This window comes from Clupea harengus, chromosome 7 (assembly GCF_900700415.2).
Source record: "Clupea harengus chromosome 7, Ch_v2.0.2, whole genome shotgun sequence".
Taxonomy (NCBI): Eukaryota; Metazoa; Chordata; class Actinopteri; order Clupeiformes; family Clupeidae; genus Clupea; species Clupea harengus.
Genome location: NC_045158.1, coordinates 11,402,712 through 11,891,893, shown reverse-complemented (window position 1 = coordinate 11,891,893; position 489,182 = coordinate 11,402,712). Strand labels below are relative to the sequence as shown.

At 44.4% G+C, this 489,182-nt stretch overlaps 11 protein-coding genes and 3 long non-coding RNA genes across 19 annotated transcripts in view; all 14 read right to left on the bottom strand.

Moving 5' to 3' along the window:
* Positions 1-7,227, bottom strand: part of smarcad1a (SWI/SNF-related, matrix-associated actin-dependent regulator of chromatin, subfamily a, containing DEAD/H box 1 a) — a 16,217-nt gene extending 8,990 nt beyond the window's left edge. The window contains exons 1-9 of the mRNA XM_031570522.2: positions 6,774-7,227; positions 6,052-6,148; positions 5,764-5,896; positions 5,593-5,659; positions 3,629-3,726; positions 3,039-3,194; positions 2,679-2,757; positions 1,769-2,280; positions 1-142 (exon numbers count right to left, since the gene is read on the bottom strand). The exon at positions 1-142 is cut by the window's left edge and continues 55 nt beyond it. Coding sequence (XP_031426382.1) covers positions 1-142; positions 1,769-2,280; positions 2,679-2,757; positions 3,039-3,194; positions 3,629-3,726; positions 5,593-5,659; positions 5,764-5,896; positions 6,052-6,148; positions 6,774-6,912 — 1,423 coding nt within the window. The 5' untranslated portion in view covers positions 6,913-7,227. The remainder of the gene's footprint in view (positions 143-1,768; positions 2,281-2,678; positions 2,758-3,038; positions 3,195-3,628; positions 3,727-5,592; positions 5,660-5,763; positions 5,897-6,051; positions 6,149-6,773) is intronic.
* Positions 7,228-30,003: 22,776 nt separating this feature from the next.
* atoh1a (atonal bHLH transcription factor 1a) lies at positions 30,004-31,205 on the bottom strand. The gene has a single exon (XM_012830572.2). It carries the CDS (start codon positions 31,203-31,205, stop codon positions 30,297-30,299), a length of 909 nt encoding a protein of 302 aa, XP_012686026.1. The 3' UTR covers positions 30,004-30,296.
* Positions 31,206-35,703: 4,498 nt separating this feature from the next.
* Positions 35,704-323,114, bottom strand: grid2 (glutamate receptor, ionotropic, delta 2). Its single transcript, XM_012830589.3, has 16 exons — positions 322,250-323,114; positions 287,887-288,042; positions 162,439-162,726; positions 154,893-155,098; positions 140,200-140,253; positions 137,718-137,891; positions 132,847-133,008; positions 130,265-130,384; positions 112,324-112,425; positions 102,511-102,708; positions 95,462-95,774; positions 80,380-80,518; positions 74,780-74,975; positions 56,822-56,988; positions 45,926-46,166; positions 35,704-38,345 (listed from the first exon to the last, which is right to left on the bottom strand). Exons 1-16 carry the CDS (start codon positions 322,335-322,337, stop codon positions 37,911-37,913), a joined length of 3,039 nt encoding a protein of 1,012 aa, XP_012686043.2. The 5' UTR covers positions 322,338-323,114; the 3' UTR covers positions 35,704-37,910.
* Positions 195,459-196,462, bottom strand: LOC116221087. Its single transcript, XR_004164013.1, has 2 exons — positions 196,278-196,462; positions 195,459-196,196 (listed from the first exon to the last, which is right to left on the bottom strand). It is a non-coding gene; the product is annotated as an uncharacterized LOC116221087 (long non-coding RNA).
* Positions 199,009-200,012, bottom strand: LOC116221086. The gene is made up of 2 exons (XR_004164012.1): positions 199,828-200,012; positions 199,009-199,746 (listed from the first exon to the last, which is right to left on the bottom strand). It is a non-coding gene; the product is annotated as an uncharacterized LOC116221086 (long non-coding RNA).
* Positions 202,559-203,562, bottom strand: LOC116221085. The gene is made up of 2 exons (XR_004164011.1): positions 203,378-203,562; positions 202,559-203,296 (listed from the first exon to the last, which is right to left on the bottom strand). It is a non-coding gene; the product is annotated as an uncharacterized LOC116221085 (long non-coding RNA).
* A 10,748-nt stretch (positions 323,115-333,862) lies between the features above and the next one.
* Positions 333,863-404,553, bottom strand: ccser1 (coiled-coil serine-rich protein 1). Of its 5 annotated transcripts, none has more exons than XM_031570521.2 (11): positions 404,293-404,503; positions 400,953-402,329; positions 397,198-397,406; positions 391,151-391,241; positions 390,004-390,118; positions 378,311-378,446; positions 374,192-374,269; positions 370,906-370,998; positions 368,896-368,973; positions 353,761-353,796; positions 337,243-337,369 (listed from the first exon to the last, which is right to left on the bottom strand). In XM_031570521.2, the coding sequence occupies exons 2-10, from the start codon at positions 402,304-402,306 to the stop codon at positions 353,794-353,796; spliced, it is 2,157 nt and encodes a 718-aa protein (XP_031426381.1). In that variant the 5' UTR covers positions 402,307-402,329; positions 404,293-404,503; the 3' UTR covers positions 337,243-337,369; positions 353,761-353,793. The 5 variants fall into 5 exon arrangements, 4 of the variants coding, with proteins under 4 accessions (XP_031426380.1, XP_031426379.1, XP_031426381.1 ...); XR_006152490.1 differs by having other exon boundaries at positions 337,331-337,369; positions 352,734-353,796; XM_042708252.1 differs by lacking the exon at positions 337,243-337,369 and adding an exon at positions 349,881-352,946.
* Positions 404,554-407,275: 2,722 nt separating this feature from the next.
* trim36 (tripartite motif containing 36) lies at positions 407,276-423,693 on the bottom strand. The gene is given in 12 exon segments (XM_012830570.3): positions 407,276-409,578; positions 409,581-409,604; positions 409,607-409,893; positions 410,043-410,340; positions 412,085-412,378; positions 414,585-414,706; positions 415,200-415,453; positions 415,880-415,975; positions 416,566-416,712; positions 416,957-417,303; positions 420,865-421,102; positions 423,086-423,693. Coding segments are annotated over 12 exon segments (2,301 nt in total). The 5' UTR covers positions 423,149-423,693; the 3' UTR covers positions 407,276-409,447.
* A 495-nt stretch (positions 423,694-424,188) lies between these two features.
* Positions 424,189-439,547, bottom strand: pggt1b (protein geranylgeranyltransferase type I, beta subunit). Its single transcript, XM_012830611.3, has 9 exons — positions 439,316-439,547; positions 436,393-436,511; positions 433,069-433,133; positions 432,253-432,404; positions 431,223-431,355; positions 429,649-429,694; positions 428,544-428,728; positions 426,818-426,926; positions 424,189-425,633 (listed from the first exon to the last, which is right to left on the bottom strand). The coding sequence occupies exons 1-9, from the start codon at positions 439,441-439,443 to the stop codon at positions 425,485-425,487; spliced, it is 1,086 nt and encodes a 361-aa protein (XP_012686065.2). The 5' UTR covers positions 439,444-439,547; the 3' UTR covers positions 424,189-425,484.
* An 82-nt stretch (positions 439,548-439,629) lies between these two features.
* Positions 439,630-448,353, bottom strand: LOC122133025 (FYN-binding protein 1). Its single transcript, XM_042708251.1, has 16 exons — positions 448,252-448,353; positions 446,872-447,757; positions 446,567-446,618; positions 446,179-446,228; positions 445,988-446,010; positions 445,486-445,532; positions 445,100-445,229; positions 444,849-445,008; positions 444,624-444,756; positions 444,312-444,355; positions 444,101-444,161; positions 440,900-440,990; positions 440,461-440,620; positions 440,334-440,364; positions 439,975-440,006; positions 439,630-439,836 (listed from the first exon to the last, which is right to left on the bottom strand). Exons 2-16 carry the CDS (start codon positions 447,653-447,655, stop codon positions 439,817-439,819), a joined length of 1,818 nt encoding a protein of 605 aa, XP_042564185.1. The 5' UTR covers positions 447,656-447,757; positions 448,252-448,353; the 3' UTR covers positions 439,630-439,816.
* Positions 448,354-448,733: 380 nt separating this feature from the next.
* On the bottom strand, positions 448,734-453,595 carry c7h5orf34 (chromosome 7 C5orf34 homolog). Its single transcript, XM_012830608.3, has 12 exons — positions 453,097-453,595; positions 452,919-453,008; positions 452,206-452,816; positions 451,905-452,000; positions 451,655-451,775; positions 451,220-451,311; positions 451,040-451,109; positions 450,755-450,913; positions 450,515-450,636; positions 450,250-450,366; positions 450,009-450,049; positions 448,734-449,930 (listed from the first exon to the last, which is right to left on the bottom strand). The coding sequence occupies exons 1-12, from the start codon at positions 453,295-453,297 to the stop codon at positions 449,731-449,733; spliced, it is 1,920 nt and encodes a 639-aa protein (XP_012686062.1). The 5' UTR covers positions 453,298-453,595; the 3' UTR covers positions 448,734-449,730.
* Positions 453,596-453,703: 108 nt separating this feature from the next.
* On the bottom strand, positions 453,704-460,488 carry paip1 (poly(A) binding protein interacting protein 1). Of its 2 annotated transcripts, none has more exons than XM_012830600.3 (11): positions 460,078-460,488; positions 459,107-459,267; positions 458,633-458,830; positions 458,141-458,253; positions 457,928-458,039; positions 457,291-457,416; positions 456,737-456,843; positions 456,268-456,385; positions 455,838-455,892; positions 455,656-455,728; positions 453,704-454,766 (listed from the first exon to the last, which is right to left on the bottom strand). In XM_012830600.3, the coding sequence occupies exons 1-11, from the start codon at positions 460,283-460,285 to the stop codon at positions 454,676-454,678; spliced, it is 1,362 nt and encodes a 453-aa protein (XP_012686054.1). In that variant the 5' UTR covers positions 460,286-460,488; the 3' UTR covers positions 453,704-454,675. The 2 variants fall into 2 exon arrangements, with proteins under 2 accessions (XP_012686054.1, XP_012686053.1); XM_012830599.3 differs by having other exon boundaries at positions 456,268-456,388; positions 460,078-460,483.
* Positions 460,489-461,050: 562 nt separating this feature from the next.
* On the bottom strand, positions 461,051-471,427 carry mybbp1a (MYB binding protein (P160) 1a). The gene is made up of 27 exons (XM_012830598.3): positions 471,163-471,427; positions 470,707-470,802; positions 470,404-470,487; positions 470,234-470,308; positions 469,878-469,985; positions 469,416-469,606; positions 468,807-468,974; positions 468,556-468,673; positions 468,004-468,293; positions 467,690-467,800; positions 467,403-467,528; positions 466,803-467,006; positions 466,478-466,586; positions 466,237-466,333; positions 465,606-465,763; positions 465,340-465,504; positions 465,091-465,216; positions 464,798-464,971; positions 464,311-464,468; positions 463,948-464,082; positions 463,661-463,739; positions 463,346-463,477; positions 462,919-462,987; positions 462,676-462,789; positions 462,444-462,545; positions 462,222-462,346; positions 461,051-461,747 (listed from the first exon to the last, which is right to left on the bottom strand). Exons 1-27 carry the CDS (start codon positions 471,370-471,372, stop codon positions 461,303-461,305), a joined length of 3,969 nt encoding a protein of 1,322 aa, XP_012686052.2. The 5' UTR covers positions 471,373-471,427; the 3' UTR covers positions 461,051-461,302.
* An 8,129-nt stretch (positions 471,428-479,556) lies between these two features.
* Positions 479,557-486,925, bottom strand: fgf10b (fibroblast growth factor 10b). Its single transcript, XM_012830569.3, has 3 exons — positions 485,861-486,925; positions 480,538-480,641; positions 479,557-480,363 (listed from the first exon to the last, which is right to left on the bottom strand). Exons 1-3 carry the CDS (start codon positions 486,228-486,230, stop codon positions 480,172-480,174), a joined length of 666 nt encoding a protein of 221 aa, XP_012686023.1. The 5' UTR covers positions 486,231-486,925; the 3' UTR covers positions 479,557-480,171.
* Positions 486,926-489,182: the final 2,257 nt, after the last annotated feature.

Sequence of the window (489,182 nt, the reverse complement as noted above, 5' to 3'; positions counted from 1 at the left end):
CTGTGGCGTCCTTCAGCATCTTGCGGGAGATGCCCTCGCACTTGCCCATGAGCTGCTGCACCACCTGTCTCTCCTTCAGCACCACGCGGCAGCCCTCCAGCAGCCCCGGGGGCAGCCCATTGTCCCGGTCAGACAGGGCATCCTGGGGGACACACAGGCAGACATATTAAAACAAACAGTACACACATCAAGGCAAAGCACAGGCCCCAGAATAACACGGAACATAAGAGTAAATACACACATGGGGACAAGCAATACACACACAAAATATAGTAGGCTGTCTGGATTTTTGTATATATATGACCTCTCACACACCTTATCAAAGCCTCTCTCATCTTAAGTCAAGTTTTCTATCTGTCAAAACCCTTCAAAGCCTTGTAATCAAGTGACAGCTAAGGGAGAGCCAATTTTAACCGCAAGTCAGTCAGTTCATGCCTGTAGACCTTTGTGTTTCATTAAAAATAGAAGTCAGTCAGTCAACATCAGTCACACAGACAGACACACACATACACACAGCTTTATCAATGTCATACTTTTCTCACACCATCACACCCTCTTTCACAAGGCATCACTTCCCATCTACGTCTCTCTTGCCCCATCACTGGAAACACACATTTCAGAGATACCAACCTGACATTTTCCATTTTCTAATCTTCCATCAACACAAAAGTGAATAAATATTGGCACAAAATGAGGGCATTTTACCAACATCTCAAACTGGTGCCGAAGAGGTAGCGGGGACAAAAGCAGGATAAAAAGTAATATAAACACCACCTTATTGTCCAGGTAATCTCACCCCTGTGGCAAATATTCAGACACAAAACACTTGAGATCTGTCCAATTTCCACAAGATCCTTTAGAAACGCAAGACTGACAAAAGCTCCGCTTGTCGCAGGGAACTGCATTCCTCTTGCTCAAAAGCAAGTGTTTACTCAGTGACAGACCACCCCCTCTCTCCTGAACACACACACACACACACACACACACACACACACACACGACTGATGCAAAGGCAGCAGTAGTCAGATCTTGCTGACGGGCCACAACGGCACACCTGGCCTGCTGTTGAGAGGAAACACTGTTTGACTTGGAGGATGAGGTAAACTCAAACAGATCCCCTCTAACAGCTGGCTGATGGAACTCTGACCAACTTGTTTTTTTTCCCCTCTCTAGGTAAATCCTTTTGGGACCGTCAGGGGCATACGCAGACAAAGACGACGCAGTGCACAGATGAAGGAGCATTCTGATGGGGAAGACACCACCACAGCACAATCTGTTTGCCAACGAAGACTGATATGTTGCCCAAAGAAAATGTTTAAGATCTACAGAGCTGTACATATTTTTCAGAAAGCTTTCATCACACAACCAAAAAATACTAACACCTCATCATGTGCACAGGTACAGACCTGCTTCATCATTCTCCCCTTTTCACTGAGCGTAGGATGAGTGTCAGGGAGATATATGACAGAGGGCAAAACTGACAAAGTCGGCCCTTTTAGTTACAGTAGCGAGCATACTGAACTGTGCCATCAATCAAAAGCAGCAGGGACTCCATTTGGCCAAGGCACCCCAACATACACAAACAAAGGATTATAAATGGGCTTCATGCTCATCTCAGTGGATGTTGAACAATAAGAATAAACAAATTAAAAAAATGGCAACGCCCTTGAAAATGGACAATTAAAATATTCAGTCTTAATGTAGATTTATCAGGTAGGCTGAAGTTTGTGTTTCTGATTCTCAACACCCACACACTCACTCAACCCACCAGGTCTTTCCAGGCTTTGAAGGGCCTGAGCGAGACAATCTTATCGGCCCTCTTGACCGAGCAGCCAGAGATGAGTGTCAGCTCGTGCACAGCGGCCTCCTGGAAGAACTTCAGGATCTCCCGCTGCTGCTCAGAGCTGATGGGCTCGTCCTCGTCCGAGTTGTACCCGTCCGTGAGCTCCTCTTCCCCCTGGCTGCTGAGCGCCTGCTCCTCCTCCTCCTCATCCTCAGACTCCACTTCAGCCTTCCTTGCTGGGGTGGGCTTGGCCGGCCTCTTCTCAGCTGGCTTCCTGTCTTTGGCTTTGCTGCTCTCGCCCTGCTTGGCCTTGACCTTCTGGGCCCCAGAGGGCCCGGGGACCTTCCACAGCCACTGGGAGAGGGGGGATGTGCCGGCCTGCTTGCTGCTGCTGTTCTTGGGATTAGATTTGTTCGGTTCACTGCTGCCTTTCTTTGCCTTTGAAAAGATGGAGTCCTTTGGTTGGCTTGACTTCTTTTTTGAGGAGCTAGGAACTTCTATTGTACGACATGAGACATAAGAAAACACACAAATATCTGTTACATCAATTATTTTGTGTGGTATCAGTGACCATGCAGACATCTTGTCTAAAAGTGAATCCAGGCCTCATTAGTAACAGAGACCAAAACAAAATATTAAGAAAACCATTCACTTTGGTCTTGCGTTTCCATGGTGACAGTCACGTTGCTTATTTATACCGCAGACAAAGCAACAGCACAGCAAAACATGTTCTCCTCAAAAGACTCAAAGCTATTTGGCAACTGAAGTTTATATTAATAATTTGGTTTAATTAATAATTAAAAAGGGTGTTTTGTCATGGCAGAGCACTGCAGCCTACAGACCAGCAACAGGTTAAACTAGTCTTCTTCCTGGCAGTATAACCAAGTTCCCTCACCTGAATCAGCGAACATACGCAGTGCTCCCAGAGCATCCTCATAGTGCCATTCATGTTCCTGCAAAACATCCCTTAGCACCTGCAAAGCAATAAATGTAATTTACCTTCAACCATTCAGACCTTCATTCAAAATTGCTTTCAGCACAGTGATGTTGCACATTTCCTCTGCACTTTTGCCCAATTGGAACTGAATGCGTGAGCTTGTTTTTCGTCACCATACCGCACCAGTCCTGATAAGGGAGTGAAGTAAAACCACACCAAACTATCCACCCCATTTAAGGAATAATATACCAAAATATGGTTGGTCCCATGACCTTCACGACTTTGAAGTAGAGAATATAATGGGTCACTAGGCCTTACCTCCTTGTCCAGGTCTGGGAGCTTCTTCTTCAGCCTCTGCACCAGATGCTCCTGTTTCTCCCGGTTTGGCTCAAATGACTCATCTTCCGAATCAACCGTATCATCTGATTCGGACTCAGCTTCCTGGGAATCGTCAGATTCCTGGGAATCCTCAGACTGCATGAGGGGAGAATGCACTGTTCAAACTGACTCAAACCACTACACAAATGGAATTATACAGCGACCTAATGGAAACTGAATGAAAATGTATTTCTTTATCACTGTCACAATTGGCACAACTGGGATTTTGCCTGGGTAAAGCAGTTCCAGGATTCAGGAGCCAAATGTTGCACAATCCTTCCTGCATTTCCTACAGTATGAGATGACATTTTTTTTCAAATGCATGCAGAAGTGATACTGATTAACCTTTGTTCAGCTGTCCAGTCAAGCAATTTAGGCACGATAACAAATAACACATGGTATATGCTGCCTGTAAAAGTCGTTGTTCCTTTTCATAACAAGAGTCACCTGTGAGTTACCAGAGGCTATGTGGGACTCATATACAGTGAATACAGGGTTTCTGATGATCCAATTGCGGAGATGTTTCTTACCAAATCAGCCCGTCTCTTCTTTGTCGGGTGAGACAAATCTCCGTCATCCTCTTCATCATCCTCACTGAGGACATCCCTCTTTCTTTGCCTGGGCGTACCTGGTCAGAATGAGTGAGCGTTATACAACAGGGTATTCTGTTTTTGAGCATGTGTATATATATATATATATATATATATATTAGGGCTGTCAGCGTTAACGCGTTAATCTATGCGATTAATGCCGCCGCGATTAACGCGATAAAATATTTTAACGCAGTTAACGCAACTTTTTTTTTTTTAAACTTTAGTTTAGTTTAGTTAGGGCTGTGTAGGCTACGGTTAACTCGCCTTGCTCCTTTATTGATGTCAGGTGAAAACTTATGAGAAACAATAATACACAAAAAACAGAAAATACTTAGAAGGTATCTTAACGAAACACAGCAAGTTACTACTAGATTCATTACACCAAGAATCAGAGCAACAACAGATTACAACACAGCTGGCTAATAAGTGCTAACGTCTGCCACCAACTGAGTTACATTTACATTACATTTACATATTTAGCAGACGCTTTTATCCAAAGCGACTTACATATGTGCGACTTACAATGTATACACATTTTACATTTACACTGATGGCACACTGCACATCAGGAGCAATTAGGGGTTCAGTGTCTCGCTCAAGGACGCTTCGACAGGGAATCGAACTAGCAACCTTCTGCTTACTAAATGACTTATTTACCTCCTGTACCACTGTCGCCCCTATGAATGAATGGTATGCTAACGGTCACATATTAGAACGTAACGTATCTAAATGAATAATAATTACATTTTACGTTACAACGAACTAACACAGTTCATATAATTTAAACATAGGTCACTTAAACATATTTATCACAGTGTGAGACAGCTAAATAACTTAGTCATTGTTTTTGAGCGTGCGACGGAAAGCATAATTTAATAGAGGCTTACTAGACATGTGCGTTACTAACTGTCACAGTTGTCAAAGTAAAAGTCCGTCAACAGAAAGAAATACAATACTGTGTGTGTGCAGGGATGGATTACCGAACGGGCTGAACGGGCCCAGGCCCAAGGGCCCCTGAGCTCAGGGGGGCCCTAAACCAGAGCCTCTGCGTGAAGTCGCTGTTATTAACTTTGCTTGCTGTCAATTGTTTTTAGACTTTGTATTTGTTAATATCAGAAGTGGCTTAAATGTATCTCTTATTTGTGTTTGGAAGCGGTGTATTTTGTTACACGTCCTGACCAATGGTTTCATAATCCGTCCATGTGTGCGTGTCCATAGCAACAATACACTACAACATGAAACATTAAATCACTCCAAGCAATATACATTTGCTGACCTAAATAAGATGCTATTTGTTATTACTTGAGGTTATTTCAATAATTGACTATTTTAAGCTTGGCCTACCATTTTATGGGAGCGATGAGGGACAGGTGGGGCTTGAAAAGCCCCCCTTGTTCAAAGTGGGGAATGACAGAAAAAGTTTGAGAACCACTGCGGTAGTTGAAGATGGAGAGAGCTGAGGGATTGTTGGGCGGAAAGTCTCTGTTTAAGAGCCAAAATGACTGAACAAGCGACAAAAGTTGTATGTAGCATTTGTCAAGCTGAATTTAGCTATCACAGAAGCAGCTCGTCTTTACACCTTAATGCAAAGCACCCGACAGAAAGCAATCCCAGGTTAGATGATCGATTTACCGTTGAGGGGCACCATTGTGTTTAAAAAAAAATACAATTAAACAACAGTGTCTTAAATACGCGCTGTATGAAGTGATTACTCGTGTGATTACTCGTTTCAGTCTTAAGAAGAAAAACAAACTTTTAATCGCGATTAATTAAAAAAAAAATTTTAATCGATTGATATATATATATATATACAAAACCACATAAACCATGTTAATGTATAATTCAAGTTAAACAAAATCAGTGATCATGAAGTAAAAACAAGGTTTTAACCCAGGCCATACCTTTGTCTCCATATTGCATCAGACAAAGTGCTACAGCTCCGTCTAAAGTGCCTGTGCATCTGATTAACTGTGAGAAGGCAAAAGCAGGTGATGGTTACATGGCTGCAGGGAAACGTGGAGTTCCTGAGGAATGTATATACGATGTACATGGAAGGTGCACACGTTGACTACCTCTAGCAGCTGGTTGCGGTCTCTCTGAGGAAACATCTCCTGCATTGTCTCAAGTTTCTGGTTTTCTTCACCTTCTTCATCTGAATGTTCATCGTTTTCTTTCTTGTAAGGCTTTGTTTTTCCCTGGGACAATCTGTCAGTACGTACATTGATCACAATCAAACAGTGCATTCAAATTTCCACTTTGCATCTTCACATGACGGTCATACATTTACAGTCCTAATAGGCCTGTTGTTTACAACCAGAATATCATGCCAGCACCAATACAGAATAAATGTTAAGTCTTACTTTCCATTCTGAGGAGTGTCATCGTCAGAATCATCACCTCCGACTTTCTTCTTGAATGGTCTTTTGAAGGCAAGTTTGTGGTCTTGTTTGGTTGACTCTAAATGACAAAGTAACGACAGAGAGGTTAAGCGACATTAGTCCAAGGTACACAACACAATACCTTGGACTATGCTTTGAGATTTCATGTTACCGACACGACACGACAGTACTTCTGTAGTTTACAAAGGTCTTGATGCAACAACCAATCTTGACCATGGTTAGCCTGCTACAAGAAGCTACACGTTGGCAATCCCAAAAATGATGAAATTGCAGACTGTAGTGACAGTGTTTCGGCTTTTTGACTCCATACAGCTGACTATCACTTCATCGAACAGCTACTGGAAAAGTTAGCTTGCTAGTAAGTAACTGAGGTAGATTTCATGGAAGACATTTAAAGCACAGAACATTTTTAAAGCTACGAACAAATCTCAGGAGTAACGTGAGTTTGTAAACGGATCATTAGAATGTCACCGTAGAGATAAACGTAAGTTATTTTAGACCAATTAACTAAGAATCAACTCTACTTCTCGTAGCAAGCTACACCAGCTACTGTTAGCAAGCTAATAGAAACAGGAGCCAATTTCAGCAGGTCAACGAATGAGAAGAAAGCAATCAAGCTTGCTCAGTAATGCGACGTGCTAGTAGCTGTTAATGTAAGGTAATGGTAGCGCAGGCAGTCCTACCTGGTTTGTTCTCTTTATCTGAAGTGGGGCTCGCTGAGTCACTGGATACGTCCTCTTGTGTGGATTTCTTTGACTTTGGGAAAGATATGGTCCCTTCATCCCGTTGGAAACGGAACCTGTCCAAGTTAAATAGACTCATTCTTGTGCAGCTGAATAAACTAGCCGGCAGTCGCTAACAAGCCGGTTAAAGAACGTTAGCTAGCTATCTAGCTCCCTTTGTTCCCTTGAGAATGCCACTCTGAAGCGCAACAGGAATCACAAATGCTGCACTCAGTCTGACGTTAACGAAATCATTAGCTTGATTTCAGCACATCCAATCAAGCCATGTAGCGATGCTTATTGATCTGAAACAGACAAACATTACATTTAGTACTACACAGCTTAGTACACAGAGAGCAACCGGGTTGACGGCCTTTCCCGCCACATGAAGAGAGTGCACCCTTGGTGTTTCCTATTCGACATAGCGCAGCATCCTGAGAAGCACAAACCAATAGGAATGGAGGAGACGCACAAAGATGAAAAGGGGGCGTCTACATACTGATGGCCTGTGAGACTATCTATCTAGCTTGACGACTATCTGTAAAGAATGAAAATAATAACATGAAAATTCAAGCCACCTTTGCCATTTTGCTTCCAAAATGGGAGAAAAAAATAAATGAAATAACTCAATAGCCTTGCAAAAAGTGTTGACAGTGGATTTCAACATCTCAAACAGGACTAAAAAAAAATACTTTCTATTATACCACCTCAAACTGTGAAAATTATATATATATGGTCTGACCATTGGAAAACCAAATATTCTGTGTGCCGCCATTCCGGTACAATGAAAAGTATACGTGAATTCAGGCACGTATTACCGCATGGGGTCCAAGAGCCCAGGGGGCCCGAAGGGGTTAACAGGTGAATGCATTTCTTGTTGGGCCTATGTGCTGCTGGCTTTAATTCACTATGCATGCACTGTAAATCCTGGGTTGATACAGGTACATTTATTTCTCGTTATTGCGTTGTTCGTTTTTGAGTGTTCAGATGGCTGTGCTGTAAATCCTGTTGAGATGCAGGTGAACATCCAAGTTAGGCTATTATGCTGGCCTTATTTATGCATATTTATGCCGTCACGTCATAATCGCCAATGCGTGAATTAAAGAAACAATCTGCGATTCTGGCTCTGTATGAGAAACAAACACAGTGGCTCAGACTGAGCCACATATTCCAGCCAATCAACACGTTGCATCAGGAGCACAAAAGGGAGGGATGTCATTTGATTGGCTGCAGAGCTCAATTATCAACCCCCTTTTGCCAGAATCACATAGTGTATCTTCAAGGAAATTTGTCTTAGCCCTCCAGCCCATGCACAAATGTGCTTCGCCTGCGTTCATCAATCACAAATCAAACTGACTTCAGCCTACTGGCCAAGTAAATGTAAACCAATACCCTTTTAACAAGTGTGATCAATTGCAGCCCTTAGTGCAGAATTGATAGATGTTGATCAGTTTTTTCTTAATTGAGGGGTACTGCCCCTGACACACACATTTACACACACACACACACACTATTGATTATCAAATAGGTCTTCTTTTAACTCTTCTCAAGTTTCTTCATGAAGCAGATGTTATTCCTCATCTTTAAAATCGATTTCCTTGGATCCTAAATGAAAAGAAAAACAAGAAAAACAAATCCACTCTGTCTTGCACTTCTAAGGTTATGTATAGGATGATAAAATGCACATAGGGACAACTGATAAGAACAAGCTGGATACACACAGCATGATGTCAACATGCTTTAGCTTGGTGGATCAGCTCAGTGGGTCCTAAAGCCATAACACTTATAAATCTGAGTCTGTTATTAGTGTTGAATTATTTGCAAGTAAAGCATTGTATTAATAATTTTTTTTGGGCAGACTCTCTCAGCATTTTAGAGTGACATCGCTGTACATTAAGTAAGTGTTGAAATCAGAGATTAAGCTTAGTTTGTCTGTTGTCCTTAGTTTACCAAAAAATGCTTTCTTGTAAGTTAATCAAGTATTAGTATATTATTTTCCTCTAAGCATACTATCTTGCTTTAAAAAAATATCATCATGTTTGCATTAGTTATACAGTTACATTTCATCAACACGTCAGACCTAATTCAAGTAGCCTGTCTCATACTGAGCAGTGACATTAACTGTTACAACAGACTGTCCACAAGGTGACAGGCTTGGGCAACAATGCCAGCAGTAAGTGGTCTTATCCCAGGTTTATGTGAGCTGCAGGAGGCACCATATCTGTCTTACCCCAACAGAAAGAGACAATTTTCCAAATTATTTCAGAACCGTTGTCACTTGTTTATGTGTTTATGATGACCAGTATTCTCCAGTACCCATGCTACTACAATACACCATCATCAGCTGCAGTTCATATCACCACAGCAATTTTCATCTTATAATATTTGGTAGTTGAACAAGAAAAACGTTTTTAAATGTGTATTTTATTGACAAATTACTCAGTAAAGCATGTGTGTGTTTCAAATGAGTGACTGTGTATTGAATTATCATAACAAGTATCCAATTCCTCAATTACTAGCTAGAGTAAATGCAGGTTAAGGGGAAGTCACAATGAATATGACCACAACAGCTCAACGGTCTTACAAATATTTCACATAACCATTTGTATCTTTACATGTTTTATATGCCAAGATATACTAGTGCCAAAGATGAATATGGCTGTTAATGAACCCAGAGCACACACTACTCTGACTAAGACAATATTTATATTAAAGTTTACTCTGGAGTTTTCACATTTGTATTGCACAAGTCCAATCACACCTCCTCTTAAGAGATTAATCCTCTTAATAGGGGATTAAAACTCACTCCTTATGATGTGCTGTAGTCAAGCACCACAATTGTGTCCTCCCCCTCGCCATATAAATGTCTCTGTTCCTCAGCGCTGTGGGAGATGGTGCAGAGGTGGGCTCCGATACAGTAATGTACAGTCCTGACTTGTGTCAGCAGCCTCGCTCACTCTGTGTCGCCACTCTGTCTCCCGGCGGCCATCACTATGGAGACCTCTATAAGTTACACTAGTGCCGCAGGGGGACAATGGGCTGCACTGACACTGAGTTTGATCAGAGGCCTGACCCCCAGGCAGTGGGATGCCACGCCGTGGCTCCTGCTCAAGTTTGCCTGCAGTTTTATTCTACACATAAATTGATTGCGGAACGCCCTGTGTGGTGGTAGATGCTCCTGTAAATTAGGCAGACCTGACATTTATATCCTTCCCAAAGTGAGGCCGCTTGGTTTTTTTTTCCCGTTAATGTGAAATACTACGCAGCCAGCCAAGAAGCCTCATAAACTGGAGAATGGAGTTCAGTCTAGTGCGTTTGCACACCTCGAATGTTTTCAGGACATAGACAGGAGATGTGAGAATGTTAGGAATTGTGATGCCTTCGCTTTGAGGTTTGAGCAAAAGACTGGAATTTACAGAATAAGAATATGAGGCTTCAGGGCATGATGTCTTTTTTCTGAAGAGACCATATTTAAGTCGACAGTGTTGAGCACAGGAAAGTTTGTGAATCACGGCTCAAGGTTGACCCGATATCTCAGCGGACTTGTGGACACTGTGTCTGTCACCATCCAGTCGCCATGACTCCCCACATGTGCGAGACCCGACGGCGGCAGGGAGTACCTTATCACCGTGGCAACATGTCTGGGATTTGACCCACCCCCATTCCATAAATGCACAGTAGCCCCTCCCTATTCAACCCTTTCAGCAGACAATAGCATGACAAAATTAATTGCCATTGTCTAATTTAGATGCCATCATATATTTATGATAGATTAGATGTTAATGGTGATAAGGTAGATTTCACAAATTATGTTATATATTTACAATTTGAAATGTATGGTCAAGATACTGTTTTTTGGCTAAAGATCATCTTATTTACAGTTTTACATGACTGATGAAACTTACTTTTATGACTATTTAATGTCCATTATATATTTTAAAGGTTACAGAAGTTTGTTCTTTAGGGTAGTAATACATGGAATAATAAATCAGCATATCTGTCAAATAAATCTCCATATCTGATGTGTCAGGGCTGAAGATTCCGTAATGAGTGTCTGATCTCAGGGCGTGTGTTATTGTGTGTGTTGAAGCGACATCAAGAGCTCGGCACAATGGTGGCTATCATGAGTACATCACTTTCTCCTTGTTCCCAGCGTGGTGTGTATGCGTGGGTAGGGGGGAGGGTCTGCTGTGGATGACACACAGTCTCCCTGCGCCCCGGCAAGGAGCCGTACCCTGGCGAGCTGAGTCCCGGGGTGGTGGAGGTGGCGGAGACTTTAATTAAATCAAGTCACAATGAGGAAGGTATGGAGGAGAAGGTGGGGGTGGTGAGTGTAGTGATGGTGGCGGCGGGGTGTGGGGGTCGGCAAGGGGGGATCCGACCATCTCCAGGGTAAAGCCAGTGTGGGAAGAGAATGTGAAGCTCCTGCCTCTGTCTCGTCTTTGTTGTCACGCCGCTCGCTCCCTGTGTACTGTGGGAATTCCCAGTGGGACGGAGGTGAGAGGCTGACGCACAGGGATGACTCTGATAGTAGTTGTCATATTGCTGTTGGTCTAATGGAGCAGCGGTTTAATAGCATCATGTGCAGAAACTACGTTCATTGGTAATTACGCCGCTGTTGTCATCCGTGTAATGTCTTCATGGTGGTTACCAGGCCTCGCCTCTAATCATTACTGCCGATATAAAGTATCAATTTGAGGATGCAAATGGGTGTCATATAATCACTAATTACTCACTGTTTGTGTGAGACCAGAGCAATTTAGTGAGCTCAATTAGTTTTGGGTGGGGCTGTTTGTTACATGAGCCGTGTCAACCTATCCTCGCACAACAGAACATAATATATGGCACTGCCTGAAAGCAGAGCTTGTTAAAAACAGCTGCTGACAAGTGTCCCACTATGGAGTAAACTGGACCACTGGTTGGGGTTCAATTACCATCACCTCACGTGGATGTTATGTGCTTTTGGCGCTTTTGGCGCACTGTCGTACGTGCATTCATGATGCTGGCAAATGTCATGACTGGACTGTGAGATTACCTGGAGATGACTCAGTGCTTAGTCATTGAACACTGAGCTGAACTGTATTGATTTCCTGACAATCGTTTGACTTCTTTACTAAAAACGCTGATTCAAAGTATTTATCCCTAGTATAGAATTTATTGTCGACTTGCAGTTCCTGTCCTTTAAGGTTTTTGGCACAACAGAATTTCTTGAATGTCACAATAAAGAAGCATTTACCCTTAAATACTGGACAGTACTCCATTACTGAGCGAATCCAAAAGGAGTCCATTGCCTTGAGTTGGTGCGACCAAAACAGATGACATTTTAGAGCAGCTCAGTGGTTTAATGTTTGTTGAAGGAAATGCCCAATCCAGAGGTTATAAAAACCCAAATGAGTGCTTTTGTGAGTGACTTAGCTTTTGAAAATATCAACTGAAAATAAAACAACTGAGCCTTCTTTGTCAGAAACAAATTACCGACGTGTCCCCTTTCTATCATGGCCACAAAGAGAGTGTGAGGAGAGGAAGTCATTCTGCTCACAGGGTGCCCTCTTTTAATCGTCCCACACAGTGAGCGAGAGAAAGCGGCAGCCAAGATGGACCGAGAGACAGACGCATGCGGGGGCTGCAGGGTTAGGGCCTCTCAGACAGGGACGAGGCGGTTGAGAGATGGGCTCTCACCGGCTCCCTCTCTCTCTCTCTCCCTCCCTCTGTCTTTCTCCTGGGTGTTTATGGATGGCAGAGTCGCAGAGATGGCCTGGGCTGGGAAATATAATGGCGGGAGCAGCCCCCCTGCAGCTGAGGACTGGTGGGGTTGAGTCTGTGTTGGGACGAGCCAGCAGGGGGGTGGTGACAGCTCTGGAAGAGGAGAGCCAGGAGATGGAGCTACGCAATGGGGGCCGATGTCTGACATGACCCCTCCCAGCATGGGCCCGGCAGGGAAGTAGGGAGCCCATCGCCAGAGCGAGGCTGGGGCGGTTGCCATGGTTTCCCTGTTGCCAACATTCCACCTCTGTTAGTTGGAGACTTATACACTAAACCTGTTGAAATAATAACCAAAGGAAAGCTACCTAATCGCATGGTAGACCCAACAGAAGGAATTATGCTTAGGTTATAATTGTGGATGTGCAAGTTTGTGAAACAGAGAATTATGTCTTTTATCCATCTCCATCCCTTTGGATTTCTGAACTGATGTCCGCGTGAAGTGATCATTATGAGTAATGAGCAGTTCCTCTTGTGTTGCCTCATAAATCTTGTCCTGTATTTGCACTAATAGATTCTCATAATGATTAACTGGCAGACTATTAAGAGCTTTTTAGAGTGTGTCATTGTTCGACAAGGAAAGTGATTTATTTCGCCATAATTGTGGAGTGAAAATCCTTGGCCTGTGTAGCTTCAGCTTTAAATGAAAATTATATTTGAGATGAAAAACTAAGGTCAGTTTGCAATATAAAACATAATGCACAAATTGGTAACCAAATAAGAAATGTAGCTTCTCAGATTTAGCTGGCTATTCATCATCATCATCACCATCATCAATTCTTTATGTAAGCCTTTGGAAAACACAAACACACTATTATTGGCTGGTTTAAATATCTATCAACATTCTGTAAAGAATCAAGTAAAAGTGTCCTTCAGATCAGGTCTTTTTGACAAAACTGCTGCAACACTGCAAGACAACTCTTGTCATGATGTCTCTTTATGTCCTTGTCATTGAGAAATTGAAGTATCTGTCATAAGAGACATAAGTGTGTCACCTGAGAACGTTTATACCATCTAATGTAACCAGCCTTTTACTGTTTGTTCCATGTCTTGCCTTTGACGCATATGACTCATGCCTCACAATGGCACCATGAAACTAAAAGAGTCATAAACTCTATTTACTTTCATAAATGACTCCAATCACCAATTACTGTCACTGACACAACTCATTTGTGACACATTTCTTACAGCCTTTAAGAAGATAGCATACAATCTCTTCCAGAGCTCCCCCATGTTCTCGTATCATAACATTATGACAAAAGGTTTTGTCGGTGGGAGTGTTTCCCAGTGTTCAGTGTGAGCTTGTGTTGTGCGAGGGTTCGTGTAGCGATTGTGTGTGATTCCTGTGGACCACAGACAGGAAGTTCCTCAGACACTTTCTCTCTATTCTCAGCGACTCTCTCAGACTCGGGGAGGCTTGATGGACATGACAGGAGTGCTCTTGTGTAACTGAAGCCTCCGAGTCAACACCCCCCGTAGACATGAAGTCTCTGGGGCTGACCTTCTCACTCTCTTTCTTTATGCCCTCTCTCTTCTATCCCCCTCTCTCTCCCTCCTCTCTCCCTCTCTCTCTCTCTCTCCTCCCTCTCTTTTTCTCCCATGACTGTGCACTCAATTTAGGAATGTGACCCAGGACTATTTTGCCCGTTGCATTGCATGCATTGGATGTCCACCTCGTCTCAACGGTCCCCCCCCCCCCCCCCCTCTCTCTCTCTCCTCTGCCCCCCGCCTCGACTTCATCCGTCCATGCGCTCCGCTGTGCTTTCTCTCCCCACACCCCGCGTACTTTTTCTTTTTTCGCACTCCTCCCTCTGCCCGGCCGTCCCTGCAGCTAACCTGTCACAAAGCCCCCACTGTGTCCCCTGCCTGTCCTTGGCTCCTTCAGGAGTAGCAGAGCGTGAATCGGGGAGGGAGGAGCCACTTATCTCCCCGGTCACCAACCTCCTCCTCCACCCCTCCCCCTCCTCCACCCCCACTCCTGCACACAGCACAATGGCCATGGCTCTTAATGTCGGACAATGATGCTGATCTGAGAGACTACTAGGCCCTGTGCAAACCCACCGACCCCCAACCCCCATCTGCCCCCCCCATCTCACTTCCCCACAGCAAACCCCCACCCCCACACTCCATCCACCCCCCCTTACCCCCCCGGCATCAAGCACCATGCATGAAAGAAACTCTAATGGTCCTTGTTAGCCACTCCAGCGGCCGCAGTGATCCCCCTTATCTTCTCATCAGTGTACCCAAGATGTCTGTGTGAATGTCGGAGAATCTAGGCAAGGGTCATGTTTTTATTCGCCCAATCGGCCGCAGTCTGATAAGACAATTTGTCAGGAGAAATCAGAGATGGCTATGGCCATTAGGGTTCCCTGTGTGATCCTGGAAACCTGAGGGAGGTTTTTAGAGAGAACCTGAGGGTTTTGTAGAGAAGAGCTCTTTTGGGGGTTCGGCCCTCTCCTCTCCGTTTATTCTCCCCAGAAGCATTCCCATTCCTCCCTGCAGGCTCAGGGAGCCACTTAAAGTCAAATGAGGGGAATTAGTGGTTGGGTTGATTTTTTTCCTCATGCCCCCCACGATTTGCCATTTACTAAAGTGCTTATTCTCCAGTCCTGTCCCTTTTCTTGTTCCAGTGACTCTGTAAACTGTCAAAGTAGTTTTTTGAGGGGGATTATCTAATAAACCAAAAAAACTAAATGAAAATAGTCTTTTCAAAAACATTTTGGTTTAGACTTCAAACTAAGTTCTACTACAGTTAACTCCAAATGTTGTGAACAGCAAAATCAGTGCATACAGAAAAAAAATGTTTTTACCAATGCTCCAGTCTTTCATATATTGTATGTGAGGAAAATGTCTACAAACCGCATTTGCACTCCGTCAACTTCCCTGTGGTCCAGACCCACCTTCACAGCCTGTGGCTTAATTCACTTTAATCTGGGGAGGCTGTTATGGTGAATTGCTCCTCGCCCAGCGCTGGCCCCCGATCAGTATGCGGCCCTAGCGGTGTTCCCCCTACTAGCACAAGTTCTAATCCAATCCCAGTACGTCCACATAGTCACCGAGGACTTTTGAATTTTACTCTCGCCCACCGAGCTGAGTTCTTAATCGACGGTTATTGCCTGGGATCAAATTTGCAGAGAGGAGCCAGGTCTTTAGTGATGTGATTAGGGTTGCCATAACCCAATAGGTTGCCAAAGCCTCTCTTTTATTTTGTGTCTTTCATTTTACAACGGAGCGATGGCATTTTAATTCTCATTCCTGCATTATGCTTTATTTATTTATCTGACCGATTCCTGCTAGCTTGGACTGAGATAATAGTTGATATTGGTCATTGACAATTCTATTATTGATCTCAGAGGAATTGTATGGGCTGTGTTTGAGCCTTAGATTCAGTTATAGGCGAACATCCTGTGGTTCATGGGGTCATGCACAGAGAATAACTGCATGTGATGGGAAAACATTTTTATAATTCAGTAACTGAGTCTGTTATCAGACTAGAAGAGCTCGACACCTTCGACAATGAAGCTGAGAAGAGTTTGGCTAAAAGAACGCCCATAATTCTGAGGAAAAGGTTTTTGCATAAAACATGACATAATCTTAATCTTAAAAGCCATTCCGTATTCACCCACATTAAGCATAATATTAAGCCATGAGCATATATGCACAAAATATACTGCTTGTATTACATAATTCTAAATATGATATGAACATTGTAGGGGAGAGCGGTAAATTGGGGACGGGTAAGTTATGAACATTGTAGGGGAGAGCATTAAGTTATGTACGGGTAAGTTATGAACATTGTAGCGGAGAGTGGTAAATTGGGGACGGGTAAGTTATGAACATTGTAGCGGAGAGTGGTAAATTGGGGACGGGTAAGTTATGAACATTGTAGCGGAGAGTGGTAAATTGGGGACGGGTAAGTTATGAACATTGTAGGGGAGAGCGGTGAATTGGGGACGGGTAAGTTATGAACATTGTAGGGGAGAGCATTAAGTTGGGTACGGGTAAGTTATGAACATTGTAGTAAGTTGTCACAATGCTGATTTCTCCAAAACTAAGGGCCCAATCTCAAAACTGAAATAGTTCTATTGTGTGACACCTCTGAGTCAACATGTTGTTTACCTTTAATCAAGATCACCTGATGCTGATCTTAACACAATTTCAACACTTTCCCCCCTCCAAAGTAAAACAATGACATACCACAGTTCATGCAATAAACTTGTTTGACTTTTGGTATTTAAGTTTTATCTTTTCTATGATTGGAGGTGTTAGTACTGTGTGTTAGTACTGGTGCTTTTACAGCAGTCTTAGGTTGACTTAGTAATTAGTTCATTAGTAGCTTGGGGCAAATTGTTACAGTGACCAGGGGGCACATTCTCGCATGTGTTGTGTTCGACTATTCCAAGCCCTTGCAGGATTCCTCCCCTGAGTCGGAGATGCAACTGGTCACTGAGTCAGCAGACATTTACTTTGGTTTATTGCAAAGAGGTTCAGTGTCTATGGGCAGAGAAAAGTAATGACCAGTGCAGAAAGGGAAGAAAGTGTCAAGTTTGGGAAAGAAAAAGAGGGCAACAAAGCATTAGATTAAACATACAGACAACTCATCATCATCAGACGAGAACAGGTGTTTCTGCCTTGTGTGAGTGGAACTCTTTTCAAACAGCCTGCCAAAGGAAAATGGCCCATGCTGCATGTAGGCTACCTAAGAGAAGGCCATTTATGTTTTGCTATAATTATGACTGAATAACACTGGCAGACCACAGGTCTTTGTCTGAGATTTAGTCTGTGATCCTTATTTTTACTGACAGGCATGATATGGCATAATATTTCAGAAAGGATTTATTTTTTTATGTTCACTTAAGGTGTTGAGTTCAGTTTCAGATACAGAATCAAAATAAATCTACATTTACAATGCATTCTTATTTGCTTAATGATTCAATGTGTCAACTTACTCAAGTTAAAGCAGAATAATTTTGCACTGAAATATTATATGACAATACAATAAATACAAAATATGTGACTTAAATCTTTCATTTGGTATAACATTTTCCCCATTATGATGTATCATTTATGATGTATCAGTCTTGACTGCATACTATGGTTTATATTATTCATATATTATGTGTTCAAAGATAACCATTCAGACAGAATGAAATTAGTCTGTCAGATCTGTCGCAACCTTTCTGTAGAACTGGTCAGAGATTACCTATCACTGATCTTCAGGGCACAGTGTCACTTCAATACGATAGGCATGGTTGTTTTTTAAATGTGTTTATTTGCAGATTTATGAATGTGAAAACAAAAATAAGAAAATGTTTCCTCCCCTCTGCTGTCTAAGTCTATGTAACCCCCTTAACCCCCAACTGCAACTTTGTTCTGAGAAACTTTCCTCATCATAAGAGCTCAGTGCCATGACGTATTGTCATTGTCACAGGGTCATAAGTGATGGCAGGGCATCAGTGTGAGAGAAAAATGGCATGTACAGCCATTCCCAGTCATGACAGGACAAAGTGCAGGGGCAAACTGGGTGGGAGTGAAAGAGACAGAGAGACTGAGAGAGAGAAAAAGAGAGGGAACAGACTGAGAGAGGGAGAGAGAGAGAGGGAGGGAGAAAGTGAGAGAGCAGGCCAAGAGACAGGGCAGAGACAGTCTTAACAAGCTAATGAAATATGTCAGTGTGTCATTTTCCGCCCCCTGCCTCAGCCGGGCCCAGTGAAAGGCCTCCTGCTGGGGGCGGCCATTGTTGAACCCCTGGATTAGTAGAAGTCCCGGGGGTCCTGCTCCACTCTGTCTCCATCCGTCACTGTCTCCAGCGAGCACTCTTTCACACTCCCCCACTCCTACCCCCTCTCTCACCCTGAACACACACACACACACATACACACACACACACACACACACACACATACACACAGACACATAAACACAAACACATACACAGATACGCAAACACATGCATACACATACACACACGCACACACACACACACTCCAAATACTCATAACCTTATACACTGTATGACCCTGCCAGCTCCAGGATGCCTTCCAAAATTGCATCCCACAAGCCAATCCATGGGGGACTGTAAATGTGAGCGGTCAGACACAGAAGGTGGGCACGGACGGAGCGCAGCCTGTCAGGTGGCCAATGGGGCATGCTCCGTGGCACAGCTTCTCCCTCGGAGAGGAATGAGGGACAGCCCTGGTGGGTCAAAGTTCCCGACACGGTCATTCAGGGAGTGGACTGGGGTGGTAATTAACTAGCTGATTGACAGGGATTTCATGGAGTCAGGCAAAGGGGAATGAGCTGTCTGTCCCGTGTCATATTCACAGGACCAGATGGAGGAAAGGGCAGGTCTTTCCCATCAGTGCTGTTTCAATGACAGGACAGGACCGCCGGTCTCCCATCTCGATGGATCACGATGATGTGATGTGATGCAGGCAGCCTGATGCGATTTGTTTCCATCAGAGAGGTGGATTGAAATGCTCGAATTCACTCGATCTGAAGCTGGGTAGCTCCATGCATGGCAAAATGAGAAAACAATAGGCATGTGTATCTGTCAATACATATTAGATTACTTTTTCAGACATATTTTTATTTGATTATTCATCTCCTGGTATTTACTATTCTGTTTTGCTTGTTCCCTTCTGTCTCTTTCTCTTTTTCTGATTGATGTATAGATAGGTTAGTATAGATTGATCTAAAGGGAAACATGTTATACAGATCTATATGTTTCAGGGGTGGTTATGTTTTTTTTCTTCTCTCGCTGCCCAGAATCTCCTCAGCGTTTTGATAAGAAGCTTACCCTGCGGAAAGATCTAGATCCTACATGCCGTTAATCTCGATCTGAATGCATGTTTGAAGAGAGGGATCTCGCCTGTTTTGAGAGGTACCATGGCTCTTTTTTGGATAACATGTTCACCTTTGAAGAACGCACTTAAAAGGGGAAAATCTGAGGAATTAAATGGTGTCTCTCCTCTTGATTCGGAAAAGCGTTTTTTTTTTCTCCGGCACCACAAAGAACCAGGGATCGTGTTGCGCTGGTGCATTCACTGGGCCACTTTGTTTTCAAATGGTTTTGTTAGTTGTGACACTGCAGACATCCAACACCTTCCAAGAATCTGAACAGTAAAAAGCTCTTGTTCTCGCACAGGTAACCCAGAAACAAGAGGGCCATGAGGGGGCCTGCGAGGGAGGCTGGAGGGCTCCCCCCTCTGGTCCCTGGTCCCTTGCTCTCCAGCCTCTTCCTGCAGGGCTCTCCTCCTGAAGCCCTAAGCTGCTTAGCCTTGGCAGGATCAACAGCCTTAGTGTCGATTAATACTCAACTTACTTGGTGCTTTTCCCTGTTCCACTCAACTAGCCCATTGACCTTTGACATAAGAGGATGTTATGCTCTTAAGGAGAGCGCACATGCAGTGCACCCGCTGAAGACGACACACAGATGGGGATGTGAGTGTGCGAGTGTATGTGTGTGCTCGCTTTCATGCGCACACATTTCGGCGACGCTTGCAAAGAAACACACAGACTCATAGGTTAACATACTCATTCACACCCCCCCCCCACACACACACACCCTCTTACTCAATGAGTTGAAAAGACAGAGGCTCTGCTGCCTACTCTCTCTCTCTCTGCACGTTCAGCAGATCTCAACGTGTCAAAAGATCATCCACTGAGAGTAACCTCTTTGACACCCCACACCCCCACCACCCCCTCTTCTCTTGCGTCTCTGTGTCCTGGGCCAGGGATGTCAAACGCGCAGATGTGGGCGTCAGAGGAGGGGACGGGCAAAAAAAGGGTTGCGCGCCACAGCCACCAGGAGCCAGGAGCCGGTGCACGGCGCGCAGGGACACAGAGGCACAGGGGGCCACGGCACAGGCAGGCAGGCACAGAAAGACTATCCGCTACATTAACCTTCCCCAGCACTGCCAGAGCCTTTCTGCACTCCTCTTTCAGCGGGACCCAGGGGAGGGTAACTCTGCGCTCGGGCCATTCTCCCGCACAACTTTGATTTCCTATTAGGTTCCTGCGGCGGAGGGGGACCTGGTCGTCTCACATTCGGCGGCAGGCCCTCGGCGGGACAATGGCCGGCCCCGGCCTGGATACAGCCCCTTTGTTATCCGTGCCATTTGTTGCCCTGTCTCTCTGGCAGCTAAAACCCCTCGCATCACATGCTCTTCCCCAAAGTGAACACTTACTCACCGGCAGCACCGGGGGTAAAGTCAGGAGAGAGAGAGAGGACCTGAGTGAGTGTCTGTGTGCCAGAGACAAAGCTCTCTGCTCTCCTTACCCCCTCCGCCCGTTCCCCCCCACCACCAGCCTGTCCACCCTGCCCACCCAAAGAAGAAAACCCGGTGGCAGTTTGAACTTTAGACACAAAGCAAATTCGCTGCTTGTTTTGTAATCTACTTTTCTTTCTTTCTTTCTTTTTTTTTTTTGCTTTTTCGTTTCAGTTGCTCGATTCCGTTCAAGAGCAGGGGAGTCTAGCTGGCGAGTCCACTGTGCCAGGCTCTCTTTTCAGGCTGAAAGCAAATGGCTGATTCTGCAGATAAAAATGACCAAGTCCAAGGGAATCGTTGAAATTCAAGTATATTTTGCCTGACCGTTCAAAACATAGTCAAACAAGAGTGGTGCCAAGACCGCACACAGTAGGGTTTGTTAGGTTTGACTGGGCCAACACCATTATGAGGAAAAGCCATGCAGTTGCCATAATATACGAGCAGCCCTTTTAAGAAGCCACTTTTTCCTATTCAGATGCACATCAAGTGAATGTGCAACAATGGGCAATGACTGTGGTGTTGACACACTGTCACATGGTATAGTTTTCACCTGTACTGCCTATGAAGGTTGTCAGTGCAGTTTTGACAGCAAGAGCCCCTTTCTGAGCTAGGAATAGGACGCCCAGCTCAAAAGGACGGCAGGAGGAGGAGGAAGGCCTTTTGTTTTGGCTCTTAGTGGAGCTCAGGCTGACAAGATCAAAGCCTCTTTTTGTGTGTGTGTGTGTGAGTGTGTGTGTGTGTGTGTATGTGTGTGTGTGTGTGTGTGTGTGTGTGTGTGTGTGTGTCTGCGTGTGTGTGGACCTCACCTTTGCCTCCCTGAGCTTCTGTCCCTGAAGACCCCACCAGGATCAATGGCGGTGGCCAGTAGTCCTTCATCTATTCCTCTCAAACCCCAGCATTCACAAACAGGTGTGTTTAGGTGGGCCTTAGGTAAGGTGAGGTTTTGATACATTTGATATAGTTGATGGATTTTCTCTTGCTGTCATGAGATAAGAGTGGCGGGATTCATTTGTTTTGAGGAAATCTCTTAACTGAGACCAAGACATGAGTAATGGCTTTGGTTTTCTGTACCTTAAAAAGATTTGGGATTTGCAACATTCAGAGCTGTATCTGCTTCCTTTAATTAAAACACACACACCAACACACACACACACACACACAAACACAGACACAGACACACACACACAATTACATCCTTTCACACACTGATAATACTGACACTGACAATATAGATACTGAGACAATCACCCAAGTGCTCAATCCATATCTTTAATGTCAGTAGTCCGTAATAAAGACTTCTGTGCAGTCTTTACAGGACACACACTTTGTAAACACCGAAAGTGCAAATCCAAATGCCAGAGCTAATGATTTTTTGATGCTAGTCTAAGAGCAATACGTTTACTCAACCAATTTATTGAAAACATTTCTCTGTATATTTGAGGACCTTTTGGTTTTATGTTGTGTTAGATGGAGATAAAATGCTACCGGCACATTTTGAGGATGATGAACATATATTCATGTTGAAAACTATCATCCCTCTAGATTATTGCAAGTTTGTCATTTAATTCACTTCATTAAAAAAAAACATGACAAAGGATCTGAAATACAGAATCTGAACCCCACACATGAAGTCTAATAATAGACTCATGTCTACAAGGGCGAGACCACCAAGGTCAGAGGAGGAGATACAGTAGAGTGAGAGAAGAAAGCAGGCAGGCAGAAAGAAAGAGGGAAAAAGAGGGAGAGAGAGAGAGTGAGTTACCCGTCTGATTGACGTGTGCACCGAGGCAGCACTGATCTCTGCGGTGGCCCCCTCAGGAGATGAGGGATATACATTGGGGCCGATGGTGTGAAAAACGTGAGATGTAAGGACTAATCTGGAAGGAGTGGCAGATAAGAGAAGCTAAGGGCTGGAAGAAGGAGGAGAGGGGGGGGGGCTAGGCTTTCCCACGATTGTCCCAAGACAAAAAAAGAAAAAGAAAAAGATCGAGACATTTCAAGTGCTCCACTCAACATGCAGACAGATCTGCCGGTGCTCGTACTAATATCATCAAGATTTCATCTCGGCATCCTGAGTGTAATGGAATAATTAAAAAGATACGCGGAAAGTTGTACATTTTATCAGATAAAATTCACGAGCAACTATTGGGTTACATTTTCATTGCCTAATTTAGCAGGCTAAAAACATGGACTAAAAGTGACTTAGAGAGTCCAGAGGAAAATGGGAAGTATTGGTTACAGAGGAGGGCTACTGCCTGGTTAACTAATTACTCGCTTTTCTTTGTATCCCCAATGGGCTCAGGCTAAGATAATGCAATGAGGAAGTGGTCTTGTTGGAATGTTTTGATATACACTGGTTTAGTGGGGGGGGCATGTACTCTAAGAATGCCCTGCAGGCACTGGGGACACATTCCTATGTCCCAAGGCTGCTTTCTAGGCTCATGTTTCTGTGTCAGGGACAAACACACAACAAGTGTTGATGAAATATCACTAATTCTCTCCCTAAAAGAAACAAATGGCTTCTTGAAAACCAAAAACAATTAAATCCTAATTTCATGACTCATGATGGTTTATTACAAAGGTCTCCCTGACTCACCCTGATATGGAAATGTCTCCTTTATTATCCCTCTGTCCACTTAAGCTAATCGAGCTTGCATAATGCAATTTAACACAAGGGGGCCCAGCGATTAAGAAGACCCAGTTTGGGCTAACGGCGCACCACTGCGGTCATTCAATACTTCTGGGGGTTTATGCGACTGGCCCCAGGCCTGCATTTCATCACCCATGTGACTCGGGACGCTGTCCCACTACTCTGCCCTGTCGCTCTTCGGTTTACAGAATCGCTTTCCACAACTCTGCATTGTTGGGAGAAAGGTTTTTCAGAGTGTGCGCAGTGAATAGGCATCTCGGAGGGAACAGAGAGAGCCAGGACATGCACCTCTAATTGGGAATTGGAGTGAAGATGAGGACGGGGTGGAGGCTAGGTGAGGTGAGGTGGGGTTGGGGTGGCGGTGGACTGGGAAGGGAGTAGGGGTGGTGGGGGGGGCACGGTTTGTCTGTGCGCAGCTGAAAGCGATATCCTTGTCTGTTCCTACCTGCCCCACTCCCCACTGCTCCACCCACACGATACCTGAGAGTGGGGGTCTCCAGGGAAAAGGACCAGGGGAGGCTTTCAACAGGCATGAAAGGGAGCGGAATAAAATACAAGAAAACTCCTACAATATACAGTATCCCTCTCCAGAGCCCGGCGACCAGCTGAAATATTATCTGTGTGGCCACTGTAGAATGGGGCAGAGTCCTTAATAGATGCAGAGCTTCACAGGTGAGTGGGTGGGACAAGTAATACTCTCAACACCACTGCTTTTTATGGACTTATGAAAATGAATGGAGGAATCAGACAGGTCTTTGCACAGCCAATTTAATTTGCTACGATTTTCACTGCCCTGCAAGTCTGACTATATGATTTGTGTAAGAAACTGTACTTAAGAAATTTAAATCCAGATGAAAACCTATTCTATAGATTGATACGGTTTACCTCTTATCATTTCCGTTGAAGTGAAATCGAAGTGTGTCAGTTTCAGCAACTGTCCTGTCTAGTACTGCTTTGTACTGTGTTCCATAAAATAAATGTTGGTGAATAATTATTAGTTCTTGAATTCTTAAGGCTTTCTAGTAGAATTCTTAAAGCTTTCTAGTAGAAAGCTATGCATGCCATATCATTTGCTGAACAGAAATTATCCTCAGTACAATGACTTACAGCTGTATGTTTGTGAACAGTGACGATCACAAGTAACAGTGGAGTCCTAATATTTATACACAAACACACGTGTGTATGTGTGTGTGTGTGTGTGTGTGTTCGTATGTGTGTGTGTGTGTGTGTGTGTGTGTGTGTGTGTGTGTGTGTGTGTGTGTGTGTGTGTGACAGCTCTCTGACAGAATTACTTTTCAGTCCCATCAATCTCCATCTCTCTTCCCTGTAATCCATTCTGCAAGGTGGGCAGGTGACTTCCCGCATAAAAAAAACGGAGGGAACCCTGATTTTTGGAGGTGAAAGCCGTCAAAACTGCCTGGAGCAGAAACACCCGCAAATTTATGGCCCTCATTCAGGGCGAGCCCAGCTTTAGCCCTTCACGCCTCAGATCGGGGGCTGCGTGCTGGACGTAACCCAATCTGGAGGGAAGTCAAAAAGAGTAAATACCCATACAGTTGAGGTGTTTCCTATATGTATACATATACACACATGCTTACAAAGAACGAAACTGATGCTCAGAGAGCATAGAGCATCAACGTAATTGGCCCCGCCATTGTGCGGTTTTCAATGGGACGGTTACCCAAGAAGCCTCATGTTAGTCTATGTACGTTCGCTTTGAACATTCACGGACACAAAAGGGCAGCCAACAGATGAACAAAGCCTAGAGGGCTCCCTTGCCCTCACCCCTAATCTTTTATGGTGTGCAGAAAGACAAATGGACAACACTGTCAAACAAGTGAAAATCTGTCTATGGTGGCAGCGAAAGGCGTAACTAGATTTATGTTTCTTCTTTTTTACGTATTCTCCGCATTGCTCTTCCTTGTCATTTTTCACGTCACTAAAATAACCTTTCATACGACTTCATTCAAATGCAACAGAGGCGTGCTCTCTTCGCTGGTTACACATTTTAAAAGCAGGAATCTGAGAAGCTGCCTATAAAAGGCTTCCAGATACACCCATGATCTCTTAACAACAACTTAGTGTGATAAACAAGATAAGATATAAGGGATACATTGATATGTATCATCAGAGGCAACAAACCCCAGTGTTCATAGGAAGCTAATACATTATTCATAGCTCTTATTCACTGGCTCATGTGACATTTTCTATTATTTTCCATCCCTGCTTAGATAACAATCTTTTCAAAAAGAAACAAGGCTCACAAACCCATACCTCCATGCAGCCACAGGTGTGTGCAGTGTTTCAGCACGAGCACTTCACACGTACTGTTGCAGCCATTAATATTTCAGAGCGACTCTTTTTAATTCAAGCTCCAAGAGCTATATGACAGGTGCTATATGAGGCGCAGCTGTGGGATGCACCCTCACTCGGATCTACACTCTCTGACCATGCTTGAGGGGGCAGCAGTTAAGAGGCATCTATGGGCATTAACAAACAACACATGCAATACAGAAACTGGGAGATAACCATGGGGTTTATTGTCCCACTGTCGGAGTTCTCGTGAGTCACAAACTGAGAAAATGATTTGATAAAACATCATTCTAAACAATATTACGCAACCCCATAGCTGTGCGCAAACTGGACCTTCTGAAAAGACTACATGTTGGTGTTGGATAAACAAACCAAATAATCTGTTAAACCCTGATGAACCTTTTTTTTCTCTCTCCTGGAGTGTGTCCCCTCTTTACCTCTGTGCTCTGTGTCGAACTCACTCCCCTTAGTACCTCCTACCCCTCCCCAACACCCCCTCTCTCTCTGTCTCTGTCTCTCTGTCTCTCTGTCTCTCTCTCTCTCTCTCTCTCTCTCTCTCTCTCTCTCTCTCTCTCTCTGCTTGCTGCCCTGTCCTGGAGCAGATGGGAAGTACGACTGAGTTTTATCTTTTGTTCAGAAGTCCCCAGAGAGCCCAAGCCTTTTTTTTAGGCTCCTATGACTTGCGTTATCTTTTTACAGAAACTCAGGGAGCGCCCTACGTGAGGTTGAGAAGTGTCAAAATTAGCATGAGTTTCAATAGAACTGTGACTTTTCTGCATAATTCACAATGATTTTATAACTTATAGACTTTTATGACTTGTTTTGACAGTTTCCTCACTCTGCTTTGAGAGGATGGAGTATGGGTAGTGTTGTTAGTTAAACCTAGTGACTCATTAAATAGCACAGGGGTTTGTTTCTTCTTAGTGACATCATAAGTACAACTGCATGTAACAAGTGTCTGTGCATGTCGTGGTACATAAGATTCAAACAAATAAACTCTAACACTTCATCAAATTTTAATTAAATGTGCAGACACAAACCAATGATTTAACCAGAAACCTCAGAATAGACTAAATTCTACATCTGGTCTGAGAAAATATATATAAAATATATATAATGCAGTAATGTTCAGTGCAAACAATTATCAATCTAAACCAAATAATAAGGTGGATTTGAACCAAATAAAACTATTTAAAGATAAATGGAGAAAGATTAAAAAAAAAAACATCTGCAGTTGTGGACATTCTTAACATTTAACTTAGGAAGGACCATTCTTGTTTTGTTTGCACTTGGCCGACAACATTAACGTTATGATATCCCTCCTGAATATTATAAAAAACTAGAAAAGCCATCACTGAATATTTGGAACAGGTTTGAGTAATCAGTTTCCCATTCATTCTGATTCTATTTAAATAGGTTTTGTATAATGATTCTCAAATACATTTTGATAGCATCGTGACAGAGAAGTTACATGCACCTGCACACTAGCCTGACCCATGCCAATGCACTGTATAGAGGAGGAAAGAACTGAAAGGTTGTTTTTATTTCCCTCAACGCACAAGATCAATATTTAATGAGCTAAATATTTAATCAGTTGCTTCGTTTTTAAAATAGGGAAGTTGCGAGGTTTGTGGAGAGCAAATACACGCAACACGAAACCTGAAAGTGACTTATTGTTCCAGCTGCCTCTTAGTCCTTGGGGATAACAGAATGAACAGAAGATAGAGCTATTTTCTATGGAACTGACCTGAAAAGTTTTAGATACTGATCATTTTGGACTCTTACAATCCGGCTGCTGAGTAGTTCATGTGCAACTTAAATTTGATTGTAAGGTATACAAAGCGATGGTATTATGAGTTATATTGCCCGCAAGATAAAACTTTTCATTCGACAAAAACTTTTTGTTACATGAGAAATTTCGATATTTGTATCACGATCTAGTGAAGCATGTATGTTTATAAATGATACAGATAATTTCTAAATACAGTCACATGGGTGGGTGTCAGAATGCATGCGAACTTTTGAGGGCGCGAGCTACTGAAATCTGAGATCGTGGTCGTTTGGGAGGGTCGCATGTGTCACCAGGTGGCTGGTTGTTCATAGAAAGATAAAGGTATGGAAGGATAAACGCTGTAAATAATTGAACACAGAGCGCGTGTACATGATATTGCCTATTATTCTCTATGTTAATCTGCGGAGGCGATCGCGAGGACATGGCAGATGATTGGTTAAGGGCGTGGGCGGGACGCAAGAGGCAGGTGCAGCAGCACTTTCATCAATAATTCCTGAATCTCCCAGTAACGCTTGAAATTGTGGGCAAAACCAAACTAACCGTCAACGCAACACTATCTTCACTAGACTGCAGTTTGTTCAATTTGATTAAATGGGTGCACGACTGTAAGTCTTAGTTAATTTACACGTGCGGTAGACTCCCCAGGCTTTCTTGCTCGCGGCATGCGTGAATGTGTGTCTGTGTGTTTGCGCGCGCTCGCCGGCGTCAATGCCCGCTGGTTGTGTATCGCTGTACGCGTGAGCGTGTGCGTGGCAGGCTTCCTTAGCAAGTGTTCTTTCTGGAGTCTCGTCCTGAGGGACCTTGCGCTGTGTGTGTAGGAGAAACCTGCGCGCTCACCAGCTGACAGCACGTGTTTCAATGAGGATACCCAACACCCCTTGCCACGGGTCTGCCAACAATAGCACGCAAATTAATAAACACTCCGATTACCATCACACACGCACACACACACACCAACAACTCAGTCTTTTGATAAACTATCGGCAGACAGTGTATGTAAGTAAACGAAAATGTACCGCAACCAGGTATCTTAAAGTGGCAAACTGTACTTTTATCAATGTTTGATGAAAAATGCTGGCCTCGCCCGGCACCAAATGGAGGGCGTACCACTGAAAGAACATTTGAGCGTTTTCAAGACACTATATCAAACTTTCTCTAATTAAAAAGTTATTGTGGACGATTGTTGCCAGCTTGACCAACACCAACTCTTACTTCGGCCGATCCTCCACTCGTAGCAGTCCCTTATATTATTAATAATTATTTTAATATTGTAATACAGTGTTCACCTCAAATCTCAATTGAAATATATCGAGAAACCTCCAATTTCTCACAAAACAATTATCAATCATATTACATAATTATATAATGTCTACTTTTAATGATTAACATGGGTCTAGGTTTGTTTGAAATTTGGAAGGTTATTGTGGCTGAAAAATACAGATGAATATGAAATAAGATGAAGACATAGCGCCCAAAAGTCACATTTCAAACAGACAGCACATTCTTAAAGTGGGCATTTAGGAGATTATTATCATCATTGTTATTATTGTTGTCATTGTTGTTACATTGGCAGCACAAAAAAGTGTTAGTTCTAGCTATATTTATATTTCGCATGAACAGAATTGTGAAGGCTATTTTAAGGCCTGTTGATGAATGTTATTATTATTATTATTATTAGTAGTAGTAGTAGTATTTATAACAAGAACAATATTACTATTATCATTGTTATTATTATTATAATTATTATTATTAATAATAATAATAATAATAACAATAATGATACTATGCTAATAAATAGGCTCATGTCAAGTCATGCTATGACAAAAAGAGTAGGGTACGCCTGTCTTTACATTACTGGTAATATTGACTGAGCAGCATTCCAGCGTACCGCCAGTTTACTGTCTTAGATGCTGTGAAATTAAATTGGTCAGCATAAAAAAGTAAACTGGAACAAATAGTTCTATATAAATAAAAAAGTCATTAGGCAAGACATAGTTATGTTCAATCATTTTATTTTCAAAATCAATGAAAACGTTACCAAATGGCAGATTTCTAGATTTCAGCAGTGTAACATCTCAATAGAAAAGCAAGACAAACAAGACCATTGAAAATAAATACTTAAATCAGCTCCTCCAAATCAAAGCAAAATACAAACAATTTCGCCTTGAAATTAAATGTTCAAAAACAAACAAATGTACAAAAAGACTAATGGCTATTTTAAATATGTTTATCAAATTGGCAGTAGTCTACTACTTACATTAAGACGCTATTTGTTCCATGACAAACGCATGTCTCTCAAGCCTCTGGCTCGTTTTTAAAGTGCACATAACCTTTAGAAGTTGCAAGCAAATTCTTACAGGGAAAAAATCAAGACAAAATCATCTTCATGAATTCAGTATTCTAAAACATAATTACAAGTATACATAGACAAAATCAGGCTTTTTTTCTTTTTTTCTTGGAAGACATGTTTTTGTATGACATTTGAGAGCCCATGGCAGTCGACATGGCAGAGGGGTCCTATCAATGTCACCAAGAGGCGCATAAATTCTATTGGCGGAACAATACCTTAAAAATAACATTTATCTCAAGGCTATTTAATATAAATCTGATACACCATCATATCAGCTGTCATAAAGCAAACTATTGAAATGTATATGCCAACTCCACATATGATTGACACAACTTAAGTAAAGTCTGTTTTAACGTGTTAGTATGCATGGTGGAAGTTTCAGTTCTGACAGTTCGTCTTCGCTCTGAAGCTCAAGGTGAGTCTCATCCGAGTCGCTAAAGTGAGAATGGGGGGAAAACTCTCCATCGCTTCGGTTCGACCGTGGTGTGTCTTTACTGTTCTCGGATTCGGACTTCAAGGTCCCCGTAGGTGACTGCATGTTTTGTTCCATGAAAGAGGCGAATGATGCATCCTCATAGGGGAATGGCATTCCGGTTAGCTGGGTAGGGAAAACCCTGGTTGTCGGCGATCCCCTGGGAGTGTTGTCCCCCTCGTAGACGGTGGCAGACAAACTGCGGTTTGGCGAATCTACTTTAGCACCTGGACTCTCCAGAAGGTCGGAGAGAGCGTTGATGTAGATCTGAGCCATCTGCAGAGTGTCGTATTTGGAGAGCTTCTTTTCGTTGTCGAATGCCGGGATGACGCTCCGTAGCTCGTCAAAGGCGTGGTTCAGTCCGTGCATACGCCGCCGTTCCCGTGCGTTGGCGGCCGAGCGTCTCTTTTTTTGCACCACGTTGGTCGTTTCGCTGGACGGAGCTCTTTGCCTTCCGTCGTCCGTTGTCAGCGAGCCCTTGAGTCGACACAACTCACGCACTTTGACAGGACTCTTGGAGTTCTTCCTAAAGTTGGAGAGGTGACCCGCTGGTGGAGACACGCCTTCCACACTTGAGCCGGGCGAGTGCAGCAGGTAGTCGGCGTGTGGCGCACAGGTGCCAGGCTGTACGGGAGCGAGCCAGGCGCGTGGGTCACTGCTGTCCATGAGTGCCAGACTCGGTGGGTACTCGCGCCGCTCCCTCCTCCCCAAACCAGACTGTTGGACTTCGAATCCACTCATCTCCTTTGCGTCTTTGTTAAAGCCTTCCAGACACAGTCCATCCATTTCAGGTAGGATAAATCACGAAACCGTAGCAAAGAGCAAATGGAAAGAAAAATATAGAAAGTATAGCCGTGTGTCTCCTTTTGCACCTGTTGCGCGCACTTAGTCGCGTGGTGGTTGCTTTACTGATGTCTCAGGGCACTGCGTGGCTTTAAAAAGCGGCACGCGCCTGGGAGCCCCCCTTCTCATATGGTCGCGTGGCGCTTTGACCAATAAGAGCACTTGGGGCAGGCGCGTGTAGACAACCAATGAAAACGCGCGGTAAACCCGAGAGAGGTTATTACGCCCAAACTGTTTTTGATAATGCCGCGGTTTAGGGTTGTTTAACTGGGGTGTTATTACCACAATGAGTCGTCCCACCGGACGCACGTGGAGATGCTGGTCAGTAAGCGTGGATAGCGCGGGCTTCAGATAAAAGACACCATGATGCCCACGCGCCAGGTGTGGCACCTAGAAGGACATAACCTGCGTGAAACAAAGTCAGTGACATGAGTTCTGACTCATCTACTCCAGTGGCCTAAAGCCCAAATGGTTGAATAACTCTTGATAAGATGCAAAATCCCAAAAGCCTATACAAGCAACACTATCAAGGCCCACAATGAACACTACTACCGTTGTCATATTTATCATTGTCATATTTATCATAGGTTATCATCACTTTATGGAACATTTAAAAGAGCTATTACAATTTCTGTAATGTATGCATTGAGAAGAGAGCAGGATCACTTGAGTTTATGACAACTTGCTGTAATTGTCTGTAATTATGTCCAGGAATTCGTTTCTGTGGCCTTCGCTTGAATTAAATCATCCCAGGCTCACTTTTAATCAGCCAAATTTAATTTTAATCACTGAAGATTTGGGACAGAAAAAGGATGGAAAATTAATCGGATTCCTATTTTGCTCAATGACCATTCATCAGTCGTCTATGCCGTGAATGTTAATGCCATCTTAAATTTCATTTCCTTTTGAACAAGTTCAAAACCTTTTGATCCGACTTAAGGAACGCCCTGCTGGTAAAAAGGGCTGCACCAGGATGAGAAACATGATCAGGGAACGCTTTTACTGTCCAAAGCAATGACAAGAGGAAGATATAGACCAGGAGCGTGTTACGACCATTAAGGTCTTTGACAACAATCCCCTCTATACAAAATCATATTGTTTAAAACCGTTGGCCACCTTTATTCACAAAAGTAAATAGCAGACGACTAAAATAGACAATGCCATTATGTTTAGGGTCTTCAGATGGATAGACAGAGAGAGAGATCAACATATTTTATAGTAGGATATCGGAAATAAATAGACGTATGTAGGCTTATCCTCGCTTGTGAGTTTAGAAAACATTTTCAACTTACTGCATCGTTTATGTATATATAGTAACAAAATGAATGCAATAAAAAGTGAATTGCCATAGGCTACTTGCACTTTATACCATAAATCAGCAGCCGAATGAATAATGCGTTGTATAAATTCTTCATTTCTGAGGAAAATAGCATTAATCTTTTTGCATTTATTCATGAATTCATAGTGCGCTGAGGCTCAGGGGCTGGCGCCTGACTCTGTCCTAGTGTGCGCCCCGTCCCGCTGTCCTGCGAGTCTTGGAAAGACTCCTAAAGCAAACAACAGGTTGGATATTGTAGCGGTCGATTATTAAAGTGTCTCAGGCACAATGGCGACTCTATGTTCCATTCGACACGCTCGGGGAACCCTTTGGAAAATGTGCACAAAATGTGTCTCGATAGGGGCTCCCAACGTGAGCGAGTCTGCATGCTGCTTTCTTCATTCCAGTCTCCGGGGAAACAGGGAGAGCGTACTTTTTACCATGTAGACATGAAAACATTGTTACTACTACTAGTACTACTGATAGTAGAAATAATAGTAGCAGTAATGTGTAAAACTTTTGTAGCCTACTATAAAATCGACCGTATAGTTTTGAATGTAATAACTGAGTTATAGCTAAACTATAAACCTTAAGATATGGCTATTGAAACGCTTTTTATCTGATTAAATTAAATTATTGTAAAATATATCTGTCCTGGGAATGTGAGTAATTCCTGAAAACTCATTGAACTGTATTGATTTGTTCTGCAAGAGTGGTGATCTTTGTGGGGTTGGAAAAAACGATGAATAGAACTGCCATATAAGCACTGCAAAAATATAGAGCGTTTCACTGAACTGAGTCCACCAGGTCAGCCATGCAGATGCAATTGTTTTTTTTTTTACCTCTTCAAATAAATAAAATAAAACCCTATCAGATTATGAGAATGTGCATGCATCTCATGAGAATATGATAACGTTTTGTTAGATTGTGTCAGGAAAAAAGTAGTCCTGAAATGTTTTTTTTTCCTGCAGAGCAAAAGTGACTTGTTCAGTTTGATGAAATATATTGATTGATGCAATCTGCTGTTATTCAAATAAGATTGAATGCATTCCTAATCTATGTGCTCCTGTATCTGAAGTTGAAGAGCAAGGCTGTGGGAATGCCAAGGTCAAGCAGTAGACTCTCAGGGAGCACACATACTTGTAAATGGTGTTCCTGTCCCTTTATGTTCTTTTAGATACAAAAGAACACATTGAAGATGGCAAAATGCCAAATGCCTCATTAAATGGACTATGATTTCTATATTTGAGAGGATTAATTGTGTCATACTGGTTTGAAGTTTTCTGCCTCAATATTTTTTCAGCTGCATGGAAATCAGTGATACGCCGTATTAATTAAGGCTGAAAGATTATACATCGTTGCAATATGTTTTAGTCACCAGAGTGTCATACACTCATTATCTACTTTACACCAGTTTCACACCATCGCTCAACATTAAGCCCTAAGCAGGAAATAACTAAACCCACTAAACTAAATTATTTGTTTTGTTCAGATTAATGCTTTCAATACATCCATGACTACAAATTACTATTACCTAAACATGTATTTGGCAAGCAAGACTTTAGCCATAATATAAAATAAATTCTGATAAACTTAAGTCCACTCTAAAGTTAAAGTAACTCAGACGAGTATTTCCATTGATAGTAAAAGAGAAGGGCGAATCTCTTAACAGAATCCAATTGAAAGAATGAGGGTGTGTGTGCCAAACCAGATGGAGCAGTAAGTGTAGATGTAATCACTTGAATAAGCCAGTGTCCAATTCAGTGCCGATGTAGCATAATTGCTCGATGGCTCAAGGTTTCAAATATGACTGATTGCAGTTAATACATTTAGATGTACTGTCAGACTATTTACTAAGTGGGATTTTTAACTAAATGGAACACAAATTAAATAGTTGAACTTAAGTGTTATCTTATGTTATAAGTAGGCTATACATTTCAAGCACATGACTGAATTGAATCATGACTTTACACGTGGTCTTATACCACATCAACAAGTTGTGGTTAAACATTTAAACATGTTATCAGGACTGGTAAATTTGCAGGGTTTACAATAACGTGAATGCACTTTGTGTGAAGAGAACAGCCAGAGCCGAGTAGTCGCTCTGTTGATCTTTGCTGACTGGCAACAGAGTGCTGTTTAATTTAGTATGCTTATCTTAACTCTTACCTCTACTCTGCCACTGTTTAAGGATGACACTGCAAGATATTTGAGAAGCTGATTCACTCAGTGGGGTTTTCTGAGGTGAATGTCGCTTTGATGCCGTGTTTGTGGTTGCCACCTACTGATCATTTACCGTCATTACACTTACTGAACCGAGCAAGAAAAATAAATAATACCCCAGGGACGGAGAAACTGAATGCAATTTTTTTCTGTAGCTCTTCATTCAGATAAAGGCAAATGTTCACATGCGACTGTATTTGGATTTCAGGTCTCCAGAGACAAATGGATCTGGATGATTAGCTCCATGGCAAATTAAATTGACAGGACAATTCTGATAAAAAAAAATTATAAATCAATTGCAGGTGGAAAGAGACAAGTGGACAACAAGGGAGTAAACTGGACCACTCTTTTTCTCTCTCTCAAGTAACGTACGGCACGGTAATGTGCCGTAGGTGCATAAAAAGAAGCAGTAAAAATAAAAAATGTTTAGCTCTGTGACGGAATGCTTAAGCCATTCTTTGGCTCTTTGGCGTTGCAGTCAGGGGCACTGGACACTGTTTATGTCCACACAGACACACCAATACTATTCAGAGTTACTGTAGTCATATGCAGGCCCCTCCTGTTAGTCCAGTCAGTTAGGGTGTGCCTGGGCAACAGCAACTGCATGAAAGTCAATGTATTCCTTCATATCTGACATGTGGATCTTCCTTCCAATGGCAATGGTGTAGAACAGTACTAAGGTGCTGAGGGCGTATTGACTATTTTTTCAAATGACTGTGGGGGGAACCATGGAGCCTGAGGAGGCTCATTACTGCCTCTAGTGGTCACCAGTCTGCTACTGCTCACAGAAATGCTGAGGCTACAAATCATCAAGTTAATAAGAAGTTTATCAACAACTAGTTGATCTACATAAAATAAGCATAAAAGAAAAAAAGGAAATCAAAGACCAAGAATACATACCACTGTAGAAAACATGTTTATTAGACAAATTATACACAGAAAGCTTTGCCACTTGTAACAGAGGCCTCAGTTTGTTCCGTTTGAATAATATGCAACACATACAACAAAATAGGCCTATATTAAATACTGTACATTATAATCAGTTGAAAATGATCAAGTAATCCTGTACATACTATGTATGAAATTAAAAATGTTACAGGCATAGCAAGTACTGCATGCTTCTTTTACCAGAAAGAACTTGCCTCCTTATTTTTAAACGAAGCAAATAAAATGGTATGCGGTCAGAATGGAGAGGGTCAGAAGGATTCGTGGAGAACTGATAATGTATGATGACAGCTAACTGAATGCTAGGCTCTTATGATATACGTCTTTTTTTATCCATAAAAAAATCATCCGCATGTAAAATATACATTTTTTAAATGGTTCTTTGTTTATACTAAATAAAAATTTAAATTTTATACTAAATAAACTTTGATTCCTATTGTCATTCGGTAGCCATAGCTCAAGAAAATTACATCTAGAAGGCTTGCGTCAAACACTGCGGCTGTTCTCTACGCACAACATCTGCAATTTAGTCTGAAGATAATGAACTCAAAGCTCTGTCTAAACAACTAACATTAGTAAATATTAATACATTGTTAGTGAAAAGGTGGGATTTTTCCATTACCGCAAAAAAAATGTCGATTTTTTTTTCCTCACCACCCCTGGATGAACTTGTCGAGATAATTAGCACTTTTAAACGGTTTGACAAATAGTATAATCCCTTAACAATGTACAAAATGAATCAGAAAGAGATTTCAAATGACCTCAAAAAAAAGGATAGCCATTTTCTCTCGTCTTCTCAGGTGGCGATGAGACTGGGGTGAGGACTGATGCTGGGTAGGTTGAGCCCTCCCTCTGTAAGGCCTAGTCTGACCAATGTGTTGGAAAAATCTCACCCTGATGCAAACTCAACACATCAATCTGAAGAACACAGCAGCTAGCTGGTGGCACTTAAAATAATTAGAAAAAAAAAACAAAAAAACAAACAACAACAACAAAAGAAGAAGAAGAAAAAAACTACTGTACAAAATGCTTGTTTGTTGAGCCCTGGTGTGACTAGAAAAAAAAAGTAAAGACACGGGGAAACAACCTTAGGGGTGAACTTATGATGCAAACCGAAGAAAGACAATGGCACTCTATCAGTTAAAATAAAATAAAAAATAGACAGCTCAGAACAATTATTATAATTTCATCTTTTTTTTTTCATTATTGTTTTAGCTCTCTGACCAAAAAACCCCCACATTCCACGCATTAAGATTTGTTATACTTAAAACAAAGTCAATAAAAGAAAACAGCCTTAAACTGTATTCTCTGTTAGATGTCACTGTTTGTCTGTCAGTTTGTCTTTTTTTCCTATGGATGAGTCTCTGTCTCGAAGCATTTTTTATCACAGCGTCTTGCATTTGGCTAGACGTCACAGCGTTGGTGAGAGCACACCAGGGCCACAGTCCTACTCTGGTCTGTGAACATTGGTGCAGTGCATTATAATCAATGGAGTCTCACGGGCTTCAAGATGGAACCCTGCCTAGAAGTCAAGAGGTCAGCCGGGTCAAAGGGATGCCACACAGAGTTGAATTGACACCTCGGTCCGGAGGTATTTGTTGAATGTAACAGAGCGTTGCGCTCATCGTAGCACACTGAAAGAGAGACGAGAGATCTTTGAAAGGGAGCCTCACGTTTTTTTTAAATGTTTTTTTTTTCAATCTGTGGGGCTTTAAATGTTGTTCGGAAAACAACAAAAACAAGTTCCCACTCTTTTTTTCACCATGATGGTCCTGATCCTGGGTGATTCTGTTAGTCTTTCATAATCTTTAGTCTCATTTTAAACGGCACAAAAAATGCGTTCTTGAAATGCTTGGTAACATAAAAAAAAAGAAAAGTTCAGTCATTCCCTGTCACAGCAGAGATCTTCCTGACTACCACAAACAAACGACAATAACACAGAACACCTTCCTCTTAGGTTTGGCGAGTTCAGGCAGCACACACTCTCCCCCACTGCATCCCCTGTCCCAGGCGAAAAACAAAAAAAACATAATAAGCCAAAATATTTGAACCCGAAAACAACATAAAAAGATTCTGTATGTACACATAATCTTTTTTTCCTTTTTTTCCCTTTTGTATTTGTTTTTAAGGTTTGCTCCTCTCTCCACCCTACGCTGCTGAGCTCATATGGATGTGCCCCTGTCCGGGTCATTGCCATAGCCGAAGTTAGGCCCCGGGGTGGGCTGGTACTGCATGCTCTGCATGCCCTGCATGGTCTTTATGGGGCTGCGGAAGAAGCCTCCGTTGGGGGCGCGCTGCCGGAAGGTCCCCTGCCGGTGGTCCTGCACGGTGCCGTAGGCGAAGCCCCCGCCGGTCTTGGCCGAGAGGCTCCGGCTGAGGGTCTGAATCTGCTCGGGGATGAAGGTGGTGGTGGTGATGTGCGTGTTGCGGAAGTCGCTGATCTGCTCGAGGGCCTGGCGTGCGGCGGGCATCGAGTCCATGTCCAGCGGCGTCAGGTCGATAGAGGAGGTGGAGAACTGCTTGTGGGGGCTGTCGTCCTCCGTGCACAGGCTGTTAACCCTGTGGTGAAGGTGCTCCAAGTCAATCTCTTTGTCGTCCTGCGAAAGGAAGAAAAAAGAGAGGGAGAGAAGAGGTGGTGTGGGAGGGGGGAGATAGAAGAAGAGCGAGACCGAGAAGAAGAAGAAGAAGAAGAAGAGGGAAAAAAGGAGACGGAGAAAAGGAAAAGAGGAGAGGAGAGAAGAAGAAGAGGGAGGGAGTGCGGGTTGTTAGAGGAGTAAAAGGGTAAAATAGGTCGGGACATAAAGTGAGGCGAGAGGGTGTGTGTGTGTGTGTGTGTGTTTAACACGTGTGTGAGGTGAGAGTGGGGTGTTTTCACGATGAGTCAGACATTCGGGAGGGATGCGAAGAAAAGGAAAAAGGAGTGCAGGTATATCACAACAACGAAGAGAGGAGATGCACAGCGCCAGTGAATGACAGCGAAGAGCAAGAAGGAGGAAAAGGGTGATGAGAGCGAGAGTTTCGGAACACGTTAGTGATGGACGATGGCGCGGTGAGGGAGGGAGGGAGCGAGATGAGAGAATCGGAGAGAGTGTGGGTGACGTGTGGAGTTCGGTTGTAACAGGGGAGAGGAAGAGAGGGAGAGAGGGAAGGAGGGCACAAAAAGCAACAGACTAAGCTGTAGTGAGGTGAACACACAAACGGACACATTTCTGTCAGGGAGACGGCTATAGGAATGTTTTTCATGGACCAACCTGTCTGAGACTATGAGGGTACAATCGGGATGATTACACTAAATGCCATTCCTGTTTAATGAGAAACTAAGACAGTGTACACATTGGTGGAGGCTGACTACATCTTAAGTGTAGCGTTGGATATTAATTATTCCAAAGCCAGGTGATTAGGGAAAGTAATAAGGTTTTGTGCTAATGGTTACACTGCACACAAATAAAATGCAGGTGTTTTGGAACAGGTCCATCTCCAATGCTTACCTAGACTGTGACTAAATCTACAACTAAACTGCTATCTCTAATTGAATCAGATTGTCTTCTGTTTCCATAAATTCAGCCAACATAAGATTTGAAAAATGTATATCAATATAGGTATATGAAATAATAAAGATACTCATTTGTTTGGAGTGACCTTCCTCTCGCCTTTAATTATTCAGACCAGCTTTTTACTGTGGTCAATATTGAGTGGGTATGCAGAACAGGAGAGTTGCTGAGTACTCTATATAGATACAATGATATATATATATATATATACATACATATTTACACTCACAGAAGGATGCGGAATGCTTGTGCCAAGGGGGAGCACAGTTCAGTAAGTGCATTGGTGTTCCATTGGTGGAGAAGAACAAAGGGGGGCAAAGAGTGGTTGCGGGGGATTGTGGGGGGGACGGGACGGGACGGTCGGGGTTAAAGTGAGTTTTCCATCCCCTGGGTGCAGTTGGCACTGACTGGGTGCAGCGCCACCACAACTAGTGGGGAGGGCCCTTGAGCGTGCCAGCAGTGCGGGACAGAGGTGGCATCCACGGTCACCCGCTCCCTCTCTGAGAGCATGGTGTTGACCGAGGAGGGGAGCTGGAGGGGGGTGCTGTTGGTGTTGGTGGCATTGGCAGAGATCTGGTTAGGCGTGAACAACACACAAGCACAGGTAGGTGTGTGGATGTGTGTGTGGAGCGGAAGGATAAGGAGGTTGGGAGGTGGGCAGGTTTGGGCATTGAGGAGGCGGGGTGTGGGGGGTGTTGGGGGGGGGGTTGGCAGGGCGTCAGGGCAGCGGGTAGGAGAAAGACAAGAGAGAGGCGCACGGGCGGAGGGAGATGAGGAAAAGCATAAGAGACAGTCAACGAGCAGCAGTGAGTTAATTGCACATAAGGAGAGCTGCTCTGCTGTGGACAATGCAGTTAAAATGACATCAGACATTAGGAGCGGCTGTTTGCTTGTTTGTTTTTTCCCCCATGTCAGATAGCGATATGCAGAGTGCTAGCCGTGAGCAGCTGTCCAACCAACCCACCAACACATGACGAAAACAACCCGTAATGAATGCTTATGGAAATGTACAGTGGTGATCATTGTCTTGGAGCTTGACTGGGTTGAAAGGAACCAGGAGCAAAATGGGGGAAAGGGCCTTTCCCGGGTGCACATTCTGATTCACTAAAAGCCATTTTGCTACTCCGTCCTGATGAGAGCTGGAAACAGCATATTAGGCACTTCACAGTTCTCTGCAAAGATCTTTCCTCTGAGCCTTGCTGTGAAACCACAAGTGAGCAGAACTGACATCAATAACTCCTACATGAATGAAATTAAATTCACCCACGGACTATTAAGTCTCTGTACTCTTTTATGTGTGTGTGGGTGTGTGTGTGTGTGAGCACTCCTTTATGGCACTAAGCTGGCCACTACTGGAATTTCATCACATCACAAGTTTGCTTTAAGGTTGTAGATGTCACAGTGAGCAGCAGGATTACGCTTGTTTTGTTTTAGAGTTGCATCTTCAGATGTGTGGATTGGCTTAAAGGAACTCCCTGGCCATCGCTACCCTGATTCCTCAGAACAGAGTTTTGGCTGGCTGTGCTGCTCTAATTGGCTAAGCGTCGACACTTAAATATACTCTAGCTGTCCTCTGACAGTGTCTCCATTAGCGGACGCAGACGCTGCTGTCCCTGCCTCAGGCTTTCAGGTCTCACTTGGACTCTTGTCGGAGCCGCTTCCCAGCTCAGGCTGGCCCCGACTACAAGTTGGAACAGAGAGTTGGAATGCGACAGCCAGAAGGCTCCTGGCTCTCATGCCAACTCTAAGTTAAAGTCTGGGCAATGAGTGGGGTTGAGTGGCTGGCTTGCGGTGGATTTGAGGTTGAGGGTGGTGGTGGTGGTGGAGGTGCTGGTACTGGTGGCAGGTGACAGGTGTTTTTTTTTGTGGTGGTGGTGGTCATGGTGGAGAGGGGCGGGTGTCAGGAAGGGGAGGGAGGGGAGAGGAGAGGAGGAGGAAAAAATTCATTGTTGGCAGAAGATAGACCGAGGGGGGAGAGCGAACGTGTGTCTGAGGGTGGAGTCCAGCGGGCCGGAGCAGCATGCGGGGGTGAGATGGTTGGGAGCGCCGCGGAGCGCCAGCGCGATGTCTGTCCGCTTCTCGTGGAGACACGTCTCCTCCTGCCTAACAGACGGCCCCTCCGACTGCGTCTGTGTGCGCGAGTGTTACGTGACGTGGCGTATGGATGCGTTAGTGTTTAGTGTGTCCGTTAGAGAGAGAGGAGAAAAAGGGGGAGAGAATAAGGGACAGAGTAAGGGAGTCAGAGAGTGAGAGAGAGGGAGGGGAAGGCAGACAGTCAGACAGACAGACAGACAGACAGACAGACAGACAGACAGACAGACAGACAGACAGAGAGATGGAGCAGGCAGACGAGAGAAGGATGGAAGAGAAGGAGAGGGAAGTGTGGAGAGGCAGGAATGAATAGAAAAGACAAGTCAGCACACAGAGGGATTTTTTTTTCGTTTTAAGGTCTGAGGAGCCAGATACCTGGAAGGGTGAGATGTAAAAATGGCATTTGTTCTCCCACGCCTGCTTTAACCCTCAACACAGAGTACTTATCTACAAAACAAAACAAAACAAAACAAGGAAACGAAAGTTCGTTCAGCCAGTGACAGGAAATCAGACATGACTTTGACAGGAATCAAACAATTTTGAGATCAGAGCAATGATCAAACATGGACATTGTGTAGAGCCCAGTGGTCTCTCCTCTTAAACAGATGTGTGTACGAGCCCTCGCACACACGCATGCGTGGGAGCACACATGTGCGCGCATGCACGCATACACACACACACACACGTGTGCGCACACACACAAAGCTCCACATAAGTGTTAGGTGTGTTAGTCACTGGAGGACCAATTGCTCTCCAAACAATATCTGTAGCAAATGACACAGCAAAAGATGTACAAAGTAATACAAAAATAAAATAAAATAGAAAATGGTAATTTTTTGTTTATTTGGTCTGTTCCGTTCTTGAGGAACGGGAGCGTGAGCGAAAACCCAGGCCCTGTGGCACAGAGTCGGAACAGCGTGTGCTCTCTCTCTCTCTCTGCACACCGTGACGAGCCACGGGGACGTGACCAGGCCCTGGCAGGTGGCGAGGTCACACCACAGTTCAAGCACAGCCAAGGAGGTTGGGAAGCCCAAACTGGTTGACGCGTGGAGGAACTCACTGTGACGACCTGTCATATCGCATCATTCCACACCTTTTTTTTTTTTAACAGTGCGACACACAGCGACAACAACAACAAAAAAGTAACGCCAGTGAGATCACACAAAGGCTGGAGTCGACAAAACTGACAACATATGCACAGGGTGTCACCAAGACAACACACACAAGCCAACATGGTGATAAACACTAATGTTTGTGTGTGTGTGTGTGTGTGTGTGTGTGTGTTTGTGTGTGTGTGTGTTTGTGTGTGTGTGTGTGTGTGTGTGTGTGTGTGTGTGTGTGTGTGTGTGTGCATTATAGGAGGGAGTTAGGGAGACAGAGACACAAACACAGGTCATTCATTGCTTTTGTTAGTGTGCAATATCTTTAAGCGTTAGAAGTCTATTTGATATGAGTAGAAGGGAGAAGGTGATGCATGAATAAAATGCGAGGTGGAGGATGTTTCCAGGGAATACAGAAGACAAGCTGTGCCATGCTAGTGAGCGCGAGCAGAAAGCAAATATTTGAGAGGCTCTGATTGGAAAAAAAACAATGAGAGATGTGAAAAAGAGGACTGGAGGTACACAGTCTCAGCCATGTGCTCAGCCTGCCAGCAGGCATGTTTGAGAGGCTTCGGCAGAACTGAGACGATAACACCTCCGGCACCTTTCAAACACACTGGGAGACATCAGACGAGTCCTTTATAAGTCTTGCAATGATTTTTTTCCCATCTTTCCCTCGTTTACTCGATTTATGCGGCACCAAGTGTCGGTGAGTGTGTGTGTGTGTGTGTGTGTGTGTGTGTGTGTGTGTGTGTGTGTTGTGTGCGTGTGTGCTTTTCCACCAAACTGCAGCCAGGCCTGAAGTGTTCCGGAGGGTTTTGTCAGGCCGGCCAGAGCCCAGCGTGGGTTAGCCACGAGAGGTGGGAGGTTTGAGAGTGGATAAGTCATGCGTGCACTGACCCATGCAAACACCTTTTCACATAACATCAATCATAGTAATGAAAAAACATGTCTGTTTAACAGCAATGTCATGGAGGGATGAAGGGGTGAGAAAACAATATGACAAGGACCCTTCAGTGCAATTCCCTAATTAAATGCATTAAGGTAAATTTCCACTGTTCCATTGTGCCATGATGTATAAAGGTGGCATAACGACTGATGAAGCAGAACTGAGGTCTACTTTATGTAAGCCCAGCACACTTGGATGCCAGGATGCATAATTATGTGTGGGCATACCATTCTATCTTTTTGTGACTTCATCTCTATTCTGCTCAAAGGCCGTTACATTGCTCAAAGGCAGTTGCATTGCTCAAAGGCACGGCATCCATTGATGAATCCGGGGAATGAGCAAGGTCAGTCTTTCATGCCAATGTACAAGTAACGGGAAAGTCAGATGATGACATTAGCTCAGATGTTGTGAAGAGTACAGAGATCTATAAATTCACTACTTAAATCCTGAAGGCTTATCTGCTGGTACTGATGGAATGACAACCATCAAAGGTGTTTGTTTTAAAGCCCAGCACCTGTGGCGTGCTCAGTGATGACGAACAATGTCCACCATAATGTCTACCGTTCCCTGTTCCTTTTGCCTTCATGTTTTTCGAGGGCCCTGTGTGTGGTGATGACCATGGGGGTGGGGGGGTGGCGGGGGTGCTGTGGTGCTGTGGTGGCTCTTTGTTGACTGGTGGCGGTGACGGCAGGCGAGCCAGTCACACTGACAGATGAAAGCTGGTCTGATTGCAGGGGGCTCGTGCAAAGCAGGGAGCGAGCGAGCGAGCGAGCAAGGTAGGGAGTAAAAGAGAGTGAGAGAGGGAGAGGAAGAGGAGCAGAGACAATGCTTCGCTCCATGATCAAACGCTACTTCGAGGTTGGGCCCTTGTAGTGTTTTTTTTTTCTATTGAAGATGAAAAGTCATTTTCTCTCCTCTACACGCTACCTGCGGTGCGAGGCTCTGGTACAAGGAGCCCAGTGGGATTCAATCGCAGCTGAGAGAGCAAGGAGAAGTATAGAGTCTGAGCGAGCGCTCTGGATGAATGGAGGAGACATATATCATATTATTATGTTTGCTCTCCTGGAGCTCCAGGGTGATCTAAAGCCATAAGCTGATCAAAGCTCATACAGAAAGAAATGACACCCTGGGAGTTTAGGCGCTATGGCCAACTAATGATTTAACGTTGGCCATGTTATCACAAATTACCTCGGGTATAAATTATATGGGCTGACTGACCTTCTGGTCTGCCACCTTCTCCTTTCATAAATCTAATAGTAAAAGACATTTCACAATGAAAGTATGAGTGCCTAAATCTGTGGGTAAAGTCATGTTTAATGTGGAATTACATTTTTGATAGACTGCTATATAATTTCACAGTTAATGTGTGTTTTGAATAGTATCGAGGATTCTTTATGAACTATTGAGTTGATGAACTGCACTGCCAGTAAACTACACTGGAATATAACCACTCTGTTTTATGTAAAAGCAGCACCAGGATATTTGGATACCAATGCTGTTTACGGTTCCAGTTGGGTTCTGATTTGAACAATAATAATGTATTCACAATAATACAACATTTATCATGCAGTAGTACCCTGCCATAGATTTTATGGCAATTGTTTCCTCATAATATGAGGCTCTAACACTTTTATTTATGTCTCTGTCGACAGAATGTTAAAATACCCCCACAAAACTCTTGGCAAGAATTTTAATCATGTGGGTGTGCCCAGACTTTGGATGTGATTTTTCTTTCCAAATCACTCTTACTCTCCATTTGTATTTATTTGACCCCCCCCCCCCCCCACCCCTCCCCTCCATAAACACCAGACAGCCCACCGACTGACATCTCCCATTTCTCCCTCGTTTCTCTCAGGAGCTGCCACACCAGTGCCAGGCTCTACACCACCTCCCTGCTGTTCGACTGTACTATGACCCAGCCTGCCAGACAACCACACCCCACCCCAAAATACTGCCTGCCTTCCCTCCGCCATCCCAACCACCCACCCACCCACATACCCAAACCCACACCTATCCACTGTGTTGGGAAGGTTACTTTTGAAATGTAATAGGTGACGGATTAGTTGTTACCCTGTTCAAAAATGTAACACAGAATGCAAAGTTGATTACTTCATCAAAGTTAATCACTTTTTTAAATTCAAGAGAACCAATCAATACCAATGTTCAAACTTTGAGCGCATACTGCCAAATGAATAGAGCGAAAATAGAAGGCGAAAAGATGCAAACAAACAGAATTAATATTATATTCTACATTTTCTTTACCGGAAATAATATATTCGAATGAAACCCCTTTGTAATCACCAACATTTTGATTGGTAACTGTAATTTAATTACCTATTTTTTCTCAATATCTGCAACAAATTACAATTTAATTTGTTTTGTAATTTAATTACAAAACTCACTCACCACCTCCCACCACCACCCCCCACACACACACCCCCCACCCCCCCACACATCCGCCCATCCCCCCCCACCCACTCACTCACCTCCTTGGAGGGAACTCTGGAGCCCTTGCGCCGGGTCCACCAGGTCTCCACCATGGCGATGAGGCAGGAGAGCACTACGCCAGCGGCCAGCACGCAGAAGACACCGGCGAAGCTGTGGATGTCCAGGGTGGTCCCCCGCTGCTGTGCTCCCACCGCTGCGTGCATGTCGCATGGCCCGTCCCGTGGCCACCACTTCAGCTTCAGGATGTCCATGTCCCCATTCTGCTGCAGCTCCAGTATCCTGAGTCCAGAGAGCAGAGGACAGGACAGACACAGAGAAAACGTCTCGATTGAAATAATTTGGATCATTAAGAAGACAGGGTTTTGTTCATTTATTTATTGACTTAATTATGTGGACTTCAGCTAATACCTGTTTAATTGGAGCTGCCACAACATTAAGGTAATCCTATTAGCGTCAGAGTAACTTAGCTAATGAAGCTATCAAAGCCTACGTGGGCCATTCAAGCCTCAATGATCTCAAAAAACCTAATCATGCATTTCCTTAGCGTGAATCATTTGATAGCTGTGTATGTACAACCATTGTTACCTTTCTGTCCAACCGAAAACACTAAGCAAAGAGACTGCATACCTTGCAGTTGCTGCACGGGGACAAATGTTCCCTGTGAAATCACCCTTTGTATTTTGCTGGTGTAGTGGCTGCTGAAAAATAGCGATCGTCAGGTACAACCAGCAACCACAAGATGTCAATGTCAGGGTAACTGCATGCTGGCTCACCACTGTCACAATTCCACTTCCAAACACTAGAGGGCACTGTTTACCCAGCTACAGACATGCAAGCCTTTGGTTAAAAAATGGCTGTACTTTGTTGTGCAGAGCATCGTTTATAACAGCTGTAATGACCCCATCTAAGGCAAATGAATTATGATAGGATTAAGAATCAAAGGTTTATGAGGCCTACTTTCAGTGACTGACTGTGCATGGATTGATTTGGAGTCCTTGCTGGTCATGCAGTAAAAGAGTGAAATATAACAAGGACTGGAAAGACCATCAGGAGGCCAAATGTGAATATTTACTGACTAACCATCTGGCTGGCTGGAAATCCGATTGGAGAAACAAAAAAAAGCAGGAGGACACAACAGGAATACATCAAAGATGGATGCAAAAGCATTGTATAGCCAAAGCAATAGCCATGTGAACAGAGAAAGGGGGAGAGAGAGAGAGAGCAAGAGAGAGAGAGAAAGAGAGAGAGAGAGAGAGAGAGAGAGACTATAATTTATTAATGGTTGTCACACAACATTGCTTTCGGGGGAATGAATCCTAGGTCAGCTGAATATGTCAGAAAATAATTTGTCTATATAAACTATATCTCGCAGATCGTGTATTCATTTGTTTCTCTCTGAGAAGCAGTCAGTGGTTGACCATGGGCAGGCCAAGTGTAGTGGTGCTAACATGTCCAATCCTGTAACGTTTTTAATATATGAGGTTCACCAAATTGGCTCCTTACAAGTTGACATTCAAAGGCCCCACTGGAGATCAATGAAATAAACCTGTCAGTCATTCAATAGACTTCCCATTATCCCGATCGGTATGAGGTGCTCTTTGCTGCAGGGGTCATTTCCCAAAAAGACATGGGGCGTTTGTGCCTCGTTAGGTGTTTGTTATTAATGCATTGTTATTGACAGTGCTCTTATGTGGCTTATTATTTATTTAATCAATTAACAACAGCGCAGTAATACCGGAAACATGGGACAAAGCAACAAACCAAACCACTATTGATTAATATCCTTCAATATCCTCCTCCAATTCAAAATAGGCTACTTAATAAGTAGAAATGGCAGCATTGTCAAAGTGCACAGCCATCTGCAGAGTTCATAATAGACCTGGGTGAGCTGTGAATTTCTATCTCAAAGAATGAATTACCTAATAAATAATGTGGTTCCTACACAAAAGGTTCTTTAGAAACATGTTTGCAAATACCTGACCATGAGCAAAGCAAGATAATTTCAGTTGGAGAATGGGGGAAACAAAAGGTCAATGGTAATTACCTTTGTAGAGAGGTTTCAGCCTTGCAATAAGTGGTTCAATGCTACGCTTTCAAACTTACTATTCCAGTGGATTCCAACTCTCTAATCGTCAAAACAGACTTTTAATTTAATCCATATTTGCCACTGCACCACCACTGCAGAGCTGGAATGAAGCTGTCAAACATGCCAGATGTCATTGTTGCATGTGATTCCCTCTCAGAAACAAATGAAGTTAGCACAGATAACGGGTGACTAAAAGGGCTAATGAATTATAAGTGTGAAACGAGCGAGGAGAAAAGAAATCCGTAGGAGAAAATCTGAGAAAATTCATCCATTATTTTCAGCAAATGGGGATTTCAAAATAACAACGCTTTCTTCTGATGTGGGGGTTGGGTGGGGGTAGGAGAAAAAGGAAACAATCAGACTGTGACTTAACATTCATAATCGTACATCATTTCTGAAACGTAATTAAGTGATGTGACACGCACACCAAACTCAATTACTGAAACTTTGGAACTATTGACATTCTGAGTAATCTGTAACACACACGCCGTTTGAGTAAGTAGAAATAATAAGATTGTCAGGGAGTATTTTGTTGCTGTGATTGTAATTTTCCCCCCCCTGATGTACCTTTCTCATTATGACTGTTGCTTGTCGTACCTAAATGAGTCGGAGAACGTGCAAAAAAAGAAGTCTAGAAACTTCTCAGGATGTACACTCGTAGGTGGGTGTGTGAAGTTGTGATAAGTGTTTATTCCTTGCTTGGCTAAGCATTAAGGAGATGAATGCATGTGCCAGCACTGAAGGCCGTTGAAGTCTTAGCGGGCTGAACGGGTAGTATTACCACCGTGACAGTTTTTGATTTTATTTTCAGCAGCGTTTCTGAATGTCACTTCTCACGTCAGTTCCCCCTGCTGTTTCAATCAACTCCAAAATGTGCATAGGGTGTTACATTGCACTGGCATCTTGAGTTAGCCTGTTTCAGCTATGACACCTACTTAAAGTTTACACTCTACTCAATTTCTGACGCATCACACATACAAAGTCTTCCAAAAATTAATAATTGTGCGTTGACTGTTACACATAAAAGTAACTTGCTTAGTATTCTTCCTTCTCATCTGCACTTACCTAAATTCCCTCAGAGCTATCCAGCAACCGAGTTCAAGGACACCTAGCGTGGTTCTGTGCTTTTTATATTTTCTCCTTGATTGGCTGTTCATTTACCTTACTTGTTTTGGATACCAAATGACTACATGTAATCAGATCCATGCAGGAGGGCACAAACACATTATCCCGTATGTTCTATCATTCTAAATGATGGCCACACCTGACCCTGGTCACTGAATAGTGTATTGCTGTCAGAGCGATTGGGCTGACACGACCTGCAAAATTGGCCTGGCACCGAGCCAAACCCTGGGAGTGATGGTTTCACAGACTCCACCACAGGCCGCATGTTAAGCCGTGCCCTAATGAGCTCATTTTGAAAGGAAGATGGAGGAAGCCATCATCGCTATCTTTTTTTTTCTTTTTTCCCCCCCTTTTCTACACCTCCCATTAAAGGGGGGCTGCCTGCTGCCGCTGCCTTCATGGACTTGGAGGAGGAGAGGAGAGGAGAGAAAGATATGGCAGGAGCTTTTTGCTCTCAGCCGCGGCTGGGCTCGCAGTTGTAAATCACAGGCAGAGCACAAAAGAGACACTTCCCTGTCAAATTATATACATCTCCCACTCCTCGTGCTCTGTCAGGGCTCTCTCTAAAGTGGAAATCCATTCCATACAACTGCGGCGGGGGCGATAACTAATCATTTAAAAGGGGACAGACACCAGGGGAAAGTCTTTTCAGCAGCCAGCTCACAAAATATACCTCCTTGTTAACTTATTGCGGCCATTTTGTAGTTTTTCTTCTGCGATGGCCCGGGCTCTTATTGATCACTCGTGTTTCGATGGAGCTGATAACACGGCGAGCCCTAACATCAATGGAAGGCTGTGTCTTGTTGTCGTCTTTACTTTACGACTCCGCAAATCACCGGCAGAGCAGTTCAGGCGGCCCGGCAGGCTGCTGAGACTATCGCCAAATTGAGGGGAAGTTTGCGTTGAGAGGCATTGGACTGACCTTGCCAGTTGTCTCTCCAAAACAGCTGGTCTTCAACAAATTAACACCCTTTGTGCTTAATGAATTTACACCCCGCTGCTTGAGACAAATTGAGCCCGCTGTGCACCACATGAGTTAACACCCCGGCGTCCTCGGAAAGAATCAACACCCCGATTCGCCCTTGAGGAATACAGTCCCTGCGATTCAGCAGCCTGAGGTGGAGGGATGACAAGAGTTGTCGTAAATAAAGAGACGAACGAGAGGGAGGGAAGGTGACAGAGCGAGTTCCTGCACGTTTTTCTCTGGGTGCGACCTCCACACTTGAACCGGTAGCGAGTGTTGGACCGCGAGGGCTTTGGAGAAGCTGGGATTCAAGGCTGACACTGACCCTGTGCCTTCTATAGAGTCCTTCACCCACAAACTACTCAATATTTCCGTCATTTCACCCAGGCTTTAGTGCCTACCTCACCCCCTATTTGATTTCCTGATCTCTCTCACCTTCCCCCTCTCTATCTTTCTTTCTCTCTTCTTACTTTTGAAAAGAGCTTCTCAAGCAACACTGCGCAGCACAAGTGCCACAAATATTTTTTTTTCTTCCGTAAGATCTCCCGAAAAAAGATGTGTGTGTGTGTGAAAGACACAAACACTATTTTTTTAAGTTTGTGCACACATAATGTCTCAACACTTACTGGTCTTTTTCAGATGGAGCAAGAAAATCCTTATTGTTGACTTAAGCGGCCATGTATGCGTGCGTGCAGGCCCTGCATACTAAAATGAGTTTTTCTACTCCTATCTCTCAGACAAGCTTGAAGTCACAAATCAAAAAGAGCGACGTGAGCCAAACTGGCTGTGGTCCACAGCCAATTCTACGGGGCTAATCATGGCTAAAGGCCTAATACCTACTGCTAGCACATGACATATCTACTCCCTCTTTGTTTAAGATTGAAGTAAATCTGTTAGTCCTGGAAGGCTGTCTGTCCTACGGTTGGCTAACCTGCCAGCCTGTCTGTCTGTCCGTCTGCCTTCAGGGATCTGTGTGTGTGGCAGCCACAGCAGGCTGCAATGGGAGCTGTTGCCATAGCAACCAAACTGCAGCCAAAAAAAAAAAAAATCCCATGTTATTAGATGTCTGACAGTGGTAGAGAAACTACTTGATAAGAGTGTGAAAAAAGGAAATAAAGACCAGGAGGGGAAAAACAAACGCCGGAGTTTTCTTGGCTGACAAAACGAATTATAACATCAGAGAGTCGCCAGAAACATCACCCTGGTTCAGAGAGACAGCTGTATCTCAGTCGAACACTTTCCTTCCACACACACACACACACACACACACACACACACACACACACACACACACACACACACACACACACACACACACACACACACACACACACACACACACACACACACACACACACACACACACACACACCTACCTTATTTTGGTAGGATTTTAAACGCCATGCCTTCAGCTGACTGCCAAGTTTCACACGGAACACTTAAACACATTCATTAGCTGGAACATCCACTGTACACAATATGGTGCTCAGCAGACGTTCATGTTAAGGTGGAACCCCGGTCCAAAAATGCATTTAGACTCCCCAGTCTGGGACTTGTCACTTTGCCCTGTCCTTTTCAGTATAGCTTGACAGAAATGTCAGAAGGAATTTTGCGCGCTCAGTCACTTTAATCACAACACAACAAAGTGCATCACTTGACACCCTGCTATATTTAACTCTGATATTCTGTGATCCCTAATATTACATAATCCCATGATATTCAGCTTTCGTCTCCTGTGACTATAAATGCCAGACCAATTGAGATAGCCTACCCGAGGGGAAATATGCAATATGGATTAGCCTCTGGTCAGAGTGACATTTTCTTAGCAAAACAAAAAAAAAGGATTAGATGTTTTTTTTCCTTCTCACAGTGACAAGGAAGAGAAAGGCATCCCCTGGATTAGACGCAGCGTGTGCCTATGCTAACTGTTGCTGAGACTGAGGCAGACGCTTGGACAGTGGGGCACTCAGTGCTTGATGGATCTGCAGAAAGTGACTCCCGCAGAGCATGTATGCTAATGTCTGTTGCTCTTCATCATTCCAGACGTTGTTTACAGTATCAATCCTCCGCGGCGGTGGCTGCGAAGCTTCATTTAAACTCACTAAATCCCACAACAGACTCTGACCCTACTACCAGTGCCAATTAATTGCACTGAGTGCTCAGGCAAAGAATATTAACACATAAATCCTCCAAGGCCTGATTTGCAGGACAGCGCTGCCCACGTAAATCTGATGGAGAAACATTTGTCATTGGCGTGATGAAGCTCTGACTGTCTATGAATAGCATTGACTGCCTGCAGACATACCATGGCTGTTTGGATGCTAAGTTGCTAAGTACACACCAACAAACCAGGCGTGTAATTCTTCTACTCTGAAGCGCACATAGCACACTTGTCGAGGAGCATATATCTCAACCATGTATGGATTCATTCAAGGGTGTGGAGAACAACACCCAAGTCAAAAACTGTCCTCGCTAATATGACGGCGGGATTCCCATGGCCAGCTGAGTAGGCAAACGCACCTCACTTTTGTCTGTTTGAGGACTTAATATCAATGTGAGAAATTAGGCAAATGAATTAACCGAAAACACAAGGGCTTTCTAAGAGCTTTCGACCCTGAGTGAATAGGAACAAAATGTCTCTCACAGAGGGAGAGAAAACAGTGATTCACTGAGTGAGGAAATACCAGCAGCGAGTTACAGCTCAGCTCTGCATTCCTCTTGACAGCATAGAGCTGGAGCTAAAGACATTAAACGAACCACATAACCTGACAGTAGCCTACTTGATGTGTCTCATACAATCTGACGTGACAGCCTCCCCGCACACTACCTGATTGCTGCCATGCCTGTATGAAGACCCTATGAGAATGGGTCCTTTACATCAAGGTTCCATAGCCTAACATTCATGAAAAGCAGAAGTGAACCTTTGATATTTGTATATACTGACATTTGTTGTTTACTAATACTTTAGTTACCGAAAGCTTAATTTCAAGCATTACTGAGGGAAAACATCTCTCTATTTATCCTTCTGTCTCCAAGACTCTCTCAATTTCCATCATTGCCTTCCTCCAGCTACTGGTTCAACATATTAATAGACTAAAATTAATATGGGGTCAACACTTCTAAACTTGCATCACACAGCTTCATTAATATGATAAGCAACAGGATGAGCAACCAATTCAAGATTTCAAAGATCCAAAGTGCTGCGGCCGACTAATTTATCTTCCAGAGCCCTTCAGAGATAAGGAGTATGGGTTTCCACGATTCTCATGTTAATTCAGATTTGTCTTGTACAATTCCCTCACTTTCATTCCCCCATCCCTACTTTTTGCAAACACATTTGGGAAGGGCTGAGCGTGTGTTTGTGTGTGTCTATGTGTATGAGTAGGGATGGACTCAATAAAGTGTTAAACAGAATCAATTCTTTTTCATCTCTTCTGATCCTGAGGGTGGTAAACAACCTCAGCAGATACCACTCAGAGGTGTGAGCACAACATCAAATCCACTTCTCCAGTGACTCTGCATATCTCTGTATACAGTATCTGACCAGCATCATAATTCTCTCAAATCTCAGATAATCTGACCAGCATCATAATTCTCTCAAATCTCAGATAATCTGACCAGTATCATAATTCTCTCAAATCTTAGACAATCTGAGCAGTATCATAATTCACTGGAATATATGTATACACTATGTGACCAGTATCACCATTATCTCAAATCTCTTCATACGATATCTGACCAGTATCATAGTTCTCTTATGTTTTTATGTGATATACTGTATAATGTGATTTATATTGTTTCAGTGTTGATTATGTGATTTTTGTGTTGCACTGTTGTTATATCTTCTTAATATAAACAGCAGTTTTCTTAAGTGGATCTTGACAACCCCCCCCCAAAAAAAAAAAAATGCCAGTGGGATATTTAAGCAACAACTATTCAGACCACTCTGACAACACAAAACAAATTATACCAGCGCCGTAACAGCAACACGAGAGGTTATGTTTTAGCCGTGCTGTGACTGGAAACGGCACTGCTGCTTTCTAACCACTGTGACAGAAAGGCAATTTTTCTCCCTTTTGTACTCCAGTGTCTCCTCTCATCCAAAAAGTATCAAAAAGAGAGGAGAGAACAATATGTGTTTTCATTACAATTTCTTAGCAGGCTAATTTCCTCTGCATTGTTTTCTGAAGCCATGGGAATGCTCTCAGTAAACTGCTTTTATGAAAATGAGCAGTGATGGCTCCCTGAGAGGCCAACAATGTCCTGAAAATAATGACGAGGAAGTAAATCTGACTGTCAATTAATAGATTGTTTACTTTAATGAGCGCCATCATTGGCAGTGTTTCAGCAGTGGTGCACATCAAAACAGACATAAACAGATACTGATGGAGCTAACACACACACACACACACACACTTTTCATAAACTCGGCATGACTCGTAAAAACATTAAGGAACCTCTGTGTTTGCACAGGGAAATTAAACGGTTATGTAAATGAGAGCGGAGAGAGGACCCTTATGGAGGCAAGTAGGCCATGCTCAAGTACTAATATCATTCTCAGTACTTCCATAAACATTGCAAACATAGGCAATGCTTATCAGACCTGCCAACCTTGAAGAAAGTTTTTGAGTACCAGGGGAGTTTCAGTTTGGCAGGGCCTTTGCACACGGTCAATTCCCCACTCACCGCCATATCATCCAGTTATTCAACATAATAAATCAGCGGTGAAGAAAACAATACAATCATAATTTCTTGACAAGAATTCCATAAATGAAAAGAGATCTTTACATTTTGCATCATTTAGCACTTCTAAAGAATATATATACAGTATACAGTGTGTGTGTATATACACACACACTGAATACTGTATATATTTTTTTAAAGCTCCTATTAAAGAATCCATCTATCTACTTCCAGTGGCACTTGCTCTTGACTGCTTTGCCTCATAGCTTGGTGACTTGGCCTTTTTGAGCACTGAAGCCTTCCATGTGACAGACAGTCCCCTTAGCAGCCATGCTCACCTTTCTTGTCACCAAGGTGCTTATCATATCGTGTTGTTTTTGGTAACGAGACTGAAAATCGTCATCTGACGTCATGATTATTTTATACCTGCAAGGCTGGTCGGTTGAATGGCTGCAATAGTAGGAATTATTTGCTACGTTAGCAGTCTGTAGTCAAACACCTTTGCAATGGTCACGTTGCCCCAACAGAGCGATTCAAAGTTTGAACAGGGAGTCTCCGTGGCGTTTGAGTTAACGTTACTGCAGCTAAATTAGCCTACTCCATCAGTTATTTACACCATAGGCGTCTCGTAACCAGGCTAATCACATCGTATGCTAGCTACTACGGCTAACTTTTTATACAAATTTATCTGAAGAATATACCCCTTGAAATGCATCATCTCGTTAAGTTACAGAACATATGTTTTAAAGTTTTATATGCTAACATTACGGTAACATTTATGTGCTTGATTATTACTCTCCCACTTCCCATTGTACCTCAGCAATGCATTACGCCTCGGTGGATAATAAAGTAGCAGTATCAGTGGATGTTGAGTGAGTGAGAGAACTATTTCGGGTCGGGGAGGGTTACAGAACCACAGGCACAAGGTCGTAGCATCTTGTCCAATCTGTGGGATGTAGTTTAAATAAATGTACGGTATAGGTTTGCATTGATTGATTTTTTTTTGCGTAGTTTCAGCTGGCATTTCGTACCTGCGTATTTTGACTAAGAATTGCGTGGTTGGTACACAAAATGCGTGCAGGTTGGCAGGTCTGGCTTATGCATAAACATAGCCAATGATAACAGGCTTTACATAATGTTGTTATAAATAGCTTGCTTAAACAAGCTCAAGTGCAATGTAAACATTCATGTTGGGTTACTTCAATATCCTTATGTATCAATCGTGTGTATCTCTTTCCATTATTTATTTATTATGCTGTATACAGGGGTGTGTCATGCAGAGGAAATATAAGATTATCAGAGCGCCCTCCAGATGAAGTGATGCAGTATACAGAATGACTTTCTTCACATTGTTTGCTCAAATGAAAAGAGATGTGACAAGCCAGAAGAAAACCGACCACCTGGTGAGATGAGGGTGGAGACCATTGAGAAAAGTCAGATAACATTTAGATCAGCCGACCTTCCTCTTTCATGCCTGAGTTAGGGCCCGTCGACAAGGAACCTGGATTGCCTGAATCCGGATAGAAATGTTGTCGTACCGGATCCAAAAATGTTTCCGGATTCAGGCAATCCAGGCTCCGTGTAGACGTGGCCTTAGTTTCAACCCTGATCTGACCATATCTCATGCCCCTGGACCCCCACTGTAAACACAAAGAGACGTGTGCACACACAAACAGACTTTCCACTTCCCAGAGACAGACCATCAACTATGGTAGCTTGGCTCATTGCCTCCCAATGTACTGTTTCCAAAATCCCATTCCAACATTTCCCACTCTAAGTGGTTACTGGTTTCTTTTCACTGACTGACCACTAATGCTAAAGTAAAAGAGTGGTGAGAAAACCACCATCCGTGGTCCTGCCATAATGTCTCACAGTACCAAAGGGACCGTGGAAGGTCTACCAGCAGGTAAGTCAACTTAGCAATGAACCTGTCAATAAGCAGGCGTAACCAGACTTATATCACCTAGGCCAACAGAGAAAACAGATTACTGTGTTGAAAGGGTTGAAAGGGTTGAAAGGAGTTTCCCCTGTGGTGTAAAATGTAGCTGTGCGAGGGTAGCCATCCGTGCCCCGTACCTTTGAGAGAAGATGTCCCTGTAAGGACTGCCGTGTTGCATGGCGATGCCGTATCCACGATCCGCCGCGTTGCTTCCCACCGTGTAGAAAGAGCAGTCCTCGTCGTTGATGGCCACGTACTCCAGCACAGCTGCGTCCCACACAAATGCAAAGCGCCCGTACTTCACCTGCGGACGACGAGAGAAAGAAAGAGAAAAAAGAGAGAGAGAGAGAGAGAAAAAAAACTGAATTGGAGAGGAAGCTCTCAGCGGAAGGGACATGTGATTACACTGGAAGACGTGTCCTCTCCGTGCAGCCAAATAAATGGGTAAGCTGTTCAAAAACAAATCAAGTGCCACTGCATTACCATAGGTAGTAAAGAAAACAGAGGAAAGATGGATGGTACACAGGTGCGGAGTGTACCATCTCCAGAGAAGGTACAAAGGAGAGGGAAAAACAAGTAGAGATGCCAGGTGGTAACAATTCAGTGTGCATTTTCATGTGTTACTGTATCGCAACACCTCTCTCCAATGCAGCTCACAACCCACTGTCCCCAAGCAGTGTCTACACACATCAAACTGTACAAAAGGATGTTATTCATAGATGAGTTTCACAGATACTCACTGCAGCACCAGCCGCTGGCTTCTCTATCTGAAATCAGACAAGGCTAAAACCACCTGTGTATAAAGCACTTTCCCCAATGACACTCCGACCAGGTTCAATCAGGGATAATGTTAAAGGCTTTTCTTGGCTGAAAAAAAACCCACAACTTGAGCCTGACACATGGCCAAGAAACTGTCTCTGTAACCCAAAGGCTTTCCTTTTATATTTCCAACTCAAAATCTCTTACACTCACTCTGGTTGACCAGATTGTCCAGTTCCGTTAACTTCTTGTGATGGATCTCTTCACACAGAAAGAGGGTGAGAGAGATGTGGCAGAGATAGACAGGCCAAAGCATTCCTGTCATGTCTATGTGCCTGGAGTGACAAGACGGGGGATTGGTGTATCCTAGCTCTATGGCACAGAGATAGATGCTGCGGTTTCTTCTTCTAATGACAGAAAGCAAGCACCATAACAACTACCAAGTACATCATCCAAGTAATCAAACTCAGAAAATGGCTAAATCGTTGACTGCCATGCAGTTTCACGTCATCACACAGAATTTTCACCAAACCAACATTTACTTTATACTGTTTGCTGTGGAACAAGCAAGGGCTCAGATACTGTAGCTTGCCTGCCCAGTCTGCTGTGTATTTGCTCAAGGCTATGTGCATGCTCGGGCTCTCCACATGGACTAACATCAAAAACATTTTCCCCCCATCAAGCAGAAAGCTGAGAGCACTCATGAAATCACTTTCATTTTGCATTAAGAAATTAAATATGCAACCACCGCCAGGTGTCAGGTTGTTTTTTTTCTTTCAGATGACTTGTGTCGGTTACATTTCACAACAAAATGAAAAAGGAAGCATTTCTGAGTCATATTTTTTTTTTTTTCAGCTGCAAAAAATATCCATTGTCCATGGCCTAAGAGCACAGAAGCACATGGTTATAAACGGACCCAGTGTGACTTTCGGCATGTCCTGTGTTGACCCTCTGAACGTGTTGTACGTGTGTGCATTTCTGAAGGGATACTGAAGCCAAACTAAATCTGTTGAAAAATACTGCAGGAGACTTTATAGACTCTATTTCAATCAGAGCCCGGAGTCAAAAGAAAACCACAAAACTGCAACAACAACAAAAAGAAACAAAACATGGACAAAGTGTAGAGATTACAGCTGTCCTAGTGAGGAGGGGTGTGAGTGGGGCGAGAACAGGCTTCTATAAACACAGCTTTCAATCCGACTAATCGAGAAGGAGAGGAGAAGGAGTTTGCGGACGTCCTTGAGTCGGAAGGGCATGTTTAAGAGTGTCCAGCGAGGCATATCTTTTTTTTTGGGGGGGGGGGGGGGGGGGTTGTGTGTGTTGGGGGAGGATGCTACTGCCTGCAGCCATGGCATAACAGGGGCTGTGATTCAAATCACAGAGAGGTAATTATTTCAAACCATTTTCCTTCAAACACTGCACATGCGCTCCAACGAATGCTAATCAGTGCATTGTTTCTTTTCCGAAGAGGTGATCGTGGCAGACCTCATGAGACTCTCAATCATAAAATTAAAGCAGTTTCCCTATATGCCCAGCCACGTACCAAGCATGTTAAAGAAAGGCCAATTACAGAAGGGGAACCTATTAACACCAAAAGAGAGACGCACATTTCATCATGAACCTGACATAATAGCTGTGGGGGATGGTAACTAATTAAAGCACACAGATGAGTTACATTTGTGTGGGAATAAATGAAGCTGGGGCTGATATTGCTCCAAAAAAGATCCATTATTTCAAGTCCATGGCAGTAACATGGCCACAAAGCGACAATACTCATAAAATGATTACGTGCGGATCACACATTGAGTTGGGGGGTCAGATTCAGTATTAACATCCACTACGGGATTGTGAGGAGGGGGCTGGAGCTGTCAAACAAGGAGGTAAAAGCTGGGTCGACGCCTTGAACTAAACGTCTGTCAGAGTTGCTGCATTTCATCTCAAGAATAGATCACTCAGGCAACTCTGGCAAATAAGCAGCCCCTAATGATGGCCGTTAAACCAGACAGCCAGATTCAAATTTAAAAAGGTCATCAATAAGGGATTATGCCGCATGTCTTTTTTTTTTTTCAAGCGGGAGCCACAGCATTAGCGGTGGAGGGAGAGAGAGAGTCAGAGCGAGCCTTTTACATTTGATGAAAGAGGACTGCCCCCGCTGGGAGAACACCGCACAGGCTGCAGCCATCACTGCGGCCCAATCAGCTCCCATCGAGCTCCTCCAGATGGGATTTCTACCAAGTCGACACCACTCAAGGGTCAGTGCCACAGTGGCGGTGCAAGGACTCGCCATCCAGAAGAAAGAGAGAGAGAGAGGGTGTGCATGGCAAAGCAGAAGATAGCTGTTAAAAGATAGTTTGGTGTAGAGGTCGAGATGTATTTAACCCAAAAGGTCTTGGTGGTTCCTATTTTGCCTTTAATCTCCAACTGTTGTACCTTTTTTCAACAAATGCTCAAACCTTTCACAGAGGTTGTATCCATGCCAAGTGCACACGTTTAGTGTCACTGTTTATCTCACTGATCAGTGTTACCAATTAAATCAAACATCAATCAAATAAATCAAAAATAAAATAAAAATAATCCAAAGCATCATAATCTAACAACAGAAGTAAAGAGCCACCTGTTGTAGATTTCTACTCAGTTCCCAATGTCACACTGCCAGTAGGCTTCTAAACCCTCCCTAACGATACAGCACTCCCCTGGCGCACGCCAGAAGTCTCTCTGAAGCTAAACGAGCTTACAAGTGGCGTGCACCTACTCTTGCACGTTCTCTCACTCTCCCCCCCCCCCCCTCTCTCTTTCACACACACACAAACAAACACACACACAGACACACACACACACACACCGCAGCTGCGCCCAGGGACAAGCGTGTGACAACTTCCTCTCCTGCGTTTGTTTTCCCACCCTTAATTGGCCTTGAGCTGTCATTAATTCATCGCATCTTCAGGAGGAAACAAAACCCAATTAATAGCCTATCACTGGCCATATGTAAATTGGAGGGCCCCTTTTTCAAAGGCGTGTATCTGATAACTGAAAGCAGAATAATGTGAAACAGATGTTCAGGAAACAGTTCAGGACAGCTCATTGAGCTAGAACTACAATGCCTGTGCTAATAGGATAAGTCTGTTTTTTTCCCCCATCTCTCTCTCCTTCCTCTGCATTTCAGAGGTGGTTGTTCTGCTTAGTTGTTTTTAAATGTTTCCAGTAACAAGCCCAACTGTGTTCTAAAATAAAAATAAAAATTAAATAATACAAGGTTTTCATCCCCAACTCCTCGCCTCCTCCTTATCCTTCACTGTCAACCAAAACAACCGGCAGCAGAATTCACCCAAAGCCGACTTCTGAGCTCTTTGTACCAGTGCATAATGGGACACGCACACACACAGTGAGTCAGTGTGAGTTCAATCAGGCCCTTTTTAGGTGGCAAGGGCCTTGATTGGATGCTGCCCATGGAAGATCCTCTGCAAATGATGAGCAGTTGCACAAGTTAAACTACTGACGGAGTCAGTGAGTACCTCATTTTTGTTTTAGATTTCTTTTTATAATGCAACAAAATGACAAGGGTGGAAAGCCAAAAAGGTCACTGAGGATTCAGAACAACAGTGATGTTCTTGAGATGCATTTAAAGTCAAAGGCTTCAGCAAACAGCTTTGCAAGTATAGGAGCATCTGGCAGCGTCTGGCAAGTTCTGAGAACAACATCAACAGGTCAATACGCCATTCTGAGCAGTTCTAATTCATTTTAATAATTTGGTAGGCAGACCATATAGAAAACAAGCCCCTGGAATTTACAAGTCTTTTCAATGTAACCACATTTTAATCAACACCACTTTCTTTCGAAGCAATGGAATGGGAGAGTTACCGACTGCAATCTGCAATCCATTTGGGTCCAACAAACATCGGAGGAGAGGCATACTGGATTTGCGCTGCACTATTGATCCGAGAAACAGATGGCTTAGTTTCTGACATTTAAACAGAGTGGCGTATTTATTTATTTTTCTCGATGGAAAAAAACACCTTTGAGAGGAGAACAAGAGCTCTTCCATTTTTTTGTCTTTCCTTCTTGTTGTTGGGTTGTGCTTCAAACTAGCTGGTGGACCACACAGTGCCTGCACTGTTGCCTTATTCGTGTGTACTGTACATGTACAATAGGTCATGGCATGCTCTGGCAGAATTTACACAAATTGCTCTCTTTGACGGTAGACTCTCTGATCCCAAAGCTAGATGTCAACAACACACTGAAGTTAGAGCCCCATTAATCTCACAATTCAATTAAAGCCAGCTGCCTTGTTCACAGCCACGTGCCTATGAAATGATCCCAGTTACTTCAACTGTCTCTTGATGTACGAAAATTAAATAAAAGTAATAAATAAAACCCATTCATTTCCTTAAATCCCTCTCATTATTGAACTCCAGCTGTCACCAGCTTTCTTTGATCTTTTCCTTAACACACACGGGTGCAGGGTAATCTCAGTTAAGAGCAAGTAAAAGACCAGCTCAACTGGGGATCAGGCTCCTTAACGTCTAGTGCACAAACTGAATGAGATAATCATTTCACTGGAAAACAGCAGAGTTAGCTAGAATGATTGATTATGCTAGTAAACACAGATATTATATATAATATATAGAAATGTATACTGTATGTTAATATAGAAATGTAAATAATATAAATAATAATTAAAACATTTATGATTACATTTAAAAATTAAAGAAATATAAACAAAAAATATATAATATATAAAACTAAACCATATGTATTATATATGGTTTATATAAATACATTATGTAAATAACCTATACCATGAATGATTCAGAGTAATCTTTTTAAGAATATGTTGAAATATCCCTTCAAAAAGATTGGGCCACCAGTGACCAAACCCATGTCTTTCTTCATCCAGGCCACTAGATCTGGAGTGTAGAGTAGAGTCGCCTCAAAAGAAGAAGACGAGAGAGAGAGAGAGAGAGAGAGAGAGAGAGAGAGAGAGTCTCCTCTGATCTGCTGCCATTGTGATCTATCTGAGGCTGATTTGGGCTTTGTAGAATCAGATGGACCGCGCGTGTTCCCCTCCCCTCCACCTCAGCCCTTCCCACCCCACCTCTCCCCTCGTCTTCTCCTGTCTCAGACCCTGTGAATATGTGTTCTTTATGGCTAACACAGGCAGGATCAGAGGGAAGCTCTCTAGCCAGGGGAGCAGCTGGGGATGTGCAGAGCCAAGCTAAAGAGAGAGATGGAAAGAGAGAGAGGGAGAGAGAGATGGAAAGAGAGAGAGAGGGAGCCACCGTGGCACACAGAGAGAGTGTGGTGTTCTTGCCTGGGTCACACACGCCTACCCACACACTCACACACACACTGCAGACACGCTGGCCTAAAATCTCCTTGTCACTCTTCAGAACCACGGCTATTCACAGTCCCTTATTCTGTGTCTGTGTCTGTGTCGTGTGCAGTAGAGTGTGATTCACGCTGACTTGCCCCTACTACCCACACGCACAGTGCCTTTACACCCACCTCTCAGAGACACACACCCAAAATATACATCATCTCTTAAATGTCTTGTCCCGTTGTTCCGACTTCATAAGCTGAGTTTCAACTGTACTTTCTTAAGTGTAAATGAGTGGTAATAGCTATTTGTCAAAAAATAAAGGGAATGCTCTCTCTCCATTTTATCCACTATTGATGCTGCTGCTGCAAACCTTTGATGAACAGTAAGGTGTGTGACTCTGGCCCCTGCATGTAGAGGCTGGGTGGCTGTGTGTTGGCTGAAAGCCAGGGCAGGACAGGGCAGGGTAGGGTAGGGTAGGGCAGGGCAGGGCAGGGCAGGGCAGGGCAGGGCAGGGCAGGGCAAGAGCCGAGGCTGGGGGCAGTAACAGTTCCTGACCTGATCAGATCAGTGGTATCAGCGGCATCAGCAGAAGTGGCAGTGGTGGCGGTGATGGCGGTGGCAGCGGTGTGGGTTCCCAGAGATAAGTGCATGGCCCCCTGGAGAAGCCACTTTAAAAGGCTCCCCTCGCCTCACCTTATTCCCCATGCCACTACGGGCTCGTGTGATGTATTATTTTCTCTGTTTCTCCAAAAGTCCATTAGGGCTTGGCAGACGGCCATCTTGTCTCCCACCGACAGAGATAAAGATGCGCAGAGGTTGTGAGGGCAACGCGGAATGAGAATGAGCCTATCGCTATGACTTTATGGAAAGCCAAGGCTGCTTCTCCCCCTCACAAACGCAAAATTTACATCTACATTTTATTTCTGTCTTTTTTGGTCTTTGGTCACAGAGCCAGTCAGTAATTGAGCTCATGGCAGCAAACTAAGAGGAAAGAAGGTGCATTTCATTTTCTTGTCTTGGTCGCTCTCACTCTCTCCCTCTCTCTCCTCTCCGGGAATACAGATGTGATCCTTAATGATTCAATTTGGGGCCCAAGTTGTTGACGGAGTAGGGAGGAAGAGGAGTGCCAGATTAAACTCATGCTCATTGGGTTGTTCGTCCGCTGTCTGCCACAAGAGTCTGCTCTCAGTGATGAGGATCCCTTTCCGCCTTTCTGAACAACCCCCCCACAAATTTCAGGGTACACTACCAAAAAAAAAACATTGTCACACTGACAGCGCTATCTCTCAGAAGTATAATGTGATAGATAAGATATTATGTTTTATTTTCTGTTTTTGGTGCAGATAGGTCGATGTGTGTTTCAGTGGGAAATGGTAACTAGGATACAACCATCACTGCATATGGATGAAAACAGCTCCAATTATTGTGGACATTCAAAGCGGAGAACATACAGTCCAGATAGTGGAAGGACCTCCGTTGATTCCTTCGGTAAAGGATTGTTAAATTGTTAAGATGCACTCTAATTGTATGTGTTGCTTGCTTTCCGCTACCTCTGTTTAAAAAAACAAAAGCAAAAAAAAACATTTGGCTTAAATGTCAAGTGGAAGGTGCATGCCCATATTAAATATTCAAGAGCACTAACTGGTTTTGATCATATCTAAAATTCAATAAACTAATTTCCCTTCACCCAATTCAAGTGCATAGCCAGGCCACCACCTTCACACAGCAAGCCATCTGAAATTGATCCAGTTTCAGTCAACCACACTGTTTGATAAGTCAACCTGCCTGTTAAAAAACAGGGGCTTCAGGGGACAACTTCAGGGGCCCAAGGTAGGAGCAACCCCGGGGTACAAGCAGGGTACCAGCTGTCATACACCACGGTCCCCCACTACACCATGCCCAGCCTCTTTGAGGAGTGTTCTCTAAGCTCAAGAGCAAGCTGTTGTATTTCCTATCGCTCACGTGCCCAAGCCAGGCTCCACTTGTGTGTTTAATCCTGTGTGTTGAGTAAACAAGCAAAGCAACATTTAATGACAACTAAGTTACTCATCTGCCTGTCAAAGGTGGTTTTAAGAGAGACCCCCCCCCCCCCACACACACACACAGAAACCTCCTTTTATCAAATTTACAGAGCAACAAGAATTTTACAAAACAGATTGGCCTAGCAGCCTAAGCAAGCCTCCTCTTAGGTTTTTGCCCATAGCCTGGACAAATGGGTGGGGTCCCAAAAGGGCTCAGCAGTCTTGGAGAAAGAACCAAAAAAAAAAATATGTACAAACAGCCCCCCACCGCCCGCCTACCCCCAACCAAACACACCATCAATTAGCAGTGGCTCTCTCCTCCTCTCCACTCTTCTCCTCCCCCTCTCTCTCTTTCCCCCCATCACCCTCACTACCAATGCAGTGGCCCGCTGAGAAAGATTACACGGCTGTTGGCAAGACTTAATTGCCATTTCCATTTCTGCGCTCTTCCATTGATTTTCCTATTACACGTTTTCATAATTACAAACCCCCGCGTGGAGAGGCACCCGGGGCAGAAGCCTGTGACAGTTCAGCCCTTTTAGCAGGGGAGAGGAATATCAGAGCAGGTCTGCAGGCTCTTCCACCACAGACACTCCTTCATTAGCCAGGCCGCTATATCTTACCTCCGAAACCGTATTATTCTTTATTCGCTCTTTCACCTGCTTGCTCTCTCATGCTCTAGCTCTTGCTTTGTCACTCTTCCCTCATCACCCTCTTCCCTCCTTTTCCCAACCTCCCTCTCTCCGCTTGGCCGCCTGCTGTCCGTCAGTGGTGCTCTCTCTCTCTATCTCTCTCTCCCGTGCAACAGCCGTGTCCATCAGCTGCCTAGCAACAATCCGCCTCTATATCAATCGGAAAAGCGGGAAAGATAAGGTCTCAGTAGATTTCCTCTCATCAGCGCTCCCTTTCTACCGCTCTCATTGTCCGTGTCTTGCTCTTCGTCTTGCGTCCACTCTCAATTATCCTCATCCTCCCCTTCTCCACTCTCCTTCTCAGAGGGGTCGGGCTGTAATGCGATGATGGTGGAAAAGGGTGAAGTGGGAGTGGGGAGTCATCAAGAAATCTTGACCTCTAAATAAATCAGCAAAGTAAACAGAAAACTTTTTCGCTCCCAACAACATTGAGTTTGAAGGCGGATGGTGAATGTTGCCAGGCGAGAGAGCGTGGTGGTTATTGCCGGAGATTTCCGACATGATTGACGTGCCTTTTCTGGCGACCGTGAATCACTCTCATGCAAATACACATCAATGCCAACGCATCCTTCGCCTACACACAAGCACAGCATGAACATATACACACATGTTTGCATGCACACACACACACACACACACACACACACACACACACACAACCGCACAACCACACATACACACATACAAACACACACACAGACAAATCATGACTCACACACACATCCATCGCAGTTGAAACATCACGTGTGCTACATATCTGTAACGATGGAAACTGACCCCTCTCTAGTTGATCGCGGCAATCATTCATCCTTCAAACCCAATACATGGAATTATAAAAAGAAAATCTTTACCATGACCTTGAACGTTGGTATTTAACTGGCATTTAAGTCTTTCCACGTTCCTCTTGCCATTTCTCAGGTACTCTCCTCTGCTCTTTCTTTCAGTCTTTCTCTTTCTCCTTCTCTCCCACTCACTACCAGCATGGTTCTTCTTGTAGTCTGTACATTTCTGCCAATTTATTCAAAAAGGAAATGTGCAGCTTGAATTAACTCTTAACCTTGCAGATAAGTGTTGTGAGTTGTCTCAGAGCATTTCCTTCTTAAGCCACATATTGAACAAATATAAAGTGATATGACATATACTGAGTACGAACTGTCCACCGGAAAGCATTTTAGTCTCTGTGTTTCTCATTCTGACTGCACTAGACAGACAGCGCTTCAGTCAATGGATCAGAACCATTAGTCTGCAGCATGAGTCATAGCAGCTTTACCCCTGTCCCTCTCCTTCTTTTTCAAGGGATATCTTTGTTATAAAACCTGCGGTTCTCGCAATTCCTGGTAGTGCGCTGCATTTAAAGTAGTATACCGCTTTCATCATTTCATTTAGAGTTAGCTTGTGGCCATCCTAAAAATAATCGTTCTCTTCATCTCTCTCATGTATTCATTGTTCATTCACTTGTTCATTCATTCACTCACTCTGCCACTTGGACACTCTTCTCAGTCTAGCACTTACATTCTCCCTCTCTTCCTCTGTCTCTCTCTCTCTCTTTTCCTCAGATATTCACTCAGTCAGTCAGTCAGCCTATCATGAGCTCTTACTCAAACTCTCCTGTAGTGCTGACTGGACGCAGAGCTGCCATGGTATGGAGCTAAAAGAGAGACTTTGTTTGCCACTGAAAAAAACAAATCGCCATTGTATTATACAATACATTGCGATTTGGCATTGAAACACACATTGAAATTAACTTTGGGTACTGAAAAGATGTTTCGATGTTTTTTTTAACGCTTTTTTCAATGTCAGTACTTTCCAATGTCAATTTACTGACTCTGTTTTGCAGTGGAAAGGGGAGGAGATTGATTGGAGGGACAAGAAATACATTATTAGCATAGATCCAGTGGGCAACAAATCTCTGAACGTGGGCGTGGCCGAACATATGGAGATTGTAAAAAAAAAGAAGAGAAAATCTCATGTAAGCCCGTTCAATGGCACTTCTCATCCACAAACGAGAATATTCATCGATAACACTTGAAGAAAAACTATGATAACGATGCCAGGGTACTCCAGTTCACGTTCAGAGATGCGTTGCCCACTGGGTCTATGCAAATAATGTATTTCTTGTCCCTCCCATCAAATCCCTCACCTTTCACACCAAAACATAGACAGTAAATTGACATTGAAAAGTACTGACATCGAAAATCAATCCCTGACTGAAAAAGGCTGACATGAAGAAACAAAGAAGAGCATATTTTCAGTGGCCAATGTGGTTTCAATGCCAATGTTCTATTTTTTTTTTTTTTTTTTTTAAACAATGGCATTGATTTAGTTTTTTGTCAATGCCAAAATTAAAGTCTCTGTTCTCTCTCCATACCATGGCTGCATGGCTGTGTGTCCAGTGAACAGGGGAGATTGGCCAGATTCATTCTGCAACATGTGATTCAATTGATTCATTGTTTTTCTCATTAGAGAGGCCATGATTACATCCATTACAGCCATAATGCGAGTGACCGACTTGGCATTGGACCATTACCTCCAATGGGATGAGTGAGAGAACAGTGACAGGAAGAAGCGATCTTGGGGTCAAAGTGACGAACAAACCATCACAGCAGTCAGTGCTTATGCACTACTATGAAAACTCATGGATTATTCCAAGTCATGGATGAAACACTGCTATAGGGCCAGGCGGTCTGGACCAGTGTTTAGTTGTGAATGCAGAGTCCAGAGCACTGCGTTGATGAAATAGCTGTGAAACTACAGCCTTCTTTAGAACTACATCTCCCTGTGGGACCACCATTAAAAAGTAATCATTTTTTGCACTTACACAAAAAAAGTATCTCATTTCGAGGAAAGTTCAAACGATGAGGAGAACTTTTGGAAGCAATCATGCAAAATTTAACACACATAAAACGAAGGTTACGTATGTAACCACGGTTCTATGAGTTTCGGATGACCGCCAGAGGCGGTGCTTACAGCACTGGATTTCCATCGCACGTACGTGCAGGTCGAGTGTTAATACCAACAAAGTCACCTGTGACCTGGGGTTACATACGTAACCTTCGTTCTATTTCGTTTCTCCTGACCGCCAGAGGCGGTGCTTACAGCACTGGATGACTAATACCAACAAAGTCACGAGGAAATCTTACCTTACTACCGCTGTAAGGAAGTAGGAAGAACAGCTGCTGCCACTGGGTTATGAGGGACCACTTTAACCCTATAAAACCTCGCAAATGTGCAGGTTGAAGCCCATGATGCAGCTGTACAGATATCTGAAAGGGGGGACACCTCTAAGGGCCGCCCACGATGTACATACACTCCTGGTTGAGTGACCTCGGACCTGAGGGACCGGGAGGCTACTGCTCCTATAGGCACCTATATAGCCTATAGCCGATGTTTGGATAAGCTGTGCCCTCTCTCTTGTCCTGAATGACAGAAACAGTGAATCAGACTGATGGAATTCCACAGTCATATCAATGTAAGCCCTTGGTGCTCTCACTGGGCACCACAGGTAGGTGCTCTGTCCCTGCTCATCCTCCTGTGCTGGGGCTCAAAAGCAGCCAGACTGAGGGGCTGGTTTGTGTAGGATGATGAAACATCTCTGGAAGAAAGGCCGGATTCGGCCACAAGTTACCCCTGTGCCTCCAGGGTTTCAATATAGGCATTCTTGGCTTGGCCTTCGTTTAGCCGATGCCATGGCCAAGAGAAAAGCGGTCTTCATAGACAGCCATTTCAATCCCACCCTCTCAAGAGGTTCAAATGGGGACTGACAGAGTGCATCTAGGACTATAGGCAAGTCCCAAGAGGGCACTGGGCTTCGCTGAAGCGGCCTTAGTCATTGAGCACCCCTAAGGAAGTGGGTCACTAGCGTATGGGACCCCACTGTGCATGGCCGAGATGGTGGCTGCGTATACTTTGGTGGAGGGTGCCCGGGAGCTGTGGATGGTCTGTACAACCACTGGGTCACATGACCCTAACAATGGCTCTGGCCCTTCAGAGGCCAGACCCAAGCTGCAGACGAGCTGGTTTCGGGTGCCAGATTCGACCCCCCCAGCTGTGAGAGGTGGTCCAGCCTCACAGGGAGGCACCACTGCTCCCCGTCTAGTAATCTGTGCAAGATTGGGAACCACACACTTCCCGGGCTTTTGGGGGCTATTAGTAACTCCTTATGGTTCCCTCTGAGGATCCTTCCTGGAGTGGGCAGGATCAGTGGTAGTGGGGGGAAGGCGTACAGCAGCTGATTTTGCCACACATGGGCCAGTGCATCCTGGCCCAAGGGGCTTATAAATTCCCCCCGAGAAAACCAGAGGGGACAGTGCGTCGTCGACTGTGAGGCGAAAAGATCCACCCCTGCCTTGCCCTATCTCTGCCAGGTTGCTTCCACCACTTGTGAATGCAGCCTCCATTTCCCAGGAGGTGGGTGCTGCCGGGATAACAAAAATCCTCGGCCGTGTTTTGAATGCCTGGCAAATGCATTGCCCTGGCAAATGCATTGAGGATACGCCAACAACCACAGCTGTTGGGTCAGCCTCGAGGATTGTCTGGACCTTGTGCTCCCCTGGTGGTCTACCTGGTAGACCACTGATGTGTTGGCTGTTCCTACCAGGACATGCTTTCCTACCAGCACTGGAAGAAACTGTTTGAGCGCCAGCAGAACAGCCTGCAGCTCCAATACATTTGTGTTGTTCCTGCTGCCAAGGACTCCAGAGACCTCTGACAGTCCTGCATTGCCATACAGCTCCCCACCCTGCCAGAGAAGCATCGGTGGCCACCACTTCTCTGCGAGAAGGTATGGACCCCAAGGGGACCCCCTGGGTGAGAGATGTCTCTCCTCTCCACGGGCGTAGCTTTGCAAGGCAACTGGAAGTGACTCTGACCAGCTTGTGCCTGTGATAAGTGGGGTGCAAGCCAAGATCGTTCAGCCGAATTTGAAGAGGCCGCAAATGACAGAAGGCCCAAAGGGCCCACCGATGAGGCCGCTGTGAGCATCCCCAGCAGTCTCAGATATGATCTGAGGGCCAGAGCCCTGCCTCTCCTGAAACGACTGATGAGCTTGAGGGTGTTGTTGACCCGTTGTTGAGAGGGGGTAGCAACCATCAGCCGTGAGTCTAGCTGGATGCCACTAAAGACGATCTGCTGACTGGGCAACCGGGAGCTCTCTTCCTGGTTTATTTTTAGCCCTAGCCTGGTAGCATAGGAGATCAGAAATGCTGATTCTCTGAGGGCCTCTCTCCTCGACTGGGAACGGATCAGCCAGTCGTCCAGATAGGGGAAAATGCGCATCCCCCCTGGCCTGCAGTGGGGGACAGTGCCGCTGCCACACATCTGGTGAAGACCCCTGGTCCCCGCGAGATCCCGAATGGGAGCACACAGAACTGGTAAGCCCTGCCCTCGAAAGCAAAACGAAGGAACTGTTTGCCGAGGTGTGATAGGGACGTGAAGTATGCATCCTTTAGGTCGATGGTTGTAAGCCAATCTCCTTGCTTGATGCCTTGCAGCACATCCGCTGTACGCAGCATGTGGAATATTAAAATCTTGAGATGCGTGTTTAACTGTCTCAAGTCTAGTATTGGCCGAAGGCTGCCGTCCTTCTTTGGGATGATAAAATAATTCAATTCAATTCTATTTATATAGCGCCATAACAATACGATTGTCTCAAGGCGCTTTACAGAGCCCAGAGCCTGAAAATAAGTGGAGTAGAATCCACTGTTTTGTGCCCGCCTGTCTAATGGCTCGATGACGCCTTTCCCATGGAACCTCGATGGTCCACGTCGGAACCATAGAGGGCCTCTGTCTGCCGGGAGCCCCATGAACCAGTTCAGTTCAGTTCATAGTTCACAAATTTTAAAATGAACTAGTTCAGTTCATAGTATATCATTTAGTGCTGTCAGTTTAACGCGTTATTAACGGCGTTAACGCAAACCCATTTTAACGCCGTTAATTTTTTTATCGCGAGATTAACGCGAATTTTTTTTTAATTTTTTTTTTTTAGATAAACATTCTTTTTGGCCTCGCAAACTGTGTAGTAGGCGAACGTTACGGTTTGAGTGAATGGTGAGCGCGATACCGCGAAATGGATGATAAAAAGCTTCTGAATGGAAAGTTTACTTTTAAAAGTTGTGTTGTGCAAAAGAAGCGAGCTTCACTGTTGTCTGAAAATGTCAACAGGCAGCTGGCTGAAAGCAAAGAAGTAGTAGGCTTACCTTTTATTGGTAACCTAACTGTTACGGTTCAATGTTTCTGAAATAAGAGGCCTGACTGCTATGTTCCCAGCAAACTTGAAAAAAAGAAAATATTAAGCCATGGTTTAACTGCACTATAGGCTGAGTCCTTGTTTACCTGAAATGTGCACTTTATAATTTTATTTTGTACCGCCCTGTTTGGCAATATTGGTTTTCAATAAAATAAAACATTTGCATAAAGCAAGCCAATCAACTTTTCCATGTTGATAAGGGCATTCAAATAAAAATAAAAAGATGGAAAAAGTAAATAAACGAAGGGACATTTAGAATAGATACAAATTTGCGATTAATCGCGATTAATTTTGAGTTAACTATGACATAAATGCGATTAATCGCGATTAAATATTTTAATCGTTTGACAGCACTAATATAATTCAAAATCTCGAACTAAGTTCACAGCTCCAAAAAAAAAAATGAACTACCTGTAGTTCAGTTCTTTTTTTTTTCAATATGTTCCGAGCTATAATTTGTCTAAATCTCTATCTGTCTGCAATACCGCTCTCGGCCTCTACGCACTTCGGCGCCCTCACTTGACAGCCATAGACAGTAGAAGAAAGCACATGCAGCGATTGACTGGTTTGGCAATCCTGGATACAGGACTGTAACTGGTGTGTCCTTCGCCTGGAAGTCTCTAGAATCTGCCTTATTGAACGAAAATTTAAAAAGAGTGAACATACCGTTCACAGTATCGTTCATCAGCAGTAATACAGTAGGCTACGTTCACGTTCACCAAAATTATGAACGAGTTCATGAACTTTTGCTCAATGAACGCGTTCAGGTACAACACTGGTCACCAATCAGTAGGTAACCGTAGCCTGCTTCTAGCGTTAACACAAGTCGACAGGAGTAAAATCCTGTTCGTTTACTTAATTGAATGCTTATGGCGAGAACACCGCTTGCAACTTTATAACAACAACGGTACAAAACCAAACTATGCGATAACTTCCAACTTGCTTAACAAGTGGGTTTAATTATCAGTTGTAAGGCGAGAAACACCTATAGGCTACTGACAGCCCAATGCCTCTTAACCCATTACTGCCGTATCCGAGCGTGAACACTACAAACGGCACAAAATAGGAAGGAGGAAAACTCTGTCGGATTATCCGCCATTGATTACGGTTCTAATTACCACAACGGTACAGAACAATTACTATGCAAGGAACTTCTAACTCGCGCAACAAGTGGGTTTAATTATCAGTTGTAAGGCCAATGTATCTTAAACAATTACCCGAGGGTGAATACTACACACGGCCCAATATTAATACTTACCTTTTCCGCCTGTGAACATACTCACCCAATATGGCTGTAGCCTGCCGGGTAGTGTTTTAACTGACCAATACTGAGGGCACTGCACCCAGAGAATACCGGTGAGAGCACCGTTCGACTGGGTTCATTTCAACCTGATGTAGTGAGCGAGGCCGCTCCGGCCCAGGCTACACCTCAATTAAGAAAACAAACTTCGAGTAACGCAGTTTCTCGGAGGGTGAAATATCCACTGCCCCGACCATGATAGGTAACGAAACTGCCAGCGTCTACCTCGAATGAAAATTTGATCTGCTTCCGCGAGAAGATGCAAGAGGGCGCTTCCTGGGTGGGCCGGCCTTTTGTGCTGGTGCACATTGAGGACGTCACCTAGGTCACAGGTGACTTTGTTGGTATTAACACTCGACCTGCATGTACGTGCAATGGAAATCCAGTGCTGTAAGCACCGCCTCTGGCGGTCAGGAGAAACGAAATAGAACATTGATGACGTCATTACCGGTGTAATTTGTACGACTGAAAAGCTCACTTCTCTTCATCTAACAAAAAGAAACTGCACTTTGGGAAATGACAAAAGTTTCTGCTACTAATAACCCTCTTCCACTTCCAAAGCCTGGAGAAACACAATTCATTGCAAGAATGGAAAAGGTTATCGATAGGACATGGTGCATCTCTCAGACAGTAAACAAAGAGTCAGCTGAAAAGAAAAACAGGAAAGGAAAGTTGAATCAGAAACAGACAGCGCAGTAAAATGGTACACCACTGAGAAGAAAATAAATAAATAAATAAATATGTATCTATGGTGAAATCTGTCGCCTCGTTTATCATGGCCACTGTTAGAGCAAACACTGCATGCCTGAGCATGGATACTGTGACTGCTAGTCACCATGGAAACAACAGAGTGTTTAGCATGAGAAGAGCAACAGAGGAAGAAAAGACAGAGGGAGGGGGTGAGAGAGAATGAGAAAGAGAGACTGAAATCTCTGTGGGTAACAGAGGCCATTTGAAAATGAATGACTGCTCACTAGAGGGAGCTCTGAAACCTTCAGCGTACTTAGAGCGAGAAAAAAGCAAACACAGAGAGAAAAAAAAAGACTGTACGAGACAAGACAAGTAGAGGAAAGAAGTGGGTGGAGAGAGAGAGAGAGAGAGAGAGAGAGAGAGAGGGATGGAAAGGTTGCGCAGCAGAGAGGTAGCTGTCTATTTAGTCATATTCATGTCTTGCACTCAAGAGGTGTCACCCTTTCATGCAATATTTATCTAAGCACCTGGGAGAGACGATCACCTCTACAAAATGCTGACTAAGGCTAGGCACGCTAATTAGATATTCACTGCTAATAATCCTCTGGAGACGAGATGAAGGCGTAAACTTGGCTTTCATACTTCCTTGCATTTAGGAGCGCTTTAATTGCTGCTTGAGTTTACTTCAGTGAAGACGTTTTCACAGAGAGGGGAATGGAAGGGGCAAAACAGAGAAGGAGATGTGTTTGAGGTTAACAAATAATGCATTAACCTGGAACGTAATGACAAAAAAAACAAGATTAGCAAGGGAAATTGAGAGCCAAACAACCACACACCTTACAAGCACAATTAAGCCATATTAGCTGATTTCCCAAGATAGTGCCTCTCATAAGCGTCAACAGTTTTCCCACTCGCAGACATCATTAACATACTGACTGAAGTGGCAAATGACTTGGAAAGCAAAAAAAAATAACCAACGACAACCAAACGAGAAGAAAAAACCACACGCACTCATAAATATTTGTGAACGCGAGGGGGATGTGAGCGTTGCTGAAAGTGGTACTCTTCTCACCTTGCGGATGCCTTCCTTTGATTCCTCCACGTTGTTCTCAGCGCCTCCTGTTCGGTTGATCATGCGCCACATCTGAGAGTACATGGGGTCCCGCTCGAAAGGGTTCATAGCCTTGTTGCGCACCTGGTCGTACACAGCCGAGTCCAACACGGTGCCGTACGGCAAGTCCGTCTGTTTGGAAAGGTCCTGGAGAGACCTACGGGTAGACAAGGAGCAAACTCAAACTCAAATTCTGGATCTGTAAATGGGAAACAAAGTGGCTCGGACCGAGCCATACACTATTTCAGCCAATCAACACATTGCTTGAGGAGAAGAAGGCTCCATTTTATATTAAATACCCTTATTACAGGGTATTTATGTTAGTATGTGGTCTACTGTAAAATACTGTGATCTTCTCAAGTATGTTAGCCCATGTTACTAACACAACCACAAATTCTAAAGTCATGTGCAAAACTCAGACAGGCCTCACACAAATAAATGCAGACTCAAATACGAAACCATAACATAAACACATGAACGAACATAAATTTACACACACCCACACACACAGACATGCATTCATGAAACAAGAATAGACATAATTAAGCTTGTCCATAATCACGCAGCAGCCATTTCCAAACATCCATTGCCCAAACATACACACACAAACAAACATGCTGATGCCCACACACACATGCAGACAGGCGCGTGCACACACACACACACACACACACACACAGAATCGTTCACTCAGCACTTTGAATTCATATCTCATAAGCAATTAAAAGTTAGCCAAGCAAGTGACAAGAAGTCCCTGTAGTTGTAATAAAGAAAGGCGAATAATAGGGAAAGGCAATAAATATGGGACTTGTATTAGTCTGAATTCTCAGTCTATCAGTGCCTCAGGGGGGTCGGGGATATTTTAATTACAATGTAATGCTTTGGTAGGTCTTCAAACACACTTTATTTAGAGCGGCAATACAAAACCATTACTGAAACTAATTACTGTTTGTTTGTCTAACTTGCTTCCTTCGGAGTGAGACAGAAAAAACAGAAGATATAATTTGGCCAAGTGTACAGCAAACAATCCCTATCCTTTTTTTAAACAAGACCTCAGTACACCCATTTACAATGAAGGAAGCAAATGCTTATCCACTTGCAAGCAGAGTCGTGACACGTGCCGCTAACCCTAATGTTATTTTATTTAATACCATTGATATCCCCAGACAACTGTCATCTTCCACAAACGCCTCCTTATATCGTCTCCCACTATGACTTAAAGTTCTGCTCTGACCCCTTGGAGGTTTAATGAAAGCAAACCGAAAATGTTTAATCTTTAATAATCTCCCAATTTATCCCGGCTCGTAATCTCTCCCCTGCCCCTGCCCGTCAGTTTAGCCAGGATGTGAGGCTTTTTGCGCTGTCTTTGAGGAGGGATTCACCAAAGCAAACAGAAAAGCGATGTCCAGTGGACTAAAACCGCACTGACAGCACACACACACACACACACACACACACACACACACACACACACACACACACATACACACAGGATGAATTTGACTGGATTTGCCTGAGAGAAACTGTGCAAGAGAGAAATAATGATAGTAAAAACAACAACACACAAGCTTTCTGGACAGGGTGCCTGGTTTTAATTGGTGCGTTCCCCCGCCTTTGCTTGCGTGCGGTGTGTGTATACATGGCGCCGTGCAGTCTGCCATCTGAAGTACGCCTCGTTGAGCCCCCCCACCACCACCACCCCTCTCCAAAGTCCCCTCAGCAGGGCCTCGACAGGTGCAGCGCTCCACCTGAGTGCCAGACATCTGTCGCTACGCGTCCGCTTGGGCCTCCGCTGCGCTCCCTAAGCCTCATACCCGAGAAATGATGACAGGAAAATGAAAAATAAAAAGAGGTTTTGATTTTTTGGGTGGGGCTTTGGTTATGCTAAGCTTACAGTCCGGAGTGGACTTGCCTATGAACTGCCCTTTTATCACCAGAGTGTCACCCCCTGAGGTAGGCAACAGAACGTCAGCCCACTAAAAGTACCTAAGGAGAGCTGGACTGTCCAGCAGTGCTCAGCAGTCATTTCATATTGTACTGCTTCTTTTTTTTCTTGAGCGCTTGAAAGCCGTGATTACTCCCTTCTTGTCGGTGACAAAAGGGAAGGGGGCATGTGCACATGTGGGGTTTAGTGAAGGCTTGACACTGGTCTGCTGTCTGAGCCCCTCTGCCTATAGCAGTGACGTACAGGGCCAATGGTGTTAATTGTGCATATGAGTGTGTCAACTACAGCAGGTGATTGTGACCCAAGGACCACCATGGGGCCGCTGGCCGCTGGTTGAGGACTAATGACCCGTATTCCAAGATGTATATGGTCAAAATATTAGATTCCGTATTTCCGTGTCTTTCATATGGAATCAAAACGCTATGACTATGGGAACTGTGTGTGTGTATATGTTGCAGTGCATGCATGTTTGTGTCTCTATGTGCATTTGTTTAGAGGCATACGTAAATGTGCATGTGTGAGAGTGTGAGGGTGTGTGTACGTGTTTGTGCATGCATGAGTGAGCACAAGCGTGTGTGTGTGTGTGTGTGTGTGTGCGCATGTCTGTCAGTGTCTGTTTGTGTATACACGTGTCTCTGTGTGTGCATGTGTGTGTGTGTGTTTGTGTTTGATAAGAGCCCCTGCTCTCTCTGCTTGTCTCTCAGCAGGCTGTGTATGTCTGACTCGCTGACAGAGAGTGTACTTGGGGCCAGGGCGACCAGCCGGAGCCTGCCTGCCTGCCTCTCTCTGCTCCGGGCGGTGCTGCGCCCGGCAGATGGACGTGTCTCTGGGCGGTATCATGTGCCGACACGGAGGCACCCGCCAGATCTGTTCTGGCATTAAACAGCAAATTTATCTCCCTCACAAAAGAGGGGAGGCAGAGGGGCGGGTGACTCCCAACACATTTGCATCAGTAGAGATTTGGGATGGATCGTGATTTTCAAATATTCAAACAGTCATTCAATTATAAACAATCGAATAGTTTATGGGACTATCGTAATAAAATATATTTTACCTTGTTCTCAACAGTGCGTGGTAGTAAGTAACGTGCTACTACCGCCAACCACCATTAGACAACAAAAGAAGAAGAGCACGTTACTATCACAAACATGTCTGGTGCTGTGGGATCAGATGCTGAACGAAATATTACTATAGCCGTCAAAAAGTTCTGTGTGGAACTACTTCCTAGAAATGTATGAAAATGAGATGTAGTGCAAACTCTGTCAGGTAAAGCGTGAATGGGTCTGGATCTTTCTGTCTTTGTGTGTGTGTGCCTGCAGGGTTGTTGAATAGTAGTCAAATAGTTCCCAGTGATTATCGAATAGTATTTCTGTTTGAAATGCCCATCCATATGGGCATATGAGATAAGAGCGCGACATCAGTATTTTGAGAACCAAGATAGCGGAGGTCGTTCTATGGGTGTTTGTGGAGCTAATGTTACATGTGACCCCCTCCCTATCCCCATCCCTCTGGTCTGTGCAGGTACAGTTGGAGCGATCTCCCGCCGAGTTGGAGAAGACGGCGTGTCGAAACACTAAGATGAAACTCATTCAGAGAGAGGCTGCCACAGATCGTGCCACCTGATTTCATTTCTTTGGTCAGCATTACACCTCACCACGCAGTGCATTGGCATTCTTGGTTCTCCTCGCTTTTATGTTTGACGTGCCTCCGCGCTAAGGATTTACATTTTGTAAAGCTACAGCGACACTAACGAGCTAGGTTCGACAGAATGATCGTGGCTAAATACCTACACCTCCATACATTCTCTGCTATTTTCAATATGGGTGATTAATACAAGACATATAAAATACATTTTTCCTCACTTGTCAGATTATTGTGATGATGTGAATGGTGATGTTCAGTTATGAGGATCGTGATATCTCAGCCTTGCTTTTCGACGGCAAAGCTGTTTATAGAAAGATGAGGACATACTTTCATATATTTACATTCTGTTAGATATTTAAATTGAGCTAATCAGTTCTGCGTGACTCATTGAATCAGTTGGATCCCAGTTGATTTAGGCTGAAATCCTCTGTGCCATTACAGTGTAAACAAGCCTTAAAAAACATCGACAGAAGTGCTAATCAAAAGTTAAATGAGATAACAGACCATCCAAGTATGAGATCTGGGTTTCAATTTCATTCTTTTTGTGTTTGCATTGCTCATTTAATACATCTTCCAGGGTTTCGAGAGAGAATCACAGAGAGAGAGAGGAAGAGGAAGACACATGCTCCTCTTTAATACAACAGACCCCTGGGTGTGGAGGTTAGGTTCTAATTATCGCTGTAAGGACCCCAGTACATTCTACACATGGAAGATAATGCATTGAAATTTATGGAAATCCTAATTAGCTTGCATAGAAACGAACAATCTGAGGAGCAAAGGGAATCTAATGCAAAGGGAAAACACACACACAGACACAGATACACACAAACACACACACACACATACACACACACAATATGTTTCCTATGCTCTCTCTTCATTGGAGTGATCACTGAGTCGAGATGCTCTACAAGCACAATTAACTATATATCTGCTGGGCATTCCATAATCTGATAAACCCAATAATGCGGAGGATTTATGTTTGCGTGTGCAAAGAGGAAAACAAGTATTAGTTCTGAGTGGTATCTCAAGCATATATACAACCTCCATTTCTCTCTCTGTCCTCTCTCTCTCTCTATTCCTATCTCTCTATCTCTTTCTATGATAATGCTGTGTTTCCCAGGAATCTCATCTTTCTCTGTGAGTCTCTCAATCTCTTCACTCTCTCACTGTCGTCTGTTTTAACGTTCTCTCTCTGTTCCGTGTTGTTTTCTTAGTCTCTCTCTCTCAGGCCTTTTACTGTCTCTCCCTGTGAGCGCAGTGGAGCCATCATCATAAAGCGGTTACTTGTTGTGTGGCTGACTGACGTCACCCTCAGTGAGATGGATCTAATTTGTGCCACACAGGAAATTAAAATGGAGGCCCGCTAGGCCTCTGGGGGGAAGCGCCACCCGGCACCACCGCCGTCGCCACACCATTTCACACTCGTACAGGCCCGCCTCCACGGAAATGGAGGGGCCGTGATTGATTTCCGAGGCTGAGAGGACAACAGTTTCGGCGGCGCCAACTCTCGTGGGGGCGTTCGCCTTCACAAACAGTCTGACAGCATGCTGCGTGTGCGTACATCGACTGCGAGTTTCCATGGGAGTGAATGAACGAAACTGTGGGTTTGCATAGGTAGGTGTATGTGTGCATCTGTGTGTGTGTGTGTGTGTGTGGGGGTGTGTGTCTATGTGTATAGTCCCAATCCCCATGTTGTGGCGAGGACCCAGGTGATGGACCCTCAGGTTGGAGTGTACTTGATGACTTCCCATACACCCCGAAGTCAGCCATTTTCACCAGATTAAGTTTGCATTGTGGGCGACAGCTGTGAAGACAGGCGCACTGGAAAGATGTCTCAGGTGCACTTCTCAAGCCCACACCAGCTACCCTGTAAGGCTGTAATATCATTGGTGGCTTATGGTGGCTACAGCTGTGGGTAACAAAGGTAAAGCACTCTCTGTGTGGGTTTAGAAATGGAGGCCATACTCACTGGATGGAGCTCTCGATGCGGGTGATGGTGAGGAAGGCGGCCAGGTTGGCGGTGTAGGAGGAGATGACGATCAGCGCAAAGAGCCACCAGATCCCCATCATCATGCGAGTAGCCAGGGTGGTGTAAGGCACTTCTCCACCTACAAGACAGGAGGAATAATTATAGACAACGAATGTCATAACCTCTATTGTATGTTTTTCTTTCATTTTTTATGACTTTTTAATATTTAAAAACCTGTGTCAGCTAAACAGGGTTATATACTTCAATGCATATGTGTCAAGCGAGAGCACAGGGAGAGCGTATGTGTGTGTGTGTGTGTGTGTGTGTGTGTGTGTGTGTATGTGTGCGTGTGAGAGAGATCTGTTTGTTCCTCGTATAAATGCTAAGCCGTGTGCAAAGCGAGGCGTCTCCCGGGGATAACGCAGTCCCACATCGTTGATGGATCTGTAGCGCTGGCAGCATCCCCTTATTGAAGGCTGTTAAAAATTAGCCTCATTTATCCTTGTAACTCAGCAGATCATTGTGGTCTTATGCGTAATAAGTGCCAAGCATTTCAATCTCTTCAGCGCAAAGACTCAATAAAAACATTTGACACCCCGCTCCATCTGCACTGGGCCTGGGAGGTGATCTATTTTACTAGGAGAGGGGGAATGTTCCCCCTGTGACACCATCTCATATGTCCTGCAGGATGTGTGGGTTTTTCTAGTGTCGGGCTGTTGCCTACAGAGCTCGGCACCGTATGCTATATGCTGTACGCACTCTGCAAATGCTGCTTCGACTCGGTGTTGTTTCAAATGCTTCTGTCTTATGAGCGGTGTCTGTGGGTGAGGGGTAGTGGAGTTATGAAGAAGGGGTCATCTTTTAAAGGTCGGTCCCGGTTCATTTGATGCTCAAGAAAGCGCTGAGTTATGTAGAGCGGCCCTGTGTAAATGTCAAAAGGTTTGCTTGCTCGGCCGGGCTGGAGCCCATTTCGATGCTGAGCTACTCAAACACCTTGAACACATCTGAGCGGATGAATATCGTCTGAATGAGTGTTCTTGCCGACTGTAGGACGTTAATCTTTAGAAAACGAGGCAGACAGTAAGGTAACTTTTATCCAGGAGTCCTACGATGGGGGTGGGGTGGGGGGGTGTTGGTGGTTCAAAGCTACCCCCCTGCCACGCGCTTCTCGAATCGAGACACTCGATTTTCCGCCCTCTCCACAAGCAGGCCTTTGATTTCCAGCCTGGTCACAAGCAACATGCTCGCCTCAGCGCTTACACACATACAGTGTGCACACACAGATGGTTTTTGTGCAGAGGTGCAAAACCACAATGACCCTCTGACATAATCAAAGGAAGAAATCATAATTGACAGAGAGAGCACATTCCTGGCAGTGTTCAAGCTCATTTGGATGCGTTTATTGACTAAACAACATGCTTACTGTTACCGTTTCAGAACGATTATGATAGTTGTGCAATCACTCGCCTTCACAGCAATGCTCAGGCAACACAGGTTAATTAGGAGACAGTTAATGTTGCTCGTTTATTTTCCTGACAGTCATAATCAAGAAATGATTTCTAATTGAACATAGAGGTGATTATACATGAAGGCTTCGGTCATGTTCGATGCATGGACCCAAAGACAATTAAGGGAGAGAAAAAAAACACTCCAATGATTAGAGGGCTGTTTCAGCCTTTTAATGACCATTACACCCTGTGATGTAAAACAACATGTATTTTACAATAAGAACATTAAGAAACTGTGGATGTGGACATATTTGTGCTCAGAAAAAAAAACTGCGAAAGGGCTACGGATTTTTGCTGGCACTTGGATTCACAGCATCAGGGACGATCCCTGGTGTACAGAGCCAGGCTGGGAAGGGGCCAAGGCGTGTGCGGAGGAGCCATCATGCTTGTTAGGATGCATGTACAGTTACCTCAGGGTGAGTGCTTTGGGTCAGATGCTCCCAAGGAAGCTGAGATAAGGGCAAGGTCGGTGAATGCAAATACATATACACTCACACACACACACACACACACACACACACACACACACGCACACAAACCACCCCCTGTGTGAGAATGACTGATGCTCATTTGATGCTCACCTGACGCAACCTGCTGCAACACTGCCTGTGTTTAGCTTGCCAGGTACATGAATGAGGACTAGCTAGTCAGGGTTTTTTCTGTGCACACAATCATTTTGTAGGAACACAATGATCTACACAGTTGGGAAATCCTACCTTCCCAACCTTCAAAGAAAGCTCTAAGATATTTGCTTCCATAGAGCATGACGGGAAAAGATGTCAAGGCGTTACGTCTGATTAATCTCATTTGATACCATTTGTATTAAGGTCTGATGACAGGTACAAGAAATGAAAAGCGAAAATGCATACTTCTGCTGATGTTACTGACGTTCTGCTGTGAAGTGAAGTGGCATGATTTGGCTTTGGTTTCAACTATCTTGGGCCTGAGATAGACAGTGTTGGAGCAGGGCACTGTCGATGAGCTCCAGTCCACTCCACTGGTAGCCCCCAACACACCAGAAAAAGCCTGCTCACTCCCCATTCCTTGGCACTCAGCAGTTAAGGCAACTTCAAATAACTCCTTTGAAGCCACTGGTGCAGAACAGTCAAAGGTTTATATGAAGCTACTTTTGTAAAGGCCTCTAAATCTCTGAGGCACCTTGAGTGCTCGAGATTGTAGCTTCTGATGAATGCGGATTGCTTTTATTTATTTATTTTCCCTACCCCCTCCCCTTTTTTTTTCTTTCGGGGGGAACGTTCTGGTGATAAATAACTTAAGGAAAACACGTCGGGCGTGTCGGTGGAGTTGAAGAGCCGAGAGCGGAGAGGAGAGGTGCGGGGAAGCGTGGCTTGCGCACTGTGTCACCTTTATTTTTCTGGCACTGAGCCAAGCTTCCGGGTTTTTCCTTGGCGCCTTCAATTTATTCAACCCATCAAGTATCCCATTATGAGGCTAGCTGGCAAATAATGCCATCAATTTGCATACAGTTTATGCTTTGAAGCCCAAGCCTCGCTCCCCCACCTGCTATCTCGCCACGCAGCCAGCCCAGGAACTTCCAGCGTTGTAAATCACTACCAAAAAAAAAATAAAGAATTAAATATGGTAGGATTGTAGGAGATCTCTTTAGCTGCAGTCACTGAGCAGAAAGGAGCAGCCCCTCTCCTCTTAAAAACAGGGGGCGTCAGAGAGGGAAGGAAAGAGAGGGGATGGAGGATGAGAGAGAGAGGGGGAGGGAGAGAGAGATGAAAGAGGATACAGAGAAAGACAGAGTGAGCAAGTGTCTACAACACAGGGCAAGATGTGAGGTGTGAGATGCAAGTGAGGCAGTAGGAGAGTGTATCAGTGTCTATTTTTTCCTTCCCAAGGAGTGGAAAGCAAAAAGTCACACAGAACACCTGACATAAATAGCTCTGTATGAGAGAGAGAGAGAGAGAGAGAGAGAGAGAAAGAGAGAGAGAGAGAAAGAGAGAGAGAGACAAAGGCATAGCGATGGAGAAAGAGAGAGAGGGAGGGAGCAGCAATGAGATGTAGCACAGTGGGCAGTACTGGTGCTTTCATACTAGAGGTTTTCATAATTGTGGTTCAATGGTATTCCTTCGACTGGTGCAAGAGCTGCTTTATGAGCAGAAGAAGCACACCAAAGACCAAACCACCAACCTCTAGACCAGATTTGAGTACATATGCCAAGTGTGGGTACAGGAAGAACTAGAATAGCCTAGCCAGATGCTGGGTGCAGGCAAAGGTAAACCAAGGAAAGGCAATATCAGCACACTGTATTTTTGAGTATCTTCTGATCAGTCGGACGTGTGAGCATCATTGAATCAGTTGGACGCCCAAGCATCGTCTGATCAGAGGGATACCTGAGTAAGGGCAGGAACCTGCCCATTGCCCTGCCCATGCAGCCACACTGGCATCATTGGCTTCCAGGGTGCTTCCTTGAGTTTAGCTGACTGTCACTCCGGTCCAGACCGGCCCAGATCAGGTGGATCCACAGCAGATCCGTTCCTCCAAGGAGACCGCTTCCTTGGTGTTTGTGCATGTCGTGAGCAGCACATATTTGAAGGCAGAAAGGTGAAACTGCCTTGTCGTTGAAGTAAAGCAAGACAAAGCAACGTTCTAGCACCCTCTAACTTCAAACAGTGGCAGGTCGATTTGGAGGTGGTGGTGGTGGTGGGGGGGGGTGTATATTTATGAATTCATGAATTTAAAGTTTATGGCGCGATAAGATCTAATGGATTAGTTCAACTCGGACATGAATGAAAGAATAGCCCGGGCTGTTTGGCATCGGCCTGAAGTGGAAGAATGCGTGTTGAGGAATGGGGGCTGTCTGAGACGGGAGGAGGCGGCGGCGGCCCGTGAGAAAGGCAATTTATCTCTCGATAAACGTGTCAGGGAATGCCCTGTCCACAGGACTTATTGCTTTTATTTGGATCAGCCCCTTCTCAGGAAGAAATGTGCAAAAGAGAGGAAATGAATGTTGTGCTCCGACACCGACTTGTCCTTATTCAGGCAGCACACAGTCTCTGTGTGTGTGTGTGTGTGTGTGAGTGTGTGTGTGTGTGTGTATATAGAATATTCTGACGCCTTGTCTCATTTGCCACAAACCCATTCAGGCTGCCTGAGAAGCAGAAATGATCACATTTTTAAAGCAGATAGCTAACTTTTTCAAAGATACTATCAGGGGTAAATCAATTTGAAATATGTCCGTTGGCTCGCAGGGGTCGCTTGGAGAGGCCGTTTGTGTGGTGTGTGTGTGTGTGTGTGTGTGTGTGTGTGTGTGTGTGTGTGTGTGTGTGGTGTGTGTGTGTCTGTTGGCGATTGTTAGAATGGCAGATGTGGGGCCCATCACTTTCTTACCAAGTTAAGAGTTGCCTGGAGGCATTAACCGCTTGCATTAGGCGCCCACACAAAAGCTCTGAGACACAAACAAACACACACACACACACACACAGGCACACATACCTCCCCAAACACACACACACACAAACATTCATGCATGCCAAGAGAGTGGAGTCTGAAAAACCATTAAAAGGCAATCATCACTCTCATTTATCCCTCAGAGAGGTGGTGTGTGTGTGGGTATGTATGTGTGTGTGTGTGTGCGCAAGCAGCACTTTGTGATTTGTGCCGTAAAAGGCACCACAGGCTCCATGTTCGAGCATATTTTTCCATCAGACCCTATGACTCATGTTCATTATATGTTTTGCAAGCATCTCCAAGATCCCCTGAGAGAGCACGGGAGAAATGAGCCTCAGATCAGGAATCTCAGGGACTGTTTAACCACCAGTTTCACATGTGAACGTAACCGTCGATAGGCTAACCCTTCTGAGCAGGCAAAGAAAACCAATTAGATTGAAATTCAAATGATTCAATAATTGCTTTTAGTCTGGGCATTAGAGGATATTAATGCAGAGCAGCCTTTGGAGAGATTATGTTCATTTTCTACAAATACAGATTTTTTTTTCAGCAAAGTCTTTGACTGGAAAAAAAGAGTTCAGTTTCTGGGTATGGATAGATATGGCTATAATTGGAATGGAAACTTCTAGAACAGATTTTTTTTTCCAAGCCATGGCACCACCATAACAACGATGGCCACAATCTCTGGGATTGTGTAATGAAATGCATCAAGAGTAGAACAGAGAGATGAAGTCAGAGGAGGACGTGTTCAATGCTGTCACTGAGCCATACACACACAGGGGGGACAAGAATGCACTGGGGCCTACCCTGCTCTCTCCGTTCCCCATAACGACGTACAGAGATCCAGGCTAAACTAACCGATCTGGCACGATCCAGGCTAAACTAACCGATCTGGCACGTCAACAACTCTTCCTCGCGCGCAGATGCTTCAGCTTTGGCAGGCGTCTTCCATTCCAGTTTGCTTTAAATGCTCCTCTGTGTAATAAAATATAGATAAGTCAATTGATAAATAAGTGTAATGTTTATCTTAGCTTTGCGGCAAGGGCTCCTCCATCAAAGTGAATATGCATTGCTAATTCTAATTTCATTGACTCCGGTATCCACAACATGACTGATGGTGGAAGACGCCGGAACAGCGACACACAGTAAGTGTTGCACTATTGTATTATATGGCTTGGCTTTCACATGACACAACTGCAAAATGTTTTGGTTATTACTTAACCACCCCAACTGCACATCCTCCCAACTCCATATGAGTTCTTCAGTGTTCTGAATGATGTATTGTCTACTGTTGGCTTAATAGCCCACACAAGACGAGACATATTTTGTTCATGTTTTCTCCAGGGAATAACTATAACATGACATGGAATTCATCAGACCGCTGGCTACCTGAGAGCCATCATGAGCCAAACAGGGGCGTGTGTTAAACTCTCAAATAGGCTGAAGAATTCCGAGCATGATTACCACCACATCTATGAAGAAAACATACTCAAAATGCTTCAAATAGAGAGGAAAATGCATTAAATCTATTCTATTGTGTACTGTTTCCCTCCCCAATCTTTAATAACTGCACACAGCCATGAAGGATGTATGTGACGCTGGATTTCATAAAAAGCGACTTAAGGGTATTATTATATCTCATATCAGCGAACCCGCAACTCATAAGGTCCAGGTCGAGAGACAGAGAAATGGTGAGATACAAATAGAGAGGAGGAGATAGAGGGAGCCAGAGAGAGAGAGAAAGAAAGAAAGAAAGAGAGAAAGAGAGAGAGAGACACAATTGAAAGCCTTCACCAATTGTTTATCCCAATACAGGAAAGGTGAGTGTTTGCAATGTGAGCTTGCTGAACAGTGCCTTAGACAGTTCAGTGGCCCAGTTCTGACAGTGCCTCTCTCTCGACTGTGAGCAGCCCACCCAAACCTCTCTCAGCCTTCCACAGATTTGTCCCTAAGAAAGGAGAGGAGGCAGAAAGATGGAGGGGATTTCACATCCGACAAACTACCAAATCCTGCCTGAATCACACAGAAAAGCGCTAATTTCGTTTTTTGAGCACTTCAGCAGAAACGCTGACGCCTTTTGAGAGAGAAAGATACAAGAAAAGGGGAACCACTGACTCAGCGAATCTTTTTGACTTCTCATTGTTGGTTTGTTTCTCATTTTCAAGATCAATAAAAGTTTATGAAATATTATGCCTATTGTTATCACGACAAGGGCTGGGGGGATAAAAAAGAAAAGAAAGGCGTTTTAGATTCACAGTGCTTGGTGTGCCTCCACCATTATGCCTGAAGAGAGATGGCGGCGAACATTATTTACTGCATTTGGAAAGAAAACACACTGGATTTAGCTTCGCTTTTTTAAAACTCAGGCTGTTGATTTCCGCCTCAAACTCTCTCTTTATAAACACCCATGATGATGGCTGATCCTTTTTGACCCTTTGTATATAAATAAAATACACAAAAACAAACTTAAGTGGCAGCAATTTCTCAAGTTATCCGGCATACATGCTAATCGTGTGTGACTTGTTGACAATGTGTTATCTTAGATAATTAGACTTAACATAAACAGCGCTACTTGTCAAACTTTTTTGTATAATACTTGTTTTTATCTTCTGTCCGTGTGTTTGTCACTCCACACATTGCCGTGTTTGTTTTGGTGTGTGTGTGTCGCTCCATACACACTACTCACTCTGCAAGGAGTGAGCAGCTGTCCATGCTTCACAAACCACCTGGTGCAGGAGTGGACAGACGGAGAGAAGACAGCCTTGATGGATGTTTGCAAAGCCATGCGGAGGTTTGCACTAACAGTACCACGCTCCTCTCTCGTACATTTGATCAGAGACCGTGGTTGGTGAGCAGTGGGGGTGGGGGTGGAGGTGGGGGGTTACTATGCTACGCTCCACTATGTTTTGCTGTGAATGCGTTCATGGATTTTTTTTTCCCCCTTTGACAGATGAGAGCTGGGACCGTCCAAACATTAATTCCAAAATATGAAACTGATTGGATTTCTAAGACGGCCTGTCAGTCTTGCTGTGGAGCTAAATGAGTTGCTGTGCAGTCTGTGGTAAAACAATTGATTTCCTCTCTCTGCATATAGGCCTTTCTTTTAAAAAATCATGTTAAGAGTCATGCCTGTAGGGAACAATAATTATATTTTAATAAGATGACCCTGTGAGAATGCTTTTAATTAAAGTACAGTGATATATACGGTGTTAAGGGGATTGGCCGCCTTAGGTCTACAACTACCTTTGAATCTGCTGGCTACTCTGAGGGGACATCTTGAGCAGGAGCTTTTAGTCTCCTTCTCAGAATAAATTCTGCTGCGTGTCTGACTGGGCAATCCCCACCGCTGTTATAGCTCCTTCCCCCCACCTCTCCTTGGCAGCCCAGCAGTAATTTTGTGAAACATATTAATATTTAATTTCCACGTTGTCACAGCCAATTTTCCGTGTGTTCATTTAATCAGACAGTCCATCACTAAGAGGGCAGGAGGGCTCCAGCTTTAATTCCAGAAAGGTTTCATCTCTAGTTTCAGATTATTTCATCATGATGACTCTCTTATAACAGGCGCCAGTATGCATGTCACTCTTACTTCAGTGTAGGGCCCAACGCAATTGAAAAGTCAAAGATATTTGGTGGGGAGGCAGAATAAAGGGGAAACTGACCTAGATGCACACTGACGACTCAGCTTTTGTTTCAAGGGATACTTATCTCGCGGACCCAAGCCGAGCCCCACACTGTGGCTCTGTAGTCATGTTGGCTAACGTGGGTTCAAAGCATATCAGGTTGTAGTCTAACTTCTGATTCGTTCATAGCAGTTCGGCTCTAACGTGTGCCAAATTATAAATTCAACCAAAGACAAAGCCTTTGCATTCCCATAGGCGACTGACTTCTTAAGGAAAAGCCGATCATGTTAACAACCAACAAACAAACAAAAACAACAAACATGGTCTGAAATCAACCACAGCACATTGTTCACCCATCTCTTCTCCACTGCTCTACCCATGGGTGGCTGACATTTCAGAATTGCAAATGCAATGCTCTCGCCCAACTTACATTACTCATCAACATAATGCCTTGGAGTTTTAAGCAAACAGGTGAAACAGAAGCTCGGGGTAAGACCCGGGAGGATTGCTCACCGGAGGCTGGAGACTGTAAGTATGCAATGCTTGCAAGAGGACTTTTCCTACACTCACACAGTGGCAGACACACACACGCAGGTGTGCGCACACACACACACTGCTGCGTGCTAATCAGCTAAACTGTCAGTTGCTTTGTAGTCTGCAAATATATTCAAATCCTGCCTGAATGAAAAGGCTATAGGTCCTCCTGGATCTGTAGAAAAGGCAAGTGTGCACTCTCTACGTAGGAGACACTGAGCCGCACAATGAGGGGAAAGCACACACGCGCACACACACACACACACACACACGCACACACACACACACACACACACACACAAACACAAACACACACAGACTCAGCACAAAAATATTCAGAAACGCCAGTGCTTGTATCAGAAACACCAGGCAGCCAGACATGTTCACATGGCAAATCTCAGGACATGTTTGTCTGCTTTTATTTCTTAAAGTCTTTTTTCAAACATCCAACCGTCCAAAATAACAATTTGACACCTGATCATACAAATTTAATTGGTGGAAGAATTTTAATTAATTCTGAATCATTAAAATTAACCTTAAACGTAATCTGATTCTTCAATACCAGATTGAATTAAAGGCCATAATTGCATCAGTGGCTAATTCAATTTAGCCTCAACGGACCGCCCAGGCTTGCAAAAAAGCTTGCAGGCAGGTTCCTTGCTAAGTGCCTGCACTGCAGCAGGAATTGAAAGGTTGTTTTGTAAGCAGGAGAACTCGTTGGTCACTCAAAGGACAGCAGATTCAGAGAACCAGATTGAACCCCCAATGCCACAAGACCTGTCTCCCGTCTACCGTCAACGTCTAGCCCAATTCACCCTTATTCTCTCTGAGGACATCGAACAAGACATTAAAGCCCAGGATGTGACAAATTAGCATCCATCACCTATTTGATCTAGACTTTTCTTTTCGTTTCTTTTCTCCGAACAAAGCGGAATGATAGCAGTTGTGCTCGTCTCTCTCCTCTCCCAGCCTCCTGATGGGCAGGATGTAGATCCGTGCTCTCATTAGAGGAAACAAATAAGATGTCAGCGCTGCGAGTGGTTCCCTTCCACCAGATGTGACAGGTGGAACCGATCTCCGCTCCTCTCTCGTCTGCCAACTGGCGCCTCGGCTCCCCTCCCCGCCACCCCTCATGCCACTCTCTCTTTGTGGTGTGGCGTTATTTATTTATTTATTACTTTTTTTGTGGCGGGTCAGTTTACGATGTAAAGAGAGCACCGGCGAAAGCATGCTGGGACGCAGAGTCATGGGCCGATGTGATGTGTATAATTACAGCAGGGGTCTGTGGGAAGAAAGAGGGTTGCGGAGGCCACAAAGGTCAGGCGGGCGAGGCAGGCTCTACTGTGGCGATGGTGCCGGCGGTGACTATTCAGCGGAGAAAGGTGAGGTAGGAAATGAGCAATCTGGAGCTCCGGTCTGACCTGGCCCACCGTCTGCCCGTCGGCTTTTTGAGAGATATGAAGTAATCGCCTCCACCCAAATGCGGCTACTTCCTGACCTCCTCCAAAATAAGAGTAGAGTACAGACAGCCAGTGCTCACCGCTCTCTTTGCCATTCCCATGCATCTCAAGCCAGTAATCCACCATTTTGGCTCAAACCACAGATTAATGACTTATTATTTAAAGATCACTACAAAATGTAATTTGCCTGAGTACAATGTTCACATAAATGTTTACACAACCAACAGCGGTAGTGGTCATCAGAGGCATATTTCTGTCTGTAACTCTCATGTTTTTCAATTTGGCAGCTGGCCCTCTCGAGCGACTCTGCTGGGCCTGACTTCTGTTTGCTTAGCTCATGTTTACTGGTTGCCAGAGAGGCCTCCAGTTTGCATGTGTGTGTGTGTTTGTTTGTGTGTGAGAAGTGAGTGTGTGCATGTGTGTATGAGTGTGTGTGTGTGTGTGTGTGTGTGTGTGTGTGTGTGTGTTAGTGTGAATGAGTGTGAGTGTGTATGTTTGTGTGTATTCGTCGGTTTGTCCACTCACAGCTGAACAGATTAAAGGCTAATAGCGGTCTGGGTAAATCCTAGCCTTGCTGAGAGACCCTGACGCAGAGACTCTGTGTGTCAGCGATAAGGGGGAAAGGCCATGAGAGAAAAAAAAATCTGCATGTTTCTTCTTTTCACACTCTAAGTGTCCCACAAAAGGGTCTTCAAAGCTGCAACAAAAAGGTCTCTCTCCGACAGCCAATCCTGAGGACTGGGAGGAACACGGGTTGTGGTTGGGGGTTGGGTTGGGGAGTGCAGTGTTGGAGAGGTTCGGCTTTATTTGCTGTGGTAGCAGAGGTTGAGCGACGATTCCAAAAGTGGCAAAGCTGAATCATGATAGGTGAGGGCAGGTGGGAGGGACGTGGGTTGAGTTTGGAACTGGGATGGTGCTTTGGCGGGGGGGGGGGGGTTGAGATTGCAGATGAAAGAGTGGAGAGCAGAAGTGGGACAACAAATCGATACAGTGTAGTATAGCTATGTTTTTCAATACAGCAGCACCAAGTATTGCGATATTCATTTATTTAATATCATGATTTTCATTTTATTTTGATACGTATGTCTACTCTGATAACAATGCTTCTGAAGTTCACAGGATGGCACAACACCTTGTTCTTCTCTTTGGAAATTGAAAAGGAAGTCAGAGTCAAGAACAAATGTTCCGCTCCAAGATGGCTTCAGAGATATTCCGTTATGAAAGGTAATATACTATAGGAGAAATAAATTGCAATTCGAGGTGCAGAATCGAATCCCAATACTCGCAGTATCGTAAAATGTAAAGAATCACAATAATATTGCATTGTAGCCCAAAAATCGGGATAGAACCGTATCGCCCCCCTCTGAGGCAATTCCCACCCCTAGTGGAGAGAGAAAGAGAGGGGGAGGGAGAGAGGGGGGGGGTTGTTGGAAAGTGAAGATGAAAGTGCCGATAGACAGCCTCTGGCCCAGGCAGTCATTGTTATTCAGTTGGGGAGTTGGTGCATGTCTGAGAGAGAGAGAGAGAGAGAAAGAAAGAGAGACAGTAAGAGTAAGAGATGCTGTCTCAGGCCCGGAGGTGTGTGAGGCTGGTATAGGGAGGCTGTCAGCTGCAATGATGCGAAAGTATGTATATGTGTGTGTGTGAAAGTGTTTGTGTGTGTGTGTGTGTTTCTCCCTCCCTCTTGCTCTCTCTCCCTTGTGTGTTTGTGTGTGTGTGTATCTGTATGTGAAGTGCAAGTGAGTGTGTGGGAGTGTGAAACTGACAGAAGCAGGCAGTGAGAGGGAGAGAAAGAGAACAGAGACAAAGAGAATGTGAAACGCTCTATGCGAATGTGCATTCATGTAGGTGTGCACCTGTATGAGTGAGTGTCTACTTCTGAGTGGGTGAATGCATGCGGGTGTGTGCGCGAGTGTGACTATCTGTGTGTTTGTAGGAGCTCGCTGAGAGTATCTGCCTTTGTGTGTGTATATGAATCCATCTGTGTCTGAATCTATATTCCCCTCTGAGTGTGTATGTGTGTATGAGTGTGTGTGTGTGTGTATGAGTGAGTGTGTGTGAGTGTATGAGTGTGTGTTTGTGTGTGTGTGTATGAGTGCGTGTGAGTGTATGTGTGTGTGTTTGCGTGTATGACTGCATGTGTGCGTTTGTGTGTACGAGTGTATGTGTGTGTGTTTGTGTGTATGAGTGCATGTGTGTGTTTGTGCTTGTATTGACTTTGTGCTCTGCCTGGTCGGGATGGAACGGGGGCCTTTCATTACCCTTCACTTGCGGAGCCCCACTGAGAGCACTCGTAATTGAGAGATGGCGAGCGGGAGCGCCATGCTGACAAGCTAAACCCCAGAGGCACGCTCGCCGTCCGTCCATCCGTCTCACCCCGTTCTCTGCCTCACGCCGCGCACACTCTCTCTGGGCTCCCCACCTCAAATGAACCACCAAATCGCTCTCCGCTCCCCCCCCCCATACAGTGTCATTAATTAAACAGGCCTAAAACTATTTCAGAAACTCTGCTGTCTGGATACACGTTTCATACATACTTGGGGCGGGTAATGGAACAAAGTCATCGCGAACATGGCAGAGGATCCTTTCGGCCTTTGCTGGACACCACCAAGTGTGATAGTTAAACGGAAGAGCCGAAATACAAATGATTTAGCAGTTTTACAGCCCCTGCTGGTTAATTAAAGTCAATCCTCAGGGAGAAAAAAAAGATTAAGATATCAAGATCAGCAGCATTAATTGCTAATGTTTGAATTTGGGTTTTTTGGGTTCACTTAACAACTGCCAGCAGACCAGGGAGCTTCCAGAAATGTCATTCAAAATCACAAAACTGTGTTTAGCCGTTGCCCTCAAAGCTCCTGCGACTGCTTGTGATCAACGTGAGACTACAGCCATGGCTGATCTCAGAAGTGGCAATTTACACAGCTATTCCCTGCCTGACACAGACCAGATGGATTTATCGAAACAACTTCTAGTTCCATCTCCACCTACATCTCTTTAGATTGCAGTGCAGATAACACTGAATGCTATATTTGACGGTTATTCTTTCAAAATGGCAATATATGCTCAGACAGAAACACTGGCGGACCGGTGGAATTGGATTGTGCCGGTCTGGAACAAAGTTAGCAAAAGCGCTATACAAAACAACACCCAGCGTTTGACAAATGACCCACTGAATGCTTTTCAGTCTGCATGAGCCTGAAAATGTGTCAGCCTGAAATGCAAACCCAACAATCATTCGGATCACGTAGCCTCTTAATGCGCTTGTTCAGAGTAGGTGCTTATTTGTACCTCTGGTGTTCGACAACACATCAAATGTGAGGACGATCCGTGAATACATTTTCTCTCCTTCTCTGCCTTTTTGGTTCTTTTGTCGGGCCTAATGACGAGCTTGGGCCTGACGACGAAAAACTGACGGCTTCAAATTGCCATGCCTGCCAGTCAGTTTCAATTTATTTGCCCAACATAACCACAAAATCAGTGTTTTCATTCAAGGCCCAACTCTTTAGGAACTCGGGAGCCATCCACGCTCATCCGTGTCGTGAACGTGTGTGCGTTTGCGTGTTTTCATGTGGCCGTCTCATATCCGCCGCTTTCTCATTAGGGCAATTTGTCATGCACCGTAATTAGACCCCCATTGAAAAGTTGACAGAAGTATCCTCTGCCAAAGATCATGCAATTTGCTTCATTGTTTCTCCTGATGCGTGTGGGTGCATTAATAGATTTATTTTTCACAACGATGATTCTGTTTCAAATGCGAATGATTGTAATTAGAAGAAAAATGGCTCTGTATGACAAGGAGCAATTAGTGCGAACTATTATCTTCATCACCATCATTAGTGTATGTAGATGGAGGAGGTTCTGATTTTGCTGCTAGCTTCTAAATAGCAATGTTTCACATTCAATTCACCAGTGTGTGTGTGTTTTTTATTTTATGAAAGCATACTCAATCACGGCAAATGATTTGCCTCGGGAAAGGGATCCAAGAATCAAGAGGCTTTGCCCGTTTATTTGGGAAGTCAAGTTGTCCTTGTAGCACTCAATAACTCTTTTCCCGTGTGGAATTTCACACTCTTTTCCTCTTCTCATTTCCACCCTCTTCCTACTGCTCCCTTCTCCTACCCCCGTATCCCTTTCTTATCCCCTCTCCTCCCCTGGACTCTCACAAGGAACTCACTCTCAGTTATGACCTTATATGAACTTGAAAGTATTCTGAAGGGATTGTGATATGTCTCAGTTCCTATCCTGTTTCTTCCCTTACTTTTTCTTTCCCTCACTCTTTTTTTCTCTCCAATCTACTATTCCCCCTCTCTCTCTCTTACTCTCTTGACAACTCTCCCTCCCTCTTTCTCAATCCCTTTCTTTCTTAAAACTCTCCCTTGTCTGTGTTTTCTATTATTTTTCTCTTCTCTCTCTCTCCCCTTTTCCACTTCCTTTCTCCCTGTCATTCTTACATTTACTCTCTTTTCTCCCTCACTCTGTCTCCGGTGTCTTCCTTCCACACACCGCTGTCCTCGCTGCGACCCGTGACATGCTCACTCACCCTGCTGGACGAAGGAGCCGTAGACGAACCACATGGAGTTGTAGAGGGTGGTGGAGGAGACGGAGCCCATGGGCAGCCGCGGCGGGTTCAGCCAGTTCAGGAGGTACACCAGGATGCCCACCAGGAGCACGGTGCCGGCAATGCAGGCCCACAGCGAGAGGTCAAAGGGCGCCAGGCACGCGAACATGTCCACTGTGCGCTCGGCCTTGCGAAGCAGCACGCCCACAGAGTAGTCCATGTAGCGCGTGGTGAAGTCCACCACACTCTCGCGCTCCGGGGTGATGGTCAGCGCAGAGAGGCCCACGTCTGCCCTCTGGGAACAAGCACACGCACAAACACAGGGAGACAAGGAAAACATTAGAGCATGGAGGGAAATAAGCAAGATGCAAGGAAATAAAACGCAAACACACTTTTGAATATGAAAATCAAGCTCACCAGCCTGTGAACACATATATATGCACACACACACACACACACACACACACACACACACACACACACACACACACACACACACACACACACACACACACACACATGTGCACACCTTTTAGTTCTTTTGCCAAATGAACTAATGAACTCAAGAAAGAAAAGAACAGAAAAGACAATGAAAAATGAGAGAAGCTGGGGAGTGAGTCATCCTCAGCACACGGTGTCCTGTTCTCAGAGTGCATCATTAACACAATAACGCACCAATAACCACACCTGCTTCTCCCGCCAGTCAGACTCTCTGATGATTGCCAGTGTTTATGCTGCCGTAACACCGGACCAGTGCACGCATTAATTCACATAATTGTCATATTCACAAAAGGCAAGTAGGAGAGTGAGCGCAGCACGTCAGGCTGACAGAAAATGGAGGGAGGATGCAAGAACTCAGAATAACATTTTCGATCAGGGGGGAAAATATATTCTTTTGGTTGGAGGCAATTTTCCTCACCTTATCATAAATGTTAATTTTTTTTAAGAAGCTCTATACAGTTTTTCTTTGTGTCTTCCACATCTGATGGAATATGAGCAGAAACCAAAACAACAACAATAAGAGAGACTTTGGCTTGATGAGCAGGTACGTCAACAGCCGGTTGCATTAGCATACTAAAGAGTGTCCCTGTGGAGTGGCGGGGTGCGGGCAGGTCTCCACCAGCAGCCTAGCCCATTAGCGTGGATGAGCTCTCGGGGAGTGGAGAGGGGACCTTGGCTGGCCCCAGTGTTTGCGCCCGGGTCAGAGCTCCAGTCTGCCCGGCCAGACGGAGATAATGGCTGCTCCCACATCACAAGTGCTCCAATCGGGCAGCCTCCAACCAAACCACCCGCCCCCCTCAGTTCACGACCCCAGGGAGGTAGAGGGGGGGACATGGGTACTAGGGCTGGGAGTGCTGCAGACTGTTTCACCTGAAAGAGATGGATTCACCTCAAGCACCCGCCCTTACTGACACACACGACGCACAGCACAGGCTCGCACACACAGATACACTCACCATATGCACGCACACATAAACACACACACACACACACACACACAAGCGTGTGCAAAGGAGGCTGTGCTGCAAATCCCTCACAGCCCACTTCAATGGAAAGGCACCCTCACCTTCACGCTCCCTATCAGTTGTTCAGGGCCAACAAAGTTCCCTCCTGCCAGAGCACGCACACACACACACACACACACACACACACACACACAGACACACACACACACACACACACACACACACACACGCACACGCACACGCACACGCACACAACACGCGCATACACATATACATGTAAAAGAGATGCTGTATGAATATACCTGAAGCTCCTATGTATATATGATAGAAGAGTACAAGATTGAAGAGTTATCGATTAATTGTTTTCAATGCGTTGATTCCTGTGAATTGTACGGGAAACTGCTGGTTAGAATGAAGCTAACCTCTTGAGTCCTTGTCTGCCTAGACACTAGTGATAGCAGTGGGTTCGGATTGGTTGTAAAATATCTGTCTAATTCTGGTTGGGTTAGAACAGTGGGATGCCGGGGGATTAGAGAGAGGGGTGACCAGGGGATGAGCGACGGAGAACGAGAGCGGTGACAAGTTTCTCGCAAGGACTTTGTGCTCGTTATTACAGGACTTCAGGATGCAGAGGTGTTCAGGTCAAACAGGGTCTTTATTGTGGATGCAGCCAAGGAGAGGGGAATGGGAAACACACAGGGAAGACTAACAAACCAACAGGGTAAGTCAGTAGGGACCTGGAGTCGGAATCCTGGGGACGAGGAGATCGTAGGAGTTGATGACCTGGAGGCAAATCTAGGGAATGTGGAAGATGTCGGAAGTAGGTTGCCTTTGGAAGTTTAGTCCATTCTGCAACGAGGCCAGACAGGGAAGTGAGGGAAGTGAGGAGTATAAGTAGGGAGGTGTCAGGTGTACGCGATTGGGAAGGTGACTGAGGCAGGTGCAGGTGATCAGGGGATTGGGATGGTGATTGAGGCTGTAGCGGAGGTGTGTGAGTTGAAGTCGAAAAAGGGGGGCGTGGCCGGAGCTGGGTTCAGCAGAGACATGACACTCGTTGTGTGTGTTCAAAAGGCTTGTTGGCTAAACAATCCAGAATTTGACACTGACAGCTAAGTGGAGATTGGCCACTCAGGACGGACTCATAGACACACTCGGAGCCAGGTAGACTCACATATTTTCTTTTAGTTGCTCTATGGAGTGAATTGGCCAGTTTAAGCTTTAATGAGCCACAACGTACACAAGCAATTAACCAGGCCTGCTTCATGTAGGGTTGGGAGAGGGTTTACTGGCTAGTGTAAGGGTGTGGACATTGTTATCTGCAGTGAAGCTAGCTAGTAGGCTAACCGCCTACATTGGGCCTCATTCTCGAACGCAGTTAAGAAGAATTTAAGAAGGAATTTCTTCTGAATTGGATTCAGGAAAACATTTGGCATTCATGAAAGTTTTCTCATATGGGATTTGTTCTGAACTTCAGAAGACTTTCCGAACTCGAAATAGCAGTCGTAACTCGGCCAGAGTTTTCTCAAATGCGATTCCTTAAAAAACCACAAGATGGCCACGTGGGCCATCTTGTGGTTTTTTGAGGAATCGCATTTAAGAAAACTCTCCGTGTTAGAAGTGTTAATGAATTTGTGAGAAATCGTTGGTGATTTCATTCACATCAACTCTACAGATCCTCGGATTAAAGTAATTATAACAATAATAATTACGAGAATATTTGTATCATTAACAATTACGTTTCACATGTATAGCCTAGTCGTGATTCTACGAGGCACCGTGATGTCATAAAATAAATAAAAGGACTACACCAGAATGCTGCGCTCGTCTAGTGAGCGTCGTTTGGCACTGCCGTCTGTGCAAGTACGGCAATCCAGAATTTTCATTTGTAGTTCCACATTGGTGGAACGAACTGCCTAGCACTACCAGAGCAGGGGCGTCCCTCTCTACCTTTAAGAAGCTTTTGAAGACCCAACTCTTCAGAGAGCACCTCCCTTCCTAACTGGCACTTCGACTAGTGCTTAACTTGCACTTACAGCAGTTACATTCCTGCACTTCGTTTTTATTTTCTATTTCGTTTCTGCGTTTACTTGTGCTCGCTTTCCGCTTTGACATGACTCGCTTACGAGTTGCTTTCGCGTGGACTCGGTAGATTCCACACATGTCACTACGGTTGCGTGCCCTTATAAGGTGCTGGCGGGCGTGTATGTATGCAAATCCAGGTGCACGAGAACGCGCTTTCAATTTAAGAAAACTCTTCCGGGGGAGCACAGCTCAGAACACTTCTTCTGTGTAGGAACACATGTTCAAGCGTTCATGAATTTGGTGGAGGTCTTTTTCTTACGTTGCTTTTCCGAAGCCCGTAAGAAACATTTCAGAAGAAACTTCGAGAATGAGTCGAGAATGAGGCCCATTGTTATCTGCAGTGAAGCTAGCTAGTAGGATAACCGCCTACAGAGTTAATGTTAGCTTTGGTTATTTGGAGATGGTACAAATGCTAACTTGTCAAAAGTTTTGTTTGTCAAAGTGTAAACTTGAGATTAAAGGGAAAAGACACTTTGTATGTCAACTGTAATGTGAGTGTCTTTTAATTTAATTTTCAGTTTGCTGAATGTGGTTTTATTTATTTATTTATTTGTTTTTGAAAATAATAACTACCCGTGACAAAGAAATCGTTTGGTTGATGTTCCTACTGTAATTGCTACTTGTGAATTTTGGAATACCTTTTTATATAAATATTAGTTATCCCTACTTTGGTTAAATTCATAGTTCAGGGACCCAAGATTTATTTAATTTAAAGGACCCAATAGATATTCTCCCTTAATGCTTAACTTAGTAGGGTTTTGGGAGCGCTACATACACAGCACAACACAACACACATTATAACACACAGACACACACACACACTCACGCCCCCCTCAGAATCACCTTGCAAAGTGACTGTATCTCATCTCTGCCTCTCCTCATTCCCCAGCGCAGGCGACGTGAGAGGCATGCAGCGCTGCGCTATCTGCGCCTCTGCTTGTATCGCAGCCTGTTATGGCAAGTGATGATCACACGCCGCGTTCCGTGTGCAGCCCGCCACGGCAGAGGAAAAAAAAACATCTGGCAAGTGCTCCGGAAACGTAATGAGTCTGCAAATTGGCTTAGGCCTATCACTAGCAAATTAACTTTTTATTTTTTATTCTTCCACTTCTTATTCTCCATGAAAGGGAAAAAAAATATTGTTCATCAAAACTAAACAGGTTTCCTTCTCTGTGTCAGCAGTATGGACTGATGTTATTTTACCCCCCCCACCCCACACACACCCTCATAATGAATTCACAGATGACTAAATCTGCTAATTTCACGCTCTGCTAAGGAAACAAAATATTAAACAGGCAGAAATTGTCATTTATGCGGCATACGAGACATACGCGTGGACAATGATTCCCCGGCATCTTCCTCGCAAGAGGGAGAGGCTTAAGGGTAGCATGTAGGGAGAACACCCAAGTGTGCACTGTAAAGGAACAGAAACCACTTGATGGAACCACTGAACGCTGCAGGGGCCCTTCTAACAGACGGGCGGGTGAAGAAAAAAACTATTGTGCTGCGTTGCTGGTAAACCAAAGAAAAAAAGGAGAGAAAGAAAAATAGAAAGAAAGAATAAAAAAGCACAAGCTGCAACTAGTCACAAAGCGAGTACAACACGCTGGGCACAATGGCTCCGCTTCTGTAATTGAAGGGTAACAAGGGTAACACATGGGTTTGGTTCCACTCAGCACACTCCGCACGCACACACCCGCACACTGTTCAAACTGAGCTTTTGTGAGATGTTCAACACAATCAGCTTTTCCCTATGCCATCAGATGGCAGTATAGTATTAGTGCCAATTTCAATGAGTATGTCTGGCTGTACGAGCAAAAGAAATGTCAGAAGCAGAATTATGATTACATGAATAAATTAGACTGTACACTAATCAACAAACAAAAGTGGCTGAATCATTACTTAATAGAATGTGTATTTAAACTCATATTTTAATGCTGGCAAATCTGCTCCAACTCTCAAAACGGTCAGTTAACTTTAATCTAATGCTTGATTGGGTAAATTCTCATTGTTTTGCATAAGCAAAATGTCAAAAAAGAAAAAAATATATTTTACTGTGACTGAATGCACCTATTGCACCTGGTTCCACCTATGGATGTGGACAGCCAAAGTGACCCCTTCATAATCGGACTTAAAAAAAAAGCTTCTTCGTCCAATAGACTTTATTGACACATCAGTGCGTGGTGGTCAGCATGCTGGAAACCAGCCATGCTCCAAACTCCACAAGTCACAAACGAGAGGAAGAGAATTTCTGTGCCTTGCACCTTTGTTTCTGTGTGCCTGAAAAAGCATTAGCATAAAAAATAGAATCTCAAATAGGCTTGCCTGCATTATATCTTTCATTTTTGTGCGAGTACCAGTGCACCAGTGTGTGAAGGTTTGCACATGTGAAAACAACTATGCATGAATAACAGTACCTCGCCCAGCTAAGTATAAGGTGCTACACTGTGAATCCGAGTCCTCTTTCTGTGCCAAGACAGAAAAAGACAGAAAAATCTACGTCCAACTCCTTCTCATGATAACACATAATTTGCCAGAAAAAGTGTGGAGGAGGACCAAAAAAAAGAGGGAGAACAATTTCCGAGCTGGAATACATTTTCAAAGAAACATCAAGCCCTGAGATGAGAGCGAGGGGGAAACAATGAGGAGAAAGAGAGCAGGGGTTCGTGTGATATGGCTGGATATATTCCTCATTTTATGGATTCAGCTCCGTGTTTTTTTTCCCCTGTGTGTGTCCCCCCACTGGGTCTATCTCTCTGGACATGGAGATAAGCTACAATGTGGCTCTTGTGCATATTCCCGCAGCTGTAATGTTGAGAGGCAGGCTCCGGCGGAGACTGGCGGAAAAAGGGCACCATGTCGGGAGGCTGTAAAGAGTTGTGGAATGGAAAGCAGTGAGGGGTCATGGGTAATGGCTCTGAAAATGCTGCGCTGACCTCCAGCTGCTTACAGATTCTCCTTCTCTGTGTATGGCAGCTGATAGCATTTCCGTTGTGTGGGGCCATCTCTTATCACTGGGTTTACACCACTTTGGTGAATTTCACAACAAATGTGTTTCACTTAAAGCACAAGCATGGCTCTGTCATGTCAGAATAAAAACTATAGTATATGTACTGTTCTGTTGGTATTATTAATAATGTGTAGGCTCCATCATGTCCAAACAAAGCCATCAGTATGTGTGTATTATTACCAGTATTAGCAGTGTTGTACAGGCTCAATAGCATTGATACAGTATTAGTAGTATTAGTAATATTATGTTGGCTCAGTCATGTTATGTAGTACGTAGTATGTATGTAATAATGGGATGGTAGTAACAGTCTTATGTAGTCGTAGTCATGTCAGAATAAAAACAATAGTTAGCAGCATTGTCATCCATTCATTTCTTAACATAACTAAAAATTCAAAGCTGTGAGTTAGTTGAGTGGTTGGTATGGAGCTACACATCCAGAACAGTGTATCATCATAAGGTCTATTTGCTCTTACCTTTGAGACGAGCTCTCCAATCAGGCCATTCCATGTGCCATCTGTCTGCGCGAGGCCGTACTTGTGATCCGGAGCGACGTAGATCTCATACTTAAAACCGAGGTAGTTGGAGAGGGCGTCTAGGACGTCAATGGAGTAGCCTTGGTACTTCTTGGGCTTTCCCAGGACATTCTCTGACACCATCACGAATGGCTCCTCCTGAAAACATAGTATTATACCACATTAAAATTGTAATTGCCAGCCATATTCTTTACTGTCAATTCTCACTGACAGAATTACAGCCTTTAGTGTTCGCTTGAAATAAAGCCGTTAGCCACACAAACTCAAAGCACCACACTGTGACTGTCACTGGCTATACAACACAACTCGTAATCTTTTGCTAACTGCCTGATCTTCCACTCAGATTAAACCTCCACACTCTATTAGTGGTCCCTCACCTCCACGCCCTATTAGTGGTCCCTCACCTCCACGCCCTATCAGTGGTCCCTCACCTCCACGCCCTATCAGTGGTTCGGGGCCAACAAAGCTCCCTCCTTGCCAGAGACCCGTTTCAGTTCTTTCCAGAGAGTAACCTACCACTTCAGCCCAGTGTGATGTTCTGTAATTTCGCAACCATGGATGTTATCTGTTGGACATCAATGGGAGAAATAGTTTGAGAGTGACAGTCCAATATGGTAGGAGACATCTGCATGTCAAATCCTTAGAAAAGATATTCTAGGAGATTGCCTATAACTTTTTTTCCACTTCACTTGGGGTTTGAACATGATGCTGTTCTGTTAGTTTTTTTTTCTGGTATGGCATTTATCAAAACATTAGTTAACTTGGCTCTTGATGTTGCTTGTACTTAATGCATTATTCACATATGGTCCATTTTTGTACACCCAGGGGATACTAACATTTCAAGAATTTCTCCTTTTTTTCTATTTCTGTGTTTCTCACTGCAGACATTTGGGCGATCCCTTTTTTCTTGATGGATGAACAGTGTTTCAAAATCATGAAAAAAAGATTCTCCTACATAAAAATACCAGGGCATCATAATTACCGCTGTGCCAAACACATGAGAGAACAGTATGGTAGTGAACAGTATGGCAGAGTTAGTTTGACCTGACACTCAGACAAGGGATAATTAGTCTTCAAATAGGGGGACACGAGCACCCACTCAACTGTTTTGCTGGCATAGTAAATTGAGCCGAAACTGCAGGATGCCCTCAATCTGGATTAAGGCTCCCAAGAAAGGGAGAGTGCAGTCTGTTCAGAGGGAAGTGATGGTAAAGAAGTTTGACTCTGAGGTTGCAGTATAAACATTGCCAAAGGCTACTCTGATACCTCCAGTGAATTCTAAAGAAGGTCAGCAACAGAAAATGTTCACTTGAATGGTAAAGGAAGCTGACAGTTGGTCTGTAGGTGCAAAACAGGAGTAAACTGAGGGAACATCAATTATTTAGGTTGTGTTTATTCAGAGCAGGCAGGCTGGGAACGCGCCGGCAACAACACTGGGCGCAAAAGGAAATGAAGGGATCCTTATGGTAGCCCTGAAGCAGTCACCTATAAACGCTAGATGATGAGGGAAGGGCTCGAGGGAAGATGAAAGATCAGTCAACAGTAACTGACCAGCTTTTCTTTAGTGTAGATCACAGGTTCAAAACAGAGGAAGAGAAGTGAAAACGCAAATACAAGAGAGCAGAAAAGGAGAAGAGAAGAGAAGAGAAGAGAAGAGAAGAGAAGAGAAGAGAAGAGAAGAGAAGAGAAGAGAAGAGAAGAGAATTCCTGTCAGATTTAAGTCATACCAAAATTTCCACCACCAATAAAAAGCCTTCAATGAAAACAATAAAACCATTCATCTATACATATGTCTCCACAGTGGTCAACTAACACTGCACCCCCATTAGCAGTGTGCAGAAAGCATCCACTTCAATTTCAGCACCAGTTTACCGTGTTTCACAGGTCTACAAAAGCACTCAATGCTTCTAAAAGGAAAACAATGTGGCACATTAAGGCATTGGCACGTTTCGCACCTCGGTTAGTCACAGGGGCGAGGGGGAGGAGGGAAAAACACAAGGGTGCACCAAGTCCTGTGGTAGTAATGGCCTTGTTTAACATGCGACTGACAGCATTAACTCTGAGTACAGCATCGAGAACCCCATTCACACAACACCAACCCACTGCCCTCCCCTCCCCACTACCCTCTGGACTTCCTGAGAGAGTCGGCAAGTTTGGCCACCGCTTACCGCCACCCTTTAATTGTTATGGAAACGTTATGTGGCCTGGTGTGGCCCCGCTGTGCGAAATTTGGGGACTTTTTTTTTTTTTTCTGTCTTTCTCCCTCTTTCTCTTTCTGTCTCTTGTACACTTTAATAAATCCCCACTGATGACGGGCGTGTTTCTGGGAATATGTCAGACAGATTTATTGCAGAGTGGGCGTTATTGACTGCACGCGGTCTGCACATTAAGCCAGTGCCTTCTAATCCTCGCCGGCCCCCGTCGCTCAATAAGCTATTAGCGTGAGAGTGGACATGCATGCCAACTCCCACTGGAGCCGTTAGGGGCCATCCATCAGACCCCCCCCCACACACACACACACCTCCACAAGCACCACTACTTCAGCCCTCCCTATTACAGCCCCCCAGACTGAGCGGAGACCCTCCGTCCACTCACCCCACCTGCCCCGTGTCTCACCTTTCTCAGCACCTGTCTGCCATCAAGGAGCATTTACCCTAGCCCAGCCTAGCCCCATTTCCTTCTGTGCAGGTTTGTTTCTTCATCACTCTCTCCTCTCTCACTCCCCTCCTCTTTCAGACGACACTCTCTCTCTCTCGCTCTCTCCCTAACCTTTTCTCTATTTATTTTGTCAATTATGACGCAGACCTTCGTGGTGTTTGTTAAAATCGAAGGCAAGGAGCAGAAAAGTGGTATTTCCCATGCAGGGCTGGGCGCTGCATTGATCACCTCCTCATTATATAGCTATCCCTTCCGCACAACTACACATGCAGTGATTCAAATTCACACAGATCCTGCCGACAATCTGGAAAGCAGAAGGGGAAATCGATAGTGAGGCATGAGGAACTACAGACGAGCTTGTGTGAAGCATGCTTTTGACATAATCGCCACCTTGTGAGAAGAGCACGCTCCATCCATCTGTGTTCATGCATGTCAGTGCATGTAAGCATGAGACTGTGCGCAAGTGTGCATGTGTGTGTGTGCAAGTGTGTAAGTGTGTGTATGAGTTTGTCTAGGGTTAATGTGTGGAGTGCGAGACTATATGGATGTGTGTGCGGGAGAGAGACTTGTTTAGGTGTGTGCAAGCATTTATTTGCATGTTCGTGTATGGAATAGAGGTTCGACACCTAACCCAAGACTGACAGGATGGTCAAACATTTTGAAATGATAATTTGGTTTGGTCACATAGGCTGAACATATAGGCCCTAATAACTAGGCAGCGAACATTTGAATTTTGAACTACTAATTAGATTGGGCAAGCCTGTTTTGCATGGTGCTTCAAGTTCTTTTAAGTGAAAATACAGTGTAAAAATAAATAACAATGATAGACCTTCTGTCTGTATTGGGCTACTTCCCGTTCAGTATTGGGGTTCATTTGTTTATCTATGTGACAATGCAATGCAAGAGGACTCCAAGGGGACTTGTGATCTGGTAAGATAACATTTTCATTTCAAATGCTGAGTTTTAATGTTATATCTAATACTGGTTCACTATGTGTTAAAATACTTTTCTTGTCTTCTGTGGTGGATGTAATTTGGCCAAGTGACTCTTTTTATCAAGCTTATTATTGGTTAGTTAACCATAGGTGCTGTTAGTGTTTAACACAGGGGTGTAACTGTACTGTAACTATATGTGTGAAGAACTGTCAATGACATTGTGTAATGTGTGTGTGTGTGTGTGTGTGTGTGTGTGTGTGTGTGTGTGTGTGTGTGTGTGTGTGTGTTAAACAATGAACCTAGCGATATAGCCTATATAAAACAATGCGTTTTGATGGCCATTTTCAAGGTGCTCACACGTGTAATCTGGGTAAACAGACAAGCTGTAACCAAGGTAACCACAATTGTGGTTTGTGTGACAGGGTAACAGGGCTTGAGTCAGGATTGGACATAAAAAACACAATGCCTGTTGGGTTCGGGTCGGGCATGGTGACTATGCCCTCGGACTTGCGTCTGAACAAAAATATGCGGCCTCTAGTACAGGAATGTATATACGCCTCTGTTGTCTAGGCATGGCTATGTGTGCGCATGTGTGTGCGTGCGTGTGTGAAGGCGTATCTGTGCACGCACTGGTGTCAGCTGGGAGACCTCCAGGATGTTCAAAGGCACTGGAGCAGGCTGCCGTTATCCATCCTGACAGTGACACAGTCAAGCACCAGACCTGACAAGCTCTCCAGCACCACCGCGGAGAGTCTGCACCCCGTCAGCACCGCTCATGCTTGGAACCTACCCAGGCTCACACAAACCTGGAGAGACTCGGGGAGTGGGGGGATGGGGATGAGGGTGGGGAAGGAAAGGGAAAGGGGGGATAGGTGGCGGGGGAAAAGGAAGCAGAAGAAGAGGAAGAAGTGGGGGGTGGTGGTTGGCAGAGCTGAGACGCTGACATGTGGCGCAGCCCGACACGCAAAGGGGTTTGTGAGGCTCGACGAAGCTACCGGGTAACATAGGGGAGCGTTTCGCTCGATGCAAGAAAGGAGTGGGCATGTATTTTTTTCTCCTCTTAAATGTTATCATATACAAATCAGGCGCATAAATAAAGAAATAAATAAACCACCCTGCAGAATAATATTCTCCCCTTCCACCCTGTTTCACCTCCTACTGTTCTAAGAGTCCCAGCCTCCCATAGCATATGCCTCTCGCAGCACACTTCCCTGTACTCCACTGTCAGAGAGTGATGAAGGAAACATCCGCTGCCATTTTTATTAGTTTTTTCCCCCTTAAAGCAGTTGTTTTCTAAAATAACACCACAAACTGGAAATGGCAATTTTACACCCAGATAGATCACAGCTGAAACGGTCTCTATGGGGAAGGCAGCAAATCAATGGCTGCCTTGTGCCTGTCGCCATGCTTTAAATAACACTCCAGTGATGTTATTATCCTCAAGTCTCAGAGAGAAGCTCATCTGGCTTCTTCAGGCTGGATCATCCATGATATACTGAAAAACACGATCCCACAGCTATCACACACACACACACACACACACACACACACACGCGCGTGTGCACACACACACACACTCTCACACACACACACACACACACACAGACACACACACACACACACAATCACACATATATGCACCTATGGATACACAGTGTTGCGTGCCGCAAAAGGTGCAATGCTGATTTCAATAAGACTTATGCTTTATTACACATGCATAATGTATGAAAGAGTAAGGTCTGTGTGTGTATGTGTGTGTGTGTTTCACACATTAGCTACACACACACACGCATACAATTTCAAGGAGAGACCTCCCTATGTTTTGCCAGCCAACTCTTTGCTTTGAATATAGTATAGAGACCTTAAATTGAAAATCACTTGGGTTCATTTTCTACCCGGCTTGCCAGCGATCTCTGAAGAGTACTTTGGATGATGACAAAGAAGAAGCAGTGTCATTTGCAGACCAGCTAACCTTACAACAATGGCTGCACTTGAGGATGATTCACTAGGATGACACAATTCGGCCCAATTTATCAAAGGTTTTTGGTACTCTAATGGATACATTTGTTGAACCCTTTTGCATAATCATACTGGAGTCTCTTCTCATTTAATAGGATGGTGTGGCTGTGCTCTTCGGGCTATTGGGTTACTGGGTTTAGTCATTTCACTGTTGGAAATCTGTGTGAAATCTGCACTTTTATACGGTGATTTCTATAGTATATTATTGTATAACAGCTTTGTAGTGCATTACTGTAAATCACAAATGCATTATGGGAAATTGTCCATAAATTAAACAGTATCTTACTATAGAATTGATGCCCTGCATAGTGCATAACTGCATTAGGGAAAAATACAACCTTAATGTGAAAAGCTTGCTCTGGGAGGTTCAAGCATGTATAAAGTGCTTTAGGCAGTGTCAATTTTGAGTGGCACTATGCTGTATGAAGAAATGCATTTAATTTGTATTGAAATTGAAATGCAGGAAAGAGCAACAATTTCAATTAAGCTATTGAAGTTAATTAAATAGGGTCAAAAGTCAGAACTGATTAATGAAATAATTAATTTCCCTACTTTGCCCCTTGACCCATGTGCAAAGGTGTTAGCAGCATAGCACTCAAAAGTCTGACAATGTAAACTAATGCACACATATTAAGCTGTATGTCTGATGATGGTGCAGTACAGGTGTATTTGAATGCCACAAATGTCTTTAGGTGAGCTTATATATCTAGGCACAGTACATGAGGAGATAAAGCTGGTCAGGTGATTTCACATGCCAAAGAAGCTACATTGCTCACATTTCCATTTATGGACTTAGCAGTCTATTTCATTTAACAAAGTGAAAGTACAAGTAGCATACAGACTTTATCATTACACATCTCTCAGGAATCAGACCCATAACCTTGCTATTCAAATATTTTCTCATGAATTTGAAATACAAAACAAAAAATACGCCTTAAAATGTTAACAAACATTCCTGAAAAGAGTACAAGAAAAGCTGCAAAAAATAGTTGGATAGTATCTTTTTTAAATTCCTTGGGTGGACTTGACATCCAACTATAGAATGAAATGGCGTACTACATTAAAGTGCTTTGAAATTTACAAAAAATAAACTTCTACAATTCTATAGCTTACTTTTCCTTTTAACTGAAACATAGGCTTTCAGAAGTACATTTCCAAAATAAATATTTGTTTGTTTTAATTGATGTTCATTTTAAGGTGGTACTAAAAGAAGATGTGTGGTGTGTTTTCACCTGTGTGAGGTCCTGTAGCTCAGTTGGGAGAGGAAGACAACAACATCAAGACCATGGGATGCATACATGCTGATGAAAATGTTTGTTGTGGATAAATCTACATAAAAATCTCTGCTGGAGGTTTGTGTCATCATTCACAGTATTACCTCTTATACCGTTCCACAAGTAGTTATTTTTCACACAAAAATCCTTATAAGTAGCTATGAGCTCATACAAGAAAAAAGGACTGACTTTCCAAATGGATCATTTGACACTGAATTCCTTATTGGTCCAATTCCGCTTGAATAAGTTACATTTTCCCATAATGCAGTTGTAATTTACAGTAATTGGACGCATAACAGTACTGCATTATCACAGATCATAAAACCAATTTTGATTTTAGAGGATATCTAATCATAATAGCACGCTAACTACTAGGGATGCACGATAATATCGGCACAACATCGGTATCTGCAGATAAAAGCTTCAAAACTTAATTATCGGCATCTGCAGATATGAACATTTCTGCCGATGTACCTTGCCGATAAGGTGACGTTCGAATTATGCGCACGCGAAGCAAATGTTTTGGTTACTATGAGCGCCAACAACGTAATTCAACACGTCGGCTGTGTGGCAGTACTTCACAGTATCAGAGGATGTTGACATGCTATTTGTCAGGAAACTTTTCAGGAGATGGAAGAGGAGACGACAGCTTGGCCGTACCGTAGGTTGCATGCATAGATGCAGACCACCCGCGTGCAACGCTTTGCAACATTACCTGTCGTGCGCTAATAGAAGTTAATAAGTTGCTAGTTAGCTAGACAACACTAGCTAGTTAGCTTGCATGCTACGTGATACCAGCGAAGTTGATGATCTCATTTGACAGGATGTGAAACGTTATGTCACGAGCCCACGCTATCTGTACATGGCTTACTTTTGCATACCGGTATATGGAATTTATATAGCTAACTTGGTAATAACGTTACATAGATTAGTCTAGAAATCCTAGAAGGGATGTTATTAAACTGTAAGTCAGTTAACCAACGCTAGCTTGCCAAGTTAGCCAAGTTGCATTTCCAGAGTGTAGTTGTTCAAGTTCAAGGAGGTAGCCTACTGTTCAAGTATGAAAATTGTGAAATGAGTGAATGTCTATTTCTAAAATGATACAAATCAAGTTTTTAATGTCCCGTATCTACAGCAATACCCTATCATAATAACAGATTAATTCTAGTACAGGAGAGACTTTTCAATAATTAAAAAGCAAAGGTGTATATATCGGTATCGGCATCGGCAATCGGCCAAAATGAGCTTATAAATATCGGCATATCGGATATCGGCTAAAATTCAATATCGTGCATCCCTACTAACTACCTAAAAGGCATGCAAAAACCTTGCAAACACCACCAACAGCCGTTGACACTGATAGAAGCTTGCCAACACACTAACTGGTGTAATTTGGCAGTATAGATGGCAATGTCATGCTGTGAAAGCTTTTCTTCCAGTTTTGCAAGGTGTTCCAGCTCCGGGAAACACAGAACTACAAAGTGCATACCCTGGATGGCTAGTGGGAAAGACACAGGTGTTTATCTGTCCTTCACATGATCATATGCTATAAAAATTAATTTGAGGATGGTGCCAAAACTAGTTGCCTATAAAACCATATCTCAAAAAGTGTCAAATTGTTGCATAGTGTTACTTTAACTGAAAAATACAAATTTGATGGCTGTGGTAATTTTTAAAGTTCATCAGCAAATGTGAAATCACCAAAAGAGTCAGCTATCTCGATGAATGGCTAGTATGGCTGACTGTCAATGCTTGTGATGGCTAAAGGACTCATGTGGATAAAACATAACACACTAAAGATGTGTGCAGCAAAGAGAGAAGAATTCAAAAAAGAGACTAGAAAACAGCAATCATTGCAATTCCTATATTCTTTCCTAGCTGCAACACACTTTTCACAGCTGGCTCTAATTAGCAGCCAGTTCTCCATAAACAGCATCATTTAAATGAAGGAGGAGAAGCCCTCTGCTGTTCTGCTGTTCCTTCTGTTGTTGCTGTAGTGTTTACACATATTACAGGTGGGGGACAACATCACCCTGCCCTTCCGATACAGCGCAGCGGAGTTCCCCTCAAAACCGCCTCTTAGCCCCCCAACACTGTCCCTGCGGGGGCGAAGAGCACTCCTGACAAACTCAAAGTTCAGTCTGACAGGCCCACGAACATCAGAGTGGGAAAGAGTAAAGGGGCAGAAACAGAGAGTGAGAGAGGGAGGAGAGAATGGGGAAGAGAGAGAGAAAGTGGAAAAAAGAGAGGGAGAGACACACAGAAGGAGCCGCAAAGTGGTAGCATCATCTCTTTCTTCTAGCGCCGACTTCAAAGGGAAGGATATGAAGAATTTAAAGCGCTGAATCTTTAAAGAACTCCAGGGACTCACTCAAATCTGTGCTGGAGGCGAGATAGCTGAACTCAAATCTCAATATAGCGCCGCTCCTTGGGTTTCAATTCATTCCCCCTCCAAATGGCTCGTAATGAGCTGATAGGCCGCCTGGATCATTCCAGTGGCCACTTTCTCCCCTGTGCCAATCAGAGGGGAAAAGAAAGGAAAGGGATTTGGGGATGCTGAGCACCAGGGCGCTAATTGGGATGCCATTCCCAGAATGCCTTGGTAGTTTTGAGAGGAGGATGGCAAACCCAGAGCTGGCGTTGAAGTGAGGATTTTCAGGTTCAGCAAATAGAAATCATCCCCAGCATGGCACCTTGGTTTGCTAATTAGTATCGGAGTCAGGGATCAGAATCAGGAAGTAGACTTGTAGAGCGAGAGGAAACCGGCTGGCTTGGCAGGTGCGGCGCAGTGTGGCGTTCTCTCGGAAATGAGGAATAAACCGGAATAAACTTTTCCAGTGGGGAGGAAGGAAGAGATAGAGTCTTACCAGCACAATTACCACTCGCAGGACCACGCCCCTCATGTTGTTCTCAAGTTTCCTGTCTGTCAGGGTCCCGTTCAGGCCGTGCACAGGGTCCCAGGTGGCCAGCTGAAACACACAGAGACACAAGTAGAAAATTAGCTCACAGGGAGGAGACCAAATCAAAGACCCAGTCAGAGGTCAAATCTTACCAAACCTGCCGTGACAAAACAAATAATGCAACTATACACCCCAGAGATGTCCATCCATACAAGATATGAAAAGCACAGCCAGACATTTAAAGCATTTAAAATGCTTTCTGTCTGAAAATGGCGTCAGTAATTACAATTATTACAGTAGTTACAAAGTAAGAGTTAGGTCTGACTGCATACAATTCTGAGAAATGGCTTTTTACTTTTTTCTTCCTTATCCTTTTGTCATATCCCTTTCGTGAGCAGTGAGATCTGTTGCATTATTTGGTTATGGGACCGTGTGCGTCAGATGTTTGCCTCTGGCTAGGTCTGCTGAGCAGCAGCGTGCAGCTATCAGTCTCTCATTTCTGCCAGTCGGTGCGGCGCCCGGGGGTGTGGAGAGGGTGCTCCCGATGTCCCGAACTCAATTGCATCAGGGCTGTATGAGAAATGCAGCGCATTGCCACATGCTCAATGAGTTGGAACATCTTCACTACTAGGGCCCCTTTTTCTCGCCGAGCTCCACGGGTCTGTGTCAACCCCCCCGAATACCCTGCCAAACAAACGGCTCTGCCTTTAAAATTCTCTTTCTTTCATTCTCACTCTCCCGCTCTCTCCATCATTTACTAGCTCAATCACAAAGCTGTTCAGTTTCATTCAGTGGCGGCTCGTGGAGAGTTTTTGACTGACTAAATCACTTAAGGTAAATTTGAAGACCCATTGAAGGTACCATTTCAACCTATTTATTATACTGTAGTAAATGTGTTATTACTATGTAATAAAGGTACATATTTGTGCATATATGAATTATCCTACGGAGTTTCTTCAGTGACACCACAACTGCTGCTTAGTATTCTGTGTCTTGTCTAGTTTTCCATGTTTATCATTTGAATAATCAAATGTAACATGATCTCAAAAGGATCAAAATTAATATTTATGATAATGCCACAAGGAGCACAAGGGGTTGTGTCAAACTCATAACAAGATATGAAATAAATACATTGCCGATGCATGGCTTGTATACACAGCCACATGGTTGCATAAGCAGAGACGGACATTATGTTAAAACAAATGTTGTCACATTAAAATGCATGACAAAAGGAAAGAAAAACAAGTCTTGAATAAAAAGAAAGTGTGCTTCCCTCCATACACAACTATCCCTGCATTGTGCCACCGGTCTCGGTGCCCACCTCAGGTGGAAATTAAGAGCTCATTATGCAGTGATGTGTTTATCATGCAGGAAGTCTGAAGCGCACATAGTTTTCCATCAGGTACCACTGCAACAGAGATGCAAACTTTAGATCCCCAGATTCCTTGCTATTTGAAATTTACACACACACACACACACACACACACACACACACACACACACACACACACACACACACACACCAGGGTTTCCATTAGCCTCTCCCAGTTTAAAAAAAAAGATAACTTCAAAACTCGTAAGAATGTCCAGTCAAAATGTCCGTAATAATGTAATGCTAATAATGTAATGCTAATTTAGGCTATCCCTAACAGGACATTTGTGTATTGACAGCTTACAGTCTTAACAGCTAACAGTACTTTTATTACCAAAAGGGTGTGACTTCTCTTGAAGTAACAACTGAATCAGCAGCCGTACCTCTCATTGCCATGCGCACCTTTGTTTATTTAGCCATGTGCTTCTGTTGTTCCTTGTGTCTCTGTCTCTGCACAATTACTGTCTGCCTTACTGTGTTCATTTGCCCCTCATTGTATTAAACCGATGATGTTTCCCCTGTTTGGGGCTCCCTGTGTATTTAAACCCTTGGTTTCCTTCGTTCTATGTCAGTCGGTGTTTGTGTCTTCACGCTGTTTCACTGCACTCTGTATCCTATTCTTGTTGGAATCCTGTGTTGTAAGGTAAGACTTCTCGATGAAAAACTGTGTTTTGGTGTTGAGCGTTTGGGTCCAGCACTATAGTAAACATTACAATCGACTACTTGATGCCATGTAGACCTAGCCTCTTTTTTTTAAACAGGCTACATATGTTACAGGTTATAGAAGTTTTGTAATAGCCTACATTTTAGAGGCTAATATTGAGGTTTTTCTCAATTGTTACTGTTCGTTTTGCTTAATTGTTACTGATCAGTAAATAATAATCAAACTGATTTTGAGTCAGTCTTTCATCAACCTAGGTGTACATTATATTTATATGTTATATTGTAACATATGATGTTAAACTATTAAAAGGTATCCGATAAGTTTCAAAGTTGTCTGGACGCCGCACCTAGCAGAAACCCTGATACACACACACACATGCACACACACATAGGCTTACTCATACACAAATGCGCACGCACTTAAAAACACATCTGTCTCTCTATCTCGCTCATACACAAACACATGCTCAGTTTCAATGACTGATTCACCTCATGTACACAGACATGAGGAGAATCTGAGAGACAGAAGTATAAACAAAATGGTTCTCCTGCTTATTTGACCTTCAAATCTCCTCCTAATGAACACTTTACTTCCCCCCCCCCCCCCCCCCCCCCCCCCCAGACGCTTTCTCTGGACAGCCTCAAGAACTTGCTGAATAAGTAGACACTGGTGCAAAGTTCAGGACAAGAAAAGAGAGAAATAGAAGAAGAAGAAGAAGAAGAAGAAGAAGGAGTCAGAGGAAGGGAGACCTTTAGCTAATGCCCATGAGTCATTTGGCTCCATATACTCGCTGAAAGCCAGTCCAGTTTGGCTGTAGCAGACGAGCTGGCCCACAGCGTACCGACTGGCAGGAACCCAGACTCCCCGCTTACTCCATCACACGCCACTAACACTGCTTAAATAACACGTCCTAATACCGCGACTCCACCCAGACAGGAAAACATTTAAAGCTGCTGCTCACTCTTGTCTTTTCAAAATTACAACTGGAGTGGACCATTAAGTCAGATACAATAGAAGTAGTGAATGAATGGGACGATATGGTAAGCCTGCCGCGTGATGGTCTATAAGCTGTTATCACAGAGGGCTATATGTACGGTAGTCGCTTAAATTCCATTAGAAAAGCTAATTTCTCACAGGCGGCTCAAGATCACCTTCAGCGCCTCACCATAGAGCCAAAGAGTGGACCTTGCCATTGTCACACTCAAATCAATTCTAACCACTTCAAATTTGTGAGAGGTTCTCTCACTGCATGTGTGTGTATGTGTCTGCAAGAACATACAGTATGTGTGAATGTGAACATGCATTTGTGTGTTTGTGTGAATGTGTGAATGTGTGAGTGTGTGTGTGTGTGTGTGTGTGTGTGTGTGTGTGTGTGTGTGTGTGTGTGTGTGTGTGTGTATGTAATGATGTATGCACAAGGACATGCACTATGTTTGAGGATCCGTGTGTGTGTGTGTGTGTGTCTGTGTGTGTGTGAGCATGGGAGTTTGTTTGCCTGTGTGTGTCTTCATGGTATTTCCCTTCTGGCTCAACGTGACTGTGCCCTTTAATCTTGTTGACCACTGTGTTGTATTATTAATCAGCCCTGAGATTCTGCTGCCGAGTCACATTTGAAAGGCCTTCACAGGTCGACTTTCAAAGAGCATGTCATTCTCACAACTGTCCTACTGTGTCTTGGGATAGTGTTCATTCTAACATATATCTAATATTCATAGCAGAAAGGAGGAGGACTCTTACTGAAAGTCCATCAAGCCCTGTAATACCTTATTATATTTTTACCATGTAATACCCATTTATTTTCTATGTGTTCAAGTAGTCCTGTTCAAGTTTGACATTTCAATAATTTCACTGTGCGCTATTACAATTGCAGACATATGAACAGTCACTCTTTCATCAATATGTGTATTAGTCTGTGCCATTGTCATTACAAGCCAGCATTAGCTCCCATCACGAACCCCTCTATCACATACTAGCCAATGTCATTACTGAAGCGGTCAACAACCCCTGCAGATTTGCTCAATACCAATCAGTGTGTTGCTTGGACTAGACAACAAAGTTACAACTAATGTGGCGCGCACACACACACACAGCCTCTCCTGAAGACTGTCATTAGTAATTTTCGTGGCTCACAACACAACCAAGGTTTTGTCTTTATCAGCACGGGCTAGCAAAGCAATATCAGTGCAATCGGACGGAGGCCTTTCGGTGTAGGAGACTGATTAGTGAGATTCATTAAGTCTGAAGTTTACAACACTCTGGCTATGCTAAGTGCTTGTGCGCGTGAGAAGAAAACAACCTGGAGCTTGTCTTGTCGATAAAACATTATCCCCGAGGTCATCTGCACAGATATGAGGAGTAGGCCAATAAGGCTGCGGCAGCCTGAATAAACACATCTCCCAATCCCCCCTTCCCTGCCTTCTGCCCTCCCCTTGGACACCTTGACATGCCCCGACAAAAAGGCTAAGCAAATGTGGCTGCACTCACCCAAGTGGGATTTTCATTAATGTGCTTGTATAGGCCAAACCGAGAAGTGAAAGCTGGGGGACAGTGAGGAATAAAAGGAAGGAAGGATGAAAGAAGTATGGAAGACAGGAATAAATAAAGAAAATAAGAAATGAATGAAAGAAAGAAAGAAATAGATGTTGTTACATCCTGTGACAGTTTGGTAACCCTGCACTGTTTTCTGTTTGGTGTTGCACTCGTGTTATTTTCACCACTCAGCAGAGAGCTGCTTTTCCTTTGTCTTTATTCTGGCTGTCACTGTTTCTTGCCTACTTTTCAGTTGACAGACCAAACATCAGTATGCCTTAGTGTTGCGATAGCGCCTTTGATATTCTGAGAGTTGAGCTGTAGAGTCACAGTTTCTATTTTGTTCACATAAAGATATATCTAATTTGATACTATCAACCTACTTTACAAATAGTTCCTTTACCTTCTAGTTTTGAACTGACCTTTTAACTCTTTTATCTTTGTTTATTGATAGCGCAGCCAGGTACGGTTTAATGCGCTTCTTCTTTTCAAGTTATGTTTGCTTGTTGTTTTGAGCCTTAGGTCACCCCGAAGTACACATGGGGACACTCTGGCCTTCACAAATAGGGATTGTTATTATATAAATTGGACCAAAATCGTGATGTCTCCACTTGAGTGTGCAGTTCCTTCTTTTGGAGAAGAACTCATACGATAAGCAAGCAACACTGCATGTTGCATAGAGAACTCTATTCAAAATAAGTCTTGCTGGAAACCTTTCCAATTGCACAATGCTGACGTCCACTAACATGTAAGGTGAACTCCTCACTCCCTCTCCCAAACCCCGGCTACTGAAATCCAAGGCGCAACCCAGGAGAAGCAAAGAGGCAAAGAGATGGAGAGGGAAAGGGGGAGAGAGAGAGAAGCATATCCTTATCTTCAGAGGGACAGATAAGGGCTCATTTCCCCCTACGGATAAAATGATCGACTGTCTGGGCATTCGGGCTAGTGCAGCAGGCAGGAGAAAGGCACTATTAGCATCCCATAATGCTCCTGTGAGCACTGAACGTCCCTTTTGTTCGCTGTATCGCCATCTCCTCTTGACATTTTCACATTTTCGTGAGAAGGGGCGGCTTGCCTTTAATCAGAGGCAGTCCTTCACGCATTGTGCAGCGTTAACACCAGACGTGCCCAGGCTCCAGGCTTACGTGAGAGGGGGAGAAGTGCCTGGGATGAGTGGGGTGGAGGTGGTGGTGGGGGTGTCGGGGGTTCTGTGGTGCCAAGCTGAGGCAGGAGGAGCTGAATCAAACCCTGGTGCAGGGAAATGGAGAGGGATTGGGGCTGGAAAATGGCTCCAGCCAGCTATTATATTGATTAGCTGCCTGCCTCCTTTTCTCTTCTGGCATGCTGAACTACCACACACAACCAAGGACACCAACATACACACACACACACACACACACACACACACACACACACACACACACACACTTGTACACTAACACACACACACACTTTTACACTAACACACACACACACACACACACACACACACACACACACACACACACACACACACACACACACACACACACACACTCACACACAAGGATATATTTATACAAACAATAAAATGTATAGATTTACCTACACATACATGCACACATTTGAACACACCTTCATGGCCTGACAAAGAGTGACAGTGAACACCCAAAACCCTGTATATATATCATGACAATGTTATGCAGAACACAGAACACAGAACACAGACCCTGACTTTAACTGTGAATCACACATAAGTAATGTCACTAAAAATGCTTTTTGCCACCTTAGAAATATTGCTAAACTTCAACCCTTTCTTTCCCAGGCAGATACTGAGAGAATTATGCATGTGTTTATCACTAGCAGGCTAGATTACCACAATGCTGATTTTTTTCCTGGTCTACCTGAGAAAGCTATAAATAAACTACAAATCATTCAAATTGCAGCAGCACTTGTACTAGAACACTCAGATCCTCTGAAAATGTCCTTTTAGTTGAGGACAATGAAATATAGGGAGGCAGTATTTAGTGTCTGTGGTCCTCGCCTTTGGAACCGCCTACCACAGGAGCTGAGGGAGTCACGATCTGTTACCACTTTTAAAATAAATCATAAGACATACCTTTTTAGTTTAGCATCCTCATAATCCTATTTTATAAAAATTTTGTATTGATTTCATTGATTTATCTCTCACTCTCTCTCTCTCTCTCTCTCTCTATATATATATATATATATATATATAATCTTGCACAAAAGACGCTGATTGATAATAAATTCTATCAGTACATTCTAATAAATAATGGAATCCTCCAACTCCGAGTGTAGTACAGCAATCAGTGGTCTCTGGTGTTCTGTTATGCAGGTGCAAACACCATGTTTGTTTGCTGCCACACACAGTTGCTCTGTTCAAAGACTTCAAGTGGCTTTTCCGAAAGACGCTTGACTCCATTATGTTTTCATGAAGTAGAATTCAAGAGAACGAGCGAGTGAGAGAGAGATAGAGAGAGAGAGAGAGAGACCGAGACGAAGAGAGAGAATTATTCCTGACTTGTTCCCCACAACATAAACCCTGCAACGCTACACAGTAAAGAACGGTGAATACGAACAAGGACGGTTTAGAGTTTCAGTTGTGGCATCAGTGGTATTGTGTTTGAAACAGGGGTTGTGGCTTTGCATCGATAGTGTCTGTGTTCTGTAAACACTGAGCCGCAAGTCGATGCAATGTAGTGGTCGAAATCGACAGGAGTGACACGCTGACAAAGCAGAACCGTGCCTTCCAGGCGGAGGCTGAGGCCTGAGGCTGAGGCCTGAAGGTGTGGGCTTGCAGACACACACGAGGGAGGACAGAGAAAAAGGAGCTAATTACCACCGAAACTAATACATGTCTACATTTGCTTTTGATCCAGGTTGTCCAGAAGCATCCAGGTGAACACGTGTCATGGCATTTGAATGCAATGCTGGCATAGGCGGCGGGCTGGTTGGCTGATCAAATAAAAATTAAACTATGTGCAAGTGCAGCCGATTCACCCCAGCCTTTTCTCCCTGCCCTTTTTTTCTCAGTGCTATGACATCAAAAGATCCTTGGAAACACGGTGTTTGAAGAACTCTTTACGACTACTGAACTCAATTCTCTCTCAGCACTGGCCTGGAGCACAGGAATTTCAACATCAAGCGGCAGCCGTGCTTAACTAAGAAGAGGAAGAAAAAAAAAAGATTTGCAATAAATTAGGCGACCACACACACACACACACAAATGCCTGCCAGTTGGATTGCAGAAGAATCCCAGAGATCAAATACTGCACGTCTCAGGTCTCGGTTTCTTTTTATAGTGGCCTAAAACAAATGGAGCATGCAAAACGAGCACGTCTGTGACAGTGACAGGGTGTGATTACACAGCTGTGGTAGACATACGCCTGCACAGGGCCATTCCAGAGCAACAGAGAGAGAGAGAGAAAAAGAAAGAAAGAGAGAAAGAAGGAAAGAGTGCAGCAGCGGCACCTGACTTATCAGACCACTGAGCCCCCCCTTGCACCATGCAGTAATCACCCTGGCTTTGAAACAATATTCACTGATTAAATACAAACTGAGCCACTACCTGAGAAATTACAGATCTGAGATAATCACAGTAATTTGCAAGTCTGAGCAATCTGAGTCTTAGGCATGAGTGCTGTGTTCATTTGCCACAACAGATGGTTACAAATGAAAGAATTTGGTTTCATGTGAATTAGAAGCACAAAACCCATTACCAATGGCAATGGTCATTAACTTTTTTGCAGTGGTCATTATAAAGACCTCTGAACATTGAGATGACCCATTCAATTTAATTAAACCCTTTTGCAACATTCTGAGGAGCTGTAAAATAAGATGCAATAATGCTTGTCACTGATTTACCATAGGAGATGTGAAAATGAACATGCTTCTGTAGAATCATTACATTTAGGATGTGAGAGGAAATAGCCATCCACAGGTTAATGATGAAACCATTGGTTATGTTAGTCAGTTATGTTTTCTCATATATTTATCAGCTGGCATCAACTAATTGCATATGAGAGAGAGAGAGAGAGAGACAGAGAGATAGAGTGCTTTGTTTTGTAGAGAAAAAAATAGCTACTACAATCTGCCTTAAATGTCTGCTATGAGTTACTGAAACTATGTGTGTTGACAAGACAGCTGTTCTTGTTTTGAAAAAAAACATCAGTGGAACATAATGTAAAAACGTATTTGCCGACAATGGGAATGAAATTAATAAAAAAGAAAAAGAAATATGAGAATCATTGGGAATAAAAACATTCATAGTATATTTGTTTAACGAGTTTGACCTTGCATAGGAGGATTGTTCAACAGGCTGTCATCATTAATTAACCTGTACCGGCTGCTTGATTAGTTTCCAATAAAAACATTTACATCAAATCCCCCAGGCACTCCAAACAAAAGTGTTTCAGTGACCTTCAGTTTTTGCCTTCTCTATGTTCTAGTGAGGAGTCTATGACAGGGTTTCTTTTGTTTGTATTAGTTGTGCAGTATGTGCCTTTATTTTATCACTCCCACAGAGTTCAGGCAAACAAGCAAGAGATCACAAAAGTATGTTTTGATCAATTTGGTAAAGTTGAGGTCAACAGTTGGATAACAAGGGAAATCAAGAGGCTGAATGTACTGTACTTGTGCTGGTCGTGTTAAATGCAAATTCAATTACATCTTTTATAAATGTTGTTTAGAAAAGACGGGTTATCAAATATTCACAAAATAGTTCACCCAACATTTGTATTTCAGGGATAATATTGTCAAAGGCTCATACAATGTGGACCACTAGACACTAAAAAGGCCAACAGGGCTGATTCTTTGGCTTCCATCTGTCAACTGGTTGTGATCTTGTGATTGTGGCTGGAGGTCATCCTAAACCAATATCACACAGAGATCACAAATCCCAAAGACAGCCATTATTTTCCCAACAGTGCTGGAGCCATAGCCAAAGCATACCCACAGGTGGTGGGCGTGTGGAAAAAAATACAACAAAAACAAGTTTGAAGTAGAAATGATTGTCAAAGCAAAGTCAATCTTTTTGAACACAACACACTGCATTTTTTTTCAACTGCCCTTGTAGCCTGAACACTGAAAGGTTTGTGTGAGGTGTGAGTAGATGCCTATTGCAGTATCTGTAGGATATGAGACAAATACATGCCTTCCCAGAATAAAAAATGATCAAATACTTCAGGTAGGTTAAAATGGCTGCATATATTTGAAATCCTGAAGGCTGATTGATATTAAACGAATGACTCGTAGAAAACAGGAGCAAAGCAGATTATTTTCATGCAATATGGAATGAAATTGAACCAGACATCGAAGTGAATGGCTTTTTGAGCTCAGGCTTAGGAATACGCAGAGGCCTTCTCACAGTTGGCCCCCTCAATGGTGCTCAGGCACGCACAACACTCATCACGCACCGGATTATGTTTAGGAGAGAACATCGATTACGGCTACGCATTACATGCGATGGCGGAGATGGCTTCTCTCGCCCAGGACCACCCCCCATCTCCCACTCTCTCCTGTCACAAGGTTTCTTATTATTTTAGGTGCCGGCCATTAGTGCGGCTATATTGCAGAGTGATTAGAAAGCATCACTCTGCTCGGCGGGAGTGAGTGAGGAGTCTAACAGGATCTCCCCAGGTCGTCGTGCTGGGATACTGATGGGGAATAGACCCCAGCAGCCCTACGCAATATTTCTACTGGCTGTGGGAGAGGAGAGAAGAAGGGAAGAGAAAGAGAGAGAAAAAGGAGTGTGGATATCCAGAGAGATAGTGGGAAAGAGAAAAGGGGGTGTAGGCAGAGGGTTATAGAGTTGGGAGATATAGGGAGGGAGAAAATGAGACCCACGGAGGGAGGGGAATAGTTTTAGTTTACGGTAATAACCCTAACACGAAAACCAATGGTTTTGGGACATTTTCGTGACCTGAAATAAAACAATTTACCCGAAGAACATGTAAAACTAAAACTACATTAAACTAATATACAGATAAACTGCACTAATCTGTGACAACTTTTGTCCTTAACTAAAAATTACTAAAACTATCACTGAAACTATACTAAACGAAATGGAAATGAGGCCATGAAATAAGGAACTAAACTGAAACCTTGGTGTTTGGGAGAGACAAAGACAGATGGAAATGGAGAATAAAACGAAAGGAAAGGGAGAGACAGGAGGAGCAAACGAGAAAGTGAAGCACGACAGCAACCCTACATTCCAATCTGTAATTAAAGCGTTAAATTCTCTTTAAGGGATCTTTTCAGGGATATATCATGCACAGAAAAAAGATAAAGAGACACATAGACATAAAGTAGAATGAATATAATTGGGCACTGGTCTAGTTGGTGGGTAATGGAAGAGACTAATGCTCCTGCAGCACTGGTGTAGGTAGCCTATTCTGTGGGTGTTTGCTGCATTAAGCATGTATGAAACAGGATGCACAGAAAGTAGCAGGCAAGCATAACAGCTTGTAGATGATGATGGCGGTGTTCTTTAATATTTTAAACTGTGGCTTGTTAAGTGCTCTTTCTGAGGAATATGGCGTGGTGAGTCTGTCTTACTGCGCCTAATGCCTTGTCCCACCCCTGTGGGACACACAATGTCTTGAAAACCCAGTGACCTCGGAATTTAAGCACAATTTAATTAGGCCAGCAGGGAGAGATTCACACTGGTCCTGTGGTCTGACAACCAGCTAAATAGATTGGTAACAATAAATCTTTTTAATAATGAAAAATACCCAATTCTTGTGAAGAACATTAGAGTGTTTAATTAGTGGGGAGCTTTATGTAAGGTGTTCGCTTCTAGGCGCATTCCAGCAGTGATGCGTTTTTGTTTGGCGATTCTCAAAGGACAGTATTTTATGAGACTCAATTTGCTTTCTTGGTGAGTCGACACCTATCATGTTTCTGATGTCAGCGTCAAATCAAGCACCTTGTTCACTTGCTCGCCCCCGCCGTTTATTTTATTAAAAAAGCACGTGTACACCTCTCTTGACCTTTTCCAGGATATAAGTAATCTTCTCCTCCGCCGAAAGGAAGTGAAATGTTAGTGCTCCACGCCCCAGCTTCATCCCCCCAGCCAATTATGGTCAGGGTCGGGGGGGCCAGGGGTCGTTCCTTGGGGGGTAGTTGGGGTGCCAAGCAAGAGGGCCGGGAGCACAAGGCAGACTCTGTCCATTCTACTTGGCAAGGTGCAGGGGGTGTGGGGATGTGGGAGTAGGAGAGAGAGGAAAGACGGGGGCCATTGCTAATCCTCTCGGTGGAGGAACATGAGAGAAACAAGCCACACTGATCCAGAGTGGCATGGAGAGTAGGACGGGGAGCTGGCTGGGCTGCTGTAATCCCGGTGTTTTACACACTGTAATTCTCCTCGGACCTGCAGGAGAATCCAGCCCCAGGAGGGCTCTTGGGTAGCCTCCAGAAGTCTCCAGGTTGGAGGGGGATGTTTGTTTCATGTCAGGAGTACAGGAAATACTGCTGCACAGATATACAAGTCTTGTACAGTACGTATGTCAGGTTGAAGAATATGACCCTTCTCTTGTGTAGCAGAATGAAAAATAAACCCATTCCATCATTTCCATCTGTAGATACACAGAATATTTCCATCAGTTTACGTGCTCCTTGGGTGTTGAACCTGTGTCCTCTGTGCATTGCTATATCAGTTGTGCTGCAGGAGCAACATATTGTTCTGACATTTGCCCCTCAAGAAAGAAAATGCCATGTCATCACTTTCCAAGAAATACACGCAATGTTATTAATGAGACATGATACAGAACATGATTTGCACTTTCACTTCACTGAACCTTCACTACATTTCACTCGTATAAAATTAAGCTAAGGGCACTATCAACCGTGCAGAGAATCTGTCTAAATAAACATCATGGGCAGAAATGGATCTTCCTGACGGTCCCCTTGCCCCTGTAAGTGGTTGTGGCTGACCAGACAAATAAAACAATCACTACTTACAGGCAACAACACTGGACAGCAGTGAGGTGATGCTGGAAGGTGCTAAAGAGTCAATTGTTAGAAAAGGCATCAATAAGCAACCAGGCACGGTGCCATCGCTGGACCTCTGCTGGCTCACGCAGAACACAGCAGGCTAGAAGTTGCAGAGAGACAGAGGGCGTAGTTTAGCCCCACCATATGCTGCCACATCACCATAACATCATAAATAAAAAGACTCAGCGTGTGATGCAACACGCCCAGCCTTCTCTCTAACACCGTGGAGGTCTCTGTTGCACACGGCGGAAATGCTTCAATTTGTCGGAGTGTGGGCCGACACGGACAGAGCGCTGGCAGAGGTCCCAAAGTGCTCCAGACTGAAAGGTGTGAAGCCTACTCAGGCGTCGCGTGGAAGGGCATATTTTGCCACTCTGCCACACGCAATAAAACACAGGGAGACGTACACATGGCCAAAACAAATGCGATATTTCCTGATACTTGGAATGAAAAGCTGTTCCTGGCACCAAGCGGTCTCCCTCCGACTCCTCACACCAGGAAAGAATACTGGCTGTGCATGAGGTCTTCAGATGCTCTGGGTCAGAGCGCTCCCACACAGCTGCACTCCATGCAAATGGACGTTCATTAAGAGAGTTCCGTTTCCATGACAAGAAAACAAAATAGCTTCAAAAATAAGTGATGAAGCTGTCACAGCCATTTATAATTTAACAATATAATCACGATCAACACTGAAGATGAGAAATACCTTGTCATTTATGAATTAAATTATGTGACGGCAATGTAATGCAGTACGTCACATGGGGCCTTAGCAGCTGCTGGTTAAATACTGAAATGTCTGTTTGACTGTTTGACTGGTTTGATATACCTCAGTGCTACTGTATGACTCTCTGCTCCAGTTGTTTAATAGCAGAGTTCCTTGTCTATACAGCCAATCTAGGTTTTAGTCTTACTTCGCTTTCCCCAAAGACGTGAAGAACGTTACACTGACAGGCTGGTCAAGCAGACTTTCTATCTGTGACCTGCATCTGTTTGACTGGCATCCTCCTTCCCAAGAACCTCAGTTGTTTTCCACCTTTAAATGGAGTGTGATGTCTCCTTAAGTAATGACAAAGTAGCAGGAACCAAAGTCTGAATCACAGAACCGTGCTTTATGACTCACACAAACCCAAACACAAACACAAACACAAAGCTCAGCGTTGAATAAACCAGTATAGAGCTGTTCATCCTTTGGTTTTACAGCAGCTTTACTATGCCTCCCATGGACTAACAAAGTCTATAATCATTTCTGACAGCCAGTCGTACACCGCAGCTTCCCATTCAAGGCACACTCTCAATTATGGGTCCCTGTAGGTGTCAGTCTGATGTGGCCACAGTCTCTTCAAAGCGTCTACGACGCACGACCTGTATAATGAACACACAACAGCGGTGGCGTGATGTGGTCACGTAACCGTGCATCGGCTTCAGGGTCCCCGATGGACAGCCAGGGCCTTTCCCTGGGTTGATTCAAGATCCCCCCCCACCCTTTGAGGTGCATGCTGTGCGACAGTCCATAAAAGAGGCGAGTCGTGGAATGCCCACATCAGCAGACCAGACCCACACCTGATCCCATTGGCCTGTGCTACTGCATCCTCCACCACTGCTGTCAAGCCCAGGTCCGGCGAGCTAACCTTGGGCTAGAAACTGGCCACGGTCCACGTGGCTGGTCTGCTGGGGCTTATTGTGCGTCTGAGTGTTTTCAGTCCGGAAAAAGGTTCCCTGCATACTGAGAAATACTAATACTGAATACTGTGAAACACTGAGTAACACCATAGAATATTGTGAAAACACTGAGTTACACTATGGAATACTGTAAAATAGTGTTTTGTAAAATAATGTTTTTTCCAGGTTAGTGCAGTTCCCAAAGAATTACTGTAAACAAAAACGGTTCAGACTTCAGACTAGGCTCAATGAGTTAGTTCCGCAATAATTTTTGCAAATAAACTCATCATTTATTATGATTTTGTTTCATTTTTGCAGAGATTTTCTACCCAAGGTCTCCAGTGTACGCAGCAGGCTTAAATGAAAAAACTGAATGTGATGGCACAGACCTATGCTGGTTTAAATCTTTTGTTAAAAAAAGAGAGGAGGACAGGAGATTACCATTGAATAAAAGAGGAAATAGTCTCTCTACAGACAGAAATATACTCAAAGTGGAGAATAAAAATGTGCATTCACAGTCCCCTGTCAGTCTATATGCTCACCCATATAAAACCTTATTAACAATATTATAATAGCATCTGTGTCAGCGGACAGGGGGAGATGTCCCTCTGGCCCGAGGAAAACTGAAGGAGCCTGCAGCCGAAAATGGAGAGCCCAGGACATTAAACACGTTGGCAATCTGCTGGGAGTTGTACGGGCAGACGTGCAAAGAGAAGCTCAGAAGCAGGACAAATCAATGAGTCTCTCTCTCTCTCTCCCCCCTCTCTCTCTCTCTCTTTATTCCTCCCCCCTCCCTTCCCTGACTTCCCCAAAGGCAAAGACAGGCTCTATAAAGAACATCTGAATCTACCTAATGGAATGGAAAATTGGGGAAAATGGAGGATCTTTTCCCACAGGGATATCCTTTCCTCCATACAGTTTTCACATATTTAACACACGGCCTTACAGCCCGTGACTCGTGACCACTCGCTTGTTCGCTCGGCGAAAGGAAAAACATTTACATGCAGCTGGCGTTCTCGAGGCACTAGCGACATAGGGACATCCACAGGCTCCAACAACAGCAGCTCCTCGACCCTGGACACCACGCTAGCATGCCGACGTGCCCCACAACCGTATTATTCATGCCTTGGCTAACTTAAGACGACACTGCATCCCGGTTCTCAATAAAAGTGGATAAAAACCCCCTTGCCCTTCACTCCAGGGCTTCACTCGTCTCCCGGGCGCCGGCTGCGTTTTGCCATGCTCACCCACTCCTCTCATCTGCAGGACGTTGTGCTCCCATTACTGTGGATTCCATTACATCATGCCTAGGCATCCTGCTCCCCTTTTTTCCGAGGGCAGCACATTTTCAATATCATCGAGAAAAAGGCATTTGAGTCTTGCAGGATTTATGGAAGGGCCATATATGGATAATCAAGCACTGCAGGCCCAAGAGAGTACAGACCCCTATGGTGCAAAGTGAAGCTTTTAGATTGTTGACGTATAGAGTGGTAAGCAGCGTGTAGCCTGAGAAATTAATGGACTGGAAAACTAATTCTTGCATGGAGATAATAATAATTATGACAGATTGCCTCTACATATTTTTATCAATATAGAGATACGGAAGTGTCCCTCTCTCTTGGCCTCTCCCTCTCCCTTGCTCTTTGAGTATGAAGAAAGAGAAAGAAAGAGAGGAAGAAGATGCCTGGAAAAATTGTGTGTCCTTGTGCGCCGGGTGAGCTCGAATCATAAGAGGGCAGTGTTGCAGGGAGAGGCACTCACTGCTCCGAGGTCACCTTTGAGTCAATTACTTTAACAGCTGCCCTGCGCCAGGGCATAATTTCAGAACAAAGCCATTTAAAAGCCCTACCAAAGGAGACGAAGACGTTAAAAGAGAACATCACAGTGGGTTGCTAGTTAAACCCAGACATTTTTAGCATTAATGTTGAGTTTCAGTCAAGCGGTGGACGGCCTGGAGTGAAACCTTTTCTGGGAGTTAAGTGCTATGTATTTAGAAGAGAGTGGAATCACAATGGTACGAGGCATCACAGGGTCAAATTGGACAGGTGCTTGTTCTGGGTCGTGCTCCCATAATTTACGCTAAAAGCCTGCACGCCAATCCTGCTTCTCAAACGCTCAAATGAACAAATGAAAGTGGCCAATCCCCCAAGTTGCACTGGGGCTTCATTAGCTTCTGAAAGAGCCGCTACTTCCCCAAAGTCTTGCGAGTCAGATGCTGTGTAAAACTCGTCACAATGAATCACATTTCCTTGCTGTGCCGTCGACATGACAATTACAAAACGCAAAATGGATGAACAGAGATGAACGCACAGAGCCTCCGAGATGGGAAATTACCATAAGAAAAGGTTGGCCCGTGGTCTCTTTGGAGGATACTAGTAACAACAACAAGGAAGTAATTAACCTGCTTTCCACTTGGATATGGATGCTGTACTGAGCGGGAGACATGTTTCATTTGTCATGCAAGAGCACCGCTCAACGTGATGAATTCTTAAAAACACAGGAGCTTCAAAAAGACCCAATGGCCAGACTATCCATTTCACCACCAACCCTGGTCCTAAATAGCACCATGAGAAAACCCCACCTCTGTGGAGCTTAGGTGGAACAACTGGTCCTTAATTCCTTCAGAAGCAATTATCTGCACTGATTAGGGGAATGTTAGTTAATGTAATTACTTTGCATTTAAAGATTAATTTCATCTTAGTGGGCATGGTACTGTGTGTTTGTGTCAGCTGCCATTATCTAACAAGATCTGACAATTTAATTTGTAATCTAACAGCAGGCGGGGCCCTCTGCATGGGGATCCAGTGCTATCATTTAGGTTTGATGTGGTGCCCGCCGTGGGACGCCAAGGGATGGCTCGCTCCGTGCTCCTCCTCCACGTCAGCTCAAGGCCAGGAGGCGACCTCTTTCCACTCTCATCTCTCGAACTCTTCCAATCAAACTGACCCCTGAGGGGCCCATTCATTTTACAGTAGGGTACCCAGGTCTCCCTCTTTAGCTCCCCAGTAGGAATGGCAGCTGAGGATCTATGCATACAATAATCGTAGATTCCCCACAAGAGCGATTGTAAAACCTGGTGCAACATGTCAGGCCTACTGCCAATGTGGTTTGGGGGATAATTTATCTGTATTCCACGCGGAACAGAGAAGGATGAAATCCTGCATTGGAACAAGCACAAGCCCTGCCATATATGCATGCAGTAATCAACAGAATGGATTAATTACTGTCTTGCGGTACTGATCCTCAACTGCCGCCACACTCGAACAAAATAAATGTAAAAATGAACAAACAATGCAGTGGGAGAAAACTACCTCAGAAAAACAGCATCTGCACAAGGGAGGCTGATGGAATTCATTAGTCTGTTATGATTATCAATTAAAATCAGCCTGCTCCTTAAATTAATGTAATTAACTCTCACACCTGAAGGGGGGAGTTTGGTAAATGAGCGGATGGGCTACAAACTCAAATAGGTGTGGAGGCTTGGGATTGCAACGGAACACATAGATCTCAGGAGCGCTTGAAGAGAGAGAGAGCGAGAAGAGAAAGAGAGAAAAAGAGAGAGGAAGAGTAAGTGGTGTAAAATAAAAACCTCTGGTTCTTCCTAAAAAAAGTGAGTTGAGAGCCTGAATGTGTGTGTGTGCTGTCCAGGGCTGTAGAGAACTGTGAGATTAAGTGGAGATGGCCCCTACCCTGGTCACTCCACGTCCACGGTCCTCCCCGTAGTTAGTGCCCAGGATCTCAAAGTGAATGTTGGGGTTGGTTCCGTTGTCACTGAACTCCAGCCTGCTGGTGAGACCACTCACTCCACCCTAAAGATGAGGAACACATATACAGATCAGAAACCAGTGGTGGAAGAAGTATTCAGATACTTTACTGAAGTAAAAGTATCAATACAGCAATGTGAAAATACTCCATTACCAGTAAAAGTCCTGCATGAAAAATCTTACTTAAGTAAAAGTATTAGCAGCACAATGTTGTTAAAATATTAATTGAGTGAAGTGTAATGTGATGTGACAATGAGTTACAACAGTGATAGTTTACACTTACATAAACATGTGTTATGTAAGTACAGTTATGTGAGTGGTAAATACAGTTATGTGGCTACATAATATATACTGTTAAAAAAATTCAAGCATGTAAATAGGTAAACTAACAAACTTGTCCACATACTGTAGCTCAAACAACCTAAGAGCATGCAAACATAGGCACGTACACAAACACACACACACTCACAGCCTCAGAGACACACATGATACAAGACATGAAAGAGTAACATCATTACAGAGAGACACCTTGGAGAAAAAAAAAAAAAAACTATTTTCTTGTTCACAACTCGCTCCAAAAGAGAGCCCCGGGTTTTTGTTGACTTTTGTTGCCGAGGAATAATCTGGTGGCTATAAGATTGGAATGGATTTGGCTGGCACACGACAAAAGACACTTATTCATTTGTTACGGTTACCCACTTCAGTTGCCAAATATGGGGCGTGTTTCACACACCAAAATCCTAATACCTCACTGAAGAAATGGCTTCATATTTCCCACTTGTTAATTTGTGTGTTCTTCTGAGGGATCTGGCTGCATTAATCATGCCTTCTGCTATCAGCTCATCTCACACACAGGCGCAAAGAGATAAGCGCGCGCGCGCACACACACACACACACACGCACACACACACACACACACACACACACACACACACACACACACACACACACACACACACACACACACACACACACACACACACACACACACACACACACACACACAAATAAATTCACACAAAGTGGTAGCAATATCCCATCTTCAACAACTCGGCACCAGCTCCTAGTGGGTTGCATCCGGAAGCACGTCCTGCTGCAAGCAGGTGCAATTAACAAAAAGATAATTGTAGCAAATGTGTTGGACCAACACTGAGCTGTCAGAATTAATTAGACAGCCAATTATAAAGGCTGATGAGCAGTTTCCAAATAAGTTCACCTAGCGCTCTATTGAAAAGCCAATAAACACAAACTTTCCTTTAATTAAGCCACCGAACAGCACTCCGACGAGGCCACTGCAGGGGGAATAAATTATAAGCCCATTTATACAGCTGGTTTATGGCGAAAAAAACAGAGCACACAGTGCATTAATATGATCTATAGGTGCGATTATGGGCTTCTGGAGGAGGCGTCTGGGGGCTCTGGCTCAGAACCTTCATGCCTATGAGGGATGTGGAGGCGAGGGTGGCAGTTGTGGGTACCAGGAGGAGGGTGGTGTGGCAGCGAGGCTGAGGTGGTGGGGCTCTTGTGGTGGCACAGGTGACAGTGCAGGCACGGTGAGAACAACCAGAGCCAAGAAGAGCAGGTGAGAACACAGGGTGGCTGGCAGCACAAGTATATTCTCTCGCGGTTCCCTGAAGAGGTCCCCATGTCTGGGTGCATATGGATTGATCTCTACTTCCCATTCTCTTTCATTCTCACCCACTCTCTCTCTCTCTCCAACTCTCTTTCTCTTTCTTGCTCTCCACACAGTCTCTCTCTCTCTCTCTCTCTCTCTCTCTCGTCATAGGAGCAAATGTTCAGTAGTCTGGGCTGCTCCCTCCCCAGGCCTCAGGGCGACATGTTTCTTCACAGTTCCACTCGTCTTCACACACTCTTTCTCTGCTTGTGCTCTCCCAATATCCCTCTCTTTCACCCTCTTTCTTCTCTGTCCTACCTTATCCCTCAAAGCATGCACAGGGGATCAAGTCTCATCACACTCAGGGCCCCACCACCCGAAAACACACACAAAGACACACACACTTTTATACAGTGTAGAAAAACTCACCATAACACCACATACACACACAATTTACCCATACTTGTGTATAAGCATGATTAGACAAAACACACTGTATATGCTGCACATACAAATACTTACTATACACTCTACCACTAAGGGTGCATCAAAAGCAACAGCATGTACAGAAATAATTGGGTACAAGAACTATAATAGGTTTCGTCACACCTCCAGCGCTACATTGATCTGTGAGCCCCCTCATCATTACATTAATGCACACTGGGTTAGCACGTGTATTCCACGAGGATCTAACAAGAATCTACAAAACTGCGTTCAAAGTATAGCATTGAGAAGCACTATTTATTTTGCTGATGTAAACCGCTTTTGAGTTGGGCTGTTTTGGCTTCATGCTGTAAGGCCCTGACATATCATGTGCTACTCTATGCATGATATTGCCCATACACACACACCACACATACCAACATACACACGCATAGACATACACACTCACCTTCTTGATAGCCTCCAGCATGGGGCGTCCACCCTGCCAGGGTTTGGTGCCCTTGCGGATGCAGCTGAGGCTAGCCATGCTGTGCCATTTCCGGTCCTCCAGCTTCCTGTGGAAGGTGTTGGCCAGCAGCAGCACCGTGTCATAGATGTAGCGGTTTGTGATCTGCCCACACAACAATAGCAAGAGAGAGGGGAGAGAGAAGGAAAGCAAGACATGAGGTTGAGAGGTGAGGTAGGAGACAGGGCAGTGGGAATAGAGATCAAGAGAAAGACACTTTTCTGACTAGTCTGGGAATAAAGGAAATCAATTACATGTCTCTCAAGAGTCATGATTTACTTACTATATCACATCGGCCTTTTCTGTGCATATGTGTCTGACGTCATCCAATCCGCATATAGACATAAATCATCCACCCATTCAAACTAATTATTTTCTTGGCTTTAGACTCCCGCATCCGATCACACATTACCCTTATTTACCAGTTGAATATCTGTAAGCGGGATGATATGGTAACATATTACACTGAAGAAGACTTGTTTAAAATAAATAAAAGTTTCTTTTTTGGTAAAATGGCAACAGGAACATTGTTTATGACATAGCCAGTACTTGACTCGTCATGGTTAACTATTTCCCTAAATCACTAATACCAGACATAACTTTTTTAACTTAAAAAAATATGTTTTGCCTCCATTGCTGCTTAAGACAAATGGACCCCACAATTGGTGCAATGAAAGTGTAGTCGGCTTATTTGTACCTGACGAAAAATTAAGCTTAAAAAATAGTAGTAAAATAAATAGTTTCCTCATCAATGATGTATTATTTCACCCACCCGCAACCCATCCACCATTAATCAGAATGTACATTTTGTAGACTCAGTCTGCCCGATGCGCGGATATATACGCACATACTCACACACACATACATGCACACTAGTGATGCGTGTATGTGAGTGTGTGCGTATGTATGCGTGTCTCACATTCCACTGGTTCTGTGCTCATTCGCCCTCGACTAGCACTCGACAGTTAGCAACCGCTGTGACAAGGTGGAGAAACAGGAGGCCTATGATCACGATCATAAAGGGCTGAAATATTTTGACAGCTTGCACTGAGTGTGCACCCCTGGATTCTTTCTTTTCTTTCTTTTTTTCACACTGTAAATAACATGCCTCCACGCTGTTTGCACAAACCTCCGGCTCCCAAAAGAGCATGTAAGAAAAAACTACTCATGATGCTTTAACTAGCAATCATAAGGAACTGTTTCTTCTTGTGTTCTTCACTGAGGTTCATGCGGGAAAGAAAGAAAAGATAAAAAACTGATGGAGAACAGAAACCTGTCGACCCCAATCATTGGCACAGTTGTTCCTTTGACACATTTTTTATTTCAACAACGTGGTGTTTTCTTACCCCCTCCACCCCGTGCCGCGCCGCAGTGGTCGTGCCGTGGTGGTGGCGGCTGTGTAGGCGGGAGTGAAAGTTAATTCAGCGCTGATCGATCGCTCTGTGATTTAGCCGGAGTGTTGTCTCCATTTTAATGAGAATGTAATAAATAGAGTGGAGTGGCCATTAGGTTTCCCGTTGTTTATTAACCCGCAATGCTCTTGCGCGCCCAACACAATATTGAATGCCGCCACGCACGCACCGCACTGTCCTAACTGGGATGACAAACGACTGCCTGGCCCTCCCGACACGGGGCGCTTTATCTCCAGTGACGCTCATAAAGCCTCTGCATCTCGGCTTTGACACTTCGCAGGCTGGGGCTGTGTGTGTGTTTGGGGAGGGAGGGGGGGTTCTCTGTTCTCGCCCATGCAAAAATCCTGCATCAGAAGCAGTGTTTAATCACCATGTGTGTATGTGCTCGGTGACACCCTTACGGGTGAAAAGTCCAATCCACAAGTGCATGTGCTGTAAAGGTGATAATGCCTGAGCGTGTGAGTGGTGGTGGTGGTGACAGAGCCAGTTACCATGAGCAAAGTGGAAAGGGAACTAAATGCACTAAGGTGCAAGTGTAAAAGATAGCAAAAGCAAAACTACCTCGCAGCTAAGCAGAGGGAGTACATGCAAGTCGAGCTCTATTCCATTGGGTCACATCAAAGGATTACTTCTAAAAAGGTGTCAAGGGACGAGGAGAGACACTTTATACTGTATATATCCTGGCTGTACGACAGCTGAGGTGTTTGTATTCACAAACATGATAAACACACCAAAGCCCTAACTGCTCCACAGAGAGCCATTCACCGACAGAATAAAAGACTAGTGACCCAGAGAGGGATCCTGGACAGGGAATCCTCTTGACAACAGGGCAACAGCGCAATTTATTTCCTGGTGTTCAGTGTGTGTTTTTCTGTTCTCTTTTCTGCTTGGGAACAGCAAAACAAGCAAGCATATATATACAGACACAGTCTCTGCTCTGTCTGACTCTGTCTCTTCATCTACTCTGTACCACGGAGCCACTGATTCGACAGTGTGGGGGTTGATTTGCAGTTTTACTTCTCCCAGCAGTATCAAAGGACAGAGAGGAAGGACTTGGTCACTGGAGCGAATCATCCTCCAGTCAGAGGGGAGTGTGTGTATGTGTCTGTGTGGCATGGAACAGTGCTAGTGATGGGGGAACAGAAAGTAAGGGGTTAAACTCGACATTGCGGCTGATCATGGAAATCCACTGGGCAAGTCAACAGAGTGGTGCAACTAAGACTGCCTCCCTGGGGAAGACGAGTGATCAGTGGTCCTCCGGGAAACAGCGAGAAGGGGGATGAAGGGGGATGGAGACAGGAGGAAAAGAGAATGAGAAGAGGCAGAGGGAGACAGAGAGTTAAAGTGAGGGGATGGGGAGAGAGAGAAAGAGAGATAGAGGGGGGGTATAGAAAGTGGAGATACAGAAAAAGAGAAAGAGAGAGAGAGGGGGAGGGGTAGAGCAAGTGGAGAGAGGTATGGAGAAACAGAAAATAGATAGACAGAGAGAGAGAGAGAGGAGAGAAGGAGAGAAAGCGCGAGGGAAAGAGTGGTCAGGCTAGCTCAGATGATGCGCTCCATCGCTGTGTGAAATTGGGCTTCTTCTGGGCTCCTCTCCTGACCACTGAGCTGTTCTGCTTCCACACTGTCAAACAAGACTGGCCTAAATGCACCATTCACCCTGCCGCTAAACACAGACACCGCCCCCCTGGCACCAGACTAGAGGTAGCCGCATATCTGCCAGCACCAAATGCCACCCTTGTCCCCACACAACCAGGACCACCTGCTTTAATGGCACCATGCTCAAAAGCAGTCGTGTGTTTTGTGTAATATGCTTAATCATTAATGTTTATTTATTCACTACATCTCATCAATATGTTGCCCTAAGTCTTCTGAGGCTATGGTGTTCAGCCAATTAGAAAGACTTACGTGCTGCTTCATTGGCCTTGTTCCTTCTTACTACATAGTACTGTATTACCTTCAGCAAATTTAGCCAGACAACTTGTTTGTGTGCACAAAAGCAGAATGTCCTCACAAAATCACGGGCCCTTAGTCTCAGAATATGACATATTCCTTACAGCTTTCAATTCAAAGCAGTAAATTATGATATAATATGGCTTCGTTATAGGTAATTTATTTATTACTTTTCCATTAATTTAAAAAAAGTGCGCAATGTAATAGACCACATGAAATAGACATGACTACTGCAATGAATAGTATTAAAATGCTCTTTTCTAGACCCATTCATTTTCATGATGAAATGCAAATTGCACGGCACTGAAATCTCAATTCTAAAATCAAGACGCCCAGTCAGGAATAATAGTAAGTTACCAGCCCAAAGGTTCACCGACTTAAAAGGAAGCATTCTCCCTGTCCCAAATCAGTCTGACTAAAGAGAGGAACTAAAGAGAGAACGCATCCAGAGGTTCTTTTCACTGCATGGAAAATGGCACACCAATGGGGCTTCCCAAACCATGCTTCCTAATTTAGTGCGTGATGTGAATTATTGATTGAAATTCTGATAACTGATCACTCCCACAACAAACAAGAAATGTGTGTCGTTTTTATTCTGTGGGTATGTTTTAGTTGTTCGCTGCACTGCTTTATATCCTCCTCGCACCGTAAATGAAAACTGCATATTCTTGCAAAGTCACTGATGTGGAGAAAACAACAGCCCAGCGGCTTGCTCTCCTCTCAGCACTCAAGTTTATGTGTATTCCTGTAGAAAAGTGATTTTTTAATGTGTTTCCGACATACGCACTTGCCTGAGTGACATAAACAAATTAACAGGGAGATGTCAGATTTTTTTTTTAAGAATCTGCTCCTCTTCTGATGGCATTTCACATTACTTTTTACTCATTCCCCAGAGGGTACTATGGGTCTAGACGTTATTGCAGATGACGTCAAATTTGAATTAGATTGTCCATGTGTTTTCACTTTAGCTTCACTTCATCTTTTTTTCTTCTTGGGGTTCGTATTTAACATGCTTTACAATTACATCTTCACCCAGGGCAGAATCAAAATTATGAACTTTTGTTTGTGCCATGTTCACATTTCATTACATTCTGAGATGTGAAAAAGTACACATTAAACAACACACTCCTAGGCATGACCAATATCCCGTAAAAATGGAAAATAGGACAAATTAAACAAATTAAGAATTATAATTTAGGAGGAAGATATGTGTGTGTGTGTGTGTGTGTGTGTGTGTGTGTGTGTGTGTGTGTATGTGTGTGTGTGTGTGTGTGTGTGTGTGTGTGTGTGTAAAAATAAGTTTATTCTTCTTGGTTTATGTGGATGTATTTATGCACAGCATCTGTACAGTATGTACTGAATATAAATTATCTGTTGTGTCATTTGTGTGTGTGTGTGTGTGTGTGTGTGTGTGTGTGTGTGTGTGTGTGTGTGCGCTAGTATACGTACCTCCAGCGTCTGAGCCCTGGGGTCTTTGGGGTCGCACAGAGATGTGTTGATGCGGTGGTTGCCGCGCACGCAGCGCTGTGTGTTGTTCTGGGGCATAGGGAAGGTCTGCCGCACCAGGGTCAGGCGCCCAATGGACTTCATCACCAGCTCCTGCACCTCCAGGTCAGAGATCTCCTACAGTATCGGGCACATTCACACACACACACACACACTCACATTAGAGTTAGCCATTTAGGAGACACTGGTGTATGCTACACAAGCACTGTGAGTCGTATACAGTCTACAACGGCTCTATTGAAGGTTTAACCCCGTCAACCCTTTTTACATAGGCTATATATAGTTATGGCTATCATGCACACTGTGGGTATACATCTTCATTTTCAACAGTGTTGGTGTGTTTGAAGAGGGAGGCAGGTTCACACCCATGTACTCTTTTCATGTGAATTCACATACATTACTTAGAGAGACAGAGCGTACATGCACGCTCCCATAACCCACGTGGATTTACACGTGTGAACTAACACAGAGAACCACACACCCTTTTGTGTATGTGAGAGTATGCATATACACACAGACACGTGCACACACACACACACACACAAAAAAAATACATACACATGCAGAAACACATGAATTGTCATGACACCACTCATTCAATGGTAAAACAAATTGGTGTTTGTCATTTACTGTTTCATTATCCTTCCACCATTCACCATTTTAACATCACATATAAAGAACATGAGGCCTAATACTGCTGTCATGTGACTGGAAGGAAGGAGGGAGAGAGAGAGAGAGAGAGAGAGTGAGGGGGAGAGAGGGAGGGAGGGAGAAAGAGAGGGAGGGAGAGAAAGAGAGAGAGAGAGAGAGCGAGAGAGAGAGAGCGAGGGGGAGGGGGAGGGCAGAGTGAGAGAGTTGGGACATATGCATGTGCGCGTGCTTGGGTGTCCTTGTGCAACTTAGGTGGAATCATTGCTAATTTTAGCCGGCAGCCATCTTTTCCCACTCTGGCCTAGCGCTGGGAGGGGAGCGACTGACGAGATCAGATCGGACACGGGACGTCCCTGGCCAAGGTAGGCATTAAAAACAGCCAGGCCCACTGCACTTGGCAGCTCTCTCTCTCTTTCCCCCTCTTGCTCTCTCTCCCTGCCTCTCTCCCTCTCTCTCTCTCTCTCTCTCTCGCCCTCTCTCTCTCTCGCTCTCTACATTTAGGCTTTTCAGTTGTGACATGGGGATTGTCACTGACTGTCATCAACACATCATTCTCCTGACTCTGGTGGGCAAGGTCCATAAAACTGTGTCTCCCGCAAGTTCAGGGAGTAAGTGAGTCTCTTCACAATTTAATCCCAAATAATGTCCTGATTTGCCTGAAAATAGTTATCCACTGAGACATCAAGCAATTAACAATGACATGGACATTTGGCAGAGACACCAGATATAACAAAAGCAATTTCATAGTCATTTTTCAAAAAACCTAATTAGATCATGCAAAGAATACCAACTATAGTGGCACAATCAAGGACTTCCAAGAGTGAATTTTACTAAGTGACTCAACAGGAACGACTGCTTTAACCTTAAAATGAGTACACCCAGGCAACATTTACAGTTGACATCCGCCAAAGCCCTGACATTTTTTTGACAGACAAAATTAGAGTGACATTAATATCAGCCTTTGGGGCAAGCGCCTAATTTTGGGTTCCACTTCTGGGATTGTTTACACTCCTGTCAAGTTAGAGCCCCTTAAGTGACATCAGTACTTGGAGTCAGGATAATGTCAAGTGCCAATTTGTTTTTCTACCTGCGGAAAAGCGTCACACAAGTCATTATGTAATCAGGGCCAAATTCCTGGAGACAAATGTTTAGAGACATTTCGAAGCAATCTACATTTTCCAACATCTGAGCAAATACAAAAGAAAATGGCTTCTCTCCTTATGAACCCTTCGCGTTGAGCTTGAGAGCAGAGTAAAAGCACAAAAGCCCCCTTGTAATGCGATTGCTCATCGGAAGCTGAGTGGAAAGTATGGGAACAGACCTGTCATCCCCCATCACACCTGACATTCCGCCCCCCTGCAACCTGCCCTCCCTCCCCGTTTCTAATTTCCACAAGCGACTTTTTTATTTTCCACCGCAAATGCCAGAGACAGTCAGATTCCGTGAACAGGCATTGGCCGCATTGAGCCCTGAGGTGGGGGTGGGGAGGCACAGAATGACATCTCGCCTCTCCATTCCCTCACACATGCACACAGGTGATAGCTAATTAGAACTCCCATACGCTCACATACGACCAACTTCACTTAGGATCAGAATCATGCTATGGAGTCCTTTTTTTTTTCTCCGGTGGAAATATTGAATTGTCACTAGAAACCTAAGCCGTCGTTCTCTTTATGCCATGAGTAAAAGTAACAGGGTGAAGTGATTCCAATCGGCCTAATGCATTGGGGCACTTTCATCTCCGCTCTTCGCCAAGGTCTTTCGGAATACCAACCTCATTGATGATGATCCAGTGGCAGTCAAATGCAACCAGGTTAGTCTCCACAACCTGGGGGAGAGAGAGAGAGAGAGAGAGAGAGATACAGACAGATAGAGAGATAGACAAAGAAAGGGCACAAAAGGAAAAAGAGAAGGAAACACATTTAATTTGATGAATCAATATGCGCAGTGAGTATTAAATAAACATTTAGATATGCCAAAAAGCCCCTTATGTCTCTACACAGTGATGCCCAGAAACATGGGCCTCTCCCACATTCATGCACAGCACCTTTTTTTCCTGTTCTGTTCTTTTCTTTCGGTGAGTACATATGTAGGCAGGCCTAACCGCCGGCGCGCTGCTGTTACTCCTGCTCACTGTGCCGGCACTGTATTTCATTAGGCGTAATTGTGTAGGTGACTACAGCGGGCGTCATAAAACACTCGGGTCATAAACAAACGCAACAGCTGGAGAGTATGACGGCGCTGCGCTAATAGTGTTTTAATCTTCCACAAAGAGCCAATAAAACTTAATAATTACATCGCAGACAAGTCGCATAAAGCACCCTGTCACTCGGAACATGGCTGGGAGAGTTTGATTGAAGAAACAATGGAAGAAGGGAAGGAGAGAAAGGTGGTTGTGGGGGTTGGGGTAGGTTGGGGCTGTTGAAGTAGTTACTCTCTCTTTGTTTCTCCTCTCATCTTTCTCTTTCCTTCCCTCTCTCCTCTTGCCTTTCCTATTCTCCTTCCTGGCTTTGTGCATGTTAAAAAAAAACAGTTTTGCCCATGTGAGTGGACACATTCAGTCTGGGCCCGACACAGCCAGTGAACCAATCACGCGATTACTTGTTTCCATGATCTTTTGCTTCTCCGTGATGAATACGGTGGTGTTCAGTTGACACGGATGCATTGCGTTGCGTTGCGTTATGCATAGCGAGTGAGCAGCGCTATCGCTCACAGCTGCGTGGGTGGGATGGGAGAAGGGAACGCTATCAACACCGCAAGGACAAATGGGGTGACACTTTGACGACGGGCGTTCACGGAGGACCATAGATGAGAGGGGGGGAGGGTACAAGGACACACACATACACACACACACACACACACACACACACACACTATCCAATGACCGTGTAACGTAACTCCTGCCCCCGTTTGCTCTCACCACAGTGTCCAAGGGCAGATGTTCCTGCTTAATTAGCGAAAGGGCCAAATTCTATCAGAAGACTCTGGGCTCTGGGGCTTTTGGGGCTGCCAAGTGAAAAGAGGAGTTCAAGGTTGTTAGCACAGAGTTGTTGACTAGAACACAAGCCTCCTAAAATATATTCAGGGAGGAAAGGGGGAGAGGGTATAAAAAATAAAGTAACTGTGAAAGAAAAAGAAAAAAATCCTCCCTCCTAAGCACTCCCCCAATGGCAGCACCGGCCAGGGATGTGAGTTCTTTTGTGAATCCCAGATTAAAGTTTTGCTGCAAATGTGTGCTGTCCATGGCCAAGGAGAAAAGTATTGATTCTGGCAGCTGACTCAGAGCTGACACACAGACACTCCCAGTGCTTAGGCTCCGAGCTGCGTGCGGGATCCAGAAAAACGGGCAGGATGAGGATGTGGTAAACAACTTTGGCGCAGCAAAGGCCAAAGCCAGCCGTGTTTGCCATTACCTCGGAACAGAATCTGGTGTTTTTATTTTTCAAATCAACTTCCATTCCTGTTCTAACATTACATTACTAAACAAATGCTTTTTTTTCTTTCTCCAGATTTGATATTTTTTTCTTGCAAAACTCGAGCTTAAGACCAGGGTGTGATTAGAATCGTTATTTATATTTTTTTTGCAGTTTTATGATTTTTTTTCCTGCTATTTTTATCTGCTATTGCCGGAGGAGACTGGAACTTAAGTGCAGAGCTTTGGTAGGCGGGCACGTCCTCAGCCTGACAGACAGGGGGGCTCCAGGTGAGGCCTTTATGCTTGGCAGATCAAAGCACACCCACAACCCCGCTCCTCCGCTTCCTCGTGCCCCGTCATGTCACCTGTAAATCTGCTGTCCTCTGACGATTTACGGGGGCGTGGGAATTGAGATCTCGACTGACATTCCCCTCTTCTCCCCCTTCCCTCCTCTCTCTTTCTCCCCAACCCGCATCCATTACGGGTCATTAGAGAGATACAGAGAAAAGATTGAGACAATGGGTTCTGTCAGGAAGTTCAACTTTGTTGGAGGGTGTTGGACGTGGGAGTATACTCAGTAAGTACAGGGTTTTTTGGACAGAAATAATTGTACTTAACGCTTGATTTAAAAATACAATAAAATCAACATGAGTGGTTCTGATTGCTAGCTGTTATTTTTAATATTGCATATTAAGTGGTTGGAGTCCACCTCCACCGTATGCCTGACGTATTGGAAGGGAAGCGTGTTTCTTTGGAGATCTGGAAAAAAAACACCATAGAGGATCCCTGTAGTCACGTTTCAAAACAGGAGAAGGTGTTGAAATTACATGGTGATGGTGATGTCCTTTAGTGTGATGCAGCCTGTCAATGATGACTGTTATTATCCCGCATGTTCCACCTCTCTGATCCCCCGGCACCGAGGAGAGGAGCGTGAGCATAATGATTATACCGCTGAAGATGGGGATGATCAAAATGGAATGGGCTCTGTGACACGGGCCGCTTGGGTTTTCTCTCCAGTGGCCTGGCTCCCAGTTCAAAGCCTCCCGCTCTAGCTTTCTCTCTCTCATGCTCTCTCTCTCTCTCTCTCTCTCTCTCTCTCTCTCTCTCTCTCTCTCTCTCATGCTCTCTCTCTCTCTCTCTCTCTCTCTCTGCACACTTAGCGCTGGCAAGCACACACATGCCTTGTTTTTTTTTGTCCATCAAACAGTGAGGTGGTCCAATTAAAGTGACTCATAATGAAAAGCCAGCGACAAAACAACCGAGGGGCCACGGCCATGCTGGAGTGCGTGTGCGGTGCGTGTGGCTTTGAGTCATCTCATGTGGATAATTTTTTTTTTGCCAAAAATAAGCCCTCCCAAAAAGGTTACGTCCTCAGGAAATGGCTTCTTCGGTCGAGGAGAGAATTATTTCGTCAGAAAGGTGTTCCGTAGCAGCAGTCTCCAAGTTTGAAAAATTAAATAAAACGCAAACTGTTGAGAAGCGCAGAACTAGACAATGAACAATCCGACTCCATGACAGTGTTCACGTACCATGGAGTGGCAAACCTGACAGAGAAACTCACACAACTACTCCTTGAACTCACTCGTGAGAAACCATCCGTGTCCCTTCATCTCCTTCTCTGGAGACACTGGGAGAGGTAATGTTTTTTTGTATAGAGCGGGAACATGCCTCTACGGCACGTTATGTATTTAGCTCACACTTGTTCGAGCGTGAGCACTTTAATACATCATAACTGCCGGGTGTCACATTTGCCATTTTGGTTTAATGTCAGCCACCTCACTCACGGTGCACCCTCCATCATGTTTAATTCATCCTCTCTGTGTGTGGGACTGTCAGGAGACGGACCGTCACACACACCGTTTGAGCACTTCCTCTCTGCACGCTGCGATAAACACACAAGATGTATCATGCACTCCTGTTGGGTGTCGTGGTGCAGTGTCTCCTATAGCAGCCCCTCAGTTAGCACACAGTAACTAACACACATATACACATGTAATTCACATGCACACACACACACACACACACACACACACACACACACACACACACACACACACACACACACACACACACACACACACACACACACACACACACACACACAGACACACAGACACACAGACACACAGACACAGAAGTGTAATTCACATGCACACTTTTGGTACCACAGTTTGGAAACCTTTCAACCAAACTCCACTGTTACAAACAGTAACTCCTGCAGTCAGTACCCTTTCATCTACCAGTGGTGGACGTTTAGCGGACCACTGCAGTGCCGTCTCCTGTGTGCCAGCCATCCCCATGGAAACCTCTTCAGCTGTGTCTTTAATCTGAGGGGCAGTGGAGTGCATGAGAGGAGACGTGCCCAATCACATCATCTCACCGTCCCCGAGCCTAGACCTGACGGAGCAGCCATGCCACCAGCTACACACAGAAGGACGTTTATATCTGTGTGCGTCCGTGTGTGTATGTGTATGTGTGTTTATTGTTACTGTAGCTTTATGCTGTTTGTCTGTATGCATCTAAGAATAACACTTACTATTTGTACTGTATGTGTTGTGTATGCTGTTCTGTTTGTATCTATGCGTGTGTGTTTATGTTATCTTGTATGTGGTAAACGTATGCTTATGTGATATAATATGAGTGTGCATGCTTCCTGTGGGTCGGTACCTTCTCTGTATGTGTGCCTGTATTTGTGTGCGTGCAGGTGTGAGTACAGGCCTCCTGGCTGACTGACACTCGTGCCCATGTTCTTCACGGGCACAGGGGTTTATGCGGCATGCATCGTAATTCTACATCATAATTACCCTCAAAGTGCCAGTCTAATTGGGCCAATATAGCGGCTGTAATGCGTCACTGATTTACCGGCGCCATAAAGACAGTGGGAGCAGCTCAGCGCCCCCAAGGGCAAGCACAAGCACAAGCACAAGCACAAGCTCAAGCAAGCAGAACAGCCCTGCTCTCGTGCTGCTCTGGACCCAAACCCATGTTCCAGGCATGTATTGATCTCTCGTCTTTCGACAGAAGGACGTGACAAAGTCACTCACGTTGTTCAAGTCATGTAGCTGACACAGCAGATCTGTCTTGCCACTGGTCAGTTCCCCTTGGCCTTTGCCGTGATCTCCACCCCCCCCCCCCCCCCCCCTTCTGCACGCTTCCATACAGCATGGAGCATAAGAGCATAATTACAGGAGATTTGTACAGAGCTGCCCCCGAGGCAAGTCTTGGTGATGGGGGAAGGCCAGAGGCAGCGGCGGAAACCACTGGGGTATTGGCCGTTTGATCTGCACAAGGAAATCCCTCTCATCTATCACTGCAATGCTTGTGGTGGTGATGATTGTCGTTCCCTATTAGGTCTGACAACAAACAACAGGCTGGATTTCAGAATGCTGACAAACAAAAAAAAGAGTCTGCTCCTCTTTGATCAACAATTAAAACATCGACAGAGATTTTTCCAGTTCCAGTTCTTTCTCTGTTCTTTTGGCCGGATTTCACAGCCTTTTGGTGCATTTGTGCCCACCGGCAACACTCCTTCCAAAGTCCAGCCCCTTCCCTGCTATCCAGCAGCGCCTTCTCAATATCTGGGAGTCCCTACTGCACTGAATTAAAAGGCTGACCTCTGCTCCATTGTGTCAGCTCCTCTCTACTGTGAAATTGGCTTTAGTGGGCATGAAGCTGACCTTCGGCTGGGCTAAGACATCTTCAAGACGTGTACCATAACACTTACGCTGCTTTATGCTGCTCAGCCTTCCCGTTCATTAGCGGCACTAAGCGCACTGCCACGGCCATGCACTTACGGAAACATATGGCGTAGTTTGCTTATTTACCATAATGCTCAGTGCTCTACTGGACAGTGCTGACTTGTCAACCCTGGCTTTTGTCCCTAGACCAAACTGGTTTGTTTAACATTACGTTTAACATTACGAGTGAGGATAAGGGTGCTCTTTGTTAGCACAGCCCTTGAACTACGGGGAATAGTGAGACATTCTACACATCATGGGTGCAGCAAGAGTGTGGACCTTTTCCACCTGCTCTGCCATGTGACACAGTGTCAACCCGTATCTCTACTGCATAGGCAGACGAGATATAATTCTTGCATGCTCGAACTGGTAACCACTGGCTGAGTTCTTCTCTTACAGACACTATCAGATGTCTTACTGAGAGTTCCACTGTCTTCCTCTATGCTACACGTTGCAGGTTATCAGACAAAAAAAAAACAGCTTTCAAACTCTGCATCATCCTCTAACCCTAACCCAGGAGCGTGACGAAGCTTCTTCTTGCTGTCGTATCTCTGCCAGCATTGTCAACCCCAGGGGCTGCGCGGCGATGTGCCCTGTTCACGTCTGCAGCCGCAGTCCTCCGAGTTGCGGGATGATGGCGGTGTCGGTGTGACCTGGTGTGTGACCCTGCCAGAGTCTCTGTGCATGCGTAACAGAGGAGCGCACTGGGAGAGGATTAGTGGCGTAATCCACACACACTGGAGTCTTATCTGCCAACGCCATGTCTGTGTCACTATTCACAAGCCCAGGCTACAGGAGGAATTTGAAAAGTTATAATGAATAAATGCATGTGCGCGTACAGACACACATCCATGCACACTTGTGCGCACGTACGCACACACACACGCACGCACATACAAAATGCTATATGGGTATACGTCTGCGCACACACCCCTTCACACACACACAGATACAGACACAGAAAAAACTCACATATACACACACGCAATCATAAAACACATCAAAATGAGGTTTTTCAGGCTTTCACTCGCCTCAAAAGAGGACACTGTACGTTTAACACTTACTTGCACCACCATTTTTAGAAGCAAATAGATCTTCTGATTGAATTGATCTTCAGATGCTAGATATCAAAGTGAACACACGGTGCATTTCCACTGATAACAAGACACCCACTAACATCGAGTCCCATGCACACACAACAGAGGAGTAGCATTCTGATCCTTTATAAGAAGCTGAAGAAGCATACAAGAAAAATAGAATAGGTATTGCAGTTACAGATTCGTAAAAAAAAAACCTATGGGCCAAAAAAGTCATGATTGTACGTGCAAAAATGCATTCTCTCCACGGCCAGCAGAGTTGCAGAAAGAGCCAGTGTTTCAATCTGTATCAAGGCAGCCCAAGTAAAAGGAATTAATGCAGTTACCATGCAAAGAGCACTTACTCTGGTCAACCACTCCCCTCCCGCAAGACATTTCCAATTTCACATTCAATACATCTTACACGCTGAAGTTCCATTTAAGTGAAGTGCATGAATGGGGAGAGACACAAAAAAACATTTCAAAATAGCACCCAGTGCAGTTCCATTCTTCATCCGATGGCTGCCTCTAATCTAAAAGCCACTGTACATTTTATTGTCCATTTGCCAAAGACTTTTTTTCTCCCCTCCATTCTCTCTCTGCGCCCATGACACAAATCAGCTCTCGCTGAGGGAATTGTCTGTGTACGTCAGCATATAAACAAAAAATGCTCTTTTTTGCATCCTGAAAAAATGAGTTTGAATTGAAAAATAGAAGACAATGATGAGGGTGGAGTGGAATTTGTAATTGAAAACAGACAAAAGTGCACAGAGCACGCTAATTATCCACGTAATGTCCAACTTGTCATCAAGGAAGTGGCTTGTTGTGGCAGGGTTGTGGGCTGCAACTATTACATCTTGTGGGCTTGAGAGAGTGTGTGTGTGTGTGTGTGTGTGTGTGTGTGTGTGTGTGTGTGTGTGTGTGTGTGTGTGTGTGTGTGTGTGTGTGTGTGTTGTTACCACAGTCTATGATCGATCTGTGGAGCATTCAGTAGATGGATGACGCTGAGGCTCTGAGCGGGGTGGGGTGTCTCTGCATGTGGAACGCATGAGATGTGGAGATAGCACCATGTTCGCTGACAACTGACAACACGACAACTTCTTGAATGAGAGCCGCAGGCGATGTCTGTGAGGAAAATTCACAGACAACCAAGGAGGTGACATCATAACCTTTTTTGTGTGTCTTTCTGCGATACATATGACAGTTCCTCTTCCTCCACTTTCACTAGAGAAGCTTCTCCCACTATTTGGGGGTGAGCATAGTGAACCTGAAGCAAAGAAACGAAAAAGTCATCTCCACTATGCCATGTCCCATAAAAAATAAAAAAAGACCTGCAGTTTCCCTTGCCTCGTCACGCAGTAGAATTTGTTTGAGCAGCAGAAAAGTTTCCTGGAGCGCATGCCAATCAGCGGAAAGGGGATTAAACTGCACTCAGTGCTCAGCTGTCACCTTCCCTTACTGCCACTCCACTCACAGGCACCGTGCATATATCAAATATAAAGCGCAACTTGACTACGCGAAATAAAAACATACTAAATTGGCACGCTCTTTGTCACGTTGTCAGACATGCTCTGTTGCTTCGAGGCACAAAGGCCCTGTCTCATTTTCACAAGTGAGCAAGGCGAGTCGCCTCTTAAGAACTCGACCTTAAAAGTCATTATATAAACTCATGCTCCAGGTGACTCACTGGTCAGTGTCGTTTCTGATAATTATGCACTGCTCTAACTACCCAACACACACACACACACACACACACACACACACGCACGATGACCACTCTGCTCCATCTGCTGGTATTTTCTCTGGTGGTCTCACAGCTCTCAGGGAGCCAGGCGTCACTGATGAGGTGCTCACCCTGCTGTGTTTGTCTTGGACTCTGCCACTCAGTGACCTTGGAGTGGAATGAAAAGGACAAGGCAGAGACCAAGAGAAAGAAAGAAAGAAAGAGAGAGAGAAAGAGAGAGATGGAGAGAGAGAAAAAGAGAGAGAGATGGAGAGAGAGAGAGCGAGTTGTCTGAGGACTGTGTGGGAGTAGGGCTCGTGGGAGCGGGGCAGAGGTGAGAGAGAAGATGAGAGGAGGAGAGTGAGAGGGGAACGGTGAGGGGTGAGGGAGGAGGTGGTTTGCTGCGGAAGGTGAGCACACAGACAGTGCCATCAGTCACACACGTGGTTACCTTGAGCTGAAGTGACCAGCCTGCCTGGCTGGCTGTCAAGGCGGGCAGCTCTGATTCACAGACAGAAAGGTGGCCTGATGAGAAACAGAAGTGTCTGCCTCGACAGCACCTAAAACACACCACCTACCAGCAACACACAACTGCACCCAACCGTCACCACCAACAAAAATAATGTATATTCATTTTACCAAGAAAGAGGAGAATCTATGTAAGGACAGCTGCAGAGAGACATCAGACTGACATCCAGTCACCCTCAGTATTGCACTGGAACTGCTTCGACCTCTATCTACTCTTTTGATTTTTTTCTACTCCTTTTTTTTTTACTGTAGTATAAAGCCTATATATGTATGTGTATATGTATGTTTGCATACGCTACTTATGTCTGTGTGTGTGTGTATCTTGTCCTACATTTTATCATGTATAATTTCTGCTAATATGATGCCAACACTTCTGTCAGTCTCTCCACTGGCTCCTGGCAAATCTCTGACAGAGTCATGGCTGTAGGCGTGTTTCACTCGATGGGGCGGCTTCTACAGATGCCACGGCCACACAGACATGCTGCTGGCGTTACACTCCACTTCACTTCCAGCGCTGCGGCAACATCTCACTCTCTGCCCACCCCAGACCCTCGCTCCACTCTCTCTACAGGCTTCTCTTGCCCGCTACGACAGCCTGCCTCTGTGCTGCTGGTACAGTCACTGGTGATTCTCCCTCGGCCTCTCTCTCTCTATCACAGGGGCGGCGCCAGGGGGGGGCTAGGGGGTGCTATAGCTCCCCCTGGATTAGCCATAGCACCCCCAAGAAAATAATGGTTTATTTATTATTGTTATTAATTTAATTCTGCGTTCTTAATTTAATTTCTTGTGTGATAATAATATTTCAATCACAAAAGAAAATAATAACAGATTGAAATGAACAGATTGTTCACGTAGCACGACGCGCAAGACACGTCGCATGCGTGAACGTTGACGTTTCCTGGCGATTGAAGGAGAAAGAGAGCTAGTGCACTGTCAAAGTCAAGCGGTAGTATCAACAAATTCACAATAATGGATCGGTTTTTGATACCCAAAATTCTACGAGTAGAAGAATCATGTGACGTTGAAGAAGAAGAAGAAATGCAAGGGGTATCTGAATCTGATTTAGAAGAAGAGGAACGTCGTGGTCAAAGAGATCAATCATACACCTCTACTGAGGGTGCTAGCCGTGCTACACCTGGTCTGCTGGGTTGCCCGGATTTTGCTTTTCCAGCATAGTTTTGTTTGCATTTTTGCCTGTTCTTTACGAGTTGTATTGTACAATGATACAATGATCTAGCTCTGATTATTGTGGTTTTGAGTGCCTACTGTTTTGTTTCATTCCCTTTTAAAAGGGGCCTGCATCTTTACACCGTTTAAGATTTAAGGTGGAACGGTCTTGTTAGATGTGTAACATTAATGAATGCGGTCTCTTTTTGGGATTTTTCGGGATCCGCCTTAAAAAATCAGAGCTTCTAGCCTAGGACGAGCAGTCTGTCTGTGCTAGCCAGTTATACATAAGCTTCTATGTTTTTATTGATTGTGACCTGAAATAATATATACTTTTTGAAAGCATTTCTGACTCTTTGACTGTTTTAGTTAATTCTATCTGCTATTCTAATTTGCCCCCTTTAGTTTAGAATGTATTGAACTATTTATGTTTAGTTTAATTTGTCAGACATGGTAGTGGTGACCTGGTGGTCATCTGGCGCCAACTTTAACCCCCAATGAAGTAAGTGAAGTATTTGGGATTGCGGAATCTATAACATGCTGATGCTGCATGCATTTTGTCAGTGACCGTCGCAGAGGAACACGGCTATGTGCGCGTCCGTCGGAAGCAGCCTAATGATAATAATAATAGACCTACGATCGATTTGTATGGCGCTTTTCATGGACCACAAAGACGCTTCAGAGAGCAAACATGTAAACAGATATGACGATATGGTGGGGAGGTGTTGTAGTAGAGAACCATGTGACACGTATGCTATCACCCTAATTTCATAGCACCCTCGGTAAAACGCCGAGCACCCCCATAGCACCTGCAGCAAAAAATCTCTGGCGCCGCCACTGCTCTATCACCAATCACTTTCTCTACTAGGGGAGTGTACTGATAATCGAATATCCGGATAACCATTTGCAGCATAACTATTCCAATACTAGTATCCCTATTTGGTTATTCTGTTCATTGGAACTTATGACACAACATGGAAAGCAACACTTCAAATGATTATATTGTAAATTTGTGGAGATGCTATATACTTTGGTATTTAATTGTGGAGTGAGGTAGGCCTTATGTTTCCAATTCAGGAGAAAATAACAACATTATAGAATCATGGTAAAATTATTTAATACAATTAAGAAACAGAAACATTGAGAGAGTGTTGTGAATTGTGCAACTATGGGAGCCAGACTTTCTTTCCCCAGCCACACTAAACCTGATATGGTTGTGCTACTTTCCCGATACATTTTCCATTTACTGTAGACTTACGGCCAGCCACGAATAACCGAATAATCGTTTGTGGACTGTCCAATCACTCAATCGCTCTTTAGTTCTCTCTACCTCTCTATAATTCTCTCTCACTTTCAAACTCTATCTATCTCTCTCTCTCTCTCTCTCTCTCAAATCACTCCCAGTTCTGGAGATTTTCTACAGAGCTGCAGCTGTCCTCGCTCTGAACAACTGAACGCTTAACAGAGCATGGTTGATTTGTAGAACATATGCTTTTAAATATAACCTGCAAATGGGGAATATTGGCAAGGAGCTGTCGAAATCTGTATGTATGAGATGCAGGGTTTGCTCTTGCCAGCAACTTACCTTCAGACTGAGTACGTTTACTAAACGCTAACCTACAGCTTGAGGAGCACACAGCTACCTGAGCAGCAGACGAGATGTACCCTCAGAATTCATACATCTCTTCAAACTGAGAAGCGAGTTCAGTACAAACAATCCATTACAGGCTTAACTTTCACTGAACTTATATATTTCTTTTTTATATAATATATTTCATATTCTACTAGAGCTATGATTTGGTAAAATAACTGTATCTATAAGCTACACAGCTAGACTCATTAGTGTGTCTCGCTTGTGCTCTCCAAGGTAAATAAATATGATTTTATCAGAACAATAAAATGTCATTCCACATCCCTAAAATGTTGAAACTGCTGCTGTGATGTTTATCAATGTTATTAAAACCGAACCACTCATGCATGAGCAAACAAGCCTTCAGGAAACAACACTTTTGGGAAGAAACCTTTGGGTAATAGAAAACGTCAGCGTGTCTTTTCCTAATTTTATAAAAAGATGCAGTGTGGTATCAGCAGAGTGATGAATATTTGAGAAGGAAACACATAATTAACTTAGCAAATGAAAATATGACACAGCATTTAAATACCACTGGCATGTGTTGGAAATTGGAAAATATGATTAAAAAAGACTCTGGCAGCAGAGTTCATTTCAGGCTGTGAAAGAAACGGGACTGCAAAAAAATCTCTGTTTGACAAATTCCTCATCAAAGAGTAAGAGTATTGTGAAATGTTTACACACTTGAGACAAAATAGTAATGGACCAAGACCAATACACAGGAAAAGACTGCGATTTATAAAAAAAACCCTTTACGTTCTCTTCAAACCGTTAAAAACACATTAACCACAATCAACAAACACTAATGCCTCAACAAAAGGATTAAAAATGGCAGCTGATGGTTCACCATTCATAACCTGCTTGAGTGTGATGAGGTGAACAGACTGAACAGAACCACTACCTATACCCATTCTCCACCGAGACGCCAGACAACCAGCAGGCAAATGAGAGGATTAAATAACCCAGATAATCGAATAAGCCGTTTTTTTATGCGTTTCTGCCCGCGCCGTCTGAAACACTTGTGGGGTTTTTCACGCGGCACTAGGAGATTGCACGTTCACCGTCTCGTAGAGCCGACAGATGTTTAATGGCCTTTCCTGCTGTGTGGGAGAGTAGACTCAAACGAGTCTATAGAGAAAAACAACAACAACAGATGAAGAAACGGACAAAAAAACACTAAGCCATCGTTCCGACTCACTCTCGTCTACGCTCACATTAGCGCAAAGTATTGTTTGTGAGCGGCGCACATATTTTTCAAACACACACGCGGAGGTTAACATCAGGCATTTCGATCCGAAGCCATCAAGTCCTGTAGTGTCATTAGGGACAAACTGCAGACTAGTTCATGAATAAACAATGCCTTCCCCGAGAGCATTTACATTTATCAAAGCCACTGGTATTAAGTGGCTAAACAGTTAGCGCGTGTGGCACGTCTCTGAAATATCTCGGTCTGTAGGCTGCTTGGATAGGAGAGAGATTTGGGAATGGAAGAGGAGCAAGAGCCAAGGTCACAATCCTGACCCTGCTGTGACACCCCCTCTGCCAACATCACTCCCCTTTGATGGACTGCTCCCATTTCGTGCTGGGCTAAAATTGGATTTTGATTGCCTTTTTCTGTGGATATCTTTAATTAAAAGAAAATGAGAATTCTACACAAGATTAAGCAATATTCCTTGGTATAATTCCAAGATATTGTTATCAATTACAGTCTTGAAATAAATTCTTGAAGCTCCTCCCTTCAATGTGTTTTCCATTACGACACTTGACAGGATTAAATGAACTCGACTTTAACCTCGGGATTGAATGAATGTGATGTGGACCTCAGAGAAAAAACCGTATTATCTAGTTGCAACTTCAGTTGTTTATGTGAAAAGTCAAGCTGCTTTGGTGAGTGCAAACGACACATCTGCTCTTTGCTGATGCACATATGGGACTAAAACTGTTATATGTAATCCAGCCAAACAGCAACATGTACAAAACACACACACACACACACACACACACGCAATCTAATTTAGCACATCAGTTACTTATGTAACTGTGCAAGCTAATGTTATTACAGGAAAGTAAATCACAGAGCTCAACTGAAGCATGCCTCCATGAAGAAGGTTAACAGGGAGAGGTGGGCAGGTGTGAGTGACTGGTTTAAATGAATGGATGCTGTGAGAATTGCTCATTAGAAATGTGTGTGTGTGTGTGTGTGTGTGTGTGTGTGTGTGTGTGTGTGTGTGTGTGTGTGTGTGTGTGTGTGTGTGTGTGTGTGTGTGTGCCATCACAGGTGTTCTTATGTAAATTTGTGATGAACCTTGGCAGTGGTACGACAATCGCACAAACAGCAAGGCAGCACTGCAACATGTCCCAGTGGGTGCATCAATGTGTGTGTGTGTGTGTATGTGTCTGCATATACTGTATCCTCTGCCATGATAGCCTTTGGCAGAGGTGAGAGTAAAGAACAGCACCACTTGGCATGTCATACATGTAAGTATGCATGTGTGTGTTGGACCTCTTCTTGCATGTTTAAGTGAGAGTGTGTGTCTCTGTGTGTGTGTGTGTGTGTATGTGTGTGTGTGTGTGTGTGTGTGTGTGTGTGTGTGTGTGTGCACGGTGTCCTGTGTTACAAAAGCCTTGGCAGAGATAGGAGCCATAAACACCCCCACTTGGCACAATACACACCTCTGTGTATGTGTGTATAACGGCCTGCTTGTGTGTCTGTCTATGTATGTTAACATACATGTGCTGTAGGTCTGGTGAGAGTTCAGTCTTGGCAGTAGAACAGCACTTGGCACATCATGGTCCAGCCTGCCTGTGTGTGTGTCTGTGGGTGTGTATGTGACCATAGGCCAGTATGTGTGGGTGTGGGCATTGTGTTTGAGAGTGTGTAAGCACTGGCATGTAAGTGTGTGTATGCGTAAGGAGGCACATGTGTGTGCGTATGTGTGTCTAAGCATGCAGCTGTGTATGTCTGTGTGTGTCTTTGTCTGTGTGCGCGTGTGTGTCTGTTTGTCTGTGTGTGTCTTTGTCTGTGTGCGTGTGTGTGTCTGTTTGTCTGTGTGTGTATATTTGTATGTGTGTGCCTGTTTGTTTGTGTGCGTGCGTGCCCATTCGTCTGTGTGTGTATATTTGTGTGTGTGTGTGTGTGTGTGTGTGTGTGTGTGTGTGTGTGTGTGTGTGTGTGTGTAATGCATCTGTACCTCGGTGATGAAGGCCTTGGCGGTGGTGGGGCTCATGAAGAGCACGGCGCGGCGCAGCGTGTCCCGGTAGCGGTGCAGCTCCTCCATCCGCATGGTGCGGAACATACTGGTGATCATCATGTTGATGTTGGTCTCCACCTTCTGCAGCGACACGTCCATGCCCTGCTGCGAAGACTGGTCCAGGAAGTCCTCAATCCCACGGATATCTGAATGAGAATGAGAAACACAAGCCCGATTAGAAGCTTTCTCCTTTTTATCTGCGTACAGCCAATGTCCTTTGTGCTGATGAGACGATGATTCCCGGTACATACCACAGCTAATCAACGCTGTGTCACCTTGCTATCGTAAACCCCGCACTTGAAATATTACGACTTATAAAAGAGAATAATGACCCACTCTCCTGGCCATCAATTAAGACCACAGTGTCAAGGAGAGGAGATGAGTGGGTGCAGTAAGTAACCATTCAGTCTCAAAGGGGGGTTGTCACTGAGGAAGATGGTGGCTGGGGAAGGTAGCGCTATGGCGAAACATTTGCATTTTTTGCCTGCTGCGAAGCTGAGCGAGACAGGGTGTAGTGCATTTGTCACCAGCGTTAGGGTGGAGGGGTGCCATCCTGGAGCGGAGCTAAATAAAACATGAATCACTGGCAGGGAGCTATCTGACTCCGCTCCGCACACCCCCCCTTAACAGCAATGGCTACATCAACTCCAGTCTGCAACGGAGAGGGTAGAAGATAGAAGGGGGACTGGGAGTCCTTGACACCACACACACACATGCACACGCACACAGACACACACGCACGCACACACACAAACACACACTTCAAAGTGTTGATGGGAGGATGGGACACTGTGAGGGTCTGCACCAGCCGGAGGTACAAGGTTCCCCCTGCAGGCGTGACAGAAAGTACGGCTGAGGGTGGCTTTCAAGAGAGACGACCCGTTGCACTGCATTAGGCCTGGGTGGAGTGAAGCCACTGTGGGAGTCTACATGTGTGTGGGTGGGAGTGGGTGGAGGGGTTGAGGATGGAGAGAGAGAGAGAGAAAGAGAGAGAGAGAGAGAGAGAGAGAGAGACTGGAGGATATTTCTTCTCTTCGTTTTATTCCCTTAGGATTAATTAGATGGGTCAGTGCCCCTAGCAACCCTCGCTGAAGAGCTGCCAGTGGAGCTCTGCTGAGCAGGGGAGAAGAGAGGAGATGGGGGGGGGGGGTCTGTTCACTCTACATACTGTAAGGTGTGTAGGAACTTGTGTGAGAGCATTTGTGAGTATACTGTATGTCTGTGTGTGTGTGTGTGTGTGTGTTTATTTGTGTGTGTATGTCTGTCAGAGTGTGTGTGTGTATGTCTGTGAGAATGTGTGTGTGTGTGTGTGCTGTCTACGTGTGTGTGGGGGTGGTGAGATCAGTCTAATGTTGTCATGTTTTGCAGCGCAGTCATCACCTCCATCTGCGCTGCAGCTCCCACTTAAAGAAATGGGGAGACGCTGCTGCGTGGATGTCTTATAGCGGCCCTGTCTCATTCCCCATAAAGAGAGCCTCTCTCCACGCACACAGCAGCTTGGCTGGGTTCACTGTGGGACGCACCCCGGGCCACAATCCCCAATGGTCTCAGCCCAGGATGGGCGGCAGCAGCTGGGCCTGATGGACGTTTACAAGCGGGGCGGTGGGGGTTGACGGGGCATGGGGGGGTTAAAATGAAAACGGCGAGAGAGGGAGCCATTGGCTTGAATGTGTGGTCCTAATTACGGAGTGTCTGTAGCTCTATAAACCGTGACAATAATGATCCTGGTGATCAGGCTGCCACTAACCCCCTGGTGTTGAGTTATCGCTGAGCACTGAACGCACAATGGACGGGGTGTGGGAGTGTGACCTAGGGATGATCAGTAAAATCGAAAACGAACACACACACACACACACACACACACACACACACACAATTCGACAACACTGGTGCCAACAAACAAATGGGGCACTTTTTAGCCCTGCTGGAGAACTCACATATGTAATTACAATCAGCATTAGCATCTTCATTATCATTAGCATCGGCATGGCTCCCCTCTGTCTCCTCCTCCTCCCCCCCAGCTGTGACTATGAGAGGGTGCTTCCTGCCTCATCTTACGCCATTAAGGCTTTAAAGTGTGAACACACAATTGTTCCAGCCGTAACTGTTAACTGTGTTAATTGTGCTAAGACACATTGTTCCAGGAAGAAGTGTTAAATTACCGCATCTCCAGCAGATAAGGATAGAGAGGGAGGGAGGGAGGGAGGGAGGGGGAGAGAGAGAGAGAGAGAGAGAGAGAAAGAGTGTGTGTGTGTGGGAGAGAAGAATGAAACAATCCCAACAGGTGATATCACGTCAGTCCTCCTCCAAATTGGGCATGGATGGGCGTCAAGGACACTGGCACATGAGGCGGCCCCACACATGGGGAGGCGGACTGGTGTGGTACTTGGACTGGTGTGGTATTTGACGATTGGCTCCAGTGATTCATTCCAGAAGAGAGACAGGGAGGAGTGGGGACACATTTGTAGGGAGTTTCCTCCTTCTTATTATTGCAAAACTGTCACTGGAGCGCTGACTGCATCCGGGCGACGAGCGGGGTGCTAGATCTCAACGTGGTGTCTTCGCCGAGACAAATTCTGAAACTCTGCTAAATTGACTTCGCGCAGCGCTGACAGCTGGCTGGTGCGTCGCTCATGGATACCGAAGCGGGCACTCTGCAATGCAGTGGAGCGCCGCAGCTTTTTTGGGGGAACAGTGTACAAAAATGTACGCCTTAGCTTTCAGCCTTTAACAACATTCCCCACAGTATGAATGCTGTGGTCCTGTGCTATTGCTTGCCCATTTGGAATCATTATAGGAAGTGAGATAGTACAAAAAAGATAGAGATAGTGAGACGGTAAAAAATTATTATTTCGAGCAAGATGGGTGTGTGTCTTTAAAAAAAGAGGGGGGGGGGGGGTAGTGAACCGGAGTTCAAATGCCTGGCGCAGTTTGCTGTGTCTCCCATCATTCCTTGAGTGACTGCAGCTGTGAAGCATAGTAATTCTTATACTATGCTTCACAGCACCTCATAGAGGGCATAAAGAAAGTATGAACACACACACACACACACACACACACACACACACACACACACACACACACACACACACACACACACACACACACACACACACACACACACAGATAGTCATACTGACTGAAACACATACACATAAACACTTTCATACAGACACACACTACACACACCTGACATACACAATAAATCTGTCTGGGAGCCTTCATGAGAGAGAGAGAGAGAGAGAGAGAGAGAGTGTGAGAGAGAGAGAGAGAGAGGCAGGAAGAAAGATAGAGTGGGGTAGATAGAGAGAGACTGAGAGTGAACCTTGAACAGATCTTAAGAGTCTGTGTTGAAGAAGACTTGAGAATGGAGACTTCTGTAGGGGAAATCTCCTCTCCCAGGTGTTGCAGATTCAGTGGAAGCCAATATAATACCTCAGGGCTGCACACAGACTGGCGAATAGGGGCCTCTACTGGAATGTGAAGTAAGCAGTGGCAGTAGACACAGGTGGATCCGGAGAGACAGATCTCAAAGTCCTCCACGGTACAGCGGAGTGACAACAGACAGACTGACATTGTCTTTGATCTTTTCTCTGCTTCTCAGATTTAATGTAAACAGACTGGCATGACCTTGACAGAACCAATTTCACTTTATCAAAAGAAGTGGACGTTCTCTTTCTTAAAATACTTTCTTTTTTTTTTGTTGCAAAAATGCCTTTTGCTGTCTAAAAGCTTTTGTCAGTCAATGCTAGACTTGTCATGTAGTGATTAATTTGGTTATTGCAGGGGGCCCAATACAATAGTTTTCAGTGGAACATCCTGCAACACTAGTAGAATGGAATGTAACCTGTACTGGTAATGATATTTATATTTATACAATATAATGTTTTGACAATAAAATTAATTATAGTTGACAGTAAAGCACAGGAACCAACTGAGCAACAACAGCTAATTTATTTATTTAATTTTAGCAAATTTAATTTAATTAATTTACCAGTAATAATTCAAGCATAATAAATACCACACAATTATACTATACTATACAGCACACTAAAGTTATTCCATTAAAATGCACATGGTCTCAAGGTGTTTGACACAGACTGTTTTGTTACGGTGTGTCTGGTTGGGAGGTGCAAAGAAAAGATGTTTTGTCACAATGTTTAACATTCTATTGTGTTTCCGTTGTGGTTCGTGCGCTTCAATAAGTGTTTTCATTTCAAGTTGTCATTGTACGAACTAAGCCTTAACTGTCAATTCGCGTGACCCTTATATAACTATAAATAAGACAAACGAACTAATCAGTTCAGCCAATTCAAGCGTATTATTTAATGTTCGTGTTATCTACAGCTAACCTGCATACATCTGGACCTTAACAAGGCATCGTTGGTATGTTTTATCCTTTGTTGTGAATTTTGTGAGATACAATATATGTTTATTTAACCTATCGTAACTGTATGCAATGACTATATGTTTATGCTAGAATTGATTTGTCTATGTCTTTTGTAAATTTCAGTTTTACACTTCCTATCTATTATCATTAAACCTGTGGACTACGTACATCTTCAGAGTCGTGATTTGTAGGAAGAGTTTAGCTGGCTGTCAGCGTAGAGCTTACCGAAGACGGCACACAGACATTATCAGGGAGAAGACAAATCACTGACAGGAAAATGTATGGGGAATCAGGGGGGGATTCTGTAACACTGGAAGATGGCAGATTTGTAACTTAAGGTTACTGTATTATAAAGAGCCACATTTTAAGAAGCAGCACATCTGGTGTGTTCTGTTTATTTCCACCATTACCATAGCAATAGCCTGACTATGACCTTTGGTACATGCACAGTGACCAAGTCAACATGAAAAAATAAAGTCATTTTTAGCCTTATTTGAGTGGTTAGGGGTTAAAAGTGGTTAAAAGCGGATTCATGTGATGTGCTTTTAATGTCTGTTTGACCATCCTATGTGGAATTATGGATCTCTGCCCATTCATTTAGATAGGAGCCTCATCTTGTTTGCCTGAAATAGCTGCCCGGAGGTGTTACCAAAATGGCTGCCGAGTGGTGAGAACCTGAGCCTGGGGCCTTACAAAAGAGAGCCAGGGAAAAAGTCGAAGAGACCATAAGAGAAGAGAGGATAAATGGGTGTTTTGCAATCAATCCTCAACAGGCTGAAAGCTAACAGGCTGCACTGTTTCAGAAAACATCACGTCTGAAAAGCTGATGCGCCTGGTAATGGGCTGCATGCTGAGGTCTGCCTGAACTAATGCTTTACTTGTTTTCTGTAGTTACAGATGTTGTGCAGGCAATTTGCTGAATTACTGACACTTAGTCAGTAACAGGCCTTTGGAATACAGAGCTGACCCTCCTCAGCACCACGGACAGCACCATACATATTCTGTGTGTCCTCCACTGTGTGTATCGATGAATGTGTGTGTCTGTTCCTTTGTGTGCGTGTGTGGTTGCATATATATGTGTGTGTGTGTGTGTGTGAGTGTGTGTGTGTGTGTGAGTGTGTGTTTGAGAGAGAGAGAGAGAGAGAGAGAGAGAGAGAGAGAGAGAGAGAGTAAATGAAAGTACTGGCCTCCAGACACAGCCATTTTCTCTGGCCATAATCATTCTCAGCTCAGTGAAATGAGTGTGTCTCTCTCTCTCTCTCTCTCTCTCTCTCTCTGGGCACTGACTGTCTCATTGAAAAGTTTAATGCCACTGAGGCTGCATTTTCATGGGTGGACCTTCAAGGAAAACCATGACTGCAGGTAAAAGAGAACCCCCAGCCCACAACCACCCCCCCCGCTCCCGCCTCCCTTTCCACTCCCCATGTCCTCTCTGCTGTCTGCGTGTTCAGACATGTCCCGTTCTGCCAAAGCCACATCCACAGCCTACAAGGCCTGCAGCCAGGCGCCCCTCAGCCCTCACACTCTTGGAATGACTAGCAGCCAGTGACACGGTGGGAGCATTTCCATATGATTTCCCCTGAGGAAGTGCAACATCAGCATTATGGGAAGGATGTAATACACCATTGGGAGCGTTGTCAAATTAGGTGCACTTCTCAGTTAGCAGTTAATACGCTTGATTTATAAATGGCTGGAATGGTAATGCCCTTATATCCACGAGGCACGAAAACAAAATGTCCTAATCTCTGCTCTGTGGATACCAGTAGTAGACCTTAAAATTGAGGAAGAGGAGAACACAGAAATCAATTTATCCATGTGAATCAATTTGACTATCACAGGGAAAAAAAGGTATTTTCAGAAATTATATAAAAAAGCATGACTAAGGCAATTGGGGAGAACAGTTTTGCTTCTGAAAGACCTGTGGCAGTGTTAAAGCCTGAGAGATCTATCTTCTGAATCAGTGGTCAGACAGAGCTCAAGGCAAGACATGGGGGATAGAGAAGACTCTCTCTCTCTCTCTCTCTCTCTCTCTCTCTCTCTCTCTCTCTCTCCTTCCCTCCCTCTCTCTTTCTCTCACTCTACCTCTCCCTCTTTCTTTCACTCCATCTCTCTCTCTGCCTGCCTTCATTTCTCTCATTCCCTCGGTCGGCCTCTGTCGGTCTGTCTGTCTCTGTGCCCCTCTCTCTCAGGAGCTTCATTAGTGTCACACTGCAGCGGCTGTCACACACGCGCAGCTGATAACACACACACACACACACACACACACACACACACACACACACACACACACACACACACACACACACACACACACACACACACACACACAAACACAAACACACACAGACACACAGACACACAGACACACATACACACACACACACACACACATCCCTTTGGGGACACATGCTTACTTATCCTGCAGCCCTTCTGCTCTTAACCTGCAGCAGTGAGCCATAGTCTCCACAGGGACTGCCAAGAGGATATCCACTGTTCCCTCCCCTCTGTCTCACACACACATACACACACACAGCCTATCTGTTTCTGACTGTAGCTTTCATGTACTGCACACACACACAATCTCTCACACACACCACCCACCCACCCTTCCACTTTGTTTTTTTGTCCGCCTCTAGCTTTCATGTTTTGGAATCATACACACACACACACACACACACACACACACACACACACACACACACACACACACACACACACATCATCATCACCCCCCCCCCTCTTCCTGTCAGTCCATTGCCTTATTTTTTGTTTTTCTCCTCCAAATGGCTGTTGCTCCCTCTCAAACACAAACACACTCCCTCTGACTCATTATTTCTGCCTCTCTTTTCCTCCCAGCCTTTCTTTTTGTGTCTGTCTCTGCCTCTTTCACACATATGTTCACACACACAAACACACACACACAGATGTCATCTTTCTGGTTGCTAATTCTGTTATGCTGCCAGTACAAAAATGCCAAAATCTCTCATCGCTCCTCTCAGTGACCTCCCAAAGACCTCCCAAAGACCTCACGGCAAGCGAATCTCCCCCTCCAGCCCCTCTCCTCCTCCTCCTCCTCCTCCTTCTCCCGTTTCTCACCAAACTGCTGGTCATAGAAGATGATGAACTTCTGCCAGGTGTACTCGGTGACCACGCGCAGGATGACGTCGTTCAGGTAGACGTGCGGCCGCACAAACAGCGTGTAGTCGTCGGCGTTGGGCGCGCGGCTGGTAGGCGGGCAGCTGGAGCGCGGTGTGCCGGCGGATGCCCGCTGGATGAACAGGTGCGGGATGTGCATGGCGTCAGCCAGGGACTGGAGTGAGCCTGCCGACATGCAGCCGATAGAGCTGACCAGAGCCAGGATCCCCCTGTTCATCAGCTCACATGCTGCATAGAGAGAGAGAGAGAAAAGGGGGGGGGGGGGGGGAATAGAGAGAGGAAGGGATGGAGGGAGAGAAAGAGGGAGATGGTGGAGAAATGACAGTAGAGAGAAAGGCAGACAGACAGGGTGACAGTAGAGAACAGAGTGAGGGAAATCAAGAGAGAGAGTGACAGGGAATGAAAGTGAGAGAGGCGAAAGAGAAGATGGACCAAGCAAGGCAGAGAGAGAGGAGGGGGGGGGGAGAGAATGGGGAGAAGATGGAAGTAGAAAGTCAAGGTTAAGAGGAGAAGGTCCGATGGAATGACACAGGAGAGAAACGGAGAGACAAAGACATTGACAGATGCATAGAGACAGGCCAGACAGGAGAGAGAAAGGATAGAGAGGACGGGGGGGGGGGGGGACAGAAGAGGTTGGGGGAGAAATGGCAAGAAAGAAAGGTTAAGTTAGTTCCCAGTGCAACTCATTTTAGAAACAAAACTCTGATTTAACAACATTGTGAGCACCAGATTTAATTTTTGTGTCGGTCTAAAGTACAGTCACGGCCTGACGGCCAAAGCAAGGGATGATCAATGCCCTTTCTCATCTGTTTAATTACAACTTTGGAACAGAGTGCAAATATGATTATTTCTCCTCCATTTGGGGTTCATCCAAAATTCAGTAGTTTTAAAATGTGGCCTTGCCGAATGCAGACTGCCAAACTCTCTCAAGCCAAAGGGATTTGTACAGCACTGACAATGTGGCCTCTCATGACCCTATATGCCAACACACCCAGCAGAACACATCAAATCTCGTTCAGAACACAACGAGACTTTTTGTTTGGGTAAAACTGTTTGCAAGCATAGTCAAGCAAAAAAAAGGACATTTTCCACATCTTTCATGTTTGCTTCCCTTTGAATGCTTAAAATGTGTGGGTAACTACGTTTATTGTGCTGCAAATAACCCCAGTCCCAAGATCTGTTGAACAATGATAGTTCTTAGTAAAACACATTCAGTGTTCTTCCCTGATGAAAAAAACGCCGATGTGGATATACGGTACTGAAATACTGATGCAGTGTTCCAAAGCACACAGAGCAGAACACAGAGGCATTGCATAACGCGTGGATAAAAGACCAAACTGTCAAACAGATTTGATGTGTTTTGAGAGGAAGAGCGTGTTTCCCATACAGCAAAAAGCCTGCTGCCTGCCTGTCTGACTGGATGCTTTCTCCCAGACAAGAATCAGCCCATCTGAGAGCGCAGCGATTGGTCAGATGGCTTTGAACCGACAGCACACCTTCCCCGCAGATTAGCGGCGGAATATTAGCAAGCCTGATTAGCGTTGTGTGCTAAAGAGCTGCCAGAACTGCCACAGCTGTTGCCACGCGTTAGCGTCCTCTCTCAATATCACAAGGGATGATGCTAGTTTGAATTAGCACTGACACACCAACACAGATGATGCACACACACATTGGCACATGCCTTGCAAACCAACACACACACACACACACACACACACACACACACACACACACACACACACACACACACACACACACACACACACACACACACACACACACACACACACACACACACACCAACACACACAACTCCCTTCTGCCACCCCGCTGTGCCCTGAGTCGGGCTCTTGCCCCGGGACAGTCGCTGACGGCAGACACAAACATTCATCTCACTTCTCGCGCTCTCTTTCTTGTCACCGCATGAGGAAGGTGAAACATGAACTCGGCAGCTGAGCTGTGATGCGGAGTAATTTGCCAACTCTGGCAGAAAAATAGAAGTGTCAAGTAAGGGCAGCGCTAGAGGAAGCACCCAACAATGCTGCTGAAGTAGCAAAATGGAGGTGGAAAAAAAAACAGAAAACAAAAACAAGAAAAAAATGTGCACCTGTGAGGGTTGTGCCACTGAATTTGAAGCCTTGTTTTAAAGTCAGCTTGGGACTCAGAGAGACCTAGTCCATCGCGTATACGCCACAAGCATATATAAAAACAAAAACACGCACACTAAATAAATAAATGTACCATAAATAATAAATAAATAAGTAAATAAACAAATTCTGCCCTGATTGGCCTACAGTTTCCTACTAACACACACACACACACACACACACACTGTAGATTTGGAAATTATTCTTAGAATGGAGAACAACAAATATCTCAATGACATAATTATCTGTATTTTATATGCCAGATTTGACGGTAACATTGGAGAAGAGCTGGCCAAATTTTACAGACAGAGTGTTCCTTGTCCTCTCCTGAAGAGGAGAACTTACTGTCGTTTTGTCACCGTGAGCCTTAACATTCATGAAGTTATTATACACAGCCGATACATGATACCAAACACAGAATCCCCCCCTGACATGATGCAGAATATAGGAGATTACAAGGAAAACAAAAGATATATGTATATTATATAAATGAGTATGTTTACAAATATATCTGCAAGAAGTAGAAATTCACATTGTACTCAGAAAATGACAGTTTATGTCCACAACACACACACACAGAAATATATAGAGAGAGAGAGAGAGAGAGAGAGACTTCCAAACACCATTCCTACCATGAATGGATTTGAGCATTTCTCTTAAATCAACAACAGGACGCACAGGCCACGCCACAATGGTGCTCATCGCTCATCGGACGGAGGGACCATAAGAACCTTTTTCTCCCCACAACCCATAGAGAAAGACTATTAGGTGTCCAACCAAAACAAATACAGAGTTGCCGAAGTCAGTAATGGAGAAAAATAATGAATAACACAATACATAATAAAACACCCTTTGAGATTCCACCCATGTTCATTTATTTATTAACATTAATCCATATTCAAACTGGAGGAACTGATGCAAACAGTTAAATTATACCCATTCATCTACATTCATCCCACTGTGGTCTAAAACCCCCAAGAAACTAAACATGCTCCATGAATAATATACTATATGCCATGCAGCCCCTTAACTAATTCTCACCCTAATTTATTCCCTTTATTGTCTAAAGATAACACAAATTAAACACTGAAATACACTTCCTTCCATACACTTCTGTGTCCCTCCCCCCAACATGTACTAGCGTGACTACCTTTAAGCATGGCCCTTAATTGATTAAGTGCAGCAAGTTTTAAGCTGAATAAGCCTGGCTTGTGCTAACGAGATTTCATTCAACATGACAAGCATCCATGGTCCCAACAATTCAGTCCAATGTTATGGATTGGGCCCAGCAGTAAATGCACAGCCTTGCTAATCCTTGCTCATTAGGGCACTTTTGTGAATTAGGCGCTCTCATCCTTCACTCACTCACACACTCAGACACACACACACACACACACACACACACGCACACATATAAACCCTCACACACACACACACACACACACATTCCACTATGGTGTGCATACGCCCCTCATTAATTAATTTGACCAACTACAGTATGTGAGCGCAGGGAAGGCATTAAACGCTCATTATTAGATTAGACAATAATTTCGTGGCTGATATGATCCATGGCCTTGATATGATTACGTCCCCATTACCTTGATGCATCCTATAGTCCATACAAAAAAAAAAAAAGCCTAACTCCCTGGTGAACTGGTATCTGCAGGCGCAGATGGCCCACCTGCACCCTTCCACCCGCCCCCCGCCCCCCCTGCCTCCTGTGCTCCACTGGGAGAGCAGGAGGCTGCACTCCTCTGGGGAGGCCTGAGGCGGGTCTCTCTTGTAAGTCCTCTGTCTCCGGCAGAAGTTAATGCTGCAGTCACACCTGAGCGGGGCTGAAGTGCCTGCAGAAAAGGCCCATTTACTCCTGACAGGTGAACATGAGAGAGCTCAATAACATGCTCTGCTGCAGACAGAGTTCTCAACCTCGCCTTGCAGCGCACTCCCATCCCTTGCAGGCCCCCCTGCCTGTTTACATGTCTGCTGTATCTATCAAGTGTGTATGTGTATGCATGTTTGTGCTTGTAGGTGTTTGTGTTTGTGTATGTATATGTGTGCTGGAGAGTGCATATCTCTGACTGTGCATGCACAGGCGAGGAAAAAAAGAAAAACATGAATAATTTGCCGTGTTTCATTTATTTATTTTGTAATTATCAACGTTTGCCCACAGACACAGCGCATCAAACACACTTAGGGGGTGTCATCATCGGTGCCGCTTCCACGACAGTGTGAAAACAGAGTGCTCTCCACAGCCCAACATCCCCCCTTAGCACCCAGTGCCTGTCCTCAAACCTGCCACTGTTGCGCACAGCAGATAAAGCTCTTACTGGAGAATCCAATGGGCCCTTTACTTTTCTAATCACACAGGATTTTGTTGCTGTCACTTTTCTTTGAAACAGGAAGGGACCTGCGACTCGTTCGCACTTGCTTTGGTCAAATCCCCTCCACGCACTTTCATGGTCATTTCACTGCCATAAAACTGAACCATTATCTCCAGACCAGCTTGATATGGGCCCGATCTGTTAAAACAGCTCTATTCTAAAGTTTATCAGGATTTGACTGGTAGTTTCTTAAATGACTAGAGCGAAACATAAATCTGTCTTTCTCTTGATGACATAGCATGAAGACAATGGACCATCACATCCAATTGATAAAGTTTGAATTGCATGCCAGCAATGATTGATTTCATGCTAGAACACATAACAATTATGGATGTCTTACTTATAACAGAATGAATAACATACAATACTGACAGGCCTTTTTTCTCAGTATAAGAGTGGATGCAAAAGTGAAGTTTTAATAGACAGCTGCATGGTTGGTACAGCAGTCATCACAGACAAATTGTCATTCTGTTTCCTTCTCTTCCTCAAAAAAAGATGAGACGACATACTGTACATCCTCTGCGTTGTCGGGCCAGCTTGCTCAGGCGCTTCTGAAAGATCAGCTAGAGTGGAGCAGAGGGCACGGAAGTATGAGCGTCGTCTTTTACACAAGTCGCCGTTCGCTGTTCGAGCACTCACAAGACGTGTTTTTGCAAAGTTTGTCGCACATCGAGAGAGTCCCTGGTGGCGGCGAGTCCAAATGTCAGGCCGCAACAATGGGGGCTTGACGAGCAGATTGTCTGGTGGCTGTGTGCGTGTGTGTGTGTGTGTGTGTGTGACGAGCAGATTGTCTGGTGGCTGTCAATGAGAACGACTCGTTTGGAGTCAACGTAATGAAGACACACGGCCGCATGGTACCGTACCAGATGTTCTGTTGCGATTTAAAACACACATACACACACACGCACACACACACACACACAAACATACGTACGCTAAAAAAATTATATTTGAGAAGCAGAGACACCTGGTGGAGCACACTTCAGTGTTGTCTTGGAGCTCTCGATAAGACTCCTCGAGTAAAACTGACACTTACGACGGAAAATTACATATCGCTCTTTTACTGCCAGCTAGGGATAAGGAAGTGTGTGTGGGTGTGTGTGAGACTGTCTGTATGTGTGTTGTATGTGTGCAACTGTTGTGCAAATGTGTGCAGATGTGAGTGCATATGAGCAATCTTGTGTCTTGTGTGTGTCTTTGCATGTGTGTGTCCACGTGAGTGTGCATGTGTGTGAGGTGGGGTGTGGCTCCATCCTCCCCATGCCATTATGTGTTTTTTTTTCTCTCTCTCTCTCTCTCTCTCTCTCTCTCTCTCTCTCTCTCTCTCTCTCTCTCCTGCGATTCAGCATGCAAAGTTTCCCCTCTTAATTGAAGCTGCTCAAATTGAGTCATTCATCACAGTGAATCTCCTGAGCTACGCGGGTGGAATGAACCTGTGTGAGCCATTAGACACCCAGGCTCCAGAGTATTCCTCCACCACCTCCACCTCCTCCTCCCTTCCCTCCACCTCCCCCCACCAACCCCCCTTTTCATCTCAGCCCTCCATTCATCTTCCTCAGCTCCAGCTCCATCTCTCTCCTCATCCCCACCTCCATCCCGGACATCCCACTTTCACGTCTTATCACAGTAAAGCCAGGGGTACACCTCAGGCATGGCTACACAACAATGACATTAAAAGAATACTAATTAACAACCAATGTGGCCAGTATGGAATCAAGCTTCTCTTTTTTTCTCAGTGTTTGAAACTATTATTTGAAATATTTTACAAAATACAATTAATGGATGCTATGTTTTTAGATGATGTACTTATCTTTTTTTTATTTTCAGAAGAGATTTGTCCTCTTTTGAATTCACCACCCTTCTCAACCCAATGAGCTACATTACAGCAGGCCTAGAAAAAAATGAGTCAAGCACCAAAAATAACGAAATATATAAATAAAATCTTGTCTTTCAGAGCAAATGGTTGATTAAAAATGTAAGGAAGAAACCAGGGCAAGCTGTGCAGCTGCATCCTTCTAGGGCATTGCTGAACACACAGCCTGAGCGAGGAGCACATGATGCGATGCATTTCACTAACGCTTCATCTTATTCTGAGCTCTGCACTTACAGTGCATTAAGACGGCTCACACTGGCCACATCTGCGATCGGCCTATCGAGGAATCACGTTCAAATGCAATGCACAGTGAAAATCGACTTTGGGGTTGGCAAAGGACTCTCCTTTCTCCATGCCATGATGATAGACCCATGTGTTACTATAGTAACGGCAGTCATGTTTGATTTTGCAACCTTCTCATCCGTGACATGGTGGCTCGGAGTGGGACTGGGCCATCAAGCATGTTAGTCACGTGCCTCAGCGTAACGGTTCAAGAGGAAACCAAAAGGATGGCTCCTGGGATGGAAAGGAAAAAATCAGGACAGACAAAAGGGTTCTGGCTTTTCTATGAAAAAGGTTATGAAATTGCAACCTTTTCAGGAAAAACGTATACAGAAAAGGATGAATCAGAGAGCTTTTGAAGTGGGCTTTTGCTCAGGGCAAAAGTCTCTTTTTATTTCATCTAAAAGGGGGAGGGTAGCAGGTACTTCTCAAACATCACTTTGGTTCCAGGGGACATACTTGCACTAAAGACTGAAATGTTTTCAGGAATCCTATGTGTAGCAAGATTCCTGTGGGATGGGAGTCAATTTCACTATTCATCATGTGACTGGGACAGGACAGGAACGGGAGCGGGCGGGACAGGAATCAGGTCAGTTTTTATGTATAAAGATTTTAATATGAATAAACTCTCTTGTGTCCCGTCTGCTGTGGTGGCTGGTGGCTGGTTGGTTGCAGGCTGCCACCTGACCAGTGCATGGAGTGTATGGCGACGCATGGTGCTGCCACCTGACCAGTGCATGGAGTGTACAGCAACGCATGGTGCTGCCGCATGACCAGTGCATGGTGTGTGTGGCAACGCATGGTGCAGCCACCAAAAAATGCCAACAATGGATTTAGAGTCAGTTTGGGGGAAGATAGTGTTGCAACACAGAGTAAAGGACAATGATCCATGTCGCACACTGACAGATCCTTCGGGCAAGTCTAAAGTTTCTAAAGAAGTTCCTAAGAGTCGAGAATGACGGTGTTAAAGGTCCATACACTGTCTGTAAGACGTGTAAAGCACTCATCAAGTACACCACTGACAGGGTGACAGGGACAAGTGGGTATCAGAGACCCCCCCCCCCCCCCTAAAAAAACACAACATGGGAACGGGATAGGACTGGATTCATTCTTCCGTTATTGGGACAGGACAGGAGTATTTTAGCGGGAATTGGATTGGACAGGAGAGAAGATTCACTCCCATGTCACGCTCTTCTTTGCACGCTGAATTGAAACATGGTCAGGGACTGAGGGAGAAGAAAGGCTGGGTCTGGGGTGGGTTTCCCGAAAGCTTTCTTAATGCTACACCATTCATAAATTAAACCTTAATCTGTACCGTAAGGTTCCAAGGTGTTTCCCAGAACATCCTTCTCTAAGAGATACTTTTGTACGGTTAGTCTGGACCACTATACTTTCACACAGTTTTCTGATTAAACAAAACCAAAAAAAATGTTAAAGCCTAAAAATGTTGTATTAGTGTCTGAATGTATGCACTGACTGAGATATAAAACCAAGAAATGTGTTGTATTACATTTTGCGCCTAATTAAATAAAAAAAAAATACATTCCTATAAATGAATTAGCTGTTACTCTAATAAAAATCCATGTGTCCTTAAGTGACGGGGCACTTGTGTGACCCGCCACTGCAGCCTGTAGGCTGCTGCCTTTACTAGACTGGGTGCAGGTGGTTTGTGTGTGTTTTGCGTGTATGCCGTCACCGAGCCTAGTTACTACCGTGGTGTAGTCCATTTGTTTATGGCAATTGTTTTGAGTATGGCTGCTGTGATCCACAGGTGCATGGGTGCCTGCTTACGACACACCTGTGATTTATTAATTGGCATGAGCCAATTACTGGTGCTTGTCGAGGATACTTAAACGTGCCTTTTCTTTGTTTCGAGAGAGTTGCCAGTTTAATAAGGCGTAAGTCTTTGGAGCTCTCACCATGGACTAGTTACTTTGGTCCTTTTTTATATGGTCTAGTCTACTATGACTAATCTGGTGCTTATTTGTGTAGTGGCTATGATGCCCAATTATTTGTCTTTTTGGAAAGTTTATATTGATTTAGTATTGCTATTGTTTTTATTGCCTTTGAGCCTTAGTTGGGTGAAATAAAAATGCCCATCTTTTCAACATCTTCTACCTCCTGAGTCCTCCTTGAGTTTAACATCTTGCTCTAACCGCAAAGCTATCCCGACCTTTAACACCTTATTTGGGATTTTTTTTATTTTGACTTGTATAGTATATTTGTTGATGTTCTTTCTAGTAATGATCACCTGCACATGCAATCTCCATCTGCTCCAATCTGAGTCATGGCCATTATACTCATCTCCCACATGCTCAAACCTACGCACATTGCATGACAATTATCAATTCAAGAAACTTGGATTCACCCTCTTCACATAGTCTTATTAAGAGATAGTCTGGAAACTTTGGTAAGGTATACCTTTCAAGTCTTCGTAAAATACTAAGAGACACCGTTATCCGGAAACCCACTCCAGGTAATTATGTATGAGGAATCGTGTCTCTCTCTCTCTCTCTCTCACTCTCACACACGCACGCACGCACGCACGCACGCACGCACGCACGCACGCACGCACGCGCACACACATGCATACACTCCACACTTCAAAAGGCACGTTGCCAGCCTTGCCGCTCTCCAGGCTCCACCGGTCATGCAAACCCATCCCCGCCGGTTCTAAATGCCTGCGTGGCATGCTTGTTTGACCCCCACGGGATCCAAAGGCGATCATATCACAACAACACATAAAGTCACTGGTCACCGGCCACTCGCTCAAACGGGCTCCTACTGTGTGGGCTGTGTGAATGTGGTTGTAGCTTCAGCAGATGGAAGCACTGTTCTGGGCCAGTATGCAACAAAAACAAACTGTAAAAAAACAAACAAAGGGGAGGGAGTAGTGGGGAGAAAAAACAGCACAACGTGCTTGAGCCGACATATGTCTCTGCCACCAGCCCACAGGGCCTGATGAAATGCTTCATGTTAATAAAACACGTTGACAGACTAGCACGAGACATGGCATGGGGATTGAGTGAGTGCGGGGGGTGGAAAATGAAAATTGCATGTGTGTGTGTGTTTGTTTCTGTGGTAGGCAGGGAGCGAGAGAGAGGGTGTGTATGTGGCAGAGAGGAAGAGAGGGAGTGTGCGTGTGTGTGTATGTGTGTGTGTGTGTGTGTGTTTAGGCTTCTGTGTGTGTGTTGCAGAGAGGAGAGGGAGGGAGAGAGAGAGAGAGACAGAGAGAAACAGAGCGAGAGTCAGTGTGTGTGTGTTCGGGTTTCTTTGTGTGTGTGTGGCAGAGAGAGGGGGGGAGAGAGAGAGAGAGAAACAGAGTAAGAGTCAGTGTGTGTGTGTATGTATGTGTGTGTGTGTGTGTGTGTGTTTGGGTTTCTGTGTGTGTGACAGAGAGGAGAGGGGGAGAGAGAGAGCGAGAGCGAGAGACAAGAGGGAGGTTGACAGGGGAGCGAGTTGAAAGAGGCCTGCATCATGGAATCTCACTGACAGATGGTGGAGCCCACAGAAGAATGAAAGCGTAGACTTGGGACTGATGCTCGCCTGTACAATATGCTTCTAGTTGAAAGTGATGACAAAATGTGCTATAACACGGTCATAGCCTTGTTTATTCATAATTCAATGAACACATGTTGGAGCAACATGATCACAGAGTAAATTATGCTGGAGGAGAAGGAAAAAAAACACTAATTTAGTTTGCATATCTCATTGTGTCTCATTGCATGTCTCCCCCTAAACAGAGGCCCTTTGAAATTTAAGGTCCATAGTTGATTCATTTTCCATCTGCGCAAGACCGGAGGAAATAATGTTGAATCAAAAGAAGTGCTCTTCAAAAAGACAGGGTCACATCAAGGCATATTTCACTTAAAAAGGGAAAAAAATGTAGCGCTTCCTAGAAAATGCAAAAAAACACAATGACTAAAAAAAACATTGCCACACCACGTCAACAATGGATCTCTACACTGGAAATTACACCTTAGAATGACCGCAATTCATTCATTTCAGATACTCGGAAAAAGAACACAAACAAGGAAAAGGAAGGCAGGCATTTTGATCACAGCGTGCACCGTTGCAATCGTGAGTCATTGTCCTTGGTCGCCTCTGTGCCTTCAGTGTGTGATTGAATGCTCAGGACTTTCTCCCTCTCTATCTCTGTCATTCCATCTCTCTCTTGTTGTTCTGGCTTTTTCAGAGCATCTGTGAGAAAGCCACATCCTCTAGTGGAGAATAAACTGTCGCTTGTTGAGCACCTCGGTGACACAGAGAATTCAGTCTGCTGATCTGTCACAAAAGAGTGTCCCTGAGCTTCAGTGTGAGAAAGGAATCAGTTTGTTTGTGTGTGTGTGTGTGTGTGTGTGTGTGTGTGTGTGTGTGTGTGTGTGTGTGTATGTGGGGGGGAGGGGGGTGTTAGTGTGTGTTTGTGTGTCTTTGTGTGTATGCCTAGAGTCTAGTCTAGCCCTGTGCTTAAATGTGCCCTCATGGTAGAAAGGTAGGAAGATTAGAAGAGAAAAGCAAAAGAGAGAGAGAGAGCAGGTAAGTAAGTACGAGATACAACTTATTTTTAACAAGGATGGTGCAGATGTAAAGAGAGGGAGCGAGAGAGTGAAAGGTGAGGAGAAGGAGAGAGACAAAACATACATTAATTGGCGAATACGGGTGTCTTCTTCAACAAGATCCACAGATATGACAGGATGGAGAGTGAGAGCGAGAGCGAGACACTTCAACGTTTAAAGCACTTCACTGAACCTCCATGTGTGCTTTCATGGAAAGAGAGTGAGAGAGAAGAGGATGGCAAATAGGAACTCCTTCCTTTGCCTCCAACCAAATCCAACAGGGGTCTTTGGTTATGGAGCAAAATGACCCTCCAGAGGAGATGTAACCTCCGTCAACCTTTTCCGAAGGTGCCGCATTTCATCGCGCACACCACGTTTAGCACACACAGAGACTCGCAGTTCGCCGACAGCTCATCTGATAACCTTCCAGCCCGGCACTACTCCGCCCCGCCCCACAGCCCACAGCTGTCAGCTTCGCCACGGTCTCACGTCTGTCACCATTCAAAACATCATCGTCTCAGACTCCGAGATGACGCACAGTGAGTGTGGGTGTGTTTTTTTTTCCTCTTCCTCTTCCTTTCGAGGGTGTAGTTGTTGCTGCTGTCGTTGCTTCGCCACGGAACAGAAAGTCACAGATGGAGCAAGCAAGCACTCCAGGGCGAAATGAGAACTGGGTTTTTTTTTTTTTCTTGAGCAGAAGAAGAGGGACAGACAGACAGAGAGAGAGAGAGACAGAAAGAGTAGCAGGAGAGAGGAAGGGAACTGATCTAATTAGCTGCTCGCTGCTGAGCGTGAAGGAAAGGATCCAGCCAGAAGAGTAACACAGTGCTAAATGGGAAGAGAGAGCGGGGATCCACACCCAGATGTGAAGGGAGGGCCCTGGAAACGAAGCCTGGGTTGTCATGAAGCACGATTTACAAAAATAGTACATACACGTCTACACAAAGCACAGGAATATGTTAAAGGAACACAGATCTACCGCATGTACCACATTTAAGTAGCTGTGACCCTACTGAACCAGACTTTTTCTCAATTGGGCCTATCACTTCTAAGTTCCGAGGATCAGCGCTTCTGGTGTATCCTGTGGCCGGATCGATGCGGCAGATTGCTTTGTCCTCAGCTTACGCACAGAACCTGGAGGGGGCCTGAAGACACTGCTGCGAATACAGTACAGAGAGACTGTTTACTTTGACACGCATTGCTTTCCGATAATCGCTGACACCGCTTGTAATTAACTTGCGAATTCCCAACTGCAGTCGGTGGTCTTCTCCTTCCAGAGGAGATAATAAACCTCTCCTTTCACACATCTCTTCTCTCCCATCTCTTTCTCCAACTCTCTATTTCTCTCTCTCTCTCTCTCTCTCTCTCAGTTCAATTCAGAACTTGCTGCACTCACATAACAAAAATAAATTGGTACTGCCAAGATACCAAGTAGAAAATAATTGTCTAAATTACCTGTAGATTACAGATTAACACTTTGATTAACTTTAAAGACTACAGGCATAACTATGAATCTCTCTTCTTCCTTCTCCCCCTCCTCCCCTCTCTCTTTCTCCCTCTGTCTCCTACGCCTGTAGATCAGAAGCTGTGATCACAAAGTCAGAGCAGAGTACCAACGATTCTCCTCCCAGCTGAGCAGGTGGAGTCAGACTCTCTCAGTCGCCAAACACTCCCCCCCCCACCACCCAGAGTCCCCGCCTGAGATCCTCGGAGCATTCCATCCGGTCTTCTATCCTGCCGTCACACACAGCAGCCCCAACCGCCACCAACCGGCAGAGCTCTACCACAGTTCTACCACAGCACTCCCAGCAGCTCGCTCCTGGGCTATCCCTCGACGGCAGCTGTTACTTGGTCAGCCCCCGCGCCGAGAACTAGCGGGGCGAGAGACCCGATCTGTCGGTACAGGCTTTTCTGTCGGAGGGGAGCCTTGTTTTTAAGGGGTTTGTTTTCGGAGCTCCCAGTGTGACGCCTGAACACAGTAAACAAAACACGGCAGAAGCCCGTGCTGGAGGAGGATGGTTGCACCACTGTGCTTAAAACAGCCCACCTCGGATGGATCAACAGTCACCACCACCACCACACCTACTCTAACCCCAGCATCCAGACACCATACAAGCTCTGATCTCGGTGTGATAGCCTTGCCTCTCAGCACCTCATTGGCCTGTGCTAGGTGAGCCATAGGCTTATAGAGGAATGCAACTGTGGAATGAGCTGTGTGAATGGATGGGAACCAGAGAGTTGCAGTGGGGAGAGGCAGCGCAGTTCTATTCTACATCTCACACGACTTATTGATCTGGCAGGTCGATCACAAGGCCTTCTCTTTCACACGAAGCCCCCTTTTAAACATGTTAATAATGAGCAGGACAACAGAGACAAAAACACAAAGGTTTGACTTCATTTATAAAAAAAACAGCTACACATGACAACGGTGAAAAATATCTCCACATTAACCAAGTAGAATGCAGCTCCTCATGACTGAGAAGTCACTGACTCTGTCTGGCACAAGATGAAAGTGGATAGCAGTTGAATCCCGAGTCAGTGGTTCTCCATGCTGCAGCTATGTAAAAGCGTCCCGACTGCTGCTGCCAACTGCGACAGACGTGTCGGCAACACATACGTCTGCACCGTGGCTAATGCTGGTTAACAAAGCGCTGCACTAAGCTTTTTAGCACCGCTCACATTCCCGGCTGTGCCACACAAACTGCGGTTATGTAAGGACTCCAAAAAATCTGAGGGTGGGAGTTGGGGTGACGTGGGAGGGGGGCAACGGAAGACAAGGGTATGGGATGGAGGGGAAGGGAGGGGTGACGGAAACTGCTTATTTTTGGCTCCCATTCTGACTCAAGGACCTCCCAGCACCCATGGCGGCCAACACTGACGCCTCAGCATCGTGACAGGAGGGAGCACACTGTTTGCGCTGCCGAAAAATGTTCACACCCTGAAGTTAATTTTCTTTGACAGACGATCGCAGCGTGGTCGCGCCGATGCCTCGGCACACAGGCGCATGGCACAGCGCTTGATGAATATTTACCAGTGCTCTACCCCCACCCCCAACTCTATCTGTGCCGGAGAAGCGGTGCTCCACGTGGAGGCATGCTACCTCCATAATTCAAATATGCACGCAGAGCGTTCGCAAATGCCGGGAGTGGAAATTAAGTAAACAACGCTACATCTTACTAATTCATCACCACAGTCCCCGAGTCCAAATATGATGGCGTGAGCGGCGAGCAGAGTTAAAATAAAAAAAAAACATTGACAGACACGAGCGAGATGGAGGATGTGGAAGACGTGACTCATTCATTCATTACTCTGCCGTGTTCTGTGTGTCTGGCCACGGCAGAGAGGTGCCTGAGTGCCAAGCACAACTGTGAGCTCCCAGTTAGTGGAAAGACAGGGATTTTTTTTCTCTTTCAAGTCCTGAAACAGCTGCGGCTCTTCAAGAACATGCTGGTCTCAACTCATCTTCCTTCTTTTCTTTTCTCGTTCTCTCTCAGTCTCTCTCTCCTGTCCTTTTCTATTGCTCTCTCCATTTCTTTGCTGAAAGCTCACCCGATTCCCACTGTTGTGGCTTTGTGAGGGCCCAGACAGATGCTAGGTTTACCGCCTTAATTCTACTCCCTGTCAGCATTCCAACCTCTCTGATACTTCAACACTGATTCCAATTTAAAAGAGACTGTGATCCAATTTAGAGGGGGAACTGGCAAGTTCCCAGCGCAAGCGCTGTTGAGAGGGCCTTGTAGTGCGAGAGTCTGCCGCACATGTTGCTGGGGGGATACGCATACCCACACAAACTTGCATGGTGATATTTAATCAAGTACCAATTAGGTAGAAAGGAGTGGTGTACGGCGTGATTACTTAAGCACTACCACAAGGAGCGTGTATGAGTCTCTCCTTCTCTCAATCTGGTGTTCGTCCCTATGCAATCCACACACCCCCACCCCCAACCACACACACACACACACACACACACACACACACACACACACACACACACACACACACACACACACAATCACCATCCTTCCCCTAGGATTCTGACTAACACAATGAGTAGCAGCAAAGGCAACAGAGAAGCCAAAACATTTAAAAATGACACTTGTGTGGCAGTAATAATGTTACAACAGAGGGCACCTTTAAAACACAATGCAGCAGGGAGGCCCAGAGAAAATAACAGAGGAAAACATGAAATGGTGCTGAAAATCAATGCCACTCTTATGTAAAGGCTAAGTGGGCATAGCTGGGCAAAAATAACTTTGAAAAGAAAGACTGATTTGTCTCTATACACACACCCACACAGTGGCACACGCAGGGCTGCTTGTTCATGCAGGACGTCATGTCCAATGCTGTATCACTTTGACCAACAGCACAAATGCCATTATTGATGGGAATCCCTCGGGGACTATCTTAATTATGCATTGGTGCGGTGATCAATAAACAATTTCCCCAGTTGGTCACTAAAGAACGATATTATTTAAACTAAATGTCAGTTATTGATCAGGACTATAGGCCTGTATGATACTGACAACTTATAGACACACAACAAAGACATTGGTGATTGGTGAATCAAAGTAGTAATCTCAGCTGAACTGCTACCACAATTACGAAGCATAGTCGACGATAGAACGTGCAGAAAAAAAAACAGCTAGTCTATCTACTGTCAATACCAGGGAATGTTGTATTTTCTGAATCTGCCTCATAAGCTAATGGAAATATATGACCTGTCATTTGGGTTTTGGCATCATTTTAGAAGGGACTTGCATCACTGCTTCAATTACCCAGCAGACCTGGTTCTTGCACCCCGCTGATGAAACACTTAGCTGACAGTGATTTACATACAATCCCAGCAGCTTGCTCTACCGAATATCTCAGACTTGGGGGCAGAAAAAAAGAGAAAAAAAAAAACATAGCATGCTCTTTGCCAGTGCCAAAGTCAAACTCCCCCCTGACACCATTAGTACCAACACTACTAGCACCTCAACCCACCACCATCACCCAACATCAAGCTCTCTGTCGTAGGACACGGCATAGAGAGGAGGGCACATACACACACACACACACACACACACAATGCCCAGTCCCACTCCACCAGCTAAATCGGCCCTGTAGGAGTACCAGAGAGGGGATGACCTTTAAAATGCTTATTATGGCTTCCGTACCGTGGGGATCGACATCCAGTACGCCCCCCCCCCCCACACACACACACACACAAACACACACACACACACTCTCATTTACCTCCTCCGTCCCTCCCCTTTACACACTCTTTTCTCGTTCTCTTACTTATGTGTGTGCGTGACATTTAGCATAAGCGCGTTGCCTGGAAGATGCAGATGCCGGCAGTAAATATGGGCGTTTAAGTGTAGAGTAAACAGAATTGGCATACAGGTACTGAAAGGGAAATAACAGGAGAGAGAGGGTTGAGTAGTACGAGAAGAAGAGTCTTGGAGGGAAGACGGAGAAGAGAGAGAGAGAAGAAGAGAAAGAGAGGCCATAGTTGCCATGGAAACACTAATTCAATTCTAAGGCCGGCCATGGGGGGGGAAAGGAAAAAAAAGTCCTTATCAGAGTTGACTTTTCTTCTCCCTTTAAACCAACAACTTGCATGAATAGACAATGTTGTGCTTGCAACACCCTCCTTCTCTCCACGCTGTAGATGACTTCTACATCCTCTCTCCCCCCACCCCCAACTTCTCAAGGTGTCATGGGTTTTCAGGGTTCAAAGGACATGCTGCTAAATAGGAAAACTGTCTTCAACAATGGAGGCTGCTTCAGAAAAAAATTATCTTTATTAGTCTCTCATATTTACTAATTGGTCTCGTTACATCTCTCTGTTTGTTCAGCAGAGGAGCTGTGATATTTCACAAATTAATTACACACACTGTCGTTTCTGTTATTATCATGAGAGTAGGGCTTGCCTGAGTTTGGGGTGAGTGGGGGGCACGCTGCTGACTTGTGTCTTTCTGTGTGAGCTTATGTGTAATCTACTCCATACTGCATGCATGCGTGTGTGTGTGTGTGCGTGTGTGTGTGTGAGTGAGAGTGTGAATAGATCTGAGGGCATGCATCCAGGGCAGAAGGGCGAGCATTACATTATGTGATGCTCAGTGACGCATAGCTTGTGCCTGCACCATAACACCACGGGACTCAAGCAGGGATGTGTCACAGAACACAGGTATGGAACACATACTCCCTCTCATCCCCCCCCCCCCCCCCCCCCCCCCCGTCTCTTTTCCCCCTCTTACACAGTTCCTCTCTCTCGGTCTCACTCTCTCTCTCTCTCTGCAGTCCCTGCCTGCAAAATCCCATGAGGGGAGTGGGGTGGCAGTCTCTCCAGCCCTTTCATTCGGAACAAAAAACATCTGTTCTCGGAGGCAGAAACCATCGGAACGGAGGGAAAATGACAAATAATAGAGACCAGAGCGGCAGAGACGGAAGAGTGGAGAGGAGAGGAGAGGAAGACTGCAGCAGCACAAGCTGAGGATAGGGAGGGAACTGCGGCGAGGGAGACACAGCAGAAGAAGAGAGAGAGGGAGGGAGAGAGGAAGAAAAATGAGTGGGGGGAAAGGAGGAGGAGGAGGAGGAGGAGCAGCGTGAGTGGGGAGCAACAAACAGAAATAGAGAGCAGATGGGAGGGAGACAGAGAGGCAGAGGAAGAGAATCACGAGTGGGAGAGAGAGAGAGAGAGAAAGAGAAAGAGAGAGAAGAGAGAGAGGAGAGAGAGAGAGAGAGAGAGAGAGAAAAAGGGATATAGAGACAGAGAGGGAGAGGAAGAGAATCACGAGTGGGAGAGAGAGAGAGAGAAAGGGATGTAGAGACAGAGAGGGAGAGGAAGAGAATCACGAGTGGGAGAGAGAGAGAGAAGGGGATGTAGAGACAGAGAGGGAGAGAGAGGGAGTCAAAGAGAAGCAAAGCAGGCACTGGGAGGGTGGTACTTGGAGTCTTTGTTTCCCCACGAGTGACTGGGCTGCGTTTTGACTGCTAAACAGCCCCCTGTCAAGACGGCCAAAGGGAAAGGTCTCATTGACCTATTATAACAAGATCTGCTGACACATGAAAGGTCAGGTGAGTAGGGGTTTATCTCTGTCAGACACACAAATACCCCCCATCCACACACACATTTTCACAAACAAACAGAAGTCATAATCAGAAGCAGCACAAACACTGGCACACAACCCCAAGTTGAAAACCCATTAAAACACTAACATTAATGACATTAAGAAATTCTCACCACCAAATGCGCTATGTTCATAATGACTCATCGTCTTTTCAGTGTTCAGAGCAAGAAAGCAGTTGTCCATTTCAAGTTGTATCCAAGTTGTGCGCCTCAAGAGCTAAATCATGTTTCTGGCTACTCCCCAAAGCACAATTACAGGGAAACATTCTTCTTGCCATGGGAATAAATATGATCTTAAATTGGTCTTTTAAATCACAGACAAGATTTCCAATCCAATTAGGAAATAACAACATCTTGACATCACTCACAGAAAAGACATTTAAAGATTTGGATATCATTGATACTCTATTACTCTGACTTGGCAAGGGACACAAATTAGTCTATTTGTGCTGATATTTCAATGCTTCATGGCCATGGCGTGAAATGGACTGTCGCTAAGAGTTAACGGCAGAGGTAGAGAGAATAACAAGTTACATTTGTCTGAAATAGCTTTAAGTATTGTTACACTACCTCTGGGGTAAAACAGCAGCGATTTTACAAAGCTAAGGCTCAGCAGTGAGTCTGGATATGCTAGCTTGGCAACAAGAGGCATGGAACTAATGCCAGGGCTTTGGCCATAGGAACCATCCATTTAGAACTAGTAATGGCAGTTTGACCTTAAGTTAAGACTCAGTGTGTGGAGGAAAGAAGCAGTTATACAAACAAGTCTGTTTTATTGATCAAAAGCGCAAATTAACATAGCGCAAGTGCTGGAACTGTGGCTAAGCGAGATAATGGACTTTACGGCGTTCGTGCAGCAGAAAATACTGCACTTCTGAGGTGTAATGGCCACTCCGCTTCGTGCCGTAACCACATTACCACCTTGAACGTGCACTATGTTCTGCAACCCAACGCCCTGTTGTCCATTATCCCTTCCATAGTTAATATACATAAGCCCTGAAGGGACCAGCATAGGTCATAAGAATATGCCATAGTCAATAAGTCAATGATATTATACCTAGTTCTAATTGTTACTTTTATTTGGACTTAACTAGCATGTAAACAGTTCCAGGGTGAATATACTTGATTTTGACCAGGGGAGTGAGGTGCGACATTGGTCTCACCTCCCCCCCCCAGGTCGAGACAAAGAACCCTGCATGCATGGCCCATTTGAATAGACGGTAACACCCCTTAATGTCAGTGTATTTAACAGACTGTTCCCCAAGGAACAAGTCAGATATACTGAGGTGAAGTTCTGTGAGGGAGGATGGATCTGAAAGTCTCTGTCTCACAAATGGTCGGCCGCCATTCTTCAAGAATAAACCTGAATCCTGACTGATCAAACCTAAGACTGAATCTTCAATATATGGTATAAAACTAATTACCATCAGCCCTAACATTTATACACAAAAAAAGCCTTCTGTCGTGTCAGTCTTGTTTGTGCACCGTCTCCCCTGGCATGAGCCCCCTTCTAAGCAAATCGATCAGCCACATAACAAACAGTCATCCGGTCGGTACAGGAGCATATTTATTTCACTCATTTCAATCATTCGATAATCAATCAGGCAGCTTGTTTGCAAAAAAGCGCAATGGAAATGGGAAAAGAAAAATCCAGCTGAGTAATTGTGTAGTTAAAGATTATCCTTATCCACAGTCAAGCTGATAAACGTGGCCTTCTTGCCTGTATGCCACTACCACGATTGTGTGCCTATCTTTCATTTGGCCCCCTGAATGAGCTCTCCGTCTGTCCACACACACCTTAATTTCTCATCAGTAGAGCTTAAATAAAGGCAAACTCTGAAATGAGCACCGGGCACCAAAAAAAAAGAGAGAGAAAGAGTGAGCGAGACAAAGAAAGGATAGCGAAAAGCCTTTCAAAATGCCCACGCAACAATTTCTGTGGTGCCTTGTTAGAAAAGAGATGAGGTGTGGCAAAGTCATTTTGTCCTCTGAGACACAAAAGCACACACAACCTCACACAGCCAGACACAGCCACACACACACAGACCAGGAGGAAGCATTACAACTTTATTTTTTTCGCTCTGATAAGTGACCCTCTTTGATCCCTTCCACTCCCCCTGCAGTTTTGCATTTCCTCTGGACCCGCACAGTCACTGGATAAAGAAGCCCACCACACTTAAGCCCTTGGTCTCAAATCAAACTGGACCACATATCAAGCTCTCTTTAGCATCACAATGTGCTGCTTTTGTACCACTGCTGGACTGTACTCTCGGTTAAAAAGGCAATTTTAATTAAACTCTCGCTGCACATCTTAAACCAAAAGAAACTATTAGGGAACATAAAGCAAGTGCTTTTTCAAAATGGAAGGCTTCCGAATGAAGCATAGCCCTTGTACTTGAATTCCCTTATGAAAAGTGCTGTCAAATGGTAAAGTGTAATTTATCTTTATGGTTCAGCATTAGCCAAAGCACTACTGGCTATGCCAATGATGTATCCACAGATAAGGATGTATTTAGGTCATGTATTGATATATACAATACAACTCTAAGTCATTTATTTGATCAATCACATGTATTGGCTGATCCAATGGAGCAGTTTAGCAATACACTGTATATATAAGACTGTTTTCAATCCAGGGCTTTTCCGTATAGTTTCTGAGGTTGGGTATTGTAGTTGTGATGATACATGATGTATTCTCAAGCTAACATTGTTCAGAGGGGACCAACTACTACCAGTGGTATTGCTGAATACATGGAAGTCTGCTGGAAATCTTTACAGTGAGATTTGTCTTCTCACCAAGCTAGGATTTCTGCTCCATTTCATCATACTTCAGACGTCCAGGGTGTGGGCAGAGAGCCTCCACACTCTCTCTCACACACACACACACACACACACACACACACACATTTCTCCCATCTTGGTCCCTTTAGCGGCTAACTGATATGGCCTGTCAGAAAGAATTGTCCCCCCACGTTCCCCCAGTCCCTTTCCTCCCACTCCCCCACCCCCTGCCACATGTGACACTCTGAGGTGTAGTACACACTCACAAACCCAGACACTCTGCGCCCTTGCTGGCGTAAACTTGACAGATTTTGAGAGACTTTCATAACTTCACTTTATCATCCTGAAATCTGATTTGTAGACCGGTAGCAAGGCTGTTCTCTCCCCTCCTACTCAACCCTGCAACCCTTTTTTTGTTTTACTTTTACAGACTGAGGTTTGGCCTGCTTCTGTCAATCGGAAGGGGTGAGATGCCTGTGATATTTTCAAAAGCGGCTTTTAAATGTCTTGACCGAGCTGGGTGAGCTTGAGAGAGTGGCCTCATCGCACCTCGGTTCTGTCGCAGTGATTACACAGCCAAGGAGGACCGTGACAAAAAGAACACGGCAGAGAATGTTCTGGAATGGTATTTGTCTGGCCATCCTTCATACCACCATCTCACAAGGCCAGAGATTTAAAAAAAAAAAAAAAAAAAAAAAAGACGGAGCTGAGCGCACATTAGCATGCGCTGGCTAAGAGCTCGCGGCCAACGACAAACACACGCTAGCACACTCGTCAACATTCAGATGAGTGCGTCAAATGTGGCTCTCAGAGATGGAAGCTGACAGCTGACCAAGCATCAAGGTGACAGAAATAGACAGCAAGGATGGGGAGCGGGGCAGCGAGGGGTTCAAACAATAAACGCCTATGCAAATAATATGGCCCTGGCGCCAGCACAAGAGGGAGCAGACAATCGTCTCATGAATAATGCAAACCCTCCACAGACTGGGCTCCCACTGAGGCTTGCATAGCACAGTGCTTCTGCGAATAGAACATCTAAGAACTCTTTGCAGCTCTTGTCTTCTGACAATAGAGTCTGGATGACATACATGAGCAAAGAGAGCTTTAGAGCTTAAGCATGTAACTGCATTCAACTCATCTGCTTGAGTCGAAGCAAGTTTGGGCAAACAAGTACGCAATGCACACATCTCCACATTTTGTATCCAAAAGTGGGCAGAACACATTTAACCCTGAAGTACTTATGAACATATTCATGGTCATGGTCGATGCTGACTCGCTAGCCTCTAAGTCTGCTAGCAGCTACTGCTCCACTACTCAGTCACTCACGGTGATGATCCTTCATTTAAAAAAAAGGGAAACACGCTCATCACTCAAAGAACAGGTGGATTTCAGCGGGTGCGTGTGTGTGCGTGGAACGGAGTAATTGAAAAAAAGTGTCACGCCTGCTAAAAAGATGTACTGTGTAACATGAAGACGACAGTCCACAATCTGCGTAATTGACTGCAATTCAGCTCTTCATTCCAGCCATTCTCTCATCGCTGACATGATTTATATCTGGCCCTCTGATCATCCGTAACTGTGGCAATGCAGCTTTGGCTCGCCACAGAAATAATGATATATAGACGAGAGACGGAGAGAGATGGAGAAAGAGAGAGAGAGAGAAACACAACGCACAGAGTCGACAGTGGCATCGCTCGGCACACATGAATGTTTAATGGGTATTTAAACAAGTCAATTTCATGCAAATGTGACCACTGCTTGCCATGGCAGAATTTATAAACAGCAGCAGACACAGGCGGCGGAAGAATGCATGTGTGTGGTTTAGTGTTGTTTGATTATTAGAGTGGAGCCTCCTTCTCGCCAGTGAATAACTCACCAGCCGGTGCGGGCTGCAAATCCGCCACTGTTTCTCCGGCGCCATAAACAGCCACTGAAGAGTTAGGGCTGCTCGTTTTATACGTCTCACTCATGCGCTCCCCAGTCATTCTTTCTCCACAAAATGGTTGCTTTCTCTTTCTCTCAGTGTATCCTTTCTCTGTCTCTGTCTCTCACTCTCAGTCTCAATGCCAATCCGTGCAGCTTGTATATAAAACCTGTCGGCGTTGTGTGTTATGTGATATTTTATTAGAAGCTATTGTAGTAGTTTATTTTATCCTAACATATGCACTGTGCTTTGAACCCCCTTTGTGAAGCAATATACAAGAACTTCAGAGTGTGTGTGTGTGTGTGTGTGTGTGTGTGTGTGTGTGTGTGTGTGTGTGTGTGTGTGTGTGTGTGTGCCAGTGTCAGTCACTGTCACAGAGAGGGGAACAGGTGTAGTAATTATGAAATGAGGCAAGGCTAATAACCTGCCCTTTCTGTCAGTAACACCGGCAGAAAATTAGACAGAACAAAAGAACATGAAAAGAAAAGAGCCCCGCCCCCATCTTCTTCTCTGTATGTATGCTGAAACAAACAATGAATTCCTATTTCCTGTCAGTCACGTAGAGCCACCTCATAGCTGCCTCTCCAATGAAACCAAACTTTCGAGCAGCCAATTTACATTGTGTCTTTACACCACCCTCCCAACTGTCACTCATGGCCCTTGGTAACACTTTCTCACCCCCTTTTTTGCCCCTGTAGGAACGCCACGTCCCAAACCCATTTATCTTCCCCTTATTATTATTTTTATCATTCAACAAAATCAAATGGAGGGTTTTAGTGTGTAACAATTGACTGGGCAGGCAGTTCTTTATAAGATGGAGGGAGGGAGGCTTAAATGGCTTTTTTATAAGGGGAGGGTGAGGGATGATGGACAGAGCCTTCTAGAATCTGATTCCTTGAACCGTTAAATAGCTGAGTTTGAGTCAGGGCCCGTGGAGGGAGAGATAAGGAGGCAGGGGATAGGGGAAGATGCCCAGATACAGATGCAGGAGAAATGCTAAAGAGAAGCAGAATACCAGGTGTGGCACTTCACAGACACACACCTTGTCTGTAAGAGTATTAACTTTCCTACCACAACCATTTATCCTGTCTTGTAATCTGTCTCTTTAAACAATCCATACAGCTTAGGCTATTTTAATGCAATTAAAGGACTGCCAACATGTTGCTTAGCCAAATGATTCTAGAAATAGTTCTATCTCCACAGGACATAATTAATTTCTCATGATACCATCAAGGATATTGCCGCAATGGCAAGCCTTATCTAAATTACACTAAGTGGGTGTATTTTCAGAATGCGGATGTCGTAAAACTACAAATATACAATAATCAAAACTATCTTTAAAACTCAGTGTCAATCATGTATGTCAGTGACGTTTTTTAATGAGATTTTTGTGGGCATTCTGACACATGTATGCTGTATATCATTAAAATAAACATCATTGATCCACCACACAGATGCAGAGATGCTGTGCAATTGCTACCATGGGAGACTGCTGAAATCTCTGCGATCGAGCAGCACAATCTAAACCTTATCTTCGATGAACCATGACTGGAATCTATGATTAGCCTCAAAGTTACATTCTTAACCTTTTTTCTCCCGTGCCTGTCATGGGAATCGGTCCGATCGAACACAGATCGCAATCGCTTACTTTATTTTTCTAATAACGGACAGTTGTTTGTGTGTGTGTGTCTGGAGGGGGAGGTAGGCGTCATTGGATTGTCCCTGCCTCTCTGACCTGGAGGAATCCCACACAACTTACTGCTACACACCTGATGCATATGGTGCCTCTTTGTGGACCCATGTATTGTGAGCTCTCTATCTCTTTCTCTCTCACTTTTCTTTCTCTCTCCCCCTCTCTATCTTTCTCTCGCTCTATGTGCTTCTTTGTCATAGCAATTAGATGTGTGCACAGAAGAGCCGCAACCCCGCAAAGCCCAACCCCGAGTCACTTTTGACCTGCTCTGCTTTGTTGCCAGTGCTGCATGTGTCCTGTAGCCTACGTGCTCACCTTACTACTGGTGCCGTGACCTGCGCTGCGCTGCTCTCCGCAGTGCTTCACGGGCGCAGCTGTTGTTGGATGCCGCCTCCCCTCGTAGTAAAAGCTTGGTGACGCTCTCCAACAGTCCCCGTAATGGACTCTCCAGAGATAAATCTCGCCCTTTCCAGTCACATCGCTCAAAGCGGGTGACAGGGCCGCTCGAATCCCCCTGACACATACCTCAGCCAGTCGAGTTGGGACGAAGTCAGCGCTGGGGATTCATTCTCATATTTCGCTCAATCAATCAGTAAGTGGGTGTCATTTATCTGGTCCGATAGACTTCGCCGGCCCCCCTTTGGGAGCTCGATGGAAATTAAAAGGAATGAAATGTGGTGTTTATTATGATCTCAGACAAAGGCTTTTATGGCTCTGCATTTCGGGCTGTTTTCCCATCTGAGAGGCACTGCAGAAGGGCATTTATCAGTCATCCCTCTCTCCTGAATACATCTAGAGAGAGGTAAGGGTTTTTCTCCCCTCTTTTTCCACAAAAACTCTTTTTCATCATGGAAAACCTGTGGTATCTGTAGAATATGATTAGCAGGAGAGCCGCAGGGATTCAGGGCTCCTTCTTAAGTTCTTAATTGAATAGTTGGCGAATTACGATCACACACTTGAAGGTAATTACAAAGAGCCATGTCTCTGGTGAGAACATGTTTCCATAGATTACCTTCATGATATACTTCAAGTAAATTACCCTTGTGGTTGTTCAACGTAAATTGCTTATGTGAAGCACAAATTAAGGGACAGACTTTAATTATATCAAGTTTTCAATGTGAGTTTAAAAGGTGTGCTTCAATTTGACCTTCTTTTTTTCTAACTTTAAACAACTCCATTACAATTTTAATGTTAAACGGCAATTTGAAGAGAAAATAAAGAAGGGAACTTAGGACCGTTGTGATTATGAACTGACAATTATGAAGAATATTGTGTATGTTTGAGTTGGCCACCACATGACAAGGATGCCAAAAACTTGCTATGACTAGGCTATGCTCTTGTTAGATATTTGCAGGTTTCACATACCAAGTCACATCAACTGATCCCCAAACTTAGCCTTAGACACCAGGGGTTTGGAGCCATTAGACTTGATTCTTAGCCTTTTTTCTACAGCCACAACAAGATGGTTGGAGCCAGGCATATTAGCGTTTAGATGGCCATGGTCAGATAAACCACCATTGCCTGGCATTCACACCTCCCTTACACACCCCCACCTAATTACCTATTGTCCACACTCTCTTACCCCACGGAAAGAGTGACACATTTACATCATCAGATCGCCCCAAAGGCTTCCTGCCGAGACGAACACCTGTGGGTAATCCTTTATGCCATTGTTTAGTATGTTAATTCTGTAGCCCCATAAGAGATATGTTCTAACTCAGAAGGCCGGAAGAGAGAGAAGACGTCCATAAAAGACCACGAGGGGTACTCTAATGACTTGTATCCGTAAGAGGCTAAACTTTGTTGGTATAAACCTATTCTTTCGCTAAGCTGCTATACCGAGTCCTCTTACTCTCTATAAGCTTACTTGAACCCAGGAAACAACTTTGGCGTTCCATTAAAGATTCACCAGGAACAGACTCTTTCACTGTGTAGGTAATAACGTATAGTGAGTTGATCATTATTCAAAAATAAGCCTTGGCTGTGTGTTACCCTGTTTATCAAACGGCCACCTAGATGGCTTTTATTTTTGTATGAGTGCCTTCATTCTAATGTACAGATCAGCTGCCTGTTATTCTGGAATGACACACCCCTGAATGCCTTGATGAGAATCACATATTCCACGGAGCTGTCTAACATGTGACCGTTAATGCGTTAATGTTGAGGGGTCCAAATAAACAGAACTAGTATAGTGGTTGTGGTAGAGGCAAAAATATCCATGATGCAATACTGAGTTGTTTGTGAGTCCAACCTTTCCATATACTGGGTCTCCTTAAATTGTGTTAATCTGTTTGTAACATGATTGACATGAACACAGGTGGATTTAATTATCATGTTGCATTAGTCTGTCATTAGGCTGAACTATGATATTAGCATTAGAAAAAGACTGGCATGAAAGACTACAATCACAAGTTACCATTAGGTGCTGTTGTTATAGTTACCATTATCCAGAATATTTATTTAGAACGGTGATTAACCTTTCGGTAAGATCTATTTTTATAGTGTCCTAATTTGCTAAAATAATAAACATCTGACAGATAATCAGAAAACAACAGTGGTATAATACGTCCCCTGCATTCAAATGACTGACAAAAGGTTTTAAATATTTGAGCTCAACAGCTAATCAAATTACACACTTCCCTTCATTCTGGAATAGTGTTTGGCTTGGTCCAAGCCACTTCATTAGTTTCCCGTTTACGGACCCAGGACTGTGCAGGAACACTGGATGGACAGCTAGAGGAACGTAGGAGGAATTCCACTAAATTCAATGAAAAGTGTAATAGATTATAATCAGGAACTACACCTGAAAGGGTCAGTCACCTTTGAATTAACAATATATCAAAAGATTTATTCAGAGGTGGCTGACCCTTAATAACATACTGCATTTGTAGGGGAAGAAAAATTCAAACCATATCTGAATTCATAGCAGTAGTCGGTACAAATGGATTTTTTACCTCACCTTTGTCTCTCAGACCACTGAACCATTTACCAGTGCCACCAGGATAATGTGTGCAGCCAGCTCACCACAGACAGGCTTATTTAGCAACCGATGAACAGCGGACGGCACATGATCTTATTCCATCTGTGATGCAAGTCTGAGAGACAAAATATTTGAAAATTCAAAAAGGATATGGTAATGTGAGTAGATGCTCACTGTCCATCGGCACTCCTGTGACTCTACTGCTCCAATCTAAAGTCATTGGTATTAAAGTTGATGGATATAAACAAAAATGCACTTCTTACACTGACCTCCGACTAGGAAAAGTACAATGGAACACCACACAAAGTCAGAGTTCCTGCTTTTAAATCTGGGGCAAATCCATCTACCCCGACTTTTAAATCAGAACTCGGAAATTTCAAGTCGTAAATATCAATATCAAGTTGTCTGGAACGCAGCATAAATGTGAAGTAGTGCTGCACTGTAGCATTATAGCACTGGATCTCACTATTTATTCAATCACAGTCAAAATATCAGATGGATAAAGACGGGAATAAAACAAATTCAGCTACTTCTCTTTAACTTGTTTGCACTGCTACATGTCTTAAGGTTGCTCAAATTGCACAAGCGGAGTTGCTCGACGTCATTAATCCAGTTAGGCCATCTGGCTTCTACTGTTTTTGTTTTTCTCACGAAAGAGTCACAGTGGTGGTCCAAATTGGATTTTTTTTGTTTTTTTGACAAATATCCAGCAGCCACTTTTACAAGCTCAATGACTTTCAGCTAAAACTGGCATAGCTAGAGCGAGAGTGCAAGCACAGTCAGTTTGTTCCTTTTCTACAGCACTGTACACAAACCGCTGTGAGAACCACCTAAATCTAAAGTTACTCCAACTCCCACTGAAAAGTGTATCCAGAGACCCAAAATCGATCGGTCACCTCTGCACATAGTTAACCTTCAGAGGAAGACAATCTGTGCCAAAGCAACTTCTGGCAGGCTGAAGTAGTTCTCCCACTATGAGGGAAATGGGAGTACTTTACGGTGCCCTCTCTCTCTCTCTCTCTCTCTCTCTCTCTCTCTCTCTCTCTCTCTCTCTTTCACCCTCTCATGTACTTTTGGAAGTCTCTCTTCCGCTCCTTGAAGTGGGCTGGGACACTGTGGCCTGGTTGAAAAAGACAGGCTACATCTCTGTTGTGAAGAAGCCATATTTTTGTCCACACAGCAACACAAAGGGAAAAAACAACAACAGAAAAATCAATTGCCACAAAACATTTGGGTTTTCAGTAGATGTCATCCTCCAAGTTCTTTTCACAAGCAAAGTCTCTGGGTTTTGGTTTCTGATTATGATGATTCTCAGGCTTTTGAGTACGACATTGATAAGATCTGACTGCTGTTCAAAGAACAGCGTATCATAAAAAGCCCATCTCGTCACAGCAGATGGTGGGGGAAGTACAATCCTGAGAGGACCCTAACTCTGAGTACTGTATGCTGAGGACAGGTCTGTCGCACAGTCACATCCCAGGAAAAGCAACAGAGGCCAAGCCCAACAACATGGCCATCTGCGTCTCCTGTGAACTCGCTTACACTGAAATTCTTCCATAATAGCAGCTGCTTAAGTGAGAGTGTAGGGAACACTGTAGGAGATCCAGAGACCCTGCATGACAGAGATAACAGTAGTGGAGCCTGCTTAACCTGATAGGAAAACAAAGACTGGCAGGTACGAGGTGGTGTGGGGGGTCAGGGCTGTAAAGGTGTTCTTTCCCAGCATCTCGACAGAGCACAAACACACTTCTGTTCATTTTCCGAACGGAGCAGACCCTCACGTGTGGGGGGGGGGGGGGGGGGGGGGGGGGGGTCCTTCGAAGAGATCAGTGTGAGAACCCTTTGCCAAGGCACCTTACTGTCACTGATCAGTTCCCCTGGCAGCCTGCCTGTACACACACACACGCACATACACATACTCTCATACACTCAAACACTTGCCTGACATTCTTCCCTCAAGTTCATGCATAATAAATGAAGACCTATTTAGAGGCATCAGAAATCCAATAAGCAGACAAATTAAAATAAATGAGCGGGGATAACTTTCTGTGCTTAATAATTCAAGAGTTACGGCGTACAAAGAGGAATAATGTAAGTTTGATCTTTTCCGAATCTGTAACATAGCCAATTTGAACATCTGCTAGCTCATGCCAGATTTGGTCTTTATTCATGGCCAGAGTTGGATTATGAGCATCTGTTTCCGCAACCCGATGGGTCACGAGAACGAGATGAGAGAGAGAAAGAGAAACACTCGTTAATGCAGAACAAGATGGCAGCCCACTCACAAGGGACACAGAAGCACCCTGTTTTGGACCCACCTTCCAGACTTATCACACTAAGCCTGGGGAACAAGTTTAATTTGATTTTCTGTCGAACTCCCCCCCCAAATTTCTCCCCGTATTACACAGGAGTAACAATTTTGCACGTTGTGAACTCCCCATTGGACCCACGTGGATGTCTTGTGTGTGTGCCAACCACCAGCACCGGAATAATCAATGCACAATGAAACACTTTAGGGGCTCTCTGGCTGACTTTGCTATTCTGTGCACGGTTAAAGTTTCACATGTTAAAGTGCACACATTCCACTGCTGATTTGCCTTGATTGAATTAAGCCTGGAACCCCTGCCAGGTGACATTTTGGTGAGCGCACCCCGGATGCCGAAAACAGATGTCTCTGACAGGTGCTCCTCGAATCGAATGTGCTATTTCCTGCGAAGGTATTCAGGTGTTCAAGACTCCGTAAATTGGCCAAAACCAGATGTACATACACCGTCAGCTGTCAGAGAGAGAGTGTGTCTTCTGCGTTTTTACCAACTGGAAAATAGTAGAAGTTGTCATCAGTGTCTCTGTGAAGATGCAAATTACAGGTGCAAATCACAAATGGAAATGTTTTGAAATTGCAGATATTTTTAACGTGCAATGTTCACATAATATTAAACCTAGTCTAAAAACAACTACAGGAAGGTCACTACCCTCAATTATGTAGAAAGCAATGCAATGAAGTCTGGTAATGTGATAAAGGTAATAACAAACTTGGTGCAGGAGTGCACTTTGTAATGAAATGTCCAACCTTTTCTGTGTTCATTATACTAATCACATAGGTGTGTTGTGGTGGGAACAGTCACTCTACTCTCTTCTCTGTCTGTTTAAGAGTAAGGATAGTCTAGACAAAGTGACCCCCTAAGTTGGAGCTGCATCCGAGATCTCAGACAAGACAGGCACATCCATGAGAATGATTTCAAAATTGTGCCACAATACGACAGTAAAAACTATCTGCAACAATAAACCTTTTTCGTGCTAGTATTCCACTGTGCGCTGACACAAATGCTACGAAAACTGCTACAAGACAGACATAAATAAGCAAATGCCTACAGAGACAATCGCTGTACACACATTCCATATGAGAAGTCACAAAGTCATTTTCCAAAATGCGAGGACAAGGAGAGGGAGGAGCGCTGTGGCTTAAACATGCCAAACAAACTGACAGCAGATGGCTGGAGAATGGGAAGACCACGGGAGCGCTCACTCTCGCAGGGCCGGATAATCCCATTATTTGGCGTTAATTCTTATTTTTCTCTTCTCAGATTCAACACAGGTTTACACTACAACAGCAGGGGTGTGATAAACGAGGCAGAGGAGGCAGGACTATGTCTGGGCTTTGGATGGTAATGATGACAGTCGTAAGGGGGGGAATAAAAAGTGCAGTTTCATGTCACTGCGCTGATTTATGGGTCCTGGAGCTCAGGTGAGGGGGGAGGGGGGCAGGGGAGTGCATGCATACTTTGGAGATAGTGAAAGATGTACTCTACATGTATACACACAGACACACACACACACACACCCTCACTCATGTACGCACACACACACACACACAGTCACTCTCTCACTCATGTACACACACACACACACACACACTCTCTCACCCTTGCATACATACACACACACACACACACACACACACACACACGCACACACTCACTCAAGTACATACACACACACACTCACCCACTTATGTACACACAAACACACACACACACACTCATTCACTCACTCACTCACTTATGTACACACACACTCACTCACTCACTCACGTAACATAGCATAGCTCAGTATAGTATAGTATAGAATACTGTGACCACTATGGAGGTACAGTGCAACATATTGAGTACACTAACATTAGTAAGTACGATTTTTTGCACTTAGAGCAAGGGTTTAGGTTAAAGGGTAAGGTTGAGTGAGAAGATCATAGAAGCTGTTCTGCTCTTTGGACTAGGGCGTTATACTGTACTACACCTTGAAATGTACTTCATGGTTTGGTCATCATATCACAAGGGCTATGCAATATGAAACGCTACTGAACTATGTATAGCCTTTTCAGATATGTGTGATCCATGTCCAATTCCATTCCTTTCAGATCTTCCAAACAGAGAGGGTCTGTGACCACTGTAGGGGGTATTGTGGGGGTTAATGTGTGTGCACATAAAATGTTCTCAGCATCAGTGACACACACACGCACACACTCACTCACGTACATACACTGTTTCATCTTCAGGGCTCTAATGGCCTGACAGCCGACCCTTGAGTTGTATCACAACAACAAGCAGACTTTGAGTTGATGCCAGTGAACATGGCACCTCACCAGCTAATTCCTCACTATTTAATTAATAATGAATTACACCTAATGAGTTGGCGCAGGAAACTGAGAGCTTTGACAGGGTGCAGATCATCTTCAGAGATTGTGTCTCTTTTGTCTTTACTTCCCCTCCAGCCCCTACATTGGCCAGTTTGACTGTTTGAACGGCGAGAAAAAGGAAAATAATTACGTGGCTAGCCACAGGGTGTCATTCCAGGAGACCGTGGAAAAAAACAGTCTACATTTGAAAGCAAACATCTGAGAGACATGAATCAAATGAATCTCTAATCCAGATCAATACATGCCTTTTTGATGTTGATACTTCGATGTTCATCTTCAAGGTTCTAGTTTTTTTCCATTTGGCAAATGCTAAAAATCAAAAATGCTAAATAGAAGTTATATAAACAATAAAAAATAGATCATTTGACTGCAATATTGACTACAATATGACAATGGATAATGTAGAACTGGGATTGACAGTTGTATGTGTAGCGCCCCCTAGTGTACAGCTGACTACGCCACCCCTTGATCTCAATTTGTCTGTGCTAAGGCCAGAGCAAGGGGAACTCTGTCTCAATAATCCGTACAGACACAGGTTCTTTAGAAAAGTATAAAAATAGTCTTTATTAATACATGGTATTAAAAGTGTTGGTTTGGGTTGGTCAACAGTAAAATAAATAACAAGGGAATACAGTGGGGGATCGCCAAGCTAACGGCACAGGAGCCAGAGAAGACAATGAGAACCACAACTAGAAGGGTTAGGGTCCCAATCACACGTGATCACTGTCTATAGACACACTGCAACTAAATGTCACTCTGATAAACTTAATTTAAGGACTTAAGACTTCATGCTTCACAGCAACTTCCTGTCACACGTCTAAGCTACACATTAAGTGCAAGAGGGGGAACTAGGGAGATTGCCTTCTCAAAAGGGCCCTGTATGTTACCCTGGCTCCACCACCACCGAGGCTGGCTACACGAGAGGGAAGGGGGGACAAAACATAGGAATAAAAGAAGAAACCACTCTAGCCTGTGATGTACAATAACTGCACTCTCACTACAATACTCGTTACAATCAACAGGCTAGAGGAAAAACAAACCAAAATCTAGTTAAGCACTAATCACCACCACAATCATACGTGTAGAGAACAGCAACTAACAATTCCCATTGCCGTTAAACACGTCTGCCGCTCACGTTAGTCAGTGAGGAACACTGCGTTTGTAGCAGGTACCCCACGGCAGCCACAATACCCAGCGGGTGCTTGCATAGGGAAATGGTCCCGCAAACACTGGTAAAACACGGTTGGGTCAGCGTCTGCTCCCACACACACACGCTATTAAAACAAACATTCCTTAGATTGCTAACCGCAGTGAAATTAGCATCAAGAACGAAACGCGTCAACAGACCTACTCACAGCAAGACCGCACCCACAGCATGGCTTCCTCACACCGGTGCCGGCAGCAGAGTGACAACATACCGTGTAAGGACCCCCAGGTGTCTATATATACGCCTGCCTCCAAAGCATTTAGATGGCCTACCAGATACCCACTCCACCCCCCAATTAGTGACGTGATTGGCACTAGGAAGAGGGCGCTCAGGGCAGAGAGAGGCTAAGGGACCTAGTCCTAGCCTGGTGCACAGGCTACAATCCACCCCCTCCAAATGAATCGGCGACCCGACGATGGCAATTCACCCTCACCGTTCTGGGTCTCCGCCCTCTGACAGTGACTCCTCTCCATTCCTGGTGGAAACAGATGGAGGGAGCTGGTAGGGGTTGGAATGCTGACCTGCTGTCGATCTGGCTGAGCGCCGCAGGGCTTCGGCCTCCATTCCAGGAAGCTCTCATCCAGCACCTTGGAGGGGGAGATGGGGCCGGGGTCCTCCAGAGTGAGCCGCCTGGTGTAGGAGCTGGGCTCAGGGAAACGAGGCTGGTGCTTGGTGGCCTCCAGGCGTGAGATCTGCTCTCTGGCTTTACGTAGCTCCTTCAGCATGCAGTGCAGCTGGTTCTGCAGCTCCTGGCGGTTCAGCTTCTCCGTCTCAAAGTCCCTCACTAACAGCTGGACCTGTTGCTTCAGGATAGAAACCCTCTTCTGCTCATCATGATGGTTCAGCATGGACTTCTGAAGCAGGTTCACCTGCAGCAGTAGCTCGGACGCCCTCTTCCTCTCCTCCTCCAGGAGTGCATCAGTGTTCTCCAGCTCCTGCTGTTTCTCCTCATACCTCCCTCTGAGTCGGCACGCCTCCTCCTGCACCCTGATCACCTTCTCCCGCAGGCTGTCCGCTTCCCGCTCCGCCTTGGTCACCCTCTCCCTCTGCTCCAGCGCCTCCCGCCCGGCCAGCTGGCTACTCTGCCGCTCCACCTGGGCCTCCGTCTGCGCCCGTCCGGCCCTTTGCCTCAGCTCCTCCAGCTCCCGTTCCGCCCGCGACACCTTCTCCCTCAGTAACTCTGCGACCCGCCGAGCCTCCTGCAGTTGCTTTGTCTGCTGCTCCTGCAGTTTCTTTATCTGCTGCTCCTGCTGGGTGGCAGTGGAGGTCTTGCTCACCTCTGAATTACCCTCTTTGTTGTGCTGGTGGGTGGTTTGGTTGACCTGTTGCTCCAGCTCCTGTGTCCTGGCCAGCAGCCCCTGACTGTAGGCCTCCCGCTGCTGGTCATACACCAGCCAGTGCTGGTTCTTGTCCAAGGCATCCCTCAACTGGTCCTGTATCACGGCAACATCACCAGGGGGGGGCCTGTGCTGTGGGGACACGCTTCTCCAGGGCCTGACACCTTTCCGTCACTGAGGCCAACCTGTTTTTCAAGTTCTCCGGCTGGCTGCTTGAACTATGGCCAAGAGGCACAGACTGCTCTGTGGAATCTGGAAATGGGCGAGGGGCTGGTCTACGGTTCCTAGAAAGAGGGGCAGACTGACAGTACCGGGCTATATGTCCAGGTTGCTCACATTGAATACAGATAGGCTGACCATCGGGGGCACGCTTAAAGCGGCCCTCCCTATATGGCTGCGGGGCGCGAGATTTACCAATGGGCTGCCCTAGATGTTGGACCAGCATATCTAGTTGGGCTTGTTGTTTCAAAACTATTTCTTTTAACTCTGCCATCTCGGAGGGTTGAGCAGCGGTGGCTTCACACTGAGACATACAAGGTGCCTCACTTCTACGCCCCGGGGCGCTATGAGTCCAGTCACGACTTGTCTGTCCCTCCTCCACCCACCTAGTGGCTTCCCATCTTACATCTAGCAGAGAAGAACCCCCATTAGCCCGTACCATTCTTTTAAGTTCCCTTCTTAACATCGGATCCCGCACATGCTCACAAAATGTATCTCTTAGCAACATGTCTGGATTAGCAATTGAATCCTGTTTGGACCGTTTCACCTTTGCCATAAGGTCCATTAATGCATGGGAAAACTCAAACAATGACTCAGTTTCTTTTTGCTCCCGGTCAAAGAAGCGCTGCTGCCAATATACATATGATTTAGAACATCCATACACCTCTTTTAAGACTGAAGTCATTTCTATAGGGTTTTCTCTAACAGTAACGGGTCTATATTTGACCTCGTTTCGGGCTTCGCCCTCTAAGTGATCATACAAAAACATTGCCTTCTCCAGATCGGACATGTACCTTGACCTAATGCAGCTCGGTGCTTCTTCAGTCCACTCCTCAATAGAGAGAGTCCCAGCTGTTCGGGAGCCAGAGAACTTAGGGCACTGTCTCTCTCTGGGCAGATATAGTGCCTGTTCTCTTCGCACTGGCAGCGGACCACCCCCCCCAGCATCATCATCTCCTTGTGCACCTGACAGTCTATTGTTCTCAGCTTGTAGCTGTGCCACACGTTGCCGTAGCTGCTGCAGCTGCTGTGCCCCGGAACCTCCATCGTTGTCCTCCAGGTCACTCATGTTGCCAGTTGCTGTTCTCTACACTCAAACACACACACACACATACACACACACACACACACATACACACACACGGTGCTGCTCACTGTGACCAACCAACAACACTTTAAAGACTAACAAAAGCGTCCTGCCGACTACGCCAAAATGTAGCGCCCCCTAGTGTACAGCTGACTACGCCACCCCTTGATCTCAATTTGTCTGTGCTAAGGCCAGAGCAAGGGGAACTCTGTCTCAATAATCCGTACAGACACAGGTTCTTTAGAAAAGTATAAAAATAGTCTTTATTAATACATGGTATTAAAAGTGTTGGTTTGGGTTGGTCAACAGTAAAATAAATAACAAGGGAATACAGTGGGGGATCGCCAAGCTAACGGCACAGGAGCCAGAGAAGACAATGAGAACCACAACTAGAAGGGTTAGGGTCCCAATCACACGTGATCACTGTCTATAGACACACTGCAACTAAATGTCACTCTGATAAACTTAATTTAAGGACTTAAGACTTCATGCTTCACAGCAACTTCCTGTCACACGTCTAAGCTACACATTAAGTGCAAGAGGGGGAACTAGGGAGATTGCCTTCTCAAAAGGGCCCTGTATGTTACCCTGGCTCCACCACCACCGAGGCTGGCTACACGAGAGGGAAGGGGGGACAAAACATAGGAATAAAAGAAGAAACCACTCTAGCCTGTGATGTACAATAACTGCACTCTCACTACAATACTCGTTACAATCAACAGGCTAGAGGAAAAACAAACCAAAATCTAGTTAAGCACTAATCACCACCACAATCATACGTGTAGAGAACAGCAACTAACAATTCCCATTGCCGTTAAACACGTCTGCCGCTCACGTTAGTCAGTGAGGAACACTGCGTTTGTAGCAGGTACCCCACGGCAGCCACAATACCCAGCGGGTGCTTGCATAGGGAAATGGTCCCGCAAACACTGGTAAAACACGGTTGGGTCAGCGTCTGCTCCCACACACACACGCTATTAAAACAAACATTCCTTAGATTGCTAACCGCAGTGAAATTAGCATCAAGAACGAAACGCGTCAACAGACCTACTCACAGCAAGACCGCACCCACAGCATGGCTTCCTCACACCGGTGCCGGCAGCAGAGTGACAACATACCGTGTAAGGACCCCCAGGTGTCTATATATACGCCTGCCTCCAAAGCATTTAGATGGCCTACCAGATACCCACTCCACCCCCCAATTAGTGACGTGATTGGCACTAGGAAGAGGGCGCTCAGGGCAGAGAGAGGCTAAGGGACCTAGTCCTAGCCTGGTGCACAGGCTACAATCCACCCCCTCCAAATGAATCGGCGACCCGACGATGGCAATTCACCCTCACCGTTCTGGGTCTCCGCCCTCTGACAGTGACTCCTCTCCATTCCTGGTGGAAACAGATGGAGGGAGCTGGTAGGGGTTGGAATGCTGACCTGCTGTCGATCTGGCTGAGCGCCGCAGGGCTTCGGCCTCCATTCCAGGAAGCTCTCATCCAGCACCTTGGAGGGGGAGATGGGGCCGGGGTCCTCCAGAGTGAGCCGCCTGGTGTAGGAGCTGGGCTCAGGGAAACGAGGCTGGTGCTTGGTGGCCTCCAGGCGTGAGATCTGCTCTCTGGCTTTACGTAGCTCCTTCAGCATGCAGTGCAGCTGGTTCTGCAGCTCCTGGCGGTTCAGCTTCTCCGTCTCAAAGTCCCTCACTAACAGCTGGACCTGTTGCTTCAGGATAGAAACCCTCTTCTGCTCATCATGATGGTTCAGCATGGACTTCTGAAGCAGGTTCACCTGCAGCAGTAGCTCGGACGCCCTCTTCCTCTCCTCCTCCAGGAGTGCATCAGTGTTCTCCAGCTCCTGCTGTTTCTCCTCATACCTCCCTCTGAGTCGGCACGCCTCCTCCTGCACCCTGATCACCTTCTCCCGCAGGCTGTCCGCTTCCCGCTCCGCCTTGGTCACCCTCTCCCTCTGCTCCAGCGCCTCCCGCCCGGCCAGCTGGCTACTCTGCCGCTCCACCTGGGCCTCCGTCTGCGCCCGTCCGGCCCTTTGCCTCAGCTCCTCCAGCTCCCGTTCCGCCCGCGACACCTTCTCCCTCAGTAACTCTGCGACCCGCCGAGCCTCCTGCAGTTGCTTTGTCTGCTGCTCCTGCAGTTTCTTTATCTGCTGCTCCTGCTGGGTGGCAGTGGAGGTCTTGCTCACCTCTGAATTACCCTCTTTGTTGTGCTGGTGGGTGGTTTGGTTGACCTGTTGCTCCAGCTCCTGTGTCCTGGCCAGCAGCCCCTGACTGTAGGCCTCCCGCTGCTGGTCATACACCAGCCAGTGCTGGTTCTTGTCCAAGGCATCCCTCAACTGGTCCTGTATCACGGCAACATCACCAGGGGGGGGCCTGTGCTGTGGGGACACGCTTCTCCAGGGCCTGACACCTTTCCGTCACTGAGGCCAACCTGTTTTTCAAGTTCTCCGGCTGGCTGCTTGAACTATGGCCAAGAGGCACAGACTGCTCTGTGGAATCTGGAAATGGGCGAGGGGCTGGTCTACGGTTCCTAGAAAGAGGGGCAGACTGACAGTACCGGGCTATATGTCCAGGTTGCTCACATTGAATACAGATAGGCTGACCATCGGGGGCACGCTTAAAGCGGCCCTCCCTATATGGCTGCGGGGCGCGAGATTTACCAATGGGCTGCCCTAGATGTTGGACCAGCATATCTAGTTGGGCTTGTTGTTTCAAAACTATTTCTTTTAACTCTGCCATCTCGGAGGGTTGAGCAGCGGTGGCTTCACACTGAGACATACAAGGTGCCTCACTTCTACGCCCCGGGGCGCTATGAGTCCAGTCACGACTTGTCTGTCCCTCCTCCACCCACCTAGTGGCTTCCCATCTTACATCTAGCAGAGAAGAACCCCCATTAGCCCGTACCATTCTTTTAAGTTCCCTTCTTAACATCGGATCCCGCACATGCTCACAAAATGTATCTCTTAGCAACATGTCTGGATTAGCAATTGAATCCTGTTTGGACCGTTTCACCTTTGCCATAAGGTCCATTAATGCATGGGAAAACTCAAACAATGACTCAGTTTCTTTTTGCTCCCGGTCAAAGAAGCGCTGCTGCCAATATACATATGATTTAGAACATCCATACACCTCTTTTAAGACTGAAGTCATTTCTATAGGGTTTTCTCTAACAGTAACGGGTCTATATTTGACCTCGTTTCGGGCTTCGCCCTCTAAGTGATCATACAAAAACATTGCCTTCTCCAGATCGGACATGTACCTTGACCTAATGCAGCTCGGTGCTTCTTCAGTCCACTCCTCAATAGAGAGAGTCCCAGCTGTTCGGGAGCCAGAGAACTTAGGGCACTGTCTCTCTCTGGGCAGATATAGTGCCTGTTCTCTTCGCACTGGCAGCGGACCACCCCCCCCAGCATCATCATCTCCTTGTGCACCTGACAGTCTATTGTTCTCAGCTTGTAGCTGTGCCACACGTTGCCGTAGCTGCTGCAGCTGCTGTGCCCCGGAACCTCCATCGTTGTCCTCCAGGTCACTCATGTTGCCAGTTGCTGTTCTCTACACTCAAACACACACACACACATACACACACACACACACACATACACACACACGGTGCTGCTCACTGTGACCAACCAACAACACTTTAAAGACTAACAAAAGCGTCCTGCCGACTACGCCAAAATGTAGCGCCCCCTAGTGTACAGCTGACTACGCCACCCCTTGATCTCAATTTGTCTGTGCTAAGGCCAGAGCAAGGGGAACTCTGTCTCAATAATCCGTACAGACACAGGTTCTTTAGAAAAGTATAAAAATAGTCTTTATTAATACATGGTATTAAAAGTGTTGGTTTGGGTTGGTCAACAGTAAAATAAATAACAAGGGAATACAGTGGGGGATCGCCAAGCTAACGGCACAGGAGCCAGAGAAGACAATGAGAACCACAACTAGAAGGGTTAGGGTCCCAATCACACGTGATCACTGTCTATAGACACACTGCAACTAAATGTCACTCTGATAAACTTAATTTAAGGACTTAAGACTTCATGCTTCACAGCAACTTCCTGTCACACGTCTAAGCTACACATTAAGTGCAAGAGGGGGAACTAGGGAGATTGCCTTCTCAAAAGGGCCCTGTATGTTACCCTGGCTCCACCACCACCGAGGCTGGCTACACGAGAGGGAAGGGGGGACAAAACATAGGAATAAAAGAAGAAACCACTCTAGCCTGTGATGTACAATAACTGCACTCTCACTACAATACTCGTTACAATCAACAGGCTAGAGGAAAAACAAACCAAAATCTAGTTAAGCACTAATCACCACCACAATCATACGTGTAGAGAACAGCAACTAACAATTCCCATTGCCGTTAAACACGTCTGCCGCTCACGTTAGTCAGTGAGGAACACTGCGTTTGTAGCAGGTACCCCACGGCAGCCACAATACCCAGCGGGTGCTTGCATAGGGAAATGGTCCCGCAAACACTGGTAAAACACGGTTGGGTCAGCGTCTGCTCCCACACACACACGCTATTAAAACAAACATTCCTTAGATTGCTAACCGCAGTGAAATTAGCATCAAGAACGAAACGCGTCAACAGACCTACTCACAGCAAGACCGCACCCACAGCATGGCTTCCTCACACCGGTGCCGGCAGCAGAGTGACAACATACCGTGTAAGGACCCCCAGGTGTCTATATATACGCCTGCCTCCAAAGCATTTAGATGGCCTACCAGATACCCACTCCACCCCCCAATTAGTGACGTGATTGGCACTAGGAAGAGGGCGCTCAGGGCAGAGAGAGGCTAAGGGACCTAGTCCTAGCCTGGTGCACAGGCTACATATGCATCGATAATACCCTTGTGTTTCTCATGGAAATGTATAGCAATGAAGAAAGCAAATGAGATTTAAAAGTCAACACATGCTGCACTGGCATTAAACAAAGCTTCACAATATTATCTAATATGCAGCGGGGCTTGTGCAAGACTTAATGCATTGTCAGCCAGGGCCCTATTCATGCTGCATTATCAAACGTGCGACGCCAGGCCATGGGATACGGCACTCCTGTGGCCAGAGGGGCTGCGGAGAAAGGGGAAAAAAACGGATATAATCTGCCTCCCAACCTACATAATAAATGCACGTTTTCCGGATTTAGGTCTTTGGAGTGTAATCTGGTGGCTTGTTTGTACTGCTGGCGGAGAGGTTGTGTCGGGCCTGACCCACAAATAGAATAAAGCTGTTTTTTTTTCCTTTTCCCTCTTCTTCTTCTTCTTCTTCTTTCTGTGGTGCCTCCACACTACTTGCAGTCCGTGTCATTAATAACAGTGGTGATTATCTCTCCCCCTGGGGGGTTCACAGCCCACACACACAGAGCACAGCACAGCAGCCCTCGTCGCAGGAGTCTTAACGAATGCCTCACCTAGTGCCTCGTCACGCCACCAGCCACCAGCCCCCAGACACAGGCGAAGGACAAAGTCAAATACAGTACATGAAGAGAGAGACCAGCTAAATAAATATATAAATATATAAATAATAAATGAGACTGCAGTGAAGTTTTCAAAGGAGTCCTAATCATTGTGGCTGTTTGGCAATCCAAACAAGAGAGAGAACCACAAAGAGAGAGGGAAAGGCAGACACAGAGAGAGAGAAAGAGAGAGAGCGAGAGAGAGGGGAAGAGAGAGAGGGAAAGGGAAAGGCAGAGATAGAGAGAGAGAGCATGGGTTGGTGAGAGAGAAACAGTGAGAGTTGAAATAAGGTGGAGGAGTAAAAACTGAACTACTGTGACAACATGACAACAGCACAACAGCAGGAGAGGTGTGTTTACAGCAGCACTGTTGACCTTCTCATACCATGTACATATCCCCACATGACGCACACATGGATAACCACAAGAAGAAGCAGACACACACACACACATGCACAAATAATCAGTTATGAATTGATGCAGAATCTATGCATCTATGCATTCAATGGTCCCTCTTTGCTGTAACACCACAATGCAACAATTCTGCAACAATTCACAACTGATTATGGCCTGGCTGGAAACGCATCGTGTGTACATAAGCACAATGGTGAGGAACACCAACGCATTTTTACTTGCATGCCACATTTCTTTTCCAACATACCAAATGCATTCATCGGAAGAACAGCATTAATATTCTTTTAAAAAGATACTAATACACAGAGGGAAATGGCAAAAGGAAGGGGAAAGAATATCACTGGTTATAACTGGTCATTAAATATCTGGGCGTAAAAACACAGCTTTTCTCTTCAGCATAAACACCACCGATTGATAATGAGTCGACAGACTGAGGCGTACAGGGCAGCAGGATGCCCATGATTGTTGTAGGATCAGTCATTCATCACTTAGAGACGGACACATCGTCTATCATCATGACGCTCTGCTAATGATCCGATGCCTGTGTTTAAAAATATACATCTCATCTTCTCATTTATGTGGTTAATGTAAAAACATGCATCGCCCCTGACATGAAATATGACACATTATGGTCTTGATGGCAGTGTGTAATCAAGAAAAATGCAATGTTTGAACTCTGACTGGTAATTGACATCAATTGAAATCCAAAGGCAGAATTGCAGGCTTGCTTCGGGAGATCTGAGTGTTTGTCAGGCAAAAATAACGAATTCATCTAATTTCACCCACTTAACATTAGGCTGTTTTATATTATATTATAGAAGCCTGTATTATAGTGTATTATAGAAACGTTTCAAAGAATTGACTAGGTCATACGAAAGTCATTATGATTAAAATAAGGAAAAACTAGGAATTCAATTTCTCAGAGGTGTATGTTTGTACATCAACACTGCACAGTGGTGCTGAGCCAGACACCGAGTTTCACTAAAGTGTAACCTACCACAGTGAGCATGCAGATGGTTCTCCTATTGTCTTTGTACGTCTGAGTGAGGCAACTTTAATTGCAGAATCTGAATGCTGCTGTCAGTCAGAAGCCTGTGAAATGCGGGAGCCATGCGGATGCCCCCCCCCCCCCCAAAAAAAGGGAAACACAAAGGAGGAAATAACAACGGAAGTGCAAATGATCACAGGTGTGGAGGAATCATGTAAACAGTGGCGGTTTGAAAGAGGGGGAAATAATCAGGGTGGGTGAGTTGCCAAACTGAAACATCCTGGAGCGACGTGACCGTAACCCTGATTTCATTTTCCATTTGGCTTTCCTGGAGTATTGTTCGCAACACACAAAGCCGCTAATGCCCCTCCTGTCCTGCAGAAGGACCAGCAGCAGTGTAAGAACCACGGCAGCGAGCACCGTCACTGAGGGGAAATCCAACTCTGTCCTGTGCATCATGTAAACAGCATGAATAATGGAAGGTGATAAAAGCTGTGGTCTGGCCACCAATATGCTCGCAATCCCTGTGCTACAGTTCAAACAGATTTACTCCCTTTCTCCCTGCAAAGAAACACACAATTTTACACACACTCACACAGATGGCCTCATACGTACACACAGCAGATTGTGGACAGGCGTATATATATGGATACCCATATGACACACACATGGATAACCACAAGAAGAAGCATACACAGACATGCACACACACACACACACACACACACACACACACACACACACACACACACACACACACACACACACACACACACACACACAGCTTAACTTCTACAGCTGAAATTCTTGAATTCCACTTGGCTGATTATATAGCATTCTGCCTGCACACCTCGCTAATTCTCCTTCCATGACACTACAGAATATACAGTACAGCCCTCCTCAATATCACATGCAAACTGCAGCCAGAGCAGCAAGAAAAAAGCTGGCTTCCTCCTGCACCTAGGGGGTGCTGGGTGTACAATGTCTGAAAATATGTCCACCAGAACCCATCCCCAAAAAAAGGCCACTGCAATATAGAGTAAAACAGGAAAGCAATACCTAATTTTACCCAAGCAAACCATGACAGATTACCTCTGCTTATGTTTTAATATCCCTGAGAGTTTCTATAAATCACGGGGGCCTTCCCGTTTCTCTAGCTTTGCCTCACATTACCGCGCATGGACCCAGCAGAGCTGAATCAGGCACAAGAATAGAATCTGTTTTTTTATTATTATTGGTTGGCTGGCTAGATTAAAGGGACGTTGTTTAATGCATGTCTATAAATAAATAGTAGTCTTCTGTCCTAGACGTATACTGTCTGGTATGCATCAGACATAATATTTATTGAGCCCCACAAATTGATAACACATCTTTTTTATCACAGGCCTTCCTATGAATTTACGGAACCTGTCAGATGGCGTTTATTGTGGCAGTATGAAATGCATTCATTTGTGAAACATCTCTCCTGTCCACATCCTTAAAAAACACAACACAAAGTCAAAAACAAATCAGGGGAGCATGTAAACAAACAAATAAACATGGAAGCAAATAAATAAACTACACTGACAGGCCTTGACATCATGTACTTTATCCTGGGCAGTGGTGTGCATGCGCAGGGGTCCCAGGTGTGTGTATGTATGTGTGTGTGTGTGTGTGTGTGTGTGTGTGTGTGTGTGTGTGTGTGTGTGCGTGTGTGTGGTTTCCACTCCCATCCCTTCATAAGGGGATGTATGTTTTGACGCTGCAGCTGCAATGCTTTGCCTGGTCAAAGCCCCTGCACAGAAACGCAGCCTGTGGTCTCGTTCTTTACCCTTGCGACCTCTACAGGTTCACCAGTAGGTCAAGCCTCACCCGGGGGGGACGGGCCGCTTGAGCTGCTCTATTCCATGCTGTACAAGACAAGCCCAGTCCTCTCTACTCAGCTGTGCTGTCCTATGTGTGTCTGCTCTCGTCTAGTCTGGGCAGTTCTGTTCTGTGTTGTGTGGGATCACGCTGGGGAGGAGAGTGAGGTGAGTCGCTGCACTCTCATGACGGCATCAGGAGCAGTGCGGCAGGCCATCCACCAACTTCTCAACGCATGAGGGACTTAAGGAAGGGGAAACCACAGCGGAAGAGGAGGACGAGGAGGGAGATGAGGGTGGGTGGGGGAGAAAGGTGGGGAGAGGTGGTTGGGGTGGGGAAGGCTGGAAGGGAGTAAGTGATGAGGGCGTTTAGGGCGGTGAGAGCGGGGAGTGGACGAGAGCAAAGAAAACGAGGGACGTGGCGGGTGGATGAAGAGGTGGGGTGAGGATGTAAGGGGTGGTGGGGGTTGGGGTTGGGGAGGTGGTGGATGCGTACGCTCTGGCTCGCCATCTCTGCTTCTCCTGAGCTCCAGCTCCTCCATTATCAAGCAGAGAAATTGTGTCCTATTAATTATTTCATGCCTCGATTCATTATTTATGCCGGCTCCTTTAAAAACCTGGCAGAACTGCGGAAAATCAGACAGACAGTGAGCTAAGTAACTAACTTTTGGAGAGGAGTGCAGATTCTTTGATATAAAGAAAAAAAGGAGAAGACCGTGAGGAAAAGAGGACAGCGCTGGGCTGCATTCCAAACCTCCGCAAGAATTTATGCCAGCAACTTGACCATTCAGGTACAATAAAATGACCTACTCTTTTAAATCGACCAGAGGGTCTTTGTCTGTGCTTGACCCTCTGTTTTATTGAATTTTGCCTGGTCCAAGCAAAAAGGACTCTCACACAATTGGGGGCACTGTTGCTGAGGAAAAAACAAAGAAAAAAAATAAAAGTCAGCGAGTGTACATATATTCATGTAGGCTGTGTGGGTTTTTCTTTTATATGTTGCGTCCAAGACCCTCCATCAAGCAATCATTCCAACAAGGGCACTGCATGGGTTCAGAATCAAATTAAAACAAACCGTTCACAATAAGTGCTGCGGGACTAATGAGTGTTTTGGACATTTTCAAAACACCTCCCTCTGGTACCCACCAGACCTGCGCTTATAGGCAACAATTACAGGGATGACATCACGCTTCTGAGGCCTATGCTTTCTGACAGGCAGCCTGCCAAGGCTAATTCATCCTCCCCTGTCCTCATCCTCCGAGTTCAGCCATTAAATGAAAAACACGTGCCATCAGACACCCACTAACCCAGCCCAGCCCTGCCCCACCCACCCACCAAACTCCAACCACCCACTATTTGCCAGCTTAGGCTAATGTTAGCGTCTGCAGTGAGGTGCCTGCTGTTCAATGTCTTCATTTTGCTCTCTCTCTGTCTGTCTCTGTCCCATAGTCTCACTGCCACCGTGCACACATCTCTCCACATCACTGCGTGCGTGTGGGCGCACTCCTGTCCAATCTCGCCGCCGCTGCTCCCTAACGTCTGCTGAATGGAGTGACCCTGCAGTCTCCAGATGATTCCGGATTGTTCTGGCCAGGCCGGCGCTGCGTCTGCGTGCCTGTGGTGGCGTCTCTCCTCAGCGCCTGTGTCACAGGTGATTCATCACGCAGGTGGAGACCTATTACGAGCCGACCTCCCGCGGGGCTCGCTCTTCTGAGCAAATCAGCAGTAAAAAGGCCGCCTGCGCTGACTGGCTCTGACAGACACAGGGGGGGGGGCATTTCCCATCCGCTAGGCCCTTGGGCTCCAGGTGCGGGCAGGTGTGTTATGTGGCAAAATCCGGGCCTCCTGTTTTATTGCTCTATACCTTTCTGTGTGTGGGGGGGGGGGAGAGACCTTTTAAACATCCACACGAACAGTAGGAGGGAAAGTGGGAGCAAAAAGCCTTCATCATCCAACACAATGATTGCATCTTTCACTTACTGAAATCATCATTTTCATGTAATGACATCCACAGCAGGTCAGAAGGACTTAACACTTGGTGTCACAGTTAAGGCAGAGAAATCTACGACTGCGTTACTGTGTGGCCACGCAGTCGCTTCGACGGAGTCGCGAACCTTTCGAAGTTCTCCGTCGGTTGGTGGGTGTCGCAAAGCAATTCACCACTAGAACAGTAGGGGGCGCAACATTTTTTCCCGAAGACCAGCCAATCAAATCGCGAAGCTGAAAAAAGATGCCAGACCAAACTCTGTAGATGGTCGTATTTGTACATAAAAGTTGTTTGTTTTTTTTTGCCTCGATTTTTTTAAAGTTACCAAGGAATAGACACTGTGCAATGTAAAAACCCCCGTTATTGTACCTTAAAATTATGTCTGAGAAGATTTGCGAGGTGTCTGAGCCAGCTATCTAATGTTAGCATGCTACTACCCTCAAGGTAAACAGCGATGGATTGGATCCGTACGCTCTCCGGTGCCTCGACAGATAGTTCCAAAATTTGGGAGGTGCACGTCAGGCCACGGAGAGGTGCTCGGAGAGGGTTTGCAACGACGCAGAGGGCTCTGCGTGTCTGCGTGTCTGCTGATACACACGACCATAGATTAGGCTTTACACCAGGGTATGTAACCCTGTTCAATTCAATACAATTTAATGAAATTAATTTAATAAAAAAAATGAATTCTACAATGTTGAAGAAAGGCATAAATATTGTGCATAATAGTAAAACCAGCAAAACAATTAGCTTTAAAAACAGGAGTCAAAGTGATGCTAGTATACAATACAATACCAATACAGGGGAAAAGTGTAAATGCTGCTGTAGGAACAAAGGCTGGCGGTCATGGATATAGTCAGTATCTTAGCAACCATTTAGAATGTCAAATAAAGAAAATTTAATAATTACTGCTGCAGTAATCTAAAGGACAAAAATGCCCTGACTTGATAGTGTTGTAAAATATTCCTAATTCCTAACTCTCGTCACATTCCTATTCTCTTACAATCCCTTTCTCTCTCTCATACACCTGTCTGCTTCTGTTATTGTAGCTTAAATAGCACAGCACTCATTATGCTCTCTCTCACCCTCTCTCTCTCTCTCTCTCTCTCTCTCTCTCTCTCTCCCTCTCTCTCTCTCCCTCTCTCTCTCTCTCTCCCTCTCTCTCTCTCCCTCTCTCCCTCTCAGAGCCTCACTGACCAGGATGCGTCTCCAGGGCACCCTGAGCCCCTGACAGTAGAGCCCACGGAAACCTACTCTGACACACATGACTATGACTTCCTATTCCCTGACAGTGATGTATGTTTCCCCTTCTTTTTCCTCCCCCTTCACCTTCTCTTCCTCTTGTGTAAGAGGGACCAGTTGTATTTCAGAGAGAGATCGCTGCCTTGTCTTTTTGGCCCATGTAGCAAGCGTGCTGACAGAACAGATCTGTGTTAGTGTCATGCTCAGCCTACATGGGGAATAGAATTTCTATGTTCTGTGCATAATTAAATATCAGTGCTCGAAAGATCAACTTGCCAAAACAAGAGGGCCCCTTTTTATTTATTGAGTAGAAGGGACTCGAGCGAGTGTAATGACCCGGTACTCTGCAGAAAAATACAAACAATTACTCAAAGTGAGAAGCACACTGAAGGAATAGGCGTGTTGCATTGACACTTGAGGGAAATAATCCACACTGGTGTGAGAGGCGGCGCATATTTGAATGAGGTTCACACTAGCATGTAGCGGCAGTCACTTTTAAAAGCTAAAGCGCTCTACCCTCTGAAATTGGATCAGTTTGTCTCCGCCTCGTTTTTAATGGATGTCTCCCCGTCACGCAGGGAGCGCTGCGTCCGGATGACAAATCCTTTGCCTTCCCCTTCAGCATCGGTAAAGCGCCATCAATATCTTCAATGTGACATTGGTCTTTATTGCTAAAGCCGTGTCTCTGAAAGCCATAAAATGGACTCAATCTCACTTATCCCCCCTCCCCCAGACACATACATGTTGCATAATCTATGGAGGATACTTGCCCTGGACTGTTAGTCGAAGTAAAAGCCATTGACACATGTCCTCTCTCCCCCACACATGGAAAGACGGCAGAGACGGCAGAGACACTGCATCGGGACTCCCACTTCACTTCTCACTGGTGTTCGTCGAAGCAGGCCAAGACAGAGCAGACAGAGAGGGCCGCTAGAAGGCCAGGCCACAGGAGGCCATGTGCTGCTAAATGCACAGTGAAAAAAACAAAACATACCTTCCTTCGTTCAGCTAACTTCAACCATTAGGAATACATGAAAGCACAATCGACCTCTTGCGCGCACAACGAGAACGATGGCTTCAGTGGCTGCGTCGCTAAGGGACCTCTGGCAAGGCAGAGTTGCCGGGTAACGGATGGCTCGGCTTCACACGGAAACCCTCAGTGAGGTCCAGCTGGGGGAACTGGCACACATACCTAGTAAACATCTGGATGCACCTGACAGCCAGCATCAAAGCCAAGAAGCTAAAACAGCTGTACCCTACAGAGATCGTTGTTACAGACAAATACACTTTTGGCACAAAGCGCATGCAATCCAGCACAGAGCATGCTCGCACTGTCTGTGTGAGAGTACTAGAATAAGAAAAAAAAAAAATGTTTCTTCAAATATTTACATAAAGGTGTGACGTGGAACCATCATTAGATCAAGTTGTCCTGTGAGTACATGCTTGTATGTGACAGGTTGACAGTTACATATTGTTGCCTCACATGAAACAAAAAGCAACAATAGTTATGCAGAGCAGGGGGATTCATTTTGGCTCTGATCTGAATGGAAAATGAGAGCTCGCTCTCTGAACACAAAGACATATTTGCATAGTTTAGAGTAGCAAGCTACGCTCACCTCGCCTAAACACTCGTGGCGTAGAACAGACTGATACTGAAACAGTCAGCAAACAGGAAAGTTGAGATAGGCACATGCAGACCCCTGGCACACAGAGAGGTCAGGGTTTTATGGCAGTGGCCAGCATTAAAGAGAGAGCATGGGACCGAATTAGCCTTCGATTGATGCAATACTGGTGCAATGCTGATCACGTCTGTCATAAATGCAATGATCACGGTGTTCCTGCAGTTATGACTGCATGAACATCCCAGCATCCTGCTCAGCTGAGAAAAGGAAGTCATAATTAGGCTTCCTAAAAGAATAACGCTCTACACTCAATTCAAAGTATCACACAATTTCAACACAATTTGAAAGCTTATTATATTGTAAGCCTCCATTTTCCCTGTTGAAGGATCTCTTCCTATATGCTTTCAACCTCCATGGTATCTAATTTTGGCTTAGCTTTGTACTCCCAGGGCTTCCCACCTTAAGCACCCTACAAACAGGATGCCCTTCCCTGATGCCTTTGTGTCTCACGTTTATAGCTCCTATTTTCGGCTCCTATTCTCTAGGCATTCTAATTAGGTCTCCTATTTTAGGCTCCTTCGCTCCATATTCTACCACATGTATGCTCCCTACCTAGCGTTTATCCATCATCTATACTGCCTACCCCTGGGCCCTTACGTTAACTGGGCTATTTTAAGCTCTATGGGTAAAATACAGGACACATTATTCCTCTGCTGTAGGTTCCTTGTTAAGTTATTTTACGTATCAGTTCCCTCTCTCTGGAAATGACTTGGCAGGTGGAGCAGTGGTGTGGTTCCAGTAAGGGATAGTCATTCAGCTTAGGATCAAACTTGGTTTATCGACATGAGGCCTAAACAGCAGCAGCAGCGGCTCTGGGTTTGCCGGGAGGACTCCGTTGGTCTTCACAGTCTCATGAAAGAGGGAATTTCCCAGAGAGACAATCTTGCGGTAGTCTTTCCCATTAATCTTTAAAAGAAAGCTAGCATCTAAAGCACACTCGGGCCAGCTGGCACAGAAAGCTGAACAATTAGCATTGTTCTCACACCAGAGAGCAAAGCAAAGCCGAGAAGAGTGTCTGCAAAGAGAGCCCAACGCCTAAGCCATTACCAGGAGAACATATTGTATTTACAATACTCTGTCTGCAGCATGTCTGCACAGCCTAATACACAAATGAACCGGAGCAATGCTGCATTCTGGCAAATGTGTTATTTTGACAATCCAACTTCACAGGGAGCCAGGCTGGCTGAGGCACTCTCTGGACCGTATGCTATCACCTGCATGTGGATCACAGGCTTGCAGCCCCGCTGGGTCTCTCCTTGTTGCTTCTAAAAGCCCATCTGGTTTTGGAATGGAACAGGGGAAAGATGTGTGTTGTGTGTGTGGTAGAGTGGTGGGGGGTCCTGGGTATAGTCCTTCTTTTGTTTGTCAACTTTGTAGAAATGCACGAGACAAGATTTAACTGGAACTACGATTGACATCGGAGAGATTTTGTTAATGAATACTGCAAATAGTAAATTTCACACTACAAATGAGTATGTGCACACGCATATATGATGCTCTTTAATGCATTAGTATTAACATAACAATTTCACTTTCATTAACATTACTATTTAATTTAGATGAGAGGAACAAGTGTGCTCACGCACAGTACTACTCATTAGTCTTGAATGGAAAACAACAAGAATGCAGTCAAGCACTGCGGCCCGCTGCTTTCAGCTGCATTAAGCATGTGACCTTGGCATTCAGTACGATTTAACATCCCCCGAAGGATAAAACATACCAGATTATAGCCGGAGGGACATGTTTCTCAGACATCAACGGCAACACATAGACAACCATATGTTGGCGTATGAGGGAAACAGCCCTGCTTAGCATGCTGCCCTGACACATACTGCTCAAATCCTTGAGGAGAGGTTGTGGGCCTCACGGATCTCCCTCTCATGCGGAAGGCTATGAGTGATTCTGGGTCCTCCAGGGGAATGGGTAAAGCAAATGTGAGCACAGAGGCATTGCCAGCACCAGAGAGAGAAATGCTGAGGTGAGCACCTGACCTGAGCCGTACTCATCAAGGGAGCTACCCTCGTGTTCAGCCTCCCGTGCTCCGCATCCACTTAGCATCACTACACAGGTGTGTGTGTGTGTGTGTGTGTGTGTGTGTGTGTGTGTGTGTGTGTGTGTGTGTGTGCGTGTGTAACGCCACGACATGACAGGACAAAACACCACACAGGGATCTGAACATCTGTAAATTGCTTACCTTCAGAGAGGGAGTCAGCAAGTCAGCAGAACAGGAATGCATGAAAAAAGGGACAGAGGGGAGAGAGAGGGGGGAGGGAGAGGAGGGAGGAAGGGAGAAAGAAAAAGAAAGATTAAGGATTACAGCAGTACTTTAGCTAAATATAAATGAGCTTAAGAAACACTAAACAACAGAACTTGTTCCAAAACACACATTAGACATTCCTGTTCAGCACAGCACAATGGTTACTAATGAGAATTGTTAGATTACACTTAACACAACCCAAAACTGTTCTTGGTGTCCGATTCATGTTTTTTTGTCTCCGTGTGAACATTTTCTTTGAAGGCAGATGAATATTTAATCCCGTAAAAAAAAACTAAACTCATTTTGACCATGTTGTTGTTCTGTACTATACAATTCCCCATGGAAAGAATCATCCTCATCTTCCCCTCGTCTTGTGCTGAAGACTTGTATGTGTTGCATAGCTATCCAGGCAACTCCCTTGGAGACGCCACTCCATTGATTTTCAAATGTGATTATCTCACAGAAGAAGTTCATTGCTTGGAGATGAACGACTGTTAAATGTCACGCTGAAATGCGAGAGGGGACCAAGCCAAACCATTGCTAAATGAGCTCACAGAGCATGGGGACTAAATGTTTTTTTTAATCCCCCCCCCCCTGGGAATCCTCCCCCCTGTCTCTTTCTCTCGGGGAACATATTTTTTCAGAGGAGATGAGATGCAGAGGCTTCTCTGTCTGGTGCTGTTGGATCAGAGACGTGTGGGTCATTACCCTGTTGGCTGTGCAGGTACAGTATTTACTGATTATCTAACAGCACTGAGCGGACGGGCCACAGTCTGCTGCTTTTCCCATTTCAGAGACAAAAAGTCAGCTAGATTATTTCCATAATTGGCAATATCCAAAGGAAGCCTCCATGAAATTAATTTGTCTGTGCAGGCTATTGCAGGTGACACTGCAAGCTGAGTTAAAAGAGAGAGAGCGGGAGAGAGAGAGAGAGAGAGAGAGAGAGAGAGAGAGAGAGACACACACACACAGTGGGGGTGCAGAGCAAGCAAAATATCGCCTTTACAACACAATATAAAACAAAATAACAAAGGCAAACACAGTGACCACCCACACACAGCAGTGTGTTGGCAGGAGGGAAGCTGGGAGGTTCAGAGAGGAAGAGACAGGGGGTTGGGGTGTTGGGTGGAGCGACTCGCAGCATCACAAGCCCCCCCACCCCCCCCACCCCACACAGCTGTTGTGAGGTGACACAAGTGCGTGAAAAAAAAAGAGAAAGGTGTGCCTCTCCCCCTCGTGAGTGAGTGGAAGGACTGCTGTGCCAGCTGAGCAGGAGACGAGTGAAGGCGCTTCCCTCTCCCTCTAATGTACCAGCAGCTATTATCGTATGCTACATGCGCTGACGCTCGGGGTGGACAGAGAAGGCAGTCCTCCCACTGCACTTTCAGTTTACCGTTTTTTTTTTTTTTTTCTCTCACTGCGTCGTCTTAGGGAAGCCTTTGGTAGTGACTGCACTGGAGTTGCCACACACGACTGTCACAAGCCCTGCATGTCATTGTCAGAGAAGTCTCTGGGTGTTTCTGTCGACTGTCAAACATGTCAGGCATCAGTGATGCCCTCTGGCTACTAGCATATACATTTGTGTATCGTTTCAAAGTCTTAATGAAGTTACACAGAAGTCACAAAGCCCCAGTAGGGATTACAGAGTGTATTACAAATTTGTAGTCGGATCTATAAAAAGTGCATTCTGCCTGTAGAATTGCTTTATGCGCTCAGAATGTTTGCAAATTGAGTGCAGTCACTGATTTATTGGACCACTGTTCATGTATAAGTTGATATAGCTTCATCACACCATAAAGAAAGGTGAGACACCACATGTCACAGTGGACCACTGCATGTCCAAGTCAGGGGCACTAGGCTTTCTCAGAATCTAATTCTTACAATGGGCTAGCTTGTGCTTGGTTAGAAAATCAGTTTTCTTTTGTGTGTCAGAGTGTGTGTATCGTATTTGTTGGGGGGTCGATACGTTAGGGGGGTAACCACACTGACTTTAAGTTATAGAAGCCACAAACATGACCTGGGTGTGGAAATGGGGTGGGAGTGAGGATGGGGGTGGGGGGAGGGGGCAGAAAAGCTGATCCTGTGGATGTGAAGGCTCGCTGTCTCCCTCTCAAACAACTGCTTCATATTAACACGTGTAAGGAATATGGATAAAGGGGTGGAAAAGGAGGAAAGAGGCACAGAAACTAAAGTGGCAGAATGTGACATGATGGAGGGGAAAGTGATACAAAAATAGAGGAATACAATAGAAAAAGTGCTAGAGAGAGAGAGAGAGAGAGAGAGAGACAGAGAGAGAGAGGGAGAGAGAGCTAGAGAGAGAGAAACAGAGAGGGAGGGATAGAGAGAGAGAGCGAGAGAGAGAGAGAAATGGGACAATGAGACCACCGTCACACCAAACTGTGCAGGAAAAAGCAATTTATCTGTCCAATAAATATGTATCGTAGGCAATATATATGGTAGGATACAGTCATCAGTTTTCAGACTATATGGAAATAAGATTGCGACCTTATTGGAATGAAGTTAAATCTTGCGTGATGAACCGATACACCATCCGGCGGCATGGAAGACACTGAGGCATTGTTCCCTAGCCAGACAGCAGGGAAAGGTCAGTCTCAGAAATAGCCCAGTGTCCACACAGACCAGCGAAATGAAAATTCAAGACAGTAACAATTTCAGCTTTTACATATTTACAGGTAAGCTATATGATATGGAATTCTGGGAATCAATTTCATGCCTGTAAGTGGTTCTCTGTGGTAAGGGACTAGCTGTGAAGCTATTCTCATTTTGTGTATTCAAATCCTCAGTTGGTTGTTGCTCCATTATTAAAAAAAAAAAATTAAAAAAAAACTCTTCAGGAAAATCCAAAAGGGCCAACAGCAGATTTCAAGAACCCCTGAAATGTGAAACTGGACACAAAGGCAGGCGAGCGAATGCCAGTCCAGGGCATTTTCTGAAGGGCAATTCCTCAACAGAGGGGAATTATTTGACCAAACACATAGTCTTGACCTTTCTCTTAATACCATAGAGCATTTTTTTTTTCAGTTTTAACACTATTACACTAACCGAACAGATGGCAATGTTCCTAATAGTAAATCGTAACATAAACGACTTAGCACCAGCACTTAGCACTAGGGAATATATCTCTTTCAGTCATCAGTTTTTCCACAAGTATGATTAAGTCCTTGTTCAGAGCCAAGTATAAGGTTAAATGTTGAATTATAAGGTCAGATATTGATCATGGAAGACAGCACCCAAGTTGCACTTTAAAGCTGAAAGGTAAAACAAAATTAGTGGAACTAAAACACAGGTGTACTACCTGCAAACAGTCTAATACCTGCAAAAGACACTACAGAAAGTAACCCCAGTTTATTTTTCTACATACTATTACATGTGATATGAAATCCACAGTCGAGTCAACATCAAAATACACCCACAGGGGGGAGTTGGTACAGGTACATATTTGGCCAGCTGTCTGACTGAAAATAAGATGTTCTGGCATTTCAGTTTTGACAAGCGGAAGTTACTGTGAACAAGGTAAGAGTGCAGGTTGGCACCAGCCGTCCTCCACGCATCTGCCCACATAAGCTTTCCATCCGCTGCTCAATAAGACAGCCCACTCTCAAACTAAATTAAACTCTGCGTCACCATCACAACCTAGAGACATCCATAATACTTGGAAGTGCGTTTTTGTAACGAGGCCCGGAAATTAATGTTGTTTTTTCCACTTATGCGTGTAATTAACTAATTATTCATAAATTTAACTTGAAAAAAAAAACTCCCATGGAAAAAAATGAGTCAAATGCATTGACCCAGTAAAGTGCTGGTGCCTATTAATAATAAGCTGCTCCTCTGACTCTGGGTTGAAGCTCATTTACTCGAGGACTGGAGTCTAACCTTCCACCCCCACCAGTTTTTTCTCTCTCTGTGAGTAGGAGGCCTGCCACCAGTAGCCTCGCCACTCCTCTTCTCATTACCACTGGTCCAAACAGCCATTAGCCAACGAGGACAATGCAAGCTTAAATGAACACGTTCAGCCACATTCAGCCACAGCCATTAGTCTCCCCTGTCAAGTGTTCTTAAGTGCTCATTATGAACGGAGCAAGAGTTTTTAAGCAATGTTCTGGCCAGCTCGGAATTTGCAAATCAAACAAAGCAATGTGGCGGGACACGCAATTAAATAATTTCGTTAGCCGCCAACGTCCACCCCACGATTCCATGCCGAGGTGAGATGGGCAGCGCCTTCCTTTTAGTCATGCACTGACCATTATGTTGTTACTCAACATAATGGTGGTCTTTTGAAAGCTCGGCTCAGCAGCTTACGACTTGTTTTTGAGAAAAACATAAAAGTAACATAAGAGTAACTATGCCTGAATGCAAATGCAAAACCATTAACAGTGTTTCCACCACTGGGCGGGAGCTTGCCGTCTTTCCAGAGGGCAAACGTGCATTATGTAGTGTAGGCTGAAGAGCCGTGTGTTTAGCATTTCCGAGCGAGCGACGGCTCCACCCCATCCATTTATGGCACTTTGCTTGATGACAACAGTTTATGCACTCTTTTTCCTCTCCATATACCTGGGGGGGGGATGTGTTTGAATCTTTGTGTCCATTAGGATAGACGAGGCGGTCCTACACAGACATATGTGTAGCGCTAATTGTACGCTTTGTGGCTTTTGTTGTTGGAGGGCTGGCATATCTAGGCCACAGCATTGAAGCAGACATGCCCTTAAGATGTGGTACCTACGCACATCTTTAACGGCGGCTCATTACAGTCTGTGTCAGTGTGAGTTTGTGCGTTAAATTACAATGCCGGGGTCGGTAATCAGGCGAGGGCTTTTAACGACTGTAACAACGTCGGTCTGTCTCCCTCACTGTCTATAACTGTCACAGTGTGACGCGGTAGATCCAGTGCTGACCGTAGAGAAAAGTCTTTAACCAAGTCGAGGAGGGGCTGGGGGAGAGAGAGAGAGAGAGAGAGAGAGAGAGAGAGATAGAAAAGAGAGTTGTCTATAGGCTTTCAGGCCATATATTCACTGTCTGTGTCCCTGCTGCATGTTTGTCCTGTGTTTTTGTTAGCATAGAAGTGTTTGGGACAAAACGGAATCATCACAGAGAGGAAACAAAAGAACAGAATGGTAGCAGAAGTAGCTTCTCACAGAGGTGGCTTAATTTGGTCCAAACCCCACCTTTTACTTAAGAAAAGATAGGTCATAAACAAATGACTGCGCACATTCTAAACAAATCTTGAATTCATTAAAAAAATAGAGGCGTTGGTATTTCAGTAATAACCTCAGGTCCCTTGAAAGGGTAATTGTCCCAATTCAATAGCTGAAAGAGGAAGAATTGTACAGTGCTTTTAAATGGACTAAATGGATATCACCCATTTAAAAGCTAATGATCGTTTACTTCTAAAGCATTTCGAGATAATTAGATTTCCAACTCTCCAACTTCCAAAGCGTGCATTTTCAAAAGAGTTCAAAAGAAATCAATGCTGTGCATACATACTTTGTAAAAGTGAATGGACAGTCCAGTGGAATTCTTTGGCAACCAATGGGCTAGAGGCATACATACTGCTTTATTATTTTTGATTTGATGGGCCTTTGACGCATTAGTCTGTACTTCAGCATCTTATTCTACACTCTGGTTGTGTAATGGTAGTGGGTAACCAACAGTACAAGGTAACCTACATGTACCATTATTGCTTTCTTCTTCAAAAGCAGACCTATTTCTTTTCTTATTCTTCATTATCTTCACTGTTCTGTAGCCTTATCTGAGTGCAATTGAGGGGAAAGGCATTTGAGCCTTTTGTTTTCCACAAAATGATGTTCCAGGAAACAAACAATTTTCAGGCTTGGGTGCCTTTGTCATTTTCAGAACATTATCTGATCAAGAAAGGAGTGATGTTGACCAGATAAAGTTGCCTCGCCTGCCGCGATAAAGAAACAAAAACGCCTGTAGATGTGGCATACGGCGAGGAAAAGTGTCGCCAGATACTGCCACTGCCTTTTAAATAACACCAGAGCTTAACTAGATGTGTTCTGTACAGGAACGTGGCCACTAAGACCCCCATTATTAAAGCTTATTAGAGGCAAGGCTGCCAGAGCAGAGCAGAGACAAGGGGACACAGGACCAGTGGGAGAGACAAAGAGGAACGGTCTTCCTCCTCCCATGTTGTGACATTATCCAAGTGTCGGCGGATATCCAAAGGGTGTTATTGGAAACCAGCTAGTGATGGGGGGAGATAATCCTCTGTGTTGGTTTTGAATGGGGACAGCCTCGCTAAGTCCAGACAAATGCAATGATAAAGCCGGCATAGCCATCATGACACGACCCGGCTCTTAATAAGTGTGTCTGGAAGCATAACAGGAAGCAACTCCTAATAAGTGCGTCTGGTGTCATAACAAGACCAGGCTTATAATAACTGTGTCTGGTATCAAAACAAGACACAGCTTATGATAACTGTTTATGGAGTCAACTCCACTGGAGTCAAAGAGCTCCATCTGTGATAAAGAATCACAGAACCCTGCAAGTTCCCTTGTGTGTGGCCTTTGGTAAAACTGAAAACAGTGGATTAAGATTGTGGTATTCATGGTTAGAATTGACAAAAAAATTCTAAGCTTAATTTTAGAGGGTGGTGTTGTATGTGAGTTGTATCACGGTTTTGCTGGCATGAGATTTGAAGTGGCGCTGGATAGGTGGTGTGCAAGGTTGCACTGAAAAGAGATCCAGTTAGCCCACACTGGACACGTGAGGTTGGGTAAACTAGAGAGACACTGGGTATATCCACCGACTAACCCCCTTCAACTACGGCACTTATCAGAGCTCCGCAGACATGGACAGCATTTCTATTCTGAGCCGCAGCGAAAATCTCTTCGGACAACTGAGTCAAAACAATTTGCACAGCCAACTGGAGTTTTACTTGAGGTTCTAAGGATGAGGGCAGCCTTGTTTAATATTCATAAGGGCTGCCATTTCCACACTGAGGCTTCCACAGTCTTTCACCATGATTCAGCCTTGACAGCTTTTAAAATCAACGATCGGGTCAGCACACGAAATGCTTAACTAGTGACTTTGTCAGATGCATTGTGCTTCAGTGCAGGGGCGCAGACATCAAGCCTAGCAGCTAAGGAAATCGATGTCTTTAGACTGGAATAAACTAGTAGGGAGGAAGAAAAAAATCAACAATTTTCTTCCTGTTGAAAGACAAAATGTAACAGTGTTACACAGTTCTCCACAGTCTGCGCATTGTGTAGTTAACTCCAACTCTTAAAACATAATGATAGATAAGATGCCATTCATACCAAATGGTTTGTAAATGGTTGAAAAATGTATTGAAAAGAGCTACATACATAGAGTACAAAGAAATTAGAAGTTAGAATTCACAGCGCTTGCCACTGTTCCTTAAAGCAAATCTTTCATCTTAAACTCCTGCACCCAAAAACACTCACCTCATTGTAACTAATCACTCTAAAGAAGAAAATTGCAAGTAAAATAAGAGACACAAATTAGCCCAAATCCCCTCCCATCATAATCAGACATACACGTTCTGACAAGAAGCACAGCTTTAGAAAAGAGACTTTCAGACATTACCCCAGGCTTACTTATGTGAATTAATCACAGACAAAAATAGTCAGATACTACAGACAAATAGATTCACACACACACACACACACACACACACACACACACACACACACACACACACACAATGTTGTAGCATTGAGATATAGATATTAGCATTAATGTTTTTATGCATTAGTTAGTTAGTTCGTTAGTTAGTTTGCCTGTGCTCTGCACAAAGCTAAAGTTCAAGCCCACTGCAGATTTAAACAGGCTTTGCCGATATAATCACAAGCCCCAGTATAGAGCTCAGGACTCACTCTGAGAGAGAGGAAACCCTGCCACTGATGGGGCAACATCACAGAACATTTCTCTCTCATGGTGGCGTCAAGTTGGAATGATGATTTATTAATTGCTGATGAATTTCATTAAATCCTCCCTTGACTGCATTCTCTCCCACCACTGCAGAGCGTCTCCGAAAAAAAGTAATAGTAAAAAGTTGATTGGCGTGGAAAAAATACATCATTTTTATTTCAATAAAGGGAGTGAGCTTTGTGCTTCTATGCTGATAAAAAAAATACAGCAGCACTGTGCCTTGGCTGGCCATAAGATAATGTTGCAAGAGAATTCAGGAGTCAGTTTTACTAGAATATGCCTTCTTTGATTTAACACATTAGCAACAAACAAATATGGTGGTTCATGTGTACCTTTTTGCGTGGGGTATTCTACAAAACCAGACGCTAAGGGTAGGCCCAATTATCATGAGCGATTTTACTGTTTCTGGTCAAAGAAATATTCTGTCCAAACAAACAGGATGATAAAGATGAAGTATATAAAGTAGAACGTCTTTTTGTCATTATCACAGTCAGTCAGGATGTATTATGGAGTCAAACTATTTGCATATATGTTAAAATGGCCATTATTTGCACCCCAAATAATCAGACAATTTCACCATTACTGACCAATGCGAAGTAATGCTATTCCCATGGCAACAACTCCTGTGAACTGCATCTATCGAAACCTCGGAGGATTAATGTTTCAAGTCCATGTCAGAGTGTGATGTGTGCAATTTTAGAAACGCAGCACACACACCCTGCAGTCATGATAAATGAATTCTAATCTCGCCAACATGTGAATCACGCACGTGGTTTCTTTCTGTGTTTTAACGTAGATCCCAGGCATTTGGTCTCGCACTCACTATGATGTATGCAGTAGTCACATGTCCCTGAATATTTCATCACAGTACACTGGATGCAAAGTGTCTTGGTGACACATCACTGAATTACTTTTTGTCCTGTATTATGTTACAAGCATCGCATTCCTTAAAAGAAAATGTATCCTCAATACCTCAAAAGAAATGCTTACTCTTTAAAAATGTCATGTGGTTGGGCGGGAGACACATGAGTGATAGAGTATTGCAAGTGGTTCTGCTGGATGTGGAAGCAAAGCCCTCACAACTGCTTGTTTGAAAGACTACTGGTGCAAATCTCCACATATGGTGCTATTCCATGGAATTAGATACATTTTTGTTCCACACAAACACACACACCTATAACATACTGTACATCACCCCAGCTTACCACTGTTTCAATAAAGGGCCAATAAACATAATTAGCTTCCTTCAGACTAACTCTCACAATAGCTCACAATCTCTTGCAATCCCCAATCAGCCATAACTGGCATAACACAAGTGAAACAGCCATGCACTATTAATGCGAAAGAGAGATCTAGCTCTCTTGCAAAATATGGTGGACGGGCATGGTAATGAACCGAGTTTCAATCCAATCTAAATGCGGATGTGAGTCCCCATTGGCAGCAGGGGTAAAAAGCCATTAATGACTTTTATGTCGTTTTTCATCCCACCCCCACCCCAACCCCCCCAAAGAAATAGCGCATATAGATAAATAAAGAGGCTGCGGTTTGAAAACGAGGACAGAATAACCAGAGGCGATGAGTTTGCTCTCGCCTCACAGAGGAAACACCTGAGGGAGAAGCCTTGAGCACCACCACCACCCCATCATCCTATTTCCACCCTAAGACATTGTTTCGTTTCACGTATCCCCTCCCCCGTGCCCTGAGAAAGGCGAGTTGATTTCTGCAGGGAAGAGACGCTGTTGACTGTAGGGGAGTGGGGGTGGGGTGTGGCGGTTGGAGAGGGGGGAGTGGAGTACAGCAAAAGAAGAAGGAAAAAACTAAAATGCCCTTTCAAAACAAACGCTGAAAGGTTTGGTGCATTGTGTCATGAAAATGGCTTTACGGGGTTTTCCTGCAGGGATTACGTATCAGCTGTTTCCTGCTTATCTATTTAGGCTCCTACTCCACGCTCCACGAGTCTGGCTTTTCAAATCTATATTTTTCCAGCTGATAACTAGTGCACTAGACCCCAGTTTGATGGAAATATACTACTCTGTGGTGTGATAAATACACTTTGGACTGTGAATCTAAGGAAGGAAATAATAAACACAGTGTGTGAACAGGACAAATGGAAAGGATGAAAAAAACATGATGAAGAGTATGATGAAATATTAACACATTTCTGGAACCAGTGTCCTGGAAGTTATATGTGTAGAGGGATGCAAAAGGAAGAAGAATTGGGTAACACTTTCTATGAAGCCCAGCGTTATAAGGCCCTATAAGGGCATTATAAGGGCCTTAATAATGACTTATAAAGTAGCTATAAGTCATTGTAGCAATCGTTATAACTACGTATAATGTCTTCATGATGACTCATGATGACCTCCCTTTGTGCAGACCATGCACGATACGAGGACACTGGGGGTAAGTAGCAATATAAAAAAGACAAGAAAGCAACCTCTAACAAATTGTAAGGAAGAGAGTGTTAATTCTTTCTTTCAGTGAAAATAAGTGAGGGCAGCTTTGCTCTGCTTTCTTTAACCATGCAAAACCATATGAGGCAAATGCTTTCACATTGGTTTCAGTAAGAACATAATGGGTTTCATAGTAATGAAGGTTTCTGTATAAAATGCAATGAGAGGGTGTGCTGTGGCTTTAAAAAGAAAACATTTCAGAAATGTTGATGTTGCTTTGCTGGAATTTACCATCAAGTTCTGATTGGTGTCTTGAGTTACTATTTCAGGTATATGAACATGTACCTTTTTCTTCTTATGCCTCTTTCTGTTTAGTGAGGAACACCAAAGGAGTTATATTGAGATATGTGGCCACCCTGGAAGCCTTCAAGAATGGGAAGTCCATGAGAGCGGCATTTGATGCTGTAGGGGTGGATCGCAACACGGTGGCCGTTGTGGCTGTGCATTAAAATTAACATTTCATGCCTCACATAATTAATAACTTGTCTACAGCACGTTTGTTGTTTGCTGTTTTTTTCCCCACACCCTATCAATGCTCTGGGCAATGTTCAGCAAGTGCTGAATTACAAATAAAAGGGTTTTCATCTGTATCCTGTTGTATTTACTGTAAGAGCACTCATTTGTTTCAACAAGTTCATAATGTCTTATCTTATATCTGTTCATAACAAAACTACCCTTTTGCCACTTTACTTAAAGCTGACAAAGTCCACTTATAGAATCATATGGCAGTTTATAATATTCTATGTCTGTATAGCAGCCTAGTCACCATACTAATAACCATTAATGAATATGCATTATATATCACAAAGGTGGTTATGATGTGCCGTGAAGACCTACGTACATAGTTATAATGAGTGATACAATGACTTATAGCAACTTTTTAAAGGCATTATGAATGTTCTTATAGGGCCTCATATATGCAGGCTTCATAGGATTCATGATGACACACACAAACTTATGATCACATATTTATAATGCATCATTCTATCTTAGATTATAACCATTTATAATTAACTGACATAACGTATCAGAGCGGTGGTTATGAGTCATTGTGGAGATGCTATATATAGTTATAAAGAGTGCTACAATGATTTATAGCTACTTTTTAACGTCATCATTAATGTCCTTATAGGACCTTATAAAGGCAGGCTTCATAGAAGTGTTACCCGACATATAGACTGACGATCACATATTTATAATGCATTATTCCGTCTTTAATTATAACCATTCATAATGAACTGATATAATGTATCATAAAGGTGGTTATGAGTCATCATGAAGACATTATACGTAGTTATAATGATTGCTACAATGACTTATAGCTACTTTATAAGTCATTATTAAGGCCCTTATAATGCCCTTATAAGGCCTTATAACGCTGGGCTTCATAGAAAGTGTTACCAAGAATTGTTATAAAAAATAATGATACAAGCAGTTCTCCCGTTGCAGTGATTTCAGCAGATCCGCCCTCTTGTTTTATTTATTAAGATTTGATTTGTGTCTGGTGGGCTAAACCACTATTTGTTCGCTCAGTCATGAAATCACAAAAGCAGAGGTATGTGTGTGGGCAGAGTCAAATGCCTCCAGCCACATATCAACAGAAAGTTTAGATGTACACACACATAGGTATACACAATAGAACACCTACCCCAAGTCGGCATTCATCTATGTATTATCACCCACTTGTATTTTGTCTTTGGATTGTCAACAGCACTGTCATCTTTTCATCCAGAGAGGCATTATGCTACAAAGATTTCCTTGAAAGAATACCCCCCCCCCCCCCATATTACACTGCTGCATAATGAACACGGCAGCCCTGTGACATTTTTACAACAGCTCCTCATGTGTCAAACAGAAATTCAAAGTTCACTCACGACTTTCTTTTTTTTTTAAAGAGAGAGAGAGAGAGAGGTGCGAAAACGAGAGTAGTGCGCAAACGCTCGTGGTGAGTTTGCTTTTTAATTAGAGACTGACATTTCCCTTTATTGGCTGCACAGTACATTACACCCATGGCAGCCCCATTACTTTCTACAGCATGTTGCCGGACAAGTCGGAGATTCTGCATGGCTTGAAATATGTTGTTCCATTAAGGCTGCATTTTGAAAGAGTGATGTCGACGAGGGCCAGGAGTCATTTCTCAAGCCTCCTTGTCCTGCTCATCTGTGGGACACACAGACACACACACACACACCTCCCTCCCTTTCTGCCGTACCCCCTCCAGAGCCAATCATAAAAGATTCCTCAAGGTGACTGTGGAGGGCCTGTAGAGCAAGCCGAATTTCACAAGCAATCAATTATTAATCCCTGATAGTCGAGTGTTAATATTGCACACGGCCATGAAAACGTATGTAGAGCAGATGTTCTAATTGGTCAGTTTTGAAGTTGCCTTGTGTGCTGTCTCTACGAAGAAAGTGCAGAAGAGGGGTTAGCGGGTGTCGTTCTTGTTCGTAAACACTGCGCCGCAGATGAGAATGATCTTCAGATTCACAGGCACTCGCGCTCGCGCACACACACTTAAATGCATCACATCAAACGTTAATTACACTGACACAAGGACACACACATGCATGGATGCGCACACACGCAAACGTTCTACCCACTTCTCAGTTTCTATGTTTAAAGGGGACGGGGTGCCAAATTAACAGCCACCTGGGTGTGCACAACCACATCCTTTCTTAGAGACTATTTTCTCCATGGTCTCTCTCTCTCTTTGCCTTTATCAGAGGCAACCTGTGAATGCGAAATGAAATGAGCTAGTAAATAAAAACTGTGGCTGAGGCTCAGAGGGAGTCAAAGATACTGAAGTCTCAGGTGCTGCTGAGAATACCTGAGTTAGTGTGTGTGCAAAAGGCTGGCCGTCCAAACAGTTGAGCCGATGGCTTTAACTTCAGAGCGGGATTCAAGTTGAAAATTCAGCCTAGAGGTTGGCTTGGGAGTGAGCTTATTAGTGCTGAATGGATGGTTCCTCTCGATTGATTTCACCAGGATAAATCGATACTGCACATTTTCAATCATGGCAAAGCTCGGGTTTGATGTCTGTATCTGAGGTATGGTGAAATCCCAAAACTAAGTAAAAGTAATCATTATGAAACTTTTAAAGCTACCAAGGCCTATTCAATTTATGTAAGCGCTCGTGATGGATGCTTCAAAAATCTTGCTTTGCACTGATTAAAGAAAAGTGTTATTAAGGTGAGAAAGTCCAGACTTGATTGCTTCTAAGTAAATCGCAAACGTCTTTCTTTCTTCTGTTAAATCTTTCACTTGACCACTTTAAGTAAACACTGTGGAAATTTTTCTAATAATAGAGCCCAGCGACCGCCACAAACCAGTCTGAGCTGTGTGGAAAGTGTATTTACTCGATGGTGAAACTTGACGCACATCAATGTATCTTCTTCACACCTCAAGGCTGTTATTTAACACAATGAAGGAGAACAACCTTTCCAATAAATGCAAAAAGTGTTAATAACACCCTCCTACTGAGCCATTAGGAGTTATTTGTACACTGCACCCACAATTGTACCTCCATTTTAAGAAAAAGATGTTAGAAGTTCTAAGGTCAATACATTCAATCGAGAACTGTGCCTGTAAGTAACAGACTACAAAGAATGGAGGAGATTTTGTGGTCAATAACACCTCTGGTGCCGTTAGATTTAACAGGGGAATCGAAAACCCCACTTCCTGTGGCTGACTACGGAGTGATAAGCATGACAGGGCCAGAAAAACACAAACCTCAAGCTAATCATTTATTTATCAAACCTTCCTGCATTTGTGTAAACTGGCACCTTACATCCCATTCAGGTAGGGGTACTCTGCTGAGCTTCGAGGTGTCCAGAGCAGTTTGATCTCTGACACAGACAGGAGAGTAATACATAAATAATTCCACACCAAAAAAAAAGAGAGGAAAACGGTGGTCAAGGAATGAGTCCTCCAGTGGTCAGCCCTGCCAGGAGCCACTCCCCCTTGTTCATTTCATCGATTTTGCTGTCATGTTTCCATCAGCGGTATTCCATCGTTCCCACAACTGGCCTCCGTCTCTCTCCTGCGCAGACATCCATTTTGAATAATAAGGCAGACAGGGGGCTTTGGTAAAGTCTTGTGAATAATGAAGCAGACAAAGCTGCCCGATGTTTGGTAACGCTGGAGGACAAGTTGCCGTGGGTGGTGGGGCAGCATACCAAAACAGTTTGGCTACAACAATGGTGGTGGAGGGGAGAGCGTTTGCGCCAGGGGGAGTGAAAGAGAAATGTGAGAGAGAGAGAGAGAGAGGGGAAGAGAAAGGAAAAGCTGTGAGGTCTGTGAAGACCTGGGCAGGGGGTTCCACATGCAGGACAGGACATGCAGGACATCGATCGTGAGAGGGGGGGGGGGCCTTCGGGACGGACTTCGATCTCTTTTAATCAGATTTAAATGAACAATTATTACCAGTCAACAGTGCAGTTGCCTCGGCTGGAGACACGCCGTAAATGTCACGACAGCACGCATGCACTCCCCCTTTTATTAATGAGTTAATTTATTTAATGCACCACTTAGAGATCTTTACCGAGACACTTCTCTACTCTACGGAGGTGTTGTGCCAACCCACCACCCTCCTCTCTTCCCGTACCCACACCCTGCCCCCTACCCTTGCCTGCTTGCGGATGTCAAGGATACCCATTCTCTTGACTCTGTGGCATAAATGAGCTCATCTCGGCATGAGAGATGATCAACCCGGCTGCGACTTAATTAGCTATTAATTTTCCATGTTTTCTTTTATTTATTTATATTCTAACTGAACCCCTGATACCAGCAAAAACAAAACATGCTAAATAAATTAAAATGGGAGAGATGGCTACTAGCTGGGGTATTGTCATTTGCTGACAATAGAAGACCATCCATTCCTCCTGCACAGTAAGGAAAAAAACAATGTGATTTCTTAGTGTGAATGGGCTCATTCCTCAGTGCCCCAGTGGTCTGCGGACCTTGACTTGCTGGACATTTTTTTTCAGCACTGTGGAGAGGGTCAGCCAATTTTCCCAATCAGACCTCGGCAAGCCTCTGCTGGGAGATTGAGTGTGATTGGGACTCATTTTGCCTGCTCCCACGCATTACCGCTGCCCTGCAAAACGGAACGCGCCGACCTGGCATTCGGGCCTGTCGTGAGAGTGAGGGCTGCCAGGAAGAGGGCCGCAGGAGACGAAAATGGAAGGAGAGAAAGGATTCAGCAAGAAGAGCCCGGTGGACGAGAACAGGACGGCTTCACTGACACCACAACCACACAGATGGTACGAGATGGGCACAGAATGTACACCGACCGTAAACAAGAAGAGGGGAGAAGGATAGAAAAACAACTGAAATCCTCTAATTTGGAGCATGGAAACTCCTGAGTTGATCTGATAAATGATATACCCTTTTGGTGTAGGCTTTTCTTTTAGTGACAAGCCCCAAAATGCCTTAAACGGATGGGGGCTTTCCACAAAACAAAGACACTCGCAACACAAAGAATGGAGAGAGTTGGAACGCCACAGCTGGATTGATTCCAACTGCACCCACAATTACTGTTAAATTACCTAATTAACTTCCCTTGTTTACACAGCAATTGGTTAGGTGTTACTAACAGGGCTGATGTATAAATAGGCACAAGAGGAGGTATGCAACAAATGTATTGTGCTACTAAGCTAGCCCACATACTAGCAACACACCAGCATTGCAGCCAGTGAGCCTGGTTTGCGTCAGTGGCAGGTTCCAGTAAGTGGAATCAATCACATGAAGTGTTGCATCCGCTCTCTGCTTGGCCACGGCCTTTATCAAACGCACCACTCATTAAAGCAGCCGGCCTTCCCCTTTATTCTCCCTTTCCTGTAATTGGGCTTCTCAGGAAAGTAATAGAGTGACTGATAGAGAGTGTGGCCTGGATTGTAATATGTCAATATTTAAATTAGCATCACAATTGGGAATGGTCTTCTCAAGGTCTGAGAAACATCTATTTTCATTAAATTGGCTTAGCATAAATCAATCAATGTCTTGGGTGGTGGCAGAGCTAGCAGGCTATCCATTATTATCAGCGACGGGCCACACGAGGCAAAATGTGCATATTCAGCTCGAGTAACAGTGAACAGTGATTGAGTGACATATTTGCGAAATTACCGCAGATATATTGTGAACTTGCATCGTTCTGCGTTCGGGTGGGCTTTGAAGTACAGGTTCATCACAACATGACACAGCACGTTGCCAGTTTGTAATAAATGAAATCCTCGTCCACATTATTTCAGTCAGCACTCTCCGAGTCCACATGATTGGGAGAGGGCATGTTAATGATGAGGTGTCAAGCAGTGAACTTGTCAGACTAGTGTGCTCGCACATACTGTAAGTAACCCACTCCCTCCCAACCCCCTCTTCAACCCCCTTCCCTTTCAGGAAAGACGTGACAACCTAATGATGATCTGTCAGTGTTTTGCCTCCATCACAGAGGAACACCTACTTACACTGTACATGTGCCACAATAACAATCCGTTCCCATGGAGTGACCACCCACCCCGCTTTTCAAATGGGATGTATCACACTAATGAAAAACAAAAGGGGAAGCCTGGCAGATTGTTACGAGGGGTGATCAAATGTTCGACAGGCGAGGGGTTAAATACACATCAGGGCCCATATTCATAAAGCATTTTATCCTACCTAAGAGTACTCCCACTAAAAGTTTCTAACTTAAAGGTTTTCTCCTAAATCCTATTCACATAGCTGCTGACAGACCAACTTTTACCAAGGAAAGGCACTAACTCCTAAGCTAAGACAAGTCTCACGAACGAGCTTGCTTTCAATGACCTCTGTGATTGTTTGATGACAGGTGTGTCAGGTCTGTGCCGGTGAGTAGACATGTGCTTCATAGCCTGCCGCAAAGAATGACAAATAAATATGCAGCTGGTTACATCTTAAATAATAACAGAATACACTAGCCTCAGGCCAAATATCTTCAGAGTTTTCAAAATGCGTCTGTATGATGACACATTTGTGTCGACAGGAGCTACTTTAACTCTACAATTAAATGATGTATAGGATTGATTCACCTGTTATTTTTAGGAGTTTCTCTTAAATCAGCAAGTTAGGAGCTACTTTTAGTCTTAAGATGAATATGGGCCCTGATGTGATGTATGCTGCTGGGGAGAGGGGACTGGGGGGAGGTCTGTTTAAGTCCGAATGGAGAAGATCTGATGAAGATCCTTCATACTGCACTGATAGATCTTGAGAGAAAAAAAGAAGGGAGAAGTTTCAAGGAAATAAGCGATTGCTGGGAGGTAGTGGAGTCCCATTTGCTATTGAAATGAAAGGGAGGATACTGTCTGGCCTTCATATTTGCATGTGTACTGCTGTCCCTTTGCAAAACATAATCAAAAAATATTTGATCCAGTTCAAGACGCATTCATATGCAAAGTCCATAAGAGTTTAGTTCGACCTTCCAAAATATGATAGCTTCATAATCCCTCCACAAATCCCACTACTTCACAAACATGCACTAAAGTTTGCCAGCTGGAGGGCAATATTAGGCTTTTTGCTGTATTTAATTTTTCTTTGTTTTTCTTGTTCTTGCATTGCGTAACACTGGTAAACACTGTACTTCAATTCATATAATCATTGTCAAACCATAATCTTGTGGGCTCCTATACCAATTGACAGGATCAACTACGTGTAACTTGGCTCTGCTGTGTTGAGCAAATGTTTATAATGTCATGCTAGTGAAGTTGGCAAAGTCAACCCCCACAAACCCACATCCATTGAAGACAGTGGACACATGAGCACTTTAACTGTGATTGATAAGCATTTACCCTGCCTTACCCACTCTTCAAAAAACTCTGTTTTGTTCTTAGCCGAAATGCCCCCTAGTCCCTGACTCATGGTCCATGGCTCATTGGTTTAATAATCCTGGGAATGGAGAGGCAATGAGCCAATCAAAGAGTGGCTGAATGGAGGCTTGTGACCTGGTGGAGACAAGCCATCACAAGCTAATTAGTGACGTGGAAGAGTCCCCAGGGCCGGGAGGGTGAAGGGGTGAGGACGAGGCCTCACAGAGAGAAAGCTCAGCTGGGACTAGCGTGGGACACGGCGTGAGACGCGGCCATGTGTGTGTTTGCCTGGGTATGGGTGTGTGTGTGTGTATGGCTCCTCCAGCTACCCTGATATCTCCTGTCCGCTAACTCACTTTCCCCCACCTGAAGCGGCACTCGCTCAGCCGCTAAACAAGAGCAATCCCCAAGAAAAGTGGGGCAAATTACCCCCTGGATGCCTGGCTGCCTGGCATGATTCCGCTGCTCCACTCAGCCCACATCTGCATAACCAATATAATGTTCTGCTGCTATTCTCTCCTCTCTCTGCACCCCCCCCCCCCCCCCCATCCCCTGCTCTCTATCTCTATCTCCTCTAATTTGAAGACCACACATAGTGATTCCAGCTATCACAGCTACAGCTACAGCTCCCACACCTGCACGGGGACGGCCCAGTGTTCCGAAAGCCCGATATTCCGAAATCTCAACATTCCGAAAAATAGTCCTCCTGGCGAAATTTAGAAATATTTTAAGTGGCACAAAACACACACAGCATTTAGTTTGCGCAGCGGAGCGGAGACGCTCACCGGGCTATCACGCATATAACTTTTCCTAGGCAATATTTGTTAACTTAGCCTACTCTGGTTTTGAATATGGGGTACCACTCATGTGAAGGAAATCACCGGCACATTGTCGCAGGACATTACGCAGATCTTGTCAAGCACGGACAAAGCATGCATGCGTTCGCAATCATAAAAGTATGTTTGCGATGCAAATGCCATGTGTGTATAATAGTATTCTGAATTAAAGTTCATGCTGAAATAAATGCATTTATATGTTTATGATTGTGTGATTCATTGGGATGTGCATGTGGGCTATAGTGGTTCATGTTGCTGTGCTCACAATTTCGGAACAGCGGGCTGTCGGAATAATGGGCCTTCGGAACATTGCCATGGAACCACCTGCACTTGGGCCAATCCTTGCTCACAAAGGAATTGTAGCATCGCCACAGCCTCCAGTTTCCCAGTCACGTGAGCCCAGTCCCCCAGAGGAGTGCTTAGAGGCTCCAGACTGTGCAGAGACTGACCTGCACAGACGTCATGGACACTCACACACACACACACACACACACACACACACACACACACACACACACACACACACACACACACACACACACACACACACACACACGCACATATGCATACACAATGCTGGTAAAAAAGCAGACAACACACATAGATAGAAACTCGCCAATCATAGTCTCTCAGATACATGTACACAAGGATAACAGATAAAGTGAGACTGTATGGAAAATAGAAAATGGCTTGTGTATGTGTCCGTGTGTACGTGTGGTTTAGTGTGTGTGTGTGTGTGAGAGAGAGTGAGTGAGTGAGTGAGTGAATGAGTGAGTGAGTGAGTGAGTGAGTGAGTGAGTGAATGGGCAAGCAAAACAAACTAAAAGGACAAGTTGTTGTCAGTGTCCTCTTTTTAAAAAGGCCACTCTTGCTGTTCCATTCTCGTGCATTGATTCATCTTTTTGGCTTTTACTGCCATTGTCACTCAAGTACACTTAAGAGTGAGGAAGGAGGGAAGGATAGAGGGAGGGATGGAGGGCACTGCACTGATGAAGGGCTAGAAAACATCCATCTTCCCATTTCCAAGTGCCACCATGCTCCGGCTTGTCAATTTAAATAAGGTCTGTGACCTCCCATGAAATGTGACACTGGTGGTACAGGACAAGGGGCTGCTGGGGGGATATAAAAAACAACAATCGCTAGGTGTGGAGCCCATGTTGCTTCAGCCCCTAACACTTCAGCTTGACTTTATATCCGTCACTTAAATGTCAGGAGATAAAGCTGGAATTAAATACCCAGCAGGCAGTCACTAAAGGTTAATTAACATTGAGGGAGAGAGGGAGACCTGTGGGGGGTTTATAATTAAAAGACCAGCTGAGTTTAGTGCACACATACACATAGACAGGCACAGCACAGAACAGCCTACTGTTGACTCTAAAATCTCCGGTATTGTTGTGAGAGGAGGGGGGGGGGGGGGGGGGGGGAGAGAAAAGAGAAAAAATAGAAAAAGAAAAAGCTTCTACCAAGTCTGTTCAGGAGAGAGATTATGATGTGACAACAGGTGAGGTGTAACAGTCGAATTAAAATAAAAATACAAAAAAAATACTAAAAAATAACAAAAAAAACTCTGCAAATGTTTTGTGACATCCTGTTATATTCAGATATATTTTAGTAGATATTTTGTATTGTTTCTTTGGAACAAAGAATGGTGGTTTATTATGTGCTTAGAGGCATGAAAGCATGAGTACATCTATATTTACTTATTAAGTGGTCGCTTTTCTCCAAAGCGACTTACCAGTGAGGTATAAAACTCAAGCTACAGCCAGTTAGAACATCTGATGAGCGTAAGCATCACCCAAACTAGCTGTGGTCAACCTGCCAAGTTCTGAGAGCAAATGAGTAAGCACCAAAGTGAGTACCTAAATGCCTCTGTGAGCTATGCTCACTGAACAACCTGGATACTGACCTATTCAAGTTTCTCCACGAGCTAGAGCATGTACCAAATCAGACGCTCAAAGACTTCTGCAATTGTGCATCCACAAGGTCAATCAAACACAAGAATATAAATGGTTAACGGGAGGAATGGAGGGGTTTGTTTTTATATTGTGGCGAGCCAGCCCAGAAGAATGGAGGCAGACACAGAGATCTCAGGTTAAAAGTCGAGTCACGTGCCCCGTACACTGCACACCCCCCATGATATGCCACCTCACCAGTGCAAATCTCTTGCCCTATACACCGCACGATCCCGGGAGTGCCAAAGAACACACATCGAACAGGAGACAGAAGGCAGGTCTTATACTGTGACATAGCTACGACACGGATGGTGGACATTTACGCCAACTAACACATTGCACAACATTACCACAACAAAAGGGAAACACAACAACATCCCAAAACCAAACACTTCTACACAAGCACACACACAATGCATTATGGGCAAAACTATTACACACACAGAAGTGCGCTATCCCCCCGGCACACGGCAATATTTTGACCTAGCACTAGCTTGTTTAGCAGGTTTTGCACTTTGTAGCTTTATTAGTTTGAAATCCTTTATACAGTGAAGAGAGCAGGATGAGAGGATAGGACAATGTTTATAATTCTATAACCTCTAATTCAAGCATGTTGGAATTAATTTATGTAGGAATATTTCCTATGGATGTTCCTTACAAAACAGTCTCACTTTTCTTTAAGGCTTCCCTCAAAACCTTGAAGCTCTTGAGCACCGTGTCTGCAATGAAATATGCAGTATAAGTCTTATATCCTTTAAAATATTGAAAGTGTTTGCTAGGGACTTCAAACTTTCCAGTTGTACATACATGCTGTTTGACTACGTGGACACTTGGGGATTGCATGTGAGAAGGTGTATGTTTGGGCTGTGTGTTAGGGGTATTGTCGAGTGAGTACTGAGGTACAGCCTGTTTGCGTAGGGGAAGTATGACAGATTGGCTTGGTGTGGTTGTGTGGGTGAGTGTGGTTATGGTTTTTTGCGCCTGTGTGTGGATGAGCATGACTCACACTGAGAGATTTCTCTGTGTGCCAGGGCGAGGAAGCGAGGAAATATAATAAGCTATCATGTGGAGTACTGTCTTGGGGGCATTTTTTGCTGTTTTGCTCTCGCTGCCAGTACCCCTCTGTGAGCTGGGGTGCGGCCAGGCTAAACTCCCCTCTGATGAACATGAGGGGCCGCATGGGAGATGGGCTATCTTCCCGCACCAGGGAAAGGGTCTCTCTGCCACACGCCTTAAGCTTCAGGTGTGTGAGGTGGCACAGATCCTTGCACTCTTTGTGTTTTTTCTCTTCATTCTTTCTCTCTTTTTCCTCTCTTACCTCCTTCCCCTCTGCTTTTTCTACTGATAAGTCTATTATTGACCGGGCTTAATTGCATTTACGCTGAACACTTCCCCCAAAACTCAGGAGTGTACATGCACACCGGGACTTTCCCTTGCCTTGCTTCTGCCAAGGGCCGACAGCCCAAACCCCTTTCCACCGGCGATGGGATTAGTCACAGCATACAACCCTCAGACAGAGCTAACAGGATCGCTTCATGAGGCAGGGTGTGGGGGCAGAGGGGGCGATGTCCAGAGTTTTCCCATTACTCCAGCCATGCCTTAATCTCATTTCACTTATCTTCCGCCCAGGCGAGATGCGTGATTGTGGAGCTGCGAGCGAAGAAGAGGAGAGAACACGGGGGCGTTGGGAGAGAGTGGAGGCCTGGCTCTGGAAGACCCCCCCCCCCTCATCTCTCTCTCTCTCTCTGTCTGTCTCTTTCTCCCACTTCCTCTCTCTTTTCCTCTTTCTTCTTCTCTCTCTCTCTCTCTCTCTGCTTCACAGGCTCATTAGACAAAGCGAGTCAGGGGTGCCTGCTTCATTCGCAGGTCTGAAAAGCTTTCTCTCATCACCATGGCAAAAAAAAAAAAAAAAAAAAGGAATGAGGTTAATTGGATGCCATTTGAGCGAGTCTACAGGTAGCTACAGTAACAATGGGTTTCATTCCTCCACCGCCGTGCTGAGGCTCGCAGGGTAACGCCTAATGAGATGCCGGGGCAATGTATGAAAACACCAAATGAACTGCACTGAGGGAGATCTTTAAATAAGTCTTCAAACGGAACAGCGTTTATGCACGGCCTCTGTGTTTCAACTGGACTGCCAACATTTTGGAACCACCCATGCTTTGGTGCATCGTGGTTTAGGACTCACACAAAGAAAAATGAAGGGAGGGAAGGGTAGTTTTCTTTTTTACACGGGCAGTGGCTCAGAGCAAGGGCAGCCTCTGTTCCGCCCTGGAGCTTCTGCAGGCCTTCATGAGCAGGCCCAGTGAGGGTTCAGCTCATTTTCGCTCAACGTGATCCGCAAGCTACGGTTCCCCCCACGCGGCGGGTGTCGGTGCGGATGCCTGCTTGCCTCCGGGTTGTTTGACCCAGATGTACAGAGTAATGATCTGCGCATCCCGTGAGAATGCATATGAGACATTAACGCAGGCAATTCATCACGATCCTGCAGTCATTACCCCGTGTGCTACATCTCCTTGCTCTGACTTCTATGGACAGCCTCACGGCTCCAAATTACGTATGCACAGCGCAATTCCAGAGGGGCTGGGGGAGATCGATAATGGCGCTATCTTTTCGCTTTCTATTTCCTACTCTTTTATTCAGGTCTGGTCTCTCATTGTACCATGCATACATTTTCTTTTGGAGGGCTTTCTTCCACTCGCTCTTTCTGTCTTTCTCTCCAAGCTGCAGAAAACCCCCGCTGTATTTCAGTGCTGGTTCACCACCAGGGACCGGGTAAAGGTAGAACCTTATTAATCCGACCCTAATTGTGCATTCCGGCTGCCTTTAGGTACTTGTTCTTATAATAGTCGGTGACTCGCGGCTGCATCCTCTCACAGATCATCATGGTCGAACCATTAGAGCAGATGAGAGCCGAGCAGCTTCCCAGACTGAGAAAACATCATTAGCGCTCGCCTACCATCAGACAAATGCACCATCGACTGATTCCCCACAATCTCCAGTCAATGATATCTACCCAGGCCTACAAGGTTTCTCCCCCCAAAAAAGAAAAGCAAATAATAGGAAAACAGTTTTTGGTCTCAGTGCACCTTTTGTATCCCAAGGCATGAGGTCCACATTGTCTGGAGTGCATCCCTGACTGACAGCCGGCCTAAGGGTGCTCGTTGGTAAATGTTTGTAAATATTCCCTGATCTGCGTCGAATCCCACCGGCTGTTTGAGTGTAGATACTGATTCATTAATGTGGAACAGATTGACACTTGGGATAGGAGATGAAACAGAGCTTTGAAAATCCCAGAGGCCTTAGTTAAGTGCGGAATGAGATCCATCCATCGACGGGTGACACCTTGCATTATCAGAGTCGTTAATGAAACGCCAGAGCACCAGGGTTATAACACAGAGACATCTTTCAAGAAAAATAAATAGATAAATAAAAATGAGTGCTGCTGTTTGACAGACCGTAGACCTCTAGTTGTCTTGCCAAAAGAAGCCGGGAAGATTGACATGTAAGGCAGGGAGGGAGGGAAGGGGAGGGGAAGCAGGGACAGGGGAGAGAGATCTCAGCAGCTGAATGCATTCCCCTCTCAGCCAGATAATAAGGGTTTAGACCCTGTCAGGGCTCTTGCCTTGGGTGATAATTGCAGCAATTGTGCGGCAGCGTGGATTTTTGTGCCACATTTTGCCATCGATTTTCGAGGCTCCTGCGAAGGTGAGCGAGTCATATTAAACAGTGCCACCTACGGGGTGCTGGCAGCCACTGCCTGGGACAGTGTTAGCTCGAGTTTTTTTTTTTTTTCTTTCAGAGGGCTTTTTTGGGATGCTTGTCACATCCAGCTGCCTGCTTGTGTACGTGGCACCTTGGCTCAGAGACCCCGCGGCATATGGGCTTCTGCTTCGCTCGCAGATTAATAGCTTTTATTTGTCATCGGATTCATCTAAAAAGGCCAGCTCGGGGGAGGCTATTTTTTTTTTGCAATGGTCATGGGGGATTTTTGTCAGAACAGGAAACTGCTGGCGGTGGTAGTGGCTTCGCCTTGTCTCTTGTGGCTTCTGACACACAGTCGCCTCCTTAGTCACAGCACAGCACTACAAGGGAAGGAGAGCAGGGAAAGAGAGAAAGGGAGGAAAGGAGGCGAGAACGGCAAGATGCTTTTTTGGGGCAGAGCTAGTGATCACAGGCATGCGTGCCCTCTGCATGTCCAGCAGAAACCCAGGACATTACTAGATGCCTCAGCTGCCTCTCTTGAGCTCCCTCCAACAGTCAGTTGGCCCCTCATGCTGGCCTTATGCACTCTTGACATGGTGACGCATGCATTCTTGTTCAAATGTACATATGTATTTTGGAAACCAAGTCTCTGTTAAGACAGAAACTTTTGCTTTTGTTTTCTTTTTCGATGACAAAAAAGGCAACATTGTCTTACTACTAGTTCATAATAGCATGTAATTCGCACACAGAGCACCTGTGAAGCTGCGTACTTTTTTAGACTATTTACAACATTTTGTGTGATTATGTACTTGCCACCAGCACATAATATCTTGTAAGAGTTCATTAAAAGTCTGAAAGAAGAGTTCTTCGCAGGTGCGCTGGAAGCTACTTCTGTTTTTATGTACCATCTGTAATGTCATTCGGTCGACTGCTACTCTGATTACAAAGAGCAACAGCTTCTAGTATTCTCCAAGCTTTGCTGTTTAAATAGAGCTGGTTAGGTATATACTGCATCGTCTTTCATTACCCTCAGGACTCTAATTGGGCTGTGAAGTGAATTCTCACCATGTGAAGGGAAGGGGAAAGGGAAAGGAGGAGGAGAAGGAACAGGAAAGGGGAAGAAAGACAGGAACTTATGGAGCACAACACCGTTTGAGGTTAAAGCACTGGTACGTTATGATCTCTTGCTGTAGTTCAGTTCAGTGCAGTGGAGGTGGCCAAAGGTCACTCTCTTTGAAGTAAGGGCCATATGAGAGGCACTCAGGACTGAGTGGCCACAGAGGCAGAGTTACGCCTGTTCTATCTCCCACCGCAGGCTCTCTCCGTCTCTCTCTCTTACACACACACATGCTACTACAGGCGTACTACACTATATCAGTGAACTATGACTGTCATCAATAATCTATCATTATCACAATATTGACAATGAGAATATATTAATGTTACATGAATCCGTAACCATTATTTCTTAATGTATCAAAAATATTAGTGCCAGTACTATAGATATTATAATATTGACGAAGCCTATTGTTAATGGCCCATACTGTCTTTACCACATCATAGTGTAGACACAGCCTCTGTAATCACTGCCCCCTGCTGTATAATAACTCATAACGCCACATTTGTGGGATGTTCCTTGGGGATTATGTCCGTATCTCCTCATCTTGGGCAAAAAAAAATCTCCAAAAGCATAAATCTGTTGCTGGTTTCTTCTTGCGTAGAGATATTCATAATCACAAACATTCATAATGAAATCAAATGGACACATGACCTACTTCCCGGTCTAGGAGCACATTATCTTCCAGGGCGCTGTGCCTCTGTATGGCTGATTGGTTTAGCCTGCTGGACATGGTCCACACAATCAGCAACACAATCTCAGACACAACACACACACTACACTATATATACAGTACATGAAAACACAAATGCCCAGTGAACACAAACACACGCATGCACACACATGCACATAGAGAGAGAGAGAAATCGAAAGATAGATATTTACACATTTACCCCTGCACACAGACGTATATCTATAAACAAACTTCAGAGGATTTTTCACTGCCTCTCGCCTGTTTCACCCGAAAGCTGGGCAATAGGAATCTATATCCCTCTCAAAACCCTGCTGCCTTGAAATGTGTGAAAAGCTTAACCCCCTGCCTCACTGTTTTGAAATACTCAAACCATTTCATTTGCACTTGCTTTAGAGTCGTGACCAAGGCACAAACCCTTCACTATGTGCTGCTGTGCTGTACTGTACTGCATGTAGGCAGCTGGGCATGACATAACCAATTCCCCTGGCATGATGCAGACAGTGCAAAGGCCCTATGTCGGCTTAGATTACTGTGAGCATGACTATGCAGTTGCTTTATAGTGGTAATAATGGTCCACTGTGCCGAATTAACATCATAAATTAAAGAATTTAAAGGTTGCAGTACAGTGGCCAGATACATTGAGCTACACCAGCCAACAAATATATATTATTGGCTCTAAGGGCTTAAAATCCCATCAGAACTGCCATTAGCTCCCAAAGGACAGTCTATGTTAGTTTAAGTGTTTGAAGTGCAGAGTATTAAGGATTCTAAAAAGACGTGGCAAGCCACGGGGGTGCCACAGGTTCGCTAATAATATACGCTGGCCTTAATTGTTCTGGCAACAAGGACATTTGATATGGTTTTATTGCTCTTGAGCGGAGTCCTGAGGCTCTTTTGAAAAAAAGATGAAAAAAAAATGAAATGAAAAAAAAAAACCTGTCTGATGTGCAGTGAGAGAGAGGTAGGGAGATAGAGAGAGAGAACCAACAGGGACCCTCTGGCTGTGGAGGAGAGGCTCACCTTGACGAGAGGAATGTTTCCTCTCTCTCCCCCCCCCCCCCCCCACAGCTCCCTACCTTTCCCCCACAGCTCTCTTTTTGTTTGGTCTCATCAACAGCGGCGCTGGCTCTCTTTCTCGCTCACTTCACTGCACCCCGCGCCCACAACATTCCAACACTGACCTCAAGCCACACACAGACACACACACACACACAGCCACGCCAGCAGTGTTGTACATCGTTTCCACTCTGCTTGCTTCCCTGGTGAACCATGACTTTGTCAGTCATCCAAAAATTGATCATCATCATTGCTTAAAAAAAAAATCACTACAAATATAAGACGAGTCTTGAGGCTCTTTAAGAAGTGAGAGAAAAAAAGGAACCTGATGTGCGGAGGGAGCCAACAGAGACCCGCAAGCTGTGGAGCAGAATCTCACCTTGACATGAGGAATACATCCTCCCCATGAAGTGCCTCCCTCTCCATCTACATCAGCACCACTCCATTTAGCACACGCACACACAGACAGACACACACAGACAGACACACACACACACACACACACACACACACACACACACACAGACAGAGAGGGGTAAACGTGTCTCTCGCTGAGGAGAGCGTGGGTACACAATTATCCGTGAAGTGAATCTCCACACCCGGGAAACATCGGCGCCGACAAACACATACACATCCTTCCCACAGGGAAGGAGAGAGAAGTGCTCACCCAGCACAGCGCTGCATTGCGCGCAAACTAACATATGCATGTTGACAGCTAGCCTCACGTTTATATTTAGAATGGTGCCCGCGGCCAGTGAGTACACCGCGCTGACTACGTGTCAAAAGCACTGAAACCCACAGCGAACACTGACACTGCTATTGATCGTTCCAGGTCCAATCCCCTGGCGCTATCATATGGATGTGTGTGGGCGTGCACTTGTCTTAGCTGTGAGTCTGATATATGACAGTTTGATTTGCATAAATAAATAAATGCATAAACATTAGCCTAATTACCAGGCTCATCACGCAAGTAGCTATGCATTAGGGTTAAATGCTAGATTAAGCAGGAATCACAGGCTATGCATTTTGCTTATTGAATACTAAAAATGCAATGATCTGTGCGCCGCTGCAAAACAATATTTACCAGCGCCAATTACCTTTACTGCAGGGATACTGATTTAAAAATGTAGCAAATGGCCCAGTCAGGAAATAGATAGTAATTAATTAAATATTAACACCTCGAAGAGTAGAGGATGATATACCGTTGAAGATACTGTTTACCCCGGTGGAGGAATTGGCCCTTACCCCGGGCCCCCTTGTGGAACTGCCCTTGGGTGGGTTGAAAGCATGCCTGCATCAGGAGTAACAGCAACTTCAAAGCGAGCTGTTCACGCCTACATCTCAGTGGGGGAAATTTTAAACCATCTTCAAACAAAATGAAAAGCAAGACTTCACCCTTTTACAAAACGTCACCGCAGCATGCGACGTAAATATACAATCCTACCTTTTGCCCCGTGGAGACAAAACCAAAATGAATTAGAGGTGAACTACCCCACACTACTAGAAATAATAGACCTCCAGACCACAGTAGAATGTGATAGTAATTAAACTTCAGGATAAAACAAATGTTAACCACTGTACCACCTCGCCTCCATGGTGAAAATGAGCTGGAAAACGAAGACAAATGGCTTTGTCGGCCAGACCATTTGTTCTATTTAAACTCAACAACCAAGAAACCACTAGCATCAAAAGAAGAACAAATAAAACAGACGTGAAAAATCTGTTTTGCTCCCCCCTGAGTGGTTGGGTGTCAGAGCAGACCAAGTGGAGTTCTTAAGTAAAAGGACCCTGAAACGCTGGTCAAAGTCAAGGCCGATGTGTCAGAAAAGCTTATCCCATAAGGAAAAAAAACAAGCACACATTTCTTGTGCCTCTGTGGCTTGCAGCACTTCCGCCCATAAGAGCCGGCGTGGGATTCAGCCAGTTCCTCGGGCTTCAGAGCAGACAGCACTAAAATCCTGTCCCGGCACTCGCGGCTCTAAGAGATCATCGTGGATCTACAGATGTGATACCCACGATTACTTTTCAGCGCATCATCTTTTTCCCGCAGATAAGAAGAGGTCTTCTTCTTCCAGGACTGCACACAGCGTATGTGACTGGGGTTCCAAGAGCTCTCAAGCAGCGTCTTAGATGACGGGATTACAAAGATCACGCAATGAGCCTTTAATTATGTTAAAGCCTGAAATACTCATGTTAGCCAAGGCCTGCAGAAGTACACTGCACTACACTGCTGTGCCCCAGTGCCAGTCCACTTGGATTATATGGAAGGTGGCATGAGAAGCAGACGTGAATGTGTGTGTGTGTGTGTGTGTGTGGGCATGTGCATGATGGCGGCAATGGAGGACTATATATGCAGCACTAATATTCCCTTTCTGTAGAAATGCATAAAAAGATGTTAATTGTCGCAACAATAATTTATAATGTGCTTCTTGATCATTTTGTAGACGACCCTCAAAGCTGCCCCTAAGACCGGCAAAATATGTACTTTCTAGGAAATTGGTGTCAGCTGGGTGTCTGTTACAATTGGTTGTCTCTCCATCTAGAAACACAGGTGTCACCTTTACCCTAAATGTGCATATGATGGACTGACTCTTTAATGCTGTAAGAACCTTTTTTAAAGTAATATTTGGATCTTGCACGATATGTATCCTACTTGTCAATCCAAATAAGGAATCAAAGTGTGTGTGTGTGAGTGTGAGAGTGTGTGTGTGTGTGTGTGTGTGTGTGTGTGTGTGTGTGTGTGTGTCCACGCCAGCACGCATGAAGCCCCCTCCCTGCCACGGGTCTGCCTAATCGACTTTAATTGTCCTGACCTCTAGCTGGCCGCGGGTCATTGCAGTGAAGCGCGTCCCATCGAAATGCTAATGAGAGGAATCAGTAAATCACAGCTGTTGTCTTACCAGGGCGTCAGGACCGGCCTCTACCTTGCCCATTTATTTTGCCCGTCATCTCATTCATCTTCCCCTAGAGTTGACTGACTGATCCCGTGTAGCCCCAAACCAACACAATAATTAATCTGTGTATTAATTATTGTCACTGAGATTATTACAGCCACATCTTACAAGCTCTTTAAAGGTCGTTGTGTCCGTTTGTGTGTGTGCGTGTGCGTGTGTGTGTCAGTGTCCATGTGTGTGAGTGTGTGTGTGTGCTAGGATGTGCCTAAGAGAGGAAGCGAGAAAATGAGAGAGAGCAGGGGAGAGGGAAACAAGAGAGATAGAGATAGAGCGCGAGAGACATGTCTCTTCATTAGGAGAGCAGTGAATCAGCCTGTCCCTGTACACAGAGAGTGGCTCGAGTGGCTCCTTGACCCCTGCTATCCCATTAGGCTTTTCTTGTCTGAGTGTGGCTTCAAACCTGGCAAGACAACAGCTTAAGCTAGCGAAACTATCCTCTCCTTGAAACAACACTGTGTGATATACTGCCGAGTTTCGTTTTGTTTTGTTTTTCTATTGTGACGTGACACACTGCAAACACTCCATGAGTACACATGAGTTAAAAGTGCAGAACAGCCCTCCATATAAAGTAACATAAATCAAAGCAACAGCTGTACAGTGCAGACTTACTGAGGCACCATCTAAACAGAGACAAAAAAGAACAAAAAAAAAACAAATATATCCTTTAAAAACAATTACGTATACTCCAAATTGGTCAGATGGAGAAAGAGGCTTTTTTTTCCTATGAAATGAATCACCCCTTGTTGTATGCCAAAATAGAAGGAAAAACCCACAAAAACACTTAGACCAGGAGCATCCTGTGTTGGATTTAGGTGACAAATTCTGCTCTGGGCCCTCTCTTATCCTGGGTTCGGGTGGGTTAATAGAGCACCTTTCCCTCATTAAGACGCCCCACACATACACACACACACACACTCCTCTCTATCTCTCCAGGTGGAGTGCAATGCAGCGTAATACCGCTTTGTGTTGTCCTGTTTTCTTCTACATCAGTGCTTTCATCAGCGGCCAACACAGCCGCATAAACAGCTGGTGTGATGAGGGGAGAGCAGGCGGGGGGGTTAGGCCAGGGGTGGGAGGAGGGAGGGCAGGCTGGGGGGTTGAGGGGGGGTGTTGTTCCCTTCCCGGGTGGCTTCTTATCCTGGTCTTCCATGACACGAAAGCCATTTGAGCGTATAGCCCCACTTTACCTGCCCACATAATCACACCTGAACCTCACCTGCACTGTGTGCAAGCAGGGAAGACCTCTAAAACTAGAATCATAAACACACACAAACACACACACTGAGCTAGTAGCTTCTACCACACACATACACACCTGTGTCTTCTGACACATCTGCACCTAGTCGGATAACACGGGATCATTTATCAGGGGTCTCTTCAACGGCTTGGGGAAACTACACTGGCTTGTGCCGCACAGAAGAATATTAATGCGAGAAAAAGAGCATTCATCTTTTGTTATCCAAATCTGATAGAAAAATGTCATAGGGTTAATTTGTTGGTGTTCCGCCACCCACAGGTACATGTGTCGGCTATCTCCGATATGGATTCACAGGAGCGATTATAAGACTTCACTGTGTGGTGGGCTGCGTATTATTTATGATGGACAGAAAAAGATTAGCATAGCATGCTCCATACTGCTGGTCTCTCCAGCAACTGTAGCTCTTGACAACAGTGTTGCCCAGAGATTACAGCTTCCATCTAAAGCAAAATAACTGACATTTCTATGACTGATAGTATCTCCGCCACGCCAAAAATAATGACCTGGTTAATGATTCTTCCCTAATGGTGACTAATAAAAATCTGGGAGATAAAAAAAGCAAACAATTAATATAATTTACTGCCTTTCCATTAGTGGAACCTCCACGCAGTCTCACGCCAACAACGGCAAACATCTGTTTTCAGTGGGGCTCACTCCGAAGAGAAGCCTGGACCGGGGCGAGAGAGGGAGAGAGGGAGCAATGTGCGATGTGTTAGAATGTAATCAATATTAATGTGGACCTGGGGGTAGTATTGTGTTCCCTGCTCGCCTCTGATTGCTGTAAAACGCTCAGGTCAGGGGAAAGGTGGTGGGGAGAGGGGGGTGAGTGAGGATGGAGGGCGGATTGGAGCTTTGAAATGCTAATGGGGGGACGGCGGCGGGCAACGGTGAGGCTGAGAATGATCTAAAGCCAAGACGGAGCTGAGCAAAGAGGAGAGAAGCCGGTGTTGCTGAGGAAGGAGTGGGTGGAGAGTGACTGGTGACTGTTAGTGGAAGCCAATGCAGATGGAGAGAGAGAAGGAGAGAGAGGGAGAACGGGTAATAAAAAACACAAGAGGGGGGCTGAAAGCCGGTGTGAGAACGAAAGTGAAATAGGAGGAGGCAAAAAAGCAAGAGAGAGAATGAGTGAAATGGAGGGTTACAAAACAACGGAGGGGTTGAAATTGGATGAGCGGGGGGAAAAGAGTGAAAGAGAGAGGGGCTGAAAGAGAAAGAGAGAAGGGGAGACAGAAAGAGAGAGAGAGAGAGTGAAGAGGGGAGGCACAACAGAGAGAGACGAAGAAAGGAGTGCCACAGGGGGTGGCTGGATGAGATGTCAAAGTCAAACTGCAGATTTAAATGTTCCCGGGGCTATTCTCTGTATCATTTCAAGTCAATTTTGGCATGGTGCTGAAAGGATGAGAAGTTAAGCTTGGGACTCTCTCTCTCTCTCTCTCTCTGAGGGGCTTCATTGTGTGTATGCTTTTCACATCACAATACAGCCACATGTATGTATGTAGCATGTTAAAATGCTCTTTAACAACAACAAAAAACAATAGAAACAGCTTCCTCAGCCCTCGTAGGATTGAGCCTTTGTTTAGCTCATGGCCTGTGTTACTTACCACTGCACCTTTTTCTTTGTTTGGTGAGGCACTGCAGGCTTGCAATTATTATTATTATTATTATTATTATTAGTTATATTATTATTCTTTTCAAAACAAAGACTTTCTGAGATAGAACTAAAGTTCTCAGAGGGCACAACGGAAGGAAATGACCATCACCAACAGATGAGGTACAGAGGCGAGAGTATTGTCATGGCTCATGGATTCTAACTTCAAATTTCTGTATCAAGGATAGTATGGTATATCAGCAAATCCCACAAAGCCACTAAAAGAGGACATTACGCTAACCACTTTGACAGCACCACAAAAGACATACTTTCATCATGAACTCCGAATCTCTAGTCCCCTCTCAAGAGATTAGCATAATATTGATATACTGTAACTATTGCACTGTGAACGTTCAAGCTGAATTAAATAATAATAAAAAACCAGCCCAATGAAAGCACTGAGAGGATCTAATGGAAGAAAATTACAGAGAGGAGCCCCCTCACAACCCTGAGGACACACACACACTTCTAGTCGATACTGTCCACTCACTCCCACAGTCAATTTAATTGAGTTCACAGCAGTTTGACGCGTCGAAACTCTTCCCTTGAGTTAGTGTGCACTGTGTGGACATTGTTTATTTCTTAGACTTCCTGTGTGTATCATCCCTTAACAGGCTTGTGTGTTTTCCAAACTCTCCCCGTTTAAGCCACAACAACATACACAGTATGTCTTATGGCCAATAGTTTTTAGTTTAGGGAACAAATGTTAGCCATTAACAAATAACTAATATGTGTCTGTATTAGTGCCCAATAAGGTCTGCATTAAGCACCATTAATAATTTATTAAGCCTGTATTCACTAATTTCATATTCTCACGTAATCGTTTATTCTTAGTACATCCTTAATAACCAAATAATTGATTTCCCACCTAAGCTTCCTGATATGTAATCAAAATAGAAAGTGTATCCTCCAAATACACTGTCTGACTATGTTACTTACAGTGATAGAATAGTTGTAGAATAGGTATTCCTACTGACAAAAAATGTTTCATTGCTCAATGCAATGGCAAAGCAGGTCCATGTAATTGCAATTGTACTCACCCAGACTGCAAGTGGTGACTGGGAGGCAGGGCTCCTGTTCTAAAGAGGAAACTTGCGAGAATATAGCGTTTCATGTGTCCAAAATAACCTACCACACCCCCCCCCCCCCCAAAGTAACCTTATACCCATCTTGTGTAACCTTAGGTTGACCAACCAGTGTTTTTTTTTAAGGAGGTAACAACAATAAATAACCTATTCAATGAGAATAAAAAATGAGTGAATACATAATGCATGATTAATGATGCATAATGCAGAGGTTATTGGGCACTAATACAGGCACACATTAGTAATGTGTTAATGGCTAACGTTTCTTTCCTAAAGTGTTACCCTGTTGGGTAACTGCGAAGGCACCATCCCTTGTTGATTCCTCAGCAACATGTTGTGAGTGTGTGATTAAGGCAGCCCTGCTCAGCTGTCAATCTGCATTTTGCACGTGTGTTATCAGCATGTGCCTCGTCAGGGGAGGCACACAGGCAGAACGGCCCCTGACGGAGCTGCTTATCGACTAGCGGTGATTTGTGCCCCCTCCACACGGTATGTACTGTACATGGTCGATGACTGATAGCATCGGGTGGATGCAAGCAAGTGCAGGTGGAGTCGCCTCTGTGTCAGTGGCACTCTCTGACCCCCAGTATGGCCAGCTGCTGAAAGGGGGGTTGTTAAGTGGGGACGGGCGGGTACAACAGCAACCCTGCTCGTCAAAGGTAGCTGTGAGTGGCACCATCCCCTCACCTCTATGTGTGGGTGTGTAGAGTAATTGTGTGTGTGTGTGTGTGTGTGTGTGTGTGTGTGTGTGTGTGTGTGTGTGTGTGTGTGTGTGTGTGATTGCGTGTAACTCATGAACCTGCTCAGGGGTGTATCCTTCCGTATCGAGCACTGAGGCAGATGGCTGATAAATACACTTAAATCAAGGAGTCAGTGTAGAGCCGCAATTTTTTTCTTCCTGCCCGGGAAGATGGAGGCCGTGAAACCTAGGCTTGGGCTTGAGAGACAGGCATTGATCTTTTCCAAGCGCCCGGTGCTCTTAGGTCAAGTGAGGCGAAGGATTAATTGTTGATTTAAACTGAGAGACAGAAAGATTAGACCAGTTAAAGAGGAGGAGGAGGAGAGGAGGATAAGCAGTGGAGGCGAGTAGAAAGACAGTGTACCTGTGTGCACGCATGCATGCTAGGGCCAGCTAATATTTCACGGCACCACACTCATATATCTAACATGGATCCCCTTCCGGAAGAAACCTGTTACACCAGCACGTATGATGAATGTCTTCAATTACGCTATGGTGTAAAAGTGTGGAGATTACACACACATTATGGATGTCGAGATGTTCCCACCGCCCACACGTGCATAGCTCAGCACTCTCGTCTTAGGCCTATTGCACACGGCATTAAGCCGCTAATATCCCTCCACTCTATGGGCTTGTCTGAGAATGTGTGTATGTGTGAGTGTGTGTGTGTGTGTGTGTGTGTGTGGCATGGATGAGAGAAAAGTAACTGCTCAGTGCAGTGCGAGTCTGGTGTTGAGGTAGAACTGCCGCGGTGGGACTCTTCCTCAGCTAGGCAGCCTGCTGTGAAACATGCCGGTGATTACCAGCCCTGGATATGAGGGGCCGTGTCTGCACCCATGTCTGAGATTATAGCGGCTGGTATATTTAACGATAATAACAGTCATTGTCTTTGTTGAGTGTATTAGGATATTCACAGGGGCTCTTAAGCTCAATGTGGGCGTCAGAAAGTGAGATCTATTCCGTTGTGCAACATTAAATAACCCTGAATAATGTAATTAACAGAATACAAATACAGGCCATTCCCAATAAACCATTTGACTGCAGTGCAAGAGAAATGCTCTTTGAGCATCATATGGGGGAATCTTGGTTCCAAACTCATGGGTTTTCACAAATAGCATGAACTAGTAAAGTTACAATAGCACTCTTTACAATCGTATATCACAGCAGGTAGTAAAGCCTTGCCATGCATTCCCGAACCTATAAATTCATACCATATGTGACTATAAGAGAACAGTAGCCACCTTGCTTGGGGAGTGTCTTCAATAACCCAGGGGGAAGCTCTCCTTCATAGCTCATGCCTCCTGGGTTTAGTCCACACTCCCCCCACCCCCCAAATACCTTCATTTCACAGAAGCAATCGTGATGAATGAGGCCATTATATCTGCTGTTAACCAGGCCCTGAAAACATCCCCACGCTTTCCATCCTTGTGAAAACCCTTGTGAAAAAAAGCTTTGGGGTTTCAGACGGAGCCTGCAAGCCAGGAGAGGAGCATTAATAAAGCTTGGGTGTACATTTCTAATCATATCAGGATCTGCAGACACTCCATGAAGGTGGGAAGCAGTGCTTATTTACCCTTAGGAGAAAATCAATGTGTACATGTTATCAATAAAACACTCCATGAAAAAACACACAGGTATGGATCCACGTCCAATCGCACACAACTGCTCCGCCGTCTCTCTCACTGATCGAGCGCAATTTGAACGCGTGATTAAGAGCTCATTGACGTCTTCCTCTTTTTCCCCTCTGCAGACATCAAACAGCACTGGCAAGGAGACTCCATCTTCTGGCTCCGCATGGAGTCCACCTGTCCATGGGTGATTTTTCTCAGTCTTTCTAAATGCAGCCCTGCTCCTTTTCAGCAGACCACATCCATCAGCCCCAGGCCAAAACATCCATCCAATCTAGAGGCCCAGATTCAAATGAGCCACTTTGGGCAAATTAATGACTATTGACAAGTTTGACCAATGTCCAATGTCTAGGTTTTATGGATTAAATATAACAAACTATGCACATACTGTGTACTTTTTTTTCTCTCCTAGTAAACATTTTGATAAAATATCTTAGCCGAGTCTGCACTCCTATTAATTAAACCCATTTACAAACAGTATCACATTTTCTCATTGGTGTTTCATATTCTTTTCCATTAACTCAATTTACTTGAAAAATGAGTTTTCTCATTAACACTCTCCAAACGTATGAAAGTAAACAACATAAACAACACAGGACAACACAATCCTCTTCCTCTTTCAGGAACCCCGAGTCAAGATCTTAAATAATGATCAAATGTCGAGCTTTTCTAAAAACTTTGCCAATGTCTTAAATACTGACTAATGTGTGCCATTTAGGAGATCACAGGTATGGCAAATCGGCTTTGGCAGCTACTGTCATCTGCCTCTGATTTGCAGGAGTGTATTCATAAAGCTAATCACTAATCTGTATTGCTTTTGCCAGTGTGAGCCAAAAGAGCTGCAGAGCACAATGTACATTTGATGACTCTAACACCCAAAATATAAATTAATATTAAAACATTTCTTTCATTCAAAGGCCTCCATGGGGAAACAAAAATGTCAAATTAAACAACTCTGCTGTGGCAGTCGGGGGACCGTATCGCAAACCCCCTCCCCTCTGCACACACACAACCCCCTGTGGGGTTCCCTGATTGCTGAGCAGGTCAAACACAGATGCTAGGCTAATCCGCTGATTTGAGGCACCCAGTCCAATCATGCCTGAGTCACAGTCAGTGACGACTGCAGAGTTGCCTAGAAGACGTGAATAAGCCATGGTGGGGGTGAGTCACAGGGAGAAGGGGCCTAACAATAGTCCATGAGCATTCATCTCCAGAGGACATGGGTTAGATCCCTCAGGGGGGGAGCTCACTTGGGAGAGTAAAAGGGCTACTAAAAATAACCCCCCACCCCACCCCAAATGGTCCATAAATGCTCAAAGGATGGAGATAGTCTGCACTCTATTCCTCTCAAGTGGGAATACCGCCTTTAACACCATGTCTGGAACAGCAGGAGGGCAAAACGTCAAACGTTCAGCCCTGCCAATGGATCCTTCTTTGTTGGTGTTTCAGCCTTCAGCTCAGGGGGAAAAATCTGTGTAATAAACCATAGTTTTATCTGCTATGGGGTTAGGGGGTCCAAGGATACTGTAATCATGTGTAGGGCCAATGATTTTCCGTTTAAAAAAAATGCATTTTCCGTTTAACATTTGGTGAATTCCAATTTTTTTTTTTTGTTCACCCTGAGGTAGATTGATGGCTTAAAATGAGTGAATAATATGTGCCCTTCTTAGATTGTTGTTTGCCAGCCATCAACAGAACAGAAGACTAAACATTTTTCGTTTTTAAATGCGATTGGGAAGACTAGCGCGTGAATGTGACTGAATGTGGCTTTAGCAGAGGCGTGTGGGTCAACCGTTAAAAAGGGGGGCGTGGCCGGAGCGGAGTTCAGCGCAGACGTGACATTTTCTCAGTGGTTTTCTTCTTTAATTAATGTTTGTTCAACGTTGCAATCGTTGTTGTGTTTATTTGAAAGAAATATAGCCTTGCAGCCCAAAATATAGGGGAATTTGGGCGATTTGTATGCACAAAATGATGTTTCTGTCTGAAAGTTGCAATTCCGTTTCAAAGGGTTCATTCCGTCCGTTTTCCGTTATCGCGGAAAATCATTGGCCCTACATGTGTCTGAAAGGATGTTCGGTTGGGGACAGTGTGAACAAGCACAGGCTTATTTGCCCCAACATTCAGGTTCCATTTTGTTATCTTTCACATTTCTCAGTGTGCAGCGCTTACTTTGCTTGCTGAACTCTCTGTAGCCTTGAAGAGAGCATACTGCCAGTGGGCTGAACCCCCTTCCTGAAGCTATGAAGGCAGCCACTGGTCTGACTCAGAGCTCGCTAATGAAGAAATTACCACGAGCAGAGGCTCAGGTCAGAGCCAGGCAATAATGGCCAAGCACCAATAATAATCTCCCAATAAAAAAGCACAGAGCCTTCGCCATGTGCCATCTGCTTTCCACCAATTATTGGGATTAATGTAGTGCTCAGGAGTCACCACGGCAGCCAAGCACATCCTCGCCTCGGCGCAGTGGAGCATGTTCGCCCGCCGCCATCACTTCTATTATCACAGATTCCTATCCACCATTTGAGGGACTTCAAGTCCCTACCTCCACCAATCAAGTGAATTATCTTCGCACACTGGACTGTCATGTTGGCAGGCGACCTCCATTTTTCTGCCTCAGAGAGAGAGCGACCGGAGGCAGTGTCAGGCTCCGGTTGACAGAGAGAGACAGAAAGAGAGTGAGTGCTCACTTGGCTACTGGACAGCTGTGTTAAGAACGAGCTACTGACAAGGAGCCTCCTGTCCACTAAAATTGTAAGATTATCTTCGAACAGTACATCCCCTACCCACCTCCAAAAAAAAACATCACAAGAGGAAGGATCATTGAGGTATATGAAGAGTGAGGGCTAACAGTGACAAGGATGAAACTAGCAGAGGTACCAAGATTTTGATGCCCTGACGCTGGAGTGGAGGTTCAGCCTGATTCCCAGGGCTCTTTCGATCCGCTTCATTAAGCAGCATACAAACGATGTCTATTTCTTCTGACAGATGCCACGTTCAAGTGGAGAAGCTCTCAGGGGCCCACACCCGAGATTCCTCCGGTGCATCAACACGACTGACTTCTTCCCACAGATGACATCCACCGCTCTGAGCAGACACTTCATGTACGGGACAATAATGAATTTCTATCATGAGCTCGGAAAAAGGTGGCCTTGTGAGACCCGTTTTTGACAACAGCGTTGTTAATTCTCCGGCGAAAAGGACTCCATTCTGGACAGTGAAACCTTTGAGTTATTCCTGTGTCCTGAGAGAGAAAACGGTAGAGTCAGAGTTGTGGGTGAGATTTCATAACCTCGACATGGCGCACATCTGTGAAGTCTGCCCAAGGACCAAGACGAGGCTACCCCGGAGTTCCGACTTTAAAGACACCTACACCCGTGAGTCACATTTCATGGGGTAGGCAGGAGAGCGTCACGAGACATTATATCACTGCCGAAGAGCACACATAGGCATGTCTCATGTTTTATTCAGCCAGAGTCGGGAGTGAACTTGCACTGGCTCCCTTTAGCAGAAGTGTGTCCCCCCCCAACCCCCGACAGGTCAAGGCAATGAATGAAGAGAGGAGAGGACAGGACAGGGTGGGGGAGATCCCCTGTGAGATCACTTTTCCCTACTCCAGTGTGAAGGAGATAGCAAGCCAGCCCTGGGATGCACACCACCTCACCTCAGTTTACCCTGCCCTCTGCCTTCAGGCCTCATGCACAACGAGCTTAAAGCCTTCATTAGTTTATGCTGTTGTGCGGGAGCCTAATGAACTGTTGGAAACTAAATGGATTGGTCACTTGAAACAAATCGATATTCACAGTGGGGGTGGTGGGAGTAGGCATTTCTCTGGTGGAGCAAAGTCTGTGCTCCTTAGTAGGTTTCGGAAGTACTGATACTCAGATAGGATGAGGGATCGTCACGGAAGTGGCTGAATTATATTATTTATTTAGTACCACGTGGGAACAATCATGTGCAAAGCTTTTTGGTACCAGCTTTACCTCAGTGTGCTACAGTGAAAGTAATACCATTTTAAAGGCTGTGACTAAGGACACCAAAACTTTCTAACCAAAGGAGATAATGACATAATGAAAATCATGAACATTACAATGTTGTGAGTCGCTGACCTGAGAAAAGCAACATCTCGTAAGAATATGAATTATTCACAGAACAAGTGAATAAGTGAATTATTCAAAGAACTGCTTTTAGTCAGTTCCACACTGGCAATCAGTGCTACCTGTACAAGAAATGCAGAGAAACAGCTCATTTGTGTGTGACAATTGTTAACTGGGACAAGCGAAACAGTACATTACCAATATTACCTAAGCCAAATGAACTATAAAATATTCCTGGCATGATGTTTTCATCAGTCAGTCAATATCAGGCCATGCCTTCAATGCCTATGGGTGAAATGACAATAAAGACTCTGCAGCCAGTTGCCGAGCAGTCTGCCATTTTCCTGCTGCTGCTGTTGTTGTTGTTACAAAGAGAGGCTGTCATCCAAGGGCAGAGGGGAAATATTGTGAAATGGATGTGTTCAGCAGAAGCACTGACCCCTTTCCCTTCAACCTCATCCATCCAAGCACTCACTCCTCATTCGATGTGCTTTCATTAAATCATACTCCATCTCTTTTTTCTGTTTTATATTTTTATATATATATATATTTGCTTTAATCTTTTAAGTTCAATTGCTCTTTCTGACCAAAACATTCATTAGGGAAGTCAAAGGGGTCACCACAAACCGAATGGCTATTCCCAGCCCACATCTCACGTCAGCCTGAGTTATACGACTGTTGACTCCATAAGTGTTTTCCCTGGCCTGCAGTCAGTGGGTGAGGAGAGATGGTGGTTTCAGAGGCCATATATCTCCTCTACCTTCCCTCAACCCTTCACAGCTCAAACAACAATGCGTTCATTACAACCTGTATAACAAAAGGCATTTGTGAACTGCACATGTTGCAAATGTTTCCTTGTTGCCACTGGCATTGGGGGAAAAAATCCTCAAGATGAATGTGACACAGATCAAAAGACTCGCAACAAAGCCTGTTATCCATTTCATTTTCTAACAAGGATGTGGAGTGTTTTAGTAAAGCGGGTGTCACAGGCCATGCAGGCTTTTTTGCTAATGAGCACGAAGCACATCTGGCCATGGGACCTCAGGACCATACACTTTGCTTTGGGAGCGTGGCCCTCTTTTCCACTAGCTAGTGGGCCTGGCGCCAGCAGGTTGTGCTTATGCACACAACGTAGGTGTAGTTGTGACTGTCAGTAAAGCAAAGGGGAACCAGGTTGGGGGGGGGCAATTGACATCTAAGATGCTGAGTTCCTTTCCCAGAGCGATCATCTAAAACAAGACAAAGTTTCCCTGCCTCTTGCCCATAAATAATTTCGCCTCAATGTCACTGTCAGTTTGTCGGATGCTTCGAAACACAAACATGGCTCTCGCAAAACACAGAGGGGCTCAGAGACAACCTTGGATGTGCAGCAGAGCTCCTGAATACAAATAATGCATGGGTGTTCCCGGTCAAGCCGGTGTGGAAGGTCCTGTGGATTCACTTAGAGCAATAGAAGCCCCTGCTACTACAAAGAAAATAAGTAGAGAGAGAGAGAGAAAGCACAAGAGAGTTGAAGAGCTAGCATGCTAGCTTTTAATTAATCTCGTAACACATATGTTCACATTCATTTAATCTTGTCAGTTATACAGAGAACTTCAGAACTCTGCACTGAGCCTACATGCTTGTGCAGGGGTGGGGGTGGTTTGCATGTTTGCACATTCAGAGCAGTACTCCAATGCGTCACCGGCAGCAGCTCATATTCTTGACATGTTCCGAGAGAGCTCGGGGGGCCTAGCCTGATTGAAATATCACACACTGTACCAAATCTTATTAGCCAACCTTTGCTGAGTGAATTCATTGCAATCCTTTGGCTGGCTCGTACATCTATAGTGCTCGAGATGGCCAAGAATCAGGAAGGCTCCAAGTTTTTTCCTTGTCTCATCCCTCTTAGGCGAGTGTTCCAACACCAACACCGATGAATCAATGCCATCAAATCGCTGCAGCACAGGGATGTTTTTTGTTGTTGTTGTTGTAGGTCTGATGCCAGTAAGAATGCCAGAGAGACCACATAGGAATTTGAATGCTGAATGAATATTGTCCCTAGAGAAGGCACCAAGCCCATACTCAGTCAAAACAAATGCAACACAATCAGAGTCCACCTCAGAGCACTCTCGTATTGGACTGTTTTTTTTTTTTTTCCCTCGTCTGGTCGTATGTTTGGTTTTCATATCTATTTTTTTTTTCTTACTATAAGCTGTTCAAGATTTACTCTAGAATACTTTTTTCTACAGATGCAGTTGAAATATTGGCTTGTCACATCTGACAAGAAAATAAGAAATGATCAAACAACTGCCCACATTTAATTACGACTACGTGCTTCAGAGATGATTCTGATGATTCCTTACTCAGCCTTGACTTTTCAGCATATGTTTTTGTTTTTTAATCTCTGGTAGTTTCAGATAAAAAGACAGAAATGTAAAACTTGAAGTGCATGTTCTGTTCTTGTCAGGGGTATGAAATGTAATTGATAGTTTTGCATCAGGCAGGTTTGACATTTTTGAGAATAAATGCTTTATTTTTATTTAGCCTTAGTCCTGTGCCAAATGTCCTTCTTAGTTTCTTCTGAGTAGTCTCATCCTGTTGCTTTGAATAAACTTTGCAAACACCAACCACACAGTTGGCCCTGATAAAAGTTAGCTAGCTTGTGAATTGATGTATTTTGGTGATATATTTGGATATTACATGCATGCACCATACACAAACAGAAACAGACCCCAATAATTTGCCTGGGTTTGTACTTTTTCGCAGTAGAAAATTATACACAAAGCCATCTAACGTTAGCAATATCCCGTTGTTGAGAGATGCTAGCCCACTAAACGTTGTGTCTACACTAAATCCTACATTGCCTTTGCTGCTCATTTTCAGCTCCTTCACAACAATTTGCTAGCCCGTTAATGTAATATGTTCGGTTTGGTTATAAAACGCAGCCTATTGTAACACCACCACCTTACTAGTTTACTTATTCTAGCTTTTTTTTTTTTTTTTAACGTAACGCTGAAAACACATGAAAGTGAAGCAAAAAAAACCTCTTCCCATTGTGTGGGCATTGCTGTTGCGTGAGGAGATTGTGTAACATACTGAACTATCAAGCTAGCTTGAGTAGATGAAGTCAGCTAGCTTTCGCTCCTTATTTGCATAGGTTTCAACTTTTTTTTTTAAGTTCCCATTTCCAGTAGAAAATGAACGGAACACAGGCTTCTGGCTTGCATGTATTTTCATCTTAAAGTTACCAAGTTGACCTACCTCAGTTTCTTTGTCGTGAGCACTAATGTGCAGCTTGAGGTTTGTGGTATTCTTCCCAGCTATTATATCCAGTTTGCATCCCTTTTGATATAACATAACAATGTAATGTTTTTTTCTTAGCCTCATTGTACCGAAATGGGCCCAAATATCTGGTTGATTCTTTTTCCCAACCACTGTCATTATTGAAGGTTAGCTTTCTGTAAAATAGTTGAAAGGTTAAAGGTTGCTCCTAGCTATGGTTAGTCCCGACATACTCCTCGTGCAGCACAGGAAACGAAACTGCTGCACATCCAATGAATAGGAAAAAGGAAAAACATATTTTGACATAGTTTTCGAGAACGAAATTAACTAATGGAAACAAAATAGGATTCCCTAAAAAGCCTATCGAAATGCATCCTTGCATAAAGAACTGATAAAGAAATAGGAATTTCTGCTTCACTTTAGCCTCGTCTGTCCTACACTGAATTAATTTCACAGCATGCTTTTCTGCCTCATTGATTTTTATAACTTCATAAAAATGACATGGCTATTTCTTTAATCAAATGTACAAACCCTAAGTAATGTAAACTGCACTTTAGTGCACGGAACTGCGTCACCATGTCACAAGAGCCCTGATCTGAAGTTACGTGATTTTACTATGTGTACGAGAACCGCGTGTTCACAATGAATTGATTGAAATGATTGCAATTTCTAATGTTGTCAATATAAATTTGACTGATGCCTGCCTTTTGTCAAACAAGGTTTGACAACTGTTCTGCAATAGACATTTCTGAGAATTTATATAAAAATGGGTAATGGGGTTTAATAGCACTGTGGAATTTGTACCACCTCATGTATTGATTTTCAGCCATCTGCCTGTGTCTATAATTGTGCTTTAACTGTAAGTCATTACAAAGAGAATGGGTCAGGCACAGTGATAAAACAGAAGTAGAAGTCTCACAATAAACCAGAGGGCTTTTATGCTGTCAATGGTGCTGCACAGCTCCCGTTTGAAAACAGGCTGCGCTGGGGTCAATGTGAATATGAAGTGTCTGAAATGAGTTTTTCTCCACGCGTCTCATTTCATATGTTACGCAGTACCTCATTCTTCACACATTTATTGATGTGGGTGGTGGAGACGGATGTTTTTTGTGTGTTCACGTATGCACGCGTGTGTGTGTGTGTGAGTGTGTGTGTGTGAGTGGGTGGATGGTAGGGATCTACCTCTCCCCCCAAGCCCCTTCTTACCAATCCAAGGAAATTCTGAAATGAACACAACTAGTCATCTGTCCAGTCAGATTCCAGGAGGCCTCAGGTATTCAGTAATCTTATTGCTAAACCCTGATTTATTGAACCTCATACTGAATATAGTGTTCAAATGCCCCACATAGGGTTATTCCAGTTATGACAAGGAGGTGGTAGTATGTTTGTGCGGGTACATTTCCAGTTGAACTTTACATGATTAGTTAAGATTTAATGGTTGTGTTTAGCAGTATGCACATGCACAAAATAATCTCAGAAGTAAATGTTTGCACCCTGCATCTAAAGACAAGTGCCGGTTGGACCAGATGCTGGTAAATGCTAATTGTTAATGCTAATGTCTTGTTTCACCACTTTCAAAATAAAATACATTTCAACATAAACTACTGTTTCACCAGCTACTGGTCAGATGTGACCAAATTCACTAGGGGGCACTTGGAAACACAAAATAACTTAAAATGTACTTATAGACATGTTGATTTTCTGTGAAACCAGGCAACCCCCTTAGTATACATTAAGGTGACTTTAGTTTGGACACAGGCTCTCTTCATTTTGCCTTTATGTGTTTATATGTGGTAACCAACCGCTTCATTATCCACAAGACCATGCACAGGTAGGTAGTATTTCCTCAAATAACACTATAAAACTAGAAATGCATTTCCGCAACTAAAGGCAAAGTGTAAATGTGGCACAGCAGCCATCAGCCATTGTAGACCGCAACCTATGCATTTACGTGGATGCTGAGACTTCGCTCTACAAAAGAACGGTTTGATTCCGAGAACCGTGTACAAGTCCGGAGAATGTACCATGACAATGAAATTGCCTGAGTCGAGGCAGTTACATTATTCAAACTTCTGCTGGTTAAATTAAGGTTTTGATGTTTTTCTACCATCTGTCCACGTAGACGTGTCAGTGTTGCACCAGAATCTTATCCGGTAGTCACTAAATGGGGGGAAAAAAGAAAAACCTGCTGCAATGAAACACAGCTAGTATGGCCATAAAAGAGACAATTGCTCTGAAATCTGATTTGATTAATCAAGAGAGTAATTTGGAATTTAATGAACACATAATGGACCATCAGAAGCTACATGTATCTGTCACCAGTGATTCATGAAGCTCAACCTACACCAGAGAAGTGCTACCCATCTGATAGCCTATATTAGATACTCTCAATAACATGGTGGCATTGCACTGAAACATATAGGGGGAAGTGGTATAAGATGAGCCAGTGGGTAATTTGACCTACCACCTGTATCTGGGCAACAGTCCAATCTCCATTCTCCAATTTTTGGCATATCAGGTATAATCAGTCTCACATCAAAAGTACTTTATCACAATCTAAAAAGTTCAAATATTTGGTGTGTAAATAAAGTGTTGCATCCTAACAATGGGCCTCATTCTCGAACATTTTCTCAAGTTTCTTCTGCAATGTTTTCTTACGGACTTCAGAAGATCAACGTAAGAAAAGACCTACGCCTGATTCATGAACGCCTGAAAATGTGTTCTTAAGCAGCCGAAGTGTTCTCAGCTGTGCTCCCCCGAATGAGGATTCTTAAATTGAACGCGCGTTCTCGTGCACCTGGATTTGCATACATACACGCCTTATAAGGGCACGCAACCGTAGTGACGTGTGCAGTCAGAATCGACCGAATCCACGCGAAAGCAACTCGAAAGCGAGTCGTGTCAAAGCAGAAAGCGACCACCGGTCAAGTAAACGCAGATCTAACTTCACCGGTGCAGAGGTGGAGGTACTGTTGCAGGATTCTATTCCACTATGGCTATATCAACGCGATTGAGTTTAGTGCTTATTTATTTATTCACTTACATTTGCAATGTTCGTGTAGTGCTTTTATTTATTTTAGGACATCACGATGCCTCGTAGAATCATGACTATAAATGTGAAATGTAATTGTTAATGATACAAATATTCTCGTTTTTATTACTATTTTAATTATTTAAATCCGAGGATGTCTGTAGAATTGATGTGAGCGCTATCACCAACGATTTCTCATAAATTCAGCCCTTAACCCTTCTAACACGGAGCGGGGCATCAGATGTTTTTTTGAGGAATTGCATTAAAGAAAACTCTGGGCGACTTACTAAATTCTTCTAAAGTTCAGAACGAATCCCAGATGAGAAAAATGTCATGAATGTCAAAAAACATCGTAAGTGAAATTCAGAAGAAATTCCTTCTTAACTGCGTTCGAGAATGAGGCCCAATGAATAGCTGAATAAATTAAATGAATAATATTTAATTTAATTTTAGTTGTGGCATAACAGCTGTCATGCCAAGTTATTACAGAAAAAATACCAGGTAAGGGCTCCATTGTAATGTGCTTAAAGCCCTAGTTTTTGTTTACCTCCTTGTGGATGACTTGGAAGCATCACTGTTGTTTTGCCATTTTAAATAGCATTTGCTATACATATCTTTATGTCATTGGCTACAAAGTTTGTGATTATAAGGACATTCAGAACGTTATGTGACATGTTGGTGTTTACATTATGTTTATAGGCTAAAACTATTAGCTATTATGGCAAACATACAGTTGAGAGCATACACTGAAAGTAAAAAACAAATAATCTGTGGGTGGTCCTCAAAAGAATAAAAGTGTTGTTTAATTTAAGACTTCATTTTTAATCCTAGAGACTTGGAAAACCATCTTCAGGTTTCAGAACTGTAGACAAATTAGTTGTAAACTGTAAGAAAAACAGTAGACTGGGGGATTTAAGTATTAATAATTACATTTTGAATTATACATAGTTACTAACTTATGGCTTTTGTAACCCCGTCAGCTGCATCAACCTACTGCTAACATGGGGCAAGTTGAGCCATGAGACAACTTTTTTGGGGGGTTTCAATTCAACTCAATTCAATTTTGTTTATATAGCGCCATAACAATACAATTGTCTCAAGGCGCTTTACAGAGCCCAGAGCCTGGACCAGCATTTGAGTGTGGCACAGTGCTAAGGTTTCAATTGATGGCACACATCCTGAACTTGCGTTGTATGCATCAATTTTATTCCTGTCTCATCTAGGGTGGCTTTGCTATAGGTCGACATAAATAAAGAAAGAAAAAAAATTAAAACAGCTCATCTTACCTAACTCTCCCCTACACAGGCGAACACTGCATGCACACCACAAAGGACACATGCAAGGCATGGTACAGAAAGCTCATTCCCGTTTGTCTGCAAGCACGCATCCATCCATTTTCAGACTTGTCAGACATATATTTCATTTTGACACTAAGCCAACAGAGCTCTCTACTTTATGACACTTTAATGACAGGGTCGGTGCGCATTTCTGTTTACCCACGTACGCCGTCCACATCACTCCACTGCATTTTAGGCTGAACTCCCTTCTCCTCCTCATTTGTGCACCGACCAAAGGGTAAATCCTTGTATAGCCTCTAACTGTTCTGGGGGTTGGCTTTATAAAATTCTCTCAAAATGAAGCGGACCAAATCTCCATGAAATCTCCTATGAACTGTTCGGCGGCTGTATGTGTGTGTGTGTGTGTGTGTGTGTGTGTGGAAGAGAGAGAGTGTGTGGGTTTACGTGATGGTGGTGGACAGTGCCACACAGATCTGTGGATTATGGAGCCTTGTCTATAAAAAAAACCCTCTGCTGTCAAGCTCATCAGATGTTGGAAAAGAGCATGCCCATTCAACCCAAGGCCCCCCAAAAAAGAGAAAAAAGCACTTGGGGCTGCAAATGCCTCCAAAATAAAAACCCCAAACTCAGTATGGTTTTTCTAATCCTATAATCTAATGCCCTGTGTTCGATGGGCTCATCTGCGGAGTATCAGCGCACTGCAAATCTCTGCTTGTACAGCGGAAAGGTTGAGCAGAGCAATAATGACAACAGTGTATTCTGTTTTTGACGCAAGGCGTAATCTTGGCAGGGACAATTCCCTGCACACCAAAATTACACTGCGAGTATTTGAATGCAACAGCACATCTCTCATGATCCCTCAAAAGAGATGGAAAGAGAGCGAGAGAACAGGGGAGACAGAGAGAGATAGAAAGAGAGAGCGAGAGAAAGGGAGACTGGGGGGATCATCACAATAATACCCTGATTATGTGCATCAAAGAGGTTTCCACTGCTTCCTGTTAAACAGTAAACAGTCATTAAATATTAGCCCATCTGCATGGAAGGCACGTCTGAGGAAAACACCTCCGAGAAGCATGACTGTGCAATCGATCCCACAGTCAGGACTATTAGAGCCCAGAGCCAGGGGCAGCGCCAGGGGGGGGCTAGGGGGTGCTATAGCTCCCCCTGGATTAGCCATAGCACCCCCATAGCACCCCCAAGAAAATAATGGTTTATTTATTATTGTTATTAATTTAATTCTGCGTTCTTAATTTAATTTATTGTGTGATAATAATATTTCAATCACAAAAGAAAATAATAACAGATTGAAATGAACAGATTGTTCACGTAGCACGACAGAGACACGTCGCATGCGTGAACGTTGACGTTTCCTGACGATTGAAGGAGAAAGAGAGCTAGTGCACTGTCAAAGTCAAGCGGTAGTATCAACAAATTCACAATAATGGATCGGTTTTTGATACCCAAAATTCTACGAGTAGAAGAATCATGTGATGTTGAAGAAGAAGAAGAAATGCAAGGGGTATCTGAATCTGATTTAGAAGAAGAGGAACGTCGTGGTCAAAGAGATCAATCCTACACCTCTACTGAGGGTGCTAGCCGTGCTACACCTGGTCTGCTGGGTTGCCCGGATTTTGCTTTTCCAGCATAGTTTTGTTTGCATTTTTGCCTGTTCTTTACGAGTTGTATTGTACAATGATACAATGATCTAGCTCTGATTATTGTGGTTTTGAGTGCCTACTGTTTTGTTTCATTCACTTTTAAAAGGGGCCTGCATCTTTACACCGTTTAAGATTTAAGGTGGAACGGTCTTGTTAGATGTGTAACATTAATGAATGCGGTCTCTTTTTGGGATTTTTCGGGATCCGCCTTAGCCTAGGACGAGCAGTCTGTCTGTGCTAGCCAGTTATACATAAGCTTCTATGTTTTTATTGATTGTGACCTGAAATAATATATACTTTTTGAAAGCATTTCTGACTCTTTGACTGTTTTAGTTAATTCTATCTGCTATTCTAATTTGCCCCCTTTAGTTTAGAATGTATTGAACTATTTATGTTTAGTTTAATTTGTCAGACATGGTAGTGGTGACCTGGTGGTCATCTGGCGCCAACTTTAACCCCCAATGAAGTAAGTGAAGTATTTGGGATTGCGGAATCTATAACATGCTGATGCTGCATGTATTTTGTCAGTGACCGTCGCAGAGGAACACGGCTATGTGCGCGTCCGTCGGAAGCAGCCTAATGATAATAATAATAGACCTACGATCGATTTGTATGGCGCTTTTCATGGACCACAAAGACGCTTCAGAGAGCAAACATGTAAACAGATATGACGATATGGTGGGGAGGTGTTGTAGTAGAGAACCATGTGACACGTATGCTATCACCCTAATTTCATAGCACCCTCGGTAAAACGCCGAGCACCCCCATAGCACCTGCAGCAAAAAATCTCTGGCACCGCCACTGCCCAGAGCTAAAGCGTTCCTGTTTCCCCCCTACTGCACCCCCTGTGCTCACCTCCTGATCCACAAAACCAAACGGGCGCGAGAAAGCGAGCGAGTGAGCTGGACTTGCAACAACTGGACTTTCATGTATATAAACCAAAAGTGCTGCGTTTGGCACAGGAGATGACAGATTGCGGTTGATGGGCACATCTGTGGCATGTCTGCTCGCTTTCGCAGAGGCCATTTTCCACTCTGCAATGCTTGGCTGCCTCGTTTAATAGGCTACATAAGCTCCTACGATAGAAGCCCAAGTGGGCATTCATTTGGCCAAGGGGACCGGCATGGGCTCTTCATCATTTGGACATTTCGCAAACATGGATCTTCCATTAATTGATATATGCAGAGGGTTGCTCCTGTCATCAGTGTTTGTTTGTGTGCTTGTGTGGGGTGTGTGGCTGTGTATGTATGTATATATGTATGTATGTATGTATGTATGTATGTATGTATGTATGTATGTATGTATGTATGTATGTATGTATGTATGTGTATGTGTCAGCATTTTCTGCACAAAAGTTGAAATACAAACAAACTAAAACATAACTCTGCTGTGTTTAAAGTACCAAAGTGCTAAATTGTACTATTGTATAATTATCCTGATTATACTGACTACTGAAAAATATCCTCTTTCCAGACACTCTTCTTTTCTAGCCTATTTCAAGTCATTTTAAATGCAATGACGCCCATTGTTCTCTTTTGGAATAGGAGGTGTGTCTATTCAAAAAGTGCCTTCCACTAGACAAAGAAGCATGTCAGAAAGCTCTGCCAAAGCTGGAAAATCCAAAAGTGAACAAAGACTCTGGCAAACAGAGCGGACTATAACCCCCCCCCCCCATCCCACCGAACATCAATACCTATTCTGCTTTTGTGGGGGATTTGTAATATTATTCAAGGATATGGACTGTTCAAACAGCACAGCCATGGCACCATAGTTTTGGCGCCCACACCTTTTTCATTTCTTTTTATGGTTCCATGCAGAGAGAAAGGAAGGGGGGGAGCAGGAAAGGGAGAGAGTAAGGATGAGAGACAGAGAAAGAGAGAGAGAGAGAGAGAGAGAGAGAGAAAGGAATGAATAAGATAAGTCAGTTCTAGGACATCATATTCCTTCCCCTACCTCCTCTCCCTTCTCTGTTGGGGTTGAGGCTCAGCAGGAATGAGAAGTAGGAGAGTGGAGCCAGGTAACTGCTACCATGGTGATGGCGCCAGTAGCACCAGAGGAGGTGGTGGTGGTGGGGGTTGTGGCACAGAGCCCGAGGGACGCATCCTGGATATGCAGCCTCCTCAATAGTGTCAGTGTGGCTGAAAAGCCCTGTGCCACGGGGTGCCCCGCGACTCATCCGCATCCTACGGCGCACGGTGCCCATGGAAACCTGGGAAAGGCGCCCGTGTGGACCCCACATCCAGACTACCTCCGCTTGTCAACACCCCATCACTACTCCATCCACCCACACACACTCAGAGTTCCACTTGCTAGAGGTGTCAACTGCCAGCCAGGCAATCCTGTCCCTGTCAGACACACCAGCTCCTTTTTCCTGCATTGATGCGCTGTGCCCCCCCCCCCCCCCCCCCCCCTCTCTCTCTCTCTCTCTCTCTCTCTCTCTCTCTCTCTCTCTCTCTCTCTCTCTGCTGCTGCTGCCTGAAATGCTGCAGAAGGTGGTCATCTTCTGCAGCTCTGGCCAACATGGATGAAGAGGATTAACTGCTGTGTGAAATCGGAATGCAAGATCTGCTACAAGCATCCCGGCCCCGCATCGCGTTCATCTGTTTTGTTTGTTTGTCTGTCTGTCTACAGCACGCAGCAAGTATTTTTTTCAACGCGTAATTTGCAGGGTAAAAGAAAGATAAAAAAGAATGCGACAGCAAAAGAAGAAGAAGAAGAAGAAAAAACATGTTTGGTTGAGTGGGTAGCTAATGACCAGTGAGTCTGTGCCTCCTTAAGCTGCTGGAGTCTTAGGGAAATGTTTTTCCAACAGGCCCTAATCCCTCCAGCTCTGTCACCCTCTGGGTTCATTACAGCTTTGTTTGAAATGACTTTAAACCAAGGGGGGAAATGCAGATGGAGGAGAGAGAGAGGGGGAGGGAGGGAGAGAGATAGAGAGTGAAGGGGGGGGGTGGCAGATGATCTCACAGGCTTCTAACCTCCCCCTGCATCGTGCTGTGTGTTCGAGTCAACGGAGTGATCGATGAAGCCAGCCGCTCGATCACCAGAGGAGGGCCGATAAGGGAAATGCGAAAATCAGCGAGGAGTTCCATTGATATTGATTGGAGAATTAGCTCCTCACGAGTTTCATACGTCTACAGCAGGGGTTCTCAAACTTTTGCAAGCTGGGCCCCCCCAAAGCTGGTTAGGGGTAGTTGGGGCCCCCCCATCCGCCCGCGGCCCCCCGCCACCGCCCTCAATTACACCACCATATATAGATAGATAGATGGATAGCGTATTGTTATTGATAGGCCTGACATGTCAAGGTTAGGCTATTGTTATTGTTAGGCCCATACAGACAATTATTATAACTATTTATTTTTATTATTGTTATTATTATTATCAGTAATAGTAGGCCTATTAGTAGGCTATTCATTATTATCACCATCATTATGTTATTATTATTATAATTAATGATTATCGACCAATTATTATTATTGTATTATTATTATTATCATAATAATAATAAGTGTTATTATTGCTATCATTAGGATACTGTTATTATTATGGGCCTCTTGTGATCTTTACAAAAAAAAAGAATGACGAAAGAGGGGAGATGCTTAAGTCTACTGTCACTCTTCAGCTGCTCTTTCATGTCTAGTGACAGCTCATCTGCTGAGCAGAGAAATGGATCCCGAACTCAGGCGAATGAACGGTAGTCCTCTTTGAAATAGGACCCAAACTGATTTCTGATATTCGGCGTGATACAGTGTAATTTGACATAGGAGCTAAACTCAGCACAATACCTATCATTATTCTAAACGTGTTGCGTGGCCGGCAAAACCAGTGTTTCGGCAATTGTATGGGGTTTGCCAAGCCTAGCAATTCTATGAGCAACTACATAAGATGCCTCCAGACACTGCTTGGAGATAGTGCTATGCTTGGACATGGTGGTTCGTTGTTGCTGGAGGCCATCACGTTTATGTTTAAAGAAGTCCACAGGCTTCTCTTTCTGACTTTTACGAATCAGAAACTTGTCCATGTTGTGTTTGTTTGCTGATACAGTGTGTGAAGTTAATAAAGTTCTAATTTCAACGTCATGTTCTTGTATGTGTGGTTGTGAACGACTTGCACACGAACAATGGATAAGGCTGTGCTAGGCAATGATTCCTAACAAAACGAACTGTAGGCTACACAATGTAGACAGGGACAGCACAAAATAGTATTCATATGCTGGTGTTTTATTTGTTGCAACACGGTGGATGATCAGAAAATGTAAAGGTAGGCTAGGTGTTAAGGAGAAAAGGGCTAGCTGTAGTTGGAAAAGGTAGCTAGCTAGGCTAGCTCTCGGGGCTACGAGCTTTTCTAAAAGATTGTGGAGCAAATTACTCCTTAGAATAGGCTACGAATAGACCTACTGCAAGTGCAGTAAGGTATTACTAAGGAAGGAGTGAGTCTTTAAAAATACTGTTTATAAAGCAATGAATATCTGAATGATAGAGGAAACAAGAGAAATTGAACAAACTCTGCAAAGTGTCGTCTCAGGGTGAGCGCTTACCTCCATGCCTGCGTTTTTTTTTATACTCGGTAGCGGAGGTGCTACTCGGGTTGAAATGATAATACTCCGTTTTGATTGGCGGATCAGGAGCAAAACAGTATTTGATTTTTTTGGGTCAGTCCAGCCCTTTGCATTTCGCCACTGAGGGAGCTTTCACTACCACACAACCAGTGACAGGTCTGTGTTTTTTTTTTTTTTTCTCCGTCTGTGACATCGCGCCCCCCCTGGAGAGTGTTCGCGCCCCCCCAGGGGGGCGCGCCCCCCACTTTGAGAACCACTGGTCTACAGGAATGCATCAGGTACAGAGAGAAGCCATCTGACAGCAATATCAATCAGATGAGAAAGATGGAGAAAGAAAGATTTACTGATAGCGCCGCAATAAGAAAGCAGCACAGCAACGTCTTCTGTGGATTGACTTCTGACTCCACTCCACATCGGTTGATCGGTGCTCTTGTTGAGGCCCTTTGAGCTGTGAACTCAATCAGAAGCTGACAAGCCTCCTCCCCCTTATTCTTCTTCTCCTCCTCTGGAGAAGGCCCATGTGCCATCTCACGCGATCCACGAAGCTAATCAATCGATAGCAGGCACCAGCCAGGCAGTTGGCAAACAAATTATAATTTTCACCCCCATTAATTTTGAAATCTCTGAAAAAAAAGCACACGAAAAAAACTTTTTTGATCCCCAATGTGCTGGTAAGGGTGATATCAGTATCTTATTACTGTGTGTCAAGATAAAAATTGAGTGCCGTGTGAAAGCGGGGCCGAGTTTCCATGTGGATGAGGGCCTCATTAGGCTTTCATCCCCGGCGCCCCTCTGAAACGATGGCTGACCTCGTTCACGGCCAGCCAAAATTAAGACATCTCGATTATACATACGCTCATGCCCAAGAACCTCAGTCCAGTATCAGATAACCGAAAAATATGCCAAGGGCAAAGAAAAGTGCTTGAACATTACTGCATATTTTGGTCAAAAAGCCAAGGGGAAAGGGAAGGGAAACAGATATGAAATCATTCAGCTTGCTGACATTTGAGATGAGATACTGGTGCAAGGGTTATAGTGACAATACCTGGGGTGGACACGGTCGTGAGCCGTGAGCATTCCACGAGACAGTTGCGAAAAATACAGTTTTCATCTAAACGCTCATTTGGAGGTAATTCCTCCATCACTTTTGTTGTGACAAAGGACCTCGGCGGGCGATGCTTTTGGCTGTCGAATCGAATGCCTGCCTATCTGTGAATCATGAAGCTCTAAAAGCACTCACATGCATCACCAGCGTGACAGCTTATTTTACTTCACAGCCCCAGATAGATCCCAGGCTGCAAAGCTGCGAAGCTAAAAGCTGCACAGACGTCTGTTTGTTTTCCATTCTTTCTTTCTTCCCTCGCTCATCTCTCTACTTTATCTTAGGGCTTTAGGTGAAGTCTTTTTTTCATTGTTTTTTTTTTTCTTTCCTGGCTATTGTTTCTAATAGGACACTAGGGTCCAGAGACACACTTGGTATTCTTGGTTCAGTTACTTCCCCCTTTTTCTTGCTCCAGGCAAGTCAGTGATCCAATTGCACAAGTCATAATGGAAAACAAACACGGTGTATTCTATGAAAACCCTCACCCCTATTGAAGGCCTTCCTCCACAAACCCTGCCACACCCCCCACCACCCCCCCACCACCCCAGCCCTTTGCCTTTCCCTTCCAACCTCCTTTCCCTGGCTGATGTGACCTGGGAGAGTCTGAGGGCTCGTGATGTCGGGCTCAAGCTTGTGGCACTGTGTTTTCCAATAAACACTCTGGACAGATGGCTCTTTCTCAAGACTTGATATCTAAAAAGGCATCCGCGTGCTCTGTTTACAAATCGGCAAAGCTTTCTTTGCTGGGGGTTGGAGTCAGGCCTAACTTGTTTCAGTAAAGATTATCTGCCATAAAAGTGATGGCACACCATAGGGAAGAGGCTGCGACTAAAAGGAGGAGTCTCTTACAATGCCTAACCAATTATTGGAGTTCTCTGAACTGCTTATGAGGACTTCATGCAGTGGTGATGGTCCATATTTTTGATGTTTGAATATGAAGCACCTACAAGAGCAACACTTGCAAAGGGTTCTAAAGTAGGTTGACAGCTGTGAAAATCCACATATTGTACTTCTCTGTCACCTGCTCAATCCTCCAAAAACAGAACATCACCAGTAAGTGTCAAAGCAGCCTTCCCTAAACAAATATGACACCACGAACTATGAAACACCTTAGTAAAACAAAAATAGGAAAACGTATTTGCTGTCAAACCTTGTGTTTCTGGGTTACTAACTTTTAAGCGTAAATGGTAACACACTATCTAACAATGCCCTGCAAATGCCTTTCTGAGGTGGGGTAATTGCATGGCATTATCATAACTCCAGTACACGAGATGTGATATTTATGATCAAAGCTTGATCAACTCTTAAAAAAATCTCACAAAATTGAATCGCTATTATTCAGTTGAGCAAAGACAAAATGAATACTGACACACCATTTTTTTCCCCTGTGGCAGAATTAAGGAGCAGTACATCTTAGTACAGTGAGAGAGGTAATATATTTCAACAAGAGGAAAAGGCTTATTAAATAACATCACTGGTGAGTTGCACAGGGTTTAATGAACTAGCTGCAGAGACTCTGGGAGAGGGTTTTTAACTAAGCCGGCTTGGGACCGAACAGACGCCTTGCATGTTAACATCAGGAGGCGTGTGTTTTCCAAGCATAGCGATTTAATCTAAAGGGAAGCTTTAGAACAGTGTTTGAAACGCTGGAATTTTTGCTTCTGGTTTTGACTGTATATTGCCTAAACCTAGTAGTGAAAGGTCTCCCTTTCACAAATATGAAATTGAGTTATGATCATTATTGTGTATGAAACGTTTGGAACTCTTGCTTCTGTTTTGTTTTGTGTGTATATTGCCTAAACGTAGTAGTAAAGGTTTGCCTATTAAAATATGTTAAAAAAGGGTAGGTATACTAAGCTACGTCTTTCCATATATTTTGTTCTTTCCTGTTAATTTAATGCCTTATTGTTAATTATTCATTTTTATGTGCATTTAGTTTTGGAAAAATAATTAAATTATGGACCAAAATAAATCCCGAAACAAACAAACAAACAGCAGCAAACGAGGCTGGCTTGCCACACTATGCCCTGACACTACATGCAGTAGCTACAAGTGCTCATGCGTGCATGTGAGCAGAGGCAGGCACGCACGCATGTTTTCTATGCACACAGACATGCATAGATGCACACACACACACACACACGGCTGCAGTGCATGCTAAGCACTCTCTATGTCACTTTGCTCACTGTGTGAAACAACACGCACAACTGGGAACAGATCGTAAACGGTGCCTTGAGGCTATGCATGACTTTCATTTGTTTTCTCCAGGTGTCTGGATATTGCGCTGTCTGTTTTATTGTTGTGTGAGTCAGTCATCAATCATGGCGGCGGCAGGTCCAGGGGAAGACAGCGACACCCTCTCCCATGAGCTCAGCCACTGCTCAGACTCGTAGAGGAGGAGGGGGGGGGGGGGGGGGGGGGGGCAGGCAGGGAGCCGTGGTGTGATAGAGATGAATGCGGGCATTCTGCCGGAGATGTGAATAATTGCAGTCAAACAGGGGACCTGTGTAGTTTGAGGACATGCTCGAGGTGGCCTGGCGCTACAGAGTTCTCTCTCTCTCTCTCTCTCTCTCTCTCTCTCTCTCTCTCTCTCTCTCTCACATCAGTGCTGCTGAAGGGGGTGGAAGTGTAGACTGGGGCTCAGGAGCTGTGGGGGCTGGGGTGTTTCTCCTGGGGCATGCCACTGCGGAGGGCTGTGCAAGCCCAGGGGCAGATAGCACTGCACGCTCATGCTGGCCACTCTGCTGGATGCTACCCTGTCACTGTTTCTCTCAGTCTGCTTGTTTTCCTTCTACTCTCTCTGTCCCTCCATTACACTCAGACACAAATATCCACACACACACACACTCTCTCTCTCTTTCTCTCTCTCTCTCTCTCTCTTTCTCTCTCTCTTTCTCTCTCTCTCTCTCTCTCTCTCTCTCTCTCGCACACACACACACACACACACATACGCATGCCCACACATAGCTGCACACAAGCGCGCACACACAGACTCTCACAGACACACAAACTGACTCTTTCTGTCTCTCTCTCTCTCTGTCTCCCGCTTAGATAACAGGAGAGGTAACAGTGGACAGGTGGCCCACCTCAGGCTGGGCAGATAGTGTTGGCCTCTGCCAAGAAATTCCGGTCGCCCAGTTCACCCGGCGACACCTCTGCCTGGACATCATCACCAGAATACCAACCAGCTGCATTCACAAGCCTCTGCAGTACACTGGTTATCATTCAGGGGAGCCTTCATCTCCTCCTTTCAATTTAAAGACAATTCATTTAATTAACACACACACACACACACACACACACACAAAAAAAAATTGTAGCTGATAATAGTTGATTGTGCTCATTTGCACAAATTCCTTGCCATTGTGAGCCATCCTTTTCATTGATTTAAAAAAGAAACGCTTTTTTTTAATTGCAGGCATCAACAGACACCGGCGATCCGTGAAGCCCTTGAAGTCAACCACGGCACGGCACAGCACTGAGCTGTGCTGAGCGCTTTTCTCCAAAGTGCGGCCCGAGCGCGAGTGAGGTTTTTCAATAATCCAGGGTCATCTGGGGGGGGGGGGAGGTACAGAGAGAGAGAGAGAGAAAGACAGGATTTAATGATCAGCTGCTCTCGAGCCTTTACAAGTCTTTCACAAAAGGAGTGAGCGGAGCGGCAATAAATAAACAAAAAATATAAAATCCTGACACACAGCAGCCACATTGTCCAGGAGCCGAAGGATGTACATCAGGTGTGGCCTCCTGTGGAATGCGCCTCACATCATGCCAACTGAAAGAGGCCCTTTGTGATGCAGATGAGCTTATTCAGGGGACCGCTAGCTACAGTTTCAATCTTCTTCAGACTGGGGAGTGGGGTGACACGCAGTGTGTGTGTGTGTGTATGGGGGGGAGGGTGCATTAGCCATAATTGATGTGAACACGCTGTCGCTGCACGGCGTCCACAGTGTGTGAGTTAGCAGTGTGGATGTAATGAGCTCCTGGCTTGTACCCCTGCGCTACAATGGGTGCAGGAGGTGACAAACGTGAGGGCCAAGCTAAACAGCTACCCTCAAGGCAAAAGCCTCCCCAACCCTTCTGTCCTTATATGCTTTATATACTCGGCCGGAGTCATTATATTCCCGTCTCTAAGAGGGCCGCCTTGCGTTGAGCATGCGGTACAAGCGCAGCGAGAGACAGCTGTCGGCTTCAGGTGTCGTGTCTCTGGCGGCGTGTGACAATCAGAGCCCTCCCATACCACTCCCACCTCCTCCTCCCCCAGTGACACCCTGCTTCTTTCTGACCTCGTTTGAGCCAAAGTGACAGGAATCCCGTTGATCTTGGGTGTCGTGCAGGGACCTGGCCAGGATAAATGTGGTCAATAGTCATTCAAAGGCTCCAGCTGATCGATACACACTAGCAGGGCAGGTCGGGCATGAGCATGATGCATTCGGCTCGTCGCGAGAGGCCTCGCCATCAATCCCTCGACTGATGAACAACAACCAGCCCTATAATGTTCCACGACACAGAGCGAAAGCAGCTTTCAAGTCACCCCGGAGGCCTATTTTTACACGTGGCAAACAGATTATCTTTCTCTGTGCTTTTTTCTTTCTCATTTGATAAACTGTTATTGTTTGTTTTGAACTGCTCCCTCTCAAAGACTCTCCCTCTCTCCCCCCGTCGTGCAAACAGGGAAAATGGCAATCCGACACTAAATGGAGTCATAAAGGGTACATGATAGATAGAGTTGTATGAGGCAGCCACAAGACATATTTCTAACCTTGCTAATAAGCTGAAATGTCTAATTTTTCAGCCACTGCTGGATCTGAAACTCGCCCTCCGACTCCTTTCAATGCCTCTCCCTGGTGTGTGCAGCTTGGCAGATTTCAAGAGAACCATTTTCATACAATATTCCAATCCAAGTCTCCATAAAAGGTCACACAGACACCATGTCTCTCTCTCTCTCTCACACACACACACACACACACACACACACACACTACAACACCACTGTCTTAACACACTGCTGATGTCTTCACACTGTGTTTTGGAAGTTCCCTGGAATGCTGAAGGTCAACTGCTTACCCCCCACAGCAAACTATGCATCTCCTCCTACACCTCCTCTGCCCCCCCACCAGGTCAGCCCTGTGGGCGTGCGTATAACAGCCTCATTCTGTCCAATCTCCCGCTCATTCTGACCTTACCGCTATTAGGACCATGGGACAATAAAAGACAACATATAGCCCCCGAGCCACGAGGCCACAGGGGGAAGAAATAGAGTGGTCCGACAGGCTATGGGGAAAAACAGCCCAATAAAACTGTATGTGGAACTGGTAGAGTGAGGTGAAAAAATGGAAAGAGAATAAATCACCTCCAGACCTGCTATCACCTAATAGGGCTTTGTCCTTCACAATTCACATGTACTGAGGGCACACCGCCCTTATGAGAGCATTCCAGCCTGATGGGTTTGGTAAAAGAGATGGTGCAGGAAAGGGAAATTAAACTATCAGAGAATTTTGCACTCTTGTTTCATTACAGCACATATGGTTGGCTTGGTACAGCAGTTGCTTTTTTTTTTTTTTCCCTGGCTGCGTTTGTGTAATCCAGGTAGGTGGCTGGCTGGCCGTCTGGTAGGTTGGCTGGCTGGTTGGCAGAATGGAGCCCCAACATACAGACATTTTCTTTCTTTCACACAAAGAGACAGATATCTTATTGTGCTTTAATGCAGTTTAATGGCCCCAGTTTTGCCGGCCTGGGAGAGTGAGGCTCTTTCATTATGATGCCGAGCTGGAGCTCTCCTGAGCTGGTGAGGTGTGGGGGTGAGTGTGAGTGTGTGTGTGTGTGTGTGTGTGTGTGTGTGTGTGTGTGTGTGTGTGTGTGTGTGTGTGTGTGTGTGTGTGTGTGTGTGTGTGTGTGTGTGAGTAAGTGGGGATCCATCAACAACAGGCGGTAGGACAGAATAAAGATAGAGGGGGAGAGAGAAGAGTGTGGCATTGCTGTGTAATGTGATCAGCAACAGTCCCTTCTATAACACCTCACCACTTACATTTCATCAAACCCTTTTCTTATTTGATTTGGCCTTTATTACTCGGTTCTTCTGGGACTGTTTTTTTTTTCATTCGTTGCTATGCAATATTTTTATACCTGTCAGAGATGCAAGGTGCTGCTGAAAAACACAAATAAATACAAAAGACGTGACGAGAAAAAGAGAGAGAGAGAGGAGAAAGAGAGAGTCTGAAGTGAGCGGGGTGGGTGAAAAAAAGGGGGCAAGTAGCAAATGCAGGCAGCGCAGCGGTGGCGTTCCTCAAAGAGCCATTTCCTGACCCTCTCAAGATCTCCCACAAATCTTCATGCAGAGTTCTGAGAGAATGAGAGCAGGGGAGACAGGAATCTCATTACTGCCCTCTAAGCCCTCCGCCTCATAGCCACACCAGATAGCGTCACAAGGAGGAAGCACACACACACACACACACACACACACATGATAGTATCAACAGATACTCATCATGTTGCACAAATCCAACCCACCATGCACAACCCAAACTCGTTGCATGGTGACAAAATGACAAAATGATGATGGCCATTGCCATGGTGACTGGGCTCTCCTGTTGTCCGCTGGACCATGGTGAAAGCCCTGATTATACTGCATCCGCTGATTAAACTCCACTGCAGTCAGACTTTCACACTGCCATGAGTCACTCTTCATTTTTCCATCTCAGTGGACAGAGCGACCTGGACAATGCCCTCACATGGAAACTGTGGATTGTGTTCGTATACAAAAGAGGGAATTAAAGTTGACTCGGTTCTCCAGGAGACTCATCTATTCATCTAAAAGATTACTGGCTATCAGATGTTAAGGCAGCCTGTTTCCTCCACAGTGCTTTCCCCGGCATGGCTACATTGTTCCGCTGGCCGTGGCATAGAGAAGTTAATTCAGTTAAAAGAGGTGAAGGTGACTGTCTTTTATGGTCTCGCCATGAAACCGTTCATCTCATCTAACAAAACTATGAAAAGTGTTTGTGGTGCAACTGACCATATAAAACTGCATTATGACATTAAAACTCACAAAGCAATCATCTCTCTCTCGGGAGTCTCTCTCTTTCGTAACAAACAACCCCCCTCACCCTCCAATCCACCCACCCACAACAGGCAAGCTGGCATTTTGAAAGCGTCACGTGGTAGCAGTTTGAAAAATGTTGGGGCTTTTAATAAAAGAAAAACAGAGTCAATTGATACGCACTGTTTTAAAAAGTCACCTCATTAATTCTCATGGAGAGAGGGAGCCAATGAGAAAAAAGAGATTGTTTGGAAACACTTTCACTGCAAAATCAATTGAGGGAAGATCTGTGTCTGGATACGTTTTGTGTGGCACTCTATACATCATATTTGGGCAGTCACACGGGCCTGCTTGAAAGGTGTGCACGTGAGACAAGACAGAATTTGTGTGTGTGTGGCTGGGGGGGGGGGGGGGGGTGGAATCTTAAGACAAAGTTTATAGGTGGGGTTAGAGTGACAAGGAAATGGGAATGTGTGGAGATCCATCACACTGGAGCCTAAATAAAGACCAGGCTTCAAAATAATCTCTTCAAAATCGATGCTGTGCTTCACAGATAACTAGATGCTAAAACTGCCTGCTCCCTCATCACCTGCTGCTCTTTGGTGTGGTACGACCTTTTTTACTCTCCTCATTTCTCCTGTCCACCTTGTGTCTCCTGTCCTCCTGTCCAACCACCCAAACCTCTACCCAACATATCTACATAGCATGTGTGCCAAAAGCTCAGACTAGAAGCAGAAGCAGGAAGTGGTCTTTAGTGGCCAAAAAACAATGTAAAAAAACAAGCTGTGTGATTTCTATGACACACGAAGTAGAGAAAAGCTGATTTAACACCTACTCAATTTTTTTCCCAGAGTGGTAGCACAAAACTGCCGCAATGTGAGTAAAGCAAAAGGAAAGTATTTGTGGTTGGTGTCCTAAAGTGGCTTTGTGCATTTTACAACCATGTAGTTAGGTAACTTGAAAACAGTTGAGGCCATCATGATGAAATGTTTTATTTACACTGGGCCATTTTGCATCACACATATATTTAATTTCCTCAGGGAATCATTGTGAAATCAACTGACAAAACAGACTTCTAAGGTTCCGGAAGATTCTCAGAAGATTCTCAGAAAGTCGCTGCTTGTCTGCAGAGACGTAAGTCAGCACAGATGTTTGTGTCTCAGTTTATTTCTTTTCTCAAAATAAGAGAAAGATTTCCAGGGGAATGCTGAAAATGGTATTTCTATGATCCCAGCCATTTACTGTCTTGCAGAAAAGTAATTTAGGCTTTGGCTTGAAAACTCGAGTTCTGGCTCTTGTGACAAGACTTGCAGTCGCATCTCAAACGCACTGCTTTCAATATGTGACACTTTAAAAAATCTATGTAGAGGCGAAGCAGTGGGACTATCAGACAGTGAGAACATTTGTCACAGAACCTCAACGCAGTTCAAAAGATGAATGTCGCATAAATAAAAAAAGTGCAAATACAGCCATTATACTGTGTCACTGCACTCTCAATTCCCATGATGAATAGTCCAACAAATAAGTCCATTCTGACTGAATTATCCCCTGTAAGGTTACACCTCCCGGGCCTATCTCTCTACCTTGAGCGTCAGAGGAGGTAAATACTAACATAATGAACTGATAAAAAAGCGGGACATTTTGTGCCAGACTGCTTATTCAGCTCAGATTTCTCACAGCAAGTGTGGGCAAGATGGGCTCAGTAACTCACACCAGCTGACTGACAGCATGTCCCAGATGACTGCAGCTGGAGATCCTAATCGCTGCCAGAGTGATAGATGATGGCCTACTGGTGATGGGAGGATATGAAAACACGAGAGGCAGGAGGAGAAAAAAAAGGCAGAAGGGAGATGCAAGAGCATAGTCAGACAGCGTGACTCAGTGGTGTGAAGAGGATGCCCCCAAACCAGCCCTGCATCACAGAGAAAGAAAAGAAAAGGAAAACGGTCTTGGGGCAAAACAGCCAGGCCTCTGGAGCGTTCCGAGCACCCAGGCAGAAAGCGTGCAGTCCAGGCTCCGAGAGCACATGCCCTCGTCTGTTAATTCGTCAATAGTTCCACATCGACAGTCTGCTAATTAGCCCAGTTCCTCAACCAGGAAGAAAGAAAAAAGAAGAAAGAGCTAGTGACGTCGGCTGGCTCAGAACCCGGCCGTGTCAAAACATGACATGACTCTTGGTCAATTCCGTGTAGCCTCGGATAAATCCATGTTGCTGACACAGACCTTAAAGGCAGGTTGTGTTCCAGTTCATATCTTGCTCAGCATGTGGTCACTCGTTATCTCTCTGTGTGTGCGACAGACAGGATCATTTCTTCACTCAGATCACATTCAGATCCTTTTCCTCCGCTCTGTGTACCTGCCCTGTCTGACCTCTGTGGGTAAAGCCCCAGCCTGATCAATGGGGAAATCAATAAGCCAGACATCACCCCCTCCTCGATCCCAGACGCCTCATGGTCATTACTTCCAGTCCAGTATAAATGTGACACCTTTTCACACTGACACTCACACACACGCATATTAAGACATGTAATTTCCTGTATTTCTCTATTTCCTCCACATGAGTAGTAAGTGGTGTTGAATAGGGGGGGGCGGGGGGGGCAACCAGCCTCCTACACCTCACACCAATCCAACACCTCGCGTCGAGCACCTTGATGCCGAGCTCCCCCCCCTGCAAATCACTCAAATCCCAACAGCCAGCCGCAGAAGGGTGGACAGTGATGGACGCGTCGTGACAGACAGGTTGGACGGCCTGGATGAACCAGTGGTCACGTTTTCCATCTCAAGAAAGGGGAGGGGCTCCTGTGCCTCATTAGAACTCCTGAGAGCGATTCAAATCAATACAATGGGCCTGCAGTCTAATTTGTATTCCATTTCTGTTGCGGAGGTGGAGGTTAGTACCTGTTTTCACAGTCATATTCCTGCCAGAGAGAAAACAGGGCAGCGTCACTGTGAACAATTCATTCGCCTGTCTCCAAAGGCAGCTAAGGCCAATCAAGGCAGCACAGTGTCATTATAGTGACAGGATGCATTGGGGTTGTTTCACAGGAGCTAGACTGAGGTTAAGGAGGAATTTTGAGAAATAAATGAAAGCTCTGATTTCTGCTTTGGATGTGCATTGTGGGAACAGGGTTTGCATGGAGAGATGGAGAGAGAAAGGGGGAGTTGAGAGAGAGAGATGGAGGGGGGTGAGAGAAAGGGAGAGGGAGCAAGAGGCAGGATTCTAGCCCCGGGGAAGCTGCCCTTCTTTCAGTCCACTGAAGCAGCGTCTGCTTTGAACAGTTACAACCGAGGAAAGTAAAATGAGCCACACACCCAAAAATACAAACAGGCAGATACTCGCAAAACACTCACAGCATGAGAAAAATATCACCCCAGAAAGAAAGAAAGCAAGAACAAAGAGACTAGTATGAAAGAAATCAAAATGCAACATAGGGATGTGTCCCATCAGATGTCCTTCTACCTTAATGAATCAGTATGACTTTCTGCCAGCGGTATGTGAACCGATGCCTCTCTGAAGCACAGCCTACACTCCGGCTCTTGGCACCCCAAATTGCTTACTGTGCTGCACCCACCATCCAGGCCATTTGTGCTGTTTGAAAACACTAAAACACAAAGAGCTTTTTGGCCAGTTGAAGCACTATGCTTTATGGACTCCATAAAACATAGGTATGAAAGTGAGCCCATTTTCTGATGGCCTTGGCCATACTGTTTCTATGCATTTTATTAATTTATTGACTGTTTTTGCAACCCCTTCAAATCTTCCCCTCTGCACAAAGGAGTCAGATGGGAGGATTGTTTGCCGTTTAATTCTTCCATGAATGGCGGCTAGAAGCCCCGGCTTGAATCACTGCTTTGCATAAGCCTGGCACAGGTTCAAGCGGTCAAAGCAGGCGCTGTTAAAATGGCTGTGCATCAGTGACTGATGAAAAGGAAAAAAATTCTTCCCTGTCCTATTCTCTTCTGTCTCCACCTCAAAAGTCTTCATTACATCACCGTGGGCTGTAAAGCTCTTTTTTATTTATTTATTTGAGGCCCAATGAATGCTGGGTTTCTTCCTGTGAATGACCTCGGCTTTGCAATGGCAATTCAGGCACACAACCTCGCACCACATGAGCAGGAAATGCTCAACCCTCGCTGCGACGCCGCAATAGAGACGTTCGGCATGCCACTTCCCTGGCCCCCCAACCTCCAACTGGACATTCATAACCGAAAAGAGAAAAAAGATCATCTGCCATTCATGAGAGGCGCCGTTAAGTGCCAGCTCCACGTCGGAGACAGTTGCCAGCGCGGCCACATTATCGCCAAGCCAAGTTCCTCCGAGGAGCCTTGGGCCCTCCGCAGAAAACAGGGGGCTTCTGGGCAGCTGTCAGCTGCAGAATGCCATCATAGCACGGCTTTATTACAAATGTCAGGCTCTCGGCGGGAACCGCCTCCTTCCCCATTGATTAGAGTCCGGATAATTGGATTGTGGCAGCTTCCTCAGGAATGCTGGCGTTTGGTTGGGGGGGGGGGGGGGGGGGGGGGCTTAGTGTGGAGCATTTAGGAGATGAGGAGGCGCTCAGCATGGGGAAGGTGGCGTGATGATGGGCATGTGGAGGAGGGCAACAGGGTCACAACAACAACACGACACACAGGACACAGGGTGGGCATCCTGCAGACCTAAGTAGGTCACTCAGTTCCCTTTCAGTAACAGGTGAGCACCACCACTTGCAATCATACCACTTAAGTACTACATAACAGGCTTTTAAGGGAAGGGAAGGGGAATAGGATTGAATACTTTGGGTAAGATAGCTGGCCCCTTGAAAAAGGGGTTGGTAAAAAATTCATGACTGCCAGGGAGAGGAGTTTGACTTTTGGTTTACTGTCAGAAACAATCAAGACTGAAGTGATATTCCAGGTTTTTTGAAAAAGACACATTTATGGCAGGCTAGGCTAAAAATTTAACTTGGCTCACAGACAGAAAGGAACAAAATGAAAGACATGTTTCTAAGGTCCCACAACTGAGTATCTTACTAAAGCTGTGTATAAAACAGTTCATCCAACATCCCAGCAGTTCAGCAGTACAGTAAAGAACAATTTTGGTGGAACCATTATTTTCTTGGGGGTGCTATGGGGGTGCTATGGCTAATCCAGGGGGAGCTATAGCACCCCCTAGCCCCCCCCTGGCGCCGCCCCTGATTCTGAAAAAGCTGTAATACATCCAAGGTAATATGTTATCAACAATAAAATTATGGCTGTGATGATCTAGAGCACCTGTAGCGTTCGACTTATACCTAGCGGTGATGTTATACTTGATAATACCTCATGTATTCTATTCCTTAGAAGCATGAATGATTAATGATTAATAAAACAGTACTCAAAATGAGTTGACAGTCTTCATTTGTTGTGTGCAATAAGCTACACAGCTAACCCAGATCAAAGCAAAAAATGTATCATCTCTCCATTTATTAAGTTCAAGGTCTTTAGTGTTAATAGACTAAAGTGTTACGAAATTCCACCCATTTTTCATGCCAAGAAATGAGAGGGCAGAATTGCAAATATTTCTACACAATCAGGACCGACGTGTCAGCGTTGAAGTAGTGTCGATATCTCAAAAGCACTAGGAGCAGAAGCAGTATCATAAACCGGATGGAATAATGAAGAGAATAAGACTTAAGAAGAGCAATTGTGTGATTGCGCAATCACACTAATAAGGGTTCAGGATCCAGATTACATCATCAGGAGTCAACCACATCTGAGTTGTCAAACTTCTTCTTATTTTATTTTATTCAACAGCATGTCCCCTCCCAAGAAGACAGCTTTTTTCTCTGTGTGCTATCTCCATCTTCTGTCATAGCTCCACACCCACACATTGTCATCTTTGGGCAACAGCTTTTTTGTTGTGACTTTGGGTAGGTATCTGTGCATCTGTGAGATAAGACGAGAATTCAGAAGAGACAGCCAGCTGAAGAGTAGAATCAATTTACCCAGCCTTCTCCCACATGGACTGATTTTCTCACCCATTCATGGGGGAAAAAAAGGTTATTGCTTTAATCATGCAAGCCATGAACAATGCACACAACCACCCTGTTGTTTCTATTTACCTGAAAACAGCAACATGATTTACAGTCTGTGAATGCGTAAACATATAATAAAGAACCAATGAGTGTCCACGCCACGTACACCAGTGCTGCACTAATGTAATTATATCATAAACATATAATAAAGACACAATGAGTGTCCACACCGCGTATACCAGTGCTGCACTAATGTCATTATACCATAAACAAAAACAATGTATATATACATATAGAATATAATAAAGACACAATGAGTGTCCACGCCCACGTACACCAGTGCTGCACTAATATCATTATATCATAACAAAAACAATGTGTCAACTTTGTCCAACTCAGATGGCACTCAAAGTTTCGGTCATGTGATCAGCTCTTTGTCTGTTTTACTAATCCAACTTGTGTCAGGGCGCTGTCTAAACAGCGGCTCTCCCACTGGATTGTGGAGGCTATCTCCCTGGCTTATTACAGCAATGTCCTGCCCTTGTCTGAGGATGTGCGTGCTCATTCCACTAGGGGGCTGGTGGCACGCTTCATGGCCGTCCTTCCATCCCTTTGTAGACTTCTACCGCTTGGAGACGGTGGCCCAATCAGTGAAGAGCGCGCGGTGGACCTGAGGAGCCGATGGAGGTGACCTGGCTCATGATGGCAGCCGTGGCCTTTCTACATCACCACACGTCATCTGCCTTTTAGGTGTAAATAGACATGCCAGGGCATGATATCCCATACTATCTGTGTTGTACCTCGTCCCTCTCCTTCAGGTAACAGTGGTTATGTTATCTTTTCAGTGCGGTTTGTTTGTTTGTTTGTCTGTCTGTTTGTATGCAGGATTACAGAAAAACTACCAGCACGATTTTCATGAAACTTGGTGTAGCATGGGCCAAGGAAGAACTCATTACAGTTTGGAGCGGATCCAATTCACAGTGCGGATACACAAATTATTTATCACTTTTGTTGCCACTGCGAGATAAGACCTGCGATACCCTGTGTTTGTTTAACTCAATAACTGTAAAGAAACAGTAGAAAATGACCAAGTTTCGAGGAAAATCCAACTGTCGACTCCATCTTGTGTTTATTAGCCTGGTATGTAGCTAAGCTACGTTGCTGGGCAAACAACCCTTCTTAACCGGCACTGGAGACATATAACATCTCCCCATTCATTTTCAATGGGAAAATAAACAATTAAAAAAAGGCAATTCAAAAATAACAAGAGAGTATATCAAAAAGCTGCATAGAAAGTGCATTACATTAGGACAGACCTGTGAAATCTGCACTGGTGACGATGTAGTGACAACAGTCAGAGGAGAAGCATTGTCAAATATGAGTGAAATATTAATAATAAAAGAACAATAAGTGCGCAATCGCATAATTACTGTAAGTTCATAGGGACTCGGCCATCTTGGGCTTGCGCGTCAGACCCACAGCTGATGGGTAAAAAACTTGCAGCACCATTTAAACTCCAACAACAAAGACCTCCTCTCTACACAGCCTGAGGAAAACACAGGCTTGTTTGGCCAAAGGGGAGTTGCTGGTGCCAGTGTGGAAAACGAACGCTTTTCTACACTTTTAACAAAGAAAAAACTTGGACAATGCTGACATCCAGTCTGGCTTCTGTTTCATGTTTTTGTGTCTACAGACCACAGCACAATGTAGTTACGTTCCTTTCATTCAGGATAATTTCTGCACTACTGAGCTGAAGGAAATTGCTTAAGATACTATGAAAACACAGTATGTCTCAGGGCAAACAGGGCATTTAAATCCGACAAGTCTGACGTAAGTACTTGCATTAAAAATGTTCACTGTCTTTAGGTGGAAGTTACACGTTTTCTGGGTAGCAACAAGCATCAGGACTTTTTGGAAGAGGTTAAGACACTCAAGCTCACTACCCAGGGCCCTAATGTGATGAAAGCTCTAAACAACAACCAGAATTTCCTAAATAAAGGTTAGAATCATGATTGGAAAGGGGATACAGAGAGAACATTAACAATTCACAGGGGCCAGATTTTTTTTCTGAGCAATTTATAGCCATTGAGGATTGATATTTTATAACTGCAGGGTAAGATCATGTAAGACCACATCCACATCAGTTTCACATCAGTCCATAAGAGGTTTTAACCTACTAAAGTCCCTTAATGCTTGAAAATGCCCTCTATCTTTGACGGGCCTGGGCAATTTAATTCTGTTTACACAATTATATATATAATACAAAGCCTTCCCACTCTTCTAAAACTATTTATTCGAACATTATGCTTGCAGGAAACCAACACCTGCAAATGGAAGCAGCTTGAGCTGAGAACCCCAGCTAACAAAGAAAAAAGGATATAGCCAATTGTCAAAGAGCACAGGGGGGGGGGGGGGGTGCTAATGTTTAGCGCCCATTAGGTATCAGAGGTTAGCTACAGCACACTGCACAGTAACCATTAATCGTGAAAGCGCATCTTGTTCCAATTATGTACCAAGACCCATAATTCACTCTAAGAGGATGTAGCCCATGTAGGCTATTTGGACTGCACATATGACGAAGAAAATTGTCATTCTAAGAGAACAAAAAGTGCAAGGCCAATAATGAGTCTTTTCCTTCCGAAATCAATAAAAACAGCATTTGATCTGTTGTAGGCTATTACCAAAGCCATACAGGATTCCTTCTGAACCATATATATTTTGAACTGCACAACCTGCAGCGTACACCTATGGTGGTTTTCTCACACTGGATGCTAAGAAAAAAGTCTTTGGTGTACAATGCATGGCTTGGATGAATGCCGTTCAAAGAAATTGCACAAATTAGACTTCTTGCAAGCTATATTGTGTTACATTGTTCTTTTATATTCCTCAACGCATGCTCAACACACACACATACACACAAACTAGCTAACATGAACCCATACACGCGCACATACACACACACACACACACACACACACACACACACACACACACACACACACACACACACACACACACACCACACACAAGTCCAATGAAAAATCAGTGCAGAGAGGCACCATATGTTTTCTGACCACGACCTAGACTGGTGTGATGATGCTGGGCAGGTGTTTGACAGCGAGTTGGCTAAATCAAGGGCTTGTCAGGAAAATGGCAGTCTCCTGCCACACAACCAGACGGTTTCCTCTGGCAGTTCGGTCAATTATCCAAGCAGCATGTTTCAGAGCAGCGTTATTACAATTGCATCAAATTAGAAACATGGCTCCATAATGTGCCATGCTGGAAATATCAAAACATTGCACAAATTGACTAGTTCCATACAGCGATTCCATACATTTTCTTTTTTGCTATCCGATCTGTCCATTTTCAGTATTGTCAGATGGGGATTGTAGTGATAGCGTAACCCTTCGCTACAGGGATTTGAGATACTTCCTGGTTTACAGTCTTGTCCCTGGTACCAAAAGGTTCTTGCTGTAAACACTTCCCCATAACTCCAGACAGAGTATGAAGGATTTGCAAACAAGGTCACGTAAGAGGATGAATAGCACATTATTATTGTTCACCTGTATGGTTGTGACCCCATGATTATTATTGCTATTTCTCTTTGATCACGTGGCATTCTCAACTTGGATGGTGAGGCATGTATCAAGAATGGAGAATAGTATATGTCTCGCAGGTGACAAGTGAAATTTAAATTCCTGTTATCCACTGATAGTTAAATAGTTTTGATGATATTTCCATCAACACATTAGAGAAACCTTGGCCTACGCAGACTCAGAGTTATAGGGTAATTTGCATGGCTGATGATACAGAAGCCCCCTTTTTCTGCATTAATGAGATCTGGTGTTATAAACATCACGTCTCGCTCGCAGTGAATCTGGCTGTAGATTATGCAAAATATTAGCTAAACAGTTCAAGCTGATGAACATCGATAAACATTGCTTCGCATGAAACAATAATACTTCCATTCATTCATGGATGACTAATTACATCCATTACATTGGGCCAGTTTTGAGCAAGTGCCATTACTAATAAAATACTGAGCGTTCGTTTTGGTCATTAAACAGTTCTACAGATTGAACAATGGTTAAAAATAATGAAAGCGCAGAACACATTAATAAACATAAGATTAGCAGTGCCCGCGGGGCGCACCTTTGATCTACACAGCGTGGGGCATCCGTGGGTAGATGCGCGAGTGCAACAGTAGAATGTCGACGCCTGTCTGGGTACTTCATTGTGCTTTTTTATAAGACTTTTTAAAAACTCAGGCATTAATAATTTCATGGCAGACAGAAACGTCCCGTGGATAAAGCAGAAAAGCGCACGGAGCCTTACCTTCCTGGACTGCCTGAAAGGGATTGCTTGCGTCCACAAACTCCACGGATATCGTGATCTTCTCCGTCTCCAAGATCTCATTGTTGAGGTTGAGGTCAGCCACGGCGAGACGGAACACCTCATCGTCCTTTTTGGCAGACTCATCGAAGATTGCTCCTACAGGAGATGGAAACGTAAAGGCATTGTTACATTATGAAATCAGGGGAGCATGAAATTATTAATCGATTGAAAAGCAAGAAAACAAGCCACAAAATCATAATTGCATTAAAGTACTGAGTACTTGATGGTATGAATCCAGGGAAACATAAGCATTACAGTCAACAGCGGAGCATAGTGTACATGAAGAGATTAGGTAGGACATGAAGTTCAGGGAACAAATTGATTTTTTGTTCTTTGTAATGGTATATAGCACTTTGACAAATTAACATTTAAGAACATCACAGTTGAGTACAGTGGAGAGTATACACAACATTTTGATGAAATGCTTATTTCATCCTCTTTCATGGTTGTATATTTAGAAGACTACCTGATACAGCACAGAAAGTCTCATCAGAGTGGCAATACAGCACAATCGCTTTTCTCGGGACAACAGTCCTGCACTGTGATACTGTCTGAAATTGCCTCCGGACCTGATGTCTTCTTGCAGCGTCCATGTTGTTGGCCTGTGTGCTCTCTCTCATTTCTCGTAGCTACCTCCTGATGTAAACAGGCAAGTAATGTTCCAAAAATGTCTAGTGAGGCAAAGCTAATCGCATTTTGCTGACTAGCAAATAATCTTCATTTTGAAGTAGATGGTGTGTGTGTGTGTGTGTGTGTGTGTGTGTGTGTGTGTGTGTGTGTGTGTGTGTGTGTTTGATACAGATTGATGATTCATAAACTGACCCATCTGGGACCACACAGTCTATGACCAAGGCTATAATTTGCAGTAATGTATTCTGCAGACAGAGAGTGGGAGATAGCTGGCATAATAATGCAACCAAACAACCAACCAACATGTTATATCTGTTACAGTTCAATACACATATAAAGCTCTAGTACTGATTATCTCCCATATGTCACAAAGGCATATATGTAGATCTGTTAACATTAAGCACCAGTATATCCATCCAAGAAGTTATGTGTGGGTTAGCGCTTCTGTTTCAGCATATTAGACCCACACTGAGGAAAACGATATGCACAACCAAATGCCTGGCGCTATTTTTGAAATCATAAATAATTATGAGAAAACAATGTTTTCTGAAAGGGGAAAAAATCTAAATTGTTTACACCTTGAGAAAGCAAATGGTTCCAATAAATCACTAGCCAAAAGGTAAGTGCTCAATTCCTTGGGCTATGCTTCCAGTCTGTTGTGATGAGGTCCATGTAAGATATCACAGTGCCGGTTAGATCAAATCTAAGACACACAGTTGATTGGCAACACAGTGGTCTCAAAACCTAAATAAACTTCTTTAACAAGACAAATCTCCCTCCCAACCACCAGAGAAGCTACACATTTGGACTGTAATCCACTGCAAAAAAAAGGAAACAGGGAAAAAAAACTCCATAATGGGTCTTTTTATCTGGGGCTGGAAATTGAGTTGCCATAGAAACAAAACTCAAGGTGGATGTTTCAAAACATACTTTAAAGCTGCATATCTCACCCTTGGCAGTGTGAAATGCTATGGAGGGTAAACTGTTTTCCCGCCGCTGTTGTCATGCACACACCCTGCCTTTGTTTGGAGCTGTAACTAAAATCGTCAGACATCTGTGTAGATAGCAGCCGCGATTAGAACCTCTAACGGCAAATCAATTATCGATACTTGCTAAAATATTCAATTTTATATCTGAGGTGGATCCATCTACGTATGAGGTCCACACAGCGGCACGCCCGAGGAAGAAAAAAATGAAAGAAGCAATGTGATTCTGCAGAGACTGATAACACAAATTTCTTTTCTTGTCTTGAGCCACTGCTGCAGCATGTGTGTGTGTGTGTGTGTGTGTGTGTGTGTGTGTGTGTGTGTGTGTGTGTGTGTGTGTGTGTGTGTGTGTGTGTGTGTGTGTGTGTGTGTGTGTGTGTGTGTGTGTGTGTGTGTGTGTGTGTGTGTGTGTGTGTGTCTGTGTGTGTGTGCGTGTGTATGTAATCAAATCATGAGACAGAGGCGACTGCAAATAACGGCACTATGTAGAAAATGGTACACTGACATCTCAGTATGATGTATGGCACATTTGATCAACACAGAGGTAGGCCGAGCTTGTGACAGTCCTGAAACACATATCATACATGACGGCTCATACAAAACAATATCTATTTGTGAATTGTCCAATTCACCCTGCAGCTTTATGGCGAAGGTATGAAAACCTATCTGTGGCTCATCCCCTGTTTCCTTCCAGCTCAGGAGCTCTCTGGAAGGCTAGTAGCCCTGAGGGTGATTCTAGGGAGCACTATCCAGCCCCCCATCCTCCGCAACTCCATCCGACCCCACCCTCATCTCTGAAAACAGCCCAGGAACGTGTCAGCACTTCAGCATGCATTTGAGGGTGCTGGATAGACACCATGAGCCCACATCATGCATTATGGCAGAGGTTGCACAGATTTATGCCCCTCGAGAGAGAGGTGGCGGAGGGCATGAGTGGAAATTATATTCTTTTCCAACTTAATCAATCCATATTTTGTTCCCCAAGGGATTCCCGCTGCACAATGTCTTTGCAGAGATATGGCAAGGTGCTGCATTTCTGTGTGTGTGTGCATCTTTGTGTGTGTGTGAGAGTGTGTGTTTGTCCATGTGTGTATTCCTGTGTGTGTCTGTCTGTGTGTGTGTGTGTGTGTGTGTGTGTGTGTGTGTGTGTGTGTGTGTGTGTGTGTGTGTGTGTGTGTGTGTCGAATCGGAGCTGGCTGGTGATATGCGCACCCAGCCTTGAATGCTGATTTACAAGCTGGCTTACTTCAGCTCTAAACACCGGTGTGTGGATGCAGCTCTTCGGCAATTGGATTTTGAGGAAAAAGGCAAACGTCATGATATAAATCAGGGCAGAGAGTAATGGCGTAGAGTCTGGCTCGGCAACAGCATGCCTGCCAAGGGCAACTGGGTAGAATCAGACCGTACAAACGCCACACCACTTTTACATTCCCAAGCTTTCAACAAGTGCAGTCTCCAAGACTAACACAATATCATGCATTTGCAGACTATTTTCATCAGCCAATGACTGACCACAAGGGAGCGGTTGTGTGAAAATACCATTGTTAAAATATCCATTTCCCATCAGTACCACAAAGAAAATGTGCTGTTATTTTAACTGAATAGAGGAACTACGGGTAAAATTTTAATTAAAAAACAATGGTCAAAACTGACAACCTAAACACATTAAATCTAATGCACAAAAACAAGCCAGTTGTGCTTGATGTATGCTCTCACTGCCTACAAAGAAACCCTCTGTTTAACTACTCCCTCTTTTGTAACTACAGTAAATACAACATCAACAACTTTGAAACTTTCACCCACCCCTTTGTATCACACCCAGATTGAAGTCAGAGTTAATTAGCCTGTGTCTTCTCTGAAAACAATTCAAGATTAATGAAGCATTTCCTCTAAGGTAGCTTACCTATCAAACCCGCAGAGAAAGCCTGAGAGGACAGCCGAAATGTTCCTCAGTCTATTACCCCCGATGGCGTGCTCTATCTCAGTCCACTCTCTCTGCCCTCTCATGTCCACACACCTCAGATTTAAGGGACTATGAGTGAGGAAAGTTGCTTCTAGGCTCCTTGTCGAGGGGGGGGGGGGGCGCAGATCATTCTTGGACCACCCTCAGTTAGCGGGTGCTCCCCCAAGGAGAATTTCACTCGGGCATCATGTGACGGCACCAGGAAGCACCTTAGTGGACTTCTAGAAATGGAAAATGGAAAAGCCTAACGGTGGTTTTGGAATCATCGTAGCAAGGACAATGATGACAATGGTGATAATGGTGATGATGATGATGATGATGATGATGGTGATTATGATGATGATGAAGTCAGAAATCAAGGTCTATCTAAGGTGGCACCTTGAGAAGGGGGATGTAACACGAGATGAGAGACCACCCAGTGCCCTTTGTGCCCGGAGGTGTAGCATGATGGAGAGGTGGGCTTGGGGGCTCTGCTGTGATGATGAAAGGTGCCGCTCCTCTGGCACACGATGATGATGATGATGGCGGCGGCGATGATGATGATGATGATGATGATGAATTAGTTTGCTCTCGCGCAAGGGCTCGGGAGAGTCTGGCCTCCGGATTTACGGCTCCGCCGCCGCACCTCTCGAGAAGGACGTGCGCGGTGACACCTCGGAGACAAGGGCGATTAACGAGCCGTGCGGCCTGGCAGAGAGGGAGTGGGTAATGCGCTGATATAATACGCGATATAAAAACAGCAACAAGCCGGCACGTTTATCACACTGGCAGCGCCGGCCACACACTGTCACCCATTAATAACTCTCAATTTTCACCGGTGCCGAGCTTCACCCCTCTTTTCATCATTGCCAGCATGCAAACAAAAGGCCTGTGTTCAATACCGTTGAGCAAAAAAAAAAAAAAATGGGATCTGAACCAGTGCCCATGTCAACGTGAGCCAATGGCTGATCTGCAGGATAAGTTGGCCTGTGTTTCAGCATGGGAAAGCTGCTATGCTGGGGTAGCAAGTTATGGTATGCAAAGACAGCTTATAGAGTTCTTTTTGGGCAACAGGGACAAAAGGAGACGACAAGTATTCAGATGTAGATGAGATGCAAAAGGCATGCATTAAACTGTCACTGTAACAATGTTGAAAGGCATCTCCAGCAGAGATTATTTCTTCCATGGTCATACACAAAGTGACTGACGATATCCTCCTTGGAGAACTAGTTCAAGACTACCCAAACACATAATTCGTACCCATAAAACCCCACACCCGTGATTTTTCCATTCCCTTCCTTCGAATGCAATTTTTAAATATTATTACAATGTAAATGTATTTCCTTCATCACCAACGCACTGGTCCTCCGGCCCCCCAGCTTTCCAAGCCAATCTGAAGACCCTGCGCTGCCGTCCTTCACCTTTCAGAGCAGGCGTCTCACTTCTGACATTTAATCAAACCTGGCTTAAATGGTGCCGCTGGAAACCTCCAGACAGATGGGCATTCTGAAGACGTGATTCCCATTAGTGGGGGCTCCTTTGACATCATTAACGGACAGACGCTCCAGCCTCGCTCGTGTCTGTCTGCCATCCCCCCACCCTCTAGCAGGGGAATTGTGGGTGATGGTTATTTTCACCTGTCTTTCATTGCTGTCATTTCTGCCTGGACTCCTCTTCCTCCTCTTCTTTCTCTTCCTTACTCTGCAGAAGCCCTTTGGTGTGGCGGCTCAGGAGCTGGTCCAGACTCAAGCAATCAGATTCTCCGGGAAGCTTAGTGAGCCCGCAGCAGAGAAGGATAAGTGCCGCTGAAAAGGGCAGGTCCGGCTTGCCACAATTCCCAGTAATAAATTGAGGCAAATAATGGTGTCATTTCACACGAGTCAATTAATAGCCTGTGGGCAGGGTTTAAGGGACAGTAATGCTCAGGCTACACTGGACGTCACTGAATCTCATCACAGCCTGTAATTATTAGATTGAGTCATTCAGCGAGCGCAATAGCCATTTTGATCCCGGTCTCCCATGGGGGGGGGGATAATGACATAGGTTATTGGGTTATTTCTTTCTTTTAAAACACGCTGATCCGTTCAAAATAGACTAGAGACTCCAGCTGCTCGGGGTTCCTTTTCAAAATGACAATTCTATTTGTCTGCTCTGAGACAATTTATTCTATTTGATGCCAAACTCGGCCATTCTGAGAGAGTCATAATGGTTTTCTTCATGGTTCATCGCAAGTTGAAGACGTTTGTTTGTGACTCTGTACACTAATGTTTGGGACTCTGGTGTTAGTCGTTTTATGTTAAGACAAGGTCATAACAGCATGCGCGTGCCAAGTTCCATTAGTTTAATTAATTTGTTCAATCTTGGCAAAAAGTTAAATAAAAGTGTTTCTAAAAGTGGGCCCTCTAGAAACAGCTATAAAAACAATAATATCGAAAGTATTCTGCATGCTGTCGCACCCGTGTTTCCAATGTGGAGTCACTTCAGGTGTATTTGGTGTACCACATCAGGTGAGAGCCCTCTACCCTGAGCCGCCTTCATCTCCTGATGACTCAGTAATTATTCTTTCCTTCACAGATGAATGGAACCCACTGAATGAAAACTTTCATAAAGCATCTCCAACTGCCTTTAAAAAATCACTATGGCAACACTCTCAACCTGACCAATCTTTGGAGAAACACTGCACATATTTTGGAGTTTCGAGAGCTTGCAGTATGACCTGTATGACACGGATGTGTTGGAGTAGAGGAGAGGTGCAGAAAGTAGGATTTTCAGTGTCGTGACGGCACGTCACATGAGTCTCACCCACGCTGTCTCTGCATCACGGTGCTAATGGTGCATGTGTGCGAATGTGGCCATATTTGTTATATAGATCCATCTAACTGTGCAAATTAGCCATGAGTGTTATGCTGCCTGACACTAATGTCATTTGGAGCAAAATATCCTGCCCCTTGAAGAGACAGAGTGACCCCCACCCCCAACCACCACCCCCATAGCTGGTCACAGAGAGAGAGAGAGCGAAATGGGGGGAGCAGTCAGTGGGGGGTTATGTGATAGAGGTGCTGATGACTTCGGACAATGGCGTGTGAGAGCAAATCGAGTGCACACAGCAGGAGTACACAGACTGTAAGAAAATATACGTGTGTGTAACAGTGTGCATATGTGTGCATTTACCTTTCTCTGTGTGTGTGTATAGAGTGGGGGGTGTATCTATATGTGTTTCTGTTTTTCTGTGTGCACTGTGTGTGTGTGTGTGTGTGTGTGTGTGTGTGTGTGTGTGTACAAGTGTGTATGTATGTATTTGTGTGTGTGTGTATTTGTGTGTATTTGTGTGTATGTGTGTGTTTCTTTTTCTTCATGTGTGTGTGTGTGTACGAGTGTGTATGTGTGTCACAGGAAAAACATAAGGTGAAGCAGAGTTCAGGGCAAAAAATGTAGCTTTAGGTTTTCCAGACCTATTGGGACTGGCACTGTCGAGTGGTCTCTGGCCTGTGGGAGGTCAGCCATTTCATCACAGACATTAATTCCATCGAGGGCCCCTATTAGCCTGCCTGGACCCTTCCTCACCAGCCCACAGTGGCCAAGAGCAGCCTGACCTTCCTTCCACAGACAGCTTGCCGTGGGTGTTAGAAAACGGACCCCCCCCCCCCCCCCCCTCTCCCCCCACCCCGTTAAGAGGCGTCTCAGAAAAGCAGGCCGTGGCTTGTCTGCCGCTTCATTTAAAACACCACGAGTCAGCACAACGTAACAAACCCGAGCCTGTTGTTTTATTCATCACTGCAGCAAACTGGGTGGCCTGGAGGACAGGGCGCTATGCTTGGCGAGATGAAACAAGCACTCGGCTGCTCCCCCATCTGTGTGCTCCCCCTCTTATATGCAAATGGAATTAAGTTTAAACAGCGGCAGGAGATGCGCTTTACCCTGTCTTACAGGGGTGATCTACAATACCAGGGGGTTGGTGAAACTGGAAGCATCGAGGTTTATGGTGACGTATAAACGCGTTTTCTTTTTAAAGTATTATGGTAAAAAGCTGTAACCCTCACCGGTCCATGTGAAGTCTTTGTTTCACTCTGAATCTGATTACTGCCACAGAGCTCTTACCCAGAAGATCAGACGTGTACAGAGCCTCCACACACAGCACATTACACAGAAATGGCTACAAATATGGTACTTCGCATTTTTCGTATATTTTAACTGTCGTATAGTCTGGCAGAAATGCAGTGTCTTTATTGACATTCCCTCAGTAAAATCACTACCACCACGCTCCATACCAGGTTACACTGTATATACTAAATACCAATTACAGGGCACCAGCTGCTAACCAGTAGCATGACTGCATTGAACTGTGTTTGAAATTGCAATCTGTGAAGTAACCTTAATATAACCATTTTACTTTCTACAGACAATCCCCACATATACTGGACATATTGCTTTGAAGATGAGCATGCATCTAAAAGAGGGATGCTGACATGAGTCCTTCATATACATTTAAAAAATGAATGATGCAGAGCTGACATTAGTCAGTGAGGCATCCACATGAGCATATTTTAAACATTATTAGTTGTTTATAGGGTACAGCACCTTCAAGGCAGCACAGGCAACAACAAGGGCCTTTAAACTTGCCCCACCCCCCACCCACCACCCCAAGGGAATTCAAAGACTTGGTGGGGAGGGGTGGGCACTTCCCCGAGGGGGAAATGAGACGCTCAATAAAACAGCATATTCCTCCAAACCCTCTCCATCCAAAACTGAGTAATTGTAATTACAAGCTTAATTATCAGGAGGGAGAAAAAACCAACACATGGATTCAAGCGTTTAATTAGCAGATAGAATCGACGTGTTGCCGCTCTGTTTTGATGGATAGCAAAGATGGCCAATGGCTTCCACGCTTCACTGTCCCTTTCTCAGTGCAGCTTCTCCAGTGACATCTGACTCTAATTTAAATAGACTTCACTTATACACACATGTGTGTTTTTTTCCACACCAGGGAGATATAGGACATGGCAAGTCTTAATGGTAACGCAGTGTCAGAGCTATCATATGTCAGATTAACTACATCATAACAAACAATACCTATCGCAGCTGATAGCAAAACTAATAATATTGCGACAGATTTCAAATATGGTGCTTATCAGCAATGTAATTGAACTACATGAGTAGAATCATGATATGGGCATTGCCACTGTTGCACTGTGTAAAACTAACCAAGCAAATTATTCTATTTCAAATAATTTCATCTCAATCTAAATGTGTTTAATATAAGTAAAGGAATGTTAAAAGGAATTACATAAATTATGAGTTTTAAAAAGGAGTGCTAATTAACTGACCTTCTAAAGGGTCTTTCCATGAGATGGCACAGTCAGTTTGGCACATGCTTTGAAGCACTTTGTCTCCTTATTTTAGCATATTTGACTTTCATTTCCTCAGGTCAATAACTAACCTATGAACAATCCATTATTCATTGCAATTACCTCTCATGGACATTTATTTGTGAGCTCTCTCTCTCTCTCTCTCTCTCTCTCTCTCTCTGTGGAGAGCCCATAATGTGTGGAAGACCAACGAGCAAGGGGATCTTCCAACCTTCTGTTCGGCTCAGAGAGGCGCGTCAACAAAACCCCAAAACAAACTCTCGGTGTGCTTTTGCCTTTTCCTAAACAACGCCGCATGCTAGGGTATACATGGTGTTCCTCTGAAAGAGAAAGTGTAATCTTTGAATGATTAAAACACCGCTGAGAGTATACAATTACAAAGTCGTGAACGTGCAGCTTTTGTGAGAGGAAGGATAAGTGCTCTCTCTCTCTCGCTCCCTCTCTCTTTCTCTCTCTCTCTCTCCCTCTCTCTCCCTCCCCCCTCTCTCACTCTCTCTCTATCCCTCTCTCTCTCTCTCTCTCTCTCCCACTCTCTCTCTTTCTCTCCGGCGCGCAAGCTCTTGTTTCTCTTGTTCCATGATCTGCCATTGTGCATGTCTCCTCAAACAAGAGCCTGGACTAACCTCCTCAGAAGGCCCTGCCTTAGACACTGTTTCCCCCCCATCCACACGCCTCGCCATCTGTTTCAGATGACAGCCTTTCTGAGAATGCACACCTCCTTACGGGACATGGATTAATTATAACATGGGTATAGAAAGAGGGAGAAAACAAAAGGACACTATGGAACCATTAGCATACTACATTGAAGTTCAAATGATGAGTTTAGAGGACAAACTGTGCTTCATAAAAAAGCTCTGAAATACATAATTGCTGAAATGCTTTGAAGCCCTGATAACATTCCTTGATACATTGATCCCATAAAACACCCTGGGCAACTAAAGAGCCTTTATTTTTAGCTTGGCAAAGCTGCAAGAAGAAAACACGCTGGGAATGATAGCCAAAACATTGTGTCTGAGACGGGCATAATGTGAACCCTGAGCTTAGCAAAATGTCAATACAGAAATGAATATGCTGAGCACACAACAATGTTTCCACTTAAAACACCTTTCACGGATCTGGGTATATCCTGGGTACAATATAGGATTGTAATTTATCCTCGTCTGTTTAAATAAAACCTGTCCCAAATGCTCTTCTGGCAGAGGCCAACACTTTGTGAAATACCACAGCCCTCAATCTCTCACCCCCTCCCTTTTTACATTCATAAAAATATATGAGAAATGTAAATGTGCTCATCAAAGCTGCCGGGCCTGAGGTTATTCTCCGTCGCTCGGGCTGTCATGCCTGGTAGCGTACTTAAATGACAAGAGTCGTGGAGAATAAAGGCACTGTTCTCGAGCCTGTGACATGTGTCTGCATTGACATGTTAGAAGCCATATCTGGTTTTGATGGCCAGGGATAGATTAAAGTGAGAAATGGCTTTCCTGTTTGCCATCAAAGGCTGTGAAAAGGGAAGATTTCTTTCTCGAAGGCAGAGCAGCAGGTTTGAGAACACTGCTCGTTGGGGAAACCAGACACAGCCCAATTTTTTTTCTTAAGCTCTCTCTTGCCTCTTGACAGCAGTACTGCTAAATATCTCCCCATCAAAATAGTGGCAGTTTGTAGTCTTTCATCCATGGATTTCACTGTGGACTTAAACATGAGCACACAGGTTTTCTCTGTTAAAGGCCTTGCAGTTGCTCGGACTGTTCAAGGTTTAGCTACATCAGAAGAATCTGTAATTGTTTTTGACAAGTATCGTTTGCACTGCAATTTGCAAGGCCTCTGGAAAATATTTGCATATGCATAAAACATTGATTACAACTACAATTAAAAAAGAGGTTCAAGGTACAGTCAACAACTCAAAGCCATTACACATTCTATTTTATGTATCTCTCACCTCACATATTGTAACACCTGGTATATTTAAAGCATGGTGGTAATCATGCTCGTGTGCTTTTCAGTACGTTGAGTGTATGTTCAGTACGTTGAGTGTATGCTCAGTACGTTGAGTGTATGTTCAGTACGTTGAGTGTATGTTCAGTGCTTTATGTTCGATACAGAGACGTCTCCAACAGGATGTCTTGTAACACAAAAGTACTGCAGTGGAGAGCTGTGTTGTGCATTGCCAAACGTCTTACATCGACTAGCACAGAGTTCCACTGAATTGCATTCCTTATGAAGGAGGATTTGGAGAGCTGGATGTGATCAGCCTGTCTTTACATGTCATGGAGAAATTGACTAAGACTCTTTATCCAACGGAATGTAGGATAAACAATCTAAAAACAGTATAAAAAACATTTAATGTTTCAAACGTTCAAACATGACGTACAAGTATTCAAAACCAGAAAGAAAAAAGGACGAAAGATGGAAAGAAGGGAGGCTTTTATTGAATGTGTTTCATGACCATGAATGCTGATCAACTTAACCACTAACTTTGGTAGAGGTTTACTTAATTCTTCCAGAAGCCAGACTTCAAAAGCACTTAGTGAGTAGAACATTTAAGATAGTTAATGTAACTCTGGCATTCATAAGTGTAATTAGAATCTTCAAACACCCAGCAGTCCTTTCAAATATAGTACCAAAGTTAATTTCCTAGGGCCTATATGCATGGCTAATACAAAGGGTAGTATGTACACCAGAACCATTTACTGTACCTTTCACTATAATGTGCAACTCCGAGTAGTGTGTAGTAACTTAACACAAAGTGGTAATTTTGGTTCGTTCTACTCTTTAGCCTTGTGGAGTCTGTTGCCTTCATCATCCAAAATCTGACTGAGTCACTCAATTCCAGTCATTATTTTAGGCTTCCAGAACCAGTTTCACATAGATGCATTTGCTGGAGATGACCAGCTACGTCTCATTCCAGCAAACTGCCTGGAACCGTCAAACTGTCTCTCTGTAATCTGTGTAAATCTCACTTTAAAATGGGAAATCAATAGATGTTTCCAGGTGTTGAAAAATAAAGTTGAATTCAGTGGTCGAGACATTTGACTTGGGTGAAGTGTATGGTAAACTCAAAAAGCATACTAAACTCATTTTAGAATGTCAGAATTTTTCTTAATATTGAGAATTTGCTTCAGGCTAGAGAACTGGACCTTATTCATGTGTTACTTTACGTAAGAAATTACCATTTATATCAATACAAACTTTATGGTAACCCAAAGTTAAAAGTGGGGTTCGAAATGTCCAAAGATGGAGTGCAGTATCCACTGACCATGGATCGACCTATACACTAAGAAAGACCATGGACACTTATGCCACTCATTCAGAGGAAGATACACATGCTGCTCAAAACATTCCTCATGTGCCAATGTGTAAAAGGTTTCTCTTGAGAAGCCAGATCATCATGCTCTCTTAGGACGCCTGCTCCCAAGAGACTTCAGTTGGGGAGGGGGGGTATTCTCTTGTGTTGTAACCCACTTGTTAAGACTTAATGATTTAAAAAAGCCAATTCATTTTATCCTATTGCACCACAGAGACTGTGACCCAGTTAGAAAATTTAAATAGGGATTTGATTTGAAGGGGCATATTAATTGGAACAGATGCCTTCTCAATTATTAACGTCTCTCACAGCGTGGTTGCATGAGCTAAATTTACACCCTCACTGTCTGTCCTTCAGCCCCCCCCCCCCCCCCCCTCGCCCCATTACTATACGTTTCAGCCATGGGTCTAAATCAAGGTCCGGAGCACATGGAAATGCACGCCGCAGAGCAACTCATATTTACAGTCCTGTCTGCTCCGCGGCCGTCTCAGCTGGGAATCGTCAGTGTTTATCCCAGTTATTTGGAATGACAGGAAAGGCACAACAAGGCTGAAGACAAGGCAGTGAGGAGAAGGAAGTAGCTGTGTGTGTGTGGTGTGTGTGTGTGTGTGTGTGTGTGTGTGTGTGTTTGTGTGTGTACGTGTGTGTGTGTGTGTGTGTGTATGTGTGTGTGTACGTGTGTGTGTGTGTGTGTGTGTGTGTGTGTGTATGTGTGTGTACGTGTGTGTGTGTGTGTGTGTGTGTACGTGTGTGTACATGTGTGTGGGTGTGTGTGTGTGTGTGTTTGCTTACACCACATCTACATTTATTCATTCACGAGGATGCTCTCATTCGAAGTGACTCATGATCATGGATGCTGGGAAGCTTAACCCTTGACCCAGGCTGGACTGAAGGAATGCTTACTGAATACTGAAGGTCAGGCAGTTATCAGTGTTCCTGCCTGCCTGTCATTGTAGGCTTTTAGAGTGCACATTTGTTGTCCAATGCCGTGTCGAATGGACGATGCACAAGTTTCCTTGTTTCTACATTGGATGCTAGAATTGACTCCCTGCAGGACCATCCATTTGATTCGCCTCTCTGGTCCAATGTCCAAAGTTTGTCCGCTGCAGATTCCATCAATGCATATTTGTGTGTTGAGTTCAGTCCCCTAATGAACTATGTACATTTTATGAATTATATGAATCTAACTGGATCATATGAAAACCCTAGTCGTGAACAACTTTAGTAAAATGTTCTTTTTTAAGTATTTCTTACCTCATACTATAAATGATCAGACTTAACAGGTCAGCAATGTTTTTGATGTTGTTGTAATATGTAAATTTGATCTGAGTTCAGCTTGTGCTTAAGACAGGAAATTGTTGACCAGGCTTTGTTTTAAGGCCAATTACTTCAATCAAAGGGTGGCAAAGTCTAATAACCTCTTCGTTAAACATATTCACATTATGCACAGCGAGGGACCGATGTTCACATTTGCATATGATAGCTGCAGAGCGGGTTCAGATTTAATGCAGCTACTTTTATGCTTATCAGACCTGCCAAGCAACCCTACCTCCACTTAGTTCAACATGACAACAAGGCTAGTCATTAGTCTAGCTTGTGTTTTTTGTCCTGCAATCTATCCCTATCTATCCTGCAAAATAGTCTTTCATAAAATACACAAAATACACAATTAATGTATGAAAATGTGAGCAAGAGCTCTGTTCTGTTTGGGTTCTAGGGAGCTTGTTGCATGACAGCATAACCTATTGTTCAATGCATTTCTCGGCACCCGAGCACTGGCTTAGCCTGTCCTTTTGAATGTGCCTCTAACACATTATCATAAACCTTTCATGGAAGGCCATGAAAAATGCGACCTACTTCTGTTCAACATGAATTATATTAGCAATACTAAACTGGGCAAACATACTCAGACAGGCAGAAAGGAGAAAGGAGGCACTCGCCCAGCCTTTTGAAACTTGCCTACAGTCAGAGTAATTCAAAAGAGCAAATGGGCTTATTACATCTGCTTTTATACTGTATAATGATATAATGGGTATTTGCACATGCATTATTATTTTCTTTGACGCAAACAGGACCGGGGTCCATTAAGCATCAAAGAAGACTACAGGTAGAGAAGCATGGGTCATGGAGAGATAAATAAGCCATCTGATCAACAATGAATAAAGTCCCCACAAAGCGTGCTGTATGTTCTTCTCCTTGGTCTCTAAATATGATGTATTTGGGCTTTTCCCTGCTTGTTTCCATTCTGAGCAAAAAAAATGCCCCCTAACCGCCACCCAGGCAGTTATGATCCAGGACCATGATCCCTTGCTTCGAGAGAAATGATGAACTCCCATCGGTGGACAGGCCCCTATAAGTCCACTCCCGAGCTGAGTGGCAGGCCTGTAAATTTGCTTTATGTTGTCATTACTTACGGGGAGGCGACCAGCAGCATCAGCTCCACCAGTTGCATATGAGTTACTGCCACAGATCAAACTCTGTGACTTCTTCTCCGGAGTGAAATAGCCACAGTAATGACATGTTAAAGTAGAACAGGCCAGCCTGACAAGAGTACTGCAACTAAATGGTATTACTTATTGTCTCCTGTGACTGTGTCCTTGAGACGGTAGTTTTATCACCTACCCTTGAGTTTCTGCCGCAAAGACATATGCCAGAACACATTAAGGCATCGCTGATCATAAACCCACATAAAACGATATGGGTCCGTACAGTGGGTCACTCCCGAATGTAAACCTTTAAACATAAGAGGCTCTTGGAAAGCCAGCCTGGATTGACTTTGGCGGCTCGGGAGCATTTCAAATGGTCCTTAGTAAAACCTCCCCCAAGGTTGTTTTTGGACGCCCGGCAAAAGCGACAAAAAAGACCTGTCTCTTTCCCTCTGTGCGTGAGAGAGACGCTGACTGATCCTAATGCTTTATTCAAGACTTCCGTCTCAGCGGCCCCCTCTTGTTGAATGAATGCTCTCACACTCACACTCACATCACCACCACCACACAAGCACCTTCCCCATTTTTACTCATCAACACTTCCCCCACCCGCACCTCACCACCCACACCCCACCACCACCCCCTGATTCCTTATCTTTCATCACCATCTCCCAAGTTCTCATTCTGAGTCCTCCATCTAAAAACAGCACTCCTGTAATTTGCACCAAGCCTCCCACTGCGTGAGTGAAGGTCAGTACAGTCCAGACAAAACAGCCAAACCCCCCGCCCACTCAACCACCCACCCGCAGGCATGCACACCCCGTAAGATGTTCATTTCGCATATGATCACATTGACCATGGATTCTTTTTTCCAGGGGTCCTTGTCGAACAATATATTTACTGGAATGCCATATAGAAAAAGGAGAGCTTGTTTTTCCATGGATGCATACTATTTCCCCCTTAAATTCCCATGAGCTAGTTCCTCGGCTGTGTGAGCGTGCCTGGCCGGCTGCATGCTTTTACTTAATGTGACATCCTGAATGTGGAGGCAATACATCATTTTTTCACCCAGAATGACAAGGGCCTGGGCCTGGTGGCAGAAGATGGTCCTTGAAGATGGGGAGGTTGCGGTGATCATTACATTAAAAGATGTATTTTGTCTCTCTTAAAATGTATGAATTCAGAAATGGGGATACGTGAAAGCATTCACACATAATGAATGACTAAAGGCACTCCCACAGCCCCGGCTGAAACGAATGGCTAGGCATGAACACTGGCTTTCGCTGCACTTGCGAGCACACCACTACGTACGTATATTGCAGTACAACATACATAAACTAGACAGGACTGACACGCTGTACTTAGCTCTCTCACCTTTAGCTGTCATATGACAAACAGAGTGATGCAGTGAGTGGATATCCACAGGTGTGGCACTATAGCCAGACTAACTGTCTCTTGCATCACCACAAAAGCATAGTAGAAGCTATGGGGATCATACACAGTTTAATCTCAGATTAATTTGCGTTAGTGACGATATTAAAGTATCTAGCAAGTTCAAAACGATTTAAAAGAAGAATAAAACAGGAGAATAGAGGATAGGGCTTTAGACTTTGAAGTCTATCAGAGGCAGATCTCTGCTCTCTCAAAAAACCCAGGCCAAATCTGACAGGTGTAGCTGGCGCTACTGCACATGTGCTTTCATTTTGTCTCGCTTTTAAAATCAATCTCTCAGATGAGTGGAGGCAGGTTTGCTGTTTCACGAATGAACAAGAAAAGAAAAACGTGAATTGGACACAGAGGTGTCTGAACATGGAATTTTTGATGCGTGTCTCTCAGACTAGTGCCATGCAGACACAAAGAGAGATAATCATGAACCAAGCAAGTGTCTGCATCTAATCATGCCATCCACAGAACCCTTTTGTATTTTGCCTGAGAGGAAATGGAGGCTATCTTGACATGCATAATGGTAAAACAATATGGCACAACGTCCTGCAAAGGCTTTGAATTATGCATCTACTTCAGAATATCCTGGCCCTATAAAGCATTTCCTGCTTTTGTACAGGTGCCCACTTGACCATCTTTTGTTTCGCTTACTATAAAAGAACATGGTCAACTTAGTCTCATGAAAAATTCACCGAACGTTTACCCGGGGAAAAAAAAAGAAAAAGAAAAAAAATTCTTACATCATGCATTATGTAGGACGACGGGAGCTCCAAGTCTGGCTTCTGCCCTGCATCCATGCTTCACCAACAGAGAGCAGCTGCATCAGGGAAGAAAATGTCTCTGCTCGAAACCCACTCACCCCTGCGCTCCTCGTAAACCACAACACTGCAACCACAAAACGTCCAGATAAAGACATCGCTCGCCAACGTCTACAAAGTTTAAGAGGAAATATAGACTTTTACAGCGTACTTAGGACATCCATAGAGACAGCCCAGGGTTTCTAGGCGCTGTGGTTATTTTTACATGCTAATGGGCTACTACTGTTTGTCAGCACCATTTGAATACTGATGATCTCAGGGCTGGCAGCTCTTGGGATTACATGCTCTCTATGGTTCTATGCTGTATTATGTCAATTTCAAACAGATGTATGTTGACTAAAATACTAGATGTAGTTTCCCATTTTTAGGAGGGAGAAAGTCCAATGAAATTGGAGTGTGCGAATGGTCGGGGGGACGGGATTCAGTCCGAAACCTCCATGCAACACGCCAGAACGCCGCAGGGCGAGTGTCTGCCCTGGATTCCTGTGTGAACTCGGGTATCTAGGACTCAGGTGTGCGCTGCTGTCCTTACTACTCAACCACTGCACCACCACCTCGAAAGGACCAAATGTCACTCAACTCCACGTGTCCAGTCACCTCTTTTGGGCCCTTTGCCTGGTTGCTGGTGTGACAGCTGAACCAAGCGTGCTGTGGGAGGAAGCAAACTGTTCCACCCATTAATTGCCTCAGATAAAGAGCACAGCCAGGACAATGGGGTACAGAGGGGAAGGACATATCAGGCAGCATCAGGAGAATCCAGGAGGGAGACGTGTAACACGTCAGCGTGATTACAGTCGAACGGTTTCCGTCGTATTATGAGATCAATTAATTAAACCGTCTCAGGGGAGAACCTCGGCTATTACCGAGATTAGAGGTGGATGGCAAAAGAGGAAACAAATCCATATTGCGGATTTTTCTTTCAAAAATGATTATGATTTTCAAGGCCGATTAGGCTTTGTGTGGCCTTCGCAGAGAAAATCACAAAGAGGATCCACATTTTCCGGTCATGAAAAAAATTCTTTATTCTCCAACAGTATTCAGGAGAACTTCTACAGCCATTCATCACCGCGGTATTCAATGTTGTGCATTCTAACTGTTCCACTTTTTTTTTGGCCTTAGAAGTTACTTTTTCCCTTGAGCGCACAGCGAACAAGCAGAGTTTTCATTTTGCAATTTAATGCCTTAAAACTGTTTGCCATCCCTCGAAGCATGGGAGTGGGCATAAAACATGGCTGCAGTGACACTGACTTGAGCAGCTTTACCGGCAGAAGTCAAGAGCACCGCCGTCAGATCCCCGTGCTCCGCCGAAATTGCTTTTTATGATTTACTGGCAGGCACTGAATCTTCTTTATATGTTTTCTATAAGGGAACGACTCTCGGACATGGAATGTAAATGAAGGGAGAGTCATCTGATGGAGAGAGTGTGAGGGTGGGGGTGGGGTGGGGTGGGGGTCTGAAGGATGGCCATCTCACACAGAGAGGAAGAAGGCGTGTCCTTTCACGGTGTCCCTTCATCCCTGGGATGACAATTCAGCTCCTCATTTACCTTGCTGCCCAGAGGAGGGTGACACACAATATGACATGTATCAGTGTCTCTCAATGCCCTGCCCAAGAGCTCAGGGCTGGAAATATGATCAGGTGATTTTCAGCTACTGCTTGCTATCAATCCACAGCTCTTGGCAGCTAATATGGCAGATTGAATTTTGACTCTTTGATGGCATCAGTTCCTAAACTTCTCATGCCTATAGTCATTGGCACAAGGACACGAGCGGAAGGGGATGGTGGAGGAAAGCGTCTAAAAAGTATTTCGCTGGGTCTAGAGGAGAAAAATATCTACACCCACACAGAAATCTGTAAAATCAAATCAGATCAACGCTAGAGGACACATCAGAGCAGAATTAATCTCTGCGGTGCTGATCACCCAGGGGGCATCACAGGTTTTGTGCACACAAAAACCACAATCCACTGCTGTTAAGGCATTGTTTTATCTCTCTCTCTCTCTCTCTCTCTCTCTCTCTCTCTCTCTCTCTCTCTCTCCTTCTCTGTCTCCCTCTCTTTCAAGTGCTTGCAAAACTTTGGACTCCCAGACTCCCCAATTGCCACCCTCTTTGTTTTTTCACCCTCTCTCTCTCCTTCTCATCCTTTTCTCTCTCCCTCTCGCTCACTCACTCTCTCTTTCTCTCTCCCTCTCTTTCATGTGCTTGCAAAAACTTGGACTCCCAGACTCCCCAAATGCCACCCTCTTTATCACCAAATAAACCCGAGTGCTCTAACTGCATATAACTGCAAAGCCTTGAAGCTTCCTTTACAGGCCAATATACATCATTTAGCTATGAGGACAAAAGCTTCAATCAAGCCTTTAGCTGTTTCCTTGAACTTGTAGGAGATATTAGTCCTTCATGATTAGTCCTTCAAAAATAACAAAATTATCCTCCCCAAACATGATACCTGACAAGAAGAAAATGTCTGTGCTTGAGATCACTATGACCCAGATACATTCTTAATCATATGGCTAAACTGTGACCATCTGAGGGAAACATGTGATTTACATGCCTTTCTTGCCAATCCACGTGAAGAGGTCAGGTCATTACTTGAACGGTGTGCACACACCATAATCCACTCACTGACACAAAGCCTGTCAGTGAGTCATCCTCATTAACACAAAGGCTCTGAGAAAAAAAAGCCTACCAACTCTTCCCCTTCATATGGTTGTAAGGCAATTACGCTAAAATGGTGCACGGCGATTAGGGACTACGCCTTGCAAATTAAATTGCCACGCTGACAAACCAATAAGGGTGACACTGTCATAAAGTCAACCATTTATAGTATTAGATTTATAACTTGGGATATTATTTCAGTTTTACATCTCTTGAGCAAATGAAACACCACATTGCCAATTGTGCCAGTGTGCAACTACACGGCCGCTTAAAACCAATAAAGACAGTGATTACTTTGAGAGTGACAATAAAGCTACGATGGGGTCCTGGCATCTCTGGTCCAAAAGACAGATGACTCCTGATGTAATAGTGTCATTCATGCACTCACCCCGACGACTGTAGATACCTATCTGTACTCCTTCTGTGCCTTTCTTGGAATAGGGCTTGGAAGCATTAGTGTTTGTTTACATGTCTATCTGGCTTCCGAATCAAAGACTGATGATGGCATTTAAGAAATGGATGCCCTCATTAATATGAAGGTCGAGCTTTGTGTGATTCCCTTAAAACTGATTTCTCACAGCAAGAGAGAAGCCCAATGAAGAGCATTATGACACTGCATATATTCCAGACCACAAAAACAGACAAACAGAACAAAATCTTATGAGAATTTGCATCACAAAGGGTGGATTCTAAGCACAGTTCTTTTTTATCGGAGAATGAGAGAAAACTCAAACACACACACACACACACACACACACACACACACACAGAGCATGTTTGCTTTCTTCTCCCTTCTTTACTCAACTCATATCAACCTCTCATATCGACCAAACACTGTCCTCGGCATACAGAAATAGCACAAGTCATCCACTCAACATGAGCACTAGCCCCCCTACCCCCACAGACCAGAGACCAGTTATGCAAACAGGTGACATTTTGCCTCATGTTCATTTTTTCTCAAGTCAGATTTCTCATGGTAAGTTGGTTTTTCATTAACGATGTGTTATTAAACACACACAGGCTCACACACTTGCACAGGGATACACACACATTTACAGGGAGACATACACAGTTGCACACACACACACACACACACACACACACACACACAGAACACATTTCCAAATTCATTATTTGCTGAATTATTACACAATCAGCACTCCACAGCTCTCCTTGGAGTCATTACACACAGATCCCTGACATGTTCCCCTACAAAAACAAACTGGACCCTTTTTTTATTTAAAGTTAATTATTTCACGGTTTGATAGTCAATTTCACTGGTGAGTGCATTTATTGTGTGTACATAGCAAATGCTGCAAAACAATTTAGCCCAGTGGATCGATACAGTAATCTGTTACACTCCGTCCCCATGCCAAAGCTTTAATCAAATAAAGTCCAGTGCTCTGGCACAGCCGCCGTGTAAATCAGTGGCGGTCCGATGTAGCCGGATGGCATGGATACAGTGGGCACTGGGCTGCCAGGCCAAGCACCGTGCGTGTGTGTGTGTGGGTATACAGTAGGTGTGTGTGGTGGTGGTGGGGGGTGTACAGTTGGTGTGGGTTTGTGTGTGCTTACGGTAAGTGTGTGTGTGTGTGTGTGTGTGTGTGTGTGTGTGTGTTGTGTCGATGGTGGGGGTTTACCTCACACCTGTTCTCCAGTTAGCCTCTAAAGCACAGCGACACACACACACACACACACACACACAAACATGCACACACAGAGAGACTCAGGTGTTTTCTTTCTCTCTCTCTCTCTCTCTCTCTCTCTCACACACACACACACTAACATAGGCTGTCTTTGTTTTTCTGACACACACAGTGACATATACACACACACACACACACACACACACACACACACACACACACACACACACACATACACACATACACACACACACACACACACACACACACACACACACACACACACACACACACACACACATACAAATTCTGGGGCACACTTACACACAGACTCCAGATTCCACCACACACAGACAATCTCTCTTTCAGAGGCACACACACACACACGCACACACACACCCTGGCACGGCATGCTGGGACTATGTAGGCAAGAGGGATGAGGCGAGCCTTCTTGGCGACAGCTGTGAGATAATCGCCAGGGTTTGTTGCTCCGGGCTCGCCACGGACTATATGTTCGACACCGGCATGCCACCTCCACCGCCCTACAGCGGGAATCCGTTCAATCCCCCCTCCTGATGCACTGGCGAGCCAATGCTGCTGATGATGCTGCTGCTGCTGCTGACTTCCCCATCCACCCCAGCTCCAGCAGGCCTGTCACCTAAGGCCACTGCCTTGTCTGCCTGCCCGCCTATCTGCACCCCTGCGCTGCCCCGCAGTAATCTGGAGCAGGCGCCAGGCATTTCTGCTTGAACGTGTTGACCTAATTTGCATTGTTAGATCCGTTCTACGTATTATGCAATTTTTGCACTTCATACCACACTTCCATCCTCTGTGTTCTGGATTAGTCCACGGGCGGATTAGTCCGACGATTCCGTGTGATCAACGTAACCTTCTGTGAAGTACCGTGCCAAGTCATGCAGGGGAGACGCGAGAAGGAAATTCTCGCAACACCCACAGTACAGCGCACAGTAGGCTTGTGTCTAAGCATCTGTGGCACATGAAAAAAGGCCAGTTTGTGAGCATCAAATAATCTCTGAGGAGAGGAGGCTTCATATCTACCCAGTTATCCATAATATATTGTCATTTATCTGTCACACGGGCTGTTGTGCTTTTATTTTCTTCTGTTTTCCCCTCTATTTTCCATAAATGGGAGGTAAACAGTGCTATAGAGTGATGAAAATGACAACAAACCTTCATTCCAACTGACAGCCAAGTGGCTGCGACTCACAAAGTCTAGTGGGAGAAAACACATCCTGGGCCTCTTTTAACAGCTCATAAAGTTATATATGTGGAATGGCTGACAGATAGCATCAGTAAAATGCAGCCTTGCCTGACTCGGAAAAAAGGATGCATATGTCCTTCAGACTGACTGTCAACTGTGAGCCATCATTAAATTTCTTAACTTCACAGTGTGAGCTGCATGCAAAGAAACACACAAAACAACAAGACAAAGTGAGGACACATTCATGCCAACACTGGTATAACCACAATCATCTATTTGCAGGGAACCCGTGGGGTTCTTTCAAAAAGCATGGACCAATACTCTTTTACCTCTTTTACCTCAGAGTTGGATCGTTTGGTTGGGCTGTGTAATGTATGTGACTGCAATGTAGTTTATCCCACATTTTCTAATTCTAGCAAACTAGATGAGGCATCAAAATTCATATTTGCCAGGGAAAAGAACACCCTGGTAGAAATAGCAATATAGTAATGGGTGAATCTCTGCAACTGACACCAGACGGCAATGTGTGGCAGCTGTCATCGCAGCAGTTTTCACATGTCCATCAGCACCGAACTGATAGCATAGCATCCCATCACCGGCGCACATATTGGAAAGCACAGATCGCCGGTCTTTGGAGTAATGTGGCTGTGCGAGCACCACCAGGGGCGATGTCATAATTAAATCAGTCTGTTTGTTTTCCCCAGTTTTCGCGTGCGGAAATACAGCACTTTTTGGTGTTGCTATGAAACACACATCAGAGGGCCTCCGAAAAGCCTGGCAATACTGGCCTTGTGACATTTCTGAAATTGATTTCGGGCTGAAAACAAATGGCTCAACTTGTGTTTACATTAGGCCCCCTTCCATTTATCAAACCCGGCATTGTGTGTGTGACTGACTGATTACCCTTATTCTTCGACAGAGGGTATGCATTCACCAAGGATGGTTCTCGTTAGCACATATCAACAGAATATGTTCTACTATGTCCCCATGGTGTCGAAATCCCTAAGAAAGAATGCGACAATTAAGAGACGTTGTAGTTATACATAATTTACTCTTCTGAAATAAAACCTGGAGTTTTATAGCAAATGTGTTTTGGACTCTTCATATGTCAAGACGGGGTTCTTTTTTTTTGTTTTCCTTGCAAGGGAAAAAAACATCGTCACGGCAATAAATCAACAGGCGGAGCTTAAGAGCACCACCTAATGTCGAGTGGCAGCTCATCGGCGCTTCCGCAAGCCGGTGTATCTCTTTAGGTAATTATGGTTTTTGACGCAGCACGAGCCAACCAGCAGGCAGTGATCCTAATTACGCTCCGTGTTTACACGAGCTTCTCCGCACGCCACACCGTTCTACAGTATAGGGGCAGATGGAGGGGCGTGGGGGCTGGGACCGTATGAGGGCATTCAAGGCGGGCCACTTGGCAGACTTAATTAAACAAGACTTTGAAGTGCAGCAGCAGACACCTTTGGTGTGAGGGCGAGCTGAGGAGGGGTGGCTAGGATGGGCGACGTGCAGCTCCCCATCAGTGGTCCAACAAGGAAGCGTCAGAGACACAGCACAGCATTAGAGACACTTCCCTGGGAGGGGGTCTCTGTGTCGAACACGGGAGCTGTCTGAAGACCCATCCATAAGAGAAGAACATTTAAAAAGAGGTCTCCTTATTATCTAGTTATCTTATTTTATTAGTTTCTTAACTAGAGGTTACATTTGAGATTTAGGCTTAAAAGAGAAAGGTAGAGATCTCAATAGGGTCACAAATTATGTTTTTAGAAATCTCAATATTACCTTCTCTGTTTCTCTCTCAAGATAACCTTGGGGTTTAGGGATGAGGCCCAGTACAGTACATTTAAGAAAACTGCTATTGTTATTGTTGAGTGGGGTAACTAGGGGAGATCTTTTTAGTCAATTCTAGTAAATTTTTATAATAAAGTGCCTCATCTCATTTCTGTCTCAAACTGTTTCTCCTAAAACAATTTAGGAGAAACATCTGTGATGAAACTGATATAGTTCACATGTTCCTATGGGCATCCAAAGGGTGAAAACATGGCTAAAGCATAAAGCAGGCTACAGCTGATGATTTACACATATCTAAATGTGGTGAATGCTAGATGATTTGATTGCTGTGGGTTGTGTGTAGTGTGTGTTGCCTCACCTCACCGAGGGACCCCTGGTGCTCACCCCTAACACACGCTGCAGCTCATCCAAATGCAAATACAGATCCACAAGGCTGCATTATTAATTGGGCTCCCTGTGCAAACGTACATTATGTGAATGTGCTGTAAGACAGCAAATGGAGTATCCACACTAATTCATTTAGGGAGCGGCTTAAATGATTCCGAAACAGCTGAAGTAAACCAAGAGAGGAAACTACTGTTACAAACCAAAATGACCGGTCCAGTGAGAGCGAAAAATATGATCGAACGAATTTCGCCTTTTTTCACCTCTCTGACATTCTTCATATTAGAGACATTTTCAAGTATTAATATTTCATCCCTTCACAGGGCGTATCGATGCAATATTGAAGAGCGCTGGGCTCCCATGGCTGCATGTAGAAAGCTGTGTATGGCAGGATCTCACTGGAATCCTTCCAGGGTCCAATTATCAAAGGCAAGGCGAGAGACCGAGTCAGCCCAACGTGAGCACGGCCATTGGAAAAATAGATAAAGGAAAAAAAAAAAAAAAGGTCTGATGATATTTCAGGCAAAAATAATCCAGCAGCACACATGTGTGGCAGATGCAGCAAACACCTAGCCGGTCCGACTAGAAGCATTCATTAATGACGAGGAGGTAAGTCCTGACATGCCCTGTAAAATCCTGCAGAGGATGCTCCACTGTAAACTACTGTAGGCCGGATACAAGGGTGGAGAGATAGGCTCTCAGCCACTAAGGCTTGTGATCAAAATCCTTCCCCTTGGGGGCTCAAACAAGATCAGAGCAACACAACAGGACAGATACACTGAAGCCGCACCACTTCAACTGACCATATAGTAAAAGGGAAGTGACCATTTAAATGCCACAGATTTGCAAAGGGCAACAACAGCCTACGGCGACACAAACCAATCTACTGGTTGTTTTTCCCCCACGCTAATTCATTTAGAGAACAAAACCCATGCCATCCCTTGAGGATTTTGTGACAGTGTGTCCACTTTTGAAAACACACATTTCCACAGGTTGTTTTTCTGTAAGTGCTCTGTCACAGGCAGCTGCAAGAGAACATTGCAGATATTGCCATTTCTGTGACTTCACTGAGAGTCTGCCTTTGCATCATGGGAATGTCCTACAGGCAGCACTCTGAGCCCAACCTCACGTTCTCTCCATCATTCTCAGCAGACCTGAACCATTTACACAAATGATACCGGCGCTCCATGTTTGCCTGCGGCCATTCCAATGTTAACAAACAGGTCTAACAAATCCTCTATGCCAGTTATGCTAAACATATTGGAGTGACATGAAAGACCCTTTTAAAATGTAAGCGGCGCCCATACACCTGCTATGTGTGCAGAGGGAACATCCGATAACAAGAAAGGCAATTTCCCCTTCAGATGACATAAACGTTTGTGCATGAGTGTGGCAAAATGGGCAAAACAGGCCAAAAAAAACGCAATGCCCTCCCTCTGCCCGGACGTCAGCGGTGAAAATTCAAAGGTGGATAGGCCGTGTGACAAACCGGACGAGCACACACCCAAACACTCGACACAAAAACACAGCTAATGGCATAAAAGGGAGCTGATGCCTTCCCCCTCTCCTCAAATCTCTTTGCTCCAACACACCCCCTCCCTTCACCCTCGCTCTATCTCTCTCTCTTTCTTTCTACCCCTTTTCACCCACCCACTCACTCGCTCACTCACTCCCTCGCACTCTTCACACCAACTTCACACAAACACTATATTCCCTGTTCCTGAAGAGCTGTCTTCTACACGGTGACAGAAAGCTTTTAAAAGACTGGTAAGCACTGATTTTTGTGCTCTGGTGCTCCACCATATTGACTGCCTGGTGTTCTGTGGCAGAAGCTGAACACTGATCAGCTGAATCCTAGGACAGCAGGGATCACACTGACATAAATGCAGATACTTTAGACTGTGCTTAGAAGCAGATGCAAGTGCCAAGAAACATCGCAATGCCACTTTCAAAGAGTGCTTCATACATTTCAACAGATCTGCACTTTATCTGATGCAAAATCGTTGCCTTGCTTGAAAGTTAGTGATGGTAAATATTTAGTCCTCAGCTGAGAGACTATTATGGGCTTTTAATCCTCTCGATAAATATTGCAATTGCATACTCATCAGCCTCTGATGAAGACACTGATTACAATGAGCTGATCTAAAGTAGCAGAAACGCTGAATTAATGCATATCAAAGCGCCATCCAGCATCACGCTAGAAATAGTCCATGAACAAGTGTTTCTTCAACACAACAAACAATAAATAATAAACAAAATAAATTCATGAATTAATCAAAAAATGCAAATAGATAAATAAATGTCATACAAGATGAAGAAATGAAGATATGTAGGCCTTCTACAGGCTATATCAGTCCTCCATGTTACGATTCCATTTAGTGTGTGTGTTTCCTCTGGCCAGGAGTGACGTGGCAGGCCAGCTTGTGCTTCAAGATTTATGAAGATGAGGCGGTGACAGATGATGACGCACACCCCCTGACAGCAGGGAGCGCGGGGGGTGGGGGGTTAGTAAAGAGCGGGTCAGCGTCAGAGGATAGGCAGCGTATGCCCTCTTCGCCTTGCTTGTGTGGTCATGCTGCATTAAGCTGTGTAAATGAGAGCGACTGTCAGGGCCTACAGGCCGATGAGACAGGGATGATAGGGTCGGGGCGAGGGGTGATGTTTGCGGCCATGAATCTTGACCAACATCAGCGGGTCTCAGTGGAACGCTGCGAGGAGGTTGAGTTCAAGGGTGTAGACGACAGGTAATGAGAGGCTGGATGACAGCCATGAAAACAGAGAGGATAGCAGCTATGCTGGCTACCCTGCAACATTTCTGCTATGATCCCACTCCAAGTTAGACAACCTGGAAGGGGAGGAATCCCAGATTGTATCAGATTTACAAAGCACTGGTCAGGTCCCCATTGGCTTGCTTACAGACAAGCAGGTGATTGATTAGTCATGTCTTCAGGGTTTGCACTATTTCATTCTCCTCACATTCTCCTCATGTAGCCTACATCATACAAATAGGTGTTTAAAGGAAGAAATGGGCCTGGACTGAATTTCAGTGAGCAGTCCATTTTCCTTTGGTAATCCATTCATCATTACTCTTGTGATTCAGCAATGCATTTCATTATAGTCTGTCAGTGACCTTGATGCATGAGCCGGGCAAAGCCCTTAGTTTGTGTTTAATATGCGGCTTCCCCATCAGCTGTGCAGTGGTCAACACTCTTAGACCCCTACAGCCGTCTCAAATACTGAGCCACCAGCACAACTTCTCAACCCCAAGGATCCACATCCCACTACACACACACACACACACACTCTCACACACACACACACACACACACACACCCCCTGTCATGGCAATCAACCAACCAACCGAATCCCCATTTCGCCGCTATAACCTCTGACTCCTCCTACTCCTTTTCAACCCTGACACAAGCTAAAAAGAGCTGTGTGGAGAGCCCTTTGACTGTAACCCCATAAGCTGAACTAATGCCTCCTGGTGTGAGGGCAGACTCCTCGCTGGGACACCTCTGCCGTTTAAGAGTAATTATGAGGTGTGCTGTGTATTGTACAGTGACATAGATCAGCGGTCGACCTTTGCCGGGAGCAGTGAGGAAATCAGGGTCAGAGAAAATCGAAAGAATTAGTGAGGCAAAAACAACAATATCCACACGATTAGAGCAGGCTTCTTTTAAAGAGGATTTAAAGCTTAACTTTTTAAGATTTACAAGACTTATGCTCAGGACATACAGTAATTGAATAAGGCATTTGCATAAGGATTATCGTGCAAGTTATAATTCATTTTATGTAATATGTCAGAAAGATATTTACTTTAATGTATACAAGGGAAATATAACAGATGAGCATGAAGATGATGTGTGAATTATCAAGATAAGAAATTAGAAATAAGATGGATTACACAAAGACAAGCTATGCTTGCCACACACTCAACACATACAAAGGTCACACGTGATATGACTAGAGAAAGGGTTGTATTAAGGAAACGCTGATATACGGTAAGTGCATGTTATATCTTCTAGTTTCTGTCTGTTTGCAATGATAATGAATCTGTATGAGAGGCCATATCAAAGTACATTGTACATCATTAAAAATACAGGAGTGATAATTGTGGTGGCAGATCCAAGAAAGATCTCTATTTTGTCCACATTTCCATTTTTATTGATAACTCAATTGAAGAAAGCTGCACATTTCGGCGAGAGCTAAACAGACAGCAGACTAAAGAGGGCCCTCAGTGGAGTTTTTCACTGCAGCAAACATAAAAAAATTAAATAAAGCAAATCAATTATGTAAAACTTTTCCCTGAATGAAAAACAATGCTTTGAAGCTGGGTGTGTGTCCATAACTATATGCACAAATCTAGTTTAATAAAAAAAAAAACACCCCGGAGATGTTACAAATATTCTTCAAAATCTGAGGAACCCACAAAGGAAAGGCAGTAAGCCACGTCCACATATTGTAGTACCACACTAGGACAACAGGTCATAGGGCAATGATGAGGTACAGTATGTGTCTAAGAGTGCAGCTCTGAAAGGAAATCCTATTGTTATAACTGGTTGTTCCTTTCAGCTACAGGCCAAATATTTTTCAATTGCTGACAGCCTCCTGAGTCCTGGCATAGCTGTTTTATTGTGCTCATAAACCTATTAAGGTTAAAAAATAAATGTGACAATGACAGCCTAATTCTACTGTCTTGTTTCTCAGATCACTGATTGAGGGGGCCAGTGTGACCCAACCAGTCCAGCTCACATTGGAACTATAAAAGCATATAATAGAAATATGGACTGTAAACCTACAATGAACGGTACAGTAGGTGATGTACTTTTCTCTCTCTCTCTCTCTCTCTCTCTCTTTCTCTCACCCTGTCTTCTCAACTTTGAGTTATGTGAACACAGCAATGTAGAGTGCTAAATAATGCCTACAGCAAAGCGTGATTGACGCGTTCACAGTAGCGCTGTGCAAAAGTCCGCTGGGAGCTTGTTTACTAAACAAACAGGAAATTACTTCAGTTCTGACATCAGCAGTACAAAAAGACTGCTGTGATCCAGCTTTACAATATCACACAGAAAGAAACATCAGGAGCCTTGTCGTGTTCAAAATGCACAATATTGAGATTGAGATCCACTCCAGAAGATGTTTCTCGACCAAGAGAATATTCTCAGAATGTGAGACATAAAGATGCACTTACAAGCCCTGACCCTCACACTAATAGTACTGCAACGCGCCCACTATTAGTACTCCACCATTTGGCCCAGGGTTTTCTTTTCCATGATAATATTTTTTAGCCAGTGGATCTATTTCTGTTTTTCTCTGCTCTTAAGCAGCGCGCTTGGTTGGCAGTTGGGCTGACAGCCCAATGGAGACATTCTGAGCTTTTTTCCGGAGAGAGACCTATGGCTCATGCTGTCTGAGGGGGCTGACCAGTGGTCACTCTGATCTCCAACAGTCTACGTCAACAACCGCTCACACTGACGAAGCAGAGAGTGGTGCTGTGGCTAAGCGTGCTTTGCTGAAAAAATATTGACAAAAAAAATAACACACAGCCACTGTATTTCCACATGAACGGTGTATAAAAGACTTATCCGTGCAGCTGCCTGCATGGAATATTAGAGGAAAATAACGATTTGAAGCCATGGCTTTCAAACATAAATCTTTCAAAACTGACTTCACAACAGCGTTCTGAACACAATATAAACATCAAAACAGACATGCTGCTGTAAGCTCGCGTGGAGCAGTTGTGACCCAGTCACCAGGGGCCCTTATCTACGTACATAAAAGCAAGAAATTGCAATGGAGTGCAAAGCTAAATATAGCTATTTTAGGTTCAGCTGTTGACCAGCCTACAGTTTAAAAAAAAACACCCTCTCTCTCTTCGACATCAGCCTTCTTTTCAAGTCATGGAAATTACATCGACAGACACACACAACCAAAAGGATTTCCCATGTGAGAGGTGTGAAAAATAGGACATAACTGACTAACCAATTTTAAAAGAAGAAGATGAAGATGAAGATGGATTATTTGGGATGTCATGCAGCATTGACCAGCACTCCACATCATTATTTTCTTGTTACAAAGACCCAGGGAGTTTTTCTTCTAAAAATAGAAAACTGACATGGCCCTGTCCATCTGGCCCACCTGCAAAGCTTTCGTGAGGATTATCACTGAAAATTTTGTGCCACTAAAAACTAATATGGAGACAAAATGGGAAAGAGGACGCAAAGATGTATTCTGTTCCATGCTTAAAGCGACAGCATGCAAGTATATTCTTTTTTGTCTGAAATGTATTCAAATGTATATCTCATTGTGTTCAAATGCATATCCTAATATAGACCGAAACAACCGTCTAAGGCTTCTGTGCATCAAGCTCATTGAGAGACAAAGATTTTTCCTCCCATCAGGGTCTCGGCAAGCCAGTGACTTTAACCAATCAGAATATTACATTGGCACAAAATCAGGGATTTAGCCGCCAGAATGTGAGTTAAGCAGGAGAATATAGGTGAGAGGGTCCATGAGAACAGGGAAACTAACGGGAGAGAGGAGTGGGGAGATTGTCTTTCAAACCTCAGCCTAATGTTAGTTTGATTGAATAGTAGGTCTTGAATGTTGCCTTATTGGTAATTATTGGCAGCACAATCAATGGCCTCTATACCTGTTAAAATCACTGGATACAGGTGTGAGAGTTTGAAATAAAATGGCTACGCTGTTCTATGCTCTCTTTGTGTTATCTCCTAAGAAGGAATGAGGCCAATCCTGACTCTCTCTCTCTCTCTCTCTCTCTCTCTCTCTCTCTCTCTCTCTCTCTCTCTCTCTTTCATATACCCACACACTCGCCCACCAGCAGACACACCCACATTCACTCGAGTGCATTTCTGTTCGAGTTGTTCTGCCTTTTGATCTTTGGACTGATAACAGGCATCGTGCTGACGGTTGAGGAGTGTCTGAAGTTCACTCTTTCCTTTTAGCTGGGGACTGGCACATCATGAAACCCAAACGCGGTGTCCTATCCTGACAGTTCAAGGACTACAGCATTATAACACGACACACCGTAATGTCCGCTAAGCTGCAGTAAAGTGCCTTGGTGTGAACACTGTGTGCCGCATAAACATGAATGACACCCACAAAACACATACCTGTTTTTTTACAGGGACAAACAAATCACCCTGGGCTATTGCAACTTGTTCTACTTTTGACAAGGACAAGGACAAGAAGCAAGAAGGGCAAGAGCTTTCAAACCTTTGAAGTGTACCACATAAACACTGGAATGGAATACACACATCTGGAAATATAATCAACAGACAAGGCTGTCGCAATTAATATATCACAGCTGACTTTGTATTGACAAAGTCTTCTGCACTTGCTCACATTTTTACAATTCCTGTCACTGCGATATATGAACTGTACAGCCAAACCAGCGGAAGACAGGCCTAACACATATAAATAGCACAAAGAAACCTTTTGTGCACTCTAACTAAACCTTTTAGAACTGAATCAGTCACTGTCAAAACTTGGTTGCTGGTGATGACAATTATTGCAGATGATGCCTGCTGCTTGGGGAACACTCATCGGCCACTAGGGGGAGAATCATCTGTGAACTCTTATTGCACATGCAGAATTCGGCCAACAGAACCTATGTAATGACAACCGGGTTTTGATTAAACTCCACCAATCAACAGGGCGTTATCTGTGATCAGCTGGTAATAAATCTAGTCCTACAAGAGGACCGAGAGACTTCTGGAGTGTGGCTGGCGTAAGATGGTATAAAGGCATATATTTGTCTATTGAACCCAGGGCAACAGGGTGGATATTGCAACACTATCAGGGTGCCAGGCAGCTCGGCATAATACCACTGATTTTGGGTTTTTCCAGCGACATAAATCACAGTGACTTTGTGAATAGCCTCATAAAGCGGCGCGCCATTGCCATTCAGTGCACGGCGCCCTCGTGTTTCATCCAGCATGCAGATCATTAAGGAGGCTCCACGGCAATCAAGTAATGCCCGCGTGATGAAATGCCTTGATCCGGCGAAATAAAGACTGCAATGTTCTGCTTTACTTTATGTCATTCTTCTGTCCCGCCTTTCCCCCACAACATCAGAAAAAAAGATTAAAGGCGGATTACTTATGACAATATCAAAACTTAGTAGATCTGTGTCATGGGTCTGGCGTTATCTTTTGAACAGTGCACGGTGGGTGTCATGAGCATGAAAGAAGCAAAGCATGAAAGAAGTCCCACATTAGTTTCACTTGTAAAGATTTTTCTTGTCAACTGCGATAGGCATATTATTGGTTGCGTTTACGTCATATATATGTGTGATGGCTTGGTGTGCTCTATATAGTCTCACTTGTATGACTAATGAAACGTGACCAATGACGAAAGGATAACTTTATTTTTGGAATTGGCTACCGTCGTCCTTTTTGAGGTACTGGTGATAAGTCAAAATGGCAGCCGAGGAAAATGAGCTATTGATGAATACCGGACACAGCAAGAGTGTCACTGGAGGGACGGGATTATTCAATGGGGGAAAATGCCAGGTGGTTGGATGTCAAGATTGTTTAGCCAGGTTTAATCATCCTGGTTTGGCTGAACAAAAAATGATCATAACATTTGCCAAATTAAAGTCGTTTGGTAATAACACTGTCTGCTAATACACCATCTCGGGGGGGGGGGGGGGGGGGTATACTCACGCCCCTTTTAGACAGAGGCAATTTAAACATGATACATTTTCCATATTTTAAGTCATGATCCCATATTGAAATTCATATTTACCTCAAAATCCGTGGGCTAACATGCCGACTTCACTTTTACAGAAGACACATTCATTCCTTCATTTAACTCTCTCTCTCTCCCCCTCTTTCTCCCTCTCTCTATCTCTCTTTCTCTGAGCTTGTGTGGGTGAACATTTGGCCATTTGGAAGTCGAACAACTCATACAGCGCGACTGACCGAGGACCACGAAGTCAACCCTGCCTAATGATTCTTGTGCTTGTCCCTGTAACCATACAACCATTATGAAATACGTGCGTTCTCTCTCTCTCTCTCTCTCTCTCTCTCTCTCTCTCTCCATCACTCTCTTTCTCTCTCTCATCCCACGCATCCACACACATCAGGAATGCAATTTTCTACTATCTTCACGAGCTTTCCCTGCACGCACTGAATACAATTAAATAGACCAACAGAAATGTTCTGCCTTAATAACAGTTGTTTGGAGGTAAGAGTGGATATTTCATAAACCACCTGTTCTCAGCATATAACATCCCTATTATGTCCACAGCAATACGCAGTAATCCACCAACATCAAATATTTGGTCGACAGAAATGTGATATTAATTGTATTTATTTTGTTACGAGTGAATGTATCCCCAGTTTTATGGATGCAGAGTAATTATTTGCCCATAGGGCTAAAAAATGTACTATCTGGACAAATCCATGGCCATTTAGCCACTAAAAGGAACAGTGCATGATACTGGCAAGCAGTTGTGCATCTGGAGGGTGACATCGACAAGGGATGGCTTAGGGTGCGCACTGGTCTTCAACAGTTTATTGTAAGAATAGAATAGGAAACCTCGTTTGACATAATTCGATAACATTCGACATATAGGAATGGCTAACAACTTATAAAACGTTCGAAGTTTCAACTGATTTCCTGCCTGAGGGAAGGTGTCAGTGTTAAAGCTATAACTTACCGATGTGTATGATTGAATCGGCAATCACAGGCTCCCACTCCTGACTCCAAATAGTGACCAATAAGACCACTGCCGGAAAAACTTTCATCTCTCCCGCTGTTAGAGGTTATTTTCCGTGATGTGAGCAGGCGATTTTAAATCCCGAGTGATTGAAGATTTAGTCCAGATAGATGATTTCCTCCTTCCGTGTCGTCCGCTCCCTGGGATTTTTGGAGGATTGAGTGGGACTGTATTGAGCAGAGGCAAGCGATCTCCAGACGCTAACCCTTTCCTATAACATCCTCTTTCCGTCAAATCATCCTGAATGCGCAAGATTTCTTCTCGTTCGAATCCAAAGCAAACTCATCCAAGACAACATAAAAAACAGATTGCATTAAGCGTGTTGTCACGATGGTCTGTCTCTATAATGCGTTTCAGAAACGGACCTCCGAAAAGATCAGAACGGACCGTGATCCATGCCTCAGACACGACGCATTCTTGTCAGCCTCACCGAACCAAACATTCAGAGAATAACTTCCTTTTTCTTGAAGACGCAGTAAAGCGGTCCTTGAATTCAGTCGACCGAAGCGTTGAAATGGGAGGTTTAAGCTGTAAAGAAACAAAAACGGCGAACCCTTTTATTCCAGAGTACCGTGGAACAGTGAGGCGACACTTTTTCTGCGACAGAAAGAACTGTATTTCAGCACGGAGCGCGCAATGACGCTCCGCATGCGGATTCCCGTTAGCATTTGTCGGATAAACCGGACTGAGTGGGAGGAGGCGAGGGGAGGGATGCAACTAGACGCACAGCATCAGTTGCCGACCGCGTTCGGTGTAGGACTAAATTACCTTAGAGGAAGATAGACGGAGAGAGAAAGGTGCAAAGAGGAGGGGGTGGTAACATAATCATGGAGAATGGTAATCTGTGAGGCTCTAGCTCCTCCCCAGTCCGGCAACTGCCACTCTTGCTCTATGCAACAAATGAAGAGATGATGCCTTAAATCACGTTTACATTTTACTTGTTGAAACGAGTTTTGAAGACACGGACTTGCTGTTTTTAAATGACTGCAGCGACTGTGTGTGAGTGCGTTCATTTTAGAGCATACAAAATGTAGGTTATGCTTTGTAAACTATACGTAGGTCTACATATATTATTATGAGGGTCGCTTGGTGCATATAAAAAGGGGTACACGTATGACACTAAAGCGGCCACTGAAAATAATATCACTTTTATCACGTATGCATATGCTCCTACTACGGTTCAATTTAATATGCACTGAAGTACTTCATCCTCCCCCCTAAGCAATGACAAATACAGATAGTAAATATCTGTGAAGACTTTGGAGTGAAAGCACATTTCCTCAACTTTATTGGTTCTACTGTAGTATTCAATATTAAATTGCATAAGGTATTAAACTGCATACTGTATTGCAAATATATTGTGCAGGGAGACCCAGCTGTTTATGAGTTGATTATACTTTATAGATAGGTAAGATGTTTTTACAGAGTGACCCAGTGGAAGCAGAGACCTCCGGGGATGAGCGGGAACAGTTGCCACTGTCTGCCCATATTGAGAAAACTCCCGGCGAGCCAGTGATGCCCCATTAACTGCAATGATTGGATAAGGCATGTAAGAAAAAAGTGAATGTGCAGCATATTAATGCAGAACAGGATGAACTATGCAGAGGTCATCTCAGTTTCTCAGCATGCTCTCATAGACTTGTGAATGAGAGATGCTAGCCCCCCCTCCAAGCACATATATACACACACAAACACACACCATGCAGCCAATGAAAAATAGGTTGCTTTTTATTGTCACTTTCCGACACATATTTAGGTCATAATGGGAAGCGTGGTATCATTTTCAAACATGTTTACTTCAGACTCCCTGCTGTCTGAAATATAATCTCATGAAAACGGATGTTGTTTGCTCTACCTAGGCAGTAGGTGCACTTTGTTGATCAGATTCTGGTCAAATTCTTGTGCTTGTGCTCAGACCCCGGGAACGGCACAGGTTTTTTTTTTTTTTTTTTTTTGATGTGCCGATGTGTAAATGTTTACAAGCAGTTTATGGAGGAGGCTCTTAAAGTCTCACTCTCCTTCCCTCTTTCACTCTCCAGTCGGAGAGCTGCTCAGGTGTGCATTGAGAGCTAGTTAGTATGCATGCAGTCACACCTCAAGGACACATCACTGCTGGAGATTTGCCACTTTGCTTGGGCCAGGGAAAACTCTCCTCAGGAAGCAGCAACATTCTGCACAGTTACCACAAGTCAGCATAATAAGGCTGAACACTGGTTAGGAATAAAGAGACGGCACACTCAAAAGTTATGCTTTGGCATTTAAAAAACAAAAGTTTTCGAGGCCCCAAACACTGCTCACATCTTGAATGCACACCATTTTCAACCCTGGCCTGCATTCAGATATTTAAGGGCTTTAATAATAGGACAAATAGGCAAATCCTTTTTGTGATGGCAGCCATTCAGAGGCCATTCCTGGGTTATGAGTCATTCGGTTTTACAGAAGACAGGTGGGTGGATTCAACTAAATGCTGGACCCATTTCAGAACCAAAGCTGTCCTGAAACCCATAGGTATGCACCATGTGCTTGACACCAGGAGGAAGCATTTTTTCATTTTCTCTAATCCAGTGTTTTTTCTAAATTACTAAAACACGTTCCCTGAAATGAGACATAACAGTTAATAGTATTTATAGAATAGTAAATGAGACAAAATAATAGACACAAACCTAAAATCCCACACACTTCTGTAAAAACAAGGTTTTTTCTGGCAAACCCAAATACCACAAACTGATCCTTCTTCAGAAGAATAAGGCCCTAGAAGCACACCCCATACACCTTGCATGTGTCATAGAACTGTGGGGTGTTTTTGACTCATATAGACTGGCCAATCATATGTTACCCAGAGGCTCATATTATGTAATGTTTGCACCCGCAGAGTTGTCTGAGTTCAGACAGGTATGATTGTGTTGGTTATACTGAAGTCAGTGTGAATGAACAGATGGTGCAACCTGTGCTTCGTGAAATAGACACAAAATGTTCAAAAGGCCAATACAATTAATCATTTTGAGAACTGAATGCTCAACCTGAGAACGATGTGCCTATTTCTGACTAGTCAGATTCAGCGTGTAATTGTGAAAAGAATTATTTCATTTATTTTCACAGTATGAGGTAAAACATAAGAACAATGCACTTATAGATCTGTGTTGCTGTGGGGTTCCTGTCTGTCACTCATCAGTGTATCAAATGCGTCAAGTAATTATACAGGATTTCACAAACTGTGGTATAAGATAATAACTTGCTTTACATTCAAATGTATTGAATCAATTTGATAGGATGCATTTACTGTCATAACAGGTCAAAAACAACAGTGTGCATTAAAAAATTGGCACATTGTGTAAGTGTGTGTCAATTAGATTTCATACACTGCTACATATGTTCTCATTATTGATAGTGCAATACTTAGAGCCCAATATGTAAGCTAGCATTTGTTATGTAGTTATGGCATATTGGCCTCTTCACATTTCCCGTAGAAGTGAAAGTCTATTATTAAGTTGCTGAATCAATTGGGCTTGCAGCCAAACTCTTCCCACAGTCAAATACGTGCATCCACAACCAGAAACTCCACTCACCCCGAATGCAGCTCTCTGGTCAAGTAAGGAGATGAGTGGCTTGAGGGAAATGATGAGAGACAGATACAGTAACGAGAGTAGGCTGTAATCCATAAAACACCGGGCTGCCGTCTCTTCCCGAGGATTGGGGAGCTGTCCAGTTTTGACTGGTGCTGAAATACACATCAGTGCTCTACAATTCCAAGACCTCTCCAGAACACTCCCATAGGAGAAAGCAGCAGCTGTTTACCACTTTCCCCCGGCCCGAAAAAAGGGGCCTTTATAGTCACTGACTGTTCTGACAGTCCTGGTATATTGCACTTTTCACAAAGAAGTTGCCCACATCTCGCATACCACTTGCAGATAATAGTTATAGACAACGTGAGTGGTGGACTGAAGGGGAGACCATGCTTTTATCCAAAAAAAGCCTCCACATTGTACAAATGCTGTCCGCGATCAAATCTACTGGCTTTAAATAGGGAGGAATGCAGAGCCTAATTGAAGTTCCTCTATGCAAACAGCAGAGGTCTCCCTTCTATTTGATCTGCTTAACTCTTTTGTTTCAGTACACTTGACAAAATAACATGACATAACATACTTCTTAAGATGTCGCTAATTTATATAAGGTTACTTATATACCATGGACATAGCTGAAAGAGACATATATGCACAATCAACAATGTTCAAAGTCCATGTCACAGCTTTGTTCTAGTTCACCATGAATTAGTGCTTCATTCTTAACGCCTGGAATCTCGAGGGACAAAGGCAGTTATCTGAAGCCCTTATAAAACGACACCAGACCATGGGGGCTCTCTTAGCATCATATTATTGGATGATGTTCAGAAAAAAAAGCCCATATCCATGAAAGAGAGAGAGAGAGAGAGAGAGAGAGAGAGAGAGAGAGAGAGAAAGAGAGAGAGAGGGAGAGGGAGAGAGAGAGAGAGAGAGAGGGAGAGAAGGTGCACAGTAGGTGTTTTTTATGCATCAGGGTCTGGGTCAATAAGCCCGCAGGACCAACTGAATAAAGATGAGCTGCAGCTTATTTACAGCTTCCTGCGAGACGGAAGTCAGACGCCTCTTAAATCAATCAGGTGCCGTCCTCGGAGAGCCCCAGTTGGATTGCCACCCGTCCCGTACATAACATTACATTAACTAAAACCTAACCAGTTATACAAGCGGAGTGGAGAAGTGTATGTCAGTGGTGAAGTAAGCTACAGAGATCGCACGTCACGTGACGTCAGCGCTATCGTTGGCAGTGCTCTGTGGAGCTCATAAGCAGTGCACTCCTGATCTCACTCAACTTTGACCCGTCCTCTGCCGACTTCCACTCAGCACGCGTCCCTTTTCTCTCCACATCTCCACGTATAAGGTGGCAACCCTAATGCCCCGATGTCCAGCTCTGATTCCCGGTAGCGGTGGCAGCCGAGTGGAGACAGAGACAACAGCTGGGGGTGAGGCTAGGCCACGGAGGCCAGCGGCAGCCCACCTCCGAGACGATCTGACAGCTGCTGCCATGCCTCTGTCTACACTCCACTCTAGCCCGTCCGAGGTGGAGCAGGATACCCGTAGCATTGACTGAACGCTCCGAGCCGAGGGCGCCAGGTGCCTGGGAGACTGTAAACAATGGGCTGTGATTTAAATATTAATAGTGTTGTTAGCTGGGAAGGTGATGTGTTATTTTGAGTGTCTGTGTGCAAGGCAAGGTAAGGCAAGGCAAGTTTACTTGTCTAGCACATTTGCTACATTTGCAATTCAGTGTGCTTTACAGAAATAAAAGCAAAAGGAACATCTAAATGAAAAATAAAGCCAAAGTGCTTAAGAGTGAAAAAAACAATACAATAATTCAAATAATATAATACTATTAATTGTAAATAATTAATAGTGATATAATTAAAAGAAATTACAAGTACAATAACAATTCTTTCAGAACACAGAATAAGCCCAAAATGTCAGATTCTGGTCTACTTCCAGAACTAAAGTGCAGTAAGAATGGAGTGCAAGTTTTAGAGCTCAATCACATGAAAAGAGAAATAGAATAGAATAGGAATAGAATAGTGTTAATAAAATGTGTTTAACCTGGAGTTTAAAATTGCTACATTTGGGGCACATCTATGATCTTCTGTCAGTTTGTTCCAGTTGCATGCAGCACACTGTAACAGCTAAATGCTGCTTCACCATGTTTAGTTTGGACTTTGGGCTCGAATAGCTGACCTGAGTCCATGGATCTAGGGCTCTACTCGGTTTATATGTTTTAAACAGATCAGAGATGTATTTGGGGCCTCATTTATAGACTAGCAGCAGCACTTTAAAATCTATTCTGTAACTAAATGTAAGCCAGCGTAAAAATTATAGAACTGGAGTAATGTGATCTGCTCTCTTGGTGCTAGATAAAACTCTATCAGCAGCACTCTGACTGAGCTGCAGCTCTTTACTGGTGTTTCTGGGAAGTCCAGTTAAGGGACCATTACAGTAGTCCACCCTACTTGAGGTAAAGGCATTAATGAGGGACCCCAAACCTTTGATTCTAGCTATATCTTTAAGATGATAAAAGACTAATACTAATTCTCTTCTTTTTGTTGCCAAACACAATCATTTTGTCCTCATATAATTGGTTCATCCTATTATTTATTTGCTCTGGACATTAACACAATGAGTCTGTCTATTGGGCTGTAGTCGTCTGGTTAGAGAACCGGATATATCTGTGTATCATCTACAAAGTAACTACTGTAATCAATGTTGTTGTTCTGTAGAGACTCAACAGAAGAGGTCTGAGAACAAAATGCCTGGGGGATTCCGCATGTCATAGCCACTCTATCAGATAACTGCCAATGGTGACAAAGTAACTCTGTGTATGTGTGTGTGTCTATATGTGTATGTGTGTATATGAGAGAGAGAAAGATTTTTTGCAGGATATCAATATTGGATGCTCATTTGTGGAAAATCGTGTTTGCTTGTTTATTCATTGGATTCCTTGCTTGTGGGTTTAGATTACTTCATGATAAGTGTCTCCATGATGTTTTTTTCAAGGACATGGAGTTTGTAGCATGTGCACTGGCAGCCTAGGCAGCACTGACCACAGTTTGACATCACCACTAGACCACCCCCTGGGGATCCCTGGGTAGTGGATGACAGGGGGGGCCAACTGCTGCATTTTACTTCCTGGAAAAATGCCCTTTGTGTTGAAATTGCTTTGCAATGCTTTGCATGATTAATGGATCACCTTGCGTGGGGGTGACTTTACTTTCTTTTTAGTGTAGCCTGCGGTCATCGTTTGGCAGATATAGAGGGATCACGCTGGCCAGTGTGTTTTTTTTGGTTGTGGTGGTGGTGGTGGTGGTGGGGAATGAGAAGGGTGTGGGGGTCTTCTCGCTGTTGAGCAGAGCTTGGACATGGAGTTCTCTCCATCTCACCCAACTGTGTTTACAGAGTAGCAAGCCAGAACCACTGACTGGGAGTGAAAACAAAAATGGAAAAAATAGAAACTTGCAGGGTTAGTATAGTAGTTTTCTGAGTAGAAAAAAAGTGCTTCTGAATGGATCCATTTCAATTTCATTACCCAAATAATTGACAATTCCAGCATACATGTAAATCCATCAATCCTCCTTAAACCCAGAGCACAGTGTGCCTGGTTGTTGTGCTTAGTTGTTTTCTAAATGCGCTCAGGCATTGTGCTCTGCCATTCTGTTCCCTTCAGGCAAGCACTCCCCTTTCCCCACTTGGAGTGGGGTGACGAGAACGGTTGAAGAAACTGGGTCGTATATTTATTTGTCTCTGAATCGCAGTGTTTTCTGATAAGCCCGAGCACATTGTGTACCAAGCATCTATCCCTCAGTGTGTGAGTTTTGGGTGCTTAATTTTCGAAGCGCATTTCTATTGATTTGGTGGAGGAGAGGGAGAAATAAAAAAAGAATGAAGGAGGTGAGCCTCAGTGCAGCAGCAGCACATAAGAGATTTGAGAAATTATCACAAGAATAACTTGTGTTGCCATATCTCCACCAGCCTAGAGCATTCAGGCTCTTTCAGGTGAGGGGAGTCTAATTGGTTTTCTGGCTGACTGACCCTAAAAACACAGGGAATGTGAGGAGAGGTAGAAAGGAAACCTGTCGAGGCCTGAGTAGATTTAAATGTTGAATGCTGAGAAGCGGGTGATAAGGAACCTTTCTCAGGGACAGAAAAATGACCAAGGGAGAGAGAGAAGGTGTCCAGTGTGAGAGGAATAGAATACATTCAATAAGCACTCAACCTCCCAGCCCTCAGCAGGGGTGGCTGCCTGTCGCCTTGGCCACGAGGAGAGAATACGATTTTTGTTAGCAGAGGTTAATACAGGAGTACAAGTTGAAGAAAAAAAAACAAAGGAGTATGTGTGTGTGTGTGTGTGTGTGTGTGTGTGGTGAAGGAGCGGGGCAGGTCACAAAAGCAACCTAGCTGAAATGAACAGCAGCGGGGACTTAATTGAGGCAGGTAGGTAGTCGGCAAGGGGTCTGTGCCACGTGTCAACACAGGACTCTGCGTCTGCATAGCCTCATGGATTTAATGCAATCATGGAGCCGGTGGGTCATCATTATCATCGAGATGCATGACTGGCTCTTGGTGGCAGCGGCACTCAGGTGCTATAAAGCTGGCAAAGAATAAACATCCACTCCCTCCCTCCCACCCTCCTCTCCACCCTTGCTCATATCATGAACACAGGACTTTACAGCACTCTGAGGTGCAGTCTGCCGCATAGCACGAGCCAAAGTGTCAATATTTTTGAGGAGAAACGGACTCGCTCCCTGGAGACGATGCAGAAACAACAAAATGGGAGACCTTGAGAGCCTCTCGGAGCCAACCAGCCTCTGGGCTTGAGCCTGGTTGGATGGATGGGTGGATGGGTGGATGGATGAATAGAGGCAGACTGTAGGGAGATGACGTCGAGGCGTGGCAGGGAGCACATTGAGCCGCCTTTATCAGATAAATCCCATTTCAGAAACATAAAAGTGCCTGAAGGCGACATAGTTTGTGTGAAAGGTAATAAAAACTGTTGCAGCTGTTAAGAATGTTTATACCTCATTGTTTCCTCTGCTTCAGGCAATCCAACTTTTTCTGGACTTGGTGATGTGTGAGGAGCCTAACACTTTGAGACAGAAGCGTGGCTGAAGGACACCCCCCACGGTCTCCTGGAGGATATAGGATGAATGTTGCTGCCTAGGCTCAGCAAAGGCAGTATCGATGTTTCCCAACATAACTGTGCCCAAGTGTGTTTGTGTTAAGCTTTCGAAACGATCAATCTGGCATGCTCTTGTGACGATCAAACACCGGAATCAAACGCCGGGATCTATAAGGAGGCCCTTCAACCTGGCAAGTTCCTGAGGCTGTAAAATGTATGACATGCTGAAGGGTGAGAAACCTAACTGACTTGGAGAGTCCGAATGATAATCAGAGAGAGTACAACAGCATCCAAACTGCATCCTCACGCGACACACGCCGCCTCGATTATCCTACGTAGAGGCGGATTTCATTTCCAATTTACAGAACACGCCATCAAGTGATCCCACATCGAACGTCCCGCTCATGAACATCATTGCTTTCTCAGAGGGATTCTTTCTCAGTAATGGCAGAATCACTCCCGCTTTCCACACAGGGGAATAATAACAGAATTTATTTGCCATTACAGCCCGCCATCCTCTGTTTTGCGATTGCACAGGGGTTGTTTGGATGGTGGGTATGAAAGATAAGGATATTACAGCGGGGAGCCATTGGGGCCCTAAGCCTCGTCTCTCTGGGATATTGCCTCAGAGGGGAGAGATGCATCAGTCTGATGCTGTTTGATGGATAAGGTGCTTCTATCCTCTTTCTTTCCCTCGTTGTCTCACTTCTCCTGCAGCTATTCACTGAACGCATTCATTTGATTTAACAGGACTGATATGTGTCCATGTAAAGACATAATAACGTAACAATGACTGGCAGTTGATTCTAAACCCTGGGGTCCTTGTGGTTATCAATCTCTGCTCATGCTCTTCACTTCATGATCAGAGACGGGATTCGCCGGATCTGGAGCACGGGATGGTATGAGCTGAACACAATTCTTGTCTTTAATGTGTCACTCCATCCTTGTTCATCCCTCCTCTCCCTCTCCATGTACTGCATTCTGTGGGGAATGGAGGCTGGCATGCAGACATAACCACCCACCACCCACCCCCACCCCCCAGCATCTGAGATCACCTCTGTGTGCCAACCTGTCTCTCTCTCTGTGGCAGGGTCGGAGGGGGACCTGGCAGCCCTAAAGAGAGGCTGGCGTCAACAGGGGGTCGTGGTGGCTGGCCTGCGCCGATCTCTGCCCTTCGTCTGATGGGCTCGGGCACAGCATGCCCCCTCTCAACACCAACTCTCGCCCACAGCTCCTCCTCCTCCTCACCTGCAGATGCTCATAACTCCCCAGCAGCTTACTGTTGTGATTGGAGGGGATTTGCTGCCCCCTTCTCTGCTCTGTGCCCCTTGAGATAAAGGAAGGGGAGCTGAGTGCCCTACTGAATAGGAATATATTTGAGCCTCTGTGCCCCTCACCCAAGGAGACAAGGTTGATACACTGTCTGCGGCTGATACTCAGTATCCTGGAGACCAGGATCCAGGAAGAACTGCATATAACCAGGTGTTCTGTAGTGGTTAAGTAATACAAATATTCTTTTGAAAATTGCATTGAAAAACACAACAAAAGTCCCCAAGGGGCACGCAGACACGGTAACCATCTCCTCTTTCAAAGCAAGCCGACTTGCTGTTTGTATTCCCACTGTCTGACTGTGCGGAATCTATTCATCTCGGATAGAGATGGAGAGAGGATGACCGGCTTCGTAACTCAAAAAAAGACTAGCTCAAAAGAAAATCTAATGGAAAAAATTCCAACAACTGAAGATGGAGTGCGGAGGGGTGAGGGCAGGGGATGGTAGGATATGTTACAAATCCTTCCCGGTAGCGACGAAAGCAGACACAAAGGTTTTCCTGGCATTTTCATGGAGGCACACATAAACCGTTGCAATTTCACAGACAGACAGAGTGAGCCAAACATCAACAAATTAAAAAAATGTCCTCCCTCCTCAAAGTAAACACCTGACTTCATTACTGGGCTCCCTTCATGCTGAGCTGCCGGTAAAAAGAGGCACGAGTTTTTAATATCTCTTTCTCTCTCTACACACACAGATATATATATATATATATCAGATAAATATATATATAATATATATATATAAGAGAGAAACTCACAGGCGATTTGGAGTTTAGCCCTGGTGTCTGTTCTGTCTGGAAACAAATGTATTTAAAGGATGAGTAAAGAGGAACCGAGATCTGAAGGAGTGAAACCAGGGTAGCTGAATTGGGCCAGGGAGATGAGGGGTTCCAGATCACTAGGGGTAGAGAAGGGAGATTTGCAGAGGGAATGCCGCCGCAGTTCACATATAAAAAAACATGATGCAACGACCGGCTGGCAATGCAGCAAGGCACTCTTCAGATGACGTTTGAAAGAGTGTTAAGCACATGTAAAGAGCGCCTCATATTGCATGGATCCAAGTGCATTCTCACTTCAAGAAATCACATATCAAAGAGGGAAAATATAGCCTTGGCCGGCGCTGTGTGTGTGGGTTTCTTGTCTGTGAGGCGGGGGAGCAACTGGTGCTGTGAACTAGGAGAACGAAGGGCTTGTGTCAAGTACTCTTGTCTCATGCATAATGAAGTGTGTGTTTGGGGGGGGGGGGGGGTGCAGCCTTGTTTTTGGCACACAAAACACAGCCATTTAAAATCTCCACTTAGCATCTCAGCACCCCCAGGCCATGGTATGGATCGTGAGTTCATCTGAGATGGAAGCCTATACATCAGTGGGTTCTGCAAGAGCACAGTTAATTGAGACTCTGCTGTTTTTAATAAGACAAGTCTGTAGGTCTCACAGGGATCGGATTAGTCTTAATTAATAGTCTAGACCAAAATGTATATGCTCCAATGGACTGTTCAAAGTGGAGGGGGGAACAGCAAAGAAAAGACATTTTGTTTTGCACAGATCTTTAATAAAGTGAATCACACAGTGAAAATCATCAATAATCAGTAAAACTGCCTTAAGGAGGAAAAGATGGTGATAAATTCTATTTAAATTTTATTCACATATTACTTATTTAATCCCTTTTAAAAGTTTCAGTCATAGGTGAGCCCTGTTCACATTGAGAAATGTAAGCATGACATATGCAAGAACTTACTGATATAAACAGGCACTCACCTATATAAAATATATACCAATATGCCAGCTTTTGGATAAAGGTAAGTCATTTCCATGATTTTCATACAAAGTGCCAGAAAAAAGGCAAAAAAGTGATTACACTTCACATAACACCATATAATAAATAAGGCTCAAAATAAATAGCTAATCTCTATTTATAAATTGTATTTGTTTAGAAATGTCTTTGAACACATAAGTGACTTGATTGGGATATGTTCTATTTCTATCACACATTTCGAATGAGAGATCCCTAGTTTTGGGATCACAGTCCTGTGTGTCTGTTGCACTGTCCAAACATATTCAGAGAGTCTCCATCCATTTCTCAAATCAATGCTGGCTTTTCAGGTGAAGCTATTAAATTAATGAAGAGAAAGCACAGGGGAAATTGAGGGTTTGTATCAGTGTGTGTGCGTGTGTGTGTGTGAGTGGGGGTGGATGGATTGTCTTACACTGGCTACATGGCAGTAGAGTTGCAGGAATATTTGCCATTTCAGACATGCATCCCAAAAATTCAATACTCCCGTTTACAGTCGGAATACTAACAGCAATGCCGAGAATGTCGCAATGATCATGGCCGATCATGGCAAGTCACGTGGAAGTGGATGTTTGCAACAAAACACATCTGCTTTTTAACACGAGGTCACTCGTCTTCACGTCAGTCAGCATTTCTCCCTCCATCCCTCCCTCCCCCGCCTGCCTCCGAACCCCCTGCTCCTATCCTTCCTTCCCAGTAGATGCGGCTGATCGCAGTAGCGGAGCGTGTGACGGTAAGATTGCGGTTTTGGCTGCTGCGAGCCGCTCTCGGTGGGGCTCGACCATGCAGGGCTTTTTGGAAGTAGGCTGAACGAAGCTGGGCTGCCTGCTCCCAACAGATTGGGAAAGTGGAGCAGCGGACCTCGGGGAGAAGACCTGGTGGATGGGACTGCGTTTCTTCAGGGCTTCCTTCACCTCTAAGCGTCCTTGCTTCCGCTCCTCCTCACCACTCTCTCTCTGTGGCAAAAAAAAAGAGGACAGCATTCTCCCCCTCTCGCCATCTCTTGGAAAAAAAAAGGATCTGGCCAGTGCGTCCAAGAGTTCCAGAAATCGCTCATGAGTGGCAGTCATGTCTGTTCCTGTAATATATGTACATATTGTACATGTTATTCGTCTAATCTTTAAATTCACTTTCCGTTTGATTTGGATACTTCCACCTCACTCCCAGGCCTCAAGATGTTTCTGTTGATCAAACTGAGATACATCATCTACTTTATTACACAGTTCGTCTCCAAGCTGTGCCTGACCCTTACATAAGATACGGTACAGCAAAAGTGGTCCAAGTCTCCCATGGCGTGATTGTGTTTCAAATCCAATGAATCATGCTAACTTGTATCCAAAAAGCGGCGTGAATCATAGCACATTTCACTGCTGTGGCTTATTTAAAACACTGTAAAAGCTATTTTAGCCTGCAGTCACTGTGCAAAAAAAGGCTCTCCGTCGATCTTTATTTGCCATTTAAAAAGCATGCAATTAGCGAAGGTTAATGAGAGTTCACTCCCCTTAAAAGGGATCGCGTCGGTAACTCAACCGGAAGAGTTCATGGTCTTCGTAAGACATAAGATTTGGCAAATCGTGTCGCTGGCTGCGAGAAGATGTGTGTGAGAGTGTGTGTGATGAGTCATTTTGAGCGCAAAAGAAAACTTGACAGGGCTGGTGTCACACAGCCATGTTGTATACATGTCTTCAGCTTCGCATGTGTGTGTGTGTGTGTGTGTGTGCGTGTGCGTCGCTCAGGCAGGCGGCGTGTGGGCTCAGATGCTCTGTATTGAATCTGCGGCCCTCCGCTGAGATTCTTCACACCCCGGTCTGTCAGGCCTGACAGCCAGACAATGGCGTGTTGAAGAGACTCCAGTGTGAATGTCAAGATGAGAGACTGCCGTTCGTTTGGGAACGCACAATGGCACGAGTATCAAAATAAAGCGGCTCTGTCACTCTGGTTTTTTTTTATCGTCAAGGAGCTCGATATGATCGAGACACAGCAGGACTGGAGCCCTGGCACAGCTTGGCTCTTTTGCACTAGGTGTGTGTGTGTGAGTGTGTGAATGTGTGTGTGTGTGTGTGTGTCTGTGCATCAACAAGTTGTAACTGGTGCCTTTTTGTCTGTACAGGATCCCCAGGGTCTTTGTACAGGTCAGAGAGTTGAAAGAGTGAGATCCTGAGGGTGAGAGATTTCAGACCTTCGAGAGATGTGGGGCTTATGTAGGGATCTGTGTGCATCATATGAGCAGCCAAAGAAAGGTCATAAGTGTTGGGGCATGAAAGGCTTTAAGTTCCTGGTCACTTAATAAGTAATAGTAGTGTGTATCTCTGTATTGCAGGTGGATATCTATGTGTGTGTATTGCTCTGTGTAGGCCTGCAGTGAACCTATCTGTGTGTGTGTATGTGTGTGTGTACTGTCATATATAGAAAAGCTAGGTTTCCCAGTTTTGTGTGTGGGTGGATGTGTACAGATTCCCATGGCTGTAGTATGTAAACTCATGTGTATGACTTTGTGAGTGTACTTGTTGAAGTACAGAGGTATATTTCCATGTTTGTTTGTTCTGTCTTTTCACATGACTGGGCAGGTATTTGTGTGTGTGTGTCTGTGTCTCTGTGTGTGTGCATAAGATGGCATATGTACACCTGTGTGTGTGTGTGTGTGTGTGTGTGTGTGTGTGTGTGTGTGTGTGTGTGTGTGCGTGCGTGTCTCAGCCGTCGTGCTGTGCCAGAGCCTGCAGCTCGGATGTGTGGAGGGAATGCTGCAGGAAGACGTTCTTGCGGCTGTACATGTGCAGTGAGAGGGGCCCGCGGGGGGGCTGCCCCAGACGCCCCGCGAACGCGGAAGAGGAGGTGGTGGGGTGCAGCAGGGGTCCCCTCTCGCTCCGCGGGCCCCTCTCGCTGTCCGACGACAGGCTGCGCGAGGGGCTGCCACGTCCCGGCAGGCTGGTACTGCTGCCTACCACAGAGCGCGGGATCTGACTGGCTGAAGGATGGTCCCACTTTCGCGGGGGTCTGTCGGTGTCGGCCGCAGACTGGGTTGTCGAGTCGCTAAAGGTCCCTCTTCGGGCAGGCGGGGGAGGTCCCTCTCTGCTGCTCCCTCCACTGGGACAGCAAGGGGGGTCGCAGGCGACCGTTGGCGGGGGGCGGCTATATAGGTCTGCGATGGGAGGGCGGAGGGCCCTTCGCTCCCTTTGGCTGCCGCTGATGCTGATGCTGTGGCTGCTGCTGCTGCTTTGGCCGGGGGCTCGACCTGGATGTGGAGCCTGTGGAAACAGAGAAACAGCCAGAGAGAGAGAGAGAGAGAGAGAGAGAGAGAGAGAGAGAGAGAGAGAGAGATGGAGAGAGTCAGTGAGAGTGTGTTTTGGCTGAGAGACTGGCATTGTAATGAGGCGACAAACGAAGCTACTTAATTCCGTGCCATTCCAACAAGGCCTCCAACTCTTTGCCCCCCCCCTTCCCCTCCCGCCCCACGCTTTCTGGAACCTTCCCGATTGTCCTTCGACCAACTGGAGCCTTGCCTCCTTTTTTTCTCTTTGTTTCCTTCTCCCGTTTCCGCTGCTGAGCAGGCCACAGAACACATTGTGGGGAGGTGGCTCATGAGCGCACGGCCTCACAGAGGAGCCCGAGCCACCTGTTCACTTTTCACACTACACTGCTCCTCTTATGTAAGCCAGAGCTCGTTAGCTAAACCCACTGCGGCTCATGAGCTCGCCACGACACCAGGGTTTCCACGCTTCTTCGGGAACATCAAACTTTAAAAAGCTCAAGTACATTTTGCTTCTTCTTCTTTTCAAAAATCACGATATATTATCGTATTAACTCTGGCGACAGCCCTGCAAATCTTTCGTTTTGTTTTTGGTGGACATTTTTTCTGCCACTTTTGAAAGATGGATTACGACATCTTGGTGGCTAAATGTGCCGACTAAATTAATTTACTTGTGGCATGAACAAGCATGTGAGCGAACCTGGCAGATGCCATACATTCCAGTTTTATGTGGCCATTGATGGAGAATTCAAGTACTTTCAAGGACACTGATAAAATTTCATTGGCACAGGAACCACCAACGACTCGCCATTTGTTGACCAATCTGTAAATGCAACCCCATCGTTTACCATATAAAATAATAATGGACCTGACAGCTAGGACATAACACAATAACAACCTCGCAATGCCTGATGCTAATCTATTGTGAGGGAAAGAAGAAAGTTAATTAAATGTACCACAGCTGAGGTAATGTAATAACTTCAAAAGGTGGGAGTTGAAATAAAATCCAACTGATTTCATACACACAGTCTTCTCATCAAACAAAACTGCAGCGCGTATAAAATAAAAAAAACAACACGAAAAGGGGGGAAAAAACAACAACCTGAAATCAATCAGCGATATGGATGAAATTGACTCATCAGGATGCTAAGTGTTAATCCCATGAAAGGAATGGGTGAACCAGAAAGAGGGAGAGAGAGAGGTAACGAAAGGTGGTAGTGGGGGGGGCACACACAAACGAAAGGCTCTGGGGGCGGCACATAGGGGCACACTAATGAAGGTGCGGCAGAGAGGAGCGGTGCCTGCAATGTGGCGACGGGATGCACGGCACACTGGCAGGCAGTCAGGCGGGCAGGCAGGGTGTGTGAAGTGGAAAAGGGCAGCTGATCGATTTTTACAAATCCCCAAAGGCTGACTCACTGGAGACCTGAGAACACAGGAGCTGGCTGGCCTGGGGCAGGCTCTCGCCCTGAAGTCTCAACGAGATCTTTACATTACAGCCAAGTGGGACATAAAATAATAGAAAACCTCAAAATGAACCTCTTTTTGTTTCCCTCATCTTTTCTTGCTTTGTTTATCTTGGCCACCATTGGGAACCAATCTGTCCGAACATATTTCAATTCACATGTTTACATTGACACACACACACACACACGCACACACTTTTACACACACACACACACACACACACACACACACACCAACTTTTGCATACACACACATGCACACAAACAAGCAGCATACAGGTGCAGAGACCACCCTGTGCAAACAGGAGGCCGGTGCGGCGGGGAGGCCAAGTAAATCAGAGTGATTTAGCGCAGCCCCATGCCACCCAGCTCTTTATTAGCCTGTGAAGATCTCCGTGCCGCGCTAATGGCAACGGCTTCGTTAAAAGCCTCTCCGGCTGATTATATGCAAGCAGGATGGATGCAGGCAGATTTCCATCCGTTTACCTCCTCTCTGTTTACCACGCTCCCTTCTTCCCCCACCATCACCTACCTACTCCCTCTCCTGCAATCCAGGCGTTCCTCCTCAGTGCCCTTCCTGCCTCCCTCCCTCTCTCTCTCTCTCTCTCTCTCTCTCTCTCTCTCTCCCTCTCACTCACTCATACTCTCTCTCTCTCTCTCTCTGGAACACTTCAGGACACCTACACAGGATGCTAGAATGTGGCAGGCAGGCCTGTGGTTGCAGCCGAGGCGGGATGAGGATGAGCTGCTGGTGCCCACACTGCTCTCCGCTGCCTGCCTTCCTGCCTACCTACCTGATAGAGGACAACCAGCAATAGCCACTCCACAGCACTCAGGCTTATTTATCACCGCAAATAACCTCCAACAGACACTACATGTGCAAGGGGTTATTTTTTAGCACCGCGGTTTGTGGGTGGTGGTGGTAGTAGTGGTGGTGGTGGGGGTGGCAGAGGTAGAGGTAGAGGAGGAGAGAGGTAGACACTTATTGGACACTCCTGAGTGAACATCAATCTCAGGGCAAAATAAAAGATTAAAATTTGTGTTCTGAGGCAAATACCGAGCCGAGCACACTTCTCATGTTGGATCGCGCGGTCCCCTTTGACTGTGTGGCTGTTTACTTTTCCCGCAATCATGCATAAGTTATGGCCGCTGAAGGCTCGCACTTCAACAAAAAAACGATCGGCTTTGTGCCAGAACAAACTCTTAAATGTGTATGATGAAATATCACTCTTGAGAATGCTTCTCTTTCTAGAGCATTTTTGTGTTGGAAATATAAAAGGGAGGAGAGAGAGAGGAGAAGAGCACAGAAGAGAAAAGAGCGAGCCCTTCAGTAAAGATTTTGAGCGTGGGGTAATTCTATCGCCTTTGCTGCTAGCTGAACAGAGGCAGCGCCGGCAGTGCGTTTAAGGGGCAGGGAGGAAAAAATGTGGTAAGAATTTCAAAGCAAACCTTGACATTAAAAAAAGACTGGATTATTAGCTCAAGGAGTGGGGATGAGCAAGCCATGCCATATCTACCACAGTTTCTCCATTTTCCGCAATGTCAAACTGCCGACGTCTCAGTCAGTCGAGTCACAGAGGGGGGAGGAGCGGGACACACACACACACACACAGCCCAAAACTCTTCGGTTTCTCTTAAGTCAGGAATGGTTCGAGCCGCGACAACGTTCCTCTCCGTTCCACTGGGTGAGCTGGTTCTGGTCCAGCAGGTTCTGACAACAAAGTGAAGGGGAGTACCGCGGAAAACAAAAAATGCGCCCACTGTGCCGGAAATTGTTTCCGGATAAAAGCGTGTGCGAGATGACCGGCTGACAAAGAGGGCACGGTAAAGCAGAAGACTACATGAACAGGCAGACTCGTCATCTCAGACTGCCTGTAAAGACTACAAATGGGCCTTATGCAAATGATCGGCAGCCTGGCATGTGGCGTCTTCCCTCAAAACTGCCATGCCGCGCAACACTGGAGCGTGGCAGATGAAGAAGAGGGCTGGGAGAGAGAGAGAGAGCGTTGAAGCAAGATGCAGGAAAGAGGGAACGACTGAAAGAGATGGCACCTACCAGGGATAGATGAGAGAGAGAGAGACTTCATACAAGAAAAAGAAAGAGAGAGAGATGAAGAGGAAAGCGGGTGAAAGACAAGACAGCAGTAAATGTTAAGACCGAACAGGAGTGAGAGGATGAGAGAAAGAGAGACAGAAAGGGAGAGAGCGAGAGAGAGAGTGTGTGTGTGTGAGAAAGAATGAATTTCCTGAAGTCTCTTCATTTGATTGTGAGAAGAAGAAGAAGAGTAGAGAAGACAAAAGAAGAGAAGAGAGGAGAAGAGAGGAGAGGAGAAGAGAAAAGAAGAGAAGAGAAGAGGCTTGTTGCCTGATCATGAGGCCTGATGGAGCAGAGATTTGATGTGCGGAACAGCTCCCCCCTTCACATCAAAGAGCCTGCGCCTACTGCTCCCCTCACACAGCTGTCAGCTTTGGGGGAAGATAAGATGCTTTACGGAGCCTGCTCTGTTCTTCCTGACAGCACAAGACCTGGATAAACAATAAGGAAAATATATATCAAGAGGAGTAAAAAAAGAACCCCGGCAAAAAAAAGAGAGAAAGAGATGGAAAGAGAGAGGGTGCTCATAAATTGAGTTTCTATCAGATAGTATCAGTGGATGTCTTGAGAGGCTTGTGATAGTCTTGCAGCTGCTAGTGTGTCATTCGCAAAACAGCAGCTGCTGCTGTAGGCGTTTCGGGGGATGGGGATGGGGGGGGGGGGGGGGGCTGAAGGCTTCAAACTGAGCCCATCGTACAAACGTGACCGCCATGACACACTACAGTTCCCACCGAACATGGCTTTGACACGCTATAATGAAAAGAGATGCGAGACGTAGCTAAGGGGCTGGATAGTGTGCAGTCACTGTGACGAAAACCACACACAAACAGCCACGCTCCTAATCAAGCACGGCCAGGCACATCGACTCTCTATTCTTTTAAAAAACAGTCAATACCCGTCCTGACAAAAAGAGAGAGGGGTTGAATCGACTTCTCTTCAAAGCGCATGAATAGCCCAGAGGTGATTCGAGCATTGTGTCCCACCTTCCATCTCAGCTAATCAAGCTTAGGCTGGGTATGGGAGAGTGGGGGGGTCATGGGGGGGACGGACAATTGGCATGGGTGGCGGGGTGTGAAGTGACTTATAAACTCTCGACTCCCCACGGGGCCTGGCTCCTCCTCCGTTCAACATCCGCCATGACAGTCCTCAGAGAGGAGCCCGGCCAGGTGCACCGTCCTCCCTTCATCCCGTTATCAGAGAGCCTTGCTGATCGCTCCTCCAAATAAATAAAAAATAAAGGAAAATCGATGCGACGACCTCTTCAGGCAAGCAAGTCCCTGACGTTTCTGTCAGGTGTGAGAGGAGCGCGGTGGACAGACCGCTTGTGGCATCAGACTGAGATATCGATGCAGAGCTTAGGCCCGGGCCTGTGATTTTGGAGAGGGGGAAAAGGCCCTGCATAAAAACCCTCTCAAGCCTAAGGGGGTCAACAGGCTGGAAAGAGCGGTGCGTCCAGAAGCAGTGAGCTGGGTAAACCCAGACCCCCCGGCACTACAAGATACCGAAGCGGCTCTCAGTCACTCATGCAGTTGAATTCCTGATGAGGTTCTTTTGTTATCATATCCAGAATCGAAAGGTCCCAAAACCAATTTCTACAATTATTTTTTAATAAGCCCATTGGAAGTTTCAGTTTTGCTCCATCAAATATAAAGTTGGATTCTTCAGCGGTCTTGATTTCATCGATTTTTTTCTTCTTTTTTTTTTTTGGTTGGTGAGCAGCCCTCTCAGAATCTTCAATTTCTCTCATATATAAATAACAAGCCGAGACACCAGGACGGTAACATTTTCATCCTGAATCGATCCCACCTGGTAAGACTGATAGCTGCGGGTATACAACGACAAGTTTATTCAACTTCCACAACACACTCCATTTCCACCCGTAATCCGTCTGGCCTTGCGGAACAGAATGAAGGCTCTTTCATTAATAGTGCTCGGATCACTAAAGGGCTGCTCTCATTTTGCACAACCGCTCACACCAGCGAACCCCCGGTGCCCATCTCCCAGAGACAGAGGCTTTGGACCAGATGGGGCTCCTGCCAGTGCAGCTCCTGTTCACATCCCATCCTCCCACTCACCATCCAAACATAGGCCAGTGTCTTGACCACTGCTTGGTTGATTAGCAGCATATTTCACATAATTAGTCACTGTGTGCAACAGAGAGCACTAGGGCCATTGTAAGGTGCAGTACGTTTCTTTTAGCCTTTAGTGTCTTCGTATTAGCACTTGTTATACAATTTCTTTCTGGTGAATATAGGCTGCCTCTGCTATAGAACTATCTACTGGCTCTGCTGGTTAAAACATTCCAAATTGTCAGAGGTAAACAGAGACATGTTGCTGCAATTCAATGGACGATTAGAAAACATTCAGCCTCCTTCAAGCAATTCTATGACAAAAGCTGGAGCTGCGCTGAGAAATTCTCATCGCTCATTGTGCATTCACACTGGCAGTTTCATCAGTGCAACGCTCACCAGAAGAGGAGAGGAAGAAACACAGACAGAAAGTGAGTGTGAGAAGAGAGAGGGAAAGAGAGTGTGAGAGAGAGAAAGACAAAGAGAAAAGGGGTGAGAGAGAGAGAGCGAGAGAGGAAAAAGAGACTGTGAAACTGCCACGTCCTTCACGGCTGTGAGAGCGGAGCTGTCACATGTCACTCCCGGCCGACCATCTAACTCAGGCTCGTGAGACGGGCGAATGACGCCTGCCCCTCCTGCCGGCCGTCTCATGTCAGGTTTGCCTTGGGGCTTAGCCGCACGGGGCCTTGGCTGCCCGTCTCGTGTCAATTCCGCTGAACGCAGAGAGGAGAGGTGGGTGGTGGAGGAGAGGGGAGGGGAAACTGAAGCCCTCATTAATTACCTCTATTGTGTTCTGTGACAGCCTGCAGAGGGAGTGGACAGCGCAATATGAGTCTGGGTGCTGCTGCAGCAGCAGCTCTGACAGGCAGTTGGGGGCTCGTCCGGGATCGTGCCACATGTGAGCTAACTGCTGACTGCAGGCTGCCATACATCTCTGGCCTCCTTTTTCACTACCACTGCACGCATAACTGCTGTCAAGTTTAAAAAAAAAAAAAAAAAAAGTGCCACAAAAGCCAGAGATGCACTAATGACAAAGAAAAGTGTTATCTAAATGACGAATGACAATGGCATCAACATGCCTTATTAGGGGGCAGGACAGGATGTCTGACATGTTTCAAATGAGGTAGATTTGTACCGGTGCAGAGGTAATGAGCCATCAGTGTTATGACTATGGATTGTTTCATTTCATATGGCACAGGCATGAAAAATAAATATAAATAAAGATTTGATTAAATTATGTGTTGTGGAGCTCGCAGCTTCATTCAATGTTGGGCCCAAATGGTACAGTGAGCCATCACTTTCTGAGCTTTATCATATTTGGGCATGCACAGTGGGTGTACAGGTCTAGCCCCATGGAAGCAGTTCCGGCGTTTGGGTCACTTAGGCTAATGTCGGCTGCAGCTATCTTCCATGAGAGATCTTAAGGTCACCTCCCTTAATACCAGTAACATGCAAACAGTATACAATTAGAGGGCGCATATCCTCCAGCAGCGCTGGTAAAAAAAAAAGCTGTGTGGGTGGGCTGTCATATCTGCAGGACCACATAAGGCGAGGGTAAAAAAAAAAAAAAAAGCCAATTTATGCTTATCAGATTTTATGTTAAGACTGAATATTCATTTTCCATATTTGTCTGTACAATATTCTTACTATCTGCCTCAAGGCCATTGAGAGTGTGCACATTCCAAAGGAAAGCGTTGTTAGTATTCATGTATTCTTTTCTTTCATTAATGTTGCAGTAAATTGTGTTAGATCAAATTCAGAGGCTAGGTCCCTGCATCCACAAAATAAAATATTGAAATATACACAGGAGGCAGTGGTGGAAAATGGCAAATGTCACCCTAGCGGTTCTCTGCCCAGCATGAGGGCTGGAGAGGAGGGAGCGGGGGGAGCAGGAAGAGGAGCCGCGGCCCAAGGACACAAGTTTCATTTCCTCATGGAGCTAGACTCTTTAGTGGCTTCACTGTAATTGGGAGTGGGTGGAGAGCTCGACTCCCACCTCATATTGATTGCTCTGGTCTTCTACCTCTTGTTCATTTACACATGTGCCTGAGCAACACAACTGTATTATCCTGCTCCCAGCTTTACTCAACTCACAAGCGGTTCCTGCAGGAGGACAATTATTAGCGGAGGGGGTAACCAAGGATGGGGGGAGAGGAGGAGAGTAAAAAGAAAAAAGGATTAGAGAGATGGAGAGGACAGTAGAGAGTGAAGGCAGAAAAAGGGAAGAGAAGAAAGGAAATGAACGGACATTTTGGGATAAAAAGAGAGAAGAGGAGGACGGGAGCAGGAAGGAGAAGAGAGGGGAGAAGTAGGAGGAGGAGAGAGAGGACAGAGAAAGAGAAGAGGAGCAGTGAGATGAGAGACATGAGAGGAGAGGACAGGCCAGAAGAGGAGAGGACAGGAGAGGAAGTTAGGCTCTAACACGGCACCTGCCCTACTTTGCTTTGAGTAATGAACCTGAGGTGTCCTGAATCTGTCCAGCGGCGGAGAAGCCGGTCCCTGGACTAGTCTGCTCGGTACGGCAGGCCACAGGGGAGGGGAGGGGGTTGATGGATACCCCTCTACACTGGGCATCACGCCAGCCTACTCTGCCTGTTCTCATGAAGGGCCCTTTGGGTACACTTGCTACTGTCCAGGTGAAAGACAGTTGTATGTAGGAACACACACACACACACACGCGCACACGCACACACGCACACTCTCTCTCTCTCTCATACACACACTCACAGGGCACTGCATCAATTAGCACAGAGGCAGCCTCTGACCCTAAAGGCTGAACGAGGAGGCTGAAAGGCTCACATGTGCACTGGCAGCCTCCAAATCCTTACGCAATCCAAGCCACAGAGGCAGGCTCCGCGCATATGCACACATCGCCAGCCCGGGCCAAGTGCTATAATTGTACACCTAACAGAAACACCCCGCCATGCAGAATGGCCATATTCTGAGCGATCTCCACAGAGCTGACTGGGCACACATGCCCATATCAGTTAGCTGGCACCAGTCAGCCTGCCTCTATTTAAGGCCACCTATCCTTTGCATAATTTACAGGAAGCAGAAGGCGAGACTCACACTAATTCTACTTCCTTTTGATTTGATTTTCTCCAGCAATTCCAATGTTGTTCGCAAACAGTTCCTGCACAAACCCGCTTCTTTTAATAAGCAAAATACCAAGTGTGAATTGGGGTTAAACAAGCTTTATAATGTTTTGTTTCCTTTTTTTGTGACAATAGAGACAATATCGAAGATGCAAATAGAGGTACACAATATCGAATCTACTGCACCGTATGATCAACTCCGGTGAGAGACGGCGGCAAATTATGGAGAGAAATATTTGGCGGTTAATGAAAGCCATGTGCTGGAACCTTAACCGATCTTCAGCAATAAAAAAGCAATTTGTGCGTTTGCCGTGTGTGTAATCTTGTAGGGTGAGCTTCCCCATGCATCAGCATTGCACATATTTAATCTGTTCTTATAACCTCTCTTCTCCAGAGATAATCGCCTATGAGCAAACAAATGTCGTGAATGATACTCATTAGCTGGGTTTCTCATATCTGCCACCTCCTCATTCTGTTTCATCATCTGTCCTTGACTTATTCCCTGTCGTCCCCCTGTCAACTAATCAGATAGCCTTCTGCTAATTTGCCATGCCTTACCCTGTTTCAAGCACAGGACTTTAATTGCTTTTTGCATTGCATGACACTGGTGTATCAAGTAACGAATAAATATCTCCGGCTTTGATTTTGATGTCTATAAGCAAAAGCATTAAATGAAACATCAGGACACATCAAACCAACATCTTCCTCTAGGGTGCTGTATACATTAATACCGAATGCACACCCTTGAGTCCAGAAGTGTAACTTCACAAAAAGATTGGGTATATGTGTGTAAACCAGTCTGTGCGTGTGTGTGTGTTCGGATCAACTATACGCTCCACAAGCTCTTTGGCTTCTGGCAGCCTGCGTTATACTGGGGCTGCTTATAACCATAAAGCCTCCCAAAGTTCCAGGCCTGATTCAGAGCGTCCTGACTCCTCTGATCCGTATCCTGTCTGTCTATCTGTCTGTCTGTCCATCCCTCTGTGATAAAAGAGACCAGATCCCAGATCCTAGCACCTGTATCCTTGAGCAAATTATGCCTCAGAACGCTGGGGTGACTTACTCTGGTCTGTTTGCTTGGGGGGGACTCAGATATGATCCACTCTGGCAGCCATGGGTCTTTAAAAGCTCAGAAAGGCTATCCCTCTCTACACACACGCACGCACGCAAACACGTACATACACACACATCCATACAAATACACACACACAAAAACACACACACAGGTTTTGGGAAGAAACTGCCTACTCCCAAAGCTCCCGAGATGATGAGTCTGTCACATGCACTCCCTCACATGGAGCTGAGGCTGCACAGAGTAGCTGTAGCTCCACAGCCCTGTGCTTCCCGCTCTGCCCTACTCATGCTGCTGTCGTCCAGAGGATAATAGAAGGCTAATTAATTTCTAAATCCAGCCTATTCTCACAAATGAACAACCTCTGAAATCTCCTTTTTGAAGAATGCACAGATTGCACTAGGTTTTCAATTAAGACGCTTGGAAAAAAAGAAGCCAACGTATTACAGTGCGTAAATTATCACGGTACATGCAGCGGATCAACTTTGTTCCATGCCCATTGGTTTCTGTCTGTCAGAGCTAATGAGTTCCAGTTTTTGGGGGGGGGAGGGGGTGAGGGAGTAAAAATAGCAGTGGTTAATTGTGTGGATAGTAGCTGTGCTAAAAAAAAACTAAAAAAAACATGCGGGTCCATGTGTTTTTCTCCTTAATTAACAATAACAAATTGTCAAGTGACTCCATTGTCAACTGACTTTTGAAAGGTGTCAGCTAAACAATGTCAGCAGGCCAGTGATCAGTGATCCACAAACACACAGAGAGAGAGAGAGAGAGAGGAGAGAGAGAGAGAGAGAGAGAGAGAGAGAGAGAGAGAGATAAGCTCACAGAGGACCAACCAGTCATGTTCCTTCAACTCTGGGTGATAACGCAAAATTATTTATTGCCTACAACACAATCTGCTGAATAGTGATGAATATGCTCTGAGGTTTACGTGCAGTGAAACCTCCTCACATTCCCCATGTTCACCTTAAGCAACCACAAAAGGGGAGCGAGCGTGTGTCAGTGTGTGTGTGTGTGTGCGGCTGAGACGGGGTGGCATTAAAGGAGAGGAAGAGTCTCAGGCAGAGAGAAAAATAAACGGAGGTGTTTTTTATGGCGAGCTGAAGCCTCACCACTGGAGGGAGCTCTACCCACAGCTCCCCTGAACTAACGACTGCACCAATCCAGGCAGATCTCTCCTCCTCACCTCCTCTCTGCCCACTTTGGCACCCATGATAAAGGTCATCTGATGCTGCAGTGAGGACACCAGCTCAGATTAAACATGAACATGAATACCATTTCATACCTGTTTACCATTTCATACCTGTTCATACCACCCCACCCCACCATCTTTTCTAATCTGTCTCATTATACCGGTCAGTGTGTGTTTAATACAGGAACAACATCAATAGTCTTAAGACTAATAACTTCAGTCACCAATGCTCTTTTGCTCCTTATCCCCCCCACCATTAAGATTCAAAGAGCTTACTCTCTTCCGATATCTGCGTCTTTTCTAAAAAGTATCTTTCCCTTTTAATCAACTCATCTAGTTATTTTCCAATAAATTACTGACACTTCAAACTGTATCAATATCTGTGGGAAAAATCCTCTATGTCAACTGCACTAACATAAACATCGTCCAGAAACAAATCTTCCAATGGGCAGAGATGGTCTTTACTTATTTGTGAAAGATCTGAAACATCTGACATCTCTGACATGACATCATCCATTTCTGCAGTAATTGCATCTCATCAGGGGCCTTTGGCACCATTTCCCCTCCATGGTCCATGTTTACACAAGGCTCTGGGCTCGCCCCACCCACCACACTCTCTTCAGCATGTTAACCCGCTCCTCAGCCCGTGCAGCTGTCTCATCGTCACAATTAACATAGCAGTGTTAACATTCTCCTTGACATTGCTTGACTTTTTTTTAAAGTTAGGGGGCTGACTCTTCGTACTTGGATCATCCCTCTCCGATCGGAACTTCCCCTTCATCGCCTGTCGCAATGCCCCCAGCGCTCTGCTGCGGAGCTTAAGCTGTTCATTCCTCCACTCCTGACCTGAACGGACACACCAACCTAACTTGACAAATATTTCCACATTCAAAACAGCTCATTTCAGAGAAGTATTTTTTTTCCACCCGAGTGGTATCACTGACATCCCACTTGCCAATTTCCCAAGCCTAGGGAGCTCTCGCTCAATATCCTCATTGGGAATGAAAGGTGGGACATTAGAATCATTAATCTAGCTGTCGGGTAATACAGAGACATGAATTCCACTTACCCAAATGCCAATCACATCTAACTGACTGGCTAGCAACTCCTCCTTCAGGAAAACCACCACGGCCTAATTAATATGTGATGCTGATAATTTTCTCATGGCTGAGTCTCTCACCCACGTCCAATAACACATCCTTCACAGATACACCAGCAACGGGGACGCACCTAACTCCGAGACACCATCCCACCAACCTCCAAAGAGTAAGAAAGGCAACAAAGCAGCATACGGACTATGCAGTCACTTAATGAGAACCGTTGTACTGTGTACTATAAGACAAATCATAAGATCGAAAGATAAAGGGAAAGAACAGAAAAAGTTCTTTCAAACTTCCCTCTCACCATGAACACACTTCCACACACCACAATCCCAGAATGCACTGAGAAAGGAGAAGGAGAAAGAGAAGAGAAGAGAAGAGAAGAGAAGAGGAGGAGAGAGAGAGAGAGAGAAAGAAAGAGAGAGAGAGAGAGAGGAGAACGATGTCCCTCAGATGATCAGCCTGGAGTCTGTTTCAAGGTGAAAGCCATTGATCCCTGTCCTCTATTTGATGCAGCCTGCACCACTAATGTGTGTGTGTGTGTATGTGTATTCCCTCTCTCTCTCTGTGTGTCTCTCTCTCTCACACATACACCATATACATATATACCTAATATAAATATATATATAACTGCAACCAAAGCCACAGTAATCCATGTTTTATAACATGCATTTATATCCATTTCTATCTGTAACCGAGAGGGATGTACAATGTGGATAAGGGCTAGAGTGTGTGCTTGTCAAATGAAGGGGATTACAGTGACCTGGTGAGAGAGCAGGGCGACCCGGAGATGGAGGTTGGAGATTTCAACCCCTTCACAGCCTGCAAGGGGCCCCAGACGGGCCTTAAATGGGACCCATATGGAGGCAGGTGTCCCTGCTCGTCTGCTCATCTAAAAAGCTCCAACTGCCCCACTACCATCGCCGTGGAACTAGGACAGATTCCGAGGAACAGAGCGGAACGGTAATATATGCGTTTGGACATAAAGCCTGTCTTCATGCTGCGCTGCGTCTGCTTGTACAGCAGCATTACACTGCAGTGGCTGTGTGGCGACAATCACTCCCACATCCACATTCTTACCACATCCGTATGATGGATACGGTTCTGTTCACCGGCAGTAACAAGGAGGGGGGGGGGGGACATATTTCTCTCCCCCCTACATTTTTTTTGTTTTAATGAGCCGTTTTTTTCTCTTACAAATGTAGCAATTAAGTTCTCCTCCAGCCATCCATTCAACGCTGTTGATTAAGAATAATTGCTTAATGAGTCAGTATTCCACAGGAACAAGCATTTAAGTATCATTGAAGTTGAGATTTACAATTTTGCCTAATTAGCTCGCCCACATGAGTGCCTAGCACTGAGTCTGTGCGGACTGTAAGGCCATCTATCTAGCTGTGGAAATGGGAAACGCACCCTAAGGCCCTGGCCCAGCAACACCTAACTGCCTCACTTGTCTGCAGACTGCGCTCGCAATAAGGAGGGCGAAGAGAAAGTTTTAGAATATTTTAAGCAAAAAAAAGACTTTGGGTCTCTCTCTCTCTCTCTCTCTCTCTCTTTATTGGATTGTGGCAGAGTGGCCAATCTTAACAACTCACATCAAATCAATTACTCGTAAGGCCGTCGTCTGAATGATTAATGTAAACGCTATTCATTTCTCACCTCTACTGAGAAGAAAGGCACTTGGGCTCAGTCTCTATATATTTATAACTACATATACAGAGAGATAGACAGAAGAAAGAGAGAGAGAGAGAAATGGAGATACAGAGAGATAGACAGATAGATGGAGGGACAGATATATATGCAGACAGAGCCACATCAGCAGCAGTGATGGTGAATGTGCCCTCATCAGCTGAAGACCCCCTTCACTCTCTGCTGAGCTCAAACAGGGCCTGGCTGTTACAAGCCTTAACTAAGCACTCCAGGAATAGACAATGCCCTGCAGGCTGCTTAATAATCCATCATGTTGGCTGTCAGTCACAAAGTTTTTAATTCAGCAACCAGACGGCCGACACCCCCTCACAACTCGAACAACCCCCTTCGGCCCACACCGCCCACGCCACCCTCAGCACTCCTAGCCCCAACCACCAGTCACTGCCTGGCACCCTACCCCCCCCCCCCCCATCCCCACCCCACACACACCTTTATCCAGGAATTCTAAAGGGGATGAGAGAGGGTCACTTGGCAGGTTTTTGAGTGTCGTCAGGGACAGGGTAGTGTTGACAGGGAAACGAGATATTACCAAAAGACCACACACACACACACACTCAGAGAGGCCCTGGCTGCCAGTCAAATTGTACAAAAGTGTTCTGGAGTGACAATAAGCTGATACAAGAACGAAGGAAGAACAGGAGTTATTTCAAAGATGGGAGGAATTACTAGCATTAGCGATAGCACATTTCCTCTTCTAATGGGAAAATGTCCCGTTTTCCCGACGTTTTCGATATTAAGCCAGGCGGGTAGGCGTGTAACTCAGAGTGTGTATTGCACTTGCTCCTGACTTCTACTGAAAGCACAGGGACCATCTATCAAATTAATGAGCCTGTTTCCAGTAAACTGTTAAGAGACATATTTCCCTCAGCATCACTTTTGTATTTCTGAGTGTTTGACTAATGTATGACTTTTAATACTTTTATTTTTTTTTACACACAGGCCTGAATTCCTACGTCGTCTGAATTCAAAATTCTTTCTCAGGTCATTCTTTGAGCACTGCGCTGAACCGAGGGCTTACAGCAGCTGCGCTCCAAATCCACATGCTTCAGTACTCCTGTTTTGACAATGCGGCAGAGTCTGTGTTTGTCCTCTCCCCAGAATCTCTAAGTATTCTTGGACCATCAAAAATGACTCCAGTCTTCCTCCACCCCCCCCTCTTCAGGAATGTTTACGCCACCCATTGACATGGCTTCCACCCACCCAATAAATAGATAAAAACAAAAACAAACAAAAAAAAATGACAGGGAGGGGAATGCAGACAGCTTTTTTTATGTCTAGCATTTACAGTTGATGCAAGAGCTTACAGCGGATTTCACAGCAGCGGAGCAGACAAAGCTCAGGTGTCACAGCCACAACGGCAGAGATACCTGCCCTTCAGCGCGATGTGTGTGGGAGTCAATGCTCACCTGACATTACCCGCATAACGCCACCAATTTGCCCTGTCTTTGTTTTTTGTTGTTGTTCTACCTCTACCTGTGCTGTGTAGCAGGGGAGTGGGGCACGGCAATGTGAATCAACAGATATGAAAGGCAGAATCTTGGCAAAGGCCTTTTCTGTGAAACGAACCTGTGGGGGCCTTTCGGGTGAATTAATGAAACAGATGGCGACTTCATTAATAACTCTAGGTTGCCATTACGTTGGCGGGGTGAGAGCGAGACCTCACATGTGCCTCGCGACGCCACCCTCCACCTTCGTCGCAGGAGTGATGGAAAGATCCGGAGCTCACAAAGGCTGACCCCATCCAGAGGAGGCTAATGCATCACCCCCATGGCATTCAGCCTAAAAGCAAAGAGGATGGAAGCATGGTGAAGTACACTACAAAAAAAAAAAAAAAGGAACAAAGGAAACCACTACCACGCGAAAGAGAAACATCTTAGTGGCTTGTCTGGCCTTCAGTGCTTTACCAGGCACTCAGTGCGTGGGCTGTGCGTGAGAAAGACACCCTCATCCTTAGAAAACCAACGGAACTTACAACTACTTGAAGTACAGCGCAGCGCAATGGAAAGAGGGAACCGGCATAGAAAACTTCACCCTCTACCTCTGTCCATGCCCAAACCGACACATTCACACATTTTGTGGACATATCCAACTGTTGTGATGTTGTCGAGAATTGTACTTGAGACAAATTACATTATAACAAACATTTGCATTCTGTGGGTAGATAATGTGGGCTAGATTGACCATAGAAAATAATTAATTTTAAAACCCCACCAGTCAGAGTTTACTCTCCTGCTGATTAATGGGATCAGACTGTTACAACACAACAAGCTGTTTGCCGGCAATCACCGCCTTCGCTGATTGAGCAGATTGAATCCATTTTTTAATCAGGTAGATTTGAAAAGCGGCAATCAACATGTCGCCACGTTATAAACAGGGAAAATTAAATGCACTATTCGTGGCTGTTTATTGTGCCATTTTTAAAAGCAGACCCATGTTTCCTAATTAGCTGAGGGGAATGCAGATTTGGTGTGTGTGGGGAGGGGGGACTGGTAGGGACTGGATGGGTTGGAGGCAGTTGGAGGGGGTGCTTGTAGGGAATACAGCCTGCATTGATTAGAGGCAGACAGGCTGAAGAACAGAGAGAAACCCCTACCTGCAGGCAGTCTCCTTCACACGATGCTGGTGGTCACTGCGCCATAGGAGAGGAGGATGAACAAAAAAAAAAAGAACAGAACAACAGGATAGAGATGAACATGGTGGACATGAAAATGGATGATGGGAGCAAACAAACAAATAAACAAAACACTGAGATGTTCAACCAGACAAACCGTGAGCACATAACAAACATGGAGGAAATAGGGGGGAATAATGAGATGACTGTGGATTAGTGACATCTTGGTATTGATGCATTTTCTATGGTAAGTGTGTATGAGTGTGTATGAGTGTGTGTGTGTGTGTGTATGAGTGTGTGTGTGTGTGTGTTGTGGAGAGGGGGCAGTTTGTACAGTCTGTGGGTCGCTTCATTCAAATGGGCACCTGTGACAGTGAATTACTGGATCATTAATTGCACTCTGCATCCCTATATATTGAACCATTGATCCTGTGAAATCGATCACGCAGAGGCTATTCAGTATCCAGAACGCTCACTGGAAAAGAAATACTTCTGACACCTTCTGTCACCGAGCTGACATGAAGCAATTATGTGAGTCACAGGACAAGTCACTAACATTACATTACACTCAAATAGAGAAAACTAAGTACCATCCTGTAATGTATGTAAATGCTCAGCAAAATGACTGTATGTGTGTATCTATACATGCACATACACATGTGTATGTGTATGTGCATGTTATAGATACACACATACAGTCATTTTGCTGATCATTTACATACATTACAGGATGGTACTTAGTTGTCTCTACATGTGTATGTGTGTGTGTGTGTGTGTGTGTGTGTGTGTGTGTGTATGTATGTATGTATGTTTGCATGTGTGTGTATGAGAGATAAAGTATGAGCGAGAAAGACAAACAGGGTGAAGAGAGAACAAAAGTGTGAAATGGGCCAGGTTTTTCAGGAGAACTGGGAGTCTGTGCGCCAACCAGTCACGGTGCACCACTAAGAGAGTACCGCCGGGAACCGATATAAATATCACGGCCTGAGGAGAAACCATGCCAAGTCATGGAGTGATCGCACGGGGACTTGGGCACGAACGCCCGAGAGAGCAACTGTACGACCGCTGATCTGTGCCAACTTTAAATACGTGGGTGAGCACGCACTGCCACTGCCGCTGCGCATGACTTTAGTCCTCTCGTCAGATGGAATGTTCAAACAGCAATCCCATTAACCCCCACCCCCACACAAGTAAATATTTAATATCTGTGAATATGGCAAACAGGTTCTGGGGCTGTGAGGTGTTGCGACTTGGGGAAGGATCCGAAATCGTGTGAAAGCGTTAGCCCGTTACTTAAATGTGTTTTCAATAAAACGGAAGAGGAGAAAACATCATACCACAACATCATACCTCTTTACAAACTCAAGAGCCTAGCTTCATGATATGCCAAATCAGAAAATGGAAGGTTCTGGGTTATACGAGTCATATACATCGCCACTTATAACTCCTACTTGCTTATTTCTGAGAGGAACTTGTTGTGGTGTTCCCGTAGCTGAACTGATAGCTCCACCTGCACTGCAAGGTGCAAGGTGGAGAAAACCAATGTCATGGGCATATATGCACTGTTTGTCGTTTCGGACGAAGCGCCTGCCAAATGAGTAAATGTCAGTGTACTTCGCCATCATTGTTAGTGCGGCCTCAATTTGATGCTTCTTTGCTGGGCTGCAAGCACCACTACATTCTCTAGTAGTTTACTATGGAAACTTTAAGACTGTGAGCAAAACATTTAATCCCTAATGCAAATGCCATGGTAAATAAGGTCCTAAATGTAGCCTTATACGTACACACAATGCACTGTGCTGATAAAGCTGAACGCGTGGACCAGAGGAAGGTGATAAATGTCACTGGTTTTACTGCGACCATCTTTCAGGAAATTTGGCACCCATTGTGTGTACGTTGGGGATGTTCATTTACAAGTCCTGAACAGCTTGGTCCTCTAAAGTGGCTTTTTGCTAATGCTCAAGTTTGCGCTCACCACACACTGAGTCAAAAGAGATAAAAGTGCTCGTAAATCAAGGGGTGAGGTGCACGCACTGGCATTTCTTACTGTACGGATGGAATGTTTCCCACTTAAATCCCAACAATCTCTCTTTAAAATATGACTGCATCGAGTGTTCTTGATTAAAGTGTAGAGATTGAGTGCATTGAAACAGTCTTAAGGGATGACTCGCAACATCAGAAAATCAACTTTATTACTGGTAACAGGGGCAACACGGTTGGTGGATAGGTATGGCCTCTGAAGACCTAGTTTTCTCTGCAAAATGTAATATATAGGTTCTTTTCACACAGAATGAAATATTACTTGTGTGTGGTATGGGTGAAGCTTCCAGGCAGATAATACTTTCACATTCACAGTCTCATGTCATTCTTCCTTTGATCTTTCTCTGTTTGTGTGGTGTGTGTGTGTGTGTGTGTGTGTGTGTGTGTGTGTGTGTGCGCGTGTGTGTGCATGTGTGTGCGTGAGAGTGTGTGCCAAGTTTAGAAACCAGCCATGCATGCCTAAGTAATGAAACTCACAGATGAGTTGGTGATCTCAAAATAATATAATGAAATAGTGTGACTGTTTCATTTGCCAACCCTTTCACATGGCCCCTCTTCGCTCCCCTGGAACGTGAGGTACACTCAGTTCACCAATGCAATCTTTCCATCGGAGACCTACTTGAGGCCACTTCACTTCTCCCACTATGTTTTGAAGGGCAGCCAATTCACTGATGGCGCAGTGAGGCGCAGGGTCGAACGATACAATCAACAACAATTATCTAATCCTCATCAAAAACACACTACAAAGATGTCGACAGACTGCAAGGCAGACCTTTTTGTCATTCTCCTTGCTCTTGCTCTTGCTCTCGCCTCTCTCTCTCTCTCTGCCTCACTCAACATGTCGGCTCCCCCACTGGCAAGCTGCCACAGCACAAGAACGTCTTGATCTCCGTCGCACACAGGATGTCATGGTTGTGCTTTTCTCTCTCTCTTACCGACTCCCTTTCTTTCTTCCTTTCTTTCTTTCTTTCTTTCTTTCTTTCTTTCTTTTTTTGCCTTGATAATTATTTATGAACTTCTTTATTGTGTCGCAGTGTTCCTGCCTCCCTGGCCATCTGTCCACAGCAAGGTGCTGCCTGGCCGTTCTGTTGCTGGAGGCCTGAAGGATCGCGGGGGCTGCTGGACTGACTCTCCCTCTCTCTTTCTCTCCCTCTCTTTCTCCCTCTCTCTCTCACCTTCTGCTAGCGGCGGCGAAACACCCCCGCGGGCTCCCTCCAGCCGGCCACGTCCGCCGGGACGGCGGCCTTCTGTCACCGCTTTGGAACGCAGACGTTACCTTGACAAACTTATCATGGGCAACTGTGCCCGGTTTGCAAAGGCAAGCTGTGCCGAGGAGGAGGAGGACGACAAGGAGGACGACCAAAGAGAGGAGGGAGGAAAGAGGCATGGCATGAGCTGGGGCGCTAAAAGGACTGGGACTGAGAGGAGCCTGATGGTGGCTGTGCCAGAGTGGCAGCACATCAGGTGCTGATGGTGGAGACTCTCACTTAGTAAAACATGCGTGTAGATCTTTGGATGCTGAAGCCTTTCATCATGCGAGTAGAGGGGAAAAAGACACCTTATGCAGCTTAAATGGCCCTCTAAAAATTGGCTGGAGATTTGTGTTGTTAGGCCTGTCTCGCTTAAAAGCAGCATGGCTGTTTCAGTGACACACTGATGACTAGTTTTAGGTGCCACTCTTTCACTTAAAGCGGCAAAAAAAAAAAAACCCGCATCTCCGCTGCTCATGTCCAGAACTTCATCTCTGTGCTGATCACCATCTCATCTCTCCTCTCCTCTCCTCTCCTCTCCTCTCCTCTCCTCTCCTCTCCTCTCCTCTCCTCTCCTCTCCTCTCCTCTACTCTACTCTACTCTACTCTACTCTACTCTACTCTACTCTACTCTACTCTACTCTACTCTACTCTACTCTACTCTACTCTACTCTACTATTCATTTTGTTCTCCCCTTCTCCTTCGCCATCAAATTCTAACTGTACACTCTCTTCTATGTTGGAGAGAGGCATGAGGTGGCTGCCAGGCATATGACTGTAGGGCTGAAGATGGAGGCACGCTGAGATGCTCAGAGCCTTCTGCTCCATCCTGTGGGATCATCTCTCATTAGTGTGAATGGGGAACATGAGAGCTGCTCAGGGCTGCCTGACTGTTGGCTGGGACCCGTCCAGCTCATTTATCGAAATCTAATCCTGTACATCGCCTGCCACAGAGCAGCTCTTAATTATGGAGCGACCACACTCTCTCAGCAACCCACTCACCAAGTCTCTTGACTCCAGCACAGACATACACGTACACACACACACACACACACACACACACACACACACACACACTAGTATGTATGTATGAACACGCGCCCATGCACACACCGAGGGATGTATACACATACAGTATACACATACACACATACTAGGGATTCACCCCAATATAAATATGTTATTCAGAAAAGCACGGAAAATGTAAACAAATATTTCTTCTACCCTAAAAAACGTGTTATTATTCGGAAACAAAGTCAGCTCCATGACTGACATGTCTGTCATCAACCACTATGTTTCTTCACAACAATTCATATAACTGTGGATGGCCACAAAATAAAAATGTCATTCTCTTTGCAGCATCGGACTTTAATTTGAATTAATTAATCGTTTCATTTACCACAAACGAATGAAAAGGAGATCGCTATATCCACTGAGTCAGCGTACAACAGCCACCAGGCTGGAGAGCTGATAGTTCCCAGCTATCACTCAGGGAAACTCAAGGAGGAGGAGGAGGAGGCGTCAATGTCATGTGCAGATTTCTTCAAATCCAAACCCCTAAACCTATGTGTGTGTGTGATCTGGAGAGAGAGGGCTGTTAAGCATGGAGGGTGATGTGGCACACTGTATCACAGACATTTGGATGAGCAAGTTTTCCACTAATGCCAACATGTCACCCATAGGGCATTGGGTCCGACGTGAAATCACTAGATATGGGTCAGAGACACACAGACATGTCACTGCCCTACTCAACATGGCCTCATCAGTGTGGATCACACTGCAATGAATATACTAGATCAGCTCCAGAACCTCATTGCAGCATGGCAAAATTAGGTCAATGGTCAATTCTCAGTGCAGTTTTCTGTAACGGACAATGCCTCAAATATGGTGAAGGCCATCGCTGATGGTGGCTTTGTGCACATCAGGTGTATGGCTCAGGCCCTGCATTCGGGAGTTTCAGATGCTCTGAAACAGTGCCAAGGAGTTAGCCGTGCCATCACCACCGGCAGGAAAATCACAGCATTTGTTTATCGCTCGAACAAAGCCACTGCGAAATCCACGAGGAGATTGGCCTGCCTGTGAATGCCCTGGTGCGTGATGCCTCCACCAGGTGAATTCTCCATTCCACATGCTCCAGCGGCTGCCAGAGCAGAGAAGGGCAAGCACTGCCATGGGGACACAGATGGATTTAGGGGGCTCATTCTCGCACAACAATGGCGCATTGTAGAGGCCATAGTAAAGATATTGCAGCCTTTTGAGGAAGCAGCCTGCAATGTTTGTGAGGATGTTACATCTCTGTCGTAAGTTATCCTGTGTGTGCAGGCTCTCAAAGCTTCCTTGGGTAGCTTGATGGCAAATTAAGCAGTGCAAGCTCTGCCAGAGGCTAACAACATCCTTGGAGACATTGTTGGTTGAATGCTTCCAGCCAATCTTTAATGACCCCACTAGGCCCTACTTCAAGGCAACCATCTTAGATTCCAGATTCCAGATTATGCCCAAGTCACTTCTCAGTGAGTCAGACTTTAATAGACTGAAGGTTGATGTTTCTGAGGTGGATCACCAGTTGATTCGGCTGACTGGAGAACCTGCCGCTGCAGCTGCAGCTGTCCCCAGGTACAGAGCAAGAAGAGGGCACTCGCAGCAAAAGCCTCTTGATAATATGTCATAAGTATGTCAAGGAAATCTGAGACACCTGTGTCACCTCACCTGTCCTCCAGTAGTGTAGTAAATAACTACCTACCGGAGTGCGAAACAGTGTCGCTGTCCTCAGATCCACTGGCCACCTACTGGTCAAGTAAGGACGTCACACTTCCAGCACTGGGGTAAGTGGCTGTGAAGTATTTGACTTGTCCCCCAACAAGCATCTCATCACTATTCAGCACAGCATGTTGTGTCTCCCCATCGCTCCAGAGTGCTCCCGGCTCATGTGCAGCAGCTGGTGAAGGCCATCAAATTCACCAAATTCAACTTGAGGAAGTTTGAGTAATTGCACAAAGATGTGTACTATTTGTACCAATAGATTAAGATGGGTGCTCTATCAGTATGTTGTTTATTTAATTTACATACAAAAGAAGGTTATAGTTCAAGAATAAATCTGAACGGTCTTTGAAATAAACAAATCAATGTACTGTAACTAGTTTTCATTGTGAAACAATGTTTTGATTTGTAAAGCTGTTTTTTTCGGTTTTCTTTTGTTTCCCAGTCCAACCAATTATTCATTGTTAGGGAGGTACAGCTTACAAAGAGAGCTCATGGAGAAAACGTTTAAAAGAGGTTTTGTTTTGTTTTATATAGCTTCACATTCCTTGTTCAAACTGACAGGTGAGTGTCATTCTATATATCTTTACTGTAAAAAGTTTCTATTTCCAATGCAAAACCGAATCTTTCGACTCGTACATTTGTATACATACACACACACACACAGACACATACACATACACACACATAGACATGTCTGCAAACACACACACACACAAACACACACACACAAAATCAGATGCAGGAAAATAATCACTCTCTCTCACTCTCTCTCACACTATTACTAAGTCTGAGCCGCTGTTCTATACCCTGCCCTGAACTCACCCACGGGAGAGACCAACGTCACACAGCCTGACTCACCGTTGCGCTAATGAGACACAATTAAGTAATCAGCATAATGCAATACAATTCTTAAAGCAATATTAAGTATCATTTAAAAGTAAAACCGTCAAATAATACCAAAAATATGATATAATAATAATAATTTATAAAGAATGCCTCAAACGCTGGAGCGGACAGCACTAGGTAGGTCATTCCACCACTAAAGTACCACAAACTAAAAGAGTCTTGACTGAGATCTCTTGCTGCTGCTGACAGAAGGCAAAGACAACAGACGCTCACTGGAGGAGCAAAGTGGTCGAGAGGAGGAATTGAGCTGAATCATAGCATTTAAATAGAATGGTGCCGATTCAGTGGGTGTCCTATAGACGAGAGATTTCCATTTAACCTACAGGGAGCCAATGAAGGGTGACTAGCAGAGGAGTTACATTTGTCCTCTTTGGCTGATCAAAGACTAAAGGCGCCGCCACATTCTGAATCATCTGCAACCCTCAGTCTCACCACACATGCAGGCAGGCCCGTTGAAAGTGTATTGCAATATTGTAGTTCAGACATAACCAGGGCCTGCCAAGAGGTCTTGTGTGAACAGACGAGACCTCGGACAGAAGCTGGATCAATGAGCTCTGTTTGTTTCAGTGTGCAAGGTCATAATGGTACCGCCATTGCGTGCGACTGCGTGACCTGAGTGAGGACGTGTCTGAAGCAGTGAGACTCTTGCTATAGTGATAGAAACAGAGAGAGAGAGAGAGAGAGAGAGAGAGAGAAAGGGAGAGAAGAGGGGAAAAAAAGGAGAGAGAGAGGATCAAAGCCACAAACTCTCTCACTCTCTTCCCGTGGCGAGCTCCTCCACCTGAGCAAACGGGAGCTTTCATCTTCCCCATCCGCCAGCCCAGGGCGAGACAGGGCTCTGTACTGTCTGTGCACATTACTGTTCCGCACGCTCACACCGCCACTCCGCGCTACCGCCAGCGAGTGTGCATACACATGTACCACACACACCCCAACACACAGTCTGACACATACAGACACACGTGCACAGGCAGACAAAAAAAAACAACATACACATTGTATACAAATAAATACATACAGACATACACCCACACAAAACAATTTATAAATACACCCACACACACACACAAACTCGCTCGCTCACACGCACACACACACACACACACATACATACAAACCCGCTCGCGCACACACACACACACACACACACACACACACACACACACACACACAAACACAAACACACACACACAAACAAACAAACAAACAAACAAACACACGTCCACTGAGCCAACTCCATGAAAGTAGACCCCATGAATAAGCATGTGTAGTGGAGTTGCTGCTGCTGCTGTGATAAAGCTCTCTGGGCCTCTGCTACAGGAGCCTGTCACTCAATCACGTTTGATTCCTTCAGCGCGGCTTTCAGTGGGCTCAACGGACAAAAGAGAGAAAAGAGCCCAGCTGTCCTTGCACAGTGACAGTGTGTGTGGCTGATTCAGGGCTGGATTAACAATAGGGGTTAAGGGGGTTTATGGACCCAAGAGCCTGCAGGCTGGCAGGGGAAGTAGGCCTACATCGATTCGATACATTTGTATGGGCGTGACAAGTAGTCTACTTGGCCAATACCATCTCTGCTTGACCATCTTAAACTGGTTGAACAGCTAGTTTGACCAGATTAAGGTATGTTTTTGCATAATTTTGATGGTTTAGCTGGTCATACCAGCTAAGACCAGCTAAAGCCATCCAACAGCATGTTGTTTTCTCAGATGTTTTTTTCAGCAGGGACAAGTATGCAGACTTTACGAAAGCTACTGGCAACCGGCAATGCCCACCAACCAGCCCTGAGGAGAAAGAAGATGATGACCAGCTATGAGGATCACAGAGGCTCTAGCTGAGCGCACTGCTTCAGACAACCAACCCCTGTTAAACAAAGGAGCTATTGGTATGGATTCTGTGGTGATAAGATTGGATTGTGTGTGTGTGAGTTTGTGTGTGTGTGTGTGTGTGCGCGTGTGAATATACTGGACATGCATGTGTGTTGTTGTAGCACTGTGTGTCTGTGTGTGTCTGTGTGTGCGTGTGAGGAAGAGAGATGGGATGGATGGGTTTCATCTGCATACTAAGCACTGCTATAACAAAACCTGCACAACAAGAGAAGAGGCTAGCAAGCAGGGCAGGGCAGGGCAGGGAGTCATCCACAGAGAGGAGGGGGTGCTGGACTCTACTGTGCTTAGAGAAGAGGTGGCAGGCTACACATCCAGTCTGACAGCAAGACCACGCCAAGGTGAGTGACAACAGAGAGGGTCAGTGCCCGTTTTTTTGGTAATACCAGGGGTACCAAATTGGCATGCTCATGCTTTGGTGCACGGGCGGGAGTAGCCTGCACCATGGCAAACAGAAACACACACACGGACACACACACACACACACACACACACACACACAGCCAGTCATGAAACTCACTCAGTGGCCTGCGTGCTGGTGCAGCAGCCCGTCCACTAGCAGAAGCCTGGAAGCAGAGAACAGGACTTATGGAGCATGGTTAGTCAGAGCAGAGAGAGAGAGAGAGAGAGAGAGAGAGAGATGGGAGAGAGAGAGAGAGAGAGAGAGAGAGGAGAGGGAGAGGGAGAAAGAGAGACAGTAGAAGGAAAGGAAGGAAGAGGATGGGACATGATAGATTGAAAAGAAGTCGGTGCAACAGAGAAGGAGAGACAGAGAGAGAGAGATCTCAAAAGGGAGAAAGAGAAAACACTCCACTACGACACAAAGCAGAGGAGAGCGTAGAATACAAAAGGCTGAGGGGAAAAAAGAAAGTGAGCTTGGAAAGAAAGAGACAGAGACAGAGACAGAGACAGAGACAGAGAGAGAGAGAGAGAGAGAGAGAGAGAGGCAGAGAGAGTCTAAGAGCAGAGACACCAGTGAAATGAACACAGTACGCCATGCAACAAGAAGCCACTAAGCATCTCCACCTCCACCTCCACCACCTCCACCTCCAAGGTGTATGCACAAAAAACTTCTATCCCGTCTCCTTCCGATGCCTTCACCCCCCATTGATTGCCCTGGCATGACACCTGCTCCACCTGGCCCACCCCGCCACCAACTCCTCTCTGAGGGCCTGCAGCTGTGGCTGCTGTGGCCTCTGCCGGCGTGAGGTGGCCCCCCACAGGAGGCCTTAACCGGGCAGATGGAGAGGCAGGCCAGCTCATAAACACTGATGGGTCCAAGTGAGAGGAAAATAAAACCCCAGCACCATCAATGTGCCCACACTCACCGCCCTCCCCGTAACCCTGCCATCAGATCACACACACACACACACACACACACACACACACACACACACACACACACACACACACACGCTTCCGGCCAGAGCGAGCGAGCGAGGGAGGGAGAAGAGAAGAGGAAGGAAGAGAGAGCAAGGAGTTAAGAGAACAAAATGGGCACAGCAACAGAGAGAGGGAGGTGGGGAGCAAGGACATGAGTAAGACGTAAGAAGCGGAATAGGGAGGAGAAGGAGAGAAGAAGAGAGTAAAGAGAGGCAGCGAGACGAACAGATTAATAGAGTAATTAATAAATAATGACAGACAGAGAAAGAGGGCGAGATGGGGGGACCGTCTGAACTGGACCCAGCAGAGGCGCGATGGGCACCAGACAGCTGCCATGACATCATGCTGCAGACCAATTCCCCATCTTCAGCCTCCCCTCCTGTCAGAAGCGCCTCTGCTGCTGAGTTATGAGTAAACACTTCATCTTCAACAGAGCATAACTCATTCACCTAAGCACACCCTTAAAACAGCCTCCATGGGAGAGAGGAGGCACGCACGCACACACACACACACACACACACACACACGAAAAGATATGCAGCCGACAATGAACACCATGGTCACCAGTCCCCCCCCCCCCCCCCCCCCAAAAAAAGTTCCAGTTTAAAATGTTTGAATGTTTGTAGCCAAATTTGAATAAGTACATGCATGGCCTAGTTTGCTCCAGCTCTCCATCCAAGCAGTTATGAGTGGTATCATCCACTAGTGCTATTGGGTACCACAGCAGATGGATTAGGTAAACAAACTTGATAGGATATGTTGAGGATAGGATGCTCATGCTTATAATATAATGCGGATGTTATGTAATGCCACTACTGCATTCAATTTTATATTTTTCCGCAAAAATCACGTTATAGCAAACTAGTGTGCAAATCAAGTTTATTTTATAGTTTTGATATTCATGAGGAAAGTTGTCACGGTAACAGCATGGGAGAGAGGCAGAGACAAGGAGAAGAGACGGAGAGTGAGCGAGCGAACGAGCGAGCGAGCGAGTTGAGATAAAGAGAGAGAGTTACAGAGAGCGAGAAATGCAGCAGAAGAGAAAGGGAGATGGAAAAGAGAGAGGCAGAGCATGAGAGAGTGGGATGGAGGACACGTCTATTGGGGGATTATCACCCATTTCTGTGTACACCTTCATTCAGTGGTGACGGCTGAGTGGCTAAATTAGGGAGCTAGGTTGGCGGATAATGCCCCCCTGGGGGGGGGGGGGGGGGGGGGGGGGGGCAGATGCTGAGGCGTCAGAGGCTCCCCTAATAAGCTTAATGCACTCCAGCACCGGCTGAGAGGACAGAATGGGATGATGGGGGGGGTGGTGAGCGGACCAAGAGAGACCAGGGAGGCACCCTCCCCCCCTCGGCCTGTCAGAAACACGCAACTTGGAGATCAACTGTGGGGCTCACAAGCTAGAAATAGATTGCAGGGAGAAAGCAAGCACCAACGCAGAGGGGACCCTATCTCTATTTCTGGGGCTGTAACCTGTGCGTGAGGGTGGGGCGCTCCCGCTGCTAGGATCCAAACAGAGGGCATGCGAGGCAGGGGGGCCGAACTGCGTGCCGCACAGGATCGCTCAACACAGAGTCTCACATCACAGGCTTCCGACAGGTGTGTGTGTGTGTGAGAGGCTTCACAGCAGGTCGGCGCGAGTCCTGCCATAGTATCTTCTCTCTCTCCAGACAAGTGCCTCTCCCCTCTCCTGCCTGTTCCTCTAGCAATGCCCAAGTCTGGCTTAATGGAGTCTGCTCTCATTTGGATCTGTGAACTGAAAACTGAAAAAGTTTGCACATCCAATTCAGGCAGGCACTCAGGAAAAAAAAAGAAACGTCACCTTCCGGTGAGAAATTGAATTCAAGTATTTTAAAGGAGGAGCAGTGTGCCCGCCTCTTCCGGATCGGGGTTAGGGAGTGGCGTTCATAAACGATGTCATTTCTCTGTCTCTTCCTCGCCTCTGCTTCCGTGTAAGATTGATGACCGTAGGGAGAAATCTTCTGAAAACAGAGTAGTAATCCTTACAGCGTCATATCTCCGTTAATGAGTACAGGTGCAGAGACTAAACGAGCTTCTAAGTGTGTTTTTCCTTCCATTTAAGTGACTGCGTGAGACTGAAGCAGACTGAAGCTGCCACGGTGAGCCACACCGCGGTGACCGGCGGTGACCGGTTCTGACCGGTTCTGACCGGTTCTGTTAAGCGTACGCCAGGACAGAAGAAGCAGCGGGCGAGTGAGCGGGAGCAGACAGCACCGCGGCCGTGAAAGCAGCGCTGTTAAATTCCCCCCCCTTAAAAAATAGTGCCTCCGCTCACACTATCTTTTAATAACACTCAAAGTGAAATATGGAGACATCTCTTTCTTCGCACACGCAGACCATCTCTCCCCCTATCTTTCCCTCTTATTGCACTTCACATTCCTTCTTCTCAGTGAAAGTTTATCTAGGACTGGGCAGGAATGTTGGGCTTTTTTTTTTTTTTACAGTTCATCCCTTCAAGTAGGCTCTTTACGCTGTGCTTCGTCCAACAGCACTGAATAAACCAGCTGGGTATCTAACTGAGCACACCCTCGTTCCTCTCCCACGAGGCGGCCTTACTGCTGCCTGTGGGGGGCACTTCCAAGCATCGATAAGGTCTTGGTGCTCCGCCGATATGTCTGTGAGGGAATTATCGGTCTTTACTGTTGGCGCCTTCATTGGAAACTCACACTTGAAAGGATGCCAGGCACAGAGTTGGTCACATCGCTGGCATTTTTGAGTGTGTTGTTTGAGTGTGTGTGTGTGTGTGTGTGTGTGTGTGTGTGTGTGTGTGTGTGTGTGTGTGTGTGTGTGTGTGTGTGTGTGTGTGTGTGTATTTGAGGGTGCTTATGCCCTTCTCCAACGCGCGCTCACGGCCAGTAACTGCGACGTCCAGAGGACTTTCAGATGTCTTTGCTCCGGTTGCTTCTTTTCCAGGCCGAGGGGTGGAGGGGGAAGAGTCCGGCACCTGTGAAGCAGGCCAGCCTGCTCCCAACGGGGTGTGAGAGAGGGTGTGTGTGTGTGTGTGTGTGTGTGTGTGTGTGTGTGAGGGACAGACGGAGACAGAGAGAGCGGAATATAAGATAGACATTACGAGAGGAAAGATATAGCAGGAGACAACAAGAGAAAGTGAGAATGAGAGAGAGAGAGGGAAAGAGTGGGAACAACAGGACACAGGGGGCGCTGTGCTGCCTCTTCCCTCCAGCTAATTAGCACAGTTGAGAGAGAGGGAGGGAGAGAGGAAGGGAGAAAGGAAGAGATGGAGGGTGCTCCAGAAAAAAAAAAAAAAAAAAAAAACATGACCTCCTCCTAAGTCTCTGCAGCCTTAGAAATAGCTGACCCACTTGTAGACACACTTTCGATATCTGCCTGTCCTCAATGCACTAACCTATAAAAATGCCTGCAGTATCTCTCTAGCACAGCCCTGTGGATGGAGGATAGCGGCAGCAGAGCAGATCAAGGAAAGCGCATCACTTCCCTGGCAGAGTACGAAGACAGAACTATCTGCCTGCTTGTAGGAGCCTGAAGGCCTTCTGTCTGTGTGTGTGGGTGTGTGGGTGTGGGTGTGTGTGTGTGTGTGTTTGTGTATTAGGTGTTGCCATTTGATAAAATGATGATTTGAATAAATCTGTGAATCTGGAAAATCCCTATATATATATGTGTGTGTGTGTGTGTGTGTGTGTGTGTGTGTGTGTGTGTGTGTGTTTAAGCTGTGGAGCAACAAGGACGTCTTCCCGTCCCTCCATTTGCTCCAAGCACATACCCTACCATACACTTTTCTTCCTTAACACTGCATCAGAAATAATCATTTAAAAACCAAGAGTGCTCGCAGGTGGCAAAAAAAAGCTAATGCACCCATTTTAAATGTCTTGTGCCTGAAAGCTGCCACTTTCACTGATGACTCTTCTGGCCTCATGTGACGGCATACAAAACTCATTTGCGTTGCATTAGCGGATATGGGTGAGAATGGAGACTGGAGCGATTTTCAGCAGTGGGTGGTGGTGATGGTAGTGGTGGTGGGGGTCGTTTGTGTAGACATTATAGTAGTGCATTAAGTACAGCAGCGCGGAAAAGACTGGAGCGCCATTAAGATGGCACTGAGAGGCTAGCGCTTTGTGCTGCCATAAGAGGGGCTGGTGGTGGAAAGGCGTTTTCAGTATGGGAGACAGAGGAGCTTTGATGATGAGCACATTCTCCAGGCGTTTTTCTCCGCTTAGCGGTAGACACACCGTCGTGACAGAAATACAAATAAGCAGCCGTTACCGCCGCAGCGGCAGCGGCAGCAGTGGTGGAGGCGGGAGAAAAGGCCCTCTAACTAAAGAGTGCTTCCACTGGCTTCGTGGAATTGCTATGCTGCCGTTAATATGCAGCACCTACCATCCTCAGTGAGAGCACTGAAAATTCTGTCCGCACGGAACACAAAGGATTATGAAGAGGTGTCCGAAGTGGCACCTTTATGTCTCCAGCTGTTGGAAGTTATTTAGGCAGCGTTTTCGAGACGCTCTCCTCCAGAAATAAAACAAGTCACCTCAAAAATCAAAACAAAGCTAAATAACATTAACAAGTGCTCTGGGAAGAATACATTATGAGTCTGATAATCCTAGCCATTCATCATGGCATGCCTACATACACACACACACACACACACACACACACACACACACACACACACACACACACACACACACACACACACACACACACACACACACACACACACACAAACAAAAGCACCACACCAGAAAGTTCATTAAGCATCAAAGTAAAGCACTACAGAGCTTCTGAATAGGCAGACTTGTAATGCAAATAGGCCCACAGAGCTAGATAGCGTTTGAAGGCCTGAGCATTATCAATACCCTTAAGAGAGCTGTAAGGGGGGATGTAATGGGCACCCACCTCTGGCACAGCCGAGTCTGTCTGCGTGGACCTGTCAGCTTTTTGGCAAAGAGGGTTCTGGGCAGCCTGGATGCTCTCCTGCAAAAAGAAGTACACACTTAGAAGGACGAAGTATTTTTGAAATTTAAACCCTAAATCATCTGATGATATTGCCACAATGACTATATTGGCATGCTTCTGTACACAGTCTCAGGATGAAATACCTCAAACACCGTCCACAGTTTATTAAGGATGAAAGGCATGCAGCTACATCACGGGGCCCACTGCATATCCTGAAAGGCATCCCAAATCCTGAAAGGAGGCTCCAGACTGGCCTGGTTAATGGACTCTCTCTTCCATGCTGGACTGCTCTTTTTGAAATCATGTTGATCAGAGACTTCTCCAGCACCAGCCCAGAATGCAATTTCTTTGGAAGTAGAGCACTTTTTTTTGGCTGCGGATGCTCCTTTGAGATGGTGTGGGCAGCCGACGCTCGGTTAATCTCAATTCCGTCACAGGGATGTCAAATCCCTCGCAATGGCAGGCATATGGCCCACATTAGCACAGTTGTGAGGAGGGAACAGACGTCACTCTTTCGCACGTGCCATGTTCTCAAGTGAACCCCGGCCAGCATGGACAGTTTTCAAACAGCAACGCAGCCCTTTTAGTAGCTCTGCTTTCCAGTTTACTGTGTCCTTACATTTAAAAAGTCAGACAAACTCTGCCATTCTTGGCATCGCCGCTTAGTTCTTGGCATCTCCGGGTCTAACAGTTAGATCATGTTGCTAGCAATGGCAGAGTAATGGGCTTCATGCCCTGGGTGGAGAACCACCTGGCAAACAGCATGCTTCCACTAAATCCCTTGGGTACTCACGTTGACTATTAATTTAAATGGTGTTAAGAGTGGTACAAGCTTCAGTGGCTCTGATGAATGGACAGGCCGAGGTGTGTCTGTCAGACAACAGCGGCAGTAAAATGTTGATTTATTGAGCTTGTGGAGAATGTTTGATATGTGAACAAATACAAGCTCAAAACCAAAAAAGTTCTACACAAAATGCTAACTACATTAGCACCGGCATGTAAAGCTTGAAGAACAGAACAGAAGTTGAAGAGGAGGACAATGAGCTTTCCGTACAGTGGGCTTTGAGAGCCTTATTCAGCCTGTGCACTCAACAATGATGTATTAGGAAAGCTCTAAATGAATTCAGCATTAGAGGTAGTTGATAGAACAAAACAGCTATTACTTAGAACAGCAAATTAAATTAAATGTCAGCGGGAGAAAAGGGGTCTTGCCTTTGTGGTCACAGCCTAGTCGATTTCTTGCAGTTTGAGCATGATTTATTTATTTGGTTGCTTTTTCAAAAATGGGATCAAAGCGGAGAGAAACGCAAATCCAGCAATGAGCTTTCCACCCCGTTAGTCAACCTTCCCTTTTTCTCTTTAATCTCCACAAAATGGGGGGAGAGAATGGAGTAATGAAATTGATAAGCTTGAAAAAGAAAAAACTGCTAATAAAAAGCAGCACAGGAGGAAATAATGTGGCACAAAGAGAAGAACAATCCCCAAACTCTGAGAAGAGGTGGGAGAAGAAGAAGAAAAGCCCCTTTCAGAGTCCCATCAGCTCCCTCTGCTGTTCTCCACCACTCCTCTCCAGTCCTTCTGCCCACCGTCCCAATGGGGCCGCTCCCTTGCCACCTCTCCCTATCCGTCCCATAAGCTGGCGTGGCCTGGTCCGTCGCATGTCTTTCTTATTATACATTCATGACATTGAGCGTTTTAAAGCCGGGGCTCTAAGCTACCGTACCGATGGCTTATCGGTCCCGACCAAATGGACAACTCAGCACCCCGGTGACAGAGAACTGGTAACGAGCAATCTCCAAGGGAGGCAATTAATGGGAACAGACCAGCGGGAAGTGGAATGTTTGATGTGCTGCACCGAGAGATGACCCGGAGGGGGGGGGGGGGGGGGGGGCGGGCATAAGAGATGAGGACACGCGTGAGGAAGAGGATGTGGGCCGTGTCGGGTCGTACCAGTTCGGCCTGGAGTCTCAGGATCAGCTCATCCTTCTCCTTCAGCTGCTGCTGCAGGGCCGCTGCCGCCTGGACCTCCTCCCTCACAGGGTCCTGTGCAAGGAGAGCAGAACCTCAGTCCAAACGCACACACAAGGCCATACATAAATACACAAATAGACAAACAAAGAGATAAATATATCTTGCATATATATAGCATATCCTGCAGGTCAGAAGAAAGGGGACACCAAAAATATGATTTGAAGGTGTACAGTGTGTGTGTGTTAGTCCGTTCGAGTGTGTATGTATGTGTGTGTGCGTGCGTGCGTGCGTGTTGTGTTTGCACACTGAAGTATCTCCTTCATAAACTTCACGTCAGCCAGCCCTATTTTCCCACGACCTTCATTTGTCAGCAAACCGATGGGTGGAGCAGGAGAGTAGGGGGAGGGGAGATTGTAGTTGTTGTGGGCTGCTCCAAGGGCAGCTCTGAAGGACTGCGAGAGAGACGGGAGCTGCGCATGGACACACTGTGCCACGAGGCACTTACAGGACGCACTCAGCAGAGCAAGCCAAGCTGAACAGACACACACACACACACACACACAGCACTCCGAGTCAGGGTAGTGTGTGTGTGTGTGTGTGTGTGTGTGTGTGTGTGTGTTTGTGTGCGTGTGAGTGCGTGTGTGTGTGTGTGTGTATGTGAAGCAAGACAGACACAGAAACAAAATAATAGCCTACAAGCTCAGTGGAATATGTATTCAGACAACACAAACAGAGGTGCAGAGGTCTGATGTTCAAATACTACTGGGGGCTTGGAAGTGTTACAGGACAGTGTGAGAGTTGACCGATCTGGCCATGGAGACAGGAGACGTGTTGGTGTTTCAAAGTACTAAACAGCTTGGGAGTGGCTTGCGTGAGTGGGAGCATCTTTTCCCTTCAGAATCTGTGTATTTCTTTCCCACTTTCATTCTTTCCATCCGTCTCTGTAACTGCATTATTTATTGATGAAGGCATTAAAATCAAATCAGGCATATTGCACAGACATGCCATCGAGTACGTGCAGGACATCCCTGGGTCTTTTCATAATAAAGCCACAGAATCTGTCCTATCAGAAAGTCATGTCCTAAAGAGGTCACAGAGTAAACAGGAAAATATAGCGCCCCCTCTAATTCCCCACCCAGGGGGAAATGTTTAATTATATCTTAATTATAGATGTTCACCAAGAGGCACTTTATCTCCACATTAGCATGTAGGTCCTCGGGAGGGCTGAGTGGGTCACAGTCACAGTGACACACACACGCACGCATGTCGACACCAGGCACAGACCCCCAACCACCTCCCTCCCCTCAACACACACACACACAGTCTCTCTTCTCACACAGCATAAGGACAGCCAGCCGTAACTTCAAACACCTCAAACAGCTTGTTTTATCCTGCATGGCTCCTGGCGAGATTAAAGACAGTGAGCTGGGGATTACATACTAGACGAGTTCCCTACATGGAAAGAAAAAATAAATCATTCGACAGGGAGAAAAAAGACGGCAAATAGAAGGGGGGGGCTCAGGATGTACAGATTCTCGATTCTACAAAGCAGATCCAAACAAAGAATGCTTTGATGGAAACCTGTAGAAGAGGTAATGCATCAGATCCTTCAACGGCACATCTGTGGAGCTACAACCACCTTGAGGCCTCTTCTTCTCCTCAACAGCACCATAGGTCTTATTTTCCATCTGGCCAATTTAGCGGTATCTGATTGAGCACAGTACAAATACAAATCTAAACTCTTTTCCTGTTTGTGGTGAACTTTCTCCAAAGAAGGGGAGGAGCGGGTCCCTGGGTTTTCTACTAAATACTCCAAAGAGCACTGCAGAGCAAGACCAAGCAGGCTGGGCTTATAAAGTTCCACAAAAGAGATGGCTGAGAAAACAACTTTTCATGACCAAGACAGCAGAAACGCCCCCTTTGTCTCAGCTCAACAGGGGTAGGTGGGTTGGGCAAGCTTGGCTCTCTGATAGCGAGACCCTACATCAAGCCTATTCAAACTGGCGGCCCGTTAAAAATGTTCCGTGGCCCGCCAGCAGCCAAGTCTTGTTGCCATGTGGACGCTATGATAAATAAAATCTGCAGGAATATATTTTTCGTGGTGTCGCATTTTATGTGGCCCGCGAAAACCCAGTGATTTTCCCATTCCGCCCTCTTGGTACTGAAGTTGAATAGCCCTGCCCCTACATCATCTTCCTGAGGAGTGGTCGTGCACCAAACTGCTCAGTTTCCCTGCTGCAATCCCTCATTTTGCCACGGGAAAGTGGCTTTCCACGGTCGCTAATTACACAATGCGGAGCTAACAAATGTTCGCTAAACAGAAGTTTTTTGGGCTCAAAGTAGGACAAGCGGTGACATGGTTTCGTCTCAGGTGGATACCGGGCCAGCCTCATTTTTAAAAAGAACCCTGATTTTCTGGAACAGCAGGGACGAGTCCCAGCCCCTCCCACTCTCTCCCTGTATCCCCTGTATCCCTCCCTGTCATCCGACACAATGTCAGATGCATGGGGTCCTATTCTGAGCTCCCGTTCTGCTGGCTCCGTGCGGAGAGGAAACGCGCTATGCACGGGACGGCCCCGGGAATGTCACATGGCTCTCCGCTGCGGTGACAGAGGCTGCTGGAGCTGGAGCTGGAGCTGGTTATGATACTGCCACCACTGCTGCTTCGCCTGCTCCATGTAGGTCAGTAAGGAGGACACAGAAGCAGACCTCGTTTCCATCGCACTCCGCAGGATTTTTTAAACTCTGAGTGCGTGACAAAAAAAAAAAAAGAATCTGCACAGTGACAGCGACGAGAACAAAAAAACAGAACAAAACAAGACTCTTCCAGAGTGGTATTGGGCTGAAACACTAAAACAGTAACACCTTTTCCAAATGGGGAGGAATCTCTTAGGAATTATCGCGTAAAGACGTTTTCATTTTTACTTAGCTTACTGCTTACTGTTTCTCTCAAAGAGAGGCACGCTCTGCTTGTCCATGATTAGGCAGGGTCATGAGTAGGAGTAATTCAGCCTCTATATGAATCATAGTACTATTCTTCCCTTTCAATCTTTTCCTATCATGGCGCCCCTTCAAAGACATCCTTGATCCATCAAAGTGCAAATCATTTTTCCTGAAGCACAGGATACAATTAAATCAGAGATTAGAGCCCTGTGGGTTCTATTCTGGCAAACACTCTACGAGAACTGAGCAGAAAAAAATGCTTTAGAGACCTTTGAAACACAGGTGATCTGTTGTAATGATTTGAACTATATAATGCAATTACCTTGAAGGGGAGTGACTTCTCACTGCAGGGGCTTATGGGTAGGGAGTGGAGGCTACTGGCTGGACTTGTGTCAGTGCTCTGGAAAACAAAGAGTGGCACAATTGACACATGAATGCACACGGTCTTAAACTTGACAGACATCTGCAAAGGGTCTTTCACAATTTAACATGTAAAACTACAGTGGGTGACTGATAAACGTTTATAATTGTCTTGTCATATATATGGGATTTGTTTATCGAATGAAAGCAAATAAGCTGCCTTTGGCATAATGTTTGAATTCAGCTTCAGTTTGATTTAATAGTGCTTAGCAACTGTACTATTTCAAGGTTTTTTCTGCAACGTCAGTAATGTTAGCATGTAGTGCAGATAACCACAGAATGTTTTTTAGAAACCACAAAAGGCTTCAAGAACTAACATGATACAATTCCACAATCAAAACAAAACAAAACTACTACAGACAGTTGCCTACTATGCTGACAATGATCAACCTCCCTCACACACAAAACACACACACGCATACACACAGTATTAAATAAAAACATATGAAGAGCTACTCAGCTGACCATGGTGAACAAAGACATTAGAGGGCAGCCATGGCAACCACAATGACCTCAGATGCAAATTAACCCTGGACAGGTATACTGTGTCTTCTTCAGGACTCATACCAGGAAAAATAAAAAACAGAGCACGGCATCAATGCTCAGAAACTGCTGGATACAACTAGATTGTTTGGATTATTTATATCAAGCCATGTCTGTCCAATTGCACTGCAGTCTCAAATAGGACAACAAGTTACAAACTGACAAGTACTAGAGAGTACAAAGTCAGAAAACTTCGCTGTTTCCTGTGAGGAATAACTGTGTAGCAAAGCCCAAAGAGTTTCTGGAAGCTTTACACTTACGATATTTTCGGTTAGGGAAGCAGGTCCTAAATGTGTCAGCTTTGATCAATGGCTAACCTACATGAGCGTCTTAAGGTCATAAATGGAAATGTTCCCACTGCAGACAAACACAAACACAGAGGGCCCATTTGAGGGCTGTAAAAAACATGTGCATCAAAAACCTCAGTATTCAAAATGTCAGGATTTGTGACTCTCTGGAGTGTTAATTTCATATATTATAATCATTATTCCCCTAGTTATAGGGTTATAGAATGATTGTATGGTATGATCATCATACAGTTTCGTCATTGTCAAAGTAATGATTTAGAGTTGGGTATAACTAGTGGTGTACAACTAAAGGAAATGCAAATCGCAGTCCTCCGTTTTATCTGTGGTAGGTGGCGAAGCACATTTAATGAACTCTAATGTGTAAATATGATTACATTCTGTGGCATTCATAGCCATTCATATCCTCTCTCAATCGGGAGCGCCCCGCTTTGCTCTCTCCTGGATTAGACGCAGATGACACGGCCGAGAAAAGAAAAGAAAAGAAAGAGAAAAAAAGGGAGAAGAACGAAACGCGCGTGCCCCTAGCTCAATATCACGGGGTCAGGCAAATAAAAACGCAGGAGTGAAGGAACAAGTTATTGTGATTCTTGTTAGTGAGTGGTTTACATACGGTGATGGAGGACGGCGCACATTTGCAATTTAATGAGAGCGTGGAGTCAGCGATGGGGGCAAACAATTTTCTCTTTAATATTCATATTCTTCTGCTGTGTACTATCTCCTGGACCTTCCTTGTGGCCTGTAATTCATATTTTAGGGCTCCCTTACAGGGAAGGTGACAGTGTTTTTAGGAGAGCAACACAAAAGACGACATCTCTCTGCCAGTTCTGTTCGTAAATAAAAATTGGTTGAGAGCTCCATGTTGTTTTGCAGACACAAGTGCGACGGCCTTGGCAGACAACAAAGCAGTTGTTGTTTGATTTTAGACGGCGAACGCCCCACACTTGGCAACACAGCTCTGTTTTTCCCCTTCCTTACTTAAGTACTTTTTTCTCTCAATTGTAGTCATCAAAGATGAGCGCACATTAGGTGCAATCCAAAATAGTGTTTTTCTGTATCTCCCAAAAGCACAAAAACAGACTTCATTTTAGAACTTTTTGTTTAATCGAAGAAAAACACTTTTTTACTTTGTGAGGGCATTACTGCTTCAGTCATTGAGATTCTGAAACAGTGTGACCTAAAGCACAAACGGCCCCTTTGCCAAATGAAATATTACCTCGACATTAAACACACTTTATACTGGAAAATAAAATGTTCCTCAATTGACAGGTGGAAGTCATTAATCACTGCACTTAACATTTAAGGCTGAAAAAATGCATCTATTTATGAATTTAAGAAGCGCTGAAGTCTTTCTAACATTCAGACTGTGTACAACTCCTTTGGCCTTAGCCCTCCTCAAAAGTTTTCAGACCACGATTTTACTCACTGAGAATGACCAGCGAATGTGCCTTCATGGATAATTTACCAGTCTGGACTCAGGAGAGCCGGTTCTGCATTGAGGAAGTGATGGACCAGGTTAACCCATCTCAGGCAAAAGGCAAAACAGCCCCTGAGCTGGTTCTCTGGGACTGCTCCAATCAACTGTCTAGATCGAGGTGTAGAAAGCAAGAAATCAAGATTCTTTTACTGTTTTATCAAGTCTGAAGAACACTTTTCCTGGAGATCTTCAGATTGGTTCCTTTGAAAGGAACTGCACAGAGGTGGCTGCGAATTTAAAGCTTCAATGCTTCCACATTGAATTCAAGCGCGAAAAATGAACCCAAATTACTTCCAAAACAAATACAAACCAAAAGCACTTGAGGCAGAGGGAGCAGATTTGTGAGCGTGCCGTTTGCTTTAAGCTACTGAAAATATCTGAACGCCCGCATCGACACAGAGGAGCTAACGCGCAGATCAGTTGAAATGAAGCCTGGGTGAAATGAAATGGAGATTATTTGTGTGCCGCCTGGGAAGTGTTAGTGTGTAAATGTGTGTGTGTGTGTGTGTGTGTGTGTGTGTGAGAATGTGTGTGTGTGTGAATGTGTGTGTGTGTGTGTGAATGTATGTGTGTGTGTGTGTGTGAGTGTGTGTGTGAGTGTGTGTGTGTGTGTGTGTGTGTGTGTTAGTTTTTTGAGAGTGAGTTCTTCAGTGTTTGTGCCTCCTCATTTTAGGAGTTATGCATCCACGCAAATTGAGTTAGAGAGCGCGAGTGCCAAAGTAAGAGCGGGGAGCGGCACAGGCTCGGGAAAGGCGGCCCTCGACACATCAGGGATGCAATGTGGAGGCGTTGCCAAAACAACCGCTGTGTTTTTAAATTGAGCTCTCCGGCTGCTTTTTAAACATGGCATCAGGACCAGACCGGCTGGCACAAACTGCTCTTCCGCTCGCTCGCTCCCTCCAGCCCAACCACCACCGTCGCAAATAAAAGAATCAAGATGAGGGTCAAGGCTTTTCTGGTGCACCCACAGAGCAGTGTGGCACAAAGCCACACATGGCCACATACACAAACAAACACACAGAGGGACAGACAGAAAGACACACATACATACTTTTAAAACGATTCTGGTAAAAATGAATTTGGACAATTCTTCTAACTGTGTGGAGCCTTGAGTTTCCGGCAAATGTTACACCTCCACCCACCAAAAGTTTCGGAGCTTTAAGTTAAAAGCGTGTTTCCTTTTCCTATGCTTTAATCTTCCATATTCTTGTAAACCCCGAGGCAGGGATTAGCAAATCTAGAATCCACAAACACAATCCAGTCTCTGTCTGTGCTGGATACCAGCATGGCAGTCGGGAATCTGTAATATATAATATATGCCAGCATGTGATGTGCGTCACTCGCTATAAGTCAGACTGTGCTTGTGGGCACCTTGGCATGATTCCGTGTATGTAATGCATGGGGGCAGCTGTGCCTTAGACTTGTATATGAGGCTGTTCTTGTGAGTCCCTTCACACTGTGTGTGTTTTTGTGTTTCACTGTGTCTATGTATCTATGTGTGTGTGAGTGAGAAGGAGGGGGAGAGATAGAGAGGGATCCGTGTTTAAAGTTGTATGTGACACCTGTAAGTGAGTGTGTGTGTGTGTGTGTGTGTGTGTGTGTGTGTGTGTGTGTGTGTGTGTGTGTTTGCGTGTGTGTGTGCGTGTGAGGTCCTGCAGCGCTGAGCTGCGCATGGCGGTGCATGTGGTTGCGTTACCTCTTGCAGTGTGCGGCGCAGGCGCAGCAGCAGGGTCTTGACGGCGGTGCAGTCCTGCTGCATGAGCCTCAGGGGCAGAGCCTCCAGCCCCGGCAGCTCGTCCTCACGACCCAGCAGAGACAGGGACCTCAGCTCCCTGCGAACACACAAACACGTGCACACACACACACACACACACACACACACACACACACACACAAACGCAGACGCACACACACAATCACACAGACAGACACAGTGAGCTCTTCACCAGAGGAAAAACAGCACAGAAGGAGCAAAAATGTGGTTGCTGCTTTCTTTGTTTTTGTTTTTTTCTTTGTTTGTTTGTTTGTTTGTTTATTTGTTTCAGCCAGGCAACAGATTGAGCATTAAACATTTTCTGTGTCTCAGAGAGAAGTGCACTTCTGTAGCTCAGGAGGTGGACGGAAGTGCCCAAGCTGCTAGCGATGCCAAATGCCCTCTGGCATGAGATCCAACTCCTTTAAAGCTCAAGTACAGCTAAAATGCAATATATGCTTTCCAGGCACCATTAGTCACTATGCATGGAACGGTCTACTGAATGACCAAATGTGAGGCCGTGGATCCATGTAGATTTGGGAAGTTATACCGTAATTGTGATTATGCATTACCGGTATGTGCTTTCTGATCAATGGGTATGTGAAAAACAATGCTCTGCCTTAAGGTGGATGTTGTGTTTTTCCCCTTATTTTTGCCTACTCAGTAGATATTTCAACAATGCTGAGAAGTAATCTCTCCCTTTGATCTCCATCAATAGAACATTTCACATGACCACAATATAGAGTCTAAATTACCATCTTGATGACTTGGCATGATGTTACACTTATTGCAGTCGTGGCCAAAATTAATCACACGTCCCGTGAGAACTCTGGGCTTGTTCCTATTAGTTCCTGTTGAATCTGATTTTCGGGCTGCATTTTCCTCTGAACTCTGCTGTAGCATGTTCATTGGAAGGATAAGAGCTGCTGGAAAAGTCTCTGCATGTCCCTCTAAATTATTTTGCAGGTAAGAAAAATCAAATCAATAATTTTGTTCTTCATATTGACTGCTAAAGCCCCATCCCATGTTTCAGACGTGAGGTAAACACAGGCAACTGTGCTTGTTTAAACACAGAGTGCAGCTGGCCAGAAAGCTCTTAACTGAGGCTTGGTGCAGTGCGGATATGCTCTAACAGGTGAATGATAACATCAATAGCGCCTTGTATCGAATTCATTCATTGCCAAGAGCATAATAAACGCAGGGGGATTTGAACTGGCATCTTGGCATACAACGTGGCAGCATCAATACAAGCCATGTCTGGACAAACAATCAGTTCAATCAAGTCGTCCCTCCGTTCATTTTACCCAATAAAGGGGAGCTTCCATGAGATTGTCCGGAAACTGCTCACATGGAACACGATCATTATTTCCAGGCCAATAAAACATGTAGAGGCTAATTGCTTTTCATTCTCTTCCTGGAAGCCAAATATCTTCACCAGCCACAGTCTTTGAAATTAAAAATCACCAACTAATTGCTCTTGATCAAGAGTAAAGACTGTAATCTTCTTAATCAGACTAAGAACAGGAAGTTGGCTTAACTGGGAGAGAAGTGTCTAATTCCACCGTTTCTCTTACACAACTGCAAGCTAGCCTTTTTTTCTTTATTTTACAAACATTTGTAGACACAGAGATGATTACAGGCCCACGCTGGGAGTAAGTGCAGTGAAACAATAACTTTCAATTCTCAATGGACGGAAGTGTGAGGCAGTAGTGGGAAATTGAAGAAATTTAAATGGGTAAGCACACCAAAAATACAAGCACCACAACAAGAACTGCTAACAAGCACAGACACAGGATGCTTTTTGCTGTTGTTTGGCAAAGGTGAGGAGATAACAAGTCAGATGTGCATGTGTTCACGGTAGACTTGGTTTATCCAGTAATTTTTTCTAGAGACTAAGAGTAATTCGACGAGTGAGATGGAGAACTGACTGAGCGGGTTTAGGGAGCTCAGGTAGGTAAGCGCCGTCTCAGCGACTGCTTTGTCACTTGTATTTTAAACCGCAAAGTTGTTTCTAGGAAGATTGGAGACGAATGTTTCACACAGAAAAATAAATCAAGGTATGATTCCGCAGTATGAAGAGATAATTCTGGCAAACATCAAAGGAAATTCAGTGGGTCTGCAAATACCAAGAGGATCCTCTTCCATGACTGAGATTACGCTTCATTATTGTAAGAACAAAGGACACTCTTCATTATTCCATATCGGGGATTACCATCGCAGATATCATTTGGCTGCACAGTTTGATACAAATCTCTCATCGAGTGTTCCTCATTGAAAATTGTGTTCATGCACAATTTTCAAGAGCATCACTTGAAAATTCAGTCAGACTCTCACAACGTAGATTACACCCACGCTGACAAATCTATCCAGATAATTCTCTGTCCTGCAGATAACAGCAAATGCAAATACTTCTCTGGGGGAATTCAATAGGTTTCAATATTATGGCGCAAAACAGAGAAAAGTGAGAAGGTTTTTTTTTTTTTTCTCCATCGAATAACCTTCAAAAATCATTTTGGGCTGGATTTCAAAAGCAATCAGTGAGCTGATAATAGGGCGGTTTCTATACATTCACATCCTCAAAAAGCACAAGTTTTAATATGGAAAAATACAGAAAGGTGTAGAAGCCTATCCTGCACAATTATGTCTGTGGGGAAATAAATAAATAAACAGAAAGCAATCGTGAACACAGAGGCTTGAGCCAACTGCACTTCAACTTTTTGTTTGTGAAAGAGCCAAGGGGAGGAGAGTGACAATTCCCTAGGGGTCTCAAACCAATAAAAGCTGACAAATGCTAAGGCTACATAACATAGCATACAATGTCGTACACACCGCAAGGTCTATAGTTCCACCTCATTTAAGGTGGTTAGGGAGGTTGAAATTCACCCCGTGCTCTTTCTTCAGGCGAGGCTAAGGGTGTCCTTTAATAAATGATTGCGGAAATTCACTGCCAGTGTCGGAGAGACGCTCACTTATCCAACCGCTCCCCCCTTTCACGTTTGCGGGCAGAATAACTTCACTCCAGACTCCACAAGGGACTCGGTCCCCAAAGCAAAGTGCATGGTAAGTGAGTCCTTGGAGCTAGGCGGAAGAATTAGTCAGCACAATAACTAGAGAAGATTGATTCTGACAGGAAGGCTTTGGCGGACTGCTAAAGAGCTGCTTCCCCTGACTTGGTTGGCAACGCTTCGACCACCACCACCTCTAGCCCAGGGTTTAATTACTACTGCTCCTGATACAAATTTATGAAGGGTGGAAGTACCAAAAATTAATTGATGAAAATGGAATGTGAGTTGAAAAATAGAGGGGTAAAAAAGGATATGAAATGCACCCTGTCTCTCCCTCTCAATCTCTCTCTCTTGTGCTCACCCAAAATGCACGCATGCCAAGTAGTGTGAGGTATGACACACAGAGGACCCAAAACGTACTTGCATTTTTGACATGGTGGCGTTAATAAACAGGTTCGTTTCATAAAATTATATAAAATGCTGTCATGCGGTTAATACAGTGCAGTTAATGCAGTTAATGGTCGGGAAATTATATTTTCACTACAATCGCCATATCATTTAAGGAAAGGAGCCTCAAGGGTGGAAGCGCAGTTTCAAATAAAATGTCAATCAATAGCATATGTATCACTCTATTTTTCAATTCACATGCATTTCCATAACCTCAATTTTATCAATTCATTTTTGTGCCTTCCACCCTCTCATGCAATTTCCGTGGCAGTACCAATTCATGAAACATCACTGTCGGGTTGTTGGTATTGATACCGCATAAGTAACGGCTCCAAACAGTATGTTTTTTTTCTTTTTTAAGATGGCTCTTCCCCGCAGGAGGTTTTTCTGTTAATTAAAAGGACTTCAGAACAGTGCGATGCAATTAGAGTACATTACAGTATTCATTTTCACACACTTTATTTCCAGGCAAATGCTGGAAATACTCCTGTTTTAATGAGAAGACCATGGCAGTGTTCCTGTCGACATGTAGAAGAGAAGATAGACATGCTAAATGAAAACATCTTTAGCTGCTTAGTCAACAAGCTGCTGATCTTAGATGTCATTAGTCACTTAGGTCTGGATTAATTAGGCATGTTTACGTCAAGGTCAGACTCCCAGTGGAACCAGACAACCTGTTGATTTTTTTACCTTGTTTCACATCAAGCTTTGTCTGACTAACAATGCGCTGCTTACTTTGTCTGTGACCTAAGCGCTGGTTTTGTCTCATGTTAGCATGCATGAAATGTCCACTCATCCTACTGGTTTGCTTGTTTTCTCACACATCACTGCTGCTAGATGCTCTGAAATGTTGCCTTCCGCACCTGCTGTTTGTCCGCACTTTAAGTGCTTATTGTACCACTGCCAAGACAGCCCTGTCATTTACCCTAAGTCTGAATGCGCTATTTACCTGGTAACGATGCAAGCTCATGCACCAGTCATCATTACACTAAGCACTGGCTGCAAAAGAGATTTATAGGTCCGTGCAGCAACGGCCAAAGATTTTCTCGCATATGCCGGGTATTTTCGAATATTATAAAGTCAAGGTCACCGCACTGTGGCCCTCAGATTCACTCTGTGGCTCTGGGCCATTACCTTTTATCAAGCACAGCGCTTGATAAAACGCTTAGGGTGCTGCTGCACGGCTCTCTCCCTCATGTCCAGAGAGGAGAGAACAGACTGGAGGAGGGTGGGAACTGCAGGATGGGAGGCAAGTGTCCCTGTCAGGGTCTCTTCTCTGAATGTAGGCTGAGCCAGAATCACCGGGCCAACGGGCAGTTTTATGGAACTAGACACTGCTTTTGCAAGATAACCCCAACGTCTGGCTCCCAGTGGTTAAGCAGCACGTGTTGAGAGGGTGGTGGTGGTGGTGGGGGGGGGGGGGTTTGCACGATCGTGTTCTACTACGCTGATTGAAGTGGATGATAATTTGCGCCGAGAGCCCTTTTTGTTTTGTAAATGCCGCTGCTCCATTATGCATTAATAAGACTCCTTTTCAATGGACTACACTCTGATCTGGGAAGGCTCCTAGATGCTGCCAGGCTGTGGTCTGTCACACAGGTCCTACTTCTCATTATGCCAGGGAAAGAGAAAAAAAGGGGGGGATCGGAGGATTTTTGAGCGAAATATTCTTTAGTCAGCAGCGACACCACTCCTCCAGCATCAGGGCCTCATACCTGTCACAGGTTTGTCGATGCCCACAGGGGTTCATGCCGTATTTAGATGCACCCTCATGCATGTTAATACCACCATCTGCTGTAGGTCTTTTATGTATGCCCAGAGTGTGTGTTTTTTTTTGCCCTTTCTGTTTCGACTCAGTCGACAGCTCTCAGCCTGCACCGTTGGAGGTCTCATGTTATTACAGCGATGGCGTATACCGGTGCTCCGATCTGGCATCCATCAGTTTTAATATATGCTCTCAGCTGGGTTGCTCTCCGCTTGGCACTTTTGTGTTCGGCTATTAGTGCAGAAATTCCCATCAGGCGCCTTCCATGATGGCCCTGATTATGATCACTATTAGCATTTTCCTGCTCTTCCCTTTGATATATAATTACATATTCATATCGCATAAAAGAGAAAAAAAATGGCACAAGCTTATGACAACAGTGGCACGACAGTTCCCAACCCTGTTTACATGGACATCAAAGACTATATGTATGCAAACCTCCTAAAATAATGGCCATAATGACACAGAAATCAATGACTGGAATGATGTTTCTGCACCCTTCAGCCAAAGTCTTAATTGCCTTTTCATCACCGTTCTTCAGAGCCAGTGGCTGGTCTGGTTGTAGCCAGTGGCTGGTCTGGCTGTAGCCAGTGGCTTGGAATGCTTTGAGGGCACAGCGCACTCACAGCAACGCGAACAAATACACAGAGACGGCAAAGCAGCAGCGCCTCCTGCCCATCGCCCGCAGCTTAGCAACAGAGCTCCCTATCGACAACAGCACGTTACCTTAGCAACAAAGCACAGCGGAGACGCAGCCACAGGAGGAGTAACCGTGGACACTGGACTAGTCTCATTATCTTTGAATGCCTTCTCGCTCTCTCTCTCATACCGAAGGCATGACCTGATGTCGTGAGTTTAAACATTTTATGTACAGTACTTTTTATATCTTTAAGATTACTTCCCACGTTGACTACACATACGTTTTCACTTACAGCCACAAATAAGCAAGCACATGGTCTCCCCCAATGCAGCTCGAACAATATAACCCTGCTCTCTCTCTCTCGTGGTAACACTCCCACCCACAGGGAGGCCAAAACCTCTGCAAGGTCTGAAATTAGTGTTTCTTATTTCCATTTTTGCCATTTCCTGCCCTCTGACATGCCATTAGATATTTTATGGCTGATATTTTTATTTCACTCGCTGAATTTAAATCAGCTTTTGCTGCCACTGCCTCGCATGAGCAAAGGTGTCTCGTTCTCCAGTCATCATCGCTCCCCCCACCCCCACCTTACTCACTGAGGAGCATATTCCATTTCTTGAGTTGTCTCTCCAGTCCACCAGAGGACTGACAGCTTGGAGGAGTTTGGCACAAAAATAGGGATATCAGCACCATCTGCTGTGTCACTAATTTCCAAATCAATCACAATGCCATGGTGCCAGTCTCGCTGCCCGTTGTGTTGGTGGCGTATGTTAGTCAGCTAATCCCGGCAAACGTGGTGAGGGCACGGCAAGCGTGTGCATACCACAGGCATGGGAGAGAGAGAGAGAGAGAGAGAGAGAGAGAGAGAAACGATGTCCTCATTCCCACGCATCATTAGCTGGGGTCGCAACGTCAACGCAACTGCTCTGGCACTGTTAGCATGACCTGCCAGAGAGCAGAATGGGGGTTCATTCCTCTTTCATGAGCAACAATGCAGCTGCAATTGCAAAGTCAAATGAATTACCTTTACCTTACCTTTACCTTTTTATGAAGACTTTCTTTGGCTTATTAAGTAAAGGACATACCCTCAGATGCTTCCTAAGACCATAAGGACATCCCAGAAAAACACATTGAATCCTAATATCTATAAAGGGCACTGTTTACTGTTTACTGAGCCCTTATATGAATGGATTCTACTTGTGGCATACACAGATTTTGCTAAATGTTTCTCTCCATTAGGCAGAGCTGCATGGTTGATATATGGCTTGCAGTGCAGCTCAGAGCTGTGCGCCAGGGATTTGGCGTCAACTACTAAAAAATAACTTGGCAAAGGCTCACGGTGCTTGATGGAGCGAAGCAATCACCACCTTTCCGAAGACATGACGAGGCAAAGTTTTACTGCCTCGTGACTTTTCATCTCCCATTAAATACCATCACTAGCACTGAGCGAAGTGATCATTGCCTTCTGAAGGCAGGACGAGGCAAAGCCTCAACAGCTATTAAATGCCAACGCCAACAGATGCAGAAGATTAAATATCAGCTTAAGTTCAAACTGATGAATAAATGGTAGCAATAATAAATTGGAGTAAACAGGCAAAGACAAGCCACAGCCGAGAGCAACTGCAAATGAAAGGTCATGTCTACAATAGGTGTTGGTTGACAGTTCTACCTGTCTCGTCAGCAAAGGCACACACAATGGACTCTCATACACATTTCAAACTGTACCACATCGGATCTTTTCTTCACTTGTGTTGTTGTCTTGATTTACTTGCAACTGCTGGATGCTCACACCCAGGGAGGAAAAGCCACACAAACAACTCAACTTTCACCACGCATCACAATGCATTATGCAATGCTGCTTGAGCTCAGAGGACAATGAAGGCATCCAGTGTGCAACAAAGCATGATGCAACTGACAGGAAGCAAGACTCCACTGCCAACGTGTAGCATCTGTCCACTTAACCAGCAGGTTTTCCTTCAGTCACGCAAAAAAAAAAAAAAAAAAAAGTGGTGTTGCTCCTGCCATGAGTATGACTAATTCAACAGAATTCCCATTCAGAATTCCCAGAGTGGACACTTGCATAATCATGCCTTTGGGTGGACAGCTCAAAAAGTGGCGGAGGGGGCAGAATCAAAGCCTGTGCCGTTACCCACCCGTGTCGCAAGTCTGGCCCCTACAGCTGGAATCATGCGGCACACATCAGGGCAGCGCAGATTAATGGCGCTGGATCAATCGGCAAGCCCCCCCAGCTCCCTCCCCCCCAACGTGACGCTGTGTTTGTGCTTTCCCGCCGCAGTGCAGAGAGAGGGTCTCTGCTCCGGATCAGCGGGGGGGCCTCGGTCGTCGATGAGCGCTGCCATTTTGGGGAAAGATGAGGTGGTGTTGGTGGAGCGAGTGGATGTGTGGCACAGGCAACACTGGGCTCCAACGGCAGCTGATGAATCTCCTGTGCAAACAGGCCCAGATTTTTGCCCGCGGATAATAAATCTTGTCACTTTGCGAAAGGGGCTGGGGATTAGGGGAGATATCTGGTCTGCTCTGCATGCATTGTCTGAGAGGCAGGCAGGCAGGCGGGCTGACGAGCAGCTCTTGAGCGCACACACACACGCACGCACACGTACACACACACACACACACACACACAGAAATCAGAGGCTCATACAGCCAAGCACAAGCACACATACACACTCAACTCAAACACAAACACACACGCACGCACAGACACAAAAAATGGGCACGTATAGGCATGCATAAACACACACACACACACACACACACACACACACACACACACACACACACACACACGCGCCAGTATCATGCCCCTGCAGCGCGGTGTTGTTAAGGACACGCTGACTGACTGGCCAGCACCCCTCTGGCTCTGGCACACCACGGGTGTGGGCTGCTTTAGAGCCACTGACTCACCAGCGGGCGCACAAAGTCATATATTTCACCATGACGAGAGCAAGGGGAAAAAAAAAGAAGTATCAACATGATTATCCTGCTCTCTTCCTATGTGTCCACAAAATATACTGTTCTCCACCTGAGCTTTTACATTTTTTGTGTGTGTGTCCTTTTTATCCATCAAGATAATTTGATGAAAAATGAACATTGAAAATAGAACAGAAGATTAATAGGAAGATAGGCAGCTTTTTCACCCTATAAGCAATATGTGAATGTGCGTGTGTGATCGTGTGTGTGTGTGTGTGTGTGTGTGTGTGTGTGTGTGTGTGTTTTGTTTGTGCGTGTGTGTGTGTGTGTGTGTGTGTGTTTTCCAACATGTCCTCCAGTCCCCAAGAGCACTGATTAACGCATGAAGTAATTACACACTGTACAATGCAATACAGTAGCCTAAAGAGCAATACAAATGACTAAATCCATGTCACTCACAACTTTTGTTTTGTCCCTGCAAAGTGGAGCACACAGCTAAAATGGAGGAGACGAGAAACACAGGCAGGATTGAGGCTGATCTTCAGAATTGCAATCAGGCAATGTGCTTCACTTGGCTGATTGCAGTTTGTGCATTTGTGACTTGCCAGAAAGACATACTACACCCGTGTGTACTCCACCCACAGGACTTAAGGCACCCAAGGCTTTTTTTGTGTGTGTGTGTGTGAGGACGCAACATTTCTGACTGACACAGAATAACTCTTCTGCATCACAACTCAATAGTCACTGTTGGATTGAATAATTGGTTACACCGAAAAAAAAACTTTATGTAATAAAATTAAGCTGCCCTCATTTGATGAAAAATACTTAAAGTCCCATCAGTGGAGAAGAAGTCAACTGTCTGATTATGGCAATGGCTGTGTGATAATAGTTACACATCGAACCTTTGGATCTTGAGAGTTTAGAGTCAAAGTCAATATGTAGGCCAATTTTTGTGTCAGTATAATTTGTTCGGTTACCCAAGAGGCTGATTCAGAGAGATGCCTATTCTGGTATGCTATGACTTCTATCTTATTTCTTTCTCTCTCTCCCCCTCTCTTTTTCTTTCTCTTTCACTCTCTCTGAGCACTTTTTTGACAGTTATCAAGAGCTGAGCAGCTGTGAGTGTGCGCTTGCTATCCTTTAGTATATCATCAGTATTCATCTAAATCTGCCATGTAAGTCTCATTATGGCCACCGACAACCACGCACATCCAGTCACCGTGGCAACTCGAGGACAGCGCGGCCACAGACATTTCTCTTGATCTGCTGATTCAATTTCTCAAAAACTTTGTATCCTCTCAGTGGAGGAAAAACAATTGGTAAAATAAAACAAAATCAGCTCTGTCAGTGCCTGAAGATCATTTAAAACCCCAATCCCCTCACAAGTCAGAACAGCAAAGTAGTCAGCCTGTCCTCTTCTGTCGCCCCAGAGAGGCTAATTCCTTCCGTTCGGCCAAACTAGAGTGGAGGCTGGTAATTGTGGCGGCTCAGTCAGTGGTACCTGTCCCCTACAGCTGACATTTCCTGCTTTTGTTATAAACAACAAGCCCACACAATTACGGAGAGACATTTTTGGAGGGTTGGCTTAATAGAATGCGCTCTGATGCTGTGCCAATTTATCAGTGAGCCTTGACTTTATTTATTTATTTGTTTGTTGATTTTTACAGTGATCGTGTGTTGCTCTCTCACTGTGCAACTGTTATCACACCCTTGGGATTGGAGCTGTTTGTTGTTGGTGAATATGCAGCAAATGGGGATGTGTGGACATCTGCACGTGCTTAATTACCGGCAAACTGCAAACTTCTTTTTTTTGTGTGTAGAGAATTGATTTTCACTTTGTGTGAACTCTGTGTCCTTTTCATGGTTTTCGGTTATTTTCTGCTTTCTGCTGCTGCATTCATCTCCATTTGAATGATGTGCTTGGGCCTGCTTATCCAAATGTTAACAAGATGCAGATCAGTGGAGCCTTGGAGAAAATTATAAATATTTGCATGTCTGTAATTTTAACTATCAACAATAAAATCAACAAGCTGATACAACACCACCAGAATTTGTGAATTTGGAAATTGAACCAAGTGATGCAAAGTTCAAAGGTCATGTGCTATTTTGCCTTATCATTCCAGGTCCACGTGTGGGAGTTAGATAAACATCCGGTAAGGATATTCATGGGAAAAATAATTGGATACGTGACACAGCACAAGTCACATCTAGTTATGCCTACACGGATCCGCATCTAACTCTGGGCGCTGGGAATGTGATCGGTGCAAACCAACATCTCTTTATGACTCTTAATGCAAATGCACTCTCTCCCTCTGTGGTCTCGATAAGTCTCACGCAGCCCATAAATTAAGACGACGACGGCGGGTGCTTGTTTTCTGTTTTATCTCCGCCACTCGTACAGCTAATCTGAGCAGATAATTCGCTGAAGGACCGTGGTCCGGACATTGACAATTCCCTGTAATACACGCTCCGACATGGTTTCGCATTTTCCATGAAAAAAAAAGAAATAACAAAACTAGACTTAATACTTTTCTACGTGCTCCATTTCAGCGTTCATCGTCTCCAATTTGGGTGTGCTGCGGCGAGCAGCAATTACACACCGTGATGTTTTGTTTCAGCATAATGAAGTGCCTGAGAGGGGGCGGGATGAGGTGGGGCGGAGAAGGGGGAGATAGAGGTGGGGGAGCGCGGGGTTGATATCATTATTTCCCAATAGCGGTCACATCTAATTACGCCCCATCCAGAGCGAGAGAGAGAGAGAGACAGAGAGCTCCAGAGGCACAGGAGTGTTTGGAGGAGGGGGTGGGGGTGACTGGAGGCAGTGTGGATGGGGGTGTGAGCTGCGCACCTGTGGGTGAGATCTCTGGGCTCAAGTCCAGGCAGGCGATCAGAGCAAGGCTCCATGGGAGAGTGCATCAGGTTGAGGCAGGAGGCCAGCGAGTGACTGGAGTCCTCCCGAGACGCTAAAATAAGAAGAGAGAAAGAGAGAGAGAGAGAGAGAGAGAGAGAGGAGGGTGAGGTGGGGAGATGTCAACACCTCTTTATTCACATACTGGCATGTGTGTATGGACACACACACACACACACACACACACACACACGCACACGCACACGCACACGCACACGCACATCCCACACACTGACACACACACACACATTTTTCTCCAGGCTATCCGCAGCGGTGTTCATCTGTGGCTTACAGTGGCTCAACAGGACCTGAGAGATGTCTAGCCGTCAAGCTTCCAGCACGCTCTATTGTGCCGCAGCGCTTCTGACAGCCGATGATTTAAAGAGCTCCTTTTAATAATTAAAGTTAGGAACGAACTGTTCTGCAGCTAGCAGGGAAGATGGCTCTACTACAGTGGCATTTCTGATGAGAAAATGCTGCAATGGCACACACGCAAGCAAACACATACACACACACAAACAAACAAACAAACAAACAAACAGACAAACAAACAGAATTGTGGAGCATCGAGTCCCTTCATCGCTCTGATTTGTCACATTAGCAAGCGGAGTTAGCGCCACAGTCAGTGAATAATTTAGCACGCTACGCAAGAGTCTGCACTCCTTATGCAAAACGCTTTTTGCAAATATTAGCAATGACACCCTCCGCGGCTCTCTGTCTTGAGGCTTTGCCGTCGGTGTGTTTACGTGTGGATCTGTGTGTTCTGATTCAACATGTCCAAAGAACCAAAACAAAGACAACGTTGGTATATTAAGACTGACTTGCTCCCCCCGCGCCCCGTGGAAAAACATTAGCGTGTCGTGTAAAGCTGACTTTTTGAAATGCGTTAATTTCTCTGGATAATGTGGAAAGGGCATGTTAGGTCACTTACACAAAGTCTCCTGCAAAATATTGTGCAGGAAGACATGGGGATTTTAGCTGGATGACTGACTAAACATGTTCAAAGAGGTTGGGAGACTGTTGAAAATACCCTAGTGACATTTCAAACCTTTTCAACTTGAGCCTGACAATCAATCTTGGGACCTACCATGTCTGTGGCGCTGGTCATCCGACAGATCCAGGTCCAGCATGAGATCATCCTCATCAAGCTCAGATGAACCTAGGTTGTTCAGGACATCCTGGGGAGAGAGCGAGAGTGGCAGAACCATGGGGAGAGAGGAGGGGGGGGGGGGGGGGGGGGACCGATTGAAAGAACAAGAGAGAGAGGGGGGGGGGGGAGTCTCTTAAAACCCAAAGTATCATAATGAATGTAAATATAAAATGAGCATTAACTATGAATTATCAAGTTTTTAAAGACAATGTTATATCCTCTCACACATCAATTTGCCATATCTACTGGTCCTCATTCCCATCACAAATCTCACATAAAATAATATGAAGTCATTCTGGTGGAGTTAGCTATTTATGATGTGTAATGTAAATTGACAGACACTGCAGAGAATTAAAATCCTCTCATTCTGAGCCAATCACAGCCCCTCTGAAGTCATAGTAGATCTTCCACAGAGTCATGCTGCCATCATGTGGCGGACACAAAAAAAATGCTTCTTCAGACAGGGAATATATTCTTTGGCACAGAAAATATTCCCGGCAGTCTGACGTCAACCCACATATTTAATTCAAGAGTAATTTTTTACACAGAATATTAATTGAAATTGAGTATACCAATATCATCCAGACACAATGCAACAATGATATATTGGACATTCATTTCACAAGAAACTATTCTGAATGATCATCCCACATTGCACATTTAATACCCTACAGTTAACTGATTATGAATTAACTGATATTAATGGGAGGTCTACTTCACAGGGACAATATCAGGTACCTCTTATGCACTTAACGATAAAATGCTGCTAAATCAAATCCCTCTCAAATCCCTTTTAGAAAGCACCACACGTCCAGCAGCCTCCACCTGTCTCTACAAACAAGGCGGTGGAGGGATCAATTATTCAGCCGGGGACAGATCGGGGTCTCTGGCTGAGCACCGTGAGGTTTTCAGGGTTCGTCTCATAGCCTTGTATTGGTGTGACTGAGGGTGTGGAAGTGACAGGTGACAGAGTGACTCCCCCACTTGCTCACTCACCCCCCGGATCACCTGTATCGATTTTGTCATCTGCTAATGTCAAGTTTTCAGATAACATTCAGGCAATTTTCGAGGCATGGACAAAATGTCGATATGTCATCGCATCAGGCCGAGACAAGTCCAAAAGTCCTCTTTTTCACTCTTTTTTTAAAAATTGGGTTAGGGGCTATTGGGTTGTCTTATCTGTACTGAGGAGTCGTCTCTTGCTGCTTATCTTATCAATGTGTGAAAAACAGAGGTTGAACCGTAATGCTTTTCACCACCAAATGTCAGTAAACAAGGTAGTTTTAAACTTTGTGTTTGTTTTGAAATTGGAAGCTGCTTTTGTAGCCTCTGCAAAGTGCCACAAAAGTGTGCAGCTATTACTTATGTTTCCTGTCCCCATTTCCTATGTTCTCACTTCCCCTTTGGAATGTGTCAGGAACCAGTCGAAACTTCCTTCCTAGACAATAATAAGAGAATACGAGGAACACACTCATTCACCTGAGCTTCCCTGCTGTGTTTTTAGAGGAAGAGAAATACAGGAAGAAAACCTGCTCTATGTCTCAAACCCCCCAGCACTGTGCTTGCCTGCAAATTATTACTGTGTAATGGGAGAGAGTGAGAGAGAGAGAGAGAGAGAACTAGAGAGAGCGAGAGAGAGAAAGAGAGAAAGAGAGAGAAAGAGAGAGGGAGAGGGAGAGAGACAGACAGAAAGAGAGAGAGAGCTCAAAATGATAGTCTCTTTATCATTCAATGATGGCCGTGGCACAGTAAAGCTTATAAGAAGCAGACCAGGTCAGCTGCTGTAGTCCATGTAGCCATCATTGTTGAATCAGCTTAAAACGATAAGCACATAATATCCAGTTTGTTAGTTTGTTTGTTTGTTTTAAAAAACAGTAACCTTTCAATGCTAATTTTCCTCACGATTAGAAGGCTTCAGATAAGAGAGGGTTTTGGGGGGAATTAACGCCTGCAGACAGTTCCAACACAAATGAGAGAAGACTGTCTGTTTCAAAAGAAAAGGATCCAGAAACAACGACTAAGCTGACAGAAAACAAGCCATCTGATTTTCCAAAGCCTTCTCTGATATGAGATTAGAGCTAGCATGTAAAGTAATTAACGATGTAATGTGCCAATAAGTATGCCATGTGAATCAGCCAGGAGATTAGAAACATCATGCTGGATCCTTGGACGGCCATTACCCATATTCTTTCAATGTGAAAAAGACTTCCATTCACTGGGAGGCAATATGTTGATTCGATCACAAAAGCCATGGGTCTGTTGAAATTATAGTGAGATAGTGCTAATTCAGATAGGGGAAATGCCATCTCTAATGCACACCCTAAAGGAGAAAGCCTATCTTAATCTAACCCACACCCGGGAAGTCCCTAATACATCGTTTGTTGCCTTCGGGTGACTTAGGTGACTAGGGTTCGTATCTTTTTTCTTCTTTTACCTTAATCTAGGTTTGTAATCTCGAGGGGCCCTTTGAGCTGAGGTTCTGCTCAAGGTTTCTTCCTGTTTTTCCTTACCCTAGTCGTCTTAGTGTTTGCTCTATCTGTAGAGTCTGTAAAGTACAGACAATTTCAATTGTTATCTGCACTATATAAATAATTGAACTGAACTGTGCAGAATAGCTAAGCTTCATTTAGTGCACTGGGATTGTTCGGATGGGCAATCAGGTCCAACCTGGTAAAGGGCAACCTGTTTATCTTCCAGAGAGCACACAGAGGCAGGCTGACTGGCTGGCTGGGAGTGAGTGCTCCTCTTTATGTTTCATAAACACTAAGCATACAGGTTACAGCGGACCAGCTACAGTGCTGTTATGTTGCCACTGAAGGGGTAGACGCATTGAAGATAACACTAAATATTGAGGCGATGAAGGTGCTTGCCAAGCTTCAAATCACATTTAAATCACCTGCCTCCTGCACACAAACCTTGACATCCCGGATGTCCTATTTGACCTGTTTACCACACACACTCTCCCTCTCACACACAACCAAAACAAAGGCATTAGGTGGGACCCCCGCACCAGGAACTGACTCTGAGCCAAGCACAAGGCTGCATGTTCCTTGCCTTTCCCCTGGGCAGAAGATACGTGGAATATCTCTGACTGTCCCAATTAACCAACCGTCCTGCCTTCACTCCACTCACCAGGACTCTGTGCAGGCAGGGCTGTGAAGCTTACAGCAAAACTATTAAATAGTGAAGGTGTTCCAGGCACTCAGAAACACATTTCAATTTTTAATTTTCTCCCGAATGATGTATTATTAATTGGAATTTCTAAGCGACCGGCTACCATGACACCGTTACATTACGAGTGGGTTCCAAGGGGCACGCGGGTTTTTTTGGTGTTCAGTTTTGTGTTAGTGTCGTCTTTGTTTCCCTTTGTGGATACGGTTGGGGTAATTACACGACGCCTCTGAGACAGATCCATCAGGGATTCGTTTATCTGATGAGAGGACGGGCGCTAAAGCTCACTCGACTGAAAGCAAAGCTGGGTCATCGAACGCAGAGTGTGTCCCCACATCTGCCGCGCCGGCCGAGCGCTTTGCTGCATGTAGGCCACTCAGCATGGGCCGAAGCCCAAAGCCTATGCTGCGCTGCACTGCGCTGCGCTGTGCACGCCTGCCCGGTTGGCCCTGGAGTCAGGGCCCCTGCTGAACTCTGGAAAAAAGAAAGTCTGATTGCATTCGCTCCAGGAAAAGGCTGCCTCCACAGAGAATGTTTTTTTGCCCTCTTCTCTGATGAATCTCCCATTCCCCTGCTGATATGATCATAATGTTAAAACTGTGCAAACACACACACACACACACACACACACACACACCTCTATATCTCAAGTCATCTGCAATAACATTGCGTGTTCTCTCAAATGCCTCCTCCGAGCCTGTGCCTCTCTAGGAGGATGACAGCTTGGGGTGTTTTCATCCTCCCCTTCCATCCCCTCTCCCTCTCTCTCTACCATATTGTCATTTCAGCCCTTTCTTACTCTACCTGCTCCCACCAACATCTGTGCCTTTCCGTCCCCCACGCACCACAGCTGTGCTTCTCAGCAGGGGGGACCTGAGCGCTTGGCGACGCACGGTAGAGACTTTCAGGGGGAAAACAGCCAGCTTCCTCTGGAGCGCAGCAAGGGGTGGGGGCAGGGATTTGACGGAAAAGTTGTGCCCGTTTAATATACTTTTTTAGAGAGACTGTGCACTTAACTCAGGTTATATGTTAGTTCTTCTCTCGGGTTTTACAGCTGTTCTAAACACTGTTAGCAAACTGTGGCACCTAATGAGAGTCTCTACCCGATCATGTATGCAAAACACACTGGTGAGTGACATTATACACTTTACACATTGGAACTGCAGAGAACCTTGTTTACCTTATGTTGACTTATTTTTCTCAAAGTAATCAACGTTCACTTGGCTGCAAAGTCCTGACAAGACTACAACTATCTAAATTACTTCTGATTTCCGTTGGCATGGCCATGAATCTAAAATCATGTTCACAGTCTCCCTGCAACATCTGCGCGTTTAGAATGAGGAGACACTCATTACTCTCGAGTGTCCTCCGCAACTCCGAGTCAATCATGAAGCGGCAACGAGTGGACAGAGAGGGTGCATTCACAATAACATCAGCTCATTCGATTATCTTTTTTTTTTTTATCCGAGCCCTAATAAAAAGTTTTACAGTGTGTGGTGTTGCCGCATAAATAGGCGGCAGTCAGGGGGAGATAACTTTTGTGGGGACAACGAACGACTGACTGCCTGTGCTGAGCTCCTGTCTGTCTGTCTGCCTGTCTGTCTGCATACTCATTCACTCTGCATGAGCGGATTTGTCCGTTTAATTTAGAGCTCTGATTTGTATCCCTGTGCGAGGGCCTGTAATCTCCCAAGAGGACGCAGCATGCGCTAAGCCAGTTAGTCTGCTCCGTGGGACGGCCCAGTCTAGTCTAGTCAAGTCGAGTAAGAGGCCACCGCTCCCACGCTGGGCCGTGACCTCGTGCTAGGGGTCACTCGATCTCCAGCACCCAATTTCCAGCTCAAGACTAGGGCCTTGGACGAGATGCGGAAAACGTGGACAGAATAACGGAATTCAGTACGGAAGACAAAACTCACAGTTGAACGCAGAATTTGACAGTTTCGAATAAAATGACAGGAGAGAAATACATTCATTATAGCATCATAGGCAACATTGCATGCACGCGTGAGTGACACAGGCACGTTTAAGATATTGTCAGAGACACCTAGCCAAAGTTAATGAAACAACCACTCTGTAAATCTCATTATATCAACCGCTCACGTTCAGTGATTTTAAAATGAATACAGTGATGGCGAACTGAACCAACCAACAGGAAATAACTAACACAGGAGACTAAAACTGGCCATTGGGGCAGCATCTGAATGTTCTTAGAATAACCGTAAGACTTAGAATGTACATGTAGACTATCATAACACAAGTGACTTACTGACTCGTCTTGTAACCGGAAGGTAATTTAATTTTTTTCATTCCATAAAATTCAACTGAAAATTATGGTAGCCTAAATAAAACTGTATTTGTAGTCTTTGATAAAACTGATAAAAACAAACCTAGAGAAAATTGAAACGGAAAAACACAGAATCCTGCAAAAAATGAATAAATAAAACGGATTTCATAGGGTCCTACAAGACCTATGCTTCGAGCACAGAGGTTTTCCACAAGAAATAATTAAAGCCCACAGCTAAGCATCTGAAGAGCCCAGCACTCCACAGGTTATCTTCAGCAGCCTCAATACACACAATCTTATCTCTTCAAAAATGCTCAAGAGGAATTCTTTCAAAAGCTAACAGGTTTTGCACAGAACCATTTCCACTTTTAAAATCTTCACTGTTGAGGGCTCTACAGTGTAAAAGCCTCATAACAGTCGATAGGGGACTTTTCTGGCGACATTCTGAAGGGCACATCCCTCTACAAAGGTTCTTATTTTATCATGACAGCCTTATCACTACTGCTTCGACAGGAGACAGAGGCCTTACCAGGCTGCCCAGCTTGGAGGAGGTGGAATTGGTGCGCTTCTTCTGCAGGGTGTAGCCCTCCAGGGCGCAGCTGTGCGGCTCTTTGAGGCTGAGGTGCAGCCGGCGGCCGCATCCCCCGCCGGATTCGCCCGCGCCCTCCGAGGCAGAGCGCAGGCGCCGCTCCAGACGCATGACTTCATGGTAGGGGCTCACGCTGCTGCATGCGGACACTGCAGAGGGAGAGGAGGTCGAGGAGGAAAATAGGGAGGAGGAGAGAAGAGATTAGATGCCATTTAAACTCAACAGGACAACAGGACAATCAACGACTGACACCAACATACAGAAGGTTTGCTCTACACCAGACACACTCAAACAAACAGAACACACACTCGCACTGAACATGCAAGCAATGGTCACAAGCAAACAGACAAACAAAAAAACATCACATCCACACGCATACTCGCACAACCACCCACACACAAAATGTAAGATGATACACACACTGTCATGCAAAACACACAAAAAAACAAGAGGCACCACAAGACAAACACACACACACACACACACACACAAGTGAGAGCACACAGTCAGAATGATGTCTTGGCAAATGACAAAAAACCCTTTCAGACTGTACAAGCAACTAAATGGAACAATGAAAGCGATACCAATCATAATAATCCACTTCAAAACACAAAGAAATGCTAAATTGTCTGTCTGTATTTATGATGAATAGTTTTTTAAAGTATAAGGCGTTTCATAGAAGACCGCTGTAGACCCATTTTGCTGCCATGACAAACACTTAAAATACAATAATAGATGAAATATGGCTCTTGTTAAACTACAGCAACGTAGAGAGAAGGCCATACAATTTGATTTGATCAGAGAAAAACCCTTTGAGGTGTCACTTCTTCGAACATTATCGTTATGTATTGCTCCAGAGTAAGGGATAATGCAGCCAGGGATAATACAGGTAGCCAGTCACTGTCACAAAATCGGCCCCAGGAGGGTGATCACAACACAAAGTGGATGGCTACTGCCTTAAAAGAGTTTACTTTCTGATAATGACTGTCTGTCTATACACTGCAACCTCTCATATGGCCACTCAAGAGAGGACTCATTCATTTGACAGAGAATATGATGCCAGATTAATGTTAGCATACTAACTTTAGGCAAAGTGCGTTAAATCTGCACCGCAAGCAATACTGGTTGTCGGTGACAGGGGTCTGATAAACAGTCCAGCCGTCTGAATTCAGGAGTAACAGAGCTCCGAACACCTCACCACGAACTAGGGCTGGGCAATATGGCCAAAAATAATTTTTATTACGATTATGGACAATTCATAATTTCTATTGAAGACAAAACATGATTTTCTTCATTAAAACCATACGCAATTTCCCTGTAACTAGGGCCATATCGCCTAGCCCTAGACTACACATTCAGGTTTTAGTATTAACAACCAGCAATAAAAGTTCAGTAGGTGGCAATTGCACTCTATCTGTCTATTGTAAATACAGTGCCACCACATGTAACAGAATAACATCTCCATTGTGAACTGTCATAAAGATGGTTTCAGTGTAAGTTTTGACTGCATTGCTTAATCTTTATAACTTTACATTCCATCATAATGGTAATGGTGAACATCAGCTAAAATGTTTTAACGATTTCTCCAATTCACCAGATTAATCAGACATAGCTCAGCTCCATAATATTCATAGAATGATATTTGCAGGGGGAAAGACACATCAGGACGACATGCAACACAAAACAGTCAAATAGCCGGAGTGTGACAAGATGGCAGAAGTGAAGTTTACAGTTTTACAGCAGTCCTATGTCCTAGGCCTGTTGTCTATGTTTGTCAACATAACTAAAAATCCATCAATTATGCATATCTGTGATGTGTAATCTTTGACCTAGAGTGACTTTACGTTATTTACCAGTAGCAATTAAATACACCGGCATTGCTCAACCACAAGTGAAATTCGATTGCTATTAATCTACAGTTTACCGGCAACATTAACGTGACACAACATTAAAGACAGGCAACCCCTCTCAGGACCCAACGACAAACCAGTAGAATTGTTCGGTAACTGATATAACAGGAAGACAACATTACGGTCATAGGTCTATGGTACCTCTAACATTATGGTCATAAGTCTATGGTAACTCTAACATTACGGTCATAGGTTTATGTTAATTCTAAGCAGAGAAGTGATGGTGCTGGTTTGAGTGACAGCTCAATAATATCGATTTGTTCATCGTTCAAAAACTAAATCTCACATTTATCAAATTAATTCTATATATGGCCCAGCCCTACCACACACTGACTGATCAGTATTGAGTATTCCGTGGAGCCAGATGAGAACAGCTCTTCAGAATATTTGACCTACCTAATGACACAGTTATGATTTATTTGGCAATACTATCAAACTGGGTTTATTGCAGAAACAGTTTAAATCATGCCAGTCTGTGTCTAAATCCTGTCTGGAAGTTAACTAACTGTCATGCTCATGCATGCTCCTGCAAACCTCATATATATATAATGCAAGTACAGCTCACCATACATAAATAAAATGCACATACATTCCCTTGCGTTTTTCCTATGAGGACTATAATCCGCTAAATATACAGAACTCAAGTGCCTCTTCCTTAAAGGAAACCAAACCAATGTGGAACGAAAACCATCAAACAAACAAATGCACAGTGCTTCATCAGAGCACTAAATAAACATACAGCATCAAAACAACAGCAGAATGTATGTGTATGCACGTAAGGTGCCATATCTCGACAAGCAAATATCTGCAACATGAAGGGGACTAGTGCTTAAGGAAGAAACACTACTCTTCAGACAGACACCTCCTGAGGGTTAATAAAGGCAGAGACACACAGATAAGAGAAGAGGGAAGCCGACAGGCGAGGGAAGCAAATGAGCCAAACACTGAAGTGAACTTTCACTTCCCCCAGGCTGTTAGGTGTCTAAATGATGATAGGGTTCAGTCAACTGACACTCCCTGACAGAGGTCAAAGATAGTGTTAATGTTTTTCTCCGGCACTTGGCACATCTCTGATTGAATTATTTATACATACAGGAAAGGTTTGATAGTATGCATGAAGGCTACACACACTTGCCCTTGTTGCTTGTTAACATAACCACCTTTCAGTTTGTGACTGTCACAGCATAGATTTTTTTTACCAATAAGACTCCTGAAGGCCAACTGGTAAAAGAAAAATGTTCGACTCCCAGGTTTCAAATGCAAATGCCTTAAAATGAATTTATACCGAAAAGTTTTCTTCCAGCTTAAGAATATACAATTAGCTTCATGTCATTTAATGCAACATTTTATAAAAACATACACAAATTGGCCTCTCCCTCCCATTACAATCAATAAATCAATCAATCAATCAATTTGTTTATTTGATCAAGAGGGACAGTGTACATTCATGACCATTAAAATGTAAATGCACCCAATTATAGCCAAAAGGCTAGTTTCCATTGGCAGTCCCCCTGCCAGAGTGAAAAAGTCTATACAACCTAAAAAAGGCATAATACAGCAATGCATTTGCAACTAAAGCGTGTGTTCAGATGGTTAACATAAGTGTGAAAGTGTAAATCCTAAAGTACAGCGCATGATGCACACTTAACTTTGTCTGAACTTCCTCTAAGATAACAGAGGAGTGATGTTTGGCTGGAGCTGTCTTTAAAAAGGCACAAGCATTAAATGAAAGTATGCACCCCTCACACACACACACACACACAGCCTTTTGATCTCCGGTGTTACCTGTGTTTGGTTTCCTCAGGTGGCCCTGCCTGGTCTCCAGCCGGCTGGTTTTCCGGGACTCCTGCATGAGGAGAGTGTTTTTGGGCCTCCTCTCTCTGGGCTCGGGGTTGGAGCTCCCCTCCTCGCTCAGCTCCAGGGCCGGATCGCTTTCGCTGATCTCCGACAGGTCAGGCTGAGGTTCCGTCTGCATCTGGGGGGGCTCGGCTTTGGCCGTGGTGGTGTCGGTGGTGCCGGCGGTGGCGGCAGCGCCGTTGGTAGCCGTCGTGGTGTCGGTGGTGGTGGTACCGACGGTGGGGTTACTGGCGGCAGCTGCGTTGGTGGTTGCGGTGTTGGTGGCTACGGTGTTGGTGGCTGCGATGTTGGTGGCTGCGATGTTGGAGGCTGCGGTGTTGGTGGCTGCGATGATGCTCTCGCATTGGGTTGGAGCGGTGCTGGTGGTGCTGGCGTTGGCGTCTGGCAGTGATGGCTTCTCGGCAGCAGGTTCTGAGGGCGTGTAGAACACCTGTGAGGTAGGGACAAGAGCAGGCAGGACGCTCTCAGCTGGTGGGTCCAGGGGAGCGGCGGGGCTCGGGGGCGGCAGGGCGTCCACCTCTGAAACTGAGTCCTCCGTGACATGGACGAATTCGGAAGGGGTAATGGCGGTGGTGCGGTCCTCCGAGAGCATGGGCGACTGTAGGGAGCTCTCCACCCCCAGCTCCCCAGGCCAGGAGCCCGGCGTGCCCAGGCCACAGGTCCCCTCCGGGGGCTTACTCAGCGGGACGGGGACGGGCTCCGGGGCATGGTTCCTGGAGAACCGGTGGTGGGCCGAGAAGGATTTGGGCAGCAGCTGCTTCTTGTGCTTGGAGGAGCGCTTGCTGCTCACGTCGTCCAGGAAGCCTGAGTCGTCCCCCTCGGTCGTCCCCGAGCTGATGCAGTTGGTGAACACGTTGCGGTTGTTATTGGTGGAGGTGGCCTTGTCGAAGTCCTCTGTCTGCGAGCGCGTGATTTTCTTGTTCCGGTGCCCACCGAACCCAAAGTGCCGCGTCTTGGTCTGGCCACTGCTGCTGCCATCTTGGCACAGGGCTACCTCGGATGCCTGGCCGCAGCCGTCCAGAGAGAGCTGCGCCGGATCCTTGCGTGACTCGCTACTCCGTTTGCTGTGGAAGCTGATAGAGGGTGTGCGAAAGAGACTGCGCCGCTTGCCCGTGCTACTGGAGCTGGAGTTGGTGCTGGACGGGGACGACGTGTGGACTCCATTGCCTACGCCACCGGACGAGGGCGAGGACGGGAGCGACTCCTGCCTCTTGTTGGCACTCCGCCGGAATATGGGGAGCCGGGAGACGAGGGTGGAGCGCCGCTGCCCTGATTCCCCCATCAAGGTTCTAGAGGAGTCAGAGTCTGTGACACATAAACAACAACAGACAAAAAAGAACTGTCATAAAGGTTAAAAACACACCTACATTATACGCTATACTATAGCAAAAACAGTGCTTTAGAGTTCACTGCATACAAGAATAAGGGTCTCACTGTAAGAAGAAAACATATTATTTTCTAAGTCTTATACAGTGCATAAGAGTAATTAAAAGTATTCATGCTGTGGTGCCTGGTTCTATGTTCTCCACCGCTTTCTCCTTTTAAAAGCGGCATATAATCTCAGTAGAAGGAGTTTGCCTGCAGTGAACAGCTTTGTTTACATTGGTGCAGCCAGTAGGAACACTCCGTGTGAGCTTGGATAAAACTTGAAAGCGCAAGTGTTAATCCTTTCATCCTTATAGAACAAAAAAACAGGCTGTTCAATCAGTAAACAAACATTACAAACGCTAGTAAATATAATATCAGAAAAACAGAAATCCAATCAGTTTCATTAATTGATAGTTACATTGAAGCAAAATAGATTGATCCCAAGATTACTGCTCTTTCAGATTACCGGCATTTACATCTATGCCTACAACTGCTTAAGGAAACACTGGTCAAGACCAAGTGTGCCTTACAAAGATTATATGTGGTATAGAAAGACAGGAGTATAAGGCAAACACGTGATCAACATGAAAGACTGCACGCTTATGTTACTGCACACAAAATCCTAAATGGAATTATGTGAAGTCGGCTGCAGTTTTTCTTTCTTTGAATAGCACAGCTGATATTTGACCATAAATACATTTCATGAATGTAAATCTTTTAGGCTATGTATCCTACTCATTGAAATGTTAACCTCAAGCCTGTTCATTATTAAACTGGATTTGTTTCAACCAAGGTAGTTATTGATTGTCCACATTTTCAGCAGGTGTAAGGGATGCCAGGCTACAGTGTGAAAGACTACAAAACCTAAATTCCAAACCAAACTTCAATGATTCCGGGAACAACATCTCAGACCCAAAGACAACAAGGAATGTGTGTTCATCTATTTATTTGAGCTGGAAAGACAAGTCTGGGTGTTTCACTCAAGAATAACATACCTAGACCCAGCCTGCTTCTACAAGCTCATGGAATGTTCTGTGATCACACCTGTAGGTAGGGCTACTATCCCTTCACAATGCCAGATAGCTTTATAATAAGCCTAGAATTTAGAGGGAGCGACGCCTCACTAAATCAAAGGCAGGTCGGCATTATGACCAGTGATCACTGACCGTAATCACTTAACAGGCTATCATGAGGAAGAACACTTGATGGACATGTACCATGAGAAGAGTTTTTTTAGCTGCTGTAATATTGCTTTCCCTAAATTAAACGGTGCGACGTGTTAAATTACTGAGTACATGTTTGTAAATACAATCAATTCACGTGCATCTCAACAGTGCTACAACTGGCAGGGCATTTTAATGTATTTCGCTAATCATGTTTAATCGCTTCGCATAGTCTAGTTTTTCCTTCAGCAAGACTAAGACCACACCAAGTGAATGTAAATATTCGGTGGTTAGCATTAAATGACAGATAATTGAATACTGACTGGCCAGGTGGAACGTTTAGTGATGTCAACAGCCCCTGTCAAGTGGTAGCCTAGGCCAAGCAAGCTAGCTAAAGCTAATGGTGCTGAAGTAGCGCTGTCAAATGGAATAGTATCAAGGCAATAATTGATTAGCTCGCCACAGTCTTATAATAATATAAGCATTGCTGACTACCGTGTGAAATTATAAACCATGCATTTATTTTACATGCTAAACCTAAAGGTCTACCTAAGGGCAGTACAATCATAGCCACCACCAAGAATGATCTTAACAGCTTCGGTTAATATACCGTAGCGCTTTGGTGTCAAGACGGGGATGTCAGCTGAGAGGTTAGCTGCAATAGCCGGTTAGCAAGCTCGGGTAACCTAGCAAGCTACATGTTAGAACCGCTATCTGACTTAGAAAACATCAGTTACCTTCAGCAGAATTCCAGTTCTTTATCAGGAGCAAAGATAGCAAGGGCAAAGATATTCAGTCGTGTCTATGTACTAACACTGAACGCGCAGGAACCCGCAGAGGTAGTAGACATATTTCACGTGAGACTCTTCTGTATTCCAAGAATCCCAATTCAAGCCATTGCTCAGTCGTACAACACACCTCAAATGACGTGGAATCTCCTTCCTCTCTCCTCTTCCGCGTTACACGCTCATAGCACCAGCCCTCTCTGTCGTCATGAGGTCTTCAGGTAGCAGGTGAAAGTGGAGTAAAAATATTTATTGTAGGCTACCTTATTGAATTGTAGGCATAATTCAGATTTAAATTAATTTTAATTATCTTCCCATATATCAAGCTACATCTTGAAGTGTAGGCTACAGGGCCTACGCTACTTTTAATAATTTGCAGAACACAACCTTAATAAAGAGAATCCACTGTAATGTTAACCGCCTAACGGAGTTGACGGAGTTGACCGCCTAACGTCAATAACTAAATAGAATGTATGTTACCATTTAGGATAACGTTATCGAAATGCATGTGTAGTCAATCAAAGGAGATACAATCTCAGAGAAAACAAGGCATGACAAAATAGAGGGTCACATTGACATTCAGTTTGTGTTTCTACAGTAGTTTTCACAAATAGGTGTGCTGCTGTTGGACTTGGTCCAAAAGGTTAAAATGCCCTTATGCCGAAATACAATGTCAGTATTATGCAAGAGATACACGTGGGTGTTTTTTTGGCTCAATTCCAGCAATAGTATTCCCAGAAGTAATCTCACAGCGAAATAATATTTATTCATGCTGAAACTATGCTTATGTTTTGTGATGTTCTGTGTTTGTCCTTGCAGCTTTTAACAACTCTAGTCAATTTATTTTATCAGAGGCTGAATTATGCTTCATGGCATTTTATATGATATGCCTTACAGTAATTTAAGAGATTACCATAAAACCCTGAATATCTTGTTTTTGTCCGCTCTTTCACTAGAATCGCTGGCCTCAAGAGAACAGGATAGGCAGAAGCAACATCGTTAACCTGCTTACACCTAGAGCATTCAGCTCTTCGCAGATCAGTTGTCACTAAGTAATGGAGACCTCAGGACTGAACCATCCAATCCTAACCTGAAACCAACCTATACACCCACTGGGCAATGTTGTTTTGCATCTCAGCATACTCCGTGTGCTCTAAATTGGTACTTTACCTGAGAAATGGCAGAATGCAAATTAAGGGCTAACCAAAGAGATAGCACTAGGCAAAGTGTGAGGTTCAAGGAACTGGGTCCAGCATGACAAAAAAATAGTAGCCTACATGTTGGTTCTTGAAGTACTTTTCTCACCTAGGTTCAGGTCACCTGAGGTTTTTCAGAACTTTGGTGCACCAAAATATAACTGTTCAGTGCTGTTTATCTTGTTCAGTGCAGATGAAAAAGCAAATAGAAAAATCTCTGGGGAGAGCAAATTAGATCACGAGTATCTTGCATCTGTTACTCAAACTGACATATTGACGCTCTAGGCATCACATTAAAAGAAGAAATGCAATTATATCAAAAAAACAACGGCACAGACATTTTTTAATGCAAATGCGTGTCACTTGAGAAACACTACATGTTCTCGCATAAGTATAGGCAGTCATCTAGTGGAAGGATCTGGAACTGCAGGAGGTTAAACATGATGCAACTTGTTTTCTTTTCGGTAGAAATGTAGATATGTTCATGCTGTATATGACTGCATTAACAATAATTTTGGCTGTAGTGATTTGAGACCAACTGTGGTAATATTAAAACGACTAACTCGTGATGATATTGAAAGGACATTCAGCAGAAGCATAATTTATTTTACAAATCAAATTAAGCTAATGTTTAATAACACATCGTAGTTTATCACACTCAAGCAAATATAGATGACACCTTCAGGGAAACACATTATGAATACATTATTGTGCTCAAACATATTTACCTCAAGATAGTAATAATTAAAAAGCAATCTACGCTTAAACTTACTAGGTCACTTGAAACAAAGATAACAGACTATATAGTTATGCGGGAGAAATATTCTCCACAGTAATCATTCATATTCCATGATGTGACTTCTGTGCCCTTTCTTTAAGGGCAGAGTCCTCATTTACTTGTTTAAGAGCTCAGTTTAAACGATTACCTGTCAAAGTTGGTCACAGCTTTCCAAGTTACAACACCTGAAAATAGAACATGTGCAGGAGAATAGAACATCAGAATGTTCTCGGCATCCAACAAAAAGGTCTGGACTTGACTGACCTACTTGAGAAGGAGAACTGCTGAAACTCCAACAATTCCAAGCAACAGACTGAATGTAAGAACACTTGTTGGAGAGAATATGATCACATGTGAAGTCATTAAATCTAACTTCAGATCAGGTATACATACATCTTGTGCTAAATATGAGACAAAAGCACCCATTAAAGTATTTACAGTATATTTTAGCACATATCCATAATAAGAATGTGTTGCATTTGCCATTAATTTGGGGCTCTAGACTGGCAAGACTATGGGAGCATAAAACAGACCTTGAGTGTGATAGTGTGGATGTAATTCAGCCTGGCCGTCAACAATATGTGTGCAGAATTAAGGGACTCCAACAAGTATGGGCCACAATACTTATGCAAATTTCCTTTGCCATTTATAATGCAGGGCACAAATTCTTTATGCATTTGATTCATCACTCTTCTATCAGGCTTTGTGCTGCTACAGAGAAAAAATGGATAGCAAATGAAATGTTCTATTACATTCATGAATTCTGGGGGAAAGCAGGTGCAAAATGTCGTCTGGCATAATAATAGACTGTTACGTGGTCTAATTATGAAATCAGCCATCAATGCCCATCTTTTCCTTCCAGCAGGTCATCCGCAGTCAGTTCATTAAAATTTTGCACAAAAGCAGAGGCGGCACTGCTACAGATGAGTGCTGTGAACAATAAATCCAAGCACGTAAGCTCAAAATTAAAAACACGCCAATTTATTTTTATATAAAACCCCAAACAGCACAAATTAAAATCCATACAGTAGATTGACACAAGTGAATAACAGCTTCTCGTTTTCGTTTTCGTTAAAGCATTACACTCACAGAGAGCAGTACCACCTCCTATGCTCTAATATTGCACACACACACCAAAACTCCACACAAACCTGTACTGAGGCAAGTGGCAAACATGCTATAAAGTGCTAGCTTGATTAATTAGATAGGGCACCCTCAGAATATGAAGTTTTTAAAATGTTCACAGAAAACTAAAAACATACCCTCTTATATTAGCAACACCAGCTCAATACAGCTCATGACACTACCACCCAACTACAGCTGCTACCACTGTTTCCAAGAACATGATCCATTAAACGCATAAACACACACACACACACACACACACACACACACACACACCTAACTCATTAAAACATTTGGTAACTTGTAACCTCTGTCCTCGAACGATCATACATTCAATTACAAAGCAACACTGAAAATAAGAATGACTAAACTCACACATGCACGAACCATGTGCATAGATTATTTTTCATTCCACACATAAGCCGAAGTTTAGCGTGTACAAAATGGAATGACTGAGCAGATCATAAAGTTATGCACTGCCATGTAATACCAACACCCAAATAAATTAAAGACTAGACACATACATATTGAGTACATACTGTGTCAAATCACCATCCACTAAAAATGAAATGAATTAATAAATTATTCGACACTAAATAACACTAAAATGCTCACTAGACAGAAAGATTTCAAGAGTGAATAGACTCAAGACATGTTTTGTATGATTACATGTTTTTCTTGTCACATCAATTAAATCAATCTAGAGGAATTTTATTTTATCAGTTGAGAAATATAATCGGTTCTGAAAAAAAAAAAAACTAAAACAATTAATATCTGCTTACTGCCAGAGTCAACGAGTGACTGGTGCTTCGAGAGCATATTAACTGTATGTTCACCAAACAAGCTTGAGTATGTGAGAACGAGTAAATATACACTAACAGACTTAGTAAGCTCAATGGCTAAAAGCGTTACATTTCTCTACAGTGCTGACAAAAACGAATCGGCGTGTTAGAATGTTTTTCCAGTGCTCACAGGAGGTAGGTAGCATGAGGCCCTTTTGGCCAAAACCTGAGAAAACACTGAAATGAATATCCTATTTCCGATCACTGAAGAAGAAAGAAAAAAAATTACCCTTTCAGCCAGTGACCTGGTTCACCTGCCAACAGTACCCACAAGTGTGTGATTAAATCACAAAAGGCCATATCCATGATCAGAGCCTCCTGGGCAATACTGATCATGATGCTGCATGATGTGTCCAGCATTTTTTTTCTGCACATGGTTTACAGATGGTTTGTTTTTGCCCAGTTAAGACATAGCAGTGATGTTAAAGCCATCCGTGCCCAAGTTATACATTCACAATAAAACATGTTTATGCTGTAGATGCAATAGATACATAATGTGTTGAAAATGTGTTGAAATGTGTGGCTGTGCTTAATCCAATGCCCAAAACAAAACAAAACGCATGCAGTGAAATGTGTAAAAAAGTAAAATTTTTCCCATTTTCAACAATCGGTACTTGAAAGACTTGTGAACATGATTTTGTGTGTCTGTACCTAAACAAAATGGGGACACCAGCAGGTCCATAAAGACCTTGCTCAGTGAGTAGTGCTACGTGCTAATAACATTAGTGCATGATGTGTTGCGGTTACTGAATTCAAGTTTACCTGAAATGATTCATGTTCTGTACATAAGAGGTGAGTTCTGAAGCAAACAGAAAATGAAAGCAGTGACATTCGTATTACTTAGAAGACGTGCATCTGTGCTGCTTTTGTGGTGAGATTCCCCATGTGGAAGTACTGTGCAGTAATGCTAAGGTGACAAGAATCAGAGAGCACCTTCTACGTATCCCATATCCCCCAAAGAAAAGGCACATAGGCATAAGAAGCAAGGTTTCCCAGGATCAACTTGACTGTTGTTGTGTGACAGAAGTGATTTTGTACAGAAAGAAAAGAAACATAATTAACCTCCAAAATTACCTGAATGAAAAAAAAGAAACCCACAAAAACTAAACCACACCACCAAAAATAAAAACATCTCAGATAAACTAGAACAAGAGTTATCATGGGCGTCAGGTGAGCTCTGATATCCAAGGCAAGCAGTCGGGCTGGTTGCCCCAACCGCTCGTCCCTCTCTCCCGCTCACATGTAGGTAAGGCGCTTGGTGGCGATGAACTCCTCCAGGTGGACGGCGCCGCTCCCCATCAGGCCGAAGGCCGGGTACATGGTTCCGGAACAGTCCACCTGCCGTTCGTACAGCAGCCGCATGCTGTCGGCGTCGAAGAAGGAGACACGGCCCGCCTCATAGTCCAGGCACACGCCGATGCGCGCCGGCATGGGCAGCACGCGGCTAGCCTGGTACTCGCCACTGCCACCGGAGGTGGAGGTGGCCGTGGCGTTGAGCGAAGCCTTGGGAATGAAGACCTTGCCCATGCCCACAGTGATCAGCGTGAAAGGCTGCGAGAGGTCGTAGCAGGCATCCTCACTGCCGCTGTCATGCCCGCTGTCATGGTCGTACCTAAAACAGAGGATGGATGAAGAAGAATGTTAAGCACTTTTGGAGGTATTGGAGGACTGGAACAAGATCTACTGGGGAGGTGAATCTTCAGGAGGTGGGGGGCCGAGCACCCATCTCAATAGGGTTGCAAGAGTATACATGATGTTTACCTGGGACTGCTGGTGTCACGGGGGTTATGGAACCACTCCACCAGCTTGGAGTCAGACGCCACCCCCACCTTCACCATGTAGGAGTGTGGCTCCACGCGGAAGGCCCAGAAGTGCCTGCCCTGAGCGATTCCCGGGTCACCGATGATGTAGTCCAGGCCGATGTAGCTGCCGGTCTGAACGCGCTCGGCCTGGAGCAGGAAGGCCATGCCGGCCACACTCTCCACCGAGTCACGCCGCTTACTCAGCACAAGCCGCTCCGGGCTGAAGCCACACTTGTCATTAAACAAGCAGCCGAACACTGAGGGAGAGGAAAGAACCAGAGACAGAGAGAGAGATAAAGAGATATTTAAAATAAACAAATTAGTGCAAGAGCGGTTAAATTTAGTTTACAGCAACTGATAAACCTTTTCCTGAGAGTTCAAACAAAAAGTATTTGAGGGATCTTCAGTATAACATGCAATGTCTGTTTTCGTCACTGGAGGGTGCTATAGCACAGATGAGAAGTATTGTAACAGGGACACTGGATTACCTTCCGGCTATGCAAATATACTACTGATGCACATTTTTCCATGTTGTGTCCTGGGGGAAGGATAATGCAAAACTAGGGTAACATAAAACAAACATGCAAAAACCTAGGCCAAAAATAGCAAGAAACCGAGCGCATAGATATGCCTGATTCAGTTTATATTACACATGAATCACACTGCGCGCTCTGTGTTTTACTTCAAAAGGCATGCTGGTGAATCTGCTGCCAAAAACTGAGGGGTTAAAAATAGGCCCCCGCAAAATATCCAAATATTTGAATTTTTTTATAAGCTGCGAAGGTAGCAATATGATGCGACAGGATGAGGGAGCCCTGCATCGGCCCTCCATTGGAAACTTCCCCCAGATGAATCGAGGACAAGGACCTGTGACAGCAGCCTGAATGCTGGCCGTTTTTGGCAGGCAGACGTTCCACGAGCAGAAAATAAATGTTGCCACGGCACCGAAATGACCCAGAATTCCAGCTCATTAATAACGCAGCACGCATTCTCTCCTACGCGTCTCAAAGCACACTGGAATGCAGACCTGAATCGCAGTTCATTTACAGTGGGCCTGCCTCCAACGTTGCCTTAGTTAGGACTAATGAGGCATAAAAAGCAATAAACAGTCGCAAATAAATGTACAAGAAAACACTGGAGGATCTGCAACAGCATATATGTATATACATGGAGGGGGAAAAAAAAAAACATGCTTGATGAATGAGGACTGCTTGTGTAGGCTACTTGTTACGGTTGAAGTTGGCAGCCAAACATAGAGCCGCCAGACACTGTGAAAACCATTTGTGATCTGGCGTGTTTCATGGAAAAAGGCATTATGACAGGTGCAGTGCTTCAGTCCAGGCGAGACACAATCTGTTTGTCTGCACAAACAGAAAATCAAAGGACGTCTGTTTGTCGTCACACAAAAGAGATGAGTCATAATGATGAATGCACTGGGTGTGATCGAAAACGGCCGATAACCTGGGCTGATCAGATGCACTTTTAGCCGTTTGCCTCCCCAATACCCCCTCCTCCTCCTGGACCTTTGCTCTAAACGCAGACAGACTAAGCAGGGGATAAAATAGCTAATCTTCTCAATCCACAAGGCAACAATGGCACCGTGTGCTGTACTAAAGAAGCAGCCTGGGCACGAGCCAAACTAAACAAATAGATTCCCGACATCTTGGCCTCCCATGACTTCTTATTGTATAAGCAGCTCTTACTAACCTGCTGATTCAGCCTTCTAACCAAGTGTAACGTGGGTTCAAGTCACTTTTGGTCAGAAAGGACTCAAAATCAATAAGCGAGTGGCTCAAGACAAACATCTCTACCCATCAGGTCAGGACCCAAAAGGTCAGATCTTTCACAGTCATTGTGGTGACGCCATTACTAGGCAAGACATCTGCCGCTGCATTAGGTGACCCGAGTTACCCATTTTAGTCCTGTTATCGACCTCTCCTTGTGAGAACACCTGGCACACAGACTAAATGTTAAAACTCCACCCGTTCAGCCAGCACTCACCGGGAGCCGGAGGTGTGTGGAAGTTCACTTCGGGACAGTAAGGGCTGCACAGAGTGTTGCGGTAAGTCTTGACCCGGAAGGAGTAGGTGCTGTCGCTGTCAAGGTTGGTGACCACAGTGCTGGAGCCGTAGATGTGGTCGGAGGCCTGCCAGGAGTTCTCTTCCCCGGGGGCCACCTTGCGGTACTCCAGCACGTGGCGGTCGGTGGGGAGGGTGTCCTCGGACAGGCGCCAGTGGATCTGGCCCTCGTTGTACACGCAGCTGCGGGTCAGGTCAATCATGGGCGGGTCTGGAACTGAAAAATGAAAGAAAGACAAAAGGAAAAAAACTAAAGGGATCTGGTGGTTTAAGAGTCCTTCGAAACCAAAAGGGGTGCAAATGAGAGAACTCTCAAATGTATTACACAACTTGGGTTAATGGTTTGGTGTCTTTCCAGAGGATCCACCTTAGCATCATGACGGATGTTTACTGATGTAAATTAAGCCGTTTTAGAATGGCCACTTAGTTAATTTAATGTTCTGTTTATTATGTTAGAAAACGGAAAGGACCGTTTTACTCTCTACCATCCCTCCTGGCATTTTGCTTTTTAACACAGAGACGCTGAAAAGAATTTACATAAGTCACCCAACGGGGGACATGCCTACACGAACGATTAATGAGCACAGAGAATCATGCCTTTGTTCCTTGAAGACAGATCAGTACGCGCTGCTGTCACAAGCATGAGAATGTATCTAGGCTGTAGAGGTTGGTTGGGGGGGGGGGGGGGTATCAAGCTCTGCCTGTCACAAACGATTCACTGACTGTCAGAGGAAAAAGGCGAGTGCCCAGTAACTGGGCGTGATGCCCGAAAGCTTGCCTCTGAAAGGCAAGGCACCGATCACACCAGGAGATGCAAGAAGCTAAATGGAAGCAAGTAAGTGGCCATGCGGCTTGGCTGCACCCACAGTATGGGGTGGAGGTAAGGGGAGTGTGTGTGTGTGTGTGTGTGTGGCTTCGGGAGTTTAAGAAAAACAATGATATTGACCGGAAAAAGTGTGGCGGAAACATCCAAAGGTCGAGTCAGGAGTTCTGAAAAGCACCATTTAAAACCCACTCTAATCACAATGGTGAGAGGGAAAGCCATCCACATTAAAAGGAATGGGCAAGTCAGCTTTGCATCGTCTGCCGTTTCCCCCTCTCCTCTGGTCAATTAAATTATAGCAAGAAATATCCTCCTAAAGCAGAGTGCATCATCTCCTTCCAGCACACAGCACTAAAAGCATCGGCATTGATCCATCAGCTCTATGCCATGGCATGTGTAATCTTCATTAGGTCTGACAGTCGGGGCAATTTATACAAGGGAGGGGTTGTGGCAAGAAAATGGATTTAATAGATTTATTATCAAAGTTTTGAGCAGGCCCAAGCAGAGTCAACCTCAGAAATGTGTCCATCTTGCATAATTGAAGCTAAACTACTAGACATTTTCTTTCTTGTTGCTTTGCTTGCTTTGGCTCTTAAGATATTGCAAAATTGCCATAAAATGCCTTGGGGGACTAAGACTTGGAGTATGATGCATTTTTCTACTGACTAATTGTGGTTGCTAATAATCCCTGAGGAAAAAAAACTAACAAATGTTCATTGTTTCACTGTGTGAGTTAACTTAATGGACCAGCCTTTGCAAATAACTTTTCAAAATAAATCCTTCAAGTAGTGACAGACCTGACAGCAGTAATGACATCTAAAACATTGGGAATGTACACATTGTTGCCCACTGGCAAAGTGCTTCAAGAGTCAATTTTTGTTTTACCTTTACTTACTATAAATGCCCTTTCACAACATTTCATTTTCTATAAGGACAAATCTGCCTAAACACCACTCCCTCCCTCCGCCGCTCTCTCTCTCTCTCTGACGTGTCTTGTTCTCGGAAGTCAACAACAGCTTACAGATCAGCGTGTATAGGGTCTTGGCCCACGTGCAGTGCTCTTAATCTGGTCAGTTCTAACTGGCTGTGGGGAAGAAAGCAGCCCATCTGATTGGACCACTGCTGCATTCCCATGGAGCCCACTTGAACAGGCCTGACCCCCACTAGTGAGGACAGCTCAGCTATGATGTCGCTAATGATAGATCGGCTTTACCTCTCCGTCCAATGGAAACCCAACGGAAAGTAGCGACCTGCTGCCAGAAACGGTCTACCAGGAACTTGGGGCCATTAACTGATATAACATTTCCAAAACAAAACTCCAAACGTTTCCAAAACCAACAAACATCTAATTAAACATAAACCGATGCAGCCACAGGTAAATATTTCTTCTTAAATGCCCCAGGTAAAGGAATGTGCCTATTGCGCAACACAGAGGTTCTCCGTGCCAAAATCCCAGAGTATATTCAGCACATAAACTGCTTACTCACTTAAAAGGGCTTCTGGTTGGAGCCAAGTGAGCTGCTTATGGGGACTAAGTGAAAGTGTCAATCAGGGGCTATAGGGTTGAGGCATGGAAAAGGGCCACATGGTTGGACCATACCTCCGCCAAACGTTAGTTCCTTCAGCATGAGCTCCTCCTTGGAGGTGTCCACCAGGAACTCATCAAAGCAGGGGTTGGCTGAAGCCTGGAACGTCCTCAAGGATTCGGTGGCCTTTTGTATTCTGTGAAGAAAGGGCGAACACGGTTTGCCTTGGTGGTCAAGCTTAAATGAATGAATGAATGAATGAATGATAATGAAATACATATGGATTTATATGAAATTGATTTATATGAAATATATAAGGAACTGATTTATATGCATACGTGCAAAAAATAGGTCATAACCGAAAACAGAATGTCAACATTAGGAAATGAGGGGGAAAGTATTTATGTGGAGCTGTCAACACTTGCTGGCTATATGGACAAAGCAGCTTTCTGACTAATGGAGATCAATTAGCCACCAGGCTTTGTGCATGGAAAACAACATTGACGGATTTTGCCATTCAAATCTGCCTGTGGAACTTCACAACACCCATAGGGCTTAAGTGCATTTGTCCTGACACTGGCCAAATCAGGCAAGACACCAACCAGGACATTAGCCAAGTGTAAGCCTATAGGGCACAAAAATAACATCTCAAAGGGAGGCAGAGGACGATGTCCAGGAACTGGGCAAACCTGACGTGAAGCTGCTTGGCCGTCTGCACAAAGCAGGACTGGTCGGTTTCCTTGAGGACCTCCTGCGCATATCCAACCAGGCCGCTGTTCTCCAGCATGCCCTGGTACTCTTCGACCTGCCCACGGAGACTGCCCAGGCGCATATTCCTTGACTCCTCGATGGAACGCAGCATGTCAGTCTTCCGCTCCTGGAGAGCCTCGAAGAGACGCTCAAAGTGCTCATTGGCGCGTCTTTCGGCTAGCTGGCCGCTTTCCTACATCACGAGTATGGCAAAGATTGTGACAGCGGCGTGGAGAATTAGGTTACATCCAGTAATATCACACCACAACAATGTATTGGTGTTATTGGAAAATCTAATAGTCAAGGTTTTCAGCTGAAAGGGACTTAGATGGACTTTAAGTACTTAGGTTTGACAAGAAGATTAAATATCAATATCAGTGACAGGAAACAGAGGCTGGGATTGGGTTGCTCCCCTTTTCCATAAGCATCCAATGGAAAGGTGAATATTTCAGATTTTTACATAAATCAGAATATTCTATGGCATATTTACAAGCATACTGACCGATATTCAACCCATTCAGGCAAAGAAATCACATGTTGTGCAAATAACTCACATGTTGTTCAAAGACGAACACATGAAACACTTCCACCCAGTGAGGGAGACATGTAGCTGCTTTACCTCCGTTTGATGAATCAACACCTCCAGGTCAGAAATCTGATGCCGCACTTGGTCCTCTTTGCTGATTAAGTAATGGATACTCTTCGATAACTTCTCCTGTTGGCATAAAGGCAAAGTCCATCTGAGCACAGGTGTTCATGATGGAAAATGTAAACCCCTTCCAAAACGAGTTCCTGTTTATTTCATTCATTATGCCTTTGGTGGTCCAAGAGGGATATAGAGTAGTCTGGCAGATAATATTATTATTGGTACAAATTATTCCATTAAATATTAATAGATGCTGGGGACATGTATGGTGCGATCGGGTTGCCAGAGCAGGAAACAGCATCCTGGGCCTCCTGGGCCCCGTGTTGTTGTCATCAGGTGACTGATGTCTGTATCAAAAGCTAGGAGAGGTGAGCCTGCTATTGACAAACACACGCTCGCAGCACTTCACCATGAACCCTTTGAAACGACACCCGATACTATGGGCATATAGCACCCCACCAAAGGAATTCAATATTTCATTAAGCATTGAAAAATGGAAACCAAAGACCTACAAAAGCACACCGATTGATTGCAGATGGAATTTTGAAAAGGCAGTCATCCTCAACAATAGCCATCGATCTCACTCATCTCTTAGACATTTATCAAGAAACTCCAGGACTGCTGTAGCTAACAGCTAGACAGTGGGTATCATCTTTTACCTTCAGGATCTTGTAGGCACTGCTCATGGATGTGACCCTATGGTTAGCATGGGAACCACCCAGCTTGCAGAGGTGACACACTGGACGCCGGCACACCTCGCAGTACATGTTGACCTTCTCCATCTCGTGTTCAGGGCACATCAGAACCTAGGAAAAATATCACCTGCATGTTAACTCCGCCAACACAGCCAGCTTACCTTCAACAGTCCTTGTGTACAACATCACTGTCATCAAACTGTCACTGGCATACCACTCAGGCTTTTATTGAAGCAAAAAAGAAATGCCACACGTATATCTATTGTTTAGCCGATAAAAGGGCCTCAAAGTGCCTCCAATTCTAAATACAATTTGAAGAACGTTCAGTTCTCCTCATCTTGGAGCAGCACCGTACCTTTGGTCTGAAGTTGGTGGTGGGCCCCACGTACTCGTGCTGGGCTCTGGGCGTGCCCCAGGGGTGGTGAAGCTTGAAGCACTCGTTGCAGTAGCTGGCCTTGCAGTCCATGCAGCTCTTGGTGGCCTCCTGCACCACAGGCGGCTTGCAGACGTTGCACAGGATGGCCACGGCGGACCGCGCCGCCTGCCTGTAGCGTTCCACGATGTTCTCCAGCGTGAAGTTGCGGAAGAGCATGCTAATGCCCCGCTCGCCGAGGTCGATGTCATGCTGGCAGCCCGGGCACGGGAAGGTGGTGATGCGGGGAGTGACGGAGGCCCGCCTCCATCCAGGCGAGGAGATGGACCCTATTCGATAGGACGGTGTGGGGGGGGGGGGTTGGAAAGATAATTAGCAAAGACGTAGAAGTGTTTTTCATAACACACACACAAACACACACCTGAGAAGAAGCGACCTACAGAGGACAAAGAGAAGAGACTAGTCATTTTCAGGCAGTTCACATTACAGCTGGAGTCACTCAGAAAAGGATTGCACAGAGATAGAGTATGTTTACAGTGCTGACAATGACCTGGACATGAGTAAAATAAAAAATTAAAATAGTCTTTTAAAAAAGGAGCTGTAAAAATGCCTTAAAGTGCTGTGCCAGATTTAACATTACGTGTGAAACTCCTAGCGTGTTGTGGAAGTTACACTAAACACTAGCCTTAACTAGTGGCTAATGGCTGGAATCTAAAATTAGCTAGACTTAAATGAGATTGTTGAGAAGTGAGAGCTAATCTTCACTGGGAAGAAAATAGATCAGCACACTTTAGATGTCCTTTGTATTGTTTCCTGCAGCTTAAAGGATTCACCATTTGTCCAGTTCAATGTACAATATGTAACACTCACTTACTTTCAATGCACACCAGTCTTTTTTTATATATAGATTAACCACCACAGATGGAACTAAAATATCTACTGGAGAGTCACTCACAAGGCAGAGCATTTCTACCGAGGAGAAAGAAAGCATTCTTGACACCAAAATGCATGACAGATGCAAGCAGCATGGGTCGCAACACAGAGCAAAGGAAGGCCAACTTAATAAGCAAGCACACAAAGGACACAGATATGGAGGAACAACCAGAGAAAGATGGCGTCACACTGTACTACATCACGTCAAACCACAGTGGTCAGTGGATGCAAGGTGGGGACAGGCACTGGTGGGTGAACGTGCAGTGAAGGGTGGCAGTGAAGGACGTGGCGGGGACCGGACGGGTATGGATGGAATCGGAAGGGTGTGCAGCAGGACGTGTGGACATGAACAGGGATGTTGGGGTCTGGGCGTAACGTCTGATGGAAGTGGGTGAGCGGACAAACGACCTAACCATCAGGGGTGACGGGCTGTGAGACTGAGAGAGCCGTGGACTCGTTAGACCACGAGGCGGGAACAGGACGGGTCTCGCTGCTCTGAAGGGAAGGGAGAGGAAGGCGGGTTGCTGAGCTGGCAGGCAGGTTGACAGACAGGAGAAGGAGGCTGTGCGCGCGCACACACACACGCCGTGACCTGCTGCTACCGCAGTGAGACTGGTGGCACGGGGGAAGGGGGGGGGTACGCTCAGGCGCTCAGAAACTGACGAGTCATCACAAGGGCTCTCGGATGGGGGGGCATAGGCTGAGGAGGGCGCGTCTTTCCTACGGAACCACATCATCAACAACACCTTTTGAGTCATGATAATGCGACAGTGTGTGCTCTCAGTGTTAATGGCAAGGCTATTAGCATTAGCAATTTCAAATGACAAGAGAAACATAAATCATTTGCCTATCAAACTCTCTTTTCCACACATAGTGTGTAGCCTCCGCAGTTTGTGGGGCTTCCAGCAGTTAATTTCGTTTATCACAGTGTTTGCCTGTTACATTTGGAGAGGGCACAAAATCGCCAGCGCCTTGTGTTAAATGTCCCAATATGGCCAGATTAAAACTGGATCTATTCATTCATCGGAAGTGACGGGCACAACATGGAGGAGGGGGGTCATACATGTGTTCTGTGGTTAGAGGGGTATTGAAACACCACTGCTTGTTTCTTCAAAATGTCTACTGAGCATATTACACTATATATACACATAGATATGCTTAGCCCTAGTGCTTTACCTTAAACATGCACTAACTGATCCATACACATTCACCAGCCTCTGAATTTCGATTAGGAAGATTACCTCAGTAAATTAAGATGACAATAGAAATAGACAGCCCAATAGACTACACCCAGAAATTTGTTTACCTCCTATTGTGTTGGATGAAGACCAAGCGTTGGTCGTTGGCTGCCTTTGAAAACCTTTGTTTGTTTTTTTCACCTCCAACTGTTTGTTCTTTACAATGAGCTCAATACACAAGGAGCCAAACTGAAGAAATCCCAGGGGACATTCCAGTCTCTATTAACCGAGAGCGCCCTGAGATTCCAGTCCGGGAGCATTTCCTTGGCAACACGCACCATACTTCTCTCACTTGTCATTCCACTCGCCCACCCTCCCTCACCACAAAAAAAGTGTCCCTGTAACTTTAGTCTTCAGGAACAAGAATCTTCCATTCCCTCAAGTAAAATGCACATGTTTTTACAGATAGGGTATCTGTTTACAAAGTTCACACGATTATTTAAATGTAAAGGCACATGTCTTCATTTACTCTCAACTTAACTACATCAACAAGAAGATATTTCCAGGTAATTTGCTCAGTAGACTTTTTTGATGGGTAGACCATAAAAGGGACCAAGTCACATCAGATTACTGTATGTTCACAAGAGGACACCGTCAGAGGTGCATTGATAGCACGGTATAAGAGGGTCTACGTTCACACGGGTCTAAAAAACACTGTACTCACTACAGCTAGAAAAACATTGGAACCCACATCTACCTCTCCCTCCAAAGGACTTTCTCAGTGTGGCTGCAAGCAAGAGACACAGAGAAGTGAAGTAAGACTAACAAGACAGCAAATGTAAACAAATGTGATGCAAGACCTGATAACACACACAAATGGTGGCACAGCAGTGACAAAAAAAAATAAAAAAGAACATAAAGGAACTGTACTGACCAGCTCTTCTAACTTCCCTGCCCCCTAACAGAGAATAGGAAGGCGTAAATACTTTGCTAACAAAACACAGTGATGTGCTTTCCTGTGTGGCACAATATTGCATGCTAATCAAAGCAACTGACATTCATTTGTGAAATAAAAGTGATGTGTCAAGCATAAATGATTGATAATGGAAAAGCACTTGGATTGTTTAGCATAATTCTAATCATGATTCAAAAGATATCAACTAGATCCATACCTTCCCATGACTTTCACACCAACTATGATCATGGTGGATTTTGGTATAAAACCTTGTTTATTTCACCCAATAACCAGCAATGGCTTTGACTTCCAAGAACTGGTATTTAGCTCACAGAGAAGCCAAGTGTTTAAACAATAGATGTGATTTAGACACTGAACTTTGCTTGGCTTAGAAGCCCCCCCCATCACCAACATTGCAGCAAGTTATTTTACCATTTCATATGGTTTAGCAGGATACAAGGCTGTTCTGCCATATTAAAAAAAACAAGCTAGCTTTTCTTAATGCACAATACTGGCAATTATTTGCATTTCAGATCTGTTTACAGATTAACATTATCAAGAACACCTGAAATCTTAAATTAAATTCACTGCCAGATTTATCATAACACTTCAGAAAATGACAATCGAAATGTTCAAGACATAAAAAAAGTCATTGAACTGCACCTTAAATAAATGTACATTTGTGTATATAAATGTATTATTTGGCTACAGCATAATTAGGTCTACTGACTCAAAGTAACCTGAAATGCAATAAAATACCATGTTGCAACATAAGACAGTCATCCATTCCATTTGTTAACATGGACATGTTAGTAGGCCAATACCTGATCGTACGAGCCGATCAAGCCTCTCCATGCTTGGAGACGGTACTCTGGACCGAGGACTCCCCGGGTTAGAGCATTCTGACCCCCCGTCGGTGCTGAAGGAGTCTTCTTGGTTGAGCAAAAACTCTTTGACGCACTTGTGACATACACTATGCTGGCATGGTAGAATGAGCGGGTGCGTGAAAAGTTCTTTGCATATTGGGCAAATAAGCTCCCGCTCAATGTTTGTGATTGGAACCTGAAAAACAGCATCGAAATGGTTAGGCTAACGTAACATGAAACTACTGAACTAAATTAGGTATGGTCTTTCAGTAACATACATAACTGGTTTTATGTTTAGTTACGCTAAATCTTGAAATGCAGAGAAGGGTCAATCATTCAATCAACACAGCACACAGAAATACCGTTGGCCTTAAACAGAGATGTTATAGTCAGACGGACGTTAGACCGATGGAGCTTGTTAAATTTGCTCATTAGTGGATGACCGACTAAAAACCGCTCCTCGTGACTATGGAGAATCTAGGCTATACAAAGCAGAAGTAAACAAAATGCATGGCAAAGTTGTCAGTCTGGGACCAATGGTTTCAGTTTTGATCTAATTTCAATAAGCTGAAATTGCTTGATCGACAGCGTAATGGATCAATTACACTGTCTATATGGAACATGATACCATCGACATGCATTCGTGCCTCCACAGAGGCAAAAACAATCAACAACGATGTGCCGTCCTGTGGGGACACATGTGAACCAAGTGAAATATCAATACAATTCACTACTATCCCTGTATTTTCTAGATCTGTTGTACTCTTAAATACAGTGATACATCAACTACAGTTTTGGAAACAATTAAACCTGATCATTTCAGTGCATCACAGCCAGCTAGCGAGCAAGCTAAACATAAAGAAAGGGCTAATCACAAAATTAAGCAGACAACGGGCTGTGAGAGAGGGTTCGGTAAAAAAAAATACCAGACACACATCCTGATCAATAAGTCTAGAATACTGCGGAAAGCTCAACTTACATCTTTTCTCAGCATCGAACTACGTCGAGACACTGCAGACATGATTCACGTATTGTAGTTCAGCGGCTTGCTAACTTTTTCTTGAGAAGAGTTGAGGGGCACCCGACGACAACGACTAGCTAATGAATTAACCAACGTGACCTGGCGTTATTGATGAGCCAGCTACGTGAGTCAGCAGCACTTGTATGGCTGAGGAACTCGCGGCTCTGCGTGCTGCTGCTAGACTGGGTGGAGACAGCGGAATCGCCATAGTAACAAATGTTGCGGGGGGCGGATATCAAGTTACTGATGATCAAACATGGGCTAACTAGGAGGGGAAAGATTTGTTTCATTGTTAATTAACACAAGCCAGATCAAGATCAGAGCGCTGTCAGCTTCATGTTGTCGGGTAGGCTACTAACAAGCTTTCAGCCAAATAATTTAGGTTGCCTCTCTATAGCTCTAATAAAAAACAAGGGGATAGCTGACAATGCAAAGGTATAAGTCATTAGTTTTAGAATTTGAAGTGTAATATGCATAGCGACAGGGGTGTTTCACGGCCTTGGCTACATGACACGGCAACAACTGCGACTCAACTGCGATATTTAACACTCAGAATTCGGGATACAGTGGTGAGTCAAAGCACAAAGGATGAAGCAGAAAAAAACGTCATAGACTGTTCCTCTAAAAGATTAAAATTCGCCACCAACAAGGCAAGCATCATGATGGTACCCGTTGGTGACAGGAAACACCTGCAATCAGTCCTGGACAGGTCCACGCAAGGAAGTTCCAATCATGCATATCAACAGCATTTTTATTTTAAATCTATACTATACACTGTAAACTATATATACACTCTAAACACTGTAAATGCAACCGGTGACAAATTCAGATGGGGGCGCGTCTGACAGACTGGCTGTGGGCTACAGCATGTGCGAGGCAGGCGTCGATCATATTTGAACTATCAGTGCTCAGCGATGCTACAATAAGCAGACATTTGATCTATGAAATATTTATGTAGGTTTAGTCTGGACAAATATGCTTCACTTCATGAAATATTTCCTGACAAAATGGAATAATATAATAAAAGCCTTTAATAGACTAAGACTAGTGACCAGCAGCGCATCCTCTAGTTTGGTCAGGCTACCTAAGCAACGCGGTGGGAACACGACTCCCGCGTAGCCTTATATACATTAGCTGAGATTAGACAAGATTGCCTACCTCTCCTTTTGTTATTCGATCGACTATACATCCAAACTCCGCCATGTCCTCCGAATCCGACATTCTGACCAAAAGGCTGCGGTCGAGACTCAGAAATTCTTTGACAAAAATATTCAAATGTAACAGGAAAACAATCTGGAATGTACCTGTGACTAGGCTATTTGCTATAGGCGAGATCAACAAAACAGCAATATCAATTTAATGTATATATAAGATCCCACATTTGTTTCCTGTGTAGGTCGTAGGTCTGTAGAAATATGAAGAAAATTGGCTGCCAGTAGCTTTAGGGATAAATTGTTGAAGAACCATCAGTTGTGCGAAAGCCCCGCCCTCACTCCCTGGGCGTAAGCTCGCGCGTTCATTCGGTGACATCTCGTATCAGCTCGATGCGTTCTTTGTGTGCCGACTACAGAAGAATTAAATAAACTTGTCAAACCATTACCGTTGGCTTCCACAAAAGTGCATACCTATAATCATAGTCATTAATGCAAACTAATATGCCAACACAATGCAATATATTAAAACGACGCAGTGCAAGACGTTGTTCATGGCTTGCTCCACAGATTGATATAATTAATTTGCTTGAAAGAGACGCAAGACCCTCATGTATGTGGTTTGTGTTGGTGAAAAGGCTAATTATTAAAGAATTATTACTTTTTGTCTCTTCATAAATCTGATTTATACCTACATGCTAGACCTCAATGACCTGTGACATCATCAATCATACGCTACTGTAGGTCTTCCTACTGAATCACGGCAAACGCAACGCCGTTTTTCAGCTATAAAGGTTATTTCTGGTATTACGTTATCTTCTTGCCTAGGGTAACCAGATGGCAAATCAAACAGGAATCCAGTTCACCGCTTCCAATCCACATAAACATAAGATAAACACGAATGCAGAAGTGGCCTCATCAAAACAGCTACCCAACACATCGGGGGAATTAGAATCCGTGGAGGGCATCTCAGATTTAAAGACAAACAGCAGTGCCATGAGTAACCACATAAATCACCTTTCCTCAAACAAACATCAACATTTCACCAGAGTTGGTTTGAGGATACAATTCATTTCAAGCAAATGTTTACACACAGAAACAACACAAAAATTAAGAACCGTATTTATTTCCATTAAATATGTTCTGCCTCATCAGCAATGCCATAAATGAATTTGTTCTAACATGAAACAGAAAGTGTTATTTTGTTCATTTTAGAAAACATCATCCCTCCATTCCTCTGCATACCAAACTGTCAAGATTGCCATAAGCACAGAGCACTTCAAAATGAAACTTAACGATTAATATCAACAATTAATATTTCTACAAAGTATAGAAAAAATAAATTCCATTTCACTATATGTATTCTTTTTTCCTCATCAGAGCAAACATTCACAAGTCTTTGTTTTTTTTCCCAAAGAGATGCCAATTTGCAGCAACACAGGCCACTGCCCAGTTAATGCTGTCCATGGCACATTTCAGCAGAGAGGAACAGGCTTGTGGGTGCTGTATCTTTAACAGGCGGAACTAGAGCTGCATTGCAGCATTAGCCTCTGACAAGAGTGTCTAGAAAGCCCTAAGAAACTGGAATTCATAGTTCCTTGCCAGTTATGAGTCACTGGCTGACCACGTATACACCTTATGGTTTAAGTTAAGGTGCTTAAACAGAAAACGAGTGAATTAAAAACCGTTTAGAGCATCAGCTTCTAGTCTTGTGTTTTGTTTTCTCTTTAAAGGAGCACAACAATCACTAGTGTAAAGAGATGACCTTCAGAGGGCTGCTGTAAGCTGCACCTGTCAGTCAAAAAGGTCACAACCCCTTTGACTGAGGCAGGGTGTGAGTTTCCTCCAGCGTCTCTGAATGATAGCACTTGGAACAGGAAAAAAATGAAAGCGACACGCTAAGTTCAAGGCAATGAGCAACTCAGAGAATGACTTCAAAGTAACAAATAAAGAAATGCAGTATCTGCGGACCTCTCGGGAAAATTAGGTGACAAAGGAAGCAAAACTACATCATCGGCTTAACGATACATCCAAACAAACAAACAAAACGTGAGGCAGAGGCCCAACCTTATTCTTGTTAGGACTGTTCCAGGGCCAAGCTTCCACTCTGACAGATCCCACTTAATAATTCATTACGCTGGACCCTAATCATTTATTCATCACCCCCCTCTCCTCTCCCATCACCTTCCCTCACTGTCCCGCCGCCAGGCAACAGCTCCGATACAATTGCTAAGTTAACTCAGGTCAGGGTGAGGACTGAGAGGAATGCACATGGCGTCAGAGGCTGTGATGGTTTTTAAGAGTTTATGTATGTATGTGCCTGCCTGCGTGTGCGTGTGTGCGTGTGCGTGTGTGTGTGTGTGTGTCTGAGTGTGAGAGCGAGAAGGGTCGGCTGGTGTCATGTTGTCATGTGCAGGTCTCTGTCCACGCCCGGTGCAGCTGCTGCAGGTGCTCGAAGGCCCTCTGGCTGATGTTGAGGGCGGGGTGCACTCGGCGCAGATTTTCCTCGCCAATCAGGGACAGGCCACAGATCCCAAAATAGGCGTGCAGGGGGTCTGGAACAGACAACAGTGACAGAGGAGTGGGGCAGAGGAGGGAGCGAAAGAAAGATAGAGAGATGAGAGCATGACAAAATGAGAGAGAGAGAAAGAAAGAAAGAAAGAAAGAAAAAGAGAGAGAAAAAGGGGAGAAAGAGCAGGAGATAGACAGAGAGAGAGAAATGGAAAAAATGGAGGATGAATAAAAGTGAAGCAGGGGAAAAGAGAGAGATGGCAGACACAGGAGAAAAGAGAGGGGGAAAGTAGGTCAGTGACGTGATGCGATACAGCATCTGCTACTGATAGGCCAACACTTGGGCTTCTCAAAGTCAAGGAGGACAACAAGTCAGGCTGCTTTGTTTACATCTTAAGCCCGGACACACTGCCAGACACTCATGGCTCTTTTCACTGGATTCAGTATCTGCCTGTACACCGAGCACATGTATGTTTGGGTTATAAGGTCAGATTCAACACAGTAATTGGCTGTACACAGAGCACATGCATGTTTGGGTTATAAGGTCAGATTCATGTTAAGGCAAATACCATAATACATGCCCATGTACATTTTGCACAATGTATGGTAGTGTATAGTACACTTATGTCAAATGTCCTTAGATCAGAGGGGAAATACACATAATAACACATGGAATATGTGCGAGACAGTGCACCGTCTGTTTAAGGAAACATGAATAATGTATGGTGACCCCTTTTAACCACCCCTCCCCCACCTCCCATGGGAAGCCTGTAAAAGCTTTCAAAATGAGTATGTGTACTAAATTGAATTATAATGAAAACACAATGGGGTTGACACGACATAATGGGATTCCACAAAACCTTTTTAATATGAGGTTAATCAATGTGAATGACGTGGTCTCCTCCATCTGAACGAATGAGTGCTGTGCCCTTGTAAGATTACAGGACAATTTCAAGTGGCATTTCAAACCGTAAAGAGACGACGTCCACAAAGCGTTTAGGTTCAGATTTCCGTTGCAAATAACATTCTCAACAGAAAACTTACAAAAGCATCCAGTCACACAATGGGGATTCTCACACAGTGACCTAAACCCCATAGACAAACACCTTCAGAAATGATATAGGCTAAGCAACAGGTCGGAGTATCTCATTCCACTGTGGTTTCAGCTAACAAAGGCCAAAGCCAACACTTACGGAGCCTCTGTGTGGAAAGTTACGTATAATCTTACCTGGGTGGCTGTCTGGCCATTTAGCGAACCCCCCCACCAATCGGTCCTGGGTGGACAGGATGTAGTTCCGGTTCTTTTCAAAGTTGGTGTACTTGAATACGTCTAGAAGCTGAGAGGGGGATAGGGGTAATTTGAAACGAGGTCAGGCCAACACAAGATGTGAGAAAACAAACACAACACTCCCCCCACCCACATTTTCATTTAATTAAGCACACACTTTTCACACGAACAAAAGCATGCCATTGTGACTGGAATTAAGGCAATCTGTGCATGCAATACATATGCACTACCCACAGAAACTGTAAGAAATCAACACCAACATATCTGGACAAAAGCAACTACTGATTGAAACAAAATAAATGATAATAGAGATGGTCTTATGATACGAATACAAATTATACTGCCTAAATGTCTAAAATGATTTGCAGTGATGCAAAAACCACAAAGCACTGCCTTGAGCTCGCCAGGTCCACATAGACGATTAAGAGGTTTTCAGATTCAAATTCACACTGACATGCCAAGCGCCTTTAAATGAAACTATTTGAGACCTTAAGACTTTTGGTGTAATTATATTGAAGGTCCCCAATGTCATCGACTGAAACATCTTTTGAGAGACCTTAATTTACTGCAAGTAGTGGCAGGAGACTCGTAAATCCTTCTCTATAGGGTAAGAGCTGCTTCAAAAGCTTTGAACTATATAATTACAAATGAAGGACTCTGCTACTGATATTTTTTTATCACCAAAGTAACAATTATGGAGAAAGCTCTGCAGTCGTGTTAATGTAACCTCAATTTCGACTCATCCTGTTTCGAGAGCGATGCTCTTCCCTTCTTTTAATAACAAGCTTGCATGACAGAGGATTACCCTCAGTTCACTTAAAACACACACACACACACACACACACACACACACACACACACAATGCCTTCACAGCTTTGTCCTTACTTCTCTCCCCGTGGCGATTCTTCATTATAGTCTTTATTACACATTTTTGAGTTCCAGATCTCAGTGTGCGAGAACTGACCTCAGTGTGTGTGCGTGCATGTACGTGCATGTGTGTGTGTGTGTGCCGTGGTCTTACACTGCCAAGTCTGTTTGCTGAGGAAGCCTATTTCCTGTCCTTGCTACACGTCACAGCAAAGTCCTACAGCTATGCCTCTCTCTCCCTCACTCCTCCACAAAAACACTCTGTATCACAGGCCCACCTCCAGCTGCAGCTCTTTTTAGGTAGCGGTAAAGCGAAAAAAGGGTGCCTCTGTTCTCTTCAATGCATGGTTCTGTCCAAAAAGTGTTTATTTAGAAACAGCACTGACGTCTTGGACTGGCCTCCCCTGTATTTTACTCATTTCCATACTGAACCAGGAGAGCATGCATGTGGAGGCCTGTGTGTTTGTCTTGAGGGTAGGGTTTGGGGATTTACCTAAACAAACTACTACGGACTGTCCAACTTGAGGTATATTTATATTGCTTTAAAAATGCCCTTTTTAATAAAGCCTTGTTGCTTTGAACTTGAAAAAAAAAATATGAATCCAGCTAAATCAACCAAAGCAAGCCGTAGTGGTCATGACTCGTGAGGCCTCATGAAATGGCTCGCCTTGGCGCTTCCTTGTTTTCTTTTCCCGTCACTAAATCAGTCCATCTGTATGTCTGCGTCAGTCAAGCTTTACTGTTGCTTCATTTTTTTTTTTTTTTAATTTTTTTTTTTAAGTCTTATCTTTTTTGTACCTCCAGCGTGGCGCCCACCCAGAAAGAGTAGCACGTGTCGACGGGTTTGTTGGGGCGACCGTGGAAGCCATTCTGCTGCCTCATGATGCACCAGCGGCGTATCCGGTCCAGCTCACGCTGGCTGAACATCTCCTCCAGCTTCCCCATCAGACACAGCGCCGCCACCGCACAGAACGTGGAGCCGCCTGAGCGGGGGTCACAGGTCGGGATAGAGAAAAAGAGAGTGACGGCGTGAAAGAGAGGAGGAGCAGGGGGAGACGGGGATATGGAAGGGAGACCGATGGAGAACGCGTGTCGGGAAGAGAGCAAGAACAGCACAGAGGGATATGGACACAGAGAGACAGGGAGGGAGGGCCGGAGAAGGAGAACAAGTACAGTAGGGAGCAATACAGACATGTGGTGGAGAGAATGAGAAAGAAAGAGTGAGAGAGAAAAAAGAGAGAGAAAGACAGAGAGTGTAATGATAAGTCTGAGTAGGCAGTAGCATTTATCCCTGCACGTCCATGCACGCACTGCGGGGTGTGTGAAAGGGACCATCCATCAAAAGTGTTCTTCCTGATCTTTCCTCCAGCCAGCCACAGCCTAGCATTTAAACTGCCTACTCATCCACAGAGGTTGAGTCGGGTCCAACTGATGCAGAACATGAGGGATGGCTTCAATCACTCAGCAACGATTCTTTCCTTCGCTCAAATTTTCTTCTTAACGACTAAGCATCTCTTCAGTGAATTATTATTATTTTTTTTTTAGAAGCCTTAATTCCCAGTAGGAGCACAAGGTGTAATTTCACGGCTCTACTTGTCGTGCCATACATACATTAAAAGCTGCCAACTTTATTCCCTGCAGCCCTTTGGGTGTGTAGGAGCAATTATGCTAAGGAAATGGCACGCATTAAAATTACAGTGTTTAAATGATAATTGACCAAAGAACACCTGTTTTTTGAGGACTAATTGCACAAAAGAAGTTTTATACAATGTGCATCTCGAAACGCATCCTGAACTCCCTTAAGCCTGGGGTGACGGAAGGAAAATCATTAGTGACCAGAAGGGTTTGAGGATTGGTCACTCCAACGCGTCACAGTTCAGTCAACACGGCCAGCCTGACTCACCATGAGACTCCAGTCCAGCTCCCTGCCCAATGCCGTTGTCATAGGACTGAGGAAGCAAAAAACACACACACACACACACACACACACACACACACACACACACACACACACACACACACACACACACACACACACACACACACACACACACACACACACACACAGAGAGAAAGAGAGAGAGATAAACATACGGGTCAGTGACTTTTCCACACAATTCTAAACACCGCTCACTGATTGGTGACTTCTCTGTGGTATTCTGATTGGCAGCATATGCCTCTTGAGGGCAGATGGGTGTCTGCCACAGATTAAGCTGAAACTGCTCAATTAATAATCTCATACGGAGGCACCAGCTGACTTCATCTGAGCTTCTTGTCTTTACACCCCCACCACATCATCATTATCCCACCCAGAGATAAACACACATACTAAAACAGTAAACGATGCCCATTCGGAGCCCACTTTATTTTAATGGCAGTTCATGCTGAGCGTTTTTTGTGGTGGACAGAGAGGAACACAACCAACACTGGCCTACAAGATCGAACGGCTCCGCGGAACTACGGACACGAGCGTAAATCCTCGAAACATAACCACAACTAACCTTCCACTTCGGAGTGTAACATAACGAAACGGACACAGACAAACAGAACCAAAGACAAACCAAAGCCTTCAAATGCATCCTATGTAGATGCTTCTGGTAAACATCCCTTCATAAGCATCACGCTTCCCATCTTTGGGGTTAATAGACGCACCATAATTGAATCACTAAGAGGATTACGACCCAGTGGGGACCTTCCTTTGGGATCATAACATCTATTTATAGGGCTCAGAGTGGCCGTCAGTTCAGGGGGCCATCGCAAACGCTGCGCACTTGCTCTCTGGCCTCCACACGTCATGGTAGAGGCAACCATGTCACACACACACACACACACACACACACACACACACACACACACACACACACACACACACACACACACACACACACACACACACACACACACACACACACACACACACACACACACACACACACACACACACACACACACACACACACAGCACTTGTCGGTGTAATCCACTGCAATCACCAGACAGGAATACGGCCGCCTGGTGTGTGTGGGTGGATTATATAATCTTTTGTGGGATTAGGGCGATGTGGGTGGTGGAACGCATCCCAAGCAGGACAAAGCGGCCAGCCGTCTGCTCTCTTGACTCGACTCAGTCACCGGGCCATTCTGTCCTCTAGTGCCCTGCCTCAGTTTAAACACGATAAAGGGAAACGTTACGACAACGATTGCCTTGCAATTACATATATAGATTTAAATAAGGAAACATGATAGGGACTCACTCCCTGTCAAACTTCCCCTACATGTTTGTCTCCAAGCTGACTGCCTATTCTAGTGAAAATAAGCGCATCTATTTTAGTTCCCTGCCGATGCGGGCGACTCATCCGCATGAGAATTAAAAGGGGCCGTGACTACGACTGTAGTAAACCCTGAAGGCGCTGGACTGCTCATGTGCAACACTGTGGCTCATGCTGCATTGGAGGGGTTAAACGCTTCCTCAGGACTCACCATGCTTTTTTTGATGTAGGCTATGGCTTTTTTGATGTCCATCCCCGACCAGTCGTTGAGCATGTGGCAAATGCAGGCTGCGCAGTAGATGAACCGCATGTCGTTTTCACTTCCCTCTGGGACAGCATAGAAACTGAAAGCAAGACCGTACCGCAGAGTTGTGAATTCCCCTCTCAAGAACCGAGCACTGGAACACATCTTTCCATGAGGGTTTGATATGACATAGAGCGTCTGTTCTTGGAAATGAAAGGTTCACTGTCCCACTGTTCCCTTGATCGCACCAATACAAAATGACCTCATGAGCCAAAATCTGTTTCCAGAACTCCTATTTTCCACTAGTTAGATAAAGGGTCCTCAGTCATTTTGTGTTACATTGTGAGCTAGTGCTTCAAGCCACAAAGCATGTTTTGGCCATTTATTTAGTCACAGGCAAAAACAAGTTACATGGGGCTTTAGCATGGGAAAAAGGGAACTACTGGCCATTGTTGAAATGTGCTCAGCTGTTCATCTGCTAAAGGCTAAGTAACAGAAGTGCAAAGGTCATGGCTTTGACTCCATGAGAGCCCAGTTACTAATAAATGTGCGATGTACACTTCATTGGAACAGTCGGCAAGCATGAGTAGTAGTTTTGCCACCAGTATCTCCAAATACATTTCTAAAGACACTCTGAAAATAAAACAAAACGATGAAAAGATATTTAAAAAAAACAGTAACCTTTTTTGTGATTGTGATTTATGAGGGATATATTACAGACTTCCCATGCACTCCTGAAAGAGGCAAGTCATTAGAAAACTCCCCAGTTTTCAACAAACAATGTTTATCCACCTCTGCTTTACCTACACCACTGATTCTACATGTACATGTGTGTGTGTGTGTGTGTGTGTGTGTGTGTGTGTGTGTGTGTATATATATATATATATATATTATATATTACATATGCAAAAACCCAGCCTGGCACCTGGAATTAAAACACTGAAATAAAGCTAACAGAGGTCATAAAGACACCTCACCTTCTGAGCATGGCCCTTACCTCCCGTCCTTCAGCTGCAGGGCCCTCAACCCTGTCATGCAGGCCTGCTTGTTGACTCGACTCAGGTCGTCCCCTAGGATAACCAGGCTGGCCAAGCCTGTGTATGTCATGGCCACATGTGCACTATCATACGGGTGGGGTGATCCAGGGCCCTAGGACAGACAGAGAGAATAGGACAACAGGACAGTTGATATGCATTTCAATTAACAAATGCTTCACGGCCACTTGATCGGGCACAAGGTGAAAGGTGCATATTGTGTGTATGTGCACCCAGGGAATGTACCCCACGTAAGCCGAAAGGCCATGCCCTACAAAGGACGGTCCATGTAAAAAGAGTCCTTTCCTCATACAAAGTGCACCAGAGCTCATAGCCAAGATAGTTTGGCAATGACCACTTTGAATTCACAGAAAACAACATTTACAAAAAGTGTAAATTAGTGTTACGAGTCTTTGGGACTGTATATGTGTGTTTGAGTTCAGTGTGTCTCTCCCTGCACTCTCTGTGTCATTAGACATTTATCATAAACTGCCAGGATAGCAATTCATGAGTGTAGCCTGGTGATTCTCCTGACTGTGTGACCTACGCAAGATGGGCCCAGTCCCAACCTCTTCTGCCCGACCTAGAAGACTTCAACTGAAACTAATCAGAGAAGCTGGTGAAGCCATGCGGATCACTGTAAATAAAAATTGCCTGACTGAGTCTCCATTTAACTGTGGTACAAAATGACCATCCCCACAAACCCTGGCAAACTGTGATAGTGATGGTGAGAGTGGCAGGACAAGCAACGACATGACCTTTCATTAGAGTGACTTTACCTTTGTCTGATATGGAACTCCTATGTGTGAGGATCCGCGAAAGCCACAGCGTGGAAGATTGGATTCTGGTGAGGATGACAACACAGACAGATCAGTGTAGCGCTAATGTTGGTGTACCAAAAAAAAAAAAATACAGGGACTGCCACCTTGTGGTCATAGTTAGATTTGCAAGAGGTAAGAACCTGAAAATGAGGACATTGCTAGGGTAGAATAAATCACAATGCCCTTCTTGTGAGTATATGTGTGAATGAACACACATTTTACATTCACTCCGTCCTTACTGTGAGAGACAAATAAATGTATTCTGGATACATTTGTGACACTACGTTTCATGGGCACAGTTTAAAGGTTTAAATGAGCTCCCTCGAGAGCAATAAAGTTAAAGCCAGGTAAGAGGGTGTCTTTCAAAAGGCAATTAGTGTACCAGGGAATACTGGAGGGACATTCTAAACAAACCTCACACAGACACCTGCAAGGCTGCCAGTGATTTCCTATACTTTTACATAACAAAGAGCTCACTGACTATTTCGCAGGGCAATACTAATTGGGTTACGACCTTGGGAAGTCTTTCATCTTGAAATGACAAGCAAGGACCAGCAGTGGAAACAGTAGAACAAGAATGATAAGTGTTACGACCCTGGCGGATCTAGGCCCCGCCCCATGATATTTGCATGCCTGTTCTGTCTCCTCAGCAGGTAATGGGGAGCAGGTGTACAACAGGTGTACCCCATGATTGGATGGCTACAAAAGCCTTGATCAGATGGCAGTCGGGAGAGCGTTGGATTGGCCGTTGGTGTTTGAATAGAGATTGGTTTTGGATTGTCGTTGGTTTTGGAGTGTCGTTGGTTTTGGATTATCGTCGTCGTTTGTTTATATTACCATTTAGCTGACTTTACATTACATCTTTTGTTTCTCTCCACAACACTGACATTCACCACACGTTTTCCTATAATTATTAGATAAATATATACTTGTAACACTTAATAAATAACTTATTATTATTATATCATAAATGAACAGGCGTGAGAATAGTTTGCAACTTCAGCTCAACGAGGCATTCAGGTTGAATAATTATTTGACGGCACAGATTGACGCACAAAAAGCGGAAATGGTGGAACAACAAGAGAGGATTAAGGCAAGACAGAACGAGAAAGCAAGTGTCTCTGAAATGTTCCAACAACTGCAGAGTGATCATGAAACAGTCACCAGCAAGCTGAACAGGGCATTAGCTGGAGCTGAGGAGAAGGAAAAGGAAGCCCTCTCCAAGTATCAGTCAGAGCAGGAGGTCGCTGGTAAGCTGCACAAGGAGATGGAGGTGCAGAGAAAAGAGTATATTGAGAAAATTGCCACACTGGAAAAAGAAAGCAAAGACAGAGGGGAAAGGATGAACTAAATTAAATCTGTCGCTGTGAAGGCCAAGAAAGAGTTGGATAATAGCAGAAAGGAGGTTGTTGCTTTGACCAAAGAGGTGGGGGCTTTAAAAACAGAGCGAGACATTGTTTCAGTCGCAATGAAGGACATTATCCACAGGGCTGCAGACTATGAGAACCTCAGGAAGGATTATGATGGGCAGACTGAGCAATTGAATGAAGAAGGAGAGAAGCTTGAGGAGAAGGAGAGACCAATGAGAGAGTTGACCAAACGTCTGCAGACTGACACCCAGCAGCATGAGCAGTGTGCCTCAGAGAGAGAGGACCTGATGGTTGGACTGGACACTCTGCAGAATGATGTCAGGCAGATGGAGGAACTCCAGGGTCAGCTACACAAACCAGAGCAGCATCTCCAGCAGACTGCACAGGAGCTCAAGCAGCGTCACAGGGATGCTAATCAGAACTCTCTCCTGGACATGGAGTTGACAGAAAATGAGCGTCTGGTTAAAGAGCTCAACAACAAGGTAGCAGAAAAAGACACTCGGATTAAGGGTCTGAAAACGCAACTACGGACCCAGAGAAAGAAGATTCTGGAGGGCGAGGCCCAGTATCTATGTGAGAATGGCCGGACTAAACTGTTCCACAGTGGGTTTACACCTCAAAAAGGAAAAGGAACTTTGGCATTTGCGTTGTCCCACACTACAGATGTGGGGATAGGTTATGCGGTGATTGTGCTTGCCTGCTTAATTAATTTATCTCCTCTCCTGTCTCCTCCCCTGTCCCTCTTAGACTGCTTTTCAAGGCCCACTGGAATTGCTGAGGGGAAAATAGGTTGTGTGACTGGTGAGCTGGATGGATGGTGAGCGTGTAAGTGAATAGGTGAATAGGTGAATAGGGGAATAGGTGAATAGGATGGTTTAGGTAAATGGGGGTTTTGGATGGTGCAGAATCCCACTTAGGTGGGCTTCTGTCTTAAGGGGGGGGATGTTACGACCCTGGCGGATCTAGGCCCCGCCCCATGATATTTGCATGCCTGTTCTGTTTTTGTCTCCTCAGCAGGTAATGGGGAGCAGGTGTACAACAGGTGTACCCCATGATTGGATGGCTACAAAAGCCTTGATCAGATGGCAGTCGGGAGAGCGTTGGATTGGAGTTGTGGATTGGCCGTTGGTGTTTGAATAGAGATTGGTTTTGGATTGTCGTTGGTTTTGGAGTGTCGTTGGTTTTGGATTATCGTCGTCGTTTGTTTATATTACCATTTAGCTGACTTTACATTACATCTTTTGTTTCTCTCCACAACACTGACAGTCACCACACGTTTTCCTATAATTATTAGATAAATATATACTTGTAACACTTAATAAATAACGTATTATTATTATATCATAAATTCTGCGTGGCCTCCCCTTTATGTTTCGTGCCCGTGAGCTGGGTTCGTTACATAAGCCAGAAATGAAGGAGTAAATGGAGAGAATATTTTTGGTATGTTTGTAAATGTGACGTCTGAAATGTACATTTAGTTTGAAGGTGAACTAATATTTTTGCATTCTATTTAATCGTTTGTTTTTTTTACATTTAAAACAATGCTGCACACCCCTCCAGACCAACCCCCACACAGCAGATCAAAACAGATTCCCCTCGTCCTGTCACTTTCATGTCCTACGGCTACGAATAACAATAGACTGTTTTGAGTGCATTTAGCTCAGCAGTTGAGTAGAAGGGTAACAGTAATCAATCCATCAATCAATGAATCAATCAATCAATCAATCAATCAATCAAATAGCACCGAACCGTTTCGTATTAAAATGTATCGCCCCTTAAACGTACTGTAGCCCATGTATCTAAATACTTATTGAATCATCTTATATATAACTACATACACATAAAACTACACGCACAATAAATAGTAGTTATGTCCTCTCAATTCATTGACCAGAGCACTATGACTACTCACGGTCCTCAGTGGGAAGAACTTGTAGAGAATAGATCCACTCGATCAAGCTCGGCTTGTCAATCACATCCATGGCGTCTAGGACATCTAGCCCAGACAGTGCAAAGAAGACTATTGTCAACCTAGACATGGAGGAGAAAAAGTCAGAAATAAGACTGCAGCATCAACTACATAAGAGCCTCATGAGCCTTACTGTGAGGAAAGAGCCAGTCAAAGGCAACTTCAATCGCAAATCAGATTGCATTTCTGCCCAGAGACCAGGATTGCTGCTATGTGTGAATTTTAGTTCCAATTTTGGAGATGTTCGAAGATGTTTCACTGCTATGCTAACTGGATCCTGGCCAGAAAAAGAAACTTAAATAATAAAATTAGATTGTCGGCTTTTGTCTGTTGAGTCCATCACACCCAAGAGTAATTATCAGTTTGTATTGGTAGCTGGGCAGCCTGACAATTATTCCCCTCCAGTAATATCACCTAATGTGAAAAATCGAAGATGTTGTACAGAGAAATCTTCCCAAGGCATGCAAGCTTGCATCAAGTTTGTGATCTGAGATTATGAACATCTTTCAATGTGAAAATGGACACACCATTGGGAGCTATTCATTTCGCTAATGTATTGCCATAGAACTGGTGGTCTGTGTCTCTGACTGTAATCACAACACTCAATTTGAGACAAGTGCAACATCTGCACTTCATTGGCTGTGCATAATGACAAAGCAGTTTAGAGTTGGAAAACCCCAGCTTATGTTCTGAAGGGCAAAAACACCCACGCCTTTTCTCAGCGTATGTACCGAGCCATCTGATTTCAGCTCATTAGCTTTCCCAACTTCCCATGCCAATTAGGAAATCCAGATGGTTAACACAGAACAGCCAACGAAGGAGGCCTTTCGCTTTTCCGTGCCTGAGTGTTTCTCATCTGAAGGTGTGCAGTGTGGCGTGGCGTGTCTACACCGCTCCCTGCTGGCTGAGCAGCAGCTACCGTCTTCCTCTCGTCAGACCAGATTCAGTGTTCGGGATCTGATTGGCCACGCAGGCTTTTCTGCATGACTTCCCCATGTTGATTATGGATGAGTGCACACAGTGAGCATGGGCCTGCTGTGTGCCATCGTCGTGATATTAGGTCAAGCAGTGCAACAACTGACGCCGGACATCACAGGATCCTGAATCAGCTCGCTCTAGCTCGTTTGTCCCAGGCAGCTATTTCAAGGCTGTCATTATTTCCACAGGAGGGGGCACAGACTGCATTGCAGAGGCACCCATGCTTCAGACATTAAGAGTCTGTGATAGAGTCGCAAGACAGCCACAGTTTAAAAAAAAAACATAGATGCAGTCATTTTCACTAGCTAGCAGTGAGGCAGCACTCTACGAAGTGATTTCCTGCAGTGCCTTAGCCCTCTCGATAGCCAACAGGCACACATAACAGGATGTGTTTTAGCTGAAACAACACTGCAAGCCTGCCACAGAACAAAATAGAAAATACCAATACCCATTAAAAGTGCTATTAGAAATGGAGCTGAATTGAAATATCAAATTAAGGTCTAAGGAACCCACTGGGTCTAGGGTATCTACAATCATTTCCTTGTAGATGCCCCATCTGTCAGCAAGATTTTGGTTGTAGGATTAGGAAATTGACCTGAAGTCATTATCCCAATAATTTTCACACATTTACTTCAAAAGCTAAAAATGTATCAAACCTTGGTCCTTAGTATCCTGAATTCAAATCTGCTAAGATACAAGTTTGCTTAATTGTTGACAATGAAGAATCTTGAATAAAGATGTGCTTACCTCTCATGTTACAAATAACTTTAGGACAAAATACCCTAGAATACTGTAAATAGAGACTGTGGGTGTTATTAGTATTATGTCCACGGCAATTATTTGGAGCAATAAACAGCAGTGAGGGCATGTAAAGTTAAGTTGTTCTTAGTGTTTGCATTCATGTTATGGCTGGCACTGGCTTTGACTGAAGAATCAAAAATACGGTGCTGAGGAAAGTTAATTATTTTAGGGCCAGGACAAGACCACACAGTGGAGGTGACATCAGTCAAACATGGACGGTAGAAAAACTGATCCTAGATATAATCGGTTTTGGTACATTTTTGGTATTTGCCCAGCTGTGATATTTAGCTATGCCTCAACCGCCGAGAAGTGTAGATCTAAACAGTACCGTACTCTAAACCCTACTGTTTGTTTATGCATGTCATCATGAATTATACAGCGATGGGTGTCTGATGGCCTACTACAGCTAACGTTACTGCATGTTAATAAGAGAAGCCACATTACGTGAAATGTTTCATATCTTCCTCAAGCATGTTCAAACTTGTACAATATGCAAATAAGGCAGAGGCATATTTATGAGTTGCTTTGGCGATAAAAAAAAATCAGCTTGCTAAGATTTCTGTGGAAGGCTGAAGATATTCACATGTTATGCTAGATAGCATGTCACGTAGATACCCAAGTAGTTTGGTTTCATTAAGTGTCAGTGTCTCAGATCTAAATCCTCACACCATATTTGCAAGCACATGACAGAGTTAAGGGGTTACTATAAGCTCTTATTGCAACTGGGTTGTTATTCCAAATATTTAGTTAAGATAAGTGACTTAACTTATGCCAATATTCTCGCTGACTTCTCATGAGGCTGTCACCATTCTGCAGCTTGGCTAGCTAACCAGTAACAGTCACTAAATGGGACATGACACCCTCCAGCCAAAAGACTACCTAATGTATACTGAACAATATAAAATACCAGTCCTGGAAAGTTTCCTCCCGATCAGCAGGAAAACATTGCAGTTACCGTCACTTACCTATATCATAGCTAACAAATTAATGAATGGTTAGCTAGCCATCTAGCTAGCATTGGCTACCTAGGTTGCGGCGTATTTGTGTCAAGCTAACTTACGATAGATAAGTCAAAAAGGTGTACTACCTGCTTGTTTCCAAAGACGAATATCTCTCCGGTAAAACTTGAAGGCATCTTTGAAAAAATCGTATGTGTCTATCCCTCAAAAAGTCAACTTGTTCGAAATCATCAAACGAACTCTCTTCTTCCGCCATCTTTACATTTAAAACTGCTTCCTGTAACTCTTAACGACTCTCATCTCCGAAGGTTCACACTGCCATCTACTGGAGAGATGTACGAAACACTCTCACTTCCCACACAGTCGCAACACAACCGCCACACCCAATGCATCCAAACATAAATACAGTTAGTCTATGAACAATCAGACATACAAATAAAGCTTTTTGATCAATGTATTTATTCCACACATTTCAAACACACATTATCTGATATCATATTTTACAATAAGCAAAGGGTTACAAATTCCTAGGGAAGACTTTAAGATTTATATTTCACATTCAATTGCACAAACAGTCCAGACGTTCAACCCTTAGACATTATTTCAGGCTGCACAAGTAAGGTTTTTGCTCAGTTGTCATAAATACAATCTGTAACAAATGAGAATGAGAAAAGTGAAACTATTAGGGCCTCATCAATTATAGAAGTAAATGAAAGTGAATATGCATTGTGTTAAAAGTTTATACACTACACAATACACTAGCTTTTCTGTGGTACTTAAAACTTACCCTCTCCGACATCATCATAAATATCGGTTTCCCTATGAGAAAATGAAGTAAATAGATATATGAATCCATTACACAGATGCTATCAGTACACCAGTTAATCATGTATGGATTGTCAGTAGGACTAACTTGACTAAAGAGAAAAGGTCAAGAAACGTCCCAATTCCCACTGAGTCATTCAATAGTGAGCTATCGATTGAAACTTTGAAAATTACTACTGTCATGTCTTGAACCTGTTCTTTACAGTACACCTGTTCAGCATGTGAGAGCTGTTAAAATAACCTTATACTTTCTATCTGAAATGTTCACAGTAACGTATCAGTAACTACTATTACTAAATCACTAAAAGACATTCTACTTACTGTTGGATGTTGAGAAGACAAACATAACCAACTGTAAAGGAAGGCCGTGTTAAAAACAAAACAAAACAATAACATTAGTTTGCAACAATTAATGAAACAAATAGTTTACAAAAATGTGCTTACTTACATTTTCCATCCTTGTTTCTTCCAATTAGTTTGCCATCTTGAGGTTTTACAATGACATCAATAACGTCTCCAGGCTTTAGCGGTAGATCTTTACTTCCCCATTTAGAGGTCAAAGCTGCAGCCGCCACTACTTGGTACAACACATTGATATCCCCATCATACTGTCAATAAAATAAACACAACAAAGTAGAATTAATTCAGAATGTTCCTTCCTGGAGAGACAGATAGAAAAAGAGAGAGACAGACAAACAGACAGACCGACAGACCGACAGACAGACAGACAGACAGACAGACAGACAGACAGACAAATCACAAGGACACAGACAAATAGCGAAAGAGGAACAGAGCAATAACTTTGGATTAAAGCGTCTGCTAAACTCTTAAACATAAAAAAAAAACATTTTTTAAAGAGATTGACAATGGCTGATTTATTAAAATACCTTGAACTTCTTCCTGAACTCTTTCTCTTCCTTTTCAAGCTTCTTCTTCTTCTTTCCATCCATTTCCTCTGCTCCTCTTGCAGTTGGATGACTGAGGTGACAGAGAATACAGTCTCTTTAATCATTTATAAACAGGCAGAGCATGAATAAATCTTATAAATTACTTCATGCTAAAAAACTGTTCAAATGCACTGACAGACAATTGAAGATTCATATGGAACATAAAGAAGCACAATTCTGCGTAATTTAATGTAAACCTACAAAACTACTTATGGTGCAGACTTCTTTTTGCATTGATAATAGGCCTACCTGTCTACACACCTAACAAGTCCTTTAAATAAGTTGTTTTAGCAGTAAATTCATATAATCATGGTGGGATTAGCCATTCTGGTGTCATACTTTTGTTGTTTTGTTGGAAGTTAGTTGGCAAATCAACACACTGATCAAATATTTCATTTCATGATCCAACAAACACCAGTTGAAGTTTGTTGACCAGTTGTGCCATGTAATCCACGGGACCCATGCGCCAAATTCGCTGTGGGGCCCACATGCCATTGAGACTGTGGGTTCGCACACTATTTTGAGCATGGGACCCATGCACCAATCCCGCTGCGATTTGCACGTATAATTTTGCTGCTGGAATCTTAAAACCGTGGAGATGACAATGGACTTCAGGAGGAGCCCCCCAGCACTGCCCCCCCCCCTCACCATACTCAACAATACTGTGTTGGCTGTGGAATCCTTCAGGTTTCTGGGATCCACAATCTCCCTGAACCTGAAGTGGGAACCCAACATCAACACAATCATCAAGAAGGCCCAGCAGAGGATGTACTTCCTGCTCCAGCTTAGTACAACCTGCCTCAGGAGCTGCTGATCATGTTCTACACCGCAGTTATAGAGTCTGTTCTGTGTACTTCAATCACTGTCTGGTTTGGATCGGCCACCAAACTGGGTAAGAACAGACTCCAACGCCAAAACCTCCAGACACAAAAACAGTTTCTTCCCCCTCGCCGTCTCACTACTGAACAGCTAACCCACTGTAAGCATATATATTTATATATTTATCTCTGCACTTCTCGCACTCTCCACGTCTTCTTTGCACTACTGTTTCACAGCTACTGTATATAGCCATTCCGCCTTGTATATACTTCCATAAACTTCTTAGACTGTTGCACTGTTGCACTGTTTGTTTTGTATTGTATTGTTTTGTAATGTACATTTTGTGTAAGCACACTGAGAGTCACTTTACCAAGTCAAATTCCTTGTTTGTGCAAACTTACTTGGCCAATAAAACTGATTCTGATTCTGATATCACATACAGTGGGGAAAATAAGTATTTGAACCCCTGCCGATTTCGCAAGTTTGGCCACTTGCAAAGAAATGTGTGATCTATAATTGTAATGGTAGGTGTATTTTAACAGTGAGAAATAGAATATCAACAAACAAATCCAGAAAACTGCATTTTATAACATTTATGACTTTATTTGTATTTGATGCAGAAAATAAGTATTTTAACCCCCAAGCAAACAGCAAGAATTCTGGCTCCCAATGACCAGTTATGTGCCCAAGAAGCACACAGATTAGTCCTCATTAGGCCTAACAAGGTACACCTGATCTCAACTGGTGACGTGTATAAAAGAAACCTGTCCAAAGAATCATACTTCACACCTCACCACCATGGGCAAGACCAAAGAGTTGACCAAGGACATCAGAGATAAGATTGTAGACCTGCACAAGGCTGGAATGGGTTACAAAACCATCGGCAAGCAGCTTGGTGAGAAGCAGACAACTATTGGTGCGATTATTCGTTAATGGAAGCAACACCAAACAACTGTCAATCGCTCTAGGTCTGGGGCTCCATGCAAGATATCCCCTCGTGCGGTATCGGTGAACATCAGAAAGGTGCAGAATAACCCCTGAACTACACAGGGGGAGCTTGTGAATGATCTCAAGGCAGCTGGGACCACAGTCACCAAGAAAACCATTGGCAACACACTACGCCGTAATGGTTTGAAGTACTGCAGCACTCGCAAGGTCCCCCTGCTCAAGGAAGCACATGTACAGGGCCGTCTGAAGTTTGCCAATGAACACTTAAATGATTCTAAGGAGGATTGGGAGATAGGATGTGGTCAGATGAGACCAAAATCAAGCTCTTTGGCATCAACTCGACTTGCCGCGTTTGGAGGGGGAAGAATGCTGAATATGACACCATCCCCACCGTCAAGCATGGAGGTGGAAACATTATGCTTTGGGGCTGTTTCTCTGCCAAGGGTACAGGATGACTCCACTGCATCGAGGGGACTATGGATGGGGCCATGTAACGTGGAATATTGGGCTTGAACCTCATTCCCTCATTCCCTCCCATTGAAAACGCAACATTAAGGATTTGGAGAGGATCTGCAAAGAGGAGTGGACCAAAATCCCTCCTGAGATGTGTGTAAACCTGGTGACCAACTACAAGAAAAGTCTGACATCTGTGCTTGCCAACAAGGGTTATTCCACCAAGTACTAAGTCATGTTTTGCTAGGGGTTCAAATACTTATTTTCTGCATCAAATGCAAATTAAGTCATAAATGATATAAAATGCAGTATTTCAGATTTTTTTGTTGATATTCTGTTTCTCATTGTTAAAATACACCTACTATTACAATTATAGATCACACATTTCTTTGCAAGTGGTCAAACTTGCAAAATCGGCAGGGGTTCAAATACTTATTTTCCCCACTGTAAGTGTTACCTCACTGAAACCTTAACTATACCACAACGTTTTATTTTTATTTGTGCTCCGACAGGTCTTGACGTAGTTATTTTCATGTTATTTTAATTATGAGCCATTTTACAAGCTTGAGCAACTGAATTAAGCAATTACACAAAATGGTCATAAGCCTTAAATTGCGTTACCATTAATCTAGATAACATCACATGTTGCCTCCCTTTATTGAGCTTCAATAAAGGCATCACTACTCAACGAATCTCCTTCTTGAAGAAACTTTATTTTATAACTAATTGAAGAAATTATCCATAATAGTCTGCTGAGGCTGTTCATTTTGAGTTCCCACTGTTACCATTCATTGAAGCTCTGTTATTTTTAAAATCACGGTGGATTAGTGAGCTGACAATAAAAAAAACGTACTCGGAACAAAAAAGTAAATAAACTAATATGTAAACGTTATTAGCAGCCTAAAAATTGATGAGACTCACTCAGATAGTGGTGGAAGAGGTGGTGGGAAGGTCTGAGAATCCACATCATCATAAACATCATCTACAAACACAAGCAAGGGTCATAAGGCAAAGAGAGGTGCATCAGTAACTGTACAGGTTAAAAGAAAGGGAATTCGATCATATGAAAATCCGTGGAAAGGGAAATCAAAATCATGTCTTTCAGACTGTAGGAAATGAACTGCAATAGTACCATCATTTCCCTGTGGAACTCCGAAAGCAGGTGGAGGAGGGAAACTAGGAGGGTGAATGCAAAAAGAGGAACAGTCAGAACATTCATTTATCAAAATATGGATCGAGTTTATGTTTCATGTTCGGGGGTTCCATATAGGTCTATGGCTGTTAATAAGGGCTGATGTTCATGCTTTACACAAAGACAGCTGCATTTGATGTGTGGAGAATTGAAATGGTGTATTTGCAGCAAATGCAGGACCAAAAACAATAATATAGACTATTTTTGTATAGCATTCATTACATTGTACTATAGGACGCACTGTGCACTCACCAAAAATTCATGTTGCCACCATCCGATACGCCCACATCATCATACACTTCACCTGCTTCATTCAGTACCAGACAAGACGATGTCGTAAGTGTGCTGTGGTCCACCTTAAGGGCTGCTATCTTGACAAACCCATCTGCAAAAAGGCGATAGAGGAAATATTAACTTCCTTTGGTTCAGCTAAAGTGAGAAGAGGAAGAAAGTGGCCCTCCCAAAGCAGCTACCCACAGAGGCCTTCACTGTTCCTTCCCAGCCAGAGCCCTTCAGGGTTGTGTGTGATGCGAACAATCTCTATGGTCTCGCCCTGAGTTAGTGGAAGCTCGTTCTTGCCACCTTTGCAGTCCAATCGAGCCTTCACCTCTTGCAGTACCTCTACTGCTCCTGAGAGCTGGGAAGAGGGACAGAGCTATTGTTAGTATTCCCTTGTTCATATTGAATGAACACTACAGGGGTGAGATATTCTTTACAAATGGCCTTACTTTAAATTTTTTCCTGGCCTCACGCTCTTTTTTCTCGTGCGCTTCCTTCTGCTGCTGTTTCTTCTCTTTATCACATTTCTTCTTGTCTTCTTTAGCCGCTTCTCCTGTGTCCGTCTGTTCATTCTCAGCCCTGTTTGGAGCACATGAAGACTGATAACACTTTGAGTCCCACCCATTCCCAGTGCACCATTTAGGACTGACACCACGTGATCTGTGCAGCCTCGTGTTTTTTTATCAACAGCACGAGAGAAATACTTCACCTTCACAGGAGAAAACATTCCAGGATGTCTAAATTACATCGCTCTGAGCCCACATTAACATTCAGTTTGAATGTGTTAGTGGCAAAAAAGTGTCATGGTGCCATGAAAACACTAGCACACCCTCACCATCTCTCCTCCAGGTCCTCATACATGTCTTCATCATCATTTGCTTGCTAGAAAGAAAAATAAATCAATAGTGTTCTTGGTGCCCATGTTCACTTCTACGTCACTAACACATTGTCTAAAACAGTCGGCAGGGAAGCGGTTTTGGCCAGGCCACAAACAGCATCTTCTCACTTCCTTTCCGGCCTCGTCTCTGTCACAACATCCTGTATTGGTATGGCCTTTAATACAGCACAGACACAAAAGCTACAGAACAGACATCTTGGCCCTTCCCATCTTTCTTATGCACATCTTTCTTATGCTGTTGGAGGCCTCGCAGTGGAGGTTCTGGCTTGTATGGCACCCTGGGTGAACGCGCTCCTAGCCCCCCCACCCTTTTTTTCACACAAATTGTGTGAAGATCCCCGCCCCCACCGCACTATTCTGCACTAAGCTGGTGGTGTGAAGACTGGTTTTATCTGAGGACTCGACAAATTTGCTAGGAGATTTTGCAAGAAATACCTACTTCAGGTTCTTGACTGGTACTTCCTAAAATATTTAAAAGAAGAAAAACTGAAGTTAGATTCACCCTTTGAAGGCTTAATGAATATCATGTAGTTTAATATCTCACGTTTAAATAATTTCAAGCGGTTAGATAAGACTTTGAGTGGTTGACTGGTACAAATTATTTCCTCAGTGAGTTTGACCAAAGAGAACCTGGAAGTGAAGGATTCGTAACGGCGAAGGGCTCTTGGCCGGCAGTGTTCCTGAATGTGAAAAAGACAAGGAATAACGGCATCTGTATATCTGACAGACATTTAATTTCAGTTTTATTAGTGATCTATACTAGCTGAACAAGATGACATTTTGTGACTGCACTTTGTGACAAAAATGTCTGTCATCATAAAAGGAAGTTATCTGAAAGAGATGACAGACATTTTTGGTTCCCTGCACCAAGAAATGTATCTAATTGTAACTGTTCTGCCCAACTCACAATGAGTGCTGAATGGTAACATATGGCATATATGGAGACGTGATATTAAGGAAATGTCCCCCAAGCTAACAGTTTCATAAATGTGTAAAAATGGCCCACTGGTGTACTTACAATGTGTCTGACTCAATGGGGATCAAATAGACGGATTCAGGTGAAGAAAGATCTGCAGTAGAAGGGGGACCAATCACTCAAAAAAACGGAAGCAAAAATATTGATCTTATGATTTACTGCATGCACTATTCAGTCAAAATTAAGATGTTGCACTTAAGTAGGACAAGCCATTATATCATACTATACATTTTGCTTGTTAACTAAATAACTATTAGATAGCTAAGAAGTGATCTATTCTAGTACAAAGTGAATGTCTGTAGACATAAATAGGCTATTGTTTAGCACTCTGACATCAAGGAACCCACCATTTCTGAATGTTGATATTGATGTAAATCCATCAAGGTTGACATGTGCTGGCCGTTTGGGTTTACTAGGGCATTTCCCCAGAGCAAACACATTAGGCAGTGGCTTTATTTTAGGCGTGGAGTCTTCAGTGGTTTTCTCCTTAGAGATCGGGCCGTCAGCAACGTCAGACTTTTGTTTAACGAAGTTAGGTTTCAAATTTGGAAGTTTAGGAGGCATGGAATTGGATGGAAATTTAGGAGACATGGAATTGGATGCAGGTTTAGGAGGCATGGAATTGAATGGAAGTTTAGAAGGCATTGGTTTTTTGATGTCTTTTTGATCTTCTGCACTGAAATCTGCACTCTTATTTTCTCTGGGGGATGACCTCTGTTTACTCAGGAAATTTGGCGGTTTGTCGGAAGACAATGTTCTCTCAACTCTGACCTTCTGGATGTTCTCCTGAACAAGTTTGGAGTGAAGTGCTGACACTAAGGGTTTTGGTTTTAGTCCTGATAGTCCACTGGACCTCTCAACGGTGCCGTCATTGGTAGCGGTGGTGCTGCCTGTGTTAAGTGAGGGCTTGGTGGGGTTCAACTGCGGTTTGGATATAGCGACAGGCTTTAGAGGCGGTGGTTTAGGGAAAGTGGTCTTCTCACTGTTGTTTAAATTCTCAAATTTGCTCCCCAGTTTGAGCACCCCTGAGCTGGTGTTCCGGGTAACGGGTTTCTTCAGAGCGTCAGACCAAGGATTCTGATTGCTGGGCTTCGCACCACCACTTGGCAAGCCCTTCATAGGGACACTCATCTTGGCCTGGGGCTTCAAGGGTGTTCGGTGTGCAGGCACAGTCTGAGGCCCAGCCGCTGGGTTGAAGTGTGTCAAGAGATCCTTTACCTTCCCCCTAGACTCCTGTGGGAAGAACAGTCATTTACACAGTGGTTCCCACACACTGCATGATGTGCTAAGCAGTTTCATACAGAATAGCTCAAAAGTATTTACTGTAACCACTTTCTGAAAAGACCTATCAATTAATAAATATATATATATATATAAATTAAGTATATGTACTTTCTGGCAATGGATCTCTGATATCACTTTTCATTAAAAACTGCAGGATCTGAAGCTTCTGAGGTTAGGTTTTACAGCTGGTACGTTGCCTATTTACAATTTATTGTTCAACATTTTTATTTTGATGTTGACTGAGTGTATTTATTAAATCACATAGTATGTTCACAGAACTTAGTATGATATGCTGTACTAGTTCATGTATGTGGTGTCAGTTACCGATCGAAGCCCCCTATGACTCATACTGAAACAACAAGCAACAATTTAACCCATTATGAAGTCACCAAAATAAAAGTAAAATCAACTAAGAATTATTTCTTTACAATGTTCAGACTCACCTCCCTTGCGGCTCGGCTGCCTCTACGAACACTATGACAACCTCTTCTGAGCTATTTCAAGGGACTTCTCACACTAGGCTGTGCACAGAAGCACAGGAAGCAGCCTACATCTACTGATAATATCTGCGTAGTGTAGAGGTCTGTATAGTGCAAAGAGCTCTCAAGTGATAATGACCAGTACTGTGACGCCAGTAAACAGATTCAATTGGAGCATCCAAATAATTGAGCATGACATTAAAATGAACAGATTACAGAAACACTTAAAAGTCTTCTGTCTAAGGTATTGACACTTTAGTATTGAAACTAGTCTTGAAAGAAAAATGAGTTCATTTTGCCAGGTTTGTCATTAAACCACTTACTTGGAATTCACCCAAGATCTCAACTCATACACAGAGGATAATCTGTAGCAAACTTTAGTTTTGGACACTAATGTTCACAGCTTTTTGCAGTATGCAATAAGATATGAGACATTTCTTAGGACACACACTGTAAACATCTGTTTTATTATCTCATGTGCAAATAACTGTAAATATGGTGAAATCTATAAGTTACAAAATGAATACATAAGTACACAAAAAAGTGTACCGACATGTATTTCATTCTACACAATGGCACCTCTACAGGCAGGACAGGTCATTACATAAATGATGCTCATTCTACAAACCAAATTTATTTTGAATTCCTAAACTTTCGCTTTTTATTCATCAAACCATAGGCACCTTATATATATATATATATATATACGGTCACAAAATATGATCTAAGTTGTTATAAAGAGGAATTGCAATGGAATAAGAAAAGTAGAATTGCAATGACACAGGAATAACAGAACATTCATCCTAATGCAACGTACAAATGCACTGCACTGTGCTGGTTTTACCTGGTTTAGTCTTTAATTGTTTTAATATAGAATTTTTTTTTTTAAAACACAGCAAACGTATATGTTCAATGTTGTATGTGATGGAAGAGTGTTTCTTTACTCATAACAATCCTAATAACTAACACCATCCTAATCCATATAACTGCGCTAAACCATGCTTAATGTAACACCAGCAGTAACCTTTCACATATCCAACAATCTTATTAGGCGCTCTATTTAAGAAACTTTAACTAAGTGCACTCACCATGATGTAGTCAACAAGAATTTGAACGCAGGATAAGTTTGAAAATAGCCAGCGTAAGTGGTTTAGCCACTCTCTTCCTCTTTTCATCTTCCTCTGGGGGGGAAGGTTGTGTTACAAACGAAAGAAAGTGACCATGAACCGCGAAAAATGAAAAATTGGTAAGATAATCCATTCTGTTCTATCCCAGGACCACAGTCTAATTACAAATGACAAACAACTGACATTCTTCATCCTTCACTCGTGTCTTCAGCGCTAAGACACGTGGTGTCCAAGGACAGTACAGCCCAGTAAACACTACAGCCACGTTCATCTCTTCTTCACACAATAGATCTTGCAATTATGAAATACCCCTTGTTCACGCTGGACTACTGCTGGCATACTCTTTGCGCGAAAGTAGAGTCTCAATGTCCTTTATGGCTTTGGAGGTTTTCTGTAGGGCCTCTGAGATGCTGGTCTCGCTGACAGTGTAAGTGGTGCCACTAGCGGTCGTGGAATCCTCACAGGGCACTGGAGAGCTTCTGTGAGTTCTGATGAGGTGGCTGTTCTCCAGCAGAACTGATGGCCATTTGTTAAAGAATGTTCATCTCACTGACTAAATACCAATTATGTAAATCAATACACATTTAAGGATACAGTTTAATCTTTTGATTTTTTCCAGTTCTGCTACCACGGATCTGAAATGAGATAGAACCGAGAGACATCAGCAGAGGTCCAACACAACAGAAGAGTTTGGCTCTGAATTGCTCCAACCTCTAGCAATTAATTCAGCAGACTGACAAAGATAAAGTATCAGGGGTAGAGCTAAATAAAAAATGTCAGCTAGACGTAATAATACAAGTAATTAATAACATGTTGTGGCCTTTAAGACAGTTACCTGCTTTGTGTTGTTTTGTTACTCTGCACCTGGACAGATTCTGGGGAACAAGCCTGACCCAAGCTGGGACATGTCTGTTGAACCCAACAACACCATTCAGCTGAAACTGACAAATATCTGGTAACAGACAAGAGAATACAGTATATGAATGCATACTCGAAAATGTGAAGTAACTGCAACAACAACAACTGATTGTAAAACAATCAAAGAATGAAACCAAAAGAATGATTAATAAAAGAAGAAAAATAATTATGGAAACATCTACTTGTGATACAGCCCTGGGGTCTCTGCTTGTAACAAGAGTTGTTGCCCATTTAGCAAAGTCAGCTGACACCAGCTACAAGGCTGCTGTACTTCGGGGTACATCTGGTGAGCCAAACCAAGTTTCTGTAACAGGTTAAATGAAATGTGTCCACATCATAGAAGCGTTCCACTGTATACTTTACATTATATTTAAATATCCGTACATGAACAGGCAAAGTGAGGGATTGTGTGCTTCGTTTACCTGTGCTGGTGTGTTATTGCCAGTGTTCCACATTGTGTACACTTTGACTCCATCCAGAAAAATTATTTCAGCGCTCCCATCAGAAAATGCCAGAAAATGACCCCAGTCTGGCATGTGTGCTTCCTGGACAAGCTTCAGGGGTTCTGACATGCTTACTTCCTGTGTAGTGGTAATTGTGAGAGATGCCCATGTTAAATCGGAACATGGCATTTTGGAGAAATGTCAACTCATCACACAAATAAAGTGTCATCTTGAGGTTGTGACCTTCCCTACAGAAAGGCTTACCTTCCTCCAACAGCAGTTCATACAGGCAAGTTCCAGAGAGTCCTTGGCTTGGTTGTAACAATCCAAAACCCTATCAAAACAGATATGCAATACCTTTTTTTAAATCACACAATGTTAAAGTCACTGTGATATGTAAAACTTGTGACGGCGCAAATATTTCACATGTTGTCACAGACCCACCTGCTAGCACGGGTCACCACTGAAGGTACAGAGTATTTCTGGCCTGGGATGTCTGGTGGAAGGTTACTCAAATAGTAGGTGCTCTCCATTTTCTGTTAACATATGGTAATTCTTATCAGTATCAACACACCAATCATTGCGCTGCAGAATTTGTGGATTTTGGAGGTGCCTAAAAAGGTCTAATCCCTGCCTAGTAAAGTGGCCTAAGGGTGAGATCATGGTGTGTTGATCCAGATAAAATGGTGACAACCAAAAAATCCAAGAAAGTTTAAAATCAGTGATACAAAGTTGCTACAGTGACATGGGGCAGTAAATGGTGGAGGAATTTGGGGTCATCACATTTCTTCAATGTTTATTTCATGCAAAGTATAATTCCAGTCTAATTTAACTAGAGGCTCACAGCTGACAAATAAGGAAACAAAGCTTATGACCTACATCACCAGGTCCACATCCTGCTTTGTGATGGGTGAAGTAATTCGCCAACGCCCCATTGGATCTTATGACTGACCCGTCTCCTGGAGAAATCTCTATGATGGGAACTGTGCCGCCAATAATTCTGTTTGGCAAACATAAAAAGACACAAAAGCATGAAAGGTACAATTGTCATACAAGGCAATTACACCGAAATATCCCTACTACTCTGTTTGTAATCATAGTTGAGGAATGAACATAAATGTCACTGTACCGATAAGTAACCCCTTGACACCACAGGACTTTCACAAGTTCTGTTGTCATGGCTTCATGTGACTCTTCATTGAACATTGAGGTTCCAGTGTTCCATCTGCACACAGATCCACAAACACACAGACAAACCGTTTATTACCAGTTTCACTTTAAAGTAAACAGTGCTGAAGATTGGAGTTCTGATCTGACATGAGATTTTGGCTATATCAGAACACTTCTTGAGTGTTAGTATAAACAGAAAAGGAACTGCAATAATATCAACAATCTGGTAACTAGAGATAGGCTACTGTAAAAGGTTTGACCTGTGCATGTGAGGAGAGGGGCATCTAAGAGGCAGAGACTCAGGAAGGACAGACTTCACCCGAAGAGTACTATCAGTCTTTTGGGACTGGCTAGTCTTGCTTTTGGATGCCTCTTGTGTCTTTATGCCTTCATTTTCACTGGATTTCCCCCTCTGTATTTCCCAGTGACTGATTGCTAAAGACAGAGGATGATGCCAGTTTGGTGGATAACTGGCACAAGAATAGTGTTGAACAACAGTTGTGAAAAGATGACCATCCCCAGCGCTTGGTTTAACTGATGCCTTCTGTTGACTAGATTCACAACGTTCACAGTCTTTCACTGCTTTGGTCGTTTCTGATGTGGATTGGTGTATAGACGATTCCCCACTGAAGACAGGATGAGTTTTGCTCGGAGTAATGGCAGGCTCTTCTATTAGGTGGGTCAGATGCTTCAGAGTCTCTCTCTGGCTGACCCTGCAGCAGAATTCCACAAAAAACTCTTCCCCAGATGAAGAGAGAATCAGCCTCACATTGCCGTCAGATGAACTCAGGATGGTTTCCCCACCTGGTCCGGTTGTAATTTCAGGAGAGCGTTCTGCTGGCCAGTCAATACCGAGATTTGCAAGGAACCACTAGAAAGAAAAAACAATTTGTTGTCGGCCTCTACCAATCAACTTACTTTCAAGTGACTTTACAAATCTCCGATAGGCAGAATATCATATGAACTTGAATACCTTCCGCTGGACACTGGGAACGAGTTCCTCTGGTAAATACGGATGCGTGCCATACTTGTTCCTGAACTTCAATGCATCCACCAATAAAGCCTGAAAACATTTTAACATCTTAGTATTTACTTAAATACATGGGTAAATAGAATCATCTTCTTCAATCAATTCTGTTCACAGCTCTCACCTTGTATTCACTGATAGCGAATCGAGTTCTCTGTCGCACTCTTTCGCCAGCCTGTAAAGGGTGTGCGCATGGGGGCAGAGCTTTCTCTAATAAAAATTCGGAACCACAAGGGGATACATACAAACGGGACCCATTCGTAAATTGCACATCCACCGACTCGCTTTCATACATAACCATTAACCTTACGGCTGTCATTTCCATACGTGGTAGTTAACTACTCGCAAGCTTACGTTACCTTGGCAGCGTTAGTAGCATGAAAACGACCTTTTAACCTTCTCAAACAGAAAGCTTGCCGACTTAAAGGTCCTGTTATGAGGACCTCTGTCTGTTACGCATATATCTGCTTCAATTATCTGCCTTAATTTATTGAGGTTCAAAACACACTGACACCCAGTTTTCGGTTTCCACGCAAAAAAACAAAACTTCCCGCATCAAAATTAGTAAGTACCGATTGGTCCATTTTCTTCTTCTTCAAGCAGAGCAACAATAGTTGAACAACTCGCGCCACCTAGCGCGGCGGAGAGTCCCACGGAGAGTTGGCCTGAAGCAGGATCATTGGATATACAAAACTTTACTAAAAAAAAAAAATCACAGTAAAGTAATCAGACTCTTTTATAAAGATTTATTGCAGGCAATCAATACTGTAAATAATATTTACAAAACTATAAAATAACATTCTTTTGTATGGGATTCGTATGATGGTATGCTATATAAACAACACCGGGTGTAATTTAAGCGAATCCACCTTGTACATTTTGCAGCTTCTGCTTCTTTAAAACTGGCAAACTGTGCAATTCGGAGCAACGTTTCACAGGTAAGTTTCAAAATTAAAATAACTTATTAATGAATGTAGGCAGATTTTTCTCTTGACCAGCAGTGCCAAAGATTCAAACTGAATAAGGGTTCAGTTAATCCTGAAAAAGAAGAGAAAAAAACAAAACAAAAAAAAACCCACTTCCACTAGTTCAACAACTTTCAAGTTGTCAAACAGTCCCGCACCCAAGTTTATTTTAAACTTTAAAGCTCTCTACTTTTGTCTCTGCATGTCTGAGGGAGTCTGACCACAATGCTGAACTGATTGAGTACCCATCTTAGTGGAGTGTGCTATGCAAAAGGGTAACCCGTCACTGTGGCCAAAACGTTCTTTGGGTGTATGTCTCAATTATAAGCAGTTAGTAAGCAATCTCAAACTACAAACGCACACAGTTGATGATGCTTCTCAGCTGTTTAGTTTAAAAACCTCACTCCACACTTCTCTCCTAGCATGCAGCAGAGACAAAGTTCGACAGTCGAAACAAATAATGAACTTTCCAATCAGTGTCCAACTTCAAACTGTTGGGCACAGTGTAACTGCACGGTGGACGTTGATTGCCGCATCTTAAAAACAGAAATCCCGGCCATTTAAAATCGGCAACATAACCGCTATTAAGTGCTAGATCCACACTGAACTCTACAGAAAAAAAGTGTTTAACTAAAACAGTTTTGTCTTTGTTTTGATTTTTTTTTGTTTCCAGTCGAAAACAATCCAGCAGGTCAAACATAAGATGAGCTTGTCCACAGTCCTTAAAAATATTTCACATTACGATTTCTTTTTTCTCTCTGACTCCAGGCAGAACTTTTCGAACGCCTCTTCAATTTCAGGATCCATCTCCTCGTCATCGGAATCAAAACTGTAATAGAGAAAAATAGAAATGTATTTCCAATCCATAACAAGGCCAAATCATTAGCAAATTAAATGAACACCAAAGCGTTCAATTGATAAATGCAAATAACCTAGGTGATGACAACACAGGCTGACAGTGCTATTAAAAGTGTTCAACTCAAGAACCTCTTCTTCCAATCAAGAATTTCATGTACAGAAAAACAGTGCATGGGAAAGTTCAATTCAGTTAGCACAACTAACTTTCTATGTCAAACCATGAGGTCAGAAAAAAATGGGAATTGTATTGAGTTATTTCTCAACAAACATCTGCCAAACTACAGTTGGAGCTTACTATATTGGTTTGCCTCACATTGCTATGACTCTAACTGAGGAGGTACACTGACGCAGTATTATACTGCATACTAAAGCCATCACAAGAGCTGTAAATGAAGACAATTTTAAAAGGGGCAACTTATCTAACACCGATATGTTAAAGATTCTTTAATTTCTCTGTAAATTTGGGTGTGCACTCCTCCTACAGGAGGTACTGAAAACCACACCTTACACCTGGTGCGCTTCACATTCATGGGTTCAAACCAATGAGAATTGTTTTAACAAGTCCAGGGTTCAGAGCGGGCGAGGGTAGGGCTGATTTAAGCCTGACTAAAGCCTCTTTCTCATCCATTTGCTGACTAATCTCAAACGGGTGCTGGGCTGTGGCCCGTGGGCATTGTGAGCAGGACAATCACATGACCCTAGTCAAGAGGTCCCGACGCGCTGACCTCTAGGGAGTAGGCCCCCAAAAGGTCATGGCATTTCTGCTGTGTGGCACACAGGTTCATTCCAGAAGAGTCCGAGAAGAGACTGCAATTCAGAAAAAAATACAGAGGAAAAAAAAAAAATTTCCATTCACTCACTCATCATTTCCATTTTCTTCATAGTCGTCGTATCCCTCTCGATCCAGGATCTCCTGATACTTCTCTGAATAGTCTGGGTAAAAAAAAAAAAGGAAGTTAACTTGAGCAGGCCTTTTACTTCATTGCCTACTCTTAAAAAATACATTTGACTCAAAACATTCTGACAGTGTGAACTCACTGACCTGGATCTGCAGCTGTGAATGGTGTCCCATCTGCAGTGTAGAATGTGGGTTCATTCTGAAAGGGAGGGAGAGAGGTGAAACAAAAGATGTGATTCAATTCAATTTTATTTATATAACGCCAAAACAATACAATTGTATCAATGCGCTTTAGGGAGCCCTGAGCCTGGACCCCTCAGAGCAAGCACAATGGCAAAAGGGGCAAGGCAAAAACTCCCTGTTAATCAGAAAGGAACCTTAAGCGGAACCCAGCGCACATAAGGGGGGACCCATCTGCTTGAGGTTGGCCGGGAGGAGAGAGGAAGGGGGATGGGGGGGGCGGTGGTTGTGTGGTAGAAGGGGAAGGGAGATAACATGACATTGCAAGAGATAAAGAACTCCAATTGTAATCTTATTTCTAATATAAAACTCACTGCAGCGTTTTCCCCCTTACCATGAAGTAGTTTGGGTCGTTGTCTGGTGTGGCCTCATTGGAGGCAGAAGCACTGAGGACTCGACCCCAGTTACTCGATCTCAGCTCCACCAGCCTCAGCAGCATCTGCTTCACATCCCTACTGGAAACGCATCCATTTTGTATACATTGGCACATTTTCATCAAATCATCTCATAGCCGAGTTCATTTCAGAATATACAGTACACCAAGTCTTTATGTTCCTGGCAGCACAGTATGGCAAACTGAAGTTTGAAGAGTCCTTTGGCATATAATAATAATAATTAACAAATGAGACCATGTGCAAAACAAATAAAGACAAACAATGGTTCTAAACTATGAATAAACTACACTGGCAGCAGCAACAAAAGAGACTAATATTCTCACGCAAGCACAGATTAATTTCAGGTAGAAGGGCAACAGAGAAATGAAAACAGAGATGTTAATACGTTGTTAATAGTTCCCCTCTAACCTGCTGCAGGTAGCATCTAGCACAACATTCTCGATTTTCTGGATGACCTCGTCCATGTCTGACTTCCCGTTCTCCTTCCAGGCATCTTCCAACACAGAACCGGTCAGCTATAACCAAGAAAAGAGGAGATAAGCTCAACTGAGGAATTTATAGAAACCATGAGAAACAGTAATGGGCATGAGTCACAGGGGTTTTTCCTACAGAATTAAACGTTAACTACAAACAATGGTGTGAAAAGTAATGTCTTTTGGGGGTGGGATAATAAAATAAAACCAGACTACTATGTATGTAAATGTAAGCAGAGTGAATTTAATACGAAAAACTGACCATTCTGATCAATGATGATTCATCAAAGGCAAATATGAAAACAAATACACATGCGCAGCTGAGTTTGGTAATAGCTGTGAATTCACTTTAAACTCCTTAACATGCCTACTTCACTATGTGAACCATGTGGAACAGCTCCTGTAGCAGTTGTTTCCAGTAGCTAATGTGAAAGCAGTGTCAAAACTGAATGACCAATGTCCAAAAGGAATGAGACAGAAATGTCAAACCTTCAGCAGTTTCACTGCGCAAATAAGGTTCCCATCCACAGGTTTGGAAAAGAGTGCGATCAACAAATCCTTCAGGGCAGCGAGCAAAATCACTGCTCTGCTTGGGGGGCCTTTAGCACTTTTAACCTGATAAAACACAGTAAACATGCTCTTTACAAAGACATTGCACTGTAACAGTTTAGAGTTTAACAACACATTCACAATATATACTGCCTGAAAGCATGATTTAATGCTTAAAAGGTCCAGTTTACGATCTTGGCGAAAGGCAGTTCGTATTTGAGCTCAATAGCCAATCAAATTACATCCCTCTGTTCTGTGCACCTGAAGCAACGTGATTGGATAGAATTGTTTATGGCTCGTTCCGAGCCACTATGTTTATTTCTCATTTATTAAGACTCCGTACAAACACTGGAGTTCAGGGGGGAAAAAAGTTTCCTGGATTACTACTACTATTTTGTAGTAATATAATGGTGACGTTCTATTTCTTATCTTGCTTAAAAATACATTCTTGGAGGTGTTGTATGGTTGAGCTGATGTATAGAATAAAAAAATAAAAAAAGGCGTTACAGAAGTAAATTGCCTTCGACAGTCAGATAAAATTACAACATGGCAATAACGACAGCAACTAAATATTTACCTCAAGGTTTAAGTACAGCTCTCCCAAGAACAGCACATATGAGTGAAAGCTTTTCTGTGTCTCCTCATTCCCCCGGACTGCCTGATCCCTCTGCTCATACTCAGTTCGACACCTACAGTTCAGTTTACAGGGCAGACATAACAAAGCAACTTGATGACCACAATTATGAATTATTATTTGTAATGATGAACTTTTGTTTCTAAGGCCCATTACCTCTTCAATAAAAGCTGACGAAAATTGCCACTGGCTGGGGAGAGAGCCAGGTTATGGGAGAGGTGATTGCAGAGCCTTGCTCCAGTGTAAGCGAAGTTGGGGATGGATGTGGACTGGCAAAGACAGAGACAGCAGCTGTTATACAAGGGCCTGATACAAATGCCTGCTAATTCAGATTATTCAAGAAATAGACTAAGCAATTTATTTGGCACAAACATATATAAATTCAAAATAATAATTCATATCCAAAAGCCCTTAAGAAGTGCAACTCAGAAACACCTTTGCCGATCATAGGATTATTTTTTATTAGTTAATTCACTGCCAATGTGGTAACATCATAAGGAAAGAAGTGTGTGACATAATGTGTCTCAAAAGTGTATGACAAATTGATGGAAGGTACTTGTGCCCCAGATGCACCAGTGATTTGGAGCTTTCTTTTTGTAATCTTTCAGCATGTACAAAAAAAACTAATGATTTTATGAAGACACATACCTGGGTGTAGATGAGCTCAACCAGCTCAACCAGGGTTACCTCTGCAGTCACCCACTCATTCAGGGTGGCAGTGATGTTGTCAATGTCAAACTCAAATGAACCCGGGGATGAGTTAAGGTGGCTGAGGATTTCTTGCACCAACTCAGCCAGCGTAGATGGAGGGTAGTAACCTTCGTCGTCATCCTCATAATCTAAATCCTTTGAAACACGATTTATGTGTATGGATAATAGTCATAGAACAAGGTTCATCACTTAACATTACATGTAACAAGGTTCTTATTTCACTTATTCTCATGTAAAATTGTGTGGTGACAATTCACCAACATGGAAAATAAAAACAATACATATCTTCTTGAAAATGGATTTGGCTGCACAAGGGAAATGGATGAAAACGCTCTTCACAATTCTCCACCTGAACATTTTAAATAGATAATAGGTTTCATCAAACAACATCTCAGAATTTACATGGATTACCTCGTATGTGTAAGTGGAAGTGGATGGGAAAAACTCCGCTGCGTTCACTGATAGTTTGGAGTTTCCCACTACATCATCTGAGTTGTGCGATTTTAAGGCAGTAGAGCTACTGTTTGGAGTCTGTGTTGAGTTTGATTTGGTTTTAGTCGGTCTTCTGCAGTCTAAAGAGAATAAACAGAAGGCGAAAGGGGAATAAAAAAAACTGAGACACATATAGGGGTGTTAAAAATAGCACACACCTACTTCGGAATTTGACATAAGTGCTAAAATCGTTATTGTGATGAGGTATTTTATTGAATCACGCAATTCCCTATTTGCTGTCTGAAGAGACATCGTCCGTGGTTTCATCTAGAAAACCTGACCTAGAGGGCCATGTGATGGATTTGGCAGAGCAGGTGTAGATTAGCGCCCTCGGTAGTACCTGCTTGCGAGTCCAACTGCCCCGAAAAAATAGTTCATCAAGGGTATTTGCTGAGCTTATGCTGCTGTGTAGGCTACAGCGTAAATGCTAAAACAAACAGCTTGTTCATCACACGTCTGTGTTTTGTGTGTATTGTTGACAAGTTCATTACACCTCATAATTACAATGTCAAATGTAAATTATAAATAGACTTTATGCGTGAACTGCCTGACGCCAGTAGCGCGAGCATGTGAGGTGCCAACGGTGCTAGCAAGCTAACTAGCAGGCTAATTACGCTAGCATGTTGTAACAAACATTAACATAGGTTATGCCACGGACGGCCTGAATGCATTTGACCACACATAGCAAACAGCGGCGATTGTTGCGAAATCCCAACAACCATGACTAGCCACTTGGTCATTCTGGTGTCTTAAAGCACGTTGTCAACACTATAGCTAGCGATAGTAGCTAACTTAACAATAACCACTGCCCCCCACTTTGCTAACTCGCGAATTTAGCCAGTTAGCTAACTCTGGAAGGACTGGCACGAAACAAACAAGCCTAACGTTACCCCCGCCTCCAGAAGCGCTGCCCTCCAACAACGGCGGCGAAGTCCGAGGCTGTCTGAGAGGTTCGCACTGGTTGAAGATGGAAGATTTAGCGTCACCATCTCCTATCTCGGGATGTGGCGGACTGAATACCTCCCCCAGGCCGGGACTGGTGGGCTTTCCTCGGACTCGACCAGCCCCTGGTGTTCGGTCAAAGTTGTCGGTCATCATCCGTGGTTGCGTGAGGAAACCTCAGAAGCACGTTTTTATATCAACATTCACACATTCAAAGACGTTAGGACGATGTTAACGATAGTGATATAGCTAAGCTCTGCTACACTACCCTCATCTCACTTGCATATTTACTATTTCGGCTTCAGCAAAACGAAATTCTGAACCAAGAAAATATTCAGCTTCCTCTGCTTGCCATTTCAAAGGCGGACCCGAAACTACAGCGCCACCTACTGTCTGGAGTAGTAAGAACCCACTGATTGTTTTTATAAAAGGCTTCATATTAGCGGGATGGGCCATAGTGATGTACGCACAGCTGACGGTAAACCTTCCCCCTCCCCCCCCAATTGCCATCTTCGGAGACGCTACAGTAAATTCTACATTTTATGTTAATATAATTCTTCCATTTCAAAGTTGTGATTCTCAAAAGTGATCCACTTCTCAACCAGGGTTACCTCTGCAGTCACCCACTCATTCAGTGCGGCAGTGATGTTGTATATGTATAAGTTGTAATATAATCTAGAGATCTGATTCGGCAAGGCTCCCTAATAATGTGATTATCTCAACAACCATGTAATCAAATAGTAAAATAAGAGCGAATTAAGGAATTTTTAATGTTAGATGATCTGTTTTAAGTGCAGCTTAAACAATGTGGATGCAGTCTCTGTAGGAATTCTGAAATGCAAAGATGGAAAAGACAAGCGTATAAAGTCAAGAAAAGCTTGTCAGCCAAAGTCAGGTAAATGATTCAAGTCACAGACCACATTTTGTACATAAAATTATTTAAATTTTATGTCACATGTATATGAACCTTTCAAAACATGCTCATGATATGCAACAAACAAGGTTATGACACACCCACAAAACATATGTTTTTTTTTTTTTTTGACAGAGCCGCTCAGTCTCAGCTTGAGTATTAAAAATCATAGAGGTGCTCCTCAGAGCAAGTTTCACAAACAGGCTATAAAGCCCATTAGGCTTAAAAGGAGAAAAAGTAAGGAAAAGGTTAGTAATGCATCATTCGGCAGCTCCCTTCTTTCCTTTCTTCTTTTTATCGCCCTTTGGCTCTGTTTGGTCTTTCTTGGCAGGCGATTGGTCAACTATTTTAGGTTTCTCGGCAGGTGACTCATTGACCGTTTTAGCTTTCTTGGCAGCTGACTGATCTGATGCCACCTCTCCTCCTCCTCCTCCTCCTGTATGTTTTCTTTTCCTGTTCTTCCTCTTCCTCTTCCTCTTGTTCTTCCCTGGCTCTCCCTCTCCTCCAGTTGCCGCAGCAGGGGGCGCAGTGGGCTTACTGGGTTGCTTGGCGGCGTTTTTCTCCTCCACAACCACAGGCTTATTGCGATTCTTCCGTATCTTGGTCTCGGGGAGGAAGCCTTTTTTCTTCTTCGCCTCAGCTTCTGGGGTCTGCTCAGTGATGGGCTTTTCCTCTGCTTTTTTCGTCTTCACAATTTTTGGTTTTCTAATAGTTAAAAGGGGGGAGGGGGAGACGAATTCAAAGATCAGGCAATAGAACAATGTAAACATATTACTACTTTAACTGCATTTTAGCACATATGATACTTACACAAGCATTAAGGTGCATCACTGAAAAAAAACATTGGCATAAAAGCATGGTCTTCAATAATGAAGCTGGTTTTATTTTTTCGCACAGCAGCTGTATGGGTCAATCATGCAAGCAGAGAACAAGGATTTTTCTTTCACCCTGAGCCCATTAGAAGATGTAGTCCTATATCATTGAAGCTTTTACAAAAGTCAGCATGCATCAAATTACTCTGCTGCCATTGTCATAAAGACTACCAGAATCTGAATAGGGCTTTCATATGGGGAGTACAACTATTATCCAAATAGGGCTTCTAGAAGATCATTAGTGAAACTATGTTACAAACCCTATTTGCAAGCACATTAAAAGAACAGTGAATGAATATGGACTTACTGAACCCCAAAGAGCTTCATTACACTCCAATAGATATCCTCCATTTGTCCAGATTTGTGGAAATCATGTTTCTCATTCATAGACTCCAAAGCCTTCTGGATTGGCTCAAGGCTCACCTCAAGTTTCTGCTTAATAAAAGACAATATGTTATGTATACATTTTTTTTAATAAAATCTCACTGTCAGAGAAATTTGATAAGATTAAATAAATGATGGTACACACCTGAGTGCGAATGTTCTTAATCAAAAACAGAGAAAGCTCTAGTGCTTTGATAATCTTCTCTTGTATAATTTTATTTTTCATTTCTAGTCCTTGTCCAAGACTCTACAAAGAAGGGAGAAAGCACAGAGGGTCAGTTGAGGGCCTCGAAGGCTGATATCATGATCACCATTGAAAGACATGAGGAATCGAAGGTGTGTTTGCTATTTTTACCACCACCACCAATAAAACGTACTTCTGTAACTTTTTCCACAGTCTTCTGGCACAACTCCGTCCATCGTGGTCCGGCCAAAAGCTGCTGAATATCTCTAGACTGCAGACCCCTCAGCACGATGGCACAGGCCTGCCCCTGGAAGAAAGAAAAATATCACATTAGGAAAAAAATTATTAATTAAAAAAATTAATTAAATACTTAATTTTGACTTGACTCATTCCGGTCACCGTTTTTGGAAAGTTTATGTTTATGTATCAGGTTTACCTGCTGATGTTCTCTTAATCCTCCTGTGATGTACTCCACCAACATATCCAGGAGGTTGCTGCTAAAGATCTAGAGCGCATTGAAAAAAGAAAACTAGCCAATTAGCATAGATATCACAGAGTGAGTTGGACATGCTAAAACATTTAGTCAGCACCGCTCATCAGGAACACGAATCAATAATCTTGGAAGTGTGGACATAAGTATGCCACAGGGTTGTCTCATCACTCATATTGTAATACTCCTGTTTCAGCTTACAAGGCCTTAGAGGAACATGTTAATATTCCAGCCACAAAACTAAAATGCACTGAGAAGACTGTCCCCAAGAGGTAAAAAACAGATGCCTCTGCCAGTTAAGCTACTGCAGTATAGGGAGCGATGTGGTTGCCATACCGAACAAGTAGAAAGACCAAGAGCAGAGGCAACTCACCGGGAGTCGGTTGAAGAGGTCAATGAACATGGCTCCAGTGAGAGGACTATTTCTGCGAGTCATGAAGGATTCAAGAGCCTGCCTGAAGAGACCAGTCACTCTCTCCACATCCAGGTTCCCCATGGTCTTGCTCTGGACAAGTGATGTTTTTTGAGTCATGAATAAACATTTTGGATGGTGCTCAACACATCTGACAAGAATTATCTTCAGCGATTTATTTACCAGCAACAGCATCTATACTGATTATGTATATCTACCCTAAACATTTCAATTCAAGAATTTTGACTGACAAGCAGCATAGGACAAGAACTTTACCTGGCTCTCCACAGCTTCCTGCTTTGTGACTCCCTCGGCAGGCACACCTCTCAGCACCTTCACCAAATACAGGGCAGCACTGCCACGCACATACAAAACACAACGTGCGTTAACTAGAGAACCAACTTGGGAGCATTACCAGAAGGGGACCAGTATGGTGTTATGGCTCAGCAGAACATAGACATGAAAACTGGCGTGTAAATGTAAACATTGGTCCTGCTATGCCCGATTTCACCTTAGGCCAGATATTTATCATCACAGCACAAGCTCAGCTCCGCCATATTCACCTGAAGTAGTAGAGTGCAACAGCGGAGTCGGACAGCTTCTGTGCCCTGGTGAGTAACCTTTCCAAAAGGTCATGAAGCTCCGCTTTACGGTCGTCCACGTTCTTGCAGTATTGCTTTCCTCTGCACAGTGTGTTCCTGTTCAATCGTGAAAACAAGCATCATTGTACTGACATAGTAGGTCATTCCAATAGTTATTAATCCAACAGATCACTTCTACCATATAGGAAAATATTTTCCTTTATCATTTCTCTTTTGCAATGACATTATGCTTTTGGACTGGCTTGCACGTGGCATTTAACCTTGATAAAAAAAAGATTATCTGCAGCAAATCCCACATTAGCACAGCACACAGCATTTCCTTACTTGAAAATGTCTGCTGCTTTGCGGAGGAAGTCTATCTCCTGCTGCTCTTTGTCTGAGCTCATCCCGCTCTCGACGACTATCAGCAGAGGCTCGATCATGCCCAGCACCAGAGGGTTGGCTGACTGCTTATCCAGGAACACCTCCACCAAATCCAGCACCTGGAGCAGCACCAAAACAGTTTAGTCAGCCCAGAGATCAGTAGAAAAAGCCTTTGAGTCAACACCTTATCAAAACCTGCTGCTGCTGCTGCTACTACTGAGCAAGGCTGTAGACCGACAGAAGTAGGTTCCCATAGGATAAGGATTGTGGGACTCAAGCAAATGTTTCCATTAAAACAAGTGGAAGAGGCTCTTTGTCAAATAGATGGCTGTTCTCACGGCACCTACCAAATGAGCGCGTCAATTGACTCTCGCCATCTCTTCAATGGTTAAGTGAACTTCAATGAAATCTACAAGCAGACAGACAAGCGCCTCTCCCCAAAACCTACTTTGATCTTGAAGTCTCTGATGAGGACCTTCTCTTTACGCAGCTTTTCCCGTTCATCTTTCTTGGCCTGGATGCGTTTCTTTTGCTCTGCAAAGAGACTGGCGATGTTGCCATCCAGCTTCATCATGGCGTCATCATCCAGCTCATCGTCATCACTCTTGTCTGCCTCAGTGGCCTTGAGTAACATTGAGTAATGAGGAATGCAAAAAAGTCAAAGTTAAGAAATATAGGCACTGTTGCTACAGTTCAAGCTCTTTGAAATATTTATGTTGCTTCAGCAGTAAGCAAACTCACCGGAGCATTTTGGCCTTGCAAAACTTTCATCAGCTCCAGGCGGAAGTTCTGATCAACTTCTTCATTGTCGTTATTATCATCCTCCTCATCATCATCATCATCAGACGAGTCAGACTCCTCTTCTTCCTGCGTAAGAGGAAATCATTATGTCGAGACGATATACAGTACTACCTTTCCTGTCACTTGGGAATAATGTCTCCTAAATAAAAAAAATAAAAACATTAATCATGTTAATCTTAAAATACTTACTTTCTCCTCGTCCCCCTCAGCTTTGACTTTCTGTTTCTTTTTGTCAGTTTCCTCATCATCATCATCATCCTCATCCTCATCCGATTCGTTTTTTCTTTTCATTGCTTTGTTTTCATCAGTCACCACAAGTGCACTGTCCTCTGTAGCTTTGCTAGGATCAAGGACCTTGAGTAAAAAAAAAAAAAAAAAAAGATTTTTAAAATACACACACCCAGAATGTGGTCACGCGGATAGTGCAACATTTTCCTCCTGTAGGTCCTACTTACATCCAGAATAGCAGTGATGGCGCCCTGGGTGACATGTGGGCAGATGCGGCCAAAGACGGTCTTGCAGACCTGCCTGATGAGGCGGCTGGGCTGGGACAGCAGGGAGAGCAAGATCTCCACTAGCACCTCCACCCAGTGGGGCTCCTCCTCCTCCTCAGCTGCAGGAGAACCACAGCACGGCACGCGTTTAACAAATCTCCACACATGCTAATTGGTGAACATATATCCATACATTTTGAATTCATAGTACGTCTTGCTGTACATCGGAGTGAAAGAGAACGCATGACTTGGCGGTGAAGCATCCAGGTAACAGTAAGGAGGTCAAGTTCAACAGTAACCAGATGACCCTAGGTTGTATCATGGGGTAGTCTGATTATGACAGCCCCAAAACAACCTCGATCAAAATACATTTGCAAATTAAACTATTCTTGTAATCATGTGTAAAAACGACACACCTAGATTGCAAGTCCTGTCTGGCTTAGGTAAACAACACCTCCAATCCACTAATCAATGACTTCAGTTAGTGACTTACACTTGGCAGAGGAACTAATCCAATCCTATCCGAGTTCCACATACGTAGCCAGCCAGAGCCGTCAGCTTAAAAGAAATCAGCCATAACAATTTCACTCACCATCGGCTTTCTTCTTCTTCCTCTTGGATTTCTTGGCATTCACTTTTTCCATGCAGCTTTGGATATCCTGGATGAGCTCCACACTCTCCTCTGGGGACTGTGTGCACACACACACACACAAACAAACAATCGGGCAAAGAGCTGCTGTCAATGCAATTCAGAGCAACACATTCCCTAACTATATATATACGATAGAGGACATGCTTTTGATTCTCATCACTGGAGCACTTCTTCTAGGTACCTTGAAGATGTTTATGCCAACGAGCAGGAAGAGGAGCTGAAACGCAGAGATCTCTGGAGTCTGGCTCTTCTTGGCTTTCTTCTGCAGGGTCTCGACAGATTTCATCATGCTACAAAAGGGCACACGATACCGTCAAGGTCGGAGTGGCACAAAAGACTCCCTAAGCAATAATTTCAGGGCTAGCAGTTCCACACAATACTGCCCAGAGCATCGTTCTGGGCCAGTATAAGAATTTTACAATCCTTAACATTGCAGAAGACTACCTGCATGGTAACAAGATCTGAACACGATCTAATAAAACCAATACAAGAGTAAAGAGAGGCACCTGTCCCAGGCGCCCTTCTGCTCTGCGGTGAAGGGCTTGACACACTGGACATAGCCGGTTTGGCTGAGGAGCATGTCGGCGTACTGGATCAGGCAGAAGAGCCACGTGCTGCCGTCGGCTGTAACACCATGGAGCTGTTTCTTAGGGGCAACATCATCGCTGGACTCCCCCTGCACCGGAAGGTGGTTCAGGTGTTGGAGTAACCTGTGGCATAGAGGAGAAGCTAAACAAGATGCATCTGGCTTGTGGCATTTCCTACTTCAAATCCTTCAACTATATTAGTGTGGATTCTGATTTTTCTGTGCTTACAATATAACGACAATAAATATGAGCTTGTTTTGTGGTGTATTTCCCAACTGTTCTAAATGCTGCAGGAAATAAGCTGCACAGGTTTATTCGAATCTATCGAATCTAATTCTACAAATGCATGATACTTACAAGTTAGACATCATTGTAAAGGTAAATAAACCCTCTTTCCAACGATATAAAATACAATGTCAATTAGCATTGTAACAGAGAAATAATTGACCAAACACAAATTTTCAAGTATCCAGAACATTTCGTGAATTTGTAGAAATTTCCATCAAGAGCATCTCTCACCCAAAGAAGCAGGAGAAGACACCTGCTCGAGTCTTCTCATCTAAAGCCACAGATGGCATATTCTCAGTCTCTGGAATGTCTGGAGTTGATTTCTTGGCAGTAAAGAATGCATGGAAGAAAATGAACCTGGAATAAAAAGGAATTTAATCTATTTTAAGATCTAAAAATAAGACCCAAGTTGCAAAGTCCTGAAGCTTCCCTTTAAGGTGCCATGAGATCACAGTGCTACAGCTACTGAAAAGTAAATGTGCAGCACAGGCTAGGGAGGTCTGATGGGTCATCTTTACCTGGCGATGTCCATGACCAAGTCTTCCTCTTTCTTCACCTGATGGTTCTCCACGATTGAGGTCAGCCGGGGAAGAATCCACTTACGCATACGGAGTACTGGCTCATCGCTCCTGAAGGATAGCATATTTTACATTAGTGGTCTTTATCTTGGCATGCTCAGAGTTTCTTCATTAACAAAACACTGAGCCAAAATGAGTTTGAGTATATTTCAATATCTTGATAAATTATGGAAAATTAACGCAACATCCCAATGCAAGATCACAAAGATCAACAAAGCTTTTTGGGAACAGTGATCCGTACGAGGGGCACTTACTTCCCACTGGCCCCCTGGTTCTCCTTCTGCCGGCGCGTGGTGAAGTCCAGGCAGTTCTCCAGCTGTGGCCGCAGGAACATGCCCTTCAGCCAGTCCACGTAGCGCTCTAGTGCGGCCGGCTGCAAGCACTCCACCACCTTCCAGAAGGAGGGGATCACTGGGTAGCCCTGGTTGGTGAGCTGGTTGAAGCCCACCATGACTGCCAGCTGTTTGTCCGGGTCGTCGCAGCCTTGCAAAAACTCCTTGACGTAGACATCCATCTCTGGGGCAATCTTAAAGCGATCTGGTTGCTGAGGAACACAGAGAGTATGACTGATTTGTTTTTGAAACCTGACTCATTTCTACATTTTTCCAAAATGTATTTAGTGGCAATACTAATCCCTCTTTAAAAAAAAAAAAAACCCACACTATTTGCCAAGAAGGAATCTTTACAGGCTTAATGCCTCAGAAGGATTTACCTTTTAAACTGCCACTGTCAAACTTTTGCACAGGATCAAAAAAAATGTAAAGTGGGCTTTTACGACCGCATTGGGCCTGTTTGGGTTGGCCTACCTGAGCAACCACCACATGTTCACCATAATGCCTCATCACCTCACCGGACAGGGCTTGGCGAAGCTGTGGCACTGACAAAAGTGGCAGGGCACCTCCCAGCAACCGAAAGCACATGTAACTGTGGACACAAAACAACACATTTAGAGCGATAACAAACATATGTTACTGCACACTGCTGTCTTGGCCTGTATAAGAAGCTGTTATGAATGAGGACTTCTTGCTATGGTTCCTGAGGTATTAGTTGTACTCACTGTGAAGGACCTGGTTGATCTTTCATCAGCCCATTCAGAATGATTTCATTCCAGAAAAGGTCAAAGCTGTCCTCTCGCAAGGACACTTCCAGCAGGTCAACAGCGACAGTTGGAAGATGCCGCTCCTTCTTAACCGAGCGAGCTGCTGTCTTCAGAACATCCACCAACCTGTTCAGACATTCATGAAAGGTTATAATTATGGCTGGGCGATATGGCCAAAAAAACTGATCACATTTTTTTGGTCTACATGAACACAAAACATGAATCAAAAATAGTTCCCAGTAACAAGGGCCATTTGTGCCATATTGCCCAGCCCTAGAATACACATTCAGGTTTTAGTAGTTACAACCAGCAACACCAGGAAAGGTCAGTAGTTGGCAATGGCACACACCAATTTACCATATTAATCAGACGCAGCTCAGTTCCATGATATTCATAGAATGAGATTTGATTTGCAACAACAGAGTCAAACAACAGGGAGAACGAAACATCACTATGAAATCAAGCCATAACATCTATTAAAAATGCCAAATCGTTTGAATGGACCGTTTCTGATTTTCTAGGGACTCACGAACCACGCACTATAATGCAAGATAGACAAACACTCACTTTGGGATGTTCTCCTGGGTGATTACTGTAGCGCTGCCCAGTAACTTTTTGAGCTTTTGGGGCTTTAGCACCTCAGGGAATTTCTGCATGGCCACCAGGAGAAGCTCCAGGTGCTCAGGTGTGCTGAGGGCAGAGGTCAAGTCGCTCTTCAGGGCCCCCAGCAGCACTTCCTCAAACACTTCCTGAGACGTCTGCAGAGAGCGATCACAGAGAAGGTCAACACAGCCCACAACACAGACACATTGCAACAATAGAATAAGAAATGCCGCTGCACATTCAAAACAGATCGAGACCGTTTTATAGATACATATCTGTGTATTCAAAACTCCTTTGTATCACCACAAAATAACAGCAGGTATGATCAATGGGTAGTCAAAAAATGTTTACTTGCATAACAGAAACATAACAATCCCAAGCATAACACAGACCTGAATACAATACAAAACGTGAGCAAGCATCTACCTCAGATAAGAGGTCCACCATGGTTTTTCTGGGTAGATCGCGGAGATGCTCTGAGAACTGGGAGATACGCTGCAAGAGGCGAACGCACTCCAGCAGGACCTGGGGCTCCTGTGTGGGGAGGATGGGGGAACACATTAGAGAGATAAACTAATACTCTGTGAGTGTGGTCTCACGTGAGAAAATTGGATAAATAAAAGCAGAGGGGTAATGCTTTTTGTAGATTCTTTTTTTCCTAGCAGTATTTTGGCAGTTACAATAAACTGATAGTCAGTAGAAACCATCCAAATCTGAAGCATGGACACAAAACTGTGTTAAAATGTAATGACATCTGTGAACGGTGATATTGTTGCTCTTACCTTAGAGAGGCGTGTAGACTGTGATATAGCCAGCACCCCAAAGAAGTTCCCAAATGCAACATTTCTGATTTGTTTCTGTTTGAAGGTGGAATGATAGAAACAGAAATTAATAACTGTACAGTTAAATTAAGTCATGTAGACAGACTAGGTTAGCCAAGTAACCTGCTCACCTTCTGCAGAGCTTGTAGGCTGTTTTTCTCTTTAATCTGGTCGAGTATGCTTTGCAGCTGGATATCCTCAAACACACTCAGAAGCTAAAGGAAGAGGTGTTCGTTGATTAACGTAATTCTTCAAAAACGTCAAGAAACAACTTTTCTATCTGGAGATTGATAGCTCCAGTGTGTAAGAGTTAGTTTAATCCATGTCGTAACGTTTCATGTTTACCATGTCATGTTGCACTGGACATAACATCTGGTATACATCTGACATATTGGCACACGTATTTCAGTCAATCCACAATGAAACAAACTCACCTGAGCCAATGCTAAACTGTGTCCTGTGCGTGCATCCTCTCTTGCATGGGAGAGGCCATCCACCAATCTCTTCAGCGAATACTTCAGCTCATCTGGCTGGTAATATATACACACACCGCATTCAATGCCAGTTCAGAATAAGACATGCACCCTTGCTCATAGGTTAGTGTGTACCGTTGTCGTAGGGTCTAAATGTGCAGAAGTTAGCTAGCTGTATTTGCTAGGTGCAAGCTAACGTTATAGCTGCAAGCTTTGCTAATCCACGTGTTTAAAGTAACGGAGTTACCCTTCCGCTAGGATTATCAGTGACAACATTTAATACCAAGAAATACCTATAAACAAACGTTTCCCACATGAAATACAAGTCAGGTAGTAGGACAGTAATGGAAATTGGGTGACACAAACTTCAGGCAACGTTAGTGAAGTTGCACACAGCGCTAACGTTAGCAAGTTTACCTTCTCGGTTTTCTTTAGGTATTCAATCAGACCTTCAATGGCCTTCAGTCTGATGTCTCGATCAGGTTTAGCTATGTCCCAGAAAAAGTCAAGGAATTCCCTGTTTTGCTTGAGAACCCCCTTATTACCCCCAGTCATTTTGGGGCGAACCAGCTCCTTCTCAGGCTCCTTCTCAACCCCCTCCATGTCTTCATGCACGGTAACCGCCATGCTGTTTGTGCTGTTCAACGTGCAGGAAACGCATGTGCAGTAAAGGAAAGACAGAGAGACAGGAAAACTACAGTTCCGTTCTGCTAGCAACGATAACCCACAATAACCCCAGGAAGTAAAACGAAACGAGGAAGTAAAATGAGTTTGTTGTATCAAATGAAAGGTTTTTACAACAAACAACCCTGTTAATCGACTGGGTAATATAAAAACCTTTTATATGCAACGAGTTTTATTGTTCCATTTGTCCTAATGATCGGGAAAATAGTTAAAAGCGTGTTTGAAAGTTATAGTAGCCTATTTGTCATTATAAAGTCCTAATCTGTCTACTCGCTAGATCAGACTTTATAATGGTATTTTGTTAACTGTGCATTATATTAACTTGCTTTAAAACAAGGTAAGATATAGTGAGTTAATTTTAAGCGTACAGGATACTTTGATAATGACTAAGATGTAGCTGAAAATTGACAATTAATATTACTTTCATAGTAACATCAAAATGGGTTAAAAACGATTCACTGATGTTACAAAAGTATGATTTTCTTGTTTAAATATAGGGAACACTGACTAAACAGGCATCATTGTAAATATTGTAGTAAGAAACAGTAAAACACACAACAATCTGCTGATAAAAGGATTATGTCTTCAATAAAGTTGGTTGAACATGTTCAGAACACTGTAAAGAAAGGGTAAAATATGTTTAGCAGTCATTATTCTGGTCATTCACTGTGAAAAAACACTTGACACACAGATCACACAGGCGAAAATGCATTATCTTCAATGGCAGGGTATTGCCATGTGACATGTATCACTCTTTGCTGATGAAACTAAAGATTGTGTCTCAATGAAAGGGGGGTGGAATATGTTTAGGACATTCCAAACATTAAATAAAATGTGTGAAGTAGTTGAGATTTACGTCCCTGAATGCTCCACAATACTTTAAACATAGGTGATCAGACAGGCGAAAATGCATTATCTTCAATGGTAGGGCCATGTGACATGTATCACTCTTTGCTGAAAAAAACTAAAGATTGTGTCTCAATGAAAGGGGGGTGGAATATGTTCAGGACACTCCAAACATTAAATAAAATCTGTAAAGTAGTTGAGATTTACGTCCCTGAAGGCTCCACAATACTTTAAACATAGGCCTACACACAGGCAAAAATGCATTAACTTCAATGGCAGGGCCATGTGACATGTATCATTCTTTGCTGAAAAAACTAAAGATTGTGTCTCAATGAAAGGGGGGTGGAATATGTTCAGGACACTCCAAACATTAAATAAAATCTGTAAAGTAGTTGAGATTTACGTCCCTGAAGGCTCCACAATACTTTAAACATAGGCCTACACACAGGCAAAAATGCATTATCTTCAATGGCAGGGCCATGTGACATGTATCACTCTTTGCTGAAAAAACTAAAGATTGTGTCTCAATGAAAGGGGGGTGGAATATGTTCAGGACACTTCAAACATTAAATAAAATGTGTGAAGTAGTTGAGATTTACGTCCCTGAAGGCTCCACAATACTTTAAACATAGGCCTACACACAGGCGAAAATGCATTAACTTCAATGGCAGGGCCATGTGACATGTATCACTCTTTGCTGAAAAAACTAAAGATTGTGTCTCAATGAAAGGGGGGTGGAATATGTTCAGGACACTCCAAACATTAAATAAAATGTGTGAAGTAGTTGAGATTTACGTCCCTGAATGCTCCACAATACTTTAAACATAGGCGAAAATGCATTGTCTTCAATGGCAGGGCCATGTGACATGTATCACTCTTTGCTGAAAAAACTAAAGATTGTGTCTCAATGAAAGGGGGGTGGAATATGTTCAGGACACTCCAAACATTAAATAAAATGTGTGAAGTAGTTGAGATTTACGTCCCTGAATGCTCCACAATACTTTAAACATAGGCCTACACACAGGCGAAAATGCATTATCTTCAATGGCAGGGCCATGTGACATGTATCACTCTTTGCTGAAAAAACTAAAGATTGTGTCTCAATGAAAGGGGGGTGGAATATGTTCAGGACACTCCAAACATTAAATAAAATGTGTGAAGTAGTTGAGATTTACGTCCCTGAATGCTCCACAATACTTTAAACATAGGCGAAAATGCATTGTCTTCAATGGCAGGGCCATGTGACATGTATCACTCTTTGCTGAAAAAACTAAAGATTGTGTCTCAATGAAAGGGGGGTGGAATATGTTCAGGACACTCCAAACATTAAATAAAATGTGTGAAGTAGTTGAGATTTACGTCCCTGAAGGCTCCACAATACTTTAAACATAGGCCTACACACAGGCGAAAATGCATTGTCTTCAATGGCAGGGCCATGTGACATGTATCACTCTTTGCTGAAAAAACTAAAGATTGTGTCTCAATGAAAGGGGGGTGGAATATGTTCAGGACACTCCAAACATTAAATAAAATGTGTGAAGTAGTTGAGATTTACGTCCCTGAATGCTCCACAATACTTTAAACATAGGCCTACACACAGGCGAAAATGCATTATCTTCAATGGCAGGGCCATGTGACATGTATCACTCTTTGCTGAAAAAACTAAAGATTGTGTCTCAATGAAAGGGGGGTGGAATATGTTCAGGACACTCCAAACATTAAATAAAATGTGTGAAGTAGTTGAGATTTACGTCCCTGAAGGCTCCACAATACTTTAAACATAGGCCTACACACAGGCGAAAATGCATTGTCTTCAATGGCAGGGCCATGTGACATGTATCACTCTTTGCTGAAAAAACTAAAGATTGTGTCTCAATGAAAGGGGGGTGGAATATGTTCAGGACACTCCAAACATTAAATAAAATGTGTGAAGTAGTTGAGATTTACGTCCCTGAATGCTCCACAATACTTTAAACATAGGCCTACACACAGGCGAAAATGCATTATCTTCAATGGCAGGGCCATGTGACATGTATCGCTCTTTGCTGAAAAAACTAAAGATTGTGTCTCAATGAAAGGGGGGTGGAATATGTTCAGGACACTCCAAACATTGAATAAAATGTGTGAAGTAGTTGAGATTTACGTCCCTGAATGCTCCACAATACTTTAAACATAGGCGAAAATGCATTGTCTTCAATGGCAGGGCCATGTGACATGTATCACTCTTTGCTGAAAAAACTAAAGATTGTGTCTCAATGAAAGGGGGGTGGAATATGTTCAGGACACTCCAAACATTAAATAAAATGTGTGAAGTAGTTGAGATTTACGTCCCTGAATGCTCCACAATACTTTAAACATAGGCCTACACACAGGCGAAAATGCATTATCTTCAATGGCAGGGCCATGTGACATGTATCACTCTTTGCTGAAAAAACTAAAGATTGTGTCTCAATGAAAGGGGGGTGGAATATGTTCAGGACACTCCAAACATTAAATAAAATGTGTGAAGTAGTTGAGATTTACGTCCCTGAAGGCTCCACAATACTTTAAACATAGGCCTACACACAGGCAAAAATGCATTATCTTCAATGGCAGGGCCATGTGACATGTATCACTCTTTGCTGAAAAAACTAAAGATTGTGTCTCAATGAAAGGGGGGTGGAATATGTTCAGGACACTTCAAACATTAAATAAAATGTGTGAAGTAGTTGAGATTTACGTCCCTGAAGGCTCCACAATACTTTAAACATAGGCCTACACACAGGCGAAAATGCATTATCTTCAATGGCAGGGCCATGTGACATGTATCACTCTTTGCTGAAAAAACTAAAGATTGTGTCTCAATGAAAGGGGGTGGAATATGTTCAGGACACTTCAAACATTAAATAAAATGTGTGAAGTAGTTGAGATTTACGTCCCTGAAGGCTCCACAATACTTTAAACATAGGCCTACACACAGGCGAAAATGTATTAACTTCAATGGCAGGGCCATGTGACATGTATCACTCTTTGCTGAAAAAACTAAAGATTGTGTCTCAATGAAAGGGGGGTGGAATATGTTCAGGACACTCCAAACATTAAATAAAATGTGTGAAGTAGTTGAGATTTACGTCCCTGAATGCTCCACAATACTTTAAACATAGGTGATCAGACAGGCGAAAATGCATTATGTTCAATGGCAGGGCCATGTGACACATACGTTTAAAGTATTGTGGAGCATTCAGGGACGTAAATCTCAACTACTTCACACATTTTATTTAATGTTTGGAGTGTCCTGAACATATTCCACCCCCCTTTCATTGAGACACAATCTTTAGTTTTTTCAGCAAAGTGTCATACGTATCACATGGCCCTGCCATTGAAAATAATGCATTTTCGCCTGTCTGATCACCTATGTTTAAAGTATTGTGGAGCCTTCAGGGACGCAAATCTGAACTACTTCACACATTTTATTTAATGTTTGGAGTGTCCTGAACATATTCCACCCCCCTTTCATTGAGACACAATCTTTAGTTTTTTCAGCAAAGTGTCATACGTATCACATGGCCCTGCCATTGAAAATAATGCATTTTCGCCTGTCTGATCACCTATGTTTAAAGTATTGTGGAGCCTTCAGGGACGCAAATCTGAACTACTTCACACATTTTATTTAATGTTTGGAGTGTCCTGAACATATTCCACCCCCCTTTCATTGAGACACAATCTTTAGTTTTTTCAGCAAAGTGTCATACGTATCACATGGCCCTGCCATTGAAAATAATGCATTTTCGCCTGTCTGATCACCTATGTTTAAAGTATTGTGGAGCCTTCAGGGACGCAAATCTGAACTACTTCACACATTTTATTTAATGTTTGGAGTGTCCTGAACATATTCCACCCCCCTTTCATTGAGACACAATCTTTAGTTTTTTCAGCAAAGAGTGATACATGTCACATGGCCCTGCCATTGAAAATAATGCATTTTCGCCTGTCTGATCACCTATGTTTAAAGTATTGTGGAGCCTTCAGGGACGCAAATCTGAACTACTTCACACATTTTATTTAATGTTTGGAGTGTCCTGAACATATTCCACCCCCCTTTCATTGAGACACAATCTTTAGTTTTTTCAGCAAAGAGTGATACATGTCACATGGCCCTGCCATTGAAGATAATGCATTTTCGCCTGTCTGATCACCTATGTTTAAAGTATTGTGGAGCCTTCAGGGACGCAAATCTGAACTACTTCACACATTTTATTTAATGTTTGGAGTGTCCTGAACATATTCCACCCCCTTTCATTGAGACACAATCTTTAGTTTTTTCAGCAAAGAGCGATACATGTCACATGCCCCTACCATTGACGATAATGCATTTTCGCCTGTCTGATCACCTATGTTTAAAGTATTGTGGAGCCTTCAGGGACGCAAATCTGAACTACTTCACACATTTTATTTAATGTTTGGAGTGTCCTGAACATATTCCACCCCCCTTTCATTGAGACACAATCTTTAGTTTTTTCAGCAAAGAGTGATACATGTCACATGGCCCTGCCATTGAAGATAATGCATTTTCGCCTGTCTGAACACCTATGTTTAAAGTATTGTGGAGCCTTCAGGGACGCAAATCTGAACTACTTCACACATTTTATTTAATGTTTGGAGTGTCCTGAACATATTCCACCCCCCTTTCATTGAGACACAATCTTTAGTTTTTTCAGCAAAGAGCGATACATGTCACATGGCCCTGCCATTGAAGATAATGCATTTTCGCCTGTCTGATCACCTATGTTTAAAGTATTGTGGAGCCTTCAGGGACGCAAATCTGAACTACTTCACACATTTTATTTAATGTTTGGAGTGTCCTGAACATATTCCACCCCCCTTTCATTGAGACACAATCTTTAGTTTTTTCAGCAAAGAGCGATACATGTCACATGCCCCTACCATTGACGATAATGCATTTTCGCCTGTCTGATCACCTATGTTTAAAGTATTGTGGAGCCTTCAGGGACGCAAATCTGAACTACTTCACACATTTTATTTAATGTTTGGAGTGTCCTGAACATATTCCACCCCCCTTTCATTGAGACACAATCTTTAGTTTTTTCAGCAAAGAGTGATATATGTCACATGGCCCTGCCATTGAAGATAATGCATTTTCGCCTGTCTGAACACCTATGTTTAAAGTATTGTGGAGCCTTCAGGGACGCAAATCTGAACTACTTCACACATTTTATTTAATGTTTGGAGTGTCCTGAACATATTCCACCCCCCTTTCATTGAGACACAATCTTTAGTTTTTTCAGCAAAGAGCGATACATGTCACATGGCCCTGCCATTGAAGATAATGCATTTTCGCCTGTCTGATCACCTATGTTTAAAGTATTGTGGAGCCTTCAGGGACGCAAATCTGAACTACTTCACACATTTTATTTAATGTTTGGAGTGTCCTGAACATATTCCACCCCCCTTTCATTGAGACACAATCTTTAGTTTTTTCAGCAAAGAGTGATACGTGTCACATGGCAATACCCTGGCATTGGAGATAATCCCTTTTCACCTGTGTGATCTGTGTGTCAAGTGTTTTTTCACAGTGAATGGCCAGAATAATGACTGCTAAACATATTTTACCCTTTCTTTACAGTTCTGAACAAGTTCAACCAACTTTAATGAAGGCATAATCCTTTTATCAGCATAATGGGGTGTGTTTTACTTTTTCTTAATACAATATTGTCTGTTTAGTCATTGTTCATTATATTAAAACAAGAAAACCATACTTTTGTAACATCAGTGAATCGTTTTTAACCCATTTTGATGTTACTATGAAATTAATATCTCTGATAGTTTAAGAAAACACGGGGCTAATAAGGGACTTTTATTTTGAAAAATCGTAACCGGAAGTCGCTCGAGCTCATTTGCCTATAGTTGCTCACTGAACGCTGCTGAAAACTACAATGTCATACTTCCGGGACGATTGACGCTGCCTTTTGCTTTTCAAAGTAAAAGACATAAAGAGTGTTGCCAAAAGTTCGCATAAATCAGCTCTGGGATGGGTTCATTTATAAACACGAAGAGGATGATTTAAGATATATGTGCATGCCATTAAAAAGTTTTGATACATTTTTGCATACAATTTATTTTCCAAGCGTGAATAGACTGGCTGATCTTCGCGTGTGCTTTGCCCCCATTTTCTCAGGCAGCTACTTTCTCTGAAGATGGTGGGGGATTGAGTGAGATGGACTGGAGTGAGTTAAAACTTCTTTTTACCTTCTGGCTGATGTCATCGGGGCACTGGACCGTATTCAAAATGAAAACATCACTGTCAGAAAGAATGCAGGGGATATGGTGTGAGCATTATTTTTAAGGTCTTGTTTTGTTTTTTGTTTTTATTTCTTTTACATCTCTCATAATGAAATTTAGTTTTTTGTCATTTTGCAAGCAGAAATGTGTACTGTTACCAAGAGACTGATACAAATCACCCAAGGATACGAATCCTGGAAAAAAACGGTGCACTGGAGCATTATGAAAAACGCTGGTGTGGTTTTAATTTTTAACATTTGACCCTTATCTTGCTTGGGCCTGTATTACTTCAGTAGGAAGCCACTTTAAACAGCATATGTGTTAGACAAGCTGTCTCAAAATGAGCCCTCATTAGTTGCTTCGCCTCCAGTCATTTTCCACTTGTTTGAAAAGGCTGGACCACATTTTTTTACAAAGAGCACGGAACTTGCAACAGAAACTTGGAGACCTACTTTGATAAAAAAGACAATTTCCCCTTATTGCATGTTCTGCTTGAAAATGGGGACTTGGAAGTTGTTTAGACAGACTATTAGACTTTGGGATGTATGGTATAATTGGTTCACTTGGCAAGAATAATCTATTAGATTTTTTTTGCATATTATTTGAACATAGTGTGATTGTTATGATAAAAGGTTTTGTAGTGATTCAAGAAAAGCCCCATTTTCAGTAAATGTGCTTAAGTGTGTTCAGTAAATGTGCTAATTAGGCACCAGCCATAGGTGACATATTTTCACGTCACATCAAACAGCTTATGTTTAAGAAAGAAATGCAAATCCATAACATTTACATTTAGTCATTTAGCAGACACTATTATCCAAAGCGACATTCAAAGGAGAAACCACAAATGCATAGTTAATATGTCCCTCCCTATTAAAAGTAGACACAGAGGGCTGAAGTCTCAGCTATTTTATAAAATATAGTTGATCTGTTTGTGCACAGCATTCAACCCACCGTAAACAATGTACTTGCCATCATGAAATAAACCCAGTTATAGCATTTAGATAAGGATGAGAAAATAGCTTAATTTATTTCATAGAAAGTATAGAAATGCTGTCCACTTTGCATGTTTTTTCCATTTAAATATTATACAAATAAATAATTTATCTCAAAGGAGTCAAAAAGCACTGTTTAAAAATGCAAATGCTTTAGTTTGAATCTATATCTCAAAAGTATACCTTAAATCTCATCAGAGTGCCTCTATTGGTGTATGCAGGGTATTTTCTGATGTTGCCAGTGTGATAGTACATACACAGGTCTTCTGCTTTGAGATTCAGCTTTGCAACTGCCACCTTAAAAGTTATTACTGTTCATAAACCATGACTGCTCATAACTTATATGTTGCAGTAGGCTGAGGGAAGCAATCCACCCATCATCAACTTGCTTGTTGTTCACTGATTTCCCACCATTTGGCACGAAGGCTTCATAGTTCGTCCAGTGCCGCAGATGCAAAAGAGAATCGCAAACAAGTAAAGGATGATAGAAATGGGTTTAGAAATAGTCTTTTTCCAGCAGAGTAGTGCCTTCGGGTAAGAGAGAAATCTCATAGATGTACACTATATTTTTCGTTTAGTCTTTTTCTTCCATCTCATCTCTTCAGCCAGACACGTCAGTTTTTGATCACACCATGATTGGGAGGAAGTGCGTGGCTGAGTTCTTTCTCCTGGTCTTTCTCCCTCGTAGAGGTCTTCCATTTGCACTCAGGCCAACAAACATTTGCCGTTTCCTGTTCCTCCACTCGGCCGATGCATAAGTGTTGTAGCCGTTCTCTTCTATTCGCTCCTTGAGCTTACAGTTACTGCTGTATTCTCTCTGCAAAGACAGGAAGACAACAGTGAGGATACAAAGTCAAATACATCATTCACTCATGCATAAATAAATCATTCCCTCATGCGTAAATAAATAATTTACTCATGCATCAAAATATAATTCAGTCATGCATACAAACATTTAATGTCATATGGACATGTGGGGCTCTATACTCACTGCTCCATGGAGATCTCCTTTTTTGTTGATTGCCAAGTAATAGTTACTATGGAGACCCCTGATGGCCACAATGCCCACATCAACTGATGTGATCTCCAGGATACCTATGGAGCAGAACATGACAGAAAAAGTTATGTATGAACCATGCATGGTTATGCACCATAAGCATGAGCCACAAATCTATGAGTGGAAATGAAAATAAATAAATAATGGTGAGCAAAAGACACTCCAGGACACTTTTGGCCATAATTATTGGAAACGTGCTTATTAATTGACAGGGTTGTTTTTTTTTCACATTCTGACCTTTCCTTCTCTGACCCTTCTTACGTTACTACCTTGAGTCATTTTGTTTACATTTTTTTCAGCAGAACTGAAAGGAATGCCTGACATTCACAGCGTTGCAGTGCAGTGGTAGTTTTTATTGAATTATTAGCTCAGTAAATGTTCTCAGTGAACTAATCTGACTTGGTAGCACGTTCCAGTTTGAATAAGGAACTAGCAAAGAACTAAGTATGATGTGTCATAAATGTTAAGGAGGGAGTACACTTTTCTGGTAACTTGTATCTTGTATCAGAAGTCAACAAAGATATTTCTTCTTAATTTGGTCTTTGACCAGCCCTAATCATTAGGTTGAGCCCTTTTTAATTCAGTGTCTCATTTCCCACAGAAACACCTTTGCTTCAGCTCTTTGCTCATTGACTTCCTTTTCACCTCATGTGATGTTTGGTTACCCTATCCTGATAACCACAGAAAAAAAGCGAGGGGGGGGGGGATTGGGTGGTGGTGTGAACTTCGCAGGGTTGTCAGTAGAGCTGCCCTTTGATCCAAGTAATTGTTGAAAGGTGTCTCTTCCTCCGCGGCCGATTTTTGTTTAACTGGCCAAGCGTGTCTGTGGCCGCTTCGGCTGCCTTGTTTTCGAGCAACATGTGGTTCTGGGTTTCACAAGGTGTTGTTTGGAGATGTGGTAGGGGCATGTGTTTTTGGAGACTCCAGCACACTAAAAACCTATTTGACGCATAGCCCATTGCCATCTCCCTTCTGCTAATGCCGTATTACGTTCCAGTTCAAACAGCACAACCTCCAGGCTAAGAGGTTAGACTTGTGAAGTGGTGTTGCAAGCGCTGAGACCATGACACAACAGGCATTGAAGATCTGAGAGAGTCCCCTTCTGTATGGGATCAGATTGCAGGTATCGAGTGAGGATGTAAGACAATCTAACCTGCTCTCTGTCCGCCCTGTAAACAGAAGGGGGGGATGAAAGGGGAGAGAACAGAGGCAGGATGACAGAGAGACAGGAAGGGATTAGAAAGGCCTCAATGATCAATGATCAAAGACAGACTGGGGGCCCGGTCAGAATCGGACGGGGATCACACACAGTGCAAGAGACAGGGCGCTCACACCCACCCAAGAGAGAAAGAGAGAGAGAGAGAGAGAGAGAGACGTTTGCAAAGAGATCGTAAGACTACAAGGTGGAGGAGAGAGAGCAGCCATGGAGGTGCACTCAAGCAGAAAGAGTATTCGGTCACCAACACCCACGTTTCAGCTGTGTGTTTCCAGCATGGAAAAAGATCCCTGCCTTAAAAAAATTTAAATACCAATCTACTTCTTAATCAGAGTCAAACAAGCAATTTGATACTGCAATTTTTCCACAAGTAAAGTCTAACACGCAATTTAAGAGCCGCACACACACACACACACACACACAAGGCAGGGTACTGCAGTGCAAGCAAAGAACAAACGAGCAAATGTGTTAGTAATGCAGAATCTGTGTTTTACAGGCCTAGCAAGAACACCTGTGTCAGTGTTAGGGTGGTATTTTCTTGTACACCGGGGCATAAAAACATGCCCCTAGGGTCAATTTTTGCTCTGACTATTTACTCGAGGAATTACGTGTTATTGTTTTACATGCTGTCTTATTTTCCCAAATGCATGACTGATTCACTCTGGTCTGTTTGTCGTTACTAAATGGTGCATTGGCTGGCTCTACTACATAGCCAGTGTGCATGGAGGTGCATTTTCCACAATGCGTTGCCAAACAGAAAAAAAGGTTTTGTTTTTTTCACAGTCCATGTTACTATTCATGGTGCTTGAAATTTCAGCTCTTGAAAAAAATAATCAGAAAACAGAGAAAAACAACACCATTACAAAATTTGGAAAAATGTGGAAAATGTTACAGACCCAGACAGTCTGAAAGCACAGGGCTTCTCATCACAGCAGTTGAAAATAAACTGGTGTTGACCATATCAGAGTTGAGAGGCTCCAACAAGCCTGGCACACATGGCCTCTGCCACAAACTCTTTTGGTGGCCTCCCACACACCAACGGTGCCTTTTTTCCCCCCTTCCTGGCAAGCTGACTTAACTTCCTCACATCTTGTGAAAATAAGAACCCCCTGTGGCATCGCTCATGTTATCCTTGCATTAGTCGCGTCTCCTGGGCAGATGTTTGCCCAAACAAAACCGAAACAACACAGAGTTACACTGTCACTGCAACAATGAACAATTGAACCACAGCCAATGTTAACATTTTCATCTGTGAACATGGAGCTGAGATGTTTTCGGTGGGCGTCTCAAAACATAAACGCTGGCAGCAAGTTTCGCTTTTTATCTGTGGCGATCCTCCTCTCATCCCTCTGTGAAACCATGAAACCACATAAAACCACATACAGTACAGCCCCTTAGTCCGGCTGCTAGTTTAGAGTCACATTTGCAGTGTCAATAGGCTGATATCTACCAAAAAAGTCAGACTGCCTAAGATTAGGATCCCGACAGCTCGTAAATCTGAGAGCACCCCCCCACCCCCACCCCCACTCAGAATGGGAATCCATGTGGGACAGTTTTGCACTGGCATCCCTGTAAATCAGTGGGGAGCTGGATGTGGGGTCTTTTAACACACAAGAGCGAGAGCCAGGTCAGACCTCTTCTGCTGCGCCTCTCTGCATCGCTGCACCATCGCCTTCTCCAGAGGCCTTAAGCCCAGGCTCGGTCACTTGTCTCACAAGCGCTCCTGAGGACATCTTTTCCCCCTCCTAAAAAGACTGAAAACACAGTATGCCTTTCAGAGGGAATAAATCCACAGATGCTGACTCCCGTTGTGAGTCCATAAAAAAATCTGTTGATTTCTGGCATTGTTCGTGTTGTTCTCATTGTTGTAGTTGTTGTCATTGTTGACATTGTCTTTGCTGTCATCGCATAGGTCTGATCCTGCCTTTGTCTTCCATGTCTTCATGTCCTTTTCTTTTCTTCCGACAGTGTGATGTCATTTTAAGTGACTTCAAAGGGCAGTATTTCTAAAACCCATGTTTAGCCTTAGGAGAACAGCTCCTCTACAGTATCATTTTACAAATACACTCGATATGATGGCATTATGCAATTCCTCACCCCCAGGTTATGCTTTTGTATCCATACATTATTTATCCGGATGAGGTATAGCTTTGATGTAAAGACAATAACACTCAAAACATACCATCCATAAAGGAGGCTCCTCAGCCACATATACATCCCAACATTAGGCATGTACTACGTCTTTGAGAAACCGCAATTTAAATAAAACATAGAACTATGATGTGTGAAGGGTCCGATGATTCATTGTAATTGTTTTTTTGACTTAACTGAACGAAGTCCATGATTTGTGTAATACTTTACACCACAGTCATTTGTACTCATTAGTCCAATTACTCTCCAATTCCCTGATAAACAAGTGTTGTTAGCAGTTTACTAGTGACTGGCTATCAACACATTAACAAAACGTTATTGCAATTCTGTTTTATTCTCACCACTGTGGTCCTCATGGGAATATTGAAAGTAATAAACAAATAAAGGTCTATAAAAAAAGGTCTGTATCGCCAACTATTCATGCAGCAAACGTGACGAGAGTAACGTTAGCGTTTGCCACCTTTTATTGAAAGTGTGGTTTGAGAACACCCATGACAGTCATTAAGACGCGCCATAAATATGGAGTGCAGTTTAAGTGAGCGCATGTGTTTTTTGGGGAGCTTCAGTCAAGCATATGTGCCTTCACACCCACATGAACATGTGCGTGCCCACACACACCAAAGCTGCGAGCTCACACACATGGCATGTACAGCCCATATTAGCAGCGCATTGAAGGTACATGTGTCGCCTGATTAAAATGACAGAGATTAAGTGAATGGCAACTGACAAAGGCAAATTGATATGCTGCTTTAGTTTAGAAAAGGTTGGTAGGTGTTAAATCACATAAGAAATTGATACTGATATTGTATTGCTAAATAATAATTAATAAACCAAGAAACACTCTCTATGTAGATTGAATACTGAACACATCCTGGTATTTTGGTCCATTGGCCGTATTATTAACAAAGATTATTATCACACATTAGAGGCTAAACGCATCAGCAAAGTCTAAAAAAAAAAATGTGCTAGTGAGAAACATGGAATTCCACACATGAGGGATGGCAGTGGGCTTATTATCTAAAAGGAACCCCACAAGTGGACTCTGCAGGGGTTTGGGCCCGGTGCTGTTATCTTGAGTGTTTACCTCTGGCAGAATAAAAACTCCGAGGCAAATACTGCTGGTCTATCAGTGGCTCCCTCTCAGCCGTCGTAAAACTACAGTCATCGTGTTGATTGTTTAGACAGGAAAGATAACAGGAGGATGTCTGGTTCTACTTAAAGTGCTCTCCACTGGGGGAATATTTTATCTTTAACTGACGTCTTTGCTGTATTCTGAAAAATTTGAGGGATACAAAACAATGTTCCAGCAGAGAGTCAACCTCCAGCCGCAGTTTTTATCAAGCCAAACTGGGTCTTCAGATACCTCAAATGAATAATTTACAGCACAAGCCTTGACCGAGAAGACACACTTATTTAAAGGAAAGAGAGGAAGTCAATTTGGATTACAAAGCGTACACACTGTCTGGTAGAACAGGAAGTTTAATACGGGCACATGGGCTCCATATGTCAAATGATCAAATGAGTATAGGATTTAAGTGGAATAAACGCACGGGGCATTCTTTCAAAATACATTCTCCAAAGACACCCTGATTTAAAACAAAGCCCATGCAAGAGTAAATGTAAAGGCAGTGGGCACAAAAAGATAAAGAATAGCACCTCATCCTGACATGCCATAGTACACTATGTTGTTACTGTATTAAAATAATTTGTATATGGTTCCAAAGGAATGCATTTCATCTAAATCAATTTACTTCATAAAAATAAACCAATTTTAAGATCCATCACAAATTAAGTTTTTTTCCAAATGTAAGTACTGGTACATTTTTTTCTGATCTGAGCCATGCACATTCAGCAGTGCACCCCGGGGGATCAGCACACAGTGGTACTCACTGAGCGGGTCATCCTTGCTCTTGGTCCCGTTGACCGCGCCGCTCTCGTCGATCCTCAGGAAGAACTTCTGGAAGGAGAAGAGCTTCCTGCGTCTCACGTCGCCCTGGAGGTGGTTGTAGCTGCGCACGTGCCGCCCGGCCGGCGCGGGCACCGCTGACGCATTGTGGGCCGGTGGCGAGTGCCGCGCCCGGCCACAAGCTCTGTGGCGGATGCTGGTGGCGGAGACGGGTGGCGGCCGGCCGAGCAGCACCAGTGCCAGTAGCAGGAGGGAGAGGGAGAGGGAGAGGGAAAGGGAGCAATGCGGTGGGGTGGAGCGGGCAGAGGACGCACCCTTACCCTGACACACGCCGCTCACTGTCCATCTCCACATCGTAGTCGCGGTACTTCGAGGCTTGCCGAGGGCTGCGCAGCAAGGGACATGCTGGGGAGGGCAAAAGCAGGGAGAGGCAGAGGAGTGCGTGGAGGGGAGGGGGGTTCACCAGACAGGCAGGCAGTCAGAAAGGGGTTGGGAGAGCTGGCACTCCTAGGAACTCTCGTGCGGTCGCCTCTGGTTCCTCTGGTTCCTCTGCTACTCACTGCTGCTGCTGCAGCTCACTGCTCAACAGGTTCTGCATCCAGAGAGGAAGGAGACGACATCATCATCCCCACAACCAGGGGCCCACTCTTTTCTTTCCTCTTGCCCTCTTTTTTTTTTAACAGCCTTTGCACACAGATGGAGAGCGGAGCAGCTGCCTGAAGCAAACGCGAGTGGGGAAAAAATCCTCTGCTTTATACCCTCTTCCTATAGTTCTATAGCCCACTTACGTCTGTTGGTTTCTGACAGCGGTGGAGTAGGTGCTCTGTCTTCTATTAAAGGACCCAACTTCATTGAAGTTGTTGACGGAACAAGTCCCTAAATGCCCATCAAAGTCCTAGTATTCCTCTCCGGTCGCTTGAAATGGACCTCCGATGTTTGTGACTCCAAGCTCATTTGCAGTCAATGAACACAGTTGCCTGTGAAGTTCTCTCTCTCTCTCTCTTTCTCTCTCTCTCTGCCACTCTCTCTCTCCTCCCGTCTCTCTTCCTCCCCCCCTCTCTCTGTCTTTTTCTGTCTCTTTCTTTTTCTCTCTCTCTGCCCCTCTCCCTCTTTCCCGCTGTGTGTGTGTGTGTGAGAGTGAGTGAGTGAGTGTGTTTGTGTCTGTGTGTGTGTGTGTGTGTGTGTGTGAGAGAGGGAGAGAGAAAGAGAGAGAGAGATCCTGTGAGTGTTTGTGTGTCAGTCAATATCTCCCTCCCCTTCTCACATTCACTCCCAACTTGCTCCACCTCGCATGTCGCTCAGCACCCATTCTTCCAGTTGCTCTGAGCGTGGGCTGCGTCTGGGGAGAGCCAGCCACCGTGGGATATGGCTTATCTGGGCAGCCTCTGATGGAGGCTCTGGTGATTGTCTGCTCGTAACAGATCAGTCCCCTCCCGTGGGTCACAGGGAAGAGATGACCCCTGCGGTGGGGAGAGGGTGCTGGGGGGTGTGGGAAGAGAGAAGAGGGGCTGGGAGGGTTTCTGGTCAGGGCTGCCCCCTGCCATCTGAGGGGGATAAAGTTAGGAGATAACGAGGCTGGTCAGCGGTATTAGTGTCTATCGTCACACCTCAACCACCCAGAACAAAACAAAAACAAAACCAGGAAAATGCGGTTATTTATATGTGGCTTTATTCGGATAGTCCGCCTACAGAGACTTTACAGTTGGTTTGTTGAAATCCAAGTTCAGTCTTTCTAATTGTTCACTGAACATCACCTTAACCAAACCCAAGCCCTAAACCTTAACCATAACCATAAATAGTTTCAAAGAGTTTCAAGAAAAATGTCAACAGTTTGTATATAATCGGTAGATAGCATCTGTAAATAGTCTTTAGGAGACCAACCAAATCAAATGTGACTGAAAAGGTTTTTGGAAGCCCTTTGTGGGAGATCTAGAATTGATTGTCTGTGATTAAACAAACCCTAAATAGGATTAAAACACAAATAAACAAAACAATAAACAAATAGCTAAACAAAACCATGAACAAAAAGCTAAACAAGCATTCAACCTCGACAGGACAAGATGCTCTTATGGTGGCATGTCAGATGTTAGAGAGACCCTCTCAGATGCATTTCAATCCAGTAAAGCGATCTAACGTTTCACTCGCCAGACTTCTTCCTTCAGGGCTCAAGTTGAAACGTGGCCTGCCTCCAACAGCTAATCAGCTTACGGCTTGGCCACAGTCACCAAGAGTGATGAGTTTTGATACTTTGTTTAATCCATACAAGGAGGCGGGATTAGAACAGTTTAGTTTCAGTTACAAACTCTAAATGTAGATGAGCTAAGACAGTGCTTTCTCCAGTGATGTGTTTGTAACTGACAAGCACATTTTGTTTTGACTATGCTGCCGACTCTATGAACTAACTGCAGAAATGTTGGAACCCATTGAAGACACTGAAATAAACACTGATTGCGTTTCTTCTCACAGTCCAGGCTTTTTTGAGAGCAGTTTTGTCAAAGAGCATCATGCCTTGCCCAGTCAGCAGATTTACCTAAGCTCACATCACTTATCTGCTGCTGGACAAACATTGTTAGCTTATCTTTGCTTCCTTGTGTTGCACACCCCTACCCCCAACAATCTTGAGTGAATTGACCATTGGATTTAGGGTGGAAAAAGCTGCAATTAATCAGATGAAATTAGGCCAATCTCCCAAAAGAGTTTTTGCCATTTTAAGTGCCACTCTAATAATCCGGGGTCTTTTGTGTTAACTTTGAAATATTGTTCCTTTCTTCATCTTCTTAAGACAGCACATCTGTTCAACATAAAGATGGTGTGAAATATTTGGCCTATATTCAGATATGTTCACACACAAAAAGAAGCGTGCTCTCCGAACGGTTTCTCTCTGGCAGTCTTTGTTTTCTCTCATGTGGCCCAGGATCCGCTTCAGGTATTTCACAGAGTGGTGCCCTCCTTCTCACATCTTGATTCACAGGATATCTTTGAAGGCCGAAAAGCAAATATGATCACAACGTGAGCATCTATCGTTGTTTTTCTGTCTCTGCCACATGCAATATAAGTGAGATTTGGAGGACTTGGGGTGGAGTGGCCAGGGTGTTATCTCCCCCTGTGATCTCGGGATTTAGTTGTTACATTATCTTTATTGATCTATCTCTGGGCCTTTCTCTTCAAGGTTCACAGAGAGAGAGCAGTACTCCCATGTGTTCTTGATAGTTGTATGAGTGGAGATCAAAAACATTTCAGCATTCATTTGTGATTTTTTTTAACTGAACCAAAATGGATGAAATATTGAACATTAAAATCAAGAAG

Excerpts from the sequence above, each read along its gene's own strand:
- atoh1a (XM_012830572.2), bottom strand. The coding sequence starts at position 31,205 with ATGGATGGACTGTGTCTGGAAGGCTTTAACAAAGACGCAAAGGAGATG.
- grid2 (XM_012830589.3), bottom strand. The coding sequence starts at position 322,337 with ATGAAAGTTTTTCCGGCAGTGGTCTTATTGGTCACTATTTGGAGTCAG. Across the intron at positions 140,254-154,892 it reads CCAAGGCCTTCATCACCGAG|GTTGTGGAGACTAACCTGGT; the intron begins GTACAGATGCAT and ends TCTCTCCCCCAG. Across the intron at positions 102,709-112,323 it reads TGCGAGTGGTAATTGTGCTG|GAGGAGCCATTCGTGATGGT; the intron begins GTAAGACTCTAT and ends CTATGTTTTCAG.
- ccser1 (XM_031570520.2), bottom strand. The coding sequence starts at position 402,306 with ATGGGGGAATCAGGGCAGCGGCGCTCCACCCTCGTCTCCCGGCTCCCC. Across the intron at positions 378,447-390,003 it reads CCCAGAGATCTCACCCACAG|GGAGCTGAGGTCCCTGTCTC; the intron begins GTGCGCAGCTCA and ends GTGTGTTCGCAG. Across the intron at positions 337,370-368,895 it reads CAGACTCGGCTGTGCCAGAG|GCTCCACATCCAGGTCGAGC; the intron begins GTGGGTGCCCAT and ends CTGTTTCCACAG.
- pggt1b (XM_012830611.3), bottom strand. The coding sequence starts at position 439,443 with ATGGCGGAAGAAGAGAGTTCGTTTGATGATTTCGAACAAGTTGACTTT. Across the intron at positions 431,356-432,252 it reads CTGCAGCTGAAGGACGGGAG|TTTCTATGCTGTCCCAGAGG; the intron begins GTAAGGGCCATG and ends TCTTGCTTTCAG. Across the intron at positions 428,729-429,648 it reads AGCTGGACTGGAGTCTCATG|GCGGCTCCACGTTCTGTGCG; the intron begins GTGAGTCAGGCT and ends ACCCCCGCTCAG.
- LOC122133025 (XM_042708251.1), bottom strand. The coding sequence starts at position 447,655 with ATGAGTGTCCCTATGAAGGGCTTGCCAAGTGGTGGTGCGAAGCCCAGC. Across the intron at positions 446,011-446,178 it reads TACGAATCCTTCACTTCCAG|GAAGTACCAGTCAAGAACCT; the intron begins GTTCTCTTTGGT and ends TAAATATTTTAG. Across the intron at positions 440,991-444,100 it reads CCTCTTCCACCACTATCTGA|TCATCCAACTGCAAGAGGAG; the intron begins GTGAGTCTCATC and ends CTGTCACCTCAG.
- c7h5orf34 (XM_012830608.3), bottom strand. The coding sequence starts at position 453,297 with ATGGAAATGACAGCCGTAAGGTTAATGGTTATGTATGAAAGCGAGTCG. Across the intron at positions 452,817-452,918 it reads TTCCCAGTGTCCAGCGGAAG|TGGTTCCTTGCAAATCTCGG; the intron begins GTATTCAAGTTC and ends TTTTCTTTCTAG. Across the intron at positions 450,367-450,514 it reads ACCCCAGGGCTGTATCACAA|ATATTTGTCAGTTTCAGCTG; the intron begins GTAGATGTTTCC and ends GTCTGTTACCAG.
- paip1 (XM_012830599.3), bottom strand. The coding sequence starts at position 460,285 with ATGATGACCGACAACTTTGACCGAACACCAGGGGCTGGTCGAGTCCGA. Across the intron at positions 458,831-459,106 it reads CTTCCACTTACACATACGAG|GATTTAGATTATGAGGATGA; the intron begins GTAATCCATGTA and ends CGTGTTTCAAAG. Across the intron at positions 457,417-457,927 it reads AGCTGTACTTAAACCTTGAG|GTTAAAAGTGCTAAAGGCCC; the intron begins GTAAATATTTAG and ends GTGTTTTATCAG.
- mybbp1a (XM_012830598.3), bottom strand. The coding sequence starts at position 471,372 with ATGGCGGTTACCGTGCATGAAGACATGGAGGGGGTTGAGAAGGAGCCT. Across the intron at positions 469,986-470,233 it reads AGTCTACACGCCTCTCTAAG|GAGCCCCAGGTCCTGCTGGA; the intron begins GTAAGAGCAACA and ends CTCCCCACACAG. Across the intron at positions 468,294-468,555 it reads AACATGTGGTGGTTGCTCAG|CAACCAGATCGCTTTAAGAT; the intron begins GTAGGCCAACCC and ends TGTGTTCCTCAG.
- fgf10b (XM_012830569.3), bottom strand. The coding sequence starts at position 486,230 with ATGTGGAGATGGACAGTGAGCGGCGTGTGTCAGGGTAAGGGTGCGTCC. Across the intron at positions 480,642-485,860 it reads GAGCAAGGATGACCCGCTCA|GTATCCTGGAGATCACATCA; the intron begins GTGAGTACCACT and ends TCTGCTCCATAG. Across the intron at positions 480,364-480,537 it reads AAGGAGATCTCCATGGAGCA|AGAGAATACAGCAGTAACTG; the intron begins GTGAGTATAGAG and ends CTGTCTTTGCAG.